Here is a 508,221-nt window from a genome sequence, read left to right as displayed (position 1 = left end):
ATAAACTTGTATACCAAGAACACATTCCTTCAACTACTAATTCATTCTCTGGTAAGACCCATTCAGTGTCTTTGAAATCATGTATGCCAATATAATTTGTACATTCCTTTACAGGTTTGATTTCAAACTGATTTTCCTAACATTAGAGACTCAGTTATTTATCAACGATAATAATTAAATTGGAGAAAAGTAAATACTAGGCATTTTTGCATGTTCTCCCTTTGTTCAGTTCTCAATGGAGCAAAATTCATGATTTTAAAAAAATATATATATCTGGTTGACTCTTTCCCTAAGGAATCTCTATCCAGAGATAATGTCTTAAACCAAAGATATTTTTTGGTCAAAGATAATCATCAGCTAATAAGTACTGGTGAAATTCAATACATCTGTAACCCAATCCCATTTCCTTTTCCAAGTGTCTTCATACCTTTTGAATCAGACCTTTGATTGTTCTACTTCTTCACCCTCCATAAATATTAGTATTTGGGTAAAATGTAATTATGTGAAGTTTTCTGTATGGGTCACTTTACTGTCCTGCATTTAAATGCAAAAAGCCTTTTGATGTAAACACCCTCTCACACTTTCCTCCCAGTGGCTGTCCTATATTCTCCAGAAAGCCTTCCTGCCATGTATGACTGAGGAAATTGACTTAAGGGTCTCTCATGCTTGATTCCAATTGCTCCAGGGTTCACTATGAATTTCTTGAAAGTTGACTAAGAATAGTATCTTATTCAGTATTTTACCTCCAAAGCCAGGTCAGTGCCAGGATAAAAATGATATACAAAAACAAGGTGAAACAAAGATCTCTAACTTCCTATCTTCCTTCATTATAAGGATCTACAGTACTTTATTCTCATTTCTTTTTTGAGAAGTCTCTTTAATTCACATTCTATCAGACTTCAGAGAATAGAAAACTATTCTTTGCTATCTCTGTCCCAGAATGAGACAGGAAAAATTTAAAAAACTGAACAAATTGTATCTTTTAACGAAAATAAGAGGGACTGCTAAAAAAGCAAATAAACTGTTATTAAGAGAACATAACAAATGAGTATTAAATTTAAAAAATTCCCCTCCAAATGATTTATTCCTTCATTCAATGATAAACAAATCCTGAATTACAACAAATCCATAACAGACCATGACTCAGGCTATCAAGGGCAACTAGAAATATACATTTGCCATTCCACTGCCCAAGGTGTTGGTTTAGGCAAACAAAGTCCAGTTGTTACAAAGGACTTGAAATCTCTTAATAATCCAGTATTACCACAATTTGACAGTACAGATATTATGGATCACTTCTACTCAAGGGAGTGTCATCATTCCTGCTATCGCCCACTGGAAAAACTAAAAATAGCAGTAACAACTTCAAAATTATGTTATTTTGTTCAGTGACAGACTCAAGTTAATTTAAGTACAAGTAGGAAAACATCAAACATCTAGGGTTTCTACCTCATGCAAATGCCGAGCTGCTTGAGAAAAGAGCTCACGTTTACTTGCCACGATTTAATAATAATGTATATCTGACAGGGATCGTCAATCATCAGAAACAATCACACCTTCCTTCATGAACCCAGCTAACACAAATGCACAATGTGCAAGAGCGATTTTGAATGCAAAGTAATTAATCTAACTCCAAAGAACTTTCAGTCAGACGAACTTGGAAGTCCCTGCCTCCCCTTTAACTCTACACAATCCCGCACACCAAGAAGCCGGGAGGCTGCCAGCCTCCAGGAGGCATAGGTAAGTATACGAAGATACCCAGTTATCCTCCCAAAAGAAGCAAAAGAGGTTGCAGGAGTTGGAGCGGGGCTGGAAGCAGCCGACCATTCCTAGCAAGCTGGGCAAACAAGCCACCCCGAGGCCGCCGACCGCGACTACCGCTCCTCTGGCAGTGAAGCGTGGTCTCGACCCCACACCGCACACCGCAGGCCCCAATCCACGGTGAGAAGAATGGCCACCTTTCGCACGCCCCGCGCCAGCCCCCCGAGAAAGCTGCTGCGGTCCGGAGGCCCGCAAGTCTGGGAAGAGGATGGGGTCCGGGAGGCTCGCGCTGCCGTTCCCCTTCAGCTCTTGGCGCTTCCCGAGGTCCGGGACACCCAAGTCCTCTCTCCGTGGCCCTGGGAGGCCAGAGACGTCTTCCCTCCGCAACCTCTGACCCCTGACCCTCCATCACCCAAGCACCTACCTCGGCTGGTTATCCAAGCCTCTCGAGTCTCTCTGCGCTAGACCCGGGTCCCTCAAATGCCCTTGCAGACCCCCAGCAGGCATTCGCCGCCCACCGAACATCCGCCTAAGGTGGGCACGCGCGCGGTATGCTGGGTAGCGTCGACTTTCAGGGCGGCCCAGAAACCACAGCGCCCGGCTGCCGGGTGCGCGCTGGAGCGTGGGGTCAAAGTGAACGCGCACGTCGGAGCGCCCCGCCCCCTGTGTCCCGCTCTGGCTTCATGCGTCAATTCTGCGCAAGTCCACTGAGTTAAAGCCCATCTAAGGCTATCGCGAGAGTATCGCGATAGCTCTGCTCAAGAATGTAATGAAATACAGGATTGGCTGGAACCCCGAAGCAGAAGGCGGGGCTTATTAGCAGATGTGGGCGGGGCAAACCGGGGTTAGGTGTAATTCGTTTACCCTAATTAATACAGATAAATATGGTAATCATGAGCAATATGTTAAACTAGAGATCCAGTTGTAAATTGTGTAAAGATGTGATTTTAACTATAAAGGTGAATTCAGTATACTACCATTCAATTAAACAAATTCTTCCTTTCAAATTTTCCATGGAATTTTTAGTCTTGTCTTTGCTAAGCACCCTCTTTATCCTTGGAAAATTTTCTCTATGGAATGGTTTTCAATATTAGAATCACCAGAGCTCATTCCACATAAAAATAGTTCATTTTTCTTCCTTGTATCTCTGGTAACCCCCAGGTGTAAGACATCTGTTCACTCTTGACAACACTGAGTTCTTGCACCTATTAGATGCTATCAATCTAGTGACATTACAGAAATTAGAATCAACTGATTGGACATAGAAGATGGTAATAGTGAACCCCTAGGTGTTCATACAGTTCAAATCCTGTAAAAGCATACTGCATATCTACTGAAGATTCCGTTCCAGACAGCAATAAAGTGAATATTGCAATTAAGAGAGTCTCATAAGGTTTTTTTTTTGGTTTCTTGGTGCATACAAAAATTATATTTACACTATAGTCTTTGTAGTGCAAAATAACATTGTCTAAAAAAAAACATAAACACCTTAATTTAAAAATATTTTACTGTTAAAATTGCTAATAATCATCTAAGCCTTCAGTGCAGCATAATCCTTTTCCTGGTGGAGGGCCGTACCTCCATGTTGAAGCTGCTCTAACTGATCAGAGAGGTGATTGCTGAAGGTTGGAGTGGCTACAGCAATTTCTTAAAATAAAGCAACAATAAAGTTGCTGCATCATTTGACTCTTTCATGAAAGATTTCTCTGCAGTATGCAATGCTGTAGCATTTTATCCACAGAACTTTTTTTCAAAATTGTAGTCAATCCTCCCAAACCCTGCAGCAGCTTAATCAATTAACTTTAAGTAATATTCTGAATCTTTTGTTATTGTAATTTCAACAATGTTCATAGCATCTTCTCCAGAGTAAATTCATTTAAAGAAGCCATTTTCTTCATTTATCCATAAGAAACAATTACTTATGCACAGATGTTTTATCATGAGATTGTAGGATTAGTCACATCTTAGGCATTGCTTATAATTCTAATCCCCTTGTTATTTCCAGCACATATGCAGATACTTCCTCCACAGAAGTCTTGAACTCCTCAAAGTCATTCATCAGAGTTGGAATCAACTTCTTTCAAACTTGTTGATGTTGACTTTTTTTTTTTTTTAACACCGGATCCCATGAATCATAAATGCACGAAAGTCAAAATGACTCCTTGTTCCCTGAGCTGAAGAATGGATCTTGTGTTAGCAGGCATGAAGACATTAATCTCATTGTTTATTTTTTTTAATATTTATTTTTTAGGTGTAGATGGACACAGCACAATGCCTTTATTTTTATGTGGTGCTGAGGATTGAACCAGGCTCCCGTCCTCTATTCCACCCCCCACCGCCCCCCTGCCCCCACTGTGTCAGGAAAGCTCTCTGCTGCTGAGCCACAATCCCAGCCCTCATGGTTCATCTTTTGTCAGAGCTCTTGGGTGACCAGTTGTATTGTTAAAGAGCAGAAATATTTTGAAAGGAATCATTTTTTTCAGAGCAGTAAATCTCAATAGTGAACAAACCATGTTGTTAACACATCTTCTATCATCTAGACATTGTTGATCCATTTATAGAGAAAAGGTAGAACAGGTTCAATATTCACATAAGCCCTAGGGTATTTGGAGGAACAAATATGCTTTCGGCTTCAACTTAAAGTCACTGGCTATATTAGACACTAACAAGACAAATCATTTGTTTAAAAAAACAGCGCATGATACACACACACACAGGTGAAATTCATTGTAATATATCTATAATGTTAATCTGACTAATCTGAAAAAGCTTAATAAATTGAAAAAAGACTGATAGAATAAAGGAAAGAGAACAAGGGGTAGGAGAAGGGAGGAAAAGGAAAAGTCCTGGGGATTGAATTGGAGCAAATTAAATTTCATGCTTGTATAATTATGTTAAAATGAACCCCAACATTATGTATAACTAAAATTCCCTAACAAAAATATTTTCAAAAAGCACAGTATCTGTGAAGTGCAATAAGTGAAGTTCAATAAAATGAGGTATGACTTCAATATAAGGGCAGTTAGACCACTTGTTTCCTTATGTGATCTCATTAACCAAAGTGATTACAGATCCACTTCTTTTTGACAGTAGTTTTAGTCTGCCATACCCCTAATTTAGGACATCTATTTTACAAATGAATGACAAAAGTTGTTCTCTTGGAGGGCTGGTTGAAAAGGAAGTAGATAAATTAGTGTAATGCAAATTTAACTTCCTTTGGAGACAGAAACAGAATTAAATAATGATTTATCAATGTAGAACTTTATATTTTGCAAAGCCCTTTCATGTTGATTTTTCCACTTGATTCCTAACAATTGAAGATTTTTTTTTCATTTTCATTTTACAAAAAAGTGATCTGACACACAGAGAAATTTGGTAATTGACACAGTTTAGCGCTAAGAGAACAAGTGGATCTAGAACACCTCTTGACTTCTCTGTAAAGGATGTCACCTCTTATTTTTGAATCATATTATCTCTCAAATAATAAACGATTTCATCATCAGACTTACTAGGTTATTACGGGCAAATTGAAGGTAAGAGGCATGTGATTATACTATGATGTAGAGCTATGTATAACAATGAATATCTATTTTCTTCTCAACATAAAGGTCATTCATAAAATGACTCAAGAAATTTATTCCATATTTCCTTCCTTTTGATAGACCCAACCTGATCTTTTCTTAAAATTGGGAGCCATCTCGCCACAAAGCCATGAAAAGATAATTTCGGCTTTACTATAAATTACTGCAAATTCTGAACCTGCTTGGAATGCCTGCCCGTGCCTTGAACTTACCCATGCCTGGCTCTCTGACCAGATAGCAGCCCTCTCTGAAACCTTAGTAATGCCTCACAAATCTTGGCCTTCCCTGGCCAGATAACGACCCTCTCTGAGGTTCTAATGACCTTCATAAATTCTGATGTCGGGGCCAGGAAAAATGTAAACTACCATTAGTGTTATACTTGTCAGAGTTCTATTATCTGTAACCCCCCTTTGTGTAACTTTCTGGGCTATAAAGCTGGGCTGCAGGAAAGCTGTGGCTGCTTTCTTGTTCCTGCCGTTTGGGGTGGGAGAGGCAGCCTGGCCGGTCGAAATAATAAGCTTGCTTTAATTTGATTTTATTTGGAGTCAGTGGTCTTTTCTTGCGTCCTGGTCTAATACTTTGTCTGTTCTCTGGAAATGAAGTAGGTTACCACCAAGTATGATTGAGAATTGACAGAGATAAATCCTTCCTTTTCATTTCTTTACCTTCAACATGTCCTGGGATTTCTTTCCCTTTCCCTGACAAAATGAAAATCTTAGGTTCAATGTCACTATTCTAGAATTAATTACAAATCATCATGAAAAAAACAATATTGAAAGGTAATAATTAAACCTATCAGGGGCTAGCCTGAGGGAAAGCTGCATCACTTTGAACATGAAAATTTGTGTTCAGTCATATTCCTCCTGCCCCCATAATAGATCCTGCTCATAATCCTGCAAAGCATGTCTGACCCCTAATCCCATTCTTTTTTATCTGTTTGACCTGAAACAACCCCTTTCAGAATAGCAGATAACTCCTGCTAGCACCAATTTTCTAAGACCATATTTCTTCATCACCCTCTCTGTTAGCACTATATGCATTTTAGCAGTGGACTTGGACATTGTAATTCTTGTTTCAAGGAAATGGATCTCAGATCTAATTTTGCCCTTGACCTCAAGAACAGACCTGAACAATACACCAATGCTAAAGTCTGTGCATGGCACTGCCCTTTACTGGATGGAAGTTTTGGAAAGGTTCTTTATTTCCTGGCATGTTTAATTTTAGTCCAATACTACTATAAGTAAGTTTCCTTAAGATTCTAAATTTGTTCTGAAAAATGTTATATCACTGTTTTTATACTTAAAATTGTTTTATAGTGACCCTTTAAATATTCATACTATTTTTACTTTTGGGTCTCAAAATTGCATAATAAATACTACTCAGAGTTATAGCATCAAAAGATTCATTTACGATTTTCCTATTCCTTAATGCTCTGAGGCTGTACTGACAAAAGTAGTTGTAAGAAACATGCCCCAGGGAAAAAAAGTAATGGTTGGGTATCATTAAGAAAAAAAAAACAATGTCTGAGTCCACCGCTGAAATGTGTATAGTGCTAACAGAGAGTGTGATGAAGAAATATGGTCTTAGAAAATTGGTGCTAGCAGAGGTTATCTGCAAAAGGAGTGGTACCAGGTCAAACAAATAAAAAAGAATGGTACCAGGGGTCAGACATGCTATGCAGGATTATAAGCAGGATCTATTAAGAGTCAGGAAGTACATAAACTGAACAAAAATCTTCATGTTTGAAACTACACAGCTTTTTCCTTATGCTAACCCCTGTTAAATTTAATTATTAAATTTCAACTTCCCTTTTTTCTTGGTGATTTGAAGATCAGATTTATTTAAAAGTATGAAGTTTTGTTCTACCTCCCCTGCTGCAAGCTCAACCTGCAAACTGAAAACTCAAGCTGTGTCCTTTCTGCCTCTCATCGTTTGTGAAGCAAAGTTTGTAATCTACACAAAATGTTACACTGGAAATGAATTTATAGCATATGCAGAAGGGAATTCATTGTTTTTTTTAAGTGTTTGTGTTGGATGTGAATAAAGCAATGCTTTAAATTAGGTAAAACCAATGAGAAGTTTGAGGTGTAAGGAAATATGAGAGATTATATTCAGTGCTTAGCAAGAAAGATAACATGAGGTGTATCACTGCACCTCCTCCATCACAGTTCCTCTCATCTTCCCTATCCAACCATTAATTTTTCTCATGGGGCATGTTTTTTCCAACTACTTTGTCAGTATGGTCTCAAGGCCTTAAAGAACAGGAATACTGTTGATCAATCTTTTGATGCTTATAATTCTGAGTCATACTTATTTTGCAATTTTGAGACCTACATGTAAAATATTGTTTGGATATTCCAAGGGTCACTATCATTCATTTTATGTACAGAAATAGTGACATAATACTTTCAGAATGAATCCAAAACCTCAAAGAAGCTTAGCTATAATAGTATTAGCCTAAAATGACATTTGCTAGGTCATGAAGAACCTTTTCAAAACTTACATCCAGTAGAGGGCAAAATTGGATTTGAGCTCCATTTCCTTGAAACCCTGTTAAATTTCCAAACTCTTCACTGGATCTTTAAATAAACTTAAATCCTACACAATAGTAGTATGTGATTATCAATTATGTTTATATGCCATAACAACTCCATTTTGGATGTGAGCTCTTGGGAGTTAATTTTATATTTTTAGTGCTAGAGATTGAACCCAGGTGTGCTCTACCGCCTTTTTTTATTTTCAGACAGGGGCTTGCTAAATTACATAAGGTCTGGCTAAATTGCTAAGATGAAGTTGAATTTGCAATCCTCCCACCTAGGCCTCCCAAGTTATGGGATTACAAGCAGGTGCCACTGTGCCCAGTTCAGGGAGTTAATTTTCAAAAATAAATATGAAACTATTAGAAGAAATGCTATAGGACTGGAATGGGCAAGATTTTTTTTTTTTTTTTTTTTTTTTTTGCACAAGACCTCGAAAGCACAGGAAACAAAAGCACAAACAGATGAATGGGATTACATCAAACTATGAAGTTTCTGCATAGTAAACAATCAACAAAGTAAAGAGACAAGCTACAGAGTGGGAGAAAATATTTGTAAATTGCACATCTGACAAGAGGTTCATATCCAGAATATATAAGGAACTAAAGCATTCAAAATGAAAAATTTAAGTAACCACAAAGAGCTACCACTTAAGAAAGCCAAATTAAGAAGGTCAAGGTTTGCATGTTTTTCTCTCATATGTGGAGTGGAAGCTAGAAAAGAAGAAGGAAAATAAAGGTTGGGGGGAGTGGGTCTCATGAAAATAGAAGGGAGATCAGTAAAATAGATGAAAGGGATGAGAGGGAAAGAAAAGGGGGAGGGAATGGAGAAACACGGGAGAATATTGGCCAAATGAAGTTGTTGTATTGTGTGCACATACACATGTGTGACAACAAATCCCACCATTGTGCACAACTATGATGCACGAAAAAAATATGAAAAAAACTTTCTTAATAAAAAACATTGTGTCATATCAAATTATTAAATGACAGCATTAACATTTTATTTCTTCTTTAGTTGGACTTTCTAGAAATAACTAAGTTTACTTTTGAGTAAACTTTTGAAAAGAAAGGAATGACTATTATCAAAGACATAAAAGATAACGAGAGGTGGTAAGCATGTGGAGGAAAAGGAACCCTTGCATATTGTTGGTGGGAATGCAAATTAGTACAGCCATTATGGAAAACAGTATGGAGGTTTTTTAAAAAAATTAAAAATAGACTGACCATCTTATCCACCAATCCCATTCCCAGATGGATATCCCAAAACAATGAAATCAGTACATCAAAGAGGCATCTGCACTTTCACATAACCTGAGTCCATAAATTGATGATGGATAAAGAAAGTGGAATAAATATACAAAATGGATACTGCTCAGCCATAAAAAGGAGGAAACTGTTATCTGCAGCAACATAGATAGAGTTGGAGGACATTATGTTAGGTGATATAAGCCAGGAATAGAAAGACAAGTATCACATGATTTTATTTATATGTGGAATTTAAAAAGTTGATGTCATAAAAGTATAGTAGGAGGGTAGTTACCAGATGTCAGGGAGAGTAAGAGGGAATAGAGGATTGAGAAGTTGATTAGTGGGTGGTAGTTTGCAGTTAGATAGGAGAAGGAAGGTCTGGTGTACTACTAAACAGTAGAATGACTACAGATAATGATAATTTTATTATATACTTCAGAAAGCTAAAAAAAAGACCTTGCATATTTTCACCATAAATAAAGGATAAATGTTTGAGGAGATTTAATTTAATTTAAACATCGCACAATGTACACCTATATGAAAACATCCATGATACTCCAAAAATGTATAATTACTGGAATAGATTCTCCAGTCCACACAGCTGGGTGTTCCAGGGGTGGATCTGGGAAATATGTCCAGTAAGTGTCTATTCTCACATATAATATGGAAAGTAAAGTATCTGTAAAAGCTAGTCACATCTGTGCAGTAGCATTATGGTGATCCAAGGTTTAGATTGCTGGAATTTTTCTGAAATTTGCCAAAAGGTTCCCACCCTTAGCCTAATGGACCCCAAACAGTCTCATTCTTTGAGTGCACAGGACACAGAGAAGCCACATATATTGGTCACATCATAATTCCAGGACTACTTACACACAGGGTATTGCTCTACCTCATAGGTCTCCTCACGGCCAGATGCCCATCCTTCACTGCAGCTCTTTCTTAGTGCTTCTGCCCACGTTCCTTGCTATTTATTGCCTGATAATGGAAAAAATAAAATAAACCAAATCTCCAACCATCTCAGGTAACTAGTGAAAACAATTCAGAGACAAATGTTTGGAATCACTTGAATAGGTCGTCTCTTTTTTACATCTTGATGGTTAGAAATCAAGATCATTGCTGTAATTTGGATCTTGACTGTCCCTCAAAGACTCATGTGTTAAAGACTTGCTCTTCAGCGTGGTGCTATTAGGAAGTAGAACCTTCGGGAGGTGCGGCCATAGGGAGAAGTTGGGCCATAGGGAGAAGTTAGGCCATAGGAAAAGTGCCCTTGAAGGTGTGCTGTCTCTTTCTTTTTGCTTCTTGGCCACATGAGGTGAACAAGCCTCCTTCACTACATGCCCCACCATGCTGCACTATGCCTCTGCAGGCCAAAAGTAGCATGGCCAAGTGATCATAGATTAAAACCTTTGAAACTGTGAATCAAAATAAACCCTTCCTCCTTTTAATTTGATTATTTTAGATATTTTGTCACAGTAATAGAAAACTGATGAACACATTTTTATAACTCAAACCTTTATTTCCAGCAGCCATAAGGTTATACATACATATATTGTGGTTCCATTCCTGGAAATCCACTCATATTTTTAAAATATCAAAATTATTACAAAAATAAGATGCAAATTTATGTTTCAAAAAACATACCTTAGGTATACTAAACAAAAACTCTTATTTGAAAAGTTACATTGTAAATTATATTTTAAGTAATTTTCAACATTGACTAAAATGCCCAAAGTTTCTTAACATATGAGTTCAAGGAAGTTAGAACTGAAGATGTCAGTTAAAAAAAAAGTCAACTTCTAGCCACATCCCCAGTCCTTTTTATTTTTTGTTTTGAAACAGGGTTTCACTAAGTTGCTCAGGGCCTCACTAAGTTGAAAAACTTTTAGGGATCTTTCATTTTACTGAATGAAGACCTTTGAATTCAACCTTAAAATTAGAAACAGATAAAAATTGTCACTGTCAACTTAAGCCTATGGAAAATGACAAATGGTAAATACTGGGGAAGGAGAACAGTTTTCTTTTTTCTTTTTTTCTTTCATATTCAACCACTGAGCCACATCCCCAGCCTATTCTGTATTTTATTTAGAGACAGGGTCTCATTGAGTTGCTTAGCATCTCTCTATTGCTGAGGCTGGCTTTGAACTCGTGATCCTCTTGTCTCAGTTTCCCAAGCCACTGGGATGACAGGCATGCACCTAGTAGAGCTGTTTTCTTAATATCAGAAAATCTAAAATAATTCCTCAAGCTAAATGCAGTTACAGATTGAGTATGCTAAATTTTCATTGGATTTCAGGGTTCCCAAGTGTGGCCATTGGTTATAACTGTATTTGATTTCTGCTTTTTATTTGGAGAGGTGGTGACAAGGGAGTATTATGAAAAGAAATATGAAGGAAGAAAGTTATTCATGAGGCCTAGTTTGGCTTCTTCAGTCTTCATGGAACTTATAAATTCTACACTGGCAAAACTTTCACAGTTAGATAATCAGGAAAAGAATAGATACTAGATACCACAAAGTCTGACTATCCTAGCTATTTCATTTAAAGCCCTGTTAAGCATAAATCTATTTAAATACTGGCTCTGCCTTTTCACTATGTGTAGGGCCTTGCACCAATCATCTGTTCTCATAATAACCATTTTTACCTACTACAAAATGAGGACAGTAGTATCCTCTCTACCTACAACCTGAATGTCATGCATTATTCACATAACATAACCACTAAAACACAATGTAAGTTATTTAATGTATTCAGATATAAATGCATAAAATGTGAAGTCTAGATGGAAAGTACTAGAAACATCATAGTTCATAATGCATCTGGGTTAATTTTTCTTTAAAAGCTTTGATCATTTGGAAATGGAGCTATTATAGAATTTCTAACTGTCCAGTCAAATAACAACCAAAAAGAAATCATTATCAACTTTGTTACTCTTTAAATTATGAATTTTTCAATGAGTCTCTCACTGACTCTTAAAAAGACAAATAAGAGAATTAAAAATTTTACAATGTATTCAAACACAATGGAAAAGGAAGGTAATTAATAACTTGTGTTGGGTTGTGGATGTAGCTCAGGGGCAAAATGCTTAACTAGCATGTGCAAGGCCCTGGGATAGATCCCTAGCACTACAAAAAGAATAATTTAAAAAGAGCTGGGTATGGCTCAGTGGTAGAGCACTTGTGTGGTGTGTATGAGGCCCTAGATTCAACACTCAGCATAGCATGGCAAAAAAAAAAAAAAAAAAAAAAAAAAAAAGAAAGTAAGAAAAAAAAGAAAGAAAGAAAGAAAGAAAAAGAAAAAGAAAAAGTTATGTTGTATTTCTGTGATGTAATGTTTTGGATGAATCATGCAAGATAAGGCTTGCTATTTTCCCCAAACCATAAAGAGATTTGGGGAATCTTCTGTATAGTTACTGTAAATGTAGTAGTTCAATATACATGGAAGAAGTAAAGGTCAAAGCAGTTTCTTTAAGAGTAGCATCACTTAGAGGTTTCCTTCTTTTTACAATTAAAAAAAGGGCACATAATCAGACTCTTACCCAAGTTACAGAAATTTAATAGTGAAGAGGAATAACACAAAGAGAGATTTTATCACAGTGTTCATATATTTTATAATATAAAGTGACTATTTCCTAGCCAAGGACATATTTCTTAAATTACTGGTTGAATGAATCAGACTATAGACAGGTTAAAAATCTTCAATCCAGCACTTCCCAGCAGCATGTCCCTTTGGCAACCCATTTATCTTCCTGAATCACAATGGTAAAAGAATAATAGAAATACAGACACTTGCTTTAAGGATAATATGTACTACTTATACATTCTGTTATAACACAAGTGTAACTTATTTTGCACAATTTACAGAGGAAGAAACTGAAGCTGAGAGAAGTGAAAAATAAATTGTGTCTTATGATAAGGGTTTCTCAACCCCAGCATTATTGACATTTAGCATCAAATAACTTGATGTGAGGAGCTGCCCTGTGCCTTTGTAGGATATTTAGAGCATCCCAAGTCTCCACCACTAAATGCCAGTGACAACTCCAGCCCCAATCATGACAATCATAAATGTCCCCAGATACTGAAAAATGTCCTCTGAGGGACAAAAATCACCTCCATTGAGGATCATTGAGCTAGGTATTCATATTGCATCTCCGGATCTTTAGTACCTACCAAATTATCTTCCAGACAGTAGGTGTTTAATAAATATTCGTATTAATGCATATATTTGCTGCTGGGTTTTGCTAGCAATTAAATACCACTAAAAGCCATATTGGCCAGAGGCTGTGCCCATGCCAGAAATCCCAGAGGCTCCAGAGGCTGAGGCAGAAGGATCACGAGTTCAAAGCCAGCCTCAGCAAAAGCAAGGCGCTAAGCAAATCAGTAAGACACTCTCTCTAAAAAAAATTACAAAATAGGGCTGGGGTGTAGCTCAGAGGTCGGGCGCCTCTGAGTTCAATGCGCTGTACCGCCCCGCATCCAAGCGGGGGAGCCCTATTAGAGAGGTGGAAGATGAGTCACTGGAGGAAGGGTGCTGGTTCCAGCCACATCAACTTAAAGGCAGGAACAAGGCCTGTCAGTGAGGTGGGTAACTGGGGAATCTCACTGGAAATTAATACTGAACTGGAGGACAAACAAACAAAAAATCTAGACAGTCACAGAAGTCTGAAGAAACAATTTGTCAGACAGGCTGCGGGCAGCCTGCGGTAGAGAAGGGGAGGGGCAGCACCGACCAGCGGAGGAGATGCCTGGCTGCAGGAGAGAGAAAAGAAAAAAATAAAGAGCAACTGACTTGGGTAACCTGGGGATTAGGGAGCAAGGCTGAATTTAATAGACACCAAGTCGGGAAGGTAAATCAAAGAAAGCAAATCCCCAAATAACTCCTACTGGAGGGAAAGAAAACATGCTGGGCAAGTAAAACAGCTGCCCCGCTCCCGGTGGTGCTCCCGGCTGCCGGGGAAGCACTCCCTCGCCCAACCACGGACTGTGGCCACCATGGCGCACTGTCCCCTGAGTGCCCGCGGCTGGGGAAGTCACGCCCCACGCCCCTGCCGTCTGCATTCTCCCGGGGCTCCCGCGCCGAGAGCAGGAGACCAGAGAACGGAACCCCTGCAGATGACCAAAATTTCCAGAAGTTGCCTGAACCAGAGACACTAAAGTAGGCGCAAAAGTTAGCCTGAACCGTTGCAGGATCTGGATCTCAATGGAGAAAGCTCCCGCTGTGGCGGGCACTACTGCAGACACCCAGGAGCATCTGCGCCCCAGGGCAGATACCTGGCATTCCAAGTTCGTAGCGGTGAGGGTGAAACCTGTGGAGGTTTTGCCCCTCTGCCACCAAAGTGGATTTTACCTACCCTAGAGTTTCAGACATCCCGCAGAGACCAGCATTCCTCCTTTAATAGGAGTATATGTCAATTCTCAACCCCATCCCCACCCCAGAGTTTCAAAGTTCCATCTAGGCTAACCCCAATTACTGGAAGTTTCAGTTGAGAACTCTGCAACACCCCCACCACAGAAACACAATTTGTCTACACCCAAATGGTGCTACCCAGGAGACCGGAAGCTAAGGTCTACTATAACCAACTTTGCTTCTAGGCCTCAAGGCTGGCAATTAAGAGAGGGGTACAATGGTGTTGGGCTTAATAACCCCCATTCTTCAACCCAAGGGTTACAAAGCAAACCCCAAATACCATCCATCCATGCCAACAATTTTGACTACCTCAAAAGAAATAAACACTTTATTTCTTAGCAAGATTTTTCATTTTTTATTCTTTATTTTCTCCTCATTTTTTCTTCTGTTCTTTTCTTCATCTTCATATTTTAAAATTTAGTAGTTAGCTACTAAATTTTTTTTCAAACATCATGTCATTGTATTGTATTACTTTTCACTCTTTTCCTTTATTATTTTGTATGCATGGAGGTGAGTATGTGGGTCTGGCTATGTATGTACTCATTACATAGACAGATTAAAAAATATGTATACTCATATAACTGTACTTTCATAATAATTACTTCCTTGTGTACCTGCTTATTATTAGCCTTGACTTGTCTGAGGTGGGGTTATAATTATACCTGGGTTCAAGATGTTTTGATCTTAAAGTTCCTGGTTTGTTCATACTCTGCTCTAGGCCTTCTGTCTCCACTTTATCACTGTCTTCCCTCACTAACAACCAAATTTTCCTATTTTCACATCCTTTATTTCATTTTTTAAATTGATTTTGTTTTTTAAATGCATGACAGTGGAATGCATTATAATTCCTATTACTCATATAGAGCACAATTTTTCGTATCTCTTGTTGTATACAAAGTATATTCACACTAACTCGTGTCTTCATACATGTACTTTGAATAATAATGTCCATCACATTCCACCATCATTTCTAACCCCATGCTCCCTCCCTTCCCTTCCCACCCATCTGCCCTATCTAGAGTTCATCTATTTCTCCCATGCTTCCTCTCCCTACCCCACTGTATATCAGATAAAACATTCTGCATTTGTTTTTTGGGATTGGCTAACTTCACTTAGCATTTTCTTCTCTAACTCCATCCATTAATCAGCAAATGCCATGATTTTATTCTCTTTTATTGCTGAGTAATATTCCATTGTGTCTATATGCCACATTTAAAAAAAAATCCATTCATCTATTGAAGGGCATCTTGGTTGGTTCCACAGTTCAGCTATTGTGAATTATGCTGCTATAAACATGGATGTAGCTGTGTACCTGTAGTATGCTGTTTTTAAGTCCTTTGGGTATAGACTGAGGAGAGGTATAGCTGGGTCAAATGGTAGTTCCATTCCCAATTTTCCGAGAAATCTCCATACTGCTTTCCATATTGGCTACACCAATTTGCAGTCCCACCAGCAATGCATGTACCTTTTCCCCCACATCCTTGCCAACACTTATTGTTCTTTATATTCTTAATAGCTGCCATTCTGACTAGAGTGAGATGAAATCTTAGAGTGATTTTGATTTGCATTTCTCTAATTCTACTGATGATGAGCATTTTTTCATATATTTGTTAATTAATTGTACATCATCTTTTAAGAAGTGTCTGTTCAGGTCCTTGGCCCATTTATTGATTGGTTTATTTATTTGTGTGTGTGTGTGTGTGTGTGTGTGTGTTTTCAGCTTTTTGAGTTCTCTATGTACCCTAGAGATTAGTGCTCTATCTGATGTTTGAGGGGTAAAGATTTGCTCTCAAGATGTAGGCTCTCTATTCACCTCACAGATTGTTTCTTTTGCTGAGAAGAAACTTTTTAGTTTGAGTCCATCCCATTTATTGATTCTTGATTTTAATTCTTGTGCCAAAGGAGTCTTATTAAGGAAGCCAGGGCCTAATCCCATATGATGGAGATTAGAGCTTACTTTTTTTTCTATTAGACACAGGGTCTCTGGTTTTATTCCTAAGTCCTTGATCCATTTTGAGTTGAGTTTTGTGCATGGTGAGAGATAGGGATTTATTTTGTTGCATATGGATCTCCAGTTTCCCCAGCACCATTTGTTGAAGAGGCTATCTTTTCTCCAATGCATGTTTCAACACCTTTGTCTAATAAAATTGTAATTTTGTGGGTTAGTCTCTGTGTCCTCTATTCTGTATCATTGGTCTACCCAGCTGTTTTGGTGCCAATATCATGCTGTTTTTGTTAATATTGCTCTACAGTATAGTTTAAGTTCTGGTATAGTGATGTCACCTGCTTCACTCTTCCTGCTAAGAATTGCTTAACTATTCTGGGTCTCTTATTTTTCCAGATGAATTTCATGACTGCTTTTTCTATTTCTGTGAGGAATGTCATTGGGATTTTGATCAGAATTGTATTAAATCTGTATAGTGCTTTTGGTAGTATGGTCATTTTGATAATATTAATTCTGCCTATCCAAGAACAAGGGAGATCTTTCCATCTTCTAAGGTCTTCTTTGACTTCTTTCTTTAGGGTTCTGTAATTTTCATTATAGATGTCTTTCACCTCTTTAATTAAGTTGATTCCCAAGAATTGTATTGTATTTATTTGTTTGTTTATTTATTTATTTATTTATTGAGGCTATTGTAAATGGGGTAGTTTTCCTCTTTTCTCTTTCTGAGCATTTGTCACTGATATACAGAAATGCCTTTGATTTGTGGGTGTGGATTTTATATCCTGCTACTTTGCTGAATTCATTTACTAGTTCTAGAAGTTTTCTGGTGGAATTTTTAGGATCTTCTAGGTATAGAATCATATCATTCACAAATAGTGCCAATTTGAGTTCCTCTTTTCCTATGTGTATTCCTTTAATTTCTTTTATCTGTCTAATTGCTCTGGACAGTGTTTCAAGAACTATGTTAAGTAGAAGTGGTGAAAGAAGGCATCCTAGCTTGTTCCAGTTCAATTTTTCTTCATTTATAATGATGTTGGCCTGGGGCTTTAGGCCAGCATAGATAGTCTTTATGATGTAGAGATATGTTCCTGTTATCCCTAATTTTTCTAGTGTTTTGAACATAAAATGGTGCTATATTTTGTCAACTGCTTTTTCTGTAGCTATTGAGATGATCATATGATTCTTATTTTTAAGTCTATTGTTGTGGTGAATTGCATTTATTGATTTCTGTATGTTGAACCAAACTTGCATCCCTGGGATGAATCCCACTTGATTGTGGTACATGATCTTTTTGATATGTTTTTGTATTCGATTTTCCAGAATTTTAGCATCTATGTTCATTAGAGATATTGGTCTAAAATTATCTTTTTTAAAAAAAAATTTGTTTTTGCCTGGTTTTGGAATCAGGGTGATATTGGCCTCATAGAATGAGTTTGGAAGTGCACTCTCTTTTTCTATTTTCTGAAATAAATTGAAGAGTACTGGTATTAGTTCTTCTTTAAAGGTCTTGTAGAACTTGGCTGTTTATCCATCCAGTCCTGGGCTTTTCTTGGTTGGTAGACTTTTGGTGGCGTCTGGTATTTCATCACTTGAAAACGATCTGTTTAAATTGTGTGTATCAGCCCCATTCAATTTGGGCAAATTGACTCTAGAAATTTGTCAATGCCTTCAATATTTTTTATTTTATTGGAGTATGAATAATTTTCAAAATAATATCTAATTATCTTATGTATATCTGTAGTGTCTGTTGTGATATTTCCTTTTTCATCACATATGTTAGTAATTTGAGTTTTCTCTCACCTCTTCATTAGCATAGCTAAGGGTCTGTCAATTTTATTTAGTTTTTCAAAGAACAAACTTTTTGTTCTGTCAATTTTTAAAAATTGTTTCTTTTGTTTCAATTTCATTGATTTCAGCACTGATTTTAATGATTTCCTGTCTTTTACTTCTTTTGGTGTACAGTTGTTCTTCTTTTTCTAGGGCTTTGAGATGTAATGTTAAGTCATTTATTTGTTGATTTTTTCTTCTTTTAAGGAATGAACTCCATGCAATGAACTTTCCTCTTAGAACTGCTTTCATAGTGTCCCAGAGATTACGATATGTCTTATCTGTGTTCTCATTCACCTCTACAATTTTTAATCTCCTCCTTGATGTTCTGCACCCATTGTTCATTCAGTTGCATATTGTTTAGTCTCCAGGTATTGGAGTGGCTTTTATTTCTTATTTTATCATAGATTTCTAATTTCATTCCCTTATGATCTGATAGAATGCAGGTAGTGTCTCCACTTTTTTATATTTGCTAAGAGTTGCTTTGTGGCATAGTATATGGTCTGTTTTAGAGAAGGATCCATGTTCTGCTAAGAATAAAATGTATTCTCTTGTTGAAGGAGGAAATATTCTATATATGTCAGTTAAGTCTAAGTTATTGATTGTATTATTGAGTTCTATAGTTTCTTTGTACAGCTTTTTATTGGAAGATCTATCTAGTAATGAAAGAGGTGTGTTAAAGTCACTCAAAATTATTGCTTTGTGGCCTATTGACTCTTGAACTTGAGAAGAGTTTGTTTGATGAATGTAAACCTCCATTATTTGGGGCATATATATTTATAATTGTTAAGTCTTGTTGGTGTATGGTTGTTTCCCTTGAAGAGTATGTAGTGTCTTTCTTTATCCTTTTTGATTGACTTTAGCTTGAAGTCTACTTTATTTGATATGAGGATGGAAACCCCTTCTTGCTTCCACCGTCCATTGAGTATTATGATTTTTCCCAGACCTTCACCTTCGGTCTGTGAATGACTTTTCCAATGAGATGATTCTCTTGGAGGCAGCATATTGTTGGGTCTTGTTTTTTTTTAAAATCCAATCAGTTAGTCTATGTCTTTTGATTGGTGAGTTTAGGCCATTAACATTCAGGGTTACTATTGAGACTTGATTTGTATTCCCAGCCATTTTTGTTTATTTTTGGTATTTAATGTGACTTTGTTTCTCCTCTGATTAGTTTTTCCTTTAATGTAATACTTCCCTCTGCTGATTTTCTTCATTGTTTTTCATTTCCTTTTCTCGGAATATTTTGCTGAGGATGTTCTGTAGTGCAGGCTTTCTAGTTGTTTATTCTTTTAACTTTTGTTTACCATGGAAGGTTTTTTATTTCATCATCAAATCTAAACCTTAGTTTTGCTGGATATAAAACCTTGGTTGGCATCCATTTTCTTTCAGAGCTTGATATATGTTGTTCCATGATCTCCTGTCTTTGAGGGTCTGGGTTGAAAAATCTGCTGAGATATGAATTGATCTCCCCCTATATGTGATCTGATTCCTCTCTATTGTGGTTTTTAAGATTCTATCCTTATTCTGTATGCCAGGAATTTTCATTATAATGTGCCTTGGTATAGATCTGTTGTAATTGTAATTTTGTACATTTGGTGTCCTGTAAGCCTCTTATATTTAGTTTTCCAATTCGTTTTTCGTGCTTGGGAAATTTTCTGATATTATCTCATTGAAGAGATTGTGTGCATTCCTTTGGTTTGAAACTCTATGCCTTCCTCTATCCCAATAACTCTTAGATTTGGTCTTTTGATGTTGTCCCATAATTCTTGGATGTTCTCTTCATGTTTTCTTACTATTTTAACTGTGTGATCAATGTTATTTTCCAGATTGTATGCTTTGTCTTCATTATCTGACATTCTTTCTTCCAAGTGACCTAGTCTGTTGGTTATGCTTTGTATTGAGTTTTTTATTTGGTTTATTGTATCCTTCATTTCAAGGATTTCTGATTTTTTTTCAGAGTCTCTATCTCTCTCTTGAAGTAATCTTTTGCTACCTGTATTTGCTCTCTTATCTCTTTGTTGGAGTGATCAATTTTTGCCCATATTTGCTCATTTATGTCATTCTTTAATTCATAGATCATTTTAATTATGAACCTTCTGAACTCCTTCTCTGACATTTCATCAACTTCACTATCCATGGGTTCTGTTATTGTAGTATCCTGGTTTGTTTGGGGCACTTTCTTCCCTTGTTTTTTCATGTTGTCTATGTGTCTTCCTTTCTTGCAATATGGATCTGAGATATTACAGTTTCTTTTCTATATTCTTGTAATACCCATGCAGATTGTCTGTACCTCACCTTGATGTTGGGCTTCCAGACCCTGCTGGTGTCTCTCAATGAATGCTACTGCATCTAAAGGTGGTGGCGGCAATAGCTGAGGCAACTCGAGTTAATAGTTAAGGTGCCCCAAGGTGGAAGCAATGACTTACAGAGATGGGGCTGAAAGGGTGGGCCTCACACTCCCTTTGGGATGCCTGCTCTGAGATGCAGCTGCTTCTAGGTCCTGTATGCTGTCAAAAAGTTAGGGGCTACTGCATGGGAAAGGCTATGGTGATGACTGCAGTGTCCCAAGATGGAAATGGGTTAGGCTTAGGCTCCTAGGTGTGTGTGTGTGGGGGCAAACTTGAACCTACCTTGGACCTGGGTCCTTTGCAAGTCAATGTGGATGAATCTGGGCCAGGCCTGGGCTCCCATGGTAGTCTGCTGGTTGGAAGAGGCCATCTTGTACCAGAGGCTGGGCTCTGGCAGGTGCCTTCCTCTGGAGAGGTGGGCCCAGGCCTACTGTGAGCCGGGTCACACACAGGCTGGTGTGGGTGGATCTGGGCCGCTGGGCTTGACTTTCTTTAGTAGTCTGCTGGTTATAAGGGGCAGTCCTATGCAAGAGGCTAGGCTCTGGTGGGTGTCTACCCTGCAGGTGGAGGGGTGGACCCGGGCCTACTGTGAGCCTGGGTCCCATGTGGGCTGGTATGGGTGGATCTGGCTGTAAACATTTTATTTCTTCTTCTGCACAGCTGACATCTGCTAACTACCACTTTCCTCTCCTTTGGTCACTTTTTAAAAATATTTCAAACTTTCTTTCACTTTCCCACCCTATTTCTCTGTACTTAAGAAAACATGATTCCACTCAATAGTAGAATTCTGTAATTCATAATCCCTGTTTATATTGCTGTGATTATTATCATCATTATTATTTTGGTTCTGGGGATTGAACCCTTGGTGCTTAATGACTGAACCACATCCCCAGCTGTTTTTACATTTTATTTAGAGACAGAATCTCACTGAGTTGCTTAGGGCCTCGATATGTTGCTGAGGCTGGCTTTGAACTCTCTATCCTCCTGCCTCAGCCTTCTGAACAGCTGGGATTGCAAGCATTCACCACCACACCTGGCATGTTGCTGTGATTATTAATATAGTAGATGACATAGTAGATGCTGATGTTGAATGCCTGATCTAGTCCACAGTTATGTATTTCTGGCACCTATGTTAAATGCAGACACCACCATTTCTATATAAGCAACCATTAGTATTATACATGTCAAAGTAGACACAGGGCGCATATCTCAAAACTATACATCATGGATGACATTAGTGCTACTCCTGGCTCCATACCACCATGCCCCACAGAACAGAGGGAAGTGATTGTGACACTTCAAGATCAGAATATAGAGATGCTGCTGCTGAGAAATACTCACAACTCAGCCACACAACAGTGAATCTCACCCCACACAAGGTCTAACTCCACCTGAGACAAAACAATTCAAAGAATTGGGGAGACAAAAACATCAAACCAAAAACTACCCCAAGAAGGAACAAGCAAAAGGGAATTTTATGTCCTTTAACATAAAATTTGACATCTACTCCTATACCAAAACCAGAAAGGAATCCTAGAATTAAAAAGAACAAGCATATAAAAGAGGATTGTGAATCTATCTCAATTGATGCACAAGTAGTCCAGGACCTCTGAAAACATGGGGAAGCAGGAAAACAAGTCTTCTGCTTTCCAAATTCACAATCCCCCCCCCGCCCCGAAAAGAACTTCACAGATATTGAAGAGGATGAAGTTTCAAAAGAAGATTACAAAATCCTGATCATTAACATGTTTAGTGAACTAAAATAGGATTTATTAAATGAATCGAGAGAGCAAATAAGGGAGATGAAAGACCACATCAATAAAGAAACAGAAATCTTGAAAAGACAACAATCAGAACTCTTGATAATGACAGACATAATGAATCAAATTATAAATTCACTTGAAAGCACCACCAACAGGTTAGATTGCATAGAAAATAGACCTTCAGCCCTTGACAGAATCTCAGGCCTTGAAGACAAAATACATGAATTTGAGAACACAGAATACAGTAAGGAAAAAGAAAAAAAAAAAGAACATGGCTAAAATGTACAAGAAGTCTGAGAAAACAAAACAAACAAACAACAACAACAAAAAACACCCAAATCTGAGAATAATTGGAGTAGAAGAAACTATGGAGAGGCAAGCTAAAATCTATTAGAGTGAAACAAAATTTTCACCATACCAGAAAAGAGAAAGACAACAATTTATATTAAAATCACTGGAAAAACTCTAGATAGAAGGAACTTACTTCAACATTATAAAGGATATATGCCACAATCTCAAAGCCAACATCATACTGAATGGAGAAAGACTGAAAGCTTTTCCCATAAAATCAAAAACAAGAAAAGGATATGCATGCTCACCACTTCTGTTCAATATAGACCTTGAAATTCTAGCTAGAATAATCAGGAAAGAGAAGGAAATTAAAGAGAAGCATATAGGAAAAGAGAAGTCAAACTATCAGTGGTTGAAGGTGACATGATTGTATATCTAGAAGACCCAAAAAGTTCCACCAGAAGATTCCTAAAGCAGATAATAGATTTAGCAAAGCATCAGGATACAAGATCCAGCCAAAGCAATTCTGAATAAGAAAAGTGATGCAGAGGCATCACAATACCTGATCTCAAATTATTCTACAGAACTATAGTAGTAAAACCAACATGGTGTTTGCCTCATAATAGACATGAAGACCAATGGAATAAAATAGAAGACACAGAGACAAATTCAATTTTTTTGCAGTCATCTGATATTTGAAAAAAGTGCCAAAGACAGACGTTGGATAAGAGACAGCTTGTACAATAAATGATGCTAGGAAAACTATATATCCTGTGTAGAAGAATGAATTTAGTAATTTTTCAAGCAGTTCCAAAGTCAAATTGAAATGGATGAAAGACTGAGAAATTATACCAGAAAGCTTGCAACTACTAGAAGAAAATGTAGGGTCCACACTCCATCATATAGGTGTAGGCACTGACTTCTCAACAAGATGCCCAAAGCACAAGAAATATAACCCAAGAATCAAGAAGTGGGATACCAATCAAATTAAAAGCGTCTGCTCAGCAAGTGAAATAAGATAGTGAAGAGAGAACCTACAGAATGGGAGACATTTTTTTTTTGCCAGCTATTCTTCTGACAGGGAATTAATATTCAGAATATACTAAGAACTCAAAAAACTTAACACCAATTTTTTTTTAAAAAAATGCAGTCAATAAATGGACAAAAGAACGAAACAGAAACTTCTCAGAAGAAGAAACACAAATGGCCAAGAAATACACAAATAAAGTTTCCTCAGGAATTTGTGAAATGTAAATCTAAACTACAGTAAGAGTTAATCTCAGTCGAGAGTCAGAATGGCAATTAGCAAGTAAGCAAAAAAAATAATAATAATGCATGCTGCAAAGATATGGGGAAAAAGTTACATTCATACATTGTTGGTGGGACTGAAAATTAGTTCAGCCACCTGGAAAGCAATATGGAGATTCCTCAAAAAAACACTAGGAATGGAAACACCACATGACCCAACTATCCCATTTGTGAGTATTTATTCAGAAGAAACAAAATCAGTATGTTACAGTGGTACAGCTACCTCAATGCTTATAGCAGCACAATTCACAACATTCAAGTTATGGAATCAACCCAAATAAGTGGTATATATACAGAACAGCATTTTACTCAGCCATAAAGAAGAATGAAATAATGGCATTTGCCTGTAAAAGAATGGAAATGGAGAAATTCATGCTAAGTGAAATAAGCCAAACTCAAAAGATCAAGGGATGAATGTTTTACCTCATATATGGAGGCTAAAGCAAAATGAAGAAAAAAAGACAAGGGATTTAACATCACAAAGATATAAAGAAGACAAGTGGAGTCGAAATAGGGGAATTGGAGGGAGGAAGGAAGGCATTGGGAAGGAAATATGGAATATATCTAACAGAATTACATTATATACATATATAAATGTACCAAAGGAAATATCTCCTTTATGTATATATAGAAAGAGCCAATCAAAATTAATAAAGGAAAATCAGTAGAGAGAGAAAAGGGGGATGGAGGAAAGGATCAGGGAGGGGGATGGGGTTTAAATCAAATTCCTTGTATGTATAATTATGTCAAAAGGGACCCAGATACTATGTATAAATATAATGCTTTAATAAAAAGCAATATTATATTAAAGACTTTCATCTTAGAGTAGAATATTACATTCACGTTTTGGCAAATAATCCACTCTTATTTTAAATAAAATTTGTCTAAATTATACTTACCTTTTATAAGTAGATAGACCTCAGCCCTGTAAAGTACTTGATAAATCAAATGACTTTGATCTTTTATGTTTATCTTGTGTATTTCTTAATGTTTCATTTTGACTAAGTTATATGACACTATAATGATTTATTTTCTGTAGCTCAACAAATGCCAAAAATCATCTATAATAGTGCATTAAATTTTAATAGTGCATTAGATTTTATGTAATTTTACTTGTATGATATGACCTGATTTATAGATGTTCCTTTCACAACTTATTTTAATTATTGTCTCAATTTAAAGTGTTATAAAGTTGGCAGCTTATTAAAAAATCTCTTATTATTAAACTGACAGATGTTTTTGACTAAACTAATTTTCACATTAACAGAGAAGAAGGCATGATGATTATTTGTGATTGAAACACTTTTGAAACCATATGAGGGATTTTCATTATAGGAACAGAAAATACATTACATTAACCTGAATTCTAAAAGGGAGAATTTAGAACTTGTGTTATACATTATGAATGCTGAAATAATAAGAAAATGTCACTGGACAATTAAATTAAACCAACTTTTATTTGCACAACAGTGAATCTGGTGGAATATAGAACAGTGTCTAAAGATATAGAAAATAGGCCTCTTGAGATTTTTTTTCCCCTTGATTCTCTGTTTTGATCCTGGAAAGTTGCTAATAGTTTGTTTAGGAGTTTTAAGGGAGTAGAGTTCCTGGCCTATAGAAGGAGCACAGTAAATATTTGTTGATTTCTTGCATTGTTCCACTCTTAATTCTTGACTCTTCCTACTCCCAATGTCCTATCCATTACCAAGTGCTGACCATTGAACTTGCATCTTATTGTTGTCATCCTGGTTCATCCTGCTGTAGTTTATTCTTACAGTGTAGACTGCAACAGTTCAAATAGCAACTCTGCCTCAAGTCCTTGCCAATTTTCATGTGTCAATGCTATCTTTTAGAAACACATCAGATGAAATTATTTATTCTATTTTATACTATTAATTAAAAAATGATGTCTTAATTCCAGAGTGATCAGTAATGTGTAATGTGTGTGTCCTTTCTTACTCTAAACTATGTTCTTCTCCAATCCCTTACTAAAATCATTCTGGGCTCCATACAGCTCCCCCAGCAACTCTCTCACCTCCAGGCATGTGTACCTGCTTCTCCTTCCATCTAGAATTCCATTCCCAATTCAGGCCAGCTCATTTCTGTTCACTCCTTCCCAACTCAACGAGGCATTGCTTCACACTACCTTACCTTGACTTTTCCAGCGTGAATTACTGTGATCTTCTTTTTTGTTCTCAGAATATCCTGTGTAGCTGCCTATCATGACATTTGAGCACTGTACCATCATTGGCAACTAACTCATTTATCTCTTTCTTAGTAGATTGTGGGCTACTCAAGGCATGTGTCCTATTCATCTGTGAACTGTGATTAATAGAAATCTAACTCAATCAATAAATTTAAGTTCTTTTTCCTGTATCCCAGATTTGTAACAGGGGAAATACTTAGTCTGAGCACAATCAATAAATTCAGCTTAATTTTCTAGATTCTGAAGGTTGATGTCAAGAAAGGTGCACAGGGTTCTGATTGTGCTGTGTCCTTACCCTGTGGGTGCAAGAACTTGCCTCCTGGAGGTACTGACACATGTTCATCTGTCAAAATTATGCTACCAGTTACCTGACTGCCCTCTGGAAGTACATTATCTCAAAGTAAAAATCTGTGGGCATTCTCTAAGACAGTGCTCTCCAATAGAAATACAATTAAAGCTACAAGTTTCATTTTCTAGTAGCCTTATTAAAAGGCTAAAAAGAACAGGGGAAAATAATTTTATTAATATATTGTCATTGCAACAAGTAACCAATATAAAAATCATTAGTTATATTACATTCTTGTTTTTTGTACTTGATCTTTGAAGTATGCTATATATTTTATACTTACAGTGCATTTCAAACTAGCTAGTCACATTTCAAGAGCTTAAGAGCCACATATGATGAGTAGCTACCATATTGGACAGTATAGCTCTAGGATGTTGAGTAGGACACACTTAGAACAGGACCAACAATGTTCCCAGGGTTTCCCTTTGGGATTCTTGATGGTAAACTGAAATAATGTCTTTCCCTCCATGAAAGAGACCACTAATGAAGAGGTGGTCCCAGAGCAGAATAATGAGTGAGAAAATATACATGAACAGTGTTACAGAATTAGAAGACTTCAGGAATCAAAATCCAAACAGAAAGTTCTAAGAGCCAGGGGTCCTGGGGAAGCACTTCCTAGACTATATAAAATGTAGCCCATGGATGTATTTACTTAAAAAAATTAAGATATTGTAAAATCTGTCTTACATGATAACCCATTCCCATTTCCTGTGAATATTTTATCATTCCAAGTCTTATTATATTGAAAAATATCTTTCCAGACATGTTTCTGTACATTCACAAGTACATATATGCACCTAGAAATATTTGGAATAATTTTGTTAATTTATACCATAATTATGCTGCGATTTGCATTTTTCCCTGAATAAAATATCTTGGAGACCTGTTCTATATACCCCACACACCCATAGCCAGTCAGGGTTTGGGCAAGAAGTAGAACTAATTCAAATGGCCCAAGAGACTTTAGTGAAAAGTCTGCCTGAGGAATGTGAAGGGTTGAGGAAACTAACTTAGTGGAATGAGTTACCAAGAGATTGGAAACAGGAATTAATGAAGATCTCATCTGGAAGGGGAATGAGGAGGATCATATTACCCGAGACAGTGACAGCCATCTGTTCACAGGGAATTCAAGTTCTGAATACATCAATGACCGGAAATGAGGTATCAAACAGGGAGAGAATAGGTGAGAAGTGGCCTGAGTTGTCTCACTTCTTGTTTTCTACTGGTGTCTCCTATTGGCTGTTATGGAAAGTCGGCCTGCAGTGGGGCTCAGGTGATGTAGTTTATAGAGGGCAATCTCCTAAGGATCAGTGCAGGGCAGAGAGAGACAGAGAATGTCTCTGAGGGTGGGAAAAAAGTGGAGAATAACTAGATAGCCTACCTGACTTGTTGTACTACTAATACATATTCTTTCATACATGGATAGTCTTTAATTTATTTAACCATTTTACCACTAATGGGTTTTGAGATTACTATAGTTTTTCTTTTCTAAACAATGCCACAGTAGACATTCTTGTACACAATGCTATTTTTTTTAAATGAAACTTTTTGATTTAATAATGCCAATTTCAAGAAATTAATCCAAAGAAAATGATCAGCAATACAGACAAAAGCATTCAAGAAAAAAATATATGAACATATCATTTACAATAGCAAAACATTTAAAACAACTTTACTTTACAATAATTTGCTCATTTATTTAACAAACATTTAATGAGTACCTAACTATGTGCCGCACTGGAGATACAGTAATGAACAAGTTACACAGAAATCTAGACTAAGTACCTGCCCTCAATGGAGCTCACAGTCTAGTGGGGGCTGGAGAATAGAATATAAAAAAATAAAAAAGTGCATAAAATATTTGGCTTTGTTACACTTTGATACAGACCATGAAGAAGACAGGAAGGAAGGGAGAGGGGATGAGTTATAGAGATGGGTCAGGAAAGGTCTGAGGTAGTAGCATAAGGCTATTTTTGTAGACATTTGTAAGTATGTATCTAGGGTAGATACTAGGAAGTTATTAGATGACTATCAGCATTGTTTTCCAAAGTTACATTATCAATTATTCCCCAAATGTCAGTATGGGGGAGTAGCTGTGTCACAACAGAGTTGCCAATACTTGAAATCAAAGATTACAGAGCTTTTCTTAGCTACTTAACCTTGGATTTTTTTCCTTCTAAAATTCTAAGAACATTTTGTTTATAGAATACATTTCAGGAAACATTGATGTCCTAGAGAGGGTAGTCTTTAGAACCATCCATTTAATAACTATTTGGCATTGGTCAAATTGTTCAGCTTCTCTAAACTTTGGCTTCTTGGAATTAAAGATATATACTTTGCAGCTTTCTTAACAGGATTAAATATACTTAGGATGGTGTCAGGACCAGAGTAGAAACACAAGATGGTAGACTACACAAAGCAGGGAGCAGGGAAATGATATATTTTAACCAGATTTCAAAGGATCAGTGTCTTTTGTGATTCTTAAACTTTTCTACCAGATTTCTCTAAGAACAGAGGAAGGTCAATTATGCCACAAAGGCCTAAAGATGTACATATTGAAGCTACCTGACATTCCTACAAGATTTTATGTTTTAAAAAATCATGTAAATGTTCAGTTCCAGTCCATAATTTTTTCATATTTATTTCAATATCAAATATTTTAAATTGTTAATTCGAATTATTATTTTTATTTCAAGCATTTGGGTATAAATCGTGAAAAAAAATATGTCTTCCTTATCCTGTGATTTCAAGTAAATTGTTATTTATGCTGCATGAAGAAGCTCAGCCAGAAACAATGCTGCCTTATTTATTTAAGTATTAATTTTTAGGTACTATACTAGGAATCTGAAATAGAGCAGCAAAACAGACAAAGATTTTGTTCTTGAGGAACTTAGAGTTTAGTGGCATAGGCAGACAATAACAAGCAAATAAACACAAAGAGAAGGTGATTAGGGGCTGGGGATGTGGCTCAGCGGTAGCGCACTTGCCTGGCATGCGTGCGGCCCTGGTTCGATCCTCAGCACCACATACCAACAAAGATGTTGTGTCCGCCGAGAACTAAATAAATAAATAAATAAATATTAAAAAATTCTCTCACTCTCTCTTTAAAAAAAAAAAAAAAGAGAAGGTGATTATACAGTATGATATTTACTCTGAAGGATCTTGTAAAAGAACCTGTGTAATAGAATGGAGGGGGCTTGTTTTAAATGGGTTACGAAAGGTATATCTGTGGAATCATCCCTTTAGCTGAGTGAGGAATGACAATGAGCTAGCCTTTCGAGGACCTGAGAGAAGAGCATTTTAGGCGCAGGGAACTGCAAGATCAAGGATTCTAGGTGGAAGAAGTTCTTGGCACATTTTGTTGCATGGTGGGAATTTAGTCTTGTGAGGTAAGGAAGAGGAAGGCAGAAGACAGATCATAGGAGGCTTTCAAGGTTATGTAAGGCAATTGAATTTTATCTCAAGAACAACCCAAAGACAATATAAACTTTTACTAAGGGATTTGAATTTAATCATACATAATATGATTTGAATTTAAAAATTATTCTGTCATATGAATAATGGATCAGAGAAGAAGAAAACAGGAAGAGAAAGAACATTTAGAAGGTAGGTTGGAAGAGTGTGTAGGAGGAGAAGGTTTATAGAGGAGTAAGTGGATTTTGAATACATTTGGGAGGCAAAATAGACAGGAGTTTATAATGGAAAGGGTGGAGGAAGGTGAGCCAACAGGAGTTGTTGTCAAGGATGGCGTCGTTTTGAACTTGAGTCAGTTGAATCAAGGCTAGTGCCATTTGCCGAAATAGAGAGATTTGGAAGAGAAAGCTCAAATCTCTTTTCAAATATATTAAGTGTAAAATGACTATTAAAACATCAACAGGAATATTTCAAGAGGGTTGATACTTATCAGGTACAAGAAGTCATTAGCTCAGTGGGTTTAAACCACCTGGAAGATTTGTTAAAACACCATTTGCTGGGGCTCATCCCCAGAGTTTCTAGAAGCTCTGAGGTGTAAGATGTTGAAAAAAAGCATTTCCAACAAGTTCCCAGATAATGCTGATGCCACTGGTCCTCAACCGACGCTTTGATATTAACAGATAACCTGAAGAGAAAATGTAGACGAGAAAATGAAAAGGATATAGGATCAGGCCTAATGTTCTAATTATCCTCAGAGGAAGTCCTCTTCCAAACTTCAAATAAACTTATTTATCTGGTTTCCAAATGGCTAGAAAGTCCAAGAAATCTAGAACTCAAGAATGATAACTAATAGGACTCATCAAAAAATGATTCAGGGGGCTATGGAAGTAGCTCAGAGGTGAGCTCTTGCCTAGCACATCTAGCATGCATGAGGCCCTGGGTTGGATTTGCAACACTGAAAAAAAATCATTTAAAATATAATTGATATCATGTTGTCTACTTCATTACACTTTGACATTTTGAAGAAATCATCTATGTAAAAGAACTTAACCTATCAATATGATGATTTCCATAATGCTTTTCCTGACCTAAATATTTTGAACAAATATTTTTCAAATACAGTTTTCTGTATTTTGTTATACAAAGAGGTAGGAGATAATATTCCCCCCATTCTACCAGAAACCAATGGAGGACTTCTCTTGTTTTAATGTCTATTTTCTCCTACACAGAACATTTGTTCAGTTTCTTTCCAGTTGAATGTGAAAACATTAAAACCAACCTGAAAAGCGTAAATCTGTCTCATTAAGGAGGATAATTCAAAATGGAGATGTTGGCAGAAACGAAAAATTTAATCAACTATTTAAAAATAAACCTGAATTGTCAGTGATTATGATGCTGATTACAAAGGAAATATCTCCTTATGTAGAGTAGAATTTTTGTGGGTGTGTGTTTTCAATCATTTTGAACACAGGCATTTAGAAAACTGTTGAGCTTGATTAAAGTTTCTACACCCTAAAGAAACGGTTTGAGTTATTAAAATTTTCAAAATTTTATTATACAAGTTTAAAGGAGTCATATAGGATATTTCTATAGTGATTGTTGACTATATAGTTACTGGAAATTTTAAATTTTGAAGTGAATGTTGGAAAAAAATCCTTTTATTTGTACATGCAACAAACCTTGTTTTTAGATTCTCTGTACCATATGCTCCGTTTTCCAATTAGATATAAGTATAACTTACATGAAAACAACAAAAAATGTTTCAATGTTTTATCCACAGCTTATGTTTCTCTTTGTTATTTGAGTGTTTTTTTTAAAAGAAAACTTGATAATATTAAAGTTATTTGTAGCAAATATCAAAATATCAATTTAGACAGATTCAAGTCTAAGCTCATTCCTTTAATTTAATACCCTCCAATGTCTTGGAGAAATATGGTGACTCATTGTTGTGGTGTAAACTCTTGGTCATCATGCCCATTTTGAAGAAAAAGGCTGTAGCTTGTTATAAACATTTCTGAAAATTATAGGAGCCTTTGTTACCTGCAGTGAGCTATAAAGTAATGCACAGAGGAGGCCAGAATCTGTATGACCAACTTTGTGCCAAGTTGAGTTCTCTACTACCTCGTTGTTAATATAATGCCAAGGCAGAAGCTCCATAGGCAGGAATAGTATGAGCACCACCAATGCCAGCGTAACTTAAAGGGTGTTCCCACCTCTGTCTCAAAACATTCCCTCATAGCTGCCTTAGTGTTTGAGAAGTATTTGTTTGGATGAAGATATCACATATGCAAAAATCCTTTGTCTAACTTGTCACTTGATTAATTTTGCTTAGTAAATATTTTACAGAATTGTGTGTCACTGTACAAATCAATGCAAATATAAAGGGAACTGTATTAGCATCTTTGTCAATTTGCTCACTGTCTAGTAAGGAAAGGTAAATAAGTAAACATGTGTTAATAAGAAGGAAAAAAAACATAGGTAATTGACTTTTGTATATGCTATGAGAGAAGTGCAGAATGCTGTAAGGGTGCAGAGGAGATTTACAAACACTACTTGTTGGGATGTTTAGAAATTGCTTCATAGAGGAAATGCTGATTGGTTTTGAAGGATTACTAGGCATGTTACAGGTAGGGAGCTCAGGTATCCAAGATGCAAAGAATCTCTTAAATATGGAAGGAGTGGAGGTGTAAAGAAGACTGAATTATCTGAAGAAACTGCAGGCTGTTAGACACAGGTGGGGTGAAGAGTGACTGTGAAGAGGTGATGAGGCTTGCTCAAGCCAAGAAGTAAAATGGGAGCATAGCTAAGGGTTTGAGTGCAGCATACATTTTACATCATAAGGCATTTGAGGTGTATTTCATTGTCAATATGGGGGACATGGAATAATTCTAATCAGGGAAATGATGTGATCAGACTTGTGCCTTATATAATTTGAGTCATCCTGCGCATAAGAGGCACTTGATTTAGGTGAATTGGAATAATTGAATAAATACATGAGAATGAGGCTGGGAAGAATCTAAGGGTGGGAGATAGAGATATTATGAACACATGGTTGGTAGAGGAAGTCAAGAGAAGGGGGAAAAGTTACTCAGGGATAATTTGCAAAGCAGGATGACAGGAGTACCAAGAACAGAACCCTAGGGAGCACCATTATTTAAAGAACATGAGTTATGGTGTGGGCGTAGAGCTCACTTGATTAACATGCACAAGTTCCTGGGTTTGACCCACAACACACACACATACACAACAAAAGCAAAACAACACAAAGCCCACTACAAAATTAAAACAAAACAAAACAAAGGCAAGAATTGAAAAAGTCTGAGAAGATGTGGGTTGAATGGTGGGATAGGAAACCCAGAAAGCATAAAGTTACAGAAATCAAGTGGGTTGTTTCCTCTAATGATGAGGGAACATTTAGTAGTTGAATGCTCAGGAGAAATTAAGCAAGCAGAAAACTAAAAATATCCACTGGATCTTCTGGGGGTCATTGATGACTTTTGCTTGAGGAGCTTAAATAGTTATGAGTGGGAACTTGCTTACATGAGGTTGAAGAGTGAATGAAACAGGGAAAGAAGGGGTTATTCAGTGTATTTTTTCTTGGAGTTGGTTGTGAGTGGGTGTGAGAGATACTGTAGGAAATGAAGAAGAATCTAGGCTCAATGGAGGAATTCTGAGTTTCTTAAAAAAATTTTATTTTAGGGAGGAAAAATCTTGAGAGATGCACTAGAGAGAGAAGTTGAAAATAAAAGAGTCCTGTTGCTGGTGAGATAAGAAAGCACACACAGACAGGATTAGCCTCAAATGAATTTCCCCCAACAATCATTCTTGCCTGTGTTTGAAGTGCATTACTGCCTTTAGCACCACTGTCTTTCCAAATGAAGATGCATCGACTTTACTCAGCTCCATGGACAAATCTACCCCCGAAGAATTTTGAAGTAGGAAGTAGGAGACCTGGATTTTAGTCTTCCATCTTGTACCAGTGAGTTTTATGATCCTGGGTAAATCACTTAACTTCCATGACTCTCAGATTACTTATTTTTAAACTATAGCAGTTGAGAAGGCTCATTGTAGCCTCTCATTCTGTTGCTTTAACCATTCCTGCCTAATAAGGTATAAACAAGTTTGTTAACTGAAAACAGCTTACATGGCATCTGTTTTCAGGATCATTTGTATTATAATAGTATGCAAAAGCTTTAAGAAAAGTTATAACAATTTAAATTCTAGGTACAAACAAAAAATGAGGGGTTTGGGAACGCTTTGAATTTTCCTGGTATGCTGGAAATAATGCCAGACACATTTGTCATGTGTGCAAAGAGTTTGCTCTGCTTCCTGTATTATTTAAAATGAAGAGCAAGTTGATTCCCAAGTTTTTTTTTGAGGCTATTGTGAATGGGGTAGGTTTCCTAATTTCTCTTTTAGAGGATTTGTCACTGATGTATAGAAATGAAAAGTTGTACTTCAATTGTGTACAATGAATCAGAGTGCATTCTGCTGTCATACATACCTAATTAAAACAAATAAATTAATTTTTAAAAAGTGGGGAGAGGATTTTAGTTGCCAGTGCATAAAATAATTGGCAGAAGGTGGGATTTGGTCCATTGTATATGGTTTGCTGACCTCTATTTTAAGAGGTCACCCACATAATAACCAGTAGTGATGCTATAATTGTTAATAGTTCTTTTGTTCAAGTCACAAGCTTTTTAAAGGTGGAATCCAAAATTATTTTTTCTTGTAAGCCCGTCATGGTTATATCAGTGCTTGATAAATATTCAATTAAGCCTATTGCAATGGCTTAAATTCCAGTGGCTCAGGAGACTGAGGCAGGAGGATATCAAGTTTAAAACCAGCCTTAGTAACTTAGTGAGATGCTGTCTTACAATAAAAAATTAATAAACAATAAAAAGGGCTGGGGATGTGGCTCATTGGTTAATCCCCTCTGGATTCAATTTCTGTTTCCAAAAATAAGTATTCATTAGGTGAGCTAATAATTTTTAAATAGAGAGATGGGATATAAAATCTTTATCACCCTCATCAACATTAGAAACGTAGAAAATAGTGTGGAGTTTGGGGAAAGGGAAAAAATTGAATTCTTTGGGAGATGTTAAGCCAGGGGAATTCCGTGTGTGTGTGTGTGTGTGTGTGTGTGTGTGTGTGTGTAGCAAATGTGGTTCTGCAACTTAAAAGAGCAGTCATAACTGGATATATGAACATACAGTTTTGATTAATGTACATGAAACTAGTTGGTGCTGCTGAAAATTATGGTTTCCAATGTCAACAAATCCATCAGCACTGATCAGTAATCTTTTCTTTTGACACCGATTGGTCTCCTACTTCCCTAGACTAATACTTAGAATTCCTCACTATTTCTGGGATCCTCATTCTATAACATTCTCTAAATCTCAGGTGACTTTCCCCCATACAATATGTCATCAGAGAAATCCTATTCATGTTTATCATTCACTTACAAATCTATCCCTATTTCCCATTTCTATTTTTCTCATAGATACTCTTCTCCCAACTAGGTGATTTCTTCCCTGGACCTTAGGCTCCATTTCCTCCCTTCTCCACAAAGTTCTTGCACAAATTATATCTGCTCTACCAACTCCTCTTCAGTATATTAACATGATTAAGTTCTTCTCATCTACAAAACACCCTCCCCGTCCCAAATCTACTCCATCCACTGTTATTTGGACATAGAGGACTAGCACCAGGTAAGGAGAATAAAATGTGAGTAAGGAAAATCGTGGGAACAAAGACTGTGAATTGGAAGAACACTTAGTAGACCACAAGGACTGCATGGGAGAAGAGTATGAGCTACTATCTGAAACAAGGCATGGAAAAGCTGTTACTGTTAAAGCTGATCAATTAATATCCAGCATTGGTCCAAAGATACTATGAAGTCAATGACTGTGTCTAATCACAGCCTTCATTCCTCACAGAATTCCTAGAAGGAGTTGGTGAAGTAGAGCACAGGAATATTGAGAGAAAGAGGCAGCTGGGTAGAGGAAGCTAAGGCACAATGCGTATCCATTTTAGTGTGGGATTTATAAAATGTGTGGCACCATTTCAGGCTTTTCTTCTTATTGGTCAACATTCCAACTTAAGTTTCTCAAAAAAGAAAATAGTAAGAAAGGAAGATGGAGCAAGACAAAGGATAAAAGAGGTGAAGAATTAGGTTTAGTCATAGAAGTGAAGTCATTTAGGATGACTGAGACGCAATATAAAGATGAAAATTTGAATCGAGCTTTAAATCCTTAGTAAAGCTGCAAATACTAAATACATGCAAATGATTATTTAATATGATTATTTCCATATTTTAAAATTTCAAAGAGGGGAGATAGGACATTAGCAAGAAATCAACTCTGTTCAAATTGAGTTGCATATGGAAAAAGCCCTACTCCTAATGCATATGCACATAGAACCCAAGACAAAGGCTGGTCTATAGGAACTGGAAAACAGTTACCACAAGGTACACAAATAGTTTAATGTAATTATGATTAAAATATGAAATATTTCTTTCAAAGGAGTGGAAAATATGCATGGAAAGATGGGACATTTCATCAGAAAGATAGAAAGTAAGAAATGAAATGGAAAATCTAGGACCCAAACTTTCAAGTTTATGAACTTAAAAGAATACTAGAAAAATACATTTTTAGAAAAAAATCAATGAACTTAAACATAAATCAGCTGGAAATAGCCAAAATCCTATTGGAAACACACACACACACACACACACACACACACACACACACACACTAGAAAAAAAATGCAGTAGTGGAGAAAAAATACAACAAAGCATTCAGGAACTCTGAATCAAAATCAAAATATCCAAAGAAGGATGTATAACTAAAGGAGGATGAAAGAGAATGGAGGAGAATACATATTTGAAGAAACAATGGCCAAGAACCAAAAATTAGTGAAAATCAACAAATACTTCCAAAAAATTCAGGGAACCTCAAAGAATGACAAACACACAAAAAATATTTATGTGCCCTGAAGCCCAGAAGGAGGAGAAAATCTTTAATCCAGCCAGAGAAAAATGCAACATTATATATAGAGAAACAAACAAAACAATGATAGTGTATTTATCAAAAAATATGGAAGTCAAAACTCAAGGAAGGACACTTTGAGGCACAAAACAAAACGACAAAACATTGTCAACCTAAAATTCTTCACCAAGGAAAATATGTTTCAAAATGAAGAATATAACACAGATATTTTTTTTCACACAAACAAAATCTGAGAGGATTCACTTAGAGGACCTGCACAAGTGTTGTTTAAGAAAACTCTTCAGATGTGAGAAACAACACTATATGGAAATTTGGATCTATACTAGGGAAAAAAGTGTATCAGAAATGGTAAAAATATATACAAATATGAAGGAACTTTCATTCTCATTTTATACTTTAAGACATGGTTGTTTAAAATACAAACAGGAATAATATATTGTGTGGTTTAAAACAAATGTGAAAGCAAAATATACAAAGGATGTATAAAAGATCATGAGGGGAAAGTGGAAAAAAATACTGTGGTACATTCTTTAAAGTCTTTGTATTCTAAGCAAAGTGCTATATAATTGGAAAGCAGATCGTTTAAAGTTACAAGTATATACTAAGTCTTAGAATAATCACTACAATTGTAAAAAGTAGAATAACTAAGGTGCCAAAGTGAACATAAAATGGAATCATAAAAAATCACCCCAAAGAAAGCAAATATATATGAAAAGAAAGCAAACATGTGTGTGTGTGTGTGTGTGTGTGTGCTCAACACTGAAAACAGTTGAGCTAGAAACAGGCTGAAAACTTCTATTTGAAAATAGGGGTTCATTTCTTAGCAATAATGGCTCAGTGTCAGAAGGAAAGGCAGAGTTAGTGTAACAAATGGTGGTTGTAGCTCAGAGTAGTGAGTAGATGTGTCTACAGGTCTGTTAGTCATCCAATAACTGAACTCATGGAAGGACATAGTTACAGTGGTGAAAGCTTGCTCCAATAAAGAGTGAGGCCAAATATAGTGTTTCGTTTCTATCCTTTATTTTCACTCAGAACCAACACAGTTTGTAAACATTGCTGAGAAATAGACTATCATAAACAAGCTCTAGATAGAATCAATTACTGATTAGAGTATGAGGCTAAAATAATCACTCATAAACCAAAGAGCTCTCAGTCTAGAAAAAGGCAGAGAAGGAAAGATTTTTTTAAAATATAGAGTCCAGAAACAAATCCAAACCAAGTTTCTTGTGAAAGATGCAATATTTAATAACTAAGCCATGAAAAAACCTACAGAATTTTAAAGCTAATGAGATTGCCCTTCTACCTGCATGTGATGTTTCCTTCTAAATTTTATCATAACTTGTAGCTCCATTCACTTGTAATAGACAGGAAGTATAGAATAGTCAAATGAGTAATCACTGTGGATTTACACAGACCTGCTTTCTAATTCTAAGTCTTCTGCCTTACTAAGCAGCACTGAACACATTACTCAATTCTTTTCAACTTCTATCTCTTGACTATCAAAATAAAAATAACAACCTCATGGAATTATTTTAAAGATGAATGAGATTGTGAACGTGTTCCTTCTAAGATTTCTTGTCATATGGAAGACACTAAATGTGTGATTCTTATTATCAAAGAAAGCAATTTAAAGTCACATTACTATTATGATATATATTCATGGAAAGCAACTTTGGGTCGAAGCATATTTTAAAATATAAGCTACCATAGATGCAATATGTATATACCACCTATAACAAAGCCTATTAGAATGGTAAGCAATCCTTCCATCAACAATGATGTATTTTATATTCTCTTCACAAATGCCAATAAAAGTTTAAAAGCTTTATTTACCATGCAATTTAGTCTGATAAATTGATAAAACTTAGCCAAGAGTAAACAAATCTAACTTTGTAGTTAGCCTACCTAAGGGCTTTCTGTAGGAGAGCAAAACTTTCATTAGATTTCTTTTAAAATGCAACATTTTCTGATAGACCATGAAATGATCTTTAAGAAACCTCTAGAACTCTCAGAATTCTTGGTCAGGAACCAAGAGAATTAATTTAATACACTTAGTGTATATCTTGCAAAACTAAGTCATTTTACTGCTAACCAAGTAGTATTAGAATAATCCTAGAATACCAAATACCTACATGACTGATCATTTTATTTGTCTTCCCAAAAGTTACTTTTGACAATGTTGTAGTCTGGATCTTAAATGTCCACCAAAGGCCCCAAAATGGCACTATTGGGAGGGAGTCAAATCTTTGAAGGGAGAGGCTTAGCAGGAGGTCATTAGGTCAGTGGAAGCCTTGAAAGGGATTAACCTTTTCCTCTTTATCTTTTTGCTAATGACTCAGAATATCAGTAGTTTTACTCCACCTTGTGCCCCATGCCCCAAACAGTGATACTACACAATTATGGACTGGAACCTCAAAAACTATGAATCAAAATAAACATTTTCTCTTTAAAACTTAATTTTCTCAGGTATTTTGTTTTGGTAGTGGAAAGTTAACACAGAGGTTTTCTATTCAAAAGCCAGTAAGAATTCTAAATACAAGAATTCCAGAAAGATATAATAACAATGCAAAGCAACATTACCAAGAATAAAAACAATATTTCAGTAAACCCATAAGAATTTAAATGACACTTGGCATTGATCTTGGTCAAAAGGAGTAAATCAGAGACCATTTGGCAGGGGAGAGGATCATAAAATAGTAAAAAGATGTAAAAAGGTCCTTCCAGAGGGAACATTATAATTGAGAGTGAAGAGGTATTTCAGGGGTGACAAGATTAGCTTAGAAGAAAAGGAGGACTTACATTTGGGAATAAAGTCAAGTCTAATGTTGGTGTGCGGGAGTGGGGGTGTTACTATCTTCTATTTACTGAAAATTTTATTCCTAAATTAGCATGATTTGGTTTTGTTTATTTGTTGTTTGCTTGTTTGTTTTTAGAATTTTCAAGTCAGAAATTTTACTGAGTCCTGATAGCCTGCTCTGGGGTGTGCAAATCAAAGGGAGTGAAATATGCTTCTGCTTTGCATTGACTGCTAGAAAGATCAAAGCTAAACTTATCATTGACTCATAACAAATATGTAAATATTTATGTTTATATATGTTCCATAGAATAATGCTTACTCCATGAGTAATTATCTTAGAGTCTTATCAGTAAGCATTAATATCCTACCAAATGCACCATTTCTCCCTACTTTTAAATTCCTTAGTGCCTGGCTTTTACAAATGATCTCTACTTGTTTTAAATAATATGCTATTCTTTAGTGTAAATACTCCATTTCAGTGTTTGAATCCATAACTAATACTAAATTAATTCATAAATACCTGTGTACTTACATAAACAAGCACTACAGTACAGATGTTACAACCACATGGTTATCCTATACACAACCACAGTTGATATACCAATAACACAATAAACAAACAAGAATGGCTGTAGAGAGTTCATTCACCAAATTTTATCCCAACTAACTTCTTACAACTCTGTCTCACATAACTGTTCAGAGATGTTGGGCACAGGAATCAATTAAACCACACCACATATTCTAAGACAGCATAGGAAAAGTTTATAATAAAACAAATAGTTTCTATGAGCTCCCTTGGTCACTTGTGTCTATGCTGTCAAAGGAGCCAAGAACTCAAAGAAGGATGGTAACACTGGGTACGATGGCACATGCCTGTAATCCCAGTGACTCCAAAGGCCCAGGCAGGAAGATCTCAAGTTTGAGGACAGCTTCAGCAACTCAGTGAGACCCTGTCTCAAAATAAACAAAATAACAAGGATGGGGGATTCATTTAATGGTTCAAAGGGCCCCTAGATTCAATACGCAAATCTCCCCCTGCCAAAAAAGTGACATAATGATATGAGTAGATATCACTTAGGAAACTAGATGCCAACTAGATGCAAATCTTTTTTACAGCCACCAAAATCTTCAAGTCGTTCTCTCCTCTTTCCTTGAACTTGAGCTGAAGGAGAAGAGGCAATGACCTTTCTTTAGAACCACTACATGCCCACAAATCCCAATACCTCCCCCTTATAATGTCCATGCTTTTAAAAATTCAGAGTTTATTTACTAATTGCCACACATTTTTCATTTAAAATTATACTTCTCTCTGGATAATTTCCTCCTAGATATCATGATATGCAAATATACCCTGTCTTGATGACAATTTCTCTTCATTGTAAGAGGTTAAATATTGTTTTCTCCATTTATTTCATTATCTTCAATAGTTGTGATTTTTAAGTGATTGAGAATAAAGAACTATTTTTCTTTTAAAATGACTAAGTTAATTATCAAGTTATTGAATATCTGGTTCCTCTGGTTGGGGATAGAGATCCATTGAAAAAAATGAGAATAAAGTTTTAAAGGGTATTATAAATAGAACGGTTAGATTAACCTTTAGAGTCAAAATTAAAGGGAATATGTTAAAATAATCTTGTAATATCTGCCTTTGTAGAGTAGAAATTGTTAAACTCGAGAAGAACCACTACATGTCTAATTCTTACTTTAAGATATTTGCTATACAGGTAATTGCAATAAAGTTTTTTATAATTGCTTGTATAAACAGTTTTATGTCATGTATATTTTTTGAAAGGAAAGCTTTCCAAAATTAAATTTAGTCTAAGGTAAGCGTGAAAAGAACAATAGCATAATTAATTCATTATCTGATGATATATTTTAGGTTATAATATTTTCCATATTATAGCTGAATAGTTAAAGATGTAATTAATATCTTTCTAATGAATTGCAAATCTTCTTTATCTAGATTTACTTCACAGATAAAGTAGCTTTTTCCTATATCCTGAATTTTAGTTACTTTTATCTAGTCTTACATCATAACACACATTTCAATTGCAAAATCAGGTTTTATTCCCCTTTATTAAACTGATTAAATGTGATAGATAACCACAGGTAGAATTTATAAAACATTGCATTCCATTTTTCTGCTCAAGGGAGCTATTCCAGTTGTCTAGTTGCTTCACAGTCTACTCTAGTTATTGAGCTAAAAGTAAATGGTTATTCTCTGGTTGGAGATTCTATCTTTTTAGGGAGAAATAAAATATTTGTTTGTTGATGCATGTTCAAGCAGCTTTGTTTTTCACAAGGTATTTAGAGACTGATATTTTAGTGTTATTGTTCTCAGGCTAAATTTACTAATATTTCAAAAATGTAATTGGTTTGGTATTTTCTTTCTGTTACCACTAAGGAATCATTAGATTATATATCACAGACTAAACGAGGCCATTCGAAATGAAAGGTGATAGTTTTCCACTGCATCTATCTATTTGTACTCATTGTTATTCTCAAATTGTTCACAAAATGGTATTTTTCCCTTTAGTATTCTTAATGCATAAACTACATCTATTCAAATCTTGGAATGACTTCAAAGTGCACCGACTTTTCTATTCTGTATTTTTTTTTTAAATATCCTCTGAATTATAAAGTCCTAATAGGTACAGGTTTAGGTGAAATTGTGATTTAGGCTATGTTCATTTTTTTATGCCTTCTTTATCTCATTTCTGGAAACATTCTTTTATTCTCTATAGTCTCAATTTCAAATGCTTAATCCAACTGACTTTTCTTCACGGAAGTGCCTGGGTGAATTGAACTTTGGATGGTCATTGCTTATCCAATGTAGATATCAAATGAAGAGGCCTTTGGCTTCTGCTTTCCCTGGAAATTCTGTTACTGTTCTGGCTGACAATGGGTTTTATTGGGTTACCCTCCCCCAGTCATTTCCATACTGACTAGAATCTCCTAAAATATAATATGTTTTTAAAACTATAAATTTTTATGCAAATCTAAATGGTCATTGACATTATTGTTATTATTATTACTACCACTAATTCAACAATAAATATTTACTGAATGTGTACTATGTGCTAGGCACTTTGTTTTTGTTGTTGTTATTCTTTCCCACAGTACTGGGTATTAAACCCTAGGTCTCTCTATTACTAAACTCAATCCCAATTTTTATTTATTTACTTCTCATTTTGTAATAGGGTATCAAGTTGGCCAGGCTTAAACTTGTGATCCTCCTGCCTCAGACTCCCTAACAGCTAGGATTATAGTCATACACCATTGTTCCTAGCTGCCAGGCATTTTTCTAAGTGGTTAGATACTTCGGTGAAAAAACTACGGAAAATCTCTAGTTTCTTTCTATTCAGGAGAAACAGAAAATAAACTCTAGACATAATAAGCAAGTAAATAATATGGTATAAGGGACCCTGGGAAAATAAGAATTGCATGTTAGGGAACAGAAGTATAAGGTACAGATTAAAGAGAGGGGATGTAACTTTAAATAAACAGGCTTCATTTAGAGGGTAACATTCAAACAAAAACTTATAAGTGAGTTAGCCTTGAGAAGATATGTGGTAAGAACATTCCACGCAGAGGAAAGAAACAGCCAGAGAAAAGCTCTCCAGTTCAGTGCCTGGTGTGACTGAAAACACATGAGGACAATATTTTGTCTGAGGCAATGTAAATGAGGGAGAGAGCAGTTGGGGGTGAGAGCAGAAAGAAAATGAGGAGCTATTCATATAGAGCCTTGTAGGCCACTGGAATTTGTTTTATTCTACATGAAATGGAGAGCTATTGAAAGATTTTTTTTTTTTTTGCAGCTGAGAGATACAATATGACTTATGGTTTTAATAAGACGACTTTGGATACCTTCAGAGTAGACTATACTGTAGTGGAAAGAGTCATACTAGTTGGGAAACTACTGCAATAATCCAGACAAAACATAGGTTAATGAGACCAGGGTAGTAGCAATAGAGATAATGGGAAGTGGACACTCTGTATATATGTTATGAGTACAGCCAGTAAATTTGTCTGAAAGAATGAATGTGTGTAAATGTTTTTAAAATAATGATAAGGACGATACAAGATTTTTGGCTTTGCAAGGAATTTTTGGAAGAATTGTTGTGGGAAGCTGTCGCGCTGAGTGACCAGCATTTTCCTTCCCTGATCGGTTGAGGCTCTGTTGGTCACTTCCAGTGATATGGCCACATTCAAAGTGGCCCCAGACGGCTGCCCCGATCCTCAAAGTAGCAGAATGTGTCTTCATGACTAGGGGTGCGTTCCTGCAGCTCCATGGATCGAGCTACATTCACCTGTTCCTTTGTGATATTACCCCCTTGCCCTGTTTGGGATAGAATGTTCCATGGAAATGCCCTTTGTGTGTCCCTTTCTCTTGCTCTGCCTTTGGGTGTGGCCTTCCTAGATGTCAGTCAATCTGCTAATAGCCTACATCAGGCAGCTAGACTCAGCCCTTTTCAGCCCTTTGAAACCTGACCCCTTGCCTCATTTGAATGGCTTCTCCTCAATAAAAAGGGGTCTGCATGCTCTCCCTCTCCCTCTCTCTCTCTCTCTCTCTCTCTCTCTCTCTCTCTCTCTCTCTCTCTCTCTTTCTCTCCCTTTCTGCTGACCCTTAAAATCAGAGAAGCCATCACAGGACCACCAAAGGAAAAGGTATCTCTGTCTCTTGTGTGGTTATTTCGCACAGCCCAGTCCCCCTGGAGTGACCCTGAGTGTTTTAGTCACCAGGAAAGCGACAAATTGTAGTTGTTATCAACTGTCACGACTAAAGTTGCCCCGTATCATGGGTATAACTATTGTTCCCTAGCTTGCTCTTCATTTTATTTTTAAAATTTATTTTAATTAAGCATATATGACAACAGAATGCATTTTGATTCATTGTACACAATTGCAGCACAACTTTACATTGTATTATATGATTGTACATGATGTAGCATCACACCATATGTGCAGTCATATATGTACCAAGGTAATGATGTCCATCTCATTCCACTATCTTTCCTACCCACGTGCCCTTCCCCACACCACCCTCCCCTTTGCCCAAAGTTTCTCCATTTTTCCCATGTCCCCTCCCCCCACATTATAGATCAGCATCCACTTATCAGAAGAATATTTGACCTTTGGTTTTTTTGGGATTGGTTTATTTCACTTAGCATTATCTTCTCCAACTCCATCCATTTACCTGCAAATGCCATAGTTTTATTCTCTTTTAATGCTGAATAATATTCCATTGTGTATATATACCACAGTTTCTTCATTCATTCATCTATTGAAGGGCATTTAGGTTGGTTCCACAGTTTAGCTATTGTGAATTGAACTGCTATAATCATCGATGTGGCTGCATTATTATAATATGCTGATTTTAAGTCCTTTGGGTAAGACCAAGGAGTGAGATAGCTGGGTCAAATGGTGGTTCCATTCCAAGTTTTTAAAAGAATCTTTATATTTCTTTCCAGATCTGTTGCACCAATTTGCAGTCCCACAAGCAATGTATGAATGTGCCTTTTCCCCCACATCCTCGCCAACACTTATTGTTGTCTGTATTCTTGATAACTGCCATTCTGACTGGCATGAGATGAAATCTTAGAGTAGTTTTATTTGAATTTCTCTACTTACTAGAGATATTGAACTTCTTCTATATTTGTTGATTGAATATATATATCTTCTTCTGAGAAGTATCTGTTCAGATCCTTAGCCCATTTATTGATTGGATTGTTTGTTTTTCTGGTGTTAAGTTTTTTGAGTTCTTAATATATCCTAAAGATTAGTGCTCTATCTGATGTGTATGTGGCAAAAATTTGCTCCCAAAATGTAGGCTCACTCTTCACCTCATCGATTGTTTCTTTTGCCGAGAAGAAGCTTTTTAGCTTGAGTCCATTCCATTTATTAATTCTTGATTTTATTTCTTACACTTTAAGAATCTTGTTAAGGAAGTCAGGGCCTTTTCCCACGTGATGAAGATTTGGGCCTAATTTTTTCTCTATTAGGCACAGGGTCTCTAGTCTAATTCCTAGGTAATTGATCACTTTGAGTTGAGTTTTGTGCATGATGAGAGATAGGAGTTTATTTTCATTTTGCTGCATGTGGATATCCAGTTCTTCCAGCACCATTTGTTGAAGAATGGCTATCTTTTCTCCAGTGTATGTTTTTGGCACCTTTGTCTAGTGTGAGATAACTGTATTAATGTAGGTTTGTCTTTGTGTCTTCTATTCTGTACCTATGGTCTACATTTCTATTTTGGTGCCAATACCATGCCATTTCTGTTACTATAGCTTTGTAGTAGAGATTAAGGTCTGGTATTGTGATGCCTCCTGCTTCACTCGTATTGCTAAGGATTGCTTTGGCTCCTCTGAGTCTCTTATTTTTCCAAATGAATTTCTTGATTGCGTTTTCTATTTCATTGAGGAATTCCATTGGGATTTTAATTGGAATCATATTGAATCTGTATAGCACTTTGGGTAGTATGGCCATTTTGACAAATTAATTTTGTCTATCCAAGAGCATGGGAGGTCTTTACATCTTCCAAGGTCTTCTTCAATTTCTTTCTTTAGTGTCTTGTAGTTTTCATTATAGAGGTCTTTCACCTCTTTTGTTGATTCCTAAGTATTTTATTTATTTATATTTTTGAGGCTATGAATGGGGTAGTTTTCCTGATTTGTCCTTCAGAGGATTCATCACTGATGTATAGAAATGCATTTAATTTATGTGTATTGATTTTATATCCTGCTACTCTGCTGAATTTATTAATTAATTCTAGAAGTTTTCTGGTAGAGTTTTTTGGATCTTCTGATTTAGAATCATGTCATCAGCAAATAATGATAGTTTGAGTTCTTCTTTTCCTACTTGTATCCCTTTAATTTCTTTCATCTGTCTAATTTCTCTGGCTAGAGTTTCAAGGACTATGTTGAATAGAAGTGGTGAAAGAGAGAATCCCTATCTTGTTCCAGTTTTTAGAGGGAATGCTTTCAATTTTTGTCCTTTTAGGATGATGTTGGCCTTGGGTTTAGCACAGACAACTTTTACTATGTTGAGTTATCTTCCTACCATCCCTAGTTTTTCTAGTGTTTTGAATATGAATGGTGCTGTATTTTGCCAAATACCTTTTCTGCATCAATTGATGTAATCATATAATTCTTATCTTTAAGTCTATTGATGTGATGAATTATATTTATTGATTTCTGTATGTTGAGCCAACCTTGCATCCCTGGAATGAACCCCACTTGATCATGGTACACTATTTTTAAAAATATGTTTTGGTATGCAATTTGCCAGAATTTAATTGAGAATTTTTGTATCAATGTTCATTAGGGATATTGGTCTGAAATTTTCTTTCCTTTATGTGTCTCTGCCTGGTTTTGGTATCAGGATGATACTAGCTTCATAGAATAAGTTTGGAAGGGTTTTTTCCTTTTCTATTTTATGGAATAATTTGAGAAGTATTGGTATTAATTCTTCCGTGTAGGTCTTACAGAACTCAGCTGTCAATCTGTCTGGTCCTGGGCTTTTCTTGGTTGGTAGGCTTTTGATGGCGTCTTCTATTTCCTTGCTTGAAATTGATCTGTTTATATTGTGTATGTCATCTTAATTCAGTTTGGGCTGATCATATGCCTCTAGAAATTTGTCAATGTCTTTGAGGTTTTCTATTTTATTGGAGTATAAATTTTATACTCCAATAAAATTGTAAATAAAATTGTGTCTAATTGTATTTTGTATTTCAGTAGTGTCTGCCATGATATTTTCTTTTTCATCCCAAATTTTAGTAATTTGAGTTTTCTCCCCCCTTCTTCTCATTTGAGTGGCTAAGAGTTTGCCAATTTTATTTATTTATTTGAAAGAACCAACTTATAGTTTTATCAATGTTTTAAATTGTTTCTTTAGTTTCAATTTCATTAATTTCTACCCTGGTTTTAATTATTTCTTATCTTCTACTACTTTTGGTGTTGGTTTGTTCTTTTTCTAGGACTTTGAGCTGTAATGTCATTTTGTTAATTTGTTGATTTTTTCTTCTGTTAATGAATGAGTTCCATGCAATAAACTTTCCTCTTAGCACTGCCTTCATAGTGTCCCAGAGATTTTGATAAGTTGTATTGGAGTTCTCATTTACCTTTAAGAATTTTTTTTATCTCCTCCTTGATGTCTCCTGTTATCCATACATTGTTCAATAGTATATTGTTTAGTCTCCAGGTTTCTTTTAAAAATTTTATCATTAATTTCTGATTTCATTTCCTTATGGTCAGATAGAATGCAAGGTAGTACCTCTATTTTTTTATATTTATTAATAGTTGCTTTGTGGCATAACATATGGTCTACTTTGATGAAGGATCCATATGCTGCTGAGAAGAAAATGCATTCTCTTCTTGATGGATGGAGTATTCTATATATGTCTGTTAAGTCCAAATTCTTGATTGTATTATTGAGTTCTATTGTTTCTTTGTTTAGTTTTTGTTTGGAAAATCTATCCAGTAGTGAGAGAGGTGTATTAAAGTCACCCAGTATTATTGTGTTGTGGTCTATTTGGTTCTTGTATTTGAGAAGGGTTTGTTTGACATACATAGATGTCCCATTGTTTGGGGCATAGATATTTATGACTGTTATGTCTTATTGATGTATGAATCCCTTGACCAGTATGAAATGGCCTTCTTTATTCCTTTTCACTAGCTTTGGTTTGAAGACCACTTTATCTGATATGAGGATGAAAACCCCTGCTTGTTTATGAGGTCCATGTGAGTGACACATTTTTTCTCACCCTTTCATCTTCAGTCTGTGGATGTCTTTTCCTGCAAGATGAATCTCTTGAAGGCAACATATTGTTGGGTGATTCCAATATACTCCTATTACCTATAGACAGGTCAGAAAAGCATATAATCAATAAATATATACCCAATCTCAATAATGCTATAAATCAAATGGACCTATAGATATCTACAGAATGTTTCATCACAAAACATCTGAATTCACCTTATTCTCAGCAGCTCATGAAACTTTTTCTAAAATCAACCATATTCTAGTTCACAATAAAAACCTCAGCAAGTAGAAAAAATAGATATTAATTGTATGTATCCTATTGGACCACAATGGAATAAAATCATCAGGAAGAAAAAGAATAAAAAACATATAAACACCTGGAGATAAGACAATACTCTCATCTAAGTGAAGAATGGATCAAAGAATAAAAGGGGAAAGAAATTAATAAATTCTTAGAAAGGAAAACAGTGAAACAACATATCAAAGTCTCTGGGACAATATGAATACAGGACTAAGGGGAAAATTCATTGCATTGATTAACTACATTAAAAACATAGATCCCAAATAAATAAGCATATGCTCTACCTCAAAGCATTAGAAAAAGAATTTCAAAATTAGTATAAGAAATCATAAGAATCAGAGCCAGAATTAATGAAATTCAGAATAAAAAATACACAGGTAATGCAACAAAGAGTTGGTTTTTCAAAAAGATAAATAATATTTATGGACTCTTAGTCACAAACCAAAAGAAAGAGGGAGAAGATCCAAATCAACAAGAGTAGAGACGAAACAGAGATATTACCATGGACACTTCTTAAACACAGAGGATCATTAGAAACTATTTTGAATATTTATATTCAAGTAAACTGCAAAATCTAGCAGATATTGACAGATATTCTGCATTTGCCAAAATTGAACCAGGAAGATATAGAAAACAGACCAATATCAAGTAATGAAATTGAAACAGCAATTAAAATCCTGTTCACAAGGAAAAGCCCAGCACCAGACAGATTCTCCTCAGAGTTTAACCAGACCTTTAAAGAAGAATTAATCATTGTCTTTCTCAAGTTATTCCATGAAATTGAAATAGAAGGAATATTCCCAAACACACTCTATGAAGCCAGTATAATCCGAATACCAAAATAAGACAAAGACCAATTTAGGGAAGAAAACTACAAACCAATAATTCTGATGAACATGGATGCAAAAATCCTTAAAAACATCTTAGCAAACAACATTCAAAAACATATTAAGAAGATAATACACAATGACCAAGTTGGCTTCATCCCAGGAAGGCAAGGTTGCTTCAATATACATAAATCAATAAATGCAATTAACCCCATTAGGAGAATTAAATCAAGAATCATATGATCACCTCAATAAATGCAGGAAAAACCTTTGATAAAATACAGCAAACATTCATGTTAAAACACTGGAGAAACTATGAATAGAAGGAATGTACCTCAACATTATGAAGGCCATATATGACAAACCCATAGCCCAAATCATGCTGAATGAAGAAAAACTAAAAGCTTTTCCTCTAAAATCAAGAAAAAGACAAGGATGTCTTCTTTCACCACTTATTTTGTTTTAATTTTATCTTTTTAGATGTACATGAGAGAGGAGTGCATTTTGACCTATTATACATACATGGAGTATAACTTACTCACTCTCTCACTACTTCTATTCACTATAGTTCTTGAAACTCTAGCCAGGACAATAAGGACAAAGAAGGAAATAAAATAATAATAATTGGAAAAGAATTAGTTAAACTATCGTTGTTTGCTGATAACATTGTACATATAGAATATACAAAGGCTTCTAGAGTTTATAAATGAATTTAGCAATATAGAAAGATGTAAGATCAACCCTTATAAGTCAATAGCTTTTCTGTATTCTAATAGCGATTTAACTAACAAAGAAATCAAATCAGGAAACCATCCCCTTCACAATTGTCTGAAAAGTAAAAACTTGGAAATTAATTTAACTAACAAGGTAGAAGATCACTACTATGAAAACTATAGCACACTGAAGAAATAAACTGAAGTGGACCTCAGAAGATGAAAAGATCTCTTATGTTCTTTCATAGGCAGAGTTAATATTATCAAACTTGCCATACTATCAAAAGCAATTTACACATTCAATACAATCCTCAGCAAAATACCAATGATATTTTTCACAGAACAATTTTTAAAAAGTGCTAAAATTCATTTGGTAGAATAAGAGAACCAGAATAGCCAAAGTCATTCTGAATAAGAAAAGTGATGTAGGAGGCATCACAATACCTGATATCTACTTATACTACAGAACTATAGTAGAAAAACAACATGATATTGGCCTCAAAATAGACATGAAGACCAATGGAATAGAGTTGAAGATACAGAGACAAACTCAAATGTTTACAGCCGTCTGATACTTGACAAAGTTTCCAAAAATATATGTTGGAGAAAAGATAACACTTTTAATAAATGGTGCTGGGAAAAGTGGATGGATGTCCATAAGAAGAAGAATGAAATTATATCTCTATCTTTCACCCAGATCAAAAGTCAATTGAAATGGATCAAAGACTGAAAAATCATACCAGGAAACTTGCAACTGCTAAATGAAAACATATGGTCAACACTCCATCATACAAGTGAAGGAACCAATTTTCTCAACAAGACACCTAAAGTTCAAGAAATATTACCAAGAATTAATAAGTGGGATGACATCAAATTAAAAAGCTCTACACACCAAAGGAAATGATTAAAGAATGAAGGAAAAGCCTATAAAATGGAAGAAAATCCTTGCTAACTACTCATCAGACAGGAGACAGAATATACAAACAACACAAAAATCTCAATGCCAAAACAACAACAATAAAAAACAAAACCTACAAACAAACAAACAAACAAAAAAACCCCAGCCCAATCAATGGTTGAACAAAGAACTAAACAGAAACTTCTCAAAAGAAGAAACACAAATGGTCAAGAAATATATGAAAAAATGTTCAATATCCCTAGCAATTAAGAAATGCAAATCAAAACTACAGTAAGATTTTATTTCAGTCCAGTCAGAATGGCAATTAGCAAGAGAGCAAATAATAATAATAATAATAATAATAATAATAATAATAATAATAATAAAATTCTAGCAAAGATATTGGGAAAATGTTATATTCATACATTGTTGGTAGGACTGAAAATGAGTACAGCTACCCTAGAAAGCAGTATGGAGATTCCTCAAAACACTAGGAATGGAAGCACCACAAGACCCAGCTATCCCACTCAACAGTATTTATTCAAAAGATCTAAAATCAGCATGTTATAGTGGTACAACCACCTCAATGTTTATAGCAGCACCATTCACAATAGCCAAATTATGGAATCAACTCAGATGCCCATCAATAGAGGAACAGATTAAGAAAATGAAAAACATATACATAATGGCATTTTACTCAGCCGTAATGAAGAAGAAAGTAATGGCATTTGCCAGTGAATGGATGGAAATGCCGAAAATCATGCCAAGTGAAATAAGTCAGACTTGGAAAATCAAGGGCTTAGTGTTTTCTCTCATCTATGGAAGCTAGAGCTAAGCAAAGGAAAGAAGGTGGGGGGAGAGTAGAAAAGAGAAGATAAATTAAATGAGTTTTAACAAAATCATGTTATATTCATATGTAAGGATATCAGAGTGAATTTTACCTTTGTATATATGTAGGAGAAAGGAATTTTAGTAGAATAGAGGAGGAAAATAGGGGGAGGAAAAGTGGAGGAATGGTGATTGAAATCAAATTTTTCTGTGCATGATTTTGTCAAAATGAACCCAAACACTACATATAATTATAATGCTCTAATACAAAAGTTTGAAAAAGGAAAACAAATTTGTATGTACTGTGTACTCATTGATGTAGACTGTTAATCATTGTTTTATGCATGTCTCATTAAATTCTATAGGAAAAGGAGTTCCAAAATAAAAATAAAATAGAATAATACTGGTTTCTGATCACTTATGTGGTAACCTTTACATGTGCTCACGATTTCTCCATATTGTTTTAAGTTATTTTTTTCTTTCCTTCCATTTCCACCAGAAATTTTTCTGTTAGCATTTATTATAAGGCAGGTCAACTAGCAACCAACTCCCTTGGCTTATGTTTATCTAAGCCTATCTCAATTTAATCTTGTTTTCAAAGAAGAGTTTTTCTGGATATAAAGCACTTGAAGGGCAGTTTTTTTCTTTCAGTATTTGAACTATTTCATTTTTTTCTGGCATCTGTAGTTTCTGCTGAGAAATTGCCAATATTACTAAATATTCCATGTTCATTAAAGATTCCATGTTCTCTTTTGCTGCCTTCGAGGTCCTTCCCCCCTCTTTGATTTTGGCATTTTGATTATGATGTGCCTTGGTATGAACCTCTTTGTGTTTGTCCTTCTTTGCTGTTGTTGAAATTCTTGGATGTGTAGACTAGTGTCTTCTATCGATGACAGAAAGTTTTTGACCATTATTACATTCTTTATACCCATTTCTCTCTCCTCTTTCCTTTTGCATCTCCTGTTATTTATATAAGTATACATTTGACAGTGTCCCATAGGTCTCTGTATTCTTTGTTATGTATGATTTTTAAATTTTGTGTTCTGACAAATAGTTTTGATTTGAATACCTGGAATCAAAAGAAGAAGGAGAAGGACAAGGACAAGAAGGAGGAGGAAGAGGAGGAGAAGGGGAGGAGGAGGAGGACAGGAAGGAGAAGGAGAGGAAGAAGAAAGAGAAGGAGAAGAAGGAGAAAAGAAAAAGGAAAGGAAAAGAAGGAAGGAAGAAAAAGTAGAAAAGGAGAGAAACTCACCTAATCTTTGCAGGTTTACTTTGTGTACCCCTGAAACTCAGCCAGGCATCTCTTTTTACAATTCTGTCCCAGCCTTCACTTCCTGCTTGTGCTCAGCTTGAACATTAGCCTAAGGTGAAAGCATAGGATCTTCCCTAAGCCTACATCCTGCCCTGGTTACACACATGACTTCCTAAATCTTGCTGTTCACACAGGTGCTTTCTAGTGCTTTTATTTTCCAAAGAACCCTCTTCCCTACTTTTCTCACAGGCTCCTGGCTTATCTATTGCTTGCCTCAGAGGTGTGCTCTTGCCGCAGGTGTGGGTGGACTGTCCAGCTTTCTCAGGGGGTTTTTCAGTATCGCCCTATGTATAGCTCCTTTTCCATGTGAGAGAGCTCCCAGTTGGGTACAATAAAGGCAAACATCATGAGTCCATAAAGGCAAACATCATGAGTCCATAAAGGCAAACATCATGAGTCAGTCTTTGAGATTGTTGCAGACAAGTCAAGATAGAATAACACAATTTTCTGTTTTGCCATCTCACAAACCAGAGACCAAAGTCTCACACCAGAAATGCAGGTTTTCTTTTGTGATATTGTCACAACATTGTGGAGGGAGTTGGGGAAAGAGAAAATATAGGTGCTTGCTTTTCTGTCATTTTGCTTTTGCTTTTATTCTTATTGAGTCAATATTTGTTTGATAGCTATAAATATTGACTATTTTCCAGAATTCTGAGAAATTTGATTTTTCCAGTTTGGGGTTGATGTTTGGTGTTTCTGTGTAAGGATGAGCCCTTGGAGCTAGCTAGCTCTTTCACTACTTTTGTTGACATTATCTCTACAAATGGCTTTGTAGTTGAACACATTTTTAAAACCAAAAGCGTACTATTTCATGACTTGTGAAAATTATCTGAAATTCAAATATCAGTATTCACAAATAATGTATATAGGGACATATCCACCCTTACTCATTTACATACTCTCTATGTCTGCTTTCATGTTACAATGGCAGAGTTGTGTAGTTGTGACAGGGATAGTATGGTCTGTAAGCCTAAAATATTTACAATCTGGCTCTTTGCAGAAAAAGTTTGCCAACCTCTGTTTTAAAGTCTGTCAGCCTCAGTAATCTCTCCAGCTCTTCTAGACTCCAAATTTTTTCCATAGACATTTTCACCTAAAATAGTTTGACTTGTTTAAATCTTTTTGGTTTAAATTATAGAGTGCTTTTTAATTTGTCCCCAAACTGCTGCTTAAGCCTTATCACCTATCCTTTCTCCAAGTTCATTCAAATATCACAATTCTTACCCTTTCCATTAAATGACATGTCCTTTCCTGAATGTTAATGCATTGGTATGTGCTCTTATTTCTCAGAATATCCTTTCAGTTTTTCTCACATGTGAAATCCTGATTGTAGAATAGGTTGAATCGCCTAATACCCACTGACCCCCATATAGATCTGGAACTTGAGGTGAGATTATCCTAGTTAGTTAGTCCCTAAATCCAAGGATGAGCTTCCTTGTATGAGAAGAGGAGAGGCAAGAAGAGGAGAGAAGAGGAGAGGAAGGGAAGGAGAGGGGAGAAGTGGAGACATAGAGGAGAAATAATGTGAAGACAGAGACAGAGACTAAAATGATGCATCTGCAAACTTGCAGCTATCATAAACTAGGAGTGAGGCTTAGCATGGACTCGTCCTTGGAGCCTCCAGAAGAACCTTTTGTCAATATCTTTATTTCTGACTTCTGGCCTCAAGAGCAATGAGAAAATAAATTTCTGTTTTCAGCCACTGAGTTTGTATATTTCCTTATTCTCCAAGACCTATACAAAGTTATTTGATCATTCTTGTTTAGCTTTAGAATATGTATTTTAATTTATTCCGTATGTTTATCATCTTTAAAAGCTCTGCACTTTTCCAGTGTTTCATTTGTTCTTCACCTTTGCATGCTATCTTGCACATAGTAAGCATTCAGTGTTTATTAAGTGAATGAATGAACTAGAGTATTGGGTGACCTAGCAAGCTTTGCTCAGTTTACTGGCATTCTTTATTTGGTTCTGCCACGTAAAAACTAGACCATAAATAACTTTGATTTTAATTCTCATCTGTGGAGAACTATGTATTACACCTTAGTTCCCCTGTGAGACATAGTTCCACTATGAGATGGCAGCTAAGCCTTTCCTGGCTATAATGTTTTAAGATGTATTATTTCTTTTAGGTGGTTTCTTTCATGTTGGTCTCTGTTTTTATGATTGAACATGGAGAATAATATCTTTTAGATTCTTCATGGAAAGCTATTGCATTTCTGATACTGAACATGTTAAAAAAGGACTTTAAAAGATTTTTTCCCTTCCTTTATTTGTGGTGCAAAACCAAAAATAATCTGATTGAGGTATGTGAAAGTATTTCTGTTGATACATGTCTGCAAAACAAATTTTGTGACTTTAAGAAGTGAATTTTGGGGGCTGGGGATATGGCTTAGTTAGTAGAGTGCTTGCCTTGCATGCACAAGACCTTGGATTCAATCCCCAGCACCACATATGCAAACATGCCAAAAAAAAAAAAAAAGTGAATTTGTATGCTTTTATAATGAATCTAGCTTTGGAGTTAAAATGTTTTGCTAGATAATATTTTTATAATCGTAATGACTTGAAGTGCCCATAATGGTATTTAAAAAATGGATTAATATAAAATACATATAATTTATCATTAAAAAGACAAAAAACCTGTAATGTGCATAACTATTCATTGTTTGATTCTGGGTCTGAAGTTAGTTTTCTTTTTATATATAACTCAAATTATATACCTTTTTATATTTCAATTATTTTTCTATTTTTAATATTTCTGTTGTGGCAAAATGCTAAGACATCAGTCAACTGATCATAGAGGCCCTTGTGTATTCACATATTAAGAAAGCAAGTTAAAAGGCAACAAAACATGTTATTTATACATTATTTGCATCAATGAAGATGCACCTTTATATAGTCTCTCCTTTAAAGTACTTTTACAACTTTGACTCATCAAATCACTGCTAGATAATTATCCCCACAAAGAGATAAGAAAATAGAAATGTCAGTATAGTCCCTGAGTCAAGGACAAAAATGGAAATCATTAGCTGAATTGGTTTTAGAAGTAGGGAGCACATCTTCACTGTATGGTCAAGTATTGTTTTGAAAGTCATAAGAAATCTTTATGTTATGGTTTGGATAGGAGGTGTCCCCCAAACCACCTGTGTTCATGGAGGAATATTCAGAGGCGAAATGTTTAGATTGTAAGAGCTGTGACCAAATCAACCCATCCTAGTGTGTACTAATAGGGTGGTAACTGTAGGCAGGCAGCATGTGATTGGAAAAGATGGGTCTCTGGGGAAGGACACCCTGCGTCTCTGCCTCACTTCTTAGAAGCCTGAAAGGAGCACAGCTCCTCCACCATGTCCTTCCATAGGATGTTCTGCCTCACCTTGGACCAGAACAATGGACTATGGACTAAATCTCTGAAACCATGAGCCAAAATAAACGTTCCCTTCTCTAAGTTGTTCTTGTTGAGTATTTTAGTCACAACAATGCAGAGCTGACTAACACACTTTATAAAAGGTTCTTAATTTGGGGAGTACTTAAAAACCACATCATTTGTTTAAAATGCAAGAAAAACTGGGAATCTCTTACACTTCAAATTTATTTTTTTCTTATGCTATTTTTAGAATTCCCTTTCATCTTTTCAATACCACACATTTTTATTGAGACTCTATTATGTCCACAGTTTTATATCACTGGTTACAAAAGTACAATGTAACCTGATTCTAAAAGTAAGAATCATCTAGTTTTTCTTCTTGATTATGTACAACATGTACAAAATAGATATTTTATTGGTATAAATTCAAGTGACACAGTTAAGAAGAGATTAAAAAAGGCAATAACTAGTGCATGTCGATCCTGGAGGCCTCTAAGAAGATGAGATTGGATCTGGGTTTTGCAGAATAGGTAAGACTGACCTGGTAGGGATAAGACAAGGCTGAGATAAAGAGGCAGGAAGAAGAGTAATGTTGTGGAGACAGTTAACAAATCCCTTAATTAGTGGAGATTAATTGTGGGGTACCAGTCTGTGAGATGTGCATTTAAATTATCCTTAAAATACAGTATTGCATTCTAAAGTCTTATGAAAGGTTAAACTCTTTCATTGATTGAAAGAACCTAAAGGTTTTTTGAAGTAGAACATCCATTTGTAAAATCTAACCCTAGATTTATAAAATTGTGGGGACAAATGATTAGATCTTTTTAGATTTTCACATATGCTGTATACATCACAAGTCTGCCTCTACAGGTACTAGGATATCTCATACTGCACTGGGGCTGGGAACTTTATTATTTTTTTTTAAATACTTTTTTAGTTGTGGATGGACACAGTATCTTTAACTTATTTATTTTTATGTGGTGCTGAGGATTGAACCCAGTGCCTTGTGTGTGTGTGTGTGTGTGTGTGTGTGTGTGTGTGTGTGTTTGTGTGTGGCAAGCACTCTACCACTGAGCCACAACTTTGGCCCCGGGAACTTCAATTTTTAAGTTGGGATACACTCCTAGTTCATGTAATTTATACCCAAATATTGTTTAAATTACTTACTTAACTGTGGTATTTAGGTTTTTATTTTATTCTGTCACAATACCAGCATTTATTTTTTAAAATCTCTTTGTGGATATATCAGATGATAAACTAACCTAGTGATTGACTGATTGATTGATTTCCTATACCTCTTTCCCACCACAATCTCCAAAGAGAGTTGACAGCATTAATGGGAGTCGCAGGATTGGAATTATAAATTATGACCTAAAAAAATCCTATTCCTTTTCTACTCCTCTAAATAAATTCTAGCAAATTAATAAATAACACCTGCTTTTGTTGTCCTAAGAGAGCGATTTTCATCTAAGGTTTTAATTTCATCAGGTATTCAGAAAGAATTAATCTTATTTATAGTAATTATCAGGGAAGGATGAGGGGAAACCATTACAGATTTAAAGAAAAATGTCACTTTTAAATTAATTACAATCAAAGTGTAAAATGTGAATATCCCATGAACTTTGAAGTCTGGAGTGGGCCCTGTTTCCTAAATAATGTTGCTCTCCACTGGAGGTGAATTGTACTTCCTCACTTTTATAGCCACAGATATATGTACTGATATGTATATTAACACTGTTATATTGATAATATCTAATAACCAGGAGGTGAAAGAAATCTGGCTTTACTTTGCAATTCCTGGGTCACTAGAAAATACCATCAAGCTGGGCTCAGTGGCCTATGCCTGTAATCCCAGCAGCTTGGGAGGCTAATGCAGGAGGATCACAAGTTCAAAACCAGCCTCATGATTTAGTGAGGCCCTAAGCAACTTAGAGAGACCTTGTCTCACAAAATAAAGAAAGAAAGAAAGAAAGAAAGAAAGAAAGAAAGAATGAAAGAAAGAAAGAAAGAAAGAAAGAAAGAAAGAAAGAAAGAAAGAAAGAAAGAAAGAAATACCAACCAAAAAAGCTGGGGATATAACAGTGGTTAAGTACTCCTGGGTTCAATCCCTGGTACCAAAAGACACACCCTCTCAGAAAAAAAAAATTCAGCCAGACCTATCTGTTAACCTTCCTTAAAGCTTTGTTGTGGACTAAACTGGCCATTTCTTCTATAAACGTGTGTGTGGGTATATACATATATATTTATACATACGTTTCCCAGTCATATTTTATTGTTTTTAATGGACACCTTTGCTTGTTTTTCTTTCTGAATTCATATTTTTAATTTTACCTTCATTTTGACTTTTGAAAGTGATCTAAATTTCCTGGTTATCTTATAGAAATAAGCTGTAAATGATACCAGCATAAATTTTTTCTTAGAAAGTAATTCTCTATTTTCAGATATTTATAGAGGCTTAATTCTAATTCTCAAAAAAATAAGTATTATGTAAAGAATATAGTGTGTACATGTGTGTGTGTGTGTGTGTGTACGTGTGTTCATGCAGTAATTCTTGTGCTAGTGCACAAACTGGTAAACAAATGCACAGGTATTCATACATTAAAAAATTATAAGATGTATTTCCTCATTCTTATTCCCCACAATTTGGCTTTGATGCCATTTCTCCTCCTAAAACCCTTTTGATAGTATCACCACTGAGGTACTTTTGGACAAATCCAATGCACTATTTTTCGTTCTTCTCCTTCTTACCTTTCCCCTCTGCTCTCGTCATACTTGGGATTCTCTTCTCCTCGAAGGATTTTTTTCACTTGTCTTTGACCTAGCATTTATTAGTTTTAACTTTTTATTTCTGCCACTTTTTCTTGCTTAATTTTGTGGGCTCCATTTTCTCTATTTTTACTATAAATGGAATGTTTTTTCTTTCCTGGAATATTCTGTGGGTCATCTTTTCAACTTCTGTGATATAATTTGTGTAAAGACTTTTCACAGCTATTTCTCTGGTATATACCCTATCTCTGACACCTCCACTTCTGTAACAGAGTGCTTAAGGGTGAATTTCATTTGGGATGTCTTGAAGACTCTTTAATGGGTCCCAAATGAAATTGATCATTCCCCCTGCCTCACAACTCTTCCTTCTCCTATGTTTTCTATTTCAGTAAATGGCAACACTTTCTGCTAAGTTGCACTGAATTCCAAAGTGTGGAGGCATTTCAGCTGCTTTTCCATGCTCAGTGTTCACAGCAGCCAGTTTCTATTGCTATTCTTCCAATTTTTGCATGTTTATCAGTTTTCACTGCTAATGCCTTAGTTTAGTTTATTATCATTTCCTGCTTTGATTAATTGCAACAATTTTATTTAAGTAATTTTATTAAAATGTAATTTACATGTGGTAAAATATGTAAATCTCAAGTATATAACTCTCCCAGAATTTTGACAAATGTATGTAGCGCGGTAACACTTCCACCAAAATATGGAGCATTTCTATCACTGTAGAAAATTTCTTCTTCGTTGTTTTGAGTTCTTCCAACCTCACCCAAAGGCAATCATTCTGATTTCTACTTGTATAGATGAGTCTGACTGTCTTTGAGATTCATATAAATGTAACCAGACAGTATGTACTCTGTCATCTTTTATTCAAAACAATGCTGTTGAGATTTATTCATTGTGTTAGTCAGCTTTCTGCCGCTGTGAGGAAATCAGCATGTAAGGAGGAAAGCTGTATTTTAGCTCAAGCTTTCAGAAGTTTCTGTCTCTGTTTGCTTGGTCCTGCTTGTGCTGGGCCTTTGGCAAAGCAGTACATCAGAGCTGAGGGCACATGGCAGAGGAATGCTGATTATCTCAAGGCAGACCAAGAAGCAGAGAGAGAGAGAGAGGAAGAGACTAGAGTTCCAACATTCCCTTTGAGGGACTGCCCAGTGACCTATTTCCTCTAACTGTTCTTACCTCCTAAATTCTTCACTACCTCCCAATAGCACCGTCAGCTGGGGACCAATCCTTCAACACAGGAGCTTTTGGGTGGCATTTCAGATCCAAACCATAACACCCATGTTGTTGCATGTATCCGTAATTTTTATTTTGAAGTCGTGTTCCATTGTATGAAGACCTACAATTTTTTTCTCATTCTCTAAGTGATAAATATTTGAGTTATTTCTAGTTGTTGCTAATTATGAATTAGATGGCTATAACATTCCTATAAAATTATAAAAGTATTTTTTTGAACATAAGTTCCTTCTTGTGGGCAAATAACGAGGGGTGAAATCGCTTCATTATAGAACCTCTAAATTTATAAGAAATTATTAGTCATTTTTCCAAATTTGTTGTTGGGCCATTCAATGCTTCCTTCAGCAATTTATGATGTTTGAATTTTCTTCACATTGTTATTACCATGAGTGTTTTCAGTCTTTGCAATCTTTATTGTATCCCCTCCCCAGCATTGGGTAGCTGTTCAAGCGTTTTGATATTTAAAAGAATTGGGCTGTTAGTCATTGTACCATAGACTTTGTGAGTGTTCTGCTTACAGTCTTGATATAGCCCTTTGCTCAATATAATTTGATCCTTTGACCTTAACATGTTGTCTCCATACATTGCTTGCATTTTCTCAGTGATATCTGTAGAAGAACAGAAGTTTTTCCTTTTGAAGTCCAACTTATCTTTTTGTTTTCTTGTTGTCGATATTGTGGGGTTTTTTTGTCTTAAGATGTCTTTTTATATCTCACAGTTATAGAGACACACTCACCCGTTTTCTCTTAAAGTCTTTGCTGTCCAACAATTTTTTAAACTGTTCTTAACTTACACTGTTCAGAGTCATATAATTTCTCTTCAATTTAGTGAGTGTATTTTCCCAAATCACAAATACAATGATGCTTCTTAGCTTCCTTCACCATTTTGAACCTCCATTTCAAACTCTTTCACATAGTTTACAAAACCATTCATTATGTCTTTCTGTCTCAAAGGAACTTCCTACCTCTACCTTCTCTGCTGGTGGATGGCTTTGCCAAACCTTTATTTCAATTAAAGCATACAACTTACATGTGGACAATTGCAGTTTCTCTGGCTAGGCTATCTTTTCTGCTACTTGTTCTCCTCTTCATTTGGCTAACTCCAATTTGTCCATCAGTCTTGATTTCAATGTCACTTTTCCTGGGAGGTCTTTTCTGAACTTTGAAGAAAATCGCCCCTCCCATATGGTCCATTAGCACCTGGGACTCTCTCCTCCTATGAGTTTCCACACTGTTCTGTAGTGGTTGAGAACCAGCTGTTTCTCACTGGACTCCAAGTCACCAAGACAAGGGCTGTATCTTGTTCACTTGGTGTCCGTAGTACTCAGCAGAATTCTTCTCACAAACAGAGGTATCTTAGATAGTGAAAAGTATGGGTGAAGAAAGCACCTGTAACCTAGTGAACTTTGATTCCTTAAATCTATGAGGGTTAATAGGAGATGCTAATTTCCTGTGCTATTGTAACATTTTAACAAAACAATAAGTATTCATGATAGAATTTTAGTAAAGAATAGAAAAAAGAAATTATCCATTATACTGCCTTCTATAGCCAATAATTGATAATATTTTGATATAATGTCATTATAGTCTTTTTGGTCTATGTTTTATATGCTATTTAAAAATAAAACAGGCCATATAGTATATACAGTCTTAAAATTTGATAAGTGTTGCTTAAATAACCATAAAAAATCAACCCATATATAAATGTAGCCAAAAATAATGATGACCACAAAATAAACTCAAGTTTCATGTCTTAAATATCATTGTCCTCTCCAGAAAGTCACTAATATCACAATTGCTCAGATACTTTTGAAGCCACTCTTCCAAACTGCTTTTAAAGCCAAAGAAGTATAATTGCTTCAGAATCACAACTCATTTTTGATCCCAAATTCTATATACTTAACTTACTATTTATTAAGTCCTAGGTACTATTTTAGGTTCTGGAGATTAAATTTTGAGCAAATCACTTCTGTGTTTTCAAGGAGCTTGGTTATTTTTTATTATTGAAGAGCTTTGAAGACAATTGTCCATTCTCAGAAAATTAAATCTACTTGTAAAGGATGATCATTTACCAGTAATAATGATATTAAAAGTAATGCATTTCAGTTTATCCATTTCATAAACATTCTAAAGTATTTTCATTAATGGCAATATAGTTTGAACAAGTCACTTTTTTGAAACTGATTACGATAATTGTAAATGAGACCAGGTAAAATAGAAAGTTTCAAAAATCAGTCATATTGCTTTATAACTGCATCTCCTTTAAAAGTGCTCAATAAACACTTTTTTTTTCATTATTTCCTCCAGAAATGGAAACTTTCATGGAGAAGTTGAATTTGAAATGAATTTTGAAGTAGATCAAGTTCATATAAAAGAAATGAAAAAAATGAATGCATTTTTTGTAAAGTGAGAGGTGTGAGCTGAAGATGGGAAAATGCAAGGCTTGTTTCATTAGAAAAATATGAGTTGGAAAATGGAATGGAATTTTATCAATGGCTTTCAATTAAATGTCACATCAGAAATACCTTGAACACTTTCAAAAATACACCCTGACTATTCTGACAACCTTTGGGCATATTTGAGTCAGAGTTTTTTTCTTTGACCTGCTCCTTATCCTTTACCTTCTTTCCTTAGAGAAGGGAAATGTTGGATGTGAGTAGTTACCCTGTTTTGCTTCTATAAACCTATTCCACAATTGAATGACTTGAAGTGCCAGGTTAAGGATTTTAGAGCCTGTTGTACTGACAGCTGGGGTCTGTGATAGGTTTTGAGCCATGTAAATGAAATGATAAGGACTGTATGTGTTTTAGAACAAGACTTTGGTGGTGTGCTCGATGGATAACAACCACATTGTAGGTTTTCTGCTACAGTAAAATAGGAACATGATATATTGCTGTTTAAATTGGAATAATAATTTAATTGATTTTGTAGGTAAAATTATAGTAAGATAAAGCCTATTCTAAGAAAAGCTTTTATTGGATCTGAAAATTTAGATACTTTTTTTGCTTAATTGTTCAAAAGTTGGCTGTGCGACTGTGCAAGTAGGTTACTGCCTTTATTAGAACTGTTATAAAAGATGGCTATTTTAAGCAAATAGAACAATCACCTGTAATGTTTATGCCCTCAACAGATGAAAGGCCTAAAGGAAAGGAATTCAAATTCATTTTCTTTATTACTTAAGCTTTCTCTGGGAAGATATAATCAATTCAAAGCTTAAGGAAAAATGAAAATAACACTTAGCTCAGTTCATAGGGTTGGCTTTTATTACATTCTAGTTATGAATTTGTAATCAAGGTATGAGATATGGTACTACCTTGAATTTGCTAAGCTTGGGTGAGGAAGAGATTATTGGTGTCTCATCTCCAGACTATGATAATATGCCCATTTTACACATCTCATATGATAGCTCTGAATATTTTCAAATTATATAATCACAACAATAGATAAAGGTTATTTTCTGTTTTTTTTAAATTATCTTCTTTTAAACTTTATAAAATTTCTAAGTTTCATTTATTACAGGTTAAAATATATATCACTGTAAAGAAAATAGTTTCATGAAATTTGGAACATATTTCAATACTACTGTTAGTTAGCTCTCTCTCACTGTGACAAAATACTTGAGAAAACAACTTAAAAGAGGAAATATTTACTTTGTTCATGGTTTCAGTCCATGGCCTGGTGGCTTCATTGTTGTGGGGCTTGTTTTAGTACATCATGGCAACATGGTGGAGAAAAGCTGTTCACCTTATGACATCGAGAAGCAAAGAGAGCCAGAGAAGGGATCCAGGATAAAATATACCTTTCAGAGGCAAACCTCCAGTGATCTGCCTCTTCCAATTAGGCTCTACCTACTAAAGTTTCTACCTTCTCTCAGTAGCACTATCAGCTGGAGACCAAGCCTTTAACACAGGAGCCTTTGGGGAACATTTGAGATTTAAGCCATAAAAAATACTTCAAATGTAATAGCGTTTGTAGTATAAATATGGTTCTAAATAGTTTCATACTAATTAAGCTCTAACTTGAGAAATAAGCACAGAAAAAAATCACTCTCCCTATGCTATTTAAAGAATAAATGAGAGAAGCCTGTAAGGCATTAGTACATGATAATTTTAATGTTCAAAAAGACTATATCCATTCATTTGTTCACCAAATGTATGAGCACCTATCATGAACCAGACATTGTTGTAGACACAGAGAATACAGCAGGGAATAAAAGAGACAATAATTGTAGCTCTCATTGTGCTTCCAGAATAATTGTGCTTGCTTTATTCTCCTCCATTGCATTTTAATTCTTTCAAAGTAAGTGTTTGGATAGTTGTGGCAGAACAGCATGTGGCAGGATGCATATTCCCCTGTCCATCTGTGTGAGTCCATGGTACCATCGATGATTTATAATTGCCCATGGAGGCCAAGGCTTTTGGTGTGTTGCCCTCACCCAGTTAATCAGATCAACAAAACAATGTAATATATAAGAAGTTTGGCTCGTTTTAGTTCTTATGTTTTAAAAAATGTTTGATTTATTTTGTTAATCAGTCAAGTTTTGTAGAAATGTTTTGAGTTTCCGAAGGGAAGAGGTTTTATCTTATAATTTTTATTGCCTTTGGTTCAGGGCATAAAGTCCAGCGAAGACATGACCATTTCCCTCCTGAATTAAGCAATGCAGATTGCCAAATTGAATAAATAAACTGAAAATTCTCACTGGGGCTTGAATTCTTTTCAAACCCATGAATTAAATATAGGAATATGAGAAATGTCATGCTATATTAAGTCAATTGTCCATGGAACATGGTAACTTAAAAAAAGCATGATATTCACTCGACATGACATTGATCTACCTTGAACACCCATTATATTCCCTTAGTAATACATTCCATATCAATTTTCCACAAATCAATTTTCTACAAAGACCTTCTTTGATCCCATTTCTATTTTCAGTTTGTACTACCTCTTTAGTAATGAGTTTATTATCTCTGGTGTATACTTCACATCCATATTCCAATGACTGTGTAAACTTTTAATTTTCAAATTTTCAAAATATTCACTAGAGTACACTATAATTTGTAATACATGCTTAGCTCATCTATTTCTTCTTTTTTCTTGTTCTTTCCTTTCTTGTTTGAAGGGTTTGAATTTTCCTTTGATTTTATGTGGAAAATATATTCTTTTACTCATTTTAAACCTACATCTGTTCCTCTGTGATGTCCTTTATGCTGGGGAGAATGTGAATTATGCACATAATCATAAGGCGAGTACAGTAATTGTGTTTATGGGTAACATTTGCTTTACTACCATACACATGTGATGAACATTCTATTGTATTTATTTTTATAGCAGCACATGAAAGAATTGATATTCTTTTGCTTGATCTAGAATTCCCAAACAAAAATACTGATAACATTTTCTGCTCTGTTATGAATCACATACTAAGTGGAGTATACTACCCTATCAATACTGAATAAATATTTATACTGACAGAACATGTGGGTGCATGAGCTTTAACATTCTTGAACTCTTAGTGCATTGTTTTTGTTAATATAAATATAATTCACTATTTTAGTAATTCTTTTAAGTCTTTTAATAGATCCATCTCTTAATACATGTTTGCACATATATTATATCTTTCCTTCCATGCTGAAGCTTTAATTTCCAGAAAGAGAAAATATATTTTATTGACATTATCTTCTCTTGTCTCAATGCTTTGCTTTCTTCTTTTCTTATTTTTATACTTATACCTGCTAATGTCTAGTCTTAAATAAATTGATGGTAAATTTGATTGATAAAACAAGTTGATATACTCAAAATTAACTTTTTCTTTAACACCTCTAATGTGTATTGTATGCATATGTATACATTTTTTATATTTGGGTCCCCAAGTTCATTCTCTTTAACATGATTTGTTTCAGCCAATTTGAATGTATAGTTTTTACTTGGAATGTAAAGTAAATTTTAGAACTTATATATATATATGTATATTTAGTTATATATATTTATATATTTAGTTATTTATGTATAAATAACTAAATATATATATTTAGTTATTTCTTCAGTAATAGATTCTTTTCTATACTACAGCAATGGGTGTATTAAAAATATCTAACTTGGGGCTGAGGCTGTGGCTCAGTGGTAGAGCGCTTGCCTAGCATGTGTGAGGCACTGGGTTCGATTCTCAGCACCACATATAAGTAAATGAATAAATAAAGGTCTATAAATCTAAAAATATTTTAAAAAATATAACTTTGAGGAGCATATATTAAAGACAAAAGTATACTTTAGGGACATTATTTTCTCTTATCCTGGGAATTAGTGGTTTATATGCAGCATGTTCACTCTATCACTCTGTGAAATATTCTGGAAAAACCACACTTAGAGATTATCAAACTATAATGGCTTTATCTAAGATTAAACTTAAATGGCTATTAGAGTAAGTGAGGTATTATAGGATGCTGTGAATATCTGTGGCTTGCTCTTCTTACAACAGACATTTTATATTCCTAAGGGTACAAGCAGGGAAAATTTTGAGCCTATACTATGAAGACAGAAATTTACATCTTCCCATTTACCTTGAGTAAATGTGTGGCTATTTCCAGAACTGAAATATTTTAATCCAAAAAATTCAGTGCATTATTTGTGGAAAAAGAAAAAGAAAATTCTATGCTATGTAGATTGTCTGATACTTGCCAAGAGGACAAGAACAGAATGAGAAAGTCCTTTTGTTGTTGTTGACTGGAGGCATTGTTACCTTTTCTAAGTTTCTAACAGCACATACTGAAGAGTACTTGAAACTGCCACATGGTTTGTCCCCTCCAGAACTACATGCCATCTTTCTATAGTATAGCAATGACATGAACAAGGCATAATAAGGGACCCATAGAAGCTGATCTCTGCTCTGCAGATGACACAAATAGAAAGCTTTGAACAAGAGTGGAAAGGCACACTGTCACTTGTCTTTCCTCTCTGAAAAACCCAGGGCACATTCTGCTAAGCCTTCATGTTCTCAGAGAAATATGATTTAACCTCCACTTTCCACACAGTAAGAAACAACACCGTAGACCTGTCAGGAATGTGCTGGCAGACTGGAGGAATTTGGACAAGTGTTTTTCTTTCCAGTGTTTTCATGTGACTTGACTCATTTTCAATGTAGTTACATCTTGACCTGGAAAGAGCTGCCATGGCTTGCCTCTTCATTTGGTTTACCTTGATTCTTGATGTGCATGTACCTCCTTCCCCTACTCCCACCAGATGCAGCCTCTTGTTTCCCTTGCTTTCCCCTGGATGTCTACACATAGGCTTACACTCTGATTTCCAGGATCGCTGAGATAGATACAAAGATATTCACTCAAAACCAGCCTACAGTTCCTCACTCCTTTGACCAGATATGACTATTTTGTATCTGACAGGTTCTCCTGTAGTTAGTACAGAAAATAATAGTCCTCACATCTCTCTAGTTTCTCTCCCCTCCCCCTCCATCAAATGACTGATTTTTATGCATGAAATAATAGACAAGCCTTGGGTGACCTGTTTTCCCCCCCTCTTCTCTCCCTCCCCTTTTCCCTTGCGGTAAAATAGTGCTGAAGAAAGAGGGCACTAGTGTACAGCCCAGATCGCATCCTTGCACCGTCTGGATTAGAGCTGAGGCGTCTGCGAACCGAGGGCGGCTGGGGTCCTCTGACCTAGGGAACACAGCTCTTTGTACCCTGACTCAGGTACGTCCTAGGTCCATATTCTTCAAGCAGACAGGTGAGTCGGCACCTCTCCGCGGTGAAACCTACCCACAAAGGCAGACACGGTCCTCTTTTATCGGATTTTCTCCTGGACCCAGGCATATCCTGCCTGCCTAGGAAGGGTCGGGAGCGGTGGGTCCCTGGGTTGTCTTGCTCCTTTAGCCTGCCTCTCCTGCTGTGCTCGCACTCCCTGACCGCTCCTGTAGCCCCTTTCTTGTCTGACTCTCACCTTGAGAAAGGGATCCAGGAGGAACAGGAGAGGGAGCCAACTTCAGCCTTGCAGGCGGCTGAGATTTGGCGCCTGTGCCCCTGAAGCTGTTGGGTTTGAATTTATACCTGCAGAAGCGCTGCAAGAAGAGAATGGTGGTGGGAAGGCGAGGGGAGGGGTGTGTGTGTGTGTGTGTGTGTGTGTGTGTGTGTGTGTGTGTGTGCAAAGAACATGGAGGAGGGGGGTTGAATGAGTGAGGTGGGGTCAAGGAATTGCAATTCATTGCTTAAAGCATCTGTTTGCAGGCCCCCGCGGGGTGCTGTCTCGGCAGCTGGACCGAGCACTGTCCAGGGTTCTGAACGCGGCGTGGCTCTGGCTGCAGTGGCGAAAGCAGCCAGAAAGCTTGGGTTCCTTTCCCTTTCAAGCAACTATGCAAAGCCAAAAGGTCCCGATATATAGGGCCGGGGGTGGTGCAGAAGACCCTTCACCTTTTCTTTCTTCTCGGAAAACAAGTTACCTTACCTGCACCCCTTCTCCTTGAACATCTACAATAAGCCCGACCTCTTAGTGGGGAAACATACCAAACTCCAACATAAGGAGACTTTACCAGGCGTTGCCTTAGTAACTGATATGGATTTTCCACAAGCTGGCAGATTCATATTTGCCACTTGGATTTTATGTCAGGGTCTCTTCAACCCCGCAAAGTTAAAGTAAAAGGCACCTCTTTTCACGTTCATTTGTAAGTAGAGCTTCCACCTTTAGAATGAGTTTCCAAATTTTCTTCGGGGGGAAAAAGTTAATCTCTTCAAATTTCGGAAAGTTCTCTTAGGTTGAAGGACTTAGCTCCTCCCCTCCTCTCTTCTCCCTCCCTTGCTGCCCCCTGCCCCCCCCCCCTCAGGAGTCAGAAAGTCATAGATGGTTGGGGACTGGGAAGAGACTTGAGCTGCAGAAGCGGGCAGGTGGCGGGGGTCTCTTCGCCGCCTGTGAGCTGTGAGAGCGCTGGGAGCAGGATGTACCACTTTCTTTACTGACCAGAACTGCTTTCGGAGCAGTCCCTGCAGCTGCTATCAGGATGTGCTGAAATGAAATGGACGGGGCAACAACTAGCATCACTAACCCCAGAGTTTAAACACAAGTCCTCCGATGACCAGGATTTGAATTTTTTTCCCCTCTTTTACCAGCAGCGTCCAGTTCACCGCCGCCAACACGACTCCCACTTGTACCCTTGATCAATTTACCTTGATGCACCGGTGAAGGACGGGGACTTGAATTCCCTCTAAAAACGCCTGCAGGGTGTGGGGGCGGTCGTGGAGGACCAGGAAGAGGAGGTGGAGGGGAAAGAGGAGGTGGAGGAGGCGGCCAAGGCGTTGGACCAGCAGTGTTGGCGAGGGGGACCAAGCCGCGAGAGGCAGCGTCTGGCGTCTCAGTGGTGCGCTCCCAGAGCCTGCAGGCGGGACCAGCGTGGGAACGCTGCTGGCCGGCGGTGTACCGCGTCCTCACCACCATGGTCCGGCTCCTCTTGGTTTTCTTCCCAGCGATCTTTTTGGAGATGTTCCTTCTCCCCAAGAACCCCGGCAGACAAGTGTTGCTGGCGGGAGCCTCATCGCAGCGCTCTGTGGCCAGAATGGACGGAGATGTCATTATTGGAGCCCTCTTTTCAGTCCATCACCAGCCCCCCGCCGAGAAGGTGCCCGAAAGGAAGTGTGGGGAGATCAGGGAGCAGTATGGCATCCAGAGGGTGGAGGCCATGTTCCACACATTGGATAAGATCAACGCGGACCCCGTCCTCCTGCCCAACATCACCCTGGGCAGTGAGATCAGGGACTCCTGCTGGCACTCTTCCGTGGCTCTGGAACAAAGCATCGAGTTCATCAGGGACTCTCTGATTTCCATTCGAGATGAGAAGGATGGGCTCAACCGGTGCCTGCCTGACGGCCAGACCCTCCCCCCAGGCAGGACTAAAAAGCCTATTGCTGGAGTGATCGGCCCGGGTTCCAGCTCAGTAGCCATTCAAGTCCAGAACCTGCTCCAGCTGTTCGACATTCCCCAGATCGCCTATTCTGCCACAAGCATCGACCTGAGTGACAAAACTTTGTACAAATACTTCCTGAGGGTTGTCCCTTCTGACACTTTGCAGGCAAGGGCGATGCTTGACATAGTCAAGCGTTACAATTGGACCTATGTTTCTGCCGTCCACACGGAAGGTAGGCATTATATTGGGAAAGAAAAGTACAGAGAAAACCAAGGTATTGCATGATGTGCTCCTGGGATCATAATATCGTCCCTGTTTATTTCTAGCACTGTGGGGAACAGACTTTACCCTTCTTAGTACACGCCCACCCAGGCATTGCTTTTTATCCTCATTCCCTCGTAATTATAGCGTAAGCAAACCGCATCTCATGGTGTTACTGGGGATAGGAGGAGCATAAAAAAATTATCAAAGTCTCCATGCAAGGTGTCCAGCTGTAGATTTTAGTCTTACACGATGGTTTCTCCTCATATCCTAAGTTTTTGTTTGGCAGGCTTATTGGCCCAAGGTGTTAGATTACCCTTCAGTGACTGGTTATGATTATTCAAGTTCAATAGGCTGGCTAATCCTGAGTGAATGGTTAATCAAAAGAAATCGCTGTCTCTGGATGTTAATCTGAGAGCTTTACCTTGTCTTCAACAGTCAGATGGTGTTTCCTTTGTCCTCTCTCATCCCATATTAGAATCCAAAATGTCCCTGAGAATGTGGGATTAATGCAGCCATCTCCCTCAGGACATTGGAAATTTATCTCCAATTCTGGGATAACTCAGATACAAAGAAATTGTAAATAATTCAAACCATTTATTCCTTGCTGTAAATGCTAGAAACACACATTTCTTCACTTCCCCAATAATTATCTTGTTTTATGACAGATGACACTGAAAACTTCTTGGATTTGAGCCTTGGTTTCTAGTCCCCCCCCCCATCATCACAATGACTTTGCTCTTCAAATTTAATGTTAGATCAATTATAAATTACCAATAAAAGGATAGCAGATGTCAGGTTTAAAATGCCTTTTAAAAATGAATCAGATTGACCTGAGGTTAAAAGCTTTAATTTTTTCCCCCGTGTGTTGTAGACATGAATTCTCAAAGAATTTCTTGCTTAAAGATTTTCTTTACTCTCTTCATCTTAGCCTACTTAAATTTTTGGATAAAAATGAGACTTTTGAGCTCATCTATTCTTAACTTCCCTAGTAAGTTTATAAGGAAACTGAGGCCCTGGCACTAAATTGACATCTAGGATAATCCACATGTATATATGCTGGCATGAAGAAGAGAATCTTGAGGGTGTTATTGCATTCATATTTCTTAAAATCAAAAGAAAGAAAGAAAGCCCATAGACATGGCTTCACTTTTCAAAATATTTACAAAAAATTTAGTTACTTGTGTGAGGTCTGATTATAAAGATTAGGAAGCATTCTTAGTAAAATAGTTATATGATCATAGGGAATGAGTAAAGATGCTTTAATTTATAAAAGGCATTGTTTTCAGAACAAACAAAAATGATATAGAATTATACAGCTTTAGTTTCAGAATATTCTTTTGAAAAAAACTTTCTGCTACAATATTGTCACTTCTAATATATAATTTTTGTTTCTGTATCTTGATTTTAAATTATGAACTGCATCCTTCTTTTTGAACACAGACTCATTACTTTTTTAAGACACAAATTTAAGCCCAGAAGTTAAATCCTCACATTTTAATGTTAATTTCCTACACTTTAATGTTTAATATAGTTTCCTCTAGTGCTTAGATGGAACATTTTGAAAGTATAAGTTAAAAATGTGTGAAATATCAGCACTGGAGAGATCTCTCCAAAAGGAATGACAAAATCCAGATTGAATGTGGTTTATTGACATATTTAATAATTTCCCTCCATTGAGCTAGGCAGTTGATTATTGATATTATTATTTCTTCAGGAAGAAGTAATGTTTTATCACTCTATACTGATTTTAATTTTCCATATTTTATATAAGATATTTTGAGGAAGGAAGGGTGTAGAAGAAAGATTCACTTTTCTTATATCTATTTCCCAATAGTATTACTTTGGTAAAATAATTGCTAATGGAGTTTGCTTTCTGAGAATAGAATTATGTTTTTGGAAAATTAATTGAACTTCTATTTTCTAATTTTGTTGAGGAATGACTGATAACTTTACCTGTGTATTACTTTGGACTACTTTATTTCCCCTCTGCTTTCTGACTGTAACTGTATTGCAGAGATGGTATCTTCACATATTCCAATCAAGTGATTTTATTACAGGAGATTACAACTATTCACTTAGCCATTTATATATGCTGTCTTGTTTCTTCTTAAAGGAAATTAATTTCTCTTTTCATTAGACATAACATTTGTGAAAACAGAATTGCTTTTATTTTCTGCTATCCACAAAGAAATTTTGTGTAAGCTCTTGGTGTAAGCTCCAACTAAAAATGTATTTTTCCTAAGGCTCTGCCCTCTGCTTCTCAGAGATGCATTGTGTATTGGCCTACAGGCACTTTCTTGGATCACTTAGTAATTTCCCTGCCTTCAGACTGATGGGGTCATGTAATGTGACGGTTTCCTGTAAATAGCAGCTAAGTCCACATTATCAGGGTTGTTCTTACTATTCAGCAAGGAAGCCTATTTGTCTGAATATTGGCATTTTGGAGCTGAAAAATCTTGGGACCTCCAGTGACCTTCACTTCTCCTTTCCAAATCGGCCATTGCCTCATTAATTTGTTGCCACCATTTCTTAAGTTAGAAATTAACCCAATATAGTAAATATCAAAAAAAGACTACACTACTGTGGCCTTCATTTCTATAGTTAATCTGGGTGACTTTGCAATCATAGATAAGGCATCTAGTCTTTGAACGACCTCATTTTAAAATATTCCTTTATTACTTTATTGTACATTGAAGTAAGCTTTGAGGTATTTTCTGTTGTTAAATTTTTATCCAGAAGAATTTAGTTTTTATATTCTTTCACATTGTTTTCAATGCTCTATCATATCATCTGTGCTGCAATTGTTGTCTGGTCATAACAACACGACCAGTTTACTTGACAGAAGAGAGAATCAGTGCGTGTGAAGTTACCTGCAATAGACTTTCCAGAAATTGTTCACGATTGCTTCCTGAAAGAAATGTTGAGAAAGATCTGTCAAGGAGGCAGAGGAGCATTGAAGCAATAGAGCTTCACTTGAAAAATTCAAATGCACTTTGGAATGAGCTGCTCACCTGGAATGTGTATCTTTAAATATGCTAAACATAGAGTACAAAAATAGCCTCTACTGAGAATATCTCGGCCAAGGACACATTATTCCATTCTTCTGATGAAATTAAGATTGCTCCCATCCAAAATTAAGTTTAAAACAATACCTAAAATAATTTTATTTGGTTAAATTTGAAGCATTGAGTGAGTGCAATGAAGAATATCCTTTGAATTTGTAGTTTTAAAAAGTTAAAAAAAATTGGGGGGGGGAAATATTTTCATTTTGTTTTAAGCATTTTTCTCTTCATATGTCTTAGGCCAGCAGTCAGGCAACGATATGACAAAGGTTTAATGGTGCTGCTTTCCTGATAGAAATATTCACTTTTTGTTTGGTTTGATTTTCATTGTGGGATAATATTTTGGGGGCATTTGCTTATGTATTATTTAAAATTGGCCCTTTTTGACTTCTTTTCAAAGTTGGATCATTTTCTTTTAGCAACTTTTTTACTATTTCATATAAAACTAAAGTTAAAATTCTTATGGCATCAGAGGAAAGTCCTCCTAAGTCATAAGTACTGTGCAAGGATAAAAAGATTATTTTAGATAATGCAATTACATATAATATTTTTATACCTATTGTTATAGTTCTTGTCTACTTACAGTAATTTTCTCTATACCTTTATTTTCTTGGCTGCAACCTATTTCACAGGAAGTTATCTTGATGAATTGCTCTATTTTTTCATATTATAAGGAATAGAGTTGTTTTGAAAGTTTATTTAGGCCAACCAATTTAGGTGCTTAAAACTCCACTATTACAACCTTATCCATGCTCCAAGGTTATGATTTGATTAGGATTTCTAATGAGAGTGGGGAAAATTTTGGAGTTAAATTCCAAAGCAGAAGCTCTCAGTTTGTTTTTCTTTATACCATAAACTGACTCCCTGACATTTCCTCCAATTTCCCATCAACCCCTGGGTATCATCTCAAAGAATGCAAACTCTTCTGTCATTCGATATTTGTTTTCAATGAGTTCTCTCTTTCTTATACTACACCTCATCAGTTTATTCTCTCATATATCCTTGGTTCTGGTTCCTTCACCATGATAGCTAACTTTAACTAGACCGTAGATACATTATTAAACCAAAGTCTTCTAAACAGTATGTGCCTCTATTAAGTCATATCTTCTTTCCTTTATCCTTGCACAGTTATTATTATCACTATTATTAGTGCTACTATATCAAATGGTAGAAATGTGATATTTTTCTTTTAAAGGTAAAATTATTAGCTTAAGTCTGCCTTTTTAGCTTATTAGTAGATTCTAGAATTTTGATGAATTTATCTTAGAATTCCTACTTTGTGTCCTTAGGATTCTAGCTTCCTTCAGTGGCCACTTGTCCTGCTATGAACTATTTTGACAGTATGCTTTTCCACTGTATATCACACCACCTTGTAGATACACCAATAACTCTAAATAGTTTAAATGAAAAGCTAGTACAGTGGATGTTCAACTCACCTTGAACATTTACTATATAAAACTCTATGTCACAAATTTTAAAACTTACTCTCAGTTATTAAGTAGTTTACACTAAAAGTGCAGTTTGAACACATAAAACAAGTAAAATCTAATCATTGGCAATATAGACTTTAAAAATATGAGTTATGCTTAAGAAGTATTAAAAGAAAATATTGGTGATTTAGTTATCTTGAGAAAAACTAGAGGCAAGAAAATTTTGCTTAGTGTTTTATTTGGTCACATGGATTGTAAACATTTGTAGCAGTATTGAAAGTGTCTCCTTAAAGGGAAAAATAAGCAGATCTATTTACTGGAATGGGAAGTCCAGGCCAGCAACTAATAATAAAGACAGAAGTAGGCTGTGGTATTCTGTGATTCCATAAAGATGGAATATGTAGGATAATAATGTAGAATCTTGAAGCATGTGCCAAAGAGTATGGGTTTTAAGAAAGATGTTCAAGCAGGTTTGACTTGATTCAAAGATAATAGAAGGGAATTCTTTTTGAAATGTGTAGGGAGATTCATTTGATGGGAAGGGGGAAAATCAACTATTAAAACTTCAGTTATTGTAGAATTCTAGGTACTACTATCTATTAGGATAGTTGGAAAGTATAGAAAGTACTCCAAAGGAATACTTTTTAGCAAAAAGTTAGGAGAGAGAAGAGAGAGAATATTTGCCAGCCAGGCTGACCAGGTGAATTTTGGTGTAGTTAACAGTCTTTTGATGTATGGTATTCAAACCTATGATTCTTTTGGTATAAACAATACACACTTGGATTTAATATTTTCAATATAAAGATAACAAGGTTTAGTTTTGATTCTCCAGCTGGTTTATCAATATATTTTATGCTTGAGAATTCGTCTTTTTAAACCTCAACTTTTACATTTAAAATATTTTACCAGGTGAGTTTTGCAAACTATATTATGTAGTTTCTTAACTTCTTTTTAAATAAAGTGGTAATTTAATAGATCATGAGCATAAATTCTTACATTGTGCTAGCATAATTTAAAAATGTAATCATTTATTCTACTCAGAATGGACCCAGATTAATTTTTTTTCTCTTATCCCCTATGTTGGCTAGACTTATCAGACCAATTTTCTAAGTTATTAATTAATATTTAGTGAATAACAACAATGTGGTAAAGATACACTTCTGATATTTTAGGAAAACTTGAACTCTTCTTGATTCTTTTGTCATATCTTTGTGCTCTGACTATATTTGTCTTGGAGCCAGTTTTATAAGGAGCTGGCATGCTTAGGACAGGTGGTGGCGGCAGCATCTATTTTATGTTCCTATCTTGTGCCTGGGTAGTTGGCAGTCTTCTTTTGAGCACTGAAACTTTTCTCTGACCAATGGAGTTAATTGTACAAGGACTGGTTTATTGATTTCTGATAACTCTATGGGTAGGGACTACAGTATTGTCATCTTAAATGGATTCATTGAAGCTGTATTTTCAGCGTACTCTCTAGGAAAGCCACAGGATCTGGGGAACCAGAGTTGAGAGTTGAGGAGAGAATAGTTTGGTATATCCACAACTCCTGAAAAAACAAAAACTACTTGTAATGAATTCCATTCTGATATTAGTTTGTAAGCAACATCTCACTAGAAGAAAGTTGTCAATTTTTAGAGAAACTGTAGCTGAAACCAGAGTCAAGGCAAGACATAAAGACTTGTCAAAATGATCCCTGTCTTATTCATGGAAGAGTTATCATTAAATTCTAAATTTATGTAGAAACATTTACATCTTTCTTATACTTAATTACTCTCTATGCATGTCTACATTTTAAATCTTACATTAAATCATAATTTTAATTTTTTTCAGTCTCACAGGAAGATTTGCTTTCTTAAACTGATGGCATTGTTTTACCAAACATAGAATTAATGTTTTATATAGAGAATTTATAAATTCACCCAGAAACTTGGTGATCAGAAATCCTTATTTGTCAATTTTAGGACTATCTTGTTTTATGCACTTCAGAGCCAACACATTGAAGATAGAATACTTATATACCTGTTATCTAAATGATTCAGATAATAGGCAATTGAAGAAAAAGATTTTTGGGAAAAGAAATTATTTGGTTACCAAGTAATTTATTTGCTTTCTAATGAAGAAATTAATTAATGGGTACTTGGTGTCTACTATGAATCACATACTTTTCTGGACACTAGAAACATAAATTAAAATAATAATCATGGGAACAATTACTATTATTATTACTAGTAGTAGTATTACCCTCAGGGTTCCCCATAGTCTGTTGGAAGAGACACAGAAGTATATAAGTACTCATAGGCTCATGGATTACCAAAAAAAAAAAAATCACATTTAATTATTTTTCAAAAGAAATGCACAAGAGACTGGAAAACACTATATGTGCATCTCAATTTTATTTATAAAACAAGAATAGTATTCATGGTCATATTTTCTACTTTACACAGTGTTCCATTGAACAGGGGATGCTATACAGACCTCCATTTAAGTTGCTTTTGTTAAACTGTCACCGGAGATGGAGTCTTCTCAGCTGATAAGTATTGAGCAAGTACAAAAAATCAACTAATGAGGTGTAGATGTTTGAGCCAAAATTCTAGCAACATAAGATGAAAATAAAACTCATGGCTAACCATTTGAGTTGTGGATAGAATATCCTGTAAACAAATATGTCCATGTGGAAGTGCTTACATATGAGGTTCCTACATGTAGAATTGCAAACTCAAATAGGACTTTTCAACTTTATTTTAAAATGTTATAGTGTCACCTTAATCAGAGTTTACTCAGAGTTTTATAGGTTATGAATTTATCTAGAAAAAATTTCTCTGACTTAATTCCCATTTCCTAAAGTATCATTGCTTTAAAACTTTTTGTAAATAAAAAATCAACTGACACAAAAAAGTATAGCATCTCGTGTTACACATTAAAAAAACTAAGGTTCAAAAAAATAAAATGACATGACATATCCAAGTCTACATATTTCATTAGTAGCAAAGTTAAGACTAATTTAGCTTTGTGTTAGATAACTTTTGAAACCAAGGGGATTTTGTTTGTTTTTTAATTCACATGACCTGCCCTTATATATTTTCCTTCTGTGAGTTTCTTACCATCTGGCCCAACTGTATTCTTCCCAACTTCACTGTGTCATTTAACAGCTTTTAGGAGGCTCCTCTCTGCCACTGAGAACCTGTGCTCACAGCTGATAGTCTTCCTCTCAGTGTCAATCCTTGCTTTAGTTTTGGGTGACTGCAATATGCATGCATGACCTATTGGTGCAATAAGGATCCCTATCCTCATTGTACATAGATCTTAACTCTGTGTCCTTTGTCATCACTTCAACAACCTGCTCACCGTGACCACTGTCTGGCATCTTGAAATTGCTAAGAACTGCTTTCTGAACTTGCAAACTCAGAAAGTCTCTGAAAAACAGAAGCCTCTTCTCCTCAACTTTTATTATTCCCAACTCACCTGCTCTCCACACTTTCCTGGAAAGCTTGGATCAAGTCATTTTCTTAGCTGATTTGCTTCCACTTTGCATCTGACCAACTCTGTATCTTTGCTTGTTGTTATCTTGTAATAAAGCTCTTTTTTATAAAAAATAAGCTTCCAATTCAGAGTGGCTATTCCACAGAAAACTCCAGCTTGTAGAGATTGTAAATCTGCCACACCCCAGCCTCTTAATGAAGAAAAATAAATTAAGAACAGAAAAGAGTAACTTGTTAAAATTAAATAGGAAAGGAAGGACTCCTTTTTTTTCATGAGAGTTGTGGTCAAGCAGGAGAGATCACATGGGTCAGAAATTTCTGGGATACATGCTCTATAAAGACCTTGGGGTGGTATGGAATGGTTAAAGATGAGAAAATAGTATAAAGGTGGCTAGGGTTAAATTACAGAGGTCTGGAATAGGATTGGCCCAAAGGATTTAGGGATTTAACTAATTACATTTTGCTTATTTTCTTGCCTTGAGCTACACATGTCTGCATCCTCATTCTCTCTTCGTAACAATTACACCTACTCAGCCTGTGGCCCTGAATGCAAATCTTTTGCTTATACAGCATAATCCTCAGCTATTGGATAATCTGAGGCAGTTTTCTTTGTTCTCTGTGGCTCTCAACACATTTTATCATTTCTATGTTATAAAGAGCAGAGAAAAAAGATCAATAAGCAAATTGCTGGTAATATGTTAAAGAGAAGAAACTGTTTACAATAGACTTCCAAAGGTAATATAGGGATATTGAATTAGTGGAGATAATGTATAATAAACATGTAATGCTCCTTTTCCTGGATAAATACACTATCTGTTGCTTTCACTTTTTGGTCAACAGGTATTACTGTGTTGGTAAAAAAAAAATGTTATGCTCAGATCTCTAGCTTCATTAAAAAAAAGTAGTTAGCATTTTCTCTGAGTCAGACCTCTGCTATAGTCACTGAGAAGCAAAGATATATGGCCTAAAGTCCTATTAAGGAGTTCACCATACAGGGAACACTGCTCAGTTTACTAAATGCAGGTAAGAGGTAGAGAGCTAACCAAGAGAAGGTGATTAGCTTTCTCTAGAAAGAAGAGAAGGGAAGTGCAGAGAGGCCTTGTGGTAGAGGTGACATCTGAGGTTCACTGCATTAGAGGAGTAAGAAGAGGAAGCAAAGGAGTGAATATGAAGAGAAATACTGATCTAGAAAACAATGTCTACTCAAGGAACAGTATGTTAGCCCTGGAAGGTATGTGTTCCGGGAAAGGCAGTGGAGAAGGATCCAGCTGTAACTGGAGGAAGGGCCTGGGTCATGAAGGGACATGCTTATCAAGCCAAGGAACTCAGACTCTATTTTATAAGCATGATGATCCTGTGAAGAATTGTAAGCAGAGGAACCATGAACATATTTATATTTTGGAAGAGTATATCGAGAGATTTAGACAGGACAGATGAAGAAAAGGCATAAATGGAAAGCTAGAAGACAGGAAGACATTTTGGATGGGGAATGGTAGTAGAAAAGCCTGTTAAATTAATCAATTTGGTTCAGAGATGATGAGAGGTTTACTTAAGGAAGTGTCATTGGGAAGGGAATAGAAAGAATGGATATGACAGTCATGGAGTAGGTAAATGAGGGCTAGAAACTGATGGGTTCTGAGAATCAAAGAGAAGGAGAAGTCTAGGATGACTCCAGGATTCTATTTTGTTAGGACTAAATAGGAAATAAAAGAGGAAGCACAGAATGGGAAAACTCAGTGTGAGGTATCTATGAGAAAAATACAGTCAAGAGATTCAATAGGGTGACCTTCTGGCAAGGGAGACAGATTTGCGATTTTCAGCAAATAGGTGAGACTGAAACCACAAAAGTTGATGACATTGCCATGAGGGAGGATAGAGAGTGAAAAAAAAAAAAAAGCAAGTCAAGGGAAGAACTTTGGGGAGCAGGAAAATGCATAAGATGATATAGAAAAGGGAAGGACCAAGACCAGTGAGATTAAGAGAAAGAGAAAAATCCAGGGAAGAACCAGACAGCATGGAAGCCAAGAGAAGAGACGGTTTTAAGAAGAGAATAGTGACAAATAGAGCTGATAGGAAAGGGAGAGGGGACTGCAGAAGTGTCCAGATTAGTAGTGTCTTAGTTCCTTAATGCTACTATAATAAAATACCTGAGACTGGGTAACTTATGATCAACAGACATTTATTTCTCACTGTCCTGGAGGCTAGGAAGTCCAGGATGAAGCCATGATTAGGTTTGAAGTCCATTTAGGGCTGTTCTCTGCTTTCAAGATGGCTCTGGGTGGCTGAATCCTCCAAAGAGGGTGAACCCAATGTCCTCGTGTGGTAGAAGTGATGGAAAGCAACAAGGACCTTTTTATGAGACATTTATCTGGTCACAAAGGCAGAGCCCTCATAACTTAATCACTTACCAATAGATTCTACCTCTTAATACCACCAAGATAGAATTAAGCTTTAACATGTGAATATCCAGGGATATTCAGACCATTTCATGGAGCCTCCACTTCTTTGTAGCGCCCTGTCTTTTCAATAATCTCTTGACTTATAAATCCATTGAGAGGAGCAGAGTTCACCAGGAAGTGGAAGCTGTTGTTTTACAGCATCGGTCCTAGTGACTGAGAAAGGAAGGAAGGTGAAGTTGAGAGAAAGTAATGGTGGCTAGAGAGAAGTGAAAACGTTCTCAAAGAAGGGAAAGGCTTTGGCAGCTTTAAAGGCTGGTGGAACAGATTGCGTAGAAAGGGAAAGTTTGAAGACAAATGATGAAGCAAAGATGATCAAGAAGCAAGAAGAAATCTTGGCAGGGCCAAGAAACCTGGAACAGAAACCTTTCCTCTGGGTGGTGATGCAGTGAAGTTTGGGAAAGAAGGAGAAGAAGGTTTGAAAACAACATCGTGTAACTTTCCTTTTCTCAATGGTTCAATGAGGGGAGTGTAAAGGGAAAAGAAGCTGGTCAAACACAGATAGAGAAGATTTTAGGAGGGCTCAACTGAGATTGCAAACCACGTGTTCCTAGAAGTGTCAGTTCTTACTGTTTTGAAATTCTCTCTAGTGGTGTGCAGCCCCCAGATACAAGAAGAGAGTCTCAGCTTTTACAATGGTTCATTAACTTGGCCACCTGCTGGCCCCATGCCCCAAATCGTTCTTCAGTTAATTACATGGGTTACCTCACCCGATATCATAGCCTAGAATTATTCTTTACTCAGCTCCTGTCAGAAGATCAGATGAGGGAATTGATATTTAGTATGTCTTTGTATCATCTAAAAGCTCATTATTAACTCTCTGCATAAAATTAGGTTTCTAGAATATTACAGACCTGACTTTGTTTATTCTCCCTGGAGAACTGTCTTTTGTAAATTGTATGTTAATATTTCCCTTTTTTATTTCTTAACGGTCATAGTGTGATTGCAAATATAGATAATGCTTTATAATTTTTGCATATTTTTTATTGAAGACATTGCCCATGCTATTCAATGCCCCTTATATAAAATCTATTGTAAAAAATTTCCTTTTGGGTTTTGATCCCATGAAGCCATTTGTTTCTCTTGAAGCTCTGACATGTTTCATCTTAATTACTCATGAGAGTGTTGTATTGTTTCATTTTCTTTCTTGTCTACCAGGAAGCTCAAAACTAAATTTAATGCTCAATCCCAGAAATGTTCTAGAATATGTATATAGATATTGTTTTTTTCCAACTTACTTCAAAAGCATTATTTCACACTCTTTTTATAAAAGCCTCAACTCTATTTTGGGAGAAGGCACAATATTAACATATATGTGAATGGAGGTGACCCCCATTTATAGCAGGTAAAGATCCCTACTGAAATTTCTATATCTTATAGAGCAGACGGTCATGACAGACCGAGAGATTTTTTTCCCCCTAAAGTTGGAAGTGGGGGATCTCTTACACCCATAGTTTAATATACTAATGTTGGAGAAAACTTTCCTGTGTATTTAGTATGTACAGAATAATCCTTGAATGTTGGTCACATAACAGAGGAAAATCATGCTTCTTTGAAAGCATGATTAATGAAAATCCCCTGGCTTGGATTTCCTGCTCATTGCTGTTGTCTCCTTTTTCAGTGCCCTCTGGGGCCTGCTCTGTGACTGTGCTTGGATGTTTTGCCCTGTTTTGGAAGGGCATAGGTGGGGCTGAAACACTCTCCCAAGTGCGTAACCAGGCAGAGCCACTATGGCTTGTGCATGGATACAATCTCCGTTCCAAACTCTCTTCTCTTTGTAAAGCAGCAGTTTTGTGGTAAATGGAGAGGGAACTGGCTTTGACCCATTTCCTGACTTTTCCTGGAGTTCTCATATGTTTTCTTGACTACGATTGCTTGTCGTCTGGCAGCTGGTTTTGCTGGGTGTGCTAGGTGGCTCAGTACCAAGGATGCTGTCTTCTACATCATTTTCCTCTGAGCCAAGGGCAACATGATTTCAAATGGAACTTCACATAAGATGGAACACCCTAAAGCTCCCCACATCTCTTTATCCTGCTAATAGGTGGTTGCTAAATCACAGAGAGTAGAGGAAGGCATTGAGCATTGATAGAATGAGGGATGATTTCCCTTTTGGGGGGAGGGGGAGGTATCCTCATTTCCTACTAAGCCTAGAAATGCCGGATTTGAAACCATGAAAAGGCAAATTTCATTTTTCTTCTGTGTTGACACATGCTGCAGGAAAGTTCAGTATGTAATATCCTTGATCTGCCGTTTTTAAAGTAAAATCTTACTTGAAAAGAAATTACTTCTTAAAAATGAAAAAATATCGAGGGAGTGATTAATTTTTGAAGTGCTTATGTTCTCCCTTTCAGTGAGTTATTTTTAGGTTCTCTAGGTGCAGAGAAATGCACTAGAAGAATCTTCTTAAACTTTAGCGTGCATACAAATCACCCAGGGAACTTGTTAAATTGCATATTCTGATTTAGTCGGGGCTGAGTGGGCCTCTGAGGGTCTGCCTTTCTACCAGGCTCTTGGGAGGTATCGATGCTGCTGGTCCATGGACCACAGTGTGGACAGAAACTTCATCTTACCTCCTTTTAATAACATGCTCCCTATGACAGTGCATAGTACATTGTATATATTTTTTTCACACACTTTTTCAGTCATTTATAGGTCTGAAAGCAATGTTCTTCACCCCTAAAATAGACAGAAAGTGGTTTCAAAATTTAGAAAATTATACTTAATATATTGATCTATTCATGTCTTACATCCAGTGATTTTTAAAAATATGTATTAGGTAACCTGAATACTTGCTGGATGTGACGCTGTAGTTAATCACATTTCTGGAAGCAAGAATGCCTTTTTCAATGAGAATACCCTTCCCCAACAGAATGTGTCTCCTCGTCGAATGTAAACCGTGGAGCGAAAGACCTTGGGTTTGTTTTGTTCTCTGATGCATTTGCAGCAATTAGAACAGTGCTTTGCAGATAGTAGACATTCAATAAATGTTCAGTTGAATTAAATAAGAAACACTTTTGTTTTAAATGCCTTCCCTGCTTTAGTAAGAGGTTTGGTGATTTAAGAGCTGGCTGAGTTTCATGTCAATTCTCACTGCCTCGCACTGTAAATGTAAATGAAATAAGTTAGTGGACTAATTATTCATTTCCTAAGAACCAGTGACCTTGGAAGTGTTTGGTTTCTACTAAATTCTTTATAGCTTATTTTTATTTGTTTCTTTCTCATAAAAGTGGAACACAGCAAAGAGAAAAATCCAAGTAATTGTTTTGTGGGTAGAATCTACTTAATATCATTATTTACCTTTAACTTTTCTGATAATTGAAGAAAATGCACATTTAATGTCAACTAAAATCCTCAGAGGTTGTTTTCTTTTCTTTCTTTTGTGTGAATATTGGCCTGTGGTACTCTCTCTTCCTGTTAGACTTTGGTGCCCATGTGCAGTGGGAGGTGCATTGCGTAGGAGGGCTAGGTTTCATCTCACCTCCTCTTTTAGCTCTGCTCCTGACCTTGGACATGGCAAAAAAAAACCCCAAAAACACTGCTTTAAGTCTGTCTTCTCATCTATAAAGAGTCTGTCATGCCTTTTTTCCAAGTTTTCTGTGAGGACCAGATGAGCAATGTGAAAGTATTTTTGAAACTAAACACTTCTCAATAAACACAATTTGTTGCATTCCATTGTACCATAGGTGATATTGTTTTCTCTTTTTCAGTATTAATAATTGTCTCTTGGGCTCTGCATTTCCTCAAAAGTTATAAGCTACTACTATCTTTTAACATTAACATAAATTTATAGATTTTGTGCTGAAGAAAACACATTTCTGAGTTCCTGATTTGAAAAGGAAACTTTGAGGTTAGTTGACTTACTTGAAGTTGCATATAGCTAGTTGCTACAAGATGCAGGACTTTTACTCTAGCCAGCCTTTGTTCTCCACACTCCGTCTCCTGACCATTTACCTTCATTTATTCACATATTCTACTTACTTTCTGTGTTTTCTTTGCTCAGGTTTTGAAGGTGGGTCTGAAGGGCAATCCTTGGCTTCATATCAATCATCCACCTAGTTCATCAGTTTATTCCACAAGTACAATTCCTACTAAACCTTAGGCACTCTGCCAGGCACTAGGTATCAAAAATCATTCCAGGTGTGCTGATGCAGATAACGTTTGGCACATAGGCAAACATTTGTAATAAGTTATTATTATATATATTATTATATTATATTATATATATTATTATATTACAATACAATAAAATAATGTTATCTGTGTTTCCAGACTTTGTGGATACCCTGCAGTTCTGTCATTGCTTATAGCCCAGAATGAGAGAGAGCTAGAGAGGGAGAGAGAGAGACGGAGAGAGATTGTTATTGCCATAAGGGTGATAAGATGTAGAAGCCCCAGGAGAGGCAAGTAACCTGGCCCCTAGGGATATCAGAGAAGTTTCTTGGGATAAATGACATTACATCTGGGTCTTAGATGATAGCTCATACAGAGCTAGATAGAAATGGAATCTCTCATGAGTAAAAGCATGTGATATAAGGGTTTGGAGCAAAGTGCTAACAGGTGTACAGGGAATGGTGAACTGTTTAATAATTCTGGACTAAAAGGTACCTAAAGGGGAATTACGGAAGTTGGAAAAGTGGACTCAGATGTCCAAGTGTTGAGAATGTCAGAGTTTGAGTTCATCTTCCATTTGCTGTATTAACCAAAACACAGCAGAGCCTCTTTTACAAATTTCTACCAAAAGCTGATAAATAAGCTCTTACTTTTAATTTTTCCTGCTCACTCATTATTCCGGTCCCTTTTTTTTTGCGGGGGGGCGGGGGGCGGGGGGGCGGGAGGGTACTGAGAATTGAACTCAGGGGTACTTAACCACTGAGACAAATTCCCAGCCCTTTTTAAAATATTTTTTATTTAGAGACAGAGTCTCACTGAGTTGCAAGTGCCTCGATAAGTTGCTGAGGCTGGCTTTGAACTCACAATCCTACCTCATCCTCCCAAGTCACTGGGATTACAGACATGCACCACCATGCCCGCTTTGGTGCCTTTTCTTTTAACCTCCTTTTGCTAGAAAATGACACCTTTGTGAGGGACGTCACTTTTTTTGTTTGCTTGGCAAAATGTCATTAATCATACAGTCCATGTATATTTCCAGAGTAACATAAATATTTGATCGTAAGAAGGATACAAGGGAACCTATTGCAACATCTTGCAGCTAGAGCTGCAGTCCCGGTGGACATGTGGCCCGCCTCTCAGTAAAGCAAAAGGCATATCACAAGCTGGTTTCTCAGCTGTGAAATGCCACTACTTAGGTCACATGCCTCAGTTAAAAAAAACTGCCAGGAGCAACGCCTTCTCCTTGGCAGAGAGGCGTGCCACCTGTCACCCAAAGCTGCCGTCCCCTCTGGCATCATGCACAGATAACTTTGCTTCACTTCTGCATGTGGGGAGGTTGTGTTCTCTGCCTTTTGCAGTGCATTTCTCCATGGTATTTATCTAGGGTAGAATTCAGTCTGAGAGTCATTAAATTGAGGTTTACTGACCATTTTTAACAGGGCCAAATCTCAATTCCAGAGGAATAGTTGTAAATTTAGGTATGGCACTTGAATGAAAATTATCTTTCATGTGAAAAATGGCATACGTCCACCTGACACCAAGCCATGATGCCACCCTGGAGACATGGCAAGATCACACCTTATGTCATTCCTTTAAGGACCTGCAAGGATTCCTGGATATAAGCCTTAGAGAGCACACATTCTGGACTCATTAGAGACCTGCTTCATCAATTTTTATTTAGACAAACCAAGAGACATAATTCATATCTTCACAAGTAGGTAAAACATTCTATATAGTATGTATCTATTTTAGATTTTCCCCATGTCTTTGAAAGGTCTGACACGGTGTTAAGCACAAGGTGCTTATTTAATATTGGTTGAATAAATAACCAAATGGTTATTCTGTTATAATCCAATAGACATTTGAGCTGGCCAGGGTATTAGAATTTTGGCTTCCTATTTCTTTAAGAAGGACCTATTAAAAAACTGAGTATAATGTTATAAAAAGATGGATGTTCTTATTGCAATAACAATGCCATCTTGGCACAAGAGGGGTACTGAGTAGCCTAGAAAGCATTTACAGTGTATTTTTAAAAGGTTAAAGAAAAAACATATTAAAATAAACACTTTTCAAAAATATTTGAACTATGAGCCAGGTGTAGCGGTGCATAACTGTAATCCCAGTGGCTCAGGAGGCTGAGGCAGGAGGATTGCAAGTTTAAAGCCAGACTTAAGAAACTTAGTGAGACCTTGCCTCAGAATATAAAGGATTGGGCTCAGTAGTCAAGTGCCCCTGGTTTCAGTTTCTGGTACCAAAAAACAAACAAATCAAAACCAAAAAACAAACAAACCAACAAAAAACCCAGAACCCCCACCCTCTGCCCAAAACCCAAAACCAAAACAGCAAAACTTGAACTATAATTTTTTTTTGTCCTCTGTTCTTGTTATGGGTTGAATTATGCCCCTTCAAAAAATTGTGTTGGAGTCTCAATGTGTAGTAGCTCAGAATGTGCCCTTATTTGTAGAAAGGGGCTTTGCAGAGGTAATGAGGTTTAAATGAGGTCATTAGCATGGGCCCTAATCCAACATGACTGGTGTCCTTATGAAAGGGGGAAATTAGTATCCAGAAAGAGACATGCACACCCAGGGAGAAATCCACATGAAGATGGAGGCAGATATCTGAATGATGCATCTACCAAATAAAGCATGCCAAAGACTGCCAGCAAACCCTCAGAAGCTGGAGAGAGGCAAGGAGCAGTTTTATTTCCCTCATAGTCCTCAGAAGAAACTAGTTCTGTTGACATCTTGATTTCAGACTTTTAGTCTCCAGAACTGTTGTTTTGGTTTTTTTTTTTTTAGACCATCTTGTCTGTGGTGCTTTGTTATAGCAACTCTAGGAAACTAATATAGTTTGAGGTTATTACATTATAAAACCTAGTCGGGTTTAATTATTTCCTGGATGTGCTGAAAGAAACCAGATTTATGGGGCCACTGATGCTTACCTGCTATGGACTGTTAGTTGTTTTAACCTTTACCCCACCCCCACCAAGTGACCTACTACTTTCAACTCATAAATGTTGATATAACTCAGATGTTTTTTATAGAGATGGTTAGTTTTAGGTGTCAACTTGCCTGGGTTAGGGGATAACCAGACAGCTGGTTAAATGTTATTTCTATTCATGTTTATGAGGGTATTTCCAGAAGAGATTGCTTTTTGATCAGTGTATGGGCAAGCAAGATTCACCTTCACCCAATGTGATGAGGCAATATCCAATCTGCCAAAGTCCTACAAAGAACAAAAAGACAGAGGAAATGCAAATTTTTCTCTTGTTCTCTTCTGGCGCTGGATACAGACTGCAGGACATCAGACTGCATGTTCTCCAGCCTTTGGATTCTGGGATATGCACCAGCAGCCCCTCAGGATCTTAGGCCTTTGCTCTCAGGCTGAAAATTATGCTATCAGTTCCCCTGGTTCTTAATCTTTTGGACCCAGACTGAGATGCACAACCAATTTCTCTAGTTCTCCAGCCTGCAGGCAGTTCATTGTGTGACTGATTCTCCTTAGAAATCCCCTCTTGTCTATCTATGTACCTCTTTTTTCTGTCTGTTACTGGTTTTAGCTCTCTGGTGAACTTCGACTAGTACAGTTATTGTTTTTGAAAAACAAAAATAATGACCATACCGATGATTGAGCCACTTGTTATGTACCAGGCACTGTGCGTGTTGGTTTATATACTTTACTTCATTTGATCCTTCTAGTAACCCTTTAAGGTAGGAACTAACAGTATTTTCAAAACAATCAAAATGATTCCTTAAGTCACAGACACAGGGTACAAACCCAGCCAATTTTCATTCCAAAGTTCAAGTGGCTGTAAACAATATAATTTCCTGTGGAAGGAGGCACTCAACTATCTAAATGGGCTTATAACTGTTTTTTCTTTTTTTGTACTAGGGATTGAACCCAGGGGTATTTAACCACTGAGCCACATCTTCAGTCCTTTACTTATTTATTATTTTAATTTTGAAACAGGATCTCACTCAGTTACTTAGGCCTTGCTAAGTTGCTGAGGCTGTTTTTGAACTTGTGATCCTCCTGCCTCAACCTCCTGAGCCACTGGGATTACATGTGTGCGCCACCATGCCCAGAAACAGGCTATAAATTTAAAGCTAGATATTGTTAGCATTTTGAATGCCTATTTAAATGGGTAAAAAAAGTAAATAATCAATGATCAATTATTTTTTTAAGAATGTTCAAAAATTCAGCCTTATTGCATCCTGCACACTAGTTCTTTTCAATCTGGCAGATCACATAGCCCAGTCCATTACCATATCAAAAAGGACAAAATAAATGCAATCTGGTTCCTCCTGTTTTAGTTCTCTTCATGCTCTGAAATGTGTGTTTTCCACTAAGGCTCTCATTTGTCTGCACAGCAACAGAAAGAGTGGGGCATTGTCTGAGGGTGAGAGATGGCTGGCTACACATGGACATGTTTCCATGTGAGCCTGATCCTTGAAAAATCTTCAAGGGTAGTAATTCCTGAAAATGTTGATCAAAAAATGCTTTCTTTTTATCTGTATTAAGAAAAATCCTTAATTAAAATACCCATATTTCTAAAAAAGAAAAAGAGGTATTACTCAGTGAGGGGAGGTGAAGAGAAGCTTTATCCTCTTGTTGGAAATGTCTAGGGCTTGCTTTAGTGCTGGTAGGTTTTCTATGTTCTTTAATTTGACAATGACCTTAACTGAATTACTCTCAAAGCAGAATATATGATTGCCAATTGATTTTCCAGTGGTGTGTTGGCTAATGTGCAAGTCAGCTTCTCTTAATTGGCCCTTAGTGTTGTTATAAGCACATGGTTGTGAGATGATTCTTCTTCTTCTTCTTCTTCTTCTTCTTCTTCTTCTTCTTCTTCTTCTTCTTCTTCTTCTTCTTTTTTGTAAGAGGAATTGGGATATTAGGTTCATTTGGTTGAACAAAATAAGCTCAAAGACCTTAGAACCTGTGTTTCTATGTATAGAGATGGAAAGAGTCTAGCACTTTGTAACAGACCAATGCTGTCTATCCCCTCCTGAGAGGGATCTACCAATGTCTTTGTCTAATAAGCAGTTATATCAGCTTTTTAAATTTTGGTCCTTCCACTTGTAGTTATAATTCAAACACACACACACACACACAACAAAGGGCATGGACGGGTGTTAAGGAGGGGGTTAGTGACTAAGAGAGCTCTGCTAGAGTTAGATAGTCCTATATTCTTATTCTAGCACTGTCATTCTGGAACTGTGTGACTTCAAGCAGATCATTTAAGCTCTCTGTACTTATCCCTCAAGTCTGTAAAGGGGGAATTTTAATTGTACTTGCTTCTTGTGATAGAAGAAGATAACAGTTGGTATATTAAAAAAACTCAATGAAACACACATGTATACATATTGTCTACTAAGGGAGAGGCCTGGTAGGGCATATTCTACTTTGGTTAGCTTTTACTGGGAGTAATTTCTGCTTCCTCCAAGAGTTTGATACTACTCTCCTAGATCTTTTGTAGAAGCTCTCTGGAACTGGCACAGAAGTTATTGGCAGAGAGAAAAAGAGGAGAATAATTCTATATGAAGGGATAGTCTACAGAACCTGTCAGGCATTCAACCATTCCCCTCCCTTAGCTTTGTTTAATGGGGACACTTTTGGGTGTCGAATATGCTCCCATAAAAAGGTAGTGCCTTTGGGAAGTGTAGCACTTAAACCTATTATCAGTTACTTCAGGGTTATTGGATAAGCATTTAGGATGGGCAGGGCAGAGTGGTTCCCGCAGAGGGGAGCCAATTCTGCACATGCTAGCTGGACGAGGTCAACCGTTCTTCCTATTTCATAATTTTTACTTCGTTTTAGTCATGAACACAGGTGCAGCATTTCCCAAAAGCCTGTGATGATCACCTCTAATCATCGTCACAAACCTTTCCTAAGCATGGTTACATATTCTTGGTTTATATAAAGCAATGACCTCCATACAAGATTGCTATCTGAAATGGCTATGTGGGATGGAGGTGCGTTGAAGTCATGTCAATGAGATCAGAGGCTAAAAGTAGATGTTTGTATTCCTGGTTATAATTATCTTTTCTTTATTTTTTCTTTTTTTTGTACTGGAGATTGAACCCAGAGGTGTTTAACCACTGAGCAACATCCCCAGTAATTTTTATTTTTAATTTTTTTACAGGCTTTCACTAAGTTGCTTAGGGCCTTAGTAAGTTGCTTAGGGCCTTAATAAGTTGCTTAGAGCCTTAGTAAGTTGCTAAGGTTGGCCTCAAACTTGTAATCCGTCTGCTTCAGCCTTCTGAGTCACTGGGATTACTGGCATGCACCACTGCACCTGGTAAAGTTCTGGTTATAACTTTTTTGAGGGTTGTATGTATCTTAACTTTCTTGTGATTCTTATAGCATCAATCACAACTCTTTGCGTGTAGACTGTGAATGTTAGTTGAAATGAGTTGTATAATACAAATTGAGATTTGAGGTTGATTTCTATTTCTAAACTTTCATTGACATATTTATTTATTGTCTTCTCCTTCTTTATTCTTTTATGGGCCATAAATTCAGTCTGTTTGGTCTACATCTTAGGTTTTCACTTTTGCTTAGTTTCTTCCTTCTGGCTGTATATTAGAATCATCTAGGGAGCTTGGATACCTGTTTCAGCTATGCAGGTTCTGGAAAAGTAGGACGTGGAAAGCAGGCTGAGGTGCCATAGTCCTTCCCATGGATAGACGACTCTGGAGGGGGAAAGAGAAGGAGCAGAGAGCAGGACGGGCCCTGCAAGTGCCAAGGTTGAGCCTGCACTGTGTCATCGGTACCCCTCCCAACCTTTCCCTGACCTTGGCAGTGGGCTCTGGCCTTGGTGTTGATGGGACTCCATTTCTTTTAGATTTAGGTCTTAGTTACAATGTCATTTTCTCAGGAAGTTCTCTATCAAAGTATCACCCTTCCCCTCTCACTTCCCATATGTGGTAGTGAGCTTTGTATCGCTGTGACCAGTGTACACAACAAGAGCAACTTAGAGCAGGAAAACTTGACTTCAGCTCACGGTTCAGAGGTTCAGTCCATGGTTAGCCAACTTCATTGCTGTGGGCTCAAGAGAAGGCAGAACATCTTGGTGGAAGAATGTAGCAGAGGAAAGTTGCTCACCCAGTACAGCTAGGAGCAGAGAGAGCTGGAGTGCTAGGAGGCAGGGATAATATAATCCCAAGGGCACCTCCCAGTGACCTACATTTTCTAGCTACCTCCTCTCTGCCTACAGATACTACCCATTAATCCATTTGAATCATTAACCCATCAAATGGATTAATCCACTGATTAAGTTACTACTCTCATACTCTAATCATTTTACCTTTGAACTTTCCTGCGTTGTCTCACATGTAAGATTCTGGGGGGACACCTTGAATCCAAACCATAACACTATCCTTATGCATTATTTTATTTACTTCATTCCATTTACTCCTAACAAAATGATTGATACAGTTCTTTACATATCTGTTGTAATTCTCACCTACGTACAGGATAGTGTGTCTGGTCCCCCAAATGCTGCAATGGATTTTCTAAAAATAAATAAATACAAGGTTTTATGTTTTCAGTGAGAATGGACCTAGACATTGCTGACTGACTTGTGATATCCTTACTCCTGGATTCTTCTCAACATAGTTCTCAATCATCAGTCTCAAAATGAAGCATCTCTCATATTCCCACTTTTGAAAAATAATTATCTGTATAAAGACTTTTTGGTTGAGGAAATTGAGGCTCAAGTAGTTTAAACAAATTCCAATCTCCATTTATTATTTATTCATTCAAAAGTATTAAGAACTAAGAAAACAAGAAGCAAGATTCAGATCTGTACATATCTCCCAAACTTCGATCTTGTGCTATGCTTGTTCATAATATGCATTTTTTTAAAAAAAATTTTGTAGTTTTAAATGAACAGAAGCCTTTATTTTATTTGTTTATTTTTATGCAGGGGTAAGGATTGAACCTGGTGCCTCATACTAACTAGATAAGCTCTCTGCCACTGAGCTACAGCCCCAGCCCCATAATATGCTTTTAAATACATATTTGCTGCAATTAATTCAACAGGCAGTTCTAAAAGGATACACAAATTACTTTATATAAGGTGACAAGTGAAAATACAATTGGAATGATTATGGTATAGATAAGAGAGAATTTGAAGGGGTTTCAAATCTTCCTTTCTAATGATCTCATTTTACAGATGAAGACTTTGAAACTCAGGAAGGGTCCTAGTTTGTTTTGCATTAGTATTTGTGAGATGAATAATGCTCTGGCAGACTGAATCCTGCTCAAGGTCATGTGGTCACTCTGTGCATAGGAGACACCAGAATGGAGTTCTAAGACCAGGGCCCCTTCCTCCCCACCCACAATCCTCAAAAGCATGTGATTAGAGCTATCTGGCGATGTTACTATATGTACTGCGGATGGTGTCCTGGAAATAAATTTTACACCCTGCCCCTCCACCCCCACCCCTGAGGCAATTCTCTTGCACAGGTAGATTTGGAAACACCATATCCTTTATATTATTGATACATGGATTTGCCTCCCTTTTAACTATGGAGATGGGGAGATTCCACATAGAACCATTTATAGGGCTTTCAAAACCCTCTGAATTTTGCTTAGCTGCATAGTATCAGTCTTAGAGCTAAATCTCAATAAACTAAAGACTTGCTTCTGACATTTAATTAAATTCAACGGTTATTGAGTGTGAAGGATAAAAAAGGTGTAGGACATGTTTCTTAATATAGGCTCTTTAAATCCTACTTAAATAGAGGGAAAGAAGTTGCAGAATTCTGTTATTCCTCTGAATTTTAAATAATCTTGATTTGTTAGACTGCTGGCAACATGTCTTGTACCTAGAAAGGTGCATTGGGATGCTTAATTTGTCCCCCAAAACTGTTAAATAAAATTAGCCTTTTACTTACTCAAACTATTGTAAAATTATCTACCAGGTGATAAGTACCCAAAATATTCTTTCATTATTTATTTTCTGTGGATAATTGAGAGGAAGAGATGGGAAAAAAATCATAGTTTATCGCTCTCATATTTTCAGGTTGAACAAAATTAGAACAGTCTTAATTATATAATAGGTATAATAATTTTATAACAGCTTTAATTTTTATGTGAAGGTAGCAAGCTCTTTCCATAGCAAGCTCTACATTTTTTAACCAGTTTTCACATCCTATACCTTATATTTTATCTAATGATGTCTGTGAGCAATAAAACATCCTATCCATAGTTTTTTCTGTGTGCTCTACACAGAATATTGGGGCTGACATGTTTCATGTCAAGTGGCAGAGAAATTCATTTCTCACATTTATAGTGTAGAGAAAGGGAGAAAAATATTTTAGAGATGAACTTAAAGAGGCCCTGGGAGATTCAGTGTACATTGAGATACAGCTTAGGGATGACCCATAATTTAGATGGGGTTACATATAGCCCAGTATTGCCCTGGTAAATTGAAAATACCCTTCCTAAATTACAAATGCATCAATTCACCTACCTTTGCAGCATCTTAGTAACACAGCCCACTGCAGGCCAAGTTGTTTCCCTTGGTGATGGGGTGGCTGACTGGAAGCTGTGGCTGCTGTCCCTCTCCTGCATCTCAAGAGGGAATCAAATCTCTGGCTTTGGAAAGATCAAAATCTAAGAAAGTATGGTTTCTGCTGAATGTGTATTGCTTTGATTCCATTCTAATTAAAAAAAAACCACAATTTGAATCATTAAGTTGGGTTCTGTATACTGTTTTTTTTTAAACATCTACCAGAAATGTTTTATAGAAAAAGTTGTCCAGAAATGTTTTATAGAAAAAGAGTCAACTATCAGGACTATGAAAAAAATATATGTATCCCCCACCCCAAAGACTTATGGGGATGAGGGAGATGAAGGAGAGGGATGTCTGTGTCTTTATTAGCGTTTCGAAGAGTTATCTTTCTCTGCTACTTTAAGGAAGTAGTGGGTGGGTGTGGAGAACAAGCAATAGGCAGGATAATTGTGGGTGGGGCAGAACTGAGTGCTGGCTGAATGAGGAGATAAAAATGGCTTGGCATAGATTTACTTGTGCCCAACTTCAGCGTCTTGTTCATGCCGTTTTTTCCCTAGTGACTAGTACAGTGCCTGGTATATATCAGTTTTTTTAAAAAATATGTTAAGTAAACATATATATGAATAACTGCTCCCAGTTTGCCTTCAGCCAAATCTTTTGAGGAAGATGAAATTTTGATAAATAGGATTCATGATACTTGGATGAGTTTCTGGATTCTAATAATATCTATCACTTAATTGGCACATAAGGAAGTTTTAGAGTCTACCCACTAGCATGGGTGAGATGTATTATAGGTTTTAATTTTTAAAATGTATTTAAAAAGAAGAAGGGCACTTGATTTTTGAGAAAAGGTTTTTGGAAAGTATGCTTTGGTTTCATTTTCCATTTTGTTTTAATTTTTTCCCCAAGAATGAGAAGTCATTTTATCTAAAACTAAAGTTACTCTAAAATCATATTTTCCAGTTTTTCACTTGTTAACTTGAATATTTTTTTTTCTAACGAGTTTATTCCTGTGTGGTTTGGGTTTGTGGGAACAGAATTTAAGGGTTGGTAATGTCTTTATTTTCTGACAGCATGTGGGTAGTGTGTAAAGCAATAAATAATTTCCTTTAGCTCCGGTAAAGATGGGTAGTCTTTGGTTTCACATTTGTAAATAAAAGGAAATAAAACTGATTGCCAACAAAAAAATGGAACATAACTGTAGTGAAATAATTTGTCCTAAATGAAAGCTGGATGGCCTGTGGTTAAAGAAATGTATATTGACTTTATTTAGTGAATTTTAATGGTTTGTATTTCTACACATCATCTCATTAAATAAAAAGGGAAAATAATTGAATTTAGTCCATCATTAAATGAAGGGAAGCAGGCGCTAATCAGTGAGAAAAACTTTCCAATCGATTCATTAGTTCGTTATGAACATATTATTCATAGGAATTCCATTTTACTCAAAACCACACAAAGAGTGCTTTCAAGCAGTAGTCAGATTACAACTCATATTTCCCATCTTTGTGGCATAACAGGAAAGTTGAGACATTTGCAATGTAGTATCTTGTTATATAATTAGCTGTTTCCAAATTTTGTTTTTCTAAAACCATGTTGTACTGGACAATCTGAGCAGCAGGGACCACACAGTATTCCAGGGCTCAGGCAGGTGAGGCTGACCATGGGTGAACCCAAATGGGCAGCGGCCGGCATCTCCAGCCATCTGCAGCCAAATGTCAGAATGTCAGCATGCTGTTGCCAAATCTCTTACTGAAGAAAAGGTAGAAATAGAAAAACTTCAGTGTGAAATTCCTGCATCTTTAAATTTCAGCAGTGAATGAATTTTTAAATGCAGAGCCTAACTGCCCTGATTGCGGTTTGACATCACTGTCTCAGGCAATCAGATGTCCTGGGAGGAAGACCACCCTTGGAGCTGGACACGCTGAGCTCTAAGCCAGAAAGAAGTGTGGGGGCCTTGGGAAAAGCACTCTTTTACTCATGGTCTGCTCATTTTTAAAATTAGGGCTTTGGGCCAAACAATACATAAATTGGTTTCTTTTCAACTTTCACAACATCTATTATTTTATAAAGAACAGTAAACTGATCTTCGTATTCATGAACATTCTCATTTTCACTGTGAATGACACTATTTCCCTAAATATTTGAAATCTGCCTACTATTGGCCTCTCTGAGAGTTGTTTGGGAACATTTGTTGAAACTGACCAGAGAAAATACTGTCAACTTGTCTTTGAGTCTAAGTAAATTGTTCACAGAGTTGTAATACTTGGCCATCTCCTGCTGTAGTAAACATATTAATAAGCTCTCACCACAGGAACTGCGAACAGATGCAGTTCTTGAAAACACAGTGTCCTTGTTACATTTACTTGTCTGTCTCTCCTAGTGAGGCAAGACTGGCTTGTGATATCCTAGTAAATATTCTCCTTTCTGTCATAACCAGATCATAGTTCATGAATGCAGTAGAAAGTGACTGTACCTAGGGTCTTTAATCCACACAGCCCAAATACACAGTTACATGGAACGATAGGGTTTTTTTTTTCTCCTTAATTTTGTCATGTGATTTTTTTTTGTGCTATTACACAATTACTTGGAGCCAGAAATAAAAGTAGTATATTGCCTTTGTAGTCACTTTCTAATGTGAATTTTAGATGTAAGCACATGATGTCTTAGGTGGTAAATTAGGATCTATCCCCAGTGTGGTACAACAACCTAGGCATCACATTCAAGCCCTTCTGTCTTTGCTGATAACTGGCTGGGTAACCTTGAAAACTGCATACCTTTCTGAATTTCCATTTCCTCATTTATAAAAATGCTGAAAAAAAATCTCATGGGATTGTTGTGAGGATCACAAGAATGCAATTAGATATGAAAGTGCTTTGCAAAACATAAAGCACTACATGTCAAGGAGGTAACATACTAATCAATCACCTACCTCACCCAAACCTGAGGGATGGAAGTGCAAATTGCACAAAGCAGCTCGCAGGATACAGCACGCCGCAGCTGTAATTCTCTGGGATTTGGATCTGGCTTTCCTGTTCTCTCCTATCATTCGTTTTTCCTCCATTCTAAACCCTGTCTTACACCTCGCAGATTATTTGTGTCACTGGGTATATAGAACCAAATTCAGAGTGTCAGAGAAAATGGATTCCTGTTCCCTGAAGGACCTCAAAAATATTCCTTTGGATTGATTTATTTATTTTTCTTTTTTTTTTAAAGGTATACATGGCAATGGAGTGTATTTTGACACATTATACATATGGGGAGTAGAATTTATTCGAATTAGGATCCCTAACTGTGGCTGTACATGACGTTGAGGACCTTGGGTGATTGAAAAGTCACATACAGAATGGTGTAGAGAACACACCGTCATCTTTGGCACTTCCTCACTTTTAGGAGGTTAAGTACTTTTGTTAAGTTTCTACTTCGTCTCATGTTTATGATTTAAAGTGTAAGCAGGGTATTTCAATGGCTGGGTGCACTGAAAGTCCTTCCTTGTTAAGCATTCAGGAGGTTTTGGGTTTGTTGGATTGCTTTACTTTTTTCTTTGATATACCCAGTAGTCTATAGTAAGTCTTGAGAAAAATTAAAGAGGGGGAGAGAGAGAGAGAGGGAGAGAGAGAGAGAGAGAGAGAGAGAGAGAGAGAGAGAGAGAGAGAGAGAGAGAACTGCTTTTTAGCATTCAATGTTGTGAATTCTGCCACTATGGCTGATTTCAAGCTACTGATTTAATGTCATCCACTGGAGGGTTGGAAGAAGATGTGCCGACCATCTTTTGAGTCAGTACATGCAGATCTAGTATATCACTACACGTAGTGATGTAGAGAGAAAAATCTTAGTAAGTTTGGGGAAATAAAGCTATAAGTATTACTTCATCATTAACTTATTATTTATAAACTATATTTAATTTTGGATAGTATCTCATGTAGGGAAATATCATATATCATGTATATATTGATTTAATAATTTCCATATTTTAAAATAAAGAGTAAAATGACTATATCACCAGCTGTGCTAGTCATCTTGCCATCACTATAGTAAAACACTGGTTATGATTCTCTTATAAAGAGTTAGGTTCATTTTGGATCCCAGATTTAGAGGTTGCAGTCCGTGATGGGAGGGAACTGCTGCACTGGGCTTCTGGTGGGGGTGCCAGAGGACAATGTAGGAGCATGTGGAGGAGCTTCTCACGGTTCAGTTCACTTCTCATGGCCAGTTAGCCAAAGAGGAGAGGATGGGGCCTGGTTCCTGCAATCCCCTGGCTGGGCATGTTCCTAGTGACCTAAAGACCTCCCATCCTAAAGTTTCCACCACCTTTTGTCACTCAGGGACTAAGCCTTTAACACATGAGTCTTTGGAGATTTTTAAAAATCCAAACTATAGCACTAGTCTTTCAAGATGAATTTTTTCCATTTAACTTTTTTTCCTCAGTTACCAAGGTTATCTATGCTCATCAGCCTTAATTTTTTTTATATTTACCAATGATACTGGTAAATATAAATTAATGGTAAATTAATGATTTACTGTAGCTTTAAAATATTCTGAAGCACACTTTGGTATCACCTGTTTCCTCATATTAAGGTTCTTACTTCACCTCATGCTGTACTGAGCAATATCTTTGCAGAAAAGGTACTCTGGCATTGTAATTTCTGTGATGTCAGAGGCCTTCGAACCTCCCAAAAGGGCTCTGCTAAACATTAAAGGGCAACAGTCTGTCAAAATTCTAATCTTACTTCTTTTGAAAGTACCTTTATTTTCTTCCTGCCTGGATATTTGCAGCATTCTTTACCATCATGACAACAATAAACCTCATGGGTGTGTATATAGCTTGTCATAGTTTTATTTTTTCATTTTGTGCATCACCTTGTGACTCTTCCGGTTTCCAAGTCACCTTCTGGTTCTGGTTTTTGCTCTTCTGTTTGTGATCATTTCTATTGCCCCACCGCTCTGTTTTCTTTGGCAATGGAAGTTTCTATTCCATATGCTGTTCTGAATTTATCTTTTAAACTTTGTGTTTTATTTATTTTTTTGTCCTTCCTGATTTCTTTTTGTTCTAAATTTAGGTTTGTCCACTGTACTTCCAATTGAATTTTCTGTAATGCCTGTTTTTCTATTTTTCTTCCTTCAATGTGATTTTTTTGGGGGGTGGGGTAGGCTATAATTGGTTCTTGTCCTGGCCTGCCTACTTCCTTCAGTCTACTCTTCTTTAATAGAAATTGTATCCCTTTAGAGACCCCGTTTTAAGGCACCAAGCACAGGAGATATTTTCCAAAATGCTTTAGATTTCCTCAAAAAACTATTTTTGAGCCTCTCCTCACCCCCAGCATTGCCTTTCAATAACTATCCCTTTTTTTTCTGTGCTGTAAATTTTCTTTTGTGGATGCACACTATCTCTCCCTTTGCTCCTCTTTGAGTGAGCTAGGTCTGACTAGGTCTGATGATCCAAGGCAACCATCAGGCACGCAGTTTCCTTGGAGACTCCATCATCTGCTCCTCTGCTAGCACCCTTCTCTGACAGATCCGAGGTTGGAGAGAAAGTTCATTTCAGGGCACACAGCCTAGCTTCCAGGGCAAAGTACCTGTATAGCAGCCATTCAGTACATTTAGTTCATCCTTCTTGCTGTAAAAGAACTATTCAAATTGAAGGGGAAAATTCTTTGAAATGGGTGTACAGTCTTATGATTGCCACGTACACTGTTTTTTAATTTAGTCCTGTCAATTTGGGAGTTTATAGAAATACCGATTGGATTCTAGAAGATCAATTCCTATGTGTTAATTGATTTCCAAAGGAATCAATATTTTTTTCTTATTTCAGACATTTTTCTTGGACATTTTAATGTGGATTTGGGAAAAGAAACTTTTGCCGCTTTTATTTTCTTGTTGGTATTATTCAATACTTAATTTCTACATTTTTTTAAAAAGTTACTGGATTTTGAAGCTTCTTGCTTATTTATTTCCTGGTACCTGATGAAGTAATTTCATTTTTGAAACTACATTTTAATGGTTTATTGTACTACAGCAGCCATAATAGACTACATGATACATATTGACATATATCAATATTGTAGGTCCTTATTGTTTCTTTTATGCTACACACTGAGGTCAAGGGCAGTCACACATGTCACACTGAAATCACTGCAAGTCCTGCATTAATGGAAGAGGAGATAATGATATTTAAATATATTGCATACTCAAGTAAGTCAACCTATTATCTATGCCAATTAAGAGGTGCAATGTCACAGAAATGCAAAGCAATTCAGAAACTATTTATGCATTATTTTGGATTCATATGCATTACAACTTTTTCCTTGCTTCATATTTGCATAATTATAATTTCACCTAAATTTAAATGCAAATTAGCTTAGGTCTCTGAAATCATACTAACAGCATACATTAATATGCTGGTTCTCAACACCCTCCCTCCTCCCCCCAAAAAAGCCCCCCAAAACAAAGCAAACACACACACACAACAACAATCCAGGATATAAAATTCAAAGTGGGTAATTCTCAAATTGAATAACAATCCACAAGTAGTTAAGCATTATCAAGTCTTCCCTATGAATCTGTAAGTGTTCCTAGCACAATGTGCATGTTTGTGCCTGAGTGTACCTGTGTACATTGTGTATACTGAACGTATGATCAATATGGGAATTGTAATTGTATTTTTTCCAGTGTTAAATTGAGAGAATCATTTCATGTTTTTATCTTAATTCTATTTTATGTGTTATTTTAGTCTAATTTAAAACACACTGATTAATAAATACATTAAATAATTTGAGAATTAACATTAAGTCCTGCAATTCTGTACCAAGATTTTATCTATGCTTTCTCCCTATTTTCAGAAAATATTCAAACATATAACAATATTTATGTTTAAATCCATCTGGATATTTTTATTATTGAAATGTAATGCTTTTCCTGATCCTCGATGTAATGTTGGATCTACTTCCTTAATCCACTAATTTCTAATTTCTCATAACAACAACAACAAAGCAGGGTGGGTAAGTTTTATCCTTTATAAACTTTTCCTTATCATGATGAATAGTCAAACATTGACACTTTCAGATTATTTTTCTTGCTGTTAAGTTTCATACTTAACAAACCACCATTAGATAGTGATTTATACAGTTTTACCTCATAAAAAATGACTGCCATAAGTGGTAGATATTTTGATCTTGACTCATACTTTTTTCCAAATTTTCTTACAAAATTGTTTTATTATTTTTTTAAAATATTGCTGAATTACTCTTTAAGCCTGTGTTTTCTAAGAAAAGATTCTTTCAATTCTGAACTCTTGTTTGATCCCCAAATAACTACATCAAATGCAGGACAGGACCTTTTTTAAAATTTTTTTTTTAGATATTGATGGACCTTTATTTTATTTATTTATTTATATGAGGTGCTGAGAATCAAACCCAGTGCCTCACACATGCTAGGCAAGCACTCTAGGACTCAGCCACAACTCCAGCACAGGACAGAATCTTTTTAATGTAAGCTCTGTTTAAAATAAATAAATAGGTAAAAATTTTCTTTATCATTGGATTCGTGTTAATTTTTAGAGTTGATTTGGAGGAAAATGTATAGCCCTGTGCTTAGAAGCACTCATGCTGTATGTTAAAAAGCTTCAGGTCAAGCTTCTTAGCATCCTCAGGTTGCTTGATAAGGCTGTCCTGCTCGGAGGTGGAGAGCACAGTTTCTGGAGGCAGCCAGCCAGTTAATGATTCACATCCTGACTCTGCCATTTTTCTGGACAAGTTCTTTGGCTTCTCTGTGTTTCCATTTCCTTATGTGTAAAATGGAGATAATAATCCTACTTTCCTTTTAGGTTAATTAACTGGCAATTAAGTCAGGTAGAACCTAGCACAGTGCATTGCTCAGTGTTGGCTCCCATTATCACTAGCCATTCAGTGCAAGTAAGACAAAGTTGCAAAAGAGATCAGCTAGGAAAAAAACAGAATATTTAGACTCATTCCTGGGCTTGGCTTGTTAGTACAGTGGGCAAGCGGGGAGGCAGTGTTTACCACTATTCATTTACATGGAATAAAATTTCCAAAGTCAGGAAAGGAATTTTCTAGGCGGGAGAAGGCAGAAGGAATGTTGGAAAAGTAAGGGACACAGATGTTGGCTTCGTATGGAGCAATGTTAAAGGAAGCATAAAGGTTGAGAAGAAAGAATAGCTCTCTTCATTATTAGAAGGACTGTTTTGTGGAGGACAGGTTTGTTTTGTTCATTGTGCTTGCCAAGGTCAATATAGGACATATGGACAGGGGTTGCAGGAAGTCAGAGTTCTATAATTTGAGAGGAAAAAATAAACCTCTAAAATGGAATTCCTGAAATTGAATGATCTGTATTGTAAGGAAGCTGTGAGATGCATGTGGCTGGTGAAGGATTTTAAAAGGATGACTAAAATTATTTGCAAAAGAAAATATTTTGTTTAACAGTAAAGGGGGGAGAGAGAGCAGTAAATATATCCAATTTTGTGAGTCTTATGGATGTGGGACATCTAGGAAATGATCTCATGTTTTGAGAGCATGCTCTGTTCATGATAATTATGAATTCTCTAATTCTCCAAATTTCTAATGAAAATGATGATGCATTATTTTCAATACTTGAATTCTCTGAGCTATAGTTTGGGTGAAATTTTATTTTTGTCTTTCATATTTAAGAAAACACAATCTAATTTTTGCTAATTCATGCTAATGACATGTGGAAAATTGAGAAACAGGCAATTCTTGAAGCTCACGATAGCTAAAAATTCAATAGAACTAGTGAGTTTCTGGTATTACACCGCTGACTCTGGCATTAATGAATCTGAGGAAACAATTTTATTTATTAATTGATTTCATGTGAGTAAAATAATAAATTTTCTCATCAGCAATGAGAACAACTGAATTTCTTACAGAGAGAAAGGTGGGTTGGAATCATGGTTATTTGTCTTGTTATTACTCAAAAGTGTATTCAGTATGACATCTGCTCTTAATCTTCCATGAAAATAGGCAGAATATGAATTAAATCTATGTTTCATTTTAGATGTATTTTGCCACTATTACCATAAAGAAGTCTTAGATTTATATTTTATTTCTATCATGATAATAATTTCACTATAGTTTAATTACCAAATATATGAGTATCTTTTTGAAAAGTTTAAAATTTATTTGAATGGGACATGACAGGCTAAAATAATTATTAAGATTATACAATAGCAAAGAGTTAAATTATCAATATACTCTTAAGTAACTTATTATGTTCTTGAACTATTTTAAGGGTTTTATAATAGTTTATAATTAACCCAACTACCACAATTTTGTTATAAAAACAAAATCATAGGATAAGAGCTATATTTAACTTTCCTTATTTTTTTAAAAGTTCTCTTAAATTCTTTAAAAAGAAGAGAAAAGTAAAGAAAAGAAAAGTCTTCAGATGAGGGATTTGGAAAGGGAGTTCCATAAACTATTGCTGCTAATAATTTTTGAAGGCTGTTCCCCACACCTTGTGTATCTGCATTTTAATATGACAAAATGAGAATGAAACATGACTTTTTAAATGCTAATAGGGAAAGCGATCAGATTTTACCTCTTCACTAATTTGATTTTGCTCAAATCATTTAATATTTCAGAGTTTGATGAGGAGAAGTCGTAAATGAACTTTAAATCGTGGCTTATAGCTTTCCTGAAAAACAGCTGGTTAAGATTCAGTGGAAGATAGTACATAAATACCATTTCCAAATCACTCTTTTTAGACTCTGTGATATGTTAAATGATGTTATTTGTATTCTGTTTTTCTACTTTTTCTCTCCCTCTTTTTTTCTTAATGTAACATTATTATTTTTATTTTATTAGAGCTATATGATTATACATTGCAGTTGGGTTCTTTGAGACAAACTCAGACATTCATGAAAATTGATTTCAGTTCATGAACCCTTTCCTTTTCCTTCCCATTCTCCCTTCCTTCTCCCCTTCTCCTACCTCTACTTCAATAGACTTCCTTTTCCTCCTTCATTAATTTGTATTTGATTGACTCTTTATGTCATCTTATCCTTCCCTCCCCCTTTCCTTGATTTGACTCTAGCTTCTGCATATGAGAAAAAATTTGACCTTTGAGTTTCTGAGTTTGTCTTATTTCATCTTTTTAATAGTTGAGTACAACTCCATTGCTTATATGCCACAATTTTTTAATCAGTTTATCTATTGACAGGCATCTGCGTTGATTCCATAATTTAGCTCTTGTGAATTGTGCTGCTCTAAATATTGATGTGGCTGTGTCACTGTAGTATGTGGATTTTAGATCTTTTGTCTTCCCCTCCTCTTGGGGTTACAATTTAAGATAGGGAGAGAAGATGGAGGAATTTCTTAAGTTGGGAGAACTGGTTTGGAATTAAAATTTAGGCCATAGCCAATGTACAGAAGAGATAATCAGATGGTTATTAAATTATCTGTTTTGGAGAAAAAATAATTGCTGCAAACTCGTGATACAGTCCAGCAGATTCTGAGTAATATCAGAAGAGGATTTTCCAGGTCATGAGTTAGAGAAATTTGGATATGAAGCAGTAAATGCAAATAAAGGGCATGATATTTTGAGATTCTAATGTTACTTGTGATTGTAATTACTTATATGAACAAAATATTTTTATCCAAAAACACGTCCTCATTAGAAAAAATGGTACTTATTTAAGCCAACAATCCTTGAACATTAATTGATAATTATATATTTTTAAAATACTTGTACTTTGAAAAGGTAGGCCACACTTTTTAAAGTTAAAAATTTTTTAATATGAAATTTAGTTTTCAGGTTGGCTTGTTTTTCTGCTTCTTGTCCTATGTATTTTTTATGAAGCTTCTAAATTCCTAACAGTTTTGAAATATTAAACTTATAATCTTTCTGAATCTGTTGATCCAGACTTCAAAATCACATGTGAAGTTTTGAAACATAGAGATTATTAGTCTTCTTTGTAGATCTACTACAGGAGAATATCCAGAAATGGAGTCTCAAAATTGTATTATTTTTCATTTCTTAGTGATAGTAATTACTTCTTGTGTGGGAACGCTTGGTTCTGTACAATTCTTAGGATACCTACTATGTATTAACCTAGTGCTTAATCTTGAACATTATATTAAAGCTTCTATTCCAGAACGGAAACTTCTGGTTGATACTGCTCACATTACATTACATTGATGATAGTTTTTAAAAATATGTTCTACAATAACTTTCAGAGTTAAGCATTTAAAGTATCAGTTAGGATCTATAATAGATAAATAATACCTGTTATATCTGGAGTGTCCCCCAAAAGGCTCATGTGTGGAAGGCATGGTCCCTAGTGCAGCAAAGTTCAGAGGTGGGGCTTTGGGGAAGTTATGGATCCTGAGGGCTCTGACCTCATCAGTAGATTGATCCTTTGATGGACTAATAATTTTATGACATTATTGGGAGGTGATGGGGACTTCAAGTGTTGGGGACTAGTTAGAGGAAGTGGGTCACTGGGGGGGGGGTATCCTGGAAAGGTGTTTCTTGTCCCTAGCCCCTTCTGCACTCTTTATCTGCTTCCTGACTGCTGGGAGGTGAGGAGATTTCCTAAATCACGCCCTTCCACCATGACAATCTGATTTACCACAAGCCCAAAGTAATGGAATATTCTGACCAAGGAGAGAAGCCTCTGAAACCATGAGACAAAAATAAATATTTCCTCTTCTAAGTTATTGTTCTCAGATATTTTCCCCCAGCAATGGAAAGCTATCTAATATAATATTTTTTTAATAAATTGACTCTAGATTGTGTTTTGAGCAATTGGAATGTAACAGTATCTTTTAAAAATGCAGGTAAGATTCTAACATGCTTTATATATCTTGTGTTCCATTTATCATTGTTATTACACATTATTCAGATGCCTGGGAGACCAGTTTTCAGTTCTGTCCATGGGACTTCCTCACTGTGAGTATCCAATCCATGGAAACTTTAAATAAAGTCCATGAGTTAAGTTTCTTTCTACCCTTTTATGTGTTGAAATAGCAATGAGGATTCATGTTGAATTTAAGGTGTGACAACATTTTCATGTAATTAAGGATTTTTAATGCTCTCTTATAAAACTTATGAAACTGCTGGGAAGCAATTTACCTGGCAGTTTTAGTGCACCATTTTTGGTATCATTATCATCACCCTTACTGTCTACACTACCATCATTATTTATTATGTGCTCAATGCTGTGCATGATTTTTAAATATTTTAATCTCATTTAATTTTTGTAGCTACCCTCCCACAAGGAGGAAGTTAAGCATTGAGTAGGTTTCTCAAGCTCATGCAGCTATAAAGTGGAGGAGCTGGGATTTGATCCATCATCCCCAAGGCCCATCTATATATTGTGTGTGCTCTTCTGCCATAATAAATACTCCAAAGCCAAAGAGAAATGTGTATGTTATGTGTTTGTCCTTGAGGAAACAAGCTAAATGAGGACCTTAAGACATTGGAAAAGGCCATTCTTTCCCCTAGTACTCTTTTTTTTAAAAAAAATATTCTAATTTGTTATATATGATAGCAAAATGCATCACAATTACACACATTGAGCACAATTTTTCATATCTCTGGTAGGAAAGATGGTGAAATGAGATGGACATTATTACCCCAAGTACATGTATGAAGACATGAATGGTGTAACTCCCCTAGTACTCTTGAAGTTATTTCTTTGTTCAAGAAGTTTATTCCTTAATGAAGGTCACCAGGACAAATTTTTAAGTGCCATTTTTATATATCTAAGCGAGCTGTCATAAAGCTGAAAGCATAGAGAATGTAAGTGAGATAATCCATTAGGAAGGAAATGGGCACATTGTGAGCACTTAATACATATGATTTCATTTAATACTCAGAATCTTCTTGTAGAATGCATTTTATATAAGATTTATGAAGGGGAAAATGAGATTCATAGAGGTTGAGAGCTATGTCCAAGTTACCTAACTTGTAAGTAGCACTGCCAGGGATTTCAATCTTATCTGGGGGCATGCAAGGGCTTTTCAGTTTTCATCAAATCGTGCTAGCTCCCATCTGGCATTGGCACCTGATTTCTAGTCTGGCAAATTTAAAAGAGGAGGGTTCCCTGGGGAAGTAGATTTACAGAATAGCAAGTTTTACTATTATATACCAGGTATATTAGTAGATTTTATGTTAAAAATTGATTCACTATACAAAGGTATCAGATACTCATCTGTTGAAAAGTTATGTTTTGTCTATTTTGTTAATTCTTGGCAGCAAAATCCTAAACTGACTAGTTATTCAGGAATCTATTAACGTTCGAAATTCCCTTTCAGTGATTATTAGGAAGAATTTATTAGTTTGGGGGTCTTATAACAAAAATATTAATCAAAATAGCCAATCTCATACCATGTAATGAGAACTATAGGCATTTACTTAAACATAAAGATATGTTGCAATTTATAAGTACTATAAGGCCAGATTTGCCATGAACTTCTAATTCTAATTCACTAAGTATCTATTGAAATATTTAGCTTTATGGGGCTGAGGAATCAACTGCTTTTGGCTTATCTATATTTCTTTTTCAAATTTGCAAGTCATTCTCTTTGTTCATGCTGTTCTTTTCTCACCCTGATCTGCTTCTTTGCATCAAGGTTATTAGTACATTGACAGGAAATTCTTGGGCTCTGTCCCTGTGATTATTATTCAAAGGTCACTTAAGTACAGAGTTTATTTAATTGATTTATTCAATTGATAAGTGAGTCTTATTTTAATACACTTTCTGTTGAGCAACTTCCTGTCCTAATTCTTTTCCATGTGGTACCCTAGCATTGTCCTGAAGTGCTACTCATTGTTCCCATGTTATCCTCTGGGCAGAAGGAAGGGATTTTACTCTACTTATTTTATATAACTGGAGGAAGACGTTCCAAATAGGAATCTAAGTTAGCAGTGAATCTCATTTTATATTCAACTATGGATGCCACATCACTTCCTGTTTAATGACTGCTCCATACCTTCATTCACTGGGGCAGTTCTGGACAGAGACTCAATGTTATTAAATTTCATTGCATTTCTCCTAAAATATGTGAGTCCTCAAAACAAAGCTCTTTCAGGAGGGAGAGCATGGTTTCTTTAAGAGGCATGAAGCAATAATAAAATCTGTTACTTTACTGTTTGTCTCATGTTGGGTCCCTAGGAAGCAGAATCTGAAATGGAGATTAGCCTGAAGGAAGTTTATTAGGAATGGTCTTGGGCTCCACACCTGTGGGGCAAGGAGAGAGGAGAGGAAGAAACAGGATAGAGTAGGGGGTTGTGGTAGTCACAACACAGCCTTGATCCACCAGTGGGGAGTTCTGAAGCTGCTATATTTTATGCATCAGAGTCATAGTTACTTATGAGTAAATATAAAGGCCTGGGGCTTTATACCCTGCATTGACCAGTGATTTGATACAGGTTATTTCTGAAGTTGGCATGATCTTGATTGAGGTAACTCTTTTCATTTTATTTCATTTTTGGTACTGGGAATTTAACCCAGAGGTGTTTTGCCCCTGAGTTATATTCCCAGCCCTTTAACAATTTTTCATTTGAGAGAGGGTCTTGCTAAATAGCTTAGGGCCTCACTAAATTGCTGAAGCTAGCCTTGAACTTGCACTCCTCCTGTCCCCACCTCCTGAGTCCCTGGGATTACAGGCATATGCCACAGCACTTGTCTTGGTGGAGGCAACTCTTGCAGCAGAGGCAATTCTGGACAAAGTTTGAGAGCTGAAAGCTGTCCCAGTTGCCAGAGGATATATATCCATCAGCGCTAAAGATGGAATCTTAGCAGACACCAGCATTTCACAAAGAAGAAACAACGATGCGGATTAATATTCTCAACACTTTCAAGTCAACACACCTTTTTATAAACATAAAACTTCTGATGTAGCTACCTGAGTGAGGGATAGCCTTATATTCTGTGTACTTTGTGTATATACTCTAGACAAAAATACATCCTGAGCCTTGGTATTTGTTGGAAGATATTTCTTTTCCATTGCTTTCCTTCTCTCCTAACTTCCCTTCCCAGATTCCTCTATCAGGAGTCTGAGCTATAACACACACACACACACACACACACACATATATATATTTAAAATATCAGAATAAATCTACACAGCAAATTTTTGATATCTTTCTCTACTTTGTGTATCTTCAATAATATTATTGTGTATATTCAATAATATTCTGCACTAAAAGATCAAGTGATTTATGTGAAAAAGAATTGATGGAAATCATTTTCATTTTGAGCATTTCTATAGAGACTCCACATTAAAAATAAATAAGTAAACAAAAACTAAATTGCTTTCTTTTTCTCCTGATTAGGGCGGTAAATCTTTTAAAAATAGTATACATTTAAGGTCTACAACATGATTAAAGTACTACTTTGAAATCAGATGGCATATATAACTATTAGATACACATCATAAGGAATCTTTTTTGTAATGTGTTTTACTAATTTATGCAAGTTAGATGAAGGAAGAGATTATGTGGATCAAAGAATTTATTCTAATGGAAAAGGCAACTGACTGTCAGAGGATCACAGGAGGGACTGATGATTAAGACAAAAACTGTAAATCCTTGAAGCACTTGATATATCTCACCCGTGAGTACATGTTAAGGTTTTATGACATTCTGGGTCATATGCTAGTTGCCTGGGATGCAAAGATGACAGAAGAAGGGAATCTGCTATGAACTAAATTGCTGTCTGTTGGTAATGCAAAAGCAACATGTGCCTAAGGGTCTTAGTAGTCTCATAATGTCTCCAAATACTTGCTTTCTTAGTGACATTATTCTTGAGGCAATTATTATTATAGTTCAGTTAAATATCTATAGAGTAAGTGCAATTATTTATTCTGTGATAACTGTAATTTCACCTGTTATGGTATGTGTAGGACTGGGGATATTTGTTACTCTGAAGAGACTCTGGGGAAATTGAGAAGAGGACAAAATGACCAGCATGCTGAACATGTGTTTGTTGAGCTTGTTGCCTGGAAAGGGTGTTCAGCATTAAATCTTAAGATGACAGACATCTCCAGTGTGGGTTAGAACTTTCTGAAGGGTTAGAAGGGAGCATTTTAAAGTATCCTTTCCTATATGACATTTAACTAAGGCATGGCATGGACAAATGTGGAACTGGGGAAAGGGTCAAAAAACTCCTCTACCTACTAACTATGCAAATGGACCACTTTACTTTTCATTTGTAGTGTAGGGCTAATACTTGGCTTATTTATATAATGAGAGCAAAGGGAACAGTGGATATGAATATACTTTGGAAACTTTAAAGCACAATAAAAATGTAATGACTAATCATTATTAAATTATAGGTTATCATCTATCAAATATGATCAAAACATGACATCTGGTAGTAATTATAGATTTTTTTTTGTCTGAAAAACTGTTGATGATGATAAGGGGAACAAGCAAAAATCTTAGAAGCATTATAAAGAATAATTTTAAATGATTATAAGAATGTTATGCAGCATCTGGGAAGATGATGGGAGAAGTACCTACAATAGAAAAAAACCTTGTGTGTTTGCACCTGGAACAATGACATTCTGGAATTGAGTTTTGAGAAAACAAAACAAAACATAAATGGATCACAAAAGTAACCATCATGAAATCCAGTCAAGCTTATATAGAGATATTCACATATGGAGAGGAAAGAAATATGGTTATTATTGTGAAATATTCATGTTAAATGATATCAATAAGTTGATAGTTCTATAATCCATGAACTGAACTATATAGAATCAGGATTGTGCATGGCTGTTTTGTCACTATAGGATTGCAAAATTGGGGGAGGAACTTTCCTCTGAAGTTTCAAAGAGGTGCTGGGATAAAAAGACGAAAATTCTGCTCTCTCTAGGAAGTCATTATCCTGAGAGAGTGTACTTACTGAATATTGATGGGGTGAGAGATGTCAAGGCCAGATCACCTCCCAGTCCTCTTGTTTTCCCCAGAGTGGGCATACAGTAGCAGGGGCAAGACTGCACAGTCTTTATCTGGTAAAGGCTGGAGGAGTAGCATTTCTGTGGTTTGCCTAGCAGCCTGTTAGTGACCTGCATTATCCTAAGGGGAATTTAGAAAGAGAGAGAGAAGGCTTGCAGTTTGTGGCTAACACACTCAATTGCCTCTTGGTCCTTAGAGATGTCTGAGTGTGTGCAGGGTTATCAGAATTTCTTGAATTCAGGGCTACTACTGTGTACTTAGGTTAAACTCTACTCAGAGTCTTGAAAGCTGTTTTATTCTACCTGTACTCAGGTTCTCACATATGCTAGTTAAATGCTTTACCACTGAGCTGCATCCTCAATCCCTGGAAGCTTTTATTTATTTTTTATTTATTCGAATCAGTTATACATGACAGTAGAAAGCTCTTGGATTCCTTGTACACAAATGGGGCAGAATTTTTCATTTGACTGTTTGTACATGAAGTAGAGTCACACCATTTGGGCAATCATACATTTACCTAGGGTAATGATGTCTGTCTCATTCCACTGTCTTTCCTATCCCTTAGCTCCCTTTCCCTTCCCCTTTGCCCTATCCAAGGTTTCTCCACTTATCCCATGCACCGCCCCCTCCTCCCCCAATAAGGATTAGTGTCCACTTATCAGAGAAAACATTTGGTCCCTGGATTTTTGAGATTGGCTTATTTCGCTTAGCATGATATTCTCCAACTCCATTTACTTACCTTCAAATGCCATAATTTTATTTTCCTTTAATGCTGAGTAATATTCCATTGTGTATATGTACTACAGTTTCTTTGTTTATTCATCTGTTGAAGGGCATCAAGGTTGATTCCACAGTTTAGCAATTGTGAATTGTGCTGCTATAAACTCTGAAGTGGTTGCTGTTTTTAAGTCTTCAGGTATAGACCAAGCCCTGGAAGCTTTTTAATGAATGAATCAGTCAGTCATGGTACAATGCCTGAGAATTTCACCTATGGTTACTATTGTGCTTATCTTTGGCTTGAGTAGAGCTACCCACTTCCTGGCAGGTTTATTTATTAGTAAATAGTATGATTCTAGGTGTTGGTATAAAGATAATATGGCCTAACAAGTTCTATTCTTAAATGACTTTAGTTCTTTTTGCTTTCAGCTGTAATTACTTGAACTTCTCTCTTTTATAAGTAACAATAGTTTTTATCGAATAGTTGAGAGTAACAAACCTGACACAAATATCCCACAGGCAAGGCTTATATTATGTTCACATAACAGTTTAATAACCTTAAATCATGGTTTTGTGACAAGTAGAGAGGTCCTAACTACCTGCCCAAATTACACCTAATCAGGGTTGTGGCAGCTTAGGGAAATAGAGTTATGTTGCTAAATTAGAGCATTTTAATTCATAGAAACTATAATTTTCTTTCTATTTATACCCTATATTATTTTGCTTTTCATCATTTAAATAAGTATTTTCCAGAGTTCATATACTGTACTATGAAACAATATAATCATATATCCTCAAACTGGGCTGCATTTATCTAGTGTTCTGATGGCTTCCTGATAGTATTCTGTAGGGAAAAAGTGTGAGATATTAGCCACTTGCAAATAACAAGGAGGTATTTGACATGCTCCAGAAAAAAAATGACACCTTATTCCCTTGATTAGCAAAGCGATCCCACAACATAGTTCACTGTTAGAAGAAAGCCCAGTGCTGGACTTAAAAATAGAGGAGGTACAACAATTTCTCCTTTATGTGATAAACATTGATTGATCATCTACTATGTGCCAGGCACTGGGCTCTGCTCTGGGAATTCATCAGTGTGCAAAATTCTTTGTCCTCAGAGAGCTGATATCCTACTAGAAGATAATAAATAACTGAATTATATACTGTTGTAGAAGCTCCATGGTACGAAACCACAGAGCAGGATGATGGCAATGGAGACACCCAGAGTGGGCTGCATTTTAAATAAAGTGGTGAAGCTAGGCTGCATTGAGAAGGTAACATCTGCAGGAAGAAATGAAGATGAGTGGATGGATTCGTTTCCTAGAGCTGCCATACAAAGGACCACAAATGGAGTGGCCTCAAACAATGGAAACTGAAGTTTCTCACGGTTCAGGATGCATGAAGTCCTAAGTCTAGCTGTTGGCAGGACTGTATTCCCACCTAAATCCAGGGAAGAATCCTTCCCTGCTTCTTTGGAGCTCCTGGTGGTGGCTGGCAGTCCTTGGTGTTCCTCAACTTGCATCTGCATTGCTCCAGTCTCTACCGCTGTCCCTTCACAAGGCTTCTGTGTGTGTCCACCTCTCATTTTATAAGGATCCCAGTAATATTGGATTAAGGTCCACCCTAAAGACTTCATCTTAACTTGATCACATTTAAATAGACACTATTTCCAAATAAGTTCACGTTCACAGGTAGTAGGAATGAGGATTTCAACAATTAAACATACAACCATGAGATAATCAGTCTTGCAGATATAAGTTTTTGGAGCCCAGAGACCAGCTCAAGTGTTTGGGGAACATCAAGAAAGTCATTTTTTTTTTTCCTGGTATCAAATGAATGAGGAGAAAAGTAGAAAGGGATGAGGTCAGAGAAGAACCAGAGGACAGCCCATCTAGAGCTTTGGAGGCCATCAGCAGGCTTTGCTTTTAAATACTGGATGAACAGGGGAACTTGGGGGTTTGATTCATACCTTTAAAGTCTCATTTTGGTAATGGTGTTGAAAATAAGTTACAGAGGCAAAGAAGACGCAAAGAAACTAATTAGAAGCTTATACTGATATTCCAGCTAGGACAGTGGACTGGATCAGGGTGGTGGCAGTGGAGTTGGTAAAAAGTTGCTGGATGGAGTCTGGGTATATTTTAAAGATATAGCCTGAGGACTTCCTTATAATTTTGATGTGAGTGGAAGAAAGAAGACTCAAAGGCAGTTCCAAGGATTTTGCCACGAGCAACTGGAACAATGAAGCCTTCTGGTGGAGCAAAGTGTGGAGGTTGAGATGCCTCATTTAGGTGGTGTAATATTTGAGATGCCTTTTTAATATTGGGGAGGAGATACTGGATGGTCAGTTGTGCACAAATGTTGGAGTCCGGGGTGGGATCCGACAGAGAAGCTGTCTCTTGCCAGAGAACATCTGTGCAAATTAGTAAAAGATAGATACCCCTCTGAACAGCCAAACTCTGGGCCAGGTATGCTCACCCCCACCTCTCTGCTCACCAGAGGTTTCTGCTAGGCCTGCTTATATAATTTGTGAGCAGTGTGTCCAACAGGTCCTTCCTTTATCCTTCCTTTGCCCTTCTCTGTAGGAATCAAGGTTCTGATTTTTCTGCCCTCTCAGAATGACCTTGGACAGATGTGAGGAGGGTAGAAGGGTGAAGACTCAGTGAGAGACTGACACTAGCCATTCTTCCTAGCCAAACAGAGGTTCTTTTCTGTTTTGGTCCTTTCAGGAGAAGAGAGGTTCCCAGTGGAAAGCCAGGCCACTTCTTGCCTCCTCCACGGTTCAGTGATTCCTCCAAATATGCAGGTCTTTTCTCTGTACCTGCCAGTGGTACGTAGAGTTCCATGCAGAGTCATGCCCTATTTTGGGGTGATCAGCATCCCGCCAGGGTAGGTTATTGCTCAGCAAGTTGAGCCACCTGAGAAATAAAAAGTTGAAATAATTAGTAAGAAATAGAGACAGATCCAGAAATTAGATTTAAAAAGGGGAGCGCCTGATAGGTCTTTCAGTTCTAATAGGAGCTGGAAATGAACGACTGAAAAATGGCCCTGATTCTTTTTTTAAGGGGGAGTACATCAAAGGCAGGAATAAGGTTGGGAGGAGGTTTGGTTTGGTGCTTGCTTGGTGCTTGTTTCTGGTATGGCAAGGGTCTTGCTGTAAACAAGTTGATTGGCATTTTGGCAAGCCACACCCGTCTCAGAGAGTTTGTGGGGCTCTAGCAGTTCACCTCATCTGCCGTGCTGTACTGAACTTGTGATGGAGCTGGGTAGGAAGCCACATGAACCAAGCGTTCTCACACCAGTAGAGTTGCTGCTGGGAGTTCCCAATACCTGGCTTTCCTGCCTAATGGCTTCAACATCGTTTTAGTCCACACACAGTTCACTAATGGCTCAGCAATGCCCCATGTAACAATACTTAGATGAACTAGGGACCACCTGTACAATGGGAGTCCCATAGAATTCCTATGCTGAGAGATATGATAGGCCTAGTGATGTTGCTGTGTAATGTATTACTCCTGTGCTTGTGGTCTGCTGGTGTGAGTAGTCCTACTGCACTGTCAGCTGTATAAAAACACAGCACTCCACAATTACATATGGTATATAATACTAAATGATAATAAGTGATGGTGTTACTGGTTTATATATTTACTATACCATAACTTTTTATCATTATTTTAGTGTACCTCATCTACTTATAAAAATTTTCAAAGTTTATGATAAAACTATGCCAAATTACTCTAGCAGCAACCTCATAAATGTTGTGTTCACTGCTTTTCTCGATTGCATCAAGAGGCCAAGTCAAGTGATCAACCTAGACCATTCAGGTTGTGTAAGTACACTCTATGACGTTTGCATAAGGACAAAATGGCTTAACAATCCCTTTCTTAGGTCACATATCCGTTGCTAATGATGTTTGACCATACTCTCATTTTTAAGTTTATAACTCTAAGATGCTTAGTGGTTATTTACTAAAATTATAAAATTTTGATGGCAAAACTGAAACCAGTATATTTCAAGGCTTACTGAGAACTCTGTCAATATTCTGCGAAGAAGTGTGCAGCCACCCCATATATGTTATCCCTACCAATAGCCCCCCCTTTTTTATTATAACTCCTTGATGGGATTGTTGGGATTACCACAAACTTTAAAACAGGATCTTTGCTGTTGGGGTTGTTCTGAGTTTGTCATATTTAACAATTGCCCTTCTGTTGGTATTTGATAAAAAGAAAACATTAACTTGACATTTTTCATTATAATTTAGTTTGTTGTGGGTTTTGTGACTGAGACTATGTATGCCCTGATACATAGAAAAATGGGGTCCTCTTTTCCAATAACTAGCCTTGAAGACTACTGAGAATGGAGGCTCAAATATGAATACGGATTATCCCCGTCACCACTGTGCAGGCATGCACAGACCGAGGCATCCAACATTCCTTGCATATCTTATTTGGGGGTGGAGGAGGTGGAAGAGTACAGCAGAATATTTCAGCTTTACCTTGATGGGCCCCAGTCCTTGCTGCTGTGTTTCAGAGGCTGTTTGTTAGGGTTTATATATGAGGTGCCCCCAAAAACCTCATGTGTGAGACAATGCAAGAAGATTTAGAGGAGAATGACTGGGTTATGAGCGCCTTTACCCAGTCAGTGAATGAATTCTCTGATAGGGATTAATCAAGTGGTAACTGAAAGCAGATAGGGTGTGGCTGGAGGAGGTAGGTCATTGGGAGCGTGGCTTTGGGGTATGTATTTTGTCCTGGTAAGGAGAGCTTTCTCTCTGCTCTCTGGCACCATGTTCCCCGCTGCCTCCTTCTACCACATTTTCCCACCATGATATGATGCCAAATTTTGAGTCCCAAGGAATAGACTTGGCTTTCTGTGGACTGAGACCTCTGAAACCATGAGCTCCTATATAAACTCTTCCTCCTCTCATTGTTCTTGTCAAGTCTTTTGGTCAAAGTAACAAAAAAGCTGATGAAAATACTGTCCTTATTTGCTTCCCTCTACACACTGCGCTCTTTCCTGCGTTCCTTTCCCCATCTCCAATGCAGCACTAAGGCGGCAGACATTTTCAGCAGAAAGACACATTAAGAAGCAGAGTGGCCAGGCATGGTGTCACATGCCTATAATCCCAACAGGTCAGGAGGCTGATGCAGGAGGATCATGAGTTCAAAGCCAGCCTCAACAAAAGTGAGGTGCTAAGCCACTCAGTGAGACCCTGTCTCTAAATAAAATACAAAATAGGGCTGGGGATGTGGCTCAGTGGTCGGGTGTCCCTGAGTTCAATCCCTGGTACCAAAACAACAACAGCAACAACAACAAAAATGCAGAGTGGTACAGTAGAAAAAGCCATATTGGGATTTAATGTAGAAGATGTCAGTAGATTTCCACTAGTTTCTTTTTCTTTTTCTTTTTTTTTTTTTTTTGATACCTGGGATTAAACCCTGGGCAATCAATCACTGAGACACATCCCCAGCCCTTTTTTTGTATTTTATTTAGAGACTAGGTCTCCCTGACTTGCGTAGGGTCTTACTAAGTTGCTGAGGCTGGTTTTGAAACTGTGATCCTCCTGCCTCAGCCTCCCCAACTGCTGGGATTACAGGTGTGTACCACCATACCCAGCTCCATTGCATTTTGGAAGGGCTAAAAATAATAGCCAATTATTACTGCTCATAAAAATCAGAAAATTAATTTTATGACTACATAGTGAGGCAGGGAAGAGAATCATACTCACCTTAAATTACCAGGCTACTCAGAAGAACTTCCCTTACTTTCAGAAATGCAGTCTACATTACCTAGCTAATTGTTTATTTCCACAGTATTTATTGTTTGTCTGTTAACAAATCAGGCTCTGGTCTTGGCATAGGGACCACTATCGACTTCATGTTGGTGGAAAGAACTGGTCCAAGAGGTCAAGGTAAGCCAGAGCCAACTCCAAGCTGGCTGTGCTTTGAGTACCTCAGATGAACTGGAGGAGCAGCTGAACCAGAGCACACACTCTGCTGAGAAGAGAGACCAGCGCGTAGACAGCCTGGCAGAGGTGTTGCATACTAAAATGTGGACTGCATTGTGCTATTCCTTTGACAAAGCAGATGCTGGTTTAGTTGACACATGGACCAAACTATAAGCAAATGAACATTAGTAGAGAAAAGATTTCCTCTTTTTCTTTGTGTTAGGAGAGGAGCAGTCATTGTCAGCAAAAATTGCACCCAGGTTGGGAATGCTTCCTGGTGTTGAGTGCAGCATCACATCTAAAGCGTCTGCATTATTATTCAGATTGGGATCTGCTGGTGTGATGGAAGATGAAAAACAGGATTTTTTGTTGCTCAGTTCTTTTCCTGTGAGTCTGAACTGTTTGCTTCATGTGTTGTTTTTAGTGGCAGTCTGAAAGACCTCAAGATGAATAACTCACTTTCAAGATAGCAGCTGTGGAAATATGTCGTTAAAAGAAAGAAAGATTTTGGCTGTTCAGCACACATGCTAACTAAGACTGGCACTTTTGCATGCATTGGCTGGGCCAATGTCTACTGGGAATGGTTGGTAGCCCTAAAATGCTGGGACAGACATGTTAAAGAAAATGAAGGAAATTTATTTATCGCCATTCCAGTGGCACAAAATGTAGAGGTAAAGAAAGATTTACATTACCACTGGATTTAATGTACTTGGATGAACCACATGCAAAATTTCCTTTATTATTAGCTACAGGATGATTAAAGTATTTAAACATTTCAGGAAGAACTTAGAAAAACCATGAGGTTAGAGCAATTTAATCATCCAATCCTTTATTTTGTTTCATAGAGCATGTCTCATGATATTTAGGAACATAAAACTACTGCCATTATCATTGTTGTTATGAGGAATCATTTGCTGCAAAACTTATGTGCTAGAACTCAGGTTGAGCCATGTGCCATTATGCAGGTATCTTTTAATTTAAAAGCATAACTCCACCCAGTGCCTTGGATATGTGACATGTGGAACTTGGCAGTAGTGTATGGGGGTAGGAAGCCACTTGGGAGTTAACTGGAAGAGAAGAAAGAAAAACACAGCAGCTTCTCCTGAAGAACCAAAATTTATCTTCTGGATTGGAGAAGATTGGTGGAGAATAGCTTTTGAGTTTGTTTTTAAATTATGGACTCTTTATGAGAAACAATTCCATTATTAAAAATTTACCTTGTCTCACCATCAAAAAGATAATAGATACATCTTTCCTTTAACTCTAGGAGAGAAAAATAAGGTATTTTAGTCTCCCCTTTCATACTATAGGACAGCAAGTAAAAGAGCTCTTTCTTCCTGAAGAGTCAATAAAACAGTCTGTCTTCTCAACAGATATGTAGCATCGGTCACTCATAGATCATCAGAAACGAACACCAAGCTTGCCACAGCCCTCCCATATCTTAGCCATGGTCCTTAATTCAGAGAAAGAAACTGTACAAAGGGAAATGGAGGATGAAGAAAAGAAAAACAGATACACATAAAGAGAAAAAGTGGGGCCAGATGGGTAGCCAACCTCCAACGGAGCTTGACTGACACTAGAGCCAGCTCAGCATGTTTATTATATAGCTTTCATCAAAAGGTTATTTGTGGGAAAGTTTCAGCAAAACAGACAATCTGAAGGATGCAGGACTGGAGAGACATTAGGGTCATCTTGTTGTGCTCAGAATTTTCTATCCCTGGGAGCTAGTGCCTGAGCTCCAGTTCCTGTCTGATATAATTCTGTGCCTTTGTACAGAATTTCCTCAGCTGGCATCGCCATAGCAACTGGGCCATTTTGACCTGCATGCACCTTGGCACAGGAAGTTCTCAGTGAAAATGCAGCCAGGTGAGTGTCAGAAAGCCCATGATTCAAATCACTGCTTTCCACACAGGCTGATGTCCTTCAATGCTGAGAGTTGTGCGAGACCCACCAGCTGGATGTTCTCCATCCTCTGCTGCAGGACACACAGCACATCTCTTTAAAACTATGGGTTAGTTAGAGGTAGTTAAGGGTCCAAAAGATGCCTGATTGCACCCGTTTCTTGCTCTCCTTCTTTACCATGAAAGAGGGTTTGGAAGACTTTCAGAAGTCTTCACCAGATATTTGCCCTAGTGCCAATGCATAATTGTAAAGACAGCTGGGCACCGACAGGCTAACACAAGTAACACAGAAAAACATGTGATTATGATGACTCAAAGAATCACTATATCAGCATCTACTTAGCAGAGAGAACATTTGGCCTTTGGTTTTGTGGGCTTGGCTTACTTTGCTTAGGATATTTTCCAACTCTATCCATTTGACTGCAAATGCCATAATTTCATTCTTCTTTAAGGCTGAGTAACATTCTATTGTGTAAATATACCACAGTTTTTTTATCTATTCATCTGTTGAAGGGCATCTAGGTTGGTTGCACAATTTAGCGGTTGTGAATTGAGCTGCTATAAACATTGATGTGGCTGCGTCCTGTAGTAGGCTGTTTTTAAGTTCTGTGGGTATAGACCGAAGAGTGATATAGCTGGGTCAAATGGTGATTCCATTCCAAGTTTTCTGAGGAATCTCTATACTGCTTTTCAGAGTGATTGTACCAATTTGCAGTCCCACCAGCAACGAATGAGTGTAGCTTTTCCCCCACATCCTCATCAACACTTATTGTTACTTGTATTCTTAATAACTGCCTTTCTGACAGGAGTGTAATGAAATCTCAGATGGGGGCAGGAGGCCAGGGAAGAATGGAAGAACTTTAGATTGGGGAATGAGGGAAGAGGAGGGGGTCTGGGTGTGGGAAAGATGGTGGAATGAGACAGACATTTAATAATGTCTACATGTATGTTTCTTAAGTTCTCTGACTGCATCATGTACAACCAGAGAAATGAAAATTGTACTTCATTTGTGTACAATGATTTGAAATGCATTCTGCTGTCGTGTAAAACTAATTAGAACAATTTAAAAAAAATCACCATATCTTCAAGAAATTATTAGACAGAGGCAGCATTATAATTTTCACTGGGAATGGCAATTTTACTTTTTACTGTGTAGATGAGGCTAATGTAGTAAGTAGGTTTACCCACCATTTTGGACAATGCTAATATCAGAATTATATACATACGATTGTGTGGATGATATGTGACTAATTACTTCTCTCTCTTTTCCTTTTTTGGATATCTGAGCTTCTGCCTTTAATACATCAAGGGGGTCATGATATAATATAACAGGAAAACAAAGAAAACAAATCTTAACTTTTGTGTTTCCAATGCCTAGTTTCCCAGGGGCTCCCAAGACCTAGAATTGCACATGGTCAAAGGGGAGCCAATTCTTTGCTTCAGAGTCTAGAAGGGCTTAGGTCATGGGAGAAGGGGAAGTTACAAGTTAAGCAGTGGTATGAGATGCTGAGGGTTGCTGAGAAAGGGGCCCCAATCTTGCTCCCCAGGGTCAATACTGTGACCATTAGGTAGTCTGGGGTGATCTGAGAGCAGAGAGGATGAAAGCTTAGATGAAGGATGAGGGATTGGGGTGTGTGTGAAGAAGTAGAAAAGCAGGCAATAAGACACTCTTTCCATGTTCTCAGTTGTGGCTGCCTTGGAAGCAGTAGAGTAGGGGCTGCGTGTGTCCAGGCAGACAGGACTGAAACAATTTCACAGAGCTCCTGTTGTCTGTGTGACTAAATGTAGCTTGATACTATTTCACACACACACACACACACACACACACACACACACAGAGAGAGAGAGAGAGAGAGAGAGAGAGAGAGACACGTCCTGAGATTCTCATAATCCTCAGTGGGGAAGGAACAGCTAAATGTTTCTTAAGTGCCCTGAGCGGATGTGGGAACAGCTCAGCAAGCTTGTTGGTAGTAAAGGATAGGATCAGTGCAGTTGCACACCTGAGTATAGACGGTTCAAGACCAGGTAGAATGATGTTCACCTTGGCAATGCTATTTAAAACCTGTGGAGTAACTAAAGTGCCAAGAGACAAAAAAGCATCTTGGCTTTAACTTGGCTGCAAATTGTGCATTGAGGGAGGAGAATGATCAGGTGATAGGAAAAAATGTTAACATTTGGGGATCTGGAGAAAGCTAAACAGAACTTTTTTTTTTTTTGTATTTTCTGAAAGTCTGAAAATATTTCAAATTAAGATTTAAAAAATTAGAGAGAAATATTAAAAAATAAAATATGAAGTACATAGAGAAGTCTGGGTCATGTCAAAGATCTACAGATTATCATTGATTCAGAAAGAGTAACCTTGCTCTACTGAATTAGTAATAAATAGCTGGAGGTCCTTTCACATCTGAAAAGAGAAGAAAAGAAACAGACTTACAGAATCTTGAGAAGACATAGTGGTAAGAATCGACAAAGAATGTTAATTTCTTTTAGGATGAAGTTTATTCAAAAAAAAAAAAAAGAAGTGAATGGCATGAAGCTGTCCATAGATAGCAAAAAGTTGGGGTTTGGAAAATTTGAGCTGTTGGAGAGTTAATTAAGTGGGAAAATGTCTGATTTTTACCTAGAAGCACTTATTTCAACTTACATTTAGTGCCTTTGTTTGTTATTTAATTCATTGGAGCATATATAAAGTACTGTGTGCTTGATGTGGTGGGAGCTAGGAGGAACAGGGCTAGGTTGTAGCTCTGAAGATTTGCTTTCCAGATGTTTATGAGTCTTTAGTGGTAACAATCAAATAGGAATACAACCTGAAAGGATAGACTGTAATATCAACAATATAAAGTATATATGCAAAATGCCGTGGAAACAGAATAAGAATTATTTTTATTGGAGGGAAAGAAAGACTTTGCGGAGGCAGGTAGGGTGTGACTGGGGGAAGTAGGTCACAGGGGGTGAGACTTTGTGTTTATATTTTGTCCCTGGTGAGCAGGACTCTCTCCCTGCTTCCTGGCTGCCATGTCCTGGCTCTTTCCTTCTGCCATACCCTTCCACCATGATGTTATCTCTCACCTGGGGCCCAGAGGTTCTAAGTTGTCAACCACGGACTGAACCTCTGAAGCCATAAGCCAAAATAAACTTTTCCTCCTCTGATTGTTCTTGTCAGGTCTTTAGTTCACAGCAATGCAAAGCTGACTAAACATTTACCTTCTCTTCCTATCTGGAATATATTTTGTTCAGTTTGAAGTATGGATCCAATATAATAGTTCCTTTCCCTCGCTGTCTAAATAGTTATCTTGGACTCTTTCCTCTTATTACCTCTCAAAAATCTGAGCAATCACCAAGTTCTACCAAATCTACCTATGAATATTTGTCAAAAATTTCCATTTTCTTTACCCTTATCATCAGTACTTCAAGCATGATCATCTTTTACTGAAGCGTTGCAACAGTCTTCTAGCTAGTTCTGGCACCCATACTTCTTGCCTCTCTGATCTATTTTCAATAGTAAAATCTTATAATGACTTTATCTTATAAGCTTCCTATGTCAGTTTCTTCCTGCTGCCCTTAGATGAAGTCCAAAATTTGATAGAACCAGAGCACTCCATGATCTGGCTCCTTCCTTAACACGCTAGTATTCTTTGTATCCAGCCTAGGGAAAGGCTGTGTTCTGTCCACCAGGCTCTTCTATAAGACAGGACAGATCTTGGCTAAACTTCTGCTTCAGATCTTGGATTACAAGTCCTTTCTCACAGAAGTCTTCCTGATTAGAGGTTCATCCATCCTTTGAATATCCCACTAGCACCCTACTCATCTCCTTTAGGATGTGTTTAATTCTTTTACCATCTGATGTTCCCACTAGCCTATAAACCCTATAGACTCTCTTCTCTTACCAGCACCCAATATGGTTCTTGGGTATATAGAAGATGGTCCAGATGAATTTATGGACACATGAAATCCATACCTTCCCTATTGATGTTGTATTGTATTGAATCCTTCCTTATAATATTAAAATCTTTATTTTGACATTTGTTTCACTTCCTGTGATTATATTTAACTATATCTATCTAGCTACCTACCTACACCCCATATCATTGATCTACCTATCCATCATAATCCATCTATTTTATGATATTACCGTGCATATTATTTCTAGATTAGCACACAAATCCTTAGGATTACTACTAGGTTTATGCAAAACTACTTTTCCCATACAAAAGCATGTTATGTTTCTCCATTTAGTCATGACTTTCATTAAGTGTCTAAAAAATATTTATAATTTTAAAAACCATTAAAAATTGGAAGAAGACGTAAGTACATGTTTAATCTCTAGACAGAAAATGATTTTCTAAATATTAAGGCAATGAAAGAGCTAACAATGGTGATGTCTGATATTACTCTATGACAATGAAAATAAAAATGCATATGCAGACACATTATGAATAAAATTAAAAGACAAGGGAGAAACTAGGAGAATAATTGAATAGAGATGCCAAATGGTTTCTATCTTTACCACATAAATAAATGACAAAAGATGACAGAAGAAACACAAATACCTCAAAGATAAGTGGGAAAAGAACTTGGTCAATTTTCAGAGAAGGAATTTAAAGTAACAGAGACCATACTCTTTTAAGTAATTCTGATTCTGACACATCTCCATTTGCCCCACTTGTTTTTAGTTCACTTGTAAGGCTCTTCTCTTTAGGTGAATGATACCTACTGGGTTTTAAAAATGGCTAACCCTTTGTTAACTCTAGGTTGCAACCTTTAAAAGTTTGATTTCAACTTTTCCTCTGTCCTGTTTTATTTAGATCTCTTAAGTTCAAAAGAAAAACATAGAAGAAATAGATATCTTCTATATTTTGTAAAGAGAAAGATCTGGGTACTTGATCTACTGTGTACATGTATAAACCAATGTTCTTTTCAGTTACATGCTGATTTCAATATCCTAACAGTCTATTCGAATTTTCTTGTCACTGATCCAAGTGTTACACATTCAGTTGCTTTCAGGAATCAGGGCCTGAATTTTCTTGGATAATCTCTTTTGTTTTGTATATTTAAACACGAGAATGTTACTTTATACAATTGCTGAAAGTTTATCATGGAACTGGTAAGTTCATTTTAACAAAAACTGAGAAAGTTATCACTGTATACTGAAAAAGTCAACACGCTGGGGACATAGAAATAGGGACTGTTCCAGCCACCAGACATGCAGTGGGGTGTGTAACACGAGGTTATTGCTGTGCATGATACAGGTCAGGTTTGAAACAAGGCAGCACATAATATCCTCTTCTTTCCAGTTCAGGAACAATCAGGAAGGGGGGAGAGAGAGAGAGAGAGAGAGAGAGAGAGAGAGAGAGAGAGAGAGAGAGAGAGAGAGAGAGAGAGAGAGAGAGGGAGAGAGAGAAACCAAATGTCACCTTTTTTCATCCAGGCTAATTTAAGGGTATCATCTGGCTTGACCTATAGTGATAATTGGTCATGCCAATTCTCATTTAGCATTCTTCCCTGCACCATGCTACTACATTGAATGTACCCATCTGAAACCTCAGCTGAAGACAAAATCTGTCCCATTAGCTTACAATACAAACTAAGATATCATCCTACAAGAAGTTAGAAATGTGTGCATGGTAGCCAGAAGCAGCGGTAAGGGGAAGGGCCTGAGTGCGCATGCTCAGTAGTTCCTTTGGAGAGTCGAGGATTTTCTTAATTCACTAGCCTCATTCTGGAGAAGCTTGAGAGGCCTGATACTATTTTCCCCCAAGGAGAGGAGCTTTCTTGTGTATTTAGGTGTAAGAAGTAGGAGATAAGCCCATTGAGTTTAATACCTAAGTTGAGGTCTGTCCCTGTACCTCTCAGGCAGAGAGATCTTACCATCTGGACTTCCTTTACCCCGAACTAATCACTGAGCCTCAGTCTGTCTTCTTGTGGCTTCTGGTAGGCAGCACACGTGTGCAGTGGACTTACACCTCAGTTAAGACAGTTCTGAGACCTTGCTGTTTTCCAGGGATAACAGCATTCCTGTTGTAATTCCCATCCCATATTCAGTCTAGCCTTGTGATTCACACAAGTGCAGTTAACAGTTCTTCAGGGAGATCAGATGGCAGCATAAAGGTATTCTAATAAATGTGGGATTTAAATGAAATTTCCATGTCAAAGAGATATCAAAATCACCTTGCTTTTGTCTGAAACACTAAGGTCCCAAATCTTTACATTAAATTTTAAAGAAATTAGATCTCAAAAATCATGTAACCCAGTTTCTCTTTTCTGTTCAGTCTCAGAGGAATCTACTCCGAAGTCAAATAAGATTGAGTTCCTTAGCCATATTTTGATCTGCCTTGTGTTGGAATAAATGAGGTTCTTTCCACCTTAAGCCTCTCTTGTGTGTCAATTGTTTTAACTTTTTTTTTATTTGATGTAATTGTAGACTCATATGCAATTGTAAGAAACAATATGGAGAAGTCCTATGTACCTGTTTTTGTCAACTTTTTTGCTGCTGTGACTAAAGGACCCGACCAGCACAATTGTATGGGAAGGAAAAATTTATTTGGAGGTTCAGAGGTCTCAGCCCCATGGACAGCATGAGGCATGACATCATGGTGGAAGAGTGTGGTGGAGGAAGCAGGTCACATGGTGATCAAAAATTTGCACTTGACATATACAAATATATACTCCAAAGCCATGCCCCCAATTCACATGTCTTGCAACCACACTCAAACACTTCAGTTACCACTCAGTTAATCCTATCAGGGGATTAATCCACTGATTGGATTAATACTGTCACAACCCAATCATTTCTTCTCTGACCCTTCTTGTATTGGCTCACACATGAGCTTTTGGGGGACACCTCACAGCCAAATTATAACACCCCCAGTGTCATCCCCAGTGAAGACCTCTTACATAACTACAGCATAATACCAAAGCCAGGAAACCTGATGTAGGCATTGGTATAATTCAAAACTGTTATTCGGATTTCACCAGTTTTATTTACACTGTGTGTGTGTGTAGCTCTGTGTGTGCTTGTGTGACCACTGCCACAATCAGTATAGGGCTGTTCCATCACCATAAATATTCCTGTACTACCTCTTTATGATAGCATTCACGTCCATCACTTTACCTCATTCCTAACTCTTGGCACTCACTGGTCTGTTTTCCGTTGCTCTAGTTTTGTTATTTGAATAATAGTACATTATTGAAATCATATAGTATGTGATCTTTTGAAATTAGAAACTTTCACTCAATACAATGCTCTTTAAATACATTCAATTTGATTTGGTGTCTCTGTGTGTGTGTATTGTATTATTCCTTATTGAAGGACATTTGATTTTTTTTCTAGATTTTTTACTATTATATATGAAAAACTGTTATGGAAATTTGTGTAGACTTTTTTTATAGAGAAACTTTTCATTTCTCTAATACAAATACACAGAATTACCATTTCTGTGTCATATGGTAAGTTATGTTTAGTATTTTATTAGAAACTGCCAAATTATTTTTAGCGTACCATTTAATGTGCTTATCAGAAACACATGAGTGATACATTTTCTCTACACCCTCACCTGCATTTTGTGCTGCTACTAATTTTTTTTTGTTTTAGCTATCTTTATGTGTGTATTAATACTAACAGGAGCTGTTAATTGTGTTTGCTTAAAGACTAGTGATATTGATGTTTATCATCTTTTCATATGCTTTATTCATATATATATATAAACCTTTATAGTATAATGTCTCTGCATATACTTTCCCCATTTCCTAATTGGATTACTTATATTTTTATATTTTTACTGTTGAGTGTTTAGAGTTTGTTATATAGATATGAATCCTTTGTCAGATATGTAGTGATGTGTTTCATTTTTAAATTTCAAAAGAAATAACGAAACACTTAATATTACAAGACCAACCTCACAGCCATGAAATTTAAAACACCAAGCAAAATTTTAATCCCAAATATAATGTTTCCAGAACCTAGGATTTAGTCTACTACAAATCTCTGTTATTGCTACTAAAGATACTAAAATAAATTCCTTGATGTCTGATGAAAGGCAGATAGACAGAGATAATCTTGTTTTAAAATTTACTGGGATGCCAGTAATCCAGACACTAGGGTCTGTCTGTAATCAAAAACTCAACTTTAAGAAATTGTTCATCAAGGTGAGTTTGGCAACATGCATCTACTATAAAAGGGAGAAAACCTACTTATCCATGAGCCGGTCTCCCTGAGGCTGCCACCTGTGTCTTTGGCTAAGAAGCATACTTCTTAGGGTCAGTTTTCCCTTGTCTCCACATTTTTCTCTCTTAGCTGATGCCTTGTGAAAGCTGCTGCTGTTCTTTTAAAGATTGGTTCCTTATAAGTCCATGAGTGTAGAAAATGACAGTTCTATCAATTTAAGATCATGATATTCAACTCAGCTGCATTTGATTTTATTATTCAACAATACCTTTGGAAATCCTAGCAAATCAGATGACAGAATCCTAGTTAATTCTTTATTGGCAAATTATCTTGCCTTCCTGAGTCAATGAGATTCAACTGCAGTGGCAGGATGGGCCCATCATGGTCATTCTTGGTATTTATACCTTTGTGAAATTTCTTCTTCTTGAGTATGGGCAGGACCTGAACTTGCTTCTACCCAACAGAACCTGGCAAAAGGGATGTCATTCCTTTGATGGTTACATTATATAAGACTGGTCTCTTGCCAACACCAAGAGACTTTATTTCCTGTCTTGACTTTAAGTAGACATGTTAAGGAAGCCCCACCAGAAAGCAGCTGGACACCTCAGTCCTGTACTCTTAAGGAAACTATTTCAGCCAACAAAATACATGAGACGGGAACAGATTCTTCACAGGCAAACTACCAGATGAGAATGTAGCCTGAGTGACACCTCGGTTGGAACCATTGAAGTCCCTAAGCAGAAGATGCAGCTAAACTCTATGAGTCTTGGCCCCAGAAACTATGAGAAAATATATGTGTGTTGTTTCAAATCACTAAACTTGTTACTTGCAATAGAAGCCTAACATAACTTTCTTCCCCCTAGATTTTTTTAAAAATATATATGACACTGGGAACAATGCTCAGTAAGTACTTTTGTTCCTTAAACTTTATATATTGATAACTTACTTTACAGGGAAGGTTTTCCAGGAATGTGATCATATATGTTCTTTTTTTTTTGATTTTTAGTGCTAGGAATAGAATCCAGGGCCTTGCTCATGCTCAGCAAGTATTCAGCCTCCAGCCATGGCCCAGGGCCCTCCCAGTCCTTTTTAGTTTCAATAGGGAGTGCCACATTGTCTTGGGAAAGCTCTAAGTGCTCTGATGAGTCACATTTTGCCCACAAACTTGTGAGAGAACAATTTCTCTTGTATCCTCAATAGCAGCAGATCCTGATAGAGGCTTATAATTCTTTTCAGCCTCAAAGGTATAAAAAGATATCTCATTGTTACTTTAATTTAAATTTCAGTGCCTACCAGTGAGAATCTACCACATTTTTATGATTCCTGATCACAGAGGTTAGCTCTTCTGTGAAGTGATCTTTCATTTTCTCTCCCCCTGCAGGGTTTTTTTTTTTTGAGGGGGGCATCTTTATTTTGTAATAGGTCTTAGTGGATTATAATTAACCTTCATTCTTGTCTGTTGCAGATTTCTTTTACCCAAGTCTATTTATTTCTGTTGACTTTGTTTACTGAGAAATTTTTCATAGTAAGAGTTCACATGGTTTTTGCTAAAAGCAGATAATCTATCTTCATTAATAACTTCCGAGTTCCCAGTTTCGCTTCGAAGGTCTTCTATTTTTCTTATCAAGAGGCTTATAATTTTAAGCATTTTCTTTTTACACTTGGAATACTGAAGTTTCATCTTGATTTTTCTTTAGGATGTGTATAAACCATATATAAACTTGTACTGGCAAAATAGAAATTGATGAATTAACCCAAGAAAAGGTAGAAAAACTATAAGCTAATTACTATGAAAGACCCAGGGAAGTAATTTTAAAAATGTACTGTTGAGAAGGATGACTGTTCCACATAAATCTACAGCTACATTTTAACATTTTAACTCTTCTGTGAATACAGATAATTCCAATGGAACTTAAATTTTTATTACTCAAAACCTGATCTCAGGATCAGCAGTTCATTACAGCTCTGGCAAAATCTCAGCTACCACCATGACCTAATGAATCAGAACTTGCATTTTAACAAGCTCCCAGGTGATTTGTACACACACTGGTGTTTAAGAAACACTGATAGAAACCTTAGCAGGGGATAAAAGAGTTAGAAAGCTCCAAGTCTCCACAGCTATTGCTTTAGACCTCCTTGCAGTGCTTACTTACACTGGTTTCAATTGCTCCCACATCTCTGGTGTGTTTCGTGTCTCTTTCGACACTTTGACTATTTTTTAACTCTCATTTTTCTTTAATCATGTTTGTCATAGATTTATCTATTTTACTGTTCTTTTTCAGAAACAGGTTTTTGATTCTGCCACTATGTTCTCTCATTTATTTCAGCTTTGAGTTGATCTAATTCATCAAGTTTCTTTTGATTTAATTTAGTCTATTTTCTAAATAAATGTTGTTTTCTTTTTGTTCACAACAAAAACATACTTTACTTTGAGTACAACAGATTCTGGTGTACCTTGTAGGTTTTGGCCAAAGTTTTCATTTTCCTTTTTTCTTTCTTTTATCTACATGTAGTCCAGAATGATGGTTTTTAATTTCCAAGTGAACAAAATATTTTTTATCAGTATTCTTGTATTATGGTTATACTGGTACTTTTTACGTTAAAAATGTATAAATCTTATTGAGTCCAATTATGTATTTGAATTTTGTAAATGTCACATAGACATATAAAAATTGTGCATTCTTTATATCTATTGAATGAATAATCATTCAATCCCTTTTTTTGTCTTTTTACTTTTTAACTTCATTTTTCTCTCAGATTTGCATAGAAAGAGGTCCTTATTTAGTACTCTGGCTATAGATACATACATAGATTAATGTTTGCTCTTACTACTTTTCATCTTCTGTCTTGAGGTCTAACTTATCTGTTCTTTAAGGTTTTTCCTTTGGGTGGCACACTTAATAAGTGTGCCTAAAATTATAAAGCCTAAAATTATAAAGTCTCTTGATTTTTTTCATTCATAAAGATTTTTAGGTGTGTTTTCTTTCCTTTTTCTCTATTTTCAGGGTAGATATTTGTGTTTTCAACATATTATGTTTCTCCTTTATCCCCATTTGAATTTCTAAATCTGAGATGAACTCTCCCATTAGAATTGTGTCTGTATCTTAGTTGTTATACTGTTTACCTTCCCTTTGTGGTGGTCTTTCCTGGGTCATTGACAAATGTCCAAATTATATACATTTCTTGGGCATACAGGCAATATATATAGTCATAATATAGTATAATTACATTATACAGTATAATATAGTATAATGTAGATTAACATATAATTAAAATAGCTAAAATAGCTAATATAATACTTGATACAGCTGTAATAGTTATATATAATAATTATACATACAACAGGCATATGATAGCTACATATACATAATGGTTAATTTAATATCCAATATAGTTATACTAGTTTCCTTAAAACTGCTCTAATTTCTTGTAAACACTAGAGATCGTTCATATTTTTGAGGGTGTTTCCCCAATTATTTTTACACTGTACTCTCTACATATATCTTAAAAGAGTTAAAAGAATGTTCTTCTCAGTAGTTTCCTAAATCATAGCTCTGTCTGGAAAGCCTTCCAAAATGCTCTCTGAGATTGTGACTCTTTTGCTTTGTTAGATTTCTATGGGCTTATTATACTCCCTGATTCAATAAATGTTAAAATTCCTCTTCTTCTTCAAGCCCCCTCTTGATGACAAGTTAGGTCCAGATTCATCATTTTATATCATTTCTTCCTATCCTCGCCTTCAAGATCTCATTTCTTCTTTGATACCTGTCTAGCCTATACTCTGTGGTCTCAATATTCCACTTAAGGAAAACTTTCCTCCTCCACATTTGAACAAACTGAAGATTTTTGTTTATCGCCCTTTCGCTTCCAAAAAGGCTGAGTGCATGAAACCAGTGCAGCCCCTCTTTGGCTTCCTCAGTAAACAGGGTTCCTCCTTTCCATCTTGGCTTGTGCAGGCATTTCATCTGTGCTTTATTTATTTCTCCTCACTCAAGAGGCCCTGCTCCTTTGTAGTTTTTGTTCACAGGATCCATTTCCCTTCTCTGCGTGAGGATATAGTAAATTTCTGAAATCCTAAGTCAGGTTTCTTGGTTATTTCAGTAGGAAGTTACAGCTTCTTTGAGGTCAGGAGTTTTGTAGGGGACTCTGAAAACCTAGTCAACAGACTGGGTGAAGCTAATGGGCTAGTTTCTTTATAATTTTGTTTTTAACTCTTGTTTTGTGTCAAAGAAACAGGCTGACGAATGCAATTTGGGGAAATTTATTTAGTATTGCTTATCTATGCCTAGCATGAGACCCACTTTTTGAAGAACTCTGACCTGTAACTTAGCTGCTTTGACAGTGTAAAGACCCAGCCTACATATCTGACTGAGAAGTACAATGGAATAGGCCAACCTTGATCCACCCACGAGGGTCTGAATTGACTTTATACTAAAACTCTACCCATTTTATTATACAAAAAGAGACTGTCTAACCTGTAATGTAATTGCTGTCTCATTGACCTGCTTTGAACCATAGCTGTACCAGCATCAGTCAGGTCAAGTTCAACCACAGAGAACCACACAGGCCATGATTACTAAGCTTCACATTTTCTCAGAAATTAAATCCAGACACCAACTGAAAATAAAAGCCACAGAAAATCAATGAGGTCCAAACCCAAGTGGCCTATGTAGCCTAAGGCTTCCAGCTCCTTCTGTTTCTTAGTGTAAAGACATGTCTGTCTTTTCTACACATGGCTTACATTTCTGGGCCAAGAACTGGAAATTTAGGGATGAAGAGACCGCAATCAATAACATTCTTTTACTGGAGAAAAAAAGAATGTTTCTCAGGAGAAAACTCCTCCTGAGTTTGGGGGGAAAAAAAGTAAATATAGCAATCCATACAGATGATGGGGGGAAATGGTATTTTTATTGTTAACGGTATCTTAGATCATTTTGTTTGACCTGTAGCGAGTTGCACACTGTCATTCTTTGATGCTTCCTGAACCTGGGAATTGAACTCATCTGTTCACAGCAGATTTTATATAAAAACAGAAACTTCCCTAATGGATGGAAGGTAAACATGAATTATATAAAACAACAGGTTTTATATAAAAGCAGAACCTTCCTGGTAATGGATGGAAGGTATACATCCTGAAGACTTGGCATTCTAATAAAGAGAAAGTAGATAAACTATTTGTCTTGGTTCTTTTTTTCTTTTTGTCATGATGAGAGAAGTTTTTCCTCCTGGGGCAAGTGTAGGTGAGAGGGAAGAGAGTACCCAGCTAAGAAGTAGAGCTCCCTTTGCTCTATGGAAATGTGAGAGATGGGGGGGAAGGCAAGCACCCCTCCTACCATGAGGTTGGAAAGTTCAGGACCCCATCAAACTCATTTCCTGAATTGTAGACAGCTGCCTTCTCCCTGTGCTCTCCCATGGGCCAAAGGCCCAAAGAGGGAGCTCTATTCTCTTTTTCTTCTGATAAGGGCACTAATCCCATCGTAAGAACTGCATTCTCAGGACCTCATCTAAACCTGATCGCTTCACAGAGGCCTCAGCTCCTGATGACATCCTGTTGGGGATTCAGATTTCAACACAATTTTTGTTGTTGTTGGGGGGGTGGGTAGCACATAGTCCAAAATATCAACCCTTTTTCACTTTTTCCAGGCACTCATTACTTTATACCAACCCTTACCAATTTTGCCAAGTGGGCTTATTTTCCTGTCTCCCAGAGGAGGGAAAATTTGTAGAGTTGAGATAGGGGATGAAACATTTCTAGTAACACCATCCTTCTCCTTCCCTGAGATCAGAATAAAATCTTAAATTTTGGTTGGGGAATAAATGTGGGAAGACTAGGAGTAGGATTTCCCATCACATTATTCATCTTAGGTGTTATTTTCTATTTTCTGAGTCTTGGGGCATATGTCTCTTGTTTCTAATTTGGAATGTCTTCTGATGCAGAGCCCATGTATACTGCTTCAGTTTATTCTCATACCAGTGAACATTAGGAACAAAAATAATTAGATGTAGTTGGAAATGTCAGGTAGGAAAGGCTCACTGCCACTCAATGTCTAGGCAGATTGCCTTGAACCCAGCAGCTTCATGTCTTTGGAAGATTTCTGTTGGCTTTCAGGGCTTTATGCTCTGACATCCTTCTCTGATTGCCACCACTGGTTGTATGAGCTGTCTTGGTTGGGCACGTGGTCAATTCAGACGTGGCTCTGAAAACAGTTCTTGGTTCACATTTCTAGGTTTTATGGGTGATTTGAAAGTCAAGGGGAAGAGTCCCTTGATGCATAGCTCAGTAAAAACAAGCCTTATTCCACATTCCTGTTCTCCAGAGTCCTAGCCTTCACGGAGGTTTTCTATCTTAGTCACAGGCTCATGGCTCATGTGTTATGTTTTTCATTCTTCTCTGAGCTCCTCATTTTTTTATTCTTGTTCCCACTCCTTTGCCCGTATCTCCCGAGAAATTCTAAATGCATCGGTCTTTATTTTGCTTAGATATTCAGCTTTCTCTATCTCCTTTCCTAGAACTTTCGTTTCTGTTGGAATTAGGTCAATATCCTCTTATTGGTAGTGTCAATTTTATCCTTACTCTCTTATTTATAGGGTAATAAGAGAGTAAATATTAAAACTCTTAAAAATTGTCAGTGTTCATATTATAACAGGCCTCCTAACATATAAGATAAAAATGAGCCAGAAGAGAAGTAAAATTCTGCAAAATTTTGTTCAGGGACCTAGAATATAAATATTTTCTTCTGTTGATAGTGCTCACAAAAAGCAAAGCAAAGCAAGCAAGCCAGCAAACAAATAAATAAAACCCTCAAACTTTTCTGATATTTATTGGCCGCATGCTTTCCTTGGATATAGTTCTTTCTTGGATCCATACAGATAAAGCCAGGGACAGAAAAAGTCTTTAGCAGAAAATAGCAATCTATTAACACAAAAGCACCAGGTCTTTACAAACAGGAGTCAGTGAAAAGCATCCAGATGCAGCACCTACCTATTGGGGAAGCAAGAGTACTGGGCGCAACAAATGTGTGGCCACTGTCCTTTTTCTGATGCAGAGAATCTGCTTCCTTCAGTGGTAAGAAGCCAGCATTCCAGGTCAGAGACATAGCCTTTTCTAGCTGTTACTACATTAAAATAGACTCAAGCCTTTATGATTCTGTCTTTTCTGTCAGACTTGTATATAATTAGCATTTCTATGCTATAAGCTGCTGGAATCAATCACAATATCTTTGCATGACTGCTGGTGACATATTACTAAATTTTCTATACTACATTAATCATTTCATAAGTTTGGTAACACCAGGAGGTCTGAATTTTAAACAAGATACTAAGCTTATCCTGTATATGCATAATTAATCATTTGGTTGTAAATGATGTGATGTCAAATACGGAAAAAAGATTATTCTAAATGGCATGTACTCAAGCATGGCAAAGACTTGTAGACTTCTTTTCAGACTATAGTTATTTGCACTGGAATAGAAGAATCAATACTCATTGAGATATGTCATTGTGAATATACTGTGGACTCCTGACTGAACTCTCAAATCTCAGAAGATGTGGCAAGAATCATGCACTAGTTTTAAGAGGGAACCAAAGGTAGTGATTATGTAGCAAAAAAAGCTGAAATTACATTTGAGCTGTCAGGAGACAATTCTTCAAAGAGCCAATGGTAAAGCTTCATGGGTAATGAAAATTAAAAGCTACTTCTGAATTTGGATGTTCAGGTGGCAGTATATTGTGTAATAAATGATTAAGAGGATGGGGATGTATGGAGGTCAGCACTATTACGAATGTGTATATATCACTAGAATCAAAAAGTTTCAGGCCAATGTTCATAGAACAAAAGTCTCATCTATCCCTATAACAGCTTTACAAAACTCAATCATGCCATTCACATTGTATGTGATATCTGAATTTATTTGGCCTTGTCCAGAGATAACCAAAATGTGATTCTGATTCCAAATACAATGTGAAGGCCCATTTGGTCCAACTTTTCCTGGTGGCACGGTGTGCCCCACTGACTCTTGCCTAATTAGCTTGAGTCAAGAAAGTGGGAATATGGCATTTTAAGGCAGAGTTGTCAAGGTATCTGTGTTCATTATTATGGCATCCTAGGCTAGTTAATCATTAGGCATGTGAACACAGAGGATAAAAGGGTTTTCTAAGTCATATTTTTCTCTCTTATGCCTCTTGTCATCCTTCAGCTGCTATTCCAACTTCCTGTTCTTCACATACTCATTATCAGTGCTGTATGCTTGCTTTGTAAAACTGGAAGTATCTCTCCATGCCCAAAATGTTCTTCATATTGGGTCTGCTCTTAAATAGTGTCACATATCACTACTTGCTTGGTAGCTATCATGTTCCTGTTCTGTCCTTCAGCAGTAAGGTATAGTTTCTGAATCATCTTTGTGTGTGTGATAGGACTTGCCTACTGCCTGGCCCAGGGTAGGGAATGATAACTGTATTGGATGATGATGTGCAATTCTACCATGAGATTGATGAGAGGAAAAGACCCTGGATTTTGGCCTAGCAGCTTATGATGGCATTTTATACTCTAAGGCTGAAAGAAGATTGACTTCAAGCTTCTCAATTTCTCTACACCATCCCTTCCAAGATTTGCTCAAACACCTCCAACACTAGCGACCTCATATCCTCCAGAGGCAGCCCACTGTTACAGACAGCTTCACATGTGACTATCTTTTTCTTGTCTCTGGAAATAGTCTGACCACAAGACTCAGATTTGCCATCTGAGTCTAAGTTTAGTCCAGCTAAACCCTCTTGAACTTAATTAGGCTGAACATTGTCTCGCATTTAAGCCAATCTAAAGCCTAGAGTTTTCCAAAGTCTGCTTGCCTTGGTGAACTTTTCTTCACATACTTCTTTTTTTTTTTTTAAGTGGATTTATTGAGACTTAATTGGTATACAAAAACTGCACATGTTTAATGTCTGCAACATAATAATGTTGGACACCTGCACATATCTGTGATACTGTCCCTGTCCCCATTTTTTTTTTATCACCGTTCTTTTATTTCTGTTCATGGATGGATTCAGAGGAGAGGATATGGAGACTAGCTCAATCTGCAGATCGAACTTCAAGAGAGGAAGGGACTTGCTAGAGGTCACATCTCTTTGTTGTAGTTAGCATCTATACAGGAGGGAGGGTGTTTTCCTAGTGACTGGCTGGCTTAAAGGACCCAGGAGGCTACTTATTGCACATCTTTTACAGGTGTGGAAATAGTGCATGCCACAACAGAAGCATTTTGATTTTGAAATACAACAGGAATGACATAAATTTAATTGTAAACGCAAACAATTCTGCCTTCTTAATTCCTTAGTTGTTTACCTAACTGCACCTCAGCCCTGACCACCCAGACAACTCTTTGTCTTTTGCTAACTGATTAGGGAATAATGTAAGCAGAAATTGATTATAGAAGCATGCTTGAGTAATAAAGTCAATGATATAATTTTTAACTATGGAATAGTTTTGATTCTCCAAAAAGGATAATTTATTACAACATTAATTAGTTATTCGATGAAATGCATTTGAGTTTAGTATAGGAAACAGATGATATTTGGTCTGAAAACACCCTGTGAATTTACTTTTTACTCACAGATTGTTGGTTACTTTAAAAAAAACTTAATTCCAAGGAATAAAATTTATGTTAAATTATATAACTGACAATAGTAAATTAGGAAAATAAATGAGTTAACATGTAGTTCTGCCTGTAGATAACATATTCCAAAAAGTTGATATTGCACATACTTAAACTTTGTTCAGGAATTAAAATATAGAAAATCTATGGCATAATATGATAAAGTTAGGTATAGTTTTGCTAAATGGGAATTTCCAAAGTAAATTCTTATTTTATTCTTTTCCACATCCTCATATATGCCTCCTCTGTAAACTTTATATTTGCATTTTAAAATATTGCCTCATTGTAAATTCATGTTCTGACTAAATTAACTGATTTCTGATGATTCAAAAAATTTTAATAGAAAACAGTTTTAATTCTGTGAGTAGAACAAATACATGACGATGTAGGATAGGTGTTTGCTAGTACCGGATAGGAAGTACCTAAAATAACAAATAAGTGTGGGTGAGGAAAATTTGTTAAATAGAATTTCAGAAAGGCTCATAATTCTGGAATATGTGCGGAAAACTGTATGATGGGTGATATTATTCTGTTTTATGTCAGAGTCAGTTTAACCTACTTATTTTATAACAGCTGAAGCTGTGTATGTGTTCTTTAAATGGGTTCTGCTGCAGTTTGTCCATTTCCATTGAAGTTCATGAGCTGGGAACTTAGACCCTCATGAAATGTTTTTGGAGGTGGAGCATAATAATAAATGATAATCAGGTCATGCGGACTCTGCCATCATGGATGAATGGAGAGGGGTTATCTATTGTAAGAGTGGGTTGTCATAAAATTAGTTCAGCTTTCTCTTGTTCCCTTGCTCTTGCCCTCTCTTGCCCTTCTGCCTTCTGCTATGGGATGAGGTAGCATGAAGGCCTTTACTAGCAGTGGGTGTCATGTTCTTGCACTTCCCAGCTTCCAGAACCAGGAGACAAATTCATCCCCGTTCCTTATAAATCACCCAGTCTCATATACTCTGTGTTAGCAGCAGCAAACTGTAGGACAGTCTCCACATTGTGTATCCAGTATCTTCTTCCTTCACAATCCACAAAATGAAAGCTTCCACTAGATCAATCTTCATTACAGTCCTTGAGGGTATCTAGAGCTTATCCTCTGATGCTGCATTGTCCTTACTCTGAAGTGCCCAAGGAATTAGTTCAGGGCCAAAACTGGATTATCTGTCAGTCTCCTTCAAATGACAATCTGTTTTGATTTATTCAGTCTAAATTAAATATTCTTCTATTTAGTGCTTACATCAACTTTGTTTTATGAATAGTTTATTTTCTATTGATCGATCTATTGAACTAAATTTGAGTGATTTCCTTATTGGCCACACATTATTCTCCTTTTTAACACCACTCAACTCTCTGTCTAATAGAATGCTTTTCACCAGGCAGAAGCTGCATGAATATTTATGGAAGTGATACCATTTAGAAAAATAAAATATTGTCCTAAGTCTTAAAACTAGTAATTCTTTGATGAATCAGCATGGTTAATTCAGTTGATTTGAGTACCAAACTCCAATGCTATGCTTAAAATTAGGTACTAAATAACAGGGAAAGAAAATGAAATATTTAAGACATTATCATTCTAAATATATTGGAATGCTAAATTTTAGAATATATGGATCAAACTACTAATTTAATAGGATAATATGTAATCATAAACCTTGGTAAAGCTGTTTATCCATCTGAAAAATATATTGACATTGTTATTCTAATGTGGAAAATCTAACACACACACACACACACATACACATATACACACAAACTGTGCTAGTAATCACAAATAGCTTTAGGTAGAAAATCTTTCTTAAAATGGTTTTGAATTGAAAGAAAAAAATAAATAATTCAATAGAAGTTCTCTTTTCTCATGAGGCCCTAGTTTATAGATACTTTAATCTTATAATTGTCATGTATATTTTTATGTTTGGTATACAGTAAAGCATGTTGTATGGATTATAGCAATTTTTCACAATGTTATTAATCCAGTTATTAAGAAAGTGCTATTCCCCACTATAACCTGAAATTAATTTTACTAATATTTTCTTCTACATTTTTCATTGAGAAATAAAACTTGCACCCAGAAAAGTACACAAATGAACATTTTTACAAATAACTATGAAGCGAATACCTATGTACAAACTATGCAGATCAAGAAACAGAGCATTTTATATAGAAGATTTGGAATAGCTACTGAAGACAGAAGGAGAGAAAACTAGCCAGGCAGAGTATCTCCCTGAGTGTGCCTGCCAGGAGCAAATTCATTTCTTTTCTCTAGTGCTTATACTATCCTGACTTGTATAGTGAAAATATGGCTTTTGCTTGTCTTTTTATTTTGCCACCCAAGTATGCCTCCTTAAAACAAAAATTGATTCTCCTATTTTTGAACTTTATAGAATGAAATCATACTGCTTTTTACCCCTAGCTTTAAGTTGATAACAACATGATTCATTCATGTTGTTACATGTGATTTTAGTTTGTACATTCATTTTTAATGAATGTGTCCATTAAAATACTCCACAGTTTATTTATCCATTCTATGGGTATGGAAATTTGGATAGTTTCTAATTTGGGGCTATTATCAACAATGTGTCTTATGCATGCATTTCCTTGAGGGTGATATATATGGAATTACTGGGTCAAAGGATATATGTGTCTCAACTACACTACAATACACAAAACAGATTTCTAAAGGCATGTGTATAAATTTATATGTCCACTAGTAGTGTATGATAAATCCTGATGCTGTAAATCCTGGCCAACACTTGGTATATTGGACTTTCACATTTTTATCTGATTTTAAAAGATGTCTACTCTTAACTCACTGTTGTTTAAATTTTCATTTATTTTATTAACAGTGAGGTTGAGAATCTTTTGTTTTCTTTTCCCTGAGTGTACTGGTGATTTAGATTTTCATTGTAAATCTTTTTTTCAAGTTGTCTATTTTTCTATTGGCTATTATGTATGTAATAGGCATAAAAATCATATTCATGTTTTTCAATGAGTTTGCTGTGTTCATTGAGATTCAGTATTGGTTACAAATATCTTCTTCCACTTTGTGGTTGTCTTGTAAACTTTTTCATAGAGCCTTATGATAAGCATACGTACTTAATTTTCACATAGTCAAAGTTCTCTTCTTCCTTTATTGCCCCATTAAAGGCTCCAGTCCAAGATTATGATTCTGTTCACTTATATTCTAAAATTTTTTTATTAGTTGCTCATGACAATACAATGATCTTGACTTATCATATATTTGATTCAAATGGGGTATGAATTCTCATTTTCCCACGTGTATAGATTGCATTTTAAGAATTTGCCTTTGCACTTAGGTTTTTAATTCACCTGAGGTGATTTTTATGCATGGATACACATTAGTACAACCTCAATGATTGAAAAGTATTCTTTTTTTATTGCTCTGGAGTAATTAAATGATTGGTTTTTAATTTGTTAAAAATCGAGTATCCTCTTGTGTATGTTATTTCTAGATTTCAGTTATATTGCTTTGGTTTAAATGTCTATCTCTGAAATAGAAGTTCACCATTTTGATAACTGTACTTTGTATAGGTCTCTTTATCTGTGAAAGTCCATCTTGCCTTAGTTTTATCCTTCAAGTATGTCTTGGTTATTCTTGGCTATTCATTGTACAAGTAAATTTAAAATCACTTGTTGACTTACACATATACATACGCGCGCGCTAAAACAATCTGTTGATAACATAGGATTATACTTCATTTCAGGAGAAATATTTATACTCATGAGTTTTCTAATCTATGAGTTGGCATATATTTCAGCTTTTTGAGGTTTTCTATAATGAATTCAGTAATATTTCACAATTTTCTTGTAGTATTCTTATATACGTTAGACTTTTTCTGAGAGACTTGCTACTTTTTAATGCTATTATAAATCTACGTTTGCTTTTGATTATAGCCCATATAAATTTTTCAGGACCTTGCTGTTTATTTCTTCTCTCTGACCTCTGTACTCATTATCTTTTTTTACACTGAGAAATTCCTCTTGTTATATGAACACAATTTGTACCCATTTTTTAAAAATTTCTAGTAGTGGGCTGGGGATGTGGCTCAAGCAGTAGCGCACTCGCCTGGCGTGTGTGCGGCCCGGGTTCGATCCTCAGCACCACATACCAACAAAGATGTTGTGTCCACCGAGAACTAAGAAAACATAAATAAATATTAAAATTCTCTCTCTCTCTGTCCCCCTCTCTCTCACTCTCTCTTTTAAAAAAAAAATTTCTAGTAGTTCCCTATCATCTCTCCTTCTCTTTCCTTTGATGGATGACAATTAGGGCATGATAGTGTACATTTATGTCTCCTCCTTCACACTTCTCAATCGCTTAATCTGCTGTAATCTTTTTTTTTTTTTTATGTCATCCTACTTACTGCATCTGCTCTGCCAGAGGAACTCCTGATGATTAAAGCTATAGTTGGTCATTTTTCAATGTCCTTATGTTAACTTTTCTGGATTATAAAACATTGTTGAAATGGTGACAGTATTAATAATAGGCATAAAAATCATAACAACAATAATATCAGTGATAAAATTAATAGTAACTAAGTGAGAATCTTTTATGGAGCAGTATCTGATATCTTGTACTTTTACAAAACAGATATTATTATCACCACAGATGAAGAGGTGCAATTCATTGTCCAAGGTCATGATTTGTAAGTTCTCTAAGAAAATCTGACTAATGAATAGTCTGAACTCTGTCTGATGTCTGTCTTTTCCTTAAATTCTGGACTCTTACTCTTCTCTAGTTCTCCTCCTGCTCTTTCAAACTCCACCTTAGTGTTCTTCTTGGGTTTGTCTTCCACTGCCTGCATCCTTAACCTAGCCCCTCCCCAGGGTCCTGTGATATTGGTCCTCTACTCACTCTTCCCATCTCTCCTTGTGTGATCTCTTCTCTTACCACATTATAAACTGTCAGGCACTTAGCCTCGCACCAGGCTCATACCTGTTGATAAATGAATGAATGAGTCTATAAATTAAAATCTGCCAAATTTATGCTCCTCACCCAGCTCTCAGCAAACTGACATATCTGAAGCCATTGTGTATCCTCTTTGGATAGAGTCTAGACATGTCAATTCAATGTTTACAAAACTGAGGTCATAATGTTTTCTTCTCAACCCTGATCCTCCTCCTGTGTATTTTTTTTCATATTAACAACTTTATTTTGCACTTATTAAAATTAGCTTATAGGATACCAATATTATTAAACCCAATATAATACAAATATTATAAAACTATGTTTTAAAACTAATACCTCTCAAAATTCTTAAAAAACTTCATTATTGATAATTCCAAGTTACCAGATATCTAATTAGTTTGCACTTTATGGATCTACCAATTTCCTTTTGAAAAACCATTAAATTTGATGGAGATTTTCTACCTAACTTTCCTCCTGTGACTTTTACCCTGCTTAAAATACTAACTTCCAGGGGCTGGGGTTGTGGCTCAGCAGTAAAGTGCTTGTCTAGCACGTGCAAAGTCCTGGGTTTGATCCTCAGCACCACATAAAAATAAATAAAGAAAAAAAAGAAAGGTATTGACAACTACAAAAAATAATTATTAAAAAAATACTACCCTCCATCCATTTGCTCATTCCATAAACCTGATAGCTGCAGAACTCTGAAACAGTTCATGCCAGCCTTAGAAATCTCTTCTACATGTTTTGCATTCTGGTCTCTACTGCCACATCCGTGGTGCTATCCTTTTTAATAAACCTAAATTCTGGATATATTGGTCACTTGATGAATTATTATTGAAGGAATAAAACAGCTGCATGTTATAAGTTTTCTGGGAAGAGTAACTTTTTTTTTAATGTTAAAAAATTGTTCTAGTTGACACCATACATTTTGAGATATCCCAAGAAAGAATTATGTATGTACTCATTTCCTGATTTTTTAAAACATACTTTGAGGTGTATAAAACAATGGAAGAAAAAACTTTAGAAGAAAGTGATATTCAAATGTTTTGGAATCTAGTCAAAATTTTCAAACTTTTCTTTACAATATGCACATAAATGTGGCTGGGAATATATACTGCGAACTTAATTAAAATGAAAACTGGGGTGGGGAAGTAGCTCAATGGTAAAGTATTTGCCTAGTATGCATGTGGATTTAATCCCCAGTACAGGAATAAAATAAAATAAAATGAACCATTGAACAACAAAATATTGAAAATATCGAGTTCTCTGTGACCTCAGGCTTTCCAAACAAAGTCCTATTAAATTCTCACTGTAGATGTCTTTCTCTGTGCAGCTTCTGTAAGGTCCTGTAGTGTCTGTCCTTTCGGAGTACAGGCATCAGGTCAGAGGGGAAAAAAAAATTTGGAAAGTGAGAACAGAAACTTTTATATCAAACATGGTGAGATGAATAAGTGCTATTTCCCCCATCAGGGTATAGGTCCAGTTAGCCACTAGAAACCCTCACGTGTTAGATAGAGCTTAGGAGATTGGGTTATGAAATTCTTTTTAACAGTGCCTTTTGCTGTAGTGGGTAGACACTATGATGCTTCTGGCAGTCACTTGGATGGCAGAGGCCTTCAGGGATTGCCCAGGCCACAGAGGTCATGCCCCATTCTGTTGCAGGTGGAGGATATAAGAAGATCCGCCTTCTTCAGCCCACCTGGGCACATTCTATCCTGGAGCTTGACATTTCCTCTGCCCAATATGGTTTATTTTTCTTTCTTTCAGTTTCCTTCCACAAGTGTTGATTCCAACAGCTTTCTGCAGTAAACATCCTGTATGCTAATCTCCGTCTCAGAGTCTGCTTCCAAGGGAGCCAACCTGCAACACCCACCATGTAAAAGTTTGATGCAGCTTTGCCAGAGGGGCCTCGCCTGAGTGAGAATGCTAGGAGGCTTTTCCCTCCATAGGAAACTCACAAAGGTTACCAAGTAAACAGATTCATTCATTTTGGCAACATTTATACATCAAGCACTCTCAGAGATGCAAAGATGATTAAGGAACAGTTTCCTGTTCTCAGCTGAGGGAGATAGACCCAAATGAATGTTCACGAAGCAAATCATAAGTGCTACAGCAGAGGACTGCACACTGAGCTTAGGGCATACAGATGAGGGAGCGATGGAAATTGCCCAGATGTCCCTGAAGATTTCACAGGAGGAAACATTTGTTCTGGAAATTAAGGATAAAGGCAGAAAAGAGAATTCCAGATGAAGGGAGAAGGACATAAAAAGGCAAAAGGAAATGGCATGGTTAGGGGGTATCTTTGTTTGGCAGCTATATAAGCCCTCTGGAGAGAAGGGAAGAGTCCAGGTCGGGTGAGGGTGGGAAAAAAAAAACACAGGAAGTAATAAAAAAAATGCCCTATAAAGTAGTTTGGGGTTAGAGCCAAAGAGGAAACTGTACCTAGTGAAATATATGAGATGAAGAGATAAAGAAGGATATCAAAGGAGACAATACTTTAATGGGGAGTGTTGAGGAAGACCAATAAAAATCCATCAAAACAGCATCCATCCGGTAGAAGGAAGATTAGGAGAACATTGTTGGAGAAAAGGGAAACTTCAGACAGGCACCACTGTTAACAGGCACAGAGATGTTCAGTGAAGGAGGACCTCAAAATAAAGCAGTGAGACCCTTATATACTGGGGCAAAATGACAAACTAAATAAAGTTCCTTAAAAGAGAAGAGACTAAATCTCACAATATGATGTTCAGTGAGAAAGGTAGATAAACTGTAAAAACCACTTTAACTAAACTTATAGTACTTAGAGATACCTATTCAGGTGCTAAGAATGTAGAAGAAAAATGGGCACTGTATTTAGGACAGTGGTTGTCCTTGTAGGAAAAAAGGCACTCATCCGAAGGGGGTACACATGGATCTGCACGCTTCTTGAAATGTTCTGCTTCTTGACTTGGGTGACAGTTTTTTAAGTAGGTATTTCCTTGAGGATAAAACTTTTGGCTATACATTTCTGATTTTTGAGATTTTCTGTGATATAATCTATATTTCACAATAAGTAGGATAAAGAAAATAAGCAATTTGAATGATTGAATCCAGAATCATGGTGGCTTTTGCTGAGTAGTTTCAGTGAAGTGATGGGTGGGTGGGGAAAGCCTGAGCTTTCTGGGTTGTGGAATTAAAAGAATAAAATCTGGAAATGGGGGTTATCTGTTTTGCATATTGATGGGGAATAGACAGAGATAGCCTGATGTTTTGGAGTAAGTAACCTTTAAACTAGTAATCCTGCTAAGGCATAAACCTTGCATACAAGGAGACGGGAGAAAGTTATGAGCAGCCAATCAAAATGTTGTTTGTTATCACTGGTTAAAAACTCATGGTGGCAAATAAATGCCCTTTTTAAATCAGGCTTCTGAAAGCTTTGCTCCTCCTTGTTACTTAATAATAAATGTAATGAAGATTCTTATAAACTTGGAGTCATAAAAGGGACTACTTGAAAAACAAAATGAGTAAATTTTATATATGGACAGACAGTTCAAACCCTTGTTGCCAACCATTTACCTTCAAGAGACCGGAATCTTGGGTATATTACTATCTTTTAGTTATAATACAGTATTTGAATTTTGTGATATTTTGAAACAGCAAAATATGACATATTTAACTTTATAAAAATCAGAATTTTGCATTCCACACTAAATGTCTTCCCTTTAGAGTCAAGGAATGCTAAGAATAACAGGAGATTTTTAAAATAACTCGAACAACTTGCTTATTTGACAGATTGGGACTGATTCCTTGGGGACTAAATGTCAGTCTCCAGGTCATGAAGATTTTGGAAAGCCTAATTAAAGCCTCCAGTCTGGGGATAACTCCACCATAGCACCACTGAGCAATCCACATTGAGTATCCCTTATCCAAAATGCTTTGGACCAGAAGCATTTGGATTTTGGATATTTTGGAATCTTGGAATGTTTTCATGTATGTAATAAGATGTCTTTGGTTTGGGACCCAAGTCCAAACATGAAATTCCTTTATATTTCATGTCTACTCTAAACGTAAACTGAATGTAATTTTACACAATACTTTTAGTGTACCTAAATTTTGACTGTGACCTGAGATTGAGTGTGGAATTTTTGGAATTTTTTTGGTGTGAAGCTCAATAAGCTTCAGGTTGGGAAACCATTTAGCTTTCAGGTTTTCACATTAGGATTGTTCAACTTGAGTCTCCTAGGCCAAATCATTTTACTATGAAAGATTTTAAACGGCTTTCAGGACTTTCTTATAACAGGAGTTGGTTCGTATCACTATGAAATGTTCTGCACTTGGAAATTGTTTTCTTCCAAGTCATAGTGTTTAAAGATAGAATACATGACTGACTATTATTTTCATTCTGTCATGGGGGGGGGACAACATTTATTGACAGAGGACTCGTGTCTTTTGCAGAATGTCATTGGAAAGTGACTTGATTAATGGGAGTTCTCTTTACATACAATGCATGATGCAAGTCTAAGTTCTGAGACAGAAGGTCAGCTGCACAATCTTGTCAGCTTCCATTACAAGACGAGCGCAGCTGTGGTGTCTGTTACAGACCCTTCGATGTTATTGTGGATGAGGAGGGCTTTTGTCCTCACCGAAGGCCAGAGGAAGTGAAAGCCTGGCTCCTGAGGTGGCAACCTGGGTTGAACTTCTCATCCAAATCTTAGTCTTCAGGGAGTTTATTCATAGTCTGCCCTTATTCTTCTTATAGGAAAATTACCCTCTTTACAAGAGTGTCCCCTGTGACATACCATATAAAGCAGAGCAAAACTTACCAATCTAGTTCTTGTGAGGATTTTTTTTTTTTTTAACCACTGATTCTGTGTCGTCAGGGCTGCCTCCCTCAAATGAGGAAGCTCTGCATTTAGGCAGCCTGCAGATCTTTATAGCCATCAACCTTCCCAGGGAAAGATTGTTAATGGAATCTTTTAGTTTTTCACTTCACAGAGCCGCTTTCATCCTTTGTAATTCTCAACTCACTCGGATCTAGTTGACCCTGTGGTATCCTTCCTTATATAGAGAAGAACAAACACCTTTATAACACTGGAGATGCCTTGAAGGCAGATCATGAGGTTGGGTCACTTTTGTGCTCCTCAATGTACCTACCTAGCCTGGTGATATCACAGAGCAAATTTTCAGTAATTATTAGTTGGAGGAGAAATGACAAATGCTTCCTCTCTTGCCGCTTTATTGGGTCTATGTTTCCAAGGGTAGCTCACTTGCTTTTTGACCTCCGGGCAGCATGGGAAAATGTGACCATATGTGCCTCCTTCTTTTCTGGCCTCTGTGGTCCTCTGTTGCGCCTTCACTCCAGGAGGCTGAATTGCAAGGTTTCCCCTGACACTGTTCCTGCAGTGCTGTGTGCCTGTCATCAGGAGGATGGCGTTCTATCACACCTCTGTTACTCTTCTTCAGAGGTTAAAAAGCTTTTTGATACCTTCTTGAATGTTGTTTCTATGAATATTTATGTAAATAGAGTTACTATTTGATATAAGACAAAATGTGGAAATATGTTAAGGGAGTAATGTATAGACTAAGTAGAAACATTCAGACAAAACACATATATGCTTAGTGAAAAAAGGCATAGTATGCTTGCTTAAACCCATGATTTGCTGCTGTTTCTGTGCTGTAAGCATTTTTTTCCTGGCTTTTAATATCCACTTACTTACCTGTATTCAGTGCTTCCAGGCATTAAAACAGCCCCAGGGCCTGGCTGTGCTGAGACCCCCTAGAGCCTTCCCAGGTGCTATGGTTTGTTCTGGCCTAAGGTGTCTGTTCTTCCTGGGCCTCCCTGCTTGGGAGCCTGTCATGGAATTGCAGTTGGCTCAGAAATTCTGAGCTCTTCTGGGAACTTACACAGTCCCTCTCCCTCTCTGTGGTGTGTTGTTGATTTCTGCCTCCTTTAATCACCTCTCAATTTCATTTGTGTCACAGAACAGTATGTTTGTGCATGTGACCGAGGCTTTGAGAATGGATACTTCAGGTCTATCTGTAAAATTTAGGAAGCACCTTTGCCATCCTTCTCATCTGAGGACCTCATTTTCAAATGAAGACTTCAGGTGATTTGAGTGACCATTTAATAACCTGTGGGGATGCTTATCTCTATCAGTCTTTCTCGTGTCTTTCTAGTTGTTGGCTATTAATCATAAGTTTCTCACTTATGAAATTGTTCACTCTGCTATCTAGTTTTTCTGCTATCTAGTTCTAATCATTTCGTGCATTTTTGGTTGAAGATGTCTTTGACTTTCAAAGAGATTTACGTTTTCCAAAGTGCTTTCATATATATTTTAGTATATATACATATATATGTATACACATATTCATATACATATGAATATATCCATTAGGCTTCACATTGTCATTGTGAAATAGGTAGAATAAACTTTACAGATATGGAAATTGAGAATCAGAGGAGTTATGTGATTGCAAAATCACCTAGGTGATGAACAGCATGCTGAAATTTGTGTATAATGATTCAAAATTCTGCGTACTTTGATCAGCTTCACCAGTACAGCTTCACTATCATTCTAGAGACAACAAGCCACTTAGCCATTTTTTGTGTTCAGCAAGTTTCTTCTTTTAACCAACCATGAGGCAGCTCAGTTTGAGTCCACCTCCTTCCTAAAAGCTGTGCCTGAAAAAGCCAGTGTAGAGTTATTTCTCTATAAATATTTGATATTTATTCCATTTATTGTGTGTTTACTTAAACACTCTTTTGTGTGGTTATATGACTCTGATATTTAGAGATGGGGAAAAATACACTTTGGAACTCCCTGGATTTAACTTCAAGTTTTGATTGCTACTTACTAGCTTTTATAACTTTGGGTCCCTGTTAATTAATCTGCAAAGTGAGGATTCACTAATTTAGTTGAAAATATTTGTTGAATGCCCACTATATTCCAAGTGTGCATAGTAGTGAGCCAGGCACAAAGAGTGTAAGGGAGACAGATAAGAAAAACAAATCAAAAGATGAAAGCAAGTGTTCAATTATTTTATAAATATTACCGTATGATGCAGAATGCAGGAAAATTCCACATCAGACAGAATGGTCACGGAAGGTCTGTGAGAAAGAGGATGCTTTACTGAATGATGTGTGAGTCGCATAATGTATGCCACCTGCAAAGACCTGAGGAGAAACTGTCTTGGCTTGGGTTCTGGATAACTCAGCTTATTACAGAACAGAAAAGGGCCAGTGTGCAAGCGTTGTGGTCACATAGGTGGCGGTGAGGCTGCTCAAGGGGGGATTGTACGCAGTAGTAAGGAGTTTGGGTTTTGTTTAATTGCTGTAGGAAGTTAATGGAGAGGACAGTAATGTTCCTTTGCTGTTGGAGGTGCAGAATGGATTAACACAGAACAGTACTTAGTGCAATGCCTGGTAGCTCAGCACTCTTGTTTTCATGTATACATTTTGTTGTCATAACTACACTAGAGTCTCTTAAAATGCAGGGCCCATATGCCTGCTATTGTGCTTCCTACACAATGTGGCAGTATGACACTGATGGCTTGATAATGTTTGTTGGATGTGGGTGTCATCCTGGGGTGCCACTTGACAATAGCCCTTTCCAAGTAGATGACTTGCTGTTCTGAGTAATGCAGCTGAGCCACCACTTCTGGCTGCGTCTTATTGCCTCATACACATGAGGCTATCTGATGAGCTGTAATAGCAAGGAGTACACAGAGGAGTGTATAAGTGTGCATATTTCTCAGCTCAATCTGTATTTAATTGCCATTTTGGAAAACACCGAATTTTGTGTAATTATCCAAATAAAATAAAATAAAATAAAAAACTACATGAATATAAGGGATGAAGAATCCACTTAGCATTTTGGAAAGAGAAAATTTTCAGAAAAGTTCTTTTTCTTTTGCTTTGCTGCACCATCTGCTTTTCAGATAAGCAGAACTACTGAGTTCTTTATTGAGATCCATACAGTTACTTAGACCTTGAAAGTTTATTTCTTTTTGGAAATGCCAAACGTCTGAATTTTTCTGTGCTTCGGAGCATGTATTCTTTTTCTTTGTGACAGAAAAGTGATCAAGATAGAGACCCTTCTGTCTAGGCTTCCTTGGTAAAGGTTCTTCCTGAATGGCAGTTTCCCAAGAGCCATTTGTCACTGTTTCTATGTTTAAGAAGTGGAAAGATTTTTATATTTTTTTCTTTGTATATTCACATTCAGATCACTCACTTAGGGACATGCGCCGGTTTTTAAATTCTCTGCTGTTTAGCATTAGGATTCCTCTTGGGTTTTATGCAACTACAAAACTGAGCCAATTTGGTACTCCTCTGAATTGGTGGCTTTTTTTTTGTTGATTCTTCTCATTTTCTTCATAGAAGGTCACCTTCAGAGGATGAACAGGTGCACTATCACTTACTTAAAAACATTTGTTTAATTTTTAGCCATCCAGCTCACTTTGGAAACAATCAACAGAAAGGGTAAAACTTTAGTAAGTTAAAGCAGTTCATTGTTTCATGATATTCTCCTCCTCTTAAGTCTTCAAACTTCATATTTCTTTTTGACAAAAACATCAAATTAAGTCCAATAGCAAGAAAGCATCAAACATTAAATCGAAAGTGCTCTTACTCCTTTGATATGCTCCGTCTTTAATTGTTTTAAATGTGTTTTAATGGTTTATATTCTAACTGAACTGGAAACTTCTAGAGGGAACAGACCCTACCAGGTAGTGCTGTCTCCTCCACATCACCAAAACCTTGCTCAGGTATTCGACAAATACATGGTAATTGAAATAGAATATTTTGAGACACTGGATTAATATTGTTGTTTGATAACTTCCTCCTGAAACTTAAAACCTTATGATATTTCACTTGTGACAATTAAACTATATTTAACTTCTGAGCCCTTGAATTTGACATGCTGCAGAAAAGCATAGAGTACTAGTAATGCCTTATCTAAGCTAAATACACAGCAGCATTGATGCTGTATAATTCAGACCCTCCAGAAGAAAGCCTATATACTCCTTATTTTAAAGATGAAGACTTCAAAAGGGAGAATGCTAATGAGGATAGCTTAATTTCCTTCCCTTTAAAATCTGTTTAGTGCAGCACAGTAAGTTTTCTTTGGAGCTTTTTACTGAGGTCACAGTGTGCGATGCTAGTGATATTTTAATGTCTAGAATGTGGACAGTTTTTCTTTCCAAAAATTTTCAGCAAAGCTGATGAATGACAATGAAATTCTATGTTTCAGAATAAGGTTTTATGAAAATAAAAACAATTATTCATGTCTCTCAGGTTGACTGTAATAGATTTTAACAAATTATTAGCCTACAGCCATTTCTCATAATAATGAGTGAGAGCTGATTTGGGATATATGCTTTTCTCTGCACCAAAAACCAATGTGTTGAACATGGTTTCTTTCCATACATCTATAATTAATCTATGCACTTCTGAATTCTCTTCTTAAATAATGATTACATTTCTTGATAACATGTTGAAACTGAAAGGAGAGGGGTAAAGGTGTATATTTAATTCTTTGACCTGTGGAGTCTGCTGATTAATTTTTCTACCTCAAGAATTTGGAAAGGACCATCTTATTTATTGAAAACAACTATGCTGGCAGAACATTGTTTGAGGTTTCAGTATAACAATGATTGTTTAAAGTCTCTTAAGCTAGCAAAAGAAATCTATACGGTGAGTGCTCAAAGTTGGTAAAGAGTCAAGTGGAGATTCTAGTATGTTGCTAGTATGATTGCTTTTCCAATAATTGAAAAGCAATCTGGCATTCATTTTAAAAAATAAAATGTATTTGAATGTTTTTTCAGGAATTTTGTTTTCTTAGGGAATAATAGAAATTTGGGGGCAAATTATAACACAAACGCATTGAGCTATTATGTATAATTATAAAGGCAAAATAACAACCCAAATAAATAAATAATAATTGTGATATGCTTATGTAAATTAAGATGCTTCTACTCAATGAACCACAATGTGGCCCTCAAAATCTTGGTTAATTGGCATAAAAAATAGTGACAATATTATTGTAAGTAAAATATGCTTATTCTTAAATAATATTACTCTAGTGTTACAAATATCAAACTGGCTAGGAAAGAAGAAATCAAGATTTGTTGATGTGATGAAATTATTCACTTATGCATCCAACAAGTAAACTATATAAATCACAACATTTTTATTTAATCCTTGTGCTAAGTCTGAGAAGTTTGCATCGCTATCTCCATTTTAAGGGTTGGGAAAATACACAAATAACAAGATGCTTTAGATCAGAAACTTGGTGTTCAAGTTTGTTGTCATCATTCCAATAAGTGGATATTGTAGGTTTTTAAATTTTTCCTTAAAAAACTGTATCAACTTTATCAATTGTCTAAGTAATGACTAAAACATATGAAAATTCCTTCAAACAACCTAGAAAATCTGCAGTTCAGGTACCAAGTGTATAATTCTGGTCAAAAACATGATAGAGACAATTACTATTTGGGAGAGAAAGCAATAATTTCTCAACTCCTTGATTTTAAAGTACAGGCTATGTGACTTTAGGCACATTACCTAACTTCTTTGTGGCTCAATTTTCTCATATTAACATAGTGAGAATAGTCACAGTTTTTTTTACATGTATGCACTAGTTGGCACACAGACATAAAGTTTAAAAAATGACTTTTTGATGCTTTCCATTTAATAATTAATGAACAATTCACCATTTTTCTTGTCTTATTACATTGTTTATGTGCAATGCTGCATGATTATATTAATAATAGATTTTTAACATGCTTTTTAAATGTATGTTCACTGTTTAACCCTCAATATGTGTATATTTGATAGACATAATTCATCAACCTAAGGGGGATTTCAACTATCTTTAACTTAGTTTTTAAAACTGAAAAATGTCTTAAATTTTATTGAAGGTTTTTCTTTATAGCCTGATGATCATGTAATTAAAACATTCATCATATTCATAAATTTTCTAGCGTTGAATGATCATTGTCATTCTAGAATAAACCCTGTTTGGTAATTAAATAAATTAATATTCTTCTAATTTTTCTTATATGTGCTACAAAGAAATTTTATGTCTGTTTTTCCTAAGAAATAAACACCTATAGTCTATTTTGTTTTAATGTATATTTTATGTTTTTCAGTTCTGTTATCAATTTTGTATGTTTTTTCTTATTTATTATTTCAAATAAATCACGAACTTTCATTTCTTGCTATTGTTTGAAGCTTGTAGGTTTGATAAAGTTTATCTTAAGGCCATTTGTGGATAGTAAATTTGTGGGAGGGAAGATAAATAAACTTTGTGCAATTTCTTCTGATCTATGAAAAAATTTTAAGTCTAGTTATGTCAGTGTGAAAATTTTTATTATTTTCCATTTCATTTCATATAGATTTTCGTATTTTGCTTAAGCTTTTATCTAATTTTTAAATAATTCACTGTATCTATCACTATAACCCTATATACTCCTAATTTATTTCCAAAATGATTTACTCGTGCTATTTTCTCTCTTTGACCAAGTCTGGAAGAAGGTTGACCCACTTTGTTTGTTTTTAAAAACATCTTCTGTTGCTGGGTGTTGTGGTGAGTTCCTGGAATACCAGTGACTCGGGATTGCAAATTTGAAGCCAGCCTCAGCAACTTTTGAAGGCCCTAAACAATTTAGCAGGGACTTGTGTCAAAATTAAAAATAAAAAGGACTGGGAATGTGGTTCAGTGGCAAAACACCCCTGGGTTAAAGCTCCCATACATTAAGAAGAAGTCTTTTCTTGGTTTTATTTTTTATTTTGTTGTGTTTAGTTTGTTCTTTTTTCTATTTTATTAATTCCATTATTTTGCTTATTAATTTCTTTTTAAATTTTCCTTCAATTAATTTTACTTTTTTTAAAGTTTCTTTAGTTGAATGCTTCTTCAGTAATATTTTTATGACATTGGATTTGGAATAGAAATCCTGTTAATTATATCCTCTTTTGTATTTCAAAGAGAAATATAAAGTGTGAATATTTCTCTTTGCCATATAATTATTTTGGTATAAACTTACATTTTATTAACATATTGCTTTAAAAAATCTTTGTTGCCTAGAGAATATATTTCTGTGACATTTCATTTACACTTTTGCTGTTGTTTCATTTTGTAAGTTGCATGTAGCTGGATATTTGCAAATTCAGTCTAAATTTTTTTTTAAACAAAGGTATCTAATTTATTTATTATTATTATGATCACTTTTATAGTACATATTGTTCTGTCATTTTATTTGATGATTTCTTGTTTTGTTTACTTTTGGATCAAATTGGTTACATTTTATTTATTCCCCATTTCAAAGCAGTTTTGGCATTCTTCTTTTTCATTTCTACTAAAGAATATGTTTATATAAAAGTATTTCTCTTCAACACTCATTCAATGTCTGTAGCCTCCATAACCTTTCATCTGTTCTCATGAATTTTCTTCTTTAATTTTCTTTATCATTTATATTTCTAATTTTCTCATATTGGTGACATTAGATCTTCTTAATCTGTTCTGTCATTGCTTTTCTCTTGTAATTCTCACGTTTTGTTCGGTTACATTGAACAGTGGGGAATTTCTCAGCACAATCTTCAATTTCACTAATTCAGCCCTAAGACTAAGAATCTCATATTCGTGTTCTTTTCGAATTCTCATTTAAACAACCTTAGTTATCATTTCAAGATTTCAAATTGCTTTTTTCTTTTATAGGAATCTCATTAATTTTTTTGGATGGGACATCTTTACGAATCTTTAAGGAGTCTAATTGTATTTATTTTAAAGTTTCTGTATGATTTCTTACGTTACTTTTACTTCCTCGGGTATTAGTTCCTTGGTTGGTCTAATGTCCGTTTTCACGTTGTGGGATTTTTTTGAAGTGTATTTGCATTTCTAATTGAGAGTTGAGATTGGTGAGTAAAGATAGTTAGAGATGGTCTCCCAAAACAAACAAACAAACAACAACAACAACAAAAACGAGCACAACAATTCTCTCAATCAATGCATTTGGGTTCTGTTTAAAAGAGCTTTGTGAGGAGATAGGGGACATGTTTGTGACCAGGTAGATATTCCTTTTAAGTTATGCAGACTGTTCATTTCTGGGAGCATCAGGGAAGTATTCTCTGTCCTTTGCCCCTCTTGTAAATTTCCTGTGGCTGATTCCCCATGGTATTCAGAGAGCTCTAGTCTGGAGGCTCATGGTTTAGCCAGCTACTGCAGCTCCCCTACCCAGTTGTGCCTCCAGCCCCTGCTGCCTTGGCCCTTGTTGTTCTTTTTGGATTCTGAGAGGAACTCTCACTTCTTCATTGGTCTTTCCTCATATCCTTTCAGTGTGACAGATTCAGCTCTATCAGATTTTACCATCAATCTGATCTCATCCGCCTCATCCCCCACACATTCCCCAATGTTCTTTCTGCTCTGTAACCTGCACGTTTCCCAGGTTTCCAGTGCTACCATGAATTTACCCTTATTTTTGAATATCTTCTGTTATTTGAGAGGCATCATGAGAAGTAGGAAAGATGAATAAACATGTCCAGATATCCACCATGAATCAGAAAAACTGAATTTTTAGTATTAACAATGAAAGTTTCTTCCTTTTGAGGAATCAGCCTAGTTTCTTTTACAAAATTCACCATTTTTCTTTTTGCATAAGCTTTGAGTTTTAGAACAGTGCTGAGAACTTTGCCACATGCTCGACACACATTCTTCTATATCTTCATAGCTGTTTAAATTCAATATTATTTTTCCCATTTTGCAGATTTAAAAACAAATGCCTGGGGCAGTTTTAATTGGTGATTTTAAACAGCAGACTGATTGCCAAGGTCATACTTATAAAAAGGAAAAATTGATTTAAATGTGGAACACTGGAGACTTTGTAGAATAACATAAAATATTAAGCTTTGCCCTTTGCAATTTGGTTCAAGACTAGTGTTATTAAGAAGAATTTCCTCATTGTGTATTTCAAAAAGGATTTTAAATGTTTGTAGTGATTTGGGGAGAGATTGTCTCTAAATCCATTAAATACCAAGTGTCTTCAGATACATCATTTAACTATTTTCCTTGTCCTTTTGGAGACAATGATCATTACAGTGTATATGCTTATAACTGTATTATTGTTGCCAACACTCATTCCCATGATCTAAGTATCAACTGAATCTATTTCTGTGGTACAAAGATTGACTCTACTATGATAAACATTTCCAGAGAAATTAAAAGCAGAAAACAAAACAGTTCAATGAGAATATTCATGCATAGAGATGAAACAGCATTTTCATAACCTAAATATCTCCAAATCTTTTTAATAACTCATTTGTGGTCGTCAGGAATTGCCAATATAATTGAAATGCATTTCCTCAGGTTGACATGAATGGCCACAGAACTCTGGAGACAAAAAATGTTTAGACTTCTTGAACTAAGGATTTTTAAAAAATCCATCTCATTATTTAAACAAGAAGAGAAAACTCTCAGTGGTGTGGGTACAATTGAATTAATTATATGATGCTAATGACATTATTTACCTGACTTTAAAGCATTCTTTATAATGTTTTTCCATGGGTGCGACTTGCTGTCTCTCCAAGTAAGTTTGAGTTTTAAGAATGATGCAGGGTGGCCTTTATTTAGTTATTTATTTGTTTTTCAGGATTGCCACTTGCCAAATCACAGAGCTTGGAATTAGACTAAAAGCTGTTCTTATATTCACTAAGAAGGAAGCAGTAGACAAAAATATACCTATGCTATTGCTATGGTCTTTACCTATGAAACAATTAACTTCACTCATTTTTTTTAATATTTATTTTTTAGTTGGAGTTGGACACAATATCTTTTTATTTATTTTTGTATTTTCATGTGGTGCTGAGGATCGAACCCAGGGCCTCTCATGTGCTAGACAAGCGCTTTACCGCTGAGCCATAACCCCAGCCCAACTTCACTCATTTTTTATGGATATTTTACTTCAGGCAATTAAATGTGCCCACAAAGCATGGCACATTAATTCACTTATTACATGTGACTTTTGTTCTTTCTACTTCCTGGGTGTTTTTGAAGCCTTAATAGGGGTATGGCTTATATCTGGATCCTAGGACTAATTTTCTCTTCTTTCTTTCCTCCCTTCTTCCATTACTTCCTCCACTCCTCTCTCCCTACCTCCTATCTTCTTCTATTCCTCCCTCTCATCCCCCACCTCTCCTTCCTATGGATCTTCTCCTTTGCTTTCATTGTTTTTTTTTCTTTCTCACTGTCATTATTTTATTTATTTTGAGGAAAAGAAAAAAAGAAGGTTCATTGTTTTGCTACCAAAGGAGAAACATAGGGGACTCCTGTCCCAAAGTCTTTGATTCTTCCCATCAGGAGGAACAGGGGGCTTTTAAAGAGCAGTGCAAAGGCTACATACATTCCATGTGTTCTCTGTTAATTTGGGATACCACCACTTCTGAGATCTTCTGGTACCATTCCCAAAGTCTGGATTACTTCCTTCCTATGGTGAGTGTGTACTTAAGGACAGATAAATCTGCCTAAAATAGGGAATCCTGTTTCCCCTGAGATAGGGAGGAGGAGAGGTCAGGGAAGAACAGGGAGAGAGGAAGAGAAAGAAACATGTCCATTTTAAACTAAGTTTCTGTGGCAGAGCAGCAAGGGCTATATTCAAAGCATAAAGTGGACCCCTGTTACATTTACCCACTGTCAATTTCTACATTCCATTTCTATGGAATTTCTGTTTCATTCCAAGCTGCTTCCTGCTGATAAAGGGTGAAGTTGTGGTGGGTGGGCATGGACCATTAAGGGCATTCAGCATCAGAGCAGTTCAGGGTTCACAGTGGCAGATAGCAGGCATACCTAGGGCAGGGATCATGCTAAGACAACAATAAACAAGATAGCAAAGCATTACTTTTTTTGTAAACAATTAGCACAGAGCAAATAGTATTTCAGTCAGTTTCTAAAAACCATGAAGACAGTAACTCATAATCATATGAGTGGAAAACAGATTAAGTTTATGAACATAGGAGGTTAAGAAGATTCATAAGTCTATGAGATCAGGCTCAAATTAGGACAAACTTGCAACTCTAAAGTCCTTTATGACCATTGTTATGAGGCAGTCTCACACAAGAACCTTTCCTCTATAGCCTCCAGCTTTACTTAGTTTTCGTGGGGCTGATACAAGTGTGCATGTTAAGTTACATTAAAAAACAACAACAACATTGTTTTTCCAGTTAGTGTCCATGGAGGACTGTGCTTAGGCTATACTCTCCTGCCAGGTGTTTAAGACTAAATTGGTGAAAACTGACCTTGTTCCTATGTACTAGTAAGTGTCAACTGAGAGTCCTCAGAAATCCCTTTTGGAGACGTGTGCGAAGCTTCTTGCTCTTTTTAGCTTTCCTCAACCAATGGTGCTATCTGCCAAGATGGTTCAGGGCCTGGCTGACCATATGTGGCTTTTTTGGGATGCATCATCGAAAGATACTGCAACATTGGATATGTTGCATGAATCTTTGAATGCAGAGCTGTGAATATGAGGAGGCAACTGTTCTTATTTCCATGGAAAGAAATGGCAAGGGCAAGAGTAGGGAAAATTAGGCTGTACTGAAGATTCTGTCTCAGGTGATGATTGCAACAATGACATGTTTTTAGTGCATGATTAATGCAGAATCAGAAGTCCAGAAAGGCAGTTTAAGCTGGTAGCCAAATGAGGGGACACCAGAATGAGAAAGCCTCCATCTTAAGAACCCAGAATATAATTGGAAAGGCATTCCTTATTAAAGGTGCAGATTGTTTTCTTATTACGGTTTTGTTTTTAATCGCCATTTAATTATGAAGAAGTGATATATTCCTATTCATTTCCATTATAGTCAGAGAGAGAAAAGTTGTTGCTTTATATTTTTGCAGATTTATATAGACCTATTTATATAGACCCCTAGGGAGCCTTCCTATAATAGAGGGATCAACATTTGACCCAAATTGTGGAACAAAATGAATTCATCTTAATGAAGCCTGAGGTAAAAGCAAATATTTGAATCACTGACACTTGAAGAGTGGTATTTTTGACAGTGAATGTTTATCTTTTATTTGTTGCAAATATAAAGTACATTCACTATTTAACATTCTTAAAATAGAGCAAAATAAAAAGGAAAGAAAAAGCAGCCATGACCTCATCATCAAGAGATACTGCAACAGTTGGATATGTTTTTGGCATAAGCATATTTGTTCATAAAGATATAAATAAATTTTTTAAATATGCTCAATATATAGTTAAGAAAATTTACCAATTCTATTGATTCAAAGTGAAGCTAAATTCATTTTCTAAAATGACTGAACCTGAGCATCTCTAAACTAAACAATTATCTCATTTTGAACTAATTTATTATAGGCAAGTTTTAAATAAATGCTTAAATGTTCTTCTAAATGATCTCATTAGTTGTATCATATCATTTTAATTTGTAATCATTAGGGGAGAGGAAAAAGATTCTCCTGTGTTTGGTTGTTGGAATTCTAATTTTATTCATTAATTTCAGAAGCTCTGATGAACTATACTATTGAAGGAAGTTTCAAAATCACTCTGAAGAAACTTAAATTTACTGCTACTAAACTGTTTTAAGACTTCTAGCTAATGCAATAAGTATTACCATTGAAATAGAAGTGAATAGCTATAATGCATGATCCACTTCATCTATGCTATTCTCAGGAGTAGGGGCAGATTCAAGGTTGTTGGGTTTGATTTGTAAGACCTTTAAGAAAAAGAAATGTAAAGAATCATATTGCACCTGACACACTTAATAAAAAGATATTTCCATAAGTGTGTTGCTAGGGCCTCTCTCAAGGTTTTGGATGAAGACTGTATATATGAGCAGCCCTGAAGCTAAAAGCTTCATAAAATTCATATTAAATTGCTTGGCTCAGGAGTTAATGTTAGTTTTCATTTCAGAAGCATAGTTACTTTTCACATTATGTTACTTAATGTGGTTTTACAGTCAGGCATCCCTTGTCACACAAGGGAGTTGGTTGCAGGACCCCTTGCAGAAGATACCAAAATCTGAGGATGCTCAAGTCCATAATACAAAGCAGTATAGTAATTGCAAACAACTGACACACATTGTCCTTCGGATTCCAATTCATCTCTAGATTACCTATGCTACCTAATACTATGTGAATGTTATGCAAATAGTTGTAATAGGTATTGTTTGGGGAATAATGACTAGGGAAAAAATCTGCAAATGTTCAGTATAGATGCAAATTTTGTTTTATAACATTTTTGATCCAAGTTATTTGAATCTTTGAATGCAGAGCTGTGAATATGAAGAGGCAACTGTTCTTATTACCATGGAAAGAAATGGCAAGGGCAAGAGTAGGGAAAATTAGGCTGTACTGAAGATTCTGCCTCAGGTGATGACTGCAAGGATGACATGTTTTTAGTGCATGATTAATCCAGAATCAGAAGTCCAAAAAGGCAGTTTAAGCTGGTAGCCAGATGAGGGGACATCAGAATGAGAAAACCCCCATCTTAAAAACCCAGAATGTAATTGGAAAGGCATTCCTGGGAGCTCAGTGGGAAGCAGGTGCTGTTGTCCATAGCTAGAGCTTGCTCTGGAGGTAAGTGTATGTGGGCAGTGGGAGGTTTATCTGGCTCACATGACCAGTGATAGGTGCAACAGGACTACAAGTAGGCCAGGCAAAAGTTGCAATGCATTTATAACTTGGCTGCAGAAGTCATTTAGGGCCACTTTGGCCATAGTTACAGGTCTAACATGATTCAAGGGGAAGGAACAAACTCTATTTTTCGATGGAGAAATGATAATATCATATTGTAGGAAGAACATGTGGGATGGGGTATATTGAAGAGGCCATCTGCAGAAAATACAATCTGCTACAAGGATGATAATGGGAGATATTTATCAAGAGACTTTATTTGTACCAAGTGCTATGAGATTTACACTTCATATTACATCATTTTAATTTCTCACTATGTCACTCTGAAGTAGTAGCATTATTATCTCCATTTTACAGATGAGGGAAATGTGGCTTGGAGTCTTTGTTTCATCCAGAACATGGCTGACAAGGGGTAGAATAGAGGTTTGAACTCATGTTCCTATAGTCTGTATACTCCTAATCCTTCAGCAGAATTGATTTCAGGATTAAACAAGAACATTTACAAAATATTCTTGATATTTATAAAATATAAGCTTGATATGCAAACTTAAGTCTTTCTTGAAGAAAAATTTGGGGGAAATTTTTCAAAAATATTAATGTTTCATATTTCAGACACAATAAATGTGTCTTGTTGATTACAAAATTAATATAATAAATCATAGTATAATGGAGGTTTGTTAATTCCTGAAGATTAACCTTCTTGGGATCCTTTTACTTTTGTTCTCCCTTATCATTCTATTCTTTCATCCCAGCATCCTTGGCCACCCTTATGTTTCCATTATAAAATCAGGGTATTTTTAAAGTTGTAAGAAGCCTTAGACTTAAGACCAAAAATCCCCTTTGTTCTCCTGGAGTCTTTATATGTGTTCTCCAGAAATCTGATAACTTTTAAGAATAAATATTCATGGAGACTATTTCCCCCTTGATGTTTTCAAATAAATGTAAACTTCCTAGTAGCTCTATATGGCCCTAAGACTGACAGAGTTAAAGATTTATTTTAAATTTATTTTGGTGGTTAAACATTTAGGCATTTTTATTGGAATTTTTCTGTTTCATCTATTAATATTTAACAAATAGCAATTTGTGGGTAGAGCAGGAAAGAGAACAGAAGGTGACATCCCGTGTTCCTGGAGCCTGCATTGCATAGGAGGCAGCCTCCAAACAGGGATTGGTTGCAAAAGAGCAGAGACCTATTATCCAGAATATATGGCCTCTTCTTGAAGTACCGTGTTTCATTAAACAAGACAAAGGATTCCCACGTGTGTATGTGAGTGTGTTTATGGCTGGAAAATCAATTTCAATTATTCTATAAAACACCACTCAGTTTCTGTCCTGTGTGAAACCTTCTGTGAAGAGCTTGTGGGCAGGACAAAACCAGAATCTCCCTTGAAGGCATTGCTGTAGTTCGTGGAGAGTGGCTGTGCAGAATAACTTGGGAAGATGGCAACCTTGTGGCTTCTAGTGCATCTTGAGCCAAGCCACAGACTGATTTCTTAGGTAAGCTAGATCATTCAGTGGCACCTGAGATAACAGGTCATGAGTTCTGTTTAGTTTTGCTTTTTGTTGTTTGTTTGGTTTGGTTTTGATTTTGGTTCTGGTTTTCTAGCTAGAATAAAATGATCACTCATAGCGCAGGCATCTATTTGCAATCTAGACACTTTTGTCATCACACTATATAATATCAGGAGTTTTGAGTGTAGAGAAGCGGTTATAGGAAGAGAAAGGCCAAGTGTCAATTCTCAGTCTAGTGCTCCAGTGTGTAATTAAGATTAGTGGACACTGGAGTCATGAAAAACTCCATCACAAGAAGGGTTTCAACTCACAGTGCTATAGCTCAAGATCTTGAGACTTGGTTTACAAATGTTTGCTCATATTCCTACTGTTTTCTGAGACTCTAGGATTAAAATTTTCCTCTTTCCCTTATTTCAGTCATACGATTTTTCCTAAGGAAAAAAATAATAATTTTGTGAAGAAGTCTATCAATCAATACACTAATAAGTTATAACATTCATGTATTTTCTGAAAGAATGAAATAAAATTTTTAAGGAAAGTAGGTGGTAGATGTCAGCCATGAAAAGTACATGGTGATCAGTTGAGAATTAACTAGTTTGATTTTATGTTTTTAAAATTTAACATTACCACCTGAGGTGCCATGGTAGGTAGACCCCAATACTATGCTAAGATTTCAAGGAAACTCGGTGATATGCTATTTCTTCCCTGCAAGGAATTCTCCTCTCACTGTACTTTATTAATAATAAAGTTATATGGTGTTAAAAGGTAAAATGCAGAGAATTTTATTTTATATATTAAACGAATATTAGTTTTACCATGAAAAATCTAGAAAAAAGAGGTAACTAAATCTAAGGAATGAGGCAAATTATGTCTGAGAAATCCAAGATTAGGAAGCAAGAAGCTGGGCTCTGGCACTGTGGTGCAGAGTGATACAATCAGTTGTTGGACTAGCTCCTTGCTGAAGTTCCTTGTAATTTCAAGAGGGAGATAAATATATGCACAAAAAGTTATCCACCGTGTGGGTGTTCAGCTGTCTTTGTTAAGTAATTCTTCTTAGAGTGGAATTAGCACATTAGCCACTGTCGATCACAGATGAAGTTCTCACTGCTTTTCTGGTCCACCTACCAATAGTAAATTGGAAGATCCTAGCAGGTTCTGTTTCCTCCAAGTCCTATTTTTTCCTCTCTCCCTGGAAGAAAGCTGCTGCACAATAACTGTTAAACCATGGCATGATGTTTCAGGAATTAGGAGAGTTAAATGCTGTCTAATTTTGTAAGTGCCTATCTAATCAGCTAAGACTTGGGCACTGAGAGAATGCATGGTCCATATTTTACTGATTCTTTTAATGAGCAGTAACTGAAGATGAATTTGTCTGCCTGGTTCCAAAATTTTATAATTCAAGGCAGGTTTCAAGACTGTTTTTCTCCTGCTGCATCTCTTTATGTCAAACTCTGACTGGTAACTGGAAGGTTTTATGTGGCAATACAATGCATCGAAAAGGTGGTATCTCTGGGTTTCAGTGTAGTACTAACTTCCTTTGTGATCTTGGGCACACATCTTTGTTTTTCTGGCCCTCAGCTATATAATGAGGGTTATGGATAAAATGATCTCTTCGATTTTAATATTATTTATTTTATTTATATTATATATTTATCTCTTTTTTAATGAAATGAAGAAAATGCAACACATGTACATTGCTACTTGCAGAAACTGTGAAAAGGTAGTGATACAGAATTTTCAAAATTCAATTCAGTTGGCCCTCCATATCCATGCATTCTACATCCTTGGATTCAATCAACCTCAGATTAAAAATATTTAAAAATTATTACTGTACTAAAAATGTACACCATTTTTGCTTATCATTATTCCCAGGCAATGTAGTAGAAAAATTACTTGCATAGGATTTACATTGTAGATATTATAGGTTATATATATATATATATATATATATATATTAGGTAATATAATATCTACTAAAATAATATTATAGGTAATATAGGTAGGAGGATGTTTGTAAGTTATATGCAAATACTGCATTATTTTATGTAAGGGACTTGACCACGTAAGATTTTGCTGTCCGTGGGAGTCTTGGAACCTATTATCCATGATAAGGAGGGATAACTATATAATCACACTCCACTGGGACAAAGAGTTTGTATAATGATATATTTGTTGCTTGAAATGGTCAACAATAACTTGCGAGTGAATTTAACCATTCATTAAGGATCATTGAATTGATACACTGCCGAGGAACTGTGCTGACGGTAATGGACAAAGATGACACATACAAAGCCCTTACCTTTAGCAAGAGCACACATTAGTGAATTTTATAGGAATTAAGTAAATAGTAACACTAATAAGCATTTGGTTATATGTTTATCCCTATGTCGCCATAGTGCTATAAAGGGTATGAATAATGTGGAGGTGGAGCCAAGGTTGGGTCACTTTATATAGGGTGATCAGGGAAGAGATCTACATGAGCAGGAGGCAGGGATGAGGAGCTGAAACCTAGGTACTGAAGAGCAGGAAGCCTGGAAAAGACAGAGGGAAGCCAGTGAGTGAAGTCTCCCAACAAAGAATGAACTTACCACATTTGAAAATGAAGTCCAATGTGGCTGGGAAAGTGGGCTAACAAAGTGGCAAGGCAGGGAGACTGGAGGTCCCGGGGTCGTTTGAAGTCAGGAAAGGGGTTTCAGGTTTTATCTTGTTAGGGGAAACCACTAAGGGTATCTGAGTAGTGAGTGAATTGGTTCGATTTTATTTAAGATAAGTATGGTTTCTTGTTTGGAGATGGATTGGAGAGGAAAAAGAAATAAGGGAGACCAGGTTGAGGATGTTTCAATAGGTCAACAAGAGAGACAATGGAGACTTAGAAGAAATTAATGTTAATGGAGAGATGCTAAAACCACTAAGGAGATGGTAAATTAAGGGAGACCAAGTATAATAAAATAAAGTGATTTTATCATTAATGAGCATGTAAAATATATTCAAATTAAGTTCCATTTAAAACCAATCTTTTTCATGTATCACATGCACAGGTAGGTGTGTGTGTGTGTGCACGTGTGTGTGTATAACATTTGGAATTTTCATATACTGTTTTACTGTTTAGTTCTCTACTTTTATTTATTTATTTATTTAAATTAGTAAATATCAGTAATTATACCCATTTTAGAGTAGGTCCAGGGAACAGACTTATGGTGAAGATTTAGTTTTGATGTCTGTTTTCACTGATCCTTCTCAATAAAAGGGCCACACTTCTTAAAGATCTAACAAAGATGCTCTTTTCTTGAGAAACTATTCTTCCCACAGGGTGTGGACAGTCCCTCTTCTGTCCTGAACTTAAGCACCTTGTGTATATCTGAAATCATTCCTTTGCAGGTCTGTCTCTTGTAGAGTTTAGGATATAAGCTCTTTTCCATTAAATTGTTAGCCTCCAAAGGCTATCTCTGCTTGGTATGAGTATGCTGAAAGACACTAAACAACAAAGAAATCATGTTGATTCACAGTATTTTTCTGTATTAGCCCATTTTATGTGTAACAAAATACCTGAAGCTGGATAGCTTTATAAGAAAAGAGGTTTGTTTTGGCTCCTGGTTCTGAAGGTCTAAGATCAAGGGGCTGCCTGCAGTGATTTACTTCTTGTTAGCAGAGCCCTGAGGTGGTACAAGGTATACTATGCCGAGAGACAGAGAGAGTACCTGTGTATATGCTGGTCTTTCTCTCTTTCTTCTAAAACCATTAGAATCCAATCATGAGGACTCTAATGACTATATCTCATCCTAATCACCCCCTAAAGATCATCTAATCACCATAGTTGGAGTAATTTTCCACCCTTTAATACCCTGAAATACCTTACAATGGAATCAAACTCTAATACATAATTCTTGGGCAGCACATTCAAACTGTAGCCAAACCACAGCAGATTTAATGTTCTTTGCGTGCCCTGTTGTGATAGAAAGAATCAGACTAGAGAAAGACTTATCTGAGTTTCTCCATTTCTGCCATTCTTCCTTTGTAACAATCAGAGATATTGGAGGCTGTAATTTGGCACTCATAGAGCTTGGCAAGGTGTCATGGGAAGAGCTAAATCAAGGATACCTGTGTGGTTTGTCAATTTGAAACTCTTGGAATTGGAAGGAACCTCAGAGGAGATCTAGTTGAATAAGCATTTCACACTGCATTGCAATACCACGGCCCATACTTGTCTGAAAATGTTTGATTCCTAATCTTGAGTATTTGAGAAATAATGTCTGTTTTTATTGGTGAAAACTAATGATGATTTAATTCAAAAATAAAAAACTGGACATTGAACTATTCTCATTTTTGAGCTATCAACTAAATTATGTATCATACGAGTTCACAGAGATTGGGACATGATAGTGCATCCAGATGAAGGGAGATAGCAGAGGGTGGCTTCCACTCAGGTACTTTGTGAACTTTTCCTTTCTACTTTATTCATTTACATCCTTACCCTCATGGTCTCCTGGAATGTGCTTGCATTCCTTGCCCATCCCCTTCCCTGTCAGGGGTCCTCTTGCCAACAAGTACTGTGAGGATTTTAAATAATAGATTTAAGACATTGTTCGGAGGGTGTTTGTAAATGATTGAGAGGTGATCAAGGTGACGCACTTGGTCCCCAGCTGTGTTGTGGAATTGATAAGTTCCACCTTAAATGCACTGCTCTGCTTTGCCACTCATCATCTCCATGGCATTGAGATCCTTCCAGCTAACTACTGCTTTCAGAGAAGCTGTGAAACCAAATGATGTAAGAATGTCAGGGCTTTAATGGGTTACGTTGCCCAGGATCATTTTTCTTTTCAGGAGAAAGAGCAAAGTAGTGGCTGGCTGATGGTGAAATTTCAGGTATTGGTGAAGGAGGAGTCTTGGTTAGAGGACATTATCCAGCACTTTTAATAGCATCACACATAAGGCTTGTCCTGAACACCCTGGCCTGAGGAGCCGAGAAAATGCCCAGTGACATTTACGTGGTTGTGTTCTTGGCACTTCATTGACTCTGCCTTGCTCAGCATCACACAGATCCAGCCTGTCACTCCCCCTTGTGTTCTCCCTGACCCATCTGACTCACCCCTGCCGGCTCATAATCATGCGTCTCATCTCCCTACAGCATATTGAATAAGACCGTGGACTCTGGAATCTGATGGCCAGGGCTGTGTTCCCTTTTCTTCCATTTACTGTGTGTGGGAACATAAGCAATCTTCCCAAGCCTAAGTTACATTATACGCAAAAGGGAGATAATGGATGTGAAGGGCTTTATTTGGTTCTTAGCACATAGAACTCAATGTGTTATCTAAATAAACAATAATGAGCTCTTATATGCTTCTATATAAGAGCTCTATCTCCTATTAGTAATATGCCAATGCTAATATTTGCATACATTAACATAATGAACTCTTATATCTGTAAGAGTTGGTTACTATTATCTCCACAGATAAGGAAACCAAGGCTCAGAGAAGTTAACTGACTCGTCCAAAGTCTATGGAAATTAAACAGTAAAGTCAGTCCCTGAGTCCAGATTGTCTATTTCTCACCATTCACCAGTACTACCTCTTTTATAAGTGAAGGGTATTTACTCTAAGAACATGGGTAAATCCATGGGGAACTCTGCATAGTCTGAATCCAGGTGAAACATGTTGCACTAAGGCTCTGTGATGCATAGTGTGGAATGAGCCTCTCCTGCCAGGAGGCAGAACCTGAGTTAGACTTACAGACCTGTCATGAGAGACCACTGAGACTGCCCTTCACTTCACAGGTAAGGAAACTGGACCTGGGGTTGTCCAGGAACTTGCACACAGTCAGAGTTACAATGAGGAAGAATCAACACTTAGTTAGTTTTCATAGAACTGAATCCAGGGGCTCTTAAACTTACTATGTTTACTTCAAAGGGTTCTCATGTCCTCTGAATTAAAGGTGATTTTTCATACATTTTTAAAATTTTCTTCTGACCCAAATTAAAATTTATTTTGATTTCCTTAATTGATGTTTTTCACTGATGATGCAAAAGATATAAAATTTGAGCTTACATAGGAGGAGACCAAGTGCTTGAGTTGGGTTAATTTCATGAGCAAAGGGAGCTAAAAGTAGCTACCTGGAGGGGTGAAGAACAGCTGGCTCCTGACAGTCCAATGAGGCTGGGCAGTACATCTTTCTATTAGTTCAGGTTCACCTAATGAGCATGCTCTGTAAGTGACCTTGTTTGTACATAGGTTGGCTGTTTCTGAGGAAGATGTCTCGTTCTCTGCTTTTCAGTGACTGCGTACCCAGAAGTGTGTACTGGTAAAACTGAAGTCTGCAGGCAAGATACATTTTAAATGGTTGCACAACAAATGCTTTCTCTTCTCCTACAGTAATGCACTTGTAAAAGAAATCAGATTGGGAAAGGAAAAAGCTGTTAGAAAAAAATCTGTTAAGCAGATGTCTACTTTGAGTACTGAGAATATGAAAAATGTTTTGACATGAAGCTCTAGATTATGAAAGAGTGCTGATTCATATTGTTCTAGAATCACCAAATGCTTATGCTACAAGGAACGTGAGAGATCTCCTAGTATGAACCTCACATTTTGACATTAGCCAAAATGGGATGATAAACAGCTCAAGGTCACAACTAGTTAGAGGCAGTTAAGACTTCTGACTCTCTTCTGTGAAACACAATGTATAGTTAGTTGTCCTTTAGTATCTGCAGGGAGTTTGTTCCATGACCCCACACAGTTACCAAATCTATGAGTGTTCAAGTTGCTTATATAGAATGGCATAGTATTTGTATATAACCTATGCATACCCTTCTACAGACTTAAATCCTCTCTAGATTACTTAATACCAAACATAATGCAAATACTATGAATATAACTGTTATACTGCATTATTTAGGGAATAATGACAAGAAAAGTGTCAATACACGTTCAGTACAGAAGCCACTGTTGTCAGGCTACTTTTCAAAAGGTCTAAGATTTTTACTTTATTGAAGGATAGCCCTTTACATTCCACTTAGCCTTCAAGCAATTGCCTTTTAGGAGCCTCTTTGCAGGGGATTGTGAATTTTAGGAGCCATATTTTCACAGAAATGAAGTGTGCACATCACACAAGTTGTGAACAAATGAGAAGTGAGGCCAACAACACTCGACCAGTGCTGGAGAGACTGAGGACCTGAGACATGGGAGACTCCAGGAGGTGGACCTTCATGTCACTTCATTTACATGGATTCAGTCTAGTGCTAAGCATGTGGCAAATTCAAGGTTTTGGAACTTTCTAGAATTATTTTCTTCTGAGTATTTTCTATTGGTAGTTAGCTGAATTCATGAATGTAAAACCTGAAGATACAAAAGGTCAATCATAGAGATCCGATTAGCCTTCCTGGGCTACCATAACAAAATATCATAAACTACATGACTTAAACAATCATCAGTTAGTTTTCTCACAGTTAAGAAGACTGCAAAGTCCAAGACAAAGGTTCCAGCTTATTTGTTGTCTGGTGAGGGCCCTTTTCCTGGCTTACAGTTGGCTGCTTCTCACTGTGTCCTCACATGACCTTCTGTTGGTTCATTTTTACAGAGAGAGAGAGAGAGAGAGAGAGAGAGAGAGAGGAAAAAAAAACCTCTCTGGTGTCTCATCTTAAAAGCCAATAATCTTATTAGACCAAGACCCCAACTTTATTACTTCATTTAACCTCAATCAATTGTTATAGGCCCTATCTCCAAATATAACCATACTGTTGATATGGGCTTCTATATATCAATTTGGGGGAAACACAAACATTCAGTCTATAACAAGGATCAGAATGTTCATGTGCAAACAGAAAGCCAGCTTAGTGGTGGTTTATTAGAGAGCAATTTAACTTACTCATGCAAGAAGTAGGAAGTATGAGGCTGGTTTGCAACTTAGTGATCTTACCAGATCTCTGCGTTTTATGGTCTTCTACTGTCCCTGCGTATGCATATAGGCTTCATCCCTGTGTTTAACCCCTTGTTGTTACAACATAGTGGTTGCACCTCCAGTCTCAGTTCCATTACCAGCCTGAAGAAAAAAGAAATAAAAGGCCTAAGACACATGTCTACCATCTTCTTTTTGCAAAAATTTCTCGTAAGCCTTACCTGCAATTTTCTGCTTAAATCTCATCATCTGGAATTGGGTCATTTTGCTTTTCTAGCCACAAGGAAGTCTGGGAAGGTAGATATTTTTGACTCTGCACAATCACCCCAAACAAAAATTGTAGTTTTTAATAAAGAAGAATGGGAGAAAGGACAATATGTAGGAAACTGCCAAAATCTGAATGATAAAACCTCGTGGAGTTATTTAATTTGGAGGCATAGAATTTTAGTATCAAAAACATCTGAGTTCAAAGCCCAGGTCTGATAATTTGGGGGCAAGTCACCTTACTTCACTGAGCCTCAGTGTCTTTTGTAAATGGAGATAATTGGGAGTAGATGAGGCACTAATTTTCATGAAGATGAAAGAAGATATTAATGCTAGTTATCTTCAAATAATATTCTACTGTTTCAGGATCAGGCAACGTTAGTGTTGCTTACCTTCCCTGGACCAAGCCATACTTTTGATTTCTTTTAACTTTGATGAAACATAATGATCAGGACACCAGGCACAGAAACCAGTTCAACAAATTTTATTCACTATTAAAAATAATAGACAAAAAAATTTAGAGATGATTAATGCTGCGTCTAGCCCTTTACCACTTGAGCAGAGTCTTCAATGAGCCAGGCATCTGGCCTCAGCCTGACATGCTTTCTTGTGATGGAGAAGAGACGGCCAAGATTATAGCCAGCCCTTGGAGGAAATTTGCAGCAAAGAGGGAAAGTTGTGAGACTTTTACATATTATCCTGAGGCAGAAGCTCAGCAGATAATAGAATTTCACTGGGGCTTAAATTTTAAAAAGGGAAACCTCGCCTTTAAAAAAAATAAATTAGAAGATTCAAATCAGACTTCAGGATTTAAAACGGGAAATATGCATATGTCACACATCCGCATGTCATCCAATATTGTGATATTGTAGGAAGTGGCACATGATCTATGGCCGACTTTCCTTAAGGGCAGTGGCTATGAAACTAGTATTTCTATTTCCTTTATAAAGAAAACTTTTTATATAGGCATTATAAGGGGTTCATTTCCTTTCTAGAAAATTTCTCAAAGTGGCCTGTAATAGCTATGCTTAGCATCTTTAGTTTCCACCCATGTGCATTTTTATTTCAAACTTATTTTTATTAGCAACATAATATATGATTATTGTAGATAAATTAGAGAACAAAGTAAAAATATAGAAATATAATTTCATTAATTCTACCATCTAAGGAAACACAATATTTTATGCATATTCTTCAAATTTTTATAATATGTAAATATATAAACATATTTTCTTTTAAAAATGGCTGTATATTTTGCATAAGATTTTAACTATTTTTATGCTTAATAATATAGGATAAATAATTTTCCATGACATTGAGTGAATTCTGTATCATCCTTCAATATGTATCAAATACATTCCTTTTATAAATACATGATGATATTTGGAACAATCTGTATTGTTGGACAAAAAGTTGTTTTTGCTTTTGATTGCTATTACTTCTAATTATATGCTGTGCAAGGATCTTTATAATTTAAACTTGTTGGATAAAAAAAAATTTGTTTTCTGAGTCAAAGAATAAGCATATAATTAACATAATTTTAATAATCTACAGCAAGAACTTATTGATATTACATATTTTTCACCAAAATGAGGGAACAGTTTATACTACACTATTGTCTAAACTGGAAATTGTCATTAGAAAACATATAGCTTTAGAGAGAAAGAGAAAGAGAGAGGGTGTGTGTGTGTGTGTGTGTGTGTGTGTGTGTGTGTGTGTCTGGGTGCTGTTTTCTGAACTGTTGCTTGATATATCCTTTCTACTTTTAATTGTTTATCAGTATTACAGAGGTATGAAGAGTACAGGTGTGGTAGAGTCTGCCTCTGAACCTATTTCTTGCATATGGAAACTGTAATGGAAAATGATCTCCTGGCACTTTTATATCACTTACAGCCTTTATTTCAATTTCTTTCTCCATTTCCTAAAGAATTCAAGTTAGAGAATCAACAAACTGGGTCATTGCCTAAAGAAGCTCTAACAGGGATCCACTGAGGCATGTGTGGCATAACTTAAAGAACACTGAGTGACAGACAATATAGACAAACAGACTTGGAGTGCAAAACAAACAAAACAACCCCCAAAAATAAAAAGAGAAAGACTTGCTTTGTGCAAGTGTGGCAGGAAAAATATCGAGGGACAACCTGACTCCAGGTGACCATGAGTGGAAAGGGAAGCAGTGCAGTCACAGAAACAATTACCAAGTAGGGTTTTATAAATAGGAGCATGAGGATAAAGAAATCTAAGGTTCTTGGGTCAACGCTAAAGCCTTAGGTCCAATTTTAAATTCTACAACTATAGGGAGTAGTTCCAGCATTTGCTACATTCTGGGAAATTTACATTCATTATCATATATGGTTTAGTAATCACAGGAGCTCTTTGAGATGTGCATTATGTCCTCCGTCTAACACAGGGGCAAACAAGGCTTCCAGAAGAAAGTTCTTCAAGGTTATCCAGCTTCTAACCCAGAATCCAGAATTCAAATAGGTTGATATGCCTCCAGGTGTGTTTTCTTCTCTGCTCCTGCCACCATTATCAGTATTTTATTCAATCCCTGGACATAAACTGCTCAAAAAGATAGTTACCCTTCTAGTCCTTTACTCAGCTGTCCCTTCCTCTGGGGGTCTGCTATTGTTGGGCCTCTACTTGCTTCTATCCCTCTCCCTCCCCTTGACCTCTTTGAGGTGGACTCTCTTTCCCAGTCGTTTTCAGGCCATCTCCGCCTGGCGCTCTTTCTTGCCATCTTTTCTCCCAACCTCTGTGGTGGTTTCAGTCCCTTGTCCTGCAGTCCTAGTGTCTCCCTCAGGATCAGGATGGCTCCCTCCTTTATCCTTTCCCCTCTCTATAGAGGTCGTTTTTAACAACGGGAAAATTAATAGGTTGTGGCCAAAGCTGGTACGGTGTCCCAGTCTCAGCTGCCCAGATTCCTTTTTCTGGCCCAGTCCTCCTCCTGGTGGCCAAGGGATCCACCCTCTGAGAGTCAGTTCCAGCTTATGGTGCACAAATATCTCCTGCGGGTGGATCACAGGCCATCTGCATCCTGGTAGCCTTTTCAGCAACACATACTCCTCTTTAGTACTCTGTGGAGGTACAGCCCCTGGAGCAGCCTGTGTCCCAGTCCTTCACCAGCTAGAGACACCCTATGTGACCATAGTGGGAAAAGACTTTCTTTAACTTGTCTTCTTTGGTCTGCAAGTTTAGTGTTGCCACAAACAGGGTGCAGAGGGGGTCTCCAGAGATGCCTTGTTGGAGATGTATGATGCCAGTATCACCCTCCACCCTGCGCTGCCGTGTGGGTCTTCATCAGTGTTATCAGTGCTGCCAGCTTTAATCTTAGAGATGGACATGCAGTGGTTCCTGGTTTCAGGAAGACGCGGAGACACAAAGACAAAGGGAGCTTGACCTCAATGTCACTGCATAGAGAGAACAACCGCCATGGTGAAGCTGCTGCTCCTGGCAGTACCTGCATCCTTCCAAATCAGGACAATTAGAGTCGAGACCCAGATATTGCCAGTGAAATTGATTCTCCTTTGTTCTCGGTGACTTCCCTGTGTGCAGCAGTTCCTACGCTGACCTTGCACATACATTTTCTTATATGCTGCCACCTGGTTGCCCTGAGGCGGATGATGACTCACTCACCTGACTGTCCAGACCCACAGGGCTGACTGGGTTAGAACACTCGGCAGGTGTTTGGATGGAGGCAGGAGAGACATAACATTTTCTAGGTAGTAAGTGGGAGAATTAAACAAGTCAAACGCTTATCAGAAAAGTAATGGGAGTGATTTCTCTGCCAGCAGGAGAGAAAGGATCTTTCACCACAAAAAGAAAACAATTCAGACCATCTCATTTCTGTTTCCACCAAGAATGAAGAAGAATATATACTTTATTGTAGGAAACATAGGTCAAAAGGAAGAATTTCTGATAGTGATGGATGTTGAAGAGTAGGTTTCTAGAATATGCTCTGAAATCAGTTTCCTTCTCAAAACTCTTTTAAAAATGAGGTGTTAACTTATTTGTCCAATGTTTCCCAGGAGAAGTTAGTGACAAGGACTGGTCTCTGACCTAGTCTGGACCAGGGAGGGAGTCTTAAGATCATGAGACTACATGAAATAAGGCACGGGCTAAGAGTGTTGAGGGCTTAAGACTAGTGGTTCTTCCAACACGAATAAATATCTAAATATCCTCCTTCATCAGTGATTCTTCTCATTTAACTGATACTTAAAATAAGCCGTGTTGAACACAATACTTAATTATTTGACTGAGAAACGTTATGAAGACTCAACAAAGAACATTTGGACTATTTTCCACATGATCATTGATATGTAACTTTAACCATCCCTTGGAGCTCAGATTGTTTTTAAAATACATCCTCAATATTTTGAGAGTAGGAAAAAATCAGTAGAGAGCCTAGCTTTCTTTCCTACTTTCTATGATGATGGCTATTTATGAAGGTGATTTTGAAATCCAGCACACTTTTATGCATGGCTTGCTTGATCAATAAAAGTTAGCTATCAGATCACTATAAATCAATCTGTTATGAATGAATTTATGTTGATCAGTGGAATATTGTCATATCTGACTGCTTCAAAACCATATCTGTCTTAGAAAATACAGAGTCGGAGCTAGTGTTTCTTTCTTTCTTGAGACAGTTCTAATTATTACATCTGTTTGCAGGGCCTTTCATGCCCCTGTCAATATTTTCAATTTCCACTATCTTACAAGATTTGTTATTATCCAAATAATAGGAATTTCTTTGCAAATCTTATGTTCGCCCTCATAAATATCCCTATCAGTTCCATTTAGATGCTTAGTTTTATAGCATATCTTGATTTATTCTCAGTAAACCTTTTTTTGTTGCATAACTAGGATAGAAATTAAGGTTTGTCAACATATTAATTTTCTTAGATGATGGGTGCTGTCAGATGCCACTCTTTCCTTTCTCTTTTACTCTCTAGGTTTTAGGCAATATTGTAACAGGAATAAAGTCTGTTATATAATCTGTTACGTCTCAGCAACATATAGCACATTGCTGTGTTGCTGTCTTGGAATGGTCTGCCAGATGCCTCTCTCGAAATTCTTACACAAAGTGTCATTCTATAAACCATGAACCTTCTGCTCTAGTGGAACTTCTCACTGCCTCTAAAAATAACTTTTGTGGATTCACATTCACTCCCATTCACCCTGAATGTCTGTCCCTTAATGGTCTCTTTCAAGGCCCAGCCTTCATTCTTAACGTTTCCTATGAGGCCTTCTCTGATTATCTTTGTTCTTCCATCCCCAAATCTAATGTTATAGTTTTTTTTTTTTTTTGATTTCTCAGACAGCCTACGCAACTCAGTTGTTGCTACATTCTGTGTGCTTAGGTGGTATCTTCATAGCTATATTATAGGTTCACATATGAGGCCACATAAAATGATAGAACACCTGAGTTAGATGTTACATCGTAGATGCACCACTGTGTCATCTTGAGTAAATTACTTAACTTCTTTGAGCCTCCATGATCTCATTGGTAAAAGGGATTATGAACTTTGATGTGGAGTTGTGATGAACACATGAAATGTTTAGGTACTTTTGTATTTAGCCAATACCAGACACAAAGTAAATACTCATTGAATCGAAGGAAAAGCTAACGTGTGGTTTTTCTTGGCAACTCTTAAAATGCAGAGCACAGAGATTTTTTTTTTTGAACTGAAGAGTTCAATATAATATTTTCTAATAGGATGAAAACGTGCAGCTCTCTACCAGCCCTGAGTGGTTACGATGACGTGACCCATTTCTATGTGTCTTAATACAAATCAGTTTTCTAACTATTCACAACTTTTTTTCATGTCTGCAGATGCTAGATCCAGAGAAGTATCTAAATAAATTGTTCAATACCTGGAGAAGCAAGAGGAGTCTGTGGGGCAGGATGGAAGGGGAAGGGGAGCAAAGGGCGGGCTCCAGGCTGAGTGTATTGTCTTTAGACTGACATTGTTGGTCACCTGGCAGGCAGCCAGGGTACAAGTCCCCAAGTTTTCTGTCTAATAAAGAAAATATTATTGTATTTTAAGACTCAAAACAAGCATTAATTTCTTTATGCCAGGTATGGGTTAAAATCCCTAACCTCTGGTTCTATATATTTGTACCTGTCCTTGTCACAACGTAAACTCTTTGTTTGTAAGTAGAAGTAACATAATTAAAATGCATGGGGAGGTGATTTTCTTCCTATTTTCTCAGCTCTTTGTAGCTAGTGTTGTTATTATTATAATGGATACAATTGGGTGTCTTAAGTCAAATGAGATAATGTTTAAGGATGCAATTTTAAATTTTTATTTGTTCTAATTAGTTATTTATGACAATTGAATGCTTTTGACACATCATACATATAAAGAGCATAACTTCTTACTCTTCCAGTGTAAATGATATAGAATCACACAGGTTGTGTAATCATATATGTGTGTGGGATAATAATGTCGGATTTATTCTACTATCCTTTCTACCCCTATTCCCCCTCCCCTCCATTCACTCCCCTCTGACTAATTCAAAGTACCTCTATTCTTCTCTAGCTGTCCCCTCATTGTAAATTAGCATCCGCATATCTGAGAAAACATTTGACCTTTGTTTTTATCAAATGGGCTTATTTTGCTTAGCATGATATTCTCTAACTCCATTTATTTATGGCAAATATCATAATTTCATTCCTCTTTAAGATCTACTAATATTCCATTGTGTATATATACCACAATTTCTTTATCCATTCATCCACTGAAGGGGATCTAGGTTGGTTCCATAGTTTAGCTATTGTAAATTGAGTTGCTATAAACATTGATGTGGCTGTGTTACTGTAGTATGTTGATTTTCAGTCCTTTGGGTATAAACCAAGGAGCAGGATAGCTGGGTCGAATGGTGGTTTCATTTCAAGTTTTCTGAGGACTCTCCATATGACTTTCCATAATGTTCGTGCCTATTTGCAGTCCCACCTGCGATGTATGAGTGTACCTTTTTTCCCCATGTCCTCACCAACATTTATTGTTGCTTGTATTCTTGATAATTGCCTTTATGACTACAGTAAGATGAAATCTTATTGCAGTTTTGATTTTTGTTTCTCCAATTGCTAGAGATGTTGAACTTTTTAAATATGAATTTCATATATTTCTTCTTCCATGAAATGTCTCCTCAGTTCCTTAGCCCATTTATTGATTGGATTTTTGGGTTTTTTTTTTTTGGTGTTAAGTTTTTTTTAGTTCTTTATGCAATTTTTAAAGTATAAAGTAAAAGAACAAGTTATTGCTGTTTTACATACGTTAGGGTTCTTCTCATGGAAGTTTATATGCATGTTTGGGGATTTTTAAGTATCATGAGAGGAATGGGCAGTTTAAATGTGGTTCAATGCAAAATTCTCAGCTATCAATTTGTATAATTAAGAATTACTGTCCAAACAAATACATATGAATACAGAAATTGGAAGAAGAATTTCATGGAATAAATTCACGTACCCAGACATTATTTTAAGAACACATATATTAATTGATTTTTTTGCTATTAAGAGAAATATTCAGGAACCTAGGAGTTAGGGCAAAGAGAAACTCTTCCACTTCTAGCATCATCTATTTCCATGTCCTCTTTGGTGAGCCATTTCACTTCTTTGTGGTGGACTTCCTTGTCTGTAAGCTGAGGTGTTGGACTGAGTATTTCTCTAAACTTTACTAGATTTAAAACATGAGAATTTGCTTATTTTCATGCAAAGAGCACTCTTGCTCATTTAGTCTGCATGTGTTTTGATAAAGAAGTAAAATAATTTTTTATGTGTATGATTGAAGCACAAGGATTGGCACCATAGTTATAAAATTATTCTCCTTTTCTGACAGTGAGCTTTGTTAAGAGAGTCTGCTGGTAAAGTCTATTTACCTCTGGATTACTGAACCAGCATTTATTGTGAGAAGTGGCATCTGACTTCCTTCCTTATGCCCTCTTCTGCAGATGAATGAGCCAGCTGCAATTCTCTCCCTTATAATCAGTCACTGCTCTTCTCTGAGCTGTGGCATGTTTCCACAGACCGGAGAGCTGAGGGTTTTGTGATATGTTGAAGCTTCTCCTTGGATTCCAATGGAAGATATTAGGCCATTGAAGGTAGCTAGGTGAAGAGAGAAATATCCCAGTTTGATCATTCAATCTTATTAGCAAGGAAACAAGAAGGGTTTATTTTCAAAGAGACAAGAAAATCTTATCGGGTTTCATTACAACGCTCATGAAAATTTTATAGATGTTAAATTTAAGTCCCAGGTCCTTTTTAGAAAATATAAAATATATTCTAGATAATTGCTGTATTTACCTGATATTTACCTTAAAATTTTTGAAAACTCCTATCAAGTTTTCCAACAAATGTTTGAACCACATAAACCAACAGTGAATGTTTTTGCCTTGACAACACTGGATGTAACTTCTTTGAAATTCTAGTATTTTGAGAAGTGACAAAAAACCAATGTTTTATTTTAATTTCACTTTCTTGTTAATTAATGAGATTTGAAGACTTTTTTCATGTGCTTGTTATTCACTTATTGTTGAGTTTAAATTGCTCATCTATACCTTTGTCTATTTCTCTACTGGTCAGTTATAATTAACACTCTTATTGTAAATTTAAATATCTAGAACTATCCTAACTACTAAAGATATATCATTGAACAGCAACTTATAAAGAGGTGTTATCATGGAGTTTAACCTCTCAGAGGAATAAAAAATAAGCAAAAACATGAATGAGGTTGGGGTATTCTATGAAGAGATCGACACCCATGAAACTAAAGAAGGTGAAGGAGGGGATGTTGAAATATGTCTAATAAGTGATTTCTACAATGAGAAAAAGATGAAGTTGGAGAGGTCAGAAGCCTCAGCCCATGTTTAGCCTGGTAGTCCCATGGAAGGAATTTTAATTTTCATTCCAAGCACTTTGGAAAGCAATTGAAGCTCTCTGTAATGGAGCAACATAATCTGGTTCACACCTTAACAGAACACTCAGGTTGCTAGGCATGAAATGAATCATTGGGGACAAGAATGTAAGCAAAGAGTCTAATTGAGGAGGCTGAGGCCATTGCCTAGATAAGAATGGCCTGCTCAGATTGCCTTTGTCTGCCTCGTGCACTAACCTCTCAACTACTATTTGAGTATGCTTCTGTCAGTACTAGCTACTTGCTTCCTGGGAGCTGTATTTCTCCTCCTCCTGGGTGAAGTTTAGTCAGGGACCATCACCCAACATAGCTCCCTTGCTCAAAGTGGGAGTAACTCTATGGTTTAATGTGCTCTTGCACTTCCTTCTGGGACCAGTTAGAAGCTAATGTTCATCTGAGAAAATCTTCCTACTTAGCTCTTCCCTCGTGTGCTTCCCTGCTTCTCTTGATGCTCTTCTCCCAATAAATTACTTGAATAACAATCTTCATCTCAGGTTCTGTTTTTAGAGAACATACTAATACATGGTTTAAAGAGGCAGAGGTTGAAAGCAGATAAAAGAGAATGAATTAGGAGTGTTTCAGAGATAGGATCTTGGATACGAGAAAAACACAGAAATTAAAACAGCTCTACATTTGATTATCTAGTAATTTTGTGGGCAAAGACACTCTTACTAATAGGAGCTGTCTCAAAGGAGCATATTTGCAAGGTGGAGAATGAAGAATTTATTCAGATATGTTGTTTGAAATGTCCATGAATGGCTACAAGAGTCTGGCAAATGAACAGTCTAGTTTTGCTCTGGAGGACAATTTAGTCTGAAGTTCTATATACACGGGACTCAACAGTGGACTTGACTGAGTGGGAGTACCTGGGATGAGAGTACAGAAGAGAGAAGTTTTCCCAGGATGGATCCTTGCATGACAAGGTTGAGTAGACGAGGAAAATCAAGCAAATACACTCAAAAGTGGTCAGTGAGTGGTGAGGAAACCAGGCGAACACTGGTCTCTTTAACCAAGAGAATAAATTGTTTCAAGAGGGGGTGATCCTGAATGCACCTGAGTGGTTGAGGATAGTGTAGACAGAACAAATCAGGAGAGATGACAACAGGAAGCTTTTCAGTGGCCCTGGCAACAGATTTTGACAAGAGAAGATTCTGGGATGATTGTTATACCTATGTCTAAACTCTTAAGATTATACATCAAAAGCATGTAAAATTTTGTATGTCAATTATACCACAGTTAAGAAAATACAGAAAATGAGAGAATGGGAGATACAGAAGTAAATACACTGGCCTAGGCAGATATGGCAGCAGAGTAAGTACTAATGCAAGTGGAACATCGACTCCAGGGATTTTTTTTTTTTTAAATTGACACTAGTAGGTGGAAGAAAGTGATTATCCAAGAGAGAGGGAACAATTGCATGAGAAAACCCTTGAATAGATGAAAAGTGATGGGAGTGAGTGTCTTTGAGTATGGGTTAACTCTTATTCTCAAGCACTTCAAATGTATACCAATTGATGAATGCCGGAGAATGTAAGAAGAAAAGTGCATAGATGTTGCAGGAGATGGCTGGATTAATTTTTGTCTCACTGTTTCTGTGTTCTTATTGGAATATGAAATGAGGATCGCAGCTGAGGTGGGATGGCAGTGGACCCTACTATAGTTTAAAGATTTTTTAAAAATATTTATTTTTTAGTTGTAGTTGGACACAATACTTTTATTTTATGTATTGTATGTGGTGCTGAGGATCAAACCCAAGGCCTTGCACGTGCCAGGCGAGCACTCTACCACTGAGCCACATCCCCAGCCCTAGTGTAAAGATTTAAATAGAGGAAAGTAAGGACAAAATTGTCATATTAGAAACTAAGAAAATTTATTAGGGGTGGTGTTGTATAATTTTCCTGTGCTACGGAGAACCTCTTTTGAATGTGTGCTCAGTAATTTTAAATAAAACCAGTTGATAGGTTGTGAGCTTATTCCACCTGTGTTTAAGTGATCAGGTACAGCTGTAGACAGGCGGCTGGCTGGGGTCCATTAGCCTTAGGTTTCATCAGGAAAATCAACAGAGCTAAGAATTTGAAAGGAAGTGATGATGAAGAAAGCCTACAAGGTTGAAGCCAGCCTAAGAGAGGGCATGGAAGGAAAAAAAAATAGGTTCATGGATTTCAAGTTTTTTTGAGGTCGAAAAAATTGCTGTGGTAGGTGTAGTGGAATATATGAGCTTGAATGATAAGAGGACATAAACAGAGACTGGGATGTTTGATATCCACATTTAGAGATATTATAGACATCTGTCCTAACAAGGTCAGAAGTGTGGCCATGGAAGTAGGCGAGTTACAGAAAATATCAATGAGGGACTACTGTGAAGATATGTTATTAAGTACATCATCCACACAGGTATCGGTGTCCCCAAACCTAGAAGAGTGGAAGGGCTATAGAAGCCCCTAAGGTGAAGGTTATATCATCAGTGACATAGAGGAAGGGAGAAATGGTGAAGTGTGATATTTATCTTACTTCACTGATTAAAGTACATTTTATTATGAGAATGATATAACATAAAAATCTCCCACCCTTCCATCATTTCAGCAGAGGGTGGTGGATGTTGACTACACCCAGCAACTGTTTTTTTTTTGTCTGCTTACCTCTGGCCAGGCCAGGTGTTCCATTTGCTTTGAGAGCTCACTCTTCATGGAAAGGCTGAGTGTCTACCGCTTAACCTGGCGGCCAGCTGAAGCCAGTTGACCTCCCTACCCCACTGTGCTGCTGTCTCCCACACAGTTAAGTCTGGGACAAACACAATTCATCATGACTGTAAAATAGAGCAGCAGTCCTTTATTTTACAAAACTTGTTTCCTCGTGGATGCCTAGCTCAGGTAATTTCTCATCACATTCATAGAGTTGATTGGCCACAGTTGATTACTCCTTTTGATCGGCCCAGATCTTCCTTCAGTTGCAGTCATATTTGAATTCATTTAGCAAGTCTACCCTCTCCATTCCCAGCAACTAAGGAGTCCTTATTGCAATTTACAAGTGCTCTTTCTGCCACGGTAGTCTTGAACATCTATCTGCTGATTGTTTTTGGACAGGAAATTACGGGGAGAGTGGAATGGATGCTTTCAAAGAGTTGGCTGCCCAGGAAGGCCTCTGCATCGCCCATTCAGACAAAATCTACAGCAATGCTGGCGAGAAGAGCTTTGACCGACTCTTGCGTAAGCTCCGAGAGCGGCTTCCCAAGGCCAGAGTGGTGGTGTGCTTCTGCGAGGGCATGACTGTGCGAGGACTCCTAAGCGCCATGCGGCGCCTCGGTGTTGTGGGCGAGTTCTCACTTATTGGGAGGTAAGTCTCTCTCTCTCTCTCTCTCTCTCTCTCTCTCTCTCTCTCTCTTCCTCTCTCTCTTCCACACACACACACACACACACACACACACACACAATACACACACACACACACACACACATACACTTTGGCACATGTATGATTGCTTTCTATTCCAATTTCTGACTCCAAAACAGGTAAGGTGTGCAGGGCTAACCTGAACATCTGTTTGGGGGTCTCACTGAGAGTAGGACTACTGGCATCTGTCTTCCTGAGAGACAAGAGCAGCATATCAATAACAAGCTGATGAGATTCTTTAAGAAAAAAGATGGGAAGTTGTTTGCTGGGATTATCTCGTCCTGTGGAATCCTTCTTTTTCATTTACTTTCTCTACCTCCCAACCAATGGCTTATGTCTTCATTCTTTCTAAGCATAGACATCTTACTGGGATACTGGTGGGAGGAGAGCAGCAGTGAACATATAAAACGCATATTAAGATTTGAAATTTAACTAAGTAAAGACATGAAGCTGAACTTTGGAACTTGATAATATAATATCCGTCACACTTATGGAGTAGCAAATTGTGACGTTTTTGGCATGTGATCTCTGGAATTGCATGGTAGGTTACTAAGTCTCTGTTCTCTTGCTAGATTATATGTCTTATGTAGAGATAGGTTTTCAGTATCATTATATTTTCCACAGTGTTTTTGACCTATCAGGTATCTTGTTTATTTTGCCATCTTCTAATATTACATAAAAGAATACTCAGGTTTTTCAAGGAACCCACTGACTCCACCTGAATGAAAGGCTCCACTGATCCTCAACACTTCCACAGTCATCTGCCTGATCTCAGTGCCCCCTCTTATCTCCTCTACTGGCTAGAATACAATATGTTGCACCTCCTGAAGAACCTCAGCTACCACCAACTTCTCTTGGAAGCTGGGTAGGAGTTGTGAGCACGTTCTCAATGGAGTTTCCTATTCTGTCCTGAGCTTGTGGTAATGACTATGATGGTAGTAAGACCAAACGTACCACCATCTGGGATTAGAGGCATGTGACATTTCAGAGGCTTTTGAGAAGAAGGTAGGGTACAAATACAAACACAGGAACAAAGAATCAAGGAGATGCTCTCCAAGAATGAAGAGGTGTTGAGGCAAGGTCAAACTAGAATTCAAAATGTTGAATTTGAATAAGATTGGCACACTAGCACTAAGATTCAATTTGGCTTCTTCTACATGAAGCAATTGTGTGAAGCCCCTGCAAATGGTAATAAGAAAACAGGTTCTTTAAGAAGAAGTACATAAAGAAGGAGTAATACTTCTTTTAGGAGTGAAAAGAATGTAAGCAGCATTGTTGAAGTGTTACTCGGAATAGTGTTCTTAATATATGCGCTAGGACAGATGGTGCACAGATATTCAGTCCTTTCCATTGCTTTTGTAAAATGACTGCTTTTATGAAATGTGCTTATTTTTAAAAAAATTTTCTGTTTATAATTTTTAAAACAATAGCCTCTTTTGTTGAATTTATTCTCTTTTATACCCTCAGAGGCTATCTACCTTAATTGTAAAGGTCATAAAGAGATGTGGCAAATATATAAACTTAGGGTTATAAATAATGCTTAATTGTGAAAGATAATTATACAAAATTCTGCAGTGAGTAACTGGAGTATGAAGAAGTCATCATTATTGTTTTAAAACTTGGCAAGGATAATAATGTACCCTTAAGCCCCTCTGACTCCTGTTTACCTGGCATTATAAGGCTGTTGGGTTTATGCTAGTACTTTTGAGATTCTCACATGCGCTTGCTCATTGAAGAGGTAAGTCACAAGAAGTGCCTACTTCTGCTCCTCTTCTTGCCTGTCTCACCTCTGCTAGAATCTACCAACAAGTCCCAAGGAACTATTGTCATAGTGAACATGTGAGCTTTCGAGAACACTGTTCCCTGTACCCATGGTTATTGCCATCGATGTCTAGATTCCTTGATGCGTCAAAGCCATACCACACTCTACCACAGTGAGCGCAAGTGTCTATCTTTCTAGGCCATTTTCCATGAGAATCTATCAAAGTGTGCTGGATCTCCCCCTCCCCCCATATCTTAGAGGACTTTGAAGAGAACATCTTTTTACATTTTTTTTTATCAGTTCTCTCTCCCTTCTCTAAGATCCAGACATGAGTTGACAGGGAGTTTAGAATTAACCTTCCTTTCAGGTGATTGATTAGCTCTTTTTGTGGGGGAGATTATCCTAAATGCTGCTCTGTCACTCATGCCAGAGGACTTGGTTCCCTTGTTTCAGTTGATATGTCCTGCATTATTCCATTTTAACTGCAAGCTGCAACCTCCAGCTACTTGAGTAATATTGTCAAATATCCCTCTCACATTTAAAAGGGATTCTCCTACCAAGAGATGAGCCCCCTTAAGGTTAGGAGCCCTTTGTTTTCCTTTGTAGTGCATAATATGGTTCTGGTTGCTGCCAGATTCACAGAGGGTAATGTGTAGGTGGTGATGGAACTCTGTTCATACAGGTGAAGATTAGCAGTAAGTTCTGGTGTAGATTGTAATATATATGTGTATCTCTATCTATCTATCTATCTATCTCTATCATCTATCTATTTATCTATATGAAATTTATCCTAGGAATGCTTTAAAATTAAGTCACATCCCTAATACTTTCCTATTTTTTGAGACATGGTCTGATTAAGCTGCTTAGGGCCTCACTAAGTTTCTGAAGCTGGCCTTGAACTTGTAATCCTCCTGCCTCAGACTCCCAAATTCTCAATAAATCCAAAATTAGGTTAATAAAAACCACACAAGTTGAAAATGCATTGAATGTATCTAATCTGCCAAACACTATAGCAGGACAGAGTGCTATAGATTAGGGTTGGTTGTTTACCTTTGGTACCCTGCTGCTGAATGGGAACTGGGCTCATGCCAACGCCCAGCATTACAAGAGAGTTATTGTCCCACACAAAGCCAGCCTGAGAAGAGATAAAAATACTACTGAATGTGTTGCTTTTTTAACCATCATAAAATCAAAAGTTGGTTGAGCCATTGTAAATTGGGGACTATTCCTAGTAGACTAGTAAACAACAATGGTAGAAAAGCAGAATTTTAACAAAGGAAGATCTCAGATATGATGAAACATTCTCTATTTAATGAATACGTATGATATTAGCTATAATGATATAGCGATACAGCTGCTGCAGATATCTGTTTAGGACTCGCTGTATGACAGGCACTATGCTAAACATTTAGTGTATAATAACTCATAAAATTGACACAAACATGTGATGATATAGGTACTAGTACCATTCTCATTTTGATGTATGAAGAAGTTAAGAAACTTGTCAGAGTGCTGCAGAGCCAGAGTTGGGATTTGAACCTTAGCACTGAGACTTCGGAATCTGTGCTGCTAATTAGTAAGTTTTATTGCATGTCAAACTGCTAATGTTTTGTTAAGAGACATTGGCATTAACATTAGTTTCCTTTCAATGTGCTCTTCCTTCCAGAGATTTATTTCATTGTTTAGATTCACTCTTTTGGGGAAAGTTAACTGAAGTATCTATATCCCATGAGAAATTTATTTTCCATTTCCAATTATTTTCTATTTCTTTGAATCCATTTTATTTCTCTTTTGGTATTAAATATTTTAGATGATGATTTCATAAAGGTGACATTTAATTTAATCTTTTAAAAGCTTTTTTTTTCTATCTTAACCTGAGACTCCACAATAGCTTTCTTTTTGTACACCATCCTTTATCTATGGAACTGCACTTATGTAGAAGCCAATTTGGAATAAATGAATGGTAGTTCTCTGAAATTCTAAATTATAATTATTACAATTCTAATGGGGGAACCAATGGATCCATTCTAATTCTTATATTCTTTTACTTGAAGAAAGTAAAAAAATAATTTATGTGCATGAACACATAATAATAGCTCCTATTTGTTAAGGATTTGGTATGTACCAGGCTTTTAATCTGTGAAATCTGCATTCCTAAAAACCTTAAAAGGTTAGTTTAAAAGGTAGAAAAGTTAAACTATTACCCATAATTCTTAAATTTAATAAGTGGTAGAGATAAGACTAAAATTTACTATGACACCATATCACCACATAGGTTATTAAATAGTGAATTGCAACCTCCTCAAAATTTGGAAGCAGGTTTCATATAAAGATGTTTCCCAAATTAACTATGGTTCAACTTAGAATTTTTCAAAATCACATTTCTGTGAAAGTGATACACAATCAGTGGCAACCATCATTTGAATTTTGAATTTTGATCTTTTCTTGGGCAAATAATGTGCAATCCAGTTTTCTTTCATAATGCAGAGCCACAGCTCCCAGACAGTCATGAGATCACGAAAGCAAACAACTGAGGTTCTACAAGGCACATTGTTGCTGAACTTTGACATTGAGTAGGTTAGGTATTACTATAGTTTGGATCTTAAATGTTCCCCCAAATGTTCATGCATTAAAGGATTGGTCCCCAGGGCAGTACTATCAGGAGTTGGTGGAACCTTTGAGAAGTAGGGCCTTGCAGGTGGTCTTTAGGTCATGGCAGGTATGGTGCCTAAGAGGACTGTGCAACTCTGAAATCTTCCTCATTGCCTTTTGCTTCCTGGTGAGGTGAGTGGTTTTGCTATGACACGCTCTCTGCTCCCACCATGATGTACTGCCTTGCCATAGGCACAAATCAATTAGACCAACTAGAACCTCCAAAACTGAGACTCAGACTAACTCTTTTCTCTTTATAAGTTGATTAATTGAGGGACTTCATTATGATGACTGAAAGCTAACATAGGAATATTAAACTCATTTATAACTGAACAATGTTTTCAACTTATAATGAGTTTATCAGGACATAACCCAATGGGAAGATAAAGAGCTTCTGTAGTTATTCACTTCCTCGTTGTACCTAGAATGTGCTTGGCATTGTAACTATCCATTGATTATGTCAGAAAGCTTGGAGAATAATAGAGCAGGTGGCCTCATGTATGATCACCAATTTCCCTTTTATATATCACTTAGTTTGGTAAGGTTTGATGCTCTTCAATCAGCTTCTGATTCTAGAATTTATCTCTAAAACTGGAACTTATATGCGCCTACCTTTTAAGTTGTATTTCCTAGTCACAAAATGCTTGCTTGCCTGGGAAATCATAGCTGAGCTTCATTAGTAGGTTCCTTGTGGGGCTGTCAGACCTCTAAAGACATGCTCCTGAGGATAAGAAAGAACCCCTTGGCTTTAGTTCTGTGCATAGTGTTGGCACCCTGCACCTCTGCCCTGGGTTTCTCTTGGGAAGACCGTACAATGAATTTATATTCTAACTTGTTAGGGATCTCTGATTAGCCAAATTATATTAGGTATAGAATGTTTATTTATATATTTGTTAATCCCTTTTGTTGGATTATGACTACATCTAATTTCTCTACTATCCAAAATAAACATCCAATGAAAACAATGAAGTTAATAACTTTCTGTTTCATCCTTTTTCTCTCTCTAGCATATCCTGGCCAATGAAATGATAAGTGTATGGTTCTTCCATTTCAAAAATTTTGTCTATTTTCTCTCCCATTCTTTGATTTCCTCACCTACTAGACCGGCATCCCATCATCTATTACTGCAGAGAAATACCAGAGCCTGCCTTTTATATAAAATTTGATCCAAGAAAATACAAACAGCATGTTTTGGAATTGAATACACAACAAACATATTAGACATAAATTTAAAAAAATTGGAATGGAGAAATTGCTTTATTTGGAAAGAAGTCTATGGTTTGATTTTAAAACCACTGAAAATCTTGCTCTTCACTATATCTTTTTTTTTTAATTCTTTTTCTTTCATAACCTAAACACAAATTTGGAAAAGTGACCTCTATACCCTTGAAATACAAAATGATATTCCATGGTATTATGTTTCCATAAAATTTTTTTAAATGAAAAATGAATTACTTCAGATTTCATTTTTCCATTATAGGAAAAATCGAAAGTTTTCAGCCTTTAGGCAAAATTGCAGAGGTTAAGAGCTTTAAAGTAAATGTGAAATTTCAATGAAGCATGACATCCTCAAATATGGATTATAATCAAGAGGCCAGAAAGACCCTTGAGAAGTTTCTGATGTGTAAACGTCATGGCTTACAGATATATAACCTGACCTCCTCTCTACTGCCAAGGGTGGAAAATGATCACAAATCTTTAATAGTTTGCTCTTTCCTTGAAAGACTCCTGCTTAAAGGCAGATTAATGAATGTTCTGTGGAAGATTACTCTTCCAGAAAAAGACTCTGTGAAACATGTACTAGGATTGGAGAGGTAATTTAGTTTGGAGTATCCTGCAGAATCAACATTATTTGTAGGAAATTGACTGATATTTTGATCATAGATCTCAGACACAGAAATACTCAGGATTTCTACAATAATTGGAGAGACTGGTTTTCAGTATAATTTGTAATTTATGTCAATACCTTTATGTCAATACCTATTCCCAAGTTTCAGACAATAGACACCTGAAGACAGAAAGGCTCCCTTCCCTTAGTCCCTGCTTCCATGTAAGGGTCTTACAAAAGCGGAAGGAGAGGATTTTAGATGCCTTCCATATCTAGAGAGCACTGCTTTATTTGAGTGGATTTAAAAAGGAAGTCATTTTAAGAGTTCATTTTGTCCTGGAGGCTAGTCAGAAACAACAAGAGAATTTATCTTAATACCTTTCTGATATTCCCTTGATAGTCACTTCCCTTACTGGTCACACATGACAATCAGCAGGGATGCTTGAAAATAAGACCCTGGACCTCACCTCAAACCCTCAAGTCAAATTTATTGGTGGTGACTTTGGATCATTTTTCAAATACATAACATCAGGATTCATTTTGACATAATTATGAAAGCATAGAATATAATTTGCTATAATTCAGTCCCCAGTACTTTCCCTCCCCTCTTTCCTGGTTTCCTTCCCTCTACTCTATTGATCTTTCTGTTACTTGCCTTTTTCTTTTCTTTTCTGTTTTCAGTTGGTGTCTTGTGGATATATATGATGGTGATATTCACTGTGGTATATTCATATACGTACACAGGAAAGTTAGGTCAGATTCATTCCACTGTTCTTCCCTTCTTTCTCCTCCTCAATCCCCTGAACTTTCTTCAGTTTTGATGGAATTCCCTTCCTCTTTTTTCCTCTCTCTCTCTCCCTCTCCGCACCCTTATTTTGGATTATGAGAGAAAATATTCGACTTTTGACTTTCTGAGTCTGGCTTATTTCACTTAGCATGATGTTCTCCAGTTCCATTCATTTATTAGCAAATGACATTTTTTGTGTGTGGTGAATGAGACTTCAAAGACATTATCCTATGATGCTGAGATCAGTGTTTTGTACTAGGCAGGACTTGCTTACAGGATATTTGAACTGGAAGACAAAAATGAATTTTAATTCCACTGCCTGTCCTTCCTTCATTTTAGCTATTTTTTGTTTCTTGAAATTTATTTATCTTCAGGATTTTTGCTTTAAAGTACAGATATTTTTGAGAGTAATAAAAATAATAGTAACAATAAACACTATTTGCAGCTCTGATTATACCCTGTATTTCTGTCTTCTGCTGTCCAATATGGTCAAACCGATTTGCCCCCTGAAAACAGAGTCATGTTACAGTTTTCAGACTAATCAAGATGAATTTAAGCATGGGGTAGGGTTAGCTTTGGTCATCTCTAATTCCTAGGGTTTCCTGATCATAAATGGAGATATCATAATAATCTCTCTTGCTATTTATCAGAATTGGAGTCCAAAGGATGACTTGCTCCTAAAGTTGTTCCCTATTATAGCTGCTTGTCTACCTATCATAAAACTGGGAAGGTTTTAAAAATCTTTAGTTTCTTGGCTTCACCTCCGTCAGATACTTATATAATGTGATTGGAGAGGAACTAAAGACTTTATATGTACTTTTCAAATCAGTTTTATTGATATTCACCATTTTTTAAGTGTATTCTTTGTTGAGTTTTTCCAGCTTTATGTAGTGATATAAGTACCCCAACGATCATGAGATGGAGCATTGCATCTCTGCAAAACATTCTCTAGTGCTGCTTGGCAGTCTTTCCTCCCAAGTCCCTGGAAAGATGAAACAGCTGATCTGCTCTCTGTCATTACACTTTTGCCTGTTCTAGAATTTCATGTAGAGGGAGTCATGAAGAATACAATACTTTGTGCATAATTTTTTTTCAATTGGAAAAATGCTTTGGAGACTCACACTGTTAGGGGTATTGTTAGTTTCCTCCTTATTATGGGGTAGTATTCTAGTGGTGTGGATGTGCCTGATTTGCTTATTCATTCACCTGTTGATGGTCATTTAGGTTGTTTCCAGTTTGACTATTCTGAGTATGCCCCTATGAACATTCATGTACAAGTCTTGTGTGGATTTATATTTTCAATTCTCTTTAGGACATATCTAGATGTGAGATTATGGGTCATAAATGTTTAACTTTATATGTGACTGTATAACAAACTGCCTAAGTGTTTTCCAAAGTGTCTGTACAATTTTGCAGTTCCATCAGCAATGTATGAGAGTTCTAAATCCTCCACATCTTCACCAAAATAGTATTGTCAGTCTTTTTTACTTTTAGCTGTTCTAGTGGGTGTATAGTGGCATCTCTTTGTGGTTTTAATTTGCATTTTCCTAATGACTAATAGTGTTGAATACTTTTATGTACTTATTTGCCATTTTAATATCTTTTTTGGTGAAATATCTTGTAACATTTATGTTCATTTTGTTATTGGGTTGTTTGTCTTACTGTTGTGGAGTTGTAAAAGTTGTTTAGAATTTCTAAACATTATTTCTTACATATATCTACAGCAAGTATTTTCTCTCTGTATGCTTCTGAAATTTTAATTTTATATTAATGTCTCTGGAAGATGAAGTCTTTCTAATTTTGACAAAGTATAGCTGTCAAATTCTTCTTCTATGGTTTATGTATGTGAATCCAAGGTCACAAAATTTTCTAGAAGTTTTAGAATCTTCACCCTTTTATTGAATATAATAGTCATTTGAACTTAGTTTTTGTATATGTTGAGATAAGAGGGAGTTTTTTTTTCTTACAGTATCCAATTGTTCCAGAACATTTCATTGGAAGGACTATTATTTCTCTATGGAAATAACTTGTTATTTTGCTGAAAACAATTGAAAATTACATATCTACATATTCCATTTTCCTGCTGCAGAGCCTAGAGACCATGCCAGTCATGGACAATTTGGCTCATTTCTTGGTTTTAATTTTCTGAGGAATTATATACATATATATTTTTAAATGACAAGTGTGTGTGTGTGTGTGTGTGTGTGTGTTTATGTGTAATTTTCTATTCCCTTTCCTCATTTTAAATTATTATTTATTATTAAACTCTAAATAGTTTTGCTTGAATGCTTATCTGTTTAAGATGTCAAAAATGAGAAAAATACCTTCTATAATTACTGTTTTGATCTTCTTCATTTCTTTGTGGAGATCCATATTATCATCTGGATTGTTTTCTTTCTCTCTGACAAATTTTCTTTAACTTTACTTACAGGGTACTTTATTTTGTACTGAAACAAATTCTGTCTATGCTTCTATTATTAGAAAATGTTTCCATTTTCTCTTAGTTTACAAATGTTTCCCTGCTATAGAATTCTGTTTAGATAGCTGATTTATAGTCTCAATATTTTAGAGCTACTACTCAATTATATTTTCACTTACATACCCTATCATGAGAAATCTGCCATGATTCTTATGTTTGTTCCTCTGACATAGGTTATTGTATCTGATTGCTGTTAAGCATGTTTCCTTATCATTATTATTATTATTATGTAATTTGATTATAATAAGCCTCAATCTAACTTTCCTTATATTTATGTTGTGATTTTTAAAAGGCTTTTTAGGTGAGCTTATACTTTCTTAAAAACTGAATTTGGAAAATGGTCATCATTTCCTAGAATATTATTTCTTTCCTTGAAGTACTTTTCTTCCTGAGACTTCATTCATATGTGTGCTTGAAATCTTGATGTTTTACACAGAGAAATTATGGGAATTTTTTTCATCTTTTTTCCTCTTTTGTTCATTTTCAACAGTTTCATTGACTGGTCATTTCTTTTTCAGTGTCTAATGCAGTCTCAATCCCATTATGTGTATCCTTTATGTTGGATGTTGTATTTTCATCTCTAAAAATTACATTTGTGGTCTTTGCTTACTTTTTTCCTTTTAATTTGGTCATGTTTTTCTCCACTTTTGATGATACTCAGGATACATTTAGAATAGCTGTTTAAATGTCCTTGTCTATCTTACCACAATAGCCTTTCCATTGCAGTTTTTGAAAACATGAGCTATTCCTAGTTTTGTCTAAGTTCTAAGATTTGTTTGGTCTATATTTTCTATTGAGTTTTTCTCCAGCATTGGGTAGTTTCTTTTTAATATATTTTCTTTTTCTTTTTTGTCCTGGAGATTGAACCCAGGGGAGCTTCAACACTGAGCCACATCCTCAGCCCTTTTTATTTTTTCATTTTGGGACAGGTTCTTGTTAAGTTGCTTAGGCTTTGCTGAGTTTCTGAGGCTGGCTTTGAACTTGTGATCCTCCTGTCTCAGCCTCCTGAGCACCTGGGATTACAGGCATGTGCCACTGTGCTCAGTGGTAGTTTCTTTCCACATCTGTGCACATCACAAGTTAAGGAAAGACTTGAGATCTTTCTTTTCATTAGTACATTATGGTTATACATAATAGTGGTGTTCATTTTGACATAATCATACAAGCATGAAATATAATTTGTTCCACTTCAGTCCCAAATACTTCCCCTTTCTTTTCCCTCTTCCTTCCTCTACTGGTTTTTCTTCTATTCATTTATAGTTTTCTTTTAATTAGTGCTCTATAGATACAAATAAAGGCGAAAATCACTGTGGTACATTTCATATATGTACATAGCATAGTTTGTCAATTTCATTTCACCATTCTTCTTTTCTCATTTGTCATTCCTTTCCTTCAATTTGGATTTTCCCTCCCCTATTATTATTTTTTCTTCTTATTTTGGTTTAGCTTCCACATGTAAGTGAAAGACTTTGACCCTTGGCTGAATGAACCTGGCTTATTTCACTTAGCATAATGTTCTCTCATTCTATCCATTTACCCTCAAGTGCCATAATTTCATTTTACATGAGGGCTGAGTAAATCTTTATTGTATAATATATCACATTTTTATCCATTCGTCTGTTGGCAGGCACCCAGCTGGGCTGGTTGCATAACTAAACTATTATGAGTTATGCTGCTATGAGATTGATTTAGCTATATCACTGTAGTATAGTGATATTAATTCTTTTGGATAAATACTGAGGAGTGGGATAACTAGGTCATATAGTGGTTCCCTTTCTAGTTTTTTGAGAACTCTCCATACTACTATCTGGAGTTGTACTAATTTTCAGTCCCAGCAACAAAGTATGAGTGCACTTTTCCCCCATTAACTTTGCCAGAATTTGTTAATGTTTGTGTCATTAATAATTACCCTTCTGACTAGTTTGAGATGAAATTTCAATGTGCTTTTGATTTACATTTCCCTGATTGCTAGGGAAGTTGATGATTTCTCACATATTTGTGGACAACGTGTATTTCTTTTTCTGAGAAATATCTGTTTAGTTGTTTTGCCCATTTATTAATTGGGTTTTCTTCTTTCTGGTGCTCAATTTTTGTGTTCTTTATATATTCTGGATGTAAATTCTCTGTTGGAGGAGCAGCTGGTAAAGATCTTCTCCCATTATATAGGCTCTTTATTCACATTCTTAATCATTTATTTTGCTGTGCAGAAAAATTAATTTCATGCTGTGTATTGATTCTTGGGGGTTTATTTCTTATGCTTTAGAAGCCTTGTTAAGGAAGTTGGTGCTTGTTACCAATATGTCTGAATGTTGACACCATGTTTTCATCTACCAATTGCAAAATTTCTTGTCTAATTCCTAGGACTTTAATCTATTTCAAGTTGACTTTTATGCAGGGCAAAAGATAAGTATCTAGTTTCATTCTTCTACACATAAATAATCTAGTTTTTCTAGCAGCATTTGTTAAAAAGGTTATTTTCCACCAACATATGTTTTTGTCATCAATGTCAAGTTTCAGATGTCTATATTCTTGTGGACTTGTCAGTCTTCTATTCCGTTGGTCTTCATGTCTATTTTGGTACCAGTACCATGCTGCTTTTGTTACTGTAGCTCTGTAGTGTAAATTGAAGTTCAGTTTTTTGATGCCTTCAGCATCACTCTTCTTGCTCAGAATAACTTTGGCTATTCTGGGTCTCTTATTCTTCCAAATTAATTTTAGGACTATTTTTTTCCAGTTTTGGGAAGAATGCCATTGGTATTTTGGATTTAGATTGAACTGAATCTCTGTAACACTTTTGGTAAGATAGCTACTTTGACAATATTAATTATGCTTATACAAAAAGATGGTAGGTCTTTCCATCATCTAAGATCTTCAATTTCTTTCTTCAGTGTTCTATAGTTTTCATTGTAGAGGTCTTTCACCTCCTTGGTTGGATTAATTTCCAAGTATTTTATTTTAATTTTTGAGGTTTTTCTCATGGAATATTTTCCTGATTCATTTTTATAGCAGAAATATATAGTTGGAATATATAATATATATAATATAAAATATATAGTTGGAATATAAAAAAGCAATTGATTTATGTGTGTTGATCCTGTATCCTGATACTTTGTTAATTTTTTTGGTCAGCTCTAGAAGCCATCTGTTGCAGTTTTATTGGGATCTTCTCAACATGAGATCATGTCTTCGGCAAACAGATATACTTTACCTTCTTATTTTCCTATTTGTATCTCTTTAATATTGTTCTCTGGACTGATTGCTCCAACTAAAGTTTCAAGACCTGTGTTGAATAAGATGGGTAAGAGTTGACATCCTTGTCTTGTTCTTGATTTTAGAAGGAAATACTTCAAGATTTTCTTTACTCAGTATGATGTTGGCCTTGGTTTTATCACACATCGCCTTTACATTGTTGGGGTAAGTTCCTTCTATCCCTAGTTTTTCCAGCATTTTTCACTTGTATGGGTGCTAAATTTTTTAAAATAATTTTTAGTTGTAGTTGGACATAATACCTTTATTTTATTTTTTATTTTTTGTGGTGCTGAGGATCGAATCCAGGGCCTCACATGTGCTAGGTGGGTGCTCTACCACTGAGCCACAACCCCAGCCCCTTGGTGTGAGATTTTGTTGAATGTTTTTTTCTACATCTATTGAGATGATAAGTGATCCTTATTCTCAACTCTATTTATGTTGTGAATTACACTTCTTAAATTGTATATGTTGAACTAATCTTGCATCCCTGAGACGAAACCCACTTAATCATGGTGTACTATCTTCTTCATATGTTTTTAAATATGTTTTGCCAATATTTTATTAAGGATTTTTCAATCTATGTTTATCAGGGATATTGGCCTGAAGTTTTCTTTCTTTAATATACCTTTGGCTTTGGTGTCAGAGTGGTACTGGCTTCATAGAATGAATTTGGCAGTGTTCCTTCTTTTTAAATTTCATGGAATAATTTGAGAAGAATTGGCATTGATTCTTCTTTAAATATATGGTAGAACTCACTTGATAATCCATCTGGTCCTAGGCTTCAACTGTTGCTTGATATTGGTCTTCTTAAGTTTTCTACTGCATCATGGTTCAGTTCAGATTGGTCATATGTGCCTAGAAATTTGTCAAATCTTCTAGATTTCCTAGTTTATTGGTATATAAATTTTGAAAATAGTTTCTAATGATCCTCTGGAGTTTTGAAGTGTCTGTGGTGACATCTCCTTTCTCATCTCTAATTTTGTTGATTTGGGGTTTCTCTCCCTTTTGGTTAGGTTGGCTAAAGATTTAGCAACCTTGCATATGTTTTTAAAGAACCAACTCTTCAGTCCAAATCTGCCTACACCAACCTGTGCAGGACCCAGGCCCACAGTAGGCCCAGGTCCATCCTGCCACCGGCAGATACCTGCTGGAGCTCAGGCTCCAGCACAGAAGACCTTTTCCTGCAGCAGGCTCAGATCCATCCACACTGACATATGTGGGACCCAGGCCCAGGGTAAGTCCACGTTCACCACCCCCACCTCCGGAAGCCCAAGCCTAATCCACTTCCATTTGGGGACACTATAGACATCACACAGCCTTCCCCACGCAGTACTCCCTACCTTTTTGGCAAGAGACAGGGCCTAGAAACAGCTGCACTTCAGAGCAGGCATCCCAAAGACAGTGTAAAGCCCACCCTTTCAGCCCCATCTCTGTAAGAGATTGCATCCATCTTGGGGCACCTCCACTATTACCGCAAGTTACCTTGGCCATTGCCGCCACCGCCACCACCTCTAGTTTCAGTAGCATACATTGAGGGACACCAGCAGGGTCTGACAGCCCGACATCAAGGTGAGGTTCAGACAATCTGCATGGGTACTACAAGAATATAGGGAAGAAAATGTAATGTCTCAGATCCACACTGCAAAAAGGGAAGACACATAGACAACATGAAAAGACAAGAGAGGAAGGTGCCCCAAACAAACCAGGTCACTACAATAGCAGAACCCATGGACAGCGAAGTTGATGAAATGTCAGAGAAGGAGTTCAGAAGGTTCATAATTAAAATTATCTGTGAATTAAAGAATGACTTAAATGAGCAAATACAGGCAAAAATTGATCACTCCAATAAGGAGATATGAGAGCAAATACAGGTAGCAAAAGATTATTTCAAAAAAGAGATAGAGATTCTGAAAAACAAAAGTCAGAAATCCTTGAAATAAAGGAAACAATAAACTAAATAAAAACTCAATAGGAAGCATAACCAACAGACTAGATCACTTGAAAGAAAGAACATCAGATAATGAAGACAAAGTATACAATCTGGAAAATAAAGTTGACCACACAGTGAATGTGGTAAGAAACCATGAACAGAACACTCAAGAATTGTGGGACAACATCAAAAGACCAAATCTAAGTTACTGGGATACAGGAAGGCACAGAGTTTCAAACCAAAGAAATGCATAATCTTTTTGATGAGATAATATCAGAAAAGTTCCCAAGCATGAAGAATGAATTGGAAAACCAAATACAAAAGGCTAACAGGACACCAAATATACAAAATAACAACAGATCTACACCAAGTCACATTATAATGAAAATGCCTATCATACAGAATAAGGATAGAATCTTAAAAGCCGCAAGAGAGAGAAATCAGATCACATTTGGGGGAGACAAATTTGTAACTCAGCAGATTTTTCAACCCAGACACTCAAAGGCAGGAGATTGTGGAACAACATATACCAAACTCTGAAAGAAAATAGATGCCAACCAAGAATCTTATATCCAGCAAAATTAAACTTTAGATTGATGATGAAAGAAAAACCCTCAATGATAAACAAAAGTTAAAAGAATTTACATCAAGAAAGCCTGCATTACAGAACATCCTCAGCAAAATATTCCATGAAGAGGAAATGAAAAACAATGATGAAAATCATCAGAGGGAGGTATTACACTAAAGGAAAATCTAATCAGAGGAGAAACCATGTTAAGTTAAATACCAAAAATAAACAAAAATGGCTAGGAATACAAATAATGTCTTAATAATAACCCTGAATGTTAAAGGCCTAAACTCACAATCAAAAGACGTAGACTAGCAGATTGGAAAAAAAAAAAAAAGACCCAACAATATACTGCCTCCAAATGACTAGTCTCATAAGAAAAGACATCCACAAATTGAAAGTGAAAGGTTGGGAAAAATCATACCTCTCACATGGACTGTGGAAGCAAGCAAGGGTTTCCGTCCTCATATCAAATTAGACTTCAAGCTAAAGTTAATCAAAAGGGATAAAGAAGGACACTACATGATGCTCAAGGGAACCATACACCAATAAGACTTAATAATTATCAATATATATTTCCCAAACAAGGGAGCATCTACATTCATCAAACAAAATCTTCTCAAGTTAAAGAGTCAAATAGACCACAACACAATAATTTTGAGTGACTTTAACACAGCTCTTTCACTAGATACATCTTCCAAACAAAAGCTAAACAAAGAAACTATAGAACTCAATAATATAATCAATAACTTAGACTTAATTGACATAGATAGACTATTTCATCCTTCAATGAGAGAATACACTTTCTTCTCAGCAACACATGGATCCTTCTCTACAATAGGCCACATATTATGTCACAAAAGCAACTTTTAGCAAATATAAAAAAGTAGAGATACTACCCTGCATTCTATGAGATTATAATAGAACCATATTATAAATCAATGATAAATTAAGAAATAAAAGCTACTCCAACACCTGGAGACTAAATAATAAGATACTGAATGAATAATGGGCTATAGAAGACAGTAAGGAGGAGATTAAAAAAATTAGAGGTAAATGAGAACACAGATACAACATGGAAATTTCTGGGACACTATGAAGGCGGTTCTAAAGTTTCTTCCTTAAAAGAAGAAAAAGTAAACAAATAAATGACTTAACATTACATCTCAAAGCCTTAGAAAAAGAAGAACAAATATACAGCAAAAGCAGTAGAAGACAGGAAATAATTAAAATAGAGCTGAAATGAATGAAATTGAAACAAAAGAAACAATTGAAAAAATTGAGAAAATACAAAGTTGGTTCTTTGAAATAAATAAATAAAATTGAAAGGCCTATGCTAATGAAGAGAAGGAGAGAGGAAACTCAAATATGTGTTGAAAAAGGAAATATCACAACAGACACTACAGAAATACAGAAGATAACTAGAAATTATTTTGAAAACTTGTACTTTGATAAAATAGAAAATATTGAAGGCATTGACAAAATTCTAGAATTATATGAGTTGTTCAAATTAAATTAGGATGACGTACAGAATTTAAGCAGATCAATTTCAAGAGACAAAATAGAAGACACCATCAGAAACCTACCACCCAAGAAATGCCCAGGACTGGATGGATACACAGCCTAGTTGTACAATATCTTTGAAGAAGAACTAATACCAATACTCTTCAGTTTAATTCAGAAAATAGAAAAAAAGAGAGCACTTCCAAACTCATTCTATGAGGCCGATATCATCTTGATTCCAAAACCAGGCAAAGATACCTCAAAAAAAGAAAACTTCAGACCAATATCTCTAATGAATATAGATGCAAAAATTCTCAATAAAATTCTGGCAAATTGAATACAAAAACAAATCAAAAAGAGAGTGTACCACAATCAAGTGGGGTTCAAAAATCCAGCATTGCAAGGTTGGCTCAACATACGGAAATCAATAAATGTAATTCATCACATCAATAGACTTAAAGATAAGAACCTTACAATCATTTCAATAGATGAAGAAAAAGCACACCACAGAATTCATCACCCCTTCATGTTCTAGGGAAAAACTAGGGATAACAGGAACATATCTCAACATCATAAATGCTGTCTATACTAATCCCCAGGCCAACATCATTCTAAATGGAGAAAAATTGAAAGCAGTCCTTCTAAAAACTGGAACAAGACAGGGATGCCCTCTTTCACCACTTTTATTTAACATAGTTCTTGAAACACTGGCCAGAACAATTAGACAGATGAAAGAAATTAAAGGAATAAGTACAGGTAAAGAAGAGCTCAAATTGGTACTATTTGTCAATGATATGATTCTATACATAGAAGACCCCAAAAATTCCACCAGAAAACTTCTAGAACTAGTAAATGAATTTAGCAAAGTAGCAGGATAAAAAAATCAACACCCATAAATCAAAGGCATTTCTGTATATAAATGACAAATCCTCTGAAAGGGAAATGAGGAAAACTACCCCATTTACAATAGCATCAAAAAAAGAAAAAAGTAAAAAACTTGGGAATCAACTTAAGGAAAGAGGTCAAAGACCTCTACAACAAAAACTTCAGAATTATAAAGAAAGAAATTAGATAAGACTTTAGAAGATGTAAAATCTCCCTTGTTCTTGGATAGGCAGAATTAATATTGTCAAAATGGCCATACTACCAAAAAAACTATACAGACTTAATGCAATTCCAATCAAAATCCCAATGAAATGCCTCAGAAATAGAAAAAGCAGTATTGAAATTCACCTGGAAAAAATAATAGACCCAGAATAGCTAAAGTAATCCTTAGCAAGAAGAATGAAGCAGGTGGCATCACTATACCAGACCTTAAACTATACTGCAGAGCAACAGTAACAAAAACAGTATGATATCGGCACCAAATAGACTTGTAGACCAATAGTACAGAAAGAGACTAACCCACATAATTTTAGTTATATTTGACAAAGGCACCAAAAACATACATTGGAGAAAAGATAGCCTCTTCAACAAATGGTACTGGCAAAATTGAAAATCCATATGCAACAAAATAAAATTAACATCCCCTCCCCCCACTATGCACAAAACTCAACTCAAAGTGGATCAAAGACCTAGGAATTAAACCAGAGACATTGTGTCTATTAGAAGAAAAAGTAGGCCCAAATTTCCACCATGTCAGATTAGGCCCTAACATCCTTAATACAACTCCTATAGTGGAAGAATTAATATCAAGAATCAATAAATGGGATGGATCCAAACTAAAAAGCTTCTCAGAAAAAGAAACAATCAGTGAGGTGAGTATAGAGCCTACTAACTGGGAACAAATTCTTACCACATGCATGTCAAATAGAGCACTAATCTCTAGAATATATAAAGAACTAAAAAATCTTAACATCAAAAAACCAAATTACCTGATCAATTAGTGGGCCAAGGAACTGAACAGACACTTTTCAGAAGAAGATATATAATCAGTCAACAAATATATGAAAAAAAATGTTCAACATCTCTAGCAATTAGAGAAATGCAAATCAAAACTAAGATTTCATCTCACTCCAGTTAGAATGGCAACTACTAAGAATACAAACAACCATAAGTGTTGGCGAGGATGTGGGGGGAAAGGCATTTCATACATTGCTGGTGGGACTGCAAATTTCCATATTGGTGCAGCCAATATGGAAAGCAATATGGAGAATCCTTGGAAACTGAGAAGGGAGCCACCATTTGACCCAGCTATCCCACTCCTTGGTCTATGCCCAAAGGACTTAAAAACAGCCTACTACAGGGACACAGCCACATCAATGTTTATAGCAGCACAATTCACAATAACTAAACTTAGGAACCAATTTAGATGCCCTTCAGTAGATGAATAGATAAAGAAAATGTGGTATATATACACAATGGACCATCAAGAGAATAAAATCATGGCATTTGCAGGTGAATGGATGGAGCTGGAGAATATAATGTTAAGTGAAATTAGTCAATACCAAAAAATCAAATGCTGAATGATATCTCTGATTTAAGGATGCTAATTCATAATATGCTGTGGTGTGGTGTGGATGGCAGGATTAAATGAACTCTAGATAGGGCAAAGGGGAAAAGGTGTGGAAGGGTAAAGGAGGGGGCGTAGGGGTAGGAAAGATAGTGGAATGCTATGGTCATCATTACCGTAAGTACATGTATGAAGACACGGAGGATGTGACTCTATTTTGTGTACAACTAGAGATATAAAAAATTGTGCTCTATATGTATAATATGATTTGTAATGCATTTTGTTGTCATATATAAAAAATCAAAATTTTAAAAATTCAGAAAAAAAGAAAGCAAATAGGAGGTCTGTTTAAATCCACAAGCTTCTTCTGGAATGAACGATGTCCCACCTCTCATTTCTAAAAGCTAAGAAACTAAGAGCCACCACCCTTCCCACACTTAATGCAGGATTTCTGTTCCTGCCACAGAACACTGTATCCTTAGTCAGAGAGCATAGAATTGCATGCAATTCCAGGTCCATGGAAGTCCTGATCCCTGGCATCTGTAAGCATTGGTGCCCAACATGCTGATGAATTCATGGAAAACAGCCTCTCGATTCTTCAAAGTACCCTGTGTGTTTATGAGCCTGTTATTAATAATGGGCCTGAAGCATCTATGTGAGTTAGTACGGTTGCCACAAGAAGAAGCTTTAATAAAGGCTGACAATCTGGAAAAAAAGAAAGAAAGAAACAACTCTTTGTTGCATTGTTCTTTTGTATTTTCACTTTCAATTTTATTAATTTTGACTATAATCTTAATTATTTCCTGTCTTCTACTAATTTTGGAATTAGTTCTTTTTCTAGGGCTTTGATGTATAGCATCAGTTGTGTGTGAGAGTTCTATTTTTTTTAATGAAGGAATCCTGTGCTAAAACTTCCCTCTTAGAGTTGCCTTTGTACTGTCCCAGAGATTTCCATATGCCATATTCTATTCTCAGTTTTTTCTAAGAACTTTTAATTTCTTCTCCAATTTCTTTTCTGTTCATTCCTCATTCAAAATTTGTTTTTTAATCTCCAGGTGTTAAAACAAATTTCTATTTTTTTAAAATCCTGATGATTTCTAATTTAATTCCATTATGACTTGATAAGATACAGGAAATTGTCTCTATTTTTTAGGGGAGGGTATTTGCTAAGAATGGCTTTGTGCCCTTAAGTATGATTTGTTTTAGATGAAATTCCATGAACTGCTGAGAAGATGAATGTTGATGTATGAAATATTTTATACATGTCTGTTAGGTGCATTTGATTACTAGTATTTTTTAGTTATCAAGAGACTTCACTTAATTTATATCTGTATGATCTATGTGGTGGTGAGAGAGGTAGGTTGAAATCACTCAGTTTTATTCTATTTTGGTCTATTTGATTCTTTATATTGAGAATGGTATGTTTTATGTACATAAGTGTACCAACGTTTGGTGCATAAATGTTTACAATCATTATATCTTGTTGATAGATCATTCCATTAACCAATATAAAGTGACCTTCTTTGTCTCTTGTGACTAATTCTGGATTGAAATCTACTTTGTCTTCTTGCTTTTGGTCCCCATTTGCATAATATGTCTTTTCCCATACTTTCACCTTCTTTCTGTGAATATATTTGCCTGTAAGGTGAGTCTTTTGTAAAGAACATATGGTTAGGATTTATTTTAAAATCTATTCTATCAATCTCTCTCTTTTGTTTGGAGAGTTTAGACCATTTACTTCCAGTATTATTACTGAGAGATGATTTTTTTATCTCCTGGTATTTTGATTTATTTCTAATGCTTAATTCAGATTTTATTCTCCTTTTATTTGACTATTTTTTACTGAAATTCATCTCTATGCTGTTTCTCATTTCTATTTTTCATTTCTTCTGCATGAAATATTTGATTAGGTTTTGTAGTACACGATTAGTGGTTAGGAATTACCTTAGTTTCTGCTTATTATGTAAAGTTTTTATTTTTTGTTTAATTCTAAATGATAGTTTTGCTAAATAAAGTGGGTGGTTGTCACCCATTTTCTTTCTTGGCATATATTATTCCAAGCCCTTCTGGCTTTGGGGGTTTAGGTTAAGGGATCAGTTGAAACCCTTATTGGCTTACCTCTAAATATGACCTGTCATTTTTTTTTGCAGCTCTAGATAAAATTCTATCCTTATACTGTATATTAGGTATTTTAATTATAATGTGACTTAGATTTTTTTATCTTGCATGTTTGAGGTTCTAAACACATCTTATATTTGGCTTTTCATCTTGTTCTTAAGGTTTAGAAAAATTTCTAAATCTGTATTATTGAAAAGGTTGTGAATTCTTTTAGTTTGTATTTCAGTTTCTTTGCCTATACCAATGATTCTTATATTTGGTCTCTTTATTTATCTCAGACTTTTTGAAATCTGGCCATGGTCTCTTAACATCATTTCTTTATTGGTGGCTTTATTTTCAAGGTTATATGCTTTGTCTTTGAGGCCTGAGAATCTGTTTTCAAAGTGATCTAATCTATTGGTGATGCCTCCTATTGAATTTTTAATTTGATTTATTAAGTCACTTATTTCCAGGATTTTAATTTTCAGAATCTCTATCTTGTTATTAAAATTATCTTTTATTTCCTGCTTTTTCTCCATATAATCATTTCTTACATCTTCTTTTAACTCATTGAACATTATAATTTTTAACTTTTTTATGGTTGGGGAAATTTGAGGCAGTAGCAAATAATGCATTTTTAACATTTAACTTTTGTCAAAAGTCTTTCTCTGACATTTCCTCAACTGTGATGTCAATGGAATCAGTCACTGAAGTTTTGCGAGCTGTTTAGGGTGGCTTGTGTCTTTACTTTTTCATACTGATTGTTAAGTCTACTCATCTACTAGAAGGATTATCACTTCTATTTTTGTGCAAGGAACTATTTAGCAAGTTTCTTTAAGGGTCCCAGGCTGGGTGAATATTCAGGAATTAATATGTTCACTCAACATGTGTTCTCTGCTGTTCCTAGTATCAGCTCCACTTGAAGGAAGACACTAAACCCTATTTACTATGGTCATTTTAGAGCAAAGCCTTGTATAATCAAGCCTTAGGATAAAAAAACACTTGTTGATAATATTCTCTGCAGTTACCCTAATCCAGGTGTAAGATTGTAGTAATGTTCTAGAATAGGTTGAGAAATTATTTATTAAAGATAGTATAATTACTCTTATATTAAAGGGAGAAAAAAGATTGCATGAAGAAACAAAATAAAAAAGAAGTGAATAACACAAAGCAAGGTAAAAAGAAGAAAATATGGTTGGGGAAATATGAGGCAGTAGCAGGTAATGCAAAAGGGAAAAGAGGGGCTAAAAAGAACAAGTGTAAATTTGAGTTAGGAAAAGAGAGAATGATTCCAATTAATGCTTTAAAACATTAAAAGAAATATAATCAAGTGGGTTGAGGGCACAATATTCAATACTAGGGGAACAGCTATTGATTCATAATGAAGAGTAATATATGTGAGATAAAAATTGACATTAGAGCTATGTACAGTAAATCATGCCAAAGTGGAGAAATTTATTATTGAGTCTTCCTGGTTTAGATTCATCAGGATTTGGGAACTGTTAGGATTTCGATTTTAGGTGTCCTCCAGAAGCTCAGGTGTGAGACAATGCAAGGCTTAGAGGTGAAATGATTGGGTTATGAGAGCCTTAAGCCAATCAGGGCATTAATCCCCTGAAAGGGACTGAGTAATGACTGAAGGAAGATAGAGTGTGGCTGGAGAAGGTGGGTAATTGGGGTATTTATTTTGTATCGGTGACTAGAGTGTCTCTCTTTGCTTGCTGATCACCATGTGAGCCACTTCTGTCCACCACAGTCTTCCACCATGATGTTCTGCCTCACTTCCAGCCCTGAGGAATGGAGCCAGCCTTCTGTGGATTGAGACCTCTGAAATCATGGGCCCCCAAATAAACTTCTCCTCCTCCAAAACTGTTCTTGTCAGGTTTTTAATCACAGCAGCAAAACAAAAACAAACAAACAAACAAACAAAAACAATCAAACAAACAAAAAAAACCAACCCTGACTAAAACAGAACCTTCGAAGCTACGCATCACTCTTAAGCTTTGGATTCTCCTAGAGGTTCTGGGGCACAGGAGGTATTTTCCTGTTGTGGATTTCTCACTAGTGGTTCTTGTTTGTCAGCCCAGGGGCAAGAGCCTGTATGCTTGAAGGGTGCTGTGTTGTGTCTGCTGGCTGTTTTTATGTGCTGCATAGTACAGGATGCAGGACTCAGGACTGACAGCTTCAGGATGCTATGCATCTGCTCCCTGCCCCAGGGTCTTATTTAAAGTGGCATAGAGCCTGGTGACTGTCTATGAGTGTGGAACCTGTGGTTGTGGGCTATCTGTGGTCGGTCTTTGGTGCAGAAGCCTCCTCCCTGGCTGATGTGGATAATCTGGGTACAGTCCCTGTGACTGAGATAGAAAGTCTGTTGGCCCACTCCAATCTGCTGGGAATTTTGGGGGGCAGTGCTAAGACTTGATGGCTCTCTGCAACTGTGGGGCCTGAGGGCACAGGTTGTGGCACAGAAGCCTCTGTCCTGGCTGTTACAGCTCACCATGGTTTTACCTGTCACCATGACTGGGGTAGTGTCAGTTGGCTCATCTTTGCCTGAACTCCTATGGAGGCTGTGTTGATCTCTGGGCCAGAGTTAGCACCCCCTCACCCCCCCGCCAGAGTAATTAGCTCCTGGGTCAGCTCCACCTCACTCCCCTTGTTCATAGTGAGAGGGAGGGGGTTGCAGTAACTTTCAGCTAGTAACATTCCCTCTACAAGCTTCTCTAGAGGGATTACGGAGAGAACCCACTCCAGAGGTATTTCCACTGGTTTTATTTGTTGCTGACAGAAGGTGGGCAGTAGCTATGTTGATTTAATTTCTTCTAGGAGGGTGGCTCGTTGTGGACTCTGCAAAATGGCTGCCATGCCTGGCACAATTTACAGGCTATAATTTGGGTGAAACTGCCTGAACTCCTTCACTGTCCTTGGATTATTCCTATCACATTTGAACTTGGTCTTCTTTTCTTTCTAGCTGTTGTGAAGGAAATGAGCGTATGCACTTGTCTTCTCTTTCTCTCTTTGTTACTCTTCCCCTGTAACCCCACCCTGAGCAGGGTTCAGAATCAAGGAATTGTGTCATTATTTTCTGCTCGGATAACCAAACTCCATGTCCCGCTAAGTCTCTAACTTCCAGTATGGAGTTTTAGAGTATCCATATTGTCACATCTCTCTCTGGCGAACTGTTCTTTCACTGCTTCTTTTCTGGGATGAGGGAGGGTTGAAGGTTGCTGGCTGCCCAGATCCACTCTTCTGTTTTTTTCCACAGATCTTTCTTTCAGTGCACCTGTTCTTTTCGGTACTCTTTGAAGACATAAATAAGATTTATATGGGTAATTAGAGAAGTTTTTTTTTTTTAGTTTTTGATGTCTTAAACAGATAATTAAGCATGTAAGCAAAAATAGTAACAGTATTTTGAATTTGATAATAGATATTAAAGAAAAATACATGCCAAAGAGTCAAAGGTCAGAAGGGATAAATGGAAATATTCAGCTATCAAGTTTTTATAAGGTTCAGTTTCTCTTTGTTTCTAATGTTTTGAGGAATCCTTGTCCTAGAGTGATGTTTATATAATATCTAACAATGTTTGCTCATGTGTTTTATTTAGGGCTCTGGTTGTCAAAGGCAGGAGAGCACAATTGACATTCCCACAAGCCATGTATGAAAGTCCCCATTTTAATTTCTCCACAACCTGATCAACATTTATTATGATATACATATATAGTCATTTTAATGGTGACATAATATTTTATGGTTTTGATTCATATTTCTCTGATGATTTTAGGATATCTTTATTTCATCTTCATTTTTGAAAAAATAGTTCTGTCTTCTGATTCTTTCTACCACTATTGATGACCTTAGTATTTCCAGTGGGCCCCCTTGGATAATCCAGAATAAGTTCTTTAAGGTCTAGCTGATTGGAAGCTTTGATTCTGCCACCTTAGTTCTGCTTTGCCATGTAACCTAGTGTGTTCGCTAGTTCCAGAGATTAGGGCATGGGCATCTGTAGCTGGCTGTTCTTTTGAGAAGGCAAAAAAGAGGGCAGGTAGTCAGTTGACTCTGAGAAAAGCAATGAGTAGAAAATCTTTGTGGAGGTGTGAGAGAAACTAGAGAGATCAGTAGGTGAGAGAGGGAAATGGTAGAGAGCTAAGAACTTCAAAATCATATGAGGCAAACAAGAGACAATTTTGAGCCTCAGAAGGTGGGTTAGTAGTATAACATTCAATACATTTTGTGATATCACCAGAATTTGTGTTGTGATTATAATTGCTTTAATGATATTTGAGCTTAATTTTTTAATGTATAAAATTTCATATCTTTCTGAGAGAAAGAGATGGATTTTTGAAGGGTGAAGAAACTCTTGATTAATTGGTGAGAGAGACAAGATCATGAATACATGTGTGAGGGCAGGATTTTAAAAAGAAAGGCAATACTTCTTCCTCTGACCCTGGAGTAAGAGGTTATCTGGGTTTCAGTGGTGAAAATGTTCAGAAAAAGGATTTCATGTTCAGCATGAAATTTTCTTTCCACTAGAAAATCTTTGACCCTTGGCAACCTAACCATATCTCATCTCTTTCTGAGGATAAACTAATTTTGATGAATGGTGAAATAATTAAGAATCACCTCTTTAACCTCTCCAAAGAGAAAAAATAAGCAACCTCTTCTCCTTGGTAGATTATTACAGAGTTTTATGTAAATTCTGTGAAATGGTTGACAATTATTCCAAAGAAACCCAGTTTGCACCCCCTGAGATACTCACCCTGAGCAACAGTTCTAGTTCTAGTCAAAGTCAGATATGTTCACAAATTTGGAAGAATTTAAATTCTTTTCATCTCACATCCCTTAGAGATGAGCTCAGTTTCTATACACTTTTAAATAACATTGAACATTGAAAAAAAGTATGCTGAATATTCAATTTTAATAATTTTGACAGTTTTTTCCTAGTAGTAATTTCGCCTTGCATAGAAATTGCCACAAGCAATTTTTTCCCCAAAACATAGATGCAGCTTCAGGGATTTATAAACACTACACAATAATCAAGAAACATGACCTCAAGTGTTCTGATTTGAGTGTTTTCTTTTCTACAAGGAAATAGATATTTTTTCCTTCCTTTATTCGCCAAATACAACACATTGAATAGTTATTAAAATTCACTGTTGGCTATGTCTGTGGGGATTACAAACCTAGTTAAAAGTGCAAGGGAGCTGGAATTACAAAAAATTGTCCCAATAAAGAGGTACAGAAGAGTAGCTTGCTTGCATGTTTTGTTGAAGAATATTGAAAATTATGAAGTTAAAGTATTGTTTTGGGTTGCTGTATTCTATTGGGAAAAAATTGACATTGGTTGCTATAAAATCACCAAGTGAAGCTTATAACTTCCAAAGGATAGCAAAGAGTTCATTAATTATGCTTTAGATTATTAAATGAGGGATGTTGACACTTGCATCTCCAGGCCTTTCTGTGAGGAAGTTGTTTACTGAGGCTGACTCTGTAAAGAACAGGTTGTGGAACACAGATTGTCTATCCAAGATCTTCCCATGTGAGGTTGACGTGGGGAGTATCTACTTCCAAACTCACTCACTTTGTACCCTCTTGCTGTTGTTGTATCTTAGGCTTTTTTTTTCTGTTTTCTGGGGTTACAAGGTTATAAGTTTCTTGATACATGGGCTCCTCTTTGGGGCAGTTCACATGACATCTGGATGAGAAGTTTGGGGAAATCATTGACTTTCTGGAACATAATTCTATGAATGATATCCTGTTCCTTTTCCCAATTCCTCACTAAAGTAATAATTTACCAGATCCAGCCCTCAAAGGGAGGGGATAGCACAAGGGAAAGAATACCTAGGGGCAAGGATTGCCTTTGAGGATGCCACTAAGATGTTAGTGACTTTATTAAGGTAGCATGCACAGAGCCACAGTACTTGCATTTGTAATTCACATTTTCTGAATTTGGCTTTTAGTCATTTTTATAGTTTTGTTTTCAGAGTTATTATCTAATGAGATCAAAGCAGGAATCAGAATGAAAATTTTACAATGACAACATTGAAGTCAGCAGTACCCCCTCTGGCACTGTCACTCAAGTTTTCTGAGATTTGTAATATCACAACCTCTACTTCCTCTAAAACCATCTGTCTAAATGCTTCATCAAAATCTGTTACATTTTTAAGGATCCACCTATATGATAATGTTTCTTTGTTGGATTTACTGTGCTATCCATAGGACTTTGAGGAGTGGGATATTAAAACCTGATATTTTGCTTTGAAAATATTTTACTTTGAAGTTAATTCAGTTTTATAGGTTTTCCTCCAAAAGGGTAAATAGTAAAAATAATACAATACAATACAAATAAATACAAATGCAAAATCCATCTCATAAATTCAGAAAATACTCTCTGATTCTTTGGAAAAACTTTTTTTTTTAAATCACACACTGTAATTTTTAAGTCTTTGTGCACAATTTCTATGGTAAGAATTATAAGATAGGGGCTGGAATTATAGCTTGCGGGTACAGCACTTGCCTTGCATGTGTGAGGCACTGGGTTCAGTCCGCAGCACCACATAAAAAAAAATAACTAAAATAAAGATATCATTCCCATGTATAACTAAAAAATTTTTTAAAAAGAATAAGAAGATATTAAACACTTGTCCTCTTGGTAAGATCAGAAGGGCCTAAGGCATTTCTTATAGATAGTATGGTATGGGTTCCATTATATTTTTAAAACACACTGGCCACATTTCTCAAAGATACTGTTAACATTTGATTTATCTAAATCTATATCTTATAAAAACATTATGGTTTTGGGAAAACTTCTACACTCTCCTTACTTATAAAGGAAGATATAAATGTATTAAATATAGTACCTTGCTTCACAGTTATTTTGATGATAAATGATAAAATATAATATTGGTAAAGTATTTGTTTAGCTCTTTGCTAAGATCCCCAAAATAATGCTTGGCATTTACTAAATGATCAGTTCATGGTTACTGTTAAATAATGCATACAGGTAAGTACCTTAGAGAAAATCAGTTTTTAACAAAGATGACAATTGTAATTATCTGTTGAACAATGAAATAGATTTTTACAGTGGGTCAGTTAGAGTTTTCTCACTGGAAATCATCAAACAGAAGTTATAGAGCCACCTATCAGGAACTAGAAAGGATTATATTAGGTAATTTATTTGCCTTCCTGACCTTAAGTTATAATATATTACAACTGCTTTTTTAGAATTGATAGATCAATAGGCTTACCTCTACTCAAGGACTGAAGGGCATAGCTGTAATTTGAATGTCTCTCCATGGTACTCTGCACAACCGGGATATAGAAATAAGTTATTTTGACCTCTAAAATTTTGGTTTATTTCACTTGAACTGGAATAATAGTTCAAAATTGTTTGAAAAAGACTGTAAGTTTCCCTTCAAGAAAAATTAAATATTATAGTTTTTTCAGATTTTCAAAGCAACAATGAAGTTGTATCTATTATATATCAAAGTAATTATTGATTCAATAACATCTTAGAAGAGATAATTCAAGTTTTGAATGGTTATTTCTCTCAATTATCAGTAAATTGCATCAAACAATTATTTTAACAGAATAATTATAACTAGTAGCCACAATAGTCAGAAATATGGGGATTCTAATCCAAGTTTAACCCCAGTTCTCATTGCTAAAACACCTTGAGTAAGTTGCTTACCCTTTCTACCTGGCAGTATCAGGTTAGCACCTACTACTTTACAGCTCTTGCAACATGAACGAAGATAGTGGAATTTAAGTGCTAACAGTGCCTGTTATTAAAGCACTACCTGTTAGCTCTAAGTTTTAGTCTTCTATTATGCATGGACTAAGTCTGAGCTTTCTTTTCTTCTATAAGTATTAAGCATTTGGCTTCAAATCTGTGCTATTTTCTTAACAGAGCACCAGGAGAGGAAGTAGCAAAGTAAGTGAGTCCTCTATGTCTGACCTTTAGACGACTGTTGCAATATATTATATGATTTCCTAATCTCAACCCAGTAGAGTAACAAGAACAGACACATATTCCCAGAGTGACTTTCTCTGACAACTCATACAGTAGGCTAGAGAGGAATGGAATGGGCTGAGTCCCATTTTAATCCTAAAAATTTTAGATTTTTCTTCTTTCTCTTTCCTCTTGATATGTTCTGAAAATAGTTTCCACGAGTTGAATTCCATGGCTTTTTAAAAAATTTGTTCTTTTTAGATATACATGATACTAACACAAAACACAGGGGGAGGGTAAGAATAGAAACCTTATCTTTTCTCTAGAATACTATCAAATGTGTATTTAAAAGTTTGGCTGTTTTTGATATTCTCTGTAGTTCAATGTATATATTTCTTCATAGGCTTAATGTTTCTAATTTTTAGCATTGAGTTTTGTGATGTTTATATCACACTAAAATTTGATATTGACACATTTGCAACCATTTTAAGCTGGATATCTTATGAGTGATGTTTTGCAAACAGGATTTTCCTTTCTTTCCTTGGTTATTATTATTTACATAGCACACTGCCATCACTGAATTTTTTCCACTGCTTCTCTTATTAAATGCATTGTTGCAAGGTTGGCTTGTCTATTTCTTAACCCTGCTTTGAAAAATGCATTTTAAAGCAGAGTTGAAGCCAAGAAAAACGACTTGTAGACACTCACCTAAGTAGTCCTCTTCATGGGTCTTCAGAGATTATTTCTTATAATAGGCTGATGGAATGTTCCTTTTTGCATATTATTTTAATAAACCTTTTTTTTAAAAAAATAGTTTCACTGTTTTTAGAATAGATTGTGGAAAATTGCTAAGATAATACAGTACAGAGGGTTCTCACACACCTAGCACTTAACTTCCCTCATTATGATCTTACACTATTAGGGTACATTTGTTACAATTAACAAATAACAATTGATACTTTGTTGCTAATAGAAATCTGTAGTTTATTCAGGTTTTCTTTGTACTGTATGTCCATTTTCTGTTCAGAACACCCCTTTACATGTAGTTGCAAGGTGTCTTTAGGCTCCTCCCGGCTGTGACAGTTTCCAGACTACCCCTGTTTTTGTTGATCTCAACAGTTCTGAGTAGTGGGCTGGTATCTTGTAGAATGTTGTTCAACTGGGGCTTGTCTTAGAGTTTTATTGTTATGAGACTGAGGTTATAGATTTCTGGGGTATATTACCACAAATGTAAATTGTCATTCTCATATCATATCAACATAACTTAACACTATGTATTAACCTTGATCAGCTGCTTTTTTGTATATTCTAAAGATAATTCTAAAAATTATTACCACTTGAAATTATTAGACTATTTTAAAAATAAATATTCTGAAAAGCTCATTTGGATACCAAGTATCTATACCAAGTATCTGTGCATGAATATATTTGTGATTGGGATTATCTGCTCTAGAGCAACTTCCCTGCTGTTTTATTACACATATTGTGTATTAGTACTGCGGAGGGGAAGCTGAGCAAGGGACTGTTCAAAATCATTAACCCACCCAGGGAAGAATTCGAATATGGGCTGGTGGTATAGGAGTGAAAGTGAATTTAGTGCCTTGAAAGAAGGTCCTGTGGGAAATAAATAGTGGTGAGAACCCATATATATGGGCTCTTCATCCTGGAAGAAATCTGTTTCCAGATATGAAATAGAGCACCAGACTACAAAGTACTGGAGAATCTCAATGTGCTAAAGGAGAGGGTAGAGCTATTGAAGAAAATGCAACCCACACTCTCATGTGCATGTGTGTTCTCAGTACTTTAGAGTGAATCTGGACTGAAGAGGGTAAGACTAATTTCCTACCTGCTCCCTGAAATACATTGGATGTCCTGGACAAGACAAGCCTTGACTGGACTTGCTGAGAGATGATTTTATGACCCCAGCTATGCCTGTGGGAAAGAAATGGACTGGTATAAGTAGAGTGTCAATGAAGTAACTCTGGTCCTTCATTTGCATGACAGAACGTTGCCGAGAGCTCAGTGATTAAGCTGTAGAGTCAGAAGCATAGCCAGAATTAGAACTCCAAAGCCTCAACTTTCCTGTTCTTTATTCCTGTACCTGTTCCTATTCCTTTACCTTCTAGATGGTTTTGAAAAATCCCCATAAAAGGTGATTTACATTTTTCTGTCATATCTTAATTTTAAAATTATATTTATATTATGTATTTTATCATCATAGGATCCAATCATATCAAGGTTTGTTATTTTGTGCTGCTTCTCTTAGGCACCAGGTAGATTTTCCAACAAAGTATTGATTTACTTTCATTGATTATAAAAGGTAAAATAAACTTTAATTTATTTCTGCCTCTGATGTAAGAGAGAAAAGCAGTTTCCATTGATTCTTACATTATGGGGTTATTCTTCAGAGGATTATTTCTTTTAAAAGCAGAGGAATATATACATATATGTATGTATATATGTATATTTCCTTTACACATAAGGCAAATTATATCTTAGGGTTGCTGAGGGGATAAATGTGAAATAGTATGCACTATGTGAGGGTGAAAGCTGATGAATTTCTTGCTACCTATTTTATCTGAAGAAGAACTAAGTATCTCTTCTGTTACTGTCTTAAATAGGTTTAGAAATTTTCATAAATTGCATTTTTCATTTTTTAATCAAAATGGACTGTAGCATCCAAATGTCATGAACTCAAAGTTTATTAAAATTGGTTTCTTCATAGGACTTTTATTAGCTTCTCTTTGTTTACTCTTTCCACGATTGTTCTTTTAACACATTGTACTTTGGGTTTGAAATGATCTTTAAAAAGTGTTCTCAATTATGTGACCTAAAACAAAATTGAATCTTGAATAAGAACTCACTTTTAATGACTATTTTAAAAAGATGCCATTGTGGTTAGGTATACTGGCAAAGATACAATCTTAATCTAACTAGGAACAACTTTGTCCTGTTCTATTTTGTGTTGCTGTAACGAAATGCCTGAGGCTGGATAATGTAGAGAGAAAGGGAATTCATCTTAGCTCATGTTCTTGAAGTCCAAGAGAATATCTGCTCCATATCTGCCTAGTTATATTATGTTGGAGAAGATGAAAGGGAAGTGGGTATGTGCAGAAGGAGCACATATCTGAAAGAGAACAAGGACCAAGGTGGGGTGCGAGACTTACTTTATAACAAACTGCTTGCAAAAGAACTAATCCAGTCTGAAGAGAACTAAACTAGTCCTTGAGAAAGACATTAATGAGGGCAAATCCCTCAAGATCCCAAACACCTCTTACAAGCCCATCTACCTTTCAATATTGTTACATTGGAGACCAAGCCTCAACATGAGTTTGATAGGATCAAATCAAACCCTATTTGATTAAAACCATAACATTTATTGAAACCATAACATTTCATTTCTGGACCCCTAAAAATTATGTCCTTACAAACAAAATACCATTATTCCATCCCCAAATCTTAATTTGTTCCAATGTCAACTTAAAAATCCAAATTCCAAATGTCTCACCTGAAACTCATGGCAGATTCCTTCTAGCTATAATTTATAAAGTAAAAAACAAGTTACCAACTTCTAACATATATATTGGTGGGACAGGGATAGGTAGTCAGTCATTTCTATTTCAAAAGGGAGAAATTGGACAGAAGAAAGAAGTAACTAGCCCAAAGTGGGTATCAAACCCAGTATGTCAGACATCTTGGAGCTGGAGGATAATCTTACTCTTGTGTGCTTTTTCCTGGACATACTGGGGGAGGTGTCGGGTCCCCACAGCTTTGCTGGGCTCAGTCCACATGGCTGCTCTCTTGGGCTGGAGTTGCTGACTGGTGCCTGTGGCTTTTCCAGGGGGGCACTACATGCTACCAGCTGCTGTTCTTGGAGAGTCCTGCTCCCCAGGCTCCACAAACCATTTGTTGCCCTATAAATAATTCCCTGGAACAATTCTACCCTTGTGGTGAATTTTGCCTGGGCCTCCAGGTTTTTGCAACATCCTCTGAAAACTGGTTGGAGGCCACCATGCCTCGATGGCACTTGAATTCTTCATTTCTACAACATTGTCAGTAAAGCACATGGACGCTCCCAGGCTTGTATTCTCAAAACTAGCAGGTGAAGCAATACCTGAGCCCCCTTGAGCTATACCTGAGGTGGATGAGTCCTGCACCGGGGTGTGGTGCTGAGTTGGCCTTGGACAGCAGAAGCCCAGGCCTGTTTCCCAACACCATTCTGGGCTCCTGCAGCTTTGGCCCTGTAAAGAGAGGTGCGATCCCCAGGGTCTCCAAAGTGCCTTTGGAGCATTTCCCCCCATTGTTTTGCCTACTAACACCTGGCTGCCTTCTGTTCATGCTAATTTCTTTAGCAACCTGTTACTGGGCTGCACTCCAGCACACCCTTTATCTATATGGCCGAGCTGTGAATTTTTCAAATCCTTGTGCTCTGCTCTTCTTTTATTTATAAATTGTATGTTTAAATCATTTCTTTCCTCTCTTATTTTAGTGTAAGTGATTAAAAATAATCACAGTGCTTGGCTGTTCAGAAATTTCTTCTGCGTGAAATCTTTATCACGCTTAAGTTCTACCTTCCGTAAAGCTCTGGAGCACAGACACAACACACACCAATTCTTTTCTACTTCATAGCGAGGATAGCCACTACTCCAGATCCCAATAAGATTTACTCATTTCCATCTGAGACTCCATGTACATGGCCTTTACTATAAGTATTTGTATCAGTTTTCTGATCATGACTACATAACCAATCTCTAAGAAGTTTCACGATTCCCCTAGTTTTTTTTTGTCTTCTTAAGTCTTTCCATAATCATCCTTAAATGCTTCCTTTACAAAATACTAAGCTTTTTGTAGCTTTTTTTTTCCCAAATTCTTCCAACCTCTGCCCATTACACAGTTTTAGAGCTGATTCCATATTTTCATGTATGATTATAGCAACACTCCACTTCTTGGTACCAACTGCCCGTATTAATCCATTTTTGTTGCTAATACAAAATACCTGAGGCTGGATAATTTATAAGGAAAAGAAGTTTATTTTGACTCACATCTAAAAGTCCAAGAATATTGTGCTGGTTATCTGCCTGACTTCTGGTGAGGACTTCATGCTTCCTTATATCATTGTGTTCAGAAGGATGTGTGTGAAGGAGATGAGGAGAGGTGGCAGTCCTGCTTAATAAGAACCTGCTCTCTTGGGAATTAATTCATTCCTGCAACAAATAATCTAGTCTTGAGAGAACTGACCAAATCTCTCAAGAAAGGCTTTTATCCCTTCACAAAGGCAGATTTGCAAGACCTCCAATTGCTCTTACAGGACCCACTCTCAATACTTGTAACCTGGGTACGAAGTCTCAATGTGTGTTTTGGTGGTAAATAAGCCATACAGAAACTGTAGCAAATCTTACACTTAAGTACCGCAGGGTTATGAAATGTAAAATTATAATGAAATATCTGTTGAGAAGCACATAAGCCAAGAAAGGGACAACACTGTTTTCGCTGCCCATCTACCATGGATAATTTGCAGTAACACACCTCAGGTACATAAATAGATGTGTGGTGCACATGGATGACAAATGCATTTCAGCAAGAGATTGCAATGAATACAGAATGAGCTCAGAAAGAGGCTAGGAAACTTGAAGTGTTCACGCGTAACTTGCCACCTCTTAAGACAAAACACACATACACACACACACACACACACACACACACATACAGGTACATACACAAAACTCACAAAAAAATCCCAAAACAAAACAAAAATCCACAAGCTTTCCAAAGAGTTATGGTGAGAAATGAAGTGTGGTAGGTAGGCACTGAGTAATGGAGTCTTTGCTATTACTTTAGTTCACTCAAAAAAAAAAAAGTCTTCTTGTTATCCTAACATATGAATAAATTCAAGGTTAAAAAGAAAACCCAAAATAATTTCCAGATTTCAAGTGAGAAAAGAAAATGGAAAAAGGAGATGTATGATTCATGGTTGAGTTAAAGGTAAATTTACTCTGCCATAATGGCTGTTGTATTGTTGTATTGTATTCATAGTCTATCTACAGCACTGGGTATACAATAGCCACTTAATATATTTTTGTTAAATCATTTTGGAAGAAAAACTTTCAGGAAAGAACTGAATTATGGGATGGGTGTGGTGGCACACACCTATAATCCCAGTGGCTCAGGAGGCTCAGTTAGGGGTTTTACAAGTTCAAAGTCAGCCTCACCAACTTAGGGAGGCCCTAAGCAATTCAATGAGACCCTGCCTCTAAGAAAATATATAAAGGGGCTGGAGAGGTGGCTCAGTGGTTAAGCACCCCTGGGTTCAATTCCCTGTACCAACCAACCAACAAAACACCTGAATTATGGGAAAAAATTAGAAATTTATAGGTTGATTCAAAATGTCATTATAGCTGAAGCTGTCCTTTTCTCAATTCTCCAAAACCACCAACAAATAGAGTAGTTTTGCCATTTTTCTCTTTTGTCAAATGGTCTGAGAACTAAATGCTGAATCCAGTAAGAGGTGAGGGGAAGAGGGTATATATCTGGGGTCAGGGTGGTTGACAATGAAATTCAAAATATACAATAATTTTTCAGTAAGAGTTATTAATTAAGTAAGAGCAGAAGACAATATAGTTAGAGGATAGGAAAGATTATTGGTAGTAGATTTTCAGGGATATAAATGAAGCAGAGTGATTATTAAAAAGGAAAAGTAATGAAGAAGAAGAATATATATATATATATATATATATATATATATATATATATATATATATTAGTTGTAGACAAATATTTTATTTTTTTATGTATTTATATGCAGCACTGAGGATCAAACCCAGGGCCTCATACATGTTAGGCAAGTGCTCCACCACTGAGCCACAACCCAAGCCCCTCCACAACGTATTTTATTTCAATGTATTATATTGAAAATAAAGCAAATTGATTGGGTATAACATGAAAATTATGGATCTGTTTTGCTATTGTAAACTCCAAACTTTTCTATTTTATAGAAGATGCCTTAAAAAGTTCTTTTATGGTAAACCACAAAGTTTTACAATATAGGTTTTGTAAACTGATTTATTTCATTAATGAGCAGGAAAAACAAGAAGCTTGATTACTAGAGTGCCTTCTCCTCTACCAGATTGTTTCTCCCTGAAAAATTCTCCTAGAGTTCTCCTTCGTAGAATTTCCAAATGACAGGTGGATGCAACTTTTCCTCATTTGAATTTGTCTTGATTGCAAGAAATTAGCTAATTTTATCCCTCAGTTCCCCCTAAGTTGGTTACAGCTGTTCATGCAGCATTATCTGAATAGAAAATATATTTTAAAAGATCATTCACTTGCATGTCATATTAAAACAGCCAAAATTCTAGGGCAACAATTGCTTGCCCCTTCCTGATGCTCTTTAATATATTTGGCAAACTCTATATAAATGTGCCGTAAACTTTTGTATTATTTATGTAAGATCTATTGTCATAAAGCCTTCTTAGGTTATTTAAGGGAAGTATCATCACTAGCATTGCAGATATGCATATTTGTTTTTTCTGGAGCAGAATGAGACTTGGTAATTTACATGAAACAAGCCAAACATGCTGAGGATTAAACTCTGTAAGTCATTCCACTTGAATCCTTTCTTTGGAGAGAGGTACTAGCCAAAAAAGTAAGTATCCTATGCAAACTGGGTCTCAATTATTTCCTCATAAAATTAGTAATAGAATCTGATTGCCATATTCATTGGGATATAAGTTTGATTACTATGATAGAAATAAGAAATAGAAACAAATACTTAATGATCTGGATGTGGGCAGTTCAGAGCTGGTAGGGCAATTCTATTTCCTGAGGCCCTTTGTGGATTCAGGTTCCTTCTAATTTGTTTTCCATCATCCCCTGTGTTATGGGTCTCATCATTAGGATTCAAGATGACTTAACTACATCATCTGTGTTTCAGTCATTGAGAAAGGAGAAAAATGGAGATCCTCTTCTTATATGAGAAGGATACGGAAGTTCTATAGACCAATCACTTCTCACATACCACTGACAAGAATGTTGTTGAAACATCACATTTAGCTCTATGAGAGATTGAGAAATTTGTCCCTTGCAGTTGGCCAAGGTTATAACTCGGAACTCTTATTATATAAGAAGGGGAAGATGGAGCTTTTGAGATTCCCATTTTCTATCCTTTTTTTTCTTGTTCTTTGGGTTACATTGAAGGTCAAATGAAGTGACAGATGGAGAGTATATATAAATATTAGCAGGTGACACAGTAAAATTGGTAGCGGTTGGTTTTGGAATTAGCCACTAGGAGTTGGGAGCTCAATGTCCTTAAATAAAGCCCTGAATTTTAGTTTCTACCTATAATATAGACGCCTAAGCTAGATCATCTGTACATCTCTTCTCCATGCCTTGTGTTATGATCTTGAAATTCTCCATTTTGCCTTCCTATAGAGACTTTGTGACCTCATGGTATAATCTTGTCTAATTCCAATACTTTTCTCTCCTTAGTCTGACTCCTGATATTGAAGGTTCCAGTTTGTATGGCTTCTTTCATTTGCTTATGGCCTGAATGCATTATTATAAGTTTCTTTTGCAGTTTCTGTAGGAATTGGGACACAGTTGTACAGTTGAAAATGGGAAGATATATCTGAAGAAGTACAGCAATAATCAGGCCACTTAGTTGGTAAATCACAGTTGGAGTGGGCAATTAAATAGGTCTCCTCCCCACTGAGAACCCTGAAGCATTGTAAATGTAGGACCTGGAACATTGCTGGATTTAGCCAGGAATTCAATATTAAAATGGGTCACCGCGGTCATATAAAAGCACTTGACAGATCATAAAAAAAAAAAAAGGTTTAACAGGATTGTCATAAATCTTGAGTTCAGCCTGGGCACTTGGCTTCTACCTATCTTGTTTTAAATTGGTTTGAAAGAGACAGAAGGGGAAATAATCATGATCACAGAATCCTTCAATCAGAGGAAAATGTGAAGGTCATTTCATCCAACTTCCTGCCTAAGTAAAACTCTCCCTTCAACTTTCCAAATATATTCATTCTAGTTTCTCTTGATGGAAAATTCATTGCTTTTTGAGACACTCTGTCTTTATTGTTTACAATATTGAGAAATCCTCTGGTCAAGTGTGGGCAGGCAGATCTTTTCTCTTTTTTAGTTACCTTTGTGTGGATTGTCTGAATTGGGACGGTTTGAACGCTGTGAGAATCTACTAAATTGCATTCTCCTTGACTTAATTTTGTTACTTAATGCTAAAATGCTTATATGAATTCAGTTCCATTAATCAAACATTTATTGAGTCCTGTGGAAACACTGATTTCTTGTAGCTGTGCCTCTCCATCAGATAGATTATGTTACACTACAATAACAAACACCCTATTACCTGAGTGGTTTAAAATGAATATTTATTTATTTCTCATAATTATATCATTTGGAGTTTGTGGTTTCTTTTCTTTTTTGGGGGGGGGTACTGGGTTAAAAATTCAGGGGCATTCAACCACTGAGCCACATCCACAACCCTATTTTGTATTTTATTTAGACATAGGGTCTTACTGAGTTGCTTAGTACCTCACTGTTGCTGAGGCTAGCTTTGAACCCATGAGCCTTCTGCCTGAGCTTCCTTAGCTACTGGGATGACAGGCATGCTCCACTGCACCCAGCAGATTTGAGGGGTTTTTACTTCATGTTGTCTTCGTGTGGGATTGTGGCTTGATGAAGACCTCATACTCACTGGTTAATAGGGAAACAGGAAAGGAATAGATCAATTAAAATGCTTTCCTTAAAAACTTTCACCTTGAAGAGACTATAGAGCTTTCACTTCTATTTCACTTAATAAACTTCATCTTATGAGAGGGAAGTGTAATACTACTATACATCTGAAAGAAGTAGTCAGAAATATTCGTTCTCTAAAAAGTCTTAATGACAAACATGTAATACTGGTCAAAAAATGGTCAGTTTATTTTTATTCCCAAGTGTAAAATACATTCACCTCTTTCCAAAGGAGTTAATGAATCTCCTAAACCGCAACAGTAGATGATAAACGGTAACATCATCAAGTCTGAATGTGATCTTTGCGACCTCAGACATATGAATTAAAAATATAAGTTAACTTCCTCTCATGATTCAACACACACTGGCCAAAGTAGAATAAGATAACGTCAATAAACATTCCAGCTTGGAAAGGGAATAATAAAAGACATACGGCAGGTGCCAGCCTAGTTTGAGTGATTCTATTATGTCATAGAGCCAAGATTACAAGAGCTCCTACTGAAGAGACCCTGGTTCCACTATCTGGGAAGAGCTCCCTTGTCCTTTGTGGCTCTCTGGGGATTCTTTCTTTTGTATTATCATTTGTAGGCACATCTAAAACAATTGGTATTGGGAAACATGACTCTTTTTAGGCCCGAGTAGTTTTCTAGGCCTACTTTCTGCTTACAGATTTGTGGCAGTCAAGGGTTGATATAGGCCTAGATCAATGGCATTCTTTTTGTTCACACTGGTGATTTATAATGACAGCAAAACTCAGTGCATACTTCATGGTTGTCTTATCTACTTGATTCGAATCAGCATATTGTGTTAGCATTTCCACTCATAGTTCTTTATAGAACATAATTCTTAAGACAGCTGTATTCTTTACTTTCTCATCCACGCAGCTCTCAATTCTGTTTTATTGTACATACTTTGAGCCAATTGGACTTAGAGGAGAGCAACATCATTAAGTTCATTTTCTGGGATGCACATCTTTAGTTAGCTTTCACTCTAAGACATCTTAATCTATTTATAAATTTGTACTAGTGCTATAGCCCTGTCCTTAATTTGATCCTTGTCTATAAGACTGAGTTTTACTTAGACTTTGTTGCTCAAAGACTATGAATTTTATCTTTTTCTTTTTAGGTTGGGAAGACATTTCCTCTTCTCTGTTTTTCTGAATTCAGGAACTCTTAATTTAATTTTCATTTTTTTTTTAGTTTTGATTGCAAGCCAGTCAATTGTTTTCCTAATAAAATGCAGGCAATAGCTACTTACACATGCCATAACTACTATTTCTATGATCTCTTTTCTGAGACTTTGGGCTTTATTGGGCACATGATCTGCCAACCAATATATTACAGGTGGCAGTTTTATCAGATGTTTCTCCTTTGCTTAATTGACAGCAGTTTTTACCTACCTATTGCTTAATTGCTAAGCCAATATTGCATAGCATAACTGATATTTATTTATTTTTGTTATAGCTGACTCATTTTCTTGTACAAAATGTCTATGTCAATCAAAATGTTCTAGATTATTCTCTAGTAAGAAACACAAAATCATAGTAGTTTAAATGCATAAAGGTTTATGTACTATTCACACTGTGTGCATATTGGGTTATACAGGTTATATTACATTGTTCTCACTCAAGAATAACAGAGGGATGCTTGCTGTTTAGAATGTTACTGGGTGTCATGGCAGAATGAAGGGAACTTTAAAGGCTGCTGCCCAGAAATTACAGTTGTCAATTATATTCACATTGCATTAGTTCAAAAAACTTACATTACCACATTGAGTTTAAAGAGAAGAAATGTAATATTGCTATTTGCCTGCAAGGAGAAATATTAATCATGAATATTAATCATGATCCTGCTCATTTTTTTCTATGCTAGATTACTGATTATTTAAAATATAGAAGTCTTGAAACTAAGTCTGAATGGGTAGCTTTTGCACAGGAAATCTCCTATGTGGTTTAATTTTTCCAATGTTTGCAGAGCTAGAATATATTAATCAACTAACTATAATAAACTATGTGCATAATTTCTGCTTAACGTCTGAATAAAGAAAAAATGTAACATAAATCAAGACTCTACATCAGGAATATTTATTTATTTTTTAGGGATAGAAGACATTTTATTTTTCCAAATGAAGTATCTTAACTAATAACACACCATGAAGTCTTTAATCAACTAGAATTGGCATCTGATTTTCTGTTACTTCCTCTATGGATGTGTGTGCTATGCCTTTGTGCATCTGTCACTTTCAGGTCTTAGGATTTTATTAATCTGTCCAGGGCAAAATCCACAGTCTTTCAAAAGAACCATGTATGCTGTAATGCACCAAGTACCTGGGAGGCAGGGACATGTTTCACGGACAACAAAAACCAAAACTAATGTTCTTTTGTTCCAGGGGTTAATTTATTGAAATATGATTTATATTTACAAATACAAAGAGGCAAGAAAATATCAGCAATAAGTAGGCACAAAAGGTATACATGATTAGATGTTTTGCTTTTTAACAAACAACAAAATAAAACAAGACTAAGGTTTTTTTTGAAATTATTTTCTGTGGTTAGTAAATACAGCCAAGCAAATGTGGCAGCATTTGAGGTCTACTAGGACAGCTGTTTACTTGTTATTTATGTTCTTATTTTAGTGTTTAAAAAAAAAACTCTCAGAATGGAATATTCAGTTGGTGAAAAGCATGTCTTTGGTCTTATGCAGAGCGCCTTCTTAATGAAGCTAAAGTCCATTGTGTTTAACGCTCAGCATAATTATCACACTCATTCCAAGTGTTTCAAAAAGGGATTCGATTTTTTCTTAGACTTAGCATAGGTCATAGAATTAACAGAAATCTCACAAACCCCTGTGGTCACACTACCACTGAGATGACTGAAGTAGCCTTCCTCTGGTGTTCTTATCCCACACATCTCTTTCAAAGACTTTCTGCACCCCACTGTTGGATCGATCTCTCCAAAAATGCAGCTTTGTCTACATCAGTTCAAGACACAAATGACTTTGATTTCCTCTTGTTTATAGGATAAAGTCCAGACACCGAGGACTAGCATTTGAGATCTTTCCTAGTCGCTCGCCACAGTCATTTTTTTTCATTTCAGAAAGGATAGCAGATCTCTCTCTCTCTCTCTTGCTCTGTGTGCCATGGCGTTTCCCTTTCTGTTCTCCCTGCCCTAGCAATCAGAGCCAGGAGGCTTTCCGTGAAGACTCCCAGGAGTAGTACTCTACCCTTAACATTAGAACTGTTTATACTCCCTGTCCCCCCTCAGTAACTTAGACACTTTTATATTCTGTTTTTGCAAAGAGGTGTAGTTATCAAGTAATAAGATGATTTCATGAATCAAAGAACGTATTTTTTAAGTTCCTCACAAAACTAAACATATATAGCAAATACTGAGTCACTGTTTGCTTATTGACCTGGGGACATCAGTTTAGTCTCTGCCTCCTGGAAAATCCATAAATGAGTTACATAATTAGACATCCATTTTAATTTTTTTATTCCCTAAAACCAGAATCTCTTTTTAGTGATGTGGTCACTTGCTGTCTTGTTTCCACATAAGAAAAAGAAAATGAAACCACAAATGCTCACTTGAAAATTTCTCCAGGTTCTACTTCTTAATTGGATAACACCATGCTTATTGTTTATCTATGTGAGTTAGAATCTCTTTTCATATATTTTTTTTTAAAAGACTGAACTTCCAAATACATTAATGTAATAGATCAGAGTAAGGACATATGCTTGCACTTTTAAAAGATCCATTGGTAATTCTGCTTGACCTGTTGAAAACCACCACTCTGGTAGTTGGAAACTCTTGTCTATTCCTGTATTTTTCTTAATATGAAGAAGCCAAGCTACTCTTGATCATTTAAAGGAGTTCATAACAGCATTCAACTTCCTCCTTTTTACTTGGTTTATCATATATTAGTGTTAGCTCTAGGGTTCACTCTCAGCATAACCAATTCAATCTTATCACCATTAATTCTGCACTTGAAACAGAATCATCCAAGTGGCTTTGTAAATAAACCAAATTCTTGTGTTCCACCATCAACTTATTTATTATCATTTACAAGCATTTAGAAATCACTTCAAACCATTGTTAACCAAACTATGGCATATCACTGATAACAAACCTAAACCATAGATTGGTGTGAAACCTCATAGGAGAACCTGGAAAGAATGAGTAGTTGTAGAATATTTGTTTAATTCAGTCATTTAAATACTTAAGGTTGAGGTTAAGCTAATTTGTTAGCAGGTCTCTAAATCCCATGATTTAAATAAGACAGAATCTTGATTCTCTCTCATTTAACAGTCCAGAGGTGAGTGGCCCAAAGCTGGCTGGGTGATTGTGCCCCATAAGATCATTCAGGCTCAGGCTGAGAGTTGGTCTATGCTAACTGAACCTGTGGCATGTTTTCTCTGTCCAAGGTGATAGCCTACACATTTCCATTTCTTGGTTGGCAAGGAGAGGGAAAACAATTATAGCTTTTCCTTTTGAAAAATTATATAGAAGTGGTATGTATCATTTCTTTTCATGTTTTTTGGAGGAGGGATAGGCTTTTAGTTTCTGTATGCTAGTGCCTAGCTATAAAGACTGAGTAGCTACATGTCTTGTTACAGTACGGGGTTCCTGTTATTTAAAAAAAGAAAAAAAAAAAGGAAGGAAATGAATGTTAGGGGAGGGTCTTTGTTCCAAATAAGTTCTGTGAGATTTTACTCTTGCCCTAATTTCTTATAAGAAACTAGTTTTCTGAAAAACACACACATATTTATGACATCTGCAAAACAAACTTATATGTATGTTATATACAGATATATTATATAGTACATATAAACATAAATAATCTTATAATTTTATTCATTATTTAAGTAATAAATATGAATGCATATATTCCTTGCATTTGGAGTGTAATTAAGCACTTGGTCTGGCTGATAGGTACCTGTGGTGAGTAATCAGAAGCTGCACTAGTGTTTAATTAAATTATATTAGTTCTTCACATAATCTGCCATTCTATTACCAAAATAACGCAGTCAGGCATATTTCACTTTTCTCAAAACCATATTAGTTGTTCTACGAGACTTTCTTTGAGTTCTCATTTTTACTCCTTTTGCTTTACTTTCCTCAGGAATCAACAGACTAGTATGGGTTGGCTGAGTTTGCCCCCTCTGCTGCACTCACTCCCCTGCTTTCCTCCACTGTCCAGGCGCCTCCTCTGCTCTCTCAAGGGGAGTGGCTTTGTACATCTGCCAGTTCCAAGCTACCAAGATACTCTGCTGGTTTGCACAAGTCTGAGTTATGTTCAGCATTCCACTTGCCTTCTCTACCTTGCCTTTGTCCTAATCACTATTTGTGCATTGAACATTTAGTTGTTGAAAATGCAATCTACCCTAGGCCACTGTTCCAAGAGCTGGGAATGAAGAAACTGTTTCTGTCCTTTATAAAACCATAATGTAGTAATGGAGACTCAAGCTGAAAAAAGCAAGCACAATAATGTTATGGTTGTTGAGGTTAAGATATAAATGAGCATAAGGGGAATCATTGGAGATTCAGTACAATTACAATTCCACAGCCCTTGCTTCTTAATTGTTGAAATCTGCCCCCCCTCCAATAATTTTCTTATTGCCTTTTCTGTTTTACTTAATTGAAGAAACTTTTCCATTAACTTTTTATGTCTCTTAAACTTTAAGATCCTTGATCTGGTTCCTATGCAAGCAGACTGTTTTCCTCAGTGACCTGGCCTGCTTTCTATTCTTTATGGGATTCCCACTAGTTTTTTGAGCCACTCACAGCTCTGGATTGAGGCACTAGGACATCCTGCTGCTTCCCCATCTGCCCATGCTCCTGTAAAACTTCTTATCCTGATTTTCATGTAAGTATGTGCTTACTGCAGTGTGTGAGGTGACTTTTTAAACTCTCTTGCTGCTGAACTATTCTTCTACCTGAATGCTTCCCACAAACATCCTGGCCTGTTGACCTGAGGTATTGGCACTACGTTTGCTACTCTCAGACTCCCAACTAGAATAAAACATGCTTCTCTATCGTTATCATTATACTGCACATGTTAAAGGTTTTTATATGACTCAAATTATTTCTGTTCACCTTATTTTGTTAAAGACAAACTGATCTGCAGTTAGATATGAGGTTTGATATCCGTGTTATGGTTCATAGAAGAGTTGGGATTTCAACCTAAGTGTTCTGATGTTATACTCTATGATTCTGCTGCATTCTCTGCAGAAGCAATGTTTTGACTCTTTCCACTAAGGTTATATTTTACTGTGAAAAACTTCTCTAGATATTTATGTTCCACAAAGGTATAGTAAATTATTATTCTGCTAATAAAACTTAGAAATTATTGATACATTTTAACTAATACAAATTCTGAATGACATATAAAGGAGGGGCAATCCCTGGATGCTAGAATGGAAGAGGAATTTAAAGCCACAATGGCAAGTTGGAGTGTTTTGCTTTGGCAGCTCTACGATTGGAGGCCAAGGGAGTCATATTAAGTCTGGAGGCTAGTGAGTGGAATTGAGTATCCTTTGGGGGATAGAAGATGTGATCTTGGATTCGATTAAAAGAATAGAAGGTAATATCTCTGCTAGAGCTAGACCTTTGTAAGAATGGGGTTAAAAAAGAAAGTGGAAAAAGTTTGCTCAATTTTCCTAGGAAACAGTAAAGAAATTTACTCCTCCATAATCTGCTGAGATAAATGATTTCAGTGAGGATTTTGAAGTCCTGGGCTAGTGCCACAAATGGATTAAAAGAGCGAAGTGATTTTACAAATGTGTTGTTAGAATTCTTAAGCCAAGATTTTAATTCTAAAATATTTTGAACCAGTAAACACTGGGAGGATTGAAAAAGCAAAGATGAAACAATTATGTAACAATCAAACCAGGGTGCATGGAGTTCTTAAATGAAAAAAATCCCACTAAAAATGAGCTCATGAGAAAAAAATAGCACACAAGGAAATATCACACCTTAGGAAGTCATCTAGCACATATTTAGGAGGAATAGCTCTCTTGGAACTTGAGATGACAGAGCATACACAAAGAGGACCTGTAATAATCACTGTGCTCTTAAAATGATTAAAAAGGCAAGGGAAAAAAGAGGATAAGAGTCACAAACAACAAGACAAGAGCAAACTACCTTGCAGATTTGAATGAAAACAAAATATAACTTGTGCCAATGAAGAAACTAAAACTAAAATTCATGACATGCTTATTTAGTACATGAGATAGAGGAGGAGATTTACAGTGAGATAAATTTTTGTAAATTACCTAGAATGTAGCACAGAGGATAAAGAGACAACAAATATGGAACAGAAGTTAAGAGACGTGCGGGACAGAATAAGAATGTGATGATCCATGTGAAAAATGAAGGCTAGCATTAATGTTTGAATGCATGGACTAACTCTCTGATTCAGATTCTGAGGGAGTAATGGAATCTGTCTGAAGCAGTGTTGTAAAAATGTCTGGATATTGGTAATAAGAGTTTGAGCACATCTACTTTTCTGAGAAGGAGATAGGAAGAGGTGGGTTTAAAAGAAGGTCCTGGAACTGATTCATCTTATTATTGCAAACTTCAGTAGCTCTAATATTATTTTATCTTTCATCTAAACTCTGATATATATATATGTCTATATATTTTATATCTCTCTCTATATATTATATACACACAGAGAAAGCTGTGGCCCTCTGTATCTGCAGGTTCCACATCAGCAGATTGAATCAACCTTGAACAAAATATTTTTTTTAAATAGGTGATGTCTGTACTGAACATGTATAGACTCTTTTCTTGTCATTATTTCTTAAACAATATAGTATAACAACTATTTACACAGCATTTATATTGTGATAGTTATTATAAGTAATCTAGAGATATTTTAAAATATTCAGGAGGATGTGAAACACTATGCTATTTTACATAAGAGACTTGACTATCCTCAGATTTTGATTGCCACCAGGGGTCCTAGAACCAATTGCCTCCAGATACCAAGGGACAAATCTGTGTGATTGTATGTGTCTGTGAGATGTGCATGTCTCGCCATCTCAAATTTATTTATTTTGCTAGTTATGACATTTTTGGATTTGATGTTTGAAAACTTCTGTTTTGATGTACCTGATAATTAATGTTTCTTTCTTTCCTACATAGACTAGTCTGACTGGCCCATTGGGGCAAAGAGGTCATCTTTCTCCTGACAAGGGCTTCCAACTGCAGATTTTGGGGACAAATGTGTTGCTATAATAAGATGCATCTTTCTGGTAGAAGTGTAGCAAAAATTAAAGAGAGGTTCAGCTGCTGATCTCCGCTGCCACTACCAAGCTTTTGTTTATCAATTAAAAATATGTTCTTTATGTACAATGTGCCAGATGCTGTTCTAGGTTTTATAGACATAACTGGGAATGAGACAAAATCTAGAACCTTCTCTTTTTATTTTTCAAATTGTTTCTTTATCTTTTGGTTCAGCACTCTTTCTTTTTCCCCATTCCTGTTCTTTTTTCAAGTATTTTCTCCACTCCTCTCTGCTGGGTCTGTTTTCTCTTTCCTTTCTCTCAGGCTGAAACTAAAAGAAATCTGTCACCTTTTGTTCTTTCCTGTCAGTCAATCTCTGGCCGATGACAGATTAACATTGAACAGCTTTTGTATTGAATATAAAATGGACTCTCTCTGTGCTTTAAAGGGAGTACTCAGCACACAAGCAAATTGGGGAAAGGACAATTTATCAAAAAAGAAGTTGGAAAGATTAGAATAAACATATTGATCTATCATAGTCTTTTGATTGGGCTAAAATCAGATGAAGTAACTGATCATCCAGAATACTCACTAGCCTCTCCACACTTAAGATTGCTTAATTTCAACATAACTAAGATTATGGTGCCCTAAATCCATCTTCAAATGCTACGTTCACCTTATTGAAAAGGGAAACTCTGTTTATAGTAATATTTGAGCCAAAATGTCAGAACAATTACATGATGATGAATTAAAATAAGAAAAACAGGGCCATTATCTGCTTTTGCAATAGCATAAATAATTTATAGAATACCATTGGGATATACATAGAGAAAATTTGTTATCTTGGTTAAAGAGGAGGGGCTTTAGGATCTACAAATCTGGGTTAGACTTCTGCATCTGTAACTTACTAGCTTCTAGACCTTGGGAAAAACCTAAGGTTCCTCAAATATCAATTTGTCTCAGGAGTATAAAGGGAAATATACTAAAGTATTTGGGACAGTTCCTGACATACAGAATATCTAACATGTGGGTCTAGCCTCAAAAGGCAATTTGGAAATCACTGGGATACATATACTATTTAAAGTCATCTATCAGATGAGAGGACCCAGTGTGTCAATGGATTTAGAGAAGGAAGAAGGTCTGAGAACTGAACTGTGATGCTGTGACTTCTAGAACTTAAGAAAATAACTACAAGCAAATACAGGGATGGAGAAATTGCTGCCAGTGAGAGATTAATCCCCAGGAAAGCGCAGGGGGGTCCTGGAGCCAAGTGCAGAAAGTGCAGCAGGAGGGAGTGGTCTCTTGCTTGAAGAGCTGTTAGTAGTCACCAGGTAGAAGTAGTGTTCTTACACAGGTGGTCCTGAAGAACAGTTAACACCCACTACGTTGGTAGAGGAAGAATCTGGAGGTACATTCTTTGTATACAATGGGGTTTTAATACATATAATTGTTATTGTGGGGTACTTTTTTCCCTTCCCCCTTTTCTTGTCAATATCACGTTAAAAATGTTATTCCAGGCTGTATTTCTGGACTGTTGTTTTTAATTTGTGCATTCTAACCTATTTTAAATTTCATTTGTTTAATTATGGAGACTTAAGTGGTTTCTAAGATTCTGCTATCATGAATACTTCTGTCTCCTTTGGGACTTGTGTAAGTATTTCTCTGGGACAGAAGCCTGGCCTGGGTCCTAGGGCATGCACATTCTTGATCATCAAAAATTCTGCCAGATTGCTTTTTTGAGTAACTGACTCAGTTTATCTTTTCACCTGCAATGTTTTGTATGGGAATTTAATCTCTCCATAATTTTTCTGTCACTTGATTTTGGCCACTTATCTAACTGATGATTTCTCAGTGTTTTAATTTGCATACCTCTTATTACTAATGGTTTAAAAATATTTTCATATTGATGTTGACAACTTTGGCTTCTTCTTTTATGCACTTGCCTGTTTGCATATTCTTTGTCTTGTTTCACATCCATTTCCCTGAACCTCTGATTCCCTTTTTGGAGTCTACACTATGCACTAATGACTTCTTTTTCATCATTTGCTAGCTTCCCTCTCTTTATAACTTTGGAATCTATGTTACAATTTTTCTTTCCATTTCATCTTGAATCTTCAAATGTTATGATTTAAAATTCAACTAACATTTTGCTCTTATAGTTATTTAACTTTTCGACTTCATTGGCTAGATGTCTAATTGAACAAACAGCGGGGACATCTTTTGAAACTTTCCATCTTTAATCATTCAAACCAAGAGCTTCTCATTTTTACTATAGTTATTTTACCTTCCTGCTATCACATCAGTTAACTCCCTGTTGAACTTCACAGTCCACTGATGGACATCCTTCAGTCCCTATTGGGCACCCAGGTATAGATATGGTTGTCCAGGAAGAATGCAGGGATCCTGAATCAAATGCTTTCCTTTTAAGAAGTAATACAAATATGAAATGATACTGGGATACTGAGATACTGCCATTTAAGGAATGATACTTGGAGATCCACTGAAGTAGATCAATAAGATCACAAGGCATGTAAAAGTAGAAGTAGAAGTAGATCACAAGGCATGTAAAAGAATGTCTGGTAAATTGGGATGAGTTAATCAATGTTAGCCACTACTATAAACGTTGATACCCACTCTATTTCATCTTTAGTAACATGTTGTACCTGTTAACAGTGCATGTTTGCAAATGACTCAGATGCATGTGTAATATATTATAAGTTATGGACAAGATGAGAATTAGGAGTGCAAATGGGAAGATATAAATGCAATTGTTTTATATCACCACTTTTCTGTGTTTTTGCTTTGGCTTATAGAAATGGACACTTCACAGCTCTTAGGAGAGAACTTTATTTACTTCTCTCTTGCCACCTCCTCAGGCCCACTTTCAGGAGGAAAGGTCTATTGATTGGTGAGCTTGAGAGGTTACTACCTATGCCTGCCTGAGTTCTACTTTTGCTCTTTATTTCTTCTCAGCTTTCCTGCAGGAAGTCTCTTCTTATTTTCCAATAACTTTGCCCTGTTTATGGAGTTGACCATTCCAGAGGAAGAAAGAAAGCCTATATTGTTCTGGCTTCAAACTAAATTCTCTAATAAAAATTTACCAGTGATAAGGCATATTTTGATACTTATATGATTTCTATGGTATATTATTTAATTTATCTTCTAAATGTCCCAATACAAACAAGATTCACAATGAGATAGAGTTGAGAGTGGAGAGAGGGAAAGAGAATAACTCTGGTTGGACAGATACAAAGGGAGATAGACAGTCATAAATGAAAGGAGGAAGACTTGTCTGTTGTTTCTTAGCACAAGAAAGTCTGAATACTAGTGGTATTCAAGGGGAGGAAGAACTGCAGGAGGAGTAGCTACAGATAATGATCTTATGTCCCTATTTGTCTAGGACAGTCCTGCAGTCTTCACATTTTGTGCAGTGTAGCATTTTCCTAGTTAGTATAATTAATTGTATGGTCACCATAGGCATGATGGAAAGAAAAAGACAATTTTTGCTACATGATAATAAGCAAATCTGATAAGCAGTCTCATGAGAAATGCAATTTTTAAGTGATGGGTAAGTACACATTTCTAATTTTAAATGTCATATAAAAAATGTATATCATAAGGCTTCCTTGAGAAAAAATGGTCATTAACACAAGAATGATCAAAGAGACTGTCTTCATTGATCTACTTGGGTGGATCTCCAAATATAGTTCCTTAAACAGTAGTATATATTTCACTAGGGAGCTTGTTAGAAATGCACACACCTGTAATTCTAGTGGCTAGGAAGGCTGAGGTAGGAGGATTGCAAGTTCAAAGGCAGCCCTAGTAACTTACCAAAGACCTAAGCAACTTAGTGACACCCTGTCTCTAAATAAAATATCTAAAGGCTGAGGATATGCTCAGTGGTTGACCACCCTTGGGGTTTAATCCCTGATATTATTACCAGGGATTTATTTATAATAAATAAATAAATGAACAAATAAATAAATAAATAGAATATCTCAAGACCTGACCCAAACCATAGAATCAGAATCTTTGAGACTGGGGCAGGCCACATTGTTTTAATAAGCTCTCAGGTGAACCTGATACACACTATGTTTAAGAGCCAGTGGAATAATTTATTTATAATAATTGTGGAGTAAAAAATTACTGTTACAATATTTCTATCAATCAATTAACTAATTGTTAAGAACTTATTTGAATCAGATACTTTATCCTGTGAAAGATATCATAGAGCACACAAAAAAGTAAAAAAAAAAAATTCTATCCTTGAGTTGATTACAATCTAGTTGGAGAAATTATACTTACACCCATAAAAAGTTGTGCAGTAATAGGAAACCATAAATAAATAGGCAGGTAAAAATGTCCATTGGAGTCAGGAAAGAATTCCCATGGGGAAGGAGTTAGGAAAGGCTTTGTGGAGACCATGGAACCCAGAGAGGAGAAGAGATGAGAGATGGTAGGAGCCAGAGAGTCTAACTGGAGAGATAAGACAATGCTCACCAAAGAGTGAGAAGCTATTGAAGAAAGCAGTGCTGACATCAATGAATATCACACTGGGGTGATTGAAAGCAGATTCTGAGATAAAACATGTTTGGGGATTTGGGATTAAACAAAGTTACAGTTCTTAGAGTCTGTTTATATTTTTCAGAGTCTTTGAAATGCTAAAGAGCAATGTGGTGCTCCAAAAGGAATTATGGTGCTTATAGTTTTGTTGTAGACCTCAAAGAAGCAGATGCCAAAATGGGATTTCATTCTTGAAAACTCTGGGGAGGGGGGGAGTTCTTGAATCATCGTAGCTCTCCTGGCTCTCCAAGGAATCCTGTGTGCTAGCCACATCTTGCTTACTCTGTTGAATCTGAATTATATTATTCATGAAATATATCAAAGTGATGTTCTGTGGGATGTACAGACAACCCACATCTTTTGAACTTTATTATAAAGTAAGAAAAATTGCACTGCCTAAGGCACAGGGTAAGTGAACCGTGTTACTCACTCTATGTGCATGGTGACTAGTTGTTGGCCTCTTCTCTATTTGTAATAAAAAGGAGTGCATTTGTCCCCAAGTGGCAGCATACTATTTTTAAGAGGGCATCTGTACTAGTCAAACTCACAGAAGCAGAGGTAGTTATTCAATGGGCATAAGTTTCATTTATACTAGAAATATATATTCTAGAGATCTGCTGTACAGCACAGTGCCTAGGGTGAGCAGCATGGTATTGCGGACTTCAAAATTGTTGACAGGGGATATCTCATGCTAAATGCTCTTACCAGAAAACCAAAAACTAGACAGAGGCATAAAAGAAAACCCTTTGGAAGGTGTTGGATACATCTATTAATTTGTGGTAATGGCATCATAGAAGTTTGCTTATGTCCAAACTCATTATATTGCACACATTAAATATGTGTGGTTCTAGGTATATAATTATACTTTTATAAAACTATATAAAAATAAATAAAACCCTACTAATATGATTTAGCAATGCTAATGTAGCATAGTAGGTAGTATGATAGCTTGATAACATAACTAATTATGATAGTCTATAATTATTGTCTAGGTTTTATCTGGTTATGGCAGGAACTAATTAAGAAAATCAAACCACAATATGATAGATAAACTTTCCTGCATCCTTTAGGACTTTAGTAATGGCAATAACCTCCTACCTATCTTCCACCACTGCAATAAAATGAATTTTTTTTACTATAATAGTCATAAATGGGGGGGCATATTTCACCTGGTCTTTCTCAAGACCAATGACCATTGTGGTGACTCCAACTGCTTATGCATATCAATTTCAATTATGCACTCAGATACTGGAGAAATTACCACTGAGTGGTCCATGGACCTAGTGGGTCCATCATAACCTGGACTCAAAAAAACTTTATTACCTGGCTCTAATAAGCCCCCACATTAACAGAAAAGCATAATCATGCCTTGGTTTTTTCTTGGCATCAATGTCAATTCAGATATCATGTCATAGTCCTTAAAATTTCTGAGCTTTTCCTTCCCTCATTGTTCAGGTATGTGAGTATATAGTAGAAGGCCCCTTTAGGGAAGAACCAGGGAAATGTAGGATCCTAACTTCTAGGTACCAACCAATTCTTCAGTCAAATGTTTCCAGATATGAACATAGGCTTGGGTCTGGGAAATAAGCAATGAGCAAATTATGGTGTCTTTTCATTGAAGCTCTTCCCTTTAGACTACTTACTGATCTTCTACTATTGCTTTTTTTTTGTAGTTATATTAAGAAGCACCCTTGATAATCTCAAGTCAATTTCATCATAGAAACATCAAAATCCAACAACTGTCTCTAAAATTCTCTAATTTAAGCACCTGGGCAGGTCCTATAACCATGTTGGTGGTCACAGTAATTTCAGCTTCCTGGCTTCTGGAGGTAAAGCAGTCTCCCATGTTTTCTATCATTTAAGTCACTGTCATTGCCATGGATATTAACAAGCCCATGTAGCCCATCTCTGTGCCTCCTTTTCCCCCTCATATCTATTTTTTTTAATTAAGTTGTTTATTCCAATGTGTTATACAGGATGCAATTAATTTCATATCACACATACAGAGCACAATTTTTCAAGTCACTGGTTGTACACAAGTATTTTCACACCATTCGTGTCTTCATACATGTACTTAGGGTAATGATGTCTAACTCATTCCACCATCATTCCTTTTAGGTCTGGTCCACAGAAGAAACTCATCACTGACCAATTCTATGATGCCAATGTCTCTTTTGTGGGTGTGTTTCTGACAGTGGTCGATGTGTCTACCAGGCTTGTCATGGGACACCATTCTCTCTGTGTGTCACACATCCATTACTTCATGCTCACTTGCCTCAGCCTCTTTATTCCTTCCTCCACCATTTTTCAAACCAACTCAAGCATGTCAATTTCACTCAGCACTGGTCATTGCTTTTTGCAGACTTCTAAGGTCTACCCTAAAATGAGTTTCTCCTGACCCTTTACATTCTTGTGAAGGGTTAAAATCTCATGTCAGCAAAGCAATGAATTCTTTTTAATACAATATTAAAATATGAACTTCTCAAATAAGGAGAAGTTCAACCCCGGGGGTAATTCTCAGGCTCCTGCCAGTATACGCTAGCTAATTCATACGACTTTTTCTCTTTCTTCCCTTATCAGACCCAGCCTGTTATGCTGAGGCTTAGTTTGTTACCTGCCTGCAGGCAGCACCTGCATTATAGGAGCATATCTTTGAAGCAGTTTTAAGTAGAAGAGAAGTAATAACTCTTTTTAGGGAAGAGTGGGCTACCTTAACAAGCTTTGAGGTTCAGGGCCAGATAATTTCACCCGTGCTTCGGGGCTTCCAGGTTTTCCCATTTAGGGATTTAACTTAAGATAGACTTGCCTTGAATGAACATGGAAACATTGCTGGAGCTACAACTATGATAGAAGATATTATGTGGAATATACTTTCAAAATCCCTGGGCTTTATATTTGTGTTAAAATTTGAGTTGCTTAAATAAATCATTTAAGAATGACTTTTATACATTGTTTAATGCTTTTGGTTTTCCATGCTTTTTTTTGCTCAAGAGAATGTTCTGTGTTTTTATTGTGGTTTTAAACAAATATCTATGTAGCAGGTTACCATGTGCTGGAACTTTTCAAGGCTTCTGTTCTAGTCAGCTTGGCCTTTTACAACAGAATATTATGAAGTGGGTGATTTGAACAACAGACATTTATTCTTTACAATGCTGGAGTCTTGAGGAGTCCAAGATCAAGGTGCCTGGAGAGAGACTTCTTCATGTGCAGGTGGCCATTTTGCTGTATCCTTGAATGTTGGAAAGAGATCATCTTTCTCAAGTGTCTTCCTCTGAGGACACTAATTACATTCATGACAGATCTACCCTCATAACCTCTATAGTTGTAAAAATATTTATTTGGGGATATACATTCAGTCTATATCAGTTTATATAATTACTTACTTGTAACAGTACACTTGAGGTAGTTACTCTTATTATTCCCAGTTTACAAATGGAGAAACCAAAGCTTAGGGAGTCACATGACCTGTCTAGGATCATGGAACTAGACAGTGGCTGTGCCAGAAGTTGAACCCATAGCATCTGGCTCCAGAGTCTGTGCTCTCAGCCATTGAGCCATGCTACCATGTGGACTTTGCTGTGTTTCTGTGGCCATGTGAAGTAGCTTTTGGAATCTAATGCTGAGCTGCAACTAGAAGGTTGCTCTTATTGAAAGTCTTAGAATCCCTGGTAATCAGGGCTTGAATGACTTGGAAAAGCAGGACTCAGATAGCCAGAGAGTACATTCCCCAATGAACACATACATTAATATGCACTCTCTGAGTACACTTCAAATATACCATAGATCAATATGTATACCAACCTGTAAGTATATGTTCCACACACACTAAATGAATTAAACAGCTGTGCCATGCTTTAGAACATATGTTCATTTTGCATATATACAGTCAGGAATTTTTCAGTCTGCTGACAAATGCATTAGAAGCTAGTTTGTGTGGGAGTCGTGGGGCTTGGGACATAAAGACCTTGAGGGCATATAGACACTTGTTAGCAGTGGAATCTTGAGCAAGTTTCTTACTTCTTTGAGCTTCAGTTGTCTCATCCACTAAAATAGCCATCATAATATCTATTGCTCTGAAAATCACATGAGACAGAAGTGAAGCTACCTAACTCAGCCCTCTCAGGAGTACAGTAAAAGTTTTGATAAATGAAATTTTAAATATAATCCACAGTTCTTAGCAAAATGTGAATTTATGTGATTTTCAGTGAAATGAGCACATATTGTGTTAATAAGTTGGCTTCGAGTACATCCCCTACTGGCTCTACTACAAAGTGAAAGAAACCTTCTTATTTTCCTTTAGGCTGAAATCATCAAGGGGCCTGAATTAGCTTTCTAGTTTTCCCACTGGCTAACTGTGGTTGTAGACAAACAGCTTTCCTCTGTGAGCACCCATTTACTCTTTCATTTGTAGGTTGACATGCCCAGATTCAGGACCATGGATAGTTGCTGAGTTGGCTGTGTAAGAAATCAACAGATCATTTAAAAATTACAGTTAACGACTTTACCTCCATGATTTTGTTTGATAGGATTTTGCTTATTAGGATAATACTAGCTACTACAAAGCATGATCCTGAATTTTAGTGATTTAATACAGAGAAATGTATTGCTGGTCATGTAATAGTCCAATGCTGGGGTTCCTGGTATTTGTGTAGCAGTCTCCTTTATGGGGAGTTCATCTTCTTTTATCTTGTTGTCCCATTATCTGCCTGCACCCTGGAATCTTCTGTTTCCAGCAAGCAAAGTACACGTAGGAGTGCATTGAAAGTGGTGCATAGCACTTTCTTAGGTCCCATTGACTAGAATTTAGTCAAAAGGTACAACTAGGTTCAAGGAGCTGTGGAAAATGTAGCTCTTTAAAAGGTTACCATGTCCCAGGGTTAGAAGGGAGTGTGGAGAGTCAACCTTTTCTCTCATAGTCAGACTTGTGAATCAGTGGACTTGATGGCACTTCAACTCCCTTCCTGGTATGATTCTCTAATCCTGTGGCCAAAACACAGTATTTATGGAGAGTCTTACTTCACTTTCACTTAACTTTGAAATTTGAATCTTTTCTAAATTTGAATTCCACAGAGAAATGAAAAACCAGGAAAAATAAAAACAATTTAGCTCTCATCTAAATCCTCAAAGTTTTGAATGTTGGAGCCTCAATTAGTATCACTCTTGTTAAAATTTCCTTATCTTTTGGGTGTGTGCATAGCCAAAATCTTTCAAAACAAAAGTAAGTATTTTTTTTCAATTACTATTTATAACAAACTTTTAATCAGAATGAATTCCCTTGTTCTTCAACACATGTAGATTTTGTGTTATTTTTGAATATAATGTTCTTATTGGGTGTTAATTGCATGCACCTACAGCTTTCAAAGAAGTGATAACTAGATACTGTTAAACTGATAGTCTCATCTCTAGTGTTATGCATGTGTTAATTTATAAGGTGGATTTGCAGGAACTTCACAAGCTCCTTATTTTGGGGGCTGCTTGATGACGTGAGTGATGAAAGAAAAATGAAGATATGCTGCTTCTGTTTAAAATTCTGTAAGAAAACAATGGGTGAAGTGCTCTGGTACAAAGGTTTTTATTGGTAAAAGCGTTTATCAGTTTATACTAATTTCCTGAGCTCTTAGGATTAGCAAAGAAACTAAATGTAACCACAGGAAGTTTCTAGACTTATTTCCCTTTAATTTTCTTAATATATACATTCTGATTTGTAATAAGTCCCATATACTTGTGCTTGAAAATCATATACAGAGAACATAGTCCATTGTCTAAATTTTTGTGTACTGTCATAGAATTCCATGAGATAGATGTGGATGGGGAGCTGAGACTATTAATTACCTTTACAGGTGGGTCTGATGCTAGACTAAGTAGTATACTTCTTAGAAACTTTATCTTTATAATAAATTACAGTAATATTTGTGATAATTAACAAATAATTCAGATTTAGCTTCAATGTTTCTTGTAAGAGTTTGCTAAAGAAAAAGTGCACGAGAGGGTAGTTACAAAAGAAATGCTCCGTTTGTTTAAAAATTAAATGTTGAAGCAATTTAGAAGCCTTGGTTGTGTGTGTTTGGGGAGTGCTATTGCAGACAAAATAAGCAAGGCAGGTTTCTCATTCAGAGGAATAAGCATAAAGGATTAGAGGCAAGTGTAGGCCAGTAATCCCCATTTTTAGCCACTCAAAGGTCTGCCCTGGAAGTACATGTAAGGCTTTGGGATACATTCTCACACCCCATGAGGTCAGGGTAATGAATGAACATAGGAAAAAGTCATGAATGAAAAACATCTAATGATTCCATTATCTTCAATATTTAGAGTATTTCTAACTATTGAAGTTTTAAGCTATGCAAAAAGTATCTTCAGGATTTTGCGGGTTAAATTTAGGCTGTGTTTTAAAGTATAGATATTTAAAATATTCAAGCATTTTGTTAAAAAATGACAAAAGAGGTTACTGAGTTATAGTTTCTTTTTCTACAAAGCTAAATTTTTCATTGTGAATTGCTGGCTTAAGTTCTTTCATAGCATACTAACTTATTTTAAAAGGTATTATTCACTTTCTGGGAAACTTTATGGTGTTCTGCCATTTTCTTTTTCCTCTTTTTGGGGATTTATTTAACCCAGCATGTATTTTTCAGGCGAGTGAATATTTAAGAAGTAAGTCTTTAATGTCTAGCTGATCTTGACAGTGAAATAGTTGAAAGATTAAAAGCAATAGGAACAGCATGGTAGAAGCTACAGAGAGCTGATAAATTCACATGTAGAAAATTTTAATTTTTTTTCAGTTAAGCCACTCTGAATTATTATGATAACAATGTAGTATTTTTTTCTCCCTACAGAGTCAGGTGCAAAAAGACAAAAAAACCCACAATATATATATACTTACAAGTGGCTCACTAAAATTTAATTTCTTATTTTTCACCCTTTTTACATTAGACCTAGCTTTTGTCTACTTCTATTATGGTGCACATAGATTTTTCTAAAAGCTGACCGAGAACACCATATTACATTTTTATTGTCACCAAACTGGGGGGTTGGCCTTTCCTTACTTGGATTACTATTTAGTCGTTTTCTTGGCACCCTTTCTCCCATATGCTCCATATATAAACCTGTAGGAGCCTGCAGAGTCATCAACAGAAGTCCACTCATGGGCAGCATAGTTATATCCCCCGGATTCTATAGGATGTAGGGTTCTGAGGTTGGGTGTGGTTTCAGTATGTCTCCCAAAGTTTCATTTGTTGATAACCCGTTCCTTAGAGTGTGGTGACGTTGAGAGGTTTAAGATGTGAGTCCTAGTTGGAGACAATTAGACCATGGGCGCAACACACTGAGAAGAGATCAATGTAATGCTTGCTGGACCTCCGTTAATTCCTGCAAGAGCCACTTCTTGTAAAAAGAAGACTGGCTCTGGAATCTCTCTGACTTCTTGCCTTTACATGTGATCACCCTCTTGTGAATGTGACTGTTTCCCTTTTTTAAACCTTTACCATATTGTTACACAGCCAAGAGGGCCCTCGGCAGAGACTGAAATGATGGGGCCACCTGATCATGGACTTTTAGCCTTCACATCTGTGAGCTAAACAAGCCTCTTTTCTTATTACGTTACCCGTTCTCAAGTATCTTGTTAGAGAATCAGAAAATGGGCTTCCTGTTATAGAAACAGAGGCGTGGGGCATTTGAAGGAGTGGAACGAGTTCAAAGGCAGGAGCAGGCTGACGTAGGACAAAAGCAAAAGATGAGAAGGAGAAGTATCAGTAAGTTCATTACTTTCATCACTTTTAGTCCCTCAGTTTATTCAGACACTCCCATTGAAGAAAAAGGAGAAATTGCTATTTCAGGCTTTAGACCTTGATGCTATTAGTAGACAGGGTTATTTTTCCTGAGGAGGTACAAATCTATGCCTATTATTATTCTCTTTGAGCTTTTGTGTGGTTGAATGAGTAAGTGGTCCTAAGGCCTCTCTGAGGTTTGTTAGCAAATCTGCTAACTCATTCTCTCCCTCTCTTTTCTCCTAAAATATACTTGATCCCATTCATGTGAAGACACCAACTCAGAAATTGTTTGGTTCTTCAGATGATCTTTTATCAGAGCTCTATGGTAGATAACAGGGTATTTATTAGTTAGGCAGTATTTTAATTCCTAGTTTCCTGCAGAGAGAAGGAGTAAGAGGCAATACAGGATACAGACATTTCTAGATATCTGGCCCTAATACCATAAAGTACCTCTGAAACCCTATCTATACAACCCCAAATATAGAGGGACAACTGGTTTTGGTGAGAAAGGGGGAAAAGAGGCATTTAAGGTCAAATAGACATGTTTGACTCCTAACCCAACTATTTAGTGACCAAGGGGCCATGTTATTTATTATATTTATTAAATATAGATATATTATATAATAGAAATTATATAAATATATTAAATAATATATTAATATATATTTAGTAGAATATTATATTAAATAAAATAAATTAAATATAGATATACTATATTATTTAATATAAATTATATAAATATTATATATTATGTATAATATATAAATAATAAATTATTAACACAATTATTTATTATTTTAAAAACCAAGATGAATTTACTAAATTATTACTATATATTAAATAGTTTGAGCCTATTTCCTGAAGGGTTGTTGCAAAAGTCAGTGATAATGCAGAGTCTTTGACATATAATAGATGTTAATACAGAGGAATATTTATTTGAATCAGCTTCTGATGATTTTTCCCTGCATTTCCCTATCCCAAAGTACCTCTTTCTCTCTTTCATACACAGTTCTCAGGCTGCCTGACATCCTTCCATGACTCCTCTCTTTTCTTCACAGTTACCCTGATTCAATGTCATCACACTTTACCTGTGGACCTACATGTAGTTAAGGCCTGAGTGAAGTAGAAGAATATATGTACCATGGGTGAAAGTGACTTAGATACTACAGGCATATTAATAAGTAACCCCTTTAAGATACTTGGGGTTCCTCATTAGTAACCCAAGAAGGTCAAAGTATGACATACCTTCAAATTGATAGTCCTTAAGATTTTTTTTCAACTTTTGGGATGAGAAGATAGTCTCTACTGAAAAAAGTATATGCATATATATGTGTTTTAAATAAAAGACTTTTATATAAAATGGAAATAGCAAAACTGTTAATTTTTTAGAAGTAGATTTCATTTCATGATTTTAAGTTACTCACAAACAGCATTTGCATTTGGATAGTTAGCTATACAAGCTATGTTAACACAACTAATACCCCTAAATATGATCCTTTTCATTCTGCCTGGTTAATAGCAATATCATCTACATAAATATTTACATTATTTCTGCCCCTTGCCAATCTTTCTCATTCTACTAATCTTGGGGAATAATTGACTTTTTGTTGTTATTATGTGTTTTAAAATTAAGATAGTACTTTTATCTTTTTCTTTCTCTCTCTCTTTCTCTCTCTCTCACACACACACACACACCCCCACACACACATGAACACACACACACATGAACAAAGATACACACACACACACACACACACACACACACACCTTCTCCCTAAAAGAAAGATGAATTATTGATAGTATTTTGTCAATCATAGTTATTCAATTGTGAGCCATCTCCAGTTCTCAATTTCAATACCTTTTTCTCTTAAATTTTTGTAAATGACAGTGATTATCAACACAATTATTTATTAATTTAAAAATCAAGATGAATTTACTAAATCAATAAAATGTTAAAAGTCTATAAAATGATAAACAAGGGCCATGTATAAGCAAAAGATCTTAATGATACCATTCTAACTTTTAATCTACTATTTTATAATTTTTTGTAGCTTCTAATACAGTTTCATAACTAATACTCTGTTCCTCGTAGTAACCCATGAATTTGTTATTATTGATTATTTTTGATATTGACAAAGAATAGAGACTGAAATAATTTCACACACTCACAAGAATAAAAGTAGAACTTAACATAACCAGAACTCAAGTCTGTGTCCTTTTAAACCAAACCCTATGCTCTTTCCTGTGACCATGTTGCAGTTAACAGATATTTTTAGTTTTAGAAACTGTGCAAATGCTCCAAATTTTAGGTTGAGAGTTGGAGAGGCAAGAATAGAAAGTGATCCGCCTGGGAAGATTTGTCCTAGAGAGTGCAATTAATGTCATTCCCAAAGTGCTCTGAAGATCTGGGACATTTTTGATTAAGTAGGTAAAGGTTAGTAAAATTTACCAACTTTTTCCATTGTGACTTTATTCACTTCTTTGTACTTTAAATGTGGTTTCATAGGACCATGAGGAAATGGAGCAGTGCTTACAAGATTGATAGTCCATGGCTGCAGGCATTTGGGATACCTTTTATTTGACTATTCAGGATTTCAGAAATGAACGTTGATTCAAAGATTCATGGCCAATGAATTGGAGCCAGTTACACAAAATGGAATGATGGTTTGTGATAGCAGGGTATATTTCCTTTGTGGAAGAGAATGTTAAGCATAAAAAATTATCATTGACACGTGTGCTTTAGTTCAATAGATTTTGTTCATTTACATTATAAATCCAATTGGTATTATTATGTTTTATTTAATGACTCACTTAACCTTGGCGTGTTGATGAGTAGTAGATAATTTATTCAAAACATTTTCAGAGTGTTAAAATATAAGAAGCAAGAGTGAGGAAGAGTAGAGGTTGAAATAAACCTTTTAGCTTTGGGAGTCTTGTAATTTAAGAAAGAGCGATAATACAATTGCATCTTAAATTAGAAGGACCCTTAAGGAGAAGAGCTTTGTCATTTGCATAATGTTTATACGTAAAGAACAAGCGTGCTGTATTTTCTGGAGGCTGTTACTGTAAGGAGAAGAACCGGCTAGCAGTATAAACTATTGCATTTCTAGCTGCGATAGCATAGGGTTTCTCTTGGTTCTTATACTTTGAGAATTTTTCAGTGACTCAGAACAGATTGAGTTGGAATGTTTGAGGAAAGTGGGGAGATATCAAAAGGAAGGAGCTGAGAAACATGGTCATAACAGGCATGAGGGGGAAAAAAACATGTCAAATCTACATTCTTGAATTCCATATCCAGAGGTCTATAAAATAGGGATAATAATAACCTTAGTCCATAATGTTACTATAGTATTAAACTGGAAAGTAAATGTTAAGTGCTTACCACAGCGTGAAACAGACACACGAAAAGATGCTATTAGATGATAATAAAAATAATAATAATAATTGTACACTCTATGCTTTCTTTACCACACCCCACTGTAGTAACAGGGTAATTCAGAGCTGGGGCCGGAGTTGGCAGGAAATCTGCAGCTCCTTTGTTTCTGTAGCACCAGGAAGTAGATGGATGACAAGTAAGTGAGGCAGGGACAGGAGGGGGGCTTGTGGTGGGTGGAAGAGGGAGGAAAGAGTAAGAACAAGACCCAGGAGCCTGCCCATGGGACTGTTGTGGAAGTTAACATCTTTTTACCAAACATCTTGAAGTCACCTCCTACTCCAATGCTAGGGAAAGTATTCAAAAAGCGATCTATTTGCTTATCAATTCTTTACTCTGAATAGATAATTCTCCAGAATAAAGGAGACATTTTTCACAGCAGTCTCCTACATGCAGGGGTTGCTTGTGTGGCATTGAGAACCTTATGTCTGGCTTCTTTGGCCCCCTTGAATCCCTGTGTATATTGAAAAATGTAGCAGGAAGGGGAAGGAAACTCTTTAACCTCACAATAAGTTAAGCATATGGGGTGAGACAGAGTGCCTGCCCCACAAACCACCCTTCTAATATGACTCTTTCAGGAAAAAACTCAATATAAATTATAACCTACTCAGAACAATCATTCCCTGCTTTCAGCTCCATCAACATGTTCAATTTCAATCAGTGTTACTTTCTATTTGTGTTATGTAGGGGAGGGAAAAAACATTTGGTTTAACTCGCTACAGCATTTTTCAAAATACTAGCATCCCCAGAGTTCCTGAAAAGTAATGAGTATTGAGTTTGTCTTTGGTCCAGAGTTTTTATCCATTCTCTTGGCAGGAGTTGAAAATTCTGATATTTGGTCGTCAGTATTTGGTGACCTCTGTGTCTCTATAGAAACCTGAAGAGAAAAACCAATTTCTGATGATAGAATGAAAGAAAGGGAAAGAAAATGAAATGTGCGTGTTTTTTTTTTAAATCACCTACTATAGAAGATGGGCAATTTTTATTTGAAGATGAAATATACAATTTTTCACTAAATGAAAATTTTTTTTGGTCTCTTAAAAGGGAATAGTCAGATATCATCTAATCAGGTTAGAATATGATCAAATAAAATCAATTTGATTATCAGGAGACTTTTTATTAAATGATATTAATTAGGGGTTCAGTTTAATTGCTGAGTAGTAAATCAAATGACTAGAACAGAATCTATTTAGATTTTATTAAAAGTTATCTATGAACCTTCATTGGGCAACTCAAATTATATATTCCCCCAAATTCAAGGCAGTAATTACCTTTCTATGTGTTGATAGCTCAGATAATAACATCAAGCTAACAAATAGCAGTGATTGTTTGGTTTTAAATATTTCTAAATGTTAACCATATAGTTATTTTTTCCCAATTTTATTTTTATGTTCCACTGCCTAGGCTAGTCCCAGGAAATTCCCCAGTAACTCAAAGGACAACATGCAAATCAGTCAGAACTCAACCAGAGAAACAAACGTTTTGGGATTATACATTTTTAGAAATTAAATTGCAAAGTATTGGCTTACAAAGTTGTAGGGGCTGGCCAGGCAAGTTCAAAATCAATAAAGTGGCCATCAGTAAGGCCAGGCTGAAACTCTTGGGAATGGGACACATCTGCTACTCCCAGGTAAAATTTCTCCTTCATCAGGGAACCCACAGCTTTTCAGAAAGAGTGTTTAACTGGTGTAGTCAGGCCATGTGATTAGTTAAAATAATTTACTTACTTGAAATCATTTGGTTATGGACTTCAATGACACCAACAAAATATATTCAACTGGATTGTTGACTGATTGGATTACCATGGACTATTAAGTTGATACATCAAAAGACCATCACAATCAGGCTTGGTAGTGCATGCCTGTAATACCAGTGATTTGGGAGGCAGAGGCAGGAGAATCACAAGTTCAAAGTCAGCTTCAGCAACTTGGTGAGGTTCTAAGCAATTTAGTGAGACCCTATTTCAAAATAAAATATGAAAAGGGATGGATGTGTTCAGTGGTTAACCATCCCTTAGTTCAATCTCTGGTACCAAAAAGAAAAAAAAAAAAGATCATTACAACATGTCAACATGAAATAGTTGACATTTAAAAAGCATTTAAAAAGCAAAGAATTAATACTACTTGCTTCTAAGGATGCTTATCTATTCCAAATAGATATGATTTTGAAGATGCTTTAGCATTGCCTTTTAATTCAGTACAGCTCCAAATAAATAAATCAGTGTGTGACCTGGGTGAATTTTACATTTGAAGACAATTCCAGAATTACTTAAACCAGATATTAGTACTCCAGGACTAGAATATCAGCATATACCTCTGGATTGAGACGTGGGCTTATTTTCTTCTTTTCCTTTTCCATCTTCCTTTTAGCCCTAATAGGAAAAACAAAACAAAAACCTGTTTTTTTTCCATTGAATTACAGTAAAGAAGAAATAGAAATTTGTTCCTATTTGCTAAAAAATCTTGAATATATGATGGTCAAGTTCCCAAAGCCCAGTTTAAAGATAAAAAACTGTACTCTTTAGATATACACACTCCCATTTGGAGATTACTTCTCTAAGGAAACTGCTATTCAAACTTTTAGCTACCTTATGAAGTAAGACACCTAACAGATACCTTTCCCTCCATGGACTCATTCATTAACTTATTCTCCTATTCCTAATTGGAGAATTATTGCTAATTGTTTCTCATAAGCTAACATTTATGAAGTTTCTACTACATGCTAGGCTTGATAATAGTTTCTGTTTCCTAAGACCAAAACAACGAAGGTAATAATCTTACAGAGCTTGATTATATATTTAATTCTGGGCAATTGGTACTGTGATAAGGACAGTAGAAGCTTCTCTGGAAGAAATAGCAGGGATACCAGGGAGTTATTTTTGCAACTCTTCTTGAAGGATGTTATAGCTTAGGTATGAGGTGTCCCCCAAGAGCTCCTGTGTGAAACACTGCAAAAATGTTCAGAGGTAAATGATTAGATGGTGAGAGTATAACCTAATCAGTGGATTAATCCATTATTGCAGACTAATTTGATAGTAACTGCAGGCAGGCAGGCAGGCTAGTTGGCTGGGGGAAGAAGGTCATTGGGAGTGTGCCTTTGGGGTTTACATCTTGTCCCTAGTGAGAAGAACTCTCTGTTTTCTGGCTGTGCTGTCCTGATCAGCTTCCCCTGCCATGCTCCTTCACCATGACATTCTGCCTCACTCAGGCCCAGAGCTGTGGACTTGGGCTAAACCTCGGAAACTGCGAGCCAAAATAATCTTTTGCTTCTTTAAGTTGTTTTGGTCAGGTCTTTTGGTCAAAGTGACACAAAGCTGACTAAAAAAAGGGGAACCAATAGCTGAACAGATTCAACTGAATTAGGGCAGGTAGGAGTGGTTATGAACAGGAAGAGAGGAAACACATATATCAGGAGAGAGAAGTTTTATCAATTTGAAAAATGAATTCAAGATGAAAGTGTTGGAATGTCCAAAGATGAGAGTGAGGAGGCAAATCAATGCTAGATGTTGGAAGTTTTGTTACCCACATTAATAAATTTCAACTTTCACCTATGGGAGATTAAAACCCCAAAATGTAGAAATAACAATGCAAGGGGGGGCAGTTATACTTGAAGAAAATAGATTGGAGAAATGGATCCTATAAATTCAAAGATGGTAGATCCTGTTTCTATCTAAGACATTATTATATATATTCCAATGACTGGATAAGTGCTTATAATGTAGCAGACATTGATTTATTAATTTATTCTTTCATTCATACAGTGCACATAAGTTGATTTACTGCTCTGTAAATATTCCTAGTTATATGCAAAGGAAGCAGTGCTAAATAAGACTGGCATAACCTAAGCCATTGTGGGTCAAGTGAGAGAGAATAAGATAACAACAAATTTATAAATAAAATTATTGTAAGTCCTATGACAAAAACCCAAGGATTGCTCTGACAGAGACTAACTTCAAGTGCTTGCTTTAGGTAGAATTGTCTGGAAATGCCTGCTAAAGGAGATGGTAGCATTGAGATACAAATTTTTTGGAAAATAAATATTTTTAAATAAATTATTAAAAAATAGAATCATGGGGGGGCTATTCAAACGATCCAGAGAGGATCCAAATAGTACCAATTAGTATCTATACCAAGGTAGTGGAAATGATTATGGAGAGAAATGATGAATTTGAGAACATTAATGATTCCTCAGGTCTGGGGCTTTAACTGGATGTGGGCACTGCAGAAGCAGTAGGGATGAAGTATCACCTGGAACATGGTGGTCCTATTTCCTGAGATACAGATCCCAGAAGCAGAAATAGTTGGATCTTTGTGATAGCCACCAATCAGTTCAGTCTTGAACACTTGGACTTGGAGTGGTTTTGATATCTCCTAATTGATATAACCAAAGGGAGGTAGGATACAAAGACCTACAGCCTAGTAGAGAGGTCTGAGTTGAGCACAAATAGGTAAAAAGCAAAGAATAATGTTTTAAAAAAACACAAGGAAATGACATTTCAAACAGTAAGTGGTAAAGAGTATCAAACTTTGCAAAAACAATCAAGTAAGAACAAAGTCGGAAGCACTACAGTATGCTGGATATAGATTCTAAGATAGTATCTGCTGTGATTGGAGTATGCCATATAGATACTTCTGAAAGACTTGGGGCAAGAGAATCTATAACTCTAAGTTAGATAAGAAAAGAAGTAAAGTGGATTAGGCGTAAATTTGAGGATGAAGGATTGAGTCATCTTGATGCAGTGTAAGAACTAGAAGTAATTGAGAAGGAGGACAGAAAAGATAGGAAACTGTGATTATAAACTGGGACATCTAAATATGTGCTTTCAGTGGTGAATCACTTCAAGGTGATCATAAGTTCCAGAGTGTGGTGTGGGAATTCTTGGAGGTGGGGGTGCAGTGGAACCTGTCCAGAAATAGCTGTGGTGTGATGGGTTCCACCTCTCTCGTAGAATTCACAAGAAGTCATCTTCAATCAGTACTGATTGTGAAAGGTCAAGGAAGAAATCCTGAAAGCCTCCTGTACTCTGGTAGGGGCAGAAGTACCCAGGCAGGCAGTGCTCTCTAGTAGGTCTTCACTCATTTCAGGTGCAAAGATTACAGGTGCATACAGGTGCACATTCATATTGTTACTGTCAGTGGATCTGAGTATCTGGGGTTCCTATTGTGTTTCTCTGCTCTTGTGTTCTTGCATGAGAAGCAATTCATGAAAGATGGTGAAGGTATAGCAAATTTTATAGGATGAGAAAGGAAAAGACATCATCAAGAGAAATGGTATCCTACAGAAAAGAGGGATATCATGCTGATTCTGTTCCCCAGTTTTATTGGGGAACTTAGGGATGGGTTCAGAGTCCCAATAAGGTACTACCTCTTAACTCTTGAATGACAATAGGATTGCATCAGATTTATAATTCCCTACTATACATGGTCTACCCACAGGAACCCAAGTGGAACTCGTGGGGTAGGGTATTTAGTATTACAATTAGATTTAAATGATATGCTAAAGATCTAAGGGAAACTCTCTGTCACCTCGGCCCATGCTGATGGGTTTCTAATTGCAGCTTGTTATTTACAGATTTTATGATGGGTGACTTTGTTTCTAATTATCCTGTTTTCCTGGGTCTTTTGGTGTGTATAAAGGTTGCAAAATTTCTCCATGCAGAAGGGTAATTTGTGTTGTTACCAGCAAAAAGGAGTCTACTTCCTTCATCCTGAAAGCAGCCCTTAGGACAACAGGGTGTTTGTTAAGGAATGTAACATTCTATTGACTTAAATAAGAGCAGGGCCAGAATGGCCTCAGATAAATTGCTTTTTGGGAAATTGTTTTTTAAAAGAACCCATGTGGGCCAGTGTGTAAGCTCAGTCTATAGAATTGTCCCCTTAACTTCCTGTTCCTACTGCTCATGTCTATCTGCCATCTGTCAATATCACACTGATAATGTTATTTATAGGCATTCACCAAATATTTTGGCATTTCTGGAATTTGCTATGGGCAACTCCTATTCAAATATTTATATTCTCTCTCTCTCCCTCTCTCTCTCATACTTCACAGATATACGTTGAGCTCAGAGACAAAGATGTGGTCATTATCCTCAAAGAACTCACTGTTAAAAAACAAGGTGGGGGAAGACTAGGGTAAAACAATTGTGATACAGTGTGATGAATAATTTGTGGAGTCATGTCCAAAGTGCTATGGAGAATAAAAGAATAACTTCTTTTGGATGTAGATGGAGGAAGTTTTCACAGAGAGGGTGGAATGAGATCTTGTTCTTGTAAAATGGGTGAGACTTCACCAGAGAGGAAGGTGGTTCTGGGAGGAAATGCTAGTCTGAGCGCAGAGCAAAGGCAGAGGGAGGCAAAAGAACAGAATTCATAGGAAAGAATGACAGGATTGGACAGGAAGTAGTACAGGGCTTGTAGGAGACAGGCTCTGAGGCTGGGAGCTTGTGATCTGTCTCCCTTTGAAGGGGAATTTGACTCTGCTAACTCAAAATCTATTTCATAATGTACGTTGTATAATTGTAACTAAAATAATCCCATTTTATGATGGTATCCCTGTTGCACTTCTCTATGGTCTGACTGCTCTGTTCAAAACTTGTTATTGGCTAATTGCTATTATTTTCTGTAGTGTTCACTAGAACCACTATTTCTACTTTTATCTAACTTTCTGTTCTTTTTTTCCCCTGGAAGATTAATATACAATGTCCCCAACCATGAATTTTAAGAATTTCAATTTAGTTTAGAAAGTGTAAAGGAAAGTTGAAGTCTTCTAATTTGGTCTCTTTTGTGACACCACTAATCCTACAACAATCTTGGAATTATTTTTTTCCATCTATGCCAGTATTGCTGTTTTTATCTTTTCTATTTGACCCCTGTCTCTTTTTTCTTTATTCTTTTATTCCATCATGTTTTCTAATATATAAATCTATAACAGCCCCCCCCCAATATTTTACACATATTTGTTGCTTCAAGTAAGCAACAAATATGTGTAAAAGTTGTTGTAGGATGGTCCTAGTTTGTTGCCCTTACTCTTAGCTCCTTTTAAAAAATATGTTTTGAAACATCTAAACATGGTTACCAGTCTCTTTAGTTATACATGACAGTAGAATCCATTAGGCTATTCTCTTCATAAACTGTGATCTTCTCAAATTAAGATCAGCCACTACAATGAATATTTTTAAGATATATGTTTTCCATTAAAAAAATTCATAACAAAACCAAGAAACTTCCTTTTCCAAATGGTTCAGTTGGAAAGGATATTCTAATAGTCTTTTGTAAATCTGACTCTAATATGTATTAGATTTGTCTGTATAAAATGTATTACTACCATATAAGTTTTTGTCTCATTTTAAGGAAAATATAACCAACTTTAGAGAGTGATAGGAATGGACCTATCATCATTGAGACTTTTAATGCTTTTTTTTCTTTTCTTTTACACTTGATTTTCAATAAACTTATATCCAGTTGCTTATAAACCTGGTATGGACAATTTAGTGGCTGAAAAACCTGAGAGGCTGCTGCATTGAGAACAGCATCTCAAAATTGCCACTTAAAATCATTTGGTTCAGTTCTGTCATTTGTTTTGCATGGTGATTGCTTTTGTTGCCATGTCAACAGTTTGATCTGAAGTTCAATCTTCCCTGGTCTCCAATGGAAAGATAATCTTCAGCTGACTAGTTCTCTTAGAGAAGTTTATTAAAGCTGGCTTAACAATTTAGCAGTGTAACTGAGACTAATAGAAACCTTGGCTTTCAGGTGCTGCATCTCACATGGAAGTGATGTTTTTTTTCTGAACTACAAAACATTCACAGAGTCATTGTGTACTCTCATGAGCTGTAACACACAGGTCAAGTTATCACTCAATAAACTGTTAAGAACATTTTATTGGCAGTGGAATCTTCTAGGAAGCATTTCCCAACTAAGTACCACCTGCTGAAGGCCACCTGTTTTCAGAGCAACATGGTACACAGATGAGTGTTCTATCCACTTTTAGTCTCTAAGGCATCTTCCCAAGTCCTATAGGAGTATAAAGATGGAGATTTGCTGCCTGGCAAAGTCTAAATATTCTGAGCGACAATCTTTTATTGAGGACCGGTTCGTGTTTGTCAGGTACTCTGGTAGGCACCAGTTACAAACAACCAGTGAGACTTAGGAAGTCTTGTAAAGGGGTGTATTTTAGTTGAGGAGGCTAGTGATGTGGGTTCTTATGTTTAAAGAATGCAAATGAACACAGTCCAGTGACAGAGGGTAGAAGAAAGAAAAGTCATGACAATCTCATTTCTTGTGACACATGGAAGGCTTACTAGAAATAAATTAACCTTTTTTTTCCCTTTTGGTTTTAAATTTATACAAAGTGTGGTTACTACACAGTATCTTGTTCATTACTATATTTGGCACCCAGAGAGCAGTAGTTTTGGTTAGGACATCAACTTCACAAATCAAGGTTTCTTTAGAACATTTTGTTCAGAATTCTTGTCTTAAAAGAGACCATTGAATTTGGATGATTGTTCTTTGACTACTGTTTGATTTTGATTTTGATAGCCCATGTCAGTGTTGTGGTTAATCCCATAACCTTCCCAAATAAAAATGAAGAATTCTAATAGTTGTTCATTTGTATATCTCTGATGACTAGTTTTCAATTATATTTTATTTATGTCACAAAATAACAAGACTAAATCCAATTTTCAGATTTCAGAAACATGTTGGTATTGTGACACAATACTGTTACTCGCAGCCAAGCCAGGGGACCTGCCTGGATTCTGGCTGGCCAGATTTGGCATAAGAAATAAGGGATGTCAAGAGGAAAGCATGAATTTCATGCAGTTTGATCAAACTGGGGAGAAGTGATGGGGTTGTTTATCAACCTGTCCTGCAGAAGTGGTTACAATGAAACAAAAAGCCAGATAGGTGTATATAGGTTTAGCCAGCTTTCTTGGTGGCTGTCCTTAGCATGAGGAAGTTTTCCTCTCAGCCTGAGGAAGTTCAGGAGCTCTCTGCTTTAATACTTCATGAATATGCTTAACACATCCTTTGCAGTGGAGCATATTATTCTGTTTACAGATAAAATCATGATTCATAAATATTAGCATAGGTAAAAGAGACCCCAATAAATATAATGATATTTCAGACATTCATCTGAGAAGTGAATATAATGACATGATTTGCAATTCAAGGCCACTATTATGTTTTCATAACATTTAGAGTGACATATCATGTCCACAAGATGGTCATTTGTTTATTTAACCAGGAGAGGAATATGGAGCCTGCTGGAGGTCAAGCACTGTGGTAGGGAAAAAATCTGTAACATAAGATATAGTCTTTACTTTTAAGGAGTCCATAATTTATTTGAAGTGATAGATATATTCTTTATTACAATACAAAATGAAAGTCCTATTAATCACAAGCAAGATGTGTTTTAGAAGCTTCAAGAATAGAGGAGCAGTTGCAAGTTGAAGGCTTCCCCAAGAAGGTGACTTTAAGCTTCATTTGGAAGGAAGGATAAATTTTGTAAGGCGAATGGGTTGTTTTGTACACTTGATCTTAGCCAAAAGGCCAAGAAGCGATAAATGGGTTGTTTTGTAAAAGTAGCAAATTTCTTTTATCATATACCCTTTGCCAGTTATTGTGCTATACACATATTATTTCTTTGCAATGCATCTTATTAAGCATCATAATAATCCTGTGGTCCAGGCATCATTAGCTCCATTTTTAAGATGGAAAAATTACCAGTCTTAGAGAAATTAGTAATTTGTCAATTTCCTTCACTAGAGTGTGGAGAAAAACTCACTTCACAATCTCATCTCTTACCCATCAAAACGAAACCATTTCTCACTGTAATTGTAAGATAAATAGACACAAGTGTCATGAAAAATTCAGCAGCATTTACTGGGCCTGGTGGTTGGAGTTTAGAGTTGGTGTGATTGTGAGGTCTTGAGAACAAGGTTCAGCTCATCCATTTTTTTCCTATTCCTTGCAAGGCTTGGGATAAACTTTGAGGTAATGATTGACATGAATTATGTTCTTTTTGTATGTCTGAAAGTACATTTGAATCAGAAAGTCATTTACAAATACAAAATACTACCTTTAAAATATTGGCAATAAAGATGTTCTTCGAGGCAAGTGCCTCACCATCGATTCTTGAGTACTGAACCTGAAGTTTACTAAGGAAACTTTGTGAAATCATAAATGATGTATAAATCAGTGATGTGGTTGCAAGGTTCTGACAAAGTCAGTTAGTATCAAAAGAACAGACATAAATAAATTAGTTCTTTGCTGAATAAAACATATGCATAAATCAGAAGTGTGAACCTGAAGGCACCCAGATCCTGCTTCAGTTACACAGGGAGTAGAATATACCTGCCATAAAATGTTGGCATCCACAATTCCAGATTAACATCCTGCCTTTTGTGATGACATTATGTATCAACTTCTGGAGGCTCACTGGATAAACTTAATATTTAAATACAACTGAAACTGAGAAAAGAGACATGCTCGCAAGTATGGTTTATAACATATCTTTCTAGAAATAATATTATAAAAACAATATCACAGTTGCTTCACAGTTATTTCTTTAGTGGAAAGATTTGGAGGCATCTACCCACAGTTTGCTTGATTTCTTCATCTTTTAAGAATCAAATTATATTATGTCTTAGAAATGATTTTTTGACTTCATTTTTCTCTAAATCCCTTGATTGCTCAAGCTCTGGTTATTTTTAAAAGCTTTAGATTTTCCTTGCACTCATTTCTCATGTTGAGTTTGAAATGATACGATCAAATACATCTGCCTTAAGAAATAGCATTCAAATCAGGATCTGGGTGGATGGATTTGAAGTAATGTTTTTAAAGTAGAAAGCATTTTATTAACTAAGCTTCTGCCCATGGGAATATTTTAAATGTGTGAGGATAAAGAGAATATGTTATCTTCTTAGCAGCTGGTACCAGAAAGCCTTTGTAAGCTTATTGAGAAGAGGCTTTGATAAAGGCACCAGGGGGTGGGATCAAGGCTTTGGAATCACAGGTAGAATTTATGCATACTTCTGTAAGGGAGGAAGCAGCTGTGAAAGATGAAGAATGAGTGAAACAGGAGTGCAATGGTCGGTCTGTAGGACAGCCTGGAGCGTGGTTTTCAAACTGTAGGACACATCCTATTAGTGGGTCACAAAATCAATGAACGGATGGTGACCAACCATTAAAAAATGCAAGAGAACAGAATAGGAAATGTCAGTAAATAACCCCTAGTGAAGATGGAGTATCTTTTAAGGAGCTATTTGCATGGCAAAATATTCATTTATATTTTATGTGTGTGCATAGTAGGCAAGTATATTTCTTGTTAAATATTGGTAAATTCTGAAAAATGATCCAAAAAGGAGAATCCTAATTATCAATGGAGTAGGGGTTGATTTTGGAAAAGAATAAAAGAAAAGTTTATAAGCCCTCTCCATCTCCCTTGCTAAATGTTTCTGTAAATCCTATTTTGTTTACAAATTCTTCCTTTAAAATACAGTTTATTGTTTAGTGTGTGTGCCTACACCCATGTACTTATGTAGGAGTAAGTGGGCCATTATGATCAGAGATGGTTTCAAGAAGTTAGGAAAAACAGATGGCCATGAATATATAGAATAGTGCAGGTGACGCACGTGCTAGTGAGTGTGTGTGTGTGTGTGTGTGTGTGTGTGTCCATTATATGTGGGCACATTTATGATGTGTTCATATTTGAGTGTCTTAAGTGTATCAATGTACAATGGAAACTGCACTTAAATTTTTGAATGCATTTAAACAATGTTAATCTGTAGGTCAGAAACTCATAAAATTCAAATAGCTATATTAAAATTGAAAGCAGCATTGACACAGTTACTTCATTAAAATATTCAATTTTATCTTGAATTTTATCACCTTAAATGAGATGTATGATTAACTGAGTATATAATATCAGGGCCAATGCTAAAAGACACTTTAATTTTAATGATCTTTTTCACATTGGTGAATCTTAGTGTTATATCAGAAAGATTGTAAGAATATGCTATTTTAATTTTGTTCCAGAAAAGCATTAGTCTGAAAAGTCTTTACCTATGTAAGTGTGATTTTCTCTGCACATATGTCCTAAAGTGGTGAAATTTAGCATTACTTTTATTCTGATTTCTACAATTCACAATGTATAGATCAAATTATGTTAGAAGCAATTAAGAAATTGCTGAACATTCTTTTTAGTATCATCATTAAAACATTTTTCCTCTTTGCTTCCATTTCTCTTATCTATTCTTCATATATAAAGAATATGGACCACTCAACATCCAGTATATGTGGTTATTTTATAATTATAATGATAATTCCAGCTGGGTATGGTGATGCAAGCAGCTCCAGAGGCTGAGGCAAGAGCATTGCAAGTTCAAGGTCAGACTGAGCAACATAGTGAGATACTAAGCAAGTTAGCAAGACCCTGTCTTTATATAAAATATTTTTTTTAAAAGGGGGCTGGGATGTGGCTCAGCAGTAAGCACCCCTGGGTTCAATCTCTGGTTAAAAAAAAAAAAACAACTATAACTGATAATTCCAATGGCAGTGTGCAAAGATACTTTAAACATTAGGCACAATTGTAAAAGACTCTCATGCCAAGGGACAATACACATATTTATGTATATGTTTTTCTAGGATTAAGAATATTTAATGGTTTTTTAAAATCAATTCTTCAAGGTTTGGGGATGTGGCTTAAGTAGTAGCACACTTGAGGCACTGGGTTCAATCCTCAGATATTAAAAAAAATCAGTTCTTCAGCATTCTCAGAATCTAATAGTGGAAATAAGTATTAAACACATAAGTATATATTTATAATTTTTTTAAATTATGGCTTTACCCATTATAGGAAAGACCTACATGGACAATGTATTAGTCTGGGTTCTTCACAGAAATAGAACCAATAGGAGGTGTGTGTGTGTGTGTGTGTGTGTGTGTGTGTGTGTGTACATACATATACATACTATAGAAACCAATGAGTCCCAAGATCTGCAGCTGGTAAGCTGAAAGTGCAGATAGGCTAATTTTATAGTTCTGAGACCTAAGGTAGAAGACCAATGTCCAAACTCAAAGACAGTCATGTAGAGAGAGATTCTTGCTCAGCCCCTCTGTTTTATTCAGGCCCTCTAGGTGTTGAGGAGATCCACTCACATTGAGAAAGAAAGTCTAGTTTACCCATTTGACTGCTGTGACCTACATAACCATTAATTCAGAAATCTGCAAGGTGTGATGGGGGATTGAGAAAGACAAACACACACATATATAAAGAAAAATTTGGGACCAGGTGGGACAATGTACTCTAATGGAGTAATAGTGACCCAGAGCAAGCTCAGCATATTTATTATATAGGTTTTATCATCAAAAGATTATTTGTGGGAAATTTTGTTTCTGCAAAGCAGGCAATCTGAAGGATGCAGCATTGATGAGACATTAGGGTTATCTTGTTATACTCAGAATTCTCTATCCCTTGGAGCTCCATGCCTTTCAGAGAGATTCTTCAGGCTGGGCATCACCATAGAAACTGGGCAATCTCAACCTATACTTTGCACAGGAAGTTCCCGTACAAATGCAGACGTGAGGCAATCGGAGAACATGATCCAAGTCACCACTCCCCACACTCTCCACCACTCTCCACATCCAATTGAGATGTTCATTTCTCCCATAAATACCCTTAAAGACATGCCACCAAATAATTTTTAGCCCCAAATTTGGACACTTTGTGGCTCAGCAGGTTGACACATAAAATTGGCCATCACAGAAGACAAGTGTATTTATAAATCAGAGCAATGTGACTGGAAGGTCTGGGTTAACTCCTCTAAAGAGTGACATTAAACCAAGATTTGAATATGAGTCAACTAGGCAATGAAGCATTTGGGGGTTTTAGGGGAAGCTGTATATATTGTACTCTAGGACAAGAGGAGAAAGGCAGCTCTTCCTGTCAAGCAAGATAGAAACCCTTGGTATCTCTCTATCATCTAGACAAAAGAGAGTCAGCCCCAAGCATCAGCAGATCATTAGTACTGTGAAATTCTTGGAGAACAGGCACTCTTCTTAAGCAATAGGCTCCCTTTACCTCTGCACATTCTCCTACCCTGTATTATCTAAGTAACTTATAAGAAAAAAGAGAATTATCCACAGATGATTTTCATCTTTAAAACAAAGTCATATGTTGTGGTCTGGATTTAGTCCTTGCCCTCACAGAGCCCTTGCTCCTGAGGAGGAAGACTCTCCAGGAAGAAATCATGATGTTTACTGTACATCATACCTGGCACTAGAATGATGTAGAATAAACTGGTAAACAGCCACAGATTAAGTGGTTTAAAAACTTTTCACCTAGAAGCTCTAATTTGGTTTTATTAGTTTCAGGTTATGTGCCTGAGAGACCATGAACATGTCAATAAGCAGGAAATTTTTTTTCTCACCTGAGAAAATGCTTCTGGCAACCTTAAAAAATTCTATGTTTAGGTCAGGAATATCACTAAAATATATTTGCACAAAAATAATAAAAATCAAAGCAATCTTATTGTTTTGGAGTCACTCTGTTTAACTTCAGTAAAATTTTCTTTCTGCCACATGTTTTTATACCTAGTTAAGAAATCATAATGCAACCTATATTTCTAGGCTCATGTTGGCAATATTTACATAAACTTGTACATTCCTTCTATAAATTAAATATATATCCTTTCCTATATATTATACCAATTATGATCCATATTCATTCATAAGAAAGTGAGTTTTCAGGATGCAAGATAGAATGAAGATTATAGTTTACCATTCTCATGTAGGTTTAGAATTGTTCTTCAAGATTTAGGCAAAATGGATAGTTTCCTAACATTATGGCAGATCTAGTTTTAAGGGTGAAAAAAAAGCCAGTGTTTTCATTGCTTATGTATAGTTTGGCCTGCCCCAAATCCAGCTGTGTTGCCATAGAAACCTCATTGGCCTATGTGTGATGTCATCAACCAACAAAAGCTAAAATCCAAGCACTGTATTACAAACTGTTAACACAAGTAAATATTGAATCATCTAATTGTTGGTTACAGATAGCCTTTTCCAAATACTTCACTATAAATATTTTTTTAAAAAATGCATTAAATATGATTGGTCAATAATGAAATACTGAGATGGGGATGGGGAGGAATGAAATGGTGAAATTTACTATTTTATTTCTTTTTTAATGTAACAATTTATGAAAATATATCTGAGTGAAAAACTATATTAATGATGTTTTTAAAAGCTAAGCAACAACACATGCTAAATAAGTTTTATACTTCTCAACCTAGTGACAGAACAGGCTCAGAGTCATTATGTTTAAAAAGCAGAACTCAGAGGGTGCATCACAAGCAATTTTATTTTTCTCTCCAACTACCCTTTAAACTTGTACAAAGGTTAAGAATTTTCTTTAACCCTTAAATGACATTCAAGGTAGCTTTCATAACTCAGATAATAATTCTCTTCTCATCACAAAAGAGTCTGTGTTTGGTAATTAGTATGTCCAGACCAGAATAATAATATACAGAGGACTGTACTTCAGCTTTAAAGTTTTACCTTCGCTTTGAGAAAGCCTGATGAAGATAGAAGTCTGCAGCCTGGTGGAGGTAGAACTTGGCTAGATTTTTCCTTAGACAGCAGTTTCTCCTCAATCAGTACCTCTGCTTGGAATGAAAGGAAGGGAGAAAATAAAAGTTAAGAAAATAAACGAGGTCTCATTTGATATTGGTGACTTAGTTCCAATCCCCTGGAAGGCTACCGGGGAACAGCACTAATTTTGATCTTTGGGCATTTTCATGGTTTCTGTGTATACTCCTCACAAATGACAAAGATGGCTCTTCTTCAACTTGTTGTTTCTTCCATCATCTGGGTGTACTTGCCATTTTTTTTCCTATTACAATCTCCTCAGTCCTCTAGGTAACACTTTCGGGAAGACACAAGAAAATCCCAGCCTTGTTTTATTTTTGAATAACCAATATATGGTCCACCGAAACCATGGGGACTTTGACTCATCCTGAGTGGGAGTTCAGGACTCTTGGTGTCCTTCTTTACAGAAGCCTGCAGTCTTTTACTTAGTACTAGGACATGGTGTCTAACAAGACCCAGAGATGTATCTTAAGCTCTTCTGCAGTTTCCTTGAAACCGTCTAACTACTTCAGGAAAAAGACCAGGAAGATAGGAAAGGTACCATAATAGGAAGTCTCCCTACTGATTTTCAGCCTTTTATGGTCGAATCAGATTCAACCAGGATCAACTCCTGATATGAGAGAGAGATAAGGTAAGTAACCTATTTTTTAATCTTTTTATTCCCCTAGGTCTGATATAGATCATACCTTATTTTAGCATCTTATAGAATTTGAAATCTATTTCCTTGGGACTTTAAACAGAAATAAAATAACTTAACAATCTAAAATCCAGCTATTAATAGTCTCCTTATTTTAAAACAAATTATAATCTAATAATAAATTAAACCCCAAATTTAATAATATAAATGAACCAAAGTTCTTTAAAATTATAAAATTTTCATAAGTGTGCACTCAGAGCATTCTTAAATGATATTATTAGAGTATTTGGATCTTCATTAAAATATAATTAAAGTCAGCTGCACTTATTAAAACAATGAATAAAAGATGGTTTTAGACTGTGCAATATATTATTAGTATAAATGAGTAGCGGCAAATCTGAATAACCAGATAAATTTGCTTCTTTTGTATAGACTGACTCAAAGGGATGTATGACTTGCACCTCATACAGCATAGAGTCCACCTTTGCTTCCAAATATCTCCTTAGTAACCCTGTTCTAAATATCCTCATAAGAATGAGTTGTGTAAGAATTATACCATCCAGAGCTCCAAGGGCAAGTTCTGATTCACTTCAGCCAATAAGTGAAAACACTTCCTAGTTCAAGGATGGGGATATGAAGCATAATTTGGGCCAATGATATAAAAGAAGAAGAAGTTTATTGCAAAAACATTACCTCCACCCTTCTGAAACTAGGTTTTTTTTGTTGCTATGGGCAGGGCCAGTTTGTGTTATAGCTCTTTTACTCCACAGTAGGCCGTGCTGCTAGTGTTATTGCCAGGATTCCATTCCAGTTTCTTGGTCTTGCAAACTTGAAGCATAAAATCCATGGACAATGAGGAGTCAGTGTGAAAGAGTAAGTTTATTCAAGTAAGAAGATAAGAAACAAGAGTTCTCACCAAGCAAGAGGGGTCCCAATAGAGGGTTGCCCAGGAGAATTTGGATCTAAAGAAGTTGTGTCCTAATTTTTATGATAATTAAGTATCTGGAACGTGACTTGTCCAGTGGTTGGCTTGCAGAGTCCTGATTGGTTGTGCCCTTTTAGCCATTGAGTTTAAAATTCTCTATAGCTTCCACTCAAGTCTATCCTGTCTTTCCTTTTAACTCTCTGGCAAAGAGTTTTGATATTTGAAATGTTGGGAATGTTTGGGAAGTTTCTACAGAATAATGTTTGGAGCCCTTTGTCTTACCTGCCTGCCTAAGTCTTACAGTCTTATTATCCTGCCTATTCACTTCGGAAAGCAATTCAAAGGGATAGTGTCCATTGGACATGAATCAATGGAAATGTATTTCTAGAAGTTTTTGGCAAGTGTTTTGAAATCTTACAAAGAATCAACTTCAATTATAATGATAGTGTAGAAAGAAGATAAAGTGAAACAAGAAATTTTCACGGTGTCTTTGATTACTGCAATAAACTAGCTCAAAGTGAGCCTTTTCTTTAGACTCTTCAGTTATCTTATCAATAAATCTAGCTTCTTTAGGAAAGATGTAATAAATTTTTTTGTTGTTGCTTGTAAATGAAAGTATACAATGCCTAAAGGTAATGAAAACATTATCTGTATATCACTATCAATTAAGCAACTGGGAGTAAAATTAGGTGTTCATTCTTACCACCAAGGGAACTTGGGCTGTCTTAATCAAAGTGATTACTACATTTATGTTCTGGTCATTTATTTGCGCTATAGTTGCTCGGTAGGTATTTGATCTGACCAATTACTGATCATGCTGTTTATTTTCCAATAGTCATTGTTTAAAATGCTCTAATGGACAGACTTATGCTATAGTTGCCTGTGATTCTAAGCTAACTTTGCTGTTCACCTCTGGACATAGGTACTGACTGGTCTCTTATTTACCCCAGGCTCTACCACAGTATCTATTGCTGCAGTAGCTCCTTTTATTGAACACAACACCATTAAGACCCTGTGTAAATAGGAAACCTATACACTTTAAAAGCCATATGTTGAGTTTATGTATAAATAATCTTTCAGAAACTTTATTTATTTTATTTCTGCATTATAATTATAGATAATATTAGGATTAATTACATCCTATTTTTACATGTATATAACATGATTTGATCAATTTTATTCCCCAGTACCTTCCTTCTCTTCCCTTCTTTCCTCCATATTCACCTGCTTTATGTACTGATCTCCCTTCTATGCCTATTATTTTTTATTAATGCGTTATGATTATATCTATAAGTAGAATTTATTGTGCCATATTCATAATGAACATAGCAGATTTCGTTCCCCAGTACTTTCCAATGCACTACCCTTCTTCCTTCCTCTTTATTCCTATTGTTTATTGGCCTCCTGTCTATTTATTCAGAAACCTTATTAAAACACAGATTTATTTTAGTTGATTATTATGTTGATTTTATTTCTATGGTAGTAGAATATTAAATGAGAAACCTCACCCTGTTGTCATATTTGTGAATTCCCTTTAGTATTTTTATTCCTTCTGCAAATACATACAGAAAAATGTATACTGAAAAAAACTAAAGAGACTTCATGAGATTAGAAAGCTGTGACAATACTTTTTTTTCTTTTTAGGGAGATATTTTAATATTTATTTCCCAAAAAGTAGAGTCTAAAAGATTTAATTGCTGTTAGCTGATACTATGAGAAAGAATTCAAATGATGGAATGAGAAAGCATTGAGAGTCAGATAGAGAAGGGAAAAGTCAATAAAGGGAAAATTATTGTGAGCCTCTGTAACTCAATATTAGTTAGGATGCTCTGAAGAACTTTGTAGAACAGCCTACATTGTTTCTCACATCCCTGTTAGTGAACCATTCCCATCCATTACAACTTTCTACTTAGCAGAGATTTTCTACTAGAAAGATAGCCACTAAACATTACCCCCAAAATGACCCCTTGAGATGTGTCCAGTAATTTTGTGTTCTAAATTACACAATTAAGGAATAAAGTCTAATATTAAGTATATAATTATTTACATATCCACATTTACTTTCCATTTAAAGTATAGTGGCCCTCTTCTAATTCAGTAGGGATACTTTGAACTTCTAAATATAAGTATTTGTTTTATCATTTTAAAAAGTTGTACTGTTTTATTTTGGTAAAAAAAACATAGCCTTTCTACCTACCTTTAATCAGAATACTCACGTAGTTCTCTTGTTGAACATCAAGAAAGGCTTCACAGTTTATGGAATAATTAATTTTGGTGAGCATTCAGTGTTTTACCAATTTGGGCTGAATGACACTCCTAACACATGACTAGAAATCTTGGCAGTGAGATTATTACATGCTTCTGGATGAATCTCTGCTCTTTGTTCATAAAATTATAACATAGGAAGAATAAAGAACTCTTGTAAAATTATCAAAACCAAAGTAATATATGCACTAAAGGAAAGCAAATAGCAATACAAAAATAAAAGTAGTTAACAGATTTCCAAAGGCTCACTGAATTGATGCTCTTCCACTAAATATATACATATGTGTATATACATATATAAAAATTTAATATATGGTGTGTTTATATATTTATACCAATTTTTGTATATAAATATTGAATTTATAAATATTTTGTTTTGGTAAAAATCTGTATTATATGTATTTAATGGAAGGATATTGATATTACTTGCAATAGTAAATACTAAAATTATTGCTTTATGGCTTCATTATCAGGGGATGAACCTAGTTTGACAAATCTTTTTTACCTACAGTCTGCAGTTTACATGAGGATTCACTTTTTGTCTTGTATATTTTGAGTTTTGAGAAATGTATCATACCATGAATCCATCTGAATAGTATCATACAGAATAGTTTCATGAGCATTATTTTAAATGTGGTATCCACTGTATTAATGTCTCTATCTTTAATTTTTGATTCAACAAATAGGAGCTAGGAAATCTCAGAAGAGAACTTGGAGATCCCATTGACTGAAAATAGCCTGATTCTTGAGAATCAGGATATGCTACCACTCTATAATGTTTCCTGGGGCAAGTTTGAGTAATAAAATGAATCAAACAACCAGATATGACAATTAAAAGAATTGTAATCATGGCTTCTGGAAAAAGGAAATGAACACAAGCAGCACCCCTGACCCTGCCAGCCAATGGGATGAGAGCCCCCTACATTTTGAGGCAGAAGTGCAATTGAAGGGCTGTTGCAGTCAAACTGAAATCATGTGCAAGGAAGATATGCTTTGACATTTATTTTGAAGATATTGCATATTTATTCTAGCAAAATCATTCAGTGAAACTGAAAGAGGGCATTTTTATGGGTCATCAAAATACAGTTAGCTCTATTTCTAATTATTATTATTTTTTAAATTGCCAAATGAGTCCAAGACTTATCCTGAAAGTTTTCTCTGGCATTTGTCTCCTCTGGGAAACTGTACTGAATTTTAGGGCCTGCTATACATCTGAAAAGCAGCTATCAACTCTTGATTGAAAGCCAAAGCTAATGTTTTGGTATTTCTCAAGTCACCTTTGTAGCCTCCATTTTTGCAGAGGTGGATTGGTATTTAATCAGGAACCTAGGTTTTGTTCTTAAACTTGAGCATTGAAATGATAGTTATAACTGAAAAAATACAGCTCTCCTTCACCTGACAACACAGGTAAATTGCATCATAGTACATATAAGGGAACTTAATCATAAGTTTACTGCCAACAGTTCTCTTGAGATGTCTGATATTTGAAAAACTGTCTACCAGACATATAAAATATTGATTCTGGTGGATTCTCAAATTTATTTTTTATTCAGTTATATCATCTATAAACATAGCATCTAAACTTTATTATCTTTGTGCCAATTCCATACTCCTACCCTTGCTCCATTGAGATTTACTTACCCTCCTCTTCAATTCCAATAAATGTCTTTGTTTTCAATTTATATCTGCCAACATAGAAAGTCTATCTATATCTTGAAAGTTGGAAAAATAAATTTTAGTATGGGAGAAAGAATGTAGACAGCACAAAAATAACATTATCTTTGTAAGCTTATCCATGTTAGCCCTTGAAAGAGACATTTTAGTAGCAAGAGAAGGTCAACATAAAATTTCATTTATTTTTATTTTTTTGAAAGTTCTTTTCCTATAAAATTAATGTATCATGATGAAGTTATATTTTTACAAATGAACAATTAACAGGCTATTTAAGATTATTAAAAAGGAATCATTATGCTAAATCACAAGGATGAAATTTCTGATAGACAATCTCATAGAGTATTCTGAACTTTTAAAATTATAATTGAACTTAGTTTAGCTCTTTTTATAGGAGGAATTTATAATAGACCTTTTGCATTCATAAGAGTTTTGAGGGAAGTTAGGACTCTATTTTCTGAGTTTCCGGGAGCCAGGAATTCCCATTCTCTTCCTCCAACAACTAGGCACAGGATCAACTATACAAACCTGATGCCTTTGTCCAAGACCTTAAACCTAACGGAATTGCCACAAAGATGTGGGGTCAGATTTTGAAAAGCTGTAGTGGAGATAGAGAGTGTGAACTGGACAGTTCAGGCGAGTGACCACTTACATTCTGCCCCCCACCCCGACTCTAGCCCATATCTTGAGCCTATTGATAGGGTACTTATTCAATTTCAGAGCCATAAAATACTTTTCTGCTTAATTTGGCATATCAGATTCTGTTGCTATGTAAAATTTCACATATTAAAGTTTCATACTGACCAAATGAGAACTACACATTCCAGATCACATTAAAGGTTCTTGAAGAGGAATTCTAGTCCTGGATTAAATTTATCACAACCTGAATGGTACTGCACAGGTTAACTTCTCTAGGTGCCAGTGTCTTGCCCATAAAATTTAAAGTCTGGCTGGTTGTGATTTTAGTACTAGGTGGGTGACTTCTCTGCCTCTTGACACCCTAGGCATTCAGAGGAGTCCTCTAATGGCAAACTAGAGAGTCGAGTACAGAGGGCATGACCAGGTGCTACTGCAGAGCTAAGTTTCCTCCTCACCTTCACACAAAGAATAACCAAAATCGTATTCAATATTACCCACTAGGCTCTCCTCAAGATGCTTTTGAATGAGACATTCCTTTGTGTTTAAAACAATGGATTAAAAGATGTCTAAGTTTTCTTCTATCTCCATCAGTCTGTGAATTCATTTACCCTAGAATCTCTTCAGCATTCTCCAAAAATAATAGTCAAAATGCTATGCAGGTGATACCTATGCAGAACCACCTACATTTCTAATAAAAATAACTATTATTTATTGGATACTTATAAGAAAAGTTATGTAAATATTTAATGAATAAATCCATTTAATGCTCACAGTAACACAGTAAGATTTGTACTTTTCCTAAGATCATATAAAAACAGGAGGCAGGATCTTAACACAGGTTGACTTGCTCTGAGTTACAATTCTATATCCTTTCTGTCTAGGGATAAGAGGTTAGAAAGTCAAGGCAACGTATAAGCTGCCCTCAGGAATAAAGGAATGAAGGGCATTCTTGGGGAATAATATGGCCATGCTTAGAGTGAAACACAGATGGTATGCATTTATTTACCAGATCTTTTGGTTCTGATATGCATACATGTATGAGACCAAAAGACAAGAAAATGGTTGATAAGTTGTTTTCAGCAGTTTGTATAAACTGTTTCCTACTAAGCTGCTGACAAGCAGTAAGCAAACAAAGCTTCAAAAGTGCTATAAGACAAATCACAAACTTGGAGACAATATTTTAAAGAAAGACACATCTAGTAAAGGATGTTTATCAGAAATACACAAAGAAATGTTAACACTCAACTCTGCGACAACAACTCTTATCAGGTTGAGGAAGTTGTGTTCTATTTCTAGTTTCTTGAGATATTTTTCCATGTATAGATGGATTTGTTAAAGGCTTTCTCTGCATCTGTGGAAATATCATATATTTGCCTTTTAAAAAAATCGTTTCACATGGTGAATTATATTAATCCGTATTTGAATGTTGAATCAACCTTGCATTTTCAAATTGTACCACACATTGGCCATGGTCTATTATCCTTTTTGTATATTACAAATTTTATTTGCTTATATCTTACTGAATATCATGCATCATGTTTCTGAGGAAAGGTTTTCAGTGATTTTGTTGTTTTGTGAAGATGCCCTTTTCTATTTTTTTCCATCAGGGTCCTCCTAGCCTCACATAGTAAATTTAAAAGTTCTTCTTCCTCTTACATGTTATGGAAAAGACAGTGTGGAATTGATATTATTTCCTACATGAATGTTTGGTAGAATTCACTGGCAAAGCAACATGATCCTGAAGGTTTGTTAATTAGAAGTTTTCTGACTATTGATTTAATTTCCTTAATAGAGAATAGACAATTTAGATTATTGAATAAGCTTTGGAAGTTTGTGACTGCATTAGTTTGCTAGGGCTGCTGTAACAAAGTGCTCTAGACTGCTGGACTGAACAGTGAACATTTATTTTCTCACAATTCTATAGTCAAGAAGTCTAAGATCAAGTGGTTGGACAAGTTTGTTTCTTCTGAGACCTCTCTTCTTGATTATAAATGATCAGCGTCTCCCTCAATCATCAGATGGTCCTGTCTCAATCTGTCATGTTTTAATCTCCTCTTCTGTATTTTTTTTCCTTAACTTCTGGATTTATTTTTTTAAATTTTATTTTTTATATATGACAACAAAAGAATGCATTACAATTCATATTACACATATAGAGCACAATTTTTCATGTCTCTGGTTGTACACAAAGTAGTCACACCATTTGGTCTTCATACATGTACTTAGGGTAATGATGTCCGTATTATTCCACCGTCTTTCCTCCCCGCGTGGCTCCTTCCATTCCCTCCCTCCCCTTTGCCCTATCTAGAGTTCATTTAATCCTCCCATGCCCTACCCCTCCAGCCCCATTATGAATCAGCATTCTTAAATCAGAGAAAACATTTGGCATTTGTTTTTTGGGGATAGGCAAACTTAGCATGATTTCTCCAACTCCATCCATTTACCTGCAAATGTCATGATTTTATTTTCTTTTAATGCTAATAATATTCCATTGTGGGGTGTGTGTGTGTGTGTGTGTGTGTGTGTGTGTGTGTGTGTGTGTATCACATTTTCTTTATCCATTCATCTACTGAAGGGCATCTAGGTTAATCTCTTCTTATGAGCACACCAGTTATATTGGATTAAGGCCCATTCATTCAACCTCATTTTACCTCAGTTGCCTCTTTAGAGAACATATCTGTAAATATAGTCAAATGCTGAGGTACTAGAGATTAGGACTTTAGTATATGAATTGGGGGTGGGGAGGCACAGTTTTGCTCATAGTAATCTCATTAAGGAAAGTTGTCCACTTCTAGATTGTCCAATTTATGGATATAAAAGTATTTATAACATAACCTTATTAAACTTTTACATCTTTAGAGTCTAGGGTTATGCCTTCTCTTTCACTCTTTCTGTAAAATTTATTTTTAATTGACACATAGCAATTGTACTTATTTATGAGATACAATGTGACATTTCAGTACATGTATACAAATGTAATAATCAGATCAGGGTAATTGCTGTACTATCACCTTATACATTTTTTACTTGTTTTGCTGGAACATTCAAAATTTTCTCTACTGGATATTTTGAAATATACAATTAATTGTTGCCAATCAGTTATCCTACTGTGATATAGAACATTGGGATATATTCTTTCTATACAACTGCAACCCTATACCTATTACCATCTTCTTTCCATCCTTCCTCCCCCTTATTTTCATAGATGCTGATAAACATTATTCTATTTTCTATGTCTTTGAGATCAATCTTTTACCTCTTTATAAAAGAAAAAAATGCATATTTGTCTTTTGTGCCTGACTTACTTTGCTTAACATAATGTCCTCCAGTTGCATCTATGGTGCTGCAAATAACAGAATTCATTCATTTTTATGGCTGAATGTTGAATGACTTATATGTATGTGTGTGTGTGTGTGTGTGTGTATACACACACACACACATAAACACATATATAGGCATGTATGTATAAATCACATTTTTCTTTATCCAATTGTCCATCAATGGACATGTAGGTTAATTATTTTTTGTATTGTGAATAGTGTTGTAATAAACATGCAAGTGCATATGTGTCTTTGATGTACTGATTTCAATTCCCTGGGGTATATACTCAGCGGTCAGATTGCAAGATTATATGGTAGTTTGATTTCTAGTTTATTTTTATTTGTTTTTAATTTATTTTCATTTGTTAAAATAAGAGGTCAGAATATCCAAAACAATCATTAGCTAGAAAAGCAAAGCAGGAGGCATCAAAATTATACTATACAGGGCTGGGGATGTGGCTCAAGCGGTAGTGCACTCTCCTGGCATGCATGCGGCCTAGGTTCGATCCTCAGCAACACATACAAAAAACAAAGATGTTGTGTCCGCCAAGAACTAAAAAAAAATAAATAAATATTAAAAATTCTCTCTCTTTGTCTCTCTCTCTTTAAAAAAATTAAACTATACAGCTATAGTGATTTTAAAAAAGCATGGTATTATACCAAAATAGTCAAGAAGCCCAATGGAACAGAATAGAAGACACAGAGACAAAACTCACAAAAATAGTTACCTCATTCTAGAGACAAAAGAGCCAATAGCAAACATTGGAGAAAAGATAGCCTCTTCAACATGATTTCTGGTTTTAAGGAAGTTCCATATTGGTTGTAGCAGTGTACATTCCCAACCATAGTGTATGAGAGCTCCCCTTTCTCTGTACCCTTGTCAGAATTTATTATTTTTATCTTTTTGATAATAATCATTATAAAGAGTATGAGGTGATATCTCAGTGTTTAGATTTTCATTTCCCTGATGATTACTGTTTTCTCATGTACTTGTAGGCCATTTGTCTATTCTCTTTTGGAGAAATGTTTATTCATGTCCCTCACCTACTTTTTAATAAGATTTCCTTCCTTTCTTCCTTTCTGAAAATTAATCTTTTGTCAGATGAATAGTTTGCAAATATTTTTACTCATTCTGTGCATTGTGTCTTCACTCTGTTGATTGTTTCCTTTGCTCGGCAGCTGTATGTACTCTCATTTATGTGTTTTGTCTTTTGTTTCCTGTGCTTTTGGAGTCATATCAAAAAACTAATATCTTTGCCCAGACCAATGTCCTGAAGAATGTTTCTCTTACATTGTATTCTTATAGTGTCATAGTTTTATGTCTTACATTTAAGATTTTTATGTGTGTTATGTAGAGTTTATTTAGGTGGGGATAGTTTCTTTCTTTTTCTTGTAGATTTCAGTTTATTGAAGAGTCTTCCCTTTCTCCAGTGAATATCCTTGTTCCTTTTGTTGAAAATCAGTTGACTATAAATCTAGGAATTGATTTCAGGATTCTCTATTCTGTTCCCTTAGTCTGCGTGTCTCTTTTTATGGCAGTATCATGCTTTCTTTGTTACTATTGATTTGGATCTTGTTTTCTTATAAGATGATGTGATGTCTCTTACTTTTTTCATTTTGCTCAAGATGGCTTTGAATACTCAGATGTTTTTTGTGGTTTCATATAAGTTATATATGTGATTTTTCTACTCCTATAGTGAATGTTATTGGTATTTTGATAGGAATCACATTGGTTCTATCTATCACTTTGAGTAATACAGATATTTTAACAATATTAATTATTTCAACCCATGATATATGATGTATTTCCAGTTTGGGGGGTTTCCTTCATTTTTTTATAAATGTTTTATAATTTTTATTAAGGATATCATCAACTTTGGTTAAATTTACTCCTAGGTGTTTTGATTGTCTACTTTTGTAGCTATTGTGAATTGGATTGCTTTCTTTCTCAGTGATTTTTAAAATTGATTTCTAAAAAACAAGCTATTGTTTTTTTTTAATTTTTATTGTTGGTTGTTCAAAAGATTACATAGTTCTTGACATATCATATTTCACACTTTGATTCAAGTGGGTTATGAACTCCCATTTTTACCCCGTATACAGATTGCAGAATCACATCGGTTACACATCCACTGATTTACATATTGCCATACTAGTGTCTGTTGTAGTCTGCTGCCTTTCCTATCCTCTACTATCCTCCCTCCCCCACTCCCCTCCCCTCTTCTCTCTCTACCCCATCTACTGTAATTCATTTCTCCCCCTTGTTTTTTTCCCCTTTCCCCTTACTTCCTCTTGTATGTAATTTTGTATAACCCTGAGGGTCTCCTTCCATTTCCATGCAATTTCCCTTCTCTCTCCCTTTCCCTCCCACCTCTCAAAGCTATTGTTTTTGTATGTTGATTTTGTGTTAAACTTTTAACAGTTTTTTAAATTGAAGTCCTTAAGTTTTTCTACATGTAAAGGCATGTCATCTTCAAACAAGGAAAATATGATCTTGTCTTATCCTATTTGGATGTTCTTTATTTATTTCTCATGTTTTGTTGCTCTGGCTAAGACTTCTAACCCTGTATTGAATAAGAGTGATAAAAATGGAAACCTTGTCTTGCTCCTGATCTTATAGAAAAAGATTTCAGTTTTTCCCCATGTAGTATTTTTCAGACTACATAGTTTCAAGGGTAACTCTTATTGCATTGAGGTACATTCTTTCTGTACCTAATTTTTGAGTTTTTATTTTATGAGAAATATTTAATTTTATTAAATGCTTTTCTCTGTATCTTTTAAGCTAATTATATGATTTTTATCATTCTTTTTTGATGTATTATGTTTATCACTTTACATATGTTAAGCCATTCTTGCATCCCTGGCACAAATCCAAGCTGATCATGTTGTATAAACTTTTTAATGTATTATTATTTTGTTGGAAATTTTTGCATCTATATTCATTAGGGATATTGGTTTGTGGTTTGCTTTTGTTGTTTCTTTGATGTTTTGCTTTTGTTGTTTCCTGTTCAAAATGAGTTTGAATAGGTCCCTCCTCCCTTTCAATACTTTGGAATAATTTGAGAACTATTCTCATTAGTTCCTCTTTTAGAATTTGGTGAATCAGCAATGAAGACATCTGTTTCCAGGCCTTTCTTTGTTGGGAGAATTTTTATTACTGGTTAAATTTGTTATTTGTCATTAGTGTATTCAGGTATTCTATCTATGTTATGATGGCCCCATTTTTCGAGGTTGTATGTATCCAGAAATGTATCTATTTCTTCTAGGTTTCCAATCATATTGGGCTGCAGTTGTTCACAGTAGTCACTAATGACCCTTTCTTTGTATTTCTGTGAAATAAATTTTAATGCTTCCCTTTGCATCTCTGATTTTATTTATTTGAATCTTGTCTCATTTTTCTTGATTAATATAAAGATTTGTCAAATATGTTTATCTTTTACAAAATTAACTTTTCATTTTATTTTCATATACATATGCATGCATATGTAGCACATGTGTTTCTGTTCATTTCTATTCTAATCCTTGTTATTTGCTACCTTCTGCTAATTTTGGTTTTATTTCTCCTTGCTTTTCTAATCCTCAAGCTTCATCATCAGGTTGTTCATATGAACTCTTTATCTTTCTCTCTTTTTGATTTAGCACATAAGTGCTATAAACTTCCCTCTTGCTTCTGCTTTCACTGTTTCCCATTGGTTTTTGCTGTGTTGTGTTTTCATATTCATTTGTTTCAAGAAATTTGTGATTTTCATTTTGATTTCTTATTTACCCATTGGTCATTCATAAGAATTTTCATTTAATTTCCATGTACATGTACAATTTCTAAAATTCCTCTTGTACTTAGAGAAGAAATATGTTATGATTTCATTTTTTTAAACTTTTAAGACTTGTTTATGGCCTAACATATGGTCTATCCTGGAAAATGTTTCATGTGTCCGTGAAAAGATGTTACAGTCTGAAGCTGTTGGATAAAATGTTCTGTGTCTATTAAGTCCATTTGGTTATAATATAGTTTAATTTCAATGCTTATTTGTCAATTTTTTTGTCTAAATGATCTTTCCATTGACAAAGTGGAATTCTGAAGTCTCCAACTATTATTGCATTAGAGTCTAGCTCTCCTTTCAGATCTGATAATATTTACTTTGTGAAATTGCATGTTCCAGTATCAAGTGTATAGGTAGTTGCAATTATTTACTTTAAAATTCTTAAATAAGCCCCTTTTTTATTGTACAGAGAACTTCTTTCTCTTTTTTCCTACCTTTGATATAAAGTTTGTTTTATCTGATATAAGATTATCATTTCCATTCATTCGGGGCTTTTTTTTAAAGGGTACCTCTTTTTTCATTCTTGTTCTTTCAGTCCATATGTGTCTACTGGTGAAGTTAATTTCTTATAAGACAGCATATCATCATATCTACTTTTTGAAAAATCCATTCAACTAGTCTGTATCTTTAAATTGTGATCTGATTAGTATATATTAAAGGTCAGTATTGATAAGTAAAGATATACCCTTGCCATTCTCTTATTTTTTTCTACTTGTTTTGTATATACTTTTTCCTTTCTTGCCATTCATCTTTGTGGTTCAGTAGTTTACTGTATTATTCACATTTGATTTTATTCTGGTTCTGTCTTCCACATCTCCTGTATTGTTGAGCTTTCTATTTTTTCTTGTTGTCTTGTTAGTAGTGATTGTCCTGTTACATCTATTGAAGGACTCCCTTGAGCATTTCCTGTAGGGCTGATTTGGATGGTGATGAATTTTTGCTTGTTGTGAAAGTTTTTTTTTTCTCTTTTACTTCTGAAGGATAGTTTTGCTATATATAGTATCCTTGGTTATCAGTGTGTTGTCATCAGGACTTTGAATATGTCATCCTGTTCTCTTTTGGCGGGTAAGGTTTACACTGAGAAGTCTGCTATTAGTCTAATGGTCATTTCCTTATTTCCTTATAAGTGACTTGATACTTTTCTGTAACTATTTTTAGAATTTTCTCTTGACTTGTATTTTTGACACTTTAACTATCAGATGCTTCATAAAGATTTTTTTTTTTTTTTTGGTTCACTCTATTAAGGGTGCTTTGGACTTTTAGGACATGGATGTCTCTGTCTTTCCCAGTATTGCTAAGAAGTTCAGCAGTTTCATTGAATAGTCTTTCTGTGCCTTTTCTCACTTCTTTTCCTTCTGGAGCACAAAGACTTGCTTGATTAATCTTGTCCCTTGAGTATCAAAGTTTTTCTTCATTAATTCCTATTTCTCCAATCTGACGGGGTTATTCAAAAGACTTGTCTTCAATCTCAGAATTCTTTTCTTCTGTCTGATTAATTCTGCTGTTGAACTTACCACTGTATGTTTTATTTTACTCATTACGTTCTTTAGCTCCAATATTTTTTGTTGTTTTTTGTGATCTCTATCTCTTTCTAAATTTCTCATTTATTTCATGATTGACTTCCTGATTTCATTTAAATACTTGTCTATATTATTCTGTCTCATTAACTTTCCTTAAAACCATTCTTTTAAATTCTTTACCAGGGGTCTTGTTAAATTCCTTTATTTTATGGTCTGTTGCTGAAGTTATTGTGTTCATTTTGGGGAAAAATGTTACCTTGTTTGTTCATGACTTTTGTGCCACTACGTTGGTATTTGTGCAACAGGTAGGTCAGTTGCCACTGTGAGTTTTATTGGTTCTCACAGTAAAAAAAAAAAAAAAAAAAAAAAAAAAAAAAAAAAGAAAGAAAAAGAAAGAAAGAAAGAAAGAAAAAGAAAAAATATTGGAGATGTGTTCTAGGGTTTTGGTTAGATACAGTGTGTTTGCTTTGATTCCAAGTGGATGCTTTAGTATATTGTCCTACATTGCTTCTTCAGCTATAATCAACACTTGGCAGTGTCAGTGGTCTGTGCAGCAGGGGTTGTAGGATTGCACTGCAATCTGGGCTGTAGCTCCTTCAGGGAGGCTAAGTTTGAAGGCAGCAATGGGAGTGGTGCATGTATCTCACTGCTCCATGGCATCTCTATCGCATTCTCACTCCACTCACACTGCCTAAAATGCTCCTGTGAGGTAGCTATTTTTTCCCCCTTAGTTGTGGTTCTTTCTTGTGTAGAGCAGTATGCTGGGCACCTCTAGTCAGCCGTCTTGACAATTTCATTCCTCTTTTACTCCTGATATTGGCATTTTTGGTCTCTTTTCTTCTTCTTGGTTAGTCTGGTTTTGTTTATTGATTACTTGGTTTACGTTGTGTTTTTGCAAGAGAAAATCATGATTTAATTTATTTTCTCTATCATTTTTTTCTGTTCTCAATTCTATTGATTACTGATTTTACCTAAGTTATTTTCTTTATCCCAATTAACCTGTATGAAATTTGCTCTTGTTATATTTTATTAAGTTTCAATCTTAGATCACTGGTTTGAGATCTTCATTTCTAATATAAGCATTTACTGTTACCAGTATCCCTCTAAGTTGCATCCAGTAATATACTGGTTGTGATCTGTACTGGCTCATGAAAGCTAATTATAATATTTCTTCAATTATTATCCATTGAATTATCATCCAGTTTCTATAATGATGTCATCCATGCTGGGAATATTTTCAACATGAAAATTGCCAATTACAACAAATAAAATCTTTTTCCCAGAAAGCTGGTTCCTGACTATTTACCACTATGGTGTTCTCTGTGTCCTCATGATTTGTCTACATTATACTTTATTTTTCACTCAACCTCCAATATTTTCCCATTTCTCTTTTCATTTCCTCTTTCACTAATGAGTTATTTAAAAGGGTGCTGTTTAATTTAAAAATAGTGGTTGACTTTCACAATTATCCTTTTGCTAATGGTTACTAGTTTAATTTATAATCCCAAAACACAATTCATACCGTTTTAATTTTTACAAAATGGTTAGGATTTGTTTTTATATAAAATATAGTTTATATATAATCTTTAATGTTTCATGTATACTTGAAATAATTGTGTTTCTAGTTGTGCCTTCTTGGAGTAAAAATATCTACTAGGTCTTGTTGATTCATAGTGTGTCTTTTATATCTGCTCTAATTTTCATTTTACTTTTTCTATCAATGACTAACAAAAGGTGTTGGAATCTCCACAAGAATGAACCTGAATTTCTCTTTTCAATTTTAAAAGGTTTTGCTTCATGTATTTTTTATTAGATATATGTGCAAATACTATTGTGTCTTCCTTTTGGATTCATTCCTTTATGTAATATTGCTCATATGATTTGTCTGATAATTTGTCTAATGAATTGCTGATAATTCAGCATTTCTTTGATTAGTATTTCAATGTTTTTATTGTTTTATTTTTAATAACAGATTTATTGAGCTATAATTTATGTACTATAAAATTTATTCCTATAATATACAACTCAATTTCAAAATATTTTTAATCACTTAAAATAAAGCCCCCTCCCATTAACAGTCACTGTCCTTGTGCTTGGCATTTTTCATTTATCATAATATTCTCAAGTTTCATCTATGTTGTAACTTGTCTCAATACTTAATTCCTTTTTATGGTTAAATATTACATGAATGAGTATACCACACCTTGTTCATCCATTCATTCACTGATGATTTCTTTTTTTATTACTTTACCTCTAACATTTCTTTTTTTATTACTTTACCTCTAACATTGATTTTTTTTATGGTTAGAGTAGGTATCTTGTAGGTACCATATGGTTGTGTCTTGGTTTTTATGTCCATTCTAGCATTTTATTCTTCTTTTGGATCATTGTAATTATTCTTATAATTGGATTAACATTTATAATTATCTTAGATTTTTTCTATTTGTTGCACTTGTTCTTTTCTTTCTTTTATATTAATTATTTATCTCCACTATTTTATTATTTGTAGTATCATGAAAAGTTTTTATTGGTTATCTTGGGTTTAATTTATTAATTTCTTATATCAGAATATGTCTTTGATAATTGTTATGATCTTATATGTAGTAGGATGGCAGAATAACAGTATATTTCAGATTATTTCCTACCATACTTTGCATAATATTTGTCATATATGTATTTTCATATAAATTAACAAAACTATTATTGAGTTAGAGAACTAGTTATTTTTAGAAAAATAAAATAAACAAATGTGTACTTTATTTTTATCTTCATTACTAGCTCTTGAGCATTTCTTTTCATAGATACAAATTTATCTCTCTTTATTTTCTTCTGCCTAAAGACCTTCCTTTCACAGTGTCATTCAGGTATGCTGGCTGTGAACCTCTTGCTCTCTCTGCCTGTCTCTCTCTTTCTTCTTGTATTTTTGAAAAATACTTTAAGTGGTATTAAATTCTAGGTTGAGAGACTTTTGTGCATGTGTCTTTTAATATTTTACAATTCTCACTCTGTTGTATCTTATTTATAAAAGTTATAATGAAACAAGGATGAAAAATTTTCTATTATCCTTACCTTTGTTCTTCTGTACTTAATGTGTATTTTTTGTTTGTGTTTGGTTTTTAGAAGTTTGAATATGATATGTTCAGGGATTTGCATGTATTAGGTATTTATTGCAGTTGTTATTCTCTGAGCTCTTGAATTGTGGCTTGGTCAATAGCACTAATTTTAGGAAATTATCTGCCTTAATATCTCCAAATTTTCATTTTGCCTCTTTCCCTTCTTTTGATATTTCAATTTCACAAATTGGGCTGTTTTAATGGTTTGTGATATTTTGGTTTTTTTAATTCTTTATCATTTTGTTCCGTTACCCTCAATTTCATTTCACATTTTTATATTTAATTCATCTTCCCTTCAGTTTTGTGTCTACTGATGAACCTTCAAAGCATTCTCTTTTATTCTGTAATCTTGGTTTTTAGTTCTATTATTTCCATTGATTTTAGTTTAATTTTTGTTGGAATTGTCTATCTGATCCTGTCAATTGCCTACTTTTTTGGCTGGAGTCCTTTCTATATTAATTATAGTTATTAACTTAGATAGTGCCTGGTTCTGTTAGTTGTTCTCTTTTGCTTCCCGGTTAGCCTTGTAATTTTTTTGTTGAGAATTGGACATTTTTGGTAGATAGTAGAGACTAAGTAAGTAGCATTTTTGCATGAAAATGGGCATGGCTTGTTTTTTGTGAAACTGTTATTATGACAGGTTGTGTAAGGAGTTGAACAGAGCACAGGTTTCCAATTCAGTACTCTCTAACAGAACTATACCACATGATACACAGGTAATTTTGATTTTTTTTTAGTAAAACTACTTTCCAAAGTAAAATAAAAGTGAATTAAATTTTAGTAACATATAATTTAATCAAGCAATCCAAAACACCATCATTTAAACATGTATGTTTGCCCACATCCTGAATACCCAATAGCCTTACAGGATTTGTGTCTATAATATTGAAACACACAGTTTGAATATTTTATGTTTAAAATGGAGAGTAGCTTTTCAGAATTTTTCTCAGTGTTTTTTCCACCCTCCGATTTAAGTTTTGCCTTAATTTCTATTCCATAGAGAAGTTTTCCATCTATCCTTTTTACCTTCCAATAGTAGTACACTGCTATTACTCCTTACTGTGAGTGGTGGCAGGCACTGCAAGAACTTGAATCTAGGGATGCTATTCTCCTTCACCCAAAAGAGAATTTTTCAGGATTTTTATTCTGAGTATGGTAGTAGCATCCAGTGAGGGTTGTGAAGACTCTGAAAGAATGTCCTGCTTTCCATGTTTTTGATTCCCACTCATTGCACATTGTCACGGTGGCTCCCAATCTACCTTTAGCAAGCTAGTGAATTTTAGTAGCTTATATGGTATTGAGTGTCTAGCATCTGCCTTAGGTAATTGAGTACTAATGTACTCTTTTCCTCACTTGTTTTTCCTTAGATTTCAGGTTAGTTAATTGCTCTGTGATTCAGCTATCTTATGGAATCAAGAAACATTGTGATTTTTTTGGATTTTACTCTATGTGTATGTGTGTTTTCTATCACGGTAGTAATGACACTGTTTTCAGTTTTCTATGTCCCAGGAGGAAGCTGGAATTCACAATGCTTACTCTTAAAAATAGAAGTGTTCTGTACTAATCTCTGGAACACTTTGCTGAAAGTCACTGGTAGATGGTAGAGCCAAGCTTTTATGAAACTCCTCATCATATTTCACTATGTTTGATTTTGGATTAAAAATAGTAAATTGCTAAATATACTTTTTCATACTATCTTGCCCCTTCCAGTGAAGTTGATAACCAGATAAAGGGAGGAGTCTCTCTTTTTTATTTCCTGATACATTAGGAATCAACAATATGGATATTTCTTTGTCACTGGAGTATTGGGGGTTTGATCCTTGTCATTGGTGAAGAAGCACAGTAAAAGAATTGGCAGTGGCAATCTCTATTGCTCAGACATGTAAATTCATGCTATTCGATAGGGCAACACCTGATCTGGTATCCAGTATTGATGCAATCTAATTATTTTTGCAAGAGGATGAGCTAAGACCATATGCTGAAGATTTATGAAGACTACTCTGGTGGGCACTGAACATTCATGTTCAAAAAGCATTTGGGAAAAAAAAAATGTTTTCCAGTCTGACACTTTTCACCTCCAGGTATGGATTGTTGCCATAACCCCTGGTTACAAATCACACCTACCAACTCGAGTGCACTATGAGCCTATGGCTTTGTTGACACCATCATTTTGCTGGTGTGTTTTATGTTGTTTTTGCTGAAGCTTGCTGTGACAAGTTAGATCCCATCTGTCTGCTCAATAACAAGCAAAATGACAAACCCGACACAGGAAACATTGTTCGGATATCCAAGATTATTTACTGCCATTTGGTTTTACTAATATGCTAACATTTAGAGCTGATAAATAAATGAAAGATGGGCAGGACCTTGAAATTGGGGTGATCTTTATGAGAACTGCGAAATGACAGCAATATTTTAAGTGGACATTTGTTTGCATTCATATTTTTTAGGCATTATAAATATATAATTCACTTATCTCTCTCCAAAAGCTCCAATACTGTGGAACAAATTAGCTGTCATATTTTATATCAGTAGGGAGTGAAGAATCTGCCTCCTTCTTTGGAGCTGGGTAGGAAGATGTGGACATGTGATATGACTGGCATTTTCTTTTCTGATCTGAAAGGTGTTTTTTGTTTTGTTTTTTAAATTGAGACAAATAGTATCCACTCTTAACTGGACATGTTTTTCTATTGCAGCTACTGAGATAGAGTGGTATAAAAAATCTCTATATGTAAGAAGAGGATTTGTGTGGATTTTATGTCCTTAATTATCACTATTGGGAAATGGAACATATTATTTCCTGTAACTGCCCGTGGCCTTTCCTGCAGTGGTTCTCTGATACTTGGGAGATACTGTGGTTTTTCTTTAACTTGAAGTCAAGTGGGCAGATTAAGGAACTCAATGAAATATGCAAAATACAGGGAATAAGTATTAAACATATTTTTTCTCCTTTCCTATCCTATATCCTTGTTTTTCCCCAATTTTCATGAAATGCCTTGTAAATAGAAGTTTAAAAATAAAAATATGCTCAATAGATGTATACTGGATTAATAAAGCTAGGTCAGCTTACTGTTAGACATGCCTCTGATGATGGTATTTAACTATGCCTTTCTCTCTCAACCTCTTTCCTTTCTAAAATCCTCCTAACTTGGATGCTAAAGCACACATGAACTAAAATATTATACAGACTTATAAATACCCACCATTATTGCTGTTATTAATATTCTTTTGTCTTAAAGAGAAAAGTACCAACTCCTCTCATTTCAGAGCAAATAACACAACTGTAAAAGCTGTTGCCAAGCAACCTGCATTCACAGCTCAGATGGGCTGAATTGTTTATATTCATATGTGGATAAAATTGACCCACTCTGTCTCTGGAAAAATGTATCTGTGAAGTCTTGGGATGTTTCAACAAAGATTTTAAAGTGTGGGTCATGGCATTTCTATTCTCTAAGAGGTTCTGCAAGGGACACATCTACTGTGTATATGTCCATCCCTGCACTTGGATGTTATACTATAAATATCTGGTTTGGTCTGCTTCTCCATTAGAATATGAGTTTCTTGCGGGAAAGAAAGCATTGTTGTCTACTTATCATAAAGAAAGGATCTTGTCCATAGTCAGCACTCCACAAGTGTTTGATGGACATGTGGGAAAATTATTTGATGCAAGAGTTAATATGGGATGGTTTCTAGAAACATTTTCTTACTTGAACTTATAAGGAATAAAGAAAGAAACCATTAGATAAAAAAGTTAATGAATTTTTAAATGATAATAAGCTCAAATTGAAGCATTAAGTTAAAAACACTAGACTATAGTATTTTAGAATCAGAAGGAACTTTATGGAGCATTTACTCCAGAGGTTTTCAACCATGGTTGTCATTTCAATCACATAAGGGGCTTAAAGATGTAACCAAATGAGAGTGAAGTTTTGAACTCAATTTTTCAAAACAGTTGATTTAACTACAGATCCAGGATGCTGCTGATGTGCCCAATAGTCTCATTTTATTGGCGGTGGAGAAAACAGGTTAATTATGAGGAAGTGGGAAGAGCATGAGTTCAGGAGTCAGCTGTCAATCATGTGATACCTGACTTTAGCCATTCATTCTTCATTATCTGTACAAAGATGACAATATTTACTTGTGGACTTCTGAAGAGGGTGCATGGGATGACATGTGCATTCACCTAGAACTATGCTTTTTAGAAACCTGGCAGTGACCACCCTTTCCTTAACAATTTTCTCTGAATTGCATACACATATTGAATAGAACTTTGGTCCACTGATTTATGGATTTCTTTTTGTGCAATGGAAAATAATACAGGATACTTCCATTTCCTATATTTTTACCAGAAAGGAGCAAGTGTATTAATACATTTCTCAGGATCCCTGCAGGAAACATGTGAGGTTCTCAAAAGGGTAAATTAGGAGAGTTTAATGAACAGACTGTTTTCAAAGGTGTAGTAAAGATAAGAAAATCACCAAGAAATGGTAATTCAAGCAAAGGCCTGCCAGAATAAGGGGTCAGGGTGATTACTAGAACCCAGTACATTCTCTGGATATAAGAAATGGATTCACTTAACAGGACCTACATCCAAATTAATGGTATAGAACCCTGGCCAAACTGCAGCCTGTCAGGAAGGAAGATGGTATAGAATCTTCTTCCCACTCTCTGATTTTCTGATGGTGATCACATTGGCTAAGTCAGAGGACAGGGAAGCCTCCATTGAAGCATTTCTGAAGGTCACTCTCCTGAGACACAGAGCAGGATAAATAAGGGTGGAGAAAACAGTTAAGGAGGGAGGAAATCACTAGCTTTCTACTTTATGCAGGATACCTTTTATGCACAATGTCTTCATTTATTTATTTATTTTTTACCACATCTGTTTATTTAGCACTTAGCATTTACCAGGTGCTATGATTTGTGCTCAATTTACACTATCCCTAATATTTTTTATTTTCTTAAATTTTTTGTTTCAAAACTTTATTTGTACAATTTAAAAAATTTTAACTAATTTTTTAAATTTATATATGACAGCAGAATGCGTTATAATTCTTATTACACATATAGAGCACAATTTTTCATATCTCTGGTTGTATACAAGATATATTCATACCAGTTTGTGTCTTCATACATGTACTTTGGACAGTAATGTCCTTCACATTCCACCATCATTTCTACTCCCATGCGTCCTCCCTTCCCCTTTCACCCCTCTGTTCTATCTAGAGTTCGTCTATTTCTCCCATGTTCCCTTTCCCTACCCCACTATGAATTAGCTCCCTTATATCGGAGAAAACATTCGGCATTTGGTTTTTGGGGATTGGCTATCTTCACTTAACACTATCTTCTCTAATTCCATCCATTTACCTGCAAATGCCATGATTTTATTCTCTTTTATTGCTGAGTAATATTCCATTGTATATATATGCCACATTATTTTTATCCATTCATCTATTGAAGGGCATCTAGGTTGGTTCCACAGTTTTGCTATTGTGTATTGTGCTGCTATAAACATTATGTACAATGTCTTTAAAGATTGTGTTGCTTTGAGACTAATGCAACTGAGCATAAATTACCCAAAGATGACTGACATACTTTGAGGTACAGGCTTCCTTACCAGGAGTTCACATATATACCTGCTAACTCTGCCTTGAAATGAATTTTCCTGGGCAAACGTCAACTTGATTACTGAATATGGGTTCAGTGCGGAACAGGGACAGCCTTCGTATCAGCACGTTGTCCTCCTGTTGGAGCATATTCAAGAGGGAAATTAGCTTGCGAGGTCCACACAAAATAACTAAATCTCACTCTGGCCTCAGCAGCTGTCTGCTTTTCCTGAGCTGTCTGTTCACCTCTTTGTTTTTTAATTTATCCATCTAAGAAATGAGAAGAACACCTGCTTCTTATTATAATACTGAGATGTTCTGAAGGAAATGAGGTTTATTCTCATGGAACAAAGTTGTATTTACTTAAATACAAACAGAGGCACCGACTGACACTCATTTCATCATCAAACAGGACCCATATAAGATACCTGTTGCTTTTATTAAAACTTACTTGAGAATCAACCTCATTTCACAATGTTGTGGGAAGAATCAGACATAAAACATTTCTTAGAAAAGCGGATTAATATTGGATTAAAAGCACTGGTATCCTTTTATAATTTCTTATTTCATTTTTTGATTATATACATAAAATTAGACTGTTTATAAACTGCAGTCTGCATACACTCTTTCAGTATTTCAAACACATCAGCTTCCTGCCAAGGAGTCCTTCTTAGCTACTGGGAAACACTTTCCCTTTGCTTCCCAAGTATTTAACATCCGTACCTTTGTTCATTTCTGAATCCTATCTGATTTCCCAGTGGCTTGTAATTTTGTTCTGGATAAATTATCCTAATACAGTGTTTCATTCTTTTATGTTAAATTTCTTGATAACTAATCCTAATTCCACATCCTTATTCCCACCCTTACCTGACAAAGAAGAGATTTACTCAGTAGTTTTGTAAAATACCTACTAAGTACCCTTAGTCAGTAAATATTCTGCTACTCATTTTTCTTTGTCCAGTGCTGAAGGGCCTGGGTTCTTCAGTAATTGGGATGTTAGAACTAATACCTGGGGAAAACTTAGGCTTGTGAAAATTTGGTATAAAGTATTTTGTTGCAATATCAAAGGGGAACAAGGACCTCATCCTGACTGGAATATGAAAAAAAAAAAAAAAGAATTTCAGCCCCTTCTTTGCTCTCTCCCACATTCCAGGGGGGGGGGAGATACAATAAAATGTCCTTCACCAGAGACTGAGAAGATAGGAGTGTCATGATCTTGGCCTTTCTGACTTCTAGGACTATGAGCCAATAAATTTGTGTTCCTTATATATTACCCAGTGTGACATATTCAATTACAGAAGCACAAATGGACTAAGACCAAGGATAATAAGGAGATTGAATGATGGTGAGCTTCCACTATATCTTCAAACAATTTTTTAAAATAATTCTCGCATTTCTAAAAGCTTAGAATGTTTAACTTTTTCCATTTTCACACTTTCAAGTGCACACAGAGATTCTTCATCTATGGAGACTACTCATGATATTATTTGTGTTTAATTTAGTTTATGCTGGCACCCACATGCTCCAGTCCTTCTAGTGAGTCACACTTCATCTCAGGAGGTCACCTTTTGTCAGGTAATTCAGAGACAGCAGCAACAGCACCTTCAGCAATCCTCCTCTTGATTAAGGTAGGAGAGATTGCTAAAAGGCATGCTGTCAGAAAGGCGTTTATATTAGTGAAGCCATTGCCTTAATTAGCATGATAAGTATTGAAAATGGGCTCTCATCAGTGAAACAATGCCTAACTCTCAAACACGTCCTGTCTTTTGAGAGACATTCTTTAAAAAAAAAAACCATGAGTTCTTGATCAATTTGCACAAATTAACTTCCTTTCTATTTGAACTACTTTATTGGTGATGCAGGACTTTCGGAAGCTGGGAATCAGAACAACACCAATAACTTCTTAGAGACATATTTATTTTGAGTGTCAATTAGCCAGTATGTTAATAGGACTTTGGATAAAGCTCCCTATGAGGTTGAAGATAGACTATGCTGACAAATATTTATTTCCGAGCAACCATTATGGTGAACTCTCACTTCTTGACTTTAGTTTGGGGAATGGGAGGAAAACCAGAAATGTAGCTGTTAATTCATTGCTCATTATTCTTTGCTGGGGCCAATGGCAAGCCTCAGGTACGTCTTAGATATCTAATTTAGAGGAGAGCTACTGCAAATTTGATGATAGTGACCTTTTTCACTCTTGTACTCTCAAATTGATTTTTTCCCCCTAATTGATAGCTTCTTCCTTTATAATGAATTATTAACACTGAAAGGGAATTTGGTTTTGTTGTTTGGTACAGTGATAAATTATTCTTTTGTTCTTAAGGTAAATTGCAGTCCCTCATGCCCTGTTCATGCTTTAACATTTGCCAATGTGTACAAGCAAACAAACTATTGGAGATGTAGATTTAATTGTATCGGAAGGTAAACTAAAAAAAAAAAGATCACAAATTTATTTGTGTATGGGGCAAACATGATAATATAAATGTGCAATTGGTGAGTGTAAGACAATGGGGAAAACTGTGACATCAACAAAAACACTTGTGCTTATTTTCTTTCTCAGCTGTTCAAACAAAATTGATCTGTGGGCCCAGTGGATTGTACCAAGGAAAACACTAGATTTGAACTTTGCATTTTCTAAAATTCAAGGTTTTTACAAATAAACATTTTGATGGGGAAATTGATATTCTACACGCTTAAAAAGTACTTGTCATAATGACTATTTATTTATTCTGTGAACAAAATGATACAAGGATTGAAGTAGGTAGTTTTTAATGTCAACAGCATGTGAGCAGATTTTATACAGGTTGAGATAATTATAGCTAGATTATAGAGCAAGGTTAGATGTTTCAAACCTGTTTTCCTGTCATAAACATCAAGTGAGTACATTTATTTTCTCAGAATGCCTGCATTTCATAATCTCAAGATTAATGCTTAGATGACAATTAGTCATTATAGTTAAAAGTAAAATACAGTTGGAAAACTGCTAAGGAACAAAATGCTTTTCTACAAATCAAATGTATAAATACATTTAACTACATAAACTAAATAAATAACTACAAATCAAATGTATAAATCTTACAGATGGATATTTATTATCTATTAAATATTTATGACCTTGTTGTCTTTGGAGGATGTGACCTGTGAATATTTAACTTAGTTCTAATGCATGATATTGTGACTAGTTTGTGGGATTGTGTTTTCCAAGCCCCGTGTCAACTGATGAACTCATCTTGACTTCTCAAGCACCCACCATTAAAAACATATAGTTTCTGGTGTCAACTTCTAATTCTAAAGAATTCTAAATTCATTAATGTTGATAATCTTTGAATTCTACAAATGTTGGCATCCACAACAATAATACCAACAAACAGGCTAATACCTTTGTGCTTGGAGTCATAATATTTCAGTGAAAACATCAGTCATTGGGTATACTCTAGACAGGTACCATTGACTAATTTGCCTTCAACAACTTAGCAATGGATGGATCTGTAACTGCCACCCAGGCTACACCAGCAGAGTTGAATGAAAATACTTAGTTTTTGTGGAGAGCAAGAGCTATGGTGACAGCTTGTTTTGGTTGTAGAGCTAGTAGGATTCCTACCTTAGGCTGAAACGGAGGGACAGGGCTCTGGAGGGAGCTTGCCAGCCAGGTGAGGATGATGACTTTTATAACTTTGGAAGATGGCTATTGATCTGTGAGAATCAGTCCATGAATGTACAGTGTCAGCAATGATGTCGAGGGTCCAGGATAAAGTACTGTTTATTAATAACCCTACCTAGAACAGATTCCATCAACTGGCCAAGGCCTCTCACTCACTGAGAGTGGGAAGTTCACCACATCTTGATACAGTTTATCTGTTTTATGTCTGTTGTTTCTAGGGAAATGTGCAAGATATTTCATTTTTTTTGTACATACAACATATGAAATATGTTGATACTGGGAATGAACCCAGGGATGCTTAACCACTGAACCACATCCTTAGCCCTACTTTTTTTTTTAATTTTGTATTTTATTTAGAGACAGGGTCTTGCTGAGTTGCTTAGGGACTTGCTAAGTTGCTGAGGCCGGCTTTGAACTTATGATCTCATGATCTTCCTTCCTCAACTTCCTGAACTGCTGGGATTACAGGCATGTGCCATTGTGCTCAACCTGAAATTACTATCTTGATAACAATAGTTTCTTGATATACCTTGTCCTTTGACAAGTATACCTCTGATAGGTATATTTACAGAAAGTCTTTTGTTTCCAAGATACTCAAACCTCTTTTGGGCTAACCTAGGTTAAAAAGGTGAATTATAATATGGGGAAAGACCACATCCAGGAATCATAATAGAAAAAAAAAACAGTAAAGATGGAAGATTAGAGAAAAGGTGTACTACCTAGCAGTTTCTTAGCTGAAGATTTAAAAAGTGCAAAGACTGCTCCTCAGTGAGGTGGGTCACTAAGGGAACTCACCAAATTTAATACTGGACAGTTAAAGAAATTGTAGACATACAGAAAGTCAGAACTTCAAATATAAGCACCAGCTTATCTGGCACTGGTGGCTGCTAAGGGGAGAGGGGACACAGGCAGAGAGACAAAAACACAGTGGAAAAAAAAATTGGCTTGGGAGAACCTCTGGAATACGGAGGGAGGCTGATCGTAATGGACCCAGAAATTGTAGGGAAGTTGTTCAGTTAAAAATGACAAAAATCTCTGGGCCAATGGTTGGATAGTCCATGGGAACTGTGGTCACTGGCAGTAGCATTGGGGACCTTGAAGCAGCTGGTGGAGGCAGGAAATCTGGAATTCATAAAGGAATTTGCCAGCCTGACCCAGCAGTGGCCAAATGTGGGTCCCAGAGTGTGCCTGGATCAGTGTGACTGAAACAGGTACAAAGACTATACCCAGGAATCCAAGCTCTGAATACCAAGAAGATAGAGCTCCTCTGGTTGCTGGTGACCCACAGAACCCACAGAGGAGCATTTGCACTTGAGGGCTGATATTGGGTAATTCACATCTATAGCAATGAATGTGAGACCTGTGGAGATTTAGACTCCTTACACTAAACGGGGAGTGTATGGAAGGTTTATATATCTGCAAAGCACTAATCAAAATTAAATAAATAAACTAGTGAAAGGAAAGCCAGCAGAATAATGGAAGGAGAATAAGAGGAGGGAAGAGGAAATGAGTGGGGCTAGGGACTGAAATGGAATAAATCAAATTCCATGCATGTCTGATTTTGTCCAAAGGAACCCAACTGTAATGGCTAACCATAGTGCACTAATAAAATTAAAATAAAAAAGAACTGAGCAACTTGGCAAAATCCTATCTCATAATAATAATAATAATAATAATAATAATAATAATAATAGTAAAGGACTGTGATATGGCTCAATGATTAAGTGCCCCATGGTTCAATCCCTGATGCCAAATAAGAAAAGAAAAAATAACAAATAACAGGTACTGAGGACATCAATAGGATTTCTGCCCATTGCTGCCTCTGCAAATTAATTCCTCTCTCTCTCTGTGTGTATCAGTGTTTTCTTCTCCTTCAGTCCTCTTGTTGGTGCACATGGCCCTCAATGTTCCTTGACATTTATACAATTGATACATAATCAATTTCATGATGAGAAAAGGTTTCTTTCTCAGTCTTGAGCCTAAGTTCTTTGGGAAGGGAAGCTGTTTTCTACACCATAGGATCAAGTTCTCACCTCTGGTTTCACTCATGTCTGACAAAGTTATTGGGCTCACCCACCTGGGATAGAGCTACATGGAGCATGAAGGGTGCCTGTTTTTAGAAATTGGTGAATGAAAAAATTCCCAAATCAGGTAGTCTGATATTTTAGAGGAATCAATGTTAAAGTAGCTTAAGAAATACACATATATATGATACATATGTGTATAATATGTAATATACAACATAACAAGATGTTAATATATTCATTAAGGTCTACTTACTTTTTAGGGACTCATCCTAGTCCTAGTAAAGTTGCACAAAGAGTGAAAGAATCTATATTAGATGCTTCCCTGAGAAATTTGTGTTGGATACTGGGTCTTCAGAATTGAAAAGAAAGCAGATGCTGGGTTCTGATGAAGCATAAGTTCTTCAGCTCAGAGTTTGTGCTTAATAAAGGCTTCCTCTTTGCTTTCTCCCGCCCTTCCTCTCATTTTCTTCTTTCCTTCCTGTAGGAATAATCCTTAACAATGTGGCTTCTTCCATTCTAAAAAGTCTTGTTTTGGTAATGGCATAGGTCTCCGGAATGAGAGGAATTGCAAAAGATTAAGAAAAACTGAGTAAATTATTACCAAGATAGGTGAATTGGATGGATGACAAATATGATAGAGGCAAACAGACATAAAAGATTTAACCTATTTATTTAAAGTTTTTGTACATTGATGAATGTGTATGCATTCACTGTATTGCACAGATATTGGGGTTTCAGTCAGAGAGTTTTCCTTATGTTTAATATTATGATTCAGTCTCATAATATTATGATTCATCTCTTATAATGGTTCTAGGCACTATTAAAGCTTTTTAAATTTTTTACTATTCAATTGATATTACAAATTATGAGATAGATTTTTATCCTTTTATAGAGAAGGAAACTGAGTCATAGAGAAGTCAAATACTTAGACCAACATCACATGGTGTGTGATAGGGTGAAAACCAGACCCTGTCAGTCTGGTTCTAGAGTTCCCCTTCTCATGTGCCCTTCATAATCCTCCCCTTCCTTTTCTGTGAAGGTGCAGTGGCATGACATCTATGTAACTGATAGAGTTAAGGAAGATATAATTGGAAATGTTTGAATGAATGAAAACTGAAAAATTATATAACGGAGAGGAAAGGCATTCCATTTGCCACAATTTCTGGTGTTCCTCTCAGTTCTAAGGTGACAGATGGGACTAATTTAGCAGGATGAATGTCTTCAAGAACTTCAGGTTTCTAACATTTTACTTTTTGTCCAGACACAAGCCTGTGATGAATGAAGTACTGGTTTACATTTCCCTGGCTTTCAGGCTTACACAGAAGGTCTCTGGAAGAATGTACAAGTCTAAGTAAAGACTTTAGTGGCCATCCATCTGTTTCCAAATAGGACCATTGAAATGATTTCAACAGAGAATTGCCTTCATTAAAACCATAAAATGTATTTAAAATCTCTTCTTCAACCTTCTCACATAATTGGGCATCTTACCTGACAACTGCATGTTTATTATCCCTCCTTTCTCCCACTGGAATTTAAATTGGCATACATCTTAAAGGCTCCCACAGTAGAATAACTTCCAAATTAGTTTTCCAATTCTCTATCACAGTGTTTTTCTAACCCCAAATCTTTTTATGTTTGTCCCAGCATTAATTCTACTTTCAAATGTCAAGGTCACAGTCACAAATGAGAAGCCCTAGAAAAAGTAGATTGTACATTACTACCCTTTGAAAGAATTGTGACCTAATATTTAAATATTAGAAGTGAAGAACAGACTTGCTGTATGTATATGGTGGGTCTTAGTTGGAAAGTACTATTCTGCATGTGAAATATATGGCTGTAGGCTCTTGCCAGGCCAAGAGCAGCAGATGTTCTGTTTCTCAGTTGTTTACAAGCATCACACAAAGACACCTTGTGCATCTAATGTAATCTAAGCATTTGACTTGGCACATGGATGAGGGCAGAATTCATGCAATGTAATCCTTGTAAATCAACTCATCCTACCCATTATTTACTACAGTCACTCCAGTGGCTTCCTGTGTTATTCAAATCCTCTGTGGAAAATCCTCCTGGAAATCTTCAAATTTCTGATTTCCTTTGCCTGCAAATGCTCTTTAGATGTTTGCAAGACCCCTGCCGTCACCTCCTTTATGTCCTTTCTCAAATGCATCTCAGTGAGGCTCTCTCTGACCACTCATCTCCTAGCCCTTCTTTTCACATTTGCCTCAATTATTTTTTTCCTGAGTAGTTATTACTATCATACATGTTATTACTTATGTCTATTTTATATAGATTTTTTGGCCTTCATGAAGTAGATATTTTTATCTAGTTTTATTTATGGGTATATCAGCATATGCACAAAAATAGAGATAATAAAGGGAGTTATGATTAACTCTTTAATGGTGTTAGAAAATGCTTGAGAATCCCTTTTTGGAGAACTTGACATCAAATATAGCTTTTTAAGGATGGAAAGCATTTTTTTTCAAGATGGCAACATGGAAAAGGAAATTTCACATGGCTGAAACAACATCATATGCAAAAGCATAGATAAAAAGATTAAATAATGTGTTTAGAAAACTCAGAGTTTTAAAATATCGGTGCTCTGTACTATATTAAGAAAGACATAATTTGTCATTGAAATAATGATAAACTCCTATGAGGCATTTTAAGCATGCATAATAGAGAATCACGTTGTTCTCTGGTTTTGTAAAGATCCTAATGACAGCAATGTAAGTATAGATTTGAAGACATTGAGGATTGATTTAGGAATATAAGTTGAAAGTGTTAACAATAGTCTAGGCTAAAGAAGATGAGGGCTGTATCACAGGATGGAAAGTGGGAATGGCAAAAAGCAAAACAAAACTAGGAATAAAGGATTGTGTGTGTATGTGTGAACCCAGGTTTGTGTTGAGAAATTTAGCACAATGGAAGAGCTATACTTCTAAATTATCCATTCTTGCTCTTGTTCATTGATATTGAGGGACTTTTTATCGAGACTCCTATGCTGTTCACCTTCATCTGATGTATATCAGGAGTTCCAGAACCCTGTAATATTGACAAAGGAATGCAGTTAATAGAGAAATAGGCCTTTCTCTCTGAAAATCAATGAAAATATCAGCAAAACATCTCAAACTGAATTTTTCTCAACATGAATAATCTTAAAACCTTCTGTAAAATCTCAAGACTGCTGAAATTTCTCTTTAAGCTAATAAAAAACTATTGATTTTGATTCACTCAAATAAAATAAGAACTATTTCCAGACAAATCCTCCACCTAGAATTATTCTGCATGTGAAATATATGGCTGTAGGCTCTTGCCAGCCCAAAGTGCACTGTTCAGTAGAAAGAACAAAAAAAAAAAAAAAACTTCAAATTCAATGAACTGTCTCTGACATAATTGTTGGCAAAGTTATTGGGCCACCATGAATGTATTTCATAAGAAAAATTTTTACAAAAGTCCATATCACAAGGTATTGTGGGATTTAAGTGAGACAACATATATGTATAAGTTGAAAGTCTTTTGATTCTGAGTATAATGAACTATGAAAAATGAGCAAAACAGTATTAGTGGAAGGAAATCGGTACTTAACATATTGACTTGAAACTGGACAATGGGCAGAAATGACGGTAGAGGAATCACAGGAATCATCTCACAGCTTAAACAAGGTGGTCTGTATGCACCACTGGAAAGGGAGTGTGAAAACTATATCTGTTTTTCCTCCTTTTGTCACCTGCTCATGACTCAAAGTCCAAGGAAAGAGCTAAAAGACTTGGTCCCTTCTAGCTTTCATACTGGGAAGCAGGCCATGAGATTTCCACCTCAGCAAGACTCCACTCATTCAGAAAAAATAATTCCTCAAAAGGAAATTGGGATCTGGGCATGGTGGCACATGCATGATATCCCAGCTACTCAGGAGGCTGGGGCAGGAGGGTTGCAAATTCAAGGCCAGCCTGGGCAACTTAGCAAGACTCCTGTCAATTTTTTTTAAAAAGCTGAGGATGTGACTCAGTGCTAGAGAGATTGCTTAGTATGCACAGGCCCTGGAGTCAATCCACAGGAATGCAAAAAAGAAAGAAAAAAGAATTGGGAGGCCAGGAAAAGAATCTGCTAGCTAAAACCATGAAAGAGATTAACTTTAAAGTTATCCTTTAAATCAACAACTTTCTATTTGTTTTTACTATAATCCACACTAAGAAGTGCCTTTTACACCATGACTTGGGTTTTAAGTATGAATGTATTTATAAATAATCAAGACAAAAATTTATCTAACCCAAACTTATTCTTACCATATATGTTCCATCCCTGTTTTGTTCTATTTTATTCTATTTCACCTTTAAAAGCCTGGCTGTGGCCCAATAAGTTGATTTTGTGACTTACAAATGGGTTGCTAACTATGGACTGAATATATACATAGAAAATTGAGGGAACTTTGTAAATGTCAAGTTCTCCTGTACATGTTTTCCCCTTTACTCCACCTCCCTACCCTACCAATAAAATTACAGACAGTGGCTGAATGACCAGGATATCTTAAGGCATTTTATTGCCCCAGTGATGTAGTGTTAATCATATTTCCCTAAAGAATAGAGTTGTATCAAATTCAGGATTCTTAAGAGACCTAAAGAATAAAGAAAACAGTATGGAAGAAGAAAGAGTAAATAAAGAATACAAGATGACTTAAGACTTAGCAGAACTATAACTTATTTTTGAAATATCATAGAACAATTTTCTTTTCCACAAAAACAACACATGCAGATGCTATTTGATTTACGACTTAGAAGATTAAGCACGCATTTCTTAATTTTGTCTGTGTTAAAAGAGCTATTTGAGTTTTTTAGCATGAAAATATATTTGGGGTTAAAATAGCAGGTTAATTGTTTTTACATGTTTAGGGCTTGGATTAACAAAATAATTGGCTCAATTCTTTATTTTATTTTTTGTGGTCAGCCTATTGCTGTCAATGCAGTAAAATCATACTATATTCAACTCAAAGGACTTTTATATGTTTATATGATTCTAACATAAATATTTTTAGGTTTAAATGTTTCTATTTACATTTTAGTCACTGCACATTATTGTTTAAACTCCCTCAAAGAACCTCTTTTCCCCAAATGTACTGGGTTCACCTTATATCTGCATTAGCTGCCCTTACTTCCTTACTTCCCACATTTATTTTACTTTTCTGGGCTCTGTATTCCACTTGTTAGAAGAACTATGACAACTTCCCTTACCTAATTGGAGTATATGCTTATCAAACCCTACAGTGATTTTTCTCACATGTATTTGAGGCCTTCCTGGGTAAGATTTCTCTATTTCTGTCTTTGTAAATAGTTTTCCTTAGCTGAAGAACCGTTCTAATTTTAAGGAAAACCACTTCATATGCTTCTCGTTCTCAATCCTTTCTTCCTTTCTTAGACCCAAGTTCCTTAATTTTGTCATTTCTCATTTTCTTCTTCAAATTGTCCTTCTCCACTAGTAATCTCAAATTTCTACAAATGCTTCCAGATACCATACACTACCAAAGCCATTTTGACTCAATTTTCTTGTTTCCTCAAGCCACCAAACTATAACTCCATTTTTCCTCACATGCTGCATCCCTTGAAAATATGTACCAGGAGAAGGTGTCTGGAGCAGGGCACTCCAGATGCCCAAGAAGGATGCAGGTCTCCTTCCCTCTCTTTTTCTTCTTGCCCCATCTAATGGTTTGGGGGAAGACACAGGCAAGGGCACAAGATAGTCTCCAGTCTCTGAGGGTGATGTTGTGGGTAAAGGACCATGAGGAAGAGGGGACCAGGCCCTGGGAGAGTGGTAATGGTCACAAAGACAATTTGCCAGAATTCACAGCTTTCTGCTTTTAGACTGAATTACAACTCAACCAAAACACAGACAGTACCCATTGCTCTTCCCCACCAGGCCTGTAGGGGAGAGGAGAAAAGGAATGAAGTTTCATGAAGACCATGATTCTCTTGCTTCTGGCCAGGGCAGTGGGATGAAGGACAGGGACTTACCAACAGACAAACAGAATTGAGAAACTTAGTATAACATCAAATATATTATGTGAAAAGGGTCCAGCTAAAGGCCAGACCAGGGTAGAGGCTTGCTGAAGAGGGGTTTCTGTAGGCTCAAAGGTCATTACTGTCACCATCAGTCTGGGAGTCCGTTTTTTTTTTGTTTTGTTTTATTTTGTTTTGATTTTTTTGGCTACATCCTTTATTACAACAGTTGCCTCCTCTGTCATGGTGAAAAGAGCTATGGTCTTCCCCGTCATACCTCTGCTCAGTCTCCTTGCTGAGCTCTTCTTCAGGCAGATGAAGCTCCTCTAACACCTCCTTACTGTCCTGGAACATTGCTAGGTACCCATCCTGGATGTTAATCATCTGTAACTAATTCCTTTCATATTTGTGGATACCCATATTATGAGTCGACAGGCAGATAACATTTTTCTCCCTTCCCAGTAAAGATGTCAATACCATCCAGGTGTACTTAGTATGGATATGCTTGTCAGTCTTCAAAGTATACATCATGATGCTCTTGCATGTCCAACCATTGAGCACCACAAAGCCATTCTTACATAATGCCGAACACTGTATTGAGAAGGTGACTGAGGTCCCTACATCTCCTGTCTTCAAGTCCAAAATGGCCATTGTAAGTCTTCAATTCCAAACCTGACTGGCCAACTTATTTCACATGAGCATTGCGGGTTGGGGGAGCTCCAGGGGCCCATGAGATTGGGAAGTGCTAATATATTCTTGCAGCAGGCCCTCTAAAATAGTCAGAACCCAGATCTTGGATGTCTCTGAGTTGGTTATTGCTGGCTCATGCCCAAAAAGAGCTGTTTTTGTCTATTTGATTTCGCTTATGTTGCACTATTTTCATTCTTTGATTCCTTCCCTGGGTTTCTGTCCTCAAATTGTCCCCTAAACCTGTAAGCATTTACTAAAGTCTCTTCTGATACCTTCTTGGGTTCAGTTGTGAGGTACAAGGACTTTGGAAACACATAGTCTTAAGTTCAATTTGGAGTCTACTATCATGAGTTGTGTCATCTTGCCCAATATTTTTACCCTTTTCAACACTATAAAATGTAAATTATGGTTGCACCTTAGTGTTATTTGAATATTAAATGAGAAAATATTGGAAAAATGTTTGGGTGGTAGTAAATATCAGCCATGATTCCCCACCTCAAGGAAATAGAAACCGTCTGTTGTGGGTAGGGGAGTATCTTCTCCCACTTCTGTATTAGGGATTCCCTCCACTCTTCTACTCTTAGCCTTAATCTGGTCCTTCACTCTCTCTTTCCCTGGTTTGTTTGGGAAAAGGGTCCCAGCATGGAGTTCATCTTCCTTCATCTTCCTTCTTCTCTGCTCTCCCCCTTCATTATCTGAATTTTGTAAAACAATCCACCTAATGCTGGGGTTTCTTATGAGGGAGGCAATTGTACCATACCCCTAGGCTATGGTCTTTAAGACTTTTTGTAATGATCTGCCATCTCCCTCATCAATTTTAGTTGATCCAGAACTTGAGCATAAAAAAGAGGGTGGTAACCCATTAGGCCTCTTCAAACTAGACATTTTTTTCTTTTCTTTTTTCTTCTTTTTTTAAAATCATAGTCCATTGGATTCTAAATTCCAGGCTTTTCCCATTGTAATTCATCCTACATATCACTGCCTATAATCCTCCTAGAGAAAAGCCTTCACAATGTCATTTATCTTACAACAAATACAATTTCTCTTTATTATTTAAAAAATTGTTGTGGATCTCAGGGAGGCATTCATGGCCCTGTACAGCAAGGTCTAGTTCTCCCACAGTTTCTCTTTATCACTTCATGCTCCCAGCTTGACTTTTCCCAAATAGCACAAGTTTTCTGCTTCTGTACTTTAGCATATACTGTTTTTCCATAATTCCTCTTTATTTTTTTAAATTCTAGTAATACTTTAGGACCATCTTGCTATCGTCTTTTCAGTTAATGCTTTTTTAGTCACTCATCTGATATAATTTAATTATTTCTTTTGCATGTATTTTCAATATTTTATTATATTTATATGTGCATGTACTTATGTATTTTTATATGTATAATTTTATTTATATATATATATTTATATTTGTATTCTTATGTATTTTCTTTATTTATATGTGCATGTAAATTTAATAAAAAATATGTGTATGACATCTTTATCTTAGAATGCACAATGGAATTATTTTCCTCTTACTCAATAAGATCATAATCTATTTAAGAGCAAGATATACAATCTCTTTTTCTTGTAAAACTTCATTGAACTTAGAGCATTGATTAGGGGGACATGTGTTAATACATGATCAGCAAGTGATTTACTACTTAAATTGGAATCAATTAATCATACAATGTATTAGAGTTCTCCAGAGAAATAGAACCATTGGGAGTTATCTATCAATCAAGATATATGACTTGTTAGAAGGAACTGGTTCATATGATTATGGAGGCTAAGAAGTTCCATAATATTCTGTCTGCAAGCTGGAGACCCAAGAAGGCCAGTGGTGGATGTCTGAGTACATGCTGGGGGCAGAAGCTCAACTTAGGCAATTGACAGTTAATTCTCCTTCCTATCCTTTTTGTTTTATTTATGTTTTCAGAGGATAGGAATACTCCTGTCAACAATGCAGAGGGCCATCTACTTATTGGATCCACTAATCAAATGCTAATTTCATCTAGAAAACCCCTCATAGATACCCCTAGAAATGGGGGTACATGGTCTCCTCATGTACCAAGTTAACATCTAAAATTAACCAACACATTCAGGCTTTCCAAAGAGCAGTCTTTTTACCCATTCATTCTTTTGCTAAAATAGTTTTTTCCCCTTAGATGATGATTATGGTTTTAGAGCAATACAACCCATTTCTTATCTAAAATGCATGGTTACCAACCTTGTATGAGTAGTTATATTCAGATTTTCAGATTGGAGAAGTTGATTTAAGGTCTTAAAACTTATACTGAAATTAAAAGCAAAAGACATTATTGGTATAATGATTGGTGATTTACCTGGCTTATTGATAACAATAAGATTTATGCAAAATTTTCTGTAAAAATGAGCTTCTTAGCACTCTAAAAATGCCCTTCGTGGTTCTTTTGCTTGAACTATATCAACAAAGCATTTGATATGAACCTATAAGGCAATCAAATAGGCAAAACTTAATTTTAATGACCATAATTCCAAAGGTAGGCCACCTGCCCTGCTGTATCTGAGAGAACATTCCATGGCACTTTCCCTTTCTGTACCATAAACAGCTTATTATTTGTATCTTTCTCCCTGTATTTCTTCTTTTTTGTTTATAAGTCTCTTTTATATTTTACCTTGTCTTCTTCCTACATAATTTATTTTTTCCTGACATACCTACCTTAGGGTTTATTTGAGGGCCCCAAACATGAAAATATTCAAACAAGTTTATTTTACTTGTGATGTGCTTGTGAAACCTCTGAGAGTATCAGAGAGATTATGGAAATAAAATGACCTAGACATCAACATTACAACAGGCAAGACAGTAATAAAATCTATGAGATCAGGGATCAAGTGTGCCAATGTGGTATTGTAGTCTTTGCCTCTTGTTCAGTGCATGGAAATAGTAGATATAGTCACTGAACAATAAATTGGTAATAATGCTATGACTTGAAGAATCCCTTTAGATCACCTTTAGGGTACTAAAGATACCTTGCCTTGGTCCTATGCCCAGGGCTAGTGAAGACTTTTCTGCCAACATTCATAAGCTGTCTTCCCAGCTTCTGGAGAAAGGTTAATGCTTCTAGAAAACTCTTTCCCTCCAGTCTCTTAGCATACCCCTACTCCTAAGTTTGGTCTAGTTTAGACAATTACTTTTTATACAATTAAAATCTACGTTGGGTACTTTTACATTTGGGATATGAAATATTCCCTCAAACCTCCTGTGTTAATGCAGGAAGTAAAGTGATTAAATTATGAAAGAAATAACTAGATTGATGGATTAGTGATTTGACAGGACTAATGTTCTGAGTGGTAACTGCAGGCAGGTGGGACAAGGCTCAAGGAGGTGGGTCACAGGAGCTTTGCCCTTGAGGATTATATCTCGTTCCTTAACTCCTCGCTTTCTCTGTTTTCTGGCTATCATCATCTTCCTCTGCAACTTGCTTCTGCCATCTTGTTCTGCTTCTCTTTGGAGCCAGAGCAATAGCATCAGCCTACCTACCATGGACTGGACCTCTGAAACTATAAGCCCCCAATAAACTTTTCCTCCTCTAAGTTGTTCTCGTCAGGTATTTTGGTCACAGTGATAACCAACAGAAAGTAATACAGTGACTGACAAAGAAATTGGTACCAACAAGTTGGGTAGTTGCTGTGATTATACCTGACCTTGTGGCTCAGAAACTTTTGAAACTAGTTTGTGGAAAGTGTTTGGAAAAGTTTGGAGATGCAGGCTAGAGAAGCCTGAGAATGTTGTAAGTGTAGCTTAATGGGTAATACTGGTGTGAGCTCAGCCTCCCAAGCACTTAGAGGCAACTGAAGCCATGTATCAAGGGGTCCTGTCTACTGCTCAAGCTGGTGGCAGATATTGACAGCATCCATGTGGTGCTGGTTTTGCAGGAATGAAGGATGCTGGAGTTAGGAGGCCATGGGAGCTTCCACTGAGATTTCAAAATACTGAGCTTCCACTGGGATTTCAGAATATTGGTGAGAAGTTTCAGAAGGGAACAAGGACTCTATTGGAATTGGAATAGAGGCCATTCAAATTACATTCTGGCAAAGAACTTATCTACATTTTGTCCATGTCCCGAAACTCTGTGTGAAGCTAAATTTGAAAGTGATGGACTAATTATTCTGGCAGAGGAAATTTCAAGGAAGCACAGCTTTCAGGCCAGGGCTTGGGCATTACTGAAAGCTTTTAGCCATGTTCATTGTGAGAAAAGATTTAAAAACTTGCAGTTTGGCCAAATAAGAAACACATAAAATTGGGACCAACAAAGTTGTGATTGCTAAAGAGATTATTTGCATTGAAGAAAAGATAAGTACTTTTCACAGAGAACGGACAGGACCACACTGATGGCTGGCTCAAGGGTGTAAAATTGAAAACTCATTTGAGAGACCCTGGGCATCTTGCTCACATAGGAGTGCTCAAGAAGTTATAACTCCAGGATTTGCTTTACCATGCTCAGCCTTCCAAGCACTCAGAGGCAACTGAAGCCATGTATCAAGGGTTCCTGGCTATTGCTCAAGCTGGTGACAGATATTGACAATATCCATGTGGTGCTAGTTTTGCAGGAATGAAGGATGCTGGGGTTAGGAGGCCATGGAAGCTTCCACTGAGATTTCAAAGGAAGTCCTAGGAGGCCAGACAAAGTCTATCAGGGTCAGAATACATGTAGGCAGCCCCTGAGAGGGCGATGTGTAAAGCATGTGAGAAGGAAATTGCAGTGAAAACCCCTATGGATTAAAAGATGCTACTAGTATGGAGCACCTGCTGAGGTAATATGCTGGATGTGGACAAAGCTAGCTAAGAGAGAGGCCATGTGGCCCCAAAAGAGCAAGGACAAATCGGCAGGGCTGCCCAAGTCCTTTGGAGATCATATCTCACTGATATGTGTCCCAGATGTTGTACATGAACTGCAGACATGTTAGCACACCTGGATTTCAGCCTTTGTTTTGGTCCAATCCCTTCATTCTATGTCCATGTTCCTCCATGTTAGAATATAAATGCTTAATCTGTGCCACTATATATTGGATATATATGACTTACTTTTTATTTTTAAGGAGCTCACAACCAAGAATTTACCTTGTGTCTCAGAGGGGACATTGAACTTGAACTTTTGGACAATTCTGGAACTGTTAAGAATATGGGAACTTTTAGAGATTGACTTAAATGCATTTTACATTGTGAGATGGGCATGAGAGTTTAGGGGCCAGTAGCAGAATGTTATGGTTTGGATATGAGGTATACCACCCCCCCCAAAGCAATGATTAGATCAAGAGAGCCATAATCTAATAAGCAGATTAATCATGGATAATTTCAAAAGACTACTTTCTGTACTGGGTGGTTAAGTTAGGCAGGTGGGGCATGGCTGGAGCAGGTGGGTCAGTGGAAGGATGCCTTTGGGGTTATATTTTGCTCTTGGCTCCTCCCTTTATCTCTCCACTTCCTAACTGTCATGAACTAAGCAGGTTTCCTCTACCACTTTCTTCCACTCTAGTTGTTTTAGTCAGTTTTTTTTTTTGCCAGTATGACTAAAAGATTTGATAGCAACAATTTTAAAACGAAAAGTTTATCTGGAAGCTCATGGTTTCCAGGTCTCAGTCCAAAGATAGCTGACATTGTGCCTTGGTGATGGAGGTGAAGCAGACATTATGGTAGAAGGGTAGGGCAGCTGAAAGCAGCGGGAAACAGCACCAGGAAGGAGAGAGAGAGAGAGAGAGAGAGAGAGAGAGAGAGAGAGAGAGCGCTCCACTCAACAAGGACAAAAAGTTTTGTGCCCAGGGACCAACCAGTTAATTCCTGCTAGGCGATGAATGCACTCATTAGGTGAAGGCTCTCTTAAACCAATCATTTCACCTCTGGACCCTCTTACATTGTCTCCCACATGAGCTTTTGGTGGACATCTAATGTCTAAATCATAATAATGATGTTCTGCCTCATCTTGGCCAACCTCTAGAACCATGAGCCCCAAATAAACTTTTCAGCCACTAAGTTGTTCTTGTCATTTTGTCACAGTAATGCAAAGCTAACCAACACAGGTGCCTCATCTCAGATACCATTGCATTTTGCTCTCCATAGTACTTATGCTGTTTTTGTTTTTCAATTGTGGTAAGAACATTAAACATAAGATCTAACCTCTTAACAATTTTTAAAGTGCATTTTAAGTGTTGTTAAATATAGGCATACTGTTTTACAGGTCTCTAGAATTTATTCATCTTACATAACTGAAAGTTTATACCTATTGAATAGCACCTTTCCATTTTCTCCTACTTTTAGCCAGTGAAAACCCAGATTTCCACTCTGCTTCTATTAGGGTGACTATTTTAGATACTTTACTAGTCAGCTTCATTTTATTAAAACAATGACCTGAGGTAACTTATAAAGAGAAAATGTTTGTTTTTTCTCAAGGTTTTGGAGGTTCCAATCAAAGACTGAGTGGTTCCTTTAAGTCTCTGATGAGGCAGCTTATCATGGTGGCAGTATGTGGCAGAGCAAACTGCTCACCTCCTGAACCAGGAAGCAAACAAAGAGAATGAACAAGGGCACACCCAGTGACCTTAGGACCTCTCACAAGGCCCCACCTCTCAAGGATTCCACTACCTCCCTATTCTGGCACACCAAGGAGAAAGATTTTAATGCCAAGAATCCGAATCATAGCAGATACCTCATGTGGGTGTCATTGTGCAGTTCTTATTCTTCTGTACCAGAGCATTTTACTTTGTACGATGTCCTCCAAGTTTATTCTTGTTGTTGCATATGAAAAGATTTTCTTCTTTTTTAAAGCTAAATAATGGTTTGAATCACATTTTCTTTATCCATTCATCCATTAATGGACATATGTGTTGTTTCCATATCTTGGGTTATTATAAATAATGCTGTGATGGACATGGGAATACAAATATCTCCTTGAGATGCTAATTTCACTCCTTTTGCACAAATACCCAGAAGTTGGATTGTTGCATCATATGGTTCTAATTTTAGTTTTATGAGGAACCTCCATACTGTTTTGCACAGCAACTTCACCATTGTACATTCTTATCAACAGTGTATAAAAGTTCAATTTATTCACATCCCTGTTGACCCTGACCTTTTTTATTTTTAATAATAGCCATCAAAACAAGTGAGAAGTGACAACTCATTATGGTTTTGGTTTATATTTTCCTGATGAGTAGTGAGTATCTTTTTATATATCTGTGGATTATTTTCATGTCTTCTTGAAAAAAATGTCTATTCAAGTCCTCTACCCTTTTTTAATTGACATTTTTTTTCTTTTGAGTTGTAGGAGTTCCAATTGACTTGTCTATTTGTCCCTTGACTGTTAATTTGGTTTTGGCAGGAATCTTTTCTTTCTTGCTCACTGCTGTATTATCAACATCTGAACACTATTTTGGCAATACCCAGAAAAGAGAAGAGACGCTGAATGAAAGCTATTAATGAAAATATTTAAAAGGGAACTCTATCTCAACCTGGCTAATCATCCCTGGTATTCTTGGAAGAACAGTGGAATTTAAGGGTGTCTGACTGAACTATTAATACTGGTTTGAGTGAGAAGTTCAGAAAGGTTTGACTTGTAGGCTATAAACTGTAGGATCATGGAGGATTTGTAGAACAATAACCTGGGATAAAGCCAGAATAAAGTGTCAGATGACAGTCTAACTGAAGCTTCTTTGAGAGGAAGGTGGGAAAAAATAGAGATATATTGGCCTAAAAGTAGACATAGTGACACTGAAAATGAGTATGAAAGGAGAACAGACTGAAGTTCCTAAAGACCTTGGAACCCAGCCAAGGGGTTGTGTTATAGACTTTATGACCTAGAATACAAACTAAAATGGAATTTTTTAAGTGTTCCAGTTTGGCTGGATATAGTTATTTTCAGTTTACTACAAAATTCCTCATAATATGGAGAAAAGAGAACAATGTAATTTCCCAGACTAAGTTTGATTCTAAACCTATTGTTAGTCTTGGAAGAATTCCATTCATTTAACATTTTGGAAAATATTAATACTTTCTCACCTGAAATAGATCAAACCCAAGTGGCCTGATGGAAATTAGCCCTAAACCAAACCATCTTTCATTATAATTACTATTATTATTTAGTTTCTCATGTGATTTTTATCAAAAAGCAGTTCTGAGAACTACTGTTATGCATATTCTTACTTAATTTCACTTTGGAGGAATGGGATTGAGATGGCCTTAACAAAATTTAGAGGCAGAGTAAATAAACAAATTAATAATAAAGTAGAGTATAGATGTGAAAAAAATAAAAAAAGAAAGATTAGCTAATAATTATGGATATTTCACAAGAAAGGACAGAGTAATTAGAACAGAAATAATGATTGAAAGCAATTTTAAAAAGATAACAAGAAAGTTTTTCTTAAAAGGCTGTTCCCTATTTCAGGTGAAATGAATTAAAAATGAGTCCCCTAGATAAATCTTTGAATATTAATGAATTTAAGAAATGTAAAATTTCTGGTGGAAAACAGAACAAATAAAAATCAAGGCCATTGGGCAGAAAGCTATAAATCTTGCCTAGCTTTAAGTTTCTATGATAGAAGAAAATAAAAAAGCAACCAAGAATTTTGTGGATGACAGTTTGTAGTTATCTGTACCTAGTCAAGATGTTGTTTTCATGGGAAGGCAGGAGAGAAACATTTTTATTGAGGATACTATGTAGAAAAAAATTATCTTGCCAACCTACTGAGAAATTATGCAAATATCCTCGTTGAACTAGTTTTCAAGAGTCATTAAAATTTTATTTCATAATGTAAACCCAAATACATCTTAGACTAAACTATATGTATGTCTATATTATTTATGACTTTATCTGTATATTAACAATATAATGTAAATATAAATATTTCACAGTAATGATATGAACCAAAAAGGAAAGTGTTTATAGTATTAACTCATTAAACATTCTTCTTTACAACATAAATCATGATAAGCAAAGTTTAAGGAAAAACAAATTAGAGATATCAGATTCTTCATTGTGTGTGAATATAAACATGTACATGCACATATATATATATATATATATACATGTGTATACATAAACACATATATACAAATGATACAAATAAAAAATGTAAAGCATATGAAAACTTGACATGGGGAAATGACATGTCATTTCTGCATAAATAAATAATTACAACACAAAAATTATTAATTTTATGAATAAATATTTGTCAAATGTACAAACTAAAAACTACTACATGTTTATATATCTGTATATTGTAAAACTGTGTATACACATATATATATAATCACACTATGAAAAATTGGAACAATTGGAAACATCAGATTTCTCTATGCTGGTAACTGTATTACATGGGCAATTTCAGAAGCTACTGAATGCAGATACTACTTCAAAAAGTAAACTGGCAATGTTTTCAGAACCTTTAAAAAATTTACTTCTTATATTATAATATATAAGATATATAATATTATATATTATCATAATTCTATAATTATAATATAGTCTATAATAATTACATTATATAATTATAATCATATAGTATAATAAATATATAATAATTATATTATTATATTACATAAATTTTTATAGAATTTATTTCTATATTCCCTTCTTGATCTGATCCTTAGAAGATTATCTGGACACTGACCTAAATGTATGAAAGGAATAGCACTCACTACAGTGTTATTTGCAATAGGAAACATGCTAGAAACAGCTAAAATGTCTAGCATTACCATATGTTCTGGTAGAATATATTTCTTTCTTTTTTAAAAAAATGATAGAAAGAAAGAGAGAGAGAGAGAGAGAGAGAGAGAGAGAGAGAGAGGGAGAGAGAATTTTTTAATATTTATTTTTCAGTTTTCGGTGTTCACAACATCTTTATTTTATTTTATGTGGTACTGAGGATCAAACCCAGTGCCTGGCGCATGCCAAGCAAGCACATTACCGCTTGAGCTACATCCCCAGCCCTAGAATATATTTCTTACATAGTCATAAAAAATACATGATGTGGGGAACATTTTTATTATATAAACATAACTAAAATACTAAGTATAAATTTTAATATGATTTGAATTTTATAAATAAAAATATGTTTCAAAATAGATTGGAATTAACCAAGCATAATACTGTTATTCTCTAAATGGTGTGGTACTAGTTAATTCATATGATTTTAAAAAAATGTTTTTATATAAAATATCTTAAGTATATGGCAAAAAAATTACACACTAGTGAGGATTATTCTGTAAATAATGTACTGATAAATAGCAATTTAGAAGCAATTTAACTTGAATCTTTATCTTACCTTGTACTCAAACATAAATTTATTTATCACTTTAGTGTAGTATATTCTACATCTATCTGAATACCAGCAAAGAAACCTTTGTAGCCTCACTATTTTACATTTCAATGACTAAAGTCTGTATGATGTTTTAGGGGAAAAAAAAAGAATGATTTGTTTAATCTATTATACAAAATCTAAATGCACATTTATAGAAAAATCACATCTTTACTTTGGGTCTTTAATTTTCTCACATAAAAAAGTAGGTTAATACACAAGCTCTTAGCCTTTTGTGATAATACCATCACAAATCAATTTGAGAGAATGTAGGCAATTCTTATCCTGTTGAGAATATGCGGCAATCACATCACTCCAGAATGCTATTCATGTAGAATGTGTACTCACTGGAGAGTTAAGTAATGTTAAATAAATTAGCATGTTAATGAAAATTATATATTAATACTGTTCTTCCTAAGTAGTTACTTATTTCCAATAAATCAAGAAATTCATTTTTTTCTAAATAAAAATCATTGTCTTGGAAACTGAGCTGCTCCATCTGAGCATTTGCTATTATTTTAATATTTAGAGCTATTATTCAGAGAAAATATACTCATTTTGAGGACAATCTGACTTGGAAATTTTGATTACTGTCCTATATAAGAAATCAAACATGCATTTCAATGCTCTCAAGTGAGTCTATTACTAATCCTGCTTAGTTAAAAAATGTGATATATAAATCTGTATTGCTCAGATAATGAAATTTTAACAATAGTTCTATTATAAATTTAAGTCCTTAAAAGATACAGCTCAATCGTAGACAGTAAGGTTTTTATCACATACTATAATAGAAAATGAGTAGTTTTTGAATAAAAATTTTAAGCCAAATGATTTAGACTTTTCAATGAAATTAAGTATGCTTTTAAAAAATAATTCTTATTTTAAAAGTTAACTTTAAAAACATGTCATATATGTTAGCAAACATGATAATACAGCATAAAATAGGCAAAGGCTATTTAAAATAAATTAAAAAGTTTGCAGGTAATATTTGATCTTAGATTACGATTATATAATATATAAATCCAAGAATAGCTGCACAAATCACTTTGTGACATGGTATAGAAGGCATAAGTGTGTGTTTGTAGTTAGTGTATATATTTAAGTGTATGTGTGTGCGTGTTGAGTGTGTGTGTATTTCATGCTATACATGAATTAGGGTGTTATCACAGGTTTAGTTTCCAAGGAACATCAAGTCTTATTCTTCTGTTCACTTTCTCCTAATTTTGAGCTCTCTGAATTGTCTGTCTTGTCTTGGCTGGTTCCTTGATATTTTGACCATTGGCATCCATCATTCAAACAGAATGAACTGGCTGTCATTCTTGACTCTTTCCTTTGCCACTCACATCTAATTAACCAGCAGAGACTAGAGCCTCCTCCTTCACAGCTCTCCAACCCTTCACTCAGTTCCAGACTGTTCTGTCTTCCTAACTTGTTTCAAAATTAGTAGCTGGGTAATGGGTCTCACAACAGAAGCTCACCTCATTCTAGCTCCATGAGCTGCCAGAAGGATCCATTGGAATACATCTCTGCTCATGTCCCTTCTTGCTTACATCCTCTGACTGCTCCTAGTTCAAGACCCTCTGTTGAATAACTCTCTGTGTGTTCAAGATTAAGAGAGAACTCCAAAGAAGGGCTTTGGGGGCTCTTTGAAGTCTGATCCATTCATAAAATTCACCCCCTTTTCTTGTCCCTTTCTGCTAACCATTTTCTAGTTCTATGGAACTCGCTTTTCTGGAGACTTGTCATATTTTCTCTTAGCCCAATGTTTTTTTTGTTTTGTTTTGTTTTTACTTAGTAAAATATAAGTATTTTCAAACATTTTTGAATGATTGAACACACAAAGCAACTTTCCATTGCCTGCCCCCAGTACTTTAGCTGAATACTATTTTGTCCATGTGTCTTTCAGAAGTTTGTAACTTCTTCCCCAAAGGCTTTTGTAACCCTCAGTACTTTCTTCTCTATTTTTACTGACTACATTGTATTTTCATGCATTTACTTATTTGTCTCTTCTGCGTTCCTTGATAACAAATATCTATTTATATTTGTGTCTTCAGTGCTAACCAGGTACCAGGTAATAGTAGTTTCCAGTAAATACCTGTTAAAATTTTAGTTGTAGAGATTTATTTTTTAAAGTCTATTACTATCATCCTGATGATCAAGACTCAGCTCAGGTGCTGCCTCCTGCAAAGGGCTTTGTGGATGCTTTTTCCTCTGCCAACGGTATATCATCTTTCATTCTTGGAGCACTTGAGTTATTTCTCTCTTCTAACTCATGATATTGTTTCCTATACGTGTGTGCATGTGCGTGTGTGCGTGCGTGTGTGTGTGTGTGTGTGTGTGTGTGTGTGTGTTCTCCACTGCTTCAGCTTTAAGCTTCTGAGGTGCTACTTCCATGCTCTCCTCCTCTTTGTATCCCTTCAGTACCTAGGGATTTTGAAGGCACTTGACTGCCATACCACGGTGAGTCACAGCAAGATAACTGAAACCATAATCCAGCCATATTTTAGATCTACTGGAAATAAGACTTTTTTTATTCCATTAAAATAAATTCTCATTAAGAACCATTGATCACGTTTTTCATGAAACACAGCGTGAGATCAGAATGATGAAAAAATGTGATCACCCTCCCTTTCTCCTGAAATAATATGAAAATGATCTCTGTAGGATTATCATTATTTTATGACCTGCAGTTTTATCATTTTCTAAAAATTTCTTATTATTCACTATGACTTTTTAGAAAATTGCCTCTGTCTGATACCAATTAAGATATAGTCTGATGATAACTGACTTTTTCTGTCATGATTCCCAGTCAATATTTCTGCATTTTTTCATAAAATAATTGAGCTGTTCTGTTAAAAACAGTTTTCATATATTATAATACTGTACAACTCTAATGCACCAATTTTAAAAATGTGAGAAAAAAGGTGAAATGTTAAAATACATTTTAAAAAAGTAGGAAAATTGCAATCTCACCAATAGTTATTATTGCTATAGCTTTAAAATAAATACATAATTCCCCTTATTCTGAGGTAGACAACTGAGAAAACGCTGAAGTTAAGATCTGAAAAATAGGTCTGTTATAATTTCCATGGCCAAAGCAGCCTGCAGCCATTTTCATGTGATATTGATTAAGATACTCTGAAATGTCCAGGGAAGTAACAGCAGAGAGAAAATACTGTCATCATTCATCTAAAACTTTCATTGGAGTTTAAGTTCATTTTTATTTTTACACTTGCCTAGGATATTGACCATCATAAGTACAGAAAAAAAAAGCAAATAAGCAAACATTCCTTAAGGAAAGAGCTTCTTCTTCCACCCACCTTGACTCCTGAAGCAGGTCAGGTCAAATGAGTACTTGTGATGTCAAGTAAATTATGGTTCTAACAATTGACCTGTAAGATAAATGTTTCTCTCAGCCTGGATTCTGAAGGGGAACATGGAGCCAGATTCCATGTTATCACTGCATAAAGACATAATAATCAATATATAATTTTGCACGTCTCTAATTGACATGTACATGATGTTCTGTTATATATTCAAAGAGGGTCATGCTTTGTATCTCATTTAAGCATCACAACAACTCTGTGTGCTAGCATAGAATTGAAAAATTGAGAAAGACAATGGAAAGTGCATGAACACACTTAATTCACAATAAATACTTGCAAAATATTCACTGAACTGAATTAAATGGAATAATGTAATATAGGAAACCAACCTCTTTCATTCTGAACCAAGAAATGAGAGAAAGTCATTTTCATGAAATCTAGTCATTTTCATGAAATGTTGAATAAAACTAAATTTACACTCTCTTTGCATCTAGGCAAGCAAGATTTTGTATTTTGGCCCATCACAAGGCCAGGCTAGTTGGAAAAAAATTGATTTAGGTGGATGAATTATTTTCTGAACAAGAGACGTTTTGCGAATTTTTTTTAAAAGAAAAAGGAAAAAAGGAAGAAAAAAAGAAAGAGAGATATATTCAAATTGCTTCCCTTACAAGACACTCAGGATTAAACTTTTTAATTTTTTTCTCCTTTTCTGTCAAAAAGACAAGAGTGGTATACAAAATATTTTGAAAATAAAATGAAGCAATGTAGAATCCAGTAAACACGTTTTATCTGGTTCTACTTAAGTCCTTCATTCAAACTTGTTTGTCTCAGAATCTTCTTCATTATGTCAATATTTCAAGAATAGCATTGAAAAGAAACGTTGCCTTTCAGTGATTTTTCTCCCTAATTAATTGTTGTGGGAAGGAATTCTAAAAGGCTAGCAGAAGAAAAAAAATCTGTCACTGAAGTACATGTTGCCCTCTGAATACAGCAGGAGTTACTTAGGACCCTCTCAGGGGTCTGCTTGCTCAACTTCCCTTCTCCATCTTCTCCTTTGTGATCTCTGGATAGTGTCTGTGTACGAAAAACTTACCTGCTCTGAACCACATGGAAATTGAACCTATAGACTCTGTTTCACGAACCCCTTTTTGGGGGAAGAACAGATTTATGAATTCCTCTAATGGCTGAGTTTTAAATATTGCATATACTGAAGAACACTTTCTTTTTTAAAGTAAAGCCTTAGTGGTGTCCAGTTGAGAGGATGCCAGGGCTCCCTGGCCGAGAGCCTGGAACCAGACTGTGAGTAATGAGGTAGGAGAGGTTTACTGGGTCTCAGAAATGAGCCTGTTGGGAAGTTGGTGGAGCAGGATGGAGGAGGAGGCAAGTGGAAAGCAGACAAAGGAGCCACTTAGGGAATTCTGGAGAGGGGGAGGAGGGCTAGGAGTTCAGAAAGGCTTCTGATAGGCAGGTGGCCTTTTGAATGTTTGTCTCCCTCAAACCCAATTTCTAAGTCTTTGAGGTTTGCCTGTCATTAAGTTTTGTAAGCATAGTATTACGTTTTCCTAAATGTAGGCTATTTGTCACCTTAAAAATTGCCGGCCTTGTTTGTAGAAAAGAATGAAGAGCAGCTGCCCAATTGAGCCACCTAATTTTCTCTGTGTGTGAGTATAGTTCAGTAAATGGCCGTTTTTAACAGAATCACACAATTCACAGATATTGCTGCGTTATGATTTATAAGCCAAATCACTCATTAGGAGAATGTGTCTTCCATAGACACATAGGACATAATTTCTTATGTCTAAAATCTGGTAGTTTTTTATTTTATTAGTAATTTGCAGCTTTTGTTAGTTTCTGTATTCCTGCCAATAAACAGAGCTTTAAAAAAAAATGACAGTTCCCTTTCAGTGTTGTTCAGAGATCCTCCACATTCCTACATTCCATGAGTGTGTGCTGTGTTCCACGTTTATGTCCAGACAATAGGGCTGCTCTGCTTTCTTTATGAAATCTCTTTCATAGAGATGTGAGTATATAAAGTAGACATTTGGCTCTTCTTTTCAAGTTTGAAAAGGCCCAAGAAAACCCATTTCCAGAAAGTATATCACCTGAGGGTGCTTGGAAATGTTTTAGCTCATGATTTAAAAAAAAAAAAAAATACAAACTAATGTCATCATCTTGTAATATTTTAGCTGGAATTTATTTTGTGATATGAATTTCAATTCAACAAACATGTATCAGCAATATTTTACATGTGAAATACAAATGTATTATTTTTTAATAATACAAATTAGTATTAGTTGGACACAAATAAAAAGTTATCCTTGCACTTGAATAGTTTTTAAATGATTGGACTGTGAGTTTTGGGAAGTCAAGTCTTATAGTGCCAAGCATGTTAGAACTTCAGATTTATTGAATAAATATTTATGCATGATTCTAGTATATTTCTTTCTTTTTTTAAGAGAGAGAGAAGAGAGAGAGAGAGAGAGACAGAGACAGAGACAGAGAGACAGAGAGAGAGAAAGAGAGAGAATTTTTTTAATATTGTTTTTCAGTCTTCGGTGGACACAACATCTTTATTTTATTTTTTCCTGTGTTGCTGAGGATGGAACCCAGCGCCCCCGCGCATACCAGGCAAGCATGTTACCACTTGAGCCACATCCCCAGCCCTAGTGTATTTCTCATGTATAAAAATATTTACCACCAATATGGCATATTAAAGCATCATAAGAATATTTTTAAAAATGTTTTAGAAAAGAGTAAAATTAATAGTGGATGTTTCACTTAGCTTTATTGTTGGATAGGATTTAGGCAGCTGGTGGGACAGGGTTATAAAATTTCTATTAAAGAGAAAAGACAGATTTCAAAGAAAAAGGGTAATCCTATTTGAGAAAAAAGCTGATGCCTGTTGTGAAGCATGATAGGAAGAGAGGAACAGAAATGAGGTTTTATGGATGCCTTATAAAGAAACAAAATTATCCCTAAGATTAGAAAAAAACGGGGGAGGGAATATTTCTTCAAGTAAGTGCAGGTCCCTGGTCTAATGCCTAGGTCTTTGATCCACTTAGAGTTGAGTTTTGTGCAGGGTGAGATATAGAGGTTTAATTTCATTCTATTTATTCCATATTCATTTGATGAAGAGGTTATCTCTTCTCCAATGCATGTTGATGGCTCCTTTGTCTAGGATGAGATATGTGTTTGTATGTAGATGTTCTCTGTGTTTTCTCTTCTGTTGCATTGATCTTCATGTCTGTTTCAGTATCAATATCAAGCTTTTGTTACTATAGCTCTGTAGTATTTAAGGCCTGTATTGTGATGCCTCCTGCATCACTTTTTGTGCTAAGGAATACTTTAGCTATTCTGGGTCTCTTATTTTTCCTAATAAATGTCATGGTTGCTTTTTTTATTTCAGTGAAAAACGTCATTGGGATCTTTATAGTAATTGCATTAAATCTACATAATGCTTTTGGTAGTATGGCCATTTTGACAATATTGATTCTGCCTATCTAGGAACAGGGGAGATCTTTCCATTTCCTGAGGTCTTCTTCGATTTCTTTCTTTAGTGTTCTGTAGTTTTCATTTTAGAGGTCTTTCACATCTTTTGTTAGGTTGATTCCCAAATATTTTTTTGAGGCTATTGTAAAGGAGACAGTTTTCCTGATTTCTCTTTCCTCTGATAAATCATTGGTGTACAAAAATACAATTGATTTATTGGTGTTGATTTTAAACCCTGCTACTTTGCTGAATTCATTTATGGGTTCTAGGAACTTTCTAGTTGAGATTTTGGGGGATCTTCTGAATATAGAATCATTTTGTTGGCAAATAGGGATAGTTTGAGCTCCCCTTTTCCTATTTATATCCCTTTAACTTCTTTCTTTTGTCTTACTGATATGGCCAAGCTTTTGAGGACTATGTTGAATAGGTGTGGTGAAAGAGGGCATCCCTGTCTTGTTCCAATTTTTAGAGGGAATGCTTTGAGTTTTTCTCCATTTAAAATGGTCTTAGTGGGCTGGGGATGTGGCTGAAGTTGTAGGGTGCTCACCTAGCATGCGTGAGGCACTGGGTTTGAGTCTCAGCACCAAGTAAAATTAAAAAAATAAAGAGATTGTGTCCACCTAAAACTAAAAATAAATATTTAAAGAAAAATTTTTTAAAAAAATTAAAATGGTCTTAGCCTTGGGTTTAGCATATATAGCTTTCACAATGTTCAATTATGTTCCTACTATCCCTAGTTCTTCTAGCGATTTGAGTATGAATGGATGCTGAATTTTGTCAAATGCTTTTTCTGCATCTATTGAGATAATTATGTGATTTTTGTCTTTAAGTCTATTGATGTGGTGAATTACATTTATTGATTTCTGTATATTGAACCTAACTTTGCATCCCTGGGATAAACCCCACTTGATCATGGTGCACTACTTCAAAATATACCCTTCAAAGGGCATTCCTTAGTATTTACTAGGCCCCACTTCCAAAGGTTTCCATCATCTCCCAATAACCAATTAAGCCATGAATCCATAAGTAGATTAGTGAGTTAGAACTCTCAAGATACAATCATCACCCAAAGACCACACTCTGCTGCAATAGGGAGGTTTGTGGTGACATTTAGCATCAAACCTAGAACCTTGTGTTCCTGGTCCCCAAAAACTCATATTGTAAGATCCTTGCTTAGCATCTGGGCAGCCATCTTAAGTGATAGCTGCCATTTAAAGAAAAATTTCACTTTTTGGGCCAGCCCAAGGGCTATCACCACTCCCTCATACCAACCCCACCCTTAACCACCCACATTAGGACCCACCCAGCTCTAATCCCTGAGCCTGCCCCATAAAAGTCCTGAACTCCAAGCCTGTTTGCGTCTCTCCATCTATGAAGAGAGGTGCCTTTATTTGTCAGCTCTGACAAGTAACCCTCATGTGTATCTCTGCCTGGTCTCTGTCTTTCATTTCTCGCTTCCTGGTCTCCCAGTTCCTAGCTTTCCTTTCACATATCCATTCCACAATTCGAAATACATTCAACCCATTTCCAAAAGTTCTCATAGACTTGACAGTGCCAACATTGCTCAAAAGTTTAAGTCCAAAGTCACTTCTGAGACTCCATGCAATTTTTTGTCTGTGAACTTTTGTTAAAAAAAATTACAAAACAAGTGACATACATTCAAAATATAATGACACGGCGTAAACACACCCATTCCAAAATAGAGGAATAACAAAATAGCAAGAAGAAAGCCAAATAAAGAAAGGTTTAAATCCATTAGCACAAAGATGAAATCCTGTAGTTTCATGTCCATCATTGGAGGTATACAGTGGTAAGCTCCAAAATACTTGCGTAGTCCTGCCCATATAGCCTTGTTGGATGCAACTTACATGGCCCCTTCTTTGGAGTGCTCTGTATGCTGTCTGCAGCTTTTCCTGGCAGACATTTCACTTTCCTGGCATCTCTAACTTCCTGGGCTCTCTTCATTGTGGCTTCAGCTTCCTTCTCATAACTTCATGCATTGCTATCTCATGGGCTGCTTGTTGAGACTTGAACAATGATACATATTGCTTGGCATTCCAGGGTTTCCTTTAAAATCTTGGTTGGAGGCTCCATGATCCCACAACTCTTGCATTTTTGCATGCCTATAAAACTGGCATCATGTGGATAACACCAAGATCTGCTAAAAGTAGGAGGAGTAGCAAGAACCCTGGGACCATAGGTTCAATAGCCTCTGAGTGCCTAGCTGGCTGAACACAGAATTGAATCCTAGGAGAACAATTCCCTAGGTGGCCCTGCATAAACAGGGCACTTCAAAGCTCTTTTCTCAAAGCAAAACCCTTTAAAGAAGTTCACACTTTTACACTCTTGAGCCTAAGATGAGTGGGGTCTTGCTGATTTGTGAGATGCCCTCAAGGCATTTTTCTGATTGTCCTGGTGCAATGTTTTTGGCTCGTTTTAATAGTGCCATTCTCTTTAGAAACTATACCCTCTTGGCCACAACTTTGCTTGCACTTCTTTTTCAGCCAATTTGCATGTTTTTCAGATTTCTCTGTTTTCTTTTTACTCTTAACTCTCACTATGGATCTGGCTAAGTGCAGCCATGCCACTGCCTTAATATTGGGCTGTCTTGAAATTTCCTCCATCAGATTTATTAGTTTTTTTTAAAAATTAAGGCTTATACAAATTCTCTGGATTGGACAAAATGTAGGCAAGTTCTTTGTCAGAATATAATATGAATTGCCTCTAGTTTGATTCGCATTAGAGTCTTTAGGCTTCTGAACCACATAGACAGGTATATTCATAGCAAGGGGATTTCACTTCAGCTAACAGTTTTCTGTGTTAGCTCGCTATTGCTATAGCAAAAATACTGATGAAATAAACTTAAAGGAGGAAAGATTTATTTTGGCTCATGGTTTCTGAGGTTTAAGTCCGTGGTTGAATGGCTCCATTGCCTTTAGGACTATAACTAGGCAGAATATTATGGCAGGCAGCACATGGTGCTCACTTTTTCTGCAGCCAGAAAGCAGTTTATTTATGTGCGCAAAGTCAAAGGAGGTATAATTCAAACAAAAAGCTAAACACTACAAAAGAATCTATGATTACATCTTAAATGACATTATTGTTGATACTTTTCCCTGTGTCTTCAAAAACCCCATTAGCTACATGTTTTGAAATCACTCCATGTTGGCAAAGAGCAGAAACACTCACACAGTTGGTTCTTACCCTTACAAACCCTAAGTGGTACCTACAGCTTAAGATGGACCATTCTTAGAGAGTTCTAATGGTTGTCACATGATAGGTCTTTTGATTTCCTATGAGGAAGACATAGAAAGGGCTCCTTTTATAAACCAAAGGGGAAATACAAAAGGTCTCCCTTGAAAGAGGCTGCTAAGTGGCAAAAAGATTCAGTGTTTTAGAACTTGTTCCTTTTTTTTCTGCATGGATAATTATTAGCGGGTTATTACAAGTGGTTAAATAAAAGGGCAATTATGAGAAACTCTGGACAAATCTGCCTTCATTTTTATTTGAATGCTGGAACAGTCAGTATTTGGATTCTTGGTAATGGAATTCAATTCTTTATCTTTTGTTATAATGTTTTTCAATAATCTGTGATTATTCAGATGTATAGGAATAAACTGTGTATTTTCAAGTTAGTCTCTGCAATCTTTTTCTTGTTATAGCAAATTTAAAATCTCTCTTACTTTATGAAATACAATAAGGAAATAAAATTTGGCTTTTAATTCGCTTAAGATATGAATATGGGACTTTTATTTTTTCTTTTGCTACTCAAATAAAGAGGAATCAAATACAGGAATATCTCCAAAATATCTTTTGAACAAATAAAACTTTTGAAAAATAATGGCAAATAATCTATATTACTTTTTAATATTCTATCATTATATCTGAAAATTTTCAATTTATTTAACATTAAAGTGTTTTAAAAATTATATACTTGCAATATGTATTGTACAGATTTGTGAGCTATTTTCAACAATATTACTTTCTATAGGCTATTTTTCTAAGAATATTGCAAAGAATATTAATTTTGTAGCACTAACAGGTAATTTTTGTATATGAAGCTTAATTTCATTTTGTATACAACTTATATATTTTACCTTAAAAATCTGAGTATGAGAAACCCTTGTCAACTCTTCCTGTTTTTATTAACAGCAATTTTAGCATCCTTGAGCTATCTTAAAATTTCTTTTAAGTATCTCATTTGTGGTTATTACTTGATGTATAGTAAGTAAGCAGCAAGTGAACTGAGTTCTAATCCTTTATTTGCCACATGTAATTTCAGGAAAATCAACTTATCTCACAGAGTATTGGTCATATAAATTTTAAACAAAATCTCTTGAGGCTGAGGGATCTCTGAAATAAAAGGTTTTATTGAGCACTTAGGAATACTAGCTAGAAAAAGGACCGGGTCCCCTGACAAGTTCCCACAGTTTGCAACAGCAAGGCTAGATAGCATTTGGAACTATATGTGGCTAGACTTAGATCCAAGCATATTTTATAATGAAAATCTGGGGAAGGAAAACATGTTTATATTGAGTTTACATTGGCCACAGATAAGAGAGTTACAGTAATATGAAGTGGGATAGCATAAAGCAGTTCAAATTCTATATATTCCTAAGAAAAGGCCTATGTTCAGCAATGGGTCTCAGGAACCTGGGAAATGGGCTTAAACCCTTGGAAAATTTTGCCTGCGAAAGTATTTTCATATTCCTGAGACCAGTTAATTCAGACAGTTTGTGCTAACAACATGATGATGTGAATACATCTCTTTCTTTGGAGGGGGACTCCTTCTTTAGTTGCAATCAGTCATGCAGGAATTGCATGCTTACATGACTGATACCCAGTAAGAACTGTGAACATCAACTGTGAGCCTTCTAGGTGGCAGCAATTTACAGGTACCTTCACTTGGCCATGCTGGGAGAATTAAGTGTACCCATGCAATTGCACCAGGAACTTGCTTCTGGTTTTTCCTGAACTTTGCCCTTTGCACTTTTTTCCCTTTAGTGATTATAATCCTTATTCTTTTGCCATAATAAACTGTAGCCATGCGTGTAACAGGTTTTCAAGTCTGATGAGTTTTTCTAGGGTGTCATTGAACCTGAGAGTGATTTTGAGACCCCCACAAAATATGGTTCAAGACACCATAATAATAACACTCTAGAAATCTTTCCTAAAATGTTTCAAAAGTCAAACAAGATTTTCCTTTTAAAGCTTAATAATTAACTTCTAAATTATTTAAGGAATAATAGTATTTACTGATCATTAATGAGTATGTGAGTTTTTTTAACATTATTATCATTTTTTCAGGTTTTAGGGATTTCAAACAATTTGGAGTCAAGATTTGAATGATTCTGTTTTCTTTCATTGGCTCATTAGCATAATATCTACTTGATAAAAATCTCAAAAGAAATATGATATAGCTTAAAATCATATTCATTTTGAAGACCTGATAAATGATAGAAATGATGTCATGTACTTCATAAATATATTCTCTTTAATCTTCAGTGCAGTCAGATATATTATGAGTGTTGCTTCATGTTTGAGAAAAAATTGGCTTATAAAGTTAAAGAAATAATCATGGTCATGCAGCTGGAAGTGGCTGAAGGAGTTCTTGGACCAAATTATGCTGGAAGTAAAGTTCATAAATGTTCTAATACTTCAAATTTTACTCTTAATTATGTGTTCTTATTCCTTCTCTATTAAATTCCTTGTACATCAATTTTATTTTTTTTCCTTAAATATTTAACAATGGCAAGTAATTTATCTAGGGATAGATAAAGTCTGTGGGAATATTTTAACTTGCAAATTCATTTTTATCAACACATATAGTGCTGAGAGCCATAGTTCAAATGACGCATGGCATTTTTGCCAGAACGGAGTGGTTGAGAGGTGATGCCGCCAGCAAACCATTGAGATGATAATGGTTATGTTAAGCTGTGTATATTAGACCCTGTCCGCCTGGGCCTGCTACTTTGGAGTTCTCCCGGGGATTCCCGGAGAGTTCCCATTGGTTGGGAAGTGCCAGAGGAGGGATTTCCGGTTGGTGGTTCCTCCAGGAGCCATGTGGATGGTTCAGGAGAGTTCCTGGGGAGCGTGTGTGGAGTGTGCTGGTGGAGTTCAGAAATAAAGTTTGTTCCTGCTTTAGTGGCTCGTGATTTGTGCCCAGCCTGACTGCGGCAATACAGGACTATTGTAACTTTCAAATTTTTCTTGTGCCAGTTTTTATTCTTACATATCAAGAAAAAAGTTTCTATTTCTTCTTAACACTCAGAATTATGAACATGCAAATTTTCCTAAAAATTTATTTTTAAAATTTTCTTTATTTAGTTCTTGTGGTGGTGAGTATCAAAGTCAACACTCAGGGCATTTTAGGCAAGTGATCTACCACTGAGCTATAGCCCCAGGCCCATGATAATTTCTTATTTATTTAATGTCTATAGAATCTATAGTTATGTTGTGTTTTTTTGTATTTATATTTGCTATTTGTAATTTGTATTTTCTGTCTTATCTATGCTCTTCTATTACTTCCTTTCCTCTACATACATTTGATTTAGTTTGACGTTCATTTGCTAGCCTTCTAAAGGCAAACATTAATTTTTACTGTTTCTACTTTCCTTTATATGCATTTAGAGATGTAAATCTTGCTTTTGCCACTACATTCCATAAATTTGAATAGATTTGTGGTTTTTGTCATCATTCCGTTAAATTTTTTTTCTAATTACCTTTGTGATTTATTCTTTGCCTAAGGATTATATATAAGTATGTTGCTTAATACCATACATTTGGCGATTTTCCAAATAAACTTGTTATTGATTTCTAATTTTAATTCTGTATGGCTAGAGAACATTATCTGTATGAATTCACCATTTGAATTTTATTGACATATGGGCAGGACTAATCAATTGTTACAGTTTGGATGTGAGGTGTACCTCCAAAGTTTATGTGTGAGTCAACACAAGAAGGTTTACAGGAGAAATGACAGGGTTATGAAAGCCTTAACCCAATCATAAATGAATCCCCCAATAGGATTAACTGAGTGGTGACTGATGGTGGGTAGGGTGTGGCTGGAGGAGGTGGGCATTGGGAGTTTGTGACTTTTAGGTATATATTATGTATGTGGCAAGTGGAATCTCTCTCTCTGCTTTCTGATTATCATGTGAGTTGCTTTGCTCTACCACACTCTTTCACCATGATATTCTGCCTTACCTTAAGCCCCAAGAAATGCAGCTGGCTTTCTATGCACTGAGACCTCTGAAACTGAGAGCCCTCCAATAAACTTTCCTCCTCTACAATTATTCTTGTTGGATCTTTTAGTTGTACCAGTGAAAAAGCTAATTAAAACATCTATCTTGGTGACTATTTCAGGAGCACTGAAAATCATGTATCTTCTGCATTGTTTGCTATCATGCATTACAAATTCTTATAAGATAAATTTGTAGACATTGTCATATTTTTGTATCCTTGCTAGTTTTTTGTTTACTTATTCTATTAGTTACTGAGAGAGGAATGTTAAATATCTGTATTTGATAATTTATGTTCCCTTATTATTTTGCCAGTTTTGGTTCTCATGTTTTAAAACTTTGCCAAAGTTCCCATTGGAGAAGGTCAAAGTTATCCCAGTTGAGAATCACTGATCCAGACTAATCCTTTTTATGGGACTAGAAAAACCTTTTCCCTCATATGTAGCCACAACTGAAGGTCCAGAATGTTTAGTGAGCAGTCAACACTCTGGTTGGTGAGAACTCCAAGCTGCTATGTTTGAAAGTGGTTTTAATGTGTCCTCCAAAGCCTCATGGGATGAAATTTAATTAAGACTGTCTGGTATTAGAGGGTAGAAACTTAATTGGCCTCTGATGTTTAGAGGCAGGGCCTTTGGGGGTGATGAGGATTAGACAGGTCCAGAGGTTGAGGCCCCCCTGAGTAAATTCTGGTGGCTTTGTAAGAAGAAGGCAACAGCCCAGGACACACACATGCACTCCTTATCTCTTGCCATGTGATACCTTGCATGGTCTTGAGACTCTGCAAGTAGGAAGGTCATTATCAGAAACTGGCCTTTACCTTGGGCCAGATCTATGAGCCAAAATAAATCTCTTTTCTTTATAAATTAGCCTATTCTATTATAGTAACAGAAGGCAGATTAATTCAAAGGACTTTTAATACTGTGCCTCTGGAATCTTAGTTCAGATCAAATTCCCTGATAGTTTTCTTCCAAGCCTGTGGAAGTCTTGTTTGTGTATCACCTCCATTTTCAGTTAGGGACTCAAGTGAACTTCTTTGCAGATTTGTCAATCTCCTGCTCTATGTAGCTCTCTTATTTATGTTACTCTGCCTGAAAGATTCTACAAAAGTCTGAATCTCTGTTCTCTGAATTTAATGTCTTTCCCTCACCAAGACTCCAGCTCTATTTCTGGGCTCCACCATCTAGTGCTATGATTTGGATAATGCTCCCTGGTAGTAAGGAGAGGTTAAAATGGAGATCATTATGTACAGCTCTCCTGCATCAATGATCACAGCCCGGAATTATCTTGGAAATAGTTGCTTCATATACTTATCCAGTTAAAATGCTGTTTATACTAAGAACTTAGTACATGATGATTCTTACTCTTTTGTAACTGCTATTCTGTTTGGAATCTCAATATTTATAGCTTGCTAATATGTTCTCCAGAATTTTCCATTTGTCTTCTGTCACACCATGGTATTGCCTGGGTTTCTTTGTCTGCATTATTGGGTTTTAGTTATATCCCTTGGTATATGTGGAAAAGCTTGGATCCATGATTAAAATTTTTTTAAGCTAAAGACTATTTTCTATGTAATGAATCGTATTACATTTCTTTTAATTTTAACCATTAGTTTCTTTACATCTTTTTTCAAATCTATGTATAACAGCTTAGTCTATGCACTTTTATATTTTTTCGTTTGGGACTTAACCTATATTAAGAGAGCTATTTTATTCAACTATAGGTGATTTATTGCCAAGGTAAAAATTGACCCATGTTTCTAAATAAGGCTCAAAAATTTTTAAAAATGCAACAAAAACCTTTGGAAAATTGATTTTCTCATTAAGCACTGTTTTCCTCACATCTTTTTGTTTGTTATTTCTTCAGACTGTGATTGCTAATTTCATCATAAACCAAATTCCTAGCCTCTTTCATGACTAATGTAACAGGAAGGAAACTAATCAAGGATTCAGGGGCCAAGAGTCCAGCCAAAGCTCTGCCCCTAGCTAGTTGTATGGCTGACAAATTACTTAGGACATTTGGTCTCAGGGTCCACATCCTTAATGACCTTCATTCTTTGTAATGTCCTTTTCAGGTCTAAATTCTATCTGGGGTCTTAAAAAAAAAAACAACCCGAAATGTCTGTTTCCCTGGAATAACTAACTCAGATAACTAAATAAATGACAGTTATTAGAAATGGCCTTTTACTATGGTCAATAAAGGGGAAATATGATAAGTGTAGAAGGATAAAAGCAGGTTGAAAAAAGTTTAAATGACTTTACCCATGTAATCTTATATTATAATTATTTTAGGGGCCCATATTTTATTTTTATGTTCCTTCTAGTGTGTGAGATACATCTTAAATACTTTCATGTTTTTGTGATTTATATATTTCTAGAAAAGGAGAATGAAGGTCAAAATCACTTCAGGGAATGAAATAAATGCAGCTTTCCTCTTTTCAAAGGGTGGCCTTTTCTGTCACTCCCTCACCGCCCCGCCTACCCACTTCATCTCTGTTCTAGGTGATTTGAGGCTCGGGGCTACTCCTTCGCTGATTCTTAAGTTATACAAAGCCCGAGTTCAGGCATCTGTGCAGCTAGCAAACTTGTGCTGAATGGAGCTCTACCTTTAGTGCTGAGGGATGGATTCACTGAGATGCCATATTTGCACTAAAAGAGCTCCAGTTCAGTGGAGCTCTTTGTCAAGACGGCCAGTCATCATAAATCCAGGCGATCAGTGCACGGGGCACTAGGGAATCGTAGGCAAGAAGTCAAATTTGAGAAATTTCAGTAGGCTTTTATGTCGTCATTGCAGTTGAGAATATTGTCAGTACTGACCTTTTTTTTTGTACCTTAAATAAGCCAAATCTTTCCTGTCAGAGTCTTTGCATACACTGCACCTCCTGACTCCTGCACTCTTCTCCCAATTTTCACTTCCCATCATCCAAGTTTCAGCTGAAACATTTTCTTTAAAGCTACCTTATCCAAAAAAGTTTCACCTCTGCCTATCAAAAGCAATCTCAATTCTGCAATTTAATTTTCCTAATATTTTGTTTTTTAGCTACTTATCCACAATTAACTTGTTCGTGTCATTGTTTATTGTCTGTCTCCCCAAATGATCATTTCTATGTCCTTATAACTTAGACCAAGCCTGGCTCATAGCAGCCACTCAGAAAAACGTTTGTTTTTTTGTAATGAAAGAAGGAATCAATGAGCAAAACGATCGGAGAATAAATTCTCTCCTTTTGTTGCTTCCCTCACAAAAAAGCTGGGCAATTAGTGCAAAAAAATATTACTCTCATTATTCCCTGTTTATTAATTCAGAGAACATGTATCTAGAGAAGTACTATTCTAGGCCAGAATTCCTTGTTAGGAAAAACATTATTTATTTCTGCAATCAGAAAACTTGACACCTGAACTAGCAGGAATTAACTATGTAACAGAAAAAAAGATTTGGAATATTAAGTCTCAAAATGAATCATTTAGAATATAAGTCCAAATATACAACAGTAGTTATAGTATTACCAGCAACAAACTCTGGTCTGATAGATTTGAAAAGTGAAAAGAAAGACTCACGTTCCACCTTCCATTAGAAACGATACACAGTCCCTATTCATTCGTGTAGATTTCAACCTTATTACTTGTTCAAGGCAATGAGACCCTAGCAAACGAGATTCAAGAAAAGGGGCGAAGGGTGCTGGTGCAGCGGGCCTTGTTTCCTATGCAGATGCCATCACCGCCAGCAGGCTCCCGTGTCCCCAGACCATGTCCAGGATGAATCCAGAAGGACCAGCTCCAGGCATAGCAAGTCCAGCCTGAAGCAGCACATTTCAGTGGAGCCCTGTCTGAACCAGCCAGACCCATGCCATCCACAGATGTGTGAATGAGGACAAATAATCGAAATTTTAAGACATTGATTGTAGGTGTGGTTTGCTATAATTGAAGAATGTGAAAATATCCAGATAGAAGCCCCAAATCTCTGTTGCAGTTCTAAGAAAGCCAAATGTATAGTTAGTTGATTCTTGATTTCATGCTGTTCTAGTCTTTTTTTTTCTGTTATAATAAAAAGATCTGGCAAGAACAATTAGAGGAGGAAATGTTTATTTAGGGGCTCATGGTTTCAGAGGTCTGAGTCCATAAATGGATGGCTCCACTTCTCAGAATCTGAGGTAAGGCAGGACATCATGATGGAAGAGTGTGGAGGAAAGCAGGACAGGACATGGCCACCAAGAAGAAGAAGGAGGAGAAGGAGGAGGAGGAGAGAGATATTCCCTCACAATAGACAAAATATATTCCCCAAAGGCATGTCCTCAATGACCCACCTCCTCCAGCCGCACCTTTTCTGCCTGCAGTTACAACTCAGTTAATTCCTATCAGAGGGTTAATTCACTGATTGGGTTAAGGCTCTCATAACCCAATCGTTTTATCTGAAACCTTCTTGCATTGCCTAACACATGTGTTTTTGGGGATACCACACATTTAAACCATAACATATTGTTGGATATGCAGAAATTATTTAGGAAAACACGAGCGATTCTGTGAGTACAAGAGTACACTGGGCTTGTATTGCACATTTATACAATAAAAGGAGCAAGTTTTACCCCCACTGATCACATTCACCTTCCCATTTAATGTCAATTTAACATGTTATAGAAGAGGTTTTAATTGCCCTATAGTGTTTATTACTGTATTAATTCAGGCATCCTGAGAGAAAATGATAACACCTTATGTTTATTGAGTATTTTATATGACAGATATGGTTCCAGGAGCTCATTATTCATTTGAAATGCTGCAAAGATATGAGATACATATATGATTCCTATTTTATACACAAGAAAAGGAAGGTACAGATCACTTGAGTAATTTGCACCTGAACATAGAGCTGGATGGTGACATAGCTAAGATTCTACCAGGTAACATGAGGCCAAAACCCAGCATCAACATACATAACCATAATACAGCATTGAAGTATTTCTGGCCTGTGACTTATCTGTAACTCACATGTGATAGATACGGAAGCACCTGGTTTCTCAGTACTATTACCTTCAAAAATTTCAAATAGCTCAAAATTGATTTCAAACACTGGATTTGGCAATTCACGGTTGGCTAGGTTCTGAGTCTGTTTCTTTGCAGTGAGTCATGGACCACCTAGTTGGGCTTCTGTCCGTTGCAACATGCAGGCAATAGAACATTAAAGATCAGAACACCAGCAATGAGACTCTGGGGATGCAGGGCCTGAAGAGCAGTAGAGAATGCTGCAAGAAAGCTGACAGGCACACAGCTTATCTCAGTGACTGTTCAGGATATAATGATGTAAAAATAAAAATGGTAATAATGTGAAGATACCAGTTTACTAATTAAGATGGGCAATAACAAATTTGAAGTTATTTTTTAAAAAGAAAAATGTCATCCAAAGCCATTATTAGTCCTCACAGGATGAATATAGTTGTTTTTATCTAAAAATTTGTATATTAAAGATAGCACCTGTGCATAATTGAGTATTCTTTGTCCCAGATTCTAAAATGATAATGGGAGCTTCATTATACCAGGAATACAAAAAGAGACTTTGAAGATGAACTCCTGTGAATTTTAGGACATGTGGATATTAGAATTTTTAGCTACAGTCAATCTTCTTTTTACTTAGTGATGGGTAAGTCCTTGGGATCCAGTGAGATATAAAATGGACAACTCCTAGTTCCTAGCACTGTACTCAATAAGAACAAATACAGTAGTTCACAATTTTCTGTTCAGAGCGCTCTTTCCCCCAACCTTCAAACAAGACAGAAGAGACGTTCATATCACCTAGACAAATGTCTACTTGATTCTTGAATTTCCCTCTGCAGGAGGAATGTACCATTTCTGGGTGCTATGTAACCTCATATCTGATATACTTATTGGACTGTCTTGAACTTACCATATCCCAGACCAAACTCTTGACTTTCACTTCTCTGTTAATATGACCACCATCCAACTGTTGCTCAAGTCAAAATTAAAGGATCATTCTTGCCCTGCCTCCTTCATGCTTCACATCTCATTTATTTCCTAGTCACACTGAATATTAGCTCTAAATCTCATGTTCTACTGTCACAAACTGAGTTCCAGGCACCATAACCTGTGGTTTAGACTGCAAAGGCCTCCAAATAATTTCTCCTGTTCTTCTCTCATTCTCTTCAATCTGTTCACATCAGCCAGAATATTTTTTTCTTAATGTGAATCTGATCCCTTATTTTCTTCTGTAAAACCTTTTAATAGATGCATATGTCACTTAGAACCAGAACATTGGCTCTGCTATCTCTCCCTCCTCTGCTATCTTTATCTCTTTACCTGGGGTTTATCCAGGGGAATGGTCTATAGTATAGACCATTACCATGCATATTTAAATTGTTGAAAGAATTGAATGATTGAATACATGTAAATCACTTAGAATAGTGCCTAGCACATAGATATATAGATATATAGTTTTCCACTAAGTTGCAGCTGTTGTTTATCTGCTTTATACCTGCTCCCACATAATTCAAGAGCAAGTGCTATACCTATTTTGTTTGATGCTCATAACAAAATGTGTGAAAAATATGATATGCATATTTCATAGTCTTAAATATATACTGAATAAAAATCTGCATTGAGAGCATTTTAGCCTATAGGAAGTTATTTTTGTATGGATTTGAAGTTTAGCTCAATCATTTATGTCATTCAAATATTGGTTTTAGTTCATCTTTAGGACATTCAAAGAAGTTATAATCTCCTGTACTAGTAAAGAGTCGTATCTATCTTTGATATCATGATTAAATCACTACTGAATTAATCAATACCTCTTTTAGAAACTTTGAATTTAAAATATTTTATGAATTTAAAATTATATAAATATTTGTTATTTGACAAAGTCTTATTGACCTCTAAATATATGGTAACTAATCCTTTTAAATTTCCCTCACATTTCCCAAAGTTGTTTCTTCTAAGAAAACTCAGTACACCAAAAGTTCCAAAATAGAAAAGACCTTATTAAGATGTACTTTATATTTACCAATGTTTTGCTTTAAAAAGTTTTTATATTTAAATCGAATGTTACTTTAAAATGGCATCTTGCTTCTTACATTTTTAGACAATTGATTGTTCAAGTGTCTGGATATAATCTATAAACTCAATCAAGACACTCTTGTTTTATTGATACAGGGATTTTAAATCTTAAGTGAATCACAAGAATCTATGTGAAAATGAATCCTTTAGATTTTGCCAATGTTCAGCAAAGAAATACACTTCCAGTTAAATTCTGAAAGTCATCCCTGGAAGGACTTCATGTTTACATCAAGTAAGAAACAATTGGAAACCACACAATTGTTAACAAGATTTTGCTGCTAGGCGCTTGAAAAGAAATGTCTTTAAAAACCAGAGTCAACTGACATTAATGACCTAAGCTAGTTACAGAACAACCAGGAGATGAAAAGTCCTGACAGAATATGCAGCTCCTATAAAACACCTAAAAAAAGTGTCAGCCTCTTAGGCGAATTTTTGTAAAACAGTAAACAACCTCAAATGAAAAAAAAAATTAAATGGCAGGCATATTATCCCACTGGGGAAACAGATAATGAAAATCACATATTTTAGTGGTACATAGGCAGTAAGTGAGATGATGAACTCAACAATTATTTGTATTTGATTAACATGGACAGGCAATCAATACAGTCATCAGACTCGGGTTAAAAAAGGAACACAGCTTCAGAGGTTTTGTGAAAGTTTTTGCTCAGGTTATCTAGATTATCACTTCAGTTTTGATAATGAATCTATTAGCAGTTGACTAAGAAAGAGTTTGTTTTAAATGGAAAGAGGATTTTCCCCTAACAATGGTTTAAACAGTCTCCCCAGAATATTAGCTTGGATCTGCAATCAAGCTGACCAGGGAAGCTACTGGCCTACACTGCTAGTGGCTTTCCTCTTCCTGAAAGGAGTCAGGGTCTTTATTAGGCCATTCTCTGGTGCCCTTTACTCTTATGCTTACTTCAGTTAACCATTTAAGCATAAAGTTACGCTGTCATATTTGAGAGGGTCTTAAGATGCAGACACAGAATTGCATTTCTAAAACAAATTCAGCTGAGGAACAATAAGGTTATATAGACTTCAACTTTCTGACTTCTCTATCTTCAGTACTGCCAGCCAGAGCTATCTCTAAAGGAGCTTTTATGTTGCTCTTTGTCTTTGAAAGTCTCAATCTTCTGCATCCAGCATCAATTGCAACCCTCCCAAGACAGTTCCTTGATAATTCTGAGCCAATGGGTGAAATTTTCAATATCATTCGAGCCTCTCAGGTTTATATGTCCCCTGAGTCTTAGGGACTTATGGGTCTGTTTCCCCCTTATACAATTAACCTTTTCGAACTATCACCCCCTTCTCCTTTGCATGTTCCTCAGGTTGTCCATCAGGACAGTTAATATTCCTGCTCCTAGATCCACCTAGTAGTCTCCTCTTTCTTACACTAAGTGATGGCAGGAAAATATTGGCCCCCAAAGTATTCATATCATGATCCGTAGGACCTGTGAGCATGGTACCTTATCATAGCAAAAAGGGCTTTGCAGATGTGGTTAAAGTAAAAATTTTGAGGCAGGAGATAATCAATTAAGGGCTCTCTAAAGGGGGACAGAGAGGCAGAGGAGTCACAGTGATGCAATGTGTGGCTTTGAATATGGAAAGAACAACAAGCCAAAAAATGCACACAGCCTCTTGGTCTGGAAAAAGAGGACCTAGAAGTAATACAGCCCTGTTGCCACCTTGAGTTTAGCCTAGTGAGACCCACTTTGGATTTCTTACTTCTAGAGTTATAAGATAATAAGTGTTGTTTTAAGCCACTAAGTTGTGTGAGTTTGCTATAGCGTAGCAACAAGAGGAAACTAGTAAAATTTATGATACCTATAAGTGAGACGCTCATGTAACAAATATATACAATGATAGGATGACCTTGGAATTGAAGAAAGGGCAAAGACAAAGATGAAGGATGATCAAAAAAGCCTAGATTTCTGGGTTAGGTAAGGGGATTTTCAAATGAAATTCTAAAAAGTACATCTTGAGTTTTCTTTTCCTTCCTTCCTTCCTTCCTTCCTTCCTTCCTTCCTTCCTTCCTTCCTTCCTTCTTTCTTTCTTTCTTTCTTTTCTTCTTTTTTTTGACTACTTCTAGTAAAATAATAAAGGATGGAGATAAATTGTGAAAAAAAGCTATTAGGCAAAAATGTGTGAATTAAAAAATTTTCAACAAGTCCAGATTTCAAATAATCTAAAATTAGGAGATTCACTGAAGGAAAGAAATAAAACCAAGGGTGTAGTTGCACAACCATTTGTTACTACATCAGAAGAATCAAAAGTTAAGACATAAGGCAGGCAGAGGGCTCTTTGAAGAGATTACAATATTACGTAGTATGAGAGAGGGGAATGAATATTACAGATGGGATTAAACTTGCTAATCAGCTGAACTCTAGATAGGCTTTTGCCTTAAATTACTCCTTTTTTTTATATTAAAACTATGTTACTTAGTTTCTTTTTACTTACATTTCTCTGATATCCTCTTATACACATTTTTGTTTTTGTGATTTTTGAAATAGTATTTTAGATGAGTCTTGTATTCAGCATAGTTTTACATTTTTCTTTAGAATCTAATTTAATATATTATTTTATTATTATGGGTGGATTAAACCAATATTCCTTTGGTTTGAAATGGCAGATATACTTTGTTCAATTTCTGCCATATTCTTATTATGTTAATCTTACACTTTTTACAGTTTTTTACTAGGTATATGTGTTAGCTTCTAATTGCAGTGACCATATAAGAAAATGGATTTTGATTACACCCAGCACCCACAAATTTTCCTCATGTTCTCTCCCAATTGGTATTACATTTTCTTCTTAAACAAAACTATTATTTTGAGTTAAATTTAGAGATTATTTTGCTTATTTCCACAGAGCATAATCTATTTTTTATTTTCTATTGGTTTGTTTATGTTTATTGGCACATTATAATTATATATAATAGTAGGATTTGTTGATATATATTCATGCACATATATAATTTGTTCAATTTTATCCCTTAGTACCTCTCCTTTCCCTCTACTCTTCCCTTTGCCCTAATCCATTTCCTCTACTCTTCTCCCTTCTATTTTTATGAAATCTCTCCCTCCTAATATCATCTATTATTTTTCCCATGTGTCTCTTTAGTTTCCACATATGAGAAAAAAAATATGACCCTTGACTTTCTGAGTTAGGCATATTTCTCTTTACAGACTGCTCTCAGGTTCCATCCATTTTCTAACAAATGACACAATTTTGTTCTTAATGGTTGAACAAAGCTTTATCATATATATATATATATATATATATGTATATGTATACATATATATATATATGATTTTATATATATATATGTATACATATACATATATATATGATTTTATATATCTAAATTTTTCTTTATCAATTCATCTGTTGATGGACATGAAGGTGAGTTCCATAATTTGGCTATTGTGAATTACACCTCTATAAATGTGGATATCCATGCATTACTACAGTATGCTGACTTTAATTCTTTTGGATAAATACTAAGAAATGATACAGCTAGAATAATATAATTATACAAAAGTTTATTTTCTGTGTGTGTATTATTTGATCATTACTATGCTTATAAGGTTCATTCATGCTATTGCATATAGAATAGTTTGTTTTCATTACTTTGTTGCATTCACTTGTGTGAATGCAATACCATTTTACTTTATGAACGCAAGTTAACTATAGTTAGAAACACTAATTCTGTGCACATTCTTGTTCATGTCTGAGGAGTGCATATGTACACATTTCTGTTGAGTGCATAATGAGGAGTAAAACTACTTTGCCATAGTGTACATATATACTAAGGTATGGGATTTTCTCTGGGTTTTTCTGATACTATTAATGATTTAATCCAGCACCCTTAATGCAATTTTCTGTCAGCATGTATGTATGTATGTGTGTTTTCAATTTTGAACAAATATTAAACTTTTTGCAATGATTTTTCTAAATCCAGTTAGATATTCATATGTTTTTCTCATTTAATGTTATCATGCATTGAAACATTACCAATGAATTATACAACTTAGCTGAAATTGAAAATTTCCTAAAAATATAAATTACTAAATGTGACATATGAATAACTAGAAAATTTGAACAAACCAATAGCAAATTTTTCTGAAGACAGACGAGAAATAAACATTTCCTCTCATTCCATGAAGCCAGAATTGCCGTGATACCAAAGCCAGACAAAATATTATAAAAAAATAGAAAATATACACCATTATTGCTTACATGTATAGATATAAAAATTCTTCATACAATGTTAGCAAACTTACTTAATAGTATATCAAAAAGGATTAGACACCATGACTAAGTAGAATTTATCTCAATAAAGTATGGCAGTTCAATTAGAAAATGAAACAACATAAAATATACCACATTAATAAAATAAAGGCAAAATATAACACGATGACTTCAATTTTAACAGAGAAGGCCTTGACAAAAGCCAACACACTTTCATTTTAGAAACACTTAGAAAACTAGTATTAGAAGCAAACTTATTTAATATGATAAAAGGTATTCATGAAAAAACCACAGAAACATCATGCTTGGATATAAAAGACGTAAAGCTTTCCTTCTAATATCAGGAAAAAGAAAATGATGTCAACTGTTATCACTGCATTATTTATGGTGTTAGAAGTTTTTTTAGAAAAAGTAATTAGACAAGATAAATATGTTAAAAGTACCAAAGCTGAGGGATAGAACTAACTGAAACTATTTTTATTCACAACTGATATGATGCAGTATATGGGAAATACCAAATAAACCACAAAAAGAAGCTCCTATATCTAATAAACAGACCAAGAAAACTTTAGTTTTGCATGAAAAATCATCCTACAAAAATCAATTGTGTCAGGTTACAATTATGGCTCAGTGGCAAGGTGCTTGTATGAGGCACTGGGTTTGATCCTCAGCACCACATAAAAAATACGTATATAAATAAATAAAGTTATGTATCCGTCTACAACTAAAAAAATTATTAAAAATCAATTGTGTCACTGCACATTTGCAATGAACAACCCTAAAATGAAATTTTTAAAAAGTTTCACTAACAAAGCATCTCTTCCTAGAAATAATACTTAAGAATAAATTTAACTGAGGAGGTGAAAGACTAAGTACACTGAAAACTGAAAACATCATTTTAAAAAGTAAAAAAGCACAAATAAATGGAAGGGCATTTAGTGGTCATGGATTGGAATGCGTAGTGTTGTTAATATAGAAATACTATCCAAATCATATCCCTTGTTGAGTCAGATTTGGCAATTAAGCTTTTTTTAAAGCTCTATGAGATGCTTATCTTAAATTTTAATATTTCTTTTTATGTTTAATTAATACTATTTTAATTTTCATGATGACTTTTATTTAACCTAAGTTTAATTAGAAATTTAAGTTTTTGTTTTCAAATATATTAGAAGATGATAACAATAATTTAAAACTCAAAATTTATGGATTTAGAGATGTGGGCTGAATATTAATTTTTGAAGTACTTTGAGACTTGTCTACTAACAAGGATATTTTAAAATTTTTCCAAGAATTCCATGAAACATATTCACATTTCCCCTTTTTTTGTTGAGTGTAAAAGTCTACAAATACTCATTATTCAAACATGTTAATTGTGCTAGATTTTTTAAAATCCCTCCAAAACTTTGCCAACTGGTAGAGTAGATTGCAAAGGGAATTTTAAACAGGAGGGAGAGACTTTTATTAATTACTTTATATCTTGATGCTGTGTTATTTTGTAAATAAATTTCAAATTTTATTTCTCTCATATACACTGACTCTTAATTCCCAGTAATGACTGAAAATTATTGTAATATCTGAAAATGAATTCTATCTTGCATTAACATAACAACCTCCATTTTGTTTTGGTTGGTATTTGTTTAGTTACTCTTGACACCTACCCTCCCTGCCCCCATGAATACTTATGTGCCCCATTCACATGTGACAGTAAGTCATCTGAGGGTAAGAATATGTAGAAGTTATATCTGTTCTCTATGAAGAATACATGTCATCTTCATCAAAGAACACTTGTCTTTTTTCTTTCACAAAAATGTGCATTTGCTTCTGTCTCCAAGCTGAGCCCGCCCCTCAAACCCAGGGTTTCATTTTAGCCACTACAGGACACTAAAAATGGCTGGTAATGGAAATTTTAGTGATGAGTTGGAGCTCACTTTTGAGCTTAGTGAAGCTAAAGGTGAAAGCTTCAAATTCCACTCAAACCTTGCAGAATTTAAATTCCAAAATCAGTCAGTTTTGATCTAGCCCTAGCCAATATCTCGTGATAACACAAGATGGTTTTAGGGCCACATGGAGTTTTCTAAGAACATGATTTAAAGTTTTATCTGGAAGACACTTGGGATATCTTGGTGAAGTGTTGGAATAATGAGGTGTTTCTGGGGGTCATAATGACATAGAAACAGTGTCTGCTAAATGGGCTACAAGAAAGAGAGCTATGGCTTGCTTCAAGCCCCAGTGGCCTCATTGATTCTCCAGTTTTGCTCTCAGAGATGCACATGAATCCGGGTTATCAAAATGAGATTACCTTCTTTTGAAAATGTCATCTTTATTTACTAACAAAGACTTTTAAAAAACTGTAAAAAATACTTCAAAAATTTAAGATATCTTAGAAAATATTGAATATACAGTAGATAGACAAAAAGCAGGAAAGTATCTATAATTGTTCATTTTTTCATTGCTATTGCGAAATACCTGAGACAGGCTAACTTTATAAACAAAAGAGGTTTATTTAGCGCACAATTTTTTGAAGTTCAAGTGCATTGTGCTGACCTTGACATTGGCTTAGCTCTGGTGTAAACCCTTTTGAGGCTATCTCACATCATGGTTTTGAGGCTGTGTCACATCATGTTAGGAGGGCATGTATGAGACACCAGGTGCCAAAATCTCCTTTGATCACTTCCAAGCAGCCACCCTGGGGACCTAGCTCCCAACATATGAATCTTGAAGCCAAACCACATCTAAATAATACAAGTATCTATTCAAATACCATCTGTTGTGGTGAATACAAACAATTTGAGCCTAGATTTCTGTGACAACGGTAATGTTCAGCCACAGATGCTTGTTCTTCTCTTAAGATGTTATTATTAGCTACCTACAGTCCTCCTTCTCTCTTCACGTGGCCAGGCTTCATGAAACTCAGATCTCAGCTTAAGTGCTATCTCTTCAAAGTTGCCCCTCTGACCACTCAATCTAAAATATCCTCCTCTGTGTTCATATCACTCTAAAAATCCTCTACCCCATTCACATTACTGTGTGAGAGTTTGTTAAAATTGTCACTTATATATCTCCTTCCTTCTCATTCCACCCATGGATTCATGTGCTGGGTACTTTTTCACTGGGGGGGCAGCCATGGTTAATTTTACCTTTTTGGTTGTTGGATATTTTGTGTCTGAAAATATTTTTTTGAGCTATTTCTGGAAATTGGTAAGTTATTTTGATCCTTTTGTATCTCTCTTAATGCTTTATTAGGGAGTATCAGGGTAGTCTTTAATCTAGGGCTAAGTTTTTCTCTGACTGTGGCAAAACCCTCCTTAATACTTTAATTCCCTGTGAAGGAGGAAGTTTTCTGCTGGGGCACTGGGAACATTCACTACTTCCAGTACTGTAACACCTCCAGGCACTGTTCCTCTAATTATTTTGGTGGCTTGTTTTCTCAGCCTTAGGTAATTTCATCATGTGCATCAGCTTGCTAATATTAAACTAAGCAGTAGTTGAGGGAGATATATTCCAGACTATTCTGTCTCTCTCTCTGTAGCACTGTACTTGCCAGTATTTTTCCCTGTGACCTCTGGCCACCTTGGCTTTGCCACATTTGCAGGTCAACTTAGCAAATCCACTGGGCTGTTCCTGGGTTCCTTCCTCCCTTCTTGCATCATGGTTTAGAAGTCTCCAGGCAGTAACCTCAAAAATTGGAGGGCTCATCTTATGTATTTCTCAATGAGTGAATAAATTGTTCTGATAAATGTCAAAGGAATAAAACCTGTTCAAATTATTATCAAAAATGTTGGACACCTACATAAAGTTTCTCACAAATGGCATCACTTGATTTAAATTACATGATGCTGCTACATCTTCTTAACCTTTATGAATATGGTTCACACTATAAATTATAGAACATTGTGCTAGTTTACATGTGTTCTCTAAGATATTGCTTCATGTTTTTCTTCTTTTCCCGATTATATGTTAATCTCTGCAGTAGTTTTAAACAATTGAGAAATTAAATTAAAATAATTTTAAAAATTTAAAATAATTGTTATACATAATTCCTGGACCTCATGACATTTTAAATAAAAATTATTTTAGTATCTAGATCATAATTATTTCAATCAAATAGAAATGGGGTTTCTAAAATGTTTTTGCACGTTTAAAAAATCAACATTCTTGTATTTCTTTTTTTTTTTTTACTGTCCATTTGCTAATTAAATTATTTTAACTGATATTCTGTAAGGATAGCATGCATCCTGTCAAATTATGATTGGTAGGAGTAAAAATAGTATTTTCCTGTTATTGGCATCAGAATTTATTTGTAGAGGAAGTCATATCCAAGTTTAGAATGAGAAATGGTATGGGAAAAAGAACAAAGATCTGACGGGAAGAAAAGAACAACCTTTTGAAGAATTGTATTAAAATGTTGTCACAGGGGTAAGAAATAAGGATTCTTGTGTACCAGTGAGAAACACTTTAGCTTTCTGTTACAGAGTCACCCTGTTCCTCCACAATATGCAGCTTTATTTCTAGGCGCCAGCTAGGGAAAGGAACTCATAATTGGGAAACGGATGGAGTGGCAGAAGCTGCCAGAGGCTGTGAATGTGCCTCAGAGTCCAGCACCGAGGCTGTGTTACCACCCAGCACAGCGGCTTTCTCTCCTAACCCTCCAAGGGGGTGACCCATGAGTCCTCTAAGGCTGAACACAGACCATGCCACCACCACCACCATCTAAGGAAGACCCCAGACCAGGAGGCAGGGGAGCTGATGGCTCTGTGTTTTAAAGTGCCTTTTACAGATAACTCACCAAAATAATATCCTCACCCCAAACCTAAGACAACTGAACGGCAAAAATCCTTTTAATTTTCCGTAAGTGCATTTGACAAGAGAGACATGGATAAAAACAATTTAAAAGCATGAAAATGGAAGATTGCTTTATAGATGTTTTTCAGCAGCTGTTTCAGTACACATTCCTTACATCCTACCTGTGGTATATTTAAGACCACATACAAAACTTGAGCAAACTTACTCTTTAAAAGATATTCACCAGGTATTCCTACTTGAATAATTTGTCTATCATGCCCTGGTTCGCCTTCATTTTTATGATCTCTGAAATTTAACACCACTTGTAACTTCCCGAAAGGGAGTCATCTTCAGTGAGGGTGATGGGCTTTGATCAACGATGAAGGGGGTTTGGGGCTCCTACCCATTAAGCCAAATGGCTTCAATTGGTCTGCAACACAAAGCTTTCACCCTAGGATGTGCCCTTCTGTGTTGGTGGGCTCAAAGGTAGGAGGTCACACTTTTCTCTGCTTCTAGCATTGACATGACATTTGACTTTATAGAAGTAAGCAAGACTCAAAAAAAAGTGCAGGCACATCACAGAACGTTCATTTTATATACTTTTCAAAATCGTGAGATCTCGAGTTTCTTGTACAGACTCTAAACCAATCTCTTATAATATTAAACCTTGGAGAGAAACACTTCAAGCCTAACCTTTATGTCAAAAAATAATTATTTTCTTCATGTTACAAGTCATTTTGATTTCAAATTTTATTCAGAGGCCGAATTTCTTAAAAGGCTAACTGGTTTTATTTTTGCCCTTCTTTTGAACATGACATGAACTATGGCTCAAGTCTCCATATCGCTGGAGAAGTAGTTAGTGAATATCAATAAGTGTAAAAGTAAATCATCAATCAAGGTTGGGCCACTCAGTAGATTTGAGCAAGTAGGTGAAGGAGTCAATCTTTCTGATCAGTTTGACTGGTCATCATTTTCAGTGATCATGAGCAAAGGACCCACTTAAACTATATTCAGGTCACTCACCATGAAGGGGGAGAGCTAAGAACTTTTGTTGAAGGACAGGCTTTACAAACTTCAAGAACTTCCCAAGGTCCTAGGCTAATCGTGCCTCGGTTGGGATTTATGTGCCCACCCCCATCTCGCTCAGCACTTCTCTGTGATCCAGCTCTGCTGACTACTTCCAAACCCCTTAAATATCCCGTGATCTTTTTTTCTGTGTTCATCTACCAGGAAACTTGATGCCAGTCCTTCTTCTTCTCTTTACCTGAGCTATGCTGACCCCTTTACATCTCAGAGCAGACATCACTTTCTGAAGGAATCCATCGCCACCAACACACATCTCCTATAACCCTGGACCTGTTGGAAATATGACTCAGGTGTAGTTTGTGGAGGAAGTGCATCCATTAGCTCAGCAAGGGAGAAAACACAGTTATCCCAACTGAGCTCATGTAACAAGGGGTGAGCTATGGTCAGTCAAATATATTTGGCCCAGTTCCCTGCTCTCTGAGAAGCAAATAAGACACTCGGACAGAGACGATGGGTTATTTTCCACTACCTATTACACATTGTAACAACCTTGAGTAAAGCCACATTGGCCTATTCAATTCTGTAGAGTACAATTTTTCCTTGATGTCCTCTTATGGCTGGCTCACATAAATACCTGAATTAAACTGGGGCTACATAACCCATGGTAGATGTGAATATTTTAGAAGGGTATCATGTTTAAAAAATTCTAATCCACTTAATCAAATGTCAGTGAGCCCCCCATTTGGTGAGAAGTTGGATTCTTTTTACACTTGAGGGTGAGATTGTTTTTCATTAAAGCTATTATTTTGAGATAGCCTTAGGAAAAAAAAAAATCTGGTCACTTCTCTGGCAGACAAGATTGAAAAAAAACGTCCCAGGAATCAAAACCATGATTGGTGTGTTTCAGAGATAAATCAGTTTTCTAGTACAGTTCACATAATGATCTTGACCACAATGTTGCAAGCTTGCTGAGCTCTTACTGTGAGGTCCCAAGTACCTCAGTTATATTTTTCTCTGATCTGGGCAGTGACTGATAGGCTCTGTGATTTAGCGGTAAGGAGTACAGGACATGGAAGCCAGATTACCTGGATCCAGGAAGACCTCAGCTAGTTGCTGAATATTTTCCATCTCAATAAAGTGAAGAGCCCCAAATTCGATGACTAGTGAATGCTCAAGGAACTTTAGCTCTTGTAATTATTTCTATCATCATCTTCATCATGACTTCAGTACTGTGCAGAAAAAAATAAATAGAATATTTTATTTTTACAAGTTCTTACCAAAGAGGGAAATCATTAATGGGCACTAATGCTAACCTAAAATAGACTTTAGCCTTGTCTGGATTTCTTCATTCGTACATAACTCTGAGCTCTATTTGTGAGATGTTTGTCTTTCTCTCTCCCCACCCCGATCCCTGCATTTTTAGTGATGGATGGGCAGACAGAGATGAAGTCATTGAAGGTTATGAGGTGGAAGCCAACGGGGGAATCACGATAAAGCTGCAGTCTCCGGAGGTCAGGTCATTTGATGATTATTTCCTGAAACTGAGGCTGGACACTAATACGAGGAATCCCTGGTTCCCTGAATTCTGGCAACATCGGTTCCAGTGCCGCCTACCAGGACACCTTCTGGAAAATCCCAACTTTAAAAGAATCTGCACAGGTAACTCGTGTTCACCAAATAACACTCCAGAGCTTTGGTCATCTCCTTCAATTCCATTACAGGCTGTTGAATGAGAATAGAATGTGCCAGTGCTGGAGATCCAAAGACAGAAGGGCTATCTGAGTGTATAAAATAGCTAGAACAAAGTAAGCATGTATAACCCCCAGGAATTCATTGTCCTGTATTCTGGGAAGACTGCTTTGATGTATCAGAGAGCAACTGATAACAAGAGTTAGCCTAAATAAATGAAAAGCCGACTAAGAAATCGGATTTCTAGTACTTGAGCCAGAGGGAAGATTTATTGCATGTGTACTTAGAAGGTACTAACACAGAGATCAGTAAGCAACACTGGTTTGATCCTTCCCCCCTCCGCCTTAATGACTTGCTTAATACTCATATCATCATATTCTATACCACCAACATGATGTTTATGGACACAGGTGCCAAGAAATTGTACTCTCATCTGTCAACCAGAGGATGGTTCCTGGTTGGAGAGGTATTTCCTGGGCACTGCTTATGCATGCCAAGAAAGGATGGCACATTATCCCAAGGTGTTCAGGGGCCGGGTGAACTCCACAGCATGCTCCTTTTCCACAGAAATACATTAGCCCAAACTTCTTAACGCTTAACTTTTAAAGCATTATCATTACTGCATGGGGACTTTGTTGTCCCTGTTCTTTTTCACTATTGTCTGTGTAATAGACATAGACATCTAGGGTCTCTCATGGTGCCATTCAAAGCCAGTCATCCATTCTGGATTGGTAGCATCTAGGAAAGTCTCCTTGCAAAATTTTTAAGATGTTGAGGATTGATGATGATCTTCTCATGATGGTGGGTTGTGAAGTCTACCCATGACCTCATTTGTCTGACACAACAGAGGTCTGACATTTATTTCCTCTCTCAGCTGAGCAGATAATATTTAGAAATGTCAGGAATCCATCTGTTCATACCACATCTCAATAAAAAACACCGTAGAGAAGGAAAAGAGACAGAGAAGGGAAAAATCAGCAACTCTGGACTTATAGGAAATCAAGATCCCTTTGGGAAAATTCAAAGAGATCACTCCCCACTCATGAAATAGATAAATAACTAGAGGCAATGGGTTTGTACAAAATGGAGAAAGAATAATACTAATTACATAAACTATTTCTATCTTCAATAATATTTACATTTTGATGTTAGAAAACTCTTTAAAACAGCAATATGTATAAACACATCAATGTTTATCAGACTTGATGAAGTTTGGTCCAGTTCCCTGGGAAATTTTCTGGTGTGGATTTATTTTCAATAAAGGTTTTTAGACCAACCTCAGTGTGGCTTCTAGGAAGGTTTAAACATATAATCCAACTAAAGAGGCAGAAGGAAGGGAAGATAAGTACTAAACTACGTATTCATATTTTTCTGCTCACTTCTCATTTCTCTGAGGTAATAGAACCACAGAAGCTAAGCATCTAGGAAAGTCTCCTTGCAAAATTTTTAAGATGTTGAGGATTGATGGGGCAATAGTTACCCAAGATTCATATAGTTATTGCCAACAACAGAATGAGAACCCATGCCTCCTGGACAGCCTGTATGAGGTCTTTGTTCTCTAATTGCTTCCTAAGGAATGTTTTCTTTTATAAATGGAGAATCTATGCAGAGAGAGCTCTGTGTCCCTCATAGAACCCTGTACAACATTAGTCTCTGGAAACTCAGTCAATTCTTGTTAGTTAATTGATCAGCTAATTTATATCATCTTATAGTGTAGGGAGTTTTTTTTGTTTTGTTTTGTTTTTTTTTTTAAGAAAAGTTAGGCCCATGATTTCACACAATTTCATTTATTCAACATTAAACAGTTTTAGTTGTACTCGGTGTCAGGCTTCATTCTAGGACCTTACAGTGCTGTGCAGGAAAATAGACAATAAACAACAATCACAAAAATAACTCAAGGAAAGTGGATATTCATTTAGGGAATCATTAGACCTAGGGAGAAAATAAGGCATGGGATTAGAGAGCAAGGGGGTGGAGGGATTGCAACTTTATAAAAATGAACGGAGAAAGCCTCCCTTAGGAAATGGTTTAAAACCTGAAGGAGATGAGAAGATGAGTCATCCGAGCATTAGGGAAAGGTTTTCCAAGCAGAGGGAACAGCATGTGAAAAGCATGTGAAAAGAAGTGTCTGGTTTAGGAGAAAAGAAAGGGATCAGGCTGCTGGAGCCAGGGGATACAGAAGCATTGACAGGAGGAGGAAGGGCCCATGGCCACGTGGGGAACTGCATCACAGTAGTAGCAAGAAGATGGAGACAGGTGTTCAGTGCTGAGTTTATTTTGAGTAAGAGCTGAGGGGATTTGCTGACAGAATTGTCAAGAATGACTGTTTTGAGAAACTGGAGAACTGGTGTCAAAATTGAGACTTCAACACTTAGGGAAGAGCGGGCTGGGGAAAAAGCAGGGGGTTGGTTTGGGGAGTGTTAAATTTGAGACTTCTTAGTGGTCTATGTCACTTTTCCATCAGCACGCATATTAAACATGCTTGGATGTCTTTATGTAAGGAGATTTAGGAAACGTTTTACGGCTTGAGCCCTCATTAAAAAAAAAAATTGACCTCTGTAGCCATGTACACTAATATTTTGGGTTTTCAATTGTCAGGGCTCATGTAAATGTCAAGGTTAAAGCTGGAATTTGATTAACATTCGCAGCAGGAGTTAACACTTGCAAAACTTATGAATTGTTCTTACATTGTGCTTGAATCTCAAAGCTATTTTAAAGAGCAATTGCAACATTTCATAAACATGTTTATGTTTGCATTTCATTCTGGAGTCAAGTTTAGAAAATGTTTCCCTGTGTTCTTAGTTCACAGGAAGGCAGAAGTCTTATTTAACTTTCTATTAGGAACCAAATCACAAAATATATTGATTTTTTTTTTCTGCTGCAGAGATTCTAAAATTTTGGCAATTTTATCTATATTATCCGTGTATATTTATTCATGTAAACTTATATTGTTTTTCACCTTTAACCTCTGTAGTTCTATGAAATCGGCTTCAATATTATTGACAAACAACATGAACTTTCACTTCCTGTGTTATTCTTACCCACTTAGGATTCTCTCTTAGCAAATGAATTCCTGAGTCTTGTTATGAATATGCAGGCACATTTAGGGAAATTAGTGAGAGGAGTGAAAAATTAACCTTTCAGAATATGATAGCTATTTTTTTCTGTCATTCATTTTTACACTTCTGATGTTTTGGAAAGTTTTGATATTGCTGCTAGTTTCCATAGAAACCTTTGTTGAGCTTAATCTCAGATGTCACTATTTAAATAAAGAGTTTATATGCACTAAATTGCCAGTTTGAATATTAAGGGTCCCGCGTCAAGACTGAGTAATTTGGGAATCACTGTGGCTAATTAAAAAGTGCTTCACACAAAATCCACATCACTGTTTAATTAGTCGAGTATATCAAGGGATTGGAGACGTGTTGGGAAAGCACTAACTGAAACATCAAAGACTAACTTCGAAAGATGTAATAATTGTGAAGACAGTGAAAAGAGTAGATACAAAGCAAATCAAAGTCACTCTTTTAGTAAGTTATTTAATGCTTAAGGGATTTAGATCATGTTTGCAATGGCACAGGGCTTATTGTTCCTGATGAGAATCATTATAAAGATCCCTTAGAAGCTGATAGAGTATAGTGTTGGGCCGCACAAGAACTGAGTACAATACTGTTCAGTTATGAATTTCTCACATAACTTGGACAACCTCCCTTAACCTCTGAGACTCAGGTTTTACAAGTGTAACATGGTAGGTAACAATATCTACCTCACACAGGTGCTGTGAGAAGTGAATGAAATAATGGTAATGAATTACTTTGTAGTGAAATAAAACCGATGAAGAATTTTGCAATCTGTAAGCCACTCACTTGTCCCTTGATATCTATGAGATTTGTTATGGGGCACTCAAATACCCAAATTCAAGGATGCTCATTTCCCTTGTATAAAATGGAATAATATTTGTATATAATATATACACATCCTCCAGTATACTTTAAATCAAATCTCTAAATTACATTAAATTTCTAATGTATTACAAATTATACATAAACAGTTGTTATATTGCATTGTTTAGGGGATAGTGACTAGGAAAATATGTGGACATATTCAATATAGATAATTTAAAAATATATATTTTAAGTCTAAGACCAGTTGAATCTGCAGGAGTGAAACCCATGGATGTGGGGGCCCTTCTGGACTTACAAAAATGTAAAAGAGTAATAATAGGATCATGTCTTACTGGAGAGTGAAGTCTAGCATAGATTACCTCGTAAAAACTATGGGTTTTGAAGTTATAAGTTAAACATAACTACATTCCATCATGTAGAAACTAGACCGATAATCATATAACCCTTAGTCAGTTATCCTTGCACATAGTAAGTGTAAATACTGATATTTACTTTTTATTTTCTTTCCTAGTAGTTTTTTTTTAAATTTTTGACTTTCAAAGTAATACTGCTTTTGATGCTCATCTTGTGCAACTTATAAACATAGTAGTGCATGAGAAAGATGAAGAGCTTTAAAAAATTGTTCTTATCTAACCACCATTAGTTTCATTTTTCTCTATATAGTTTTAATCGTGTAGTTAATATTTTACATATTGCTTTTTAAAAAATTCATATTGCTTTTTTCTTATGAAGTTATGAATTTCTCTTTGTCATTAAACTCTTTCATTCTTAATGAATGCATAATACTTTGCATACAGTTAAGATGCAACTTTTTATTTTTATTTTATTTTTTGGTACTGGAAGTTGAACCTGTGTATGCTGGACTACTGAGATACACACCTAGCCCTTTATATTTCTTATTTTGAGACAGGTAAGCTCTTTAGGGCCTCCCTAAATTGTGGGACTGGCCTCAAACTTGTGATCCTCCTGTCTCAGCCTCTTGAGTCACTGGGATTACAGGCATATGCCAGTATGTCCACCAAGATATAATTCATTTAACCATTTTATTCTTCCTATATATTTGGTTGTTTTGAGTTTTTTACAAATTTTAAAGAAAGATGCTTTGGCACGTGGTAAAAATTTTTTTCTTTGTAAACCTTTCTTTTTCATTTTAGGTAATTTTCTTAAGTTATATTTCCAGAAGTTTTGTTAAGTTACCAGAAGTTCAATCAAAGATATGAACATTTCTAAGGCTTTTGAAAATAAGGAGTTCTAAGGCAACTCCTACTAGCTCTGCATGATACTCAGCATTCTTCCCATTTGTTTGCATAGTTGTAATGACAGTGTGCATGTAATTCTACCTTATTTTTTTCCTTTAGGATTGTATTTCACATATTTTTGAAGTTTCTGCATGGCTTTATAACCACAATTTTAATAACCCTACAGTGTTCTATCCAATGAAAAACTATAATTACTTAGCAATTCTTATATTGTTGAATATTTAGGACACTTCCAATTTTCCTTATTAAGGAACAGTGAAAATGGCACAGTTTTCATGGTTGTTGGTGCTATTTTGGGATTGTTCCCTTTTAATAGATTCATAAATGTGTAATTATTGGTCTAAGAGCATGATAAGTTTGGGTTTTCTTAACAGGCATGTATTGCAATTGTCTTGTACTAGAGTCATATTAATATTTTCTGTGGCTAGTTGTATATTAACTATATAAATTTATTGGGTTCACTATGTTCTTATCAGCTTTTTTCCCACAACCTACTGAATTTGCAACAAAATTTTGTTTTCTCCCCTTATGCTCTGTACCAACTGGAAGCAGATGGGCACAATGCTTTTTACAGCTAGCATATTGTATTTGGCCATTGTCCAAGACATAATGAAAGAATTTGGCTGATGTATGTAATGCTCACCAACGAATCATGACTGGTAAGATAATGACAGCTAGTCTGGCAGTGTGGTGGGAATGTCCTCTCTAAAACTCACGTTGAAATTTAATTGCTATTATGATGATATTAGGAGATTGAACTTGTAAGAGGTGATTAGGACTTTTAAAAGTCTTCATGAATGAATTAATGCCATTATCACAGGGATGAACTCCTCAAGAAAGAACTTAATTTTGACCCCCATTCTCTCTGTCTCTTGGTTCCATTTGTCCTTCTGCCTTATACCATGGGATGATGCAGCATAAAGGATGACCCCAGATGGAACCCCAGATATTGAACTTCCCAGCCTCCAGAACCATGACCCAAACTTCTACTGTTTACAACTTACCCAGGTTATAGTATTCTGTCATAGTAGCAGAAAACAGAATTATATAACCAGAAAGATACACTTTCAAGACTTTCAAGCAAGGAGAATCTTATTCTAGTAGCTTGGAGAAAACCATTCATAATTTTAGACAGGTACTGATTATATTAATAACTTTTCCTTATTATTAGTTTTCCAATTTTTATGAACATTCTAAAGTATGTATGAAGTAACCTATTACATAAGGCCAGATAAGAGGAGCCCATTACAGTTTGATCCAGACTGAGATGGTCTATAAATTGAGATAGATTTTAATTAAGCTTATTTTGTCTGAGTGTAATGACTTATTTTATTCCCACCTTGGATGTTTGGTTCAAATGCCAATATGCACTCCTGAGGATATAATTTAACTTTACCAGGAAGTTGACCCTATTAATTGAGGTTTGTGGAAAATGTCACATTTGTCCACCCCTCCCTATACCTATGCTCTTTGATATATGGCTTTGTGTCTCCCCTCATTAAGAGATAGGATTTTGTTCTCGACCTTGAATATCTCAACTGACATTATAAGGCATTATTAACTCCAAGTCTAGAGCCCCAGAGGTTTGACCTACTCCCATTCTCATTCTTGAAACCCTTTCTGAGCAATATGAAAAAACCTGAGTTAACCTCCAGAAGATGGAAATAATATGGATCAGAAAGAGAATGACCTCTAGGTTGAGGATGTCCTAGATCAGCCAGTCCCAAGCCAATGTACTTCCTGACTACTGACGCATGTGTGCACCCAGATGAAATGAGTCATGTCCAACTCAGAGCAGCAGACCTTCCCAGGTGACTCCGAGATTCATGGACTAAGCAAATTCTTTTTATTTACCACTAAACCTTGAGGCTGCTTTGTTATGGTAGTAGGTAACTAATACAAGGTCTCTATAGCCTTGCAATCCAAGACTTTTACATGGAACAATCATTTCTTAATTAAACAAAGGAATATAATGTCTTATCTTGGTGTGCTGAAATACTCAATCTTTTCCTTTCCTAAGAGGAATGGTACAATATTGCATCCCAGATCTCATGAAACAAACCAAACATTTCCATAGATTTAGTAATGAAGAAGATTTAAAAAACCCCCCACCCAAGGCAGTGAAAATATTTTACTTATGAATTTTTATGTGCATAGGGGAAGTGCTGAAAATTGGGACACAGTCATAGCTGACTCAACACCCTCAAAACCATGCAGCATATGTACTTGTACAATGCTGGTCTACGTTGCCTTATGGAACATGTTTCAGAAGTGTACTTGGAAGAATAACAGTGATCTTACCTGAGTTACATTTGGGCATTATATTTTCCTAGACAAATATTGCTATCACATATACATGAAGCTTCGAAAATACGCATACAATAAGCTCGATGTTGCTCTGCCTGTTTCTTATTAACACTTTTGGTTGGTGCTGTCAGATGCAGCCACTACCCACATGTATCTATTTATATTTAAATTTAAATTAACAAAAATTAAGTGAAAGCAATTTTTCATTTCTTCTTTTACAAGCCACAGTTCAACAGCTACCTGTACCTAGTAACTACCATGTTGTATTGCACAGATGTAGATTTCTGTTATTGTAGGTAGTTGCTCCAGGCTGGGTTCTACTTTACTAATTCCATAAATGCAAGTTTGATTGTTTTTTTTTTTTTTTTGGTTATTTGGCTCTAATTCACAAGTTAGTGTTTTGAGCAATTTGTTGAATATCCTATAACAGCTGGAAATTGATTTAGTCTTATTGGAATGAGCCAAGGCTGCAGCTTGCTTGGTGATTTCTAAGTATTTGCTGCTGAAGATAAGAAGGAGTGATTTTCATAAAAAGCAGGCAAGTACTCACTAGCCTTTTTGGATAGTTCTTTATTCCATGTCATTTTTAATATTAGAAGGACTTTAGAGAAATATGTACGTGTTTTATCACCCAAAAGGCATGAAAGTTGATGCAAGGGCATTAGTTTTTCCTTCTTTCTTTTCTTTTTTTCTTTTTTCTTTAGTGGGAATGGAACCCAGAGCCTCATGAATATTGGGCAAGTAAGTGATCTAATACTGAGCTACATCTCCAGCCCTGTGTTCTTTTACTTTATATACATCTTGGTTATGTTTCCAAGGACTTAAATGATGCATAATAATAAGCCTATACAAATTTGAAGTACAAAAAGAAAAATTATTTGAGTCATTGAACACTCACTACAGTGAATGGTCACTGTTTTATCTTTTTTTAAGGTATTTATTTTGTAGTTAGTTGGACACAATAACTTTATTTCACTTATTTATTTTTATGTGGTCCTGAGGATCGAACCCAGGTCTCGAATGTGCAAGGCAATCTCCACCGCTGAGCCACAACCCTAACCCTGTTTTATCTTTTAACAGAAACCATTAATTTATAGTTATATATCACTGGGTAATTATATAGCTTTAATCTGTAAACAATTATCTAAAGATTAGCTAAAGGTTCATATACTACAATTATTATTAGAATTTGGGCCAATCCATTAATAGATTTTTAAAAAATTGGATAATAATTCTCCTTACTAAATAATTTGCATATTTGTAAAGTTGACTGCTACCTCATATAGTCTAGTCTGCTTCTGAACAAATTTGAGAGTTGGCATTTCTAATGCTTAAAATCTGTGGCTGCTGGGTGTGGTGGCTCATGTCTATAATCCCAGCAACTTGGAAGGCTGAGGCAGGAGGATTTCAGGTTTGAAGCCAGTCTCAGCAACTTATCAGAGCTGTAAGCAACCTAGTGGGATCCTGTCTCAAAATAAAAAGGGCCAGGGATGTGGATCAATGTTTAAGTGCCCTTGAGTTCAGTCCCTGGTACCCAAAACAAACAAACAAACAAAAACAAAACAAAACAAAAACCTGTGGCTATTCTTCATAAACATTTCACCCTGTCATGAGTGGCTGTTATACTTTAGATTGTCTCAGTGGACTACATATGGGGTTACTCTACATCATATAAGTTGTATTGCTTCTCAGCAAGAGAACACTTTTGCATTTCATGTCTGGAAATTCACACTAAGTCAAGTCACAATTCTGGCCACCATAAGTAGGAACAGTTTTTTTTTTTTTTTTTTTTTGTCACAAGGAGTATGATCAAATAGAGTTGGGGTCTGGCCCACTATTCTTTTCCTGTTTTTTTTTTATAGCTTTAGTGAGGGATAATTGGCATATAATAAATTTCACACACTTAAAATGCACTTTTTGGTAAGTTTTGACACAGGTATATGACCAAGAAATTACACAATTAAGATAATAAACTTATCATGCCCAAATTCCTTTGTGTCTCATTGAAAACCCTTCTCCTCTATCACAGTTTATCTGCATTCCCCCAAAATCAGTTATTGGCTTTCTGAAACTATAGTTTATTTGCAATTTCTGAACTTTTAATATAAATAGTATTGTGTATCCTGTACTATTTTTTGCCTGCTTTCCTTTACTTGCACAATTATTTTGAGATTCATCATTTTATTGCATATATTAACAGTTAATTCCAGTTAATTGCCAATTAATGTTCTGTTATTTGTATACATCATATGTTTATTTATTTGGGTATTGGTTGTTTCCAGTTGGGGTTATTACAAATATAATCTCCATGTACAAGCATAGACACATACTTTATTTCTCTTGGCCTAATTCCCAGGCATAGACTGTCTGGATCATGTGGTAGGTGTGTGTTTAACTTCCTTTTATCCCCTGTTAGTCCTGTTCATTATGGAGACACAGAGTTGAGAAGGAAGCTTTGTAATGGAATCAAACAGAAAAAATCCAGGGCTTATTAGAATTCAAGAGATAATGAGACTTCTGGATTGCTTCTTGAGGAGTTTGCTCCATTGTTATATTACTTCTGCTACTTGGAGGTGGTAATTAAGACGAAGGGAATATTTTATGTCCATATTTGGAGCCAAATTGTCAGTCATAATAGCTATTGAAACTGTATAGTCAATTTGTCATGACTAAAGAACTGGCTGAGTAGATAGATGCACTAGTGGTAAATTCTTTAGAGGCTGCTTTTCCTGAAAACTAACCTCACATGGATAGAGCATGATCCTGTCTACTCAACCCATCAGTAACACTAACAATGTAGTTCCTGTGTCTCCAGACCACACTGATGTACCCAGAGTCATACTTCATATCCAGGGGCTGTCTGATAAACCCACACCAAAGAGCTGTGTGACATAGTCTTGAATATGTTATGATTACTTGGGTTTAAGTCAATGTCATGTCATACGGTGATGGGACCTCTTTAATTATTTACTAACCCATCTTTTGTCTGGACTGTCATTGGTTGGTACACAACATTGTTACAACATAAATCTTTATCGCTTTGGTGGGTATCCACAGGAATTACATGGTGACAAGTATTTAAAATCTGTCAGAAATGCCAGTAAATTGAATCCATGCAGACTTGCCTCAAATAGATCTGTATCTAATGTGTCAATCAGTTTAATACTATTATTTGATCCTTTCAGCTAAATTAATAGTCCCAAATCTGAATTGCTGAGAATAAGAATCTTGTCTTTTAAAGCATAGGTCTTGAGCTGGCTTATCAAATCATCAGGAAAGCTTTTCAGAAAGTACTTTTCTATACCAGTCTTGGTCCTACAATATACCAATTGAATCAGAATCCTTGGAGTAAGTCCAAACATTTATTTTAAGGACAGAAAAAAAATTATACTTAAAATTTATGAGCCATTTAGCACTTTTTTAAAAAATCCAAATTTGGAATCATCTATCACTGTCCAAATTGGGAGCTTGCTAATGTTTTGGCTCTGGATATGGCATCGGAGACAGCTAAAGAGAGTTTAGTAATTCCTGGTGCTCAATCATTCTCTTGTGCTTACTTTATTTTATTTTTTATTGGTAGGTTTGTTTTGCATTAAAGCATTGGCATTCTAAAACCAGCAAGTCATGGCCAAATACTATATTTCTTTATATCCAGATTGGATAGTTACTAGATGTATTAATTTTCTATTGCTGCTGTAATAAATTACTATAAACTCAGTAGCTTAAACAATACACATTTATTATGCTACAGTTCTGTAGGCTAGCAGTCTGATGAGGGTCTCCCTGAGCTAAGGTAAGAGTGTCAGAGGCCCACATTCTTTTATGAAGGCCCTAAGAGAGAATCTGCTTCTATGCTGTTTTGAACTTCCACAGTCACCCACATTCCTTGGATCATGGCCTGCTCCCTTCATATTACCAACCCAGGAATACTGCATTAGTCTGACCCCATTCTTCCTCAACCACACATTCTTCTGATCATGGCCAGAGAAGGTTCTCTACTTTTAAGAATTCATGATGAAATTGTGCCCTCCTTGAGGAAGAAGAATAACCTCACTATCTCAAGGGAAGATTAATTATATTTCAAAGCCTCTTTTACCATGTAACTTAGTTTATCTGTAAGTTTAGGAACTAGGATGTGGTCATCTTTGTGGGAACATTATTCATTATTTTTTTCAACCACACTAAATATCTAGGCAGAACAAGGGATTATCTTCTCTAACTCTTCTACTACAGCCCTGCCCCTGTTAACTGATGCTGGGAGTGTAGTGTGTAAGTCTTTGGTAACAGAGGTAAAAGGTCATTTTTATTGTGTTTCTATGAAAGTTAAACCATTGTGTAGTTGAGGGAGTATGCCCCATTGCATTCAATCTTAGGAAGGTCTCTTCTTTCTCATCTCATCTCCTTGGCCTCTCCTGATGGGGCAATGAGGACTGATTTTGGGGGAATCAAGTGACCTCCATTCTCTGCTTCCTGGCCCTAAATTGTTGGGGGCCCAAGGAGTATTTTAAATTTCCATAGTCACTTTTAATCTAGGCTGCTATGTTTTTAGCTTTCCTAGCAAAACTCTTTCAAATTGTGTAATTTACTTTTTAACTAGTTGATCAGTCACAAAATGTGACAATAACAATGCCTACAATCCTTTTTTAGATAATCCTCTCCTTCAGGACTTAATTTTAAGAGTCTAACAGATATATAAGGGGAAGCCACAGTCGTACTCCCTTCACTTTTAACCATTTTCTTCATCTGAAAGATTTATGGGTGCCAAAATAATTTTTCCCAAGATTTTAACAAAAGAGGTGTATGTTTTTTCTTGATCATTTGCTATGAATCTGAAATTTCTTTCTTTCTTCCTCTCTTTCTTTCTTTGTTTTTAAAGCAGAAATCTTCACAGTTGGGTCTTTAAGAATCAACTTAATTTTTTATCTCTGAACATTTAATTTTCCTAACTCTTTGCCTAAACATGCAAGCTCATTTGATGAAATGTCTGCCTTTCTAGTTATGGCATGTGACAATATTAGCATTTTATCACTGCATAATGGATGTGTGTCCTTTAGACCCTAGATGCAGTATCCTTGCCATCTGCTGCCTTTTTCTCTGTTTCATATTTTATGTTTCATTGCTGCCCCTACTTTTAGGTACCAATTTCTGTACTAGTCAGGATAGGCTAATGTATACTACAAAACAAATGACCCTTAATATAAGCTCTTATAACAATAAATAATTATTTCTCACTCATGCTACATGCCCAGTGTATATTCGTTAAAAATCCCTTCTGTGTCTTCTATGCTATGTGATAATTGTGGCAAAGGAAAGCTAAGCATGGCCAATGAGCCTTGGGTTTAAAACTTCTGCTAAAATATATGTCACTTCCATTTAAATGTCATTGATCAATTCAAGTTCCATGCTCAAGCAATACATCAGTGAAGATGGGAAATCTCTACCACAGGAAAGGGTCACCTAATATTTGGAAGTAGACCTTCAATTTATCAAATCAGAATTAGTACTACCCTTTATTCAAGAGATGGCAAGCCTTATGTATGTACAATATGTGGTTAGACATTTTAGAATTTTGAACTTAAGTAATGTTTTATCAGGTAGAATTACTGTGTCAAAATGCTTTGGGGAATTTTTGACCAAGATGAAGAGAAATTTTCTTCTTTACTTGTGCTCCAATTAATTAATTGTTTAAGGGAGTGAATGCGAAATTCAGAATTCCAAGTCAGAGAGATATTTGTCACAAGTACTTATCAACTAAATACATTTATTAGAGTTTTCATACTTCCATTAGTGAAGTCTTCTACTGTGGTTAAGAACTGGAGCTTTCTGTTTCCTAAGAGACAGCGAAGAAAGGGTTCATACATAGTCTGACATCATGACCCTCTCTCTATGGAACTGTCCCACTTTCCAGGTGTAACCTAACATGATTGGCATTGATGAGGCAGTAATAGAGTTTCTTTTTTCACACAGGACACGAGAGACCAATATCACCTTTTCTACAGCAGAGGCAGGTTTTGCAAAATAACAAGGATACAGAAATTCTTATGACATGGTACAAAAGGTGTTGAAAAATCTCATATTCCCATTTCCTCCCTTTGTAGGTGATTTATTTACATCACATTTCAACAATAAGATAACCTCAGCTGCATGCTGTCTTAAGTGACAGTTCTCCAGCTCTGTGTGTTCAGAGATTGGGGAACATTGTCATGTAGCAAATGGCTGAGGATTCTCTAGTCTCTGCTTCAAGTTCTTCACAAGATTGTCCAAGGATTGCTTGAACATTGATATTAGGAAGTATACATTATTAAATTCCTAAAATAATCTGTGAAAATTAGTGCCTCATTTTAATTTTTATATATTTTTATTATCTGTAAGGCTGAATATTTTCTCAGCTTTTGAAATTTTATCTTCTGTTACTTTTTGTTTATGTCCTATGTCACAGTGCCTTTTCTTGAAATTAACATTTGTTTTATTTAATTTTAAAATTCTTATTATAAAATTTATATTTTCTCATTTTAAACTACAGCAGCTATGTCATAAGTGACTCGTATAGTTTGTAAGTATAATCTAATTGAGGGCCCCATTTCTAAAGAAATACAAATACATTAAGAGAGTGGACACAGAGCTATTGGAAACGAGTTTATTGAAAAAGAAAAATATAAACAAAAGTTATATTGTATTTTGGGATATACCTATTATTACATTTGTAAACAGTGCTATGAATAAATAAGAATAAGTAATAGTCAAATCAAGATACTGAATTGTAGGTACTGTGTAGCAGTCCTGATTATTTGGCATAGCCCATATTAGCTAATAACATAGTGGCAAAATGTACAAGTTACCTATTAACCAGAAGCTTATATTTACATGTAAGTGTTTTGTATGTATGTATGTGTTTTGTACATGACTTAACACCTGAATTCCAAATTTTATTTATAACAAGAATTTACAAAAGTTCCAACAATATAATTTTTTTGCTGTTGTTCTTGAATGAAAAGGAAATAAGAATTCCAGGAAGTTAGCTATGGTATAACATAAGGTACCTGATATGTGCCTTAATTTTCTTTAAAAAAACTTTTTATTTTAGAATAATTCAAAGAGTTACAAAAACATTGGGGAGCTAGAACAGCATCCTTATATATCCTATGACCATTTTTCCCCATTGTTAACATGTTACATTAGTATGTCTATTATAATTAATGAAGCAATATTGATACATTTTATCAACTGAAGTCCATTCACTATTTATATTTTAATCCTTTTTATCTAATAGTTCTTGTTCTGTTCCAGTATGCCGTTCAATGTATAATATAATTCACTTAGTCATGCCGTCTCCTTAGACTTCTTGGCTGTGATACTTACGGGGTAATGTTTCTGAAGAATAAGGAAAAAGAAAATAAGATAAAGTCAAGGTTGTGCTTATAGGCAAAATACAAATCATTAGATTATGTTCTGCAGCTGAAGATGGGCAACGAGTGTGACCCTGAACAAAGGCATCCACGACCAACAAACATACCAGTTTTTTGAGATGCTTCAGAGAAAAGAAACTTTTCCTGGTAGTAAGTTCTGAGAAAACATCCTCTTCAAACTATGAAAAAGAGATCACTTTCTGGTGTCCAGACGTTTTCCTTAACATCTCTTTTAGGTAAAATAATAAAGGGCTTGTTTGGGCTATTTCTATAGCATCTTTAAAGTGGGCCAGGATCATGATGCTTAAATGCATTTTGGGTATGTGGGAAAGGGATTATGATAGAGTCAAGTCAGTGCAGCTGTGCAGTCTCAGAGGGTTGGATCCTCCCCTAAATAACTGTTCCCATAGCACTTGTCCCAGGGTTCCCTGGAAGACCAGCTAGCTTAGACCATGTCATTTAATGGACCCACCTGAGTCCAAATCATCCCATTCTTTTTTCTAGTTTCTCCTTTGATACAAAACAAGCCAAGAACTTTTAAACATATATACTTGAAGATAAGTTTCAATAGGAAGATTTAGCATAGGCAGACATCAAGTCAGATTATATATTGAGACTGATTGGACTGTAAGAGATTTCAACAGGCAAGGATTTCAGGTACCTTATGGAGTAGATTGTAGGAAAGCTGTTTTCTCTGTCTTTCCTTGCATCAGAGTTTTTCTGTTCATCTTGGCCAGAGGAAGCTGCTCATAAAACTGAATCATATTTTTTGGCCAACATCTGTCTACAGTGCAAGGTTGCCAAAAATTTGAAACTACCTTCTGTATGCAGTTTTCATATGCTGGAAACAGATGGGATTTTCTGTAATTTCAATTATTTATGTTGTTTTCTGCATTTAGAATTATTCTGTGGACATTGGTGTAATTAAAAATCCTAGGGGCTGGGATTGTGGCTCAGCGGTAGAGCGCTTGCCTAGCATGGGCAGGACCCGAGTTCCATCCTCAGCACCACATAAAAATAAAGGCATTGTGTTGTGTCCATCTACACCTAAAATAAATAAATAAATAAATGTTAAAAAAATTCTACCTACCTTTAAAATATCTCACACACATAAACACAGTTCCTATCACAGTCCTATATCTGTATACTAGAAATAGTAGACCCTCATTCATTTTCCAGCTTTACTCCTTGATATATATGGCTCTGGAAATCTCTGGGCCTTTTCTCATTTATACTATAGATGTCAAAGGTAGAGATTAAATGAAGTGAAATACATTGTGATAGTCCCATAAAAAATTTTAGATAGTAAAATTGTTAATTATATTCTCTACCTCCTTATATATACTTTCATATAATATATACGTATATATATTTAAAACCATTTCACTTATATAATCATGACATATATTGATCTTATATATCATAATTAGATTGGTGTGCTATTTCCTTTATGTTTATCATAAGATTCTGCTGGTATTTATTTCTGTTTTCTTGAATTCTTAATTTTCCTGTTCAGCCATTTCCACAGGCTCCCAAAATACTCAGTTCAGAGAAAAGGTTATTGATATTGAGAAGTTGAGAATTCTGTTACTATCTTCATTTGATTCCTTACTTGAGGAGAAAGGATCCCATGACCCTGAGGAGAAACCTACCTTGGACCTAATTTATTCCATATCTCCAGTGGGTCAAGGAAGGTCACTAGCAAGGAGCAGCATGGTTTATCCACTTGTTGGTAAATGCCATGTCATTGGTCTCAGTGTGAATTCCCCCAACCCCACCTCCCCCCACCTTTGGACCATCTGTTACCATAGGTTATCTACATATCTTTGAACTCTCTACGAGGAGGCTTTGTATTTCTTGAAGATATTTTCAGACTTCTCTCTTAGACCCTAATTTCCTCAGAGATAGTGTATGCATGATGTATTTTAATATTCCCTCCTTACCAGGCACAATAACAAGATAAGTGTGTAATACACCGAATTAAAAATAAAATGTATGAAAGATGACATTGAGCATTTCTCAGAGATTCCATGCCCAAAATCTTTCACTGCCTCAAAATTCCTTTTACCCATCATGTTCTGTCTTGAATGGAAGCTCAAGACTGGCCTCAATGCTGCTGTAGCTCCATGGTGAAAGACAGGAGGGACATGCTCACAAGTTTTGTGGCGGACTGCAGTCACAAGTAGTTAGGATCCTGAGAAGTCTCACTTTCTTGACTAAGGTAGGGCACTGTGGAGAGATGACATCATGCATCATGAAACCAGTGACATGAGTACAAGTATCTTGGAGACAGTGGTCAAAGACACAGAGATAAGAAGTGGAGCATCAAAAGTGAATCTCATTAAGCTTTTAGACATACTTTATGTGGTTTCCAAAATTTCTCAAATTTCCCAAGAGTTCTTATTAACTGACTTAACATTCCAGTGGAAAGTAGGATATTTGTTAGCATCAAGGGAAAAAATGTAAAACTATATAAACTGAGATTCCAGTTGAAAAAATTGAATAGCAACAAGTTTCTTGAATAGTGGGAAGAGAGGCAGTGTGGTTAGAATCAATCAGCCTGAGGAAATTGGAGCCTCAATATTAGTTAACTTTTGCATTGCTGTCACTCAATTACCAAATAAGAACAACCCACAGGAGGAGGAAAGAGTATTATTGGACTCACAGTTTCAGAGGTCTCAGTTCAGAGATCACTAAATCCTTATTCTGCAACCAAGATGTGGAAGAACATTATGGGAGAAGGGTCCAGAAAAAGAAAATTCTCAATTCATGGGAGTTTGGGAGAGAGAGAGAGAGAGAGAGAGAGAGAGAGAGAGAGAGAGAGAGAGAGAGCGCGCGCGCAGGGGAGGTAATGGGCCACAGGGAATAAACACCCTAGTGATTCATCTAATCTAGTTATGTCCCAGTACCTACACTCATTCAAACTAGGATAGATCAGGTTACAGATCTCACAAGCCAATCACTATAACTCTGAACATTCCTACCTCAATACAAAAGATTTTGAGGGACACATCACATCCAAACCATAACCTTCTACCTCTGAACTTAAAAAGCTCATGTCCATCTTACAATGCAAAATGCATTTAGTTTATATCCAAAAGTCTCATAGTGTTAACAAAAAACTTTTTTGCCCAAAAGTCTAGCTCAAGAACAAAGTCTCCTCTGAGCCTCCAGTCAACCTTTTGGCTGCGAGCCCCTGTAAAAATAAAAACAAGTTTCATATCTCCAATATACAGTGCCAGAGTAAATATTCTTTTTCCAAAAGGGAGGAATAGGGGCATAGAAGGAAGGGATGGGGCCAAAGCAAGACTGAAAACCCAGCCAGGTAAACAGGTCCTATAACTCTATATACAACATCTAGGACACAAGGTGTTCAAAAGAGTTTGGGAAGTCCTGGCCCTTGGCCTTGCCAGTTATACTGCACATGGGCTTTTTTTTTAGCCTGGCTCTTTCTGCACCCAGCAGCTTTTCTTGGTAGACAGTCCACATTGCTGGCATCTCTTAATTATTAGGGCTCTATTTCAGCTTCAACTTCACCTTTACATCTTCATTTACTGCCTTCTCAGAGAAGTCTGCAGGGACACTTGTCCTGCAGCACTTTATCTGTCCTCCCAGCCCTCTCCCTGAAATCTCAGTGGAAGCATCCATGACATCCTAACTTGAGCATCCTGTATTTCTGCAGAATCAGCACTATGTGCATGGCACTAAGGTAGACTGCCAGCTTTCACAATATTTGGGCCTCCTGGATCAGGCTTGCAGAGGCCTTTGAGTAACTGTACAACTCAGCAGGATGAAATAATTTCCTAGGCATTCGTGTGTGAGCAGGGTGCTCAAGGATGCAGAAGGGAAAATTCCTTTGAAAAGAGCTCATGGGGTCATCCTGCTTGCCCCTTGGGTGTGGTCTTTCAACTTTCTGAGGTGTCCTCAGGACATTCTTCCTATTAACCTCTAAGCAAAGTACTTAGCATGTCTTTAGGGGCTGTGACCTCTTCAACAAGAACACTTTCTTTGGCCCCAGTTTTGCATGCACTTATCTGACCAAACTACAAGTTTTTAAAGTCCTTCAGTCATGTTTTCTTCTCTTGATTCTCCCAGTAAATGTAGCCAAATTCTGCCACACCAGTGAATGAATGCTTGCTGCCTTAAAATTTCTTCCACCAGATTAATTAGTCCATTACTTTTAAATTCAACCTTACACAAAGATTCAGGACATGGGGAAATGTAGCCAAGTTCTTATCCAGAATATAATATGAGTGTCTTTTAGTCCAATTCCCAATAGAGTCCTCATTTCCTTCTGAAAACTCATAAGCACAGTCCACATCCACAAGCATTCTTATCTTTTGAGTTCCCACCAGAATCACCCACTAAGCTCCACTTAAAAGGATTCTAAAGCTTTTCCAGCTTGTATCTCTAAACTTTTAAAAATTCCTCCCACCAACCAACTCCAAAGGTTTCTGAATCGTATGATCAAGTTAGTTACCACAATGACATCACTTCTCAGTACCAGTTTCTGTTTGAGTCAACTATTGTGTCAGAGTAATTCAATTTCACAACAAGAACAGTTTTAAGGAAGAAAAGTTTATTTAGGGCTCATAGTTTTCGAGGTCTCAGATGGCCAACTTGGTTGCTCTTAGCTCAAGGTCAAGGAGCACATCATGGGGAAAAGGCCCAGAAGAGAGAAGCTGCTCACCTCATGGTAGAATGAGGAGAGAGAGAGAGAGAGAGAGAGAGAGAGAGAGAGAGAGAGAGAGAAAGTTTTCAGAAAGAATTGAATTTTTATGTTTGTGTTCTACTAATAAAGTTGAAATAACAACCAAAACCAATGAGAGATTTTCCCAGACACTTTCACTTCATCAAAGTCATCACTTGTGGTTTTTTTTTATTTTATATTTCATTCCACACTTAACAAATCTTAATATGCTATAGTGATATTGTTAGTCTAATGCTATAATGCAAATTTTCAAATTTTATCTTAGATTCAAAAATTACTTTTCTTTTCTTAATACCTCTGTATCTTTTCTCTTCCCAAAGTCTAAATACTACGTTGCTAGTCTTCTGTTATCCTCAATGTACTAGTTGCTTTTTTTCTATAATGTTGCTTTCTTAAAATTCTTTAGCATTTTTATTGGAAGAGACAACACTTAATACATATATTCTGGTACAAAGGCAAGATCACTCCACTCTTTGGGGTTAAATGTATGTAAATTTATGAGATGCTTATTCTGTACAATTATGTATCAAGCACCATGTGAGTATATAAAAATGTGATATGGAGTGAAAAAGATTAATAAAATTATGTCTTTACCCACAGAAGTTTATAGTCCAGTTGAAGTGATGGGACTCACATGATTCAATTAGCTAATGTGACCTGAGCATATGTAACAGCAGGATTGATTGAGATAATAATATGCTCAATGTGAGATACAGAGACTGGCAGGATGGGGAAGCACAGCTATTAAAAAATGTGCTAATTGTGAAGTCAGATTCATGCCGAAAAAGAAAATGCAGAGGGCCTTGCAGTTTTACATCATCAGGGGAAGGATTCTCAGCAGAGCAGTGAATTGGGGAGCATTTAGGATTTCACATTGCTGCCTGACATGGTCCATCATCTACCCCCGAATATACTCTTTGTGCCCTTGTAGAGCTTTGTCTCACTCAGGCCTTGGCTCTAAGTGTTTGTGCCAGTCCAGAGAAAATTCATCAGGGGAGGAAAGATAAATCTCTGAAGAGCAAGAAAATATTGTGTTTTTACATTTTTCTTTCTTCTTAGGGAAAAATTCATATAAATTTAGAATTGGGAAAAAGTATATACAAGCCAAAGAACAGACTGTTTCACTATTGTTTAATATGTGTTTGTATCTGTGTATGTTTGTACATGCAGCTTAAAATCCTGATAACAAATTCAGAAACCTGTTATAAGCAAAAGGCAAAATTAATTGTCACCCAGAAAAGTGCTAAAGATCCCCATGTACTTCTGTCCCTGGTGTGCTGATTACTAGTTATGGACCAAAAACAAGGTCAATTCCTTCATCTGCAGAATTATTTATACCCTCTTCATAAGGGTGTTTATACCCTCGTCACCCTTTACTTTGTAGTGAAGTAAGCAGAGTACAAATAGGTGCCAGTTTTGTCCTATTTTCTTAATGGAAAAAAAAAACTTTCTAACTTCCAACATGTGTATTTTTGAAGATGACTTTGAGCTTGTACTAAGTAAAAAAAAAAAAAAGTAGCCTGACCAACAATTGCCCTTGAAGTATGGCCTTAGTGTCATCAGCTGGTTGGTTGAAAAATTGATCTTTAAAGTATGTGATAGCATGGGAATCAGAGGGAATCATAGCACAAGAATGGAAACAGCACATTACTTTTTTCAGGGACATGAGCATTTCTTTATTGTTTAATTAAGTTAGGGGGAAGTACCCTTATACCAGTATGGTATTTATTATAATATTTTCATGAAATATGAAAACCAGTTGTCATCTTCCTTGTATCATTCTATGTACTCTCTATAGTTAACTAACTATAACATGCACATCAGCCAATGACAGATGTGTTTGTTCTCTATTGCCACCTTCACAAATTATCACCAAGTTAGCAGCTTATAATAATACCCATTTATTACCCAACATTTCTGTAGGCCTTAAGTCTCAGTAAAGCATGGCTCAACTGAGTCTTATTTGGCATCTCATAAGGCTCTGGGGATGAATCCAATCAAAGCTCATTTAGGTTGTTGGTGGAATTCAGTTCCCTGCAGCTATAGCACTAAGGTCCACATTTCTTTCCTGCCTGTCAACCAGCAATTGTTCCTAGAAGTGGTTCCTATGGGCTTTCCCCCTACTTTTTCATATTTTCCACATGACCACTCTAGCAACAATGGGTCAAGTCCCTCTGTGCTTCAAGTCTCTTTGATTCTGTTCTGCAACTCTGATTGCAGAGAAAGTTTTCTGATTTTAATGGCTCTAGTGGTTTAGATTTGAGTAATCCAGAATAATCCCCTATCATAAGACTTGTGTCCTTTGCCTTGTAATGTAATATCCACAGGCCCCAGAGAGTAGGGTGTAGACATCTGCTGGGGGCCATTCTTCCTTCTATAAATAAGTTACAATGGATTACTACTCCCTATCCATTTTTGGAGCATACTGTCCTCCTAAGGCACCTTCTTATTTCAAGTAAATGGCAACCCCTGGCAGCTACTATGCCTAGAATGTAGCCTGTCAGAAGGATAGTTACTGGCACTTAAGTGACACTATTCATTTGCTTCATATTTGTGATTTTTTTCAAAGTTTCCCCTAAGATGAGTAAGAAGTCCTCCACCCATCCTTGTAGTGTTTCTCAATTGTATAATCTATTGTTTAGATTGCCAAATCAAAAAAGTGTTGTTTCATTTTTTTTTCATAACTATACTATATGAGACTTAGACACCTCTGTACATATTATTTGGGACAATGGTTAAGAAAGGAATTAAAGATAGATTTGACTTCACTTTTTAGTAGAAATGTGAGAAAATGTAGATGCTGAATTGCCTGTCATATTCAGGAGAAACTTGGGTGGCCTGAGAGAGCATTCTAGTCATGTATTAGGTGAATCAATTTTGTGTCACTGTGACCATAAGACCCCTCCAGAACAACTTAGAGGAGGAAAAGTGTATTGTGGCTCATGGTTTGCGAACTTTGGTCCATGGACATCTGATTCCATAGCTCTGGGTCCAAGGTGAGGAATAATGTCATGATGGAAGGTCATGGCAAAGGAAAACTGCTCAGTTCATCACAACCAAGAGGCATAGAAAGGGTGCTCCTTGTCAGGGACAATACATAAACTCCAAAGGCATGCCTCCGGTGACCCACTTCCTCCAGCCATGACCTCCCTGTGTGTAGTTATCACCTAGCTAATTCATTCAAGTGAATTAACCCATTGATTAGGTTACAGCTTTATAATCTAATCATTTCACCTCTGAACATTCTTATATTACCTCACACATAAGCTTCTAAGGGACGCCACATATGCAAACCATACTAGCTCCCAAGGAATCAGGCCCTTCCTTATATGGACATAAATAATGGACAGGAGACAACAACAGAGATCCTGAGATGGTCATTCTATCCACGTTTCATCCATGATCATATGTTTTGCCTAGCTTAAGCAAAAAATCTCTGATTCTTTCTCTTCTTTTTAAATATTCATTTCCTTTAAATCTAGGGAAGGAAATTGAGGAAAAGTAAGTTACCCGTTGTTATTTTAAAATCCTTATTCTTTAGTCTAATTTCTCTTCTTTCTCCCTTTGCCTTCAGCTTATTTTGCTGCTAATTAGTATTTGTATCAGGAAGGGAACAGCTGCAAAGAGGAGGAATGCAGGTACATCTGACCTTAATTATCAGCCCTGACCTAAGTGTTGGGGAATGAGAGAGTGAAAACCAGTGAGCAGAAAGAGCTGGGTTCTTTGGTCATCTTTACTAGTCCTCAGGGTCTCAGTGAAAATCATGGGTAACTAAGCATCCTTGTTCCCAATCAGTGGATGACATTTGATATAAGGACAGTCTGAACATACTTAGAATCGAAAGTAGAGTGTTGAAGTCTCACCTCAATCATCCCTTCTCAATTTTTAAGATGAAGAACCTATACCACAAAAGTCCTATTGTGTGCATAGCCACACAACAGAAGCACCAGGTTAGTTTTCTCATATAGTATTTAGAAAGCTGATTCTATTATTTTCATTGATATGTATGGAGAAGCAGAGGCCAGAATTTGTTAGTGACTTACAGATGCATTGGTCAATGCAAATACGCTAAGACGAGAATGAAAACCCTTTGGCCTTTCTCCAGACATGCTTCCCAACAGCTTCTCTGGCGACAGTGCAGAGAAAGCAGATTTCCTGTACTGGTGTGGATACGTGGAGTGGAAGGTACCCAATACCTCATTATCTGCATCTTCATGTGCTAATAGTGTGTCCTGGTTCCTTGTTTCCTACTAATAAATCACCACAAGCTCGAGGCCTTTGTCATGACAACCTCATTTTCTCTCAGCTCATGACCATTCCATGGACCGGGTGATATATGACCAGACTTCATCCTTGCATGAATTCCTGTATAAATAATTTCTCTTCATTTGAAAGTCCTTTTCCCTTCAAAATTCAGCCAAAATTTAATGAGAAAAAAATTATTATTCATTTTGCAGCCTGACTGCTAAAACAAATATGACTCTCCAGTTGCAGAAGTCTTATAGATGCTATCTGCCTTCCATTAGGAATAATTCAGATATCGAATAAAAAATCCCCTTCATTGACTGACATCTTGCAAATGAAATTTGCAGCCTCTTGAACTTCATTAGCGCTTCATGAATATTGGAAGATTTCAAAACTCTGCTGTGGTTTTGAAAGTCAGCCAGGAGAGTTTTAACTTGAGTTTATGTGGTTCCCTTTCCTTCAGTTGGCACAGGGCACCTACGATATTGTTAGTCTATCTCCATCACCTGCTTAAGAGTTATTAAGTGGAAGGCCTTATTGTGTCTATTTTATAAGCAAGGACCCTAAGGTCAGCAAGTGACACCAACTAACAAAGGGCACATGGTGCTCTAGTTAGTATCTTTATGCTCTGGGTTGCTTCCTGAGAAAGCTGCTTTCATTGCAGAGATGTCTTTCATTTGCATCACATTGTGCTAGCCAGGCATTCAATCTCCCTTTCTGCTCCAGCTGTCAGTCACAGTTCCTGTGCCCCTCTTCGCTTCATTTACCCACCCACTTGATTTCCATCAATAACTTCTTCCTACTCCAACTCCTGGAACATGACTCTTAATTGCTAAAGTGCATGAGACTCCCAGGGTACTCTGGGCCCTAACAATGTGGAATATTTTATGATGGAATCCAGGAATCTGAATTTTAACAGATAACATTAAAAGTGTCCAATGAAGACAGAACTGAAATCAATTTTGATGTGAAGGAAAGCTGGGAAAATTAGAATTTCCAACCTATAAACTATGATATAGTTGCTTCCAAGCCATCTGTTTATCTGAAGTTGAGTTTCCAAGCAGAGCTGAAGGCAGAGATTCTGCTACTGATCTTTTGAGGTATGTCCTCAAGAGGCGAGGTAGGAGAGCAGGATAGGGCTTGGAATAAGTTAAGGCATGCATTTCTTAGCTGGAGAAAAGGTTCAGTCTGATCCCACAGGGCATGTTCTGAAGGCCAGACAATTGGTGACAGCTACTGGACTGTGGGTGTCTGACTGGTAAAAGTGATCTAAACAGGGCTGCAATCCTATCTGTTGCATCTCTCAATTCAAGCATGATCAACTTTACCCATTTGTAGCATTGTCTTTCTGGTTCCACCCTCTTCCCACAAAAGGTGATTCTTCTGCTTTGATCCTAAGACGTAGTTCTTCTCTAAACCCAGTTTCCAATAACTGTCTATTTTTTCTGTGCTTGAGTTCCTTTCCTAGTAGCTTCTACAGGACCACAGTTTCTTAAAACTTGTTCTTCATAATCCTTTCCCTAAAGAGTGAAGCCCTGCTCTAGAATCTGCCCATGGAAAGGGTGTCCACTCTGGTCACCCTTGAGTTAACAGGCATCTGCATTACTCCTCCATTATTTCTTGTTTCCATGATTCCAACCCAGAGTCTCCCTTTCCTGCTGAACTTATTTACCTAACCCTGTCCCTGGTTCTGGGAAGGATTCTGGGTTACATAACTCCAAGGGCATGATCATCACTGTGTTCTGTAGGAATGGCACCATCTGGAGGTGTGCAATACAGCAGCCCAGGCAATACTTCCTGGGCCAGAGTTCTACCTTCTCATTAGGCTTGTGCAGGAGAATCCAGAGGCCCACTTCCTAGGTCCAACCTCGCCCAAGCCCTCTTGTGTTCTGCGTTCTGCTTGGTGATGTCCATAGAAGGTTAGGAATGCTTCTATTTCTCTATGTCTGGTTTCTTCTGCTACCTTTCCTTCTTTAAAAAACAATTGTAAAGTTGTAGGTGGCCATCAAATGTTCTCACGTATTAGGAAAACTAATAATGAAATTTAATGCTTCAATAAAATAATTTCACTTGGGAGAGATATTACTAAGATATTTGTTAGACAAAGTAAACAAAGACACTAATCTAAGTATTAACAGAGATATTAAGCCAGCTTCCTAGTCCCTGGAATTGCTGCCTGTATACAACTCCACTTTCTGTGTTTTATGGCAGAAATTCAGAGGTATTGCTTCCAGCTACTTACCTGCCAAGAAATGTCCATCTTAAAGCTTTATTGTGCAATCACATGCTTGGTAAATCAGACTTCTATTTGTTTATTTGCAACAAAATTCACAATGGTGAAAAATTATGTCTACTTGAAAATACTATACTATAAGAATCAATTAAAAACAATATCAGCTTAAAACCAATAATACAAGATACAAGATTGTACAATGCACAGGAAGAAAAAGATTTACTCATCCTAGTAACCAAACAAAGCAAACAAAAGGAGCAAATTTCTACTTGTCAAATGGGCACATATTTTACAAAATGATACTGTCAAAATGTTGGTCAAGGTGTGGTAAAATGTGTATTTAGATATGTAGCTGATGATAGTATAAATGTCCAATTTTTTTCTGAATGAAAAAATTTCAATATGCATTAAGAGTCTAAAGAAACATCTTGACTGAACAACTTTACTGTGAAGATTTAATTCTAAGGAAATGATCATATATGAAATGATATAAACATTTGTATTAAAAAAAGAAAAAGAAGAACTTCCTATATTTCTAATCACCAACAGACCAAATATTTGTAATATTGTAGAAGACAATGGAGCCATTTTATTGGGCTGTGTTAGATATGTCTTTTTTCAATATTTATTTAATTATACAAGCTCAAGACTCTTAAATCTGTGTTTGGGTAGGCATAGAAAAAAATGGACTAGGGTTGAAGCCACTTAAACTATTTGTTGAAGTTCAGCCCTAACAAGATTCTCCATCTCATTTAAATTCTGGCCCAAGACCTGACTAATAGAAGAATGTTAACTCTGCTTTAATAGTTCCTCTGTCCTCCTTGAGATCTCATGGGTTTCTAAGGCTTACAGTTAGACTCAGAAGTTCATGCTTGTTTTGGGTAGTCACAGTAGACTAGACACTATCTGGGAAATGAGGCCTAAAAGGAAGTAATACTGTTAGGAAGTAGCCTAAGACTTCTCAACTGAAGATGAATAAGGCCTCATTTTGACTTATTGTTTCAAATCTAAAGTCCTCTGACTCACTGTTAAAGTTCAATAAATAATATTTTTAAAAATATTTTTGCTATCTTTATTAACCCTATTCATAAAACTTAGATCCTTCCTGTATCACTCAGTACTTCCTCTCCATTTTGCATCTTGATCAAAATTGCTACTGCATAGGTGCCCCTTCCTCTTATTCCTCCTCTCTTTACTGAGTCTTATCTTTGATAATAGGAGTCTTAGGTCAGCCTCCTCATGAAGCTTTCCTGGGATTCCAATGACTGGTTTCTATCCTAAATCCTTACCCTTACAATTGGACCCAAACAATTTGACAATTTATTATACACAAATAACACAGACTTGGAAATAAAATGTACTCCATGGATGACCAGGTAGCAGTTTTCAATATCAGAATGAAATCCCTGCAGTATGACATTCTTTTTTCTGTTGAATAACTTTAATGAATGATCTGGTATTCTCCTGTTAATTTTATTCTAAACACTAATAGAAATTCCTGTTACTCTGGGTACTGATATCTTCATCCCATGCAAGAGTGAAACATAGCTATGAACAGTTCTCTCCCAACCCCACTCAGTTCACAAACCTGAAATGGAATATAATTTTGGTTCTACCTTTAAGGGATTTGAAGAACATTCTCATTTACTGCTTCAGACTAACGTAATTGCCTAAACTTCCCCCCTTTGATTTTTTTCCATTTTGACACAGTAGCTTATTTTATTTCTACAGACATTAAGAGCTCCTAATTTGACTAATATTTTAGACATTTCATTTTATATTAAAGTTTTTATTCAATAATCTCGAGTGATAGCTTATAGTCATCATATCAGATTTCCCTTTGAACGTTCTTAAATTATTATAGTCACCATCAATAATAATCAAACTCAGTTGGAACCTCATCCTATTCCTGAGCTGTCAATCAGTCACTCTGAGAACAATGAGATAATGTAGAGGATTATTATTTAAGTAACTCTTACTACTGTGTGAAGACAGGAAAGTTGTGCTTACATTGCAGGTGGAGTCTACTCCCACAGTGTGATGGAGGTTTTACAACTGGCAGGATAATTAGGAAAGTGTCATGGTGGATTTCTGGCAGCAAAATGACCCTCACCTCTCCTTTTCCTTTGCATTGCAATCTACTCTGGGCTCCTAGAACAGGGGTCATGGTAGCACTCAACTTTAGGAAGCCAGAAACATTAGAAACTCACAGCTAAATCATAATATCCCTCTGTCACACAAAATAGGCCAGAGGTCTAATATAACTTTGAAACATCCAAGGAATTGTGTATGTGGTTCCCATTTATGTTAGTGCAGAATATTAAGGTGTCTCTGTAGTCTAAAGTTATCTTTATTTCCCTTCTACTGCTGTGAAGTTTTGAAAGCAAGTCCATAAGCATATTCCACACACACTTGATGATTGTGAAATCATTGCTGCCTTCACTTTATAGTTCTGAGAGCTTCCACAGGTCAAGGCTGAAAAAATCAATGCCAGGTATGTTCTTAGAGAAGATGCTTTTAATGATTTTCCTGCTAACCTCACCACTAGAAAAAGCTGTCATATTTGATCAATGTGGCAGTGTCATACTGACCAAAGTTCCTGCCTTTCCTTTCCCAAATATTTCTGAGCATGTTCAAGGTGAATAGACATACCTTATTTCAGGGCTTATTTCTCCAGCAAACTAATTTCTACAAGGGCTTTCTTATGCCTGGTTGAGGATAGAATTAATCTCTGCTGCTGTCTTTTTGTTCCTAGCTATGTAAGAAATTGGTGCAGGGGGACCAAAGCCATCCTTCTAACCTCACTCACAGTGTTGTGAGAATTCTGCATGCCCCGTGTTAATGGGAAGATTTCCCTTTTCTATGTTAAGTTTACTTGGAGGATGCTACAAACAGCTAGTCCTTAAATACTACAGTGCTTTGAATGCACACACAACTATCTAACTCCAGTAAAGTGTAAGAACACATACTCCTGGTAAGAAAGAGTTCAACAATCACTGGATTTTGCACCCAGAACCAGGATTTGTTGTCTTCAAAAAACACAGGTTTTGGTATAAATTTAGCATATTAACCTAGACTTCTTTCTTTTATAATGAACTACCAGTATGCAATATTTAATCCTTCAACATAGCCTTGGCTATGACTAACTGTGGCCCATTATCTCTGCTTTCTTGATTTTCAACTTTAATTACTAGCAGAATATTATGGTCTATTCTTTGCCTTCTTCAGTCCCTCTAGCATTAGCTCCTTGTTTATGTGGCTTTGAGACTCAAATATATAATACTGGGGTAGAGGAGACATTCATAATTCATTTAAATTCCAAGCGCTACTTGAAGATAATTTTCTTATTTTATTAGAAACAGCCCAGGTGGAGCCCCAAAATGAAAGAGTTAAATAGGTGTAAATAAAGAAATCTCTCAACCACATTTGTGTTTGTCTCCTGTTATCCTTATCTAAGAATAACTAGAAGACAACAGGGAAAATCTTGACAGGTTGCCTAATCAGTATTTCAGTAGGACTGCATCACCTGTTGAAGCCCTCATACAAAAAAGGGTAAATGGCATCCTAGTAACCAAACAGAAATATTAGCCCAGAGACACTCAGTTCCATATGTTCTGCAAAGCACATCTTTGTTGAGTGTGTTTTGATAATCTTGAGACTGGTCAATTTGCAAAGCTCTAACCCCAACAATGCACTTGCCTTAATTATAGACATTGAGCATGGTGCTGTTTGGGGATTTCTTGTGGCATTCAAGAACCTCTTCCAAGTATTTTTCTTAAAATGTGGCTCCAAAGTTAATATTAACAACCACGATAGTATGCCTGCCTAAGGGGCCACTCGTTTAATTGGATTGTAAAATTAATCTTCTCTGGGTATCTCCCCTTGGAACAGAAGGCATCCTTCAAGCTTCTTAAGCACATGAACAACAACTGCATTTGAAAAGAATGACCATGGAGCATCTAGGAATGCAGACATTATTAAAGCTTTTTTTTTTCTGTTTAAGGTGACATCTTTGAACACTTTAATAAAAACCGACTCTTCATATAACGGTATTCATCAGCACATCTGCCCTTATACTCACACTGAACACACTTGAGAACTGTAACTTTGTCAAGCACTTTCTGTCCTGAAGCTTTTACCAGTATCTGCTGTCTTTTTTAATTATGCACCCTAGCTAAGCCACAGAAGACTGAATGAATGCAAGGATTCATTAACTCTTTGAATTTGTTAAATACTAACAGTTAACCATTAGAAGTAGTTCAATGATGTAAGAGTCACACTGCTTCAAATTTTTCTTTGTTGTAGTTTTTAAATGATCAATTTTTAGCTATTTCAACAGATTAAAAGCAAACTAATCATGCCATATTAGTTGTGGAGTTCAAGTATAAATGTTTATGTGAAAATTATTATAGTAAACTTTTAATATGGCAAAGCAACCTTAAGCTCTATTTTATCCAAATGAAACATAATCTAAAATTATATTAGGACATTTTCCTTGTCTTCAAACTGTTTGGTGTAACAGAATTATTGATACACAGCTTGGTGGATTTCACCAGTTAATGCACATTCTTTTCCTCTCCTTCCCTCAATTATATGTATACTGAGAAATGTGCATTTGTCTGAGGAATTATTTAGTTTGCTACCACTTAATGAACCTCAATATTTTGAGTAAATGTACCTCAGTCTAATCAGACTTTTTATGACCTTTATAACTATGTTTAAAATCCTTAATTCCTTTTTCTGGGTGTTTGTGAGCCTGATTGCGGGTCATGAAGTAAAAATGTATTATTCTACATATTCACTAGCTAAATAAACATATCTCTTGTTTAGAAAGAAAAAAAAACCTTGGGGGAATCAGTTTACCATATCTTATAGCTAGGTCAATCGGAAGGTGATGGAATGGAGACTTATGATTCTCAGTGGTGTGTTTCTTCTCAAATGCATTTTGCCTATTAATTTTAACCTCTCTTTGAAGTGATGAATAGAGCATCTATATGAAAAAACCAAAAAAATAATTCTGCCTCTATCTTAACATCATTCATGTGAAATAAAGCAGAAAAACCTCATCATGGGATGAAATGTTGTGGTCTACCACCAATCGCAAATTTCATTTCATACACACAACCATTTATCAGTGTAGTGGGAAACCACATATTTTTATATACTGCTGAGTGCTATTACTCCTTGGCTGCAACTAAATAAGAGACAGGAATGTAGTACTTAAGACCATTCTGGGGTGAGACAGGCAGGGTGATTTAGTGATTACTGCTATGTGGTAGTGTGACCTCCTTACACAAATCATTTGACTCACTAGACCTTGAATTTTTTTATCAGTAATCTGGGATAGTAATATCACTCATTTGATAAGTCCTTCTGAGGAGAATAAAATAATACATGCCAAGCATCTAATTGACGTTCTGTCACAATGCAAGCATCCAGTCATGTTATTGCTTATACATGATGCTGGACTAAGATGGTAAATCTTGGGCATTTTTTTAAAAGTAAAGATTGCATTCTAGTTCTTAAAAAAAGTTACAAAGATAGTGTAAAGGGTTCTCATATGCCTACAATTCACTTTTTCCTGTAGTAAATATCTTATATTACTATGTAACATTTGCAACATTATAAACTTATATTGATACATTATCATTAACTAAATCCCAACTTTTTTTTAGATTTCAACAAATTTTCCTTTTTCTATTCCAGAATCTTGTCTAGCATATTACACTGCATTATTTTTTCGGGTCTCACTGAGTTCCTCCAAGCCTTGGCAGTCCCCAAACATTCCTTATTTATAGTGACTTGACAAATTTTAGGAGTACTGATTATATATTTTGTAGAATGTCCCTAAATTTGAGTTTAGATGATCTCATAGTTACAGTGGGATGATGGGGGATAAATGCTGCAGATGTGAAATATCTTCTCCAGAGTATACACATTAATTTATCACAGATGATGTTAACATTGATCACCTGGTTAAGGTGGTGTTAACCAGGTCTCTGTGTTGTAAGTTTACTTTTATGCCCCTTCTTCTACTATGAGCTTTGAAAGCAAGCACTAAGAATATTCTGTCCTCAAGGAGTGGAGAGTTGTGTTGTACCTTGTTGAGAATAGAATATCTGCATAAATTCTATGGAATTATTTTGTACAGAAGATTTGTCTTTTCTCCCCATTTAATTTTTATTTGAATATTTGTTTATATTGGTATGAGCTTGTATTTAATACTATGGACTATAATCCATACTGCATTATTTATTTCATTTCTCAAACTGTCTTAGCTTTGGCCATTCAACGTTCTTCACTTGACTTTAGTGTCCCTTTGACATAGTTCCATGGCTTTATATTTTTAGGATTTATTCACTTCTGGCACTACAAGTTACTCTAGTCTCATTTTATATATTTGCTGTCCTTTCTCTATAACAGGTTATTTCTCCCAAGGAGTCCTGACCCACCCCCCAGTTTTTTCAAAGTAGAATTAAAACACAAGGTCTTCAGATTTCACCAATTTTTAGGCAAGGAGCTCTCGGTAGAATCTACTGGTGAAATAAATGCAGGGTTTGTTTCAACAAACGACTGGCTGTTGGTGGCTTTGGGGTACTGTTGCTTCAGTGGACAGAACTAGGAAACATGTGTTTACCAAAACACATGTAAACATTGCTACCCAAATTTATGATTTCATAGATTAAACTTAAATTCATACTGATATCTTCAGCTCCATCCAGTACCACCTGATTCATTGTGGCTTTCCCTTTTTGCTTATTTATAACCTCCTATTCCAAGGCTGATAAACTTTGCTTATACTACCTGCCATTTATTTATAATTTGTTTAATCTTGTTATACATATGTGCAGTGATTTCAGAAATGTTAACATATCCCATGGGAAGCAACTCTACCAACTAAGGTAGAGTGCTTGCATTCCATTCCTGAGTATAATTTTAATAGGGTTGGATCAGTCCCTTGACCTTGTGAGGTGATCCTTCTTATTATAGAATATTTCGCTTTCTTGTTTCTGTAAATATTCCCCTCACAGCCTGAGCTGAGTGGTTTACAAATCCAAACATATCTGCATGGACTCTAGACCCTGCATTTGTTTCACTGGTAGATTCTGCTAAGAGCTCTTCAGCTGTATGCTCTTGACAACATTTATCTTAGGAGCTACTCTTTTAATTTCTGTGACAGATATTGACTAAAGTCTCAGTAGACATAAATTTTTATTAGGCCCTTAGGAATTCCAAATCTTATTCTTTCAAGAGATACTGCTGAGAGAAAACATGTAAAAAGTAACATGACATTCAAGAAATCCCTACAGTTGTGATACCTGGAAAAATAATGTGTTAATCTAGCTGGGTGGATAAATTTACACAAAAGATCAATGTAAATGATCAACTGACAGTGCTCTGTGGAAGTGAATCTGAAATGAGAAGCCATAGTATATCTCATTTCCGGGTGATTCAGGAATGTTGTAAATATATGGCCTTTATTAAACCCCAAACTATGTCCAGAATATGCATACTGGCTTCTGTTCTATGATGCTATTTCGTCTACCTGACATAAAAATTCCAGGAAAAAGTCTGAAGGATGTGAAACTATTTTATATGTCCCAAAGTAAGTTTTTTATTGTGAAGCATCTTGTTGAGGTGTAAATATTATATTTTGTTGATCAAAAAACCAATAACGGGAGAAAACCTGCTATCGGGTCCACTCTTGCATTGCGAGAGTTCTGTTCCTATATCTATCCTTCAATAAATCCTACTCTTACAAAAAACATTTGATCAAGAGTGGATTTACAATGTTAATGCCATATGCAACTTAAAGTTGTATTTTTAATAAGCATGGCCCTGTATTGGTTATTAGACATGTTATGTCAGACCCTAAATAAAATACATCAGAGAAAAGTAGAGTTTTTTACAAGGAGTTCTCATATTTTTTGCAAAATCCACTGTTATTGGATTAACCTGTCGCTGCAGCATGTAACTAGAGATACTTGAAAAGAACAAAGCATTGATCAGAATTCAAAGAGGATCCTACAGCAATAATCCACTGAACTCCTTCACTTACCTAAGAGAAAGCCTCCTTCCCAACATCTATAAAGAATGAGTGGTGGTGCTCTAAGCACAGATCTGACCCTTGGAGTGCAGAAGAGGCAGAGAGTTGCAGGTTGGTAAAGGATTCTAACCCAGCAGGTTGTTGAGAAGGAAGTTGATTCCTGATCCATTTTAACAACAGTCACTTCCCATAGTCACTAAAGCTACCAGGTTCCTGTCACATACCCCATCTCTACAATTACCTGCCAACTGCCGTTGCAGAACTACAAAGATGAGTTACTCCAGGGGGAGTAGTTTATCACTCCATGACACTGTTTTGTGACAGATGGATAATAAAAGCAAAGGCACACAGCAAGAAGCCCTGTTTTCTCTCCTTAGAGAAACGAAGAGCCCCACGGTTCCACTGTCTGTTACTAACTGATCCTCAGCATCACTTCAACACACCAGTGATTGTTCTTGTTTTTCAAATGCACCATAATCTTTTGAAATATGAATTAGCTAAATGTAATTGTATTTTCAGAAAATTGAGGCTTACCATATATTATCATCAATTTGCAGGGAGCCTGCTATTTCTGTCATAACTGGGGGGAATTTCTCTCAACAATAGACGGTGATGATATACTTAGAAAAATATCTGTACTGTTCACATATGATAAGACCAGGTGGGGTTGAGCAATAGAAATCCAACTATTAATAACAGTGATAATAGCATATACTTAATTGAACAATTCTCCTTTCTTCTTTTCCATCCTACATAGAATTTAATTTACATCTTAATAAGCTGAACAAAAATAATGGAGGGTCATATTTTTCTGTGATGTGAGCAGAGAAAACCCTTTAGGTAAAGAGTAAAATATAACATCAGAGGGAAAAAAATTACAAATTCTATGTTTGAACATGGGCAAGACTAAACTGTTCTGGATCTTATGGCAAATTCTCCCTGGAAAAACCATGAAGAAAATTTAGCAGCCCAGACCTTCAATCAAAATTGAGGTCATTGTAGTCATTGGAGGTCATTATTAAAAAAAAAAAACAAACGACTTGATTAATCTTCCTTCAATAAATCTAATACTCAGGCAATTTAAAGGAATATGAATTTCATTTTCTTTACCTGATAAGTTAATAATATAAAGTAATTACAGACATATCTATTTTGATCTGAATGACATTATATCAAATTCTGTATTGAATATGTAATTCTATCAGATAAAATAAATCAGTGGAGAGCTACAAATACCCCCAAATCAGAAAAATATTTTCTCTAGGAAGAATCATGTTTAGCAAAATTTCCCAAAATGCTTCCTTGTATTATGAGAAGAAGGATTTTTTTTCTTTTGAAGTTAATGCCAAGGGTCTAGGTTGGAAAAGGTAACACTACTTAGACATGCATGCATAATGGTGAGATTGTATTAACCCAAGAGAAAGTACAAATATCAACAAGGTTACTTTATTGGAGTTAAATTTCCTATCAATCTATAGTCTATATTTTTTCAAATCTAGACATTCCAACTTGGAAAACATGAGGCACATGCAAAGGATAAATGTCAAGCTGATCATTATGCTAACAAATATCATGTCCCATTTGCAGTGCAGCTTCACCTGTTGGGCAAGGTTGCAACATGCAGGCACAGAGCTGCTTGCCAGAGAAGGACTGGGAATGAGTAGTGTCTCTGCTCATTTTTTTTTTTTTTTTTTTGGTACTAAGGGTTGAACTCAGGGCCACTCAACCAATGAGCCACATTCCCAGCCCTATTTTGTACTTTATTTAGAGACAGGGTCTCTCTGAGTTGCTTAGTGCCTCACCATTGCTAAGGCTGGTTTTGAACTTCTGATCCTCCTGCCCCAGCCTCCCAAGCCACTGGGAGTAGAGGCATGCCCCACTGCACCTGGCTTGCCTCTGTTCTTGATAGCCATGGGAACTTGATTAGAACTACTAAGATTTTAGTTGGCCAGCCAATGCATTTCCTTCCCAAAGTTGGATACAAATAAATGGATCGAGGGGCAGATATGTTGGGATTAAATATCATTTTGTTAGAAGTATTAATGAACATAGAATATTTAAAAGATTAATAAGTAAATTCAGTATGATTTAAGGATATGAAGCTGGTATATGAATATCAATAGTATTCTATGCACTAGAAACAAACATTTTTTTTTTTTTTTTGGTAAATTTAAAATTGAGGTAGTGCCAGAAAAATCAAACGCTTAGAATCTGAACTCTGAAAACTATGAAGCAGTGCTAGGATAAATTTATTAACTTTGTGGAAGTTACATAGGTGTGTACAAATGTGGAGATTTATTGACCAGTACACTAAAGATTTTTGCACTTTACTTTAGGTGAGTTTTATTTCAATGAAAAAGTTATTAAAAGTTGAAAGAAAAACCCCAACAAAAATCAAATGGAATAGAAATATAGATTAATGGATAAGATATGTGCCTACAAATTACTTTCGAATAGTTTATCCCAGAATTGGGTTGACTAACTATCTAGTCACTGGTACTGCTGAACTTAGCCCACTAGTATAGCCCATCTTGACTATAGAACAGAGAACCAGCCAGAACCTTGGAGTCAAGCGCCTGGCTCCAAATGAAGGAAACAGTTGGGCTGAGCATGTCTTGTTTCTTTTTCTAATCCACTAATAAAAGCAAGTCACTCCTCTCCTTGTTAGGTAAGGAGGGAGGTACGAGGTGTTCCACAGTAAGTTCCTTCATGAAGAATGTTGAGGTGAAGAGAAAGAAAGACCTTCCTCCAAGCCTTGACTTGACTTCTCTGTACTTTAATTTTCACATTTGTCAAATGATAATGTGGTTTTGTGAGCACTAAAAAAAAGGTAATGTGTGTGAATGGCTCTGCATATACCAGTAAATGTGGGATTGGAGAAATAACACATTGAACTTGAAGGGAAAGAGGCTTTCAGGAAGATAGTCTAATCCATTTGTGCTATTTCAGTTAGGAAACTAAGACCTGAGGAGGTCGAGACTCTTATCCATGTTCCACGGCTTGCTGAAAATAGATAGCTGATAGACTATATATGGAAGATTCTCATCAGTCCAGGTTCCTGCTCCAGAGTTTCTTCTGCTATAACACTCTGCTGAATAACCATCCTAAATGGTGATGGATAGAACTTACATACATTTCTCCCAACCACCATGAAATTCCTGTTTTCAGAAGGTACAATGCCTAATCCTGCCTCTATGGGAGCTCCATGTGCTGCTACACTCGGGTAGCAATTTAAAGTCGTCATGCTTTTGCAATAAGAACAAGATTACTATTTGCAATCAAGGTAGCTATTTTCACAATCCATTGTGAAGCACTTAGACAGGTATTCTTTTGAAAGCAAATAAACAGTCGACCTCAATTATTTGGTTCCATTTAGCATATTAGAAAAGGTAATGGTTTAATGACACCCTAGTGGTCTGAAATAGTTAACGCATCACAGAAAATGAATCATGAAATTCCCTCCTCACTAATAACTCTGAGACTAGTGTCATGAAAAGGCACTAAACCCCAGGGAATCAGTGTTTTCACCTTCCTACCAAGTGGAAATGTTATTCGTTTTTTATTTTCTATTCATTGGTCATGAAAGCATAAGCTCTGGTGCGAAGCAGGGAACCCTGTAATACATCTTGTTTATCAGATCATGAGTCCTTGTAACGTTATCTGAGACAGTTGCTTTCACAAAGAAAATGGTCCTATGAAGGCCATTGATTTTCCAATTGTGTGTCCCATGATTCCAAATGATCTCTCTTTAGACTGGAACCAACAGGGAAGAGATTGGGGTAGAGCTGAAGAGACAGTTCTTAACTGTGGTCATCTCCCTTGTCATGTGCAGAGCCAGTGGATTGACAGGGTAAGGAAGTATGTGTGCTCACTTCAGATTGTCACAAAACACAAAGCTGTCGGTGTTTATTTGGGAAAAGTTTATGAGCTAATACCTTGCAAATATCTGACAGGATGAGCTTCTGCATCACGATTTGTTATCAAGGGGTGGATGCCAACGCTTCTGGTCAGAGAGGCAGCTGAATCCATGTGGAACAGTTCCAGGGAGAAGCCCCCAAATTGACTTGGCCAATGTGCTGTTGTCTTTTCCTCTGCAGTCAGAAGAGTGCCTCCTCTGTAGGTTGCTGTGTGCACCATGCAGTCTCTGAGTGTAACAGAAAGAACAAGGACTGAGAAGGCATTTGTTCCCGTGTTCTACCATACTCTTTCCTTGTCTTTAAAATGGTGAAAATTAATGTTTATTTGACAGGATAATAGTGAACGTTCAATCTCTCTTATTATTATAGGTAGCTAACTGACACTCAAAAATTATTGTAGATACTTGCCATTAAAATTAGATAAATGTAAAAATTGGTTAAAAGTAATAAAATATCATACTGATGATTTATAAGTATATATTTGTGCATAAATCTTACCCATTACAACATCAATAGGTGGGTACAGTTAGAGGGCACATGGCTCAAGAGACATTGTATTGGTTTTCTCAAATTTGCCTTGTTTGGTCACCTTGTTTATGTTCTGGAAAAAAATATCATTATTAACACTCACTTTCCCTTTGAAAAGTGACCCAGTTTGGGTAAGTTTTATTATCACCTTAAATAAGGATCAAAAAGAAAACACTGTTCTCACAGAGATCCAGGAAGGTTATTATCTTAGTGCTGATGGATGAAGAATTCACAGGACAGCCACTGCATTAAGACATTTGAACTGGGAACACCAACACGATTGCTCATCTCTATATAGTAAATCTTAAACAGTGATTATTAAAACAAGAACAGTAAATCCAGAGGCTATAAGGTTTATCTCTAATACAGAATTTTCCATTTGGTACAAGATGTGTGTTTATTTTCCTAAAATTTGATCCTGATGTTAATTTCAATACCTCCGAATTCAGGTGGGTGTTTTCAGTATTAATGAAGATCATTTAAGTTTCTGCAACATTGAAGGTTTTGGGGTGCCTCCCTATCTCTGTCTCTGTCTCCTGGAAATGTCTCTGGTTCTAGCAGCTTTAGTATTTAGCTCCAGTATATGGGGGCTTGGGCTAACCTATAAAGGCTTATTTAAAACTTATCAGACAAACGGCCCTAATTTACTTTTTTTATCCTATTAAGATTGGAAATTGAGGGAAAGAAAACTTAACATTAAAGGCCCGGGTTCTGGGTGACAGACAGAAGTCGATAATGTTGTAATTTTTTTAATGAGGATCTTTTCTTTCTGTCTTACATAACTTTCCATGCTTATTCTGTAAGTATTGATGTTAAAATGCCCTTTTTCTCTTACTCCTCATTTCCTCTTGGAAAATTTTCTTTCAATTTGGAAAATATTGTACTTTAGCAAATTATACTTTTAGCAATGTCTTATCAAGCAAAGTTGGAAAGAGGGTTTAAATTGAATCTCTTTCCCCTTCGACCTGATCTGAGAATTTTGTATATTATTCTTAGGATAGATACACATATATTGTCACTTTTTCAATTACACCTAAATAAATCAGCCTTTAAATGGAACTCTTTGGAAATTTCTATTTTTATCTGAAGCCCAACATCAAGGGCAACCCTTTTTCTCTTTCATTCTAAAGACTCCAAGGTCTCCAACTTCCTAAAAATCCTCTGATTGTCTTCAGCTCAAGAATCTTCGTGTCCAGTGAACTGTTTAGGCTGAAGCAAAGAGGATCTGACAGGAGAGAGCCTCACATTCTTCACCCATAAGGAGCTGAGCCTTCTGACTTTCCAGAACTAGACGTTGGGAACATAACACTTAGACCCTTCACTACACACTCAGGTAGCCACTGCAGAAAAGCAGACATCTGGAACTAAGTAGAAAGTCTTTTTTATGCCAATGGTGTGCTCCAAATCCATTTTGTTTTCTAAAACTTGTTACCTTTATTTCATCAAATCCAGATGGTCTCCAAATTTCTCATCCATATGCAAGTCCTAAAGTTTAAACTTCCAATATGGAGTTTAGATCTGAAGCCATAGGTTTCCTGTGAAATGGTTGGCAATTGAGAAATATTTATTCACATGCAGCATGGGTAGAGATAATCACAGTGCTTTTGAAATTTAAATATGTATATGTATATTTTATATTTTTATATAACATATATTATATATATGTTAAAAACTGAATGATAACATGAATGTGTAGTACAACTCCTCTCTCAAGAGATATTTTACTTGGGTATCTAATAGCAATATATGATTTAAATATTTCTGCACTGTCAATCATATGGAAGAGATTCATACTACCTAGTTCTTCTAAATTGGGGGCTTTGTGGCCCTAGAGATTATAAAAATAGTGAAATCATCAAATGAAATATCAGGGGTTAGATACTGCCAAACAGGAATTACCATGAATTGCAGGCTGTCACAAAGGATACAGTACCATGATACAGGAGACTTTTAATATAAGCTCCTGTGAATCAAAAGCGAATTCAAGTTATTTCCTTTGCTCTTTAAGGATTTGCTTATAATACATGAAAACTTCTTTATTTTTACCTCTGTGAAGTTTGTTCTATATTGCATAAAGCCATTATTGAGTTCAGAAAATGAAACTGCATGAAACATTTTGTAGGTAGAATACATCAAAGCCACTCCAAAGTACGAAGTTTGCACAGGTGGCCTTGGCTTTGCCACTGCCATTGCTCTTTCCCTTCTCTGAAAGCCCTGGAAGCACTTGACACACACACATACAGACCTGGTCTTCATGATTGTGACCTCGGCAGTGATCTGTTTCTATTGTTGCAGGCAATGAAAGCTTAGAAGAAAACTATGTCCAGGACAGCAAGATGGGGTTTGTCATCAACGCCATCTATGCCATGGCACATGGGCTACAGAACATGCACCATGCCCTCTGCCCTGGCCACGTGGGACTCTGCGATGCCATGAAGCCCATTGACGGCAGGAAACTCCTGGACTTCCTCATCAAGTCCTCATTCATCGGCGTGTCTGGAGAGGAGGTGTGGTTTGATGAGAAGGGAGATGCTCCCGGAAGGTAAAGCAGTCTTTTCTGTGACAGATCTGAATAACTTTTTAACTCTTCCCATTGCCTAGATGGTAGTTAGGTCTTCATTTGAGTGTATGGGTTCTCAATGTCATGAAGATAGATTCAACAAGATAGCTGAAAAGGTAGGTCTAGTATCACATGGAAATTACCAAAGTTCACACTGCCTTTTGAAATACCTCCTAGTAACCCCCCAAGAACATTGCATCTTGCCAGTGCCACCCCCCTAACCAGCTCCTATTTGGTCCTTCCCTCAGAAGGACTGGAACCTCCCTGGAAGCCTAAGAAACTAAAGAGATTTACACCTGACATGCAGACCACCCCAGGAACTGCCTGTACCCAGCCAACATCAAACTGATCAGTTAATTGGTCACAGTGCTATTATGAATAGTACACCTACTTAAGGAGCTTATTATGTGAAGAGATCCAAGTCCTATACATGCATTCCTTTTCCCCAGGCTAACTTATGTTATTGTTAATATATTTCTTGGAACAAGGAAGGAAAGAATTTTCTTTCTGGAATTTAGTCTCTAATGGTTTTCAAAAATTAATCAAATGAGAGATGAGGAAAATTAAACTTTCATTTGTGTGTGTCTGTGTGTGTGTGTGTGTGTGTGTGTGCATGCACATGCTTATATAATTCCCCAAACTCTTTTGACATACAGTATATTCTACAACACTCACTTTGATATCACCAGTCTGCTCATATGTCACTGGTACATAGAGAATGATGTTAGTATCAAGAGTAGCTATGTTCATTCAAACAAATTTTCCTAGGAAAGGAATAATCAGAATAATAGGAGAAAAAGTAAAACCTGCAGTAGAAGCAAAAAGGCCTTCAGCCTGGCTGCTATGTAGTAGGTTCATAATCTTCTAGGCCCCGTTACTTTTCAGTTTATGGTTTGCATAGATGGAACATCAGATCACTGAATTCTCACTGCCTTAGGTCTATCATTATCCTTCTCTGACAGATGATAAAGTTGAGTGTCGGAGAAACTAAGCAACTCACCTAAGGTAACACAGAGGGCCATTGGTGGAGGCAGTGTAGTCTGAGTCTGGAGTTTATAAGCTAATTGTAAGATTAGGCAAAACTTCTAGAAACTTTCTTAATGTCGTTGTGGAAGTACTGTGAACCCAAATCCTTCTCCAGATGTCTCTTCTTTACATGTAAACTTTAATTCCTACATTTGGAGAGTTCCTTGTGGGGGCTAAGTGGAATTTCTCTATTAAAATACAACTGCTCTAGGAAGGAAAGTGACATGTCACAGTCAACAATTAAAATAAATTTGTAGGATACCCCCCAAGCTGCCAGAAAAGTGGAAGCAGATTTTGATCAGAACTTGAGGATAGATGATCCAGAGCTTGGGAATGTGGAAAGCTTCACAGTGCTGATTACCTTAGGAAGTGATACCAGGAAGAACAAATAGGTCTGAAATTCAGAACAGGAACCACCTACTTTGCTAAGCCCACCACTGTAATCCTGCCTTCCACTGGAAACGAGGCTCAGTACAGGGTCAAATTTGCAATGCTAATCTTCCTTTATGATTCCAGAAGAAAGCATATGCCCAGCCCAGGGCCAGATACATTTTTTTACATTTCATAAATACAAATTTCCTCCTCCTTTTTCTCTTTGTAACTTATCCAAAAGGTAGTGCATAATTTTAGCTTGTATCTCTTCCATCTGTAATTACATATTTAAATTGTGAGCTTTCCCCTGGGTCCCTTTTCAGGGATCATTTCCTCCTGTTTGGAATTGGTCAGCTTCATCTGTGATCAGTTCCTGTTTCAACCACCTCCCTCTGCTTCCAGCTCCTGTCAAACCATTGCTCATGCCTCTGGTCCCTCTTGTAGTTATTTTAGTTAATCATTGCACAACATAAACCGAATGCAATGAGAGGATGCTGTGAAGATGCAATTTACAGCATGAGCATATTCCAAATAAAGGCCAACATGCCAGGAAGGAACCCTGGGGTTAAGAGCAAAGAGCAGCTTTTATTAACACACACAGCATAGGGAGGCCTCTTTTCTGTAAGTCAATATTTTTCTTTTGGTATCTTTTAGTATTTTCCCACAGAACCCCTCCAGCATTTGGAACTTTTTTAAAAATGTGTTTTTGTACCAAAATACTGTGGATTTTGAGGTCCCTCAATGTAAATAAAGTGTGAACTAATTTCCTCTATGAAAGTGCAAAACTAAAGAAGTTGAAATAAAAGTCTTAGGAAACTGACTTATAGAAAAACCTTATTCTAAAGCTACTATTGCAGCAAAGCCTTCCTTGAAAGTTCAAAGAAAGTGTCATGGCATAATATAAAATAAAACACCAAAAAAAATTAATGAAATTGAAAAGAAAACTACTCCATAGAATATTTGCAGTAGGTTCTATAGCCATAGTGAGCTTAAAATGGAAAGTTATTAGAGGTACAGATTAGTGCCTTTGAGCACAGAAAGAGTGTGAGCTCACAATTAACATCCACTCAAATACCACTCAGTTATTCTGAAGAACATTCTGGCATGCTTCAGTAACAAGAGGCATAATAACTCTTGCTGAAGCCAAAATAGCACAAATTTGAAGGATGAGCTCCAGGTGCACTGGTCTCTCTTCTCACTCTTGGTAAGCTTTGCTCGCAGCACAAGGGGACACTTCCTGTACACTGGGCTCCTTTCTTTCAGGAGACAGCTCTCATAGGAATCGCCTGAATCTGGACATGGAGAAGCCACAAGCTACCCTGTGCATGACAGGATGCTTTCACACATTGAGAACAGGCAGAAAAGTCAATAAATTGAAAAGTCAATAACAAACGGGTTCAGATACAGCAAATAGGCTTTGAAAACCAATTTAGGCTTAAGGGTAGTAGAATCCCTGAGTGAAATGCTGAGAAAGACCGTGCGCCTGAGTCAGGTATAGAGAGAAATAATTCCAGGATGACTCAGGCAACAGCATGGGGGAATGAAGATGAGAAAGAGGAAAATCAGTTGGTTAACCATTATGTATTTCCTTAGGTCATGCACCAACAGCAAGATACCATGACCTGTATTCTATGTAGCCCAGTAGGGGAAGGATTCCTCATAGGTACTACAGAAAAGAATCCCACTACAGAGCTAGGAAGAGAAAGCCAGACGTAGAGTGTTGGCACATGAGCACATGGGTTATAGTTTGTTTGCTTAGAGTGAACATCAACATGGAAAGTAGATGTAGGAATACTAGAGAATTTTTAATGACTGAGAGACAAATGGTTATGCCAACACAAATGCCTTCTCCAGTTTTGTTTATTTATATTAATGGAAAGAACTGAAGTATTTTAGAGTATCCATGGAAATGCAAATATGAATGATTCTGTGATATTGCCTTGCACATTATCTTAGTCCATTTGGGCAGTTATAACAGAATTTCATAGAAGGTTGGCATATAAACAAAAGAAAATTATTGCTTCCAAGTCTGGAGGCAGAAAGTCCAAGATCAAGGCCCTAAGAGATTTGGTGTCTGTTGAAGTGAAGCTTCTAACTGTGTCTTTATGTGGTGGGATGGAGAAGGGAGTTTTATTTGGGGACCCGGGCAAGGTTTTGTAAAGACACTAATCTCCCTAATGAGGGCTCTGCCCCATCTCTTAACCCCATCACTATGGAGGTAGAATTTCAACAAACATTGGAACCATAGAACCTTTGCATTAGTGCCAACTATAAAGTGGTTTTGTACATGCCTTATGTTCATAAATCCCCACAAGAAACCCATGAAGCTTAAAGACTTTAGTGACATTGCCAAGTAGTGTAACCTATGGTTAAAATGTTAGAGAAGCACCAACTCATTCATTCTGATATTAAGTTCTCTGTTCTTTCCATTGCATTGAAGAATTCTCCAGCTCTCCATGCAGGAAATGATGAGGCCTTGCCCCCAGAATCTGCTTTGGCTGCAGTAAAGATTTCTTAAAAAATGAAAAAGAAAAGAAAAGATATACAGTAGCATCATTACTACTGGCGGGAGCTTAAATGTAGATTTGCCGTTGCAAAGCATTTCAGCACTGAAACTTACTAAAGAAAGAAACTGACACCAGTTATTAGGTTCCAGAAATGTTTGTCCTGATCAGGGAAGAGATCAGTTTAAATGTCAATGCATGCGAGGTCATATCCCTAACAACCTTACGCATTAAATATACCTTTCTGAGTTTTCTGGTTCTATTAATACCTAAAAAAGGTTCCAAATTTGGTAAAACAACCCTCTTTTTATCCAGTGTAATGAAAATGGCAATTCAATGTGAAAAGGAATGGAATATAAGTAACCAAATATAGTTATTAATATTCTTATGAATTGTTACTTGTTCAAAGATTAACTTAGTGAATTATAATTTGAAGGAGATCATCAACTCAATACATATAGAATTCCTTTTTGGAGGATGAGCAGAAAGACATTTATGAGAGTAACACATTCCTTATCAACTGTTGATGATACACAGATCCATTCTGGAAAATCAGAAGAAACATTAGAAATAAACTAAAATGTTTACAGTATCTGGAGTTAGGATGTGCAATGATTCTAGCTTTTATCTGTCTTCAATTAAAATATATTTAATATATTTCTTTGTTTTCTACATGATATCCGTATCCTACAAGACTCACAGGCTCTTTCCCCTGTAGGTATGATATCATGAATCTGCAGTACACTGAAGCTAATCGCTATGATTATGTACATGTTGGAACCTGGCATGAAGGAGTGCTGAACATAGATGATTACAAAATCCAGATGAATAAGAGTGGAATGGTACGGTCTGTGTGCAGTGAGCCTTGCTTAAAGGGTCAGATAAAGGTGAGCCACCTCTGCGTTCTTGGACTGTATTGTCAAGAAGGTCTACCACTGAGACATTATTGAGGGAAAAGGAACATTATTGAGAGAAAAGGAATTTTTAAATAAGGCTATGCAGAAAGGGTGTACCAGGCTACCTGCTTGTACTCCTGTGTTTAGATAAAATAGAAAAACAAAGAAAGCATTAGGAAAGGGATTAGGTAAACTATTCTAATAGTTTAGAATATTTAAATCGCTTTTATTTTAATCATGTTGATAAACTGGGAACTTACATATACTGTAGGCAGCAAGGAGATAAAGAATCAAATTAAAACTTGAAATGGAAGTAAATGTGAAAACCAAAGTCAAAACCAATATTGCTGCTGAGTCATGGTTCCAGTTATGACTGAATAAAGTTCTGGGGCTCTACGGCATGGTTTAGATGGATGTATTAATTAATTTGACTGTGGTAATCATCATATGATGCATAGATGCATCAAATTATCATGTGGTTCACTTTGAATATACACAATTTTGTCAATTAAACATTTTAAAATTAAAAATTTTTAAGTAGAAGTAAATGTGGGGAAAAAAGCCAATAATAGTGCTTAGTCATTGTTCTAGCAATTGTTAAAGAAGGCAAAAGCTGAGCAATGTCAAGTAAGCACAAAACTAAAATAACAGAAGTTGAAATGAGGTAACATAAGAAGCTTGGCATGTCACTTCCTTTTTCTCTATCAAGTCCTTCGATTCTTCTGAAATGATTTTTTTTTCTCTAACCAAGAGAGAGTCCCCACTTTCTAATTATATCCAGGATTTTGGGTGGGAAGAAATGAAGTAGAATAAGTGAACCATAAGTTTACCGTATTAAGAAAGCTGGAGTAAATGCAGACATATATTATCTGGTGTGCTAGAGAGAATTCTCAGTGATGAGGCTGGGAGCAGCACTCTTTGTATGCCATGCTATTTCAATCAAAGTGGATGATGCACGGGGAAATGGAGCAGAGGGAGGGATTGTGAACTGGCAGGGGTGAGGATTAGATGAACTAATAGGTCTTTCCCATCTCTAATTTTCTGTGATTCATCTTGGGGAGAAGACAGACTGTCACATAAATGTCACACAGCACAGCTGGAGCTGGAGTAGATGGTGTGTGAGGCTCTGGCACCCTCACAGAGCCACGGTGCCGCTATGTCATCTCTGCCTTGCAGGGACCTTACAGAAGAGATGCCCTTAGTAAGTGTAAGGTTCTGATGGCAAGGATCTAGTCATGTAGTATATGACTTTGGGCGTATATGCTGGAGAAGTCTTATTTCCAAGAAAAGGTGGAAGATTATGGGCCAGGAACAGTTCTTGTCAAATGACATGAGCTGTCCTTGTGGACAAATTCTCAGTGACTCCAGCCACTGTGAGAAATCACCCTAGTTTTAAATATCTTGTACCTTTTCTGCAGAAGTTATATAAAAATATTTGTCAATTACCAAGACAACTAGCCAATCAGATTATTCTCTACTCTAGCGCTGTGTCAGGATGCAATGCTAAAGGGATCCTGCCATGACCGTGGCTAATCTTCGAGTTTATAGGTGCTGGGGTTTAGATATGGCTTGGTTTGTGTTCCCCCAAAGATTCCTGTGCTGGAAGTTTGTTCATCAATGTGATGATGTTAGAATGTGGGAGAATATGCTTGACCCCTTCTGCACCCAGCAGTTCCCGTTTTATTTCTCCTCCATGTTTTGATGCAGCCAGAGGAGGCTTTACTAGAAGCCAAACAGAACCATTTGGTTTGAACCTCCCATTTCTGAAACTGTGAGATAAATACATCTCTTTTCCTTGTAAATTATTCAGCCTCCAGTATTTTGTTTCAGGGACAGAAAAATGGACTAACAGAGTGGATTATGGGAAGACTTGACCCAAGAGTTCTTATATAGCTGGTGTAGTATCAGGCAATTCACTGTTAGTTTCTAATCTATACCAAAGAGTTTCTGCAGTGTTAAGAATGATCCTAAGCCAATCCAGTGTGTATGAGAAACAACTCTGTTTCTCCCTCAACAGCCATTTCTTCTGGAATTCTTTCACATGGGGCCATCTGGTGGTATGCAGAAGTATGTCCTTTGAAATCCGGAAGCTCCAAACTTCTTGTCCTTTACCATTAGATGCTAGACCAATGGGTTTTGGTTGTATTGTCTTTTCTTGATGTTGAGAAAAACAAAACAAAACCAAACCAGCACATCTGAGAACTGACACCACATATAGAGGGGAATGCAGAAGTTTGAGCTCTTCTACTTCTCTGACCCAAAGGGTGTCACATGTTTGACTCAGGCCTCCTTTCCAGTGTGGATATAGCATTGATTCTGCTCCATGGACAACCACTGTGAAACGGTCTATGAAACCACAAAGTATTTCAGGAGATAAGGGGGCGTGGGTGGAAACGGTAGAAAAAATAATTGTTTCAAGGGTTCCCTGTGCTCCAGCTCCCTGTCATAATTCTCTCCTGTTGCTCTGAGTGCTGGCAAGCCATGCCTGGGTGTCACATACCATGTGAATTCCCACTTGTGCATTCCAGAAGAGAGGCCTCTTTCCTCCTCAAATTCAGAGGCAAGGCTGTCTGCCGACATCTTTCTGCCTAAATACTGAAGTATTTCTGGCAGGGGGTTTGTGTTATACCCATTCAGTATCATCGAAGGAGATCCCAGAAATTACAGAGCACTCACAATAAGTGCAAATCTCTTGGGGGCCAATTTTAGAAATATTGTGTGCCCTGCAGGAGGAAAATATGCCAGTTCTTAGTAGCACCAGGAGAGGGATGTGGTGGTGTTTGTTTCCCATAAACACCTTGGGAGGTAAAGAAACAAATGAAATCTGAATCCCATTTACCAAATAATGGCACTTACATTCTAATACCACTAATTTGCCCCCTACCAGGCCCAGGATGCAGAAAGCTAAATCTCAGTAGCCACTGTGAAGACAGGAGAGAGGCAGCTTCAAGGTGACTGTCAAACATGCATTTATATCAAGTGGGAAATAAAGTCTTCAGGAAAAGGCTACTCAGGTTTAATATCCAATGCCATTTAAAATGCTAAAATAATAATTGGATGTCTTTTCTGACAACGTATAGAACTTTCTTATGATCATTTCCTTAGAAGTAGTTAAAAGCCCAGTTTCCTTCTGTTACTTATATTTAGAAATATATATCTTATAAATATAATATCTTATGGAGGAAAATAATTATTTCAGTAATACCACAAACACAGGCAAATTCAATCATATTCTTTACTGTTATGTATTGTATTAGGATCTTTTCAGGAAGCGTCCATGACATGTGCTTCAATAGAGGGAACTTAATATAGGAAACTGGTTACAAAAGCTTTTTAAAAGGAGACTCTCAAAGGCACTCTGAGATCAACTCAGAGATGAGCAACAGCGAAAATTCATTCCACTCTCAGGCCAGAGGAAGAATGCACAGCCTCTACCTGAGCTGCTCCTTGAGGTGGAAGACCATTCTATTTTCTCTCTTCAGTTTCCCATCAGTCCATTCTATTTTACCAAACCTATTTAGAAGACAGTTGATAAGAGATCCTGGAAAATGTATTCACAAGTATCTCAGTGCAGGTTCCCTTGAACACTAAAAAGTATGCAATGAATTATTTGGAGATTCAATCTCAGAAAAACAAGAGTGAGAGTGAAAGGGAAGTAAGACAAGAAGGAATGAGGAAAAACAAAAATAAGCAAATAAGCAATAACCAAAAAAAAAAAAATACCTAATTGAGAAGGACCATGCCTCATTGGCATGACTACTGACTGAGCCTTGCAGAGATCTCAGGGCAGACTATTCACACTACTGGAGAAAAGAGGGGAAAAGAATGAATGTATCTATTTTCTGCTTCCTTTGGTCAAAGTTTATGCTCACATGGAGTTGCATCACCTGACCCCTCAAGTAATGACTGAGGAAGCCAAAATCCATGTCTTCTTACTTGGCTTCCTCTTCTGGTTCTGGAGGTAGTGAGAAGGAAAAGAGCCTGTGTGTCCCCTGTGGTCTGGCTAGGGTTTCTGTGAAGGTGAGTCCAGTGGAGGAAGTTCTGGGATCTGGCACGTACTTTCAGAGAGAGAAAGACAACTGAAGGTGTCTGAAGAAGAAACAATAGTATTAGAGGCTGAGCTGGTATTCACAGAAGTGAAGCTGGTGGCCAAGGGCACAGGGGACAAGGGAGGCCAAGAGAGTCTGAGGAAGCACTTAATTTATAGACAATGTCATGCAAGCAAATAACAAGGGTCTGGAGTGACGGGTCTCATATACAGAGTCTGATGCTCTTTTGCTTGTTCTGGTGAAGAACAAAAAAGGATGGGAAGGCAAAGGGAGGGAGATCAGGACCGACATCAACCAAGCATGTTCTTGTTCCACTGCAACCGATGCTTTAGCTACATCATTTCAGTTACTCCTTGAGACAACTTCTATGAAGCAGGCATTACCACCCTTATTTTACAGATGATGGATCTGAAACTGAGAGGGGTTAAGTCTCTTGCTCCTGATCTCTCTCAACTAGAATCTGCCAAAACTGGGCTTGGAGCCATTCCAAAGCTCTTATCATCCTAAGGCCACATGTTGCTAAGTTATCCTTCATTATGTGAACTGGCATGTATCCGACAAATGCAAATTTCAATTTCCAAGCCTTAGTTGCTCAGTAGTTCACAAAAAAAAAATCATAAATAGTGATCCACTTTTAAAACACAGACGGCACAGAATCCAGACTTAAGGAAACAATATTTGTGAAGGAGACAGGGTTTAGTAGAGATAAAAGAAAATGGCAGGGAAGCAAGAGAAAGGACCCTACAGGTTGCTTTCACTGGCCTCTGATCCGTTCTTTCCCCTCTCTCTCCTTTCCCTCTTTTTTTTTTTTCTGTTTTCTTTTTCCTTTAAATGTTTCTTCAGATTATTTTGTCCAAGAAAAGGGTTTGGGGTTGGGAGACTGGGTTGGGAAGTTGATCATTTCTTCTTCTTACCTTCAACCAGCCAAACACAACACCATGTACATGTTACAAATCTACCACAGTGAATTCCACCTTTTTGTCTATCTAAGAAGCAGCCATTTTTTAAAACAAAAGAAATAGAAGAAAGACCAGGAGAGAAGAGGAAGGAGACTAGAAGGAGGGATAGAGGAGAGAAAGAGGAAGCACTGGGGACTGGAATGGAGCAAATGAAATTTCACGCATGTATGACTATGTCAAAATTAACCCAAATATTACATGATGTCAATGATGTAATTTATGAAACTTGTACTATATGAGATCAGTCTAAGGAACATTATTGTTCCATATATTTCGCAATAATGGAAATGTTGCAACAAGTTCATCAAAATGAAAAATAACTAAGGATATTCTAACATTATTTTCTGGTAAAATATTGCCTCTTTTATCTCAGTACCTTTGATTGGAGGACTAATGAGCTGGAATACACTAAAAGGACAGAAAAACTGAAGTTAATAAATTGCTTAGCATTATCATCTTTTGAGTTTGCCTAATTAGTGGTACTAATTTAATAGGAAAAGAAAAATTAAAGGTAGGTGAAGTAACATACAATATTTTGTATTGTCTCTTACGATACCACTTATTCTAATTAAAATAAGAAAGAAACATTCATTTATTAATTGAATTTTTCTCATATCAGTTAGAAAACAAATGATGATTGGGAATGTAAATGTTCTATTTTGAGGATAGTTATAAATTTTTTTCAAAAAAGACTTGATTTCATTTTAGTTTTAAAATTATTTAAAAGTAAAGTAAGAAATTTCATGAAAAGGTGATTGCAGCTTTGCTCCAGACCATGGAAGACCAAGGCAACCAACGGGTGCAGGCCCATGCAGCTGCTGCTCTCATAAACTTTACTGAAGACTGTCCCAAGTCTCTACTTATTCCATACTTAGATAATTTAGTGAAACATCTGCACTCTGTTATGGTACTTAAACTTCAAGAGTTATTCAGAAAGGTACCAAGTTAGTTTTGGAACAAGTTGTGACATCCATTGCATCAGTTGCAGATACTGCAGAAGAAAAGTTTGTCCCCTACTATGATTTATTTATGCCATCACTGAAGCACATTGTTGAGAATGCAGTTCAAAAGGAACTCAGACTTTTGAGAGGGAAAACTATTGAATGCATCAGTCTCATTGGCCTGGCTGTTGGGAAGGAAAAATTCATGCAGGATGTCTCGGATGTGATGCAGCTATTGTTGAAGACTCAGACAGATTTCAATGATATGGAAGATGATCCTCAGATCTCTTACATGATCTCAGCATGGGCCAGAATGTGCAAAATCCTTGGGAAAGAATTTCAGCAATACCTTCCTGTGGTTATGGGGCCTTTAATGAAGACAGCTTCAATTAAGCCTGAAGTAGCCCTTTTAGATACCCAAGACATGGAGAATATGAGTGATGATGATGGTTGGGAATTTGTGAACCTTGGAGATCAGCAAAGTTTTGGTGTTAAAACAGCAGGACTGGAAGAAAAATCAACTGTTTGCCAGACGTTGGTTTGCTACGCCAAGGAATTAAAAGAAGGTTTTGTGGAATACACCTCTCCCTCCTCCTCTCCCTCCTCCCCCTCCTCCTCCTTCTCCTCCCCCTCCTCCCCCTCCTCCTCCTTCTCCTCCTCCCCCTCCTTCTCCTTCTCCTCCTCCCCCTCCTCCTCCTTCTCCTCCTCCACCTCCTCCTCCCCCTCCTCCTTCTCCTCCTCCCCCTCCTCCTCCTCCCCCTCCCCCTCCTCCTCCTCCCCCTCCTCCCTCTCCTCCTCTTCCTCCTCCTCCCCCTCCTCCCCCTCCTCCTCCTCTTCCTGCTCCTCCTCCTCCCCCTCCTCCCCCTCCTCTTCCTCTTCCTGCTCCTCCTCCTCCCCCTCCTCTTCCTCTTCCTCTTCTCCTTTTCCTCCTCTTCATCATCTTTCTCCTCCTTCTCCTTCATTGTGATGGGGCTCACTGTATTGCTTCAATCTTGAGATCCTCCTGCCTCAAGCTTCCCAGTAGCTGGAATTACAGGCATGCACCACTGCACCTTGGTCATATAACAATTTTTTTCTGATTCCAAATTTTCTGATTTTTACAATTTTACTTAAAAATAATTGTTTGAAGTAAAAAGATAGTTGTGGGAGATGGTGCTATGAAATGCTTATAAGTAATGTATTAAAATGGTAGCCATAAGGATGGGAAGGAAAAATGAAAGAACATTAATGTAGGATTCTTACATCATACAATTTTATGCATGTAGTATAATGGCAAAGTATTAGTGAAATATAGATGTGGATAAGTTAATGGTGCCTACTGTCAATGAAAGAGCAACCACTGAAACAAAAAGAGGTCTAGCTACTAAGCCACTATTGGGAATAGCATGGAGTGCTAAAAATGAAGGCAGGAAATCAGGGAAAAGTAACAAAGAACAAGTGTGACAGGTAAAAATGAAAAGATATAGCAAACCATATTTATTATTGTAATAAGTGAATTATTAAGGAATGAAGGGCAGAAATTGTCAGACAAGAGATGAAAGCAAGACCTAATTATATGTCATCCACATTCCTGTACTCACTTAAAGTGCAGGGTGTTTTGATGTTTAGTTTTGTTCAAATAAGTGTGAAAGTATTTACAAACAAATAGAAAATGGGGAAAAGTTAAAGTACTCAGATAAAAAGCAACTCTTCCATAATTTTTGACTAGTAACTTTTTCTTCCAACAATTAATATGATTGTTTAAATTCACTAGAGCAAGTCAGACAGAGCCAATACCTGGTTATGTTTTCTTTGCCATCACTCTGGCCTTATGTATAAAAAGTTGCTGTAGAATGAAATTATCTATAATTCTTTTTCATAATCACAACAAAATTTTATAATCCCTGTTTTTGTGAACAAATAAGGTTTAATTGTATAAAAACTTTTGTGGCTAAACATCACTTTTTTTTTCCAGAGCAAAAGGTAATTCTTACCCTTGGAGCAATGAATAAATACAAATATAAACTAGGAAAAACTAAAACTGTCTTATTTTTTAAAACCTTAAAATAATACAGTCATTTCAATCTATAAAATGAATTATTATTTAAAATCTCCACACTCAGGATGGGCTGAATTGAGATTCACAATTGAATTCTAAAATAATCCTATATGTTCTAATCTATGTTCTTAAGGTTCCTCAACATATAGGATTTTTCTGGCTAGAAAACCTTTAGGATGTGAAATATTCCTGTGTTACAGGTCATACGGAAAGGAGAAGTGAGCTGCTGCTGGATTTGCACAGCCTGCAAGGAGAATGAATACGTGCAAGATGAGTTTACCTGCAAAGCCTGTGACCTGGGGTGGTGGCCCAATACAGATCTAACAGGTACATGCAGCCTCAACTGTAAACTTTGTTTGACCCTAACTATTGTGCTTTCTAATGTCCATCATTCAAATGTGAGCATTATATCTTTTCAATGTTAATTTACAGTGCACCCTTTCTAATGCTTGTGTCAAACAGTATGCACAGACATCTTATAAGTTTTCCATAATCTCTATTGCAAAGAAATCTCATATACATCTAAATAAAAGTGAGCTGTTATTTTGTAGGATATTCTGTTTTAGAGTTATTTTCAGTTTTTCCTTTTTAATATTTTATCAAAAATTTTTCTAATCAACTGAATTTATGTTGGCAACCATTTTTTGAACATCTACTATGAGTCACAACTATAGACTGCAAAGGTACAGAGGATGAGATATAATCCTAGCTTTTATTTTGCTTAAAATATGTAAGGAAAGAAAGATGAGAAAATATATAAATTAAGAATATAATAGATATTTATCAAGTGCAATAAAAGGTAGACAAGGAGATGAAAGGAATTCTAGGAAACAAAACATGGGAAATTTAAAAGTCTGAAATAGATCTGGGGAAACCCTGGGACCAGCACATGTAGCTAATCAGTAGACACAAAGGGCTGGTAGAGAAGTGGTGAAAAACAAGGTTAGGCAGGACACTGGCAGTGGTGACAGGGACTTCCACATGATCTTCCCCTGTGTTTATTCTGGCGTTAGCACAGGAGAAATACTGAAGGATTTTATTTTATTATTAACGTATATAAGTATACATATTAGATAATATAAATATACATAATGAATGAATATATGATGAATATTGTATATAAAAATTATATATAATTATATATATAATTAACAACAATAAAAATCAATCTGCAAATTGAAGCAATCTGATTTGGGGAGAGAGGAGGAAAGGGAAAAGGAGGTACTGGGGAAAGAAATTGATCAAATTATGTGCATCTACTGAAAGGCTTTGGAGTGATGAGTGACATGGTATCTGTTTATCAAGGGACAGGCCTGGTGGTGGGGTGGAGTGTAAATTAGACTGGAAACACAGCAGTCAAGAAGCTGTCCTGTTGGTCTCAGTGAATCATTTCAAAGAGTCTAGGGCCTCTGCAGTGGGGATGAAGAGGAAAAAATGAGTGCAAGAGATAATTCAATAGTAAAGTCAGTGGGGCTAAGATGGATTCATCCTGAGAGTTTATAACTTCCCAAAGAGCAATACTCACGTATGTGAATTTTGTTTTCCACAGACTGTGGCATGAGCTCACAGATAAGAGGTTTCTCACTAACATGTTTTATAAATAGAGTCATAAACCCTAGGAATTTTGTCATCTGAGTACATATAGCCTTTGTCATTTGAATAACCTAACTTCTCACCTCACAAAGAAGCTGAAGCCTATAGGGGTGAGGGAGCGTGCATCATGTCTACTTGCATGCAACTAGTTGAAAGCAGAACCCAGTTCACCAAATCCTGATCTCTTGCTTCCCTGGGTACCATCAAAAGCTTCAGAGGGATTGCACTAATTTGCAGCCCCAACAATAATGTATGAATGTAACTTTTTTCTCCATATTCTCAACAACACTTATTATTATTTGTATTCTTGATAACTGTCATTCTGACTGGAATGAGATGGAATCTCAAGGTGATTTTGATTTGCATTTTGCTAATTCCTGGAGATGTAAACATATTTTCATGTATTTGTTGGCCATTTGTAGTTCTTCTTTGGATAAGTTTGTTTAGTTCTTTTGCCCACTTATTAACAATATAGAGATTCCTCCAAACAGAAGGAATGGAACCACCATATGACCCAGCTATCCCACTCCTCAGTATGTATCCAAAAGATCTAAGATAAGCCTACCATAGGTGTGCAGCCACATCAATGTTTAGAGCTCTATAATTCACAATAGCCAAGCTATGGAGCCAACAAAGGTGTCCTTCATCAGATAAGTACATAAAGTAAGTATGGCATATATACACAATGGAGTATCATTCAGCCATGAAGAAAAATGAGCATATGACAATTGCTGGTAAATGAATGAAACTGGAGACTACCACACTAAGTAAAATAATCCAGACACAGAAAGTCAAAGGTCCAATGTTTTCTTTGACAGTGGAAGGTAGTCAAGAGTAAAGAAAGAAAGAGAGTCTGACACGGTAGTGTACACCTGTAATCCCAGCATTTTAGGAAGCTGAGGCAGGAGGTTTAAAGTTCAAAGCTAGCCTCAGCAACTTAGTGAGGCCCTGTCTCAAATTAAAAAATCAAAAAGGCTCAGATGTGGCTCAGTGGTTAAGCAGGACTCTATCAAATACTATCAAATAAAATACTATCAAAATAAAAGAAAGATCAACAGAGTAGAGTAAGGGGATTGAGGGGGAGGGAGGAGAAAAGGGAAAGGGAAAAACTGTGGAATGAATCTGACCTAACTTTCCTATGTAAAATATATGAATATATTGCAGTGAATCTCACCATTATGTATAGGCACTAGGCAGTAATTAAAAAAAAAACCAGTAAGTAAATACCAAAAAAATCAGTAAAGAAAAGGAAAGGAACAAGGGGAGGAAGATGAGAGGGTAAGGAGAAATACTTGGGACTGAATTAGAGTAAATTAAAATGCATTGTTTATAATGATATCAAACTGAATCCTAATGCTATGTATAACTAATATGAACCAATGTAAAAAATATGGGGTGGGGGAAGCATCAGAGGAGAAGAGGAGGTTTTTACTTGATTCTAAAGAAGAATATGACAATAAAATTCTTGTGGTTTATTCAAACCATCTATAAATGGCTGGATAAGTAGAACTAGGTCACATAACTAAAATTATACATATTAAGTGATAGTACCATGTAAAAGGTTAACTGTTAGGAAAAAAAACATTAAAGTGAGTTATCAGAAAACTTTTGGAAATCACCTAGTACAAAGGCCCTTTTTAAAGAAAAAGAAATTAGATCAGAATATTTTTGAAGGTACATACTGCACTCATTTTTTTTTTAATCTCTACCTAAAAGCTGGTTTTTAAACTTTCATGTGCCTAAAAATTACTCAGAAATTAGCCACCTCCAGAGATTCCCATTTGCTGGTTCTGGGGTGGGATCCTACAGATTCTGATGCAATCAGTGCTTGCCCTCCCTCAGGTTTAAACTCTTATGCTGTAGTACTAAAATACCCTCTCACTCAAAGCCCAATGCCTTAGACATAAGAGTTACCTAGTAAATGTTTGTTAAATTGGAGAATTAGACAGAAGGGACTCATCCAATTTTATCTGGATTAATGTAGCTGTTTATTAGAAAAATCAGAATGTAAATCCAGGGTTTTTTCTCCCCTGGGCCTACTGGTACCTCCGATGTCATTTATTTCCTTTTTCATGCAGTGGGCTGGCATGGAAAAGTTTTGCCAGCCTCCTGTGGACCCAATCCACCCCCCTCACTCTATGTTGTCTCTTTTCTAATTTTTCTCATCCTTTATAATCTGAGCTTCCTGCTGGGCATCTTTTTCTTGTATAAGCAGGTCCCACAGTGGCCCGTTCTGTTTTGGAGCTGAGATTGATTTAACAGTCATTCCTCTCTGCCCTCTGAGATCACAGATGATTGAAGAGACACAAAGACAAAAGTGATCCCTTTCTTAGGTTGGTCTTAGAAGTCAGAAGTTCTGGCTTTGAAGGACGAGAGTTTTTTCTCTTGTCCACCTTCTTTTGAACTTTCCCAAACTTCCTATTGCTCCGTTTTCACTTGAATTAGAGTTTACCTCATACATGAAAAAGAACTTTATTGTATTTTAAAACATTAAGATACCCAAAAAGAAAACCTTTTATAAAGGATTTAATATATTGTAATAATGGAACTCAAAGACATGCATTTTATTCCCTGGAGATCTTCCATTGTGGGTATATTGTCAGCCCACTGGAAATCATAACTACCATTGATGAGGACTCTTTAACTTGGTAAAGCAAAAGAAAGCCTCTCTGACTATACACAGAAGGATAATAGCGTAATTATGTTTTTTTATAAGATGTACCATATTGTGAGGCATCATAGATGTAAGTCACTTTAACAGTCAAATGAGTCGAGCCAGGCAATGGCTCAGATTCTGCCTTTATCTCTGCAAAGCAGCTACTCTTGGATCATATATCCAAACCACTTTGTAAATATTACCTTAGGATCTTACAGAACATGCATCCTGCATATTAATTTATACATAAGTTTTAATGACACCTATTATTTCTGCATTCCTTTCACTTGCAGACATGAGTGGAAAAACAGACCCCATTTGCCATGTCAAGCACAGAGCAAGGGCAGGGGACATGGCAATGTGTTGCTGATGTTGCCATGGTAGTGGTAGTTGTGAAGAGAAAACCCACTGGCATGAAATACCAAAATCATAGAAATACTCTGAAGAGCAAAAGCACTGCCTTTAAGTAGATGTTTTGTTTTCAAGGGTGGATTTTTTTTATTAAATTTTAATTTAAACAAGAAATCAAAATTTAAGGAATGATTTTTTTCCTGGAGGTAGATTTTCTGAAAATATTTTTGAATTACTTTTCTAGATAGCTACTTTTTTTTACACATTCCAAAGATGCTAATATCAATGAATAAAATATGCTTTTAAGTGACTTTAAAATTTTCATCGGGATGTGTCATGTTTTGGCTATGAAGAGAAATCATTGCATTTCTTAGAGGAAGTGTTTTTGAAGCTTTTAAGGTTTTTATATTTTCTCACTGGGAAAATGCACATTTGAATTCAGCATTTTTATGCTTTATGTCTAATGATGCATAAACAAGATTCTGATATATAACATGACAGTAGCTTAATAATTCACTAGCCAACTATAAGTAATCCAATACTATTTATTTCTTTTAAAATGTCAAATAGCATAAGAGGATTTATCAGAAAGACAAGACTACATTGAAACTTCCCTTAAAAAAACAGAAATTAATGTTACAGGAAGTAACAAATTTAATATTTTTCTCCATCCCAACAGTTGTGTGACCTCTCACACTACTACCTACTTCTTTATTTAATTCTGTAAGATACCCTACTATTTGTTTAGTGTGAGGCATGTTTGGAGACTTGAGGATTTACAGGAGAATGAAACAAATATGAGGAGTGTCATTTGAAACTGCACATGTAAATAGTTAATTAGAATAAAAGTCCTACAATAAGGATATGTGCAAAATGTCATACAAACACCAAGAAAGAAGCAAATATTTTTCCCTGGGAAGAGAAAAGCCTTCACAGGGAAAAAAAAGAAAAGAAACATTTAAGCTGGACACTGAATTATAAATAGAATTTCACCTTATAGTCAATTGATATTAATGAAATAATATTAAGGAAAGCATATTTCTCTGAGGCCTTATACAATCATAAATTAGTAGGAATTGTTAGGAATTGCCTAGAGAAGCTTTGGGTGAAATAGTTATTACCTTTCTTCTTGATTCATGTTAAACTTGACTTGATCTAATTAGAAAGAAGTCTGATGTTAAACTTTAGCCTCTCAAATATTTGATTCAAAAATTAGAAGTAGCTTCTGGTCCTCGGATTAGAGTTGTCACCACGTCTCAGATTTTATTCAGTAATTTGTACTCTCCTAGCAGGAAACTTACTTGTCTGATGGCTCTGGATTCTCTGAGATAACAGTAACCATGAACATTTGCCAAGTCTTTAAGTTCTCAGGACTTCAAATGTCATATGAACAACACCATAAAGTCTACTTTTCAATCAGATAGGCTAGGGGTCAAGTAGGCTTAGCACATGACTTACCACTGGTTAAAGGTAATTCCTACCCCTTCTAGTCCTGGGAGACCCCAAAACATCCAAGTGGCTGGTTAACACTTTTTATGTCCCCCCTCCACCAAAAAAAAAAAAAACCTCATTACATTACATGTAGATAATTTGGACATTATAGTTAATTCCATCAAAGATGGCAAAGTTAATGCTTTTCAAATGTAGAAAATCTAAAAATATATAGGAAAAAAGAGAAAAGAAAGAAAGTCAACTTAGAAGAAGTTATTCAAAATTTAAATTATCAGCTCTAATCTACAGGTGATTGATTCTGTTTTGGGTGAGTCTGAATTGGCATTGAAGAGTCTGGTTTTCACAGAAGGAAAAGAATTTAGGATATTCCCAAAAGAAAAAGCAGTCATGGTGGAGCTGCCAGAATGTTTCTGGCTGTTTCCATGACAAACTGCTACTGTTAAAACACAAGAATATTTAATCTCCTTGTAGCATAAAGACATTTTTTATTTGTATATGATATACTGAGTAGGATAGAGATATTTTGCAGCTAGACTTGGACAAATTTATGATCACCTATGGAGATGCCTTTAGTATCTTTCTTTGACTTTTGCCCATGTTGTGGGAATTGGGATTTATGAAATATATTTTAAAATTTGAAACTTCACTGGTGACAAATCCAGCTTTCTTACTGATAAATTTCATTTGGCATAACCAATTCAACAGCCTGACTCAGCTTCACATCTTGGGGATGATAAAAAGACTCTACTGGGAATTTCTGCTTTGAGCTATCTCAAAGCAATAAGACAGATCTTGATAGGTCAATCTGAAGATAAAGTTTATTTGTACATGAATAAAAGCTTGCACTGGATATCTTTTGAGTTCTTGGTGACCTGTAGTCTCCTTTTTATAACATAACTTCTGCCTTTAAATGAAACCACTATGTAAGTATATTCTGTGAGTCTTCTGAATCCTTTCAAAGATCTGAACTCTTATCCTTTCAAATCTTTGCATATACAAGATACATTGGAAAAGTTATTGTAACATACATTTATATTATTCCTCAAGTTATCTTTACTATCAACAGCTTGCTATAAGTGAATTATTGAGTTGGAGTAATGACTGTCTCTAGTAAAATCTAGGCTTAGGTGAATTCCTAATACTAGTAAGGTAACTAGTAAATATGGGCTCAGATTTATATCCTGAAGTCAGTAAAGAAAAATATGAATAAGCAAGAATACACAAAAGAGAGTATGATATAAGAAAGAAACTTCTTACAGGTATCTTACACAGAATTCCACTGTGTTGTCATTAGCTCACTGTAAGGGCTTAGGGTTAACAATCAATGGTCATGGGCCTTCTGTTTTCTATCCTCTCAGGGAAGCTCAGTTTAAAATCACTACAAGGTATAATCTTAAGTAACATTAAGGTCCCCTTTTATTTTTTTCACAAGATTGGGAATAATGAAGATAATCTTACAAAGTTTAAATTCATGAAGACTTTTTTTCAATCTGTGAAATTCTCCATAGAGTTTGTACTTACCATTTCCAGTTCTCATATCATTGGATTCATAAGTTGTAATATTCTACCTAAGAAATACAAATCTAATTGTAATTTAGCAGTTGTAAGGATTGCTCCTTTTCAACAGGAAAATTCTCCAACCTGTTCAGAAAACAAACATACTATTTGAATGCAGGCACATTTGTAAATCATAGAGGGGGACAACTGTATGCAACCCATTTGGAGATTGTTTAAAGGATCCTTTTGCAGTTTTATCAGTCAATGCTCATCTTCACAACTTTTGAAGAATAATTAAAACAGAAATTAAGTATGAACTAGCTTCATCTTCTGCTATCCTGGAAATGTTTTCCCATTAATACATTATCAATTTGTCCCTCTTAAAATAAATTCTTTTTTTCATGAGGATTTTCTACAGTGTCCATTGGATAGTTTATCTGGTGCCACCAGATAGGCATTAGGGCTTTGCCAATATTTTCTTTATGGATCTTACAACATGACCATTCTAGGATATTTTTAGAACATTTTCTGACTGATTTTGTATATTTGAAGTTCAATCTGTGACCTCCCCATAAAGTTTTTATTATTGAAAAAATGCTTTTTTGTTGTTTTATATGAGACAGTTGGGTAGAGTAAGGACTTTTCATCAAAACATGTCTAAAATATTTATATCTCTGTATCTGTATTAGTTTTACTCTATCTTTAGTTTCTATAGTAACTTTTTTACTATGAGTAAACCTTCATGAGAGTAATTATTTTAGGTAACATTATGATATCAAGTAATTAATATCATTGCTTATTTTCAGAAAACATCCAAAGACCTAAAATGTTTCTGAGACTGAAGTTGTGGCTCAGTGATAGAGTGCTTCTGTAGAGGGTGTCAGGGTATTGGATTTGATCCTTAGGATTGACAAAAAATATATATAATTTCAAACAAATGAATCATTCTGGAACCATATGCACCATTAGTTTATGTATCTTCTTCTTCATTTTAGCAGTACCCAAAATATACCATAGAGAAGGCTCTACTTCAGTTATTATTAGAAAAATTTAGGTTGGGGTAAAGTATTGGACTTTATAATACTGACTGCACTGCTTATTGTATATCAAACTTAGAAGTGTTCCTTCTTAATTTTAGTATAAAAACATAGTAAAGCAATTGTAAGTATAAAAGTCATAGCAAAGCAATATCAAGTCAAAATTTAGTACTTGAGTGCTCAAATTCTATTCTGAGCAGGAACACTTCTTGAATGATAAAAACACATACTGAGGTTCTCCTAAATTGATTAAGGTTTATAAGGTTGTTATTATGAGAATCACATCAGTAGATAAAAAAAGGAAAAGAGAAGTAGCAATAATTCATAATTACTTAATTAACTAGTAGATAATGTTGGGCAGTTACTGTAATAGGAATTTATTATGAAGTAACATTAGATTTAAAGACATAGCGAAAACCTAAAAATGTTTTGACTCTTTATGTCTGAAACTGCCCTAAGGCAAGGGATTTTAGCATTGTCTACTGGATTAGGGGTTAGGTTTAGTGGATAAATTAGTTATCTCTTGCTCTGTAATAAATTACATAAAATCTAGTAACTTAATGCAACACACACTTATCATCTCAGTTTCTGCAGGCCAGGCATTTGTTTAACTGGGTTCTTGCTTTGGGATCTTTCACAGGACTAGGGATGGGGTGTAACCTAAAGGCTTGATGGGGGAGGAGTACACTTCTAAACTCACTTATGAGGTTGTTGGCAGGATTATACCTTGCCTCAAAGGATGTTGAACTGAGAACTCGTATTTTGCAGGTGGTTGGGCAAGGACAGCCCTTAGTTCCTTGTCTTATGAGCCTCAACATGGCAGGTTTCTTCAACAGAGTTAGCAAGAGACAGTGTGCTAGTAGGATGGAAGTCATTAACTTATGTAACCTAAGCTTGAAAGCAACATCCATTGGGATGCTGTTTTCTATAGACTAGAAGCAATTCGCCAGCCCTGCTCATACTTGAGAGGAGGAGATTACACAAGTACATAAATATTAAGAGGTGAGGGTCATTGGAGAACATCTTAGAAGCTTCCTATAACAATGGGCAATAGTTCTTCAATATGTGCCATGTTGTTAATTTATCCCTAGCATGGTGTAAACCTTTCAGACCATACAAAAGGAAAGATTCTTATATAATCCAGGTATCTAGGATTATCTGAAGACTTATGTGCTCTGTTCTGATCTTCCTTATTTCAGTGGAGTCTTTTGTCGGTAGTGGTTCTGGAACAATAGCTGTTTCTTGAATTATATGCAGTGTAAGTATTTTCATTTTTAGACTGACTCTTAGGTAGTATGTGGGAAGGACAGTTTGGACTTGAGGGTCCCAGCAAGTCAAACTTGGTCACAGCATCTTCAGAAATCTTTCTAAATGCAGGTCTTTAAAACAATATCATTGAAATCTCTAGAATTATGAAAGACAGTAAGACTAAATACAGTTGGCCTTCTGTATTTGCTGGTTCTGCATGTTTGGATCCAACCAACAATGGGTGGAAACAATTTTCCCTGTTGCTAATATGTTTTATGAATTATTCATGTACTGTAGACATATATACATACTATAGTTAGACTATGATCATTGTGTTAGCGACCAAAATACCTGACAAGAACAACTTAGAAGGGGAAAGTGTATTTGGGATTATGGTTTTAAAGGTCTCAGGCCATGGTCAGCAGGCTTAATTGCTCTGGGCCTGAGGTGAGGAAGAACATCATGACAGAAGATATGGCAGAGGAAAGTTATTCAATTCATGGTAGACAAGAAGCAAAGGAGGGATGGAGAGACAGAGAGAGAGCAAGCACAAGGAGTCACCAACATAATGCAACCCCAAAGTATGCCCCCAGTGACCTGTTTCTTCCAGCCATTTCCCACTTACCTACAGTTACTAAATTAGTCCATTCAAACTACTAATCCATCAAATGAATTAATTCACTGATGGAGTTAAACAGTTCTCATAATTTAATTATTTTACCTCTGAACATTGCTACATTGGGTGTCATATTTCCAATACATTAACTTTTAGGAGAACACTTCATATCCAAATCATAACAATGGTTGAGTTTGTACTTACGATTTACAGATTTTTTCCTTGTCCTTATTCCCTAAACAATGCAGGGCAAAAAAGTATTTACATAACATTTACATTGCATTAGATATGTAGAAATTATTTACACAGAAGGATGTGTAGAAGTTATTTGCAAACAAATTATACCATATTATATAATGAACTTGAGCATCGGCAAATTTTGGTACTAGTGGGGTTACTGGAACCAATTTCCCATCAATACTGAGGGACAACTTTATGTGGAATTTTTAAAAGTACAAAAGCTGAATTTATTGCTAAAGTATAACAAAGTATAGTTATACTCTACAGATAAGTTTTCTCTGAGCAGAAGAGACTGCTCATTTTCTATGGGGTTCTTGTAAAGTACTGACTTCAGGGATTGATAAACTTCTGAACATAAAGTGATTCACATCATCTGTAGAAATACAATACTGATGTGAGACTGCTGTGGGTTAGTGGGTATGCACTTATTGAAGTGAGTGTGTCCCCTGCTGTGTGATCTTAGCAGTAAGAGCTAACATCCATTGGTTGGCATACAAAAACATGTTCACTGAGGTGGGTTGGTTCTGACTAACTGAACAACCCTAAAATAGTCTCTGGTGGTTTCCTTGCTGCCAGGACCAGAGAACAATGAGTCTTTTTGTACATTTGTGGAAATGTTTTTACTCCCGCAGTTTGGGAAATACTGGCCCAGACCAAATACAAAATCCTGTAAAAGGATCGTCTTTTTTTTTTTTTTTTGAGGGCCTGACATATTTTTCTCTCACTTTAAAATACAAAATAGATGTACTTATTCATCTAGAGGAAATAAATGAGTGCAGCATTTAAAAACACGATGCTGGTCTCTGCTTGCAAGAGGTGGATGAAGAGAAAGTTCATTCCTCTTTGGTATGACTATAAGAGGCTACTAACTCAAAGACCTGAAAATACTGGATGCATGTCAGTCATGACTAACAGGAATTTAAGCAGGTAATATAGAATTATGTGGTGAGCGTAAAAATTCGGATTCTTCTACACACTCCCAATTAAATTTATGTTTAAAACATTCTGCTGCCTCAAATATACTTGTCTATGAGTTGCACTTGCTTATGGACAATGTGCATAAAAGTTGTGTTAGTTTATTTCTAACTATCTTATTCTATTAATTTATCACAGCTGAACTGCAACTGGAAGCAGTTTATTTTTTCTTTCTCTTTCTGACAGTGTAGAAGTAAGATCCATCTACTGGGTGACATCTATTTATCATGCTGGTGTTAAAAAAAAACTTAATTTGTATAGGCTCTATATGTCATGATTGTAATGAGATTAGGTTTGGGGACATGATTTTCCAGGGAAGACATAGAAGTACCTTTGTGTAACATTGAGGAATTTAGTGAAAAGCATAAAAATAATATAAATCATGAAGAATGTGGCTGTAGCTATGTCTCTGGTAACTACTGAGTACTGTCACTATTGCTCAGTGGAAATCTCAGGTTCACATTCAAATGATTTTTCTCATTACAGGCTGTGAGCCCATTCCTGTTCGCTATCTTGAGTGGAGCAACATAGAATCCATCATAGCCATCGTCTTTTCTTGCCTGGGCATCCTTGTTACTCTGTTTGTCACTCTCATCTTTGTGCTGTACCGAGACACACCTGTGGTCAAATCCTCCAGTCGGGAGCTCTGCTACATCATCCTAGCTGGCATCTTCCTGGGTTACGTGTGCCCTTTCACTCTCATTGCCAAACCTACTACCACATCCTGCTACCTCCAGCGGCTCCTGGTTGGCCTCTCCTCTGCCATGTGCTACTCTGCTTTAGTGACCAAAACCAATCGCATTGCACGCATCCTTGCTGGCAGCAAAAAGAAGATCTGTACCCGCAAGCCCAGGTTCATGAGTGCCTGGGCCCAAGTGATCATTGCCTCAATTTTGATTAGTGTGCAACTAACACTGGTGGTAACCTTGATCATCATGGAGCCTCCCATGCCCATTTTGTCCTACCCAAGTATCAAGGAAGTCTACCTTATCTGCAATACCAGCAATCTGGGTGTGGTGGCTCCTGTGGGCTACAACGGACTCCTCATCATGAGCTGTACCTACTATGCCTTCAAGACCCGGAACGTGCCCGCCAACTTCAATGAGGCCAAATACATCGCCTTCACCATGTACACCACCTGCATCATCTGGCTGGCTTTTGTGCCCATTTACTTTGGGAGCAACTACAAGATCATCACTACCTGCTTTGCAGTGAGCCTCAGTGTAACAGTGGCCCTGGGGTGCATGTTCACTCCCAAGATGTACATCATCATTGCCAAACCCGAGAGGAATGTCCGCAGTGCCTTCACCACCTCTGATGTGGTCCGCATGCATGTGGGCGATGGCAAGCTGCCCTGCCGCTCCAACACGTTCCTCAACATTTTCCGAAGAAAGAAGCCAGGGGCAGGGAATGCCAAGTGAGTTATCCCATCCCAGTTTGTCTTCTCTCTCTCTCCCTCTCTCCCTCTCTCCCTCTCTCCCTCTCTCCTCTCTCTCTCTCTCTCTCTCTCTCTCTCTCTCTCTCTCTCTCTCTCTCTCTCTCTCGTATTTGTTCAAATTGTTGCCCTCTTCTTCCCCTAAGTTTTTTTCTTACTTTTTCTTCCTTTAACAAATTTCACATTCTATTGCAGTAGGAAGATAGAACTTAGAGTTTTTCATTAAGTTTGTATCTTCATTCCTTTGACACAGCAAGAAGCATGAACCAACAGCTGGCTGATCACATCCTCATTTTTGTCTAGAACCTCAAGCTTCAGTTCTCCCAGTAACTTTTTTCCTTTTGTATGGGTCCTCTCTCTGAGGAGCATCAATACACCTCTGGGGTCTGGGTCAAAGATGCAAACATTAATTCTAATTTATAGTTTGGACCATAGTAGAAGGTAGTTTCTAATTGGTTTTTATCATTCTTGGACCACACTATCACTAATTAGGGACAGAGAGCAAGGAAATTAAGCCCCTGAGGAAATGGCTGTTTCCAAATTGGATTGCAGATAAGCACCAACCGTGTCCTGAAATAACATCTCTTAAGTAACTGCTTTATCATCTCTTATTCTTTGAACTTTCATGCATATTTTAATAAAGATGTTCTACAGTGCTATAAGTAAATTGGGCTATCTCTACTTCAAGTTCATGATTAGGATGGTTTCTTAGACACAAAGCACCAGAATAAATAAAGGACCAGATAAAAGTGATGATCCCAAATTAGAGAGTCAATGTGAACATCAAAGTTCAGGTGTCTTGTATTCTGGTAATTCTTCTAAGCAGTTTGTATAATAACAACTTCCTATCTTTTCCCTGATTGTTTTAAGAAGAAACATATGCAAAAAATTTGCTTGTGTCATCTTTATGAGACTCATAAAAACAAAATTTAACACTTATAATCTATAATAATAATTTATAATATAATTATAATTTATAATAATTTGAAAGATAACAAGGACACTTGAAGTTGTAAAAAGTATTGAATTGTCAAAAAGCATAAAAATTTTCCATTATCATGATTAATTTTACTCTTTCAAGTAATTCTTTAAAAGTGAAGAATTTTAATAGCAACCATTATAATTTATATACCATAATATAGCTATTCTATTCACTTGAACCAGTAAGTATGTTATTTTTCTACATTTCATAGGCAAGAAAACTAAGCAATTGTAAATTCGTAAAACTTTTCATTGTTATTCCACTTAGTCATTTTTTTGCACAGGTCTTACACTGATATGATTTTTTTAAATCTTAACATATATCAAAAACCCTACATGCATTAAAATTGTGAGTTTTGTAATTTTTATGTGCTAAGCTGAAGCACAAACACCTTTTACAGAAATCATATAATTTTGGAATCTGATGAAGTTTGGGGAAAAAACATGTCTTTAAAATACATAAGGTTATTATTATTTCAAGAAAAGACATCCCTAAGTTTTATCAATGTTAGGATAAAGCCAATAATTTGTGCTACTTCCCACTATGTCAACTTCAAGTTATTTATAAGAAGCTGATCACAAAAGTAGCTTAATAACTTTTTTCTTCTTGCCGAGGTTTTTGATTCTAGCCAACATCCCCTCAATTGCAACCTCCTGACAAGGAATTATTGTCCAGCACGAAAGCAAAGCAAAAATCCCATGGTTTGAGAGGGAAAACGAATAGGTTATTTTAGAGTATACCAGTGTAAAATGGCATCACAGTGATTTTCCTTAAGAGGAATGAAATGAGAGAAAGCAAAATAAAATGGAATGAAACTGGAATGTTCATAGGGAGCAAGAGATTCCCTTTATTGTACTACATATGGTGGCTGTCATGAGGGAGACATTCCGCCATCCACCAATATCTAGCTCCATGTTTCTCATTTGTCTGTCTTCATTTTGGCTCTTCAGAAACTTCCATATGATTTTTGGTCACTGAACACTGTTCTGAGAACCTATAGAATTGAGATGTCTCAAGTTGGTGCCCAGGAATATGCATTTGTGACAACTGTACAGGGTACCTGTCCAAGAAAATTGTGACCGTGAATGGTAAGCAGTGCTTGCTGCAGGGATGAGATGGAGTTATCCAACCTGACACTAATGATGCTTAGCACTTCTCGAACAGCCAGACTTCACTGTTCATTTTTGACAACCTTTCCATACCTGGACAGCTTTCCTTATAATTTGAGAAAATTCCTTTCACTATTTATTACAAATTAATAAATTAATTCCACTTGGTATCTTACCTATATAGTTATCGATGGTATCTGGCATTTGAGAGAAAAACCACCTTAGCCTTCATGAACTGGTTTGTTTGTCTAGGAAGTCCTGGTTTCATCAAAAACTTGTTTAACACTTAGCTGTAACTTATCAAGAATTATCTTAGTGTTATGTTGAGAAATCTAGTTCTAATTAACAATAATAACAGGAGCTTTCTTAGTACAATTTGTAGCTTCTCCGATATTCACCATGCCAATGAGCTGACCCACAGAGGGTATTTGGAACTTAAATTCTATGGAGAACAGTCATTTGTTTACTCATTCATTCAGTGGTTGCTTCTGTTGTAACTCTCTTTGAGACTGTAATTTTAAAATGTAACAAAAATCTGCTTTTACCTTTTCTTATTGCCATTTTATGTTTTCCTGGTTTGTCTCCAAAGTTATAAAAAACACAATCTAATATTTTCTACAGCAATAAAAATCTAACAGAATTTTGTCAGCTGAAGCAAGGGATTGGAAGCTCTAGAGAACACATCACCCAGTGAGTTTATTATCATTCTGGATATGTAATTCCTACATTCATGGTGCACTGAGGGTATTCAGCAGCCTACATATGTAGCTATAAACACAGAGCAGATGCTGTAATGAACTTCCAGCTGATCTATATATTGGAATATGGTTCTAAGAAGTTGCAAGTCCAACAACATCCTCATGATAGGCTGTCTCTGAAATGTATGGGAAGGATGATATTGCCTGCGTTTTTGCAAAGAGTACTTGAATTTTATATTTTACTCATAGTCAAATATCTGACACAAAAAAGGGTTAGGACCTTGCTTTACATTTTCTGAGATATAATAGAGGAGGAGTTTAATCAGTAAATCTGAAGTTTGGTTTACTTGAGTTATTTATAGACAGAAGCCCTTTTAGGCATGTTGATATATTATTGTCTTTGACAACTCTTATTTCTTTAGTTGTTTTTTTTTTAAGTGTCATCAAATGGGAAAATGTTAAGGCATATGCTAATATAAAGATACAGGAGATTTCTCTTTTCTGGCAATAGAAGAAACGCAGAAATCCATGGGTAGTTGTAAAGAAGTAAATTATTTACATTCAAGTTATTTATCACTTCTGTTCAAGGAAAAATGAGTTAACATCATTCCACTGAAAGTAAAATATTGTGCAAATGACATGCTTCCTTAAAACGTAGTTATATCCATGACGCAATGTTAAACTCATATTTTTAGTTATTTTCAGGATAAATAAACTCAATGAGTGCCAAATAATTTGATGGTACATGAAGCTAAAATGTGACAATATACTTACTCCTTGGACCTTTCGCATACATAGTCACATGCAAAACTGAAAGCAGTTGCCACCAAAAAAAAAAAAAAAAAGGCATCAGACTGATATAAGGGTGTGATTTTAAAACATAGATTCCTAAGTGAACACAACATTATTTCACTTCTGTAGTTGTTTCTTACACAGTTGACTATGCTTTGAATGCAAGAGCTAAGTGAAATCTTAAGTGGAAGGATGCTCTGAGGAAATTTCCCCCTTGGTTCTCTGCTACAAAATCTAAGTTGACGTAAATAAGCCTGCAGAATTAGTCATGTTGCCATGTTGCCGTGGGTAAGCATTTTGATTTTTCTTTCCTTCTTTTATTAGGAAAGGAAATCTGATAGTGAGCCAACCAATATCACAATCAAATAGCTGTAACATCTTTTTCTCTCTAATAGAAACTCAAACATTATTCTGGCTTATAAATGAGAAAAATCTGTCATTTTGAAATCATTCTTTTCCTTAATCATACAGTACATGGCTTTGAAATTTATTATAATTCTTCACTTGATTTTATAGCAAGCATCAGGAGTTGTATTAAAATATTTGTTCTAGAATTTTATCACTTGGTGGAAACATGTTTTTGAGGATCTACTCTTAATTCATTCCTTTAATCAATCAATCATTGTTTCAATAGTAAGCTTAAAGTATTTAGGTAATTGACATGGTTCTAGATTATATTCAGGATAAAAAGGTATAAAATTAAGGTACTGACTGCACCACCTTACAGTATGGACAGACAAAGACCTAAGTAAATATCCCATGCTAATTGCCATATTAGAGGACCAATAGCATTCTGAGTGTCTAGGGAAGAGAGAGATTAAGTCTACCTATGAAGTCATATCTGTGAAAGGACTGGAAGGATATTTTAGTAAAAGCAGCATGTGAACCTGACCTGAAAGATTTTTTTCGACAAGAGAAGTGGTGCTATGGTGAGATCATTTCACATATAATAATAGAGGTGAAGATTAAAAAATGTTAGCACACAATGTGGATTCTGGTATAAAGGAAGAACATGGAGAAGACTATTTGTGCTACTGGAATCCTAGGCCAAGGGCCTATGCCCAGGGATCCCAATAGGCCAAGTTTGGCCACTTGCTTACAGGAATCCAAATAGTAAAAAGGCAAGCAGTGGTAAAACAGTGAAGGACTTTATTTTAGCATGTGTAACACCAGGAAGTGAAGGACCACTGTGTGAAGCACCATTTTCAGGAACTAACCATAGTGCAAGAATTTTATTGAGAGAGAACAATGGTCAAGGGTAGAGATGTCTATATAGTTAGCAATCTTGGTCAACCTGTGCTCCAGTTGATCATTGTCTCAGGTTCAGTCTTGCTGGTGTCAGGGAAGCTGCTGCTGCTTGGAGAGAATGATGGATCCCATCATGGGGTGTTTGTCTGCAAGGCTACCATTCCTGGGACTTAAGAGAAGCTGGAAAAATAAGCTGAAAAATAGTATATGTCAGAGAAATTACATGGAGTTGATTAGGGCAATGACTTGGTCTTCCTTCAAATTCAAGGAACATCTGTTTCAAGGGTGGGGAAATTTATATTTTCAGATAAAGTTTAGACAATTTTCTGTAAATCCACAAGGTGCCTTAAAGATCTTTGTGAAGTTTCATGATCATGTGTAAACTTTATGTGATAAAGTGAGCTATAGAAAGACTCATTAGTAGAATTTAATATTTAAAGTTTTTAAAATTTAAAAACAAGATCCTTAAACTAGAGCACTGAGATGAAAGTTGAACCCAAGGGATGCCTGTGAAAAAAATTCTGAGTTGGATTTATTATAACTAGAATACCAGTTACGGGAGCTGAAAGAAGGAATTAAAAATAGAATATGACCCTCCTATTTGTGCCTAGGTGATGGGGAAAACAGTTACTATAAAACATAGAGGAGATATGAGTAGAGTAGGATGGGAGATGTTGAAGAGTTGGGTTTTAAGCTTTCTGGTTGAAGATGCTATAAAGGAAGCCAAATGGAGCTATCCATAGGATACCCACAAATTCAAGTCTGAAGCTCAAGAGAGGTCTCAGCTAGAGCCCTAGATCTGCAGCTCAATCGCCAGAATGTTGAAAGTATCCAAGAGAGCAATTACAATGAAAGAAAAGAAGAAAGTAAAAGGAAGAACATTAAGGAACACTTTCACTTAAGAGATGTGATAGAAAGGGAAAATTTGAGGGCAATAGACACAAGGTAATAAGAAGAAAGGGGAAACAGAAGGATATAGTGCCATGGAAACCAAAGAAGAGACTGTCTCGGTCTGCTTAGGCTGCCATAACAAAGTACCACAGACTGTGTGGCTCAAATAACAGATTTATTTTCTCAGAGTTTATGAGGCTGGAAGTCTGAGATCATGATGCCACCATGGTCTATTTCTGATGAGAGGTTTCCCCTTAAGTTTCACACAACCACTTTTCTGATATGAGCTCATATGCTCTGTTCTTTGTATGAGAGGCAGGGGGACATAAACACTCTGTTTTCTATTTAAAAGCACTAAACCTATCCTAAGGGCCCCATCCATAGAACTTTATCTAAACCTAATTACCCACAGCCCTATCTTCAAATATAATCTTACTGGGTCTTATTGAGGATTCAAATAGGAGACAGAAACATTCAGTCTGTATAACAGTCTGTGTCAATATGTTTGAACATGGCATCCAACCAATCCAACCCAAGGAATCCCAAGGATGGAGACTTTACAGTTAATGTTGAGAGGTATCAGTTGTATAATGTGGGTAGAAGTTATATTACCATAAATTGAAAGAGTTTGGCATTAAAGAAAGTAAGTCGCTCAGTTAATATTTATAAAGTTCAGGGAGGGGGAGGAATGGTATACTAGAAGAGAACTTTAATCATGTTTGTTATATCTGAGAAAGGAGCCAACAGAGAAAGAACAATTGAAAACATAAAAGAGAGAACATGGTTTATGTCAGGAGCCAGACCCAAGCTCTGCCATTACAATACAGCCATTTGACATCAATTGACAACTATAACAATGAAGTGTCAACTCCAAAGAACATGCTGTACATGTGGTTGATGCTGGTTCTCTCTTAGCTGAGTGTTTAATGTTTGATATTACAAAAGGATGGAAAATCAAGTTGGAAACTTTTAAAGACTATGATAAAATACCTAGTCCTGGTTTTATCAGACCTCTGGAATTATAAACATTGTAGGATTTGAGAAGAGACCAGTTATGGAGACCTAAGAAAATAGGATGTGCTTTTTCTGAAATTCTTGGCACTCTGAAGGATTCTCAGCCTGTAAGGTATTTTTTTATTATTATTTTGTACAAGAAAGGCAGATTTCGTGTGTCCAGAGTTAGGTTAATTGGGGATGAAGCAGGTACATTTATCAGAGTATGATTGGAGAGTGCTGGAAACCCTGGGATTCCTCCCTGAAGACCAACCATAGTACCTGAGGCTGTCAGCATGAGAATATTTTGTTTGGGGTAAAGTCTTGTGCCTGATGATAAAGCCAGTCTAAATGCTTTCAGTCTCTGAAGACATAATGCTTTATCATTACCTAAAGCACTGCAGGCATTACTTAGAATAAACACACCCTCAGGTGTAGCTTGTGTGGAGAGGATGCTGCTGTGAGAGGTCACCTAGAGAGGCAGAGGCTCAAGTGTAGGAGTGAATGACCTCAGTACAATGGTGGTGGACACAACATGCCCCTCCATCAGAGGCAGCAAGTTTTCAGTTACCAAATCCCTTGCTTTTGCTCTTGTAGATAACACACCTGATCTAAAAAGATAATAATAACAACACAGAAATAGCTACTTATAATACTCATGTTTTGCTTTTTAAATTCAAAACTAAATTCAATCCATGGGCACGGATTATGCAACAACTTCAAAGAGAACATAATTCATTTTGAGTATAGGTTACATTTCTTTCAAATTCAAATAAACCCGAATGATTGACATTTTTCAAGTTCTCCAACTTAATATTTTATGCACATACATTGACAATGTGTAGTTTCTAAGCTGAATTCACAAGTAGCTTCACATCATTATCCATAATGGTCCAAGATAGGTACATTCAGGACTTTATTGTGTAAATAAAGACTTTGAGACTCAAAAAGCTCAAGACCACTTTTATAAGGGAAATAATGGATCTAAAAATCATTGTTCTCTGGATAAAATCTTTTATTTTTATTACTCTTGATAGCTGTCTATGCCTGTCACTTTAATAATGTATTCATTCATTCATTCATTGAATAAAATGAAAAAAACATGGAGCCTGCTCCAAAAGAAGTCATAGTTTATTGAAGTATAAATACCCTTACAATAAAAATTAGGTGCAGGTAATAAACAGTAAAATATGATTCATGTGGATGATAACTTCAGAGACCAATGTTGTTTTAGCTGCTATAACAAAAATATAATAAATGAGTGGATTAAATAGCAGAATTTTATTTCTCACATTTCTGGAGCCTGGGAAGTGTGAGATCAGGGTGCTAGCATTATTGAGTTCTAGTAAGAGTCCTCTTCATGGTTCAAACATGACTGTCTTCTCATATCCTCACATGATAGAGAATAGAGAGTGGTGAAGTTTTGTATTTTTACAAGGGCTGATTCCATGAAGGCTCCACTCTCTTGACCTAATTACATCCCCATGGCCTAGACTACTAATTTCACATTAGGGTACAACCTCAACATATGAATTTGAATACATAAACATTCAGTCCATAGCAAATGTTTATTGAGTTGTTTGGTTTTTTTCCTAAAATTACTAGTCCTTGGGGAAATTGCATAACTTCTATGTTGTTAGTTATAAAAACTGAAGAACTGTACTGACAGGGTTATTAGTATTTAATGAGAGAATTTATGCATAGTGACTAGTAAAGAGTAAAATATCAATCATTATTATCTAGTGACATTAAAATATGAAAATATGAAAGGGTGTATGGAAATTCTTATACTGACAAAACTTTTCATTATACCTTTAGGTTGAGAGAGTTCTAGAAACTAGAAATACACATTACCATGACCAGTTCATTGTATTCATTGCTGTGTAAAATGGGAGAGCTGTATATCTACTAAAGTGAGTGTGTGCAAGTGCTACTCAGTGTGAGATGCATGTGAGGAAGGATGTCCAATGGCACAGTTTGGCAACCTGTCTGTGCTTGGCCTCAGCCAAGGAAAGATGAGGTCATTTGTATTCCATCTGTTCACCTTAGCATCTAGTATGAAGTGTTATCCACTAACAGGGAAGCAGGTCACATGAGTGTGTTCATAAAGATAGTCCAAGAGCAAACTATTGATAATTTCTAGAATAAAGAAATCGAAGTATCAGTGAATTCAGAAGCTTCAGATCATAAGGACAGCCCTACAGTTTCATTAATCATAACTCTTTGGCTGCAAGTTATCCATGCCAACTTAACCTAGCTAAAGCAAAAGGGGTTATATAATACAAAGAATGTAAAGAATAATATCAGGGAGCTCATGTTATACACATTGTAAATATGTAAATATATATACATACATATAAATATATATATATAAATATCTATACATATATATATATATATATGGGGAGATATTACCATTTTACAAATCATGGACAATTTATTGGTGAAGAAAATAAATGGTCTGTGACTTCTCAGGACTCAATGAGGAATGGGATGGGGTGGTGGGGAAGCAGCAGCAGGAAACTCAGCAGTGACAATGTGGTGAGGTAAAGTGCTATGACAGTTCCAGAGAATGCTTGCTTTGGAGGCACACAGAGGGACCTCTAGCATAGACCTCAAAGTCAGGAAAGATCAAAGAAAATCTGTGGACAGTGATTCTCACTATCTATCCCAAAGAGGTATAGTCTTAAAAGGAAGTGCAACCTTCAAGAGGTGAAGCCTAGTGGGAAGAGGTTAGGTCACTGGGGGGGGGCATCCCTAACTGCCCTAGTTAGGAACTAAGGCTGACCTAATACTCCTAATACTTTATTAGAGAGGAATGGGTTAAGGTGGAAAAAAATGCAGAGAGAGTGTTGCAGGCAGAGGGACCACTATGCAAAGAGATGTGGAGGTAGTAGAGAGCTCAGCATATTAGAGAAATGCAAAAAGAAGTCAGTAGGTGCATTAGTACATTTTCTATTGCTGAAACTGGGTATTTATAAAGAAAAGAGGTTTATTTACTTCACAATTATGAAGGACAAAAGTTCAAGGTTGGACAGCCCCATCTGTTTGACCTTTGGCAATGGTCCACTTGGCTAGATCACAACCTAGCAGAGGAATGGAAAAGGATTCAGCTGCATGTGGAGGGGGCCAAGCCTATAGGGTGGCATTGCTTTATAAAAACCCACTCTTGAGAGAACTCACTCTACAGGTCAGCCTTAGTTCCTAAGTAGGGCAGTTAAGGATGCCCCCAGTGACCTAACCTCTTTCCACGAGGAGGCTTCATCTCTTGAAGGTTGCACTTCCTTTTAATTCTGCCACACTAGGGACTAAACCTCTTGCACATGAACCCTTGAAGGACAGACTACATCTGAACCATAGCAGTACTATCATAGGAATATTTGTTTACCTCCAAATGTGTAAAGCCAAAAGTTATTCCAGGACTTATCCTAGTGTAAAATCACATTTGCTCTGATGATTAGAATGGTTTCAAGGCCTGATGCACACCTTCTAAGATCCAGAACAGATGCAATCATGACTCATTCATTCAGTGAATGATTTTCAAATGCCTACTATGTGCCAGTCACTAGGACTGTGCAGGGAATATAGTAGTGGAAAAAAGAGATCTGGCCCTGGCCTTTGTGGCATTTGAAATCTAGCTGGGAGATCAGACATTGAATGAGTAATTACAAGTAAGTCATTTTTCAAGGGAAAAGCATGGGGTTTTCTGTAGTATTATTAGAGATCTCTGCCAGTTCAAGGATGCTAGAAATATTTCCAGGGTGCATTGCCTAAGCTAAGACTTCAGAAAAAAAGGAAAAGAGGTTGGCTAGGAAAGGAAGGTCTGGGGAAGAAGTCACAATGTAAGTCTCAGAGCAGGAAAAGGCACTGATGGCTGAAGGAACTGAGGCAATTCTAAGAGGTCTGGAATAGTGAAAGGGAGAAGGAAAACATGATGGAACAAGAGTATGCACGTCTGCTAGAACTGGATTTTGCAGGGCCCCACTGGAGGCCACAGGAGTTTTAGATTTCATTCTGTGAACAGCAGAAAGCCACTGAAGTCACCAAGCAGGGTGTACTGTGATCACTTCATGCATGTTTCATGTAGCTGTCACTACATGTAGTAGCTGTCACTCTGCTACTAGTACAGAGATGCATAGGAGGAGGGCAAGAGGGGAGCCTGGGAGCTCTTTGGAGGAGCCTGTCAGAGGGTCAGGGGAGAGATTATGGTGCCCTGACCTAGGGCTTGGACAGCTGGGGATGAATAGAGTGACTATAGAGAAATACTTAAGGGGGTAAAAACAAAAGTGAAAGTAAGATTGCTCACAAAATTCAATTTTAAGATCACACAGAACAGACAGAGATTTGCCTTTGTCTGAGATTGCTGGGCTCTAGGCCTATGTAAGTTCACCTAAAAGTAGAATAAGAACATACCAAATCATGATTGTTCTATAAGGGGGATTGATCAGACATGAAAACAGAGAAAGACAGTCATCAAAACAAACACCCAAAATGGCCACAGGCTCCTCTGCACTAGAGAAGGGTGAAGAAGCTGGTGATCAACGGACTCTTTAAATGTTAAATCACGTTGCAACCCTAGGCCTAAAAGGATGGAATATACTCTTAGGTTAATTCCATAAAGAAAATAACATTCAATTATTGAACTTCAAAGAAAACTCACCACCTCCTCCTTCTGTCTTCCTGTGAGTAAGCAACTCTCAAGTGTTTTCTTCCCTCATAGGTTTATTCATACAGATTCTAATATTCCTGTACATTATTTCCATTGCAAATGAAATTGGGATTCTGGTGTGTGGCTATCTTATTTCGCAAATCTTATTTCACAAACTTATGTAATATAAGTCTTACCTTGGATGATAATACTGTTTCCTGGGCAGACAGAATAAGCCCTGCCCTTTGCATCAAGCTGAGACATGAGTGATAGAAAGGATATTTGCAAAACAAGAGGTAGATCCTGGTTCCCTCTTGGAAGACCTTTCTTCAGGAATACTGCTGGGTGTGGCAGCATGCCATGGTTTTCACATTTACTTTTTTAGTAAGTTCGGTTTCTTTTTCTCATTGGTGGAGACAACAATGCTCATAGTCTGCTTACCACACGCCACTTACAAGCATACTTTATTTATAAGACATTGTATCATCCCAAGATAGGGAATTATGTAGTAGGTGGACTTTAAGAAATAGGTCAAAATTATAGTCTGTGGATTATTTCTGTTCTTAGCCCTGGTCCAAAAACACATGTATTATCATGTAATACATAGAGACTTCTTTCCTCCTGCAGCGAGAATGCAAGTTCCCAAGGAAACAGGCGATAAATCAGAATTTCCCATGAGTAGATATTTATATCATTCCACAATAACTATACAAATGTCCTAGAATAACTACTAGCACTACCACAACCAAATCATTTAAAACAAATTGTTTGCACTTGATCTTCCCATGTCCCCATTTCAAAATAGTTTCACTATATCTACATTATCTATGTAGCCCTTACATACTATAATTTCTATTTTTTGACCTTCATTTAATTTTAGTTCTACGATTAAGAATGTATCTGACGCTCACCTCTAGTCCTTAAAATGCTCTTAGAAATTTTAGTAGTCTGAGGTCTAGAATCTTATTTCCTGGGAAACTCATGGGAATAGTATTCATTTAGGTTTTGCTTGTTAAAACATTTTATCTGTGATCTCTGTTTCAAAAGTCAGTTTTGCTGGGTATAATTCAGTATGCATGTTTTGGTTTTCTTGAGTACCTTCAACATCTTATTTCAGTTGCTTTTAGTGTGATTCTTTGTTATCCAAAATTTGGATAATGATCTATTTTTCCTTCTAGAATACTGACTGCTTTTTCCCAGATAGCAAAGTATTTCATTTTCTTTTTTCTATAAAGCACATTTGTTTTAATAGAACATTCTGAGTATTCATTGTCTTAGGTCAGATTTCCCAGGTACATAGTGATATGGTAAAATGGTAAAATGCCCCCCACCATGAGCTCATGGGTAAGGTGATATAGCAATGTTCAGAGGTAAAAATATTGGTTTATGAGAGGTGTCATTTCATCAGTGGATTAATCCATTTGAAAATTTGAGTGGACTGCTGGGTAGTAACTGTAGGCAGTTGGGGTGTTGCTGGAGGAAGTTGTTCACAGAGGACCTTGGACTATACCTGTCTCTGGTCACTTCCTGTCTCCTGCTTTCCTTGCTTCTCAGATGCCATGAGCTGAAAGCTTTCCTCTGTCACCCCTTTTTCTCATGATGTTCTGACTCATATCAGATCCAAAGCAATGGAGTCATTAGACCATGAACTGAACCTCTGAAACCATGAGCTCAAATTGAACTTTTCCTCCTTTAAGTTGTTCTTGTCAGGTACTTTGGTAACAATGATCAAAAGCAGACTAACACAGTGAGATTGTGCTCTCTTTCAATGCACAGTTTAAAATATTCATAATTTTAGGAAAATTTTGTTGAGTTATAGTCTCCATTACTTGCTTCATTCCCTTTGGTTTTATTCTTCATGAATTCTTAATATTATATATTGAATCATTTCTGACTTTATTTAGTATTTTCACATTCTAATTCTTTTTATGTGCTTATTTCATACCCTTTTTATTGAAGCACAATTTCATACAGTAGTACACATAGAAGTGAAGGACAGTTGTGCAGGATACCCATGTACCCAACATGCAATCAAGATACAGAGCAAAACACAAAGTTTTTCCGTGTTTCTTTCTAACCTATATCACTCTCTAGCTGGAGAGAACCACTATTCTGATTTCTATCCCGTAGATTAAGCTTGCCCATTCTTCAATTTCTTAAAATCATGCAGTAGGCAACCTTTCATGTCTGTGCTTTCACATGGCATGAGATACATCCATGTTCATGCAGGCATCCATAGTTTTTCCTCTACCTGCTGAGTAATGTTTAATTGTGTGAATATACAATGTCTATTCTCCTGTCAATGTAAAGATTGCTTCCAGCTCTCACTATGACAAAAGCACAATCAACATAAATGTACAAGTTTTTTTGGATTTTTATCTTCATTTGTTTGATTATAGTCCCAGGAATGGGGTTGATGGATGATATGCGAGGTGCAGGTTTAACTTATGTGAAACTGTCAAACAAATTTCCCTAGTAAAGTTTTGCCATTTTACATTCTTAGCAAGAATGTATAAATACATTTGGTGTTGATAGTCTTTTAAATTTTAACCATTATAATGTATATCTACAGATATTTAATTATAGTTTTCATTTGCATATTTCTGATAGCCAATAATTTTGAGAGTCTTTTTGGGTACTGATTTGCCATCTATATATCCTATTTTGTGAAATGCCTATCCAAATTCTTGTTCACTTTTTTATCATATCATTTGTTTTTTTATTATTGATTTTATGATCTGAATATAAGTTATTTGTCAGATATATGTGTTACATATTTTTTCAGTCTTAATTTTTCATTTTTAGTGGTGTTTTTTAATTGAGTAAGAGTTTCTAATTTTGATCAAGTCCAATGCATCCACTTTTCTTTTACTATTTATGCTTTTTGTGTTCAGTATTGAAATATTTGCTTATCCCCAGTTAAAAAAGCATTTGTTCCATTTTGTTTTGGAGCTTTATGGGTTTGGCTTTTACACTTAGTATTATAATATATCTTGAGTAATTTTGTGAAAAGTGTGGAATGTTCCTTAGTTACTTTGGTCTGCTCTAACAAAGAACCATAGTCCAGGTTGCTTAGAAATCACAGAGATTTACTTCTCACAATTCTGGAGACTGGAAATGTTAGATCAAGGTGCTATGCGAGTGAGTTCTAGTGAAGGCCATCTCTGGGATAAGACTGAAAGGGAGATCAGAGAATTTTTTACGAGGGCATTAATCTCATTCAGGAAGGTTCTACTCTCATGACCTAATTACCTCCTAAGGGCCATCCTCCCTGTTAATACCATGAGATTGGATGTTAGAATTTCAAGATGTGAACTTGAAGGAGGCACAGGCATTCAATCCATCACAAAGTGAACCAAGATCCATTTTTCATTTTATCTAAATAAAAATCCAGAGCAGCTATTCAGGAAGCAGAGGTAGAAGGATTGTGAGTTCAAAGCCAGCCTCAGCAAATAGATCTTGTCTCAAAAAAAATTTTTAAAAATTTAAAACTCCAGTTCATCTAGCTCAATTGTGCAAATATTTGCCTTACCTCATTGAATAACATTGGTGCTTTTGTTAAAATTCAACTAAACTTACAAGTGTAGTTCTAATTATGGACTAATATCTATTGATACATACATCTTTCTTTCTAAAATACTAGATTATCTTGATTCTGCCAAATCTTTATTATTGAAATAAGATAACATGGGCTGGGGCTGGGGCTCAGTGGTAGTGCACTTGCCTGGTATGTGTGAGGCATTGGGTTTGATCCTCAGCACCGCATATAAATAAATAAAATAAAAGCTCTATCAACAACTAAAAAATATTTTTAAAAATAAGATAACATAAGTCCTCTAACTTTGTTCTTCTTTTATGATTGTTCTGGCCATTCTAGGTGTAGGATGTTGTCATGCTTATTCAAAGTTTCTTCAGCATAATGTAGAACATTATCTTTAGGTCTTATGTACATGAATCACTATTGGTCTAATGACTTTCCCTTATAATTTTATTATACTCATATTTTCTGAGAAATTGGTCATGAGTCAGCATTAAATTTTGTCAATTTTTTTTCTGTATGTATCAATTGTTATATTTTTTTCTATTTCACTCTATTAACATGGGGGAATATATTGAATTATTATCAAATAATCATTGAGACTTGAAATGCTGAAATAAACTCTCCTTTTTTAATGTAATCTGTTATCCCTAAGAGTCTACTTTCTCTAATATTGTTACAGCAGCTTTTATGTTTTGTTTAGTGTTTGAATGGTAAAACATGGTTCCATCCCTTGATTTTTAGCTTTTTTATGTCCCTGTTTTTAGGGAATATCTCTCCTAAGCTGCACATACTTTGATTTTGTAATTTAGTCTCAAAATGTTTCCCTTTTAATTAGAATATACAATTTACTTAGATATGATTGCTGGCATAATCATATTTATATCTAGTATTTAACTGCTTTTCACATCTTGCTGAATTTATGTCCATCATTTTCCTTTATTCCTTTCTTTTGATTAATCTAGTATTTTAATATTCAGTTTCCCCTCTAATATTTTTGATTTTTAATTTTTTTTATTATTTGTTCTTTTTAGATACACATGATAGTAGAGTCTATTTTGACATATTATACATATATGGAGGATAACTTGTTCTAATTAGGATTCCATTCTTATGGTTATACATGATGTGGAGTTTCACTGGTAGTGTATTTATATATGGACATAGGAAAGTTGTATCTAACTCATTCTCCTGTCTTTTGTATTCCCACCCCACCTTCTATTCATTCCCCTTTGCCTACTCCACTAAAATTCTATTTTTTCCTCCCTGCCCCCTTATTATGTGTTAGCATCCACATATTAGAAAGAACATTTTATCTTTGGTTTTCTGGGATTGACTTATTTCACTTAGCATGATAGATTCCAAATCCATTTTCTTTTTATGATTACTGTAGAAATTTCAAAAATAGTTTTTCTAATCTCTTATGATCTCAAATAAATTAAAAGTTTATCACTTTCCAAACAAGATGAAAGTGGTAGAACACTTTAATTGTACTTATCATGTGTCAACTTTTGTACATTTTGTTATGCATTTTAATTTCATGTGTATTGTATACTACTATAATTATTTTGCACAATGAATTCAAATGCTCCCTAATTTACTATAGATTTATATCCCAATAAACCATCATAAGTTGAAAATATCATAGGTTTAATATCTAGTACACCTAACTTAACAAATATTGCTTAACCTAGCCTACCTTAAGCATGCCAAGAAAACTTATCATATCCTACAGTTGGCCAAGTCATCTCACACAAAGCCTATGTTACGTAAAGTGTGGAGAATCTTATGTACACACAGAGATGAATGTTTCATGGACATGATGAGATAGAAAAACACAAAACAGTGTCAAAAAAATTCTAGGAACACTCCTTTTGTCTATTTTTGTTCTCTCAAGATTTGAACTATATAACTATGACATATAGAACTACCAAGTGTTGGTCTCACTTTTCTTTACCTTCCTCTGTCCAGGATCTTGGCTCCTCAAGTCTGGGCTGACTCAGAATATTTGAACTTAAACTTTTGTGTCTGTGTCTCCACTGAGCACACCCCCAGCCCTTTCTATTTTTTAATTTTGAGACAGGGTCTTCTTAAGTTGATTAGGGCCTGGCTAAGTTCCTGAGGCTGGCTTTGAATTTGTGATCTTACTTTCTCAGCCTCCCGAGATGCTGGGATTAGAGGCATGTACCATCATGCTCAGTTGCAGCATTTTAAAGTAAAAAGAATCTTAAACCTTCATAAGCCAGGAGCCATCTGTATTTATTTGTATATTCCCATATGTTTTTCCTTTATGTTGTAATCCAATTATAGGCTAAGCTGCTTTGAATGTGGATTGTGGTTTTACCAACTTGTTCTATGTCACCTGGCACATCCTGTTTCAAGGGCATAACTGTCCAGAAGTTCCCACTGAGAACCTAGGTCCCCTGTTGCTGACTGTGTCCTTCATCTTCTCCATATTTAAATTACAATTTTGATTGCTCAGCACTGTGAGAGCTCCCAAACTTTACTCTCATTTTTAGTACCTCCTACTTAGCTTTGTAGTCTGTGCTTTGTGCAATATAAAATTTACAAAATTTCCTAGAGGGAACCATCAAGTGTTGGTCTCACTTTTCTTTACCTCCCTCTGTCCAGGATCTTGGCACCTCAAGTCCTAGCTGACTCAGAAGATTTGAACTCAAACTTTTGTGTCTATCTATGTCCTGTTAATTTATTAAAAGTTTTTCTTGCCACCTCAGCAATTTAGTAAGACCCTGTCTCAAAATAAAAAATTTTAAAAAGGACTATATATGTAGAACAGATAAAATGCCCCTGGGTTAATTCCCAATACCAAAAGAAAAAAAAAAAACAGTTTTTCATCCTTCTTTCCCTCTTTGTTAAGATCTTCTCAGTCTGTTGTTCTACATCAAGAATCATTAAATGTCTACCAGGAAAAAAATAGCTTTGAGATTATCTGCTTACTTCTCTGAAGTTCTCTTCATCTCTGACTTATTGATCCCTTGGATTCTGGTTGCCATGGCAGCATCCTAGTATCTTCAAATGGCTTTTAAAAGTGTTTTATCTGCTTTTTCTAGTTGTTTTCAGGGGGAGAGTTGGTTTGCCCAGAGGTACTTTATCTTAACTGAAAGTGGGGATCATCCCATTTTACTTTCTACCCTTCACCTTTCCCAGTAGGCTGTGATGTGACTATAATTTCTTTGGGCTCTAGTGATTTCTAACACTGTAAGAAAAATTCAATGATAATTGCCTATTCAGTTCTTTTGCAGGTTTGATGGCATGAGGGTATTAAAATCTCTGCTTAAATAGAAATAATAGCACAAAATAAACCTTAGTGAAAACATACATGGAGAATTGAAACTAGTGTGATAGCCAAGAATTTCAGAATCCTCACAAAATTCTAGGTTTACATGAACCATGTCTTGTCTTGCTATCATTATGTCTTTGATTTAAGCCTCTTATCTTAGTCATGATTTCTTTTTTTCCCAAAAACCTCCCAAGGTGAAGATTTTAGCATTTGGTGAGTTGTTTTCAGCATCTTCTCTCCCCCTCTGTGATAAATCAGAGTGAAATAATAAAAAGTCTCACCTTGGCAGTTTGTCACCTACAGTCTATCTGGAAAAGCAGCAGGATATTTTTCCCTTTTGTGTAACTTAGTTGTTTTTTCTCCCAAATTTTGAGCTTTTACCTTCTTTTTAGTAAAGATGCCTATATGGGAGAATACTTATGTGTACAGTAATACAACTTTTTGCAGCACAAAGTCTAACTGTAAAACAGAATTTTAAAATAAGGATTTCAGTATTGTTTGACATGGAAGTATTAGTATTAACTGCTAAATTATATTATTTCAATGTTTCCTTAGTATTTGCTCATATATTTTAAAATATATTTTTAGGATTTTTATTTAATTGCCTTATTCAACAATAACAAAAACACCAAAATGTTCATTTCTCCCATATGATAACTTAAGTTATTGGGGTATAGCTAAGAGAGGGAATATTAAATTATAGACTATGATATTATTCTCTTTGCAATAATAATTATTACTTTCATTTTAAAAAGTAATAAATATTCATTGTGGGCAATTTGGAAAATATAGGAAAACACAAGGAATCTAGTAAGAATTACCTACAACTATACCAATACCCAAAGAAAAACCAACATTAACACTTTTTATGTATTTCCTTATATTTGCACACAGGTATGCACAAATACACAAGACATTATATTTCCTATATTTTTAAAAATTTGAGTTTTACTAGGAATTTTATGAGTCAATATTTAGTATTAAGATTAGCTTAGGAATTATTAATAAATATAATAAGTTCTTTTTATGTCCCTATAATTAGAAAAATGATACAGAAGTTCAGGACTATTTCTGGTTTTGTTCCATGTTAACAATATTTCTCTGTTCTGTTTTGAACTACTTGATCACTCATTCAACATTTACAGTAAATAAAATGACTGTTTTGTGTTTGTATGCCCAGAGTAGTGTGGGTTTATGGCTTTTTGATGACATAATTATTAAGAACACTTCCTTAACTCTTAAAAGTAATTGATTTGCATGACAAACTATATGATTTCCTTAACTATTTGCAAGACTGAGACATGTAAAGAAGAATGAGGTTAATAATAATGATAAATCTGGCATAGATCCTGCCCCCCAAGAGACCATGGCCTACCTAGTATAATATAAACCTAAACATGAATCAAAGGAACAGAGATAAGAAAAACATTAGGATGTCACTTTACAGCCATCACTTTGGCCAAAAAATCAAGACATTAATAACTAAGAAATTAAAAACTCTGATGGGACTTTTGCTTCATGGTAGAATGGAACAGATTGTGGCAGAACAGCTTTCAACAAATTGGAAAAGCAACACCAAAGACAAAAGTGATCTGTTTACAGTGTCAGGAGCTGCTGAAATGGTGAGCATTAAAGGGTCTTGAAATTCAGAGAGGAGCCCTGAGGAGTAAGCAGCTGCCAGCTGCTTTTCCATGGGGCACCTGCCAAATCAAAGCACTATAATAGGTGGAGTCTCTGGGAGTGGCCCAGGCAGAATAGCAGAGGAAACAGAGAAGGCAGAAGAAATCATGTGGTCTCATAGTACTGGGTTATAAAATAAAGGCAAGTGAGGCTACTGCGAGGTCTAGCTTCTCCTTCAAAACATTTGCTGATGTCTGCTGTTGGGTGGGTCAGAATGGTTAAAAGATAAGCTGCAAACCTCTGACATACAGAGGAGATTTTCCTGGAGCTTTTCAGTGCTGAGGAGACAGACTCCCCTGAACAGAGAATTGCAAGACCCTTTCAGCTATCACATAAGACCGGAGTGACAGAATTGGAGACTCAAACATGCCGCAAACACGTGATCAAGGCTCTGTGTCAGGCCATTTGCCTAATTCTGAGTGAGTGGCAGGAGGCCAAAAATCTAAATTGAAAATCTTTGAAAAGCAGAAGGAAGAGATAGAAACTCATCAGCTGAAGCTCACTGGTACACAGCTAGACTTTGTTGAAAGTCCTGAGCAGATAAAGCCCCGTGGGAGACTGATTCCTATCAAATTGTGTAAGAATGTTGAATTCAGTCGCCAATATGATTAAGTTGATCAGTTTCCTCTGCCTAACAGAGAAAATGGTAAAGCACTTCTAGTGAAATAATGCTATCTACTCTCTACGTTTTCTTATTTTATATACACATAATGTCTCATCTGATAGGAAACAGTTAGGCAAGCCAAGCGATAGGACCATATAACTGGAAAACCAAGGAAAACAATAGGATCCTAGAAAGAGACCCACAGGTGATTCACTGATCCCTGTTGGAGGATGTCACACAACCAGCTCATTATTTAGAACATTGGTAAACAGAGGGTGAAAAAAGTGCATCTCTGTGGCCAGTCTTTTCTGTTTGAATTCTGTCACAGAAGCACCAAACAGCTGATGAGGGAAAGTTATTTTACAAAAGAAATCAAGTGATAAACACAGAAAGGGTGACTGAATTTTATCATGGTTTTTAGTTTTGCAACAAAACAATTGACATATATCATGATCACTAATGACTGTTAAAACCATTAGATGAAAGACTTTTGGGGGGTTTGAGAATGTATTCATCAGGCTGACTCTTAATTTTTTTGAAATTTTCATAATAAAACGTTAATTTTAAAAATACCTGAAAGCCAAACAGAATCGGAAAAAATAATACATATTCTCACGCACTAGTGTAAATTGTGCAAGCATTTTTTTTAGAGAGAGAAAGAATCTTTTAATGTTTATTTTTAGTTTTTTCAGTGGAAACAACATCTTTATTTTATTTTTTTTATGTGGTGCTGAGGATCAGAACCAGCGCCCCATGCATGTCAGGCGAGCGCGTTACTGCTTGAGCCACATCCCAGCCTGCAAGCATTTTTTTTTTTTTTTAGCAATGTGGTAATGTTAGAAAGATGTACATGTACAACAGTCTAGCCATTCTACTTCTATGTGCATACTTAAAAAGCTCTCATATGTGTGCAAAGAGAAATACCTAAGTATGTTCACCATAGCACTAGTTAAAAGAGCAAAATACCGGAACATCCTGAAAGATCATCAGTGGGAGAAAGGGTGTTTTTTTTATAGTGTGCTATTTATGCAATTTAATATAAGTAATGAACTAGAGCTGCATCTATCAATTAAACACTGTGCAAAAAGACTGCGATGCTATGTGAATAAAATCTAATAATATGATAAATGAGCCATATATTACTTATTAATACACATACATGTTGTAAAAGATTCAAATATTCCAAGTGATAAAATACACTAACTTTTCTTTTTAAAAGGAGTGAATTAGTATTTATAGTGATACATAAAAAGCTTTAAACTTGACCTTAATGTTTTCAAAAGAAAGAGGATTTCAGTGAGGCAAATGTTTATATTTGACAAAACTGTGGTTGCGGTAATTTAGTCTCTCATTAGCTCACAAATGTTAATAAATAAGAATTTTAATGAAATAGTACTTTACCCCTGTAGTAGAAAGACTGAATTTGTGTTTATATAAAGAAGCTTAACATACTATGTTAGAGATTCATGTGTTAAAAGGAAATGTGGAAGAAATTAGTCTTTTAGAGGGTCTGCATACACAGTCAGAGCTCCCTTCTACACTCTGAGGAGCAAATGCTGAGAATAAATACTAAAATTTAGATACCAGGGAAAAAATGTACTTGGCTTTGGAAAGAAGTCAGAAGCACAAATTATCTTATTTATCTATAACAACAAAAAAGAGACCATACTCTGCTAAAACAGTCTTGAGTGGTTGCTGTCATTCTTTCTGATTAGTTTGGACAGCAGCCACATTATTATTTCCATGGTGAGCTTTATATATCCTTAAGACTGACCATCTGGAATTGTCTAGACCATTTTTTCTCTGCTAAAAGAAGATTCACCTCCAACCCTGCCAAAGACTCGCAGCTTCAGACACGGACAGCTATCCTGACTGCACTCTGAGCCTTTGCCTGCTCCTGACATATCCATTCAATGTCACTGATTTCATCCAGGAAACAAAAAAGTTCTGGGAGAAAGAGAAAACAAAATTCAGTTCATTTTCTACAAGAGGTTACTGAAAGTCTTGAGTAAGGAAAGTGGCTGAAGTCGAGGAGTAAAGGGAAGGCCAAGTTGGAGATGCTGAGTTAGCATAATCTGAGTCCACACTGAGGTTAAGTTGCTTTGTTCTTTGTGGGTGTCTTTGCTTCTACATCCTTCAGAGGAAAGATATGCAAAGTGGGAGTCTCAACTAGAGCAGTATGTTGCCACTTGGAAGCAATTTCAAATAGACTATTCCAGCAGTTCTTCTTAGATGGAATGGCCAAGTCTGAAAGAACAGGAGGCAGCCAGGTTCCCAGATCCTTGACCAGTGAGTGTTGCTAACACTACCCTGAATAAAACTTGTCTGTAACCACTTCTCAAGTTCCATTTAAAGACTGACTCCTGACACAGAAACTGGTGGAGGGATGACCAGATGTAAACAAAATGATACGTTAAGACAGAGTCATGTGGAGCTAAGTAACCCCTGAGAGTGACTTGCTGTTACACAGAAGAATATTATCTGGACACTGAAAATAAATGGGGAAAGCTATGTACACTCCTTTGGAGTTTGAAAAGCAGTGAGTTTGCACGAAGAGGAAAGAAAGAAAAATCAAGAAAAAAAGGAGAGAAGGAGGAAGAGACAGAGGAGAGAAAGACCCTTGCACTTTCAGAAGAAATTGAAGAGGAATCTTTCTAGCTAAACTTACAAGGTTTCTTTAAATCCAGTTCTGCCAAAAGATTCAAGCACAGATTTGGGACTTATATTTGACAAGCCCCCATATGCTTCATTTTCCCTCCAAGATTTTTCTCTAGCTTGCTGAATCTGTGGTTGGTTGGATATGTGGTTTACAATTGCTAAAAATACCCTGAAGTCAATCTCCTTCTCTTGGTTTTTATGTAGTTTGAAAAAGTAGCCATTTGGGCAACAGAGTTTCCAAGTCTTTGCCTGTAACCTTTAATAAACCATTTCTTTTCTAGAAGCAAAATCTGTATGCAGGGCTCATTTATATTTCACTTCAATGCAAAGTAAAAGAGACTAAAGACATGGGACCATGAAGAAGATGTTCTATTCTATCCAACTACCTCAATCAATAGTTAATTAAGATAGCTTTGGGATTACTTAGAGTGACTGTGTGAAGCTTGGCTGTCAATATGGCTAAAGCCCCCAAAGGAATCATAGAACTGTCACTAACTGCGGGAATGGTTCCAAAAGGCAACGTCAGAGACAAAGGTTGTTATGGTTTGGACAGGAGGTATCCCCCAAAAGTTCTCGTTTCTGCAGGAATTCAAAGTTAAAATTATTGAATTGTGACAATTGTAACTTAATACCTCCATCCTAATTTGAAAGGACTGGGTGGTAAGTGTAGGCAGGTGGGGCATGGCTGGAGGAGGGGGAATCCCTGGGGGCACTTGCCCTGGAAGGGTGCATCTTCACTGCTGGTCTCTCCCCACCCCCTCTCTGCTTCCTAACCCCATCAAGAGCCAAGCAGCTTTCTTCCACTGCCCTTCCCCCATGGTGTGCTGCCTTATCTTGTGCCCAGAGCAATGGAGTCAGCCTTCTACGTACTAAGAGCTCAGAAACCATGAGCCCCAAATAAATTTTTCCTCCTTTAAGTTGTTCTTGTTGTATATTTTGGTCCCAGTGACAAAAAGCAAACTAAAATCGAGGCTGGTGAAGCTTCCTGTCCCTGTCCCCTGGAGACACAGATGAGCAGATGCTGCCCAGGGAATGCTGCACTCTGCCCCTGCGCTGAAGTCAGCAGGTCAAGTCTCTGGACTGTCAGGACCGCCCCCTTGTTCTTATCATACAGCCCCAGCAGACAGGACTAGCTATATCATTTCCAAGATTCAGTGCAAAATGAAAACATGAGGCCCCTGGTCTGTAAAGCAGGGGATGTGTTAAAGGTAATATAATATCATGCCTTTTTTCATTAAAATCTGAGCTTACCCTCTGTGTGTGTGTGTCATGGGGTTTTGTGTTTGCCATTGAATGCTGTGTTCATTGTGCGAGGACACTTTCAGGGCAGAAGCAGTCCTTTCTAGGCATTGCAGATCCCATTCTGCACCTTGCACAGGCACAACACTGCCAACAACCCCTCTTGTCAGTCACTGCTGGAGCAACTGAACTAGTTGCTTCCCTTTTCCACACACCTCCTGCCCCAGACCATGTTAGACAGGTATGAAAAAAAATACAGGGAAATCTGAACCATCTGGATCAAGGATGAGCATGAGTCTGGCCTCTACCACAGCATGTTTCCTGCCAACATGTGTTGGCACTGCAAGTCCAGGGAGAGATGGCCACTGTCATTCATCTCCTCAAGATGCTACCAGATCTTGATCTTCCTGGGGCTTGTCCCCAGGTCCCCTCAAGCAGTCCAGGATGGTGATGATCCCTGTACAAGGGCAACTAGAGGAGGCTGGATAGGCTGGGACTCCAGTGGCAGGGGAACAAAAAGTCCAGGACCTGTCCTGGGAAGTTAGGGAGGCTGTGGAATGAGGGACCATCCATGAGCTGTTTCCAGGTCCCCAGAGCGTGTTTCATTTTTCCATCCACTGTCACTTACAATAGACAAAAGTAATAGACTTTCAAGAGGATGATCACAGATCACTAAACATCAATCACAGGGCTGTTGAAGGGACAATGTGTCTGTCTGTGCTTAACATAGACCCCTGAAGCCAGCCCTTTCAGGGCCCTTGATCCTTTGCACCATTTGACCAGGCCACCTATAGACATTATCCCAAAACAGAATGAATTAGAAAGTGCAAAAAGATGCAAGCACTTTGGCAAGACAGAGCCAAATGCTTTGAGTAAGGTTTTTTTTTTTTTCTCTTTCATGAGGAACTGTATCAATATTTTACAGATTAAACCTCTTTTCTACTAACCTCATTTATATATTCAAATATTCTTTTATTCCTTATCATCTCTTCATTGTTTTAATGATACTTGTGATTTCAGGTGGGCAAATTGAATGTCAGGGATATATTACTTTGGCAAGTTACATAGCAAACATTGTCTCTTTGTCTAATTTTCTAAAATAGATGTATCATTGCAGCAGCAATGAAGTTACACCAGGTAACCTCTCAACTTCTTATTTCTGGATAAGATTTCAAATTGTTTTGGGTATATTATCATGTGCCTTTAAAAAGTTTTATTGAATAACTCAAACTCAAAGGAAATACAAATATTGATCAATTTTGTTTACATGTTATATTCCCCTGTACTATGGGAAAAATCCTCATTTTATAAATTCAGATCAGATCCCTTACTTCTAGGTAGTGAAAAGTTATTTCAGCATATTATTGTTTGAAATTTAAATTCCTACCTCTCCTTTCTAATATCTGTGAGACCTCAACCTGAAAGACTTGGCGTGGGAAGGGCATGGTCTCATCCTGCAACATTGCCTCCTCCTTCTTCTGAGTTTCCATTCCTCTGTCTACGTAGATGGGTAAAAGAGAGAGGAGAGAGGGAAAAGGTCTTTGACTTGCTGGGAGCTGCCACTAGAGAACTATTGCCAGGGTCCTTGAGGGCAGATGGCCAAACGCTGATTCATAGAGAACATTTGTAAGTTCTTTGGGGAGCCCTATAGGAAACTGTGATGATGCAATTTCCTAACATGGGAAATTTCCTGAAAACTCAATCAACCTCAACCCTATCACCCACAGCATGTACTGATGGTTCATGCTTAGCACTTCATTCTTGAAATACTTTCCTATGACAAGCACTCCTCTTATGTGGCCTGGCTGCAAAAATAGCTTTATCCCACCATTTTCTGAAATGCTGCTGGACACAGGGGAAAACCATTTATCCTTATTCCAACCAGTGATGTAAAGGCCAACTTCATGGCTCCCCATCAGCCTCGCCATGTCTATCCAGGCAAGGGAATGACATGTTCCCCTTGTCGTATCTCCTCCAATCTCAGCAGGCAGGTCTCTGGCTGCTCTCCACCCCTGTACCATTAAACACATTTCATCTTGTGAATGCCAAGAGTGACTTTATATGAAGTGACAGCCATACTTCTATGATGAAACAATATGGGAAAAAAATCAGCAGTGCAATTAAAAGTTGCAATGTCAGATATAAATTTATAAACTTCCTTTAAGAGGGGTTGTGGGTGGGAAGATTCAGCCTATATCAGAACAGAGGTGTAGAGTCCACTGCAAAGAAGAATAAGGAGCGTGTCAAACAGTGAGGGAAAACAGTCAATCTGAGACAGATACACACAGCAGAGAAAGCATCTGCCACTTGGAAAGGGATGGTTTCACAGGGAAAAGAATTAATGCACATCGCTGACATGGCTTTCAGAAATGAGCCTAGACATAGAAATAGGCAGGTAGCGCAGGATGCATACAGGACCCGGAGACAGAGGTGACCAGGAGAAAGGCAGGAGCCAGGCCCAAACCTGGCCAAGGACTAGGCACTGCCTGAGTGCTGTGCTCACCATACCTGTACCCATGTATAACCACTTGCTCACTGGGTGTCTTTTTCTTTTTAATCTTTAGGAAGAGGCAGCCAGAATTCTCGCCCACCAGCCAATGTCCGTCGGCACATGTGCAGCTTTGAAAACCCCCACACTGCAGTGAATGTGTAAGAGAAGCTGCATGGAAAATATAGTGTTTTGCCTCTTGCTTTCTCTCTCCTGGGTTTTTCCACTTTCTAACATGGAAACAGATGTGGTGCATGCCATCAAGAATGAGGAACTCATGTACGTGCCATGGTTTGCACGACTGCCTTAATTTGATTGTCCATCGTTCTTAAAAGGACACTGTCAAGTTGTTAGCAGAGTTTTTTGCTTCTCGCTTTTTTTTTTTTTATTTCAATGCAACATTTTTTTTCAATTCTGGAGATTCACTTTTGTTTGTGACTCCCACTCACAAGCTTGAAAGTGAATTTTCCCCCTTCAGAAATTTGTCAGCTTCTCCTTGGCAAACAGAGCTTTTCCTTTTCTTTTCTTTTTTGCCTTTTTGCTGTTGCACAAATGTTTGAAATGATCCTGTCTGCATTAAAGTAAAAGCCATAGCTTAAATTCACAGCAGAATTCCATAATGTCAGTTTGAGGGGGTGGGCGCCAGCATGAGCCTCTGCTGGGTGTCTCCCACACTCTAGGGAGCACAAAACAAGAGTTTTGTCAGTCCCACAAAAAAAAAAAAAAAAAAAAAAAAAAAAAAGAGCTTTTAAGAAAAAAAAAATTAGTCATTTCCTCAACATTCTGAGTGATTTTTATCAGATTTTCCTGTCTGATAAAAACAGTGCATGTCTGGTCCAATTTTTGACCTTTAGATCTTGACAGTGTCTCTTTAAGTTAACAAAAGAACATAGACCATGTTCAATTCATTGTGCATGGAGTCTGTGGTCATTTTCAGCTGTTCCTTTACAGCCCTTCAAACTCCTGGGAGAGTCAAAGGTACACATTCCTGCAGCAGGAGGGGGCCCATTGATGAGGTCTCTGTGGCCTGAATAGCTCTTCAATGCCAAGAGCCCAATTTGTTCAAATGTTTGCTACTAAACTGGCCACAGAGGCTGGTGATTGGGGCCATGGTGTCTCTTCTGTTCACACAGTTGAGAACACTGGGGAGTCCGTGGCCTGCCTTTGGGTTTTTCCCTTTAAAAGCCTAAAATCAAAGAGTGCGATCTCCACCAAATCATCCTGGTTCTTAGAGGGACAAATATGGTAGTCATGCCAGTATGTTTCAGGCCGTGATTGGAGGACTCTGCACATCTAGGCCAGAGCCACTCGAGCAGGGCTGGGTGCATTCTCTGTAATTCTCCCAAGTCCAAAAGCATTGAGGGGTTCTGTACCAGGGGTGAGTCTGACCAAGGACACAGCAAGGAGATCCTAATTGTGACAGCTGCTGGCTGCCTGTCAAAAAGAATTGATGAGGATGGGTAGATGTGCTTGTCCTGTTATGACAGCAGGGCCAGAGAAAGAGAGGAGAATCAACTGACATTTCAAGATTTAAAGGTGAGTGCCTAGAAGTAAAAGTTAAAGTCCAACACGGTCCATCCTTGGTGGGCAGCCCAAAAAAAAAAAAAAAAATACAACTGTCAGCACAACCAACAGGTTGTCTTGAAGAACTTTCAGAATGTGTTGTATTCAGCTTTCCTGCCTGAGACTGGAAAAGATCAGGAAGAGATCAGTGGCTTTGAAACCATGGACTGCAGACTAAAAATGATGTTTAGCTTTGGTTGTTCCTACAGAATTAAAAAAAAGATATGTTCTTTCCTTGACCTTCATTCCCACTGATTTGTGAATAGCAGGGCAAAGGGACTTGTGGAAATAAAATAGATCAGGATCATTACGGTCTGTCGAGGTCTATCCTGGCCCTGAGGAATAATCCCAGCAGAGCAATGCAACTGCCCTATATTTCCAGGGCAAATGTGAGGCCTTCATGTGGGGCTGAAGTGCATCTTGCAATTAAAATGATAGATCTGGTAGCTTGGAGCATAAAGTAAATGGTAATGTTTGACCTGAAAGTCCTTCAAGGGGAACATAATCCAGGCTTATCTATATTTCCTAAAGGAATAATTTCATCTGATCTACCTGTGCTGAAAGGATGCTCTGGTACCAAGAGGATGTCTTAAATAAACTTCAGAATTTCTTTTATCAGTCAATAAATCATGATTACATTGAACTAAGACCATGTAGTAGCCATCAGAATTCTACCCTTTAGTTTGAAACTGATTGGGCACTTTTCTCAGGACAGTAGGTCCTATACCCATAAGACATTTGGGAAACTTCTATAGTTCACTAACTTCAATGAGATAATTTAATCAGTACATGTCTTTTTCTTTATTGGTTCATCGAAGAAAGCACAAAGCCTAATAAAGTCAAAGTGGTTTTCTTCGGGTTGTCTTTTGACCCATATCATGTTGCTTAAGGATGTAGGATGGAGACGTTCTGAAGATTCTAAAGGGAGGGCTGAATATTTATACTATATAATATTGTGAATTTCAGTAAGACAGTGGTTCTCTGAATTGCTTCTGATGAGGTAGTCTCTCTGGGGGACTCACAATGTTATTTAAGATTTAATAACAACAGAAACTACCAAGATCTCATATAATTAGAAAACATTTCTCTTCAAAAGCACACTTAGAGATTCTCCACATTACAACTAGTGGTGAGTCAAAAAGCGAGAAATTTTAATTATGTTCAGATAGGCCCCAGGTTGTAGAATATATACTAAATATGCAGATTTTTCTGGAAATCTTTCAAGAAGTAGAACTGAAGTCAGTTGAAGTCCTTTGTATGGCAGACTCCCTTGGGATTGTCTTAGAAAACAGAAGTTTGCCTCAAGTGGTTTCAAAAAGTTCCTAGGCCTGAGAATCTACAGGAGTCACCTTCTAAACTGGTAGTACCTGCTCACTGATGCCCCTGAAGGCGAGAGTATTCGGACAACCCCTTCTGCCACACTGTGTTTCAGCAGAGGTAGCACCACGCCTTTCACTTCCAGAGAAAGCAAAATTAAACTCCTCTGATTCCAAGAAGTCAGTCTCCCTCCTTTATGGGAAAGTCTTGCCTTGTCCATGGGTTTTTTGGGTACTGTCCTTACATCTGTTGTGAAGCTGTTAAGGCTAATGGCAGAGACTTAAGTTGGACATAAGGAGACAGGTGTTGTGTAAGCCTTCCCTTCAGGCAGCTTCTGCAGGATGCCTCCCTCCTGATCTGAAACACCCACCCACTGTTATTCCCATTTTAGACCTCTCTGGAGCAGAAAGCAGTGTACTCTGCAGATGTAACTAGTACTTACTGAAACAAATAAAAACAGACAGGATCACTCTGAATGCCAAAGATATACTAATCTGTTTACACCACCCACTCCCAACTCTTCTCTAAAGTGCTGTAAATATTGGGTTTTGTGTTGGGGGGATTGTGATACTTATCTAATGAAAGAAAAATCAAAGCAAAATCCTGTTCCTGTTTGTAGCTGGAACTACAGCCCCAGGCCTGCTTAGCTCTGCAAGTGATAACCGTGCATCAACCCTGCTTCCTCTAAGCCTACAGCCTTTTCCTCCATTAACTCTAATATCAGTAAATATATTTAACCACCTGAGGTATTTACCTCAAAGTACTACATTTGATCTTCAAATAGGAGATTTTGTTAGGCCCGAGTTCTGTCTTTTGAAGTTGAAGCAAGAGGATATGGTGTTTTGTGACAATTATGTGGTGTTTACTAAACCAGACTGCTTTTCTTAAGATTAGGAAACAAATAAAATTAAACAATACAAGGAGTAAGCTAGTGGCCAAAGGAGAATATATTAGGATTCCCTGGAATGAAATAGAAGTCTTATTTCATTGTATTCTTGCATTTTTAAAAATGCATTCATTTCCTTTTGGTGCCACATATTTCATGCATTATTTTCTTCTTAACATCACAGAAATAGGTTCCCAACCTTTCCAAATAGAATATTTTCTTCTCACATCAACATAGCTATTAAAACTTTACCTCAATTAATGATAGTAACTACCTTTATTAGAGGTTGTTTGAATACAGAACACAACAAAGCTTCCCAGTGTTTATTTACACTTTATGGTTAAAGATTACACATGCATTTAAAAATAGCAGTGTATTATTTACAAAGACATAATATATATTTTTTCTAAAAACAATGCTTAATGCATGTGTGGATTCATAGACCATTCAGCTTGTCCGTGGACCACCAGTGAGAAATGGGTAATTCTAAAGGGCCAGATTCTATAGACTGAGCTACAGTTTCTGAGATGATGCATTTCATCTACTAACTTGGGTTTTTAAGAAGCAATTTATTTTGTCCTTGAAGAAAAACAAGGTTAGTCTAATTTTTGTAATCTGATAAATGCCCTGGGGCATGAGATCTGTTTCCTAATTAAACAGGACTTTACAGCAAAATTAGAGCAAGACTCTGAGTGGAAAGAAAAGCTGCTAATTTTGACAGCCACGGTGAAAATTTCCCTTCACAAGAATAAAAATTGGGTTCCATCAAAACAGAACTAAATTGTGGTTTTATCTGTCTGCAAAATCATTAATAATACTGTTAACATATGGACGTGTGTGATTTAAAAAGAGCTCCACGTGGAACCCCTGCACAATATGGAAAATGGCCCATGTGAGTGAGTGGTTAAAGTGAGTGGAGTCACCTAAGGTTTTCCCAGAAATATACTAGAAGACCCTTTTTTTGCTAATATATGGAGCGACTGGGGCAATGTTTCATTGGGTCCTAAGCCTGAGGGTTGAACTAGGTGCAGACCAGCTCTCAAGGAATCCTTTCCTTCCTTCCTTCCTTCCTTCCTTCCTTCCTTCCTTCCTTCTTTCCTTCCTTCCTTTCTTTCTTTCTTTCTCTCTTTCTTTCTCACACACATGCCCATAATTAAGTGAAAACACAAATAGAATTTTAGTTTAATGATTTTATTAAAGTGAGTAACGAGGGGAAGATATTGGGGAAAGAAAAAAAGTTTTTCCTTTGCAATTGAAAGCAGTGAAAATCACTAAAGTAGAAGGGTTAATAAGGCATAATTAAGGAGGATAAGGTTCAGATAGCAGTATTTTGTGTTCTTGAAGAGCTATATCAAATATATAGAGAAAAACAGTGTGTATAGAGTGGTGGAGCAGACAATGAAATGAGGAGGCATGTTCATCTAGAGTTTTATACTCAGAAGAGGAACTGTGTTTTCTGGTTTTGTCTTGGGCTGGCTGGTTAGCTGTGTACTTGCCAGGGACACCACCATCTTGTACTTGAGCTTCCTCATCTCAGAAGCTGGTCAGCTATCCTAACAATATAGAGAAGAAGTTTATAAACTTAGCATCTACAAACACAAATTCTCTGATAATATATCAAGCGCATATTAGAGAGAGATATTCATTTTGTTATTGTTGTTGTTTTGGGTACAGGGATTGAACCCAGGAGTGCTTAACGATTGAGCCACATCCCCAACCCTTTTTTTATGTTTTATTTATAGATAGGGGCTTGCTAAGTTGCTTAGGACCTCGCTAAGTTGCTGAAGCTGGCTTTAAACTCTCCATCCTCCTACCTTAGCCTTCCAAGCCGATGGGATTATAGGAATGTGCCATGGCCTTTGTTTTGATATAATAGTTTAGAAATAAAAATTTTCTCAGACAATTAAAAATGCTTCAGCTATATGGGAGAACTATCTTTTCCCCAAAGTTATAAAGTCAAAATTTTTAGCTGTTATTTCTGTTTTATATAGCATATATACGTATATATACATGCATGTGTGTGTGTGTGTGTGTGTGTGTGTGTGTGTATTATAGAGCCTTTTGTAAACAGCACTATTTATAATCAATATCAGACTTTGTACACTCATTTGTACTTATTTGGCTCACTTCACCTTTCAGGATTATAATATGAAATGTTATCATCCACATAAATGTGAAAATCACATAAAATTTTTAATGTGATTCATATTTATAGAATCAAAATTATTAAATAAACCATTATGGTAATTATTTATCATTTCCCACATAGCTTTCAAACAAAAAAAACTATGATACAGAATCCTCAATTTCAAATCCCAACCTAAGGGAAAAAGTGTTCACATTCTTTTCAATGTCACAAATGTGTTCTGAATTTTTTAAAATATTTTTTAGTTGTCAATGGACCTTTATTTTATTTATCTATATGTTGTGCTGATAATCAAACCCAGTGCCTCACACATGCAAGGCAAGCACTCTGCCACTGAGCCCCAGCCCCAGGCCCTCAAATGTGTTCTTATTGTGCTACTTGTTGCTTTAATGGGTACAAAGAAAAAAAGTAAACCCTTAAAAAAACAGAAGAAAAAATGACTTACTTCTTTTAATTATTAACACTGATGTTATTAATAGGATGCTATGGTAAGGTACGGCCATCTGCTTAAAGTTACACAGAAAATAAACCAAGTCCAAAAGCAAGACCATACTGCAATATACAGGGTAGAATTTGTGGTTTATACATACAGCAAGTTTATTCATTTTTTCTTCTTCTTCAGAAAGGTTTTATATTTGGTTGGTTTCATGAGGGTTCCATCAAGATGAAACTTGATAATTTGCCAGGCACAGGGAGGAAAAATCCAGGCAGGGGCCTGTGTCTCAGTAACTGCCAGTTTGTCTGAATCCTAATTTTGTCTCATTTGCAGCAAATTATGGTGGATGGCTAAAGCGAAATATGAGCATCAGTATTTTCTTAGGCTTCTTCATCGTTCTTTTCAAACACAGCTAGTTGAAAATTCCAGTGTGAAAAACCCCAAACTAGCTGCTGTGATTCAAGACCTTTAAAGGAATTGTTTTCTGTTGTATTTGTCGGGAATAATGTTTTGAAATAAAAAAGAAAATGGAAAGGTATGGAACACATCGGTCAATCATGGATGTGAGTTTTTCTGCCATCTACACTTTCCTCTTTCATCCAGGTACCACGTGCCCCTCTGGTAATAGGAAATAACTTCATAGCAGAATGGGCATCTGAGAAGTTCTATTTCATAATTCCACAGGCCATGGGATTAGACTTATATATGAGTCTTAATTTGTCTCACAAATTGTAGTCATCACATTCTGTCACCCAAGTGTAACTAAGATTTAAATATTTTTTTTTCCTTCATCAGTTTGGGAATCTTTCAAAGGTTTGCATTGAATAATTGTTTCATTATTGCCTTTGAGAAGTGTGTGTGTGCGCGCGCAAGCATGCGGATGTGTGTGTGTTTGTGTATGTGAAAGACAGAGAGAGAAAGAGAGAAAGAGACAGACAGACAGACACCCCTCCACAGTTTAGCTTTTCTCCGGAACAATGTTGCCCAGGGTCAGAATTTCTTTTCTTGGAGTGGAGCACATGTCCGGCTTGCAGCTCAGAGGCATGCGTAAATGCTGCTCTTGGTGTTGGATTTATACTGAAGGGAGGCTGGGTGTGGAGGGAGGACCTAGAGAGGAGGGTACAATTACATCACATTGAGCTGGGTATGCGTAGGAATTATATGTATTTTATTCTCTGTGAATAATCCATCAGCAAATAAACCCATCTCTATTTTATTCATAGTTCTAATGGCAAGTCTGTGTCATGGTCTGAACCAGGTGGAAGACAGGTGCCCAAGGGACAGCACATGTGGCACCGCCTCTCTGTGCACGTGAAGACCAATGAGATGGCCTGCAACCAAACGGCCGTCATCAAGCCCCTCACTAAAAGTTACCAAGGCTCTGGCAAGAGCCTGACCTTTTCAGATACCAGCACCAAGTCCCTTTACAACGTGGAAGAGGAGGAGGATGCCCAGCCGGTTCGCTTTAGCCCTCCCAGCAGCCCTTCCATGGTGGTGCACCGACGCGTGTCACCCGCGGTGACCACGCCTCCTCTGCCGCCCCACTTGACAGCGGAGGAGACCCCTCTCTTCCTGGCCGACCCGGCCATTCCCAAGGGCTTGCCCCCTCCCCTCCAGCAGCAGCAGCAGCAGCAGCAGCAGCAGCAGCAGCAGCAGCAGCAGCCACCGCAGCAGCCACCGCAGCAGCAGAAACCCCTGATGGACCAGCTACAGGGAGTGGTCAACAACTTTGGCGCGGGAATCCCGGACTTCCATGCGGTGCTGGCAGGCTCTGGGGGCCCGGGGAACGGGCTGCGGTCCCTGTACCCGCCCCCGCCACCCCCACAGCACCTGCAGATGCTGCCGCTGCAGCTGAGCACTTTCGGGGAAGAGCCCATCTCCCCGCCCGCGGAGGACGACAGCGAGAGGTTTAAGCTCCTCCAGGAGTACGTGTATGAGCGCGAAGGGACCACGGAGGAAGACGAACTGGAAGAAGAAGATGAGGACCTGCAGGCGGCCAGCAAGCTGACCCCTGAGGCTTCTCCTGCCCTGACGCCTCCGTCGCCTTTCCGAGACTCGGTGGCCTCAGGCAGCTCAGTGCCCAGCTCCCCAGTGTCTGAGTCGGTGCTCTGCACCCCTCCCAATGTGTCCTATGCCTCTGTCATCCTGAGGGACTACAAGCAAAGCTCTTCCACCCTGTAGGGAGGAGGCCTCCGAATGGAGAAGCAGGATAAGCCAGAGAGCTCCAACCCCTCCAGGGATGTGCAAAAGCCAGGAGGAGAAGAGGGTGGGGGCAAATGGGGAGGAGAGGAAGAGAAAGCTGCTGCTGCCGCCTTAATGGAGGAGAGAGGGAAAGATAGCAAGCAAACAGTGAGCCAGGCCAGGATTCTGATTCTTGAGTTATTCAAAACCTTCTTTAGGAAGAAAGGGAATTCTGACAAAGCACAATTCCATATGGTATGTAACTTTTATTGCAAAAAATAAAAATAAAAAATAAAATAAACAAAAATAATCTCCTCTTTTGCACAATTGTGCATACATATATATATATATATACATATATATATATACCCACACACACTTGGCCAAGCCAGGAAAGGAACCACCTCTGGGGACCTGCCAGTTGAACCATTAGTTCATGGCATTAGTTCATGGCATTTGTAATTAGCAGGTGGAGCCAGTCAGAGCAGGCAGGTGAAAGGGAAGGGCCGGAAAATGGGGACAACCAGGGACCAGATGATGGGACAGCAACTCATTTCTTGGATGCCCTTGTCCCTGCTGGACCTGCAGAATCCTGATCTTCAGAAGACTCAGGAACTGACCCTCACTGGGGCCTCTCTTCATCCATTGCTGCCATCCAGCACCAGCCTTGCTGTGGCACTTGGAGAAAGGTGCATGAACACCCCAAGGCTCTGTGATTTTCCTCTACTTAGGAAAAGAGGAATAAGAACAAAATCATCACCAAAAAGTGCTTCCTTGGGAATGCAATGGGAGAGAAATGCAAAGAATGAGAAGCAAGGCAAAACTTAAGTATGGGGTTTTGGGCAAAATCAGTCAGCACAACCAGCCTCCCATATTCAATACCTGTTTATTGGAGGTTTTGGAAAACAGTGAAAAGAATAGGTTGCTGTAACTTTTGTGGATTCACTTGTGCTTGTGCCAAGTGGGCTCTCCATTGCCCTTCAGTTAAAGAGAACAAACCATGTGGCAGAAGTGTTACCTTCCATTTACTGTAGCAAATAAATCTAACCAGTTGGACTTCTAAGGTCCAGTATATGTACAATGTGGTGCCATTGTTTCTCCAATGTACAACTGAAACAAATCCATTATTGAACCTGGTGGTGTACTCATAGCAACTATTACTCGCCCAAATGACAAGTAATTATTTCCTGTTGTCATGGGAGTCCCTGTAACTAGCAAGTGAATGTGTTCTTGTGTCCTCATATACATGTAATTATAGACCTGTGCAATGTAACGTCAATCTAACTGCAACTAGAAGATTGTCTTTTGGATATAGCTATAGATATTTTCATGTTCTAATAACGTTTTATATATCATTGTCACCAGTACCTGCAGAAGCTCTATGAAGGTTTGAGTACTTTGGTTCAGTGTATGTCATATGCAGCTCAGATGGTAATTCCTCTTCTGAGAGGGAACTTATTTTTCAGACATTTTATGATGTGGGTATGTTATTAATGAATTAGTTTGAAAATTTGTTATATCAAAAGGTCACAAAAGTTATGGGTGACAAAAAAGGGACATTTTATAATCTTGCACACATCATTATTAAAACGAAAGATTGAAAAGTATTTAGACTCTTCCAGATTATTTTAGATTTTTAAAAAAGATTTTCCATGGCTACTTGAGCTTTTTGTTCTTCTAGCACTTAGTAGCAGCCAAGTCCAGACATAATTTATCAAATATTTATTTATCAATCACATTTTGCCTTCTTTTTATTTTCATGTCATTTTTTCTTGCTATTTTTGCTGTCATAACTTTTGTTTGTAACTCTCTCATTTGCTGCTATGTTAATATCCTTGTACATGTAATCTTGTTGTTCCATTTTTACCCTCCTTTAACTCCCCAATAAAAGGATTTCTCTTCCTGTTTTGATTTCTTCTATTATTTGTGGATGAATCCTATCTCTTTAAATATCTTTGTTTATGCCTTATGTGCAGTCATATTTTATTATGCTTTCTTCATGTTGAAGCTGCTGATTTCTCAGCCAAAACTCATCTGAGAATCTTTAAATATCAACGGCATCATTTGTTCAGAATTTAACATCAGTTCTAATGTTGGAGGCTTTTATTCCTTAGGTTTTACCAGATTCTATCATCAAGCTTAGTCATTTCCATATCCAGAATGAACAACCTTTCCTTTTAAAAGTTTATTTGAAAACACCTTTACTGAAAAGACCTCATGACCAAAAATGTGAATTTCAATTCCATGTTTTCCTTGCAATGAAGCAGAATGAGAAAAATGGACAGCTCCGGTGCTTAAAAGATGGAGTTCTACTAATTGGCAAACTAGCAAGAGAACATATGCTCTCTTCTTAGTGAACATCTTTTAATGTTAATGCCATATATTAATATATATCCTTAATATTGCAGGACTGTGCATTCAGATTTTTTAAACACCAGAATAGATAAAGAAAACAACTTTCATTCAAATAATGTTACATGGTAATTTGTTCTGAGATTTTGGTTTAAGACATTTGGTGAATACATTAAACAATAATTCCAGTTATACTCTGAATGCCTACTATCATCATGATTTCAAGTTATCCTGAATAAATAGAGTATTAGCTCTCTGTCCTAATTGTTCACAGTTGGAGATGTACACATACATATCTGTACCAGAAGGTCAGAGACTCCTCACCTTAATGTATGTGCTTATATAGATTGTTCTGCTTCTTGTAAAAGTGTTTTCCTTTGGCTTGTTACTGCCTTTTATCAAATAACCTTGATAATGCTGTACAATAAATATTTTCTATTTACTCAATGTGTACGTTCCTTCTCTTAACTTTGGAAGCATTATAATAATAGAAATAAGCCAGTGTACAAAATAAGTCCAATAATTTGATTTTGTTCAGAATATGCCTTCCAGGTAAAAGTTGGAAAGAACCACATGGAATCTACAGAACAGGTGAGTAAGAAAGTAGAGTAAAATTTGGTTATAAGGAAGAGGTACCTCAAGCTGTTAGCAGTTTTAAGTGCAATCCAAAATTGACATTTCCAGCACCCATGTTTTTGGAAACCCTCCACTTCTCCCAAGTTTAATTCCCCTAAATTCTAATGGAGACATCACTGATCTTCCAAACAAGGGGAATCATTGACATTTTCTGCTGTGAGATTTCTACAAGGGAGAGTATTTTCCAGGTGTCAGTCAAAGAAACATCAGGTGGCAAAAAGACCACACTCATAAGATCAAGGAGCTTTTGGCTGGGAGGGGAGAACTCCATACAGAGAGGCTCGTGCTGAAGAAATTACCAGATGAAGAGGCTGAGACTCCAGGGATTTCTTCTGTGTACCTGGAAAATAGAATAAGAAATTATGAAATGAGAGCTTAGGGGTCTCAGCAAGAAAAGTCATAAAAGAAAGAATGGGAAACAAAAAAGCAGGAAGAAAAAACAAATGAAGAAAAGTGCTAGAAAGCAAAAGAGAAAATATTTAAGATGTGTAGTCTAGAGATATACACAGATGTCCTGCCAGGTCACAAAAGCTGGGAGAGAGCACAAAAGTGTCCCTTGGAGCCAGGTGCTCTGGCACATGCCTGTAATCCCAGAGGCTTGAGAGGCTGAAGCAGGAGAATCTTGAGTTCAACACCAGCCTTGGCAAAAAGCAGGGTGCTAAGCAAATCGGTAAGATCTGTCTCTAAATAAAATACAAAATAGGGCTGGGGATGTGGCTCAGTAAGTGCCCCTGAGTTTAATTCCCGGTACCCGCCCCCAATCCCCCAAAAAAGTATCACTTGGAAAGAAGAAATTTGGAGAACTTGGGATTGGGGTCCAGAATCAACAAATGATGAATGAGTAATTGCCACAGAACACCTTGGCAGGGAATCAAACAGAAGGGTAAGAATATCTTGATGAATGTGCTCTGTGCTAGACACTGGGTTAGGCTTTTTGCATTTATTCTCATTTAATTTTCCCAGGACTGCAACCACATGGATGATTTAGAGAACTGAAATACCCTGCCCAAAGTCTCTCAGTTGGTAAGTGGCCCAGCAGGACTTTGATCCCCATCCTCTGTTGAGTACAGAGCCTGCAAATTCATGTTCCTCTTCAGAGCTCAGGGAAGAATGGAAGAGCTGATTCCATTTTGCTTGAGATCAATTTTTCATTCTAATTTCTGAGCCCTGAGGGCAAAGCAGATATTCAGTAAAGGTTTGTTAGGAAAGCAGTAACAGTAAATAAGTGTTATAGCTCCATAGTTTTCCCAGCTCAGTTCCCTGAAGATTTTTTCCCATGGGGATGGGTCCTGAGCTCCATGTTTCCACCTACTGGTCCTATCTCTGACATCTGGACAGCCATATGCTTTAATCAGGAAAAACAAGCTCACCTCTTGGCATCAAAAAGAGCTGTCCCATTGACCTCCCCTTTTCTGCAGAAGACAGAGGCAATACTTTGTGTCCACTGAGCTCAACTAGAGGCCTGGGCAGTGTTAGGTGTGGGAGAGGTCGCCCTCTGCAGGAGAACTGCTCGTATAACATAAACTGCTTCAGGGGGGCACCAGTTTCAGGGCCACATAAATCACTCCCAGAGAAAGAAGTGAGAGTAGTGGGGTATCCCTTCCTTACTGAAATGCATGTATTCAGACAAAGTGAAAGACAAAGGCAGTTATTATGGGCTGTAGGAACATGGGAGAGAGGGGATTATCTTAGTTAGACAGTTGAACTAATAATACTATACACAAACCAGAAACCGGCTTGATTTTTCTCAGGATGTAACTTGGGAGAGGAAGGTTTATATCAAAAAATAAAGAAATGAAGTTTAATTATGAAAATAAGACAGAATCTTACAGTTGGAAATAAACATAGAAGTGATTTAATAGAAGCTGTCACCTGTTTAGGATCCCTTCTGTCCACAGCTGACTGAGGTGGCATTGAGATACAATGACTACTGCCTGCAGTTGTTGTGCCAAGGCAGAGGGCAGAGAATCCTGGGCAAGTTCAAAACCTTTTGGTAATCCATGAGACTTGCCGGAGAACCCATCTTAGGCACAAAGACAGAATGGAGTCAGGAGCCAGAAAACTAAAAGCAATAACTGGCAAGGTGGGTGACAAGGTGGTCAGATAAAACCCCAGAGGTAAAATTCTGGAGATCTAGCTTAGCTTTTGGTGAGAACACATAAGGTGAGAACGTATAAGGGGTCTCTACATTTAGGTGATTTTTGCTCTTTTTCTAAGTATTTCTAGGGACCAGGATCTTGTATTTCATCAGAAAAGGCTCTAAGTATTAAAACATTCTTCATTTCCCTGAGCTGCCATGTGTCTTTCTCCATCTTTTCCTTAGAGCTCTGTCCTCTGGAAAAAGAGTGAACAAACTGAGTCCACTGTGCACATGGCTTCCTCCCAGCTGCTCGAGTACAGTGACTATGTCATTCCTCTGTGATTGATTCTCGAAGCCAAAGAGCTTCACTTCTTTCATTGTTATTTTTGTATTATGTTCCTAACCTCTAATCAGGCCATGGCCGTATTCCAATTTTTGAATGTTCTTTAAAAAAAGATTATATCCAAAAGTAGACATAGTACCACACACATACTTTGAGTCTCTTTCACCGTGATTCTGGCTTTGCTGCCTTAAGTGACATTCCCTTTGTTTGTGGGATGGCCACATTTTGAGCTCACACTCAGTTCAGAGAGAGCTATCACACATAAGCCATTTTCTGTAGGAAATGGACATAGATGTAAGTATTTTCTTTTCTTCTTTTTGTAGGGCTGGGATTGAACCCAGGGGTGCTCTATCATTGAGCTACATCCTCTGTACTTTTTATATTTTTTAATTATGAGACAGGCTCTCACTAAGTTGCCAAAGCTACCCTTGAACTTGTGATACTCCTGCCTCAGCCTCATGAATAGCTGGGATTATAGGCATGTGCCGAGGACAGATGTGAATATTTTCTCAAGTTGAGCTTTTGAGAGAAAGCTGTATTTTAGGGATTCGATTCCTGAAAGCTGCAGTAGATGAGAAGAGAGGCAATATGCAGACAACAGAAGGAGAATGTCCATCACCAGCACCAGTGTAGGAAACGAGGGCTAGCTTTGTGGAATTCTGGGGAACATGCTTCATAATTGTACCCTCTCCTAGTGGGGCAAAGAAATCAGGAACATTTGTGCACCAACTTCTGTTAGTTATGCTAAGGGCCATGGGGAAGGAGGTACATGTTAATTTCCAGGTTACTCTCAGGATGTTTCTTATGCAGGCTCCTAAGCTCCTGTCTGCAGAGAAAAGACTTGCTCAAAAGTTTCAGGAACTGACAATGGAACAACGTAATGTTGGACTGTGCAAGAACGGTAAGTGGCAAGGGAAGGTGGATCGAGTAATAAAAATCTCTGCTGCAGACGCCCTTTTGGAGACAGAAGGAGAGGGAGAGATGAACTCACAGATACAAATACCAGTATGGGTAAATATGTGAAAGCAATGATCTGTAGAACACAAAGCAGAGGTCTACTGAGGCCCTTTCAGTAAGAACAGACACTTTTAAGAAGTAAAGTCACCATACTATAGAGATACCTGCATCCCCATGTTTATCATGTTGTAATTCACAGCAGCCAAGTTATAAAAACAATTATGGGTGGATAAGACAAATGTAATATATAAGTACATATATAAATACACATATATTAAATTATATGTATATATATATATGTTTGTGTAATATATGAATATTATTCAGCCATAAAAAAGAAAGAAATCATATCACTTCCAGAAAACAAATAAAGGTGGAAATCATCATTGAGACTATATGCAAAATCTAAAAGAAAAAAAAAATAACAGGAAAACAGAAGGCAGACCATTCGACAAAAGGAATGGGATCAAGGGAGGGGAGGAGAGAGTAAGGGAGTAATGGGAGATGGAAATGATCGCAGTATGTTATGTGCATCTGCACATATGTCACAATGAAACCCATTATCCTGTATAATTAGTATGCACCAACAATGACAATAAAAGAACAGACACTTCTAGAATCACCCCAAAAGACTGTTTTGTTCAAACCAAGAGGAACATTACAAAAGAAAATTAAACTTACACTTTGTTTTAAATGAGCATATTGTCTGCAGATTATTTCTTTGCAATAACTTCCTAAATTTTGTAATTGTTTTTTAGTAAAAAACTAATAAAATACATTATACAAATCCAAATTAATGAAAAATATTCTAGCCACATACTCCAAATGTTATCATTATAGTTATTTTTATTTTTCCTTCCAGTGACTTTCATATAAGTTCTATTTTAACAGGGCTAGAATCAACTTCCATTTATAATTGTGTTTCCTGCCTTTTCAAGTTGACATTTTGATTTACAGCAGGAGTTTCCACTGGTTAGATCTGAGGAATAACCTGCCTGTGGAGTTAGGCAAGGTTTCCCACTACCATGGAATCCAGGAACAATTTGGAAAATAATTCTGACCTCATTCCCAACTGAGATTCAAATGAAACTGAGGTTCAAATCTAACTGATAGATGGGACGGGTCTGTGGAAATCAGGGTGTGGGCAGGGGAAGTACATGACCTAAGAGAAGAGGGAGCCTTGCCAATTGAGGATAGAATTGGCCAGAATCAGGAACAGGGCTGGGATTGTCAGGAGAGGTGACTAAACCCATCAGGACACAGGGTGCTGGGTGATGGAGAGGACAGTGCAGCTCAATGTCAAGAGCTATCTCAACTGGCCTGACAAGTCTCCTAGTCTACACCCTCCCCAGCTGCACCACTACCATGCTCCCCACCCACCATCACATATATTATTTGTAGAAAACCTCAAATGGGGGAGAGAATTTCCTTGGTGTAAAGGAAATTGGTGTAGATGAGGAGAATCAGAGCCCTTGTTTGCTAACAGCAGATCAGGCACAGGCTGTACTTGAGTTCTTAGTGACATCAAGGGAGAGAGTCTCAAGTGATATTAGGGATCACGGGTGAATCAGTGCCACCACACAGGCTATCCAGAACAGGACATATGGACAGATGTCTGTGGATAGATTCAAGGATTCAAGCAAAAGCAAAACATCAACAGGCCACAGCCACAAAATCTCACAAAAGCCCACAAAAGCAGCATCTGAGACCAAGAAGAAGACACACAGGCAGTGTGCAAAGTGTGCCAAGGCAGACTCGACAGAATGGGAAACACCATGGTGTTGGCATGTAGGGCCTGAGGTCAGTGACAAAGTTACCTGAAAGACCTTTCTTAAGGATATCTAAAAAAACACCCATTACATTGCTAGCTCATGATTTGTTTCACCACCTCCCTAGCGTTAGACACTGAACATTTCTAATTTCCTGAGAAATTATTTCATGCCCAAAACTTCTCCATCTATGTATATAACATTATTGTCACTTTAGTCTGTTTCTAAAGATATTGTTAATCAATTATTTGGTTATTATTATTTCTTATTCCCTGCCAAACACAGTCTAAACTTTACATCACTTTGGACCTAATAACAGCTTTGGGATAGAATTTATTTTGTAAATCTCAAACTGAGGCTCAAAAAGATGAAATTACTTGCCTAACATAGTCAGACTAGGCAGTTATGCATACTGTAATTTCAAAATCAATTTTTGTAACCACCATACTATGCTGAAACGCTATGCTAAAAAAATACTCAGAAAGCTTGCAAATATGCATACTTAGCCTGAGTAGCTAAACAATGGAACTTTCATATTGTCTGTTTTAGAATCATCAGTTAGAAACTGAGCATGAATTGTCCCCCAGAGGGCTCCTAGAGTCTATGGAATTGAGGAAGCTTATCTACCTCCACAAGCAGAGTTACTCCCACACAAGGACTTCTCATGAAAAGCTACCAAGGGAAAATAATTCTAATTTAGAAATCCATTTAATTGTAGTAATTTATCAAAAATATTTGAAAATATTGCAATAAACAGATTTCTAGTAATCACTTATTTTATTATTGCGCCATTCTAAAAGTAACATTTACCTAAAATTAATTAAAGATCACTTTTATTTAATAGGTCATTATTAATTCCAGGATATGTGCTGAAAGAATTTAAAGTAAAAAAGAAAAGCTAGAGGAAATTATTTCTTTTCTCCAAAATGTGAAAATTTCTGTGCCAGGATATAAAAATTGCCAAATTCCTAATAAGGAGTATATATACTCAGTAATACAAGATCGAGATTAACATTGTGTGGTTATTAAAACACCCTCAATTCATTGGTTATCTCTTAAAATTAAATTTGGCTCTTACTTTTAATGTACTCATCTCACTGAACAGGTATATCCTGTATATTTTTTTTTTACTATGTGGTATATGAGAGTTAGGTTCCTGGCTGGAAATCTTCAGCTGTACACAAAGTTTGCTGTTTGTCCTGGGTAAATCATGTGACTTCTTTAAGCCTCCGCATTTTTTTTTTGTCTCAAAATAATGATTTGGGATTACACAAAGTAAAAATAAACATATTAAAGACCTACTATGTGCCCCTGTGTCCCTAGCATTACATCCCTGATAGTGTTTAATTCATATGAACAGGTGAAACCGATGTGATGCACTGTACTCAAATCAGGATGGACCAGGTTATGCTAGGAAAGATGGAAGGAAGGGACAGAAGGAGGAAAGGGGAAGGGAATGTAGGACACTTCAGTGCTTTTTAAAAATAGCATTTATTTCAAGCACACATAAAGCCACATGCAGGTTGGGTCACCCGCCTTCATACAGTAGCAACCCTTGCTGCAACATGAGGTCTCTTCCTCACTACAGCAGGGCACCTGTGTGAGTCTCAGTGCTGAGCAGGATGTTTGTAGGACACAGAGGTGCTTGCCTCACTTGGCATTCAGAGGTCAGGAGGTGTCCCCTGAAGCCTGACTTCAAGGGAGACTAAGACAGGAGTCATCCCAATGCCTGAGATCATAAATGGTAGACGCTTCTCTTCCCTCTGCCACAGTTACCAGGCCTTATCATCACATACAAGGCAGGGGGGCTTGGGAGCACTAGGTAGCTCTAGTTATTAGCTACATGACCCTAGACTAGCTTAGGGTCATGTAGCTAATAAGTGAGGATGCACAGGACCTGAAGAATTCATGGCTTACCTTACCACATTTCTAGACTATGGGAACCCACAAGTTTCCTTCCACTTTGAGCAGTTGCCACCTTGACTGCTCCCAGTAAACTGAGTACTTGATGATGAAAAGTACTTCTGTTTGTTTTCCTTTTACAATTTTTCACTACCCTGCATGATCCCTTTCCACATAGCCACAGACTAGCACATGCAGCAATTTTTATTACAGATTTTTGCGAACAGCCCTTTCCAGTTATCAAAACTTGGTCAGATGGTGAAGACTGACATCAAGTCTGTGTCAAGTAACTAGTAACTGGATGTAGCTTAAAACAACTCATAATCCTACCATAATGGAATGTTTAGTTTACTATTCAGTAGTGGTGAGGATGAAAAGCATTTTTAAATAATTGCGGACATCATTAAAGGTTTTTACTTTCTCATAATTTTTAACTAATGCTAATTAACTTCTCTATTTCCTAAGCTGATTTTTAAAATAAAACAACAACAAAAAAATAGTTACAAACATTATAGTTTGGAGGTAAAATTCTGGGGGTGATAGGAGAAACAGTGATAGAAAATGCTTTTTGTGGAGACAGGAGTTATAATTAGTGAGTCCTATTATTGGGAACTACAATTTGCTATTTTTGTTCTGTTTCTCCTGTAGAAAGCACACCCTTTATTTGAAAACAGCTAGAGACCTCTGGGAGAAGGGAGCCTGAGAAATTCAGGGTCTGAAACCCAGTGAGATAGGAGGTATACAGGGGCTCTGGCCAAGACCTGTATTAGCAATGCCAAGTGACATGCCACAAACCCCAAGACAAAAGGAAGATGTAATCTGTGGCATTATATTCTTCCCTGATCAGTTGGCAACAGTGTCCAGACATTTCCTACCCATTGTAGCAGGTAGCAAAATGTGGCCCAAGATTAATCGGCTGTAGCCTGCTCTACTTTAGAAGCATTGTGGATCCTCCAGGTATCATTTCCACCCCAAGTCTAACTCTTTAGAACTAAGTTAAGAAAAGCCAGAGATTGTAAATATTATACATTTTCACTTTTTTTTCCTGTTCAACCATTCTAAATTTATTTTAAAACTAAAGACTAAGCTAAAGACAAAACACACACTCATGAAAGATTAAAGTCTCCTGATTCTCATCTTTCCTTTTGCCATTTCTGTTGGCATATATAGGTAAAAACTGAATGACAAATTTCATTTTTCTCTGGCTCTTGGGTATGTTCAAGCAATAATGCTTCAGAGCATTATGTATAATATGTAAAGCAGGATTGCTTGAAATGAAAAAGTCTAAAATTTATGTCTCATATTTTGGTTTAAAAGAAGGAGGAATATAGATGCTTCTATTTTTATCTCTAAATGTTTAACAAAAGCCTAAGAAACATCATCTCTGTATGTTTGAAATAAAAAAAAAATCCATTTTCCAAGCTTTCCTAAACTTGAACGAGTCTAAAAAGAGTCCTGAACTACAGTTGAGTATTCAAAATACTTCTTGTGTCTGTTACCAAAGTTAAAGGAAGGCTGAGGTGGAAAACCATTTTAGAAATCACAAATTACAGGATCAGTCAAATTATTGGAAAAATAAATTTAAAATGTTGGTGAATTTAGTTTCTTTGCAAGTACTATTGTCCTTTATATTAAAAAAGAAAGTCAGGAAATGATGTTTATGGGGTACATCTTGTCCTAATTTGACCATATAATTGCTCAAAGTTGCCAAAGTTTCTTCTAGAGATTTCCAAAGAGAAGCGTCAATATCTACTTTGCTGTGTCACATGCTGTGTGTTGTTGGCCAAAGGCAGAGTTGAGATGCTGTCATTCTTTAGACCGCCATGGGACAATTGAGACTCAGAATAGCTGACACAGTTAGTAGTTCAGCTGAGAGTTCAGGGTACGATGGGAGCCTCACAGTCTTATGATCTGCAGATATGCTGCTTCCATAGAAGTAAATCCTCATTGTTTGGAACAGCCAGCCAACCAATATCATAGAAGTCTTTCAAACTTCTCAGGTTTACAATTAATGAAAGTGAAATACATCCTAGAGTCCCCTTAAGGCAGTGTTGCTTAACCTGGGCTGCACTTTAGAAATATATCAGGAGTTTAAAAACAAAACTGACAACTTGACTATCCTATCCTCCCAGCCAATTAATTTTTGATCTCTGGGAAGCAAGCCTATCATTCATAGTTTTCCAGGTGTTTCTGCTCTGCAGCCATGTTTGAGAATGATCATCTCAGTGTGAATAGAGACTGGATTAAAACAAACAGAATGAATCCATAGGAATTAATGAAAATTCTATTTTAAAAAAAAAAAAAGCTCATACTCCTACCTATAATTCTGGCTTATACTTTATGTAACAAAATATTAACAAAATATTGACCCAGGTGGCAAGGGAGAAAACAAAGCTTCATTAGTGAATAAACAACAACTCCCAGGGAAATGATGAATTTTCTTCTCTCAGCATTCCTCATCTTCCAATCAAATCCAGGATCCTCCAGTAAGACAGTTGTATACTCAAAACCAAATGAGGAGGGTGGGGAGGGGAGAAGGAATGTCTGAGTTTGATTCTGTCCTCAACAACAACAATTGCAACATGTTTTATTGTTTATAAAAGAACAGTGTCTCCAGATACATGTGCACACACTTTTATGATGTTCTGTGCTCTCTCAGAATCCTCAGGCTCTTGTATCATCTATGAAGAACCCCACGTTAGATTACTTTAGTAGCCTGTTATAAAATACCTACTGAGGGTCAGGCATGCACTTTGCTCTGAGTTAGTAGACAATTAAAACCACAGACACACTCACAGAACACCCAGGGACGCGAAGGTGCAAGCAACAAGTTTTAGTTCAGATCAGAGTCTTCCCTTTGCTCCGCCAGCAGAACAGCTCCCAAGTGCCCTGGCCGCAGTGGCATCTGAGTCCACAATTTGACCTTGTCTTGTCAATTTTGTAACTCCCAGAGCGCCTTGCCCTATCAACTTCCCAGTAAATTCTCAATTAATAAATAGATTAAAAATGATGAATTTCAGAGGAAAGTGACCTTCAATATTTTCTCTTTTTCTTTAACCATTAATAATAGAGGGAATACTGTGATGGCCAATTTAGGTGACATTTTGTGCTTCTGATACCCATCTCTGAATTAAAAATTTTTTTGCTTTACTAAAAAATAAAGATTATTAATAAATTAATTAATTAATTATAGTATATTTCTATATAATTATATATAAAATAGATAACAAATATTATTAATATACTAATATAAATATTAAAAAATTATGACTGGTTTTTTTGTGTGAGTTGAATTTTTTTTAGTTGTAGATGAACACAATACACTTATTTATTTATTTTTATGTGGGGTTGAGGATCAAACTCAGTGTCTCACACATGCAAGGCAGGCGCTCTACCACTGAGCTACTGCCCCGGCCCCTTGTGTGTGTGTTTAACATGAATCTGTGCCAGGTGTAAAAGAAAGAAACACCACCACAAGGAACTGTAATAGACACATTACATAAATGATATTATTTTATTTATGTTACTTATTATATTTATCCTTTACAATCACAATTTATGCAATCATTTACAGCAGACTATAAAGTTGGTAATCATTAATAGTATTAATATTTATTATGATTATGGGGAGTTGGTAGCCAAATATTATTACATAAGACCATTCTCTTTTCTATACTAGCATTTCCCCCTAGAATATTTATGCTTTAAAAAACAAAATAAAAAGATTGATTTCTGTTCAAATAATTTTTTGAATGCCTCCATGAGACAAATTTAAAGGCGAAGTTCTCTTACTACAGAACATCTTAGGGATTTTAAATGCAAAATCCTCTGAAACTCTCAACTATTATGAGAGTTATGTTACTTCAACTGATTTGTTCAAGGAAAGTTTTGCTGCCATGAACTTCATTTGGGGACTCTGACTAGGTACAAACCTGTTGTGTGGTATGCTTTATACTAGACTCTTCTGTGGTCTCCAAAGCTGTAGGGGAGTAGGGTAAAGGCAAGTACCCGTGTTAAAGGTGGCATGTGGCCAGTGTTCTCAGACAGAAATAAAAGTAGAGACGCTGAGAAAAAGAAGAAAATACCTCCAGCTGCCAGGAGAGGCTGCCTAGGAAATGTGGCATTTCCTAGGAAACTCAGCATGGTATCGGTTTCCTTCCAGGGCCCCACACTCCAGACTCCACCACTGGCAACCTTAGCTGCAGTTTCCGACCCCTGGGAAGTTCTGTAAAAATGCTAGTACCTATTCCCAGAGTCTGGTTCATCCGATCTGGGGTGTAACTTAAACACTAGGATTTTTTTCAATATGTCCAAGTGCTTTAATGAGAGTTAGAATCACACTGTGAAACTTGGCAAAGTCTGTGATTTGTCTTATCCAGAATAAAGAACTAATGCTTTTCCCTGCAAGAATTCTTAGGCCAGGCTTCTTCTCTGTTTTCCTGGTCAAAAACCATAAATAGCCAGCTGTAGATTTCAACCTTATTCATCTCTATACCATTTTCTAGCTACTTCCAGATTTGCTTCCTTGTTTCAGATTTTTCCCTCCAGGGGTAAGCCTAACATATAAAATGAACTGTAGACTTATTTCTGAACAGGGATAACCGAGCCCTTGACATCAGCCTGACAGAATTCACATATCTACACCAGATTTCTAAACTTAAGATGCCCACCTTTTAAATCCTCAGTTCCCTCATTTGTAAAGCAGGGTTAAAACTAATACCAGACCCTACAAGGTTATTCTGAGGATGATAACAATTTAACTGTGGGAGCCCCAGGCATAGTGCTTGCAATAAGTATTATCAAGAAGATGGATGACAATTTCTTCATTGTACAGCTTTCAGAGTTCTTTTACTTCCGTGGTCAGGTGTGGTTCTTACAACAGCCTTTTAAAGTATTCTAAGCCCAGTTCTCACTCAAAGTGAGGATCAAGGAAGCCAAAACTTGCCTGTGTATGAATAGCCAACAGGCAGCCACGCCAGGTCTCAAACATGTTCCTTGGGATATTTAAGGCTGCTTCTATCACATCCTGCTCCCAGGCAGAACTCCACAGAGTGGTTGCTGGGACTCAGTGTCAGAAGAGTACCAACTAATGAGAATAAAGTAGGGCCATGGAGAGCTGTTCTTGTTCCTGCCTTTGCCTAATTATGTGGTAAAGGAAGCCCTAGGGCTCTTGAAACCCAGAAGTTTTATATTATACCAAAAAAGAGGAGGGGTTTCTGGGACTTGAATCGATTTCTCTTTAGTACTCTGTACTTTCTTTATTCAACAATAACTAATTCTGAGTCAGGCTTCTGTGCAAGAATAACTAATTTTGAGTCAGGCTTCTGTGCAAAGCATTGCTATGGTATTGGCCTGGATGATGGGTTTCTGGCAATGTCTTTGCCTTGACCATGAGCCTGTTTCCTCTACTCAGCCTGTTTCCTCTCTCTGAAGCCAGTTTAGCATTAGGGGAATGGGGAGAAGAAGACTGCCTGTGTATAACAGGAAATCAATAGATGCAAATAACACAGAGAGATGCTCATCACTTATCTTTCAAGGGCTTCTAGCTAGTGAATGATAAAGCAAAATTGACAAAGCAACAAACCATGTCTGGTAAAAAAAAATAAATGTGCTCGTGACTTCATGATGAATGCTCTTTTGAACATAAACACAAATCCAAAATTTTAAGACATGAACAAAACACTTATTGAACTCAGTTATTTCCCTCATTTTGTTTTAGCTAATTGGTAGTTCTTTTTAAAATATTTTAGTTGGACCCAATATCTTTATTTTATTTATCTTTATGCTGAGGATCGAACCCAGGACCTCGCACATGCTAAGCAATCACTCTACCTCTGAGCCACAATCCCAGCCCCCCCCAATTGGTAGTTCTAATGAAATGAAAAACTCAAAGAGTCTTTAGTCAGAAACTATTTCAATCGCCCTTTTATATCAATAGCAGTTTCCATGTCTTTCTAGTCTAGCACAGCTTGTTGTTTGTCTTAACCCTAAGCTAAGGCATGAGGAGGGCAGGTGATATGTTGCATACTTCTTTGTGTCACAGTGAAACCTTATTCATGATTTGTGTATTGTACACACATATATTAGATGCTGAATAGTTTTAACCGATATGAAAACCAATTAAATGACTAAAGAGATTTCTTGCCTCTCTTCCAATGCCTAGAGTGGTGCTTGTATTAAGTGGGCATTCAGAGATTATTAATGAATGAATATACAATCAACTATGAATATTTTTTTGGTAAATTGAGTGTACTTTTCAGATTTATTTAACCAGTTCTGGAGATTGAAAAACATTAAATTTGCCAAGTAAAAGCACAGTCATGCTCTAAATAAGTGAATAAGTGTTAAGCCTTGGTATTTATCATGTTTCCAGGAGTGTGCTTCCTATGACTCAGCTATCTGAGGTTGATATCTATTTAACAAGGAACTTTCAGATCTTCAAGGTCCATCTGTATCAAACACCAACTCTTGAGGGGGTAGGAACAAACTTTTTCACATCCTGTCTTCATTCATGGGCAACTCAATGCATCAAAAGGAAGTATTTTGGAGCATTTAAAAAATATCCAGGTATCTGCATATGCAGAAGTATGTAGCTAGACCCTTAAAAATTCAGTCTTTGCTGAAATATGTTCAAAATATCATTTATTTGTTGTATGAGCAACAAACATACTTGAATCTAATCAACCCTTAGCCCATTTTCAGAAATCATGGGAAGATAGAGGAACATACTAAATGAAACAGCAAAGATGCACACAAACACAAACAGAGACACTCCATAGGTATTTGACTTTCAAATTTGACTTTCAAACAAGTTAATGGCCCGAAAAATAAAAAAGTAAAGGATCCTGCTCTAGATGAAAATTTCTTCATGTTAAGAATGACTTGACATTATGGTCTGGTCCCTGCAATTGAATGGAATATATAAACCTTTCAAAGACTATTTTGTAGATAAACAAAGAAATTTGTAAAGGAGTCAAACATTGAATGACAGCTTTATTTTTATAAGAATAATGATCTATTATTAAATATTTTCCTAGTAGGTTTGGGCTGCTATAAAAAAAGTGCCATAGATTGTCTTAGAAAATAAACATTTATTTCTCACAGTTCTAGGGGATGAGCAATCAAAAATCAGGGTGCTGGCAATATCCAACATCTGGTGAGGATTCACTTCCTGGGTTGCAGACAGCAGAATCCTCCTTGTGGTTTCATGACAGAAAGGCGGCTAGGTAACTCTCTGTCCTCTCCTTAACAAGGCACTCATCACATTAATGAGAGCTCCACCCTTAAGAACTAATTGTCTCCTACAGGCCCCAATTTCTAATACCATCATGGGGATTAGTGCTTCAACATTTGAATTGGAAGAGGTGGGGGAGCTAAGGGTCTGTCCCTGGCAATTGTGATGAAGGAGATAATGATATAGTGTTATGCAGGTAAATATTCACATATAGTTGGAGATGTTTGTACAGCAAAGTCCTTAGTGATGAAATATTAATGTTTAAGATATGCATTAAAATACTTCAAAATAAAATAGAAAAGAAACAAAATAAGGAGCAAGTATAGAAAATGCTGATAATTGTTGAATATGGATGATGTGTATATACATGTGGTATTATTATAATATTCTGCTGACTTTCACATAGAAACATTTGAAGAACAAGAAAAAAGGTTCATTGCAAACACAGCTCACGATTCTAATCCTCCTTGTAGGTCATCAACTCTAGAGCTTAGGCTTGTAGAATCATTCTATGCCTGAAGTGCAAGAAGCAAAATCAAGAATCCATAAATGGGAGGGTATCAAACTAAAAAGCAAAGGCAACAATCAAGAATGTGAAGAGAGAGCCACAGATGGGAGAAAATCTTTACCACCTGTGTACCTCAAATAGAGCACTCATCTCCAGGGGATATAAAGAACTCAAAATCTTAACACCAAAAACAAAAAAGAAAAGAAAAGAAAACAACAACAACAAAATTCAAACAACTCAACCAATAAATTGTCAAAGGAAATGAACAAAAACTTCACAGAAGAAATATAATTGGTCAATGAATATATGAAAAAAATGTTCAGTGTCTCTAGAATTAGAGAAATACAAATCAAAACTATACTGAGATTTCATCTCACTCTAGCCAGAATGACAATTATTATGAATACAAGTCACAATAAATGTTGACGAGAATATGAGGGGAAAGGTAAACTCATCCATTACTGGTAGGACTGAAAATTGATGCAACTGGAAAGCAGTATGAAAACTTGAAAGGGAAACACCATGACCCAGTTATCCCACTCCTTGGCATATACCCAAAGAACTTAAAATCAGCATTCTACAGTGACACAGCCACATCAATGTGTATAGTAGTACAATTCACAATAGTTAAGCAGTGGAACCAACCTAGATGAACTTCAACAGATGAATGGATAAAGAAAATATGGTACATATACACAATAGAATATTACTCTGCCATAAAGAAAAAATGAAATTATGGTATTTGCTAGTAAATGTTTGGAACTAGAGGTTATCACACTAAGTGAAATAAGCCAATCCCAAAAAACCAAAGGTGGAATATTTTCTCTGATATGTGGATGCTAATAGGCAATCAGAGAGGGGGTGTAGGGAAAAATAAAAGTACTCTGGATTACAGAAAGTAGAATGAAGGAAAGGGAGATGGGCGGGAGTAAGAAAAACAGTAGAATGAATAGGAGATTACTTTGCTATGTTCATATATGAATACATGACTAGTATAACTCCACATCATGTACAACCACAAGAAAGTTATACTACATGTATATATATCAAAATACACTCTACTGTCATGTATAATTAAAACAGAATAAATTTAAAATATACATGTTTATAAAAAATCATTCTATGTGTTAATAGTTTCTATGTATTAATAGTTATATAACTGTTCATGAGTTCATACATTTACGCCTTTTTTACTTTGCAATTCTTAATTACCTTGGAAAATTGGGTATGTATGTAGAGAGCTAATTTATTCTTCTTAATATGTGAATGTGATTCCATCTCACAGTTTTGTGTTACAAAAATTAATATTTTTTAAAAATTGTGTTATTTCTTAAATTTCTTTATTACATTCATACTGCTACTAGTTAAGTAAAACAAGACTAACTAGTTCAGATGGCAATTTGTAGTTGGAGTTGTTAAACAAATATGTTAGCCCAGTTTAATAATATTTAATAATTTTGTCATACTCATGATAAGTTGGATATTTCTAGTTGTGTCATCTACCATATTCCTCTTCATATTCCTCTGAATTCCCTGCAGCTGAAGATATTTTTCTTCAATTTTATGCAGTTGTAAAATTGAATACAGTCTCAAATAAAATGCACTTTGACTCTCAGCTCTGGTTTTATGAAGCCCACATTACACTGACTCCTGGTGTATTTCCAAGGTGAAGACATCACGCTAAGTAGCCTCTCAACAAATGCATTGGAGCGTGGCATACTTAGGACTTCTCCTAATAGCCCAGAAAGAGGTGTTAGGCTTGTGTAAAAAACAAACAAACAAGCAAAAAACACCTGTTCACCCATCACAGTTTTAAAAAATTCTGATTTATCTGTTCATTTTCATAATAGATCAAATGATTCTACGTTTTTTAAAAAATCATTGAAAACATTATTTCCTGTTCTTCAATGAAGCACATATGATCAAGTTGGCAAGAAAGAGGCCATTGAGCCCTGAGCCATTACTAATGGGAAAATTATACATTTTGACCCCTCTAGGTCTTCCCTAATCTGTTCAGAACATTGAGCAAATGGGTATGTCTGAGTAGCTGATAATTTTTTTTCTTCTCAAAATAAATGAAATGACATTATCCTGTGACAAGAAGGGAACATATGTTCTGAGGAGAAAATACATTTTTCCCAAAGTAAAAAAAAAAAAATTAAAGAAAGTATTTTTATTAACCATAAAATTATAAATACAAAATTACTTTCAGGATGAAATATATATTTTTCAGTTTCAAAGAAAAAAATAATAAAGATAAAGCCAGAATTCTTGTTTAATTTCCTCTTTTCTTCTGTGTGGGTCTACGGGAACAGAAACAATTGAATATTAAAAAATTGTAATTGTTTAGGTTATTTTCAGGAAAAAAGACTAAAGTTTAACTGTAAAGACAGTTTGCACTGTTTAATTTGAATATATTTACATTCAATCAGGAAATGATTAAAGGACACCTAGAAACTCAACAAGATATAATATATGATGGGAATTTGTTCCACTATCACCTAACACATGGCTGTGTGATATGATAAATTTATTTTTTTCTACTAAGGGCCACAGATAGTACTCATCATCTTCTCATGCTCACCCTTATGATCATCAGAGTAAAATTCTGTACATCATGTAGTTCTTTTTACCATTTAGTCAGCAATTTAACAGACATTGTGCGAAGCTGGAAAGAGATACCCAAAATGCAATATTTCCACATTACTCTACTAATTTCCCCCCAAAATCTCCATGTTATCAACCCTAACATGTACTTCTTGATCTCATGATGAAATAATAATTACAAATGGATATTAAAAATTGACAGAATTGCCTTCTGTTAAATCTTTAAGCACTTGCTCCTGGGAACTTTGACATTCCAGGCCCATGTCCACAGGATGTTGGTTCAGCCTTAGTTTATTCCCTGACATCTTATTGTGTTACTGAAAACCTAAAGTAGAATATGAAGTTCTTTAGGCAGAAGGAGACTTGTGGGACCAACATAACTCCACTAATGGTGTACTAAATAGCTACCATGCACTGAGGAAGTATGACCTGCGGGCCCTGTGCTGAAAACTTTTCTATTCTTATCATTTAATCATCACAACAACCTTTTGCAATCACTACTGTATCCCTAATGAACAGTAAGGATATTATGGTTTACAAATGTTAATTTTTTAATTCATGCTCACTCTATGAGCTAATTAATTATTTGCTCAATATCTACTCACTTTTCTTCTTATACCTCAATTTTTCTTTTCAAGATTCTTTATCTTCCCCACTCTCCGTCAATATAAAGATGACTCTGTTCTGGCTCCAGAGAAGAAAATCTTCTCCAGAACTACCCAAGCAGACACATTCATTGGTACAAGGGCAGGCATGTGCACTACATTGGACCAATCAGAGTAAATTCAAGGAATGTTGGCGATTTGGGGTGACGATTACAGCTTGAATGTCAAATGTTTCCCAAAGGCGTATGCATTAAAGACTTGGTTCTCAAAGTGGTCTGACTGGGAGACTGAGGAACTTTTGGGAGCCAGAGCCTCATACAATGTCCTTAGGAGGACCTTCATTGGAGGCATTCCCAGAAAGGGCATTAGAGGACCTTGGCTAGCCCTTTCTGTTTTCCAACTCATGATATGAGCAATTTCCTCTTCCACAGGGTCCCCACCATTGCCATCTACCTTTTCTCTTTATAAGTTAATATTCTCAGATATTTCATTATGGTAATGTGAAGGTGACTAACACAGGGACTCAATGGACCCCTTCCTGCAGAGGTTGCTGGACACTAAGATGTGAATCTGGAGTCCATGGTGGCTATCTTGCCATAATTCAGGGAGAAGCCAGAAGGAATGAGACAATTTTTAGTATAAATCATGCCTGAAGTCAGACTACCCTATATATGGTGTTATGTACATAAGCAAATTTCTTTTTTTTTAATTTAATGACTGATGGAATAGATTTTTCTGCCTTTTTGCACTAGAATGAATGACCTAGACACTAAGCTAATACATGGCACAGTGGAAGTTAAACTCAGATTCCTGTTTTAATCCCCTTTTATCACAGTGTCTGGATTTAATATTTAGTTACTTCCAAGGAACTTAAACTAGAATAAAATCTAGTCATAGAAGTTGACGTAGGTTAAGTTCCTCAGAATCAGACACTGAGTCAAAGATTAATGTGCAAATAATTTATGAAGGACACATTGCCAGAGTAAACTGACAGGAGTTGCGGGAGAAGAACATGAACAGAGAAGAAACCAAGAAAAGCTGAAATTTCCAGTAAAGTTCCAACTTCAATCTGATGACCAAGGTTGTTGTGGGGTGGACATTTCTTACTACTGCAATTTGTCCTGCTTCCACATGGGGTGTTGGGCTTCCTGATTATGGACCAGTCAGCCACGGACTAGTGGACAATCCTGGGTGGAGGGAATCTGTGCTCCCAGTATCTATCTGCTCTTCTCAAGTCCAGGAGATGAAACAGCATGAGTAATCCAAGAAGAGTCCTCTGGAGAAGGGCCATTAGAGCCAAAACCTTGGCAGTCTACTGAAGGAGGTAGTCCAATTGGAGGGGCCCTTCCTGGATACATTCTGGCATAATCATCTCTTCTTGACCAAGATCCTGAAAGTCAAAAGCATATCAATAGGTGATGTAAAACTAAAGTACAGTTTGTTTCTATATCTTCATTTTCAATTGACAGAAACTTCCCGAAGTCTGTGATTTTCTCACATTTCCTTTAATTTCAGGGACCATAGGAGAGAGGTCTCAGGAGGAATCAAATATTCCTTAAACTTCTTAGATTCCAGACTGTAAAAAAAATTCTGTGGAATTTTGTTATAGCATCCCTAACAAACTAATACACATGTCGATCCAAACTCTTATGTCCTTAGTTTTTCATTCCAATATCCATTCCTGGGTATGTCTGAGGCGATGACTATCTGGCAGAATAACAATCTGTCCTCTGCTCAGTGTTTTGTGCTTATTGAGTTAGGCATTTCAGAAACAAACTCCAGAATGGAATGATATAGTTCATCTGGGAGGAAACATTAAATAGACTTTCATTCCACACTCCCTGGTACTGTGTTCTCAGCAGTCAGGAAATTATTCTCAAATCTATAGCACTGAGACCACAGTCATATCAGCATGAAGACCAAATGCACTAAAACTAGGATCCAAGTGCATTTATTTTCAGAGCATTAGTAAATCTCCCTTTGAGAAACTAATGTGACTCCATTTTTGAGAAACCAGCCTCTACCTCAGAGCAAAGCCTGTCAAGGAAGGGGGTATGACCCTTGTCTTTGGAAAAACCCACCGAACACTCCTAAACACATACCCACCCTACTGAGTTGTTTGTCTGTAAATAACAGGAGAGGTCTCTGGCACCAGGTGTCCCTGACTCAGTCAGGCCAGGTGAGGACCCATAGCAACCCCCCTAGCAACCTCCAATCAGCATGAGACTGGGAAAATACCTGGAATGCCAGATGACCCCCAAGTAGTTCATGGTGGTTGATAACATGTTGGGAAACCAAGTAGTTTAGCATGTACACCCCTCGTGGCCTAAACTAATCAGTTCAAACGAATCCCCCTATTGCACTAACCAATCACCCCTACCCAACTCGTTCCCCGCCAATGAATGTGCTAATTAATGTTGTTAAGATTTGTTGTTTGATTTTCCCACGGTATGGAATGATGTGCTGTGTGATGTGACGCATAGAGTATCCCCCCAAAACCTATAAAATCTCACTGACAAAGGACCAGGACTCACTTCCTGGGACCGCTGCTTCCGGAACAGTTGTGAGTCCAGGCTGGAGCTTGCAGTAAAGACTCTTGTGTGATTGTATCGGATTCGGCTCCTGGAGGTCTATTGGGGTCCCACAAATCTGGCATAACACCTTTAGTCTTGGGTCTAATTTTGGCTTGCCAGGTCTATAAGTGCTACTTAGGAATGCTAGGTTAAGAGAAGTCAAACAGTCTCTGTCATGTCTATCATTCTGAAAAACAAATCTAGAAAATCAAAGTCATACATCTCTTCATAACTGCCTCCCAAAGGAAACCATTTCTTAGATGCTTTTTATTGGAATAGTAGGTTCAACAAATAAATCCAGAGGCCAAATAAAGCTTTTCTAAATAGAAATAGAAAACTGAGTTAAAAATATTAGAACAGAGGAAACAGAGTGGCTATGTGAAATCTCTTTTTGAAATCCTAGTAAATGTCCCTAAAGTACAGAGTGCCTCTCAGTAGGCAACCAGCATCTTTCTTCATATTCTCTATTTGAACCTCACAGAACCATGGGAAATAAACACAGAAAGGAACTGAAGGTCATAGAGCTAACTAGGTATCTTGCCTTGGATCAAAACAATAAATGAATAGAATAGAAAAGCATAGAATGTTTTAGAGCAGTTCTTATATGTAGGCATCTAATGGAAATATTCAGAAAGCTAAAAGGTTGATAATATTGCATCAATCAAGAACACCATATCTAATTCACTATTTTAATGAAAATATAATTTGTTATTCAATAAAACTTTAAGTTGTATTCCTCATAATTCATTAGCCATAATCAAATACAAGAATCCAAAGACAGGAATAGCAGCAAATAGGTCACTCTTGAGAATATGCAAAGACAAAGAGCTGGAGTCTGCCCTTTGGATTCACAGGTGATTTAGCTTTTGTGATCTCTTCAGGGAATTAGAATGAGAAATTCATCAAGCAATTCTTTCCCATTATTTATTCAGCCAGAAAAAAAGTCCAGCAATCTACAGATAGTGGAAGGTCTGTGTGAGTTGGAGGTACATATCAGGTAGGAAACCACCCTAACTGTGATGGTCATGGTCTGTGTCAATTTGGATAGGCTGCAGCCACCAGTTATAGCATCAAACATCAATGTATTTTTGCTGTGGAAGTATTTTGTAGGTATGACTAAAACCCATGATCAATTGACTTTAAGTTTAAGAGATTATTCTACATGAACTGGGTGGACCTGATTCAGTAACTGAAAGACTTTAAGAGCAGAACTGAGTACCCTAAGGAAGAAATCTCACCTGGGGATAGCAGGTTGCATGCCTGCAAAAAGCTGCAGCCTACCTTTCCGGATGGGCTCTTGTGTTGATTTCAGAAGTGACGGCCAGCATCCACAATACTCTAAGCCAATTCGTATACACAGTTGGTTCTCCATGTCTGTGTATTCTGCATCTGAGGATTCAAACATCCACAGATAAAAAATATTTAGAAAAAAATTTGTCTTTACTAAACACATATTGGCATTTCTCTTGTCATTATACCTCCCAAAATACAGTGTTACAACTCCTTACAGAGCAGATACATTGTGTTAGGTATTATGAGTAATCTAGAGGTTTTTAGATGTTTTTTAGAGTATGTATGAGGATGTATATAGATAGTAAGGAAATATCTACAATATTTTATATTAGATAATTGTGCAACCAAAAATTTTGGTATTCATTGGAGGTGGGGGACTGGAGCCAATCCCCTGCAGATACCAAGGAACAACTATATGTAACTGCATGTGTACAAGTGTGTGTGTGTATATATGTTTTCTATAAATCATATATACATAAATATGCATGTATATAGATATACAGGTCCCTTCTGTTTCTGCTTCATTACTTGAATTCTGTATACTAATTATTTGAACAATGAGAATTCAAAATAATTGTTAACTAAGTAAGAAGTTATTAGCTAGGTGACTGACAGTGCAAAACAGAACTCAGAGCTATCACAGAGTTAAAAATTAAGTTTTAATAATTATTAAAATTCGAAATTAAGTTGTAATAATTTTAAAACCAAAGACAGATCCCAAGGGCCTTGTAAGGGCTTTACTAGAGCCCTCTAGAAAAACTAGAGGACTAGTTGACTGATTCTAGTGTTTCTGAGTATATACTGTGAAACTTACTCACAGGAAAAAAACAAAACTGAATTGCCTTTAGTTGCTGCTGACTGGAGTGAAGAAGCAAGGACAAACAATGCTCATGTGAAGGACAGTGAACAGGTAGGAAATCAAAGGAGAATTGCCGCACTGTCTCCTGCACGCTTCCGTTTTCCTTCTAGTGCTCCCAGTATTGGAACCTAAAAAGAGAATGCAGAGGGCAAAAATAAAGTGTGGAATCCCTGTCCCAGCAAAGCAAGGTCGCTTAGAGTACAGAGGGCCTGGTTTCCCACTGAAAGACAAGAGCTTAGTTATTGGAACAGAGTTCTGTGTTTCTCAGAACATATACTTTTGGCAAAATAGCTTTCCAAAGTGAAACAAACCAACAAAAAGCACACAATTGGATATTTCTGTAGCTTACCATTTCTTGAGTTTCCTATTTTACTAGATAGAATTAAATTCCCTTCTAAAAAAAGGAGGCACTTAGGGTTTGGGGATAGGAAGCTGGGGTTGTGACTCAGCTGTAGAGCGCTTGCCTAGCCCGAGAGAGGCCCTGGGTTCCATCCTCAGCACCGCCTAAAAAATAAATAAAATAAAGGCATTGTGTCCAAATACAACTAAAAAATAAATTTTAAAAAATATGTAGGCACTTAAGCCCTCTTCTGCTTAACAATTCACTTTACATTCAAGACCTTGTAAATGAATTTTCATTGTGATCCAACCACTTAAAATCAACAATAATCTCCCTAATTTCCAAAATATTTTTTATAATACTCAATGAAGCCAATTTCATTCTTTGAATATGGGTCAGAACTGAAGACAGAATAGGATTCAATGCAGTCTACTTAAGTCTACCCTGTTTAAGGTGGGAAAAGAAATCAATACAATTTAAAGTGCTGGATATTAGAAGGTAATAAATCTTAAAATTTGGACACCAACCCAGCATGAAGAGAAGAATAAGAGGGAAGCTGGGATCACAACAAAGGTTGGTTTTATGTTTGTTAATATTGTTGGTTGGTTTTAAACAAAACATGAGAAAGACAATAACAAATTTGCCAACAAGTTACTCCGATTGGTTGTCACGTGTTGATTGTGCAAACATGTGTCTTTTTCTCTCGCCTTAGAGAACAGCCCGAAGTTTCTTGAAAATGGCATGTGTGGGGCTGGGCTTGTGGCTCAGTGGTAGAACACTCGCCTATCATGTTTCAGGCCCTGGGTTCGATCCTCAGCACCACATATAAATAAATAACATAAACATTAAAAAAACTCATTAAAAACAGAAAATAACATGTACCATCCATTATTCCATGACTTTTCACAAGCTATGCCTTTTTCCTGGAATGCTTTTATTTCTTTACCTTTCCATGGATGACTTATTTAAACTTTCAGTCTAAATTTAGACTAGTATTAATTTAATATATAGGCATACTTCAGAGGTATTGTGAGTTGCTCCAGACCACTACAATGAAGCATATAGTGGAATAAATCAACACATGAAATTCTTTGGTTTCCCAGTGCACCTTAAAGTTTTGTTTCACAATGCATATAAAAGTTATAAGTGTGTTTTGTGTGAAATAGCATTATGTATAAAAACCAGTACACGTACCTTAATTTAAAATTTCTTTATTGGTAAAAAGGCTAATCATCATCCCAGCTTTTTGGAAAGTGGTATTAATCAACTCCTTGATGCAGGGCTGCTAAAAACCTTCAATCTGTAAAATAAAATAAAATATCTCAAAAATGCAATAAAGCAAAGTGCAATAAAATGAGATCTGCTTGTATAAAGGAATGAAGGATAAGCAAGGTCACCTGCAGCAGGGAATGGATGCCATAAACACACCGGGTGTACAGCTTTGAAAGTTCCAAACTTCTGGTCTGATAGGAAGTAAGAAACATTTGCCATTATAATATAGATTGGCATAAACCACCTAATAAAAGGAAAACCACAAACTGAAAGATGTACTTTTTTAGGAATGTTTAGGTTGCAAGAAACAAAATACATGACTTAAACTAGCTCAAATGACACACAAGCAACATTTTTACTAACAAATGTAAAATCCTAAAAAAAAAATAGGTTTCTGGTCAGTCATGATCTAGTGTTTCAATAATGTCACTCAGAATCTAGTTTCTCTTAATTTCTCCTTGCTTTCTGCTTAAGCCTAAATTTACATAGTTTTCAATTATAAGATAGCAGTAGCAACTGTAGAAGGATTATGTCTTTTTCCCCCTAATTTCCAAGAGAAAGTGACTATCCTCACTGAAGGATAATGAAGCTCTCAAACTCTACAGCCACAACTTCACTGGTGAGAAATGCAACTTCTCCCTATGACCCTCTCCTCAGCTGGCCATCAGCACCACCCCACCTGATCACCGCAGCCTGAGTGAGCGTGCATCTGGTGAACTTAGAGCCTAAGGCTTGGGACTTTAGATCTGACACTTGAGCTTAGCATGCAGAGGGAATGTCTGTCATGAGCCTCTCATGATTAAGGTGTTTGCAGTATTTAGAATTAATCTAGAATTGTTTGCTGTGTATTGATTATGTCTATTGCAGTGCCTAACATTAGGATGGTAATTTTTTCTTGACGAAGAACCTATAGAGTGATGGGGCTGGGGTTGTGGCTCAGTGGTAGAGCATTTGCCTTGAATGTGTGAGGCCTTGGGTTCAATTCTCAGCACACATATAAATAAAAAAATAAGGGTCCATGAACAACTAAAATGAATAAGATAAATAAAACTTTAAAAAAGAACCTATAGAGTGAAATTATATGAGTGATTTGTATGAATAAAGCATTGAAAGGTCAGAAGCCTGTGGACATTCTTTATTTCTCCCCCTCAACTGCATAAGTTGCACCTTTACCCAACACAACAGATATTGAAGTGGGAGATGGTGTTGGCTGCAAGTCCTCCTAGCCCTAGGAGAGTAGATGATGGAGGAAAGACATCCTCATGGACCCCAAGAGAAGGCAGTTATACTGTCCCCTGGTACAGGTATTGGAGACTTTTTCTTGTATGAAAGCAAGACAATTTCAGGTGGTGGCTCAGTTCCCAAGAAGTTCCTAGGTGCAAGACCAATAATCCTCAAAGAGGTGATTTCTCCATTGTAAGGAGAATCTTCCTTGTTGTTGGGACATGCTGGGACTCATGAAGTTGCTGACCATAAGGAACAGCAGCCATAGGCATGCTTTGTCATGTCTGGTCGCAATTGATAAGGAACTGTAAAGAGCACAAGCAATACGCACACTTAACAATGACTGGTTACAATTAAAAGGGAGAACAGCTCCATGGACATGCACAAAGAACCAAGTCCTGTTGCAAATACACATTGTCTCACTGGACACAACCAGTGGAGATTGACTTTCACTGGAGGAAACCAATCACCAACAACGTAAACCATCAACTTGGAACTATATTTAAATGATGTGTCCTGGCACATCAATGAGGCTGATCCGAGGACATCACAGAGACTGGCCACCTTGCTTTCCATCCCCAGATCAACTCCATCACTTCCTGACATCCAGTTGTTGGCTGGAGAGAACCACCAGACAAGGATAACTCTGCTCTTTGGCTAAGAGAAGTCACCTGGCAGCTGAGCTATTTTGGGGCTTGTGATTGCCCTAGGATTTTGTCATTAGCTTATAGTGTTTAATTAGTGTGCATTGAATGCTAGTTGGGGTGCTCCAGCACATCTAACACTATTGCATTAATTGTTTATATTTGATGATTGGTGTGATGGAATATACGCTTGCATTTAAAGGCAATCCGCCCCCAAGTAATTATTAATAGCGCCATTGGTGACACCTTCTACCCAGATCATACTGGGCAATGTTCTCCCCACTTTCTTTATATTGGGTGTGCTGGGTATTGAAGCCAGGAATGCTTTACCACTTAGCTACATCGCCAGTCCTTTTTATTTTTTGAGACAGGGTTTTGCTGAGTTGCTTAGGGTCTTACTATAAGGTCCTTGCTTAGCATCTGGATGACCATCTTAAGTGACAGCCTCCATTTTAAGGAAAAAAAGGAACAAGTTTCTTTCCTGCCCAAGGGCGTTTCTGAGAAAGGCTCACCACTCCCTCATACCAACTCAACTACCCACATTAGGACCTGCTTGGCTCTGATTCCTAAGTCTGCCCTATAAAAGTTCCAGAACCCAAGTCTGTTTTGCCTCTCTCTCCTATGGAGAGATGGCCTTTATTTTTCAACTCTGATAAATAATCTGTCGGGTGTATCTCTGCCTGGTCTCCGTGTTTCATTTCTCACTTACTCATCTCTGTTTCTCACTTTCCCTTCACTCACTAAATTGCTGAGCCTGCCCTTCAACTTGCCATCCTCCTTGCTCAGCCTCCAGAGTCACTGGGATTGATACAGGTTTGAACCATGCTTTCCAACTACTCCTTTCCTTCTCTTTAACCCTCTCCTTCTTCATCTTCTTGGTGGTACTGATAGTTGAACCCATGGACATTCCACCCCGGAGATATATAACCAACACTTTTTATTTTTATTTTTTTTTTAATTTCTGAGATAGGATCTTGCTAATTTTTCCAGGCTGATCTTAAATTTGTGATCCTCTTAGTCTCGGGAGAAGCTGGAATTACATGTATGCACCACCCAGCTCTAATGTCTTAAGAAACTTTTTCAGGCCCACAGCCCACTCACAAATTCCACTTTCTCTTTCCTTCATCCTCATGTATCCTGTTGGACTTAGGAAACATCTTTGCTGTTTTTTTTTTTTTTTAATTTCCTAGACGTCCCTAAAGTTCTTTTTTCTCTTTCCCAAACCTAGTCTTTGTTCCTTCATAATAGACTGAAGTACATTAAACTAGAACCCATTCCTTTCCCTGTCTTGAAAAATAGGGAGAAATTTCCCCTTTCGAGATAGAGGAAAATCATTCTGTATTAATTAGTCTTCTTATATTTATAATAATATAATATAAAATTATTTTATAGCACTTTATGTTATTATATTTTGATATAGTTAAATTATAAATACTTTATTTTCTCATAACGATATTGTTGTATACTTATATATAATAATTAATATAACATTTATATTTAATGCTACTTTAATGGTGTAAGTTTTAAAACCTAAAGTTAATCAAATTAAATATAAAATATTATATTACTGTATTGTTACATCATCATTCTATGAAATTTGGCATAATCATCCTTATGTTTCCACACTACCTACTGTGAACATAACTGTCCGAACATGGGATAGTGGTGGGAAAGGTACTGCAAGATTATTTCCATAATGAGACAGTATTCCATCATAGTTGCCTGTGTTAATTATCTAAAAGAAAATTTGATCCATGGTGTTTTAAAAACACTTAACATTTAGTAGAATCAAAGAATCTGTGGCCATAATTCCCTTACTCTATTTTTTCTAATTAATATCAGAACTCTTGCCCTTTAAATATAACTCCCATTGCATTTAAAAAAATATTTACTTTAATTATTCATATATGACAGTAAAATGCATTTATGCACTTTGATATACTATACATAGATGGGATATAATTTCTCATTTTTCTGAGTGAATATGTTGCAGAATCATATTGGTCATGTAGTCATATATACACATACAGTAAGAATGTCTGTTTTATTCTACTATCTTACCCACACCCACACACCCCCTTCCCTCCCATCACTTCCCTTTACCTAATCTAAGGTAATGGTATTCTTTCCTAGTGCCCCCCAACCTTATTGTGAATTAGCATCTGCATATTAGAAAAAAAATTCAGCCTGTGGTTTTGTGGGATTGGCTTATTTCACTTATCATGATATTCTCCAACTCCAATCATTTACTGGCAAATGCCATAATTTCACTGTTCTTTAAAGCTGAGTAATTTCAATTGAGTATATATACCACATTTTCTTTACCCATTCACCTATTGAGGGACACCTATGTTGGTTCCATAGTCTAGCTATTGTGAATTGAGCTTCTGTAAACATTGATGTGGCTGTGTCACTATAGTATGCTGATTTTAAGTCCTTTGGGTATAAACCAAGGAGTGGGAGAGCTGGGTCAAATGGTGGTTCCATTCCCAATTTTCTGAGGAATATCCATACTGCTTTCCATAGTGGTTGCTCCAATTTGCTGTCCTACCAGCAGTGTATGAGTATATCTTTTCCCCTACATCCTCAACAACATATATTGATGCCTATATTATTGATGATTGCTATACTGACAGGAGTGAGATGAAATCTTAGATTAGTTTTGATTTGCATTTCTCTAATTGCTAGAGATGTTGAATACTTTTTTATACATTTTTTTATACATTTTATACATATATAGATCAATTATATTTCTTCTGTGACATATCTGTTCAATTCCTTAGCCCATTTATTTATTGGGTTATTTGGGGTTTTTTTTTTTGGTGTTAAGTTTTTTTAGTTCTTTATATATCCTAGAGGCTAATACTTTATCAGACGGAGGTGCATATGGTAAAGATTTTCTCCCAATTTGAAGGCTCTTTCCTCAAATTATTAATTGTTTCCTTTGCTGAGAAAAAGTTTTTCATTTGAATCCATACCATTTATTGATTCCTGATTTTACTTCTTGCACTTAGGAGTCTTATTAAGGAAGTCAGATCCTAGGCTGATGTAGTGTAGATTTGGACCTATTTTTTCTTCTATTAGGCACAGGGTCTCTGATCTAGTGCCCAAGTCTTTGATCCACTTTGAGTTGATTTTGTGCAGGGTGAGAGATAGAGGTTTAATTCCATTTTGCTACATATGGAGTTCCAGTTTTACCAGCACTATTTGTTGAATAGACTATCTTTTCTCCAGTGAATATTTGTGGCACCCTTGTCTGTATGAGATTACTTTATTTATGTGGGTTTGTCTCTGTGTCCTCTATTCTGTACCATTGATCCACAAGTCTATTTTGGTGCCAAGACCATGCCATTTTAATTACCAAAGCTCTGTAATATAGTTTAAGGTCTGGTATTATGATGCCTCCGGCTTCACTTTTCTTGCTAAAGATTGCTTTATCTATTCTGCATCTCTTATTTTTCCAAATAAATTTTATGATTTTTTTTTCTATTTTCATGAAGAATGTCATTGGGATTTTAACAGGAATTGCATTAAATCTGTATAACACTTTTGATAGTATGGCCATTTTGACAATATTAATTCTGCCTATCCAGGAGCATGGGAGATCTTTCCATCTTCTGAGGTTTTCTTCAATTTCTTTCTTTAGTATTCTATAGTTTTCATTGTAAAGGTCTTTCGTCTCTTTTGTTAGATTCGTTCTCAGGTATTTTATTTTATTTGTTTTCTGAATCTATTGTGAATGGAGTAGTTTTCCTAATTCCTCTTTCAGTGGAGCCATTGCTGATGTATAAGAATGCATTTGATTTATGGGTGTTGATTTAATATACTGCTTCTTGGCTGAATTCATTTATTAGTTGTAGAAGTTTTCTGGTGGAATTTTTTGGATCTTCTAGATATAGAATCATGTCATCAGAAAATAGTGACAGTTTGAGTTCTTCTTTTCCTATTTGTATGTCTTTATTTTTTTCTTTTGTCTGGCTAGAGTTTTAGAGATGTTGAATAGAAGTGGTGTAAGAGAAAAATCCTTGTCTTGTTCCAGTTTTTAGTGGGAATACTTTCAATATTTCTCCATGTAGAATGATGCTGGTCTTGGGTTTAGCATAGATAGCTTTTTATGATGTTGAGGGGTGTTCCTACTATCCCTACGTTTTCTAGTGTTTGGAACATGAAGGTGTGCTGTATTTTGTCAAATGCTTTTTCCCATTGCATTTTTAGATAGTGCTCCTTGAAATAATGTGCCTTCAATGAATGATGGGATTCTAATGCTGATAATCTCATTTGACAATTGATCTAGAGTCTCCTCCACTAGACTATAAATGATGAGAGACTGAACCTATTTTCAACTCACCATTTTAGTGAAACGAACCTAGCACCACGTCTGGGACATGGTGTTTCCTCCATATTTGTTCTGTTATGCCAGATTCGTGGGATCCCAATAGACCTCCACGAGCCAAATCCAATGTAAGCACACAAGAGTCTTTATTGCAAGCTCAAGCCTGGACTCACAACCATTCCTGACGCAGCGGTCCCAGGGAGTGAGTCCCAGTCCTTTGTTCAGAGGGATTTTATAGGTTTTGAGGGGATACTCTATACGTAAAACATCACACAGCAAATCATTCCATACCGCGGGAAAATCAAACAACAACTCTTAACATTGATTAGCACATTCACTGGTGGGAACAAGTTGGGTAGGAGTGATTGGTTAGTACAAAAGGGGGATTCATTTGAACTGATTGGTTTAGGCCACGAGGGATGTACATGCTAAACTACATGGTTTCCCAACATGTTATCAACCACTATAAACTACTTGGGGGTCATCTGGCATTCCAGGTATTTTCCTTGTCTCATGCTGATTGGAGGTTGCTAGGGAGGTTGCTATGGGTCCTCACCTAGCCTAACTGAGTCAGGGACACCTGGCGCCACAGACCTCTCCTGTTATTTACAGACAAACAACTCAGCAGGGTGGGTATGTGCTTAGGAGTGCTCTGTGGGTTTTTCCAAGGACAAGGGTCACGCCCCCTTCCTTAGCACAGGCCTTGAGGTAGAAGCTGCTGTTATTTATTTATTTTTTAAAATGGACTCACATTGGTTTCTCAGTTCAACAGATAATGTTGCTCTATTTTGCCTTTAAAGGAATTCTTGAAATTTTTATCTACATTTTAGTAATAAAGATGAAATATATCAGCAGACCCAGGTTAAAGATGTAATCCTCCTGGGCCCCAGCGCTCTGATTCTTACCCAGGGGATTTAAGGGTTCATCATACATGACACTTTCACCAACTGGCTGAAATAATCTGGGGTAGGTGGGCTAAGGATCATAAAGTTAAGCATGTGCTCCGAAGGAAAGAGTCAAGTGCAGAGTGGCTGTATCCATGCTGATCACATATGCTCCCATGGTCACCCAGCTGAGAGGAAGGGGGGCCAAGGCAAAATCACACATCTCCAATGTTTTACATGAAGGGTTTTTTTTTTTTTTTTTTAAGTATCTCCTTGAAAGAGGGTCTCAGTGAGTTGGCTGGCCTCCAACTCCTAAACTCAAGTGATCCTCCTGCCTTAACTTCCCAAGTAGCTGGGATTACAGGTGTGTGAACCAGCATATCCAGCTTCTCACAACTATTTTTTGATCTCACAAGCTCTGTGAGTCCAATACCACCCAAGCAATCTATCTATAAATAACTGCTTTTCTCTTGCACTTAATGATTTTTCAATTCAATTCAGCAGCATATACTGAACACTTACGGTCTTGAGAACATGCTGGTTGTATTCAGTACATGGGTGTTTTGTTCACCACTCACTGTTTTCCATCTTGCTGCTGGGATTGAACCCAGAGCCTCTTGCATGATAGGCAAGCACTCTGCCACTGAGCTTCATGCCTTCACACACACACACACACACACACACACACACACAGTTCCTTCTTTCTTTTTTCTTTTGGGGGCTAGAATGGATCTCTGCTCTTTGTTTTTTCCATGTCTATATTATGTAAAATAGTAAAATAATGAAAAACTAAGTTTCCACATTAAGTGGAAGTAAGTGCATTACTCATAGAAAAAAAAAAAAAAAAACAAAAACACACCAAAGTGGTAAGCTTCCCAGACTTTACTGAACTGTTGAATATTTTTAACTTCCAGCAGCTAAACAGCCTCTCAAAAGTCATTAATGTTAAGGAGAGATTGCAATAAATCACCGAATCAATCTTAAAGCAGGAGATGGAAACTTTATTCACCAGCCAGAGTTCTGGATCCACCAGCTGGTGGGCCAAGAGGTAGGCTGCAAGTCTACATCCTTCAACCCCCTCCCAGGTTTTAGTACACTTTTTGTAGTCGAAAACCATATTGAAGCTTAACTGGCTGTTGCTAGGATCCAAATCCATAAACAAATGTCATGAGATCTAAAATCATAAGCAGAAAAGGGAGTGGGCCACAATGTCCGTAGGTGAGTTCAGTTTACAGAATGGTTACTAACATCTACACAATCAATCTCTGACATTGTCCAAGAAAAAAAGGGAACCAAAGAGAGAACACTTTTACATTGTATAAGAATTGCCATTTTGTGTTGCCAAACATGCTATGCTCAGCAATTGTGGATGAGTACAGAGGCAGGGCTTTCCATGGGAGAGGCATTTCTAACATGATGTGGAGTCTCAGGGCAAGACGGAGTCTGCTTGGTCATCACCCAGATAGCCTGGCTCATTGTATCAAGACCCAGAATTAAATTCTGAAATCCAAAATGTTCAATGATAAATAAATGACTTAGTGCACAGTTGCCAAACAGAACCACATCTTCTTTGTCAGGGATCAGTGAGGATTTTTCATGTCTTTATTATGCTCAGGTCAGTGAGGATGGGTGGAAATTACTGATCCTTATCACCAAATAAGTCAAGTATGCATGTGTGTGAATGGGGGGATTATATAAAATATTTTTGAAGTCACTCCCATACCTGTACTTTAGGTACAGGAATGTGTGGTTGACTTTAAAAAGACAAAAAGTAAAACAGAAAATAAACAGCAGTGACTAATCTCAGTCAGTTCAGACTACACCTCTTTCCTGTCTTGTCACCACAGACACTTCCCCAGCTAGGTAATGAAGCTGCAAAGCAGACAGTCAGGTTGTTAGCTGTGCCCTGCTGTTCTGCAGGGACCTGACCCTGGAAACAGATTTAGGGTATAGACCCAAGATCAGAAACATGAACTTGTCAGCATGTGCCCCCACCCCCTTGTGTAACCTGTTGACAGTGTGACTTCTTTGTTTGGACTGCATATAAAAAGGGCCTATGGAAATGGGTGTGAGGAGGGGCTAAAATGGAACTGGGTAGGGGCTGAAGCTGAAGATGGGGGCTCTCTAATGGCTATGGCTGCCTCTGAATAAAGGTTGACCAATATTCCCACCATGCCTTGCATCTTCTTCTACCTGCTGAATCTGTTTCCTGGGTCTGAGCCCCTGCATGATATCTGGCATATCTGGCAGGATGTTCCACAGATGAGAGATGCCTTAACCCTGGTGGACAGCAGGGACCTGTGGCTAATGAGCAGCTTGTAGCACTCAGTTGCTGAGGTCCTATTAGACAAATTCCTGTGTAGAGTTGGGATGTGGTGAATGGGTCTCTTGTGAGCATAGAGAAGATTTCTGATTGCCCTGCAGTGAATGTGGACCCACTGGAGCCCACTGTGAACTGAGCAGTGGAGCCCAGGTGTCAGCCCATGGTCAAGGACAAAGAGGGAAGTGGTGGTGCCAGTGAGACAGAGAAACAGCCTGAGGAGCTGCGTGCACAGCTGCTGGGGCCATGGGGCAAATGTGTTATTGCTGTTTACCAGTGAGGAGTCCTTGCTTCCCCAAATGCTGAAGTATAACACCAGAGAAGCAGGCCCAGGCAAGTTTAGAGGGGAAACTAGAAGCTTTGTTAAAGGACAGCAGAAAGGGCTTCTCCCTGAAAGAAGAAGGGGACCCAAAAGGTGGAATCCTTGGAAGGGGAGGTCTTCCCTTTTGTATAGCTAAGGTCTTCTTTTAGCTTTCCCACACTCCTGTCCTTTGTTTCCCTTTATCTTGCAGTGATAGAAAGCAGGTGGGAAGGCCCAAAAGGTGGGAGATAGGTGGGCTGAAGGAGTAATCTGGGCAGGAAGGACCTGGGGTAGCTTTTGATTAGCACTTCCCTGTTTGCTGGGAGCTGCTTCATTAACATTTCCTTAGGATAGGCTCTGGGCCTTGGGGACTTTACCATTTCAATTCCCCCAAGTGCTGCTCTCTTTTCCTGGACTCCATTCTCAATAATGGCCTCCATTTTATTTATCTTACTCCATATTAGACCCGGTTTACCTAACTATACTAACTACCTCTCTTTGAATCTAGCTTCAAATGTGTCTTACAGCTCTGAGAGCAAAACCCGATGCACCTTTATCAGAGACTGCCAAGAAGAAGGAGTTACAAGATAAGGAAGAGGACTTGAGAGCCAGAGTATGGTTGCCAGAGGAGGACCTGCATACCTTGAAAATTCCCCTCAGCCTCCCCCATGGTGCTGGAGTCCCAGTAGAAGGAGGAAGGTTAGCATCTGCAAGCTCAGCCAGTGGTAATGGGGAAAATCAAACAGCATAGCTGATGGCTTTGATGGGCAGCTGCCAGCAGGGCTGGCCCAGTCACCAAGTTCATCCTGTTCTGCCAGTAAAGTGGAGTTGGGAAAATAATTTGGACAGAGGCCAAGAGAGTCCCTGACCAATATGTTGTTATGCCTGTGAGATTTAAAGGTGCTGCTGGCAGACAGGGGCAGGATACCCATGTGCTACATGTTATGGATCCTGCACAAACTTCTGCCTTACATGTGCTAGAGGCCAGCAAGAGCCAGGAGACCCCTGTATACTAGAAGCTGGCAGGCCCCAGAGAGCCCAAATGTGCCAGGAGTCAGCAGGGGCCAAAACAGCCCAAGTGTATTAGGAGCGGACATGAACTAAAAAAGAGAGAGGTGCTAGGGCCTATTACCTAAGTAGGTGAGCCAGAAACCAGCCCATACTTGGGAAGTAAGGCACCCATATTCTTCATTGTTGGTTACACTAATGATTCCAGTCGTGGACAATTCCCCATGTGGATGGCTATGGCTCTGGAGTCGGAAACAGGCACTGTCTGGTTTGATACAGGTATAAGACAAGGAAGCCAGTGAGCTGAGCTAAAAGGTGATAGCAAATGAAGCATTCCCCACTATGATGTGTACTGATAGTTGTGCTGTGTATTGGGGACAAGTTCTGTGGCAAGAGCCTTGGGAGCTAAGCCACCAAGAACAGGTGACTACAGGGCATGTTATGGGCCATGCCCTCCCCACCCTGATAGCCCAGGGAATGATGAAGCAGTTGCTTTGGCTAGGGTGCTGTGGTTAGAGTGGGTGCCTCCCACCAACATGGTGGCTTAGTTGCACTGCCATCTACAATACTCAGGTATGAAGATAATGTGGAATGTAGTCAAAGAGTGGGGTCTGCTTTTAATATGGGATGTCCTGGTAGAGGTTTGCCAGGCTTATGTGGCTTGTGCTCAGGAGCATCCACAACCCCCACACCTTGGATTCACAGATGGCCAGATAATGTGGAGACACATCCCTTTGACACAATAGTAGGTTGACAATTGCCCTGTACTGTTTGCCTTGATGGCAGTGGATATGAGCATAGGCTTGTTGTTTGCCTGACCCAGTGGTCAAGCGAGTCAGTGCTCTATGATTTGCACCCTGTGTTGACAGCCTTGCATAACCAGCCCATCACAATAGAAAGTAACCAAGGTACACATTTTACAGGTCAGGAGTGATAGGCAACTCAGTTACAGATTCAGGCTACATTTCCATAATGAAAGGTTAAAAGAGATTGGAATGTAAAGGATAAGATTTAAGACTAAGTTCTGTTTTCCTGGAACCTGAAACTCCTGTAGAAGTTAAAAACAATTCCCTGAAATGCCCACTAGATGTATGTTGAAACCTCCTCTGACTATCTGGCTGCTCTACGAAAATACCCCCTCCCAGAAACCGTGCAGTCCAGCACGTACACACCTCAGGGCTCAGATCAATCAGTTCAAATGTACACCTTTCTTTCTACTGACAAATCACCCCTACCTGACCTGTTTCTGCCAGTGAATGTGCTAATCATGTTTTAGAGTTGTTATTTGATTTTCCCGCGGTGTGCGATGATTTGCTATGCTGTATGCAAAGTCCCTACCCTTTCTAAGAAATGTATATAAGCTCTGCTTAAGTTGTACTCGGGGCTCTCTGCTCTATTCAAGTGAGCTCTAAGCCCCAGCATGCTGGACCCCCGATAAACCCTTTGCTGTTGCATGAGACAGTCTCTTGGTGGTCTTTTCCTCCGACATTCGCCCGACCTTTACAATATCACCCACAGGCTGCAGGCACAGTAGAGAGATATAATGGGCTGCTTAAGAAAGGACTCAGGACTGCAGTCAACAAACCTTCCACAAAGGGGGTGGACACAGTGCATATTAGTAGTTGTGAAAGCTCTGAATAAGGGTCCCCAGCAAGGAGGAACAGCTCCCATGGAAGCTTTGTTGTGTCACACAGCAGCACCAACATGTGTCCAGGTGACAACAAAGGATGCTGAATTTAAGACCAGGTTTGGAAAAAAGGGAATGTTCTTTTGCCTGCTCCCACTGGAATGTCTAGGGGGAAAACTGTGGATTAGACATGACTCTGGACAGTAAGGTTCTCCCACCTTTGTTGAGTAGCCCTGTTAGCCCCACAGGGAACATGTTGGGAGTGTGATCTCCTTGTAATGCCATGGGTAACTAATGAAGCCCCTCCCACTGGATAACTTGGCCCAGGTACCACAGATGGAACACAGATTTTGAAGTGCATGTTTGTTATTTCCCATTGGCCAATTATGAGTTCCCCGGTGCTGGTGCACACTGAGCTTGCTGTAGTACAGGACCTATCTGTACATGTGTGATATCACCATCAGGGAAGCTGCTGAAGTGGCCCCCACCTTTCTCCACAGAAAAGCCCACTTCACCATGGCTGATTTTAGGACTGTCAGCAGAAGAGTCTCTGAGAAAGAGTTCAGTGTAGATAAACTTCCTATTTTCGTGTCACCCTGTTTACTTGGCCACTGGCTGAGAAGATACCAGCACTCCAGGTGCTGGACACCCCCTTACTAGTGTTTCACAAACATATCCAGTATAGTACTTTGTAGAACTGTGCAAACAAGGCCTCTGGCCTTGAGCTGGGCTTCACAGAGATGTCTACGTTTTTAAGATAAGTTACAAATGGGCTCTGTGGTACCAGCTGGCAGGGGGAGAAAAAAAAAGGGAGAAGAAGCTCTCCCTTTCTCAGGTGTTGTCCTTGAAGAGTTAACTTGCCCAGAACAGTGAAAGGAAAAGCTGCTTTTAGGTGAACTTCTGCAGACTGTGGGCTTCTGAGCCCCTCCCTTTACATGCTGGGTATAAAACTCTAAACTCCCTGAACTCTGAGTTCAGGGGATTAATTGATTATAGCAGAAGCTGTGCCCTCTGAACCTGGCTGCAGTTAAATAAAACTGCTATCTTCGGTGCCTTGCCTCCTTTGTCCCTACAACACTGCCACAGGCAGCCACTGTGCTTCACCAGGACTCAAAGCTGGCATGGATTTTCCCAGATGGATGTAATTCACCCGTGCTAATGCTTGTAACTGCTTTGTTCTTTCACCTGTAGGTGTATCTTCATCAACACCACTGTGAACTGGACACATACCTACACCAGAGATGCCTGCTGTGTATGAACTGAAACGCTTGCAAGTTTTGCTGGAAAACCCCGATGAATTGAGTCTGTCCCTAGACAATTGAACGTGCCTGGAACCAAGGCATAGAGAGATCAAGTAGCCTGCTCACACTATACAGCTATCAAGGATGGCACCAGGACAGGAACCCAAGCAGTCTGGCTCCATGGAAGTGAAAGTAGATAAAAAGTTTTTCATTAAAATTATTTTGATTTTTTAATGAGCCTTTGAAATTCCAGACTATCATACCTCAGAGTTTCAGAATTCCTGGGCCCTATAAACAAATAGAGAACAGTGAGCCTCTCACCCTGTATTTGATAGGCAGCACAATCTGGGCTGTGGCTTAGTCCTGGCATTCTGCTTTGTGCTTAGTAGGGTCTTCACCTTCATCTGCCAGATGGAGAGAATGGACTAGATGCCCTAAAGGAGACATCCACATACAATTTATATAATCATTAGTAAAATACAGGGTGATTCTATTGTTTTGAGTACTCCCTGGAAAGATTGGCTTAAGCTATGTAAATTCAAGAGACTTATGTTAGTCCAATAAAGATCAATTTGAATTGTCAACTTGATTGGATTAAGAGATGCCTTTGTTTAAGCCCTTCTGGGTGTGCAAAGAGGGTGTGTCAAGCAATAGGATGCTAGGTAGTGTGGATGGAAGAAAGTTGGAAGAAGAAGGAGCATCAGCAGAAGCAAATTGGATTCTTCTTTGAATAGGCTCTTGGTTGCTGCTGTGATAGCCTCAGGATATCAGACTATTACTCCTTCACTATTCCAAAGAGGACTCTGCTGGTGGTTCTCCAGGGAGTTCCCAAAAACCTTCATTCTCAGACTAGGGTAGCACCATTGATCCCTCTTATTTTGAGGCTTCAGCCTTTTGGACTGTGCAGTTACTGGCTCCTCCAGCTCTGCAGCCTGCTGAAGGCAATTATAGACTATCCAGCTTCTGGTCACATAAACCAATCTAATAAATTTCCTTTTTATAATCGTACTTCCTATTAATTCTGTTACTCTAGAGAGCCCTGACTAATACAGTCTGTGTCCCTCAAGAACTTTGAACAATTATCTAATTGCTCTGAGTTTCCTTTGTTCACATGTAAAATTATGTGACCAAAAAGCCTACTTTACATGGTTATTTTAAGAACTAAAGGAGATAACATAGAAAATATTTGGCATAGAAGTTTCCCTCTGTCCACATCATTACAAATAGAGTAGTAAGGAGAGAGAAAAGACCACTAGCCTTCCTCAGCCTGTGAAAACAGAATCCAAAAATTTCGAGAATTTTTCTAAAAACTTTACAATGAGAAAAATCATATAAGTTCATTGCAGCTGTCTCCAGGAACTACAGTTCTACGATGGCTTCTTAGTTTATATGTTAAGGACCTTTTACAATATCTAAGATCGAAAGAAAGCAGGAGCAGAACACCCCAACTCAGAAACATTACCATCCTTGGCTGCTTCTTGGAAATCCCGACAAGGTCATGCAGTGTCAGGGATGGTCTGTGTATTTACAGCAAGCCAAAATCTTTCTAAGGACATTCTTTAAAATTCCTTCACATTATATGTGTTCTTCTATGAGGCAAACAGTCTGAGGCTTGATTAAATCTCTGATGAACACATACATTGTGTTGATATTATATTAATATCCACTCCAGAGACCGTACTTTGAATGATGCAGAGTGTGGGGAGAAAGAGAAATAAAAAACTCAAGGCAGTAAGGGGTGAGATTCCCCAGTCTCCAGTGGCCCCTAAAATCACATCCCAAATCTTCTACACTCACCTTTATTACATGTGTTGGAGAATCCCCTGGCTTTGGAAGCATCTAGAAATTCTTTCCTCCTTAATACTAAAGGTTGCTAGCATTGAAATATGCATTTCATTACTAAAAACATGGATTCAAATATAACTCAAATTTTCTGATATTCAACGTTAGAAATGAAAAAACTGTTTTTCTTTCAGTATCTGAATGATGGATGTGATTTTTTTGAAAGGATAGTAACAAAAAACATAGACCTTTTCACTATGCTCTGATACTGAGATGGCATCCCTAATCCATCATCTTTGGACCATAATTTCAGTATATATGGATGAACTAGATGAGCATTATGGGAGGTTACACAGCCTGCTCATGACAGGCTTGTTTCCTTCTGGAATATCAGAAAGCAGTTTGAAAAGTTACTCAGTTAAAACAGAATGATTTCAAGAATTTAAGAGAAGAAAAATTTGCTTTTCACTATCACAGAATGTTGATGTTAAGAGGTAATATGATCTTTTTATACAAAAGTTAGTGATTATCAATTTACTTATATTTGATTAGTAATCAAGATTCAGAGAAGAATGTGGGGGATAATGGAGTTCATACAATAAAGCTAGGTATTCGCTTGCATTTAGAAGAGATTTTGAACCATTTGAAGATATACTGGTTTAAGTGATGTGACAGATACTAATGACACAGTTAGCAAAATACTCCTCTACCATTGGAATTTTGCACGTAGTTAAGGAGTCCTTTTTTCATAAGGGAAGATAATGAAAATCATAGCAGAAGGAATGGATAACATGACTTTATCATCTTAAGCCCATCTCATGGTTAATATATGCTTAGGAAAGGATAAGAAAAAAGTTCCTTGGCAGAGCAGATGGCTTGATGCACACCACCAGTGATTTGTGTACACAGGGTGTAAAATCACAGTCTTTATTGTTCCCTGAACCTAGCATCTGAAGACAGAAGCAAAATCAATAGGCTTAAAAATATACAGACATGTTAATGTAATTTGATAAGTGGAGATTGCACTTCATTTATTTAAAATATTCAAGGTCATTTTTTACCATATGTCATAAAGATACCAATTTTACTGATAGATGAAAAATACAATCTGGAAAGTGCTATGAGACAGTAGTCACCAATTTCCAAAGAGAGTCAGAAAAGAAGAGAGTACTGAGGTACATTTGTCTTAAAAACAAAAGAAAACAGGGCTTGGCTTATGGCTCAGCGGTAGCATTGCCTAGCATGTGTGAGGCCCTGGGTTCAATCCTCAGCACCACATGAAAATAAATAAATAAAATAAAGATATTGTGTGCAACTACAACTAAAAAAATAAATATTTTTAAAAAACCAAAACTTAAAAAAAAACCCTCTGGTTACCATCAGAATAAATGATTCTGAATTTCAATTAGGAGTGACAAAACAAGAATAAAATTTTAAAATAAAATTCTAAAAATTAGAAATCTAAAACATATAGCACAAGGCAGTTGTAGAGCAGCTGATTGTTTTTAAGGAGAATTCAACAGAAGATTCAAGAACCATTTGGTGGGAAAACTAGGTATAATATCCTAAACGGGAGCCTTTTTATTCAACATTAAGAAGACCTAAACTGGGGCTGGGATTTTGGCTCAGCGGTAGAGAGCTCGCCTAGCATGCCCAGAGCCCTGGGTTTGATCCTCAACACCACAGAAAAATAAATGAATGGAATAAAGGTATTGTGTCCAACTACAACTAAAAAAAAAAAAGAAGAAGAAGAAGACCTAAACTAATGGGAAAAAATAATTCAAGTGTAAGTTGGAAGCATTCTGTAGAAAATAGGGGATGACAAGCATTCAAAGTAAAGAACTTAACATTTCAAATAGTGAATATGAAATGCATTCACTATAGAAAATGAAACACCAAGATTATATTTCTCTTCCATATTATGTGCAGTTAAAAGAAAGAAGCAAAAAATCCAAGGGGTAAAAAACAAGAAAAGAGAAAAGAAAACTAAGAAATAAAAGAGGAAATGCCAATAGATGCCCACTTTTGGATGAAGTTGACAGCTATTGTCACCAGGGTCACATGCCAGATGGTGCTGGAGGATCAAAAGGAAGTTTGCCTGGTTACCAAGTGGGGCCTTGGAAGATATTTTCACATCTTGCCTCTTCTGACTCAATATTTGTCCATGCAGAATAAGAGAACCCACTTTTGTCTTAAATATAAGCAACCCTAAGTCTCCACAATCGCCTGTAAGTTGAATTGGATTTAAGCTAGGATCTCAGAGGGACCCTAAGTGATACCAGTGTCTATACCATCTGGATGGCCCTCCTTCAGGGCAGAGAGGGACTCATGTATTATTTCCAGGAATTTCATGAGTTCCTTGGAATTGCATGCAACTTAAAAAAAATTGATTGTATCCTTTATTTGATATAACCTTTATAATTTCCAGTGTAATTTGATCATAATGAAAAGCTCATTAATTTTTTAAATTTAACCTGTGTCTATTATGTGCAGAACACTGTGTTGGGCACTGAAATTGTTTTGCATTGTTCATAAGCATGTTTTGGGGAGGAGAAAATATACTAATGTTGAGTTTTCAAAAAGTTTGGTCAAAACAAAAAATGTTAAGAATCATTTCTTAAGAGTGATGCTAGAGGCATTATAATACCTGATATTGAATTATACTATAGAGCTATAGTACCACACGCAGCTTAATACTGCATAAAAATAGACACGAATACCAATGCAATAGAATAGAAGATTCATGGATATAATCCATATAGATAACAGTTTAGATAACCTTGACAAAGGTGCCAAAAATATACTTTAGAGAAAAAATACCCTCTTTAAAAAGTGGTGCTGTGGAGACTGGATAGCCATGTGTAGAAGAATGAAACTAGATTCCTATCTCTCATCTCTCACAAAGATCAATTCAAAGTTGATCAAGACCTAGAATTAGACCAGAAACACTGCAACTGCTAGAAGATCCAGGGTCAATACTCTAACACATTGGCGCAGACACCAACGTCCTTAGTCAGACTCAAGAAATAAAAGCAAGAATTAATAAGCGGGGTAACATCAAACTTAAAACCTTACGCACAACAAATGAAACAAGAACATGAAGACAGAGCTTGAAGGGAGAAAATTTTTGCCAGGCACTCTTCAAACAAGGGTTTAATATTCAGAAAGTGTAAAGAACTCAAAAAATTTCACACCTTAAAAAAGTATACCAATCAAAAATGGGCAAGTGAAATAAAGAGACAATTCTCATTATAAAAATACAATGGCCAATAAACATGAGAATACATTTTCAACATCCTTAGCAGTAAGGGAAATGACAAATCAAAACTACACTGAGATTTCTTCTCACTCCAGTTAGAATGGTAGTCATCAAGAACACAGGTAACAATAAATGGTGGCAAGGATGGGGGAGAACGGTATACTCACACATTTTTTGTGGGATTGCAAATTAGTACAACCACTTAGGAAAACAGTATGGAGCTTCCTCAAAAGATTAGAAATGGGGGCTGGGGTTGTGGCTTAGAGGTAGAGTACTCGCCTAGCACATGGGATGCCCTGGGTTCGATCCTCAGCACCACATATAAATAAATAAAATAAAGGTATTGTGTCCAACTACAACTAAAAAATACATATTACGGAAAGAAAGCTTAGAAATGGATTCACCATTTCACCCAGCTATTCCACTCCTTGATATTTATCCAAAAGAATTTAAATCAGCATACTATAAAGACAAGGGCATACTAACATTTATAGAAGTGCAATTCACCACAATAGCCAAGTTATGGAATCAGCCTAGGTGCCCATCAACAGATGAATGGATAAAAATATGTGGTATACACACACACACACAGAGAGAGAGAGAGAGAGAGAGAGAGAGAGAGAGAGAGAGAGAGAATGGAATTTTACTCAGTCATAAAGAAAAATGGAATTGTCATTTGCTGGTAAATATATGAAACTAAAGAACATCACAATAAGTGAAATAAGCCAGACCCAGAAAGTCAGGAGTCAAATATTTTCTCTCATAGGCAAATGAAGAGAGAAACAAAGAATTAAAATGGGGAAACTCATGAAAATAAAATGGATAACCATGGAGTAGAGGAAGGGGATTGGGGAAGAGAGGAAGGATGGGAAAAAGAGGAACTACAGTACGAAACTGACCAGATTATGCTATGTGCATGTATGAATATATCACACTTTTATGTAAAATCATCCACTTTTATGTAAAATTATAATGATTCTGTTTTACAAAACAACAACAAATAAATATAAGGAAGACAAATAGAGTAGAGAAAGGAGATCTGGGAAATGGAGGAGGTGGGGGAAAAGGAAATTCAGGGTGTACAACCAGAGATAAGGAATATTGTGTTCTATATGTGTAATATGAATGTTCTGCTGTCATATATAACAAACAAAACTTTTAAAAAACTAAAAATTAGACAATATAATCCCCTCAGCAGGATTTATAATTCAATGAAACATAATTATGCAAGGGTGCCAATAAAAAAGAAGGAAGTTTAGGATTAAAATTAAGCAAATTACATTATATACATTATAAGTGTGTCCAAATGAACCTCATTATTATGTACAACTATTATGCACCAATAGAACATTTAAAAAGGAAGCATTGCTCTATAAAATAAACTGAGCTTTGTGTACACAGTAGAAGAGAAGATAATTACTAAGCACAGACTATCATGCGGAAGTTACTGAAACTTACTGCAAGGTAGACTGGGTTATCTCATGTTACACTCATAACAATTCTATGTTGTATTTTTCCACTTATAAATGGTCAAACTGGGCTGGGACTGTGGCTAAGTGATAGAGCACTCGCCTAGCATGTGTGAAGCCCTGGGTTTGATCCTCAGCACCACATAAAAATAAATGAATAAAATAAAAAGATATTGTGTCCAACTACAGCTAAAAATAAATATTAAAAATAAAATTTAAAAATAAATAAATTAATAAATGGTCAAACTGAGGTCTGAGGTAGATGAATGTATGTGTTAAATGTCACACAACTGATTTATTAGCTCCCCGGACCCTCACTTTTCATGTCCTTTTGTTGTAGGGACAAACGAGGCAAGGCACCGAAGATAGGAGAAAACAGTTTTATTTGGCTGCAGCCAGGTTCAGAGGATACAGCCTTTGCTGTAATCAATCAATCCTCAGAACCCCGAATACAGGTAATTTCAGAGTTTTATACCCAGCATGTAAGGGAAGGGGCTCAGAAGTTCACAGTCTGCAGTAGTTCACACAAAAGCAGCTTTTTCCTTCACTGTTTCAGGCAAGTTAATACTTCAAGGACAACACCTGAGAAAGGGAGAGCTTCTTCTCCCCTCTCTTTCTTCCCCTACCAGCTGTTACCATGGAGCCTAATTGGTATCTTCTTTTTATCTTAAAAAATGTATACATCTCTGTGAAGCCCAGCTCAAGGCCAGAAGCCTCGTTAGCACATTTCTACAAACTACTATACTGGATACATTTGTGAAAATTTATTAAGGGGGTGTCCAGCACCTGGAGTGCTGGTATCTTCCTGGCCAAGCTAAACAGGGTAACAGGAAAATAGGAAATTTATCCATATTGAACTTTTCCTCAGAGACTCTTTGGCTGACAGTCCCAAAATCAGCCATGGTGAGAATTCCTGGAGAAGCCCAGTTAAGACTTTTTCTGTGGAGAGAGGGGGTGCCACTTCACTTTGTAGTTGTCAACATTCCCAGAGCTTTTTGCTAAGGCCTACTTCATATTTACAACATCTTTGGGCATTCTTTTTTTCTGCCTTGATTTCAGTGGCCATCTCTGTATGATTATTATGAAACTTATCTTCAACTTCAACTCAAGTCTAGTAATTACAATTGCATATAAGAATACTTCCTTTGTCATTGTACTTCAAAGTCTAGCTGCTTTTTATCCAAAATGAGATTATTTATCTCCAGTGTTTCCTTCAAAGTATTCGGAATTATCATTGTCAACTTCTTGATTGCACAAACCAGAAACCTGGGAACCACCCTTGATCCTCTTATTGCACACATCTAAATAATCATTAATTCTGCTGACACAACTTCCTAAATCTTTCTTCTTTTGTGCTTTTTAACTACTTATATCTCTTATGCACATTTGTCACATGAAATTCTTCATATCTGGCCTGTTGAGCCCCTGGGGATTCTTAATTCCTTTTGGAAAACATTGAAATGATCTGCTTCCAAGACTCTTATAATCTAGTCTTGACTCTAGACTCATCTTTTGTAACTCTCCCAATTTCTATTTAAACTGCAGTCTCAGTAAACTATCTCTTGAATGATTTGATGTTCAATCTCATTTACTTGCTATTTCCTCTGCCACTAATGCTTACTATGTTCCTTCCTCTGGTAACTCCTACAAATACTTCAGGTTTTTGGTATTAGAAGTTGTTGTTCAATAGGTATAAAATTTTACTATGATAGATGAAAAAGTTCTAGATATCCCAAGGACCACATAGCTCCTAGAGTTAACAATAAGACATTATGATTTTAAATATATAATTATTAAATATGATAGGATAAATCTCATGTAAAGTGTTCTTGTCATAAACACACAAAAAAAGGTAAAGACAAAAGAAAACTTTGGGATTTGTTGAATATATGTATTGCCTTGATTGTGATAATACTGTCATAGATATTTGTATATGTCCAAACTCATTAAATTGCATACATTGAATAAGTACATTTATTTGTATGTCAATTATACATCAAGAAAGCTATTTTCAGAAGAGCTAAAGTGATATCTTAGGGGAATAATTCTCAATCCCTCTGAGATGCATAGAATATTACTACTGTGTCCTCTTCCAGTACTCTAAGCTTTCTCCATCTCAGCCCTGAGAGTGTGGCCTTATTCTTCCACTAGGCAGTAACATCATGAAGCAGAAAGGCTATTGTACTCCCAGAGTTGTGCATGGCTTCTGGCACATATTAGGTACCCTATAAATACTATTTAATAAATAGCTTTAACTTAAGCCTATATGTAGATCTCTTTCCACATCCTGATGATGTTACTTTGGTTAGTATTGTCCCATAACGTACAGTTAATGCAGTGAACTTTGAATTTTGGATAAATAATTTTAAAAATGATAGTATACACATGCCTCATGCCATATTTAAGACATACTAAACCAAAAACTTATTAGTATTTATCTGAAATGCAAATTAAATTGGACAGTTTGTATTTCTATTTGCTAAATATAGTTATGCTATTATCTTTGGTTGACTTTTATTAGGGACTTTGTAGGTCCTCTTAGTTCATACTACAAAGCCATCTCTTGCAGGCTTTGAGGGTAGGCACTTTCTGGACTGCTAAGAATCATCCTCTGACAGAGATGTATTGCTCTGCCCCAGCTTCTGAGTTTTCCCTTACATTGCTCCCAGTGACCACTGCTTTCCTTCTGCTGATCCTAGCTTGATGTCTGTGGCTTGATGATGCCCTATTCATGCCCTCATGTCCACTATTAAGCTGCTACTAACTCCATTATCTTTAACTTTGCCTCCACCATACCCTATCCTGGAGAATCACGGCCAAACTTAGTGATGAGAACCCAGAAGACATCTGGTTACACTTTTGGACAGTTCTAATTCTTTGGAAATATGTCTTGTAGTCTAAATTGTCTTTCCTAAAACTTCAAACTATGTGAATAGAGAGTTTGCATCTTAAGAGTCATGCCATGGTGGGGATAGGGAAGAATAAAGGAACTTTGAATTGGGCAGTTGGGAATGAGGAGAGGGGATGGGGTGTAGGGATGGGAAGGACTGTGGAATGAGAAGGACATTATGACCCTATATACATGTATGATTACAACCTGTGTGACTCTGCTCATGGGTACAGCCAGAGAAAATGAGAATTAAGTTAAAAGAAAAAACCCTATAGAAAACTCTAGAAAAGGTAAAATAAATAATTAGTTTGATGCAAGGATTTTCTCACAAAAAATAACACAAGACTAAATTGTAAAATAATCATAGGCTGCATGAATATATAAAACTCTGGTGCTAATAATACAAATAGATTGTTTTAGAAATAAATATTGATGGCAAAGTGCATTATGTGTGATTTTCCCCATAGTTCTGTTTCCTGAGAGGGCCTGTGAGCCCCGGTATCACAAAAGCAATGAGGGCAACCAGCATCCACATCTGCTTCCTAAATTTTAGTCTCCACCAGAAGAGACCAGGACTCTGGCGTAATGACTGACTCCAGGATTGAGATGAGAAAGTACCAGAAGCACCTAGAACATCTTCTTGGGCCAGAAAGTGAGAAAGTGCTTAAAGAATATTGGGGATAAATAAAAAAGAAGACACAGAAACTCCCACAAGTCAAATCCAGCATGATTTGCACACCAAAATAAGTGATAACTTATTAATAGATTGAAACTCATTCAATAAAATGGAAATTTGAATCTTTGTTGATATAAATCAATAATAAGTACTTTGAAATTTTGAAGGAATGTAAAATGACACAGCTTCTAACTCCTTCTTCTCAAAATATTATACTCATTAGTTTTGCAGTGAAGAATCCTGACAGATTCCACCTGTTTAAAGTGAATGTTATTAGAAATGGGACAATCTAAACAGTTATCTACCTGATACAAGGTAATATAAAGAAGAGAGTATCAGCTTTGCTTTTCCTAACAAAGATGTGTAACCTGAGTTTAATCATTGTGAATCATCAAGCACATTTATGAAGAATGTTCTACAAATAACTGATCTGTAATCTTCAAAAGTGCAAAGATTGCAAAATAAAGGAAATACTAATGAACTGTTCTAGAGTTATTGATGCTAAAGTGCTATGTCAACCATATGTAATGTGATTCTGGATTAGATATTTTGATATAAAGGTCATTGTTGGGACCACTGGAGAAATTAGACTGGAGTATGAAAATTTGGTGGCAATAAAATATCAATATTAATGTCCCCTCCCATAAAAAAGAGTCATACCTTATTTACTCTAGTTTCTCCAGGATCCATAGCAGTTATTGGCATATGGAAGATTTTGATGACGTAAAAGAAACACTATTACCTCCAAAGCTATACCATGTAAAGTGAATCTCTTTTCCTTAGTTTTTCATATATGTGAACAACATTACAGCATCAAAGTGGTCTTTTATAGGCTAGGCATTTCCAGTTCTCAAATATTTTTTTATTTGAGAAGCAAGGTATTTGGCACAGAAGACACACTGGATAAATGTTTGTCTATAAGAATTTACCCAAACTCAATTAAAAATAAGAAATATTGTTTTGCAATATAACACTAAGCATAACTTTTAAAGACTTACAAATCATTAGTGGACATAAGTAAAAATAAAGTTAATAGTTAAAATGGCAATTGGATTTCATAAAAAATCATCTTCTCATTGGAAAGGACATTCGCCATAGAGACTGCCTAATATATTTTTTTAATATTTATTTTTTAGTTGTACACAATACCTTTATTTTGTTTATTTGTTTTTATGTGGTGCTGAGGATCGAACCCAGGCCCTCACACGTGCTAGGGGAGTGCTGTACTGCTGAACCACAACCCCAGCTCCTGCCTAATATTTGTAAAGTACATCTGTGTGCACACATGCCTAAACTTGCCCGTAACTTGGGTTGTTTCAATTTTAAAATGTAATACTCTAATTTCTATGTTACATTTTGAGATAAATCTTCAACATTTCTACTATCTTATTATTTGCCAATTCCCATAGGCCCACAGTGAATTGTCTAGATGCTTTTAATCTCCTTATTTGACATGTTACTAGAAAAAGTTAATCAATATCGCTTTTAATGAATCACATCTCTCCACTTTCTACTGAAATAATTAGTAAGAAGGATGATATTATCATCCCTTTGTTTCTATGCAAAAAAGATCTATAAAGAAAGAAAGGCAGAGGAAAAACTAATGATTCAACCTGTGTATTAGAGGAAATGTCAAGCTAAAAATGGTAAGAGACACATCCAGATGCTAGCTACACCTTAATTAGGTTACCAAAAAGTGAGATAATTGTCAGTGGGTCTTCAAAAATGCATTGCATATGGGATATATACAGTATACAGCTACCTCCCCTCTTTCAGCTCAGAACTGCTGTATTTCAACATTGATGACAATTGTGGAAAAAACAGATTTTTATTAAATTAAGTTTTATAACTTGAACATTTGTTGCAAAATGAGCAACCCAATCATTTACCATCTCCTACTTACAACCTTCACTAGGCTGTATGACAGTATACTGACTCTTCCATTTATATTCAAGTCAGACATGGTGTTGGATAATAATTTTGTCATTTTTGTGATCCAAACAATATAAATGGGATGGAAGAAGCATGAGTCTAATTCTATGTCAAAAGTTGCTTGAGGTCACAGTACAAAACCATAATATTAACTGATGCAGAAATATCAGGCCTAATTAAGTGGTGGAAAATGTAGGGCCTTTTCACAAGTCCCCTGTAGGCGGTGTGAGGTGTATCTTCAACATGTAAGCAGGGAGAAGTGTTCAAGAAAGAGGGCTGCATTTTGCCCTTAATCAAGATGTTTATCATTAAAGGTAAAGCTTTCTGAACAGAAATTTCTGGTTTAGAGAATACCAGGACACAAGTGCAAGCATACAGAGAGAGAGAGAGAGAGAGAGAGAGAGAGAGAGAGAGAGAGAGAGAGAGAGAGAGATAGAGAGAGATTGCATACACAGCCATGCTGGTATCCAGCCATGTACTAGCTCTAGGAGTACTATTGAGGTGCCACAGTACATGAAATTCTCTTTTGTCAATAAACACCACAAGAGTCACCAGAGAGTTCTATGTCTCTGTGTTCTAGCTGCATACCAGTTGTATGTTTGTCTTTTCCAGAGAAGTAAATGGAAGACCCCTTCCCCAGCCCCTCCATCCCTCACAGTGCCTCTGTTCCAAAATAGAATATTCCAGGGGAATCCCTGGAGTAGGTTATAATCGGTTACCAGAGGTAGTGCTTCTATTTTTAAAGAAAAAGCAGTAAGAAGGAGAAGATCCCACTGGCTCTGATACTCCCCTGACAAGCTGCTGTTTGGAAAGCAAATCTACTGTTCCTGTGGCCTCCACATTATCTGGGAGTTGTGCAAGAAAATCCTATGTTTCAGACACTATTCTATTCTGGGTGAGCATCTCGTGAGTTGGGGTCCATCTCCAGTGGAGAAAAAGAGACATATCCTATGCAGAACACTCTTATGAGGAGAGACCTTTGGGATGCAGTGAAACAGATTTACAGAAGCCCTCCTAGGCCACGTGTCATAGGTGGTGCTAAGATTTCGATTGTCTGCATTCTCACTTGCCTCTCTGGGATGCAGTGTCAGAAGCCAGGTAGCCTAAGAGGTCAGGGTTTTCTTAATTTGAATTATAGCATATGTTCAAACTGTCTCCCTAAACTCCTAACGAAGCTCCTAAAAATAATGATTCCTGAGACAATAATGAGTAATACTCTGCACATTGCTATGGGGAGGAGGGAGAATATTTCAGCTGAGTTTAAAAGAGGAGAATTGGTAAGGAAAAGAGTTTTAAAAAGTGACTAGGAGAGCAAAAAGAAAAAACACTCTATTCCTAGCCAATTATCTCCTATGTTGTCTGTCAAAATGAACAATTATCAGAAACAAAGATATAGGATAAATTCTCAATAAGTGGTCCTGGAAATTAAATTTAAAAAATGGGAAATTACTCTTACAATTAGAACATAGCATCCAGAAGGGTTGCATAAGATTCATCATTGATTAGACCATAATTTGTTCTTATAAATAGGAAAAACAGATTAATCAAGAAAAATGTCATTCTGGTTTGAATAGTTTGATGAAGTTAGTGCCTTAAGAAACAAAAACTTTGCCTTGGGAATTAGTTTCACACCTTCTGAGAAAAAAGAGCAGCCTCAGATCTGCTTAGTACACACCATGAAACAAAGCCCACAGCTTTTCATCACATTGAAACACTTGTGAAATGTCTCTTGTGGATAATTCCTTTGTAAATTTTAATTTAATTTATTTTTTTATGGTGCAGGGGATTAAACCCATGCTTTTGTGTGTGCTAGAAAAATGCTCTAGAACTGAGCTATACTCACTGTGGCTAATTCTAAATTAAGTTCTAAATAAGGAAGCCAGCTGTCATTAACCAAGCAACCCAAATCAATAAACTAGCTGAGAATATTTGACAACTGCCATGAGATGTTAGAATCCCAAGCCTGATAGATAGTGCCTAGGTGTCAATTCCTGAACTATTTCAAGGGATGATATTTATTCAGATAATTTTTAGAGTTAATATAATTCAGATTATTTTTTTCATGTTAAAAACATCTCATAATGTTAACTCAATTTTTCACAGTTTAGAAAAATGCATCAAAGAGCAACGTGTCTTTTTCCAGTAACATTTGACTTTGAGGGCACTTGACTTACAATTTTGAAAATAAGAAAAATAAATACCCTCCAAAATCTATCAATCAATTTTGATCTGTGGTTTAAAACTTTCTAACCAAAAACATACTCTGATTATTCTGGCAGCCATCCCAGAATATCCTTCAAGGATTTACTATTCATTTTTCTATTGTATTATGATCTGACTTTGATATAATTATAGGAACTCTCTTCTGTCTTCCACTTCAAAGGACACTTATTGAATCAGCTGTCCAACATTCACTATTATTATTTTGTATAGGAAGTTGGAGTCCCATATTTCCCCAAACATTGAAGATTATTTTTAAATCAATGATCTGCCAGCAGGGATGGGTGGGATGCTCTTCTCTCAAAGTCTTAAGTCAGAGTTTCAAAGATGGTGAGAGAACAATAAATCATTGACAGGATTTAAAGCCTCCTCCAAAAGGAATCCTCTCCACAGCCTGATTTCAGCAACAGTATAACTGTAGGTACAAACAGGTTCAGGAAGTGCTGTGTTAGGAGTTAAGTTGGGGAAATGACTGTTTTCTACATAGCACAGGATGATCTCCTTATGGATTCTGACAAGTAGAAGGAGAATGACTCTTGTGTGGTCTAAACACTTATCCCAATCAGTGACATTAAATTCTGCTTCATTTAAGTATTTGAAATACCCTCCTTCTCCCTAGAAGCATGGCCCAGGAGATCAGGAAATGAGAATTGTTTTATTTCACCCAATCTCCCACCCACACTAAGGCTTGGATTCTAGCTCCAAACATAGTTACATCTGCTATGGGAGACAAGGACAAAATTAAAGGATCAAAATTTTATTACAAAGTTTCCAGATGTTCTTGCAAGAGAAAGTGAGTCTCCAGGAGGGACTGAAGCCCAAGACACACCATTGGCTTCTTGGGGAACTGAATCTGCAGAGAAATGAATGTGTTATGTTTTTGCCTCACAATGAAGTCAGAAGCTATGATCTATTGTGCATATAAAATTCAGGAAGGTAAAATTTTGATTCTAATCCTAAATTTCAGTAGTTCTTTAGATGATAACTCAATCTTACTTAGCAAATACTTTAATCACCTGTATGTTGTGATGAGTTGAAAAACAGAGGAAATAAGGTCCTGTGAAAATTAGCAATTCAACTCAATCAGTACTCATCAAGTGCCATGTTAGAAAGCTGTGATATCTAAGACCCCTGATGGCCCATGTAATGATTTTTCTTCTCAAGGGAAGAGGAAGGCAATGGATCCTGTCCAGATGCCACTTCCCAGAGCTGAACGGCCACCTGCAGTGAGGGAAGAAAAGGGAATGTCAGAGAAGCTGCTTCAAGACCTTTTGTAGAGAAATTGTGTTTGCTGGCATTTCATATTTCTATAAATATTGGGGAGAGGCTAGTCCCTTTTCATCCTAAATAAGGCAACAGGAAATTATAATTGGATGCTACCATGGACACCCAGATTCTACCCAGGGAATGCAAACAGAAGTGATGAGAACACCCTCTCCCTGCTGGAGCTACATGTGGGGGTGACTTACACCCCAAGGAAACAGCTCTGCTCTTCCAAGGGAGCTCTGCCACCCCTGAGGAGCAGAAGCACATGGGCACGAAGAATCTCATTTGGAGCACAAGGTTGGACATCCTCCAAGGGCTGGCTGTGGAGTACTTGGCATTGTAGTTCAGGGAGTAAAGGGACAGGGTAAGCCTGTGGATTATTTTTTAACATTCTGCGACTTCTATTCCATTAAGATCCAAAAGAATCCAAAGAAAGTCTTACCCAAAGTAGCAGTTACAAGACTGAGATCCCCTAAGATCAGGGGTTTACCAACATGAATGACAACCCTCTTCCCAGGCAGATTCAATAACCACCTACCAACTGAAAGGCCTGGCAGATACGTGAGATTTGTAAATCTAAAAATAGTAATACAAGGGAGAATTTGGTCATTATTTTAAAAAGAAAAAAAAAGAAAAAGAAACATGCTGTGCTATTAGAAAAAAAAAGAAGAGCAACATCTTCTTTTGAGTAACAACTAATCACTAATAACTGCATTTGGGAATTAATATTTGTTCAAGACCTAAATATTACCCAGAAAGGTACCAATATTAGGAAGGTAGTCTTTGTATTGAAGATTCTCTGTTTTACATGAACAAGTTAATTGACTTTTTAGGATCTTTGGAAGTTAAAATCAACTTAGAACATGCAAAACACAACATTTTTTTCTTCATATAAACAGATAATACATTTTCTATATAGATAAAATTATGAGAGGACACTTGACCATAAGAAGACAGCAGGTTTGGTTTTGGAGGTAAAAACAACAATTAACACATCTCTTACCCTCAAAGAACCAACAGGGATGAAGCACAAAGTCACAAATTAATCAGTGAGATTCAGTAGTAGACACCCACACAAATAGATAAGGCAGGTAGGAGAAATTGCAATAAATTCATCAAGGGATTTAGGAAAGAGGTGATTGAGAAGGGGATGTTGGGACTGGATCTTATAGACAGAATTTACTGTATATGAGTTATGGCATACAGACTGACAAAGCAGATGTAACATTTCAAGCACATGTAACATTTCAGAGATCTCAAGGAAGTCATAAAAAGAATGGCAAAATATTGGTCATAGCTGGTGCTTGGGGAAGTGTGAAGGCAGGCAGTACTAGTTAAATAAGAGACTGGTGTCCTCCGTGCATGGACATTCTGTCTTTCATCTAAGTTTTTACTTTAATGACTTCGAAGTTATATTTTTATCTTAGAATATTTGCACATGGATTCTTTTTAACCATGATTTCACAACTGCTCTTACTCTATGTGATAGTTTGGAGCAGTCCTACATACATATCTATCTAGGGATCAAAGTGCACATATTTATTTCCCTTTACATAGTTTACCCAGTTTCATAGTTTATCCACATGCCTGATGGTGAGGTGATTAATTTGACATAGTCATAAGCTATGGAATGTTAATTAATTATACCACCTTCAAGGGCTTTCTGACTGCATATTTACAGCTGGTTCTCTGTTGAATAGTTCAGCAGATATTACAAACTAGTCACAACAGAGAGGTAGTATACTTATTTTTTCTTACTTGAAACTTCACACCTAATTTGGATAGAACAGAATGTTAATGAGGCCACAGGGAAGTGCAGTTTCCTTGCTTCTGAGCTATGAACAACACAGTTATCTAGAGTTGTCTGGCTCATAAACGCAGGCCTTTCATCAGAAGGGATGCATGGCCACACATTTGTAAATTACCAAATACCAGAATTGAAGATAACTCCATAAATATTAGTGAGTGTGCAGTATTTGTCAGGCACTTCACTAAGAGAAGGGGATATAGCAGTGAGGAAAATAAAGTCCTAGCTCTCAACCATGTAGCTTTACATTGGGGAGACTGCACAACACGCATAGGTGTATAATGCCTAAAATGAGGTAAGAAGAATGGGGGGTGAGGAAGATGCTCTCTTCTGTTCAAGATCTGGGAGGGCCTCCTCAGTGGCGTGATCTTATAGGGAGGACATGAAGTATGGAAATGCACCAAACAGCAAGAGCTAGGTTGTGTTCTGTGAACTGTTTAGAGTGCTGGGGAAGAGCCAGGAGGCTGACGTGATGGGAACAGGTTCAGAAAGGGCTAAGGGCAGGAGGGGAAACAGAGCTCACAGCAGCACCCAGGTCACACACAGCCTCGTGGGCCTTGAGGTGTATTTTGGTTTTGCTCCAAGTGAGTTGAAAAGATTTGGGAGGGTTATAAGAAAGGAAAGGTGTTATATGACTTGTGTTTTAAGATGATCACTCTGGATAATATGAAGAGAGACAACAGGTGATCAGGGTAGAAGCAAGAGGCTATTGCAGTAGTTCAGGGAAATTAATGTGTGTCTGTCCAGGGTGCAGTGGCAGTGATGTAAAGGAGATGAAAGAGGGCTTGGCTGTGGACCTATCAAGCCCACGGTTGCCAGGACTTGAGAGGGTCTTTGTTCTGTTTGACTCTTTTCTGTACCTCCAGCTTCCAGAACAGTTCCAGAATACAGTGAACACATAGTATTGTTTTCATTTCAGTGAAATGAAGAGCTGGCGGATCAGGTGTTGGGAGCAACAGAAAGAATAGAGTCATGGGTGGCTGCAAGATTCAGCTTTTCATCACTGTGACAAAATATCCGAGAAAAACAACTTAAAGGAGGGAAAATTTGTTTTAGCTCACAGTTTTAGAGGTTTTAGCCCATCGTTCCTTGACCCAATCCTTATGTGCCTGTGGTAGAACAGAACATCCTAATGTAGATGGTATGGCAGAGCAAAGCTGCTCACGTTGTAGTGTCCAGGAAACAGAAAAGGAGAGGAAGGGACCAAGGACAAGAAATGCCCTTTCAGGATGCACCCCAGTGACCTACTCCCCCCAACTAAGCTACACCTTCTACAGTTTCTCCGGTCTTCCAGGAATCCTTTCAAATTATGAATCCATCAATGGATCAATCCAGTGATGAGTGAGACCCCTCATCATCCATTCATTTCCCAAGAGTCACAGCTGTGAACATTGCTGCACTGGGGACCGTGCATGAACTCCTGAGGGAACATTCCAGATCCAAACCATAAGAGGTAGATATAAAAGTCTGGAGTTGAGGATTAGAGGTGAACATTTGGAAGTCTACAAAACACAGACTATACATAAGATTGCAAAACTGGATGATTTCGCCTAGGAAGTACTGTAGACAAAGAAGAGAATGAGTGTCCCCATTAAACGCCAAAGTATGGTAATGAGGATGATAAAAGATTTCATAAAAGAAGGCTGAAAGAGCAACTGAGGAGGGAGAAAGAGATCCAGAGAATGATACTTCAATAGAAAGAAGAGGGTACCAAATCAGGAGGGCTTCCTGGCTGTGATGTGAAGATAGGTCTGGTGGTAGGAACTCAGAGCCTAATGTGGGAGGATTACTACAATTTTATAACCAATGATAGAAAGCAAGCAAGTGGGAGAACGGTGTGCAGATAATTAATTTTTTTTTCTTTATGTCAGTAAAAAAAACAGAAAGAAAGAAAGAACCAAGGAGGTAACTGGGTGGGAGTGTGGGTCAGGGGAATAGTCCGGTAGCAAGGAGAAATCTGATGGCCTGAGAGAGCTAGGTAAAACTATTATATTTTCAGCGTCAACTGACAATGTTATGTTCATGAACCACACATAGTAGACATTGAAAGGACAATCCTTTGGATCTTATGTTTTTGTTTAACTTACTTGTCTTATTGCTGAAATAAAACTGACTCCAGATACATTTGAGGGTCAGTTCCCTTCAGCAACACCCCTCACTTTCAAGTGCGTTTGTGCCTGTGACACTTTCACAGTATCATCTTGCCTCCCTCCTCCTCCTCCTCCTACATGTCTTCTTTTCCTCCTCCACTACCTCAGCCCCCTCCTGCTTCTCCTCAATCTTGTTCTCCTCCTTTCTTAATACATAGGTCATGAATGAATAATCCACATGAATTCATTTGGTGAGGACACTGGTCTCCAGTGTTTCTCTCACTCCTTCTTTGGTATTGACATACTTCTGTACCTGCTGCCCTGTTGGCTGGGCAATGACTTCTTCATCAGACTCCACTACCAGATTGTTTCCTTCAAAAAGATAGAAAAAGCTTCCTTTGTTATTATGCCTTGATAGAAAATTCATAATTATCAGCAAGAATCAAAAGCTTGGGAGGTGGATACTGTTGCAGTTTTGAAAGGACGAAATATTCAGAGCCAAGTAAATTGCTATGAAACTTCAAAAGTCCATGCTATTATTATTTCTGAAACTCTGGCAACACGACACCTAGGCATTTTGATTAGGATGGCACTAACAAACAAACCCATCATGCAAAGTAGGCAATAAACCTGAGGATATTTGGGGAATTAAAATTAAATGAGAAAGCATCTTCACTTTAGCTCATTTCCCCAAAGCTTACCCAGGCACAATGAAGGTATGTGTGAAATATTTAATTGAATGAGAAGTAGCCCCTTACTGACAGAGAGACCTCAATCAAAAATCAAGAATGTAGTTATTGTCAGCAATGCCACCCCTTTCCAACATACAAAATTACATATTCTTCAAAAGCATCAAGCATTTTCATATCTCCTGTCTCTGCATAGCTATTCTAAGGCACCTTCCAATTCTCTGCCTTTGAAATACTTCTCGTTTTGCAAGATTCATCTTCCTGGGAATGCGTGGATCCCTCCCGATGACAGTTCATCCTTCTTTTCCTTTTTTTTTTCAGTCTCCTGAGGTGAGGAGAGTCTATAATTGTATTGGCTCTATGATATCATAAATATCTGATTATCTTGCAAATTTTACAAGTAGAAGGCAATAAAAAAATTGTCCAAGCTGGGTAGAATTCCATTTACTTTTTGCCAAGCTATTCTACATTAACTGTTTCAAATTATGTGAAATGAGCATGATATTCATTAAATAAGTATACATGACCTGTGGAAAATATTGTAAATTTAATTCCCTGGGGCATTTGAAATATTTAATACATTTACAGTTACTAAGAATTGTGTTAAATAATAGGGAAATTTTTGCTTTTGTTCCTAATCCTATTATATTATTGTAGATATTGTTCCTTGTTGATGGACTTTTATTTTTTATTTATATCTGGTGATGAGAATTGAACCCAAGGCCTCACAAATTCAAGGCAAATGCTCTACCACTGAGCCACAACCCTAGCCCCATCACTCTATAGGTTCTTCATCAAGAAAATTACAATCCTGATGCTAGGCACTGCAATAGACATAATCAATACACAGCAAACAATTCTAGATTGATTCTAAACACTGAAAACACTCTTAATCATGACAGGCTCATGATAGACATTCCCTCTGCATGCTAAGCTCAAGTGTCAGATCTAAAGTCCCAAGCCTTAGGCTCTAAGTTCACCAGATGCACGCTCACTCAGGCTGCGGTGATCAGGTGGGGTGGTGCTGATGGCCAGCTGAGGAGAGGGTCATAGGGAGAAGTTGCATTTCTCACCAGTGAAGTTGTGGCTGTAGAGTTTGAGAGTGGTGAGGAAGATACAGAGGATCGGGCAAATAATGAGAAGAGTTGGGATGTCAGTCCAGGTCCTCATCATGCTCTCTGGCCTGAGGGAATCAGTGTCGGCTGGCTGAATGTCTGTTCATTTGCTTCATCTTTGATACTAAATTTGGGGGCTTCTGACCACCCTTTCAATCCCTGTCAGCTACTACCATATTTCTCAGTGATGTCATTTGCCCTGAGGTTAAATCATCTCATGGTTTAAAGCATCAGGTGGTTCCACCCTGATATTCTTGACTCTCCCCGTTATGGGGCAAGGGCAACATGACACAGACCTCAGTCTGAGTTTGTCAGGTTGGGGAGAAATGACTTGTTTATGTCATGGCTATGCCTGATGATCATATTGGAGGGCTCCGTAGGTGTGCCTGGTGGGGCTGCAGGTTGCAAAGTGGAGTTTTAAAATGGGGTTGCTAAGGCTAAGGCCTAAGGACATCCTTGCAATACCCAATGCACACAATACTACAGACACCATGAACCCCAAGAGGGGAAAATGACTGATGGGTCTGCACTGGGTCCCAGTGGAGCAGGAATGAGGGCGTATCCAACACCTCTTGTTGGAAGAGAGTTGGTAAATGAACGCACCTTGACTCTATAGGAGACTTCCTTCATCCTGCCCTCTTCTCTCTGAAATGGAGCAATATTTATTGAAACATCTCTTATAATAATTAAAAATATTTACAGGGGGGCTGGGGATGTGGCTCAAGCGGTAGCGCGCTCGCCTGACATGCGTGCTGCCCGAGTTCGATCCTCAGCACCACATACCAACAAAGATGTTGTGTCCACTGAGAACTAAACAATAAAACATTAAAAAAAAAATTCTCTCTCTCTCTCTCCTCTCTCACTCTCTCTTAAAAAAAAAAAAAATATTTACAGGGCTGGGGCTGGGGCTGGGGGTCAGTGATAGAAATCTCTCCTCACATGTGTGAGGCCCTGGGTTTGATCCTCATCACCACATAAAGATAAATAAAGGCATTAAAATAAATAAATAAAATATTTACAAATATAAGAAAGGAGATGAAAATTATTGAAAGCTGAGCGAGGGGTTTAGTTCACTGGTAGAACACTTGCCTTGTTGTAGGGACGAATGAGGCAAGGCACCAAAGACAGCAGGAAACAGTTTTATTTGGCTGTAGCCAGGTTCAGCTTTTGCTGTAACCAATTAATCCCCTGAACCTCGAGTTCAGGGATTTTCAAGCATGTAAGGGGAGGAGCTCAGAAGTTCACAGTCTGCAGAAGTTCACATGAAGGCAGACGTTTCTTCCCCTGTTTTAGGCAAATTAACACTTAAGGACAACACCTGAGAAGGGGAGAGGTTCTTCTCCCCTCTCTTTCCTCCCCCTGTCAGTTGTTACTACGGAATCCAGTTGGTAACTTATCTTAAAAATGTAGACATCTCTGTGAATCCCCAGCTCAAGGCCAGAGCCTTGTTTGCACATTTCTACCAACTACTATACTAGATATGTTTGTGAAAAACTACTAAGGGGGTCCCCGGCCAGCATCTAGAGTGCTGGTATATTCTCTGCCAGTGGCTAAGTAAAACAGGGCAATACTAAAATAGGAAGTTTATCTACATTGAACTCTTTTGTAGAGACTCTTTTGCTGATAGTCCTAAAATCAGCCATGGTGAAGATTTCTGGAGAAGCCCAGTTAAGACTTTTCTGTGGAGGAAGGGGGTGCCACTCTAGCCTAACATGCACAAAATGTTGGGTTCAATCCTTAGCAAAGAAAAAAAATCAAAGTACTGAAATCCATGGCTGTATGTTTTACTTTTGTTATTTCAAGAGCTTCATAATGATTCTATTGTTTGTTGAAATATATGGAATTTCCTAGGTGTGATGGCACAGGCCTGCCATCCCAGTTACTCAAGAGGCTGAAGTAAGAAGATTGCAAGTTTGAGGTCAGTCTTAGCAACTTAGCAAGGCCCTCAGCAATTAGGGAGACCTTGTCTCAAAATAACGTAAAAAGGAGGATGGGGTGGTGACTCAATGGCAGAGCACTTGCCTAGCGTGTGTGAGGCACTGGGTTTGATTCTCAGCACCACGTATATATCATGAATAAAATAAAATCTAAAATATATTAAATATATAATAACATGAAAAGGGCTGTGGGGGCCAGCAAGGTGGTTCATGCCTCTAATTCCAGCACCTTGGGAGGATCACCTGTTCAAAGCTAGC

General features: G+C 36.6%; 1 protein-coding gene and 1 pseudogene across 5 annotated transcripts; one reads left to right on the top strand and one right to left on the bottom strand.

Moving 5' to 3' along the window:
• Positions 1-68,347: 68,347 nt before the first annotated feature.
• Grm1 (glutamate metabotropic receptor 1) lies at positions 68,348-446,713 on the top strand. Of its 5 annotated transcripts, XM_040283433.2 has the most exons (10): positions 68,349-68,487; positions 69,895-70,917; positions 183,522-183,771; positions 341,253-341,488; positions 382,372-382,618; positions 387,257-387,425; positions 395,622-395,748; positions 407,573-408,503; positions 435,467-435,551; positions 442,962-443,070. In XM_040283433.2, exons 2-9 carry the CDS (start codon positions 70,218-70,220, stop codon positions 435,525-435,527), a joined length of 2,721 nt encoding a protein of 906 aa, XP_040139367.2. In that variant the 5' UTR covers positions 68,349-68,487; positions 69,895-70,217; the 3' UTR covers positions 435,528-435,551; positions 442,962-443,070. The 5 variants fall into 5 exon arrangements, with proteins under 5 accessions (XP_077875077.1, XP_077875075.1, XP_077875078.1 ...); XM_078018951.1 differs by lacking the exon at positions 435,467-435,551 and having other exon boundaries at positions 68,348-68,487; positions 69,898-70,917; positions 442,962-446,713; XM_078018949.1 differs by lacking the exon at positions 435,467-435,551 and having other exon boundaries at positions 68,348-68,487; positions 442,962-446,713.
• Positions 174,099-174,864, bottom strand: LOC110599070 (U11/U12 small nuclear ribonucleoprotein 35 kDa protein-like; annotated as a pseudogene).
• Positions 446,714-508,221: the final 61,508 nt, after the last annotated feature.

The sequence above is a fragment of the Ictidomys tridecemlineatus genome, chromosome 8 (genome assembly GCF_052094955.1).
Source record: "Ictidomys tridecemlineatus isolate mIctTri1 chromosome 8, mIctTri1.hap1, whole genome shotgun sequence".
NCBI lineage: Eukaryota > Metazoa > Chordata > Mammalia > Rodentia > Sciuridae > Ictidomys > Ictidomys tridecemlineatus.
Note: the sequence above shows the minus strand (reverse complement) of the source record. Positions and strands in the feature narration are given on the sequence as shown.

Excerpts from the sequence above, each read along its gene's own strand:
- Grm1 (XM_078018951.1), top strand. The coding sequence starts at position 70,218 with ATGGTCCGGCTCCTCTTGGTTTTCTTCCCAGCGATCTTTTTGGAGATG. Across the intron at positions 183,772-341,252 it reads GAGTTCTCACTTATTGGGAG|TGATGGATGGGCAGACAGAG; the intron begins GTAAGTCTCTCT and ends CTGCATTTTTAG. Across the intron at positions 395,749-407,572 it reads GCCCAATACAGATCTAACAG|GCTGTGAGCCCATTCCTGTT; the intron begins GTACATGCAGCC and ends TTCTCATTACAG.